This window comes from Microcaecilia unicolor, chromosome 3 (assembly GCF_901765095.1).
Source record: "Microcaecilia unicolor chromosome 3, aMicUni1.1, whole genome shotgun sequence".
Taxonomy (NCBI): Eukaryota; Metazoa; Chordata; class Amphibia; order Gymnophiona; family Siphonopidae; genus Microcaecilia; species Microcaecilia unicolor.
The window spans coordinates 20,751,216-21,180,216 of record NC_044033.1 but is presented as its reverse complement, the minus strand read 5'-3'; the positions used below and the strand labels follow the sequence as shown (position 1 = coordinate 21,180,216).

Here is a 429,001-nt window from a genome sequence, read left to right as displayed (position 1 = left end):
CTACAACAGAGACTTCCAAACACATGCGCCCTCAGCCCCGCCCCCCCTACAGAACGCCACCCACATTCCACACTAAAACCAAACCAACCCCCCCCCCAAAAAAAAAAAACCACCCAAACGGAAACCTCCGGCGCCCAACCCCCCCCTAAAAAAAACGGATCACAGCCCACCTGAGTGCCCAGCTGAAATCAGTGCCTACAAGGAGACCTCCAGACACATGTGCCTTCAGCCCCGTCCCCCCCTACAGAACACCACCCACATTCCACACTCGAAAAAAACCCATATCTACTCTTACTGCCTGCCTGCAACGGATCCCTCTGGTTTCAACAAAAATACAAGTGCCTACAAATACCACATCAGAGTGCCCTGCTGAATTAAGATTACTGTATCACACTCACACGCAGAGAATCACCCCCTACCAGCCACAAAAAAACCCCACATCTAATATGGACAATCAGCATCACTCACTAACACATACATACAACCAAACTGCCCACCACCCAAAATGCCACACACTGCCATGGACAGACAACATCTTGCTTTCACACTCATACACACACACTCCCTCCCCCAACCCCCTTAATACAAAAACTGAAACAGTAAAAACCTACATCTCTCTCTTACAAACACCCACAGACTCCCATAATCCCCCCTCCAAAAAAACACAAACACTCATACAGAACAACGCTACCCCACAAACACCCCCCCCCCACAAAATGGCACACACACCCACAGACACCCACAACCCCCCTCAAAACCACAAACACTCATACAGAACAACGCTACCCTATCCCACAAACACCCCTCCCCCCAAAAAAAATAGCATACACCCATAGACCCCCACAACCCCCCCTCAAAACCACAAACACTCATACAGACTTTACAACTTAAAAAAAAAAACTCATTTCCTTTTTAAAAAAAAAAATATCCCTTAATATCAAACAGAAAAAGAAAACAAAAAAAAACACACATGCTAGCGCCCGTTTCATTTGTTTTGGAAACGGGCCTTTTTTTTACTAGTGTTACTATATTTGATAATGAGGAAGCAAGCTAAAAGCTGCCTTCCTTGTCATGGTGGGCTTGATACCATTTCCTGAAGGGCCCACCAGATAGCCCTACTGTGAAGAATACCAATTACACACATGGGAACACACTGTCTTGGATAATTTAATAAATATGTCAAATCTAAATGATTCATTTAAAATCCAAAGTTAAAACTTTAAGGGGGGGGGGTAGATATCGAACTACATTAGGGCACTAAACCATGTAATTTGCCTCTTAACATGTGGCTCTAACGCTAGTTGTAGTACCCTAACACAGCATGTAAAGCAGCTCATTACTATCTCAATATTGTAACACAGATCGTGATATGCACTGGTTACACACTGTAAGCCCTGTTGTAGCCACTAAAATAATCCCAGGTAAAAACTAGGGTTATTTTAACATCCAGGAGCATCAGGTTACCAAGCTGTGGCCCAATGCTCATGGGCTGCAGACAGAAGCAATCCCCAATTGCTTTTTCACCCAAAATGGTACCAGCAATCCCTGGCGATAGTCTCTTGGTAAATGCCCTTATATGGAAACATTATCTCTAACAGGGTGAAGGTGCTAGTGAGGGCAGGAGCAATGGGGATTGCTCCTTCCCATACCACTAGACACATGGGGTTTTGAATAAGGTAGTCCAAGGGGACTTTTGAAAGGGTGAAGGATCTGGGGAGGGGTTGACCACCAGGGAAGAACCTCTTGGGGAAGCCCAAGAGGGACTTTCAGCCTGGGGTGGAACATGCTCTGGCAACAACTATTGCGAACAGGTGTCAGCCCCTGTAATATGCAGCATGGGAGCATCGGGCCATGGATTGGCAGGCTGATGCTCCTTGGCCCATAGAATAATGCTGCTTGTTTTGGCAACTCGCATGCTAAAACATGGTGTGTTAAAAGCCTGTATTTTACTGCACCTTAACGCCTTCCCCCTTAAATATGGATTCAACAGGCAGCCATGTAAGTCTCTAAGAATTGTTCTAACATAATCAATCATCTTTGCCACAAAATCAGTTTGGCAGCTATATTCTATACAATCTGTGATTGTCTGTGTACCAAATTCATAGAAAGCCCTGATAAAGAGAGTACTAAGTCAATGCGATAGTCATCTGGATGGACTCCTGAGCGCCATCCGAAGAGGTGCTCTTTACCAGCCAATTGTCGAGATACGGGAGCACATGGACTCCCAGTCTGCGTAGCAATGCTGCAACTAGGGCTAGACATTTGGTGAAGACCCTGGGAGCTGGCGCGAGGTCAAAAGGCAACATGTGGTACTGAAAGTGATGTGTTCCCAGCCGAAAATCGAAGATAATTCTGGTGGGCTAGAAGTATCAGGATGTGAATATATGCATCCTTTAATTCCAGAAAGCATAGCCAATCATTTTTCTGAATCATTGGGCGAAGGGTGCCCAGAGAAACCATCTTGAACTTTTCTCAGACTAGGAATTTGTTCAGCGCTCTTAGGTCTAAGATGGGAGGCATCCCCCCTGTTTTCTTTCACACAAGAAGTACCTGGAATAGAATTCATGCCCTTCCTCCCCTGGTGGAACGGGCTCAACCACATGGGCCTTCAGAAGGGCTGAGAGTACCTCTGCAACATGCCTGTGCTGACAACTGAACGAATGAGCTCTAGGTGGGCAATTTGGAGGTTTTAGATACTAATTGTCAGCCCTTGACCCTCAGAAAGTGAGCCCCTGTGCCGAACGGAGTTAGGCAGCCGGACAATCCTGATCTTACCTGGAGAGTGAGGCAACAACTCCTCAGGAAGTCAGAGGAGTGTAGACACAGGTGAGACTTCCAGGGCAGATGAGAAGCAGGAACAAAGTCCAAGACCAGGCAAGCCTCAGAGCAGGGGACGAACCAGAGCACAGTCCAGGTCCAGGCAAACACAAGGCAGGTGGTAACAGAAGCAAAGTCCAGGTCCAGGCAAGTTTCAGGGCAGGCTGCAAACAAAAGCAAAGTCCAGGTCCAGGCAAGTTTCAAGGCAGGCTGCAAACAAAAGCAAAGTCCAGGTCCAGGCAAGTTTCAAGGCAGGCTGCAAACAAAAGCAAAGTCCAGGTCCAGGCAAGTTTCAGGGCAGGCTGCGAACAGAAGCAAAGTCCAGGTCCAGGCAAGTTTCAAGGCAGGCTGCAAACAAAAGCAAAGTCCAGGTCCAGGCAAGTTTCAAGGCAGGCTGCAAACAAAAGCAAAGTCCAGGTCCAGGCAAGTTTCAAGGCAGGCTGCAAACAAAAGCAAAGTCCAGGTCAAGGCAAGTTTCAAAGCAAGAGCAATCCAGGAAGAATCCAACGCCACAGAATCCACCAAAGCAGAAGCCGAAGCAATGAGAGTTCTGCTTTGCTGCTCCTAAATAGCCCTCCCCATTAGGAGGACCGGTAACAGCTGAAAGGAGGCGGAGCTACCCACAACCGTGACTCAACAGCCCCGGATTGGCCGGCCAGAAGCAGGGGGCGGAGTCAGCCGCGATCGGCCAATCCGGACGTTGTGGGGAGTGACATCGTTCCTCTGAGGCTCCGCGCCTGCAAGGGATCCCTTTCTCGGGGAACGCCGGCCCTGTCCACCTGGCCGGCGTCTCCCCGCCGCCACCGAAGCGGACCGGAGGGCCGGAGCAGCCCAGACTGCAGACAGGATCCCAGCGGTGCGACGCAGGGGCTTGGTGCCCGACCACCTCTCCTGGCCAACACTCCCTGCGACACCCTGACAGCGTGGCATGCCCGACGGAGAAGCGGCACAGGTGAGGGACGCGACAGTACCCCCCCCGAAAGCCCCCCTCCTCCGTCTCGGCCCAGGTCTAGAAGGATAACGAGAGTGAAACTCTCGAACCAAGTCGGGTGCATGGACATTCTTTGCTGGTTCCCAAGAATTATCTTCAGGACCAAAATTTTTCCATGAAATCAAATAAAAAAGTCCTCCCCTTTGGAGCTTGGAATCCAGAATTTCCTGTACCTCAAACTCAGGATCCGGCTCAGAATCAGGAACAGTAATCCGCTTAGGTTCAGGATGCCACTGTGAGGCCCGGAAAGGTTTGAGTAACGAGACGTGGAAAGCATTGTGGATATGCAGATTACTAGGTAAGTGAAGACGATAGACTACCGTCCCCACTCTAGATTGAACAGCAAATGGACCAATAAATCGGGGAGCAAACTTCAAGGACGGAAGATGAAGCTTCAGATATTTGGTGCTAAGCCACACCCGTTGCCCCGGCTGGAAAACGGGAGCGGCCCGACGATGGCGATCAGCAAATCGTTTATACCGGACCGCCGCCCGCTGCAAGTGGTGCTGTACTGTTCTCCAAGTGTCCTGGATAGTGGAGAGAGTTGGCTGAACTAGTGGAGGAGCGTGATCCAAAGGAAGCGGAGGAGGAAGACAAGGATGACGTCCAAAAACAGCAAAAAAGGGTGAAGTCTGGGAGGCAGAGTGCCCACTATTATTGTAGGCGAACTCAGCCCAAGGCAAAAGATCAGTCCAATTGTCCTGACGGGCGTTAGTAAAAGCCCGGAGGAAAGCCTTAAGCGTCTGATTAGTCCGTTCAGCCATGCCATTTGTCTGCGGATGATAAGCTGAAGAAAAAAGTGTGGCGACACCAAAAGCGGAGCACAAGGACCTCCAGAATCAAGACGTGAATTGGGAACCTCTATCACTGATGATACGCCGAGGAAATCCATGTAACCGAAAAACATGCTGGACAAAATGAGAGGCCAAAACAGCAGCAGAGGGTAGGGTTCGCATAGGAACAAAATGTGCCATGCGGGAAAAACGATCCACCACCACCCAGATGACAGTGTTACCCTTGGAGGGAGGAAGATCCGTAATAAAGTCCATAGAAATGTCCTGCCACGGATGCTGAGGTATGGGCAGGGGTTGCAGAGGTCCCCAGGCCTTGCCTGGAGGAGACTTGGTGCGAGCACAGGTGGGACAGGTAGAAACAAACTGTAGAATGTCCTGAGCCATATGAGGCCACCAAAAATAACGGGAGATGAGCTGATAGGTCTTTCGGAACCCAAAATGTCCAGAAAAAACAGAAGAATGACCCCACTGTAACACCTTGCGTCTGGAGCGGGCAGGAACCGGGGTCCGCAGAGAAGCAGCAGACACCACCGACGCAGGAAGACAAGCCGGATTTAGCATAGGAGAAACCTCATCCGGGTCCTCGGGCTCCTCAAAGGCTCGGGAGAGCGCATCAGCTTGGACGTTCTTTTCAGTAGGTCGGAAGATCAAGTGAAAGTCAAAACGGGCAAAAAAAAGAGACCATCTGGCTTGCCGTGGGTTGAGACGCTTGGCATTCTGTAGATAAAGAAGGTTTTTATGATCAGTGATCACAGTAAAAGGATGAGCGGCCCCCTCAAGAAGATAACGCCATTCCTGAAAGGCAAGCTTCATGGCTAGCAATTCTCTGTCCCCCACCGTATAATTACGCTCCGCTGGGGAAAACTTCTTAGAAAAGAAAAAACAAGGATGCCGTTTACCAGAAGAAGCCACCTGTGATAAGACAGCTCCAGCTCCAAGAGCAGATGCATCCACTTCAACAACAAAAGGCTTAGCAATATCTGGAGTACGGAGTACTGGAGCAGACACAAAAGCAGTCTTCAAAGTAGAGAAAGCCTCCAGAGCTGTGGGGGACCAATTCCGCACATCGGCCCCTTTTCTGGTTAAAGCTGTCAAAGGAGCTGTAATCAAAGAATAATGTGGAATAAACTGTCTGTAGTAATTGGCGAAACCAAGGAACCTCTGCAAGGCCCGAAGTCCTTGAGGCCGGGGCCAATCTTGGATAGCCTGAAGCTTAGCAGGGTCCATCTGAAGGCCATCGGCGGAGATAATATGTCCCAGAAAAGGAATAGTCGACTGGTGAAATGCACATTTCTCCAACTTGGCAAACAGTCGATGAGCCCGAAGGCGTTGGAGCACCGTGCGCACGTGCCCTGGATGATCCTGAGGAGAAGCAGAGAAGATAAGGATATCATCCAAATAGACAATAACGGATGAATACAGTAAATCCCGGAAAATGAAATTAATAAAGTCCTGAAAAACAGCTGGGGCATTACACAGGCCGAAAGGCATGACCCGGTATTCAAAGTGGCCTTCGTGAGTATTAAATGCAGTCTTCCACTCATCCCCCTCACGAATGCGGATCAAATTGTATGCACCTCGGAGATCCAACTTGGTGAAGATAACCGCCCCCTGAAGACGATCAAACAACTCAGGGATTAGAGGAAGGGGATAGCGGTTCTTAATCGTGATAGCATTCAGTCCTCGATAGTCAATACAAGGTCTCAGCGACCCGTCTTTTTTGGACACAAAAAAAAAACCCGCACCAGCCGGGGAGGAGGAGGGTCGAATAAATCCCTTGGTAAGATTCTCATGAATGTATTGCCGCATAGCAGCCGACTCAGTTCTGGACAGAGTATATAATCGTCCCCTAGGAGGCATCTTGCCCGGCAGTAAATCAATAGAACAGTCAAAGGGGCGATGGGGAGGGAGGGAGTCAGCCTCCCGTGCATCAAAAACATCTTGAAAGTCACTATATTCCTCAGGAAGACAAGCTTCATAAGGTCGAAGAATCCCAGGTGAGGCGGCAATGCTTCTAGGAGGAGGTTCCACAGGAGTCAGGCAGACCTCAAAACAACGTTTACTCCATTGACTGATCTCCCCAGTCGGCCAGTTGATGCTGGGTGCGTGTAGACGTAACCAGGGTAACCCTAGGATAACAGGATGGATAGCATGGGGCAAAATAAAAAATTGGATCTCTTCATGATGCAAGAGACCCACCTGCATCTTCAGTGGTGGGGTGAGCTGGGTAACAAGATGAGGCAGAGCCGAGCCATGAATGGACGTTACCTGCAGCGCGGGTCTACAAGGCACTGCAGGTTCACCCAGCTTCTTAAGAAGAGATGCATCAATAAAATTACCTCCCGCTCCAGAGTCCAACAGAGCTAAAGTGTTTACCCTGAAGTCACGCCAAAGGAGAATTATGGGCACAGAAATCAAGTTATCTGGAAGGAAATTCGAATGACCCAACGCCACCCCTTCCTCAGGGCTTGGGTCTAGGCATTTCCCGGCTTATTGGGACACTCCTTCACAAAGTGACCAGGTTTACCACAATAAAGGCAAAGTCTATGGTTTCGTCTATGGGCCCTCTCAACGGCTGAAAGACGATGTCTGCCAATCACCATAGGTTCTTCGGACCCCTCTGTGGTTGATCTTGACGCACCCTGAGGAGACGTGGGCCGTCGCCTAGGAGGAGAAGTTCTTCGAGGCGGACGCGAAGTTCCTTGTTCTCGTGCTCGCTCCTGGAATCGAACATCAATCCGGACACAGAGGGAAATAAGTGCATCCAATGTACTAGGAACCTCCCGACCAGCCAACTCATCCTTGATATGCCCGTTCAGACCTTGCCAAAAAATCGCCGTGAGGGCCTCTTGATTCCACTTCAGCTCTGCAGCTAGAGTACGAAATTGGATAGCAAAGGCCCCGACTGAACTGCTTCCTTGCTGAATACGCAGCAGTTCACTAGCTGCGGAGGAAGGGCGTCCCGGGACGTCAAACACCATGCGAAACCTCCGCAAGAACTCTCCCAGATCAGACAGAAGAGGGTCCTGTTGTTCCCACAAGGGTGAGGCCCATGCCAGGGCTGACCCAGACAATAGCGAGATGATGTACGTAATCTTGGCTCTGTCTGTAGGGAATGAAGCAGGTTGCATGTCAAAGAGCATTTGGCATTGGTTCAAAAACCCGCGGCAGGTGTACCGTCAAACCGGGGAGGCTCAGGTAGACGGAAGAGAAGCTGGGGTGGAGTTGCTCGGCTGGCACCAGTAGTCGGACTGCGCTGGGCCGACATCTGTGAGCATACATCTTGAAGGACTCCCGAAAGTCTATTAAGCTGGGCCTGCTGCTGTTGAAGAGCTTGGGCCAGGTCGGTCAAATCAGGCTTATCCGGCGAGCTCATGGCTTCGGCTTACTGTCAGCCCTTGACCCTCAGAAAGTGAGCCCCTGTGCCGAACGGAGTTAGGCAGCCGGACAATCCTGATCTTACCTGGAGAGTGAGGCAACAACTCCTCAGGAAGTCAGAGGAGTGTAGACACAGGTGAGACTTCCAGGGCAGATGAGAAGCAGGAACAAAGTCCAAGACCAGGCAAGCCTCAGAGCAGGGGACGAACCAGAGCACAGTCCAGGTCCAGGCAAACACAAGGCAGGTGGTAACAGAAGCAAAGTCCAGGTCCAGGCAAGTTTCAGGGCAGGCTGCAAACAAAAGCAAAGTCCAGGTCCAGGCAAGTTTCAAGGCAGGCTGCAAACAAAAGCAAAGTCCAGGTCCAGGCAAGTTTCAAGGCAGGCTGCAAACAAAAGCAAAGTCCAGGTCCAGGCAAGTTTCAGGGCAGGCTGCGAACAGAAGCAAAGTCCAGGTCCAGGCAAGTTTCAAGGCAGGCTGCAAACAAAAGCAAAGTCCAGGTCCAGGCAAGTTTCAAGGCAGGCTGCAAACAAAAGCAAAGTCCAGGTCCAGGCAAGTTTCAAGGCAGGCTGCAAACAAAAGCAAAGTCCAGGTCAAGGCAAGTTTCAAAGCAAGAGCAATCCAGGAAGAATCCAACGCCACAGAATCCACCAAAGCAGAAGCCGAAGCAATGAGAGTTCTGCTTTGCTGCTCCTAAATAGCCCTCCCCATTAGGAGGACCGGTAACAGCTGAAAGGAGGCGGAGCTACCCACAACCGTGACTCAACAGCCCCGGATTGGCCGGCCAGAAGCAGGGGGCGGAGTCAGCCGCGATCGGCCAATCCGGACGTTGTGGGGAGTGACATCGTTCCTCTGAGGCTCCGCGCCTGCAAGGGATCCCTTTCTCGGGGAACGCCGGCCCTGTCCACCTGGCCGGCGTCTCCCCGCCGCCACCGAAGCGGACCGGAGGGCCGGAGCAGCCCAGACTGCAGACAGGATCCCAGCGGTGCGACACAGGGGCTTGGTGCCCGACCACCTCTCCTGGCCAACACTCCGTGCGACACCCTGACAGCGTGGCATGCCCGACGGAGAAGCGGCACAGGTGAGGGACGCGACACTAATTGAGTGCATATCCGAGATAGACTATTTGAAGAACCCACCGGTTGAAGGTTATGAGGGGCCACCTTTTTTGGAAAAACTTCAGCCTCCACCCAACCAGCAAGTCATCCGGGATGGACACTTTTACTGCGGCTATGCTCTGCTGGAGCCAGTCAAAAGCTCATCCCTTGCTTTGCCTGGGAAGCATGCTAGGATTGAGCCTGAGCAGGCTGGCAAGCCAAGGGGGTTGCACCTACACCTCTCATAGAAACAGGTACTCCTCCTTGGCTTATCAAAAGTCCTCCTAGTTCCAAGTCAGAAATGCACAGCCATGAGAGTCTGTGCATTGCTATACTCTGGGCAGAGATCCTGGATGCCACATCAAAAGTGTCGTAAGTGCTCCTGGCCAAGAACGTTTGACATGCCTTCTGCTGCTTGACTAACTGGCAAAGTGACACAGCTTGCTCCGGAAGGAGCGTCTCAGCCAGGTCTTACAACTTGAGCACAGAGTTTCACAAATAGACGCTCATGAAGAGCTGGTAGGATTGTATTCGGGAGATGAGCATTGAAGCTCTTTTGAGAGCAGATTCCAACACCATGGAATTGTGAGGCAACTGAGGCTTATCAAAACCAGGTGTACTGTGAATCTGGTACATGGTATCAGTCTTCTTGGACGTAGAGAGGAACAGTCATAAGTATCTAAGTACATAAGTATTGCCATACTGGGACAGACCGAAGGTCCATCAAGCCCAGTATCCTGTTTCCAACAGTGGCCAATCCAGGTCACAAGTACCTGGCAAGTTCCCAAAACAGTACAATATATTTTATGCTGCTTATCCCAAAAATAAGCAGTGTGTTTCCCCAAGACCATTTTAATAATGGCTTATGGACTTTTCTTTTAGGAAGCTATCCAAACCTTTTTTAAATCCCGCTAAGCTAACTGCATTTACCACATTCTCTGGCAACGAATTCCAGAGTTTACACATTGAGTGAAGAAATATTTTCTCCGATTTGTTTTAAATTTACTACTTCGTAGCTTTATTGCATGCCCCATAGTCCTAGTGTTTTTGGAAAGAGTAAACAAGCGATTCACGTCTACCCGTTCCACTCCACTCAGTATTTTATAGACCTATATTTTCCCTCCGCCGTCTTTTCTCCAAGCTGTAGAGCCCAAGCCATTTCAGTCTTTCCTCATAGGGAAGTCATCCCATCCCCTTTTTCATTTTCGTCGCCCTTCTCAGTACCTTTTCTAATTCCACTATATCTTTTTTGAGATGTGGTGACCAGAATTGCATACAGTATTCAAGGTGCATTCGCACCATGGAGCGATACAAAGGCATTATAACACCCTCGTTTTTATTTTCCATTCCTTTTCTAATCATACCTAAAATTCTATTTGCGTTCTTTGCTGCCGCAGCACACTGAACAAATTCTTTCAAAGTATCATCAACGATGACTCCTAGATCCTTTTCCTGGACAGTGAATCCTAACGGTGAACCTTGCATCACATAGCTATAGTTCAGGTTCCTCTTTCCCACATGCATCACTTTGCACTTGCTCACATTAAACATCATCTGCCATTTGGATGCCCAGTCTTGTAAGGTCGTCTTGCAATTTTTCACAATCCAGATCCCAACACAGACCCCTGCAGAACCCCACTATCTACCCTTCTCCATTGAGAGTACTGATCATTTAACCCTACTCTCTCTTTTTTTCTATCCTTTAACCAGTTTTTAATCCACAATAGAACGCTACCTCCTAACCCATGATTTTCCAATTCCTCTGGAGTCTTTCATGAGGTACTCTGTCAAATGCCTTTTGAAAATCCAGATACACAATATCGCTCGGCTCACCTTTATCCACATGTTCGTTCACCCCTTCAAAGAATGCAGTAGATTGGCGAGGCAAGATTTCCCGTCACTAAATCCATGTTGGCTTTCAGGCTCATTTTCAAAAGAGAAAAACGTCCAAAAAGTGACATAAGTCTGCATTTGGACGTTTATCTCACAAAATTGTCCAAATCAGTATTTTTGAAACCTATTTTTACACGTCTTTCTCTGAAGTCCGTCAGAAGGATGTCTAAATCTCAAGGGGGCATGCCAGGGGTGTGTTCAAGATGGGACTTGGGCATTCCTAAGACTTAGATATCTTTCAGCCATAATGGAACAAAACAAAAATGTAATTGAACCCACTTCCCCAGTATCAAAGTCTGCTACACTAACCACTAGGCTACTCCTCTACTCCACACAAGAGGTGCCCCAGATGACCACTGGAGGGAATTGGGGATCATCTCCCCTTACTCTCCCAAATCACAAAACATTTTTCCAAACAGCATTTTCAAAAGGAAAAGATAGACTTTTTTTTTGTAGAAAATGACTTTTCCTGTTCTGATTTTGGACGTTTTACAAAAAAAGTCCAAGTTCAGACTTAGATGTCATATCCAAAAATGCCCCTTGTGCATTTGACTTGGCCAAAGTCACAAGGTGTAGCAGTGGGAATTGAACCCATGTTGCCAGGATCAAAGCCCACTGAACTAACCATTAAGCCACTCCTCCTTTGTTTTGGATGTCTTTTGTTCGAAAATGGACAAAAAAAAAAAAGGACGTCCAAATCACAAGCCATCCATAGCATTTTTAAACATAAAAGATAGCCATCTATCTTTTTCGAAAATGACCTTCTTTCCTGTTCAGAATTTGGACATTTTTGTAAAACGTTCTATCGAAAATGCCCCTCTTTGTCTCATTAGTCCATACTTTTGAATATGCTCTGTAATTTTGTTCTTTATAATAGTCTCTACCATTTTGCCTGGCACTGATGTCAGGCTCAGTCTGTAATTTCCCAGATCACCTCTGGAACCCTTTTCAAAAATCGGTGTTACGTTGGCCACCCTCCTATCTTCTAGTACTATGCTTGATTTTAAAGATAAATTACATATTACTAACAATAGTTCCACAAGTTCATTTTTCAATTCTGTCAGTACTCTGGGATGAACACCATCCCGTCAAGGAGATTTGCTACTCTTCAAATTGTCAAATTGCCCCATTACATCTTCCAGATTTACAGAAATTTGATTCCGTTTCTCTGACTCGTCAGAACTGAATGCCATTTCTGGCACCGGTATGTTTCCCACATCTTCCTCGGTGAAGACCAAAGCAAAGAATTCATTTATTCTCTCCGCTATGGCCTTGTCTTCCCTAAGGGCCCCTTTTTACCCCTCGGTCATCTAGCAGTCCAACTGATTCTTTTGCCGGCTTCTTGCTTTTAATATACAGTGGGGGAAATAAGTATTTGATCCCTTGCTGATTGTGTAAGTTTGCCCACTGACAAAGACATGAGCAGCCCATAATTGAAGGGTAGGTTATTGGTAACAGTGAGAGATAGCACATCACAAATTAAATCCGGAAAATCACATTGTGGAAAGTATATGAATTTATTTGCATTCTGCAGAGGGAAATAAGTATTTGATCCCCCACCAACCAGTAAGAGATCTGGCCCCTACAGACCAGGTAGATGCTCCAAATCAACTCGTTACCTGCATGACAGACAGCTGTCGGCAATGGTCACCTGTATGAAAGACACCTGTCCACAGACTCAGTGAATCAGTCAGACTCTAACCTCTACAAAATGGCCAAGAGCAAGGAGCTGTCTAAGGATGTCAGGGACAAGATCATACACCTGCACAAGGCTGGAATGGGCTACAAAACCATCAGTAAGACGCTGGGCGAAAAGGAGACAACTGTTGGTGCCATAGTAAGAAAATGGAAGAAGTACAAAATGACTGTCAATCGACAAAGATCTGGGGCTCCACACAAAATCTCACCTCATGGGGTATCCTTGATCATGAGGAAGGTTAGAAATCAGCCTACAACTACAAGGGGGGAACTTGTCAATGATCTCAAGGCAGCTGGGACCACTGTCACCACGAAAACCATTGGTAACACATTACGACATAACGGATTGCAATCCTGCAGTGCCCGCAAGGTCCCCCTGCTCCGGAAGGCACATGTGACGGCCCGTCTGAAGTTTGCCAGTGAACACCTGGATGATGCCGAGAGTGATTGGGAGAAGGTGCTGTGGTTAGATGAGACAAAAATTGAGCTCTTTGGCATGAACTCAACTCGCCGTGTTTGGAGGAAGAGAAATGCTGCCTATGACCCAAAGAACACCGTCCCCACTATCAAGCATGGAGGTGGAAATGTTATGTTTTGGGGGTGTTTCTCTGCTAAGGGCACAGGACTACTTCACCGCATCAATGGGAGAATGGATGGGGCCATGTACCGTACAATTCTGAGTGACAACCTCCTTCCCTCCGCCAGGGCCTTAAAAATGGGTCGTGGCTGGGTCTTCCAGCACGACAATGACCCAAAACATACAGCCAAGGCAACAAAGGAGTGGCTCAGGAAGAAGCACATTAGGGTCATGGAGTGGCCTAGCCAGTCACCAGACCTTAATCCCATTGAAAACTTATGGAGGGAGCTGAAGATGCGAGTTGCCAAGCGACAGCCCAGAACTCTTAATGATTTAGAGATGATCTGCAAAGAGGAGTGGACCAAAATTCCTCCTGACATGTGTGCAAACCTCATCATCAACTACAGAAGACGTCTGACCGCTGTGCTTGCCAACAAGGGTTTTGCCACCAAGTATTAGGTCTTGTTTGCCAGAGGGATTAAATACTTATTTCCCTCTGCAGAATGCAAATAAATTCATATACTTTCCACAATGTGATTTTCCGGATTTAATTTGTGATGTGCTATCTCTCACTGTTACCAATAACCTACCCTTCAATTATGGGCTGCTCATGTCTTTGTCAGTGGGCAAACTTACAAAATCAGCAAGGGATCAAATACTTATTTCCCCCACTGTACTTAAAAAAGTTTTACTATGCATTTTAGCCTCCAATGCAATCCTCTTGTCAAAGTCTCTCTTTGCCTTCCTTATCAACACTTTGCATTTGATTTGCCATTCTTTACATAGTTTCCTATTCATTTTCAGTCAGCTCCTTCTTCCATGTTCTGAAGGATTTTCTTTTAGCTCTAATAGCTTCCTTCACCTCACTTTTTAACCATGTTGGCCCGTATTTGGTCTTCCTTCCTCCTTTTTTTTTTAATACACGGAATATATTTTGAATTGCAGTATAACAAGTATTCCTAAATAAATTTTCACCATTGTTCCTGTGAGATCTCACATCTATATGCCTTGTTCTGCATTGAAGTTTTCAGTTTGCGTAAGTGCAATAAAAAGGGAGGTGGTGGAAATGAAAACGGTAACGGAATTCAAACATGCGTGGGATAAACATAAAGGAATCCTGTTCAGAAGGAATGGATCCTAAGGAGCTTAGCCGAGATTGGGTGGCAGAGCCGGAGGTGGGGATGGTGCTGGGCAGACTTATACGGTCTGTGCCAGAGCCGATGGTGGGAGGCGGGGCTGGTGGTTGGGAGGCAGGGATAGTGCTGGGCAGACTTATACGGTCTGTGCCCTGAAAAGGACAGGTACAAATCAAAGTAGGGTATACACAAAAAGTAGCACATATGAGTTTATCTTGTTGGGCAGACTGGATGGACCGTGCAGGTCTTTTTCTGCCGTCATCTACTATGTTACTATGTTACTATGTTCAGATCATAACCGTTGGTTCTATGGCACAGCATGATTTTGGCAGGCTACAAAGGAGTAAGGCATCTATGTGATTATCTTTTATACCTTCTCCAGGCCCACATAGCTGGACTACCACTTGCAGCGTGGCATTTATATGGGCCTATATCTCCTTTCTTTTGCCCAATTTAATTTCATAATAGCTTCCTAAGGAGAATGGCTTACTATTCAAGCTGGTTCTTTCACGTAGCTTTTTCAGTACACCCCACAAGCCACTTCCTGTAGCCTCATTCCTGATATAGATAACTGATCTTCTCCAACTAATACATTTTTAGCTTCCTTTGCTTCTCTGTTCTGTCCCACTCTTCTAGGTTTGTTACTGGCCTGTCTTGTGTGGATAACCTCCCACTGGTCTTTTTTTTGCGCAGTACCATTTTTACTTTAAATGTCCATAGCTGATAATTCTCATTTTTCAGCTTGCCCACAAAGAGTCTGAGTTCAGAGCTGCTGATTATTTAGGTTTCTTTTGAATCTTATTCACAGTCAGTAGGCCTTACTAGTCTATGTTCATTCCAGGCCTCTCCAGTCCATAGTGTTATTCTGAACCATTTCCAAAGTTTCCATGCATTAGGGTGTAGGCCCATAACATTTTACAGAGCAAGTTTCTTCCTCTTTAACATCAGCAAAATTCGCCCTTTCCTCTCTGAACACACCACCCGAACTCTCGTCCATGCTCTCATTACCTCTCGCCTTGACTACTGCAACTTACTCCTCACTGGCCTCCCACTTAGCCATCTATCCCCCCTTCAATCTGTTCAGAACTCTGCGGCACGTCTCATATTCCGCCAAAACCGATTTACTCATATCACCCCTCTCCTCAGGTCACTTCACTGGCTTCCAATCAGATACCGCATTCAATTCAAGCTTCTCCTTCTTACCTACAAATGCATTCAGTCTGCTGCCCCTCACTACCTCTTCTCCCTCATCTCCCCCTATGTTCCCGCCCGTAACCTCCATTCACAGAACAAATCCCTCCTCTCTGTACTCTTCTCCAACACCGCCAACTCCAGGCTCCACTCATTCTGCCTCGCCTCACCCTATGCTTGGAACAACCTTCCTGAGCCCTTACGCCAAGCCCCCTCCCTGCCCATCTTCAAGTCTTTGCTTAAAACCCACCTCTTTAATGCTGCATTTGGCACCTAACTCTTACCGTTCAGTAAATCCAGACTGCCCCAATTTGACCGCCCCTATCGGACTGTCCGTTCACTTGTCTCTTAGATTGTAAGCTCCTTGAGCAGGGACCGTCCCTCTATGTTAAATTGTACAGCGCTGCATAACCCAAGTAGCGCTTTAGAAATGTTAAGTAGTAGTAGTAAGTTTGTTACATCATATTCAAGATCAAGATTCATCAGGAATCTAAAACAGGACTTTATCTAGTGTATAGATATTTTTAACTTAGTACAGCTTGAGACTGGAGTAAGCAGGATCTCCTCAGTGAAAGATCAGTAAGAACAGCAACTGAACAGAAAGTAACCAACACACCAAACCCCCCTAGTACAGAACAATACAGCCTGGTGGCCTTACAGTAGTTAGTAACTTCAATATAGTAGGCCAGTGTTCTTCAATTCAAGGCCTCAGGGCCAATGGTGGCCCCAAAGATTTCTGGGGGGGGGGGGGGGGGTCTGCTACTCTTGTCTCTCTACCCAGGCTCAGGACAGAAAGGGGATAGTGGATGAGGGGAACAGCCATAGGAAAATGCATTTGGAAATGCTCACAACCTTGAGGATACCCCCCCCCCCCCCCCCAATGAAGTTTGAAGGTAGGCTGGTAAGGATGAATGTCACTGACACACACTGGTCAGCATTATCATGGCCCCACATAGATATTTGGCAGCTCTTCTTTAGCTCATTAGAATCCAAAGTGGCCCCAGTTTAAAAATTAATGAAGACCACTGTAGTAGGCTTTAACATATTTATTTATAACTTCCACTTATTCAGCACATTCAAGAAGGGTCAAGGCCCATATTTATAGCAACTTTGCCAGCAGGTCATAAACATATAACTCGCCTATCCAGATGTTTTAAAAAATTACCCAGATAAAATCAGGCTGCTCAAATCACTAAACTGCCAGGTTTTATCCAGATAATTAGTGGCCAGGTTAAGAGGAGGGGTGGGGTAGCACCAGAAATTATCCACTTAACATCACCTCTGAACATATATATGGATAGCAGCCTGTGCCAGAGCTTAACATAGAGATTGTGTTGGCAGAATTCCAGCCCTTTGAATTTAAGTTTCCATATACAAACAACTACAAATATCACACAACTTAAACACCACCTAAATCAAAGATGAAATTAAGCAGTACATAACCACCCTTTGCTGTCTTCCCAGGGGGCAAGTCTACTCAATGATCCAGGCTTTGCATTTTTCCTGAAACTTCAAGTATAGCTCACATATTTTAAGGTGTGATAGGTGTTAATCCAATAAGGATATGTTTATCCTTGTTTATTCATTTATAACCCACCTTTATCCAAGGTGGGGAACAAGAAAGCATACACAGTATAAAACAGTGCAATATCATAACACAGCAGAAGAGCTACCATATAGCAGGTTACAGGCCTCTCCAAGTAAATTGATATGATGTTTATATGTCTTAACGTCTCTCCCCTCCACTTGCTTCCCAGTAGCATTCTTCCACTCCCTTTCTCTGTCTATCCCAAAAGCAGTCTCCCACTCTCTCTCTCCTCTTCTTCCACCCTGGGCCCTGCAGAAGCAACCCCATCTCTCTACCTGCCTGGCATCATTTCTGTTTTTCATCTCTTTCCCTGCCTCTGTTTCCTGGTCCTCGCACATCTCACATCACTGATACTGGTACCAAGGGCCTGACAAAGCTAAGCCAAGGATAAGCAGAAGCATCAATCTGATACAAAATGAGCACAGAGCCTTGACTCCCAATCGAACTAATGGAACTCTACCCTACAATCCATAATAGACCATTCAGTTCCTCTCTGCAAGATCCCCCCATGCCCCTCCAGAATACTGGATAGACCTTTGGATCTTGAGAAGACAGCTCTATCAAGCCGAGAGACTGGCAGAGATCTGCCTCCCCCTCTGACTTTTCTGTCGTCAACTCGTTTCCCTCTACCTCTCTCAACTCAAGGCCCTTCATTGTTCATACTACTCTAGACTCATCAATAAATCATCTAATCAAGCAAAAAAGCTTTACTCTGTTGTTTCTCAACTTTTCACTGCATCATCCCTGTCACCTTATCCTTCTAGTCTGACTGCTGTTGATTTCGCAAACTATTTTTTGGCTAAAATTGAGTCCCTTCATTCTTCTTTCCCCCTCTCCTCACTAAAGCCTCCCAAACCTTATTCCTCTCCACTGTCTCTCCCTTCCCCTCCTCCCCCAGTTTTCAAACGCTGCATCAGCCTAGTTCCTGTGGCTACTCTCTTAGTGTTAGCTTGGCCATGCAGGGATATTCTCTTTCTGGCTAAGGCTGCTGGAACTTCCAGAGGAGCAAGAATACTGGAGCATCTGGACATGGAAACTGTCCCTGTGCTGATCTTCAGCCGGCACTCTCCCACCTCTGAAATCACTCCTGTGGTGATAGTTTTCTTCAGGTGGGAGATGGTGGCACAGGTGCCCCTGAGTTTGCTCAGATGGTCATCACTGCTGACTCATTTCAGCTTGCTGAGCCAAGACTCAAAAGCCAGGGAATTGGAGGACCTAAAGATCTTCATTCCAGATGCAGCAATGCAGAGAACTCTCCCACTTTTAGTCTCCTGGCTTCCAGGCCTAGCCACACCCTTCATTCTCTGCAGTCTAGAAATCTGCTAGCTGCATTTTTTCATTTCCAGAAACGACAGCTATCTGCCCATACTTCTATGGATAGCTGGCTGAAGGTAACTGGCAGTGATGGATAGATGAAGAACCCGAGCCAGGAACTGTAACGAGATGCCAATGCTGCAGCTTTCCATCATTAACTCCATTTGGTAAGATATTAGTGTCGTTAAGGAAAACTACCTGCTCCCATTCCTTCTGAATGGATCAAGATTCCTTCACACAGTCCTCTACCGCTCTCTCTATGAATGATGACCAACTGCTTATCCTCAGGCCAGATTCCCAATATCTGGAAAACAGCATTGATTTCACCTATTCTAAAGAAACCTTCCCTTGACAATACTATCCTGTCCAACTACAGACCAAATCTCCAACCTCCCATTCTTGTCTAAACTCATAGAAAAAGTCATATTCATCCAGCTTGTTCAGCATGTTGAAACAACTAACATCTTTCATCCTTACCAGTCTGGTTTCCGTCAGGGTCATGCCACAGAAACAATTTTTGCTTCACTTCTTAACAATGTTCGTTCAGCATCTGATAAGGGCAGTGCTAACTTAATCATATCACTTGACCTCACCGCTGCTTTTGACCTCGTCAGTCACTCTCTTCTCTTAACCAAGCTCTCCTCTATTGGTATCTCAGGGTCTATTCTCCAATGATTTTCTTCTTCCCTGTCTAACCATTCTTTCAAAGTCTTGCTTCCCTCATCCGATTCTAGGCCCCATCCTTTAACCTGTGGTATCCCTCAAGGTTCAGTTCTGTCTCCACTGCTTTTCAAGCTATTCCTTAGTCCACTAGCTTCTTTAAATTCAAGACTCAGCCATAAAATTCTACATCTATGTGGAAGACATTCTTCTTGTCTCTCCCAAAGATCCTTCAAAGCCCAATTTGACTCAATTCCATAGCTCACTGGTTTTCTGTAAACCAGTTGATTCTTAGCCCTCAAAAATCTGTGGCACTTTGGGCCACTGGCTATCTCTCCTTCCCTACAACTATACCCACGGCTCCATGGAGCACCACTAAAATTAGTTGACTGCCTGAAATATCTAGGCGTCTTTTTAGACTCCCAACTCTCACTCAATACCTACGTCTCCTCAGTAGTCAAACCTTGCTTTGCTTCTTTCCATCTTATCCATTCGCTTCGCCCCTATCTAGACAATAATACATGTGCCACTCCTATTTACAGTCTTGTGGCTTCCAGGATGGATTATTTTAATGTCATTTACACTGGTCTTCCAACAACTTTTCTTTAAAAAAAAAATTAGTCTGCTTAGAGCACTTCTGTTATCTCTCATGCCCACTGATACAACCATGTTACCCCTCTTCTCATTCACCATCACTGGCTCCCTATCCCCCAATGTATCCGGTATAAGTTCTTGAATGTTAGCTTATAAGACATATCTGAAGACATTGGTTAGACCATGCAGACCTCGAGGTCTAGATGGCTCTGTCTGCAGCTAATTTTCCTCTCTTTCCCTTTATGCTATAGCTCTACCTTATCTTTTTTTCATCTGTCCTGTCCATGAAATCTGTAGTTCCTTTCTTTTTTTCTGTCTTCTCATTTTTAATTTGCTAACTGCTTTGACTCCAGTCCTGAAAGGCAGTATATCAAGCCCTACAGGCTTTCCAAAAATACTAGGACTAGGGGACAGTGTTAATATTATGTCTAAAATTAATGAAGCAAACTTTGTCCAGGTTGTTTTTTTTATGTTCTCTCACAAGGACTTGCATCTCATTTACTGGGATCGTTCACAGATCTCTCTGAATTTTATTGTTAAGAACTCTAGTACTAAGGAGGCTAGGGCTTTTCAGCTTGGAGAAGAGACGGCTGAAGGGAGACATGATAGAGGTATGTAAAATAATGAGTGGAGTGGAACAGGTGGATGTGAAGCGTCTGTTCATGCTTTCCAAAAATACTAGGACTAGGGGGCATGCGATGAAACTAGTGTAGTAAATTTAAAACAAATCAGAGAAAATTTTTCTTCACCCAACGCATAATTAAACTCTGGAATTCGTTGCCGGAGAATGTGGTGAAGGCGGTTAGCTTGGCAGAGTTTAAAAAGGGGTTAGACGGTTTCCTAAAGGACAAGTCCATAAACCATTACTAAATGGACTTGGGAAAAATCCACAATTCCAGGAATAACGTATAGAATGTTTGTACGTTTGGGAAGCTCGCCAGGTGCCCTTGGCCTGGATTGGCCGCTGTTATGGACAGGATGCTGGGCTCGATGGACCTTTGGTCTTTTCCCAGTGTGGCATTACTTATGTACATAAACATAAACAATTATATGCTCTTCAGCAAACGTCCCCTTTCTTATTGCACTAGCTTTTGTTGGCATGCGTACTTGTACGTACATATACAACTGGGCAATTTTATAATAGTTGTTCTCCAAGGACAAGCAGGCTGCTTGTTCTCACTGATGGGTGACGTCCACGGCAGCCCCCTCCAATCGGAAACTTCACTAGCAAAGGCCTTTGCTAGTCCTCGCGCGCCCATGCGCACCGCGCATGCGTGGCCGTCTTCCCGCCCGAACCGGCTCGTGTTCGTCAGTCTTCTTTTGTCCGCGCTCGGTACGGTCGTGTTTTTCGCCGTGTCGTGCCCCGCAAAGTCGACCTCGCGCGTCTTATCATGTAAAAAAAAAAGAACTCTGTGTGTGAAAAGGGACTCTTCGGTCTCTTTTCCCCCCGCTATTTCCAGATTTTTGCCCCGCTAAGTTTTCTTTCGTCGTCGGGGTAGGCCGCTTTTAGGCCTCGGGTCGAAGTTTTCTTCCCCTTGTTTTTCTGGTGCCTTTTCCGCCATTTCGACTTTTGATCTCGCCGGCGTGATTTTTCCGCCCATGACATCGAAGTCTCCCAGCGGCTTCAAGAAGTGCACCCAGTGCGCCCGGGTCATCTCGCTCACTGATAGGCACGCGTCGTGTCTTCAGTGCTTGGGGGCTGGGCACCGCCCGCAGGCCTGTAGTCTGTGTTCCCTTTTGCAAAAGCGGACTCAGGTAGCGAGATTGGCACAGTGGAACGTTTTGTTCTTGGGCTCTTCGTCGGCATCGGCACCGGGGGTATCGAGTGCATCGACATCTTCAGCGTCCAGACCTTCATCCTCGGCCGCCAGTGCTTCGAGTGCATCGACCCTCTGCATCGGCGCTGAGACATCGGACAGCTGCATCGACGTCGGTGGTACCGGGACCTCGTCTGCTGATGTCGTCGGACGGTGGTGTTTCGTCTGGAGTGCAGGTGAGGGCTGTCCATTCCCATGCTGGTGGCGGTGAGCCTTCGGGTGGGTCTCCCCCTACCCTGAGGGCTCCTGCAGTACAGCCCCCCCGAGACCGACCTCCTTCGGCCTCGGCCCCGAGGAAGCGACGGCTGGATTCCACGTCCTCCTCGTCGGTGCCGGGAAGCTCCGGTGACATGCTTCGTTCCAAGAAGTCGAAGAAGCATCGTCACCGGTCTCCTTCCCGTGTCGGCACCGAGAGCTCTGGGTCGCCGAGGGAGTCGGCACCCAGCAGGCATCGGCACTGAGAGGACCGCTCACCCCCTGTTCAGGAGGTGTCGATGCGCTCCACTCTGGACAGCCCAGAACAGCCTCCACGCCCGGAACAGGTTCTGACGTCGACGCCTGCATCGACCTCTATGCCTTTCTCTGCAGCCGCTCTGAACGAGAGCCTCCGGGCCGTTCTCCCAGAGATTCTGGGGGAGCTGTTGCGCCCTACCCCTCCGGTACCGGCGGTGCTTGCGCCACCGGTACCGTCGAGCGTGGCGCCGGCTGGCCCATTGCCCGGGGTGAGGTCTCCGGCGTCGGTGCCGCGTGCGGTACCGGCTGCTGTCGCCTCCCAGGAAGGCTCCCCAACTACGTCGGCGGAGGGAGCTTCGCCGATGCGGGCGAGGGAGTCTACCTCTCGACGCCCCCATCGTGGACGTGGCTCCACAGAGTTGAACCGGGCACGGTTGCAGACACAGGTCCGTGAACTTGTGTCTGACACCGAGGGTGAGGCCTCGTGGGAAGAAGAGGGAGACATCAGATATTTCTCTGACGAGGAGTCTGAGGGTCTTCCTTCTGATCCCACTCCCTCTCCTGAAAGACAGCTTTCTCCTCCCGAGAGTCTGTCTTTCGCTTCCTTTGTCCGGGAGATGTCATCCGCTTCCCGGTGGTTGTGGAGGACGAGCCCAGGGCTGAAATGTTTGAGCTCCTGGACTATCCTTCTCCACCTAAGGAAGCGTCCACTGTACCCATGCACCATGTCCTAAAAAAGACATTGCTGGCGAACTGGACCAAGCCTCTAACTAATCCCCACATTCCCAAGAAGATCGAGTCCCAGTACCGGATCCATGGGGACCCAGAGCTGATGCGCACTCAGTTGCCTCACGACTCTGGAGTTGTGGATTTGGCCCTAAAGAAGGCTAAGAGTTCTAGAGAGCATGCTTCGGCGCCCCCGGGCAAGGACTCTAGAACCTTAGACTCCTTTGGGAGGAAGGCCTACCATTCTTCTATGCTCGTGGCCAAAATTCAGTCCTACCAGCTCTACACGAGCATACACATGCGGAACAATGTGCGGCAGTTGGCGGGCTTGGTGGATGCGCTCCCCCCTGAGCAAGCCAAGCCTTTTCAGGAGGTGGTCAGGCAGCTGAAGGCGTGCAGAAAATTCCTGGCCAGAGGGGTGTATGACACCTTTGATGTTGCGTCCAGGGCCGCTGCTCAAGGTGTGGTGATGCGCAGACTCTCATGGCTGCGTGCCTCCGACCTGGAGAATAGACTCCAGCAGCGGTTTGCGGACTCGCCTTGCCGTGCGGATAACATTTTTGGAGAAAAGGTCGAGCAGGTGGTAGAGCAGCTCCACCAGCGGGATACCGCATTCGACAAGTTCTCCCGCCGGCAGCCTTCAGCATCTACCTCTACAGGTAGAAGATTTTTCGGGGGAAGGAAGACTGTTCCCTACTCTTCTGGCAAGCGTAGGTACAATCCTCCTTCTCGACAGCCTGTGGCTCAGGCTAAGCTCCAGCGCGCTCGCTCTCGTCAGCAGCGTGCGCCTCAGCAAGGCCCCTTGGCTCCCCAGCAAAAGCAAGGGGCGAGCTTTTGACTGGCTCCAGCAGAGCATAGCCGACATCCACGTGTCAGTGCCGGGCGACCTGCCAGTCGGAGGGAGGTTGAAAGCTTTTCACCAAAGGTGGCCTCTTATAACCTCCGACCAGTGGGTTCTCCAAATAGTCCGGCAAGGATACACCCTCAATTTGGCCTCAAAGCCTCCAAATTGTCCACCGGGAGCTCAGTCCTACAGCTTCCAGCACAAGCAGGTACTTGCAGAGGAACTCTCCGCCCTTCTCAGCGCCAATGCGGTCGAGCCCGTGCCATCCGGGCTGGGATTCTATTCCAGGTACTTCCTTGTGGAAAAGAAAACAGGGGGGATGCGTCCCATCCTAGACCTAAGGGCCCTGAACAAATATCTGGTCAAAGAAAAGTTCAGGATGCTTTCCCTGGGCACCCTTCTCCCCATGATTCAGGAAAACGATTGGCTATGCTCTCTGGACTTGAAGGACGCCTACACGCACATCCCGATACTGCCAGCTCACAGACAGTATCTGCGATTTCAGCTGGGCACACGTCACTTCCAGTACTGTGTGCTACCCTTTGGGCTCGCCTCTGCGCCCCGAGTGTTCACAAAGTGCTTGGCTGTAGTAGCAGCGGAACTTCGCAGACTGGGGGTACACGTGTTCCCATATCTCAACGATTGGCTGGTGAAGAACACATCCGAGGCAGGAGCCCTGCAGTCCATGCAGATGACTATTCGCCTCCTGGAGCTACTGGGGTTTGTGATAAATTATCCAAAGTCCCATCTTCTCCCAGTGCAGAAACTCGAATTCATAGGAGCTCTGCTGGATTCTCGGACGGCTCGCGCCTATCTCCCAGAGACGAGAGCCAAAACTTGTTGTCCCTCGTCTCGCGGGTACGAGCGTCCCAGCAGATCACAGCTCGGCAGATATTGAGATTGCTGGGCCACATGGCCTTCACAGTTCATGTGACTCCCATGGCCCGCCTTCACATGAGATCTGCTCAATGGACCCTAGCTTCCCAGTGGTTCCAGGCTGCTGGGGATCTAGAAGACGTGATCCACCTGTCCACGAGTTTTCTCAAATCCCTGTATTGGTGGACGATTTGGTCCAATTTGACTCTGGGACGTCCTTTCCAAATTCCTCAGCCACAAAAAGTGCTGACCACGGATGCGTCTCTCCTGGGGTGGGGAGCTCATGTCGATGGGCTTCACACCCAAGGAAGCTGGTCCCTCCAGGAACGCGATCTGCAGATCAATCTTCTGGAGTTACGAGCGATCTGGAACGCTCTGAAGGCTTTCAGAGATCGGCTGTCCCACCAAACTATCCAAATTCAGACAGACAACCAGGTTGCCATGTATTACGTCAACAAGCAGGGGGGCACCGGATCTGGCCCCCTGTGTCAGGAAGCCGTCAGCATGTGGCTCTGGGCTCGCCGTCACGGCATGGTGCTCCAAGCCACATATCTGGCAGGCGTAAACAACAGTCTGGCCGACAGGTTGAGCAGGATTATGCAACCTCACGAGTGGTCGCTCAATTCCCGAGTGGTGCGCCAGATCTTCCAAGCGTGGGGCACCCCCTTGGTAGATCTCTTCGCATCTCGAGCCAACCACAAAGTCCCTCAGTTCTGTTCCAGGCTTCAGGCCCACGGCAGACTGGCATCGGATGCCTTCCTCCTGGACTGGGGGGAGGGTCTGCTGTATGCTTATCCTCCCATACCTCTGGTGGGGAAGACTTTGTTGAAACTCAAGCAAGACCGAGGCACCATGATTCTGATTGCTCCTTTTTGGCCGCGTCAGATCTGGTTCCCTCTTCTTCTGGAGTTGTCCTCCGAAGAACCGTGGAGATTGGAGTGTTTTCCGACCCTCATCACACAGGACGAAGGGGCGCTTCTGCATCCCAGCCTCCGGTCCCTGGCTCTCACGGCCTGGATGTTGAGAGCGTAGACTTTGCCTCTTTGGGTCTGTCAGAGGGTGTCTCCCGCATCTTGCTTGCTTCCAGGAAAGATTCCACTAAGAGGAGTTACTTCTTTCTATGGAGGAGGTTTGCCGTCTGGTGTGACAGCAAGGCCCTAGATCCTCGCTCTTGTCCTACACAGACCCTGCTTGAATACCTTCTGCACTTGTCTGAGTCTGGTCTCAAGACCAACTCTGTAAAGGTTCACCTTAGTGCAATCAGTGCATACCATTACCATGTGGAAGGTAAGCCGATCTCAGGACAGCCTTTAGTTGTTCGCTTCATGAGAGGTTTGCTTTTGTCAAAGCCCCCTGTCAAGCCTCCTACAGTGTCATGGGATCTCAATGTCGTTCTCACCCAGCTGATGAAACCTCCTTTTGAGCCACTGAATTCCTGCCATCTGAAGTACTTGACCTGGAAGGTCATTTTCTTGGTGGCAGTTACTTCAGCTCGTAGAGTCAGTGAGCTTCAGGCCCTGGTAGCCCAGGCCCCTTACACAAAATTTCATCATAATAGAGTAGTCCTCCGCACTCACCCTAAGTTCTTGCCAAAGGTTGTGTCGGAGTTCCATCTGAACCAATCAATTGTCTTGCCAACATTCTTTCCCCGTCCTCATTCCTGCCCTGCTGAACGTCAGCTGCACACATTGGACTGCAAGAGAGCATTGGCCTTCTACCTTGAGCGGACACAGCCCAACAGACAGTCCGCCCAATTGTTTGTTTCTTTTGATCCCAATAGGAGGGGAGTGGCTGTGGGGAAACGCACCATATCCAATTGGCTAGCAGATTGCATTTCCTTCACTTACGCCCAGGCTGGGCTGGCTCTTGAGGGTCATGTCACGGCTCATAATGTTAGAGCCATGGCATCGTCGGTAGCCCACTTGAAGTCAGCCACTATTGAAGAAATTTGCAAAGCTGCGACATGGTCTTCTGTCCACACATTCACATCTCATTACTGCCTGCAGCAGGATACCCGACGCGACAGTCGGTTCGGGCAGTCAGTGCTTCAGAATCTGTTCGGGCTTTAGGATCCAACTCCACCCCCCGAGGGCCCTGTTTGTTCTGTTCCAGGCTGCACTCTCAGTTAGTTGGTAAATTTTTTAGGTCAATCTCAGTTATGTCCTCGCCGTTGCGAGGCCCAATTGACCATGGTTGTTGTTTTGAGTGAGCCTGGGGGCTAGTTATACCCCATCAGTGAGAACAAGCAGCCTGCTTGTCCTCGGAGAAAGCGAATGCTACATACCTGTAGAAGGTATTCTCCGAGGACAGCAGGCTGATTGTTCTCACAAACCCGCCCGCCTCCCCTTTGGAGTTGTGTCTTCCCTTGCCTTTGTTTTGCTACATATGGGACTGACGAACACGAGCCGGTTCGGGCGGGAAGACGGCCGCGCATGGGCGCGCGAGGACTAGCAAAGGCCTTTGCTAGTGAAGTTTCCGATTGGAGGGGGCTGCCGTGGACGTTACCCATCAGTGAGAACAATCAGCCTGCTGTCCTCGGAGAATACCTTCTACAGGTATGTAGCATTCGCTTTTTCTGCATGTAAAACATACTTTGTACACAGAAAATACTTTAACATTATTCTCATAAAGGGCCATTCTATAAACTAGACTCTCATATGTGTTGCACGTGTAAAAATGTTTAGAATAATGGAATATACTTGCTATACACGTACTCATAAATGCCAAAATTCTGCCTAAGCACTATTCTGCAAATACCTGCTTACCTTACATAGCGTGTATTTGTAAAGGGATGTACACAGGGGCTGAGCATGGGCAGGGCATAGAGCTCAAGCATGTTAACCTACAAAATACTGTAAATGATGTTTGCAGATAGGTAGTAAACATGCAACTTACAGAATACTATAAGAGATGTGTTTGATGCATTTAGGCATGCACATGTACGTCAGCTGTATTGGAGGTGTGAATGCGTGAGCCTATATCTAACGCATGTTGATACCAGGTTCTGCTAGTATTCTGTAATGGAGCTACAATATCTTGTTACAGAATAGGCTCCTACCGTGCAACCCTGGGGTGCCTAAATGGAAATGTGCAGTTATAGAACTGCCCCCATAATGGACAGTCACTATTCTTTGATACCTAATGGCTAGTCAAGGTAGGACATACAACAAAAATCCATGGGACTATCGTTCTTTCATGTAGGTTTATTAGAAGACACGTGCAGTGCTGGACCACTACATTGCTAATCAGGATTCAGTCATATTAGCTACTTATCGAACTAGCTAGAATTACTGTGTGGTCATTTCTCAAATTTGCACGTTTATGTGCACCTCTATAATTCACACCAGCCTGTGAAACCTGTTCAATTGATTCTACTGTCCATAAAGAAGTGGAGTGGAGGAGTGGTTAGAGTGGTGGACTTTGGTCCTGGGGAACTGGGTTCGATTCCCACTGCAGGCACAGGCAGCTCCTTGTGACTCTGGGCAAGTCACTTAACCCTCCATTGCCCCAGGTACAAATAAGTACCTAAGCCGCATTGAGCCTGCCATGAGTGGGAAAGCGCATGGTACAAATAAAAAAAACAAACAACGGATGTAGTAGCTGAGTTTCATGGATCCTGTCATGATGCAATATATTATTGCCATACTGGGACAGAACAAAGGTCCATCAAGCCCAGCATCCTGTTTCCAACAGTGGCCAATCCAGGTCACAAATACCTGGCAAGATCCGAAAAAAGTAGAAAACAATTTATACTGCTTACCCAGAAATAGTGGATTTTCCCCAAGCCCAATTTAATAATGGTCTATGGACTTTTCCTTTAGAAAGCCATCCAAACCTTTTTAAAACTCTGATAAGCCTTTACCACATTCTCTGTCAACGAATTCCAGAGTTTAATTACACGTTGAGTGAAGAAATATTTTCTCTGATTCGTTTTAAATTTACTACATTGTAGCTTCATCGCATGCCCCCTAGTCCTAGTATTTTTGGAAAGCATAAACAGACGCTTCACATCTACCCATTCAACTCCACTCATTATTTTATAGACCTCTATCATATCTCCCATCAGCCACCTTTTCTCCAAGCTAAAGAACCCTAGCTGCTTTAGCATTTCCTCATAGGGAAGTCGTCCCATCCCCTTTATCGTTTTCGTCGCCCTTCTCTGCACCTTTTCTAATTCCACTATATCTTTTTTTAGATGTGGCGACCAAAATTGAACACAATATTCAAGGTGCGGTCGCACCATGGAGCGATACAAATGCATTATAACATCCTCATTTTTGTTTTCCAAACTAGCTGCTGGCTTAGAAGCACACTGTAGTAGTATCCGTCAATCCACCAAGGCAGGTAAGCATGCACTAGGCTTCCCAAAACCCCATTTTTTATGAATCTTGTCAAAATGTATAATGTCTAGGAACCCTTTTAAAAATGTTTCTAACTTCAAAATGATATTACTTTACTTCCTGCATCCCATCTGTTGTTATTTCTTCGGAAATTTAAATATATTTTTCCACAGGATATGAAATATCTGTTGCTTATTTAATATGTACCCTTTTTTTTCCTAATGTTACATATAGAATTGAACAGTGTGTTTAAGCCCACCTTTTTGATGCTGCTTTTAACTCCTAGCTCTTACTCACTTGTTCAGTACCCATGTTTTATCATTCCCGCCTTAGTAATTCCCTTATCCCTTATTTGTCCTAATTAGATTGTAAGCTCTGTCGAGCAGGGACTGTCTGTCCATGTCCAGTGAACAGCGCTGCGTATATCTAGTACCACTATAGAAATGATAAGTAGTAGTAGTAATAGTATATTTAAATGATCATAATTGAGACATCAACAATACACTTGCGGCATGCTCAGAACATTTCATGTCAAGAGAGCAAATCTATAAGACTGAAAAGGGATAATGACATTTGTGCACATTATGTATTACTAGTAAAAAAAAGGCCCGTTTCTGGAGCCAATGAAACGGGCGCTAGCAAGACTTTCCTGTGGCCCCCCCCCCCCCCCCCCACCCGTCGTCGATCTTGGTGAATTGCTCCGCCTCCGCCCTCAACGTCATAACGTTTGACGCGAGGGTGGTGAACTGCTCCGCCTCTGCCCTCAACGTCATAACGTTTGAAGCGAGGGTGGGGCCCAGAGACTGTGTTTTTCGAGGCTTCAGAACTTCGAACATACGAACCTTGGCTTCAGTGACATCAGAAGCCAATAGAACGTTGAGGGTGAGTTTTATATATATAGATATATGATACAAAGTAGGGACTCTCCAATAACAAGACAGTTTATTCTTTTTTTTTTCCTGATGATATGTAGGCCATCTGAGCTGGTTTTTAAACAAAAGTTTTAAGTATTTTTGTTTCAATAATTATTTTTCTGCTGGAAAATGTTTTTAGGTCCTAAATCTGAGTTTTTCTCTGAGGTTGGCTTTTTTGCAGGTGTCAATTTTCATTTGAAATGTATGTTCTTAAGTAGGATCCGATTATGATTCAGTATATATAATTAGAATCACTACTACTCAAACTACCCTAATAAAACAAAAAAAAATTATACTGCAGGAATTTTGTTGTATGGACTCATAAGAACAGAAGAATAGCCATACTGCGTCAGACCAGTGGTCCATCTAGCCCAGTATCCTGTTTCCAACAGTGGCCAATCCAGGTCACAATTACCTGAAAGAATCCCAAATAGTAGCACAATTCCATGCTACCAGTCCCAGGGCGAGCAGTGGCTTTCCCCATGTCTGTGTCAATAGCGGTCTATGGACATTTCCTCCAGGAGTTTGTCCAAATCTCTTTTAAACCCAGATACGTTAACTGCTGTTTATCACATCCTTCAGCAACGAGTTCCAGAGCTTAACTATTCATGGAGTAAAAAGTATTTCCATGTAACGTTATTGAGCGTTCCCTAGTCTCTGTACCTTTTGAAAAAGTAAAAAATCAATTCACTTCTACTTGTTCCACATCACTCAGAATTTTTATTTTTTTATTGGGATTTATTAACCGCCCTTACGAAGAGATTCACCCAAGGCGGTGAATTTTGTAGACCTCAATCATATCTCCCCTCATAGCCTCCTCCATGCAGTCTGTCACAAATACTGACCCCATTTCACCTTCGCAATCTCACAGATGCACTTCCTTCTTGCTCTGCCAAGATACGCATTCCTTGATTTAATAATAGCTTTCTGCCTTTCCCTTCAAATAATATTTTTCCCCAATATTCTTATGTTGAAACATCACTTCAGAAACTTGTTAAGACAGTGAGAATTAAAATGATAAAACAAGATTCTCTTGGGTCTCCTAAAAAGGTTTTTTTTAAAAAAAGAACGGAACAGACTTGTTATACTCCTCTCCAAATGTCTCTTTGGAGAGGAGTATAACAAGCCTGTTCCGTTTTATCATTTGCCTTGGAGTACATATTTCAAGTCACACTCTCTGAGGTTTTAAAGACCCCTGAGGCAGGCCTTCGGGCCGAAACACGGCCGTGTCGGGTCATTTTTTATGTGAATAAACATATTATTTGGTATCCTCATTCATTCTCCTCACTTTTTTTTCTCCATATCTCACGGTTTCGTGAGGGTTTTTACCTCCTTTTTGTTTTATCTACACTACATTATAAACATACCTACTACACTGTATGCTAATGTTTTGGAGTGCAAAATTGCTCAAACACTCAGCACTCACAGAGTTAACTATAATCCTTATCTATGACCTCAGCGGCGACTCTTTTCACGTGACCATACAGCTCATGACTCGCCTGCCTCCTCATCCCTCAAAGAAAAACTTTTTTTCACAGGCTATTTTATTACATTAACAACTACTAATTCTCATATATATTCAAAGCAGTTTAAAAAGCTACTTAGAGGCATATTTTCAAAGCACTTTGGGAGGCTAAGTTCCATAGGTTTCTATGGAACTTTGGGAGGCTAAGTGCTTTGAAAATGAGCTTGTTAGCTTACCAGGAGAGCTAAGGAAGGAATTTAGAAACTGAACCCAAGTCTTCTGCACAGCAGCACACTACAATGTAGTTTCACATTTCTAATTAATATGCAGCTAATAAAGCTGAAACATTCAGCAGTATCTTTGCTTGACATACACTTAAAAGGCACTATCTAGATAAAAGAAAGCTGTAGAACACCTACTGTGTAAACTTTAAGTAATTATAAACATGATTTCTATTCCTAGGTGTTTCTGAATTGTAAATTTAGGTGTGTTTTTTTTCCCAGGTAATCAGGGATTCTCCGAGGGTACAAACAGCTCAGGCATAGGCAGCAGAACCGGGTGGGTTACAACTGCCAAGGTCCTACTATATTTTTACTTAATAAATTATTAACTGCCAGAGAAATGAAAGAAAGGAACAAATCATGGTTTGTTTGGCCCTCCCAAGCAAAAAGATGTTCCTCCCCCTGAACACCGCTATTCTTTGCCAGTGGAATCAAATATGTACACTTGTGCATAGCATTTTTTCCTAGTAAAAAATGGCCCCAGTACTCAAATGCTAGGCCATCCTTCAGGAATGGGATGATCACTGAGGGACCCAATCCACAATAACCAGGTCCCCCTGCAACCAATCACAGAATCTATGAAAAGGCAGAATGGATGTGTAGAACCTGGGCTCTTTCATTAATACTTGGGGACCATGGGTCAATTTGAGCAGGCAATGGAAAAGGTACCTGTACTCAGTGCCTCTGGAAAAACTCCTGAAAAAAAAGCACTGTATTTGTGTCACTTATGAATCAATAGTGCAAATTCTTTAGTATGATTGTATGCTAAAGGCTGTACCCCTGCACTGAACCAGTGAAGATATATAAAAAAAAAAAACTGAATTCAGAATACAAGTCAAGGAGAAAGTGAGAGTAAAAATGCTAGAGGTAGTGCTCTATTCCCAAGGAGGCTGGATAAAACAGGAGACGAAGTGACGTCAAAATGTTGACGGCAATTAGGTTAATCTCTGTTTACCCTTCCCCACGCAGCCATCTTCGCAGTACACTCAAAACAAAGCAAGCAAACCTATGAGCTGTTGCATCCACATTATCATTCTTTATTGTTGGTAGCATTTTTATTTAATCTCACTTGTATAGGGATGTACATAGAGAAAGTACAATAATGGAATAACTTTTCATAGGCAGAGTAGTAATTTTTTATAAATCAGTAATCAGTGTGTCATTTGGAGGGGCTGGTTTAGGTTATAGGGACACCCTAGCACATGTTGTGTTCGTGCAGAGATTTTTTTTCTCCTGGTAAACAGCCACTAAAACAGACATCATATTATGAGAATCAGGTGCTCAACATTCAGGATTTCTATTTACTTATGACATTTATATCCCACATTAAACATGAAATTAGGTTGAAACCTGGAAGCATTTAAAATCTTTTTTTTCCCCCTGTGCCTAGATCAAAAGAAAAAGATGGCATTTGGGAAATTACTCCTTTTGTTTTGTGGATTGCAGTAGTATATTATAGAAATGTACTTGATGTTTTTTATTACTATTATTTAAAAGACAGATATTGAATAATGAGGGCAGAGCTACCTTCATGCAGAAGTCCAGAGTCAGTCTAAATGTGCCAATGTCCAGATCTGCACACTATTAGCAGCCAAGTTCATTCAAAGTTAATTATGTTAAGTGGAAAATAAATCTGTTGGCTCAGGCTGCCTGCCATGTGAGTATTCCATCACTGTTTCATTATTGCTACCACGTATTACATATTAAGGGTATTTGCTTTAAACTTTGTTTATCCAGATCTTACATGCACATGGTTTTGCTTTTTAAACCCAAAGGTGACTCCTAAGGGTGGCTGAACAATTACATATAAACTGTATTGTTTCTGACTTCACTTGTTTTGGAGTGCTTTGGGTCCTGCTGATCTGTACATCTGCTGTCTGGTATTTTGGAAGATGGAAATAAAAATTACATTTTGGATGTACTCTGTAGTTGTTACTTTTGCAATGTGATGGATGCCTGTTCTGGTGTGTGCATGTGATAATCTTTGAATAACTGCCAATGCTTATGGCTATGATTTCTGAACATGTGGCATCAATGACCCTTCATACATAAACTCTTACACAGGTTTATAAGAATATTTCCAACTCAAAACTGTGCTGGAACTGTTCCTGTATTCTTGTAGTACTTCTACAATGAGTTTAAAAAACTAAGAGAAAAAGACCTCAGAAGCCCCTGGTGCTCAGTGCAAAAGCACAGACAATTGTACCACTCAATGGGCAACTTGTTAATCTTAGGTCAGAAAAACTTCCATATTTCTTTTATCTTGCATCTTTTAATTTTTTTTATCTTTCAATTTTGCATTTAAAACAACAAAATAATCAAAAACACTTAGCTTCAGGCACTTAACTTCAATCCAGCGGTCCCGTAGGGGTCCCATTTTGCCCTCCAGCTTTTTCAAGGGAACGGCACTGTTTTCTGTGCCCTTATGCTATCTGAAAAACAAAATCCATTGTAAGTCCATGAAAAGCCAAGAACCCGGCCAGAACATGGAACATATCGTACTTGTCATTCTAGACCAACATTCTCTCAGCATAACATTTTCAAAATAGCGCCCGAAATTTAACAGGACACCAATTAGAATAAGCTTTAGCTTATTGAAGCAATTTAAAGGGAAACAACATTTTACAAAACCACTCTCCATTCTGCGGATGTACTTAAACCCTTTGGTTCAATAGTTTGTAGCCAGTGAATCCACGTGGCGCTACTCTTGCTGTGTCAACAGCCGATCCATATTACTACCCCGCAGGATGGACTGCACTTGCTCCAATATAAAACCCCATAATTCAGTAAATTCATGTCTATCTTTTATATAGTGTGATACCAACTGGGCTCCTAATCTTTTCCTTACAATGCAGGACTTGTGCTCAATCATCCTAGTATGCCACTGCCTTCTGGACTTCCCCACGTAAAACTTATTACATGGACATCTCAACACATAAACCACTTTACTTGACTCACAAGATAGATTTTAGAATAGGATTGATAATTCTGAGCTTTCTAAAGTAATACTGCAAGTGCTACAATGTCCACACTTGACATGTCCTTTCATTCCTTTAGATGTTCCAGTAACTGTAGAAGGTAAATCAGCTGGACATAGCATGTGTTTGCATAATGTTTAAACGAAATTGGGACATTATGCAAACGCATCCTTTGTTCCCGAAGCACCATTTACGTATAACCTTTTCAAGGGGGTGTAATTGAAAGATGATTGAGCACAAGTTCTGCATTGTAAGGAAAAAAGTAGGAGCCCGGTTGGTATCATCACACTCTATAAGATAGACATGAATTTACAGAATTACAGTGTTTTATATTTAAAAAAAAGTGCAGTCCTCTCTGCGGGGTGGTAATTTGGATCGGCTATTGACACAGCGAGAGCAGCTGTGGATTCACTGGCTACAAACTATTGAACCAAAGGGTTTAAATACATCCGCAGAATGGACAGTGTTTTTGTAAAATGTTCTTTCCCTTTATGCTTCAATAAGCTAAAGCCTATTCTAATTGGCTGTTCGCAGAATTGTCGTCCTGTTACATCTCAGGCACCATTTTGAAAATGTTATGCCGAGAGAATGGTGGTCTAAAATGACAAGTATGATATGTTCCAGGTTTTGGCAGGGTTCTTGGCTTTTCGTGGATTCACAATGAATTTTGTTTTTCAGATGGCACAAGGGCACAGAAAACAGTTCAGTTCCCTTGAAAAAGCTGGAGGGCAAAAAAGGTCCCCGTTGGGAGCGTTAGATTGAAGTTAAGTGCCTGAAGCTAAGTGCTTTTGATTATTCTGTTGTTTTAAATGCAAAATTAAAAGATGCAAGATAAAAGAAACATGGAGGTTTTTCTGACCTATGATTAAGCAAGTTGCCCACTGAATCCTAGAATCATCTGTGCTTTTGCACTGAATACCAGGGGCTTCCGAGGTCTTTTCCTCCTAATTTTTAATTATAGAAGTACCACAAGAGTACATGAACAGTTTCAGCACAGTTTTGGGTTGGAAATATCATTAAAGAACATTTAAATGCCTAGTTGGGTATAGATGCTAATCTCAACTTTGTTAAATGTTTCAAATATATCCATCTATTTGCTCCCATGATAGAACTGAATTCTATTATTCTCACTGTATTTTCAAATGTAAGCCTACATTCAACCCAACTTTGCTTGAGATAATGTGCAATATAAATGTTAAAAATAAAATCCTTTATACTCCACCTTTTAAGACACTGCCTATCTGCTAGATAGTGATGGCACAAGGAAAGCAAGTTTGATCCAGTGAAGACCAACTCAACATAACAGTTCCTTAGCTGGGCCCTAGTATTACCGTATTGAAAATGCGACCATACCATGTGGTTATGTTCCACTAATAAGTTAAACGATTAACTGTACTTCTTGAAAGGATTATATACTTTGGATGCATGACTAGGGCCACAAATCGTAAGTCCTCATGTACAGCCACAAAACAGCCTTTTAGTGTGGCTAGTGATCACAATGAGCTCCTTTTATTATCGACCAGATAGAGATAATTTTGGGCACAGTATAAGTCATCACAAGAACAAAATATAAGAAAACCAATGGACTGCATTAGGGGCTTATAGCCTATTTGGTTGTGATCTGCACAAAACAAAATATCTGACTTATAAAACAACTTGCCTCAAACACGTTCAAAACAGAATAATCCATTTGTGTATCTAAAAGGTAAACTACAAAACAGATGATGATGTGATTCCATGTGCCTCAATGAAAGGAGAGTTTAATTCTACCATTTAATTTCAGTATATTCCATCATCTTTACAACACCTGGCTTCCCAAGGCAGATTACAACAGTTAAGATGAACCCATCAAGGAACAGGCTATCCTCACTGAAATTTGGCCATCAGTATTATATAGAACAGTGTAGAAAAAGGAGCACAAAATACAGAGTTTATAATTGCTGTTTCTACCAGCTACAATAATCTTTGACACTGTTTCAATGATATTCAGTTTTGATTTCATGGTATTTATATCAACATATGGGAAGCTTTCAAATAAATTAAAATGCTGTCCTCCACCTTTTAAGACCCTGCTGATCCAACTGAAACAGCTTTAGACTTGTTACAGAGGGACCATGCATCAGTGGTGTAGCCAAGGACGGGCCTGGGCGGGATGGGATGTGGCTGGCAGGGATCCCTAAGCCCCACCAGCCAAAAACTCTCAACAACTGTTCCTCCTGCATACCTTGTAAATAGCAGATCTTCACCTACAGTGAGCAGCAACTGATGCACACTGTTCGCACCGACCCCCCAGTCTTCCCGCTGATGTATTTCCGCCTATGCGGAAACAAGAAGTTGCATCAGAGGGAAGGCTGTGGGGCCAACATGCGCAGTGTGTATTAGTTGCTGCTTGCTGCCAGTGAAAATTGGCCATTTAAAAGGTATGTGGGGGAGGGGGTTGTTAGAGAGTCCATATGGCATGCAGGCGAGAGAGGGAGAGATCAAATCACTTGTGGGACAGGGTAGAATTCTTCTGCCCACCCATCTTGGGCCCAGGCTCACCCAAAATTGGGTGTCTGGCTACAACCCTGCCACGCATTGGCAGTCCCTTATTTCTAATCATTTTTAGCTATGTTTTTTTGTTACATTTGTACCGTGCGCTTTCCCACTCATGGCAGGCTCAATGTGGCTTACATGCAGTGGCGTACCAAGGGTGGGGGCGGTCCGCCCTGGGTGCACGCCGCTGGGGGGTGCCGCGGCGCGCGCCTGCTCTGAGTTTGCTGACTTCGCACATTGGCTGCAGCTCCCTCTGCTCTGGAACAGGTTACTTCCTGTTCCGGGTCAGAGGGAGCTGTAGTGAACGCGCGAAGTCAGGGAACTCAGAGCAGGCGCGCGCTGCGGCACCCCCCCCCCCCCCTCCAGCGGCTTGCACCCGGGGGGGGGGGTGCTGCACCCGGGGAGGGCGGGGTGCCGCCCCCCTAGGAATGTCACTGCTTACATGGGGCAGTGGAGGGTTAAGTGACTTGCCCAGAGTCACAAGGAGCTGCCTGTGCCTGAAGTGGGAATTGAACTCAGTTCCTCAGGACCAAAGTCCAGCACCCTAACCACTAGGCCACTCCTAGTGTATTAAAAACGCAGCAAGCTCCGCCTACTGGCATAAAATGGATTAGAAGATGGGCTCAAGTCGTCTCCTGTTTTATCCAACCTCCTTGTCTACTGTTTTAAACATTTTTTTAAAGCACTGAACATGTTGCTCAGTTAAAACCTAAAATCAAAAGGCCTAGTTCGCTGCTTGAAAATGGGATATATAAAATACAAATGAAAAGGCAAACAAAAAGCAAAGCTCATTTTCTTTTTTTCTTTGCACTTTCGCGCCTGCTGTTCCCATCACCATCGAAACGAGCTATTCTCTGCACACCGAGATTTGCCTTGCTCGTGGCCGCTGCTGCAACCTCCCTCCCCCTCCCCCCATTGCTCGTCCCGAGCGGAACTGGGCCCTCGAGCCCCTATGTGGATAGGGCAGAGGGTGAGGGGCAGAAACGACCCTATGAAACAGCGCGCGAGGCACTTGCGCCAGCGCAGAAGAAGAACGAGCTCAAGCGAGGCAGAAAGACGAGCCCTGCCCGCGCTCTCCCCTCACCCCAGGGGCCGACACAGGCGCCCTTTCTCCACCCCGAAGCCAATATTTAAATGAGTCCGTTGACACACTCGTCTCGTTCCCTTCTACCTCTTAAAGGGGAGGTGGGCAGGAAACCTGCCCCCGCCCCAGGTTCTTGGTATGTTTACACTTCACGGGCTAAGAAGCGGCAGCCAGTTTAACCTTTTCCTACTGCAGGAAAACGCACAAGTAACATCGGAGAAAAAACTCACCAGAAGACGAGTTGCAGCTGGCCCTTTAAGCCTCAAAACCCCGCCCAGGTGCCCTTTGACACCCTCCTCTCCCTTTCCCCCCTTCCAATCAGCGGTGAACTCGCGCCACCGCGGAGGTCCGCCAACCAATCCAGGGGTGGGGGGGGGGGGGGAGCGCACGGAGCTCGCGTGAGGCTCGGCTAATGACAGATGCGTCACTGGCTGCAAGTGCTGCTGCTGCGTCAGTTTCCCCCTCTCTACTACTTCCGGTAGCGGTGGGCGCGGCCAAGTAGGAGGAAGATGGACGCGCAGGCCTTGGCGCCACCGGCTCCGCTCCCGGAGCGCCTGCAGAGACGGCAGCAGGAGCGGCAGCAGCAGCTGGAGAGGAGGCAGCAAGAGAAGCGGGAGCAGAAGGTGACGGAGGAGCAAGGCGAGTTCTTCCAGCGCACCTTCCAGGCGGAGCGGGCGGCCGTCGAGCAGCTGCTCGCGGCGCCGGCCCTGGAGGAAGCGGCCCTGCGCCTGCAGCAGCTGCGGAAGTTCCTCAGCGACAGCGTCCGCTTCCTCCCGTCCTACGACCTGCGCCAGGCGCAGGAGACGCTGCACAAGCTCCAGGGGGCCCTGAACGACTCCCGCGACCGGCTCAAGCCCAAGAAGAAGTTCGCCTTTAAGTGCCGCAAGAAAGAGGCCTCGGCCCCGCCCTCCTCCTCTTCCTCCGCCGGTCCGGCGGCCGTCGCCCCGGAGGCCGCCCCCGTCCCGTCGGGCCTCATCGGCCTGGAGTGCGAGACGCTGGTGAAGGGCGCGGCCGAGGTGGAGAAGCGGGACGTGCTGCTGAGCGACCTGCGCAACTGCACGGTGAAGCTGCTGGGCAGCCCCAGCGCCCTGCACGTCCGCCACGTGCGCGACTCCCGCGTGCTGTGCGGGCCGGTGGCCACCTCCGTGCTGGTGGACGGCTGCAGCGGCTGCGTCTTGGCCTTCCCCTGCCAGCAGCTGCGCGCCCACGACACCCGCGACACCAAGGTGTACGTGCAGGTGACCAGCCGGGCCATCGTGGAGGATTGCAGCGGCATCCAGTTCGCCCCCTTCAGCTGGAGCTACGAAGGCATGGACAGGGACTTTGAGATCTCCGGCTTAGACAGAAGCAGGAATAACTGGAGAGAGGTGGACGACTTCAACTGGCTGGTGAGGGACGTGCAGTCGCCCAACTGGAGCATCATTCCTGAGAGAGAGAGAATAACTCACTGGGACTGAGAGAGCTGAAAAAGCAAATTGCACTTTGGCATTGTTACGAAAGTTGTATTGTTATGCACTGAACACGCATAAACGTTTACATGATGCTTGATCAATCGTGTGCTGCCCGATTATTCAGTGAACAATTGCCAACTCAGGTTCAAATAATTGCAAACATTTTCTTAGTTTGGGTCATCTTTATGTTACCCTATGTGTGGATTGAGCAACTAGTATTTCAGAGGGGAAAAAAAACACCTTTCTAAATGTATATGTAACTCCTTATTGAAATTCTACAAAACCAATAAGAAACCAGAAAAGTCTGTAATTTTTAATTTCTAACACTACAGAACAAGAGCTGGGGAAAGCATTATGTAATCAAATCATAGATTGCAGTTAGAACCTCCTTTCTATTCCAGTTAAGACAAGTTCATAGTGTGTTTTCAGCGTTCTGTTTTAAAACTGTGTGAAAAATGGTATACATACTGGGTTTGTTCTATGACTCTAGTGCTACAAGCCAAGTGTACTTGTGGCTGAGTCTCATGCTATTATGAGGTAGGCCTGTTGAAGCTGGATATGGTGGACAGTGCTTAGGTCTTGGTGGAAAGGAAAGTAATTGCTATGGTCAGGGAAACCTCTTCTGTCAGTTGCACTGGAGATATCACAGGTCTGTTTCTTCACGTGGTAGACGTTGATTTCTTGTATGGAGAGCTGTTTCTAGAAGTTCCAGGTCTTATTTTGGTTGTCTTAAAGCTCAGAAGCAGAGAGGCAGATGCAGAACATTGAAAAAGAACGAGGATAATTTTAATTAACTTGTCTTAATTTGAATTATCATTTTTATATTGGATTAAAAGTGGACTAATGTAGCTACAATACCACTTCAAGGAAATAAAAAGAAATAAAACAAAGGCATCTCTAGGGCCGGAGTCCTGATGCAGCATTTGGGGCACAGACAGATGCTGATCCACTCATATACCCAAATTGTATATACTGTAAGGCCGCCTGCGCTACACAGATTTAAATTCAAGTGCCACATTTACCACATTTGATCATTTTCTTTTGTAACAGTGATAAAAGTGGGGCTTGAAGGAGAGGTTTTACACCCCCCCCCCCCCCCCCCTTTACTAAGCCATGAGGTAATGCCGATACATCCCATTCAAAGTGAATGTGCTGTTGGCACTAGAGCGGCTTAGTAAAAAAAGGGGGGGGGGGGTTAATTCTCGATAGCTCTTAAGTTGTTGCTACCAGTATGGAAGTTCAAGATGCTCCCAAACCATTGAAAGGCACCTCAGGAGTTTTACTCTCCCTCTTTTAAATCTTTTGCTCATAAAATATCTATGTATGCTCATACGTTTACAGTAATTGGCCCAAAAATGTGGAACAAATTACCAATGGAAATTAAAGTTGAGAGGAATTTATTTCCATTTCAGAAAAGGACTGAATTTTCTCATTTAAACTAGTTTTAATTTTATTTAATTTATACATTGTATCCTACTATTTTCCAAAAACAAGTTTTGGTTCAAAGTGGCTTACAATTTTACAGTTACACTTTTACGGTTATTTGGATTTTGCTCACACTTTTTTCATTAGTAGCTCAAGGAGATTCAGGTATGCTTGAGTATTTTCTGGAGTGCTCACAATCTAAATTTGTATCTTGAGGTAATAGAGGGTTAATAGACTTGCCCAAGATGGGAACAGCAGTGGGATTTGAATTGGCCACCTCTGGACGTCAGGACTGGTGCTCTAACCACAAGGCTACTCCTCCACTCCACTTGAATGTTAAAACATTTATTGGTTTTGTGATAAATTATGAATACATTTTGGTACTTTACTCAGAATTGAGCAGCTTAAATATATTTGGAGCTGTTAGGAAAAGTTGTATGATAGTTTAAGGTAGCATTTCCCAAACTGCGCCGTGGCACCCTGGTGCACCACAGCGACCTCTCTGGGGTATGCAGCAAATCCCAACCTCCCGCCCGAACCACTACTGCACACAGCAGTGGCAGAAAAACAACAAAAGCAAGCACAGAATTGCAGCAGCCTTCAAACGTGCTGTCAGTTCTGCTGGTTCTCTGGAACTGGAAGTTGACGTCAGTGGGGGCAGAGGACCAGCAGAGCCGACAGCGCATGCCTGAAGGCTACTGCGGCCCCGCACTTTTTTTTGTCGCAGCCAATGGGGACAGGGAGTAGCCGGCATTCGGGACTCGGAGGCGACTTCTAAGGAGGTTGGATGAAAACAGGAGACGGGATGAAGTGAAAAAAATTGAAGCCAATAGATCAGTAGTCTGTTTCCATTCCCATTCAAAAAAAAGCAAGCAAACCTATGAGCTGCTGCATCCGAGTTGTCATTCTTTATTATTGGTAGCATTTTTAAAAAATTTAATCTCACTTATATTTTTAAACATGCTGGCTTGTGCAGCATACATATGTACGAAGAGGAAGTATAATAATGGAATAACTTTTCTTAGGTAGAGTAGTAATTTGTTATAAATCGTAATCTGTGTGTTATTTGGTTATAGGGACACACCCTAGCACTGATATATTTGTGCAGATAAGATGGAGACCTATGTGGCGGGGGAGGGGGGAAGAGATGGAGGTTGGGGGAGTGCCATGAAAAATTGCTTGGACACGGAAGGGTGCCAAAAACTGAAAATGTTTGGGAACCACTGGTTTAAGGTGAGATTCTTTTCCTTCACAGATGAGCACAACTTTATATTTTGCTGAGAAAAAATACATCCCAGTAACCTCAAAGGGTTAGTAGTTATCCTTATGTGACAATGCAATAGTTAGCAACAAATTGAAATTAAATCACACTAAGATTAACTTTTTTTTTTATTTTTGTATGTAGCAGTGGCATACCAGAGGACAAATTTTGGGCTGATCTATCGACAAAATGGGTGGGCATGAAATGATCTCTGCCCCACCCCTCCCAACTCAAAATATAAATACCTGAGCTGCTGGAGATCCCCAAGCACTGCCAGCCGAAAAGCTCTTCCGAAGGGACCCAGAATTCCCTGCTGCTAAAGGTGGCAGTGTTCCTCAGCCAGTTACACTGGCATGTCATGCATGCTCAGTTCCGACACAGCTGCCGACATTGAGCATGCACAGGGTCCCAGCATCAGCGGCTCAGGAATCCTGCTGCCAACTACCAAGCTTAGCAGCAGGGAGTTCTGGGTGCTTCACTTCTTTGAAGACGTGAATACACGTGTGGATAAAGGTGAGCTGGTTAATGTAGTGTATCTAGATTTTCAGAAAGCTTTTGACAAAGTTCCTCATGAGACTCATGAGAAAATTGAGTCATAGGATAGGAGGCAATGTTCTATGTAACGATTATAAATGAATTGGAAATTGGAATGACAAGCGAGGTGATAAAATTTGCAGAAGACACAAAACTGTTAAAGGTTGTTAAAACACATGTGGACTGTGAAAAATTGCAGGAAGATCTTTGGAAGACTGGGCATCCAAGTGGCAGATGAAATTTAATGTAGACAAATGCTTATCGTCAAACAGGAATTTGCAGTATAGAGAGGGCAGGACTTGACAGGAGGAGGGCCATGGAGCTGGCCTTGGTGAATCGCTGCCGGCTAGCTGCAGGAAAGACAGCACGTGCTTTTACCCTACGGAAGCTGCCGGCAGCCCAAAAATTGAAGGAGGACAGTGGTGCAGGGAGCGAGTAGGAAAGAGCTGACCGAGGCGGTTAGATCGAGAACTGGAGATGGGATGACGGCTGAAGCCGTGACGTTAGTAGTTTCCCTTCCCTCTCCTCCGCGTAGCTGTCATACCCGTTCACCCAAACAAAGCAAGCAAACCTATGAGCTGCTCTGTCCACGTTGTCGTTCTTTATTGTTGGTAGCATTTTTATTTGATCTCACTCATTTTCAAGAATGCCAGCTTGTGCAGCATATGGATGTATAAAGAGGAAACATTGGTTTTCATCCGTTAGAGTAGTATTCGTGTAGAAATGTTTTCACTTAGTAAAGGGCCACCAAAACAGATGTGTTATCATGTGCTTAATAGTCAAACTTAACAATTAAAAAAAAAATCATTTAATTTAGGTTAAGATCTGTGAGTTTTTAACATCTTTTTTTTTTTTCCTGTGCTTACATCAAAAGAAGAAGATGGCATGTGGGAGCTTGCTCCTTTTGTTTTGTGGAATGCAGTGAGGTATTAAGGAGGGAAGGGCTTCCTTTATGCAGAAATTCTGTCCAGAGTCAGTCTAAATGTGGCAACATTGTCCAGTTTGAGGCAGTGCTCACAGGAAGGGGACGCACTTTGGCCCCGTGTCATTCTCGAGTTCCACCCATCCTTCCTCTACGGTGTTGTCCTTTCTTGTACACACTCCTAGTTTCTTTAGTTTTAGATTGTAAACTGCCTAGATGGCACAGCTGTAGAGTGGGGTAGAAAGTATGAAAAATAAAATAAAGAGTGAATATTGGTGTGAATATCTGAGGTAAGCAAAAAAAAAAGTAAGTGCCTGGAGGACTCAAATGTGACAATAGCTGAGCAAGGAGAGGAGCTGCTGGCTGTTAAAAATAAAGGAAATCAAGCAAGTTAGCAGTAATATGATAAATGGAAGAGCTAGACAATAGGTCAACAAAATGTAATCTAAGAACTTACAGCCTTCCAGCCACAAAGAAATAGTGTCTTTTGGGGGCAGTGTCTCCAAATGGATTACTTTTGCACAGCTTATGACAGTAACCGAACCTCACTCCTAAGGCAGGGCTTCAGAAGTATATTCTCTCACTTAAATTTACTGCTACTGCCTGTTGTAGTGCTTCATGGCAAATGCCATTATACCTTTCCTCAATTGCTAGCAAAATTCCAGATATATACTAGTTACTTGTAGCAGATAATTAGCAACAGAATATGATTGGGGGGGGGGGGGGGGGGGCTCAGAACCCCACCTTCACTTTTTTTTTTATAGTGATAGGATTTCAAGGGTATTCATTTCACTGGCATAAAAACTCCCCAGTTTGAATCATTAAAACTCTGTGCAATGCTAAATTCCTAATGAACCCTTAAAAACTGTGATTCATAAATCGGTGACTTTCAATCAAAATATGCTTTGCTGTAGACTCCAGCTCTCTCGCATTGTCCAAAACACCTTGAAAATGGCCACAGTTGGTTGAGTCTACAGCAAAGCACATTTTGATTGAAAGTAATGAGTCCCATCTTTTGTAGCGTCACCAGAAATTTAGTTTAATGATTGAAGCTGGGGGTGGGGGGTATGCCAATCACTATAAAAAAAATGAAGGTGGGGGTGGTGAGGCTTCCCCCCCCCCCCCCCCTCTATTAACCATACTCTTGCTATTTATTTGTTACAAGTGGTACTATATAGCTGGACTTTTGCTGGCAATTGAAGACAGATATGGTGACATTGGTTAAATAGTCCCTTATATCCTCTATTATTATTATTTTTTAATGTGCTTCATGATGCCAAAGAAAGCTTCCTTCTGGAGTTGGTAAGATATAACATGTATCCAGGTGTGTTTGAAAATTCCTTTTAATCAAGCCTATCAGGCATATTTTCGAAAGAGAAAGACGCCCATATTTCGACCCAAATCGGAAGATGGGTGCCCAAATCAGTATAATGGGAAGCCGATTTTGGGCGCCTCCGACTGCAGTCTGTTGCGGGAACGGACAAAGTTGACGGAGGCATGGTGAAGGTGGGGCTGGGGCCTCGGAGGCGTGGTGAAGGCAGGACTGGGGCTGAGGAGAGATGGGTGTGCTTGGCCGACAATGGAAAAAAGAAGGGCGGCAGAAGCGAGAATTTGGGTCGCTTTTTTTTACCCTTTTTTTTCATGAACAAGTCCCCAAAAAGTGCCCCAACTGCCCAGATGGCCACCAGAGGGAATCGGGGATGACCTCCCCTGATTCCCCAGTGGTCTCTAACCCCCTCCCACCAAAAAAAAAGAACCGTAAAAACTTTTTTTTCCCAGCCTGTATGCCAACCTCAGATATCATACCCAGCTCCATCACAGCAGTATGCAGGTCCCTGGAGCAGTTGTTAGTGGGTGCAGTAGACTTCAGGCAGGTGGACCCAGGCCCATCCCCCCCTACCTATTACACTTGTGCTGGTAAATGGGAGCCCTCCAAACCGCCACCAAAACCCACTGTACCCACATCCAGGTGCCCCCCTTCAGCCATAAGTGCTATGATAATGGTGTAGAGTTGTGGGGAGTGGGTTTTATGGGGGGCTTAGCACCCAAGGTAAGGGAGCTATAGACTTGGGAGCTATTTTAATTTTGTTTTTAATTGTTACAAGTGCCCCCTAGGGTGCTCGGTTGGTGTCCTGGCATGTTTCCATTATCGCTGAAAACTGATACCGCCCAGCTCAAATCTGCCCAAATCCAATGCATTTGCCCGGCACCAACCATATTATCGAAACAAAAGATGGACACCCATCTTTTTCGAAAATACGGTCTGTCCCACCCCTTCGTGTGTACCCATCCTCAGAGATAGACGCCTATGGAGATGGGCGTTTGCTTTCGATTATGCCCCTCTATGGCACCTAAAACAATGGCAAATATTTCTGTATTTTTCTACCTTTTCTTGGTCTCAAACTTCATTTCTTGGTACTTGAGGATCTTCTCGCTCTCTTCCCAAGCTTCACAGTGTATCACATTGGAATGACACCTCTATGATTAATTCCATTTTGGTGCTTTTCTTTTTTGCTACTGGATCCACTTCTTAACATCCAGCTTTATATTGGTTGGTATGGGCATTGCCAAGTGATCAAACCCTCTTCATTCTCCTAGAGTCGTGATCCCAATGGTTTTTCCAGTACAGTGCTTTTATAATGTTTATAAAAGTTCCACAAATTAGATGTGCCACGTGTTGTGCCTTTCTGTGTAGAAACTTTATACCATCAGCCTTTTGCATCCAGCTACCCCTTATCTGTCCTAATTAGATTGTAAGCTCTGTCGAGCAGGGACGGTCTCTTCATGTTCAAGTGTATAGCGCTGCGTACGTCTAGTAGCGCTTTAGAAGTGATAAGTAGTAGTAGCTATGAGATGTGTAATCTTTTCAAGTTCTTTTATACAGAATCTATAAATGTTTGTTGTACTTTGTTTTCTTTATGCTTGCTATAAAGCATCTTGTCCCCTAATTTGCTCTCCTGGGCTGCATCTATCAATCACTCATCCTTAGGTTTCAGTTTATCTGCTATTACTAATAATCCTTTCTATGATGCTACTAGATATATGCAGCTCTGTACACAAGCAGGCCTGGCTCGACAAAGCTTATAGTGTATTCAGTACAAACAGGACAAATAAGGGACTAATGAGATATTTATTATTGGAATGATTAAAACATATCTGGTTTTGATCAACAAATGGTACATGGACTGTATGATAAGTTGCAATGAGCAACTGGAAATTAAATTAGGGTACATCATGCCCTTAAAAGTATGGAAAGCAGATGCCTTCTGTGATCATGATATTGTGTACACAATTTTTCAATGAAGGGGAAGGGTTGAAGAATCTGGAGGGGATGGAAAATGGTTGAGAGGCATTGGAAAAGAACAATTAAAAGGAAAAGATCCGAGAAGGGAATGAGGAAACTGGGTAGTGAGTAGGAGGAATACTGCTCTGGTGGGGCCAATGGCACAGAGTACCATAAATTGCATGAGCGTGGGAGAACTCCCTGTAATAGCCTTGCCTGATTACAAACACAACCTGCTGGTTGGAGAAGAAGGTTATTAGTTCCAACATAAGTAGGCTTGAGACTACAGAATCTAAATAATTTTTCCCTCCTACCCAGAAATTGTAGTTCTTCCCCATTCCTTAAACTTTGTTGTTATATTTGTTTTTCATCTCCTTTTTAATCAGATTGCCGCTCAGATATGGATTTGATGGATGGGATAGAAAGCTTTGAATAAACTTGAAGAACATTATGTGGGAGAAACAGCAAGGAATAAAGGCATAAAATGAAACTAGGCGTAGGTGCCATGTAAAAGCTTCAGCTTGAACTACATCGTAGAAGGGTTTATAGAGCCTTTGGTAGTCATTTACCTGCTTCTGAATACTTCTGAAGAAGATAATCAGGAAACAGCAGGTATCCTCAACCAACTCCTATCTTGAAGTCCGATAACTACAATAATTACTACTGATGAACACGATATTGGCTAAAACTTAAAACTACTATTGCAATTTGCTCTACATAGGTCTTAGAACATATGACAGGTGTCTACAAGTAGTCTAGAACACAGCCATCAACCTTATCAGTGGTAAAAACAAATATGACCACATCAGTCCTCTGTTGAAATTGGCCCACTGGCTCCCCCTACCTCATTGTTTCCATCTGTAAAATCTTACTTTTGGTCTTCAAAGTCCGTCAGTCTGGTGAACCGTCCTACCTCTCGTGAATGCTAACCCCATATTCAAACAGAGTGTTGCGCTCAACTTTTCAAAACATGCTGATAATGTTTCTGAGAGGTAACCCATCAACATACCAGAAAGGATATGTTTTCAGTTCAGGGGCCTGAACTCTCAAACAATTTGCCCCAGTCTCTGCCAACAACATCCCTTCAGAACTATAAAATCAACATTAAAACATTCCTGTTCTCAGATGCATACTCCTAATCCCGCCAGGGATCCTAATGGAGATGACGCCTGTGGAACCCATGTGACCAGTTTCAGTGTTCCTTTCCTTTCACTTCCTCTTCTATGAGAAATCGTAGTTCTACCCCTCCCTCTCTTCACTTTTTTTATTTCTTACTCTATATTTTTAGTCTGTAAACCACCCAGACATCCTCTTGATGGGCGGGGTAGTAAATTCCAAAATTAAACTTTGAAGCTTGAACTATGAGAGAGTTAGTTACCTAGAAGGTGGCATGATATATCTATGACTAATAAAAGTTCAGGGGTATATCAGATATAAAATACTAGAAATTCAAATAATCTCTCAAAAATTAATTCTTTATGTGAAATTATTTTTTCCATTCAAATTAGCCTGAGCCAAAAAAAGCGCCCACCCTTTGTTGTAAATTCTTTGTGGGATCATCGTCTAATACAGTAAAATTCAGAATTTCTAAGTTTATTCTCAGCTTCCTGTTTATATGCTGCATGATCCGTAACTACTATGGAATCTCCCTTATATTCAATCATGGCTGCAGAGTGCATTTCTGACTTCACAAGATCCATATGTAGCCTGTGGTATGTCTGCCCATTCACACATTATTATTATGACTTGTTACATTTGTATCCCACATTTTCCCACCTATTTGCAGGCTCAATGTGGCTTACATAGAACCGTAGTGGTGTTCGCCAGTTCCGGAATGAACAAATACAAGTGTTAATGTAGTAGAATAGGTTCATGTAAGGAACTTATAAAGGAAGAGGGAAGTTGGGAGTGTCCATTATGATTTTTGGTTTTGTTGTGTTGCAGGTGCTCAGGCTTTTATGTTGGGTTGGTGGGATATGCCTTTCTGAACAGGATTGTTTTTAGTTCTTTCCGGAAATTTAGGTCATTTGTGGATTGTTTACTAGGTTCTATCACCATCCATAAGTGTAGCAATCCTTTAGGAAACCATCTGACCCCTTTTTAAACTCCGCCAAGTTAACCGCCTTCACCACGTTCTCCAGCAACGAATTCCAGAGTTTAATTACGCGTTGGGTGAAGAAACATTTTCTCCGATTTGTTTTAAATTTACTACACTGTAGTTTCATTGCATGCCCCGTGGTCCTAGTATTTTTGGAAAGCGTGAACATACGCTTCACATCCACCTGTTCCACTCCACTCATTATTTTATATACCTCTATCATGTCTCCCTTCAGCCGTCTCTTCTCCAAGCTGAAAAGCCCTAGCCTCCTTAGTCTTTCTTCATAGGGAAGTCGTCCCATCCCCGCTATCATTTTAGTCGCCCTTCACTGCACCTTTTCCAGTTCCACTATATTTTTCTAGATGCAGCGACCAGAATTGAACACAATACTCAAGGTGTGATCGCACCATGGAGCAATATAACGGCATTATAACATCCTCACACCTGTTTTCCATACCTTTCCTAATAATACCCAACATTCTATTCACTTTCCGAGCCGCAGCAGCACACTGAGCAGAAGGTTTCCATGTATTATCAACGACGACTCCCAGATCCCTTGGTCCGTAACTCCTAACGTGGAACCTTGCATGACGTAGCTATAATTCGGGTTCTTTTTTCCCACATGCATCACCTTGCACTTGCTCACATTAAACGTCATCTGCCATTTAGCCGCCCAGTCTCCCAGTCTCGTAAGGTCCTCTTGTAATTTTTCTGTAATCTTGTCGCGAGTTAACGACTTTGAATAACTTTGTGTCATCAGCAAATGTAATTACCTCGCTAGTTACTCCCATCTCTAAATCATTTATAAATATATTAAAAAGCAGCGGTCGTAGCACAGACCCCTGAGAAACCCCACTAACTACCCCTAGGAATTCCGCCTCTTACTCCTAGGGTGAGAAGCGAGAATTCTGGTAAGTACCTGATTGGTTTGATTTGGAATTCAAGGTCTTATGCTCTTGCATTCCCCTTATATAATCACCCTGTATATAATCAGATATACCAGGATTCTTTCAGAATAGGAACTTCGTAAAGAAAAGACTTATACCCAGAAGAGATTAGTTTCCTATACTCAAGTAGGATATACTTGGAAATGACCACAGCAGGGGCATAGCTATGGGGGCCTGGGCCCCTGTAGATTTGGCCCTGGACCTCCCTGCAGATGACCCTCTCTACCCCCCCCCCCCCCCCACCTGCCACCAACCCGCCGTCGCCATCTGCTACCTTTGCTGGCTGGGGACCCCAACCCCCGCCAGCTCAGGTCCTCTTCTTCCTTCGTTCTGTTTGAGTCTGGCGTCCTGCACGTACAACTGACTGAAGGTAGACAAGGGGCTTCATACTGTATGAATGCTGTAAAAGTAACCTCTAGCTGAGATACAAGAGGCTTTCAGCCCCTAGACGGGTATTAACATTTTCCCAGGGCTGTAAGTCTGTGACTCCGAGCACTGACTCAGCACCTGGGGAAGGATCATTTTAAGGAAATAGCATTTCCAAAAGGGCAGCAAGGCTCCTACCCTCTACAATTGAAGCAGACCGGAAAGCCCAAAACTAAAAAGGGCTAGCGGAGATGGAGGTAGAGGGAAAATGGTGCGGTTCCTGCACTGTGTGACAAGAATGCAGGGCCAAGCGAGAGACTTGGTCTTTTCTGAAGTCACAGCAGCCCCTTCTGCCAGAAATCAGGTTTCTCAACATTGAGTTTTTCATGACATATTAAGTGCTAAAAGCTACTCACTGTCAAATAGTGAACAAGGAAGGTGCAAGTAGCATTTAGGGGGAATTTATCAAGCTATGTTAGGGCTTTAAATCACATAATGCGACTTAAAGGGCCCTAACGCAGCCTGACAATCTCTTGCGGCGAGGTTGGTCATGTGGGTTACATAGTAATAAGATGAACACTCAAGTGCATGCTTTGCATCTCATCACTATGCAAATACCCTAATGTGAATTGTGGTGATACACAATGTTGCACCACCAATGTTGTAAAGGTAGCACTTTGAGGGGCTGAGGGCTACTTTGGATGTGAGGGAAGGGGGGCTTGAACCTGATGGGGGTAGGCAGAGCTTGAGATGGGGGTTCTTGAGCCGAGGGGCAGGACACTGGGGTGGGGGGCCCTGCTCTGCTGGCCTAAGGGTATGGCTTTGTGATCTGATTCTCCTAGCTCACAAGCAGTGTTATACCTTTAAAATGGGATTCAGCAACCAGTGCAATTGAGATACTGAAGGTTGGTGAATCCCACAAGAAATTAAGGTGCAGTAAAAGGTAAGGTTTTAAGTCAGCATCTCAGTTGGGGTCTTTCAAAGAAGCAATGCGCGAGAGCCATTAGGGGAAGTGCCCTTGGCCACAGGAAAATATGTCTTCCATGAGAAGGTATCGCCAATAGATACCTGGAAGCCCTGTTACCTGGCCATGAAGCCAAGGGTTGACCTAGCATCTTAGAAATGGCACTGACAGATGCCTTTATGGCTTTACTGTGCCCAATTACTCTGTGACTATACCTCAGCTCAAAGCTGCATGGTGTTTTAAATTGACCTCTTTTAGACCCCTTCTGGACTTTTCCAAATGGGGAGGGGAACATCTTAAGTTCATCCAGAAGATTCTTTATAGTTTCCCTCCAATCCCAGGGTGGTTGGTTCTGGGGAGGCATCAGAAGGCGTAATTCAAAACTGATCCCCATGACCTCTGCTTTCTGCCTTTCTGGATCTAGGTGTATTCTGGGCCATTTATGTTCCCACATATAGTCTATTTGAATCTATCAGTATTTTGTGCACAAAATGAGTGTCTGGTGTGGGTTTAGTTTAGTTAGTAAAATAAGTGACAAGTAAGGAATACTTGAAAATGAAGACAGAGAAAGGTTTCAGATAGAAGGCATTTATTCTTACCAAAGTTTCAAATTAATACAGACATCGGATGGATTCTGGGTTCAATGGCACAGCGCTCTGCCGTCTGAGAAGTGTTGGGGACGACTCCGAAATTAAGCCCAAATCACCCTTCTTTTATACTCTCTTCTCTCAATAGAAGTCTATGGCTGGACCTATTTTGGGACCTGTTTTTTTTCAACTATTTCTCAATTTCTGTGGTTAAACTGTCGTGTCCTGCCATCTGTTGTTCTGTACCCAACTCTTTCCGTTCCAGCTATTGCAAGTTATTTCGCAATTTCCTCTTTTGTCAACATGTTTTTCTCTTCTGCCAGAACATCTTATTCTTAGCATATCAGTTTCACTTCCCCTTTTTCTATTATCTTATGATCTAAGTTTCATCTTATAGAAAGACAAACTCCATTTTAATAAGTGCTACATTCAATTTGTACCTGGCCTAGTCAGTGCTTTTCAGCTGCACAAAGCTATGTAGTTTGGCCTGCCACTATTCCAGTGGATAGATCTTAGGGTAGAACACATATTAACTTGCAGGAAAAGCAAGTCCATGCTCAGCCAGTCATAGATTTTTAAACCTAGCTGGTATTTTTACAGCCTGAGTCCTAAAATCTGGCCTTCCACCCTTTCGGTGGGCATCCAGTGAGGGCCTCTTGCTGTAGTATAATTATACAATGGATAAGGAGGTGTCAGTTCAAGAGGAAAAAAAAAAAACAAGGCTTTGATTCCCACCAAGCTGCACTTGACAGCTTCTGAATTTTCCTGCAGCATTTATCCATTCGGCAGTTCAGCTGCATGGAGGGTCACCATTAATTCCAAGGCCCAAATCTGAGAGAGCTCCTACTGAAGCAACACTCCAGTGAGCAGCCTGTGAGAGCTCTTTAGTGGAGCACATGATCTGGTGCAGGAGGTAATGTTGCTAGGGCCTCTTGATCACAGTGATCAGATTTGATATTGGCTCTAAAAGAAAATCCTTCAGAATATGGAAGAAGGATCCAACTGAAAAATAATAGGAAACAGCATAAGGAATGTCAAGTCAAATGCAAAGTGCTGATAAGGAAAGCAAAGAGAGACTTTGAAGAGAAGATTGTGTTGGAGGCAAAAACATATAGTAAAATGTTTTTTTTTTTTTAGGTGCATTAAAATCAAGCTGGCAAAAGAATCGGTTGGACCACTAGATGACTGAAGGGTAAAAGGGGCACTCGGGGAGACAAGGCCATAGCGGAGAGATTAAAAGAATTCTTTGCTTTGATCTTCACTGAGGAAGATGTGGGAGAGATGATGCAGAAATTGTATTCAATGCTGACAAGTCAGAGAAACTGAATCAAATCTCTGTAAGCCTGGAAGATGTAATGGGGCAATTTAACAAACTGAAGAGTAGCAAATTGCCTGGATTGGATGGTTTACATCCCAGAGTATTGATAGAATTAGAAAAATTAACTTGCAGAGCTATTGTTAGTAATACCAAATCAAATCAGTTCTTGTATACAGCTAAAATCCCCTTTCCAGGAAGACTGGAGGGTGGCCAATGTAACGCCAATTTGTAAAAAGGGTTCCAGAGGTGATCCGGGAAATTACAGACCGGTGATCCTAATGTCGGTGCTGGGCAAAATGGTAAAGACTATTATATATACCCTCCATTGCCCCATGTAAGCCGCATTGAGCCTGCCTTGAGTGGGAAAGCGCGGGGTACAAATGTAACAAAAATAAAATAAAAATAAATATAAAGAACAAAATTACAGAGCATATACATAAGCATGGATTAATGAGCCATTTGGTCGTGGGAGGAGCCAGCATTTGTAGTGCACTGGTCCCCCTGACATGCCAGGACACCAACCGGGCACCCTAGGGGGGCACTGCAGTGGCCTTCATAAATTGCTCCCAGGTACATAACTCCCTTTCCTTATGTGCTGAGCCCCCCCCCCCCAAACCCACTACTCACAACTGTACACCACTACTATAGCCCTTATTGTAAGCTCTTTGAGCAGGGACTGTCCTATGTTAAATTGTACAGCGCTGCGTAACCCTAGTAGCGCTTTATAAATGTCAAATAGTAGTAGTAGTAAGGGGGCACCTAGATGTGGGTACAGTGGGTTTGTGGTTGGTTTTGGAGGGCTTGCTGTTTCTTCCACAAACGTCCAAGAAAGCACAAAGGCAGACGATCTGCAAACTCCAAGATGGAACACGAACAGAGCAGATCATTGAACAAACACAAATAGATTTATTAATTGAAAAACAAATTGTATACACACAAACAGCTGTTTGTGTGTATACAATTTGTTTTTCAATTAATAAATCTATTTGTGTTTGTTCAACGATCTGCTCTGTTCGTGTTCCATCCTCCACAAACGTAACAGGTGGGGGGGGGGGGGGAATGAGGCTGGGTCCGGCTGTCTGAAGTGCACTGCACCCACTAAAACTGCTCCAGGGACCTGCATACTGCTGTCAGGGACCTGAGGCTGGAAACTCTTTCCAAACTGTACGCTGTAGAATGTCAGTAGAGGTGAGGGATGAGAACTTTTCTCACACGAGCACGCAGCTTTGGAACTCACTGCCATGCAACTTAAGAGCGATCCACGAACAAGCATCCTTCCGCAGATTACTGAAGACCCATCTGTTTGAGACAATTTACGGAAAAAACCAAAACTCATAGAGTCCACACTCACTTACATCAATGCATCACACATCCACTTATGATCTCTCATCCCCCCTAATTCCACATTACTCATACATATACTTACAGGAATATGTACACCATGTGCCTATGTGTCTTAACACTGCCCTTAAGCTTCCCATTGTCTCCTCCCAAAGTCTCCCTGTTGATGTCCCATTATGATATTCCTAATGATAATTCAATTATCTCGCATAACTTGTACAATGTAACCCATAACCAATGTGTAACAACTGTATTCTCATTATTCATATCTTATTGTAAGCCACACTGAGCCCGCAAAGAGGTGGGAAAATGTGGGATACAAATGCAAACAATAAATAAATAAATAAAACGGGGGGCCATTTCTGAATCTGATATAAAACTGTTGCTGCCCACTAATTCTGCATTTAAGACAGAAACAAGAAAGGAAACTGCCTTCTGTTTTTAGGCTGCTTGTACCCTTTCCCAATTTGCATAAACCAGCCATCCTCAACTGGGAGGAGTAAAAGAAACCAATGCTAAGAGCATATGAGAAAGTATCATTTTATTTCTCACGAGAGAGCAATTTAGTACATAACAAGATGTTTCTCTGCTTGCATCTCCGAAATATTCTTCTGAAACACCAGCCTAAATAGTCCGTTTCAAACGATGATTCTTTCTCTGCAAGACTGTCTTTCTCACAGATTATTATCTTTAATTTTCAGGGCCTGGTTTTCTTAAGCTATTAAACAACATTCTTTTACTGTTTATCCAAGGCCTCCCTTGCCTGTAAGGGGATCATAAATTCCTGAGTTTACACATGCTCATGCTCTCCAACAAATCACAGGCTTCTCAATCTCTGATAGATTCCAGTCATACAGATTTATTTATTTATGAACAATTATACCCCACTTTTTTCCCACATTAAGCAGACTCAAAGTGGCTTACAATGTACAGGAATCAAATACAATTACATTAGATAGGGTAAAATGAACAGGGTAGGAAGTAAAAGGGAAACGGTAAGAGAGTCTAAAATGGATGCTGAGACGGATCAGGATGGCTTGAACAGCTCTCAGCAAGATAATCCATAATTGGGAACTGTATCTTTTATGTGACGATGCAACGATATCCTGTCACTCAAATAATTATTGATAGCATATTTTTCAATGCTGTCCTCCACCCATTTCTTTTCCTCTTCAGTTGGCTATAGATGAGCAGCTTTGCCCCACTCTCCTGGAAGATTAAAGGACCTATGTTCAGAGAGACTGGTATTTAGCTGTCCTACAAGTCTATTTTGAAAGGGCTTACAGGTAAGGTTGCTAACTAGATCCAGATTCACCCGACAGGGTTATATCAATCTCTGACCTTTTAACCCGTTCCATCATGCATAACTTGTACTCATATACACTGGTACAGAGTGTTTTTGCACAGATCTAGGTTAGTCTAATATGTGAAACCACAAATCCATTAAATAGGTACAGAAGGATTATTTCCACTGCTCATCTGCTGACTGAGACTTCAGCAAATGGAACAAAGCCGATTAGAGGCAGTAAAATGAGGTTATGCAGACCTGGGTTGAACCAGCTGCAGCTTGGAGATTGCTTTCCTGTGGGGGGAAAGTGTCACTAAAATCAGCTGTGTTTGCTCATTTGATATTGGAAGTAACTGCTTGCCTAATTTTTGGTCATGATAGTGGACATGGCAGGACAAAACCATTACAGACCTTTTTCCAAAGAGCAAGAAGTGGCTTTATAAATCCTTTGTCACTTTTGATATCCACTTCCCTTTCGATGTCGATCCAGTAAAGATGGCAGTTCTGAAAGTCAAATTCAGCCAGAAGAGGAGGGTAAAACTTGCCCAGGGATTATGGCTTATGAACTGGTGCTCGGTGCTAACCGGCATTCTTCTCTTTGGCTTGGGAATCTACATCAAAATCGAGTTCAGGAAACAAAGTGAAGTGATGGCCAACGCGGAAAGCCATTTTGTGCCCAACTCTCTGATTCTGATGGGTACGGTAGCTTGTGGTCTCAATGCTTTTACAGGCAAGATTTGCTATGATTCTCTAGATCCTGCAAAGTACGTCAAGTGGAAGCTCCTACTGAAACCCTACCTGATGCTGTGCATCCTTTTTAACATCTTCATGTTTGTCATCGCTATTCTGTGCTTTGTAACGAGGGGACCTCTTGAAAGCACATTGGCGCATGGGCTGAAGAACGCTATGAGGTTCTACAAGGACACAGACACCCCAGGAAAATGCTTCATGAAGAAGACAATAGATTTGCTCCAAATTGAGTTCAACTGCTGTGGAAACAATGGTTTCAGGGACTGGTTTGAAGTTCAGTGGGTCAGCAACCGCTACCTGGACTTCAGCTCCAAGGAAGTCAAAGAGTAAGTAATTTGACTTCAAAGAACTAAGATAGTATTGTGAGTTTCATGTTTTTGCATAAGATTTTCTGTATAGTACCACACCGGCTGTTATCCTGCTACCTCCTGCAGACATAAACAAGTGTAGACTCATGCTTTGGAGGACTGGTTATTGAAAGAAAACTTGGAAAACTGCTACTTTGGAGTATGAAACCATAGATCAGGATTAATCTATCAAAACTGATTGAGGAAAACCTATTCTAAATGGATATTATCCCTAAAATGATAATGATACTGATTTAATGTTAATTACAGTAAATGTAAGTATACTCTCAGTTGTCCAAGCATTAAATATATTTGTTATTAAGATTGAGGCCCAGATGCACAAAACTTTAATGACCCTTTAATGACCCTCTAACGAGGAAATTTTGAAACGTAGCATGCATTAAAGGCCATTTTCCGACGACGCTAGCAGCTAACGAAAACGGAATGCAAACGAGTAACTACTATTGAAATGTGGGCGATTCGGAATGCATTAACCATAGCAACGATTGCAACGAATCATTTACCGTGATAAATTTAACGTGAGCTCAGACCTGTCGTTAAGGGCTGAGCTGTCATCTCCCCGCTTCCCCCTGCACCCTAAAATTCTAAGCTGGCACGTTGAAAAACAAAATAACACAAAGATGTGGCTCCCCGTTTCCCTCTGCATACAATAGAAATGAAACAAAATCAAAAAAGGACTGGGAGGGGGCAAAGGCGCTCGTCAGGAGCGTCCTGTATGGACGCCCTTGCCCTTGCCCCCCCCCCCCCGAGGTCACCGCTGCTCCCCGCTTCCGCATGTATTAAATAAAAAATAAAAACAAAAATCCAAAGTTTAGCAGCCCCGGTCCCCCTCCCTTCCTGTCTCTCTCTGTTTCTCCTTCTCCCATAGCTCCGCCTCCGGGCATCCTCCGTGCCCCGCCCCCCTGAGGTCGTCGCCGCAGCTCCCCCCCTCTACCGGACCCCCGCTCTGCTTTACTGGCCCGTGCAGTGCCTCTCACCTCTGTGTGAAGGCGCTGCACGGGCAAGAGTAGCTGATCTGCGATCAGTGCTGCCTTCTCCAACGTCCCTGAAGGGCGGGCCCAGGAAGAACAGAGGGACATCGGAGAAGGCAGCACTGATCAGCTACTCTTGCCCGTGCAGCTCCTTCACACAGAGGTGAAAGGCGCTGCGCGGGCCGGTAAAGCAGAGGGGGGTCCGGTAGAGGGGGGAGCGGCAGCGACGACCTCAGGGGGGTGGGGCACGGGGGCAGAGGATGCCGGGAGGCGGAGCTATGGGAGAAGGAGAAACAGGAAGGGAGGGGGACCGGGGCTGCTAAACTTTGGACTTTTGTTTTTATATTTTATCTAATACATGCGGAAGCGGGGAGCAGCGGCGACCTCGGGGGGGGGGGGGGGGCAAGGGCAAGGGCGTCCATACAGGACGCTCCTGACGAGTGCCTTTGCCCCTTTTATTTTCAATGTGGGGTTTTTTTTTTGTTTTGGGTTTTGACGTTTGTGGCATGCGCAGAGCAGCCAGCATAACGCTTGGCTGCTCTGCGCATGCTTTACGGGCAGATTAACGACGGGGGTTACACTTCTGTAATGCATTCGACTTTCAAATATCGAACCGAACACGTGGGACTTCTGTTTTTAGTGCATTCTTCGTTTTTTCAACTTCGGTAAGGACTTTTTACGATTTTGATTTTTTTAACGTATGGTTGATGCATCTGGGCCTTAGTTCAGACCTTTTCATTAGTAGTTCAAGGCATGTTGCAGTGGGTACTTTTTCAGGCCCCAGATAGTTCACAATCCTAGTGCAGTTAGTCCAGGAATCACACAGATAGATTCCTGGATTTAGGTTTTGGTTTTGCACTCTAAAGAGCTTTGCATTTATTTTACCATATTAGTTAGAGCGTTACGAACTGCTTCATCTTCATAAAACATCATTCATCTCACAGAATATCCCAATTGATCCTTCATTTAGACCTATCCATTGATCTATTTGTGACTATTTTCAGTGTCATTGGACACATTTTGTGGAATCATCTACCTATTTACAACTAGAACCCTGTTACCCTTTATTTAAAACTTAACTGAAAATGTTTTGTTTTGTTTTTTAATTTCAGGTAGCTTTAAATTTAGTGAGTTAGTCCTGGATGGGGGATTACATTGAGCTATGGCCTTAATCAATACAGTTGAGCTGCAATGCTTTTCTGGAATTAATAAATTATCTTTATTTTTATTTCTTTATCTCTTATTTTGGATCTAAACGATATTTTGCAATATTGTTCAATTGCTGGTTTATTCAAGTATTGATAATGAGTGGAACTATCCAAAATTATAAAACCACTCGCCCATGACGGTGTGACTACCCTATTTGTGATGCCTGTATCTGATCATGATGGAGTGGCAGGTGCAGCTCTCACCACCTTATCGGGTAGATTACATGGGTCATGTGGGTCTTCAGCTGCCATATACTATGGTACTCATTTTCAAAGCATATAGACTTACAAATCACATATAGTAACCTATGGAACTTTGTAAGTCTTTGAAAATGAGCTTAGAGATGGTCAACCTAAATGCTGAGATGGTCGACCTTAGAGATGGGCAACCTCGGTTTTCGCCGATAATGGAAACCGAGGACGCCCATCTCAAAAATGACCAAATCCAAGGCATTTGGTCATAGGAGGAGCCAGCATTCATGCCAGGATACCAACCAGGCACCCTAGGGGGCACTGCAGTGGACTTCACAAATTGCTTCCAGGTGCATAGCTCCCTTACCTTGGGTGCTGAGCCCCCCCAAAACCCACTCCCTACAGCTGTACACCACTACCATAGCCCTTAGGGATGAAGGGGGGCACTTACATGTGGGTACAGTGGGTTTTGGAGGGCTCACATTTACCACCACAAGTGTAAGAGGTAGGGGGGAGGATGGGCCTGGGTCCGCCTGCCTGAAGTGCACTGCAGTACCCACTAAAAACTGCTCCAGGGACCTGCATACTGTTGTGATGGAGCTGGGTATGACATTTGAGACTGGCATAGAGGCTGGAAAAAAATGTTTTTTTAATAATTTTTTGGGTGGGAGATGGTTGGTGACCACTGGGGGAGTAAGGGGAAGTCATCCCCTATTCCCTCCGGTGGTCATCTGGTCAGTTCGGGCACCTTTTCGAGGCTTGGTCGTGAAAAAAAATAGACCAAGTACAGTCAGCCATATGCTCGTGAGGGTTGCCCTTCTTTTTTCCATTATCGGCCTAGGACGCCCATCTCTTAACCACGCCCCCGTCCCACCTTCGCTATGCTGCCGACACGCCCCTGTGAACTTTGGTCATCCTCGCGACGGAAAGCAGTTGAGGACGCCCAAAATCGGCTTTTGATTATGCCGATTTGGACGACCCTGAGAGAAGGACGCCCATCTCCCGATTTGTGTCGAAAGATGGGCGCCCTTCTCTTTCGATTATGCCCCTGATAGTAACCTATAGAAATTTGTAAGTCTGTGCTTTAAAAATACCCCTCATGAGTAACCTATGGAACTTTAAGTCTATCTGCTTTGAAAATGAGCCTCTATATATACTTTTGTAAACTCTATAGCGGCCTTTACGTAATAGCAGTATATCAAGTATATAAACAGTAAGCTGCAATAGTGTTTTGACGCTATGTGATTGACATAATAACCATTTAATATTATTCCTTTCTAGAGGGTGAATTCTACATATGCAAAAAAAACGCTATTCTATAAGCCCTGCTTAAAGTTAGGCGCGGTTTATAGAATAGCGCTTATGCCCCAGACTCGTGCCTAATTTTAAGCATGGCCATTTGTACCAGGTGAAATGTACCTACCTAAATTGGTCGTATAGCCCTGTATTGTATAACAACATTTGTAAATGCTAGGGAGCACTCCCATTCTGCCCATGACCCATTTCCATGCCAGCTGATTTTTAGCATGAGCTAAAAACACTAGCACACTTTAATAAAAGACCCCCTTAAACTGGTTAACGCATGGTAATTATTCTAAATCATTAACTAGAGCTTGTAGAATATCACTTCATTCATAAACTGATCACTTACTAAGATATCTACTGGTGTCGATGTTATTGTTACTGTTATAGGAGGAAAAGCCTCAAACAAATGATGGGAAACTCCTTTGTCAATTCTTCAATCAACCTTAGGGAGGCCCATAAAGTTCATCACCGGCACAAAAACCTCCTGTCTTTTATTCTTGAATGTTCACACAAACTTTTTCAAGTGGCTCTTAAACCGAAATATGAAAAAGAAATGTATCTTTCCAGCTGTCCAGTCTTCTGCTCAGTCTCTTCCCACTAACCACGGTTCAACTTTGGCCAAGGTTTCGACTCCTGCATCAGGGTCCGTGGTGTCCACCGGCTGGTATTTTCACAGCTGGATCTTTACAGATTCATCCACAGATTCGGTTTAAGAGCCACTTGAAAAAGTTTGTGTGAACATTCAAGAATAAAAGACAGGAGGTTTTTGTGCCAGTGATGAACGTTATGGGCCTCCCTAAGGTTGATTGAAGAATTGACAAAGGAGTTTCCCATCATTTGTTTGAGGCTTTTCCTCCTATAACAGTAACAATAACGTCGACACCAGTAGATATCTTAGTACGTAACGCATGGTAATGTCAGTACGCTAACACTTCCACACCTTCTGTGCTCATGACATGCCCCAACTAAAAGAAATAATAATTAGCATGTGATGACCATGTCCTGCGTTACCCATTGCTACCGTGTTTAGTGCATGTTAACATTTAATGCAGCTTAGTAAAAGGGCCCCGTAATTCAGCAACTCAAGGGAAAGCAACAGAGAAAACAAAAAAGTTATTTTGAAGAAACAGGATCCAGCTTTTTATACAACCAACCAGAAAACAATTAAAATCACACATCACAAAGGACCCCTTTAACAAAGCGGTGGTAAGTCCAACACAGGCTTACCACTCGCTAAAAAGGAACTGGGAAAATGTGGGATACAAGTGAACCAAATAAATAAACTACCGCTGGGCTACTGGAGCAAGTTCCCATCCCCAGCGCACCATCATATCTGGCGCTACAAAAATATATTTATTTTTGTATTGCTGGCGTGTACCCGGTGATAATCGAACAGTGCCTCAATGGGTGGTGGTAAGAGTCCCCCCCCCCCCCCCCCCATGAAATGGCCATGCAGCAAGTGCTTTACTTGCCGCACGGCCATTTCCTGCAAAAAAGAAAGACCTACCTGATGACACCCATGACCTTTGAGCCCCTTTTACATAGCTGCAGTAGAAGGCGGCCTCGGTACGCATCAAAAACACGTGCCAACACCAGCACAGGCCCCCTTGTGTAGGAATAGCCTAGTGGTTAGTGCAGTGGACTTTGATCCTGGGGAACTGAGTTCGATTCCCACTGCAGCTCCTTGTGACTCTGGGCAAGTCACTTAACCCTCCATTGCCCCTGGTACAAAATAGGTACCTGAATATATGTAAACCGCTTTGAATGTAGTTGCAAAAACCTCAGAAAGGCAGTATATCAAGTCCCACTTTCCTTTCCCTATTTGAGATTCTAGATGGAATGTTGCTACTATTGAGATTCTGTTGCTACTATTTGAGATTCTACATGGAATGTTAATGTTGCTATTCCACTAGCAACATTCCATGTAGAAGCCTTCCCTTGCAGATCAGCAATGCGGCCACGCAGGCTTCTGATTCTGTACAGGACGTCAGACTCACAGAAACAGAAGCCTGCGTGGTCGAATTGCTGATCTGCAAGGGCAGGCTTCTACATGGAATGTTGCTAGTGGAGGAGTAGCCTAGTGGTTAATGCAGTGGATTTTGATCCTGGGGAACTGAGTTCAATTCCCACTGCAGTTCCTTGTGACTCTGGGCAAGTCATTTAACCCTCTGGTACAAAATAAGTACCTGAATACATGTAAACCGCTTTGAATTTAGTTGCAAACACCTCAGGAAGGCGGTATATCAAGTCCAATTTCCCTCATGCATATTCATTGTGGATATCCTGAAGACTAGCTAGGTGTGTCTTGAGGACTGGGTAGAGAACCCCCTGGTCTAGAGATAACCTATTCATACCATATAACAGAGGTTAAGACATGTTATGGTTATGCTCTAGAGCAGAAATTCAGCTGTGAGCCGTTAAACGTCAGGAGAGGCTCCAAGTTATCAGTGAGTCAGAGAGAAGCAGATCCCAACAAAAGTGCACAGGTTAGAGTAAAAGAAAGTTGGAATCAAACACCGTCCACAGCAGTATGGCAATGATCACTTTATTAGAAAAAAGTTGCCTGATGGTCACATTTCGGATGATTCCTGCATCAGGGACAAGTATCAGTATTTAAAATACACATAGAAAACAAAGAACATATTTATTTGTTTTCTGATATATCTATCACATTACAGAAATCTGAACCATAAATGTTACCATAATGCGGAGGATGTGGTAACAGCGGTTAGCATATCTGGGTTTAAAAAAGGGTTGGACAAGTTCCTGGAAGAAAAGCCCATAGTCTGCTGTTGAGATACTGCTGTTGAGATAGACATGGGGAAGCCACTGCTTGCCCTGGGATTGGTAGCATGGAATGTTGCTACTAACTGGGTTTCCGTCAAGTGCTTGTGACCTGGATTGGCCACTGTTGGAAGCACGATACTGGGTTAGATAGACCATTGGTCTGACCCAGTATGGCCGTTCTTATGTTCTTATTCAAATTTACTACTTAGTAGTCTCTTTGCATGCCCGCTAGGCCTTTTATTTTTGAAAAGAGTAAACAAGAGATTCACGTCTACCCGTTCCACTCCACTCAGTATTTTGTAGACCTCTATCATATCTCCCTTCAGCCATCTCTTCTCCAAGCTGAAGAGCCCTGACCCCTTTAGCCTTTCCTCTTAGGGAAGTCATCCCATCCCCTTTATCATTTTCCTCACCCTTCTCTGTCCCTTTTCTAATTCCGCTATATCTTTTCTTGAGATACAAGACCAGAATTGTCACCCAAAATAATGATGCTCAACACTAGTGGTTTCCTTTTTTTCGTATGTAGACTCATCGCACAAACAAGAACCCGTGTGCTTTAAACAAAGTGTCTGGCAGTGGAAGGAGTGGTGGATTTGTAAAGAGAATGCTACGTTTTTGGGGGAACATGGAGTTTGTGATACAGAACTTGAGCTTAAGGGTTTATATTGAGATTCTGACCAGTTCTGTAGGGAATCCAGACTCCGCTCCCACCCAGAAGAATTTGTCGAATGATGCTGTCAATTATAATGGTGGTTTTACTGGGTAGCTAAAACTGGAGGGGGGGGGGGAGGTTTCTTTCTGCATAGAAAACCCTGGTGTCTTATATTACTAATTTTAAAATGGGGGGGGGGCTTTGATATGCAGAAATGTCATTTTGGCTTCTCACCCCCATACCTCGCTGTCCTCACTGTTGCCACCTCGGATATTTTTCCCTAGAAATGCCGCTGCACTGTTTCCTATATGTATGGAGATAATTTCTAAGCGTCCACCTTTGTTTCACTGCGTATTGTCTTCTCCTCCCTCCACAGTCGTATTAAAAGCAATGTGGACGGTAAGTTCCTGATTGACGGCGTGCCCTTCAGTTGCTGCAATCCAAGCTCCCCAAGACCTTGCATTCAGCACCAGGTGACCAATAATTCAGCTCACTACAGCTACGACTACCAGACGGAGGAACTGAACCTGTGGAGTCAGGGCTGCAGGGAGGCACTGCTGCATTATTACACCGGCATGATGAGCTCCATCGGCATCGTAGTGTTCCTCATTTGGATCCATGAGGTAAATGCAGCAACCTCCTATCTCCCCGGGATGAACGTAGGGCTTGTTAAAGGAGATGCTCCAAAATTGAAAGGTTTCTTATGGTTCAGCAAGGTGAACATTTTTCACTTCTGTAGATAAGAAGTTGTACAGATATTTATTTATTCATATTTATACATTGTCTCTACCAGACTACCCAAAGCCAATGTTGATATTATACAAATTAATCAACTGCAACACACTTAACCCATTCAAAAAAGCCTACCTATGCTCCGAGTTTTCAGACATCCCAAAAACAAACTGCCGCCCACAAGCTCCTACGAGCCATCTCACTACATCTTCACTTGGCTCCAAAAGCCCACTCTCCTACAGTTAAAGAATTGCAAATAATCCATCTCCAGATGCATGCTCTCAGACAGTCTATTTCACAAGGTAGGTGTGGCCACCAGAAAAGCCCTACACCATTGAACTGCAGTTTCTAATCCTTTAGCGAGTGGAGGAGTAGCCTAGTGGTTAGTGCAGCGAACTCTGATTCTGGGGAACTGGGTTCAATTCCCACTGCAGCTCCTTGTGACTCTGGGCAAGTCACTTAACCCTCCATTGCCCCTGGTACAAAATAAGTACCTGAATATAGGTAAACCGCTTTGAATGTAGTTGCAAAAACCTCAGAAAGGTGGTATATCAAGTTCCAGTTCCCTTTCCCTATTGGAGATTCTACATGGAATGTGATTCTAAATGGAATGTTAATGTTTCTATTCCAGTAGCAACATTCCATCTAGAAGCCTGCCCTTGCAGATCAGCAACGCGGCCGCGCAGGCTTCTGTTTCTGTGAGTCTGACGTCCTGCACGGACTTTGATTCTGGGGAACTGGGTTCAATTCCCACTGCAGCTCCTTGTGACTCTGGGCAGGTCACTTAACGCTCCATTGCCCCTGGTAAAAAATAAGTACCTGAATATATGTAAACCGCTTTGAATGTAGTTGCAAAAACCTCAGAAAGGCAGTATATCAAGTCCCTAGGTATTCAGCCTCAGTTGATATACAAACGGTAGGTTTGACAAATACAAAGCAGCCATACCATGGCACACTTTGAATGCCAGGACCAAGATTTTGAACCAACACCTATATTCCACCAAGACAGTCCTGAGCTAATATGTTGAAAAACAGATTCCAGGAGCATCTGTTATGGGTCAATAGCAGCACAGAAAGCAATGATGCCCTTAGAATGGGACAACTGATAACAATCAAAATCCCACAGAAAACTCAAGTGCTTTAACTTTAGCTTAACTATTTATAATACAAAAGCCAAATAAAAGAAAGAGAAGTCAGTTCTCTGTAACGGCTTTAAGCATAAACATGCACCATCTGCTGGTCAAACAGGAGAAATACACTTCAGACATAAGACGGGAAAATATCCAATACATTTTACAGGCTTCAAACCAGTGGCGTAGCTAAGGGGGGGGGCACCAGGGGAGCGTACGCTCCCCCAAATGGAGTTCCGCTGGCACCTATTTTTTTCTCAACGTGTTGCATTGAAAATGTGCGCTGGCGGAAGTCCGCTCTCGCACCACTTTCACTCCCCCCATGCTGTCAACCTGGCTCCACTTCTGCTTAAAATACACTGTTTCATCACAAACCCCTAAGCTGTAATACATATATCTTGTATAAACTGGAAAATTATATGCTATTCTAAGTTCCTTAGACGTCTTGAACTGTTCCCTTTTCCAAATCAGGCCCAGGAAACGAAGCTGCCTTGTTGCCGAGGATGAAATATCCTCTGATAGTTAACAGGTGAGAACTGTACATTCCTCATCAAGGAAGTTATAGGAGAGAAATCCATGGGTGTCATTTCCATCATGGTTCTTTCTCCGTGCCTGAATATTACGCACCAAGATGGGACTAGTTTTAAGTAGGCCCTGCAACATAGGGGCACCTGGGTCATAATGTAGCAGAGCTGCCAGCCCATGCCCTCCCGCCTGTAACTCCTCCAGATCATTCCTTGTCTATCCTGGGTGTAGCCCAAACCAGTTCATCAAACCCATCAATTGTACAACCAATAAAATCTGAAAAGGTCTGGCACTTCCAGGCAACCTGGGAGTTGCAAAACTGTTTGTCCTATCAAAAATGTTGTGATTCAATGTAGCCTGTAAACTGCCTAGGTTTGCTTGACCAGATAAGATGGTGTTGAAAACGTTAATAAACTACGTAGGAATGATATCCAGGAATGAAATATCTTCATTTGGATCTGCTTGGTACTTCCAAGTGACCTGGATCAGCCACTGGGCTTGGCCCGATTCTGCATGACACATCTAGCCACGTAAAGCAGACTTGCTGTCCCCTCAGAGAAACTAGCTATAAAATGTGGCTTAAGCTTAACCATCCATAATAGTTCAGGACAAAATTTTTAAAACACACAAGAAAAGAACAATCTTCCCCATCTATATATATAAAACTCACCCTCAACGTTCTATTGTCTGAAGCCAAGGTTCGTAAGTTCGAAGCTCTGAAGCCAACAAAATCACAGTCTTGGGGCCCCGCCCTCGCGTCAAACGTTATGACGTTGAGGGCGGAGGCGGAGCAATTCACTCACATCGACGACGGCCAGGGCGCCGCAATGGGCCACCCACTGACGACAAAGGTGCGTTGGGTAGGGGGGCCACAGTCACACATCGACGGCGGCCACGGTGGCGCAATGCCCTCACTAACAACCAAGGTGCGTTCGGTGGGGGGGGGGGGCACAGGAAAGCCTTGCTAGCGCCCGTTTCATTGGCTCCAGAAACGGGCCTTTTTTACTAGTCATATATATTGATCTTTTTCTGTGATTAACACTGTATAGAAAAATTGGGGGGAAAGACCTCAGGCGCCTGACACCTCCTGCAATGTTATGGTATTCAACACCAGCGTCTTAGTCACAGTGCTGGCTTCAATCCTTGGTCATAAAAACCTCTAATAATTATTTTTCAATACTGCAAAAAATATATTCAAAATGTGACAAATAATGGAAAAAAGTCAAACTTAGCTTGTATGTAAGCAGTACAGGGCAGAACAGGGTACAGCAGTACAGGGTGTCCCGGAAAGGGTGGGAGATACATGGAATGCCCTCCCGCGGGAGGTGGTGGGATGAAAACGGTAATGGAATTCAAACGTGTGGGATAAACACAAAGGAATCCTGTTTAGAAGGAATGGATCTATGGAATCATAACGGAGATTGGGTGGCAACACCAGTAATTGAAGAGTAAAACCAATGCTGGGCGGACTTCTACGGTCTGCGTCCTGATCGTGGCTGAATAGATATGGATGGGCTGGAGTGTATACATATGAAGCATCACATAGCATGTAAAATGAGTTTATCTTGTTGGGCAGACTGGATGGACCGTTCAGGTCTCTATCTGCCATCATTTACTGTGTTACTATGTTACTCTTTGGGGTTCTAAATGGAATGTTGCTTCTAATTGGGATTCCAGAATCTTGTAACTCTTTAGGATTCCAGAATCTTCAGAACTTTTAGTACAAGAAGAGTGCTGGGCAGACTTCTACGGTCTGTGCCCTGAGAATGGCAAGGACAAATGAAACTCGGGTATACATTTAAAGTAGCACATACTACGTAAAATGAGTTTATCTTGTTGGGCAGACTGGATGGACTGTTCAGGTCTTTATCTGCCGTCATTTACTATGTTACTCTTTGGGGTTCTACTACTACTACTACTATAAATCACTTCTATAATGCTACCAGTTGTACGCAGCGCTTGACAATTGAACATGAAGAAGACAGTCCCTGCTCAAAAGAGCTTACAATCTAAATCAGGACAAACAGACAGGACCAAAAAGGATAAGAGAAGGACACATAAGGATAAGATAAAAGTAAGAGAAATGTATGAAGGAGTCTTCCATATAGAGAGCTGCAGTTCCTACAAGAGGTCATGTTTTGTGAGTGCTATCACTTTTTTTATGGCAGTACATAACTGCAAGTTGGATCTAAAGTCTCTCATTATCCTAAAGTTTTGGAAGAGGTTAAGGAGAGTACTTAATTTAGCTAAAACTGGCTGAACTCTTCAAATGACTACATGGAATGTTGCTACTAATTGGGATTCCGGAATCTTGTAACTCTTTAGGATTCCAGAATCTTCAGAACTTTTAGTACAAGAACAGTGCTGGGCAGACTTCTGTGGTCTATGCCCTGATCGTGACTGAATAGATAGGGATGGGCTGGAGTGTAAATTTTAAGGGGTTTTGACGTTAGCTTCAGAACTTAGTACAAGAACAGTGCTAGGCAGACTTCTACAGTTTGTGCCCTGAGAATGGCAAGGACAAATCAAACTGGGGTATACATATAAAGTATCACATACCATGTAAAATTAGTTTATCTTGTTGGGCAGACTGGATGGACCGTTCAGGTCTCTATCTGCCATCATTTACTGTGTTACTATGTTATTCTTTGGGGTTCTACATGGAATGTTGCTACTAATTGGGATTCCAGAATCTTGTAACTCTTTAGGATTCCAGAATCTTCAGAACTTTTACTACAAGAACAGTGCTGGGCAGACTTCTACTGTCTGTGCCCTGAGAAAGGCAGGGACAAATGAAACTCGGGTATACATTTAAAGTATCACATACTACGTAAAATGAGTTTATCTTGTTGGGCAGCCTGGATGGACCGTTCAGGTCTTTATCTGCCATCATTTACTATGTTACTATGTTAGAAGAAGAAGTGTCCCTACAGGGACCCGTTTCACCATGCGGCTGCCTCAGGGGGACTCAACATTTGGTGATTCTCTGTTTTATTGGAGTGTTTATTACAGCAATTTTTTTTAATGTTTTTTTTTTTTCAGTTGAGCTGGCAGCATTACAGAAGAAGTTAGGCAGCATTGAGTCCCCTGAGGAAGCTGCATGGTGAAACGGATCCCCTTAGGGACACTTCTTCTACTGCCCTGTACTGCTACCTACAAGCTAAGTTTGACTTTTTTCATTATTTGTCACATTTTGAATATGTTTTTTGCAGTAATGAAAAATAATTATTGGAGGTTTTTATGAGCAAGGATTGAAGCCAGCACTGTGACTGAGACGCTGGTGTTGAATACCATAACAGTGCAGGAAGTGTCACAGGTGTCTGAGGTGTTCCCCCCCCCCCCCCCCCCCCATTTTTCTATACAGTGTTAATCACAGAGAACACTTTTCTCACTTTATTTTTTTGGATTGTGTTTATCATTTGTGAGCGAGTTTCCAGCATGTTTTGATACTTTGTTCTTTTTATAAATGCATCATTCAGATGACCGTGATGGTGGGGCTGCGCTATCTTCACACATCTTTGGAAAACATTGCAAATCCCGAAGATCCTGAATGCGAAAGTGAGGGATGGCTACTAGAGAAATCCCTAAAGGAGACACTTAAATCCCTGTTGGAAAGTGTGAAAAGCTTCGGAAAGTTAAACCAGGTAGAAGCAGGTGGTGGTGAAGAAAGTAGGACGACTCCAGCTGTTTCCACTGTCAGCTGAACACCTTGAATGAAGAGGACTTCTATTAAAAAGACAACGTGTTCTTATATTGAAATATGCAAAACCCAGCATGAAACACATTCCTATATACATATGACATGTGGACATTAATAATGTATCAAAGCTCCCTGATGACAGTATAGATACTGTATTAGATATGTAACATGGTTTTTAAAATCAGCTAAAAAAAAAAAAACCAGAGGTACACCAGAAATAAGAACAGATCCTACATTTAATAAATGCTTACACAGTTTGGGGGCAATTTTCAGTACTCTGTAAAGGAATGAAACTAGTTCAGCTACATGTTTCGCAGGTAAGAGAGCACTCTTGGACTTTGCATTTGCAGCATTGGAGAATTGCTAGATGAAAATCAAAGAGACCTGTGCATTTTCCCTCCCTCAATATAGCTTATTTTTCCCATGGCTAATCTAGCTATTGTCACTTCTCAGCCTAGGGGATGGAGCTGGATAACTTCTTAGATAACTGACTGAATCCCATTGAAAAATTTCCTTTTTATGCTTAATGCTTTTTAGAGAGTTGCACGGGGACAGAAATCTTACCCATCCCCGCCCGTCCCTGCTGGAATCTTACCCATCCCTGCAAGAATTTGACCCATCCCCACAAGAATTTAATGTTACATAAAAGAAAATTCCAGTCAGCTCTCTCAGTCTGTCTCTGGATTTGCGCCACAGCACTGTAGGCAAGGAAGGAACGGAAGTTGGAACTTGGAACACTCTGGTGCGCACATGTAAGATTTGTCTCTGATTCACTGGCACTGTGTGCTAAGAGGTCGCCCCATACATGCGCCAGTAGGTCAGGTTACATCTGATGCTCGTGCCTGTGTCAGAGCTGAGGTCTGCGCATCAGCCCAGGAGCAAAGAAGATTAATAGAAACATAGTAAGTGACAGCAAATAAAGACCTGAACAGTCCTTCCAGTCTGCCCAATAGTCACACTCATTCAATTAATGATTAAATCAACAAGTGTGATATTATATACTTGATTATGGTCTTTCTTTGGTGTTTCTGAGACATAGACCATAGACGTCTATCCGGCCCTATCCTTATGTTCCAACTGATGGCGTTGCCGTTGAAGCCCACTCCAGTCTATTCATCTTCTCATTTGTGAGACACAGACCATAAAAGTCTGCCCCATGTAAGCCGCATTGAGCCTGCCATGAGTGGGAAAGCGCAGGGTACAAATTTAACAAAACAAACAAACAAAAAAAAAAAAAAAAACCACTGTCCTCATGTTCCAGCCACTGAAGTTCCTGTCTAAGCCCTTTCCAGCCCATCCTAAACAAGATTGCCATATATAAGACACAGACCCTAGAAGTCTGCCCGGTATCAGCCCTAGTTCATCACAGCCATAGTCACCATCTAAATGTCACTTGATACATCCACACACATGCAGCCATTTAAGATTAGGTTTTTTTTTTTTTTTTTTTTTAATATGTTCTGTTTTCTAAATAGAATTCCTCTGTGTTCATCCCATGCCTTTTTGAATTCTGTCATCATTTGTGTCTCTACCACCTCCTTAATGGAAGACTTTCCGCATTTGTGCTGTTGGAGGAAGAGGAGGAGACAACACTCAAAGAACTTGGTAATTGGTAGATGAGAGGCTGACGCAGGAGCAGGTTCCACTTCCATAGGAATCCTGCAGGAACTGCTTCCGTCCCCACGAGAACCCTGCAGAACTGCTTTCATCCTCACGGGAACCCCACAGGATTCCCGCGAACCCCGTTCAGGTCTCTATTTTAGAACCTCTTTTACTAAGCAGCGATAAGTCCAATGCAGGCTTACCACTGGGCTACCATAGCAGCCTGGCGGTATTTCCCACCTCTAGTGTACCATCATATCTGGCACTACAAAAATCAGGCTGGGCCGTGTGCTGCCCGGTTAGCGCAGGAGCCTTTACCGCAACCTCAATGGGTTGCGGTAAGGCCCCCCCCACACACACACACAAAATGGCCATGTGGCAAGTGCTTTACTTGCCGCACGGCCATTTCCTACAGGAAAGAAAGACTTCCCTTTTATCTGCTGCGGTAAAAGGGGGCCTCGGCCCATGTGAAAAACACACGCCAGCGCAGGCCCCCTTTTTCCGCTGCTTGGTAAAAGGTGCCCTAAGCCCCCTCCACGAATCTTTATCTGATGGGAGAAAAGTCTGGGCTACTGTAAAGTGAACAGGGAACGTGAACCTGCCAACACAACATTAACAGTTACTACAGTGGAACTCTATTACCTTCAAACTTCACTCTAGGATTGGCAACATAATGACATGATCCTGCTGGGCAGACTTATACGGTCTGTGCCAGAGCCGGTGGTTGGGAGGCGGGGCTGGTGGTTGGGAGGCGGGGATAGTGCTGGGCAGACTTATACGGTCTGTGCCAGAGCCGGTGGTTGGAGGCAGGGCTGGTGGTTGGGAGGTGAGGATAGCGCTGGGCAGACTTATACGGTCTGTGCCAGAGCCGGTGGTTGGGAGGCGGGGCTGGTGGTTGGGAGGTGGGGATAGTGCTGGGCAGACTTGTACGCTCTGTGCCCTGAAGAGGACAGGTACAAATCAAAGTAGGGTATACACAAAAAGTAGCACGTATGAGTTATCTTGTTGGGCAGACTGGATGGACCGTGCAGGTCTTTTTCTGCCGTCATCTACTATGTTACTACTATGATCCTACTATGATCCAGCATCAGTTACTCTTGGAAGGAAACAGTTTAACTGCCAAATTACAGTGTGTGTAAAAATCGGCATTAAATAATAGTGAGATCTGGAGTCGGTTCTGGAGTTGTTTGAACATACATGGAAAAATTTTCACATTTAATCCTGGCACAGTAGTAGCAATTCTACGGTGTGAAAAGAATACAGGAAGAATTCAGATGCATTATCAACATGGCATATTCAGTGATGGATTAATCTGGGAGTCGCAGTAAGAGCTGTTCTTGTGTAAACAGTATGAGAGTTACAGCCATGATACCACAATGTGGACTACCGCACCCCTGGGAATTCACAACACACTACATGAAACAAGTTTATCAAAACGATTTGGTGATCCTATTCGTACTTCTGATAACTAAATCGAAAGTGGTGTTTTCAATTTCAGTTTACATCTTGAGTAGAGAGGTGTGGTAGCCGTGTTAGTCCACTTTTAAAGGTAATCAATAGAAACAAAATAAAACATGGAAAAGAAAATAAGATGATACCTTTTTTTTATTGGACATAACTTAATACATTTCTTGATTAGCTTTCGAAGGTTGCCCTTCTTCCTCAGATCGGAAATAAGCAAGTGTTGGTAGATGATGACAGTATATAGAAGTGAAACATCAAAGCATTCCAGTAACAGTCTTTGATGTTCCACTTATATATACTCTAATACTGAACAGGAGAAAAACAAACGCTATTGGAATATTCTAACTCTCTAAAAGGAGTTTGCAAAGTTTATATATAGTTAGTTTGTGAGTGTCCCTTTAATTGTGGAAAAACCTCCACTTTAAATATATTACAAAACAATTGAAACCTCAAACCTCCAAACAGGAAAAATACAAAAGTATTTATTATATCCTTGTTTTATCAGGAGTAGGTTAATATCATTGGTTCCCCAAGAAGGAAAAAGAGAAAAAAAAAAAACCCAGACGCAAAAAAATTACATTTAGTGGAGGTTTTTCCACAATTAAAGGGACACTCACAAACTAACTATATATAAACTTTGCAAACTCCTTTTAGAGAGTTAGAATATTCCAATAGAGTTTGTTTTTCTCCTGTTCAATATTAGAGTATATATAAGTGGAACATCAAAGACTGTCACTGGAATGCTTTGATGTTTCACTTCTATATACTGTCATCTACCAACATTTGCATATTTCCGATCTGACGAAGAAGGGCAACCTTCGAAGGCTAATCAAGAAATGTATTAATTTACATCTTAGATGTGGTAACAGAGGTTAGCGCATTTGGGTTTAAAAAAGGTTTGGACAGGTTCCTGGAGGAAAAGTCCATAGTTTGCTATCGAGACAGACATGGGGAAGCCACTGCTTGCCCTGGGATTGGTAGCATGGAATGTTGCTAATATCTGGGTTTCTGCCAGGTACTTGTGACCTGGATTGGCCACTGTTGGAAACAGGATACTGGGCTAGATGGACCATTGGTCTGACCCAGTATGGCTATTCTTCTGTTCTTATATATTTGATGTTATAAATGTTATGTAATGTTAGGTACAGTGCAAGCCCTAATTCCTTCATTGAAGATTATTAACATAAGAATAGCCATACTGGGTCAGACCAGTGGTCCATCTAGCCCAGTATTCTATTTCCAACAGTGGCCAATCCAGGTCACAAGTACCTGGCAGAAACCCAGATATTAGCAACATTCCATGCTACCAATCCCAGGGCAAGCAGTGGCTTCCCCATGTCTGTCTCGATAGCAAACTATGGACTTTTCCTCCAGGAACCTGTCCAAACCTTTTTAAACCCAAATGCGCTAACCTCTGTTGCCACATCTAAGATGTAAATTAATTAACAGTGGCCAATCCAGGTCACAAGTACCTAGCAGAAACCCAAAGAGCAGCAACATTTCAATCTACCAATGCCGGGGCAAACTGTGGCTTCCCCATGTCAGACTCAATAGCAGACCATGGACTTTTCCTCCAGGAACTTGTCCAAACCTTTTTTTTAAACCCAGCCAAACTAACCACTGTTACAACATCCTCTGGCAATGAGCTCCAGAGCTTAATTACAGGTGTAAAAGCAAAGTACAAATCTCAATAATGGATTTTTTTTCTTAAAATGCTTATGTCATTTAAAAATATTGTTTTTTTTTTACATTTTAGAAATGTCAAAGGGGTCCTTTTACTAAGCTGCATTAAGCAACAACACTGCTTATCACAGGTTAAAATGCACTACTGCGGGGGAGCACTCAGGGGTTCCACAGTACATTTTACGTGTACATTCCACCCATGCACTAAAAAAGTTTATTTTTAAGCACTGGGGGTAGAGAGTAGGCATGCTCTGTGCTAATTGGTTAGCACAGCTACATTGTCACATGCTAACCGATTAGCGTGTGTGAACCCTTACTGCCTACACAATAGGTGTCGGTAAGTGCTCACATGCTACTAGCCACACGTTAATGGGAAAATTAGCACGTGACTATTATTGCTGAAATAGAACAATCAGCCATTTCCCAGCAGCACTAAATGTGTCCTTAGCGAGTGGACAAGACCCATGCTGGGGACAGCACAGGCTACATTTTAGCACTGCTTAGTAAAAGGGTCCCTAAATCCGTTCTGTTAATGAATCCTAATACATAATGTACCAAACATCCTATATAATAATTGCACCTCCAACGTTCCATCGCTGTCTGGCTTTGTAACATCTCATGATGTCAGCCAGCCTCCAGCGTTCCATTCCCCCTCACCCTCGCATCAAAATGTAATGACATCAGAGGGTGAAACAGTGAGAGGGAAAGGCGAGCTGACGTCAGGATGTTACCAATGGAAGGGAAGCCAGCCAGAAAACGATGAAGTACAAAGGAAGAGAGAATCGTAGCACATTGAGGGGAGGAGGGCAGGGCAGAGCAGAATCGATGGACATGGATGGGATGGGAGAAGAGGACAGGAGAGAAGAGAATCGCAGGACACGGATAGGAGGGCAGGGAACAGGAGAATCGCTGGACATGGAGGAGAGGGCAGGGGAAAGACAAAAAAATCGCTTACAAGAGAGCCTTTCTAGGGCCCGTTTCATTGTTGAGGAAACGGGCTGGATTCCACTAGTTTTAAAATAAAAACATTAGTTTTCCATTATGGTTTGAACAAAAATCATTGCTGTTTTGCTTTTCATTGTATTATTTCTACTACGTAATCCAAACTGGAACAATATACTCTTGTTATATTTGATTGGAAGAGTGAACTGGGCAATGACAGGATACATCCTAAGAGAGAAATGTGCACAGCAAAATATTAAGGTTTGTTTTGGGGGATATTCAGGTTTTTGTTTTTTGCTTGTTTCACATATTTGATTTAATAAAATCTTTTATTATAGGAGGAAATCAAGTTAAGGTGCATTAATCTGTAGGTTAACATGCATTACGTCAATTTGGCATGCACTGAAATTAAGATATGCTAACAAACCAAATGTATATCACTGTCCAGGAATGGTTGCATTCTCCGGAGAACTGAATGATTTCAGAAAACCGCAGATGGGCAAACTTTCCCCTTTATTACTACTACTACTACTACTTAACATTTCTAAAGCGCTACTAGGGTTACGCAGCACTGTACAGTTTAACAAAGAAGGACAGTCCCTGCTCAAAGGAGCTTACAATCTAAAGGATGAAATTTCAAGCTGGGTAGTCTAGATTTCCTGAGTAGAGGTTAAAGGTTAGGTGCCGAAGGCGACATTGAAGAAGTGGGCTTTGAGCAAGGATTTGAAGATGGGCAGGGAGGGGGCTTGGCGTATGGGCTCAGGGAGTTTATTCCAAGCATAGGGTGAGGCGAGGCAGAAAGGGCGGAGCCTGGAGTTGGCGGTGGTGGAGAAGGGTGCTGAGAGGAGGAATTTGTCCTGTGAGCGGAGGTTTCGGGTAGGAACGTAAGGGGAGATGAGGGTAGAGAGGTAAGGAGGGGCTGCAGATTGAGTGCATTTGTAGGTTAATAGGAGAAGCTTGAACTGTATGCGGTACCTGATCGGAAGCCAGTGAAGTGACTTGAGGAGAGGGGTGATATGAGCATATCGGTCCAGACGGAAGATAAGACGTGCAGCAGAGTTCTGAACGGATTGAAGGGGGGATAGATGGCTAAGTGGGAGGCCAGTGAGGAGTAGGTTGCAGTAGGAAATAGGAAGGAGCTGCTAACTATAGGTCAGTCAGTCTGACTGAAATTAATAGAAACATCTTTACTTCTGCAGAGACAGATGCCAAACGAATCTAATCAAATTTCTTTGGCTAGGTGACTAAACATTTATATAAGGACCAAATGTTGGGTGTGGTATACTTGGATTTCAGTAGGTTGTTGGCCTTGTCTCCCCACAAGGGAGGTTCCTATAGTGCTTTACAATACCCATCCTGCTGCTATTTGTACTGTATAATATAAAGTGTCCTGGAGTTTTACCTTATTATGGACCTTGCTAAGGCAAATTTCGGAACCTGAACTAATTTAGGTTTACTATGACAAAAGGTATGAAGACTTACGCAATTCAATACTTTTTGGTTTCTCATTCTTAATCCCTTTTTAAAGACTTCTGTAATTGCTCCTTCACCTTGAAAGTAAAGATTTGTAACAGGGAAACACCACTTCCAACCCTTTCCGTTTCTAAATACCTGAGGAGTTGACGTGAGGGCAAGGAGCCTTAGCCTGGAAGTGCATGTGTTTCCCTATCTGAACTGGCTATTCACAAATGTATCTCAGGAAGGAGCTCAAAGATCAATGCCCACTACCATCCAGGTGCTGGAGTTAATGGGGTTCGTCAAACAATTCCAAGTCTCAGTTAAGCTTGCTAACTCAACTGGAATTCATAGGAGCTCTGCCGGACATAACTCAGGCAAAAGCCTTTCCTCTCCAGGGAAGGATCACTACTTTTTTATCTGTATTATTTATTTATTGCACTTGTATCCCACATTTTCCCACCTATTTGCAGGAAACTGAAGAGAGTCAGCAGATGTCAGCATGGGGCATGTTGAGAACATTAGGACACATGGCCATGAGTGTGCATGTAACTTCCTTGGCATATCTCAAAGTGAGACAAGCTCAGCCATCTTGACTGCACAGTGGACTCAGGCTACTCAGAGGCTGAGATGTCATCTATGTCACCAGTAGCCTCTGGGATTCTCTGACCTGGTGGGTGATTCAATCTGATTAGGTGTCCCTCTTCCAAATCTCACCATACCAAATATTACTCAAAGTATATGTGTCCAAACAGGGTTGGGGGGGCCATGTATATGAACTCCACACTCAGAGATTATGGTCTAACCAGGAGAAACTTCATCAGAACAACTTCCTGGACCTGAGAGTGATCTGGAATGTCCTCAAGATTTTCAGAGATCATCTATCCAACAAAATTATATCAGTACTGACCAGCAATCAAGTTGTGATTATGTTAAACAGCAGGGAGGAATAGGACTCTACTTCCTGTGTTGGGTAAACTTTTAGAATGTAGATATGGGCCACTGGTCACAGGATGGCCCTGAATGCCACACACCCGACAGGAAAGTACAACCTGAAAATGCACTATAGCGACACAAGAGTGGCTCAGATTATTTTTCATGAATGGGGCACGCCCTCAATAGATTTGGTTGCCACTCCTCAGAGAACAGGAAGGTATTTCAGTTCTAGAATAGAACACACATCAAACTAGCCTAGGATGCCTTCCTCCTGGGCTGGGAGGAGGCTCTCCTGAAACTCAGATGAAACCAGAAAACCATGATTCTCATAGTTCCCTTTTGGCCGAGACAAGTGTAGTTTTTTTTTTTTTTTTGTTACATTTGTACCCCGCGCTTTCCCACTCATGGCAGGCTAAATGCGGCTTACACAGGGCAATGGAGAGTTAAGTGACTTGCCCAGACTCACAAGGAGCTGCCTGTGCCTGAAGTGGGAATCGAACTCAGTTCCTCAGTTCCCCAGGACCAAAGTCAACCACCCTAAAACCACTAGGCCACTCCTCCACTCCAGTTCCTTCTTGTTCTGGAATTTTCCATAAGATGATCTATAAAACGGGGAAATTCTCCAACCCTGATAATGCAGACTCGGGGCACAATGTTGTATCCCAACATCAAGTCCCTTGCCCTCACAGCTTGCATGTTGAGAGGTAGCCTTGACTTCTCTGAATTTGCTTGACAGTGTGTCACAAGTCATTCTGACTTCCAGGAGACTACAAATGGAAGAGGTTTGCCACCTTTGCGACAGAAGGGCCCTAGATCCCTTTTCCTCTCCCACACGCAAAAATGCTTCAGTATTTTCTACAATTATCTCAGTCAGGTTTAAAAACCAATTGCATTAGGGTACACATTAGTGCATATCACCACCATACAGAAGGTATACCCCCCCCCTATAAAGCCTTTAGTTCATTTTATGTGGGGCTTGCTTCTTTTGAAGCCTCTCATCAGGCTTCCTGGAGTCTTATAGGCCTTCAATGTTCTAACAGACATACACAGATGTGGAAAAACTCGAGTACGGGACAGCTTTGATTTTGCATCTGCAGAGCAATGAAAACAAACAGGAAGGATCAACACATGCTCAGAATTGTACCCAGGTCTGAGCTCTAGATGTATTCTTCCCCAGTGGCACTGGATATCATCCCCACATCTGTGTGCCTGATTCAATCCTATATGCAGCTAGTAGCTGAAACTTATTTATCTGGATTTAAGCAATTCAGTAAAAGTATTATGGCCAGTCCTATTAGAGCAGCAAGCAGGTCTCCAGAGTAGCCCACTGGTCTGTGCAGTGCATTGTAGAGAAAGGGACCCAGGCCCATCTCCCACTCGGTTACACATGTGGTGGAAAGTGTGAGCCCTCCAAAAACCTACAGTACACACATATAGGTGACACCTGCAGACATAAGGGCTATTGTAGTGGTGTATAGTTGGGGGCAGTAGGGTTTTGGAAGGCTCCCCATAAAATATAAGGGTAACAGTGAGATGTGTACCTGGGACCTTTTATGTGAAGTCTACTGCAGCACCCCCTGGGATGCCCCACTGCTCTGCTGTGATGTTTGTGTGGCCAGTCTACTAAGAATGCTGCCCCCCCCCCCCCCCAATATGTCCCAATGGCTTTTGTGTGATTTTCCCTTGGATGCCCCCCCCCCCTTGAAAAGTCACAAAAACACAGTGAGCACAAAACATCTAGGAAATGGCTATTTTTGAAACAAAAAGATAGACGAAAATCGCTATGTTTGCCACTTGATTTTTGGACGTTCAGGCCATATCAAAAATACTCCTCCATATCTTTCAAGAGAATGTTGAATTCAAAGAGTTCTGCTTTTCTTTTAACTAATTTAACCTCCTTTTTCACTATAGACATATTGCATGATTAGGTGTTTGTGTACAATTTTTTTGTCCATTCAGAAAAAGTATAAACATCTTAAAAATTGAGAAGTTCCAAGCAACTATATGTTATAAAATTCCTTTTTTCTTTTTGAAACTCTTATCAATGCAGTTCACCAAGGTAAATGATTTGTAAAGAAAAGGCACTGAATATACAGCTAGAGTACTGATGTGCCATCACATTAACACGTTAATAATAACTAAGCCCTATCCCATAAAATAGAACCTGTGGAAACTTAATGTGCATTAAAGTGGTGAAAAGTTAAGAATTTTAGCTGAGTTGGCCTTAGAAGCTTTCTTCAACTGGAAGTTTTCTTGAAAGTACAATAGATACACAGAGCAGTTCAATAAATGTGGATTTATACAATCCGAGTGTCTTCCAGGTCACCTACAGCTGTGTGTTCTGTTTCTAAATTACTAAACTGTACAGTGCGTTGGAGTCTTGCTTGGAACAAAGGCTAGATATGCTCAAGTTGTTACAAAACTTAATTTGGATCTCAGGCTTTAGGAGAAGAGTAATTTGAATCTCAAATAAATTTATCACGCTGTTCTACCTCACCACACTTTCGGTATATTTTCTTCATTCCATCACCAGAAGATGCCAGGGGGGACAGCTGAATTAAGCAAGCTTCGGTGGTGGGAAAAAGTTAGAACGGTGGTTCCCAAACCTAGAGGCACCCCAGCCAGTCAGGTTTTTCAGATATCTACAATTAATATTCATGAGAGAGATTTGCATGCAGTTTCATGTAGTGGCTTAGAAAACAAAGACAATGATATACTGATATGTATATATACTCAAAATACAAAGGTGGCAAAAATGGCCCTCAGATTTTCAGCATTCCTTTTTATGTTAATCTAAATCATTCCTTTTCATCATTCCACCTTTTAATTTTCAAAGAAAAGGCAAAGTGGGAAACACATCTAACCTAGACAACAAGGTTACTTTAAGTATTTTATTTGTTTAGACGTGTTCCTTTGCTCACTGCCTGAAGTCAGGGCTAATCAAACTGTCATTCCTTAAAGGAACCCATGGGATTTATTTCAAATGATTTGATATACTGCCTTTAAAAAAACAATATCGAAGAGGTTTACAAACAAATAAAAGGATAATCAAAATCAGACAATACAACACTGACAGGGAGGAAATGAATAGCACAACAATTAAGCTTCCTTCAGACATTTCTGCGAAAAACAAAACAGTACACGTAAGGGACTTAGTTAAACTTTGGTCATCCATTCCTGCCAAATCAGCACTGATCTAATGTCCCATGGGCCGATGATCAGAAGCAAACACAGGTGCTAGAAGCTATTAACACCATACTAACACCTGCGTTTGCTACCGCCCCATGATCAGAGCCCCCGAGCAAGTGAAACAATGCGCTCGTGGGCTCTGAACGCAACTAGCATGCAAATGTATTCAAAACAGGGCTTAGTGCAAGTAGCGTGCAAACGCATGCTAAATGTATTCCTCCCCAATGATTAGTTGCAGCACACCAAACATGGGCGTGCTGTCCGCTACAAACCCTACACCAGCTCGGAGCTTGCGTTAAGAGTTTGCAGACCATTGGGGATGAATGGTGAGCCCTGTCCAGCATGCATTTGCAAGCTAGCAGGCCCCCCCCATTCCCCCAATGCAGCAGCCACCTCTGCAGGAACCCCAACCCGACCCCCCCCCCCTCCAGTCCCCCTAATAACTTTTCAGATGTCAGTCGGCCCAGTGGGCCGCGGGTCAATCCCCCCCCCCCCCCCACCTGGTGGTCTACCGGCCCTTCCCCACCCCTACCTTCGTTGGAGGAGGGAGGTGGCCTCCCTCCTATTGCATTGGCGTTACCCAGCCCTGCCCAGTGCATATAAGGAAGTTTCTTGTGTCGGGGGGGGGGGGGGGGGGGGGGGAATCGGGGGGACCAGAGGTCCACCGGACCTTCAGCTCCCATTTCGCTTGGCTCAAGGTGGGGGTACTTGGGGGTCTGGTGGTCCCATGGACCTCCAGTCCCCATGTTTGACAGGTCTGGGCTTTTAACAAGCCCAGACCTCTCAAACAAGTGTGGGAGGATTGTACCTGAGCGCACGCTTAGGCACAATTCTCTTGCACTTCTACCCTATGATCAGAGAGAACAGCGAGCTTAAATTTGCATGCTATTATCTCTGATCATTGGGGCGGTAAAGCACAGCACTGTTTGGAACAGTGCGGGTCTTTTGATCATCTGCCCATGAAAGCTTTAAGTGGAAAAATCTGAATCATTTTACGAAAAGCCAGTTAAACTATTCTGTTTTTAGACCTATTTTAAACCTTGGGGTAGATATTCAGCCGGATTTAGTCTGGGTTACTCGCTTTTTGCTGTTACGTACATATACACTGCTTGAGTAATTTAAGTCTAAAAAACCTAAGTCAAATGAGGAGAGTCTTAAGAGGCAGACACCTTTTGATAAGGAACACATTATGAACGTGACATTCATGAAGTTAGAAAAGTGGAAGGTTCAGGAACGGAACATCTTCCCAATGAAAGAAAGGATGCTTAAAATTGTATTGAAATTTAAGAAAATATGCAACAAGCAGAGAGGATCCGTTTGGTGAGGAAGTATGGTTAAATTCAGACCAAAATAGGTCTTGAAGTAAGATGCAAAGGATAGAGAGATCTTGAAGACTGTATCTCCTATCACAGTCTGCAAGGAAATACCTGGAAGACCCATTTTTCTATTGCTTCTCTAAACCAATAAACAAAAACAAACAAAAAAAAAAACCCAAAAGAAAACTTTAAAACGAACATATTGAGAAAAAATATTGTTGAAAACAAAACTCTTGTTGATCAGGGCTGTGTGTGTGTGTTATATATATATATATATATATATATATATATATATATATATATATATATATATATATATATATACGCTTTCCAAAAATACTAGGACTAGGGGTCATGCGATGAAACTACAATATAGTAAATTTAAAACAAATCGGAGAAAATTTTTTCTTCACCCAACCCATAATTAAACTCTGGAATTCGTTGCCAGAGAACATGGTGAAGGCGGTTAGCTTGGCAGAGTTTAAAAAGGGGTTAGACGGTTTCCTAAAGGACAAGTCCATAAACCACTACTAAATGGACTTGGGAAAAATCCACAATTCCAGGAATAACATGTATAGAATGTTCGTACGTTTGGGAAGCTTGCCAGGTGCCCTTGGCCTGGATTGGCCACTGTCGTGGACAGGATGCTGGGCTCGATAGACCCTTGGTCTTTTCCCAGTGTGGCATTACTTATGTACTTATATATACATATAGCTATTTAAGGGGCCCTTGTACTAAGCTGGGTAGGCGCATACACGCCCCCAACAAGCACCAATTTGGAAATACCGCACGGCTATCGTGTGGCCCGGGTGGTAATTTCATTTTTTACGTGCATCCAGTATGCGTGCTGGAAAATATATTTTATTTTCCAGCGCGCAGTGCTAACCAGGCGGTAATCAGGCCCAGTTAACGCGTGAGACCTTACCGCTAAGTGAATGGGTGGCGGTAAGGTCTCAGGCCCAAAATGCATGCATGCCAATTTTCATTTTGCCGCACGTCCATTTTCGGCAACAAAATAAAAGGTTAAAACAATGGACCTGCACACGTCCAATACATGTGTCTACAACAGCACAGGCCATTTTTCGGTGCACCTCAGTAAAAGGACCCCTAAATTTTTACTTTGTGATTTCCCAATAATCTAAAGAAAAGAGAACTCTGTTTACTGACTTAGCAATATGGTCTGGTACCACTGACATATTCTAATCCGTAAAACTGATGACCAGGCTTGCCTAGGTAAGGTTAAGTGACTGAAGCAGATGACACTAATAATATAATCGTCTTAATCTGTAGTAACATAACTGCAGATACTGCACATCCAGGTATCTCTTATCCCCTTAAGGATGGGACATTTAGGACAAGACATGATAAGCTATTCCAGCACTCTAGCTCAGCAAAAGGTTTGGTCTTTGAAAGGCAAAATAATCCACAATTATTATTAATGGTAACATCTAAAGCGTTTTTAATACTGTGAACTTTTTACATATAATACATTTCAAATTTACAAGAATTGTCATAGATATTAAAGATACAGCCAATTTATCAAATGCTGTATTTCCTCTGATACTGGAAACATTTTGATATAAACATTTCTACAATGAACATAAATACATGCCGAGTAAATCATTAACAGAAAAAGATGCACCAGAAAAAAAGGGTACTTGAAATGCAGAACACAAAATAAACCAATTTTGGGTGTAATCCATTATATTTGTGTACAAATGTAAAATTCTATCAAACCATTCAGCTACACAGTCTCAACCTACCCAAGAAAAATGTCTTATCACTAATCTAAGTATTAGGGGAGGGTTTTTGCACATTACTTGTCATAAAACCCAATTTTTCCTTTGTTTTTTTTAAATTTTATGTCTAAACATGTCATAAGTAAAAAAAAAAAACCCAAAACAAACAAAAATCTCCAAACCTCACAGTCTAATGGAACAGCAACTGCCCTAGAAGCAGAAACAAGACTGGAAATACCTATTTCATGCACAACAAGAAACTGATGGCAAATTATTTTAGAACAGCTGAAGAAGGAAGTCTGTATTACTTCTGGGTTTTATGTTTCTTCTCCCCTCATCTTATAAAATCTTCCTTTACACGAGGCTAATTTGTACTGGGATGCAGGTAGTGATGATACCCATAACACTGAAAGTGTCTTCTAAATGCTAGGATTGAGAAAAAATTAGTCCTACTTTTCATTATCCATTTATTTGGTTTGAACTGCTAAGGAGTTCAAAGTCTGTTCTGTTATGACGGACTACTGTGATTTTGAGCATTAAATATATTAAAAACGGATTAAGTTTTGTACAGAAATATTAATTAGCAAGATTTTAAAAAGTAAACTTACAAGCTAGAACTTTGGTGCCAATAAAGTACAGTAGTTCCTAAAATAAAGGATCCTCATCTCATACCTTAAAAGGAAGGAAGTGAAGAAATACAGGAACTGAAAGTCTGTCAAAACAGACATTTACTTGGAAATCCACTTAAAATTTATATATTATTACATTAACGTTAAAAAAAAAAAGTTTGCTGCCAATACAGGCATTGTTTTTATACCAGGTATGAAATGTGTACAGGTGTTTATAAAGTATTCTGTAAGCACACCTTTTTAAATTAGTCACAGTACACTTGTGTGCACCAAATCAAAAGCTGATGTGATGGACACTACAGATGAGGAATTGAGGGGGGGGGGGGTCTTTTATTAACCGCGGTAGCATTTTTAGCCTGCAGTAGAAATCAACTGCCTTGAGGCGAGGGGGCACATTTTAGCCCCCCTCCCACCGCCATTACAGACACCACCCGCCACCAGCACGAACAACTTTGACCCCCCCCCCCCCGCCATCGCCTACCTTTGCTGGCGGGGGACCCCAACCCCCGCCAACTGAAGTCTTCTTCCTTCATTTGGTTTCCGACTCTGATGTCCTGCACAATGTCAGACTCACAGAAACAGAACGAAGCCTTGCAGGGCTTTGTTCTGTTTCTGTGAGTCTGATGCGTGCAGGACGTCAGAAGACTTCGGCTGTCGGGGGTTGGGGTCCCCCGCCAGCAAAGGTAGCAGACGGTGACGGCGGTAGGGGGGGTTGAGAGGGTCATTGGCAGGGGGGGTCCAGGGCCAAATCTACGGGGGGCCCAGGCCCCATAGTAGCTACGCCCCTGATGCCAAGAAACCCACAGGAATATAATGGGTGTCTCAACATTTATCACCAGCTGATTTCTACTGGAAGCTAAAAATGGTACTGCGAATTAGTAAAAGACCACCAGAGACACATATATAAACCTTGCATTCCTTCAACACACAGAAAACAGGGATTTTTTTTTTTTTCTGTTCTGAAAACTCTTATTCCCACCACATCTTACTTATGTTTCATATTATCACAATGTAAAGTTGGAGGGTACTAGTACCTTAAAAATGGCAAACGAAAAATAACGCAACCCACTGCATTAACATTGTTCTCAAAACACAGTTTACTTTTCTAAATACTGAAACCCAATCATCACATCCAGGAAAGTGTATTATTCCCTTAACTGAAACAAAGTACAGGGGCATACTTTCAGACAACGCAAAGCTGTGTAAATCTTTCTGGGTTCCTATAAATAGGGCTGATGTACTGACGTGCAAAATATTTGCGCAAAAGGGGCTTTTCATGTTAAGCAGTGCAGGAATGTCAGCAAACACATTGTTTTTATGGTTTTTAACACATGAAGCCCCTTCTGTGAAAAGCAGTCTCAAACACCATGTGAAAGTTCATCTAAATTCTACACTGAAGAGCAAATTCATGCAAACTGCTCATCGGTGAACAATTTTGCAAAACCAGCACAAGCAAAAGACTTTGCAGTTTTGTGCGTAACACATTTTTTTCATTGCAGTGTCTTGAAATCTTAAAAGTGGCTACTTAACCTAGTGTCAGAGGTCCTTTCCCCTGAGGGCCCCTTGAATTTCTGGTAGGCTAATGGCCCCGAATACCTCTTCCACTCTTGGCCTCATAAATACTAAACCGCTACCCTCTTACAAGCCCTGCCCCCTTCAAAAGTGACCAACGAACCGCTACCCTCTTACAAGCCCTGCCCCTTCAAAAGTGACCAATGAACCGCTACCCTCTTACAAGCCCTGCCCCTTCAAAAGTGACCAATGGTTTGAGAGTCCCACCTTCCTCTCAACAAGACTGGATTTACCCCATAAAGGATGACTTCAGCAGGGATCATGAGATATTCCCACTGTCTCCTGCCCCTGTACCACTATCTTTCAAAATGGTGGCATCTGATCTCTAGAAATACACTGCAAGACCCTAGTGGTATGTTCCAATATGGTGCTAGGGGACGACACTCCAAATTTGGAAAATAGCAGCACAAGGACAAGAGAAAGTGGGGATTGCTCCTGCATCCTGCTGGATTTGGCCACCTTGAGGCGAGTCAGTGCTTGAAAGGCGGGAAGAGTAGGGCCCCCAAGCCAAAGGCCTTGTTTTTGTTTTAAGAAAGAGCAGGGCTTGCATGAGTAGGGAGCCTCACTACAGATTACTGAGCCCTGGATCAAGGTTTTCTTTTTTTTTTGGGGGGGGGGGGGGGGGGGGGGGGGCAAGGAATCAGAGCAAGTGGCCCCTTTTAACTAATGTGGCTACTGCATGAAAGGGACTTTAAAAAACTTTTTCACCTGTAGCCATAGCCAGGAATGTGAGTGAAATGTAGCTCTGACTAATGAGTCAGGAGATCATTAGTATCGCATACCTAAAGTTTGCAAAAATGTCAGGTAAGCCACCAATGTATATCAGCCTCCATAGGTAAATTTCTCTCTCTTTCGTTAGAGAGAGAGGAGTGTAGCCTTTCCATAAAGTATTTATATAATTATCTATATCTATCTATACGCACACACATACTTTTTGTTTGCAAAAAGATTCCATAAAAATCCAAGGGAAATCTGGAAAAGAACGCCAATGGCTATCTGAAATGTCCCTTGAGTATACCAGTGCACACTAATATGATCACTTCACCACAGTACATTGTCCAGACCACTTAGAATTTAGAATAAGTAATCAAGCACAGGGTTTCAGAGCAAAGGACCTAGGGCAGGGGAGGTTTATACTAATTTGTACTTCATATGCACATGCCCAAACAAAAAGGAGGCTTTGCTGTCTTGATAACCTCAAAACACACAAATCCAGTTGCCTGATTTGGGTTCACCTGTTATACTGACATGCCCCAAGATTTGTGCTTAGATTGAGCCTAGTGGGGCACAAAATCTTATTCCGTATGAAGTCATTTTAAGGTCTGTGATTATTACTCAGTTGCAGTGGCGTTCCTAGGGGGGGGGGGGGGGGGGGGACACCTGGGGCGGATCACCGGTGCAGCGCCCCCCCCCCCCCCCCGGATGCAGTGCGACCCCCCCCCCCCAGGCAAAAGGACACCCCACACGAAAGAACCCCCCCCCCGGGGGCGCGCCGCTGGGGGGGGGGGGGGGTGCCGCGCGCGCCTGTCCTTGGTTCGTTCCATGCTCCCTCTGCCCCGGAACAGGAAGTAACCTGTTCCGGGGCAGAGGGAGCATGGAATGAAGGACAGGGGCGTGCGGCACCCCCCCCCCCAGCGGCGTGCACCCGGGCCGGACTGCACCCACCGCCCCCCTCCCCAGGAACGCCACTGCTCAGTTGCTTGACATACATTAGTCATATTTTCCTAGTATGAAGAACACAATGGGCCTGAAATTCAAAGCTAGCTATCTGAGTAGCAGCATCTACTGTTGGATAACTAGCAAGGACTCCGCCAGTCATTTATTTTCAGCGTTATCATCCAGATAATGCTGCTGAAAATCAAATCATGGCTGCCCGCCTCAGACCTATCCTGGTAGTGCCAGGGCAATCTGGGGACTGAGCTAAAGAGGAGCAGGAAGGCATCTGGGTACCACCAGTATTCAGCATCAGTACTCAGATTACTATCCGGGCAAGTTAAGGCAGCAAACTAGCTATCCTAACTTGTGTACACCGTTATCTGAGTATCAGCAGTATCTGGATAACGTCCGGCTGCATTCCTGGATATTCAATACTGTTGTCTGGGTATAAATACCTCCATTGCCCAGGTTCCTGAATCAGATTTTTTTTTCTAGTGGAAGCAAAGCACAGAGTAAGATTAAATGATGCATGCTTGCAAGATGTTTACATACTTACTACTGGAATGGAACTCTAGAAAGAAGCTGGAAACTAAAACGTAAGGATATTTTATTTTCACTCAACTCACTTTCCCTCTCTCCCAAGCCCCTCTCTTTTTCTGAAGCTGTGTTAAAAAAAAAATCACAATAAAGTTCCAAGTTGTGAAGGTCTAGGAGTTATAAATGTTGCCAGTCAATGCCTGCTAACGTCTGATTCGCTTCTTGTGCGTGACCAATTTCCTCTGTAATATTATGTTGCTGCCACAGTTTCTGAATCTTTTTAAATCGCTCTTTGCATAAATGGAGAGGGTTCCCACGCCTAAAAATGGAAAAAAACATGTGCCGTTAGCTCACTTTACAACAGTTTTTACTTCATTAGGAGCTGCACGCCTTATATTCCGCTCGAACCGATATACTGATATCACCCCTCTCCTCAAGTCACTTCACTGGCTTCCGATCAGATACCGAATACAGTTCAAGCTTCTCCTTCTTACCTACAAATGCACTCAGTCTGCAGCCCCTCATTACCTCTCTACCCTCATCTCCCCTTATGTTCCCGCCCGAAACCTCCGCTCACAGGGCAAATCCCTCCTCTCAACACCCTTCTCCACCACCGCCAATTCCAGGCTCCGCCCATTCTGCCTCGCATCACCTTACGCATGGAATAAACTTCCTGAACCCCTACGCCAAGCCCCCTCCTTACCCATCTTCAAATCATTGCTCAAAGCCCACCTCTTCAATATTGCTTTCGGCACCTAACCTTTATACCTTTCATGTAATCGAGAATGCCCCAAATTGACTACCCCTACTTGATTGACTCTACATTTGTCCATCAGATTGTAAGCTCTTTGAGCAGGGATTGTCCTTCTGTGTTAAAATTGTACAGCGCTGAGTAACCCTGGTAGCGCTTTAGAAATGTTAAGTAGTAGTAGTAGTGTATAATGACATTACACAACTGAATATTTTCAGTGTTCATTCTGCAAGTGAACGCTGGAATTTTTCTTCTTTTGGGGTATCCTCTTTTGACCAGCAGGCTTCCCTTTGGCTTTGCCCTGGAAATCTAGGTTGAATCTGCAGCTTTGCAGAGCTAGTGTTTATGTTACCTTCAACCAACAACCTCATGCAGTCCCTAGCTACAGTGCACAAGGGACTTTCAGTGTCCCTAGCTGAATCCTCAACCTAGATTCACTAGCCAAGCCTCAAGTATGTTGGAGCTGATGACATTAGCAGCTGCAGCTTTGCAGAGTACTCAAACGGGGCTGGTGAGTGCGGCCCCCTTTCAATCTGTTCCCTTTCATGTTGTTTTACCACCCGCTACATCTGTCTCAGCAATCGGTAGGGTTAGGTTAGGATCATACTTCCTTACTTGCCTTTGGGATCAATCACACAGAACTAGGACCAGGAATTTACCAGCAAAACCACCACTTGGCAAACAGTGAACTGGATCTCTGAGTTGCAATACAACACAGCCTAGTGTTACTAAAAGTTGAATGGAGGATGGATACTGCAAGCAGAGGAGATCCACAAGGTTCAGTTTCTCATTATGGGTAGGTCATTACTAACTGGGCAGATGCTAGAACATGGCAGTGGAGTCTGGTGTCAGACTAACAGCTGCAAGGTATCCAACAGAGGTTACTAGATCTGACTAGATCTGAAGAACTGTATGCTATATTTATTTTTTTTTTTATTACATTTGTACCCTGCGCTTTCCCACTCATGGCAGGCTCAATGCGGCTTACATGGGGCAATGGAGGGTTAAGTGACTTGGCCAGAGTCACAAGGAGCTGCCTGTGCCTGAAGTGGGAATCGAACTCAGTTCCTCAGGACCAAAGTCCACCACCCTAACCACTAGGCCACTCCTCCACTCTATATGTGAGGAAACAGGGGATTTGGATGTGCCTTGTTCTCCCCTTGAACCGGTCTCTTCCCCAGTGAGAACTCTCTTCTCTTATAAACTCATTAGTTACATTGGGCAGGCTAGATGGACCATACAGATCTTTATCTGCCATCATCTACTATTTTAGTATGTTATAATAGAAAATCTCCTGACTTCTGCAGTGTTTTGCAATTTCTGGCAGCTGGAAGATTCTCCTTTTTGTCAGCTTGGGCTGAAGAGATTAAACTAATCTCAGTGTAAATGAAAGCAGTTCCTGCCTTTTTGCAAGAAAGTTATAAGATTGCAATGTCCTATGAATGTTTCAAGGTTACGCAATGTTACCAGCACCTTGCATTTGGACTGGTTCAGTGGTTTACAGACAGCCCGGAATTTACCAGAGATCTCAGTTCTGACAGAGGAGCACAGCCTGGCAGACCTATGTATGTTTTATTGTTCTGTGCCCTGGATAAGGGCGGATTTTAAATACTACTACAAATCATTTCTAAAGCGCTACTAGATGTACGCAGGATAAATGTATCCTGGGATCCTGTGGAGCTTCCTTGGACACTGTTTATTTGAAATAAATCTTAATGTGACAATGCTTAATGTAATCCCTGTTCCTTTTTCTTGATCATTGTTTAGTAGCTGTAACCTTTACAGTTTAGTGGATAACCTTTTTCTAAGGAACTGTTCAATTTCTTACCAATGTGTCTGGCTGAACATTGATTCCAGCATTTCTGTGTATGGTCTGCAGGTGCATTTCTGGGAACAATGGGTCTTACGGGTATCACTGGGCAACAATACATAATGACAGACCCAGTCTGAGTGGGGGGGATGGGCAGTTATCGGATTCTGCACAGTTGTACTGTAATTTTGTAAAGTAGCATCAACCCCTTTTAAGGCTTATTTTACCATCTTCTTTTGTTACCTATGTGCGTTTTTAATTTTTATTAGGGAGGGGGGGAGGGGGAGGAGACTGAGCTGGCAAGAATGCAAGTGCTTATGTTATATCTTCAACCCACGACCTACAGTGCACTATGAGGAGTCACTTCTTTCTAGTCTATATGCACAGAACTGAAAATGGAGCAAGGCCATATAATGATTGAATCAGTATGCTGTATGATGATCCTTATCAAAGCTCTCATGTTACTGACCACTTTGAAATCATGCTTTCAGAGGAAACTGTAGGTGCCTGTGTCTCTATAAAATACTGGGGTAAAGTAGCTGAAATTGTAGCTAGAAGGCAGCTATGTATATTTATCGCTGCTTGGAGAAGGGGGTTAATATTATTATTTTATTATTATTTGTAACATTTGTACCCCGCACTATCCCACTCAATAGCAGGCTCAATGCGGCTTACATACCCTGTTTCCCAGAAAATAAGACCTAGTAGAGGTTTTGCTGAATTGCTAAATATAAGGCCTCCCCCGAAAGTAAGACCTAGCAAAGTTTTTGTTTGGCCCCGATGGGTACCCACTCTCTCCCACCAGAAGCTCACTATTTGGCAACTAGCCACCCAGCCCAGTTCCCATTAGTGTGGTGGTAGTGATGGCGATATGGTACTGTGTTGTGGTTTATTAGGGGAGGTTGTTTGTTTTTTTGTGTCCTTGTGAGAGCCGGACGTCTATAACACAAAGCAACGCATTCTTTTCCTCTATCAGGGGCCATCGTTGGGATTTTTTTTTGTATGTGTAATCGTTTGGTTCTCTAGTGTGGTGCATTTGGGTATGGCTTATACCGTGTTTCGCCGAAAATAAGACATCCCCTGAAAATAAGACCTAGTGCATCTTTGGGAGCAAAAATTAATATAAGACACTGTCTTATTTTCGGGGAAACACGGTAGTAAAACGGGTTAACAAAATGATATAGAATAGTTCAATATGGCTTACAAAGTAAAACAGGATAACAAATTGACATATAGTTATTATAATAACGTAGTTATTATAGGGAAGATGTAGGGGAGGGTTAAGAAGAAGGATGTAATAGATTGTGTGGAGGTGGGTAAAAAAGGAGTATGTTAAGGGAATAATAGGGGAGTGCATTCCGGTTCTGAATTCTTGGATTGGTCTAGTGGTGCACATGGACTTATTATTTAATTCAGGTTATTTGTGTAAGCTTGATTGAAGAGGTAAGTTTTTAGCAACTTCCAGAAAGATAGAAGGTCTTTACATGGCTCAATTACATGTACTTCCTAACTCTACCCACAGCCCATCCCAAATCACCACCACACGTGGGCCATGTATAATCTATGCGTATCCCATGAGGTAATTCTACAAACAGTCTTTTACTTACATAAAACTGGGTTTTACACCCAGGAAATGTTCATATAATTATCCCCTTCAGTTTCAGACAACAGAATTACAGAGTTACATAACCAATAGGGCCAAGTTGTTCTATCGCAAGAAAGTGGAGCATCTTATGGCATTACTTACCGCAGTCCTTGGTCTGTCTCACCATAGTCATCCAGATAAGGTGGAGCATAAAAGCAACCTTTTGTTTTTCCAGCTAAAAACAGCACCTGGCATTCACGGACTCTATATGCACAGATAAAGAAATAAATTATGGTTCTTGTTGAGTCTATAATATTTATCAAAATCTGCAGTTTGATGATGTGTCTTTATACTGGAATGAGAACATGTAGAACATTTATTACTTAATTACAATAAATAATACTTAAATGAGATACACCCAGCCAGGGTAAAATAAATTTTGTCTGACAATAGAAAACAAACAAAATCAAACATGGAAAAGAAAATAAGATGATACCTTTTTTATTGGACATAACTTAATACATTTCTTGATTAGCTTTCGAAGGTTGCCCTTCTTCGTCAGATCGTCAGCCCATTATAAACCATAAAGCTGTATGTCTCTGTTGATCACCCCACCCCTCACCTATCCACACCCATCCTGTTAGAATATCAATGATATGCTTTGATGTCCCCATACATACTTCCTACCCACCCCCATCCTCCCACCCTGTCAGACTGTCATAGTAATGCTTGAATGTTTTCACTTATATACACTGTCAGCTAGCACATTTGCTTATTTCCGATCTGACGAAGAAGGGCAACCTTCGAAAGCTAATCAAGAAATGTATTAAGTTATGTCCAATAAAAAAGGTATCATCTTATTTTCTTTTCCATGTTTTATTTTGTTTGATTTCTATAGATTCTACATGGAATGTTGCTATTCCACTAGCAACATTCCATGTAGAAGTCGGCCCTTGTAGATCTCCAATTTGGCCGCGCAGGCTTCTGCTTCTGTGAGTCTGACGTCCTGCACGTACGTGCAGGACGTCAGACTCACAGAAACAGAAGCCTGCGCAGGAATGTTGCTAGTGGAATAGCAACATTCCATGTAGAATCTCCAAGAGTAGCAACATTCCATGTAGAATCTCCAATGGTATCTATTTTACTGTCATAGTAATGCTTGAATGTTTTCACTTATATACACTGTCAGCTAGCACATTTGCTTATTTCCGATCTGAGGAAGAAGGGCAACCTTGGAAAGCTAATCAAGAAATGTATTAAGTTATGTCCAATAAAAAAGGTATCATCTTATTTTCTTTTCCATGTTTTATTTTGTTTGATTTCTATTGATAACCTTAAGAGTGGACTAACACGGCTACCACACTCCTCTACTGTCTGACAATACAAATTAGGTATATATATTTGTATTCATGAAAACTATAATATTCAATGGACATTTTACAATCATAAGCAATGCACGATTTGGCAACCTTCCGGAAATTATTAAAGACATCACAACTTTACCCTCCCTGCCTGTCTTCAAGTCTTTGCTTAAAGCCCACCTCTTCAATGCTGCGTTCGGCACCTAATCCTTACCGTTCAGTGAATCCAGACTGCCCCAATTTGACTGCCCCTATCGGACCGACCGTTCACTTGTCTATTAGATTGTAAGCTCTTTGAGCAGGGACTGTCCCTCTATGTTAAAGTGTACAGCATTGCGTAACCCTAGTAGCGCTTTAGAAATGTTAAATAGTAGTAGTAGTAGTATAACAAGTCAACATTGCACTCTTTTTTTTGTTTACTTTAATCTCATTGACGTTATTGAATGTTTACACTATCCTTGTTCTCAAATACCTGAAATGAATTGTATATCTATTCATTTCTAATTTATATTATATTTTCTGTACTTTAAATGCAATAATACTCTGTATTTCTCATTCTGACAATGGCGATCGCTATTACGGCATAATGTAAGCCACATTGAGCCTGCAAAGAGGTGGGAAAATATGGGATACAAATGCAGCAATAAAATAAATAAATAATTGCTAATCTAATAAAAGAACTCATGCCTCCCCAAAACAAAATAAACAACCAAAACAACTCTCAACTGCTCAACCCCTGAAAAAAAAAAAAAAAAAAGTGAAATGGCATCCAGCTAACTAGCTGGTGCTTTACCAGCCCAAAGAGAAAGAAATGAAACTAGTATATGAAAGCCTTGAAATGTCCCATGCTGCCTGAAAAACATACACAAGAGCCCTGACAACATAGCAAAAGTGCTTTCTAGAACAGAAATGTCTTCTTTTGGCTATTACATACAGGTACTTTCAGTGTCCCTAGCAGACTCGAAATTTAAATTTTTGTACATAAGTAACATAGTAGATGACGGCAGAAAAAGACCTGCACGGTCCATCTAGTCTGCCCACGATAAACTCATATGTGTATACCTTACCTTGATTTGTACCTGTCTTTTTCAGGGCACAGACCGTATAAGTCTGTCCAGCAGTATTTCCCGCCTCCCAACCATCAGTCCCGCCTCCCATCACCGGCTCCGGTACAGACCCCGTATAAGTCTGCCCTCCCCCATCCTAGCCTCTCAACCACCAACCCCTCTTCCCCCCGCCACCCAATTTCAGCTAAGCTTCTGTGGATCCATTCCTTCTGCACAGGATTCCTTTATGCCTGTCCCACGCATGTTTGAATTTCGTTACCGTTTTCATCTCCACCACCTCCCGCGGGAGGGCATTCCAAGCGTTCACCACCCTGTAGTGCCACACTGGGAAAAGACCAAGGGTCCATCGAGCCCAGCATCCTGTCCACGACAGCGGCCAATCCAGGCCAAGGGCACCTGGCGAGCTTCCCAAATGTACAAACATTCTATACATGTTATGTTATTCCTGGAATTGTGGATTTTTCCCAAGTCCATTTAGCATCGGTTTATGAACTTGTCCTTTAGGAAACTATCTAACCCCTTTTTAAACTCTGCCAAGCTAACCGCCTTCACCACGCTCTCCGGCAACGAATTCCAGAGTTTAATTACGTGTTGGGTGAAGAAATATTTTCTCCGATTTGTTTTAAATTTACTACACTGTAGTTTCATCGCATGCCCCCTAGTCCTAGTATTTTTGGACTTCACATCCACCTGCTCCACTCCACTCATTTTTTTATATACCTCTATCATGTCTCCCCTCAGCCGTCTCTTCTCCAAGCTGAAAAGCCCTAGCCTCCTTAGTCCTAGAGTTCTTAACAATAAAATTCAGAGAGATCTGTGAATGATCCCAGTAAATGAGATGCAAGTCCTTGTGAGAGAGCATAAAAAAACAACCTGGACAATGTTTGCTTAATTAATTTTAGACATAATATTAACACTGTCACACTTAAGACCTTTTAAGATCTGTAAGGAAGCAACACTATCTGCAGGTTGGGAAGGGCTGGGAAATGGCCCACGAATACGTCCTCTGAAGGACCTAATGAGATTCCAACGCTGATCTATCAACGGCCCTTTACTGATTTCCATTATTAGTCTCACGTATACCAATGTAAGAAATTGTGAAACATGTATTGTCTACTGATCTGAAGTCTTTAGATTTTAGCTCCTGGTTAATACATGCAACATGATATACTGAACTCGAGGAGAGGGTGGCAGTCTCCAGTTTATAACTGTCGTGTGCTCAGAGGGAGATGTAGCTTTGATTTCTGCATTCCCAACCCAGTCCAGGGGACACACCCAGCCAGTCAGGTGGTCAAGACATCCAGAACGAATATGCAGTAGATCTGCATGAACTGCCTCCACTAAATGTTGTGGATATCCTGGAGAAAAAAACAAAAAACAAAACTGGCTGGGTGTGTCCTGAGGACTGGGTATGGAAACCCTGCACTAGTGGCATCTCCAGTCAGCAACAGAGCAGGAATAACAGCAATTCTTTAAAACGTTGCATGCTGTTATTAATCTACAGGATCCCAATAGATAGATGAAGTCTTACAAAGGAAGAAACAAGGAAATTAAAAAAAAAATAAAGGGTCCTAACCTGAGGAAGACGCTCACCCCAGAGCCGCAAGTGTAGGTATGAGCAGTGCATGCACCAACATCTTCACCTTCCACCTCTGTCTGGCAGCAGTAACTCTGAGAGCAAAGCATGGACCCGCAGACCAGGCAGAGTGTTGGTGCTCTGCTTTTATCACCTCCTGATTTCGGGCATCTTGAGGGTGGAAACAAAATAAAAGAAGGTCAACATATAGAAAAATAAAAAAAAGGATAATGGTTTGTGCAGGATTACCATAAAAGCATTTCCCAAACAACAGAACCAGTGAAAGATTCCTTTTATTCCAGTTTGATTTAAATGATGTGCTGAAGATGTTTGTTGAAATCCTCATACTGGAATTTAACTGGGTTCAAAACCAGTGGGCCTATATTTTGAGAGGTGCTTGTGACCGGACCCCCCCCCCCCCAACCCACGCAGCATTTTTCCTCCCTCCTGAAACCTGCTCCACCGGCCTGCCATCCTAACGTTATAGTAAAGATGCCTGGGCCCAGAGTTCTGTGTGCTGCCACTTGGATATCAACTTCCTCTCTCTTACATGGAGCGCCAGATAAGAGATAGCCAGACATGACCCAGCACTGAATATCTGGGCATAACGAAACGCCAGTGGTGACCTGACTGCCGCCAACTGAATATTTTCTAGCTGTACTGACTTGCAGCCTTTAGTCACCCATCCCTAACATACATAACTGTTCTGAGATTCATCACTGCAATACAAAAAAAGTTTACTTTGCACTTGTTATGTTAACCTAAAACTTACGAGAAATTAGAAGCTTGATTAATGAGGCAGCTGTAATCTTCAGGAAGGTCTATTAATTTATTAGATTCTCTTGGATAGCTAAAACAAATAAAACAATATGTTATCATTACAAGTCAAGACCAAGGGAGGAAAAGACGAGCAATCCCACAGGAATCAGCAAGGAGGAAAAACAAGGGGTGAGAACTTCCTGTTTCATCGCCTTGGTCATTCCCATCACTACTAGTAAAAACATTAATAATACAATTTTATTGGCATTCTGTGCTCTGTTCTACATAACTATATGTTTACCCACTCCTATCCTAGTTGAGATAATATTAAACCATCTCTGACCTCATGTGCAACTTTCTTTAAATCAGTCACTTTACTTTCTAACTCTTCTTAGTCTCTTACCTATTTATATGTTCCATCTTTGCTTTATCCTTCACTGTCAATTAAAATGTTCTATTATGTATTGTGTTGACATTGCAAGTAGTATACCATGCCATACTTTGTATTGTTATTTGAATATTTTTACTGCTGTATTTGCCTATTGCTCACGTTTGATCTATTCTTACTGTACACCGTCTTGAGTGAATTCCTTCATAAAGGTGGTAAATAAATCCTAATAAATAACTACATAAAATAACTAACAACCAAGCCTAAGTATCTATGGAATATCATAAACACAGCTGTACCATCTGGAGCAACAGCACAAGCTAATATTCACTTCAAATGCGACTGTTGAGTTATTTGATGATAAGCTACTTAAGCAGTTCACCTGAAAGCTCCCTGTACCCCTGGTGAAGCCATGCTCACAAATGATCTCCTGCTTCTCATCAGATAGGTCCATACTGGTTATAGTCCCACACACACGACATTAAGTAATCAGAGCTCATTCACTGGGAAGTAATCTAAATATGGCTGTGGGGTCAGAGGTGCTGAAGAGCTAAAAAGAATTTCTGACTAGCACCATGAAAAACATTAGAAAACTACTACTACTACTATTTAGTATTTCTTTACAACATTTGTAAAATCCGCCCCTTTCTTTCCGAGCACTCTACCAAAACCCTCGTCCACACCCTTGTCACCTCTCATTTAGACTACTGCAATCTGCTTCTTGCTGGCCTCCCACTTAGTCACCTCTCCCATCTCCAATCGATTCAAAACTCTGCTGCCCGTCTTGTCTTCCGCCAGGGTTGCTTTACTCATACTACCCCTCTCAAGTCGCTTCACTGGCTCCCTATCCGTTTTCGCATCCTGTTCAAGCTTCTTCTACTAACCTATAAATGTACTCACTCTGCTGCTCCCCAGTATCTCTCCACACTCGTCCTTCCCTACACCCCTTCCCGTGCTCTCCGCTCCATGGATAAATCCTTCTTATCTGTTCCCTTCTCCACTACTGCCAACTCCAGACTTCGCGCCTTCTGTCTCGCTGCACCCTATGCCTGGAATAAACTTCCTGAGCCCCTACGTCTTGCCCCATCCTTGGCCACCTTTAAATCAAAGAGAAAATATTACTATAGTCCCTAATTTCCCATGGCAGTTTAGGTACAGATCCTTCAGCACATTTATATAAGAAAGTAGTTTTGCAAACTTACATTGAGTCTGTACAATCTATCTTAATGTTTAATGATACTTCATATGCTGCCTTTCAGTGTTCTGGGAATGTTATGAGTGAGGGATCTCAAGGAGGGATGTAGGGAAGGATAGAAAGGAGAAATCTCAGGGATGGGGAGAGAAGAGCAAGGATGGACTGAGGGTAGGGAAAATTAGAAGACTGGAAGGATAATTAGAGAAGGAGGGAAGATAAATTAGTTAAAAAAGGAAAAGAAGATGAGAAGTGAGGGTCTTGAATTTTGTAGAAGGATCTGTTCCTTCTGCAGTTCCAACTCTTTTCCCCTTACCTCTCTACTCTGGTCCTGTCAGTCCTTCCTCTTCCTCTCTATCCATCCCAGGTGCCTTCTCTCATTCTTCCATAGTACAAATATACACACACCCGGATTCACCCTGCACCCATTCCCTTACTTCTTCTTTCACACAATTCTTTTCCCCACCCCAAATCTTTATCCACCAGCCCACTCCTCCCTCCTATAAAACAACCCCTCTATCATCTTCCAGCTCCTTTTCAGCTCAGCAACCCTATCTCTCCATCCCTCTCGCACAGTATGGGTGGCAGGAGAGCAGTGGCAGTGCCTCAGGCCGCCTCCTGCGTTTCTGTTACACAGGATTGACTGAGCCTTTTGAATTGTACAGGGCACTGTACAGCTGTCTGGTTCAAACAGTCTAGTTAGGCCCAGGTAGAAAGAAGGTGACCGAGATACTGCTGCTTCTCTTCCCATGCCACCTGCTAAGCTCAGGAGAGAGAGGGTGATTACAAGGTGCTGGTGCTGCTGCCACAGGAAACCTCTGAATGACTTGCCGCCTCCTCCCCCATCTCTCACAGTGGTTCAGAATTTTGTAGCCACTTCCAAAGATCACAGGGAACCCTGAGTACAATATATTGCACAGAGGTTGGGATTCAAGTGCATGTTAGGCTTCTTCCTATTTTTACAATAGATCTTTAACTTTACTGCTGCATGTTGGAAGCTACTTACATCTAGAGGATAAGCATGACATCCATTTATTGCCTACTGTATTTCAAAAACAAATCTCAATCAGGTATTGTTGTATCAAAGTAATACTATAATGAGATTTTTTTCCTTCACTGTACTATGGTGGTGTTATGCAAACTGTAATGAAGAGGGATAGAGTCAGAGGTAGGATACACAACTGAGAACTAAAAAGGTACTAGAAATTTTAAGAGCACTGCGGACAAAGCTTGTAGGTACATTAATTGTGGACTTTGCACTATCTTTCAAAGTAAAAGTACCCATGCATTCTTGCACCTGTTTACGTTGGTATTTAAAAACCAAAAGGAGGCATGGGTACTTCTGAAAATACAGCACATTTCAGTCCCTCCCCTGGGACACCTTCCACATGCATGTAGCTTTTTACCCATCTACAAGGCAGACAATTTTCAGCCAATTTATGGTGATACAACACTTTTTACCCACAGAAATCACTGAAAAGGAAAGACAGAGAGCACCCCGGGACAAGAGAAGTGAAACAGCTGAGGAGGGAGAGAAAATGGGATAACTGAGGGCAGTGGCATTCCTGGGGGGGCTGACACCCGGGGCGGATCGCCGATGCGCCCCCCCGGGTGCAGCGCCCGCCCTACCCCCCGGCAAAAGAAACCCCCCCGTGTGCAGCGCGATCCCCCGGCGAAAGAACCCCACCGGGTGCACACCGCTGGGGGGGTGTGCTGCGCGCCTGCCAGCTCTTCGTTTTCATGCTCCCTTTGCCCCGGAGCAGGAAGTAACCTGTTCCGGGGCAGAGGGAGCATGAACACGAAGAGCCGGCAGGCGCGCAGCACCCCCCCACCAGCGTGCCCCGGGGCGGACCGCCCCCACCTTGGTACGCCACTGATTGAGGGAAAGATCCATGCTCTTTTCTGTTCTTTTCTTCGAAGAGTCAGCTGCAACATGTGGAAAATCTATCATAAACCTGGGAAGTAATTTTATTAAGATGTTCTGGTAACATGAAAAGTCTTAATCTATGAATTTCACTGGGACAGAATCTGCATCTGTTATGAGTGGTTTCAATTACTCTCTCCTGAAATGTCAGAGACAAGAAAAAGTAATACTGAACTAGGCTTCTGCCTTTTGAAATTTTAGTTCTGTTCTGCATGGAGCAATCACAGGTTTTACATCATACCAGTGGCATAGGAAGGGGGGGGAGGTGGGGCGATCCGCCCCGGGTGCACGCCGCTGGGGGGGGGGTGTCGGCTTCGCTGGTTCCCTGCTTCCTCTGCCCCGGAACAGGTTACTTCCTGTTCCGGGGCAGAGAGAGCAGGGAACCAACGGAGCCGACGCAGCTCCCAGCGATGTGCACTTGGGACGGATCGCCCCTCGCTGCTTCCCTATGCAAGTACGAATGCGCTCCGGGGGGGGGGGGGGGGGGGGGGGAGAGGTGCTCACCGAGGGGGGTGGTGGTGGTGAGCAGCGGTGACCCGTCCCGGGTGTCAGCCACCCTCGCTACGGCACTACATCACACCAATGTGCTTGTTGAAATAAGTATGTATGCTCTATCTTTCTAGAAGGGTTTCATCCTCATGTATTACACAGTTTTAAAACCACGTAATGAATCTGTTCATCCAGATATACTTTATTACAAAGGCTACTACATGATAGTGAAAAGTAAAAACTTTGAAATCAGGTAAAATATGGTGAAATCTTTTTTTTCTCTAAATAAATGCTTGACAACTTTTTTTTTTAGGCAGACTCATATCTGTTATCAAGGGAGTTATCAAAGGACACAACAATGCATTAGCCAATACCCATATCTGCTGTGCCCCTAACACCACGGTGCTGCATAAAATCCATGTACACGAAAACAGCATACCTTACAGATGACCTTTCACCTCTCAGGTATCTGAATATCTCTTTGTTACTGCACCAGCTTTAAGAGAAAAGAAATGACATTAATGCACACCAAGTATCAACCAAATCAAATAATACAATTAAAGCCCTGTTGATTGATAGCAGAATGATAATTCTCTTTTTACTACTGATCAAAACTGTTCTGGAGTCTGGTCACCCCTGCCTGACACTTTTGTTCCTGTTTTTCTTAGTATCCAAAATACAGTCTCTCATTAGGATTCTGTCCTAGATGCACTTTTAAATCAGCTGGTAGGTACCACAATTGAATGAGACTTCTTACAGTGTCTATAAAAGCTAAAGTCAAAGCTTCTTCCCCATCAAGTTAACAACTGGCGAAGAGGGAAGGACGAGTAGGTAAGAAAGCTTTGGCAAGGACAGTTCTCTGCCATTTCTGAAATCCTACTTTGTCTAGTTTCAGAAAATACAGCCTATTGCAGGTGCTGTTATTCCTTTTTTTAAAACAATGAAGGTAGTGGACAGTTCTAAACAGTCCAGCACTGAAATTCAGGATGGTGGTGCAGAAAGACCACAAAGTCCATCAAGTCAGCCCTCACTTCTTCCTGCTGCAATACCAAAGACCTACTCCATTTCTGGATTTAACTCTGCTTGCCTGCAATGAAAATTATCTGCATTTGTGCCACTCTCTATCATATTTTTTTTAAATTACATTCCCTATCAACTTGTACCAGAAACAGTAGGAACTATAATAAAGTCTGTATAATGCAAACAAAATCAAATTAAAAAAATAGCCATTATCTCGTTTACTTATAAAAGTCCACAATTTTACATAAGAATAGCCATACTGCTTCAGCTAAAAATGCTAACTCACCTTCATAAAAGACCCCCTGAGATTCCTGGAGACCAAATGACAAAGGTATCAACTGACTCTGAAGGGAGAGACACAGGATCTAAGGGATAGGCTTGTGCATTCCCTTTCCTCTTAACCACTGCAGGAGGACATTCACGAAGGAAATGCTAGCTGTTCAGAAGCACTCCTAACACTTGTCCACCAGCTTACTCCATATCTCAAAAACCCTCTCTCATATTCTGATATGCTTTTTGTCTTTACCACAATCTGCACTGAACCTGTTTATGGAAGTAGTGGGCTATACAAATTGTAATAATGTAATTTTCAGTCACATCACCTGGCTGGACAATAATACCCAACTGATCAGGAACCAAGTTATCTTGCTGAGGTCTCTTTACTGCAGAAAACATCCATTTGTGTAACAGAAGAAAATGATACATTAGTGTTGTCTTTCCCTAGTGAGCCAAGCAAAACATAATGATCACCGCTGGACTGGAGCTGCAGCAGTAGAGAGTCATCTTAAGATTAAGTTAGCTCCCAAATCAGCTCCTTTAACTCACCTTATCCTATATAATAATTTCCAACTCCAATGTTCTGAAGCTGACTCCCGTGGCACTGAAGGGTTCGTAGGGTCCTTGTGCCTGTAACCATCTGTCTCACTGTCCCGCCCTCGCGTCATAATGTTATGACATCGAGGGCTGAACACTGAGAGGGAAGGGGACGCAGCATAGTTGCCAGGCAAAGCAACGTCACAAACATGAGGGTGTCGCCATCCCTCCCTTCCTCCCTTCCAGTTCCAGGCCCTCTCCTTCTGATGTTTAACAGTCATCTTCACTTACCAAGTCAGAGTTACGATGGCAGCAGCGGTAAAACGTGTGCAGCCTCGGCCCTTTTCTCTCTCTCAGCTGTGGTCCCGCCCTTGTGGAAACAGGAAATGAAGGCGGGACCACAGCTGAGAGAGAGAGAAGGGTCGAGCCTGCACGCCTTTTACCGCTGCTGGCGGCCGCTGTAACCCCAACAAGGTAAGTCAAGATGACCTTTAAACTTCGTAGGGAGAAGGCCTGGAACTGGAAGGGAGGGAGGAAGGGAGGGCCGAAGACCCTGGAACTGGGAGGGAGGAGGGACAACTGGGAGGAGGGAGCCTAAAACTCGGAGAGAGGGACTCTGAAACTCGGAGGGAGGGAGGGGATGACCCTGGAACTCGGAGGGAACTCAGAGGGAGGGAAGGGGGCAACCCTGGAACTGGGAGGGAAGGGGGGGGGGCGCCCCTGGCACACACTCTCAATCTCACACACACACTCTCTCTCACACAGACACACTCGCACCCAGTCTCACTCTCTCTCTGTCACACTCGCACATTCACTCTCTCTGTCTCACACAGTCACTCTCACACACACTGTTTCAAACATACACACTCCGAGGAAAACCTTGCTAGCGCTCGTTTCATTTCTTTCAGAAATGGGCCTTTTTTACTAGTATTTTTAGAACTTTTACTTTATCTCTGTTTGAAAGAGATAGGTTAAGTAATGGAATGGAATGTCAATACCATATATAAAGCATTACATGTTTCAATATTATATTTGTACATATTGCTTTTAAAAACACGCACCACCTTTACCTTTCAATTAAAGCAGCCATTTTGCTATTTTCTTGAAAAAGGAATGCAAGATTCGTTGGTAGACAAAGGTAGCTACATAAATGTTCAAACTGGTTGGGCCCATTTACTGAAAATACAGAAAAAATAGAAGGAAATTATAAGAGTCTTATGTTCGGTTAGCAGAATACTACAGCACAAAAAGCCACCAACATCTATGTGATTGAAACAGGAGTTAAAAATGTAATACTTTTTATTTATCATGTTCAATCATTAATCGATTGAAACAGGCCAAAATACAAATAAAAATGTTGGGCTAGCCAATTATTTCAGCACCAAGTAGTTTGCAGTGCTCTGCAGAAGACCTAAGTTTGATTCCCAGCCCAAATACATTTGTTCCTCCGGCTGAGAAGACAGTAGAGGCAGTATTCACAGTCATTCCATGGCATGGAGGAAATCCTAGCCAATGCTCTATTGTGACACCTATTGGTCATAACTAGGATGCACGTTTAACAGCTCATAGTGACACTACCGGCATAGACAGTTTCTGATTAGGCCTGAAGCCCAAAGGAACAGAAGGAAAACTGCTGGACCAAAGAGACAACAAACAAAAGGCAAATCAAAATTTGACACAGGCAAGCTAGAATTAGCTAATGCACTATCTTTCTAGCCTGGTCTAAATCATATATGCAGACGATGTCACGATATACATCCCGTTCAAACAAGACATAACCGAAATCACAAATGAAATCACACACAGCCTCCAAACAATGAACTCATGGATGGACACATTCCAACTAAAGCTAAACGCAGAAAAAACACAATGTCTCATCCCGTCCTTACAATACAACACAAACAAACCCAAAACCATAAACACCCCAGACTATACCCTTCCGGTCTCAGACAGCCTGAAAATTCTGGGAGTCATAATTGACCGAAATCTCACACTCAAAGACCATGCGAAAAATACAGCAAAGAAAATGTTCTACTCAATGTGGAAACTTAAAAGGATCAAACCTTTCTTCCCAAGGGAAGTATTCCGTAGCCTGGTACAATCGATGGTGCTAAGCCATCTAGACTACTGCAATGCCATTTATGCCGGCTGCAAAGAACAAATCATTAAGAAGCTTCAAACTGCTCAAAACACAGCAGCCAGACTCATATTTGGGAAAACGAAATACGAAAGCGCCAAACCCCTAAGAGGAAAACTACACTGGCTCCCACTAAAAGAACGAATTGCGTTCAAAGTTTGCACACTGGTCCACAAAATCATTTACGGAGAAGCCCCAACCTATATGTCAGACCTTATAGACTTGCCTATTAGGAACGCAAAAAGATCATCATGCACATTCCTCAATCTCCACTATCCTAACTGTAAAGGGTAAAATATAAATCCACATATGCGACCAGTTTCTCAAACATCTGCACACAGCTATGGAACACATTACCAAAGGCCATGAAAACAACGCAAGACCTAACCATCTTCCGAAGTCTACTGAAAACAGATCTTTTCAAGAAGGCATACCATAAACATCCATCCTAAATACTAAATGATTACACTATACACGATCTACATAAAACCGAAATCTTATCACATGAGAAGCACTACCATAATGGATTCTTCTCTACCATGTATGTATGTACATGATACATATATATACCATGATCTGCTCCATATATGTTATGTTCCATGTATGTTACCATGTATGTATGCACCTTAACGCAATACAATTTGTAATTCTATTACCGGGAAATGGCAACCACCATTACGGCAAATGTAAGCCACATTGAGCCTGCAAATAGGCGGGAAAATGTGGGATACAAATGCTACAAAATAAATAAAATTTCAATTCCCTACCCTCGCTCTCTCACTTACCTCCAGCCCCTGACTACTATTATGATTGGTATGTACTAGAAAGGCAGTGGCAGGTTTCTTTGCTACTCTGGGAAATCCTACCAGACGCAGTACAGAATTTTACTTTTTTAAAATACTTAGCATATTGTGAACTGCTTTGTTGTATACTCTCAAAACAAGATGTAGCTTATTTGAAAATAAAATAAATTCCAAACATTCCAGAAGGTTCAGTAATGCATGAAACCATCATTTTCCCTATTGTATACCTTTCAAATCCTTTTCTAAACTTCTAGCAGAATTTTGTAACTGCCACTGGCTTCTTCCCCCAGACCACCACATTCCTCCTGCTGCACACTTCTACCTTCTCCGCTCACCAACCATTTTGGATTTCCCTGGTCATTACAAAAATCTAGGACCTATGGAGGTAATTTTATAAGGTAGTTGCCGAGTTAATGCATTTTAAGACAGGTATGTAAGGTCTATTTTATAAAGGCAGGTCTTTATAAAATACTGGCATTAAATGGCACGCACAGATATCTACATCAGCCCTAGAGCTGGTGTTAAGTGTCTACACCAAGCTTTGTCAGTGTGACATGCAAATTACTGTTCTTTTGGTCTAGATCAAGGGAGGAGTAATCTTTTTATACGGAAGACCAAATGAACGTCAGCACTATTCCTAGGGGGCCACACACAAAATTTCCTTGCCTTCCTCCCTACAAAATTCTCTCCTTACACATAAAATCTCCCCCATATGAAATTCTTTCATATACATATGGTCTCCTTTTCTCATCTTCCCTATCTCCCTTCCCCACACCCATGGTCTGGAAAAATTCTCTCTCTCCTTCCCTCACAATGGTCTCCTGCATCTCTCTCCTTCCTACCCCTCTCCATCCAGCTGCCTCACAATCCATGTGCTGTGGTTCCCCTCTCTCCATGTGCCGCAGTTCCCCTCTCTCATTACCCTACTATCTACGTGCCGCCGCTCACCCCTCAATTCCTTGCCCCACTATTCATGTGCTGCAGTTCCCCTCTCTTCCTTGTCCCACTATCCACGTGCCGCAGTTCCCTTCTCTCTTCCTTGCCCTACTATCCATGTGCCGAAGTTCACTCTCTCTTCCTTATCCATGTGCTGCCGTTCCCCTCTCTCTTCCTTGCCCCACTATCCACATGCCGCAGTTCCCCTCACTATCTTCCCTCCTCCCCCAATGCCAACATTATCCCTTGTCTCTCTTTCCCTTCACTCACTGCAAGCAGATCTCTCCTCTGGTACTGTGAGACTGAAGAAAATACCTGACTCAAATCATTCAGTACCAGTAATTAACTTTGCATTTGAGCCTTGGTACCACATGCGCGAAGATCCTGCTGGCCCCGCTTCCTCTGACACATTCCATACGTATCAGAGGGGTCAGGACCAGCAGAGCCTTCATGCATGTGGTACCAAAGCCCCTTTCCCTTTCTGCGCAGAAGTTCTGGTACTAAGCAAGCTGGGCTAGGTATTGTTCTTCAGTCCCACGGCACCAGAAGGGAAAGGGTAGATATGCTTGCGGGTCACATAAAATTCATTGTTGGGCCACCTGCGGGCCATAGGCTGCTCTAGATAGTATTTTATAAAACATAATTTATATGCGTATGAGGCTAAAACTGTGCATAAATGACTATCACCAGCAATATGGGTTATGTACTCTACTGCTTAAAATTATGTGTCCATCTTATAAAATCACTCAGGATCCCCAGGAGCTTAGCGGAGATTGGATGGCATAGGCAGGGCTGGTGGTTGGGAGGCGGGGTTAGTGCTGGGCAGACTTATACGGTCTGTGCCCTGAAAATGACAGATACAAATCAAGGGGCTGGTGGTTGGGAGGCGGGGCTAGTGCTGGGCAGACTTATATGGTCTGTGCCCTGAAAAAGACAGATACAAATCAAGGGGCTGGTGGTTGGGAGGCGGGGCTAGTGCTGGGCAGACTTATACGGTCTGTGCCCTGAAAAAGACAGATACAAATCAAGGGGCTGGTGGTTGGGAGGCGGGGCTAGTGCTGGGCAGACTTATACGGTCTGTGCCCTGAAAATGACAGATACAAATCAAGGGGCTGGTGGTTGGGAGGCGGGGCTAGTGCTGGGCAGACTTATACGGTCTGTGCCCTGAAAAAGACAGATACAAATCAAGGGGCTGGTGGTTGGGAGGCGGGGCTAGTGCTGGGCAGACTTATACGGTCTGTGCCCTGAAAAAGACAGATACAAATCAAGGGGCTGGTGGTTGGGAGGCGGGGCTAGTGCTGGGCAGACTTATACGGTCTGTGCCCTGAAAAAGACAGATACAAATCAAGGGGCTGGTGGTTGGGAGGCGGGGCTAGTGCTGGGCAGACTTATACGGTCTGTGCCCTGAAAATGACAGATACAAATCAAGGGGCTGGTGGTTGGGAGGCGGGGCTAGTGCTGGGCAGACTTATACTGTCTGTGCCCTGAAAAAGACAGATACAAATCAAGGGGCTGGTGGTTGGGAGGCGGGGCTAGTGCTGGGCAGACTTATACGGTCTGTGCCCTGAAAAAGACAGATACAAATCAAGGGGCTGGTGGTTGGGAGGCGGGGCTAGTGCTGGGCAGACTTATACGGTCTGTGCCCTGAAAAAGACAGATACAAATCAAGGGGCTGGTGGTTGGGAGGTGGGGCTAGTGCTGGGCAGACTTATACGGTCTGTGCCCTGAAAAAGTCAGATACAAATCAAGGTAAGGTATACACAAAAAGTAGCACATATGAGTTATCTTGTTGGGCAGACTGGATGGACCGTGCAGGTCTTTGTCTGCCGTCATCTACTATGCTACTATGTTACTATGACTACTCATGCTACTTAGACTTCCCAATAGTTTTATGGGTGGGGTGGGTAATTTAAGGGGTGCTGGAGGAGTTCCCAAGGAGGATAGTTTTGGGGTGTGTGGGCAATTCAGGGATGGGAAAGTGCAGAACAGGGAGAGATAAAATGAAAGGAAACTTTTCTTAACTGTCGTGTCTCATTTTAACTTAGTGTTCATATTGGAGAAGTTAGAACTGCTTTTCCCATAGAAATAGATCGGGCCATATTTTGGGAGAGGGAGCTTTTTAGTTTTGAAAACCCAATCTGATCGGGACCATTTTCAAATCTGATGTATCTTTTCACCAGTTTTTGCTCCAAAACAAGTTTCATCTCATTCTGTTAAACTTTTGGAGAGTTATTTTGTCTGCAGATGGACAGATATTCTTGACCCCTTCTATGTAACTCTTTCCAACTTTCACTGGGTTGGAAAGAATAAAAACTGCAGGACCGCAGCTCTTCTGCATGTTGAGAGATTGCTGTATTACTACGTTTCTGAAAACAAGTATCAAGTACATTGGAATACATTTCTATGAGATGATATAAATTAAAACTTTACTGTATATTGACTTTCTTAGATTGTTATAACAAATCATGCCTAAGCACTTATTTCGCTCCTTCAGAAAAACATTAAGCCTTCTAGGGAAAAAAAGAAGGAACCATAAGAATCTAAGAATCACTGATCATAGAAGAACCATAATAGTATTTCATCAATTCACAGTAACTTTTCTTCTCTGATGCCACATCCTGTCTCCATGTGGGCAAGGACGTAGTAGCAGAGGGGAAGGCGCCAAGGCAGCAAAGGTCACTACTGCTGCAGGCAAACTTAGAAGGAAGCACAAGGTAGTCAGAGGGGGATGGTTGGAAAGAGAGGGTAACGAGACAAAACTGGAGGGGCCTGTGCTTCCCCAGGCCCTCACCATGGCTATGCTCCTGTATCAGATTGTTGTGTACTGGGCTTCCTTTGTGAACCCAGCTTCCAGTCACCACAGAAATCACCACAACACACCTTACAGTACCTGCTACACGAGCTGTCATATGAAGCTGTGACACATTTTAGCAAGGCCCATTTTGAAAAGAGAATTTTACCTTGAAGTTCTTGGGGGGCTGGGACACCATTTAAATAATGGTAAAACAAGGAACAGCACCTTAAGAAGGGCAGAATTCCAGCTTTTATACTCTTGCACAGATGCCAGCCAGAAGACACTTCTTTTAAGGCACTGAAAATAAATGGAGAATGTGATAAAAATAATTTTATAATCTAAAATTTTGAATAAACGTTTGTTTTTTTTGTATGCAAAGTTTTCAGGCTGCCTATAAAAAATAAAAGTTAATACAACATATTACAACCAAAATAGCATTTTAGACTCTCGATTGATTTAACAGGAAAGATTTTGTTATTTTAAGCAGTGGTATTTGTATCTTACCTTCCTGTGCACTGATATAAATGTTTATAAATAGAAAGCACTGCTAGCTCTTCTTCTTCATTGGTATTTTCCTGATCCATGCCATTCTCTTCTAAAATGGTGAAAAAATAAAAAATTCATTAAATTGTCTCTTTTATCGCTCACTTCATGCATATACAGTTAAAATGTAAAAACATAAAATTTAATCAAAGCTAAATGAAAACATATTTCTATTTTTTCTTAATGTGTTTGAAGGTAAAATCACTTTAAATTATATATTTTATCACTTATCTGTCAAATATTGCAGGACACGAACGCTGCCACCACCAACATGCGGCACATTTTGCAAATGCTGCCTCAGGGTGTGGTCCGACAAAGCTTAATAAATGATGGTGGCAAGTGCTGCATTAATGCCTGGTTCTTGGAAAAATGAAGTGTTTCAAAAGAAAAGAAAAAATGTCACATATCGATGATTGGAGAAGAAGTTAGTGAATTATTGGACTATATACCTTTGTGATGTAACATAGTAGATGACGGCAGAAAAAGACCTGCACGGTCCATCCAGTCTGCCCAACAAGATAACTCATATGTGCTAATTTTTGTGTATACCCTACTTTGATTTGTACCTGTGCTCTTCAGGGCACAGACCGTATAAGTCTGCCCAGCACTATCCCCGCCTCCCAACCACCGGCTCTGGTACAGACCGTATAAGTCTGCCCAGCACTATCCCCGCCTCCCACCACCGGCTCTGGCACAGACCGTATAAGTCTGCCCAGCACTATCCCCGCCTCCCACCACCGGCTCTGGCACAGACCGTATAAGTCTGCCCAGCACTATCCCCGCCTCCCAATCACCAGCCCCGCCTCCCACCACCGGCTCTGGCACAGACCGTGTAAGTCTGCCAAGCACTATCCTCACCTCCCAACCACCAGCCCTACCTCCCAACCACCGGCTCTGGCACAGACCATATAAGTCTGCCCAGCACTATCCTCACCTCCCAACCACCGGCTCTGGCACAGACCGTATAAGTCTGCCCAGCACTATCCCCGCCTCCCACCACCGGCTCTGGCACAGACCGTATAAGTCTGCCCAGCACTATCCCCGCCTCCCAATCACCAGCCCCACCTCCCACCACCGGCTCTGGCACAGACCGTATAAGTCTGCCAAGCACTATCCCCGCCTCACAACCACCAGCCCCGCCTCCCGATCTTGACTAAGCTCCTGAGGATCCATTCCTTCTGCACAGGATTCCTTTATGCTTATCCCACGCGTGTTTGAATTCCGTTACCGTTTTCATTTCCACCACCGCCCGCGGGAGAGCATTCCAAGCATCCACTACTCTCTCCGTGAAAAAATACTTCCTAACATTTTTCTTGAGTCTGCCCCCCTTCAATCTCATTTCATGTACAGATTGTGGTATCCCAAGTAAAGGGGCACAGGGAAGAGGGGTGAGGCTGTTTAAGGATATAGTCCTCCACAGTGGTGAATTCAGTCCTCCACAGAGGTGGAAGAATTCAAGGATGGTACTGTTCATTTCACAAATGATTGAGCAAATTATTATTATAACACTGTATTTGGCTAAAACTCACTGGATGCCTGTAAAAGCTAGAATTTAATTAAAAGTTTTAATATTTGTTTTTAAAATTAATAGCATCATTTTGTGAGTTTTTATGTTCCAGGGCAGAATCTGAGATTGGGATCTGAAATCCAGTTAGTTTTGTCAGTGCTACTATTGATGTTTTTTGAATAAACATTTTGAGAATCTGTAAAGCACTCCTGTGAGGCTTGCAACTTTTGGAACTTGTGCTACATGGAACTGTGATTGAAAGAATTTGAGATATTTATTTATTGGGATTTATTAACTGCCTTTATGAAGAGATTCACCCAACGCAGTGTATCTCAGGTACAGTTTAACATGAAACTTACAATTTTGTTAACAGAATAACAATAATAAAATAATCAAGACCATAAATACAATAAATGAGGTAAACCTGAAAACAGTAAATTGAAATCTAATAATAGAACTACCATGAAACAATATAAAAACTATACACATTTAACAGCACTGAAAGTCAAATACCGGAGATATAATACAATGTTACATATAATAACATAGTAAATGACGGCAGATAAAGACGTGTTCAGTCCATCCAGTCTGCCCAAGATAAACTCATTTTATATGGTATGTGATACTTTAAATGTATACCCAAGTGTGATTTTTCCTTGCCTTTCTCGGCACAGGCTGTAAAAGTCTGCCCAGCACTGTTCTTGAACTTTTCATATCTATTCAGTTATGACCAGGGCGTAGACCGTAGAAGTGTGCCCAGAACTGGTTTTGCTTCCCAATTACTGGCGTTGCCACCCAATGTCCGCTAACATTCCATAGATCCATTCCTTCTAAATAGGATTCCTTTGTGTTTATCTCACGTATGTTTGAATTCCATTACCATTTTCAACTCCATCACCTCCCACGGGAGGGCATTCCACATATCCACCACCCTCTCCATGAAAAAATACTTCCTGACATTACTCCTGAGTCTGCCCCCCTTCAACCTCAATTCATGTCCTCTAGTTCTACTGCCCTCCCGTCTCCGGAAAAGGTTCATTTGCGAATTAATACCTTTCAAATATTTGAACGTCTGTATCATGTCACCTGTTTCTCCTTTCCTCTAAGGTATACATGTTCAGGTCGGCAAGTCTCTCTCTCCTCGTACAGTTTGCAACACAAATCCCATACCATTTTTGTAGCTTTATTTGCACCACTTCCAGTCTTTTTACATCTTTCGCAAGATACAGCCTCCAAAACTGAATTCAATACTCCAAGTGGGACCTCACCAACGACTTGTAGAGAGGGGTATCAACACCTCCTTTCATCTGCTGGTTATACCCCTCTCTATGCAGCCTAGCATCCTTCTGGCCACGACCGTCGCCTTGTCACATTGTTTCTTCACCTTCATATCCTCCGACACCAACACCCCAAGGTCTCTCTCCTGAGTTGAGCTTACTAAACTCTCCCCTCTTATTCGGTATCTCTCTTTTGGGTTTCTGCACTTCTTGGCATTAAATTTTAACTCAATATAGTACTTTTCTCTTCCTGGGGTATCTATTCTTTCTGGTTTCGGCTTACTTTTTGTATTTGGTATAAAGAAACCGTATTTTGTCTTTTTTTTATAACTTGCTGTGAAACTTCTAATGTGTCTAAATATTGATGTTGGTGCTCATTTCTTGCATATTACTCCGTGTGGCTTGTCTTATGGAAATATGCTGCACCTCACATCACTGCACCGTCACCCTCCCTACCTCGTTGTCTGGGTATCTAATCTTCTAATCTTCGTACTTTTAAGGTTTCAACAGTTTTTATTAATGAAGCACAAAAATGGTGTTTACATAATGTAAATATCACAACAGTCAATCAACACACATTAAGTACGGTAATTGTGCGATATTACTCATCTCCATTAATCTTTTAACTTTATCCCCCCCCCCCCCCCTTTTTATGTACTAATAGCTAACATTTATTCAACAGGATCTATTAACAGCAATTTTTCAACAACACTTTCCTCCCCATCTCTTCCCTTCTACCAATTGGCATCATATGTTCAAATGCATTAACCCCCGAAATATAACCACTTTCAGGTGTCAGCTTTACATTCACAATCGAAATCATTGAATTAAAATCAAACAAAAAAAAAATGTGGGAACTTACTCCCCTCCGCGAGAGAGCCAGGGGGCCTGTGTTCTGATGGCCCTCCTACCTCTCCCCGGAAGATGTCTGTAACAGACTGGAAAAGGGCTAATATAACTCCAAATGGACTTCCCCCCCTACTACCCCCCCTCCTAGGTCTACTCTACTGTTCTTTCCCAAATCCTAAAAGGTAGTAGGAAAAGTCTCTATTCCCATTCAGTTTCCATTAGTTGCCGAGGGAAGCTTAGACAATGCTCCAAGTTTATTAATAATATGACTCCTCGCCCTGTGATAATCTTCGTACTTTTAAATATCACATATATTATGATGTTTACTCCCACGTGATAATCAATTTACTTATCTTAGGGCTGGTCTTCTGTGGTGACCAGCCCTAAGTAAATTGATTATCACGTGGGAGTAAACATCATAATATATTATTTTGCAATGTCTTTTGGAGAGGGTGTGGTTAATGACAGTCCTTGAGAGGACCTTAGTGAAGAGGATATCCTATTCTTCAGGTGTTTGGAACCATTTCCTTTAAGGGCCTTGAAGATCAGACAGTTTTAAATTTAGCCTGTATTGTACTGGTAGCCAGTGAAGTTTTTGCAAAAATGGTGTGATGTGGTCACATCGCTTGCAACCTTCTATAAGTCTTGCTGTAGCATTCTGAGATATAATACGTCAGTATAAAACAAATAGGAGGAAATTTTTTTTTCACTCACTGAATAGTTAAGCTCTGGAGGACGTTGTAACAGCGGTTAGCCTATCTGCATTTAAAAAAGGTTTGAACAAGTTCCTGGAGGAAAAGTCCATAGTCTGTTTGTTATGAAGAAAGACTAAGGAGGCTAGGGCTTTTCAGCTTGGAGAAGAGATGGCTGAGGGGAGACATGATAGAGGTATATAAAATAATGAGTGGAGTGGAACAGGTGGATGTGAAGCGTCTGTTCACGCTTTCAAAAAATACTAGGACTAGGGGGCATGCGATGAAACTACAGTGTAGTAAATGTAAAACAAATCGGAGAAACATTTTCTTCATCCAACGCATAATTAAACTCTGGAATTCGTTGCCGGAGAACGTGGTGAAGGCAGTTAGCTTGGCAGAGTTTAAAAAGGGGTTAGACGGTTTCCTAAAGGACAATTCCATAAACCGCTACTAAATGGACTTGGAAAAAATCCACAATTCCAGGAATAACATGTATAGAATGTTTGTACGTCTGGGAAGCTTGCCAGGTGCCCTTGGCCTGGATTGGCTGCTGTCAGGGACAGGATGCTGGGCTCGATGGACCCTTGGTCTTTTCCCAGTGTGGCATTACTTATGTACTTATGTTATTGAGACGGACAAGGATGTTATGAAACAAAGTGCACTCTTTCCCTCCATCCCCTGAGAATCATGTGATATCAATAGGCTACCACTGTCTGTGATGTCTCTTCAGATGGGTCACCTTGCATTTCCTACTATCAGCACTTTAAAATGAGGAATTATACCATGATTTCAGCAGCAGAATTCCTGTGTTCATTCTACACAAAGAAACATGACTTTTCTTGCATCCAGGACGTGACAATTATGGTAAGCCAGTTTCCTTTGCCTTCTAAAGGATATAAAATATATTTTGTTTGACTACATTAACATTACATTCTTGGAGTGACACACTGCTTTTCATATAAAGGGAGAGACAACTAAATTTTGAGAGAGGTACTCCGTTACCTGCTGATGAGGTTAACAAGATTTGTACAACTTGTGCCATGGTGACAAGATGGAAGAGATGAAGATCTCCTGTAGCAAGACTAGTTCCTGAAAAATCCTGGCACTGCATACTGGGGAATGCCAGCTCCAAGCTCACCTAGGCAACATATGAAACAGGAATTTGAATAAAATTATTGAAGTACAGATGTAATAGGAGACTATGACTGAAGGGAATTTAGCATCATAACTGACATTACCTTCACAAACTTAGTCATCATGGCCAAAATTCTATATACGGTGATGAACAATCGGCATTGATAAAACTTCACGTTAAGCGCTATCCTATAAACAACACACAGAGTTTGGGTGCTGTTTACAGAATGACGTTTGGTGCTGGGATCTGTGCCCAATTTTAGGCACAACGATTCACACCAAGTAAGACCTGGTGCAAACCCTCGCGGCTAAATTACGCGTGGATCTCCCTTATTCTATAAAACTATGCATAAATTACAGGATCATCCCCAATCCCCCATGGCCATACCCCCTTTTTGGATCTTAATGGCTAAAAATGCGTGCATAAATTTTAATGCCAATGTGCGCCGATAATTATTAGCGTCCAACTATAAGCGCTAATTAGCTTGTTACGTGCCCACATTTCCACACACAATTTTAAGCACTGTATGGAGAATTAGGCCACATATACCGTATCATGCAAAATACCCTGATGCTTTATAAAAACCATGGTGAAAGAATTTAAAGGCATGAAACAAAGTTGAAAGCCTTAAGGTTTGTTTGGATTGTTATGAAAGAAAGCGAGCATACAAGGTTTGTTTGAAGGAATGTAATTTGTCTCTTCTGCTTGCTAACTTTCTTTAACTCCTCGGCTTTTGGCCTAATCATGATCTACTTCAATCCTATGCCGCCATGCTGCAAAAGAGTACAGTGGACTCTTCTTTCGTAACATAGCTGGCATTACCTCCCATTTTGATTCCCCTTGATGCCCTTAACGTGTGGCATTGCAACATTAAACTGCAGAGGGATAAAGATCCCGATTCATCTGACAGTCTACCACAAATGTACCATTTTACAGTCTAATAAATATTAGGGTTGAACTCGGTTCCTTCCCAGCCCTAGCTGGCCAAGTCTATAAATTATATACCATCATTCTTCAAAGTTAAGGACTGACTATTGTGGTTCCTATCAAATACTAATCTGTTCTAAGAAATACTTACGAGCAAGTGAAACATGTCAATATCAATGATGCTGGGTGAAGTCTCAATTCTTTCATTAGGCACCAATGCTAGATAAATTTTAAATAAAAAAATATGAACTTAGTTACATTTTCTAATGCATATGGTGCTTTAATAAAGTTAGACTACCTGCAGGTTAAGGAAAAAAAATTTAAAAGGTATGTCTGTGGGTTATTTTCATGCAAATTAATCTGCTAATTTTCTAGGAGTACATGCACTTAAACTTATGTGCATACACCCTTTATATGCATAAATTTATCTGATCTGTATGGAGGCACACCCGGGTCTGGAGTTGGGGAAGAGCTTGAAATTATGTACATAAAATATATGAAAATGCAAAAAAGCCTAGCGAATTTGTGTATGCTAAACAGCAGGTGCAAAATATGTGCATTTACTTTCTGTGAGGTAATATAAAGGTTCGATTGGGTGCCCACCTAGGCAATAATAATCATCACACTATATAACTTGATATAAGAGCTAAAGTGGAGTGCAGACCACAAAAAATTCAAAATATTTGATTTCAAACATGAAGACTTTAGCAAAATGGGACAGTACCTGAAGAAAGAACTGACAGGGTGCGTAGACATAGGAGAAATGGAAGGGAAGTGGTACAAGCTGAGAGGACCTATTAGTATGGCAACCAGGGGCGTAGCTACATGGGGCCACGGGGGCCTGGGCTCCCGTAGATTTGCCCCTGGAGCCCCCTGCCGACGACCCTCTCGACCCCCCCCCCTCCCGCCGCCAACCCGCCGTCGCCTACCTTTGCTGGCGAAGGACCCCAACCCCCGCCAGCTGAGGTCCTCTTCTTCCCAATGCCGTGCAGGACGTCAGACTAGAACAAAGCCTTGCACAGGATTGCAAGGCTTCACTCTGTTTCTGTGAGTCTGACGTCCTGCACGGCATTGGGAAGAAGAGGACCTCGGCTGGCAGGGGTTGGGGTCCCCCGCCAGCAAAGGTAGGCGACGGCGGGTTGATGGCGGCGGGAGGGGGGGTTGAGAGGGTCGCTGGTCGTGGGGGGGGGGGGGGTTCGACAATGGCGGGGGCGGTTCAAAGTTGGTGGCGGGGGGTTTCGCAGCGCCGGGGGGGGGGGGGGGCTAAAATGTGCCCCTTCACCTCGGGCTCTGGACCCCCCCTCCCGCCGAAGTCTGGCTAAGCCCCTGGTGGCAACAGATCTTTATATTACAAAAGTAAACAAATGAAAGCGAAAAAGGAAACCTATGTGGTTTTCTAAACAAGTGGCTGAAAAAATAAAGGCAAAAGAGACAACGTTCAAGATGAACACAGACAATATTGTTAGGTAAACCTCAAAGAAGCAAAAAGAGGACTACAGTTAGCAAAAGCACAGGTGGAAGAAAAAAAATGGTCAGAGCTGTTACAATAGGTGACAAGACCTTTTTCAGATATCCTGGAGAAAGGAGGAAGGCTAGAAATGGAATTGGCTGCCGAATGATACTATGGGGAGAGTGATGAAAAAAATGGAGACGTACTGAATACTCTACATTCACACAGAAAAGTCCCCGAGAAGGACCACAGTTGCCTGCTAAAGATATATATAAGAACATAAGAGTAGCCATACTGAGTCAGACCAATGGTCCATCTAGCCCAGTATCCTGTTTCCAACAGTGGCCAAGCCAGGTCACAAGTACCTGGCAGAAACCCAAATTGTGCCAACACTCTATGCTACCAATCCCAGGGCAAGAAGTGGCTTCCCCATATCTGTCTCAATAGAAGACTACGCACCTTTCCTCCAGGAACTTGCCCAAACCTTTTTTTTAAACATAGATACGCTAACCACTGTTACCACATCCTCTTGTAATGAGTTCCAGAGCTTAACTATTCGTTCAGTGAAAATAATATGTCCTCCTATTTGTTTTAAAAGTATTTCCATGTAACTTCCTTGAGTGTCCCCTAGTCTTTGTACATTTGGAACGAGTAAAAAAAATCAATTTACTTCTATTCATTCTACACCACTCAGGATTTTGTAGACCTCGATCATATCTCTCCTCAGTCTCTTTGCCAAGCTGAAGAGCCCTAACTTCTTTAGACTTTTCTCATGTGAAAGGAGTTCTATCCCCTTTATCATCCTGGTTGCTCTTCTTTGAACCTTTTCTAATTCCACTATATCTTTTTTGAGATACGACAACCAGAACTGAATGCAATACTCAAGGTGAGGTCACACCATGGAACGATACAGAGGCATTATAGTATTTTCAGTCTTATTCACTATCCCTTTCCTAATAATTCCTAGCATCCTGTTTGCTTTTTTGGCCACCACCACACATTGAGCAGAAAATTTCAATGTTTTATCTAAGATGACACCTAGCTCTTTTTCTTGGGTGCTGACCCCCCAACGTGGACCCTAGCATCAGGCAATCATGATTCGGATTATTCTTTCCAACCTACATCACCTTGCATGTGTCCACATTAAATTTCATCTGCCATTTGGATGCCCAGTCTTCCTGCAATATTTCATAGTCGGCATGTGTTTTAACAACCTTGAATAGTTTCGGGTCATTTGCAAGTTTAATCAACTCACTTGTTCCGATTTCCATATCATTTATAAGTATGTTAAATAGCAATGGTCCCAGTACTGATCCCTGTGGAACTCCACTGTTCACCTTCCTCCATTGAGAGAAATGACCATTTAACCCTACCCTCTGTTTTCTGTCCAACAACCAATTCCTAATCTACACCAAAACATTGGGATACATCCAAGAATATTGAGGGACCTTACAGAAATCCTGGCGGGACCTCTTAAGGATTTAATAGATTCCTGGAGACAGGAGATGTTCCACAAGACTGGAGATGAGCGGATATGGTCCTGTGCCACAAAAGTAGAGACAGGCCAGTAAGGGTCACTTTGGTGGTTGGAAAACTAATGGAGATGCTGCAAGGAAAGAATAGTGAACTTCCTAGAATCCAATGGGTTGCAGAATCTGAGGCAGCATGGTTTTACGAAAGGAAAATCCTGCCAAACAAATCTGATAGATTTCTCTGACTGGATGACCAGAGAGCTGGATAATTGACATATGCTCGATGTGGTCGATTTGGATTTCAGCAAAGCCTTTGATAGGATTCATCCAAGGAGACTCATAAATATGCTGTGTGGGATGAAGTTAGGACTCAAAGTAGTGAACTGGATTGGCAACTGGTTGACTGACAGATGACAGCGAGTGATGGTAAATGGAATGCACTCAGAACAAAAGGAAGATGAGTAGTGGAGTGCTTCAGGGTTCGATGCTGGAACCAATTCTTTTTAATATATTTGTGTGCAACACTGATGAAAGGTTTAAGAGAAAGGTTTGCTTCTTGCAGATGGCATGAATACCAACAGAGTATACAGCCCAGAGGGAGTAGAAAGCAATAAAAGATAATCAATGTTAATTAGAAGACTGGTCTAGGGTTTGGCAGTTAAAATTTAATGTGAAGAAGTGTAGAGTGATGAACTTCAGTTGCAGAAAACGAAAGGAGATGCACGAGATTGGAGGGGAGAAACTGATAAGCATAGCTCAGGAAAGAGACCCTGGGGTGACTGTGTCTGAGGATCTTAAGGTGGCGAAACAATGTGACAAGGAGGTGGCTGTAGCAAGAAGGATGCTAGGCTGCATAGAGAGAGGTATAACCAGTAGGAGAAAGGAAGTATTAATGCCCCTGTACAAATCGTTGGTGAGGCCCCATTTAGAGTATTATGTTCAGTTTTGGAGGCCATATCTTGCTAAGGACATCAAAGGACTTGAAGTGGTTCAAAGAAAAGTAACAAAAAAGATATGGGGTTTCTGCCAAAAAACCTAAGAGAAGAGACTTGAGCACCTGAATATGTATATCATAGAGAAAAGAAAGGATAGGGGTGATATGATATAGACATTTAAATACTTGAAAAGTATTAATTATGCAAACAAACCTTTTGCAGAGAAGAGTAAGCTTTAGAACTAAAGAACTTGAACTGAGATTACAAGGGGATTGCCTTAGAAGTATTATTAGATAGTACTTTTTCACAGACAGGGTGGTGGATGCCTGGAATGCCCTCCTGCGGGAGGTGGTGGAGATGAAAACAGTAACAGAATTCAATGAATAGATAGATCTGGTTGGGCTGAAGTGGGTTTCAAAAGCAACACCAGTAGTTGAAAATTTAGCCAGTGCCATGCAAACTTCTAGGGTCTGTGTCCTGAAAATGGCAAGGACAGCTCAAGAATAAGTATGCATATGTTGGGGCAGACTGGATTAAATATGTAGGTCTTTATCTAAATGTGTATACTTTCCCTTTGAAAATTGGTGCAACTTAAGTGCTGCACAAATCAAAGTGCTTATTATAAAATTATCCCCCCAAATGTTTTAGATTACCACCATAAAACCTTTACATCACTTAATAAGAATACACTGGCATTACCATTTCATGCAAATATATATTTTTCTCATCACATTTAAAAATCAGATACAAGAACAAAAATATTGTAAAACAGGGTCTACTAAGGAATGTTTTTCTCTCAATTTTACTTAATGAATACATAGGTAACCTGAAAAGAATACTACAATGATACATGTTTATTACAGCCAAAGCTTTTGAGTCAAACATTTGGTGAACAGAATAGTCTAGTGGTTAGAACAGGCTAAGAACGAGTGAAACCAGGGTTCAAATCCTGAAGCTGCTCCTTGCAACCTTGGGTAAGTCACTTAACTCTCCACTGTGTTAACAGTTAACAGCTACCGTGTTTCCCCGAAAATAAGACAGTGTCTTATATTAATTTTTGCTCCCAAAGATGCGCTAGGTCTTATTTTAAGGGGATGTCTTATTCGGGAGTAGTAGAGGGACTGTGGCGGTCGGGAACAGTATTGAAGTGGGGGGCGGTATCCTGCAGGATTAGACCGTGGCTCGCCTATCTGCCCACAGTGACCACAGGACTCGAGCGGAGCAGAGCCGCCCTGGACGGGCTGGGAATGGAAGAGGGCTATGAACTAGGGAAGGTAATGGAATGTAGGGCCAGGCTGCTCTGGCTGGGGGTCTCAGGAGGTTGTGAGAGGGCTTAGGGCACAGGATCATCCCTACCATATTACAAACGTTAAAAAAAACTACGGTAGCTCCGTTTCCCGTTGGTGGCGCTTTATGCACTCCTCCTGTACATTCGCAACACTTTCCATCATTCTAGTCTGACTTAGCCCTTGGGCGATAGAGCAGCGCCGAAAGGGCTCGGTTACTCATTTTCTTTTCTTTTATTATTTCTGCAAGGGGGATGTTTCTTTTCTTTCCGGGCTCACTTACCGGTAGTTGATCTTCACAAAAGCGTGAAGGAGGATGGTAGGAGTCCGCTGGACGATAGATTTTCCACCTCAGTCTTGTTTCTTGCATTTCTTTTATGTTATTTCGTCTTTGGGTTGCAGCGAAAAAAATTAAGGTTTCTGTGTCCATGTCCCATCGGGGCCAAACAAAAACTTTGCTAGGTCTTACTTTCAGGGGAGGCCTTATATTTAGCAATTCAGCAAAACCTCTACTAGGTCTTATTTTCAGGGGATGTCTTATTTTCGGGGAAACAGGGTAGCACCAATCTTTCATAAATAATCTCTTCAGTTTCTGACCTACAACTAATGCATAAAGACCACCCATTGTGGGTCTTTCCATACCTTGATATTCGGCACCAGGCCATATCTGGATACTGGCACTAAATATCTGAATATTAGATGGCTGCCAGAAGCTATTCAGGTGGTTCCCCTCAGGCCACAGTTCCTCTAACATCCTTCCTCCCTCACTAGGAATACCTTCTAAAGATGCATGATATGTACCACCTCATAATGACTTTGTAACAATTCTCCACTATTTGACTCAAGATGGCAAGCCTTGCAGTTCTTGTGAAGATCTCCTCCTACACTGCCATTTCTAATTCTTCACTCAAGTCCTCTTCCCCTATTTTAACATGTATTCCAATCTCTATTATTCACTAGTATTGATCAGTTTGTAAATCTGAGATATCCCCCCCATCTTTCTCTATCAAAACATCAAAGGGCATTCTTTATAACAGATCATCCCATATTCTCTGCCCTGACACGTGGAGAGGCATTTTTGAAAGGACGCCCAAGTCAGAATGTCCCAAACAGATATCTATTTCACATGTATTTTCACTCACCACTCATCAGATGAATGTAAAATCCTAGCGTTTTAGGGGAAATTCTATAAATGATGCTCCTAAATGGGCACTAGAAAAGACTAGTGCTAAGTGTGCGGCCTTTATAGCACTTAGTGCTGATTCTCTGGGTTTCAGCCTGCTGAAACCTGGTCTAAATCCTGGTGCCAAAGGTGGATGCGCAGACCCAGCATTCCATAACATTGCACCCAACTTTTTGGAATGCCCCTGCCCCACCCATGGCCAAGCTATGGGATTTAGGAGTCCAGCGTTATAGAATAGTGCGCAACCAGATGCATGTGCAAATCCTAACTGGTGCCAATCAACATCAATAATTGCTACTACTACTACTTATCATTTCTATAGTGCTACTAGACGTACGCAGTGCTGTACACTTGAACATGAAGAGACAGTCCCTGCTCGACAGAGCTTACAATCTAATTAGGACAGACAAACAGGACAAACAAGAGATAAGGGAATATTAAGGTGAGGATGATAAAATAAGGGTTCTGAACAAGTGAATAAGGGTTAGGAGTTAAAAGCAGCATCAAAAAGGAGGGCTTTTAGCTTAGATTTGAAGACGGCCAGAGATGGAGCTTGACGTACTGGCTCAGGAAGTCTATTCCAGGCATATGGTGCAGTAAGATAAAAGGAACGGAGTCTGCAGTTAGCGGTAGAGGAGAAGGGTGCATCCAATTATTGATGGTTAACAGCTTGTTAGCCAATTAACTTGTGCACGCATCTCAAGAGCATGTCCTAATTTGAGCACTATATATAGAATCTGGGGTTTAGTGTGCAAAATGTATTCACTGGAACCTCTACTGTCAGTGTTTGGAATACGGTATTTTGGGCAAAATGATCAGCAGGTTCCCATAAAAAAAAGAATGCTGCTTCTTGAGCTTTTCTACTATCAAGTTCTCCAAACTGACATGTTGATCTAGAAGCCCAAGACCCCTCGAAAGGCCTGAAGTTCCTGAACCAAGGACTCCAGAGAGGGCATGGATTTAATATGAGTAGGGACATCATCTGCAAAGAGTGAAATTTTAAATTCCTTCTCCACTCCCATATCAACTCATTCTCCATAACTGCCTGCACAAATGGTTCAATCACCCCAGCAAATAGGAGGGATGACAAAGGGCACCTTGATGGGTACCCTTCTTCAGCACAAAGGGACTGGAATATTCCCCCTTTGGTGACAAAACAGGCCCTACAAAAAGGCACTATTCTATACTATAAACCTGACTTCCAAGTTACAGACTCAGGCCAAGTCAGCACATGCTAAGACCTGTTGGATCAGTAGGCCCCAGTCTTCCTGAGCAGTGGAAAAAACATTGCTGACATTGCCAAGGCTGCATGAGAGCAATAACTTTGACAACAACCTTGTTTACAGAACCTGGGTGTCCATGTTCAAGACTAACCTGCTCTTGGCGCCGATGGCCCTGTTGTTTGGCCCCTCAAGCCATAACAATGGAAAGTCCCACATCTGTTATTCTGGAAAGCATTGCTCTCTAAACCCAAGAAAAGAATATAAGAAACTCTTCCTTAACCACACTTATCTGGGTCTTATCTTGAGCAGTTCATGTGAGAATTACCAGCAGCCCAGATCCAAGCCAGCAACGTCATGAAAACATCTGAGGCTTGGTAATAATGGCTCACCATCGCCTGTCCTGTTCATCTGCTGATCAGGGTTGCCCGAGGCAAAAGAGACAATCTTGAGTTGTAAAATTTTATTGATAAAAGACTCGACACAACACTGTGTTTCGGCCACAAGGCCTGCCTCAGGAGTCTTACTTTTTAGTGAGATTTGCTTCAGGATTTCACATATGAAGCACTTCCAGATAAATCTTATGGATAAACAATGCATGCCTTCTAGAATGGTTGTGTCAAGTATTTTATCAATACAGCTCAAGATTGTCTCTTTTGACTCTGGAATCCGTGGTCCATCACCCACTACTTCTGTTTGTGTATCCTCGTGGGATCAGAGAGTTCTCTGCGCCTGCGCATTTCTGTTTGGATCAGGGTTACCTGCCACAGTGAGAGAGCCCACCTGCTGACTGACCGTCCTAGAGAGAGAGAGAGAAAGACCACTTGTCAGCTTGAATTCCTGTGTTCTCCCAAGAAATCCTACAGCCACGCCTGCTTCCATCTGCAGTATCCTTGAGTAGGTGATCTGTCTGCCATCGAGTATCAGGTCAGGGTGTAACTGTTTCTTCTCTTAGTGCCTTGGGGATTTAGGTGTACTAACTAAGTTCAGAACTAGGGCATATGTGTGCATTCTCTACCCTGCTTTGACAGGTACATAAATACTCAGTATCCCTGGGCTTTGACCTTCAGAAAGGGTGGTATCAAATCCCATCCACTTTCCAAATTTGTTCTCATTGGATGTATGTGCCTATATATATATACACATATGTGTGTGTGTATGTATATATATATATTGTTCAGTGAAAATGCTTTTACAGGATCATTCTGGGAAGAGTGTTGTTGGAATGATCATGATTGCTGAGTTAAGTTATAGACAAACTAGGTATGTGCCAGGAGCCCAGATATTTAGGAGAAGCTCTGTCAGATGCACTAATTCAATGGCTCATAAAACAGATTTTTTTTCCCTGGTAAATAAGGTGCTGATGGAAAGGAGAGTGAAAGAAGAGGTGTGTCTGCTTTCTGTGCCCCCACTGTGCTTTATTCTCCAGTTGTCAGGAATTGGTGAGCAGCTCTTCATACCTCCTTTGCTGTTAAAATCCTGTTTATAGAAGTTTAATTTTTTTTTATATTAATGAAGAGTGGTTGTTTAGGGCCACTGAAGGGTTAATCCTGCCCTGTATCTGAAAGGTAGTTTTGGGGGTGGGTGGAGGGAGTGCAAAGCTGAATGTCTGCCTAGGATCAGTAGTCAACTCCCCATCTTGGAGGGCTGTCAGCGCATTGGGTTTTCAGGATATCCTTAACAAACATGCAGAAGAAATTTGCATACAAATATCTCACTCATATTCATTACCAAATGTACAAAAGTAGAGGAAAAATATTTTTAAAGATGTCTAGTCCTAAATATTAGAAAATTCCTCAATACTGAAAAGTGGGATCGGATTCTGTTGTTTTGGGGCAAACAGAAAAATCAAGAAAGGATGTTTTTGTGGTGTATGCTCGGACTGGGGTGCCCTCGGCGGGGAGACACCTGCCAGTCCATCATTGTACATGTGGGAGTTCAGTTGTGTCAATTGCTGGTGTGTTGTTTGGATTCTTTGTGTTGTCCAGTGAAAGGGACGATAACCACACACTTGTATTGTGGTGCAGTGTAGATGCTTTTATCCTGGCTATGCGATGAAATCCATTTATTGAGATATCAGTTGGTAGGGCTACTTCTGTTGTGCTTCCCATGTATATAAAAACAATACTATTCAGTGAAAACGTTATAATCTACTCCCACATCTCCAACACTAGGCACATTAGGAGTCACCGACCAGGAAAGAGATCTAGGTGTCATCACTGATGATACGTTGAAACCTTCTGCTTGGTGTGCGGTGGCGGCTAAGAAAGCAAATAGATATTAGGTATTATTAGGAAACGAATGGAAAACAAAAATGAGGACATTATAATGCCTATGTATTGCTCCATGGTGTGCCTGCACCTCGAATATTGTTGGGTCACCACATCTCAAAAAAGATATAGTAGAAGTAGAAAAGGGAGTCGAAAATGATAAAGGGGATGGGACGACTTTTCTATGAGGAAAGGCTAAAGTGGCTAGGGCTCTTCAGCCTGGAGAACAGATGGCTGAGGGGAGATATGGTAGAAGTCTATAAAATAATGAGTGGACTGGAATGGGTGGACATGAATCGCTTGTTTACTCTTTCCAAAAATACTAGGACTAGGTCACACGCAATGAAGCTACAAAGTAGTAAATTTAAAACGAATTGGTAAAAATATTTCTTCACTCAACGTGTAATTAAATTCTGGAATTCATTGCCAGAGAATGTAGTAAAAGCAGTTAGGTTAGTGAGATTTTAAAAAGGTTTGGATAGCTTCCTGAAAGAAAAGTCTATAAGCGATTATTAAAATGACTTGGGGAAAATTCACTACTTATTTCCAGGATAAGCAGCATAAAATGTATTGTACTGTTTTGGGATCTTGCCAGGTACTTGTGACCTGAATTGGCCATTGTTGGAAACAGGAAGCTGGGCTTGATGGACCTTCAGTCTGTCCCAGTATGGCAAAGTTATGTACCATCATATACCCAAAATGAGCTGTGTAAGGCAAAGGTAAACTAAGCAACATGTGACAATTTTCAAACATTCTATATACCATCACTTTAGACGTCTGGCTTTAGATTTTCAAATGTCAGATCGTGAATTGTATTACGAAACATTGGGTACTACGAACAGTCCAAGGTGAGTTACATTTCAAGAACAGTGGGTGTTAATTTGCCTCAGAAAGCTTACAGCCTAAGGGCTTGATTTATCTAACCTGGGCTCATACATTAGCATGAGCTACTGCACATTATTTACCACAGATCCATTATACGCAATGGGGCATTTTTACTAACAATACACTTTAATGGCAGTAAGTATACTGATGCCCAAGTTAGTAAATCTAGCACTGCTGGATGGACCGTACAGGTCTTTTTATCTGCCATCATTTACTATGTTTGTATCTGAGGAAATGGAAGTGAAATGACTTGCTCAAAGCTATAAGGAGCAGCAAGAGGAAAAGGATTTGAACCGTGGCTTTCTTGCTCCTCAGGCCACTGCTCTACCCACTAAGTCACACTTCCATGTTAACCTATATTTCACTAAACTCACAATTGGCTCAACAATAATCCAGTTTACACATATGACCTTATCTAATAATACTTATTACTATAAATCTTTAAAGCATCTGAAACCAATACTAAATACTTCATGATCTTATCTGTGCTACACAGGTTAGTCCATAAAGAATTAAACCATAGGGTGTACTGAAACTCACATGTGAATAATCTAGAAAAGTGTCCTTGTATGACAGAAAGAGGTGATACAGTCCAGTGTGCTGCAGCAAATCTTGTTAATGACTTCAGGCAGTCATCCTAAAAAAATATGAATTCAATCAACACCTAAAAGTTTAATTTTACACTTCAGTCAAATTGGCACTTACCATACTTGCTTATCAATAGCTAATAATGGCACATCCACATAGTGTCTAGACCCAGCTGTTATTTAAAAATGAACTGGAAATTAAACTCTTGCTTCCTATGAACAAGTGGAGTGTTTTAATATAGAGGATTTTGGACAAGGCTGTCAATTTAAGCATTATACCCAACTCTCATAAGCAGACAAACACCTAGCTTCAAAAAGCAGTGCAAATACGTTTATTCTGACCATAGGACAATTAGTCTCCTGAAAATTGAAGAACATCAGAAATTAACATTTCTTATTATGCCCAAAAAGTTTAGAATAAGGAAGAATTTAAAGGGGGTTTTCCAGTTAGTCTCAATTATTATCCTCAATTTATTTTTATTGAATTTTAACCAAGAAACAAGTACAAAAAATCAGAGCAAAATACGTACTGTGGCTCTTTAGTACATTGCAGTAAATCTCAAAACCAATATTTAAACTTAAGTGACATTAATTTCAACTCTCCCCCAACCTCCCTTCTCCATCCCCCCTCCTAAATAAGAGATGGATATTAAAAGTGCAACATGTACAAGAGTCCAAGTTCAGTTTAAACCATAAAAAGATGGCGATCCTGCAACCTACACTATTTCCCACAGAGATTCCAAACCTTGATAAATGCTTCCATTCGATTATGTCTTCAGTGCTGTCAGCTTAGACATTTAAATATGCACAGTTAAGAATGGCTATTAGGTGTGTTGACAGCAGCAGGTCTACAAGTTTTCCAAGCCACTGTCAAAACCAAAAATGAACTACTGTGACTACGTGTGCATCCAGTTTATGCGTAAGGACTATCACCCTTGGCAACTTGATAGTCTACAAGTAACTGTCCATACAGTATGGCCAGAGGCTCACTAACTCTGCATACTCAAGGGAATGCCAGCAAAACAGGAGATCGGTTCTCAAGAGTCCAGTGGATCGAAGGGAATGCTCATGAGTTGTATTAGGCCACCACTGAGGTTCCAATACATAGCAGGTGACCAGATGTGAGGCTTCAATAAAAGCAAATCCTGCATAAATGAGCAACCAAAGCCTATACAGAGATGGGTTTCTTTCTAGATAGCCAAGATAAGTACCAACTGCACTTCGATGAACTCTTAGTCTTTAAATTTCACTCAGAGGCATAGAAGGTATTCAAACAGATTTTGCATAGGACAGAAAAAAAAAAAGATTTAGGGTCTTTCCATCACCCTAGATGGCAAACTTCTTCCACTTCAAGTCATATGACTGTCTTCAGTTTTTCGTAGAAGCTAGAGGAGCAGCTATGATTATCTTTTCAACATCCAAGATGTGAAGGAGAGCGACATGAAGTTGGGATCCCCCCCCCCCCCCCCCAAAAAAAAAAAAAGTCTGGTTGCTCAACATTGGAGAATTCCTTATTCTGATGGATCAGGAGAGGCCTAGTGGTTAGGGTGGTGGACTTTGGTCCTGAGGAACTGAGTTCATTCCCACTTCAGGCGCAGGCAGCTCCTTGTGACTCTGGGCAAGTCACTTAACCCTCCATTGCCCCATGTAAGCCGCATTGAGCCTGCCATGAGTGGGAAAGCGCGGGGTACAAATGTAACAAAAAAAAAAAATGGATAAACACCTGAAGTAAAGGAAACCATATCTGCCTTGGATAGAATGGGGCTATGAGTCATAGTCCCCGACTCTGCTTGAGTTTTAGGAGAGGCTTTTGCATACATATCTTCCAATTCCACCCTTACTGAAGAACCTCCACTAATACAGGGGGAAGACAATCAAGGTTAAATTGCCACAACTTCCTATGAGAAAGCAAGCAGATCCACCATGGGTGTGCCCTACTTGCAAAAACTCATTTTTGCTATCCCTGAAGACCACTTGTGGGTTTGAAGTACACAGCTGAGCTTGTCCCAAGGACAGTGCATTTACCTGCAATGTACATGGCTTTGAGAGTCATCCTGTGAGAGATGGCCCAATCTGACATTCTGACAATTTTCCAGTACAGGAGGTAAGACCCTATTTCTCACTGCTTAATGCCTCTTCTCCACTTTGTAACGGTTCTGGAGATGATTCAGGTGTACAGAATCAGCCAGGTTTCAGAAGGGGTGGGAGCCAGCAGGCCTTCAGCATGCGCAGATGCTCAAGGCCCCGCACCTGCTGAGCATGATAATTTTTGTGTCATATCGGCGTCAATCAGGAGGGATGTAAGGAGAGGAAATGCAGGTCACCACAGGGGGAGGGGATGGAGAAAATGCCAGTCACCACGGGAGGAATGAAGAGGGGACGAGGAAGGGAAAGAAATGCCAGTCACCAAGGGGGGGGGGGGGGGGGGGGGGGGGAGGGAGGGAGGGAAAGAAATGCCAGTCACCAAGGGGCGAGGGAGGGAGAAAAATGCCAGTCATCAGGGGAGAGAGGGGGGAAGAGAAATGCCAGTCACCAAGGGGAGCAGGGAGGGAGAGAAATGCCAGTCGCCAAGGAGGGGGGGGAGGGAGAGAAATGCCAGTCGCCAAGGAGGGGTAAGGGAGGGAGGGAGAGAAATGCCAGTCGCCAAGGAGGGGTAAGGGAGGGAGGGAGAGAAATGCCAGCCACCAAGGGAAGGGGGAGGGTGAGAAATGCCAGCTACCAAAGGGCAGGGAGGAGGGAGATGCTGGTCATCAAGGGGGGGAGGGAAGGAGAAAAATTCCGGTCATGGGGGGGGGGGGGGGGGGGGGGGATAGAAATGCTGGTCACCAATGGGGGAGGGAGGGGATGGTTGAAAAATGATGGATACTACGGAGGAGGGGTGAAAGATCTAGAAAAGTGCTGTAACAGAAGCCCTCAGCTAATATTTGAGTTAACAGTTTTCATGCTTTTCTAGGGGAAAAATAATACCTCGATTTATATTCAGATGAGTTTGTATTCAAGTATATACTGTACGCAGATTTACAAACTTCTCAAATATGGGGAAGCTTTGTTTTTGCATCCGTTTAGTAGACTGGGGGAAGAAAGCCTGAGGTCACAGAAGCCAACTTTTCAAAATGATTGGGGGTGCTAAATCCAATGGAAATTACCCTTACCTTGACACAGTCAAGGAGTTTGTTCAATTTTGGGGGTGATCAAGCACCCACAAAGCTGGTTCCTGTGCCTGAGGTACTAAGGAGACTTTTGTATATGGAAAGGGCCAAACATGCTCACAGCTTTATACTCAGTTATGAGCTCTGGGAGATCTGTTACAGTGACATGCAACACAGTCACATACTTGTATGTTTGACTGAACCCTGCTTTTTGACAGAGCAATCCAAAATGCAAATCAATACTACCTTGAGAACACAGGACGATCTAATACGCATCATATCTATGTCCAGCATCACTATTTCACATCCATCATTCTAGCTTATATCACTGGCGATAACTGGTCCAGTTCAACCTGTTTTAGAGTGTAAACTCACCCTAACATGGAAGACACACACTAATAGTCTGAACTGATCCTACAGCAAACCCTGACACACTGATTTCTCTTTCCCTCAGATGGTATGCCCACATGTATCAGGTACCCTTACATAAGTACATAAGTACATAAGTAGTGCCATACTGGGAAAGACCAAAGGTCCATCTAGCCCAGCATCCTGTCACCGACAGTGGCCAATCCAGGTCAAGGGCACCTGGCACGCTCCCCAAACGTAAAAACATTCCAGACAAGTTATACCTAAAAATGCGGAATTTTTCCAAGTCCATTTAATAGCGGTCTATGGACTTGTCCTTTAGGAATCTATCTAACCCCTTTTTAAACTCCGTCAAGCTAACCGCCCGTACCACGTTCTCCGGCAATGAATTCCAGAGTCTAATTACACGTTGGGTGAAGAAAATTTTCTCCGATTCGTTTTAAATTTACCACACTGTAGCTTCAACTCATGCCCTCTAGTCCTAGTATTTTTGGATAGCGTGAACAGTCGCTTCACATCCACCCGATCCATTCCACTCATTATTTTATACACTTCTATCATATCTCCCCTCAGCCGTCTCTTCTCCAAGCTAAAAAGCCCTAGCCTTCTCAGCCTCTCTTCATAGGAAAGTCGTCCCATCCCCACTATCATTTTCGTCGCCCTTCGCTGTACCTTTTCCAATTCTACTATATCTTTTTTGAGATACGGAGACCAGTACTGAACACAATACTCCAGGTGCGGTCGCACCATGGAGCGATACAACGGCATTATAACATCCGCACACCTGGACTCCATACCCTTCCTAATAACACCCAACATTCTATTCGCTTTCCTAGCCGCAGCAGCACACTGAGCAGAAGGTTTCAGCGTATCATCGACGACGACACCCAGATCCCTTTCTTGATCCGTAACTCCTAACGCGGAACCTTGCAAGACGTAGCTATAATTCGGGTTCCTCTTACCCACATGCATCACTTTGCACTTGTCAACATTGAACTTCATCTGCCACTTGCACGCCCATTCTCCCAGTCTCGCAAGGTCCTCCTGTAATCGTTCACATTCCTCCTGCGACTTGACGACCCTGAATAATTTTGTGTCATCGGCGAATTTAATTACCTCACTAGTTATTCAGGATTAGTCCTTCATGATATTCTAGGGCCAGCAGGGGCATTATAACATCTGCCGCTGCTATTTTGCCTCTGTGGAATGCTGAAACCCTGCCAGACCACAGATGCAAATGTGCATTTGTTGAATTACAATGCTATGAGCATGAAGCTGGCCTAACACGCTGACTTTAAGTATACTTTAAGGGATCATGGGCAAAAATGATTAGATGATGCAGATTTTTGTTCTCAAGTTTAACATTATAGTTTTGGAACTAATCCGTCAGCCCTTCTCCTTTTATTTAGTGCAATAAACACACCTAAGCTATTTGAACACGTTCCAGTAGAGTCTTACCTGACGGCAAGGCAGCTGTCCAAATAATGGTTTATCTTCATCTGCTAAAATTCGTTCTGTGGGTGATAAAAACATGCCCTTTCAATAAACACAGAAATCTCTTATATACCCACTTGAGAATAAAAGTGCACAAAAAGAACTTTGCTACCTATGGATTGTATCGTGTATGCACAGCTGCCCCAGCACATTATAGACACACGTGGATCCTGTTCATTCGGATGCACCTTTAGTCCCACTTTATACGTTGCTGTTCCAAATGTTCTCAGCATCTCTCTAATGCTTTCTGAATAAGGGTTCCTAAGAGAAATTTAGTTACAGAAATAGTTATTCACACCAAATACAAGAAGAATTGTTATTTAAGTAAAAATGTGAACAGTGGAACCTGAAAGAGTACCATCCTTGAATGTCATGAACATTTATATTCTAGCTATCTTGCTGACTCCCTTCCATGATTTCTACTATACCCTCATCAGTATATCTTCAATATACTTTTATTTCTCTAAACAAAATTTTCTGTTTCCAGCAAATAGGTCACAAAAAAATAACAGAAACTATTCATAAAATCACCTCCAAAAAGTTGAAGAGTCATTAATACAAACTCCAGAGTATTTTAGTGGAGAAAAGGGACCTTGGTGTCAAACCAAGTGTACTCTAATTGAACTAGGGGTCCAAACAAACCATATCACTGGTCCAAAAACAAAACAAAATGCTTAACATCCACTGTGCAATAATATTAAATCAATTAGTGACATATAATACATTGCTGAACTGTTTCAAATACATTTTAATGTTAATATATGGTCTATAAGATAATAACAAAAACATTTCAAAATTTCGCTTATCTGTGGAAAATATGTTCTTTCCAAATAGCGTGACACTCCAAAGCTGCAGAGAGTTGAAAATAAGGAAGCACTTCTGTTCTGGAGCCACTTGTCAATCCCTACAACACTGCTGCCACACTAGCAGGAGTCCCTGTTGCTGTTATTAAGACAAAGTATTAACTTGAGAATATATTTGAAAGTTCAGCAATGCATTGTATGGTCACTAACTGATTTAATATTATTGCACGGTGGCTATGTGGAGGGTTTTTTTTTTAGGACCTGTGATGTGGTTTCTTTAGGAGTGGGACTCCTAACTCCATTAAGGCCCACTTGGTTTGACATTGAGGTTCTTTTTCTCCATAAAAATACTCTGGAATTTTTATTAATGACTCTTCAACTTTTTGGAGATGACCTTAAAATAACAGCACACAGTGCTCAGTGTTTCAGCAGCTAATTCATAATCTAGTTCAAAGAGATGTTAAAATCATTTCAGGCTTTGAATATATGCACAAACCAGGGTTTTTTCAACCAAGTCCTTCAGATACACCCAGCCAGTAAGTGTCCAGGATACCCACAAAGAATACGCATGATATACATTCGCATAATGGAGGCAGTGCATGCCAAGTTTATCTCATGCATATTCATTGTGGATAGCATGAAAATCAGACTAGCTGGTTTGTGGAGGAGTGGCCTAGTGGTTGGGGTGGTGGACTTTGGTCCTGGGGAACTGAGGAACTGAGTTCGATTCCCACTTCAGGCACAGGCAGCTACTTGTGACTCTGGGCAAGTCACTTAACCCTCCATTGCCCCATGTAAGCCGCATTGAGCCTGCCATGAGTGGGAAAGCGCAGGGTACAAATGTAACAAAAATAAAATAGATACTATTGGAGATTCTACATGGAATGTTGCTACTATTGGAGATTCTACATGGAATGTTGCTACTATTGGAGATTCTACATGGAATGTTGCTATTCCACTAGCAACATTCCATGTAGAAGGCTGCGCAGGCTTCTGTTTCTGTGAGTCTGACGTCCTGCACGTACGTGCAGGACGTCAGACTCACAGAAGTAGAAGCCTGCGCGGCCACATTGCTGATCTGCAAGGGCCGACTTCTACATGGAATGTTGCTAGTGGAATAGCAACATTCCATGTAGAGTCTCAAATTGTAGCAGCAGTGGAGGAGTGGCCTAGTGGTTAGGGTGGTGGACTTTGGTCCTGGGGAACTGAGTTTGATTCCCACTTCAGGCACAGGCAGCTCTTTGTGACTCTGGGCAAGTCACTTAACCCTCCATTGCCCCACGTAAGCCGCATTGAGCCTGCCATGAGTGGGAAAGCGGGCGGTACAAATGTAACAAAAATAAAAATAAATAGCTTGGTGTGTCCTGAGGACGGGGTTGAGAATCCCTGGTATAGACCCTGACCTTTAGCAACTATAAAGACAGCAGCGTTATTCAGCCGCTATCCACACATTTGAGCAATCTAAGTTAAAACAGTCTTTTTCCTAATGTAAATTAAACCACATAGATATATGGATGATGCTGGACATTGCTCGTATCTGTATAGCTGTGTTGCGCTTGCTCTGTCCCAGCACTATATTTATAGTGATGGAGTGTATAGAGGGAATTTTTAGCTGCATTATTCATATAATACTGCTGAAAATTCACAGGTAGAGGACTTTGTTTAGTGACTGCCATTTAACATATAAGCTACTTTGAATATTGGACCCAGAGACTCGATAAGTTATTAACACTGAAAACTGTAATGACCTCTTTCAGCATAGCCTCTTTTGTATCCTATACATGTGCATTTCACCACAAAAATATTATCCTAGACTCAGTTGGGCTCATTCTTCCAGTTCACATTATTTTCACCAGGGCTACACGGAACGTGGGCTGCAGATTAAAAGAGCTAGATCAGAGTTCTCGATGCTCCATGGTCCTAAGAGCGAGACTTTTGGTATTCCCACTTCTGGCTCTAGAAGCAGGTTTTACTGTAAATGGGTTCCATCTTGCCTTTGTGTTCTTCTCCCTCCCTCTTGCAGCCTCACAAATAAATGTAATCCCCTGATCTGTCCAATGCTCAAAGGCTGCAGGACTACGCATTATTTATCGATGCTCTCTATTTTCAGTGATGTAAGACTAGCAGTGTGTATGCAGGTGCATTCCACCCTTCAGCTTCAAGATTGAGGGGAAGAAAGGTATGCAAGTGAGGGAGAAGGTGAGATGAGAGAAGCTGGATAGAGGGAGACTGCTGGATGTAGTGTGATTAAGATCTTACCAAAGCCTTTGGCATTGTTCCCTATAGAAAACTTATAAACTGAGTGCCCTTGGTATGGGCCCTAAAGTGATTGACTGGGTTAGAAACCAATTGAGTGGAAGGTGGCAAATGGAGTTCATCCTGAGGAAAGGGTGATATGCCACATGGATCAGTCCTTGGTCCAGCTCTTTTTAACATATTTGAGAGAGATATTACATTAGTTTCTATCTGGAAATGTTTGCCTCTGTGGATGATACGCCCCTGTTGGTGTAGATAGCATGAACAGGATCGAGCAAAGTTTGAAGAATGGTCTAGAATTTGGCAGCTAAAATGTATGCAGGGTCATACATCTTGACTGCAAAGACCTGAGGGAGCAGTACAGGATGGGGGGGGGGGGGGGGTGAAGTACTTCTGTGCATGAAAGAAAGAGTGTGGGGGGTGATCATATCAGATGATCTTGATGGCCAAACAAGTAGAAAAGGTGATGGTGCCTGTGTGCCCAAGGAGAGGAATAACCAGCAAGGAAAAAAAAAAGATGTGACAGTGCAAAATCTCTGGTGAGACTCCGACCCCATTAGGAGTACTGTGTACAGTTCTGGAGACCACATCTTCAAAAGGATATAAACAGGATGGAGTCAGTCCAGAGGGCACCTACTGACATGGTCAGTAGCCTTCATCAGAATGTATATGGGTACAGACAATCTCACTATCCAAATTCAAGAAGGCATGGGACAAACACCTAGGATCTCTAAATGAGAGGAAGAGATAGTTGATGGCACAGAATCTCTAAAGAAGAGGATCATTCATATATAGTGGATGGTATGGATGGGCAGACTGGATAGAGTTCGCAAATGTGGAACGCTCTACCACTTGACCTGGAAATAATTCACAACCTAATTAACTTCCGTAAGGCACTGAAGACATATCTCTTTAACATGACATACCATAATGACTCATAATCGGAACCGTAATTCACCATCATTTATTTAATAATCAGATTATTTTCTCCCTATATCATATTGTCTAATTTTATTATGTAATCCACGTTCAATATGTGTTACCTGACTGTTCATTATATCATCCATATTCTATATGTATTACCAATTGTATCTGTATTCTGAAATGGCATAAGTCGTGACGGAAAATTGTAAGCCACATTGAGCCTGCAAATAGGTGGGAAAATGTGGGATACAAATGCAACAAATAAATAAAATAGGCCTAATGGTCTTTATCTGCCTCTATTTTCATTGTTTCTATGTTTCTGCTTCTGAGAAAGTGGAGACAGAAGGAAGGAAGGGAATAAAATGGGGTGAGAGCAGAATAAGAGGAGAATAGGGTGAAATGGGGAGTGAGAAGTGAAAACCACAAAGGAAAGGAGAATGTATGAAAGATAGTGAGTGGAAAACAATTCCACACAAATACACATTCTACCCTACCATCAACCTACCTACCGCTCCCCTCAGGTGGCCAATATTCAAGAAAGGTAGGATGCAGGGAACAGGGCTATCTGCCATGCTGCTGGGGTCCCTGCCCCTTGCTACCTTCCTTCCCAAGCATTTGAAATCACTCATCACCTACAAGATCACCTTTAAAATTCTATCCGTCATGCACAAAATATACTATTCTGGCTCCCTTTTCTACATCTTCCACCACTTGATCCCCTAATGTGTCAATCAGAACCCTTCATTCCTCCCAATATAACAATTCTGTAGTCCCATCTTCCTGCCATATCTGCTACGACATTGTCTGCACAATAAGGTTTAGTGTAGTAAGTCCTCCTCTCTGGAATGCCCTCCCACCACATCTGTGTTTAGTATGCTCCTTTCAGAGATTTAAATGCAATTTGAAAACATGTTTATTTAGAGATGCCTTCCCTGACTGATTCTTATAGGGAAGCTGTTTGGGTAGTCTCATAGAAAAGCAGTTGGGGCCTGCTCTGCAGAAACTCTATCCTGTTTTCTTTCCTATTCCGAAATGTAGTTCCTCTTTCTTTTTCCATTGTTTTATATTATAAAATTGTAAACTGCTCTGAAAGTTTTCTCTTGGGTGGTATATCAAGCTAAAATAAACCTGAAAAGGCCAGGCACGATTTTCCTTATTCATCAAACTCTACTCAAAGGGAGATCCTGCCCCTATCCAGTCCTCCTAGTGATTTGAAATGTCCTACACAGCTCTTCACATAAGGCAGACCTTCAGAGGAATACACAAGACTCTGTACATACTTTGGTTGAAAATCTGGAATGAATCCTTCAGGAAGGGGTAGTGCATCCATTTCTTCAAGGTTAAGACATGTTGTATCACCTAGGCAGTCAAAATGATCAATAAAATACTTTAATTCTAAGTAATTTATTTTCCCAAGTTTCAAAATAAAAGAACTTAAAATTATCTTCTTAAACTTACAAGAAATGTTATTTTTCTCCTGAAGTATGTGCAAAGTTTTGATTTGTTGAGACGTTGCTTCTATCCACTCAGCAAGGCCTGGCTGATCTGAAAAATCTAACCTGTCAATAAAAATACAGATGCACTATAAGAAAAATCAAGTGATAAAATCAAGTTACTTACCTGTCGCAAGCGTTCTTCATGGAAAGCAGATACAAGTCCTCACAAATGGGTGACCTCATCCATCACAGTCTGGTACATAAAAGCTTCTCCAGCATACACTCATGTGGAAGTATTTGAGAAATCTCACCATGCATGTGCGTAAATTCATTGCTGCACAGGACCTCCCTCTAACATAACTCATAGCAGAAACCTCTTTAGGGAGGTTGGCAGGTATGTGAGGACTTGTATCTTGCTGTCCACGAAGAACACCTGGCTAGAGGTAATTGGCCTTCTCTGAGGACAAGCAGGATAGCAAGTCCTCACAGATGGATCCTAGTTCAAGGTTGCTTTCAACATAAAAAGGGTAAATAGAACAAATGAAAGCTACTTCAATAGGCAGATTCCAAATAAGTATTTGGTGACCATTAACCGTTTAATTTTTATATATAGTTTTTGAAAGGCAGCCTAGAAAAGAAGAAAAGTAGAGTTGGATTCTAATCCCTAAAGAGATTCTTGAAGACAGACTTTCATTCAGGAGCACCTTCTATACGGCAGAGATGTGAATGCCTGGACTAACGTCTAAGACACAGCCCTGCAAACTACCTCTATGGTTTCTGACCTCACAAACAACCACAGTGTGGACATTGTGAGCCAAAAAGACTCTCAAGGGCAAAGTCTTCTTGGACTTAAGTGAAAGTCTGCCAGCCAACTTGATATTGGTCATTTGCTAACAGCAGTCCCTGTTTTTTGGGTGCGTCAAAACAAACAAAGCTGGGTGGACTTTCTAAGGGCTTTTGTCCACTCCAAATAGAAGGCTCAGTTTCATTTGCACTCTAAATTGTGTGAGATGTTTTTACCTTTATATGCATGAGACCACAAGAAAAATGTTTGCAGGCAACTGACTAAGGTGGAAATCCAATACAACCCTAGGAAGGAACATCAGATGATGCCATGGAGCCACCATCCTCTTGAAGAACTTAGTGTAGGGTGGTTCAGTTATTAGAACCTAGAACTCACAAACTGTGCATGCTGACATTACTGCCACCAAAAACGCAACCTTTCAGGTCAAGTACTTCAAATCACAGAAGTCTAGTTACTCAAAAAGAACTTTCTTTAGCCAAGATAAAACAAGATGTTGTAGGTGTCATGATGGGAGACTTCCAGAGTAACAAACTTCTCACAAAGCAAATAACTAAAAGCTGTACACCCTTACATGGTGGGGATATGTACCAATTATACTAAGATAGACCTCAATGAAGTTGGTTTCTAACCGACTCCAAAAGATAAAGAAAGTATGCAGCTTTTGTGGGGGACAGGAAAAAGGATCTAGGGTCTTTACATCAAAACAGACAGGAGACCTCTCTCACTTAAATCTGAAAGACCTTCTAGTGCAGTCTCTTCAGAAAGCCAGAATGACCTGCAACACGTTGACAGGCTAATTCAGTGTAGCCAAGGTTAACCACTCAACATTCAAGCTGTGAGGAAAAAGCAATTTATGATAGGATGTTATAGTGTCCCTCAAGCTTGTGTGATCAATATTGGTAAATGCAACAGTTTTTTTTTGTCTTATTTATCAAAAGTTCTAGAAGAGAAGGGAACTATACTTGCCTCTGCCAATATGGGGCTACGAAAATCATGACACACTGATCCCATCTGAATTTCAGAAGCATCTTTGCTATTAGAGGATTGGAGAATACATGTACAGAAGACCCTTCCCTCCCACTCTAGGACAGTGGTTCTCAAACCAGTCCTTGGACTCACACAGCCAGTCAGGTTTTCAGGATACAATGAATATGCATGAGATAAATTTGCATACACTACCTCCATTGTATGCAATTTCTCAAATGCATACTTATTGTGGATATCCTGAAAACCTGACTGGTTGGACGTGTCCCAAGTACTGGATTGAGAATCCCTGGTTTAGAAGGAAGGTGTCCAAGGCTAGTTTGCTATGTGTTCCCATCCTGGAGCAGAATTAAGGTACCTTCCTGTTCTGAGGAATGAAGATTAATTATGGGTATGCCCCACTTGTGAAAGATCTTCTCAGCTACTCCTGAAGCCAGAGACCATGCATATGACTGTAGTACATGACTCAGTTTTTCACAAGCAAGATCTTGAAGTGTTTGTTTGGAATGAAAGGGAGGATGGTATCTAGCATTTTTGGTTGAAACCAAACTCCCCTCCCCATGATCATGCTCCGCCCTGCACCATCCCACCACCCACAGGCTCTCCCAAGGCCTACCTTTAAACCTTGTGGTAGTCTAGTGGGTCTTCAATCCCCAGTCACTCTTGCCCTTGCGGGATCTGCAGTCAAAATGCAAGAATGCTGCGAGAGGTCCCAGCAGCTATCACGGGACTGAAAGCAGGAGCAATCTCCAGTCAGTCAGTCCTAGCAGCCATTTTAGCTGTGAAACCCATGGGGATCGCTCTTGCCCTTTAGACCCACTATTCCACCAGGAAGTTTAAAGGTAAGCTTGGGAAGGGCTTTCGGTTAGTGGGAGGGAAGGGAGTAAAAAGGGGGGCACCCCAAGTGATTATGGGGGGCAGAGAGGACAAGCAAGAGTGATCGCGAGGGGGGGCAGAGAGGACAAGCAAGAGTGATCGCGAGGGGGGGCAGGGGTTGCTGAGAGTGATTGTAGGGGGAAGGGAGAGAGGGGGTTCGTTTTTGGTTTCGGTTCTCGATGCCATCTCAAAATCATCATATATCATTTGTTTGCTACTCTCATTCACTTTACTGACTAGTGCTGCTTTGTTGTGAGGAAGCAAGCCTCCAAACTCACTTCACACATATTGGCTTATGAAAAGCTGGCAAGAGATTATACAGGAAGCGAGCACAGTGTTCTGAAAAAAATTCTTCTAAAGCATCCAATGTCCAGGCCTCTTTCCCTGGGGTCACCAAGGAATGTGAGTTGGAATTTAGTCCTTTTCAGAGTAGATTTGACCAATACAGAATGGTGAAGCTGATGCTTCTTGAAACTGGGAGCCTTCTGAACTGTATATAGAGACGATCTTCTTATTGATAGAATGCACTGTGAGATTGTGATTGTGTGTGTACATATGTGTGGGAGGGGTCCCTATTCTCATATAAACATCTTTTAGGATTTGATGAATTAGTGCTATCTGCATGCAGACCTTCACAGGACATAGTGTAGGCACAGTGAAAGTGGCTTTGCAGTGTACACACCTACACCTACTTACATATAAAGTACAAGCACATATTTACAGTTTTATTGGAGCAAGTATACATTTGTGCATTGGCATTTGTATGTTACTGGGGCTGGTTTGGGTACCTAGTTTATAAAAAGGTACAAAATTGTCTGTGAGGCCTTTATTGAAAAGACATCTTTTTGCACTTCTCACATACAGCTTGATTTCACAACAGGACACCTCCCTGAGCAATGGCTGAGCCAACCTGCCCCTAAGGACTGCGAACACTACGTTGGTAGCATGGGAGCCCCATTCAGGAGTGCACAGCCACTGAACTGGTCTGAGTGCTAATATTCTAAAGGAAGTTCTTTGAAAGGGCCAGTTATCTATATGGTTTTGGGAATGCTGAAGAAGCTACATGGTGATTGGGAGAAAAGAGAATGAGATGAGTTGCAGGCTCAACACTGAGGTAACTTAATACATATCTTTTTAAGCAGGCTTATTTCTAGTGGTTAGAGTGGTGGACTTTGGTCCTGGGGAAGTGGGTTCGATTCCCACTGCAGGCACAGGCAGCTCCTTGTGACTCTGGGCAAGTCACTTAACCCTCCATTGCCCCAGGTACAAATAAGTACCTAAGCCGCATTGAGCCTGCCATGAGTGGGAAAGCGCAGGGTACAAATGTAACAACAACATGGAATGTTGTTACTATTGGAGATTCTAGATGGACTATTGCTACTATTTGAGATTCTACATGGAATGTTAATGTTGCTATTCCACTAGCAACATTCCATGTAGAAGCCTGCCCTTGCAGATCAGCAACGCGGCCGCGCAGGACGTCAGACTGACAGAAACAGAAGCCTGCGCAGCCACATTGAGTGGCCTAGTGGTTAGAGTGGGGAACTGGGTTCGATTCCCACTGCAGGCACAGGCAGATCCTTGTGACTCTGGGCAAGTCACTTAACCCTCCATTGCCCCAGGTACAAATAAGTACCTAAGCCGCATTGAGCCTGCCATGAGTGGGAAAGCATGGGGTACAAATAAAAAAATAAAATAAAATAAAAGGTCCCTTTCACAGTCATATCACCTGAATTACATTTATATTTTACTGTGTATTTAAGTTATTACCAGCTTAGATTTTTAGAGGCTAGAAATTTGACAAATAAACATGAATGATGTCATAGGGCTCAACCACATATGCATTTAAAGGTAAAGCCCTAAAGTTTTAACACTTAATAGGTACCATTGGAGGGTTGCCGTGAGTGAAATAAGGAGTATAAAGTAATGTGCATGGATGGACAGACTGGATAGGCCATATGGGCTTTATCTGCCTACATTTTTCAATGTTTCTATGTAAAAGCTGACTCCTCTAGTCAAAATATATGTTTCAATAAATACCTAAGCAAACAGAAGTTGTTACAATCTCTACATGGTATAAATTGAAACACTACATTTTTCTGCACTTTTTAATGCATGACTATTTGCTGATCTTGACAGATTCAAAATAAAAAAGTGAATATGGCATGTGCAAAAGCTTTGACACCCTTACAGTTGATTCATTACAACTATTTTTTAGCATTATTAATAAACTCCAAAAAAATAAATTGACTTATCAGATGTTCAGTAAGTCAGGTAAGACAATTCACCAGTTGAACAAATGTTCTGTCTCTTCTAGTATCAGGTGGTGATTGTTTTCTCTGCTTTCAGTTGTCTGAACATTTGAAAATAAAGATAATTTACAAATTAGAAGACAATAACAAAATAAATCTCTAAATGCTTCCAACTAGCAGTTTCAACTGTCAAACAATGATAAAGAGATAGAAGCTACACAGAACTGATGAAGTTGGATAAGATCTGAAAGAATGAGAAAACTTTCTGGTAGAAGTAGCCAAAAACTAGTTGGTTCTGTAAAACAGAACCTACAGATCATTACAAACAAGCTGAAAGATTTAGCAGACAATTGGCTAGATGACCACATTACAACATTGCTTATATAATGATGATTTGTATAAGAGAGTTGTGAGAAGGAACCTTTTCTACAACTTCACCAAAGTCACTGTCTAAGGCAAGGAGAGTGCTGCACGTTTGAAGGGGCCCTGTTTCCTCCTGGATCGCCGATTCTAGCCGTTGGTTATCGCCCGCATTCCTGTCCTGTTCGCAGGAACTGATTATCTGCCTTAATGTGTCTCAGCGAGTCAAGACCTGATTTTGGACTCCCTCCTTACTTTCTCCTCTGTTTTCTTTTCCTTGCCTACTTATTTGTTTAAATATTGTATTTATATTCCCTTCCCTTCTCCCTCCGTTCCTCTACCCTCTCTACTGTCATTGTAATTGTTTCTTTGGTTCATTGTAAGCCGCTTAGAGGCTGCTTTATGTGGTAAAAAGTGGGGTATAAATGATCTAAATAAATAAATAAGAATATTTCTGAGCCAAAGGAGTACTGCAAAGAAGAATGGGAAAAATTCTAAAAGCAAAATGCTACTTAGCTCGCTACAGGAAACATTTGGAAGCTGGTATTTCTGCCAAAGTTACAAAATACTCACTGTAAGGATGTCCAAACTTTTGCACCTGCTATATTCATTATTTTTTTTTATTTCAACTCTGTAAAAACTGTAAAATACTGATTATAGTTTAAAACTTAGATGATATTGTGTTTAACTTTTTACCAGGACGGGTTCTGTCAGATTTTTTAAATGTATGGATTCATTGAAACACACAATTTCACCACAGGTGTCTAAACGTTTGCAGGCAACTGCACCTTGGTCGGGAAATAAGGTCAATTTGAAGCAGTTAAAGATGGCCAATTAAGGAATCGAGGAACCCCGCTAAGACACAGATACTGTTCTTAGAAGAAGAAGAAGTTATTATGAAAGATGAGACCACAGGTGTCAACGCTGAAGGAAGTGTGAATTTACAATTATGATGGCATTGGTAACAAAGAATACAACACTGAGGAGATGTATGAATTAGGGATGCCAACAGATCACCTGTGAGAGCAACAGAAAGCTGACCTGTCCACCCCTAATTTTCTGGGTCTCTGCAAAATCTTTGAGGGGACCCCTTAAAACATTTAAGCATTTCTATTGAAAAGCATTAAAAATAGCTTGGTTGTCAGTAAAAATAAACCCCTCAATGTCAGTAAAACAACTTCTCCAGACCCAGGGGGAAAACAAAACTAGAGGATCAATACGTAGAAAACCTACTGGAGACTAGAAAATACAAACAGAAATAGATAAGTGGAGAATTTTTGTATTAGTGGGGTTAAGCCTAAGAGTTAGAGTATGTTCAGGAAGATACTGCTGAGATGTGTGAAAATAGATGGATCATTCTCAATGACAAAAGAGTGGAGGTTTATACAAAACCCCAAGTATCCTCCACAAAATCTGATGAAAGCATTTAAATTAGACAGTAATGAAATTTATGTTCCTATTATACTCAGAGAAAAGCAAAAGACCAACAATGGAACCTTGGGAAAACTTATATTGCATAGGCTCAATTATAAGGTGAATCCTCTTATATTCATGACTGTCTTGAAATAAAATTATTACCCACATGTGTCTTCATTTGCCCAAGCCCAGTAGGACTCTTCTGTCCATTTCTCCTCCAAGCCTGGAGGGCTGCTACTTCTTCCTCCATCCATTGCCACTTTTCCCACCCCAAAAGCTCTCATACATACATATAGTTTTCAATCTCTGCAAAATGATCTCTATTGGAGCTCTCACTCAGTATTCTTGGTAGGATGGGTTCCACCAGGGTACTAGGAGAGCGATCTTCAATGGTTATTCCTATGATAAAAGGTAGGTCTTTTGACAGGGGTAAGAAAAGAAGAAGGCAACCGATCCATAAAATCCACCATGGAACAGAAGAGCAGACCTTGCTGGAGAAAAGCAGTCTTTAATGAGATGTTTCAAAGCTCCCAGGACTTAGAAATGAGTGCCCAACATGGCCATGTTGCATATGAAATTCATCATCAATTAGGTTAAGATAACCTGGAAAGGTCAACAGTAAAGAGCTGCCACTTCCCCACAGGAAAGCTCAACATATGTTCTGCGACTAGTGATGAAGTGTTTTACCATCCCCAGGCTTTGGAAGGTATTTCTACCAGCCCAATAACTATTAATGTTTTAGATTACATGAGCTATATTGATAATTATTAAAAAAAAAAAAATCAGGAAGTGTAGAGCAGTTCATATCTTCTAGCTCTATAGGGTGTGAAAATACTTCAGTATTCCTAAACAGACAGGATGAAAAGGCCATGGCAAAAGAAAAGCAGCTGACAGTCAATTTTCAATGCTCTACAACTCAAAGCTTATGACTCTCTACAAATCAAATGATGCCATCAGCTTGAACCTACCACCACCACTTCCCTTGGAGAATCTCCTATATAATAATTTGTCAATCTGCGTACCTGGATGGCTGGCTGGCTGGGTTCTTAACTGTATGCAAATGAGCAACTATGTAACTGGCTCATCTCCAACCTTTCCTTCCCTCTCAGTGTCCCGCCATCGAGGAAATTACGTCAGATGAGGGCGGGACACTGAGAGGGGAGGGAAGGAAAGGGAAGGCTGGAGGCAAGCTGAGCCGAGCCTGCCGCTTTCACTGACGCTGCTTTGACTTCAGATAAAATAAAAGTTTTAAAGGAAGGGCGGCAGGAAGGAACGGAGGGCTGTTGTGGGAGAAGAGGGTGGGCAGGTGAGGGCTGGGGTTGAAGTGGAACTCGGGTGCTTAAAAGGAGGGGCAGGTGGGGGCTGGGGCGAGTCACTGGACATGGAGGAGAGGGGAGGGAAGTGGAGAATCGCTGGACATGGATGGGAGGGGAGAATCAGTGGACATGGATGGGAGGAGATGATCGCTGACATGGAAGGGAGGGCAGGGGAGAATCGCTGACATGGAAGGGAGGGCAGGGGAGAGAGGAGAAATCGCTTAGACGATAGCCTTCCTAGGGCCCGTTTCATTTTTGGAAGAACAGGCTTTTTTGCTTGTATTAAATAATGTTGACCTTTGGATAAAATATGTACAATATTTCTGCTTTATGGTAATTAGAAGAGCCCATCCGTTCACAGTACTTTTTCAACTAAAAGATAAAGCTATTAAGTAATCCATGCTTATTAGACAGTAGCAAACAGAAAATGTTCAGGAAAGCAAGCTAACCTGTTATATAAAGTTCTTGGAGGAGGAAGCAGGGGTATAACGGTGTTACTTATACACTCACAGAGTGGACAGAGGAATTCGCCATTTTCCACATCATAGCTTGTATGCACTCGCAATCTCTGTTGTCTTCGCTGTTCCTTGGCTTGTACAGCGTCAAAATACCTGGAGGAGCGAGTCTCTTTTAGAATTAGTCAGTAAACAACAGATCAAAGGAAAAATGCATGCACTTAAGGGATTCAACATTTAAACTACTGCCGTGGCTAAGTTTAACCAAGGAGTCAAGCACAGCAGTTCAGCTCCTTGGGCCATGATACTGTGGCGACAATGTCCATAGGTCACGGGGAACATGCGTTCCAGACACAGCACCTAGGGGCCATTTTACTAAGTGGCAGTAAGCCCACCGCGGGCTTACCACGGGCCAATCCAGAACTACCGGCAAGATATCGCAGGAGCCAGGCAGTAGCTCCCACCCTATCGAGCGCCATTCCAGCACTACAAAAATTATGACCTATTTTTGTACCGCCAGGTTAGCGCAGGAGCCCTTACCGCCATCTCAATGGGTAGCGGTAAGGGCTCCCCCCCCCCCCCCCCGAAATGGCCGCACAGTGTTTCACTTACCACACAGCCATTTCTTTTCTTCAAAAAAAACCCCCAAAACAGCCTTTTACCCGCGTCAAAAACACACGCTACCTAGTGAGCAGACTCAGGGTGCGCATGTACCAGGTTCTAGAGGGATCCACAAAATGCACTGCTGTTCTGAGGGGTAGCTTAGATGATTTGAAGTGGGGAAGGGGTGGTGTTAGCCTCTCTCCTTCCCCAGGTTGTTTCAACTCAAGGTTCATGGCACCCCAGCTCAGTAAAGGCCTGCTCCAATTAAGCTGGGATCCCAAGAAAATGGAAACTACTGGTCAAAAAAGGGTGAAATCTTAAGGTTACAGACATGAGAATACCTGATGCTGAACACAGAAGAATATTAATTGTTTTAATAGTACAGAAATCCAGAAAAGGACAGTTCTTAATTATATTTCAGAAACTGTGCCTTCCGGAATACTAGTTTTCTTATAAGTCTATGGATTGTACAGGTCTTTTTCTGCCATCATCTACTATGCTATGCTATCCTATACTCACAAGTAGTGTTTTCTGATGAGAGCAGATCAGTCACATATACCAAAAAAAGTGATCTCCAGAACTACTTTATTTTAAACCAATAGTTCTTTTTTTTTCCACCTCGAACTGAACCAGTGCTGGTGTCCCAATACCCTCAGCCTTTATTCACCTGGAGATTTTCCCCCGATATTAAATGATCCTCCCATACATTATTCCCAGTACAGTCAATGGATCAAAAGTTCAGAGGATGACAACTATGTACTAGGACTCTTTCCAGAGGGCTCTAAATCTGGCCACCAGGTATCACCTTTGGCGATTCAAAGATCAAAGAGAAAGGGAAAGGAGCAGGGCCTGTCTTTTGTGTATGGTGTACAGCGCTGCGTATGCCTTGTAGCACTATAGAAATGATAAGTAGTAGTAGATTTGATATACCGCCTTTCTTTGGTTACAATCAAAGAAATGTATATATTATATACAGGTACTGGGGCAACGGAGGGTTAAGTGACTAGCCCAGAGTCACAGGGAGCTGTAGTGGGAATTGAACCCAGTTCCCCTGGTTCTCAGGCCACTGCATTAACCATTAAGCATTTTTAAGTTTTTGCTTTTTAAAGAAGGGCTAGAAACCCCCCAATCATTTAGGACTTGGGTCCTAAATAAAGAGGCCTTGAGCATGGGCAAGCTAAACACAGTATCCTGACTTAAAGCTATCTAGACAGTAAAGACATGTAAACAAGGCCTGAACACCATATTACAATATTACAAATCTTCTTTACGAAGGCAGACTTACTCTATTACTGCCTTTCCAGAAAAACACTCACTGCAGTTTACAATTCTAAAAAAGTAACAAAATTCTAACACTTTCAAAATATACATATCATTTAATCTAGCCATTCAAAGCGCATTCTTCACTACTACTCCTAAAAATAATATGTCCAAGACATTCCCTCAAGCTCCCTATAACTGAGCATCACAGAAAGCTTTTTGGCATTATCTCTTGAAGCTCTTTAATTAACCATGAGGTGAATGACGTGGATCAGTCTTTGCATTGCAGGCTGAATAGGCCACGTGTGGCGATTGTAGAGTGCCTGGAAGTTCCATCATATCTGAAGCTTTACTTCAGTGTGTTCTGCCACCACAAAGCCTTCGCTCAAGGCTCAATGCATGCTCATTATGCTTTTCAGGTCCAGTCCTTTGAACTTTTCTCTATGCTTGAGCTTAAACCAATTGAAAGCAATTACCTTTGCAATGAGCTACTGAACAGGCTTGAGTACTCCTCAGCAAAGGCCTTGTCCACAACTGCGGTCAACTCACTAAGTCTTGCATTGGGGTTTTGAAGTCAGCTTACTGCTGGACTTTCTCTGAACAGGAAAGGTTGAAAACATCTTTCTGATTTGAACTGTTCTTAGCAATGCCCAGGTATAACCTTGTTTAGCCATAAAGCAGAGAAACTGAGAGGCCATGGACATGCAGAAAACCTAAAGACTGTTCTGGATTTTCTAGAAAGCTCTGAGAATCACTCTGTTCTGTCTAGTGACCCTTCTGTACGACTGCTGATTTGCTCATCACAAAAAAAATTTAAAGCAAGAGTAATAAAGACTGATTAAGACATAAGGTAAATTTCTATTGTGCTAAAAGATTTAAGCAATTTATTAGAATGACTTTGTGACATGTGAAACTGATGTTGTCAGTGCTATGTGCACATTAGCACACCACCAATGTAAATAGCAGCATTTAAAACAAAAAAAACAAAAAAAAAAGGTTAACTTAAAGCAACTCATATTACCTTTGCCAGCACTGGGCATGCATAATATGCCCACAGCTACCAGTATGAGTTCCACAGACCAAATCTGGGTGCATGAACAATGGATCATACTTCTCTGCATAAAACACAGTTCAGTATTTAAGTATTTCAATAATAATTTGTTTTTGCATAACTGAATACTAGTAGTGATTTTCAGTAACTTACTTAAAACAAAGTTAATACAACATAATAAGGCACAGGAATATGAACAGCAACACTTGGAAACTCTCCTCTCAATCAGTTTTCATACTTCACAAGTTCAGCAAGGTGTGCTTGCTTTGGAAGTACAGTGAAGGGTCAAATCCATTTTTTTTTTTTTTGGTGCTCTAGTTACATCTCTGTTTTCACCAGTATGTGTGCTTCTCTACAACTGCAACCAGACCATAGGAGCCTGGCCTGTGGATGCTCTGGGTGCTTGAGCACCCCCAATATTAAGCAAGCTCTGTGACTGTGTACAAGGAGGGGTAATTTCCACTAGATAGCACCCCCAATTATTTTGAACAGTTGGCTCCTATGAACCAGATAGAAATGGTATCTCACTATTGCAAAAAAAAAAAAACCCACAAGAGAACAAAAAAACAGAAGAAGAACAGGAACCCTCGCAATCACACAGATATGCCAAACACAGTGAAGGTAACAAAAAAAATAGAAGTTAGATGATGTCCAAAATATAAGAAGTTTATTAAAACATCCAATGACTCAACATGAGCCGTGTTTTGGCCACACCGGAGTCTAAAAGTAACAACAACAACAAAACTGACGTCAATAAATATCAGATGAGTAAAGGTAATGGAAGGCATAGTTGCAACACAACTCATGGAATACACGTCGAATTTCTCAATACTGCACAACCCTCAAGCAGGCTTCTGCCTGAACCACCGTACCGAAACTGTCCTGACATCCTTGGTGACAGAGCTGAGAAGAGAATTCAGCATGGGCAGGAGATTCACGATCCTTCGGTTTGACACGTCCTCGGTATTTAACCTGGTGGACCACGGACTGCTACTAAACATGCTAGACAACCTAGGTATTAGGGACAAGGTACTATCCTGGTTTAAGGGATTCCTAAGTGGCAGATCTATAAAGTGAAGATGACAGAATCTCTGCCATCAAAATGAATCACAGAATGTGGTGTGCCTTAAGGATCCCCTCATCTCTCCATCACTATTCAACATTTTGCTTGTGCCCCTAGGCCACAAACTGGAGAGAAAAGGTTTCACCACGTACATCTACGCAGATGACATAACCACATGTATCCCCTTTGCTAACGACGTCCAAGATGTACTAAATGTCATACATGCACTAGACCTGATGGAATCATGGGCCACAGCCTTCAAGATGAAACTCAAGAAAAGACGAAATTCATAACGATAATCAGCTCATACAAACCAATCAAAAGCAACAAATTCTGTATCGAGCAGACAGAATACTCTCTAAACACCAACATCAAAGTGTTAGGAATAATACTCGACCAGCACCTAACGTCAAAAGTATTCATATAGCTATGGCAACTGTAACGACTAAGAATGTACTTCTCTAAACATACCTTCCAACATCTTAATCCAAAATTTCATGCTGTCACAGATAGACTACAGTAAAGCAGTATATGCAGGGACTATATCCTCAAAAAGATAAAAAAACACCTCTGCACGTCTGATGCGGTGCATCCAAATATGATCTTGCCACCCCACTGCTGCAAATCCCTACATTCGCTACCAATAAAAGTGAGAATTGTTTTCAAAATCTGTGCTTCCGTACACCAAGTAGTCCATGGCACAGCGCCACACTACATGATGTCGCCAATAGAACTCCCGCTACCCACCTTCAAGCAGAAGCTAAGAGACCACCTAACTGTCCATCCCCCCAGTTGTAAAGGAGTAGTCTATAAATCGGCCCAAACCGCCAGTCTCCCATACAATGCGGCCAAATGCTGGAATGCATTGGGAAAAGACATACGAAAAAACACCATCTACGAAAACGTTCGTAAAAAAACTGAAAACATGCCTATACAAGAAACTTCTGTTACTAGTACGTCTAGTAGTGCTATAGAAATGATAAGTAGTAGTAGTAGGTGTGTCATAAACCAGAGTTCCAAGGCATACCCGATAATCAATTCCCGATCACTTACCCCCTCCTCTCCCACCCTGAACCTTTTACAGTCCACTCTCCTCTAGTTCTCCCTCCATCCTTGTAACCACATTTCGTGCAACTACAATTCTATTACCTCCACCATATCATGTATCCCTAACCTGTATTTGTATATCTGCGTTGTTTTATGTAAGCCACATAGATCTGAGCCTTCACTCACATGAATGTGGAGTATAAATCCAATAAATAATAATAATATGCACCATGGGAGTTAGGCACCATGCCTTATAAAAGAATAGTGTGCATCCAGATGTGCACATAAAAAAATTTAATGAGTGTCAATTATTATCAATAATTGGTTGTTAGCACCCAACTATTGACGGTTCAGAGCTCATTATCCAATTTATTTGCGCAAATTTGTGCAACATATAAAGAACCTGGGGAACAATGTATACTGCTAAAGCGAAACCGTATGCTCCTGCAATAGAACATTTAGAATCTTTTAATCACCTTTTGCTACAATCATCCCAAGTATCGTAACTACTAGATATTAATGATGATATAACCCAAAGGCTTCACAACGATGGTAACAAGGAAGGTAACCGTCTAAGCTTTACAACGTATAGTACAGATTTGGGTGCTACTTACCAACATTCTCAATAATTTTACTTCTGTTTTTTGACAACACTGTTGATCTTTGGACAAATGCTGCCAGGACCATCGCCTTGTTATCTACTTTGAACTCCTGTTCTTCTTGACACAGGATGCAGATAACCACTTGCCTGTGTTCAGTGACTCTAGTCTGCTGCGGACCCAACGCTATGAGTGTTGTATCTGGAACCACAGAGCTGAAATGAAGTAAGGCAATTATAACAAATGCATCCTTTATACAATGAAGTAACCAAGTTCTACAGAAGTTAGAGAGCCTTCAAAAAAAAAACTGGGTCCTTCATTACCTATTATCATGTAATGTGGAACTTGATGCCTCAAGTTCTTCTACTGTTTGCTGAAAGAGCTCTTTGTTCTCATCAATGAAATGCCGCTGCATTTCAGACATTTGAGCCATGATTTTTTCTCTGCGCAATCTGGCAATGTCAGCCTTCCGTTTCCTCTCGGCTTTGTCTTTATCTCTAGCACTCTGAGAAAAAATAATTACTTGACATTCAAAACTTAAGCAGCCAACCTTTAATGATTAAAACTCAAGTTCAAAGGCACTATAAATGGTATACAATGAATGGATCCAAGGTATTAAACTAAGGTATTTGTTTTTAGTTATCCCTGCACATTACTTGAGCTATAACACTAGTTACAGAATCTATTTGTGAGTATAGTTTATATTAACGCTTAGGAGAAGAAAGTTTATATCCCCTTGTTCACAAGAATGGTCCAGACGATAGTCCCTCTTGCAATAAAACAACGTATGAGATTACAAACAAGTGCACAGTAATCATTTGGCAAGCCAATTGGTTAATGCTTTGCTCTCCCCTAACAACTGAAAATTCAGGTCTAACTATATAACAATCTAAATGCTTGAAGTGCGTGCAGGCAGGGGCAGTGAAATGCTTTTTTGTTTGGGGGTGCCCAAGCTGCACCCCCAACCCTTACATAGCATCCTAGTCCCCTCCTTTGGCATCCAACATATCAACATATATCTCCTTCCCTCTGTCCCTCTCAACCCCCTCCCCCATGGTGTCAAGCATTTCAATCCTTCCCCCCCCCCATGTTTATCCAGCATCTCTCTCCTTTCCTCCCTCTCAACTCCTCATAGTCCACAGCATCTCTATCCCTCCCCCATGGTCTGAGGCACCTCTCCCCTTCTCCTTCAGCATCTCTCCTTCCCTTCTCCCATCCCCTGCCTGTAGTGTCCAGCATTCCACTTCCCAGGTCTCCAGCATCTCTCTACTTCCCTGCCTCTCAACCCCCCATGTTCTACAGCATCTCTACCTGCCCTGGGTCTCTAACATCTCTCTCCTTCACACTCCTCTCTTCAGCAACTCTCTCCTTCCCTTCTACTCCCCCTGTATGTGGTGTCCAACATCCCAACCACCCACTCCATAGTCTCCAGCATCTCTCTCCTTCCCTCCCCTCAACACCCCATAGTCTCCAGTATCTCTCTCTCCTTACCTCCCCCTTCAGCATCTGTCTCCTGCACTTCTCTTCCCCCCCCCCTTCTGTGGTGTCCAGCATTCCTCCATCCTCCATGGTCTCCAGCATATCTCTCCTTCCCTCCATCTCAAGTCCCCATGGTCTGCAGGATCTCTTCCCTCCCCTGCCCTCCCCCTCCCTCTCTTCACCATCTTTCTCTTTCCCTTGCCCCCTCTGTTTGTTGTGTCCATTATTCAACCCCCTATTAGTCTCCAGCATCTCTCTCCATTCCACCCTCTCAACCCCCCATGGCCTTTTGCATCTCTCCCTTCCCCTCTCTCCAGCATCTCTCCTGCTCTTCTCCCTCCTCTGACTGTGATGTGCATCATTCAAACCTCCCCCTCCCCTTCTTCAGCATTTCTTGTCTTCTCTGCTATGTCCCCAAGATATTTCTTCCCTTACTATGATCCCCTGGAGTGGCAACTCTATAAGCTACATTGGAGACACTGCATGGTCAGCCCGATGCAGGGCCTTCAGATGTTCAAGGCCTGCCGGCTCCTGCCTCCTCCGAACTTCCTGTTTCAGAGGTGACAGAAGCCAGCTGGCCAGCATTGAGTATGCGCAGATACAAGGAAAGAGAAGAAAGGCATCACAGGGAGAGAGGAAAGGCAGCAAACTTTTGGGGGTGCCATGGCACCTGTGGCTCCCCCTGTTCTGTGGCCTATAAGTGCATCTATATTACATAAGTATTGCCATACTGGGAAAGACCAAAGGTCCATCAAGCCCAGCATCCTGTTTCAAACAGTGGCCAATCCAGGTCACAAATACCTGGCAAGATCCCAAAAAAGTACAAAACATTTTATACTGCTTACCCCAGAAATAGTGGATTTTCCCCAAGTCCATTTAATAATGGTCTATGGACTTTTCCTTTAGGAAGCCGTCCAAACCTTTTTAAAACTCCGCTAAGCTTACTGCCTTTACCACATTCTCTGGCAACGAATTCCAGAGTTTAATTACACGTTGAGTGAAGAAAGATTTTCTCCGATTCGTTTTAAATTTACTACATTGTAGATTTAAAACGAATCGGAGGTATTGTAAAGTTTATTGCAGTTATAAGACATTCTGTGCAACTCAGCAGTTGTGGCTGCCCAAAATCCACAGGCTAAACTCCATAAAAAATTATCAAGGTTCAAACTAAAATAGCAGAATTAACTTGTATACAGTTTAGCTTATTCTTCCATTATAAAAGTAGCAGATATGACAGAGTGTACAAGACAACCTCTCTAGCAAAAAATTAAAAAAAAAAAAAAAGAGAGAGAGAACCACCACCAGCAGATTCTAGCCACAAGGAGCCATATTTGTGTGTGATAATAGTGGTAACTGAAGGGCTTATTTCCAAAACCCGCTAAGTTCATGCTAGTTGCATTGGACAGATGGTTTTGGAACAAGCCCTTCAATTTTCCACATGTAAAAAAACAGGCTTTGCATTTGGGAACGGGCTTTTATAAAATTGGGCAGTCATATTAGCGTGCAACAGTGTGTGGATTTATTTAAACTTATATCCCACCCAATCTACTGTTTTTGGCGAGAAACAATCAGACATAAATACTAAAATACATGCAGGCATTCCCAGGGATGTAGTTTGGGCAGAGTGGGGTGGAGCTGTGATGCATGCACACATTTACTCTTCAATCAGAGCACATATACATTTGTAAGAATTTCTGCACTATGGGGGATAGCTCGAGGTTGCTACTTTACAAAAGCACATAGGTGCAATTCAAGCTTTCGTGCTGCTCCACAACTAAACAAGGAGCAATTGGTTCCACTATGTTTGGCTGCAGAGGGTCATGTTCATTTCAAAGTACCTCTTCCATAAGACTTCTTTCGGTCTCAACGACAGGACTGACAGAAGACCTCTCTTTCAATTTCTTAATAGCGTTAAGAGTCTGTGGTAAAAGAAAAGTCAGATTTAATATTTTTTTTGCAATTCATATCTATAAACCTAAATAGCAAATAGTATTCTATAAAACAAAGCTAATGACAGAGTGTAAAAGTAGTAATGTTTACCAATGGTTAGAGCTGTGAGCTGGGATCCAAGGAAGCCCAGTTCAAATCCCATTGCAGCTCTTTGTGATCTTGGACAAATCACCCACCCTCCATTGTCTCAGGAACAAACTTAAACTATGAGCTCTCGGGAGATCACGTGACGCCATGACGAGGAGCGGTTGAAAAAATCTCCGCTCCTGCCAGCCTGCCGCTAAACCCTCGAAATCGCGGAAATTGCCCGGATAAAAAAGATCGCTGAACACACCATCCTACACAAGAAGCCAAGGTATAAAATCGGCGCTAATCATAACGGGACTCCATGGCGGCGAAGAACGTTCGCAGGGAAAAAGAAAAGACGCGAGCCGGCGAAGAAAAAATGGCGGCTCCATCGAGCCCGGCCGCGACAGCCCTGAGTTCAGTGTGGGTGGCGGAAGTGGCGGCGGAGGTGACAGCCGCTATGGAACCCATGCTAGACCGACGATTAGGACCCATAGACAGCAAAATAACTTTGGTACAAGAAAATTTGGGGCAACTTACTAAAGACCTGATGGAATATCAGCAAAGACACGGGGCCCTTGAAGATAAAGTACTCAAGATGGAAGAGGAAAACGCTAAGCTCAAAACCATGGTGGAAGGCTATGAAGGGAAGCTTGAAGACCTGGAGAACCGATCCCGGAGGAACAATTTAAGATTTGTGGGACTACCTGAGGCACTGGAAACAACAAATTTGCGAGTGTTCCTAGAAAAATGGCTGACAGAACAACTACAACTCCCAGAGGACCTTGGAGTTCTTCAGGTAGAGAGAGCACATCGTGTAGGGCCCAAAAGCATAGAAACAACACGCCCAAGAGTGGTGATTTGCCGTATCTTAAATTTTGCACATAAAGAAGCAATACTACAGGCTTTGCGGAAAGAACAAGAACTGCAATATGGGAATAAAAAGATTTTATGTTTTCAAGACTATTCCGCGGCGGTGGCGATGCAGAGAAGGAAGTTTTCTCCTATATGTTCAAAACTTTTTGAAAGGAAAATCCGATTTGCACTGCAGTATCCAGCTAAATTAAGAGTCACCTACCAAGCGACCACGCAGGTGTATAATACAGTAGAGCAGGCACAAGCTTTTTTGAATTCTGTGGAACATCGCTGATCGTGATGGCATAAGAAGGATATGCAGACATCCCATGGAGGGTGGGATTGCAGAAGGTAAATCACAAAAGGAATTGGATTACAAAGAGTTAACTTGATTTGAAGGATCTCAGAACCCAATTTGAGGGCTTGGAATTGCTGGATTGGCAAGAGGGACAAAATCCCGGGAGAACTCCTAGGAGAACTAGAAGAACAACTAAAAGCCTTTGGGGATTTGTAATAGATCGCATTCTGAGAGAAGACCGGGATAATTGAACAGAATATCACAGAGAATTGAGATATATGTTTGAGAGACTTTAAATTAATTTCATACTGAAGAGCAGTGACAATTTGCTAGAAAGGCCTGGAGCACTATCAGAGTGATGGTGCTGGAGACAGCCCCTGAGATGCCACCGTAGAGAGACGGGGAGGAGCCCTCTTGCAGATTGAAGCGACATTTGAGAACTCTGAAATGAGGTCTTTGAAATGAGGTGGTTTTTTTTTTTTTTTTTCTTTGTCTCTCTTTGAAGTTGTTGTTGATGTTAACAAGATTAAGTTGATAAGTTAAGCGATTGTAAGTGGGAGATACACTGGAAAGGGGGGACAGAAAGAGTACTTTCGTACACCTTAGCTTACGAGAGGGAGGGGGTAGGAGGCGTTATACGTGATGGTCTCATTTCGAGACCTAGTCTCTACAGAAGGGAGGTTGGGGTTAAAGGGAGTAGAGAGATTTAGAAGGGGAGAAGCGTGGGGGATTAGAGGAAGGGGAGGGAGGGAGACCTGGGGGACACGACTATTAGGATTTTGGAAGGATATTACATGGCTTAGGATGGCGAGTGAGGAGGGGTGGGGGCTGGGACACCCCTTTTCCTTGAATAATTGGTATACATCTTATGAACAGGCAATGATTATGGAATGGGACCCCTAAAGGTAGTTACATGGAATGTGGGAGGGATCTCGTCCCCTATAAAATGCTCAAAAATTTTGCAACAATTACAAAGACACAAAGTTGACATAGCCCTGCTCCAAGAAACCCACTTATCAGCCGGGGAACACGCTAAATTACGAACTTGGTGGGTGGGGGAATATGAATATGCAGCAGCACAGGGGAAGAAAGGAGGGGTTGCCATCCTGTTTCGAAAAGGAATAGCGGACAATGTGAAAGTGCACTTCACTGATCCAGGTGGTAGATTCATACTTTGTGAGGCTCATATACAGCGCCAGAATGTGCTATTTGGCAATGTATACGCTCCGAACCAATATGAGCGGAAGTTCTACAAGATGATCACCTCGAAACTATTAATAAGTAATGCATTACCCATAATAGTAGGGGGGGATTTTAATATGGTAATGGACCCCATGATGGACAGCACGGGGATTAGGAGGCAAGAGATTAATCAGGGAACTAGGGGGCTGCCTAATCTTTGCCGTCAGGTGGGGCTAGTGGATGTCTGGAGGATACTTAATCCACAGGGAAAAGACTATACACACCTCTCGCGGGCGCATGGCACACAGGCGCGAATTGATTATTTGTTGATTTCAGAACAGATGCTCAGTTCAGTGATGAAATCGATTATAGGAACAGATGCGATATCTGATCATGCCTGGGTGGAGATGAGTTGGGCGCCCCAGGAAGAAAAAGGAGCGGAAGGGAGATGGGTGTTCCCTGCAGAGCTATATCGGGACCAGGGTTTTAAGGCCTTTATACATCAGAGTTGGCAAGAGTACAAAGAACACAATGCAGTGCATGTTGAAAATCCAGTCTTGTACTGGGAGGCGGCTAAGGCAGTATTTCGAGGAGAAATTATCAGCTATACAGCACATAAACGCAAAGCTCGGAATAGAGAATTAATGAGGCTGAGTCAATTAGTGTGCAAAGCTAGGAGAAGGTATGGCCAACAGGCCTCTACCGAGAACAGACAACATTTAATGCTTTTGCAGACGAAATTAAATGAAATACTTCATTATAAGGCAGTGAAATCACAAACATATTACAAATATCAATTGTATAAACACAGGAATAAATGTGGTAGGCTAATGGCGCGTCTAATCGCAACCAAACAAGGCAAGGCTAGGATCTTGACTATGAAGAAGGGGCAGGGAGAACAAATCCATACGGATAAAGAGATTAGTGAGAATTTCTACCAATATTACAAAAGGTTATATGAGGCCCCGCCTGATAACGGCCTGTCGGGAGACTCATACCTAGATCAGATCAGATTACCAAAACTATCCCCTCAAGAAGTGCAATGGCTTAATACTATTATTACGCCGGATGAGGTATATCTGGCGATTAGCCAAAGTGAACTGCTTAAAGCGCCGGGAGTAGATGGGTACCGGGCGGAGTTCTATAAAATCATGGGAGAAGAAATAACGGAACCCTTGGCTGCAATGTTTAACACCTTAATAGAGAAGGAGAGGATGCCTCCGGATCTAAATACAGCGTGTATTATAGTACTCCCCAAAAAAGGGAAGGATCCGGAGTTAGCTGAATCATATAGGCCTATTTCGCTCCTAAATTATGAAGTGAAATTGATGGCTAAGATTTTAGCAAATCGATTAGCGAGATTCTTGCCGAAACTAGTGCATAGTTCTCAGGTGGGGTTTGTAAGGGGACGAAAAATTACTAAGAATGTTCGCAAGGTCTTAACATCATTAGAAGCTAGAAAGCGAGGGAATAAAAACTCTTTGTTAATCAGCTTTGATGCTGAAAAAGCCTTTGACAAAGTAAAATGGAATTTTCTATATGCTGTCCTTCAGAAATATGGAATCACGGATAGATTTTTGTCAGGGATCAAAGCATTGTATGCAAAACCAAAGGCCAGAATATCGGTCAATGGGATAACAACAAGGGATTTTGAAATAAGCCGGGGAACCCGACAAGGCTGTCCGCTATCGCCTCTGTTATTTGTACTAACATTGGATCCATTACTGAGAGACATTGAGGAACAAAGGGCGGTAGCGGGGATACCGATAGGGAGAGAGGTCTTTAAGGTGGCGGCATTTGCCGATGATATATTGGTCCACTTGTCAGACCCCCAGAAATCTTTGGAGGCTTTGTTGGAGATTTTCTCCGAATACGGAGACTACGCGGGCCTTAGTTTAAATTTGGAGAAGTCAGAGGCCTTGGCCTCCTCGGAGGACGTATGGAATAAGTGGAGAGGCGAATTTCCCTTGAGGAAAGCACAAACTTCCTTTAAATATCTAGGAATTTTGATGCCTATGAACCCGGCACGGTTGTATGACCTTAATATAAATCGGCTGTTGCAGGAGACCCAGAAGGTGTTACAAGGATGGCAGGATTTACCGTTGTCAATGCTAGGTAGAATGCACTTGATTAAAATGGTGTTATTTCCTAGGTGGCTTTACGTGATGCAAACCATTCCGGTGTGGTTTCGACGAAAGGACTTACAAAATTTTTATAAATTAGCATCAAAGTTTTGCTGGAGGGGCAAAAAACCACGGATTCGCTTCTCGGCTTTAGTGGGTACCTGGAGTCGGGGAGGGGTGGGTATGCCGGATTTAGAACTATACAATCAGGCATGCCAATTGCGTTACTTAGGAGACTGGTGCTTGGAAACACAGCGATACACCCCTACTGTGTTGGAGGCGGCACTCTGGGAACCTTATCAACTATTTTTGCTCTTACACCACAAAGCATGTGATCTGCCGGAAGGAATACGTAAAAATGTGCTGTTGCGGCCGCTTAGAGAGGTGTGGAGAGTGCTCATACGACATCTAGGGGGGGATCCTGCAATAACAGATCTGTTAACAATATGTGGGAATTGTGAATTCTTACCAGGCCTGTCAAGTCGACATTTTGTAGACTGGGCAAAGAAGGGGATTTTTAGTCTGGCACACCTGGCGGATGGAGATGGGCAGCCCCTTACAGTAGAAGAAATACTGGGGAAAGTAGGCAATTCCTGGGGTAACAGATTTGCTATAAGACAGGTGCAACACTACATTGCCTCTCTCCCGGGAGACCCTTTGAGATCCCGGCTGGGGGATAAGGTACATGATTTCTTTCACTCTTTGGGTGAGGGTGAACTTACGATATCATTGCTCCATAAAACAATATCAGGATGGCGACCCCCCCAGGGATTATAGCAAATTGAAGAGTGCATGGGGAAAAGAACTGGGGGTTGAAGTAATATCATGGAATATCACTAAATCGATAGCAAGAATACCTTTGTTAGTATCTGATGCTCGCTTAAGAGAATGTGCCTACCGCTGTATTCATAGGGGATATGTGACTACTGTACAACTAGCTCATATGGGAGAGAATCGGAGCCCAGAGTGTCTTAAATGTGGAAAGGATCCTGGCACAATGCTACATATGTTTTGGAGCTGTCCTGTATTGAAAAGGTTTTGGACACAGGTCCGAGGCTTTTGGGAGGAGCGACTGGGGCTTCGGATTTCAGGGACAGTTGAACAACTGCTTTTGGATATCCCGGGGTCCTTTAGAGGGCTGAATAAATTTGAAACAATATTGCTTAGAAAGATGAGCTTACTGGCCAGGAAATGTATATTACAGTACTGGACAATTAAAGATCCTCCAGCATATTGGCACTGGAGAAACCAATTGCACCAGCTGGTTTCTTGGGAGGCTAGAGAATCTCGGCTCTCAAAGAACAAGAGAGTCACGTTCTTGGCTGTTTGGGGTCCTTATTTGCGAAGTCTAAGCCATAGAGGTCGTAGTTTACTCTTAAATGAAGGATAATTCCATGGATCATACTGAATAGATCTCCAGGTCTGGGGGAGGGAGGGAGGGAGGGGGGAAGAAGAGGGGGGTTGGGGGGAGGGTGGGGGTTGGATAAGTTTAATCTGATGAGAGTAATAATAAACAGGTTGTATTTAACAAAAGCAAAAATGATACATGTTTATTGACTAATGATTGTATAATTAGTTTGAGGATTGATGAATGTTAAATGCAGAACCTTGTATGGCACCGTTTATGTTCTTGCAATTTCAATAAAAAACGTTTAAATATTAAAAAAAAAAAAACTATGAGCTCTCCAGTGACAGAAAAACACCTACTGTACCTGAATGGACACTGCATCGATAGTTTTTGGGCTTTCAGGCAGTATATAAGAGATTAAAATTAATAAACAAACAGAATACTGCCGCCAGACTCATATTTGGAAAAACTAAATATGAAAATGCAAAACCCTTAAGAGAGAAACTTCACTGGCTCCCACTTAAGGAACCCATTGCATTCAAGATCTGCACGATTGTACACAAAATCATTCACGCAGATGCCCCAATCTACATGCTAAACCTCGTGGACCTACCTCCCAGAAACGCCACAAGATCATCCCGCAAATTCTCAACCTGCACTTCCCCAGCTGTAAAGGACTAAAATACAAGCTGATGCATGCCACTACCTTCTCTTACATGAGCACGCAGTTATGGAATGCACTACCTGCAGACCTGAAAACAATCGAAGAAACAACTATCTTTCGCAAATCTCTGAAGACATATTTCTTCAACAAAGCCTACAATGAGAACCGATAGCCTCACTAATCCACCTCACCAACCCACTCAGTTCTGAAACCCCACCTTCTATAATTACCCTAATCACTCCCTTCCTTCTTCTTTCTTCCCTTACTTAATCTCTGCACAATACTAACTGTATCTGATATCCTGGAACGACAATGTTAACAAAACTATGTAAGCCACATTGAGCCTGCAAATAGGTGGGAAAATGTGGGATACAAATGCAATAAAAAATAAAATAAAATAAATAAATACCTTCAATAGCCATTTGATCATGTCCTTGTGCACTTCCAGATGAGGAGCACTTTGTAAAGTTTCTAATGTAGCTAGTATGCTAGGAGAAGTATGAGGAGATTCACCAGGCTCTAAAGATAGAGAAACACAGAAGAGAAACCAAAATCCAAAGTTGTTTTCCATTTCTGAATGTTGATCAGTCAACTCAATTGCTTATGTTCACCTGAAATTCTGACGTACAGTACAGAGAGTAGATGGGAGGCTGGGTTTAAGTTATGGTACTGTTGTACTGTATGATTTTAATGTATTTTTGTATTTGTTATTGTTTTATTTGAATTATACTTTTTCCATTTTGATTAAATTTTGGTCCAGGAAAGTGGTATACACATTTTAAAAACAGACTTTATGTGACCATTTCTGGGATAAAGGCGACTAAAGTCACCAGAAACAAAAAACAGCTATTGGAAGAGAAGAGCTGCTCTGGATACAGAGTTTGGAAGCTGCTGCTTCTGTACATTTTTATACTACAAGGGGAAAGTGTGTTTTGGAATCCCTGTAGTTTTACCCCTGCACAGTCTTTTTAAGGTGAAATGTGGCAACATCGGGTGCTTGTGCTTAATACGTTTCATACTCCTACACCTACTGATCTGCTCCGTTTATGTGCTAGTATCTTAATCTGTTCTGTCCAAAAGACCAGGAATAACATCAGTCACAGCAGATACAAAAATATTGAACGTCAATCTTAAACCTAAGCTACCTGCAATGAACTGGTCTTATATATCCTGATTTAGAATAGAATCTACACTATCCAGATTGTAATGGTCTCAAGTACAAATCCATTCATGCCTCCAACTTTACATTCACAGGCACTCAACTGTGGAATGCCTTACCCAAATCAGTAAAATCCACCCAGATCTACCTAAATTTCAGAAAATTATTGAAGTCCGTACTGTTTAAAAGAGCTTACTCACCAGGTTCAACATAGTTTTGATCAACTCCTAATTTTTACCAAAGTTCATGGACACTAACTATTCTTTATTATCTTTTACATATGGTTTGCTTTATATTATACTTACTATCTTTACTTTTTACTATGTAAGCCGCATTGAGCCTGCTCTGTGTGGGAAAGCGCGGGGTACAAATGTAATAAATAAATAGGGAAAAATAATTACTGTGCTCAGGTTAATTTAAAAGTAGCAGCAAAGAGTATGTCAAACAAACACAAATCATTGTTAATTTTAAGCTTTTTCAGATGGTCAAACGTACTTGAAATCTTCTGAGTGAAAGTAAATGTTATTAGGTTGTCTTCACCAGAATTCTCCAGGTGCTGTTTTTCTTCCTGTAAAGCCATTCCAATCAAATGCAAAACCTAGGCATACAGACAGTATGTTATATTAGAATTTAAAGCTCCATTTTGAATTAAAAGATATGTAAACATTAAGTGATACTTTGTTGCCTTCTTTCCCACTGAAAGTGAAGTTATTCATCTGTAGCAGATTTTCACCGAGAACAGCAGGACATATATTACTACGTGGGGTAACATGATCCAGTGGAGACCAGCATGGATGCTACCCAGCATTCTATTTCTAGAAGCTTTTGCTAGCTCCAACCGTGCATGCATGCGTGCCTTCCTGCCTGCTTCACCTGAGCAGGACCAGCAGTTGACTTCAAAAAGCTTAGATAATACAACTCCTCTGGATGGTGTGAGTGTTTGTTGTAATATATGTCCTCCTGTCTTTGTCGAACAGCTGCTACAATGAATAACTTCACTTTTCCTGAGGACAAGCAAGACAGACATTACCATGGCTCACCAAAAAACAACAAACACTGGTCAACAGGGACTTGCAACAGGCAAGGCCAACCAGAAACCAATTAACCCAACTTATATGTACAAGGGAAGGTGCAACCTGTAACAGAATAAAACAAGCTTAGGAGGATGGAGTTAAATTCTAGACCCCAAACAAATTCTGAAGAATTGTCTGACCGAACTAGCTGTGTGCTACAGATGTAGTCATGGTTCCTGACATGGTGAGCCATATGACATGACAACCCCAGAGCCAGCCCAACCTGGGTGTAAGTAAAGGAGATCCAATCTGCCAGCCCATTGGACAAAGTGATTTACGATGGCTGCTACCATCCTGATAGGGTCAAAAGAAACAAAAAGCTGGGTGAACTGTCTATGGACTTTAGATAGCTCCAGATAAAAGGCCAAGGCTTGACTACAGTCCAAGGTGTGCAATGCACTTTCACCAGGATGGGCATGAGGTTCTGGGAAAACTGTTGGCAGAGCAATTGACTGGTTAAGATGCAATTCCGACTCTACCTTAGAAAGGAACTTAGGATGGGTGTAGATAACCACTCTTAATAGGTGGATCAGCTACTAGGACCTGAAGCTCACTGACTGCACACTGAAGTGACCGCCACCAAAAACAAAACCTTCCAGGTCAGAAACTTCAGGTGGCAGGTGTCAAGTGGCTCAAATGGAGCTTTTATCAGCTGGGTGAGGGTAATATTGAGGTCCCATGACAGAGTTGGAGATTTGAGCGGGAAAGCAAACCTCACATTAAAAAAAAAAACAACTAGAGGCCTTACAAAGACAGGCTTTCCCTCTACACAGTTATCAATAGAAATCAAACAAAATAAAACATGGAAAAGAAAATAAGATGATACCTTTTTTATTGGACATAACTTAATACATTTCTTGATTAGCTTTCGAAGGTTGCCCTTCTTAGTCAGATCGGAAATAAGCAAATGTGGTAGCAGATGTGACTAAGAAGGGCAACCTTCAAAAGCTAATCAAGAAATGTATTAAGTTATGTCCAATAAAAAAAGGTATCATCTTATTTTCTTTTCCATGTTTTATTTTGTTTGATTTCTATTGATAACCTTTAAGAGTGGACTAACACAGCTACCACACCCCTCTACACAGTGATAGTGAGCTCCAATTGCACTAAGGTGAACCTAAGGGTCTTGAAACCAGCCTCAGAAAAGCGTAGAAAGTATTCAAGCAGTTTTTGTGTAGGGCAGGGAAATAGAATCTATGGCCTTGCCCTCACACCAGACGGCAAACCTCTTCCATTTAAAATTACATCACCTCTTAGTGGAATCTTTCTGGAAGCAAGCAGCACCTGAGACACACCTTCATGCAGTTCGAGAGAATCAAGTTCTAACCTCTCAACTCCAAGCCATAAGGACCAAGGGTTGAAAGTAGGGGTACAGAAGACTTCCCTTGTTCTAAGTGATGAAGGTTGGAAAGCACTTCACTCTCCATGGGTTTTCGGAAGCCATCTCTAAAAGTAAAGGGAACCAAATCTGCCTTGGCCGATAGGGCATGATAAGGATCATAGACCCCTTGGTCCTGTTTGAGTTTTAGTGAAGTCTACCCAATAAGTGATATGGGAGAAACCGCATATAGCAGGTCCTGCCCCCAATCAAGGAGAAAGGTATCCGACTCGAGTCTGCAGTGGGAGCAATACTGAGAGATTTTGTTGTTGAGATGAGTGGCAAAGAAGATCCACTGAGGGGGTGCCCCACTCTTGGAAGATCTTCTGAGCAATGCTCATGTTGAGAGACTACTCATGCGGTTACATCACCCTGCTCGGTCTTGTCTGCCAGGCTGCTGTCCTCCTTTGCCAGGTATGTGGCCCTGGGAACCATGCCACATCTGCAGGCCCAGTGCCACATCCTGACTGCTTCTAGACACAAGAGGTAGGATCTCGTCCCTCCCTGCTTGTTCACGTAGGACATTGCCACCTGGTTGTCTGTTTGAATGGGAACAATTTTGTGCATCAACCGATTTCTGGAAGCCTTTAGAGAGCTCCAAATGGCTCGCAGCTCCAGGAGGTTGATGTGAAGCTGAGCATCCTGAACAGAGCAGTGACCTTGAGTGTGGAGGCCATCTACAGGTGTCCACCAGCTCAGTTTGGACACATCTGTCATCAGCGTCTTGTGAGGAGGTAGAATTTGGGAGTCTCAGGATCAAACTGAGCCGAATGGTCCACCACAAGAGCAACTCCGTGAAATCCAGAATGACAGAGATGATGTCCGCTAGGTTCCCTGTGGCCTGGCACCACTGGGAGCTAGGGTCTATTGGGCCTGCCTCAAACTGAGGCGTGTCATGAGTGTGACATGCACAATGGAGACCATGTGGCCTAGCAATCACAACATCTGCTGAACTGAAACCTGCTGACTCTGCTGAACCTGCAGGGTGATGTCGATCACAACATCCGCTCTGGTAACTGGAAGGAAGGCTCAGGCCTGAACAGTGTCTAGCAGGACTTTAATGAACTCCAGTCTCTGAACTAGAAGGAGATGGGACTTTGGGTAGTTGACAACGAACCCTAGTAACTCTAGCACCTGAATGTTTCTTTGCACTGATTCTTGAACACTTTTTCCTGTGCTCTTAACTAGTCAATCGTCCAGGTGGGGAAACACATGCACCCCCAGTCTGCGTAGCAAAATTGCGACTACTGCAAGACACTCTGTAAAAACCTTGGAAGTGGATGTGAGGCCACAGCGCAGAATGCAATACTGGAAGTGGTGTTTACCCACTCGAAATGATAAATACTTCCTGTGACATGGATGTACCTGTGAGTGTAAGCATCCTTTAAGTACAGAGAGTATAGCCAATTATTTGCCTGAATAATGGGAAGTAGGGTGCCCAGGAAAACCATCCTGAACTTTTCTTTGACCAGATATTTGTTCAGAGCCCTTAGGTCTAGGATGGGAAATCCCCCCTCCCCGTTTTTTCTGGGCACGAGAAAGTACGTAGAATAGAATCCCTTCCCTTCTCCTGGAGGTACAGGCTTGAACGCAAGGGCCTGTAGAAGAGAAAAGACTTCCTCTGCAAGTACATCCTGAAAACTGAACTTAGATGCTCTCGGAGGGCAATTTAGAGAGAGTTCTCGCCAATGCAAGGCATAAAGCTCATGGTCTATTTCAAGAACCCAAACAGCACAGACAGTACAGAGAATGAACAGACCCAAGGCTTTCCACGAAAAAGATTTACTGATCATTGACCCAACTTGGCCAAGTTTCTGCACTAATGCCTTCATCAGGGGTCAAAGATTCCTCTTCATACAAAAGCAAGTGGTCAAATAAAATGCATCCAGTGCAGCCTGAAAATACCTGCGAGCTGGATGCTGTATTCGGTTATGCAAAACCCTGACGAAGGCATATGTGCCAAAACTTGGCCAAGTCGGGTCAATCATCAAGAAAATCTATTTATAGAAAATCTTAAGCCTGCTCCTTCTCTGGATTACCTCTGCTTTGTGCTGTTGTTTGTGTTGAGTTTGCAGAATGTTTCACTTCTGTTTGGATGCTCTATTTCCGGTCTGAGGTTAAAAGGTGCAACCCTTCTTGGAAAAAATTAAGCCTCCTCCTTACCGGCAGGCCATTTAGGATGATCACTTTTATAACGGCTATGCTCTCCTGGATCCAATCAAAAGCTCATCCTCTGCTTTGACTGGGGAGCTGGCTGGAGCTTTTGGGTCTGCTGCTGTTGCTGAGGAACAGAGCGGGAGCCCTGGGACTACTCAGGAGGGCTAGCAGGAATGAACCTATGCCTTTTGAGAGTAATAGGTCCTCCCTAGGCTTCTACCTGAAAAACTCCAAGAAACGGAGGCCGCAGAAGGAGCTGGATGATGGTATCAACATTCCTCGATAAGGTCAGTGACCTCCTCCAATTTGTCCACAAAAATAGACTGTCACCTTGGCAAGGGACATCCGTGAGCTTTTCCTGAACTGCCAGTTCTAGGTTCAACACATGCAGCTAGGTGAGTCTGCACATACCAATACCCAAGGCTGAGACTCTGGATGTCACATTGAAAGCATCATAGGTTGTCCAGACTATTTGCTTTCAGCACTTCTACTTGACTACTAGCTGGTGAAGTTCTGTAGCCTACTCTGGGGCAGACTGTCCACAAACTTCACCACACTATGCATAAGGCATGGGTTTTGGAACTTCTGGGTTTTTTCGAGAATGGTGAGGAAGCTGCTGCTTCTCAAATCCAGGAGCCTTCTAGATTCTATACATAGAGTCTGCCTTCTTAGGTACAGGCTGCACAGAGAAAGAGGTCTCCAAATTGTTCCTCTGTGCTGACTTAAGGGTGATATGCACAGGCACTGTGTCACAGCCTCCTTGGGAGGGGAATCATAGTCAAGAATGTCCAACATCTTAGCTCTGGGCTCGTCCTTGATTTCCAACTTAAATGAGACAGACTCAGCCATCTCTTGTGAAAAAGAGACAAAGGAGAGCTCCTCTGGGGGAGACTTTCTCCTTTCTTGAGGTGGGAAGGGGTCTGAGGGTAGATCAAGGGACCCACTCTCAGAGAGGCTCTCTAGTTCCACCTCAGATGCTCAAGAGCAGTCTGTATCAGACTCAGCAAAATACTCCTCACGAGGTGTCTGAAACTGTGCCAGTCTTGGACCACTGGACTCATGGCCAGACTATGGGTGGGCACACTGAAGAACAGATCCCCTCCTGGACTCCGGGGGAGCTTCCTTGCCCGATGGGCTTGAGAAGGGCATGGGCTTGGCCGGCACCAGCTCCAATGCCCAACAAGGCACAGACATTGACAAGCGGGCAATGTATGGGCCTCCAGGATCAGCTGGGGCAGCACCATGAACAATACCAGTGCCCTCGATACCTTGGTGCTACACCGAGATAAGATGCACTCCAGCTGCTCCTGTAGCATGGCCTGGAATCACTCCTTGGAGGCAGGCAGTGGTAAAGATTGGGCTGGTGCCAGTGAAGTGACAGCCTGAGAAGATGGAAGGACAGAATCAGATGTCAGGTCCTGGCTCCACGGAGGCCGACGTGGTGGCACCGACTATTGAGGGGGAGTGGTCCTCTTGTTACTGTTGATTCTCAGGTACCAGTGACACCAGTTTCCCAGAGCTCCTGGGTACCATGCTTCGAGTCCAATGACAGTGCTTCTTTCTCTGCTTGATGCCCAGCATCAGAACCTCTTGGTGCTGATAAGGACAAAGTCGATTCCTTCCATATCTTCGCTTCTGATGCCAATGGAACAGACTTAGATGCACCAAAAAAGTCTCTCACGCAGGGATTCAGGACTCTTGAGTTCTCTTTTGCATCTGAGAACAAAGCTTACAGTTAAAGGCTTGGTGGTCAGGTCCAAGGCATGGCAAGCACCAATTGTGACCATGCCACACCAAGAACATCTCTAAAAACCACTGGGAACTTTCTGTGGCATCTAGGTAAAACTAGCCGAAGTGAAGATCAAATGGTTCAATGGTGTCTCTGTTTTGTTTGTTTTTTTAAACAGAAAAATGAAGCCCAGCCAGGAGCTCAGGCCTATGAAGGCTATAAACTAAAGAAAAAGGAAGGAAACTTAAAAAGGCAGAAAACACTAAAAAGGTTAAGGAGACAAAGCTAAGGAGAAAAAAAGGTTCTGCACTACTCACTAGAAGATGCCAAAGAAGCAGGGAAGGCTACAATACAAAAAATAAAAATAAAAATACACACACAAAAAATGCACTGAGGAGAGCAAGGCAAAAACTGTCTTCTCAGCCCTCATGGAAAGAAGACAACTGCTGGTTCTGCATGAATGAGGTAGGTGGGAAGGCATGCACACATGCACGGTTAGAGCTACCAAAAGCTTCTAGAAATAGAACGCTGAGTAGCGTCCTTGCCAAGCTCTGTCAGATGACATCATCCACATATGGTAATATTTGTGTCTGCCTTGTCCTCAGAGAAATTTGCACATGATCTTGACTACTGATCAGCAGCAAGGCACTCTTTAAAGTACTCTTTTCAAACCAAAAGTAAGACAGCTTTTAAAACGCATGAAGAAATAAAACTGTACTCTGAGCTACCTGAGATTTCAACAGAAACTAAACTGGACACTGTGTCCCCTATAAGAAATAGAAACCATGATGGGAAAACATTCTTCAGAAGCTTTACCTCCTTTAAACAAGGCATATTATCTCCCTGTTTCAAAATCTACATCTGAAGAATTACCAGATGAAAAAACTGATGTAAAAAATATTTCAGCCATACTTGAAGACTCCATTTCAGATGTACCTGAGAGAGCCACTTTGTTGGTTTCTTTCATTTTTGAACAGGACTTAATGCTGTTTTTAGACTATTTTCAAAATTGTCAAGTTTTGTTCTGTGGTCAGCATATCTGGGTATTTCCAGAAGTACATAAGAATATGCAGGAAAGAAGGAAAGCCTTTTTAGCATTAAGGAAAGATACAAAAGCTCTTGGGGCTGCATTTCTCTTAGCTTATCCTTGTAAGTGTGTGGTCCGCTACTTGGGAGTGAAAAAGGTTTTCTTCTTGCCAGACCAGTTGAAGGCCTTTATAGAGTTAAAGAAGATTACTGTTGGGACTACCGGGGATAAAGGATAATGGAGTTCTGTGTCTCATGTTAGGCTTTATGGGTTCTTTGATTGAACTGTGATTATTTTTTTCTTATTTTGTTTATCTCCTAAATTGTACTCCCCCCTCCAACATATTGTAGTCTAAGGAGGAAGTTTATTTGTTTCTTGATTGTGACTTTGATCACTAGTTCCTTATTACACATGTTATTCGGTTTTCTTTAACAAGTGTTACGCTTGCGATTGTTTCAAAATTATAAAGAAAGAATTTTTTTTTTAAACCCACGACAGGGTTCTAGATGCTATAGGTGTCGAGAGCACGTAACAAGTTGAGGTCATTAAATGTTCTACCATCAATGGCAGAATCTGAATGAAATTGGATCAACAGTTCATAAGCTATTGGAAGACAGAACACGTAAGGATACATTTACACAGAGGGAGAGAGGTAAAACATTACTATCGTAGAAGGTCAGTTTTCCTATAGGAAACTGCTAAAAGTAGATTCAGTTTGTATACATACCCTTTGCAGCATGGACTCTGACCAGGAGTATCCATTAGGTTCTACAGCCCACTGTAGTACTGTTCCCATAATGCATAGCAAGACATCCGATTGTAGAATATTAACCAAACTAGCAAACAGAGGACAGAAGGGAGGCAGAAAAGGTGGTGGTAGAGCTAGAAGAAGAAAAAAAAAAAACAAAAACATACCTAGTTAACTGTAGACCATAATGAACATCCTTTCTTGAAGTTCCCATTCTATTCCCTCGAACGCCCCAAAAAGTAAAAAATCTTCGTTCAAAAAACTAACTCCTCCAAAGCCTATCTTTTGCATCTCTGCATGGGTTGAAACTTGGCTGCCTTCATTTCATATCCTGATTGGCTTTATATGCTAAGCCTGCTAGAGTCCTTCTACTTCTTGCTCCTGCCTGCAGCCAAATTAGCTGAATCCTCACACCCGGGGTCTGACTCAAGAAACGGGAGAAAAGAGAGCTTTTTTGTTTAAATATGATCTCAGTGCCTTTTGTTTCCACTTATAATGGAATGTGTGAAAATATTTCGCTGAAAAATACCACATTACATTACGGGGTAAATTGATTTGTGTGAAGAAACAGTGTGTTTTAAGCCTGTAAAATGTATGATATTTTTTCCTGTTTTAATTATGTCCTGAAGTGTATTTCTCCTATTTGGCCAGCAAGTGGTGTTTCTTTGCTGTAAAGCTGTTATAGGGAACTGAAAGTTCTTTTTCTTTAACACAAGCAGGAAGCAAGCAGCAGTATACTTGTTGACTGGGCTCTGATTGGCTTGGAGTTTTAAAAATTACCCAGTAGTACTGGCTGTTGCTTCAGTCTTAGCTCGGGAGAAGAGGGGGACAGATCTCTTTGCTAAGGCTATATAAACAGTTATATATCCTGACCTTTCCAGGTAATCTTGACACAGTATATAAATGTTTAGTTAATGTTATAATTGATCTATATTTCAGTTACCTGTTATTGTTTGCTGATTGCACATTTTTGGTCATTATTCAGTTTTTAAGACAATAAATAATTTAGTTTATTGCCTATCTGTTTGGACTGATAAAGAATCCTGGTGGTTTGTGTGTTGGGTCTGTGAGTGCTTTCTAAGAACTGTGGGATCACTGAGAGTTTGACCCCAGTAAACCAGAAATCACTGGGGATAATTGGAGAGTAGGAGACTCGCCCAGAGGCAGTTGGGACCCAGTCAGTGGGAGGACAGTCCTAGAGTAGAGCACAAGTGGCAGGTGCAGGCTGACCTGAGATGTACTGGGGATAGACCCTCTAGGTGGCCACGAGGTAACCCCAGGCGGGTGTCTAGGTATTTCTTGACAGTCACTAATATCAGTTTTATTGACCACTGACCTAGCATTTACATATCTGACTGGAATAGGGAGGTAGGAGATGGAGACCAAACTAAATGACAGTAAGGTGATTAAATGGCATCTGGAGAAGGAAGTGCCTTGCCTCGCATGAGTGAGAGAGAAGCTTGACTGGAACAAGGTTGTATGGGCAGGGACTGAACGACTAATCCTACAAGACAATATAATGGGGATCGAACATGGAACCTCCAAGCACAGCAGCATGACAACAGAGCCACGATGCATAGAACAACAAGCAGCAGAGCCAAGGAACAAAGTTGACTTGACATAGACTGGTAAAACACACATTTACAGATTGTCCAGGGCAGATGAAGGACCAGGGAGCTGCCCTACTCAGACAAGCCATGCCTGACACCGCCCTAAGGGATGCACAAAGGGACGTGCCCGTTTGGCATGCCCCTTCGGAAGGACATCTCAGAGCAAGGTCTCCCTATGTTGTTAGAAAGTGATGTCAGCACTAGCAGCACAATTCAAATGACAACGGTCTGTATGCTAGCAAGAGAAAAGTTTGTCCAGGCAGTAAGGACTCACAGTTGATAAGTGTCCTGTGGCTCAGAGCTGAACTAGACGCTTCAGGCTATGTGGTCGATGGCAGGGGTGAGGCTATGGGGGGGGGGGGGGGGGGGGGGGGAGGCTATGGGAGGGGAGGGCGACTGAAGTGGAATCAGTGCCTCTATCCTCCGCAAGGTTGGCCCTGCACCCTGGCATGTGAGTACAAGCACCTTTTCCTGTGAAAAAAGAACTGGTGGAATAAAGTAGTACAGAAAAGGGGAACCAAAATGAGAAACAGGATGGAGTGGGAAGGAAGGGGGATAGAAGCAGAGACAAGAAGAAGGGGTCTTTTGAAATACTGTCTTGATGTGTTTCAGTCAACATCTAATGGGGAGACCTGCAACTTTCTAGAAATGTGTGAAATTACAATATTCTGCATTCTTAATTTCATTTTAGGTACTTGCACAGTACGGGTCTGTGACAAAATGCCTAGTCACTCGCATGGGACTAATCCTGCAGCCACCTGGAGGGTCTGTCCCCAGCACAGCTCAGGTTCCACCTGCATCTGCCACTTATGCTCTACACTAGCACCCTCCTCCCACCGACTGGGTCCCAACCGTCTCTGGGCGAGTCTCCAACTCTCAAATTATTCCCCAGTGATTTCTAGGACACTGGGGCCACACTCCCAGGGGTCCCACAGTTCCAAGAAAGCACCCACAGACCCAAACACAAACCACCAGGATTCTTAGTTAGTCCAGACAAGCAGAGCGAATAAACAATGATGTTTATTTTCATAAAAATATTGAACAGTGAACTATAAAACAGATGGGGAAAACAGCACACAACAACAGGTAACTGAAATAGGAAATAGGATTAATTATAAAACTATCTAAACATTTTATCACTACCTGAATAGTGCCTGGGAAGTACAGGAAATATAGCTGCTCACAAGTTACAGAATATAACTGATTAGAGGGTCTCAGCAGAGAGGTCTTTCTCCTTCTACTTCCAAACTGAGACTAACAAATTACCTCACAGTTAGGTGGGAAAAAGAAAACTGTCAGTTCTGGTACAGCTTTAAAAAAAAAAAAAAAAGATCACCATCTGCTGGCCAACCAGGAGAAAAACATATACACATATCAGCAAAACAATAAAGTTCATAGGCTCAGAAAACCACTGTTTAGTCACAGGCTCTACTTACGGTGGTGGAAATTTATGTTTAAAGGGCACTGGGTCAAGATCAACTGATTATCTTAATACAATTTGACATTTCCGCTGCTTTCAATGTGCTGAATCATGAACAGCTGCTGTTGAAGCTCAGCGAGTTAGAAATTTCTAATATGGTTTTTAACTGTTTTAAGAATTTCCTATCAAATAGAGCCTACTGTGTGATAACGGATTCTATTAAATCTCCTGTCTGGAAACCAACCTCTTGAGTTACCCAAGGCTCCCCTCTCTCACCCATCCTGTTTAATATATACATGAGTTCCCTAGTTCTTTGTTTCTTTAACCAGGTGAAAGCACTCCCCTACTACTACTACCATCCTCCTCCCTTACCCACCTTACCTACCCTCATCTAAATGATCACCTCTTTATCTACTATATTATAGCCATATCCTTTCTATGTTACTTTGTAAACCTGATATTCTATGTAAGCTGCATTGAACCTGCTAATAAGTGGGGAAACGCAGGGTATAAGTGTTATAAATAAATAAACATCACTACCATCACGATACATCACAGTTGCACTTCAAGCATCTACACACCAAAAGCCAATGAAAATAAAAAAATACTTCCAATCGCATCCTAAAAGCAACAATTGAGGCCGCCACTCTCGTATCAAGTGGCAAAGCTTTCCATTCAAACGGCCCCCATAAAGTAATTGACTTTTTGTGTGATTCAACTAACAGATACTGTTGACTAGCATGCAATTGTAACTTCCTAGTGTTGTCACTTCTTAGCAATCTTGAAGAGATATATCATTGATAAAAGAAAATATGATGGATGTACTCTTGACAATTTATTGAGCATTTGTGGCCTGGTTTGACCACTGTTAGAGACACAATGCTGAGCTTGATGGATCTTTACTCTAACACATCACAGTGCATCTTATGGTAAAATTATGTATAATCATACCTGATAATTTTCTTTCCATTAATCATAGCTGATCAATCCATAGACTGGTGGGTTGTGTCCATCTACCAGCAGGTGGAGATAGAGAGCAAACTTTTGCCTCCCTATATGTGGTCATGTGCTGCCGGAAACTCCTCAGTATGTCGATATCCAAGCTCCATCCGCAGGACTCAGCACTCAGAGAATTACACCCACGAAGGGACACTCTGCCCAGCTCACCACCGCCAAAACGGGGGAGGGGAATTAACCCAGCTCATCCCCACACAAGTGGGGGAGGGGAATCCGTCCAGCTCATCCCCGCGGAGCGGGGGAGGGACACCACACCCGCCGATGCGGGGGGATCTGGCTTATCCTGCAACCGCAACCGCGGGAGGAGCTGACTGACCCTAACACCGCCGAAGCGGGAGGGGTACAAAGCTGCCCTACAGCCGCACGAAGCGGGAGGGAGTGCCGGCAGAATTTATGTCTCAATCCAGCCCCGTAAAACGGGGGGGAGAGGAATGCAGCAGCTCACTGTAACACAAACTCGTCTCAACTCTTGAAGAATCCAAGTGAAAAAACTTGAACACGAAGTCTTTCTGAAGTAACTGAAGACTAAACTTGAACCTGAAATGCAACCAGAATAAAACAGTACAGATATCTGGGAGGGGCTATGGATTGATCAGCTATGATTAATGGAAAGAAAATTATCAGGTATGATTATACATAATTTTACCTTCCATATCATCAAGCTGATCAATCCATAGACTGGTGGGATGTACCGAAGCAGTACTCACCCAGGGCGGGACATTGAAATCCCTGACCGCAACACTGAAGCTCCAAACCGGGCCTCCGCCCGAGCAGCCACAGTCAAGCGGTAATGCTTGGAGAATGTATGGGCCGAAGCCCAAGTTGCCACCTTGCATATCTCTTCCAAGGAGACGGAACCGGCCTCTGCCATCGAGGCCGCCTGAGCTCTTGTGGAGTGAGCCTTCCGCTGGATAGGCGGCACCTTCCTTGCGGCCACATAAGCCGCTGCAATGGCTTCCTTGACCCATCTTGCCACTGTAGGCTTAGCAGCCTGCAGACCCTTACGAGGACCTGCAAACAGGACAAACAGATGATCCGATTTCCGGAAATCATTGGTCACCTCCAAGTATCTGATGATGACTCGTCTCACATCCAGATATTTAAGAGCAGAGTACTCCTCTGGGTAGTCCTCCCTACGAAAGGAAGGGAGACAGAGCTGCTGATTCACATGGAAGCGAGAAACAATCTTGGGCAGGAAGGAAGGCACTGTGCGAATAGTCACTCCTGCCTCAGTGAACTGCAGAAAAGGCTCTCGACATGAGAGCGCCTGGAGCTCGGAAACTCTTCTGGCTGAAGTGATAGCCACCAAAAAGACTGCTTTCAACGTCAGGTCTTTCAGAGATGCCCTCGACAAGGGTTCAAAAGGCGGCTTCTGCAATGCTCTTAGTACCAGGTTGAGATTCCACGCAGGCACCACTGAGTACAGAGGAGGGCGCAGGTGATTAACTCCCTTGAGAAGGCGCACCACATCTGGCTGCGAAGCCAGGGAAGCACCCTTCAGGCGGCCCCTGAAGCAAGCCAGAGCCGCTACCTGGACTTTAAGGGAACTGAGCGACAGGCCTTTCTCCAGACCTTCTTGCAGGAACGCCAACACTGAAGAAATTGGAGCAGTGAAGGGAGAAAGTGAGCCTGCTTCACACCACGCTGCAAAGATACGCCAAACCCTGGCGTAAGCAGTAGAAGTAGAGCGGTTCCTCGCTCTTAGCATAGTGGCGATGACCTTGTCTGAGAAGCCCTTCTTCCTCAGACGCTGCCGCTCAATAGCCAGGCCGTAAGACCAAAGGGGGGAGGGATCCTCCATCACCACGGGACCCTGATGTAACAGGCCCTGCTCCACTGACAGCCGCAGAGGATCGTCGACTGAGAGCCTGATCAAGTCCGCATACCAGGGACGTCTGGGCCAATCCGGACCCACCAGGATTACCCTGCCGGGATGCTTTGCCACCCGGTCTAGCACCCTGCCCAACATGGGCCAGGGCGGGAACACATAGAGGAGCTCTTGTGTCGGCCACTGTTGGAGAAGAGCATCTACTCCCAGGGATCGAGGGTCCCGTCCTCTGCTGAAAAAGCGCGGCACTTGGCAATTGGCCGATGAAGCCATCAAAACTAGGCTCGGCTGGCCCCAGCGCTTCGTGATGTCCAAGAACGCCTGAGCAGATATTTGCCAGTCTCCGGGCTCCAAGGTATGGCGACTGAGAAAGACCGCCTTGACATTCATGACTCCGGCAATGTGGGCCGCTGAAAGCTGCTCCAGGTTTGCTTCCGCCCACTGGCAAAGATTCATAGCCTCCTTGGCTAGAGGGGCGCCCTTGGTACCTCCCTGGCGGTTGACATAGACCACAGCCGTGGCATTGTCTGACAGGACCCGTACAGGCTTCAACACCAGTACCGGGATGAACTCCAAAAGCGCCAACCGAATGGCTCTGATTTCCAGGAGGTTGATAGACCACTTTGCCTCTGCAGGAGACCAGAGCCCCTGCGCTGTCCTTCCCAAGCAGTGGGCTCCCCAGCCCGACAAAGAGGCGTCCGTCGTGACGACAATCCACTCTGGGGTCACCAGAGGCATTCCCGCAGACAACTTGTCTGTCTGCATCCACCAGCTCAGCGCCTTGCGCACTGCTGGGTCCAAGGGAAGGCGCACAGCATAATCCTCCGACATCGGAGTCCAGCGCCGCAGCAAAGATTGTTGAAGTGGTCTCATATGAGCCCTGGCCCAGGGCACTACTTCCATCATGGCCGTCATAGAGCTGCACATAGTCCCAAGCCCGAGGAGGAGAGGCTACTAGGAACTGGTCCACTTGAGCCTGAAGCTTGACAATTCGATTGTCTGGCAGGAACACCCTGCCCACTTGGGTGTCGAATCGAACTCCCAGGTACTCCAGGGACTGAGTCGGGCGCAGCTGGCTCTTCTCCCAGTTGATGATCCATCCCAGGGAGCTCAAAAGAGCAACTACCCGGTTCACAGCTTGCCGCACTCTGCATAAGAGGGGGCTCGGATCAACCAGTCGTCCAGATAAGGATGGACTTGTACCCCTTCCTTTCGTAGGAAGGCCGCGATGACCACCATTACTTTGGAAAAGGTCCGCGGAGCAGTAGCCAACCCGAATGGGAGGGCTCTGAACTGGAAGTATCGTCCCAGGACTGCAAAACGCAGAAAGCGTTGATGAGGAGGCCAGATGGGAATATGCAGGTACGCTTCCTTGATGCCCAAGGATGCCAGGAACTCTCCTGCCTTCACTGCCGCTATAACAAAGCGGAGAGTCTCCATGCGAAAGTGCCGCACTTTCAAGGCCCGATTGACCCCTTTGAGGTCGAGGATAGGCCGGACAGAACCTCCTTTCTTTGGTACCACAAAGTAAATGGAGTAACGTCCCTTGCCAAGCTGACTTTCTGGCACCGGAACGACCGCGCCCAGGCGGATCAGATTGTCCAAGGTCTGCTGCACTGCCACAGCTTAGACCGGAGACTTGCAGGGAGAGAGTACGAACCCGTCTTTTAAGGGTCGGCAGAACTCTAGCTTGTAGCCGTCTCTGATGACTTCCAGCACCCACGCGTCTGAAGTTATTGTGGTCCACTCGCCCAGAAACGAGGACAGCCGTCCTCCAATCTGCACTGGGACGTGGACCAAGGCCCCGTCATTGGGTACGAGACCCTGGGGGGGGGACCGGAGTGAGCACCTCCGGGACGGCGGTCTCTGCGAAAGGAATGCTGCTTGGGGGAGAAATTCCTCTTGAAGGAAGAGGGGGCAGAGGAACCCGACTTGCCCGGGCGGTACCGACGGGCTTCCTGCAACCGTCCTCTGGAGGTACCGGGACGAGTACTAGCCCGAGCCCTGACCTCTGGTAATTTCTTGCCCTTAAACGTGCCGAGATCGGTCACGATTTTGTCCAGCTCGACCCCAAAGAGCAGCTTGCCTTTAAAAGGCAATCTAGCCAGGCGGGATTTAGAGGCGTGGTCAGCAGACCAATGTTTCAGCCAAAGCCACCGCCGTGCAGAGACTGTCTGAGCCATGCCTTTAGCTGAGGCTCTCAAGACATCATACAGCAAGTCTGCCAAATAGGCTAAGCCCGATTCCAGGGCCGGCCAATCAGCCCTCAAGGAATGATCCGAGGGGGAAGCCCGCTGCACCATAGTCAGGCACGCCCTGGCCACATAGGAACCGCAAACCGAGGCCTGCAAACTTAAAGCAGTCGCCTCAAAGGACGACCTTAAGGCCGCCTCCAATCTTCTGTCTTGGGCGTCCTTTAGGGCCGTGCCACCTTCCACCGGCAAAGCCGTTTTCTTAGTCACCGCAGTGATTAAAGAATCCACGGTAGGCCACAGATAGGCCTCACGTTCACTTTCAGGCAAAGGATAGAGGCGGGACATAGCCCTAGCCACTTTGAGGCTCGCTTCCAGGACATCCCATTGAGCCGAAATTAAGGTGTGCATGGCATCATGCACGTGGAAGGTTCTAGGCGGGCGCTACGTCCCCAGCATAATGGCAGAGCCAACAGGGGCTGAGGGAGAGACGTCCTCCGGAGAGGAAATCTTCAAAGTGTCCATGGCCTGTAACAACAGGTTGGGCAAATCCTCTGGGCTAAAAAGCCGCGCTGCAGAGGGGTCATCCGCTCCATCCGAGCGGGGATCTATCTCCTCCAAGGAATCCGCAAAGGACCGTTGGGAGACCTCAGACACGCTGCCCTCATCTACATCGGAGGAGACAAAGTCCTCCAAGGCCTGGGAATCAACCCGAGGGCGTTTACCTCTGGGAACCTCAACCTCTTTACCAGACGAGGGAGCAGGGGCAGCGTTTTGCATGAGGAAGGCCTGATGCAGCAGCAAAACAAACTCGGGGGAGAAAGCCCCCAGACTGTGCACTTCCGCAGCCTGGGCCACAGCCCTAGACGCACCCTCAACCGGCGCTCGCAAGAGCGGGGGAGAGACATGCTGCGCATCCAAAATGGCGTCCGGCGCGACACTCCTCAAAGGAGCCGCGCGGGAAGAACGGCGCTTAACTTTAGCCGCTTTTGTGCCGTCGCCCAAATTAAGGGCGTTCATGGCATTAATGTCTCCAACCTCAAGGGCGGCCCACGAAGAAGCCGTCCGAGCCGCGTGGCCGGCCAAGATGGCGGAGGCGAGGAGCGGGGGATGGGCATTTATGGCGGGAAAAAACCGCCACGCCGGAGGAAGGACCGGGACATTCATCGGTCACTAAACTGTCACCCATCAAGGGCGAATCAGGCTGTAAAACCCCCGCATCCCCTTTAGAAGCGCTCCAGCGATCCGGGGAGCGACCCTTTGCGCCCTCGCCCTCCGACGCCATATGCCACGAGGAGAAGAATCGGGGAACCCCCTGCCCGCTATAAAAAGGTAAAATTACCTGCTTGCCGCTCCGAGCTGTAACGAACTGGTGTCCCAGTGAGTAGCTGCAATGAACGTTTAAATAAACGTCGAAATAAACGCCTTTAAGGACGTTTAAAAATTTTTTTTTTTTTTTTTTTTAACGGAGCCAGCGGGAGGGGGGAGAAAAGGAGGGACCTGGCACCACCAGGTTTGCACTTGCTCAAAAGAGCCCTCAACCCCAGGCCTCAACAAAACCTAAGGATTAGGCTTGGAGGCCTAGCCAGAGCTGCTGCTGTGTGTGACCACCACCTGCTGAGATAGAGAACATACTGAGGAGTTTCCGGCAGCACATGACCACATATAGGGAGGCAAAAGTTTGCTCTCTATCTCCACCTGCTGGTAGATGGACACAACCCACCAGTCTATGGATTGATCAGCTTGATGATATGGAAGACTGTTCTTATAATGGTAATGCTAAGATTGCTTCTTCTTTATATCTTAATTGTATGTTAACATAAGGTTTTATATTTTTCCAACAATACCTGTATCTTCTCTATTTTGCCTTTTCAACCTTCTTTGTGCTTCTTCTGCCTATTCAAAAAAGAATCATCATCATCCAAAGTACAAAAAAAATAAAACAAGCCATTTTGCAGCGTCTGGTATAAAACACTCATCCGACAGCCTCAGTTATTAAAAAATTTCTTATACTGTGTTTGTGAAAACATTTGGCACCTAAACAGACTGAATAAACCAATCAGATTTGAGTTCAAAAAAGCACAAATATAGTATTAAATAGCTCTGCTTGTGAAAAGGGTACAGAAATGAGGTCTTACCTGCTAATATTTCCTTGCATTCTGCTAGACCATTCCACACACTTGGGTTTATGCACTCCTACCAGCAAATGGAGATATAGAACCACTGTGCTTGTCCTTCAAAGAACCTGGTGCCTAGGTAACAAATTCAAGGCTAAAAAGCTCCCCTAGGCTATCGAAGCAGAGATACCTGCAGCTACTATTGATATTAGGAGAGGTGGCCTAACCACATGGCCCCTGCAGCAGTGACAGTGTACAATGAGTTACCATACGTTAACTGCAACTGGAGTCCATTCCATGATAGGCAGTAGTGCCTATGCTATTTGGTCAGAGTATCCCCACAGTTAAATCCTTTAGATACCTTGGGGTCATTATTGATTCTGCATTGACTTTTGAGGAACAGGTATCTGATGTAGTGAAAAAAATCTTTCTTCCATCTAAGGAGGCTTCGATCAGACAGAAATTCAATTAGTAAGGATTCTCTTAAAACATTGACATCTGCGTACATTACCTCACGTTTAGATTACTGTAATATTATATATGCAGGGATTACTCAAGACAATTTAAAACGATTACAAAGAATACAAAATACAGCGGCACGTATGATTTGCAGGGCCCGGAGGGATGACAGAGTAACACCTTTACTGCATCGTCTGCATTGGCTTCCGGTTGAAGCAAGAGTCAAGTTTAAAATTCTCGTTTTGACTCACAAGGCTTTCCATACGTTAAACCCTAATTACCTATCAAATCTGACAATTCCTAACACTGCTATGCAAACTCTTAGATCTCTAACAGATAATAGGTTAGTTATTCCCTCTCTCACTAAGGCTAGATGGGAATCTACACGGAGATCAGCTTTTTTCTACCTGTCCCCTTCTCTTTGGAACGGCCTTCCAAAAGAGATCAGACTAGAGAATTCTTACATCCATTTTCGGAAACTCTTGAAAACCTTTTTCTTTATAAATTATGTAGAACAGAACTTAGAATAAGAGATAAGGTCAAATAAAAGGGTAGCCTCACTGTATACTAAATATAATCCATTTTGGTTTGTACTATGTAGTTAATTCTGATTTGCTGTGCTTTCCTGTCATGAATGGAGTTCCTTGTCTGTCTATTTGTATATACAAATTGTATTTTTATACATGTAAACCGTTCTGGTTTGCAGTTGCAATAAGATACGGTATATAAATTGATATAAATAAATAAAAATAAATAAATTAGCATCCATTGTAGTAATTGATACTGTGACCACACAATACGTTAACACGCACTGTAAATGTTTACCGCATTACTAAAGTGTCCCTAAGTGTTTGCCTGGAAAAGTCTATAAGGAGCTTCAAAGAAGGAATATAAAGGGGATTCCGAGAGGCAGAAGATTCCTTGCTGTGCTATGATTTGTCTTTCCAGTGCTTTGTGAAGGTAAAAAAAGGGAACAGTGCACGTTACATACATAGTAACATAGTAGATGACGGCAGAAAAAGACCTGCACGGTCCATCCAGTCTGCCCAACAAGATAACTCATATTTGCTGCTTTTTGTGTATACCCTACTTTGATTTGTACCTGTGCTCTTCAGGGCACAGACCGTATAAGTCTGCCCAGCACTATCCCCGCCTCCCAACCACCAGCCCCTCCTCCCAACCACCGGCTCTGGCACAGACCGTATAAGTCTGCCCAGCACTATCCCCTCCTCCCAACCACCGGCTCTGGCACAGACCGTATAAGTCTGCCCAGCACTATCCTCACCACCAGCCCTGCCTCCCAACCACCGGCTCTGGCACAGACCGTACAAGTCTGTCCAGCACTATCCCCGCCTCCCAACCACCAGTCCCGCTGCCCACCACCGGCTCTGGCACAGACCGTATAAGTCTGCCCAGCACTATCCCCGCCTCCCAACCACCAGCCCCGCCTCCCGATCTTGACTAAGCTCCTGAGGATCCATTCCTTCGGCACAGGATTCCTTTATGCTTATCCCATGCATGTTTGAATTCCGTTACCGTTTTCATTTCCACCACCTCCCGCGGGAGGGCATTCCAAGCATCCACTACTCTCTCCGTGAAAAAATACTTCCTGACATTTTTCTTGAGTCTGCCCCCCTTCAATCTCATTTCATGTCCTCTCGTTCTACCACCTTCCCATCTCCGGAAAAGGTTCGTTTGCGGATTAATACCTTTCAAATATTTGAACGTCTGTATCATATCACCCCTGTTTCTCCTTTCCTCCAGAGTATACATGTTTAGTTCAGCACTTGATCTTCTGCTAAGGCAAGACTGAGGCAAGAGTTTCTAAATCACCTTTGTCTATGATGTCCCAATTCCACTCATTCTCATAGATTCAAGAGATGAGCAAAGGGAAAATCAAGTACAAAGGAGAGTCCAAGAACAAACACAGATCTCTTGAATGGCCTGAAAGAAGCTCCATGAACCAAGGGAGGTCCCTGCATATTTCTGAATTAAGTAACCAGTTACATGTATTTTGGGCTTCAATTCTAGGAGTTTATACATTTTAAATTTAAGTGTTTATTTTCCAGCTAATTAGGGTTTTTTTTTTAGGGTACAAAAAAATCAGTGTTTATTGGTGTTTCATGATACAAGTATTGCATTAAAGGGGTCATGGATTTAATATATTGTCTTTCTGCGGTACAACCAAAGCGGATTACTTTTTCTTTTAATTATATGCAGGTACTTTTCTCTGTCCTTAGTGGGCTCACAATTAAAGTTTTGCACCTGGGCCAAGAGAGGGTTAAGCGACTTGCCCAGAGTCAAACCCACTTCCCCTGGTTCTCAGCCCACTGCACTAACCATTGCTCAATATTTCTTCCAGTGGAATCAAAACATGTATGTTTGTCACTCAGGCGTGATTAGCATTGAAAAAGTATAAAAAACTAAGTGGGGGATATAAGACAAGCCAGGAAAGGAGTGAGAATATACTAGGGGACCCCCCCACTGATTATCCAACAAACACCTATTTTAATTCTTTTTACGCCAGGGTGCTGTATTGAAACCTAGTTTGGCTACTACTGGAAACAGGATACTGGCCTTAATGGACCTTCGGTCTATCCCAGTACGGCAACACTTATGTTCTTATTGATTAAACTCTAATATCAGAAGCCTTAAATATATTTGACATCTATCATCAGAAGAAAATCTACACTGTCAACTGAGTACATAAGCTATAACTTGAGTAAACCCTTTTCATATGAAACAGCACTGCAACATGTATTGTGGAGTTCTCATTATTTCAAGGCCAGAGTCTGCAGCTATGCTCTGAAGCAAGGATTCCCATTCCTGCTGGCAGAACCCTAAAGACCTCGCAGCTCTCAGATACACCCACTTATCTAACCAGAGTTTGGAAGTGTAGCTACACTGCACAAATTCATTTGCTACAAAAGTAAGAAGAGGATTCAATAAAGTTTCTTATGGCATGTGAATTCTACGTGCTCTTGCTACAAGAAGTCACAGTTGAAAAAAAAATCATGAAAACAAACATAAAATACATAAACTTGATTTGATAATAATCTGCCTACCCAGAATTATAAAGAAGACTTGAAAATGATTAAGTCAAGATTACCTTAGATTGCTCTGCTCTTGAATAGTGGTAAAAATACAAATTAAACTCATTTGTACACTCTGGTTTCAGTTCATAAAGCCCTCTGCCGGTCAATCCTGGTTTTCTACAGGAAAGAAAAAAAAATGATGCTGCTCATATTTATTTAACATTTATATGCCACCTTTCAGTTAATGACAAAGCAAGTTACAGCAAGAACACAAAACCACTTACATAGTAACATAGTAGATGACGGCAGAAAAAGACCTGCACGGTCCATCCAGTCTGCCCAAGAAGATAAATTCATATGTGCTACTTTTTTTTATTTGTACTGTCCTCTTCAGTGCACAGACCGTATAAGTCTGCCCAGCACTATCCCTGCCACCCACCACCGGCTCTGTCACAGACCGTATAAGTCTGCCCAGCACTATCCCCGCCTCCCAACCACCAACCCCGCCTCCCAACCACCAGCTCTGGCACAGACCATATAAGTCTGCTCAGCACTATCCCTGCCACCCACCACCGGCTCTGGCACAGACCGTATAAGTCTGCCCAGCACTATCCCCGCCTCCCAACCACCAGCTCTGGCACAGACCGTATAAGTCTGCCCAGCACTATCCCTGCCACCCACCACTGGCTCTGGCACAGACTGTATAAGTCTGCCCAGCACTATCCCCGCCGCCCAACCACCAACCTCGCCTCCCAACCACCAGCTCTGGCACAGACCCTATAAGTCTGCCCAGCACTATCCCTGCCACCCACCACCGGCTCTGGCACAGACCGTATAAGTCTGCCCAGCACTATCCCCGCCTCCCAACCACCAGCTCTGGCACAGACCGTATAAGTCTGCCCAGCACTATCCCTGCCACCCACCACCAGCTCTGGCACAGACCGTATAAGTCTGCCCAGCACTATCCCCACCTCCCAACCACCAGCCCCGCCTCTCACCACCAGCTCTGGCACAGACCATATAAGTCTGCCCAGCACTATCCCTGCCACCCACCACCGGCTCTGGCACAGACCGTAAGTCTGCCCAGCACTAACCCCACCTCCCAACCACCAGCCCCGCCTCTCACCACCAGCTCTGGCACAGACCTTATAAGTCTGCCCAGCACTATCCCTGCCACCCACCACCGGCTCTGGCACAGACCGTATAAGTCTGCCCAGCACTATCCCCGCCTCTCACCACCAGCTCTGGCACAGACCGTATAAGTCTGCCCAGCACTATCCCTGCCACCCACCACCGGCTCTGGCACAGACCGTATAAGTCTGCCCAGCACTAACCTCACCTCCCAACCACCAGCCCCGCCTCTCACCACCAGCTCTGGCACAGACCTTATAAGTCTGCCCAGCACTATCCGTGCCACCCACCACCGGCTCTGGCACAGACCGTATAAGTCTGCCCAGCACTATCCCCACCTCCCAACCACCAGCCCCGCCTCTCACCACCAGCTCTGGCACAGACCGTATGTCTGCCCAGCACTATCCCTGCCACCCACCACCGGCTCTGGCACAGACCGTATAAGTCTGCCCAGCACTAGTCCCGCCTCCCACTTATTCAATTACAATCTCATAATCAAACATAAATAGGCCTTTGAAAAAGATACTGAATGAGCAAAGCAAGACATACTTAAAAGAGGCAACTGCTTCTATTACATTCTCCATTCCGGTCTCTCTGTTCTCCTGCAACATGGAAAAGAAATGTGGTAAACAAAATGTTCTTTACGAATAAAAGGCACGGCTTATTACATATCTATGTGTACATACAATTGTGCCTGTGTGCGTTTACATGGGTACATATATTAACATTTTCCTTATTTACAGGAAATAGAGAAGTACTGTACATGTCATGCTTTAAAAAAATTATACCTTAACAGTCCAAAATTTTATTGCAGTGGGGGTATTTCATATAGTAACCAAAACAACCCAACGCATTTTACATTCGTGCACTCAAGTATAAGTTTCAATGATTCCTAAAACACTGTGTGCAAGCCTCAGCTGCGACCCTTTTCACACAAGGAACACAGTCCTGTGATTCACCAAACTTATCATCAGCTCCATAACAAACTCACAGTGTACTATTTCATCTTCTTTAATTTTTAATTTAATCCAAAAAGATTACATTACAAATAAAAAATTAAGGAACAGATCAAACAGTACACTCTGGGGCCCTTTTACTAAGTGGCGATAAGTCCACCGTGGGCTTAATATTAAAAACATATTTCTGCAGGGGTTTACCTGACGATAATCAGGCAGCGACATGCACTAGGTGCAGGAGCCCGTACTGCCACCTCAATGGGTGGTGATAAGTGCTCCCCCCCCCCTCCTCGGCCGCATGGCTATGTCTTTTTTAAAGACTTTTTACCCGCTACGGTAAAAAGGGCCTCAGCGCGCTGCAAATACGGCACCCGCCACTAGCGGGTTTATTATGGAACCGATGATGAGAATCCGAGGGCTGTGCTCCTTGTGAGAAAAGGGTCGCTGCCAAGGCTTGCTCACAGTGTTTCAAGGAATCATTAATCCTCATACTTAAAAGTACATGAATATAAAATGCATTGGGTGGTTTTGGTTATTAAAAAAATGACATGCAATGTGTGTACATCACATACATACACTAATGCTTACATAGTCTTTTTTTCATTAAAAATAAAAAAAGATGACATTATCTGCTTCCCTGTCTTTTATGGGGATTTTATATAGTGCGAGGAAGATATTCATCTTGTCACCATTGGATAATTCTTGCCTTGGTTTACCGAACGTTATCTCATCCTGAACACCTAGAACACACTGAATACTGTGTAAAATAATGCTCAGGATACAAGCATCTTCCAATAGGTGGTTTGATTTTAATACCAATAATAGAATTTACTGCTTATTGTTTGATTTTAATAACTTTACTGCTTATTGTATTAATCGTTTCCTAGTCATATATATTTTATTTTACATACTTACATCCTCTGGCAGTGCCTTGACTAATTCACTATGAGCCATCGGTTTGATGCACAGCTGATGGATAATCTCTCGCTTAATTTCAGTAGCAGAATTTAAATGTCCAACACCAGGGCTAAATCTTTCTCCTGTAATTATTGAAAAAATAAAATAAAGCAAATTGCAGCCATTTTTAGAAGAGCTGCTAATTTAGCAGATGCTTAAGACTGTAAACAGACAAAAAAATGTAGCATGCAGCTGACAAGGGGGCATCAACTTTCTCAGGTTCTCTGTGCCGTCAGCTTGAAACTTTGCCTGTCCTATTTAAGTCCATGGATCGGTATGATGTATTGTAAAAAAAAAAAAAGAACTAGCCCTTAAACCGAGGATAAGTATCTATATAAAATAGCCTTTTTTAATGAAACAATGAACAGTAACCTCAAAGACAAGTGCAATACCTAAGTTTGAACAAATACAGAACACATAACACAAAATGCCCAACATTATTTTATTTACTTGGATTTTTGCTCACATCATATTCAGTAGCAGCTCAAGGCGAGTTACATTCAGGTACACTAGGTATTTCCCTGTCCCTGGAGGGCTCACAATCTAATTTTGCACCAGAGGCAATGGAGGGTTAAGTGACTTGCCCAAGATCACAAGGAGCAACAGTAGGATTTGAACCAGACACACCTGGATGTCAAGCCCAGTGTTCTAACCGCTAAGCTACTCCACAGCTATGATTTGTAAAGTACTTGTGTAGCTGTAGTCGGAAGAAAAGGTCCTCCATGGTAATACATTTCCTGGATTATGATTCAGCATTTTTATTGATGACAATCCAAGAATCATACAACCAATAATACAAGTACACTGACATTCCAGACCCATCCCAGGCATCATTATCCTCAAAAAAGCATCTTTTGTCATCAAACATTAAACTTTTTATCCCTTCCCACCCCCTCTTTAACAGCAGATTATTCATTTATTCAATGATCTAAGAATACTAACAACATTTTGCTATCATAAATGTATTATATACAAGATTGCCAGCTAAAAAAACTATGGAAGTTGTAAGTAGGGCAGGATTTAAGAAATAGGCAAACTAGGTACATATCTAGGGCCCAGAAGTCCATAATGGTCTCCGTTCTTCCCACCCCCTGGTGCAATGTCCTCCAGTTGACAAGCATTGCATTTTATCTGCTGCTTCCTTCTCTGCTAGATTTACACTGTACTCAAAACCACACAGAATCCCACTTGGGGCAGTTTTAAAATACATTTATATTATGTTGTGGGGCCCAACATACTTGATTGCCTTTAGCTCAAACAATTTACACTGCCTTGGTTGCAAGTGATTCAGAAATGGCATCATGGTTTCAGATAAGTGTAAATAGGAGAAAGAGTGCAATTCCATCTTTGGCAAGTTACATTGGCTACCAATAAGAGAGAGAAGTACATTTAAGGTTATGATATTACCCTTTAAAGCACTGCACATTCAAAGACCTAAGTACTTAAAAGAATTTTTGATATGGTATATACCAGGAAGATATCCAAGGGTCTCTCAGGGTTATCTGTTGTGTTTTCTCCCAATGAAAATGATTAAGAAGATAGGCTGACAAGTCAGGGCATTTTCAGTGGTAGCCTCAGAGCTACAGCCACACTCCGTGCCAGCACGCTAGAGACTTCGGAGAGAGATCTAGCAACATAAATGGCTCACAAAAAGATGGTGAACATGGGGCTTACCCAGTTCAATGACTGCCCCCAAAAGTATACAAGGTGGAACTCTTAAGGATGCCACAGCAATTATGAAGGCCACCCAAGCCAACAAATAAACCTGAAAATAAAATGGCTGGGAACAGAGTCAACGAAGCGTGTGCAGGGATTACCAGATGCATATTTGCACGACCCCTCCAGATGACTGAAGGAAACGTGAAAGAGACTTGACCAGTGCTATGGCAGCCCAGAAGCTATCCAACAGGCACTGATGAAGAGAATAAGGGGTTTCTCAAAGGTCACGAATAAAGATAATAACAAGTTACAGGGATTAGGAGATCTCCTCTGGGAACTGGAAGCACTCAAAGTTGATCCAAACCTTCCCAGGCTGTACTACTGGGATACAGCAAGGGGCATAAATGAGATTATATCAAGTTACCATATGACTTAAGAGAAAAATGGTCATCAGTAGGCGCCAAGTACAAAAAGAACCACGAAAAGAAATTTCCTCCCTTCCCAGTCTTTGTGACGTTTATACGAGATTTGGCAAACAGGAAAAATGCACCTGCCGCTTGTGTTCTACACTAGTACCCTCCTCCCACCAACTGGGTCCTAACCGTCTCTGGGCAAGTCTCCCACTCTCAAATTATCCCCAGTGATTTCTAGGTTACTAGGGGCCACAGTCCCAATGGTCCCACAGTTCATAGAAAGAACTCACAGACCCAACACACAAACCACCAGGTGTCTTAGTCAGTCCAGACAAGCAGAGTCAATAAACAGTTATGTTTATTTTCATTAAAATATTGAACAGTGAACTATAAAAACAGATGGGGGGGGGGGGGGGGGAAGGGGGGGTGGACTTGTACTCTAGCCAGCTGGACACACAGCTGCTGGCTGATCAACTTCCCCCATAGGAAAACTTAGAATCTGCAACTGTTTCTTTTTCCTGCAGACATAAGTCTAAACCGTACCTATAGAGATAAGATATTGATTTTAATTTGGAAATTTACATTTTTTTTTTACAAAAAGAAATATAAAAGTTTTCCTGTGTTAAAGGATATCTGGGGAGAAACTATCTGAAGGATTAGCTTCTGCAGCTTTCAGAGAAAACAATCATAATCCCTGCCACGTAAATTGGGCAAGGGGGTGGGGGGCTAAACAACACCAGTACAGTTTTTTGGATAGCCACATGTGCATGATATAGGAGACCTACTGTATAAAAACCTAAGTCATTATGGATATCCTCAAAACCAGACCAGCTAGGTGTGTCTCCAGGACAAGCTAAGGAACTAGTTCTCCAAGTCAGTGCTAAAACCATATTAAAGACTCCTGAAAATTCCAACACATGCTGATAAAGCTTTGAAGAGATTAGTTTAGAAGACAGCTAGGATGCAAGTCCTAGATGAAACCCTTAAGAGAAAAAGGCAAATAGCTTTGAACTTACAAAACTTAAAATTATAAAACTATTGAGACGTACCCACTGGAAGCAATTTAGCACAGCTGTAAAGAAACATATGCTTAAGTATTGTTGAAACTGTAAAATAAAAACATTTGGAGCATCTTACCAACAATCATTATGATAAGGTGCAGCATTTCCTCAATAAGGGTGTTATTCTGCTGAACAATATCCTATTGAGAGATTAATAGAAAAGAATTATATCAGTATACTGCTTATTGCAAAAAAGATTCCAGTAACCTTTTTGGTTACTTTATGGCAAATCTGAAAACGCAATCAATTCTGATCATAACAATTTTATTATGAACTTTGCAAATTACTTCATTCTGTCCTATTCTATTCTTAGAAAAGTTATGTAAAAATCTATAATATAAGGGGGAGATCAAAGACGGTAGCCGCTTGTTAAGGTCGTGCAAAAATATCAATTACTTTTGCAGGGGTTTTTTTTAACCCTATATAGAGAAACGCACAGGCTTTCAAGCTATGGTGACCTGAGCCAGAGAAATGTATGTATGGTTGTAAGCTCGCTGGGCTTGAGTCCCCCCAGAGGAGAGGTTACCAATCTCTTGAGCTGGAGGTCACACTGAGCCCAGAGAGGATCCCACACCTCTACAGCCCTCTGCAGCAAGCTCCAACGCATGGAGCCAGATAGGGCCCAAGAGGATGAAGAGGAAGAAAAAGTGCTGGGTCAGATTTCTGGTCTAACAAATATGAGGGTCAGATGAGACTGGGAAGGAGTGACAATGCCCAGTGGGGAGCAGCCAATCCAGGAAACTCTGGGTGCTGCTGAAGGATTAGAGTGAGGAATTGCTGACAATGTTGCTGCTTTATTGCCTGAAACTCTCGTAAGACGCCAGTAATGACACTGGATTCTATTTTGATAGCAATCTCTGTTTAACTAAAATTATGTCTCCAGTGGGGAACTAACTTCAAATCAAGGAATTGGATCAAAAACCTGAACAGCTTTGAGGTCAGGTTTGAGAAGTCCTGTTCTTTTTTTTTTAATTTATTTATTTATAATGTTCACAAAATTACAAACATATCCAGTTTGCAAAGTAAAACAGAGAGATATTTCAAGGAAAAATAAATGCTAAATCTAGCATATATTAAACAAAGCAATCTTTTCACTCTTCCTTAGACCACCAAAGGGTGGGGGGAGGAATCTAAACAAATTTAAGGAGCAATATAATCCAAAGGAAAGAGAAAATGGTGAAGAGAAGTCCTGTTCTATGCTACAAAGTGACTAATTTACTAAAATTATCTACAGCATACTGACATTTGGTGCTGTATTATATATTTTAGAGATATGCTTTCTGTTAAAATTTTATAAATTACATTTTCCCTAGTGAACATCACGATTTCTTTTGCCAACAGCACCTGAAAAAGAGACAATGGAGAAATTTGGACTTAAGCTGATAATTTCATTTTGTTGAGTTCCGCTAGACCAGTCCAGATGTGTGGGTCATGTCTCCCTGCCAACAGATGAAGCCAGAGAAAAACAGCTCAGAACTGATTTTACTCCCCTTATAAGAAGCCTGTGATACCTTCAGCTCCTCAGTATTCTATATCAAAGCTAACTCTAACAAAGGCAATTCTTATGTTTTGAGTCTCTAGTTTATCCTCAGAGTCAAATCTGATGAAGTCAAAATCAGCTCATGGTCACTAACCCAGAATTCCATACACCATGCAAACAACTGCCTTCAGAGGGCTACAACATACTCACTGTTAGTTCTCTGAATTTGTCAAACCTAGAATCCTCACCTGCCTTGGGCTTCCATGGGTGAGTTCTGGACTGGTCTGGCAGGACTCAAGGAAAAGAAATTAACAGGTAAGTCCTAATTTCCCCTTCCTTATCGTCTGATGGCAGACCAGTCCAGACAAGTGGGATATACCCAAGCTCTACCCAGAGTGAGAACAATCATTAATCATGTAGAAGAGAGTACCGGAAACTTATATCTTGCCAAAATGTTATCTACCAGACACTCTTCCATGATTTAATTGGGGTCCATAATGAACGATAACATAAGAAAAATAATGATTGTGTGATAGATGAAGACAGAAGAGTGTCTTGCAACCAAAACGTTTGCCAGTCCTGGTCTGAGAGAGTATCTCCAATGATGTCCCCCAAACGTTTTGCATACCTATGCAGTATCTACAAGTTCCAAATTGAAATATCTTATACAAGGAAGCAGGTGTAAGGGAAGAAGCAAAAACTTTCTAAATAACAGTTTCCAGAAACCAATCATCATAAAGATCTGAATAATTTATAATACGTTTCAATGTATGCTGTACCAGAAACCAGGCATAAAATTGTCAATTGGAAGACAAAATTCTTCTTGGAGTATTTGAAAAGTTTTAAGTTGGCCTTCCTTCACAAGTTGTCCTAAAAACCACATATATTTGTCTTTGCCAAAATGGTCAGTGAATGGGATGATTATACAAATATGGAAGTTTTTCCAAAGAACTCATCTGTATGAGACATATTCATCTTTCTGTACCAATGTTTTAAATTTATGGAATACCATAAGAGTGACAATTAGAACACAGTGTGATTTATTTTTAGGGGAATGAATTATACCAGGAAAAATGTTTAATGGGAATGTTGAGTGCAGCAGTGTGAGCAAGGGCGGGCCTGGAGCCTTGACAAACAGCCACAGACAGGTTTAAACGTGAAATAAAACAACTTATTTGTAAGCAAGTAGAGAGGTGCGGTAGCCGTGTTAGTCCACTCTTAAAGGTTATCGATAGAAATCAAACAAAATAAAACGTGGAAAAGAAAATAAGATGATACCTTTTTTATTGGACATAACTTAATACATTTCTTGATTAGCTTTCGAAAGTTGCCCTTCGAAAGCTAATCAAGAAATGTATTAAGTTATCTAATATAATAAAAGGCACCCTCAACGTTCTGAGGACAACGTTCTGAAGTCACTCAGACTCCCAGAACGGTTCGTAAGTTCGTGGTGGTGAAGCCACTGAACGACTTGCTGCCCCGCCCTCGCGTCAAACGTCATGACGTCGAGGGCGGAAAACCAACAGAAAAATGAAAGCAGGGACCGCATCAAGGAAGGGGGAGGAGTAGGGAAACACGCGGAGCGTGTTTCCCTACTCCTCCCCCTGCCAAGGAAACGCTGGCTACCAACCGCGCCGCGCGCGCCTCAGGTAGCCCCGCCCCGACCGCCCGAGCACCACTCTCCCTCCCTCCCAAGTTCAGCAACGCGCGACGGCGACGTGGTGGGGGCGCTCCGCCCCAGATGTCAGCGGGTGGGGGGTGCTCCGAGTCCTCTCCCAGCAACGCGCGACGGCGACGTGGTGGAGGCACTCCGCCCCAGATGTCAGCGCCCTCCTCTCAGGTAACTTCCAATTACCGCGAGGGCGGGTGGGACTCAATGTGGGAAGGCCCAATGACGTCGTGGAAGAGATTTTTAGTAGAAGGGCAGACGCGAGGCGCTGCTGCCTGTTACTCCAGTGCTTCAAATTGGGTTTTTTTTTAAGGCAGTGAGGGTGGTGGGCCTGGGCGGCAGGAGAATGGAGCTGGTAGGTGGGGAGGGACTCAGATGGGAGAAGGGTGGGGAGGAGGGGGTTCTCAAATGGGAAGGAGACTGAGGTGGGAGGGGTTCATGGATGGGAGAAGCAGAAGGGGGTGGGGAGGGGGTTCTTGGATAGTTGAAGGGGACGGGTGGGGAGGGGACTGGGGTTCTTGGATGGGAGGGACTGGGGAGGGGGTTCTCGGATGGGAGAAGGGGACGGATGGGGAGAGGACTGGGATTCTTGAATGGGAGAAGGGGACTGAGGTGGGGAGGGGGTTCTTGGATACTTGAAGAGGACGAGTGGGGAGGGGACTGGGGTTTTTGGATGGGAGAGACTGGGGAGGGGGTTCTTGAATGGGAGAAGGAGACTGAGGTGGGGAGGGGGTTCAAGGATGGGGGAGGGGGTTCTTGGATGCTTGAAGGGGACGGGTGGGAAGGGCACTGGGGTTTTTGGATGGGAGAGTGGGGAGGGGGTTCTCGGATTGGAGAAGGGGACGGGTGGGGAGGGGACTGGGGTTTTTGGATGGGAGAGACTGGGGAGGGGGTTCTTGAATGAGAGAAGGGGACTGAGGTGGGGAGGGGGTTCAAGGATGGGAGCGCTTCATGAAACCCCATACACACACACTCACTCTCTCATCTGGCAGCGCTTCCTGTACCCCCTGCCCCCCCCCCCCCCCCCCACACACACACATACTCACTTACTTTCATCTGGCAGCGCATCTAGAATCCCCCACACCCCTCTTCTTCCAAGCTGAACCCCTCCAACACATCCCCCCCACCCCACACACACACTCTCTCTCTTCCTCTCCTCCAGCACACCAATTGCTTAGGTGCAGTGGCAGCAATCTCAGACACCAGAGAAAGAGGGGGGCCTGACACCATAGAGAGAGAGAGGGAGGGAGGTATCTCTGTCACACACACACACACTCTCTCTCTCACAGACAATGTGTTTCTGTCTCTCACTCTCATACACTCTATGTCTCACATTGTATCACATTCACTCTCTATGTGTCACACAGTCACTTACATACTCGCTTGGTCTCATACACTCAGTCTCACAATCTGTGCCTCACACACACTCTCATTCACGCACACACTGTATCTGTGTGAAACACACTCTCTCTCTCTCTATCACACTGTGTCTCCCATACGCAATTGCACACACTCTCATTCTCACACACACTGTATCTGTGTGAAACACACTCTCTCTCTCTCTATCACACTGTGTCTCCCATACGCAATTGCACACACTCTCATTCTCACACACACACTCTCTCACAGACACGCTCACACCCAGACTCACTCTCTCTCTCACACACACACACACACACTCACACTTTCACTCTCTCTATCACACACAGTCACTCTCACATACACTCTCCAAAACATACACATTATGAGGAAAACCTTGCTAGCGCCCGTTTCATATGTGTCAGAAACGGGCCTTTTTTTACTAGTGTCCAATAAAAAAGGTATCATCTTATTTTCTTTTCCATGTTTTATTTTGTTTGATTTCTATTATTAACCTTTGTAAGCAAGAAAAGGGATGACCTGTTCCTTTAACAGGTTACGGGAAAATAAACGTATCAAAAATCAATTCTTCTTAAAGTTCTCTCCTGTGGTAGTATGCATTAGTCTTTCTCTCAAAAAGTCAGCACAAACTGCTAGTCTCTGACCTGGAGTCTGAGAGTTAAAGTTCTGTTTTTCAAAATTCAACACAATTGGGCCAGGCTTAGCCACGAGTTCCAAAATTACAGTGGAGACATAAGGTAGAGGGCTTCCCCCCTCTCCTCTGGGTGTCCCTGAATGAGCTGTGCTAACTGCAACCTTGCCAGATTGAAAAAAAATTTCCCACACAAAACCCCGCCCCCACTGTCATCACCCCGCCCCTGCCGCATTCAGCTCCACCCCCGTCACCAACCCCGCCCACGTCACTAATCCCACCCACATCACTAACCCCACCCCCGTCACTAACCACGCCCACCGCAACCCGCAACGGTCAAAAATTTCCCGCAGCGGGTTGCGGAAAGCCGCCCAATTGGGCGGGAAAACCGCAACCTTGGCAACATTATCCTGATTTGACCCTGCCCTGCTCCTGCCGAGTCACCTCTTCCCTGGTCTTTAGCCTGCCTTTTAAAGTGGCTCTGTGACTATGAGGGACTGCTGTTAAGGAGGAGCAGTAACTTTCTGTAGATTCCCTCTGAGGGAGGGAGCCATCTGTGAACAGATTGGTTAGATGTAGTCAAACTATCAACCTAATTGACTTAGAAGGAAGGAAAAGTGATAATGAACAAAATCAGGTAAATTTACTCCACCTCTTCTTTTAGTTTGTTCCAGTGTTCAAGTTGCAATCCATGGAGGCTGATTGTTCCAAATAAAGTTCACCATAACTTGTTCTAAATTCTTATAAAAGTTAAGAGGGAGGTTGAGAAGAAGCATACTAAGAACATAACTTTAAGAGCAAATGACATCTTAATCGTTTCTAAATATCCCCATAAGCTTAAATGGGGATGGAACCAACAATGTGTTAAACCTATTAAGGCAATTAAAGTTTCCATATTTTTCTCTATTGTTTCTTGTAGAGAGCATTCAAAGCAAATACCTAAATATTTTAGGAATGAAGATTGGCGTTTAAATGGGTAGGGTGTTAATATCTGCATTGTTGACCTTATAATCTAATGCGAGACATTCGGTTTTGTCCCAGTTAATTGAAAACTGATCAAGATTTAAGATGGCTACAATGGACGACACAGTAGTATATAATATCAAATCATGAACACAAAGATAACTTTGCCTCCAGCTGAGAAATCTTTATTCCTTCAATTTGAAATTGTCGTATAGCCAGGGCAAGGGGCTCTACAGCCACACTGAACAACAATGACTGAGAACAGCCTTGTTCAATACCTCTGAAGAAAGAAAGCCCTCTGCTATCTAATGCGAGGGAAAGAACCATTGTCTCATTTAGGAACAGTAGGAGGGAGAAAGGTACCTATACCTTTGATAGTAATAGGAGCTCTTTTGCCCTCCACTCTGATACTCCCTTGTAGAGGCTGTGTCAGAAGTGGTCCTGGGGAGAGTCTTAAAGTTCTCATTATGCTACTTGATAAGGGTAGTAGCTTCTTGAAGCTTATCGCCAAAGACATTCTCTCCACGACACATCATATTTTAGGTCTGAGGCTTGGAGTTTTGCGCATCTCTGGGCATCAATACCCATTGTACAAGCTCTCAGTGTTGTATTGAAAATACCATAACTTGCTTGGACCATATATTTATCCCCCAAGCCTTCCCTCTGGCCACCAGAGAATGGATTTGTTCAGATTTCTGACAAGGGAGAGTGCAAACTGATACTCTGCACAATGTTTCATAAGTACATGCACAAAAAGAGCTGATATGAAGCTATGAAGGAGATGAGCACAAACACCTTTCTCTCTAAAGACTCCAAGGTTCGAACCTCTCTCCACAGGTGCATGGAAAAGTGTCTTGAAACCTTTGGCCTTTCTGAAAGGAGTTATGATGGACCTGTTGCTTCTCGATTCCAGGAGCCCTCAGAACGCTATACATATCATCCACCTTCTTGTTGATACGAGCTAAGGGTGGGGGATCTCCCACATTCTTAACTACATGTCTAAAATTCTTTGAACAGGCACTGTCATAGCTTCTTTTAAGGGAAGGGAGAATTGGAGGATGTCCTGGGTTCCTCCTCCATTTGTAACAAATGGAACAGCTTCATTTCCCATATTTAAAAAATGAATGATAGTTCCTCCAGCGAGGGCTTTCTCCTCTCATGTGGTAGAGACAGGTCTGATGGTAAGCCAGCTCAATTCTCCGCTTTGGAGAATACATCTCGCTCATAATTAGAATCTAGGGAGTACCCCAGAGTCAGACCCTGAAAAGTACTCCAGTGGAAAAGTCCAAGTCTCCGACATCTGTGTCAGGCCTTCAACGAGAGCGATGAGACACCAACAATCTATGAAGTTTCCTCCTCCAATATACTGGATATTGATAACAGTGCAGCTGACATCAATCCCTAGGCCCTTCAAGATCTCTGTTTCTGTCTCATGTACAGATAGGGCATGAGTCTAAAGGATGGCTGAGCTCTCTGTATCAACATTAATTACTTTGAAGCACCAGCACTGAATCACGCAAAGAAGCACGCCATAGGTTCATCAAATCTCTTCAAACATAGGCACAGGGAATACAGTAGGAGCAGCCACATCCTTCTGAGTCATTCAAGATGTTATCAGATGATAGAACAGTTTCCATGAACCCAAGACCTATCATCTCCAATACGAGGATGAGTGCTCTCTGCACCGTGCTCTTCCGCCTAGTACTATCACAAACTCTTAGCGTTGAAGTCTAGGTTGAATCCTTCCTCTTTTTCAGGTGGGATTCAGATGATGACCAGTCCCCTATGGCTTCTATTGATGTTTGCTGTCAAGAATAAACATCACATGCTGAATGTCTATACATCCCCCGTGCCCAATGCAGCTCAGGGACCCATAAAAACTGATGCTTTGCACACCAATGCCAATGGACATGATTTATTGAGCACTACTTCTCATGACCACAATGATCTTTACTGGACATCCCTGAACATAATTTATAGTGAGAGGGATCAGGTCTGGCCTCAGACATGCAGCTACTTGTTACGATGACTGCAATGCTACGGTAGTGAGCCCTTGAGCCTTGACAGAGCACGGTGGACTGAAGAAGAGCGCCGCATTCGGTCAGGCAGCCGGACAACCCCTAGCTTCACCTGGGGAGTGACCACCGTTCCCCGGGAGTTGAGCCCCCAGGTGCAGGTGGCCACCAGGACTTCTGGATACCAGCGGGGTCGCACAGCCGCCGGCCGTGGCAGGTGGCAGAACAGAGAATAGTCAGGTCCAATCCAAGTGTCAGGGCAAATAGCAAGTAGACAGCAGGCGTTCAATCACAAGCACCAAACCTCTATAACGATAGAAGCCGAAGCAAGGTATAAGGGAGACTGCGGCTCTTAAATAGTCCCCTCATCAGCAGTAACTCTGAGCAGCTGGAGAGAACTATCTAGATTGGTGGCGGCTGGAAAGAGGTGGAGCAGCACGAAATGCGGCCAATCCTGCATAATCAGGCGCGGCGAAGGAAATGCGCCGGAAGCAAGCCCCACTTCCGGAACGCCGACAGTCCGCGTGGCCGGCCACCATGGCTGTTACAATATGGCTGGCCAATGTTAGTATGGCCGGCCCTCGCGACCGGACCAGGCAGGACCGAAGCCTACCGCCAACAGCCTGCATGGCTGGCTACAACGTGACCGGTCACCACAGTTGAAATCGCATGGCCGGCCATCAAAGACCGGACCGAGCAAGGCCGCCGCCGACAGCCCGCATGGCCGGCCACCGCTACCGAGATAGCGCTTGGAAGTGACCCAGCTGTGCGGGCCGTACTACAGGTGAGGAACGTAACACTAATACTTGTAAGTATTCATAAAGGATATGGTCTGCCAGCACTTGAAGTCACTGGGGGCTTTTTTCTTTTCTGGGACATACCATCCAGAAAAACAGCAGCAGACAAATAACTCAATTTTTAAAAAATATCCTGGCTGGGTCAGATTCTTAATCGAGGCCCGCACTGGGCTGAATATGAAAAATAAAAGAAAATTAAAAATGTCTGAAAACCTCACTAAGGTGCTACCAGGAAATCAACACCACATGACAGTAACAGGATTATGGACGGCAAACTTACAAAAGGCACAATTTATAGTGGAAAAAATGCATTCTTATTAAAAGCTCTAACATGCAAAACCGACTGGCTTCCCAGAATGAAGACTGAGGTGGTTCCTCGCAATAGCATCATGTGGGAAGAGAGATATGCATGCACAATAAGGCAGTTCAAAAGCTTCTAGGTCTTATTAAGCTGGTGTAGCTTCCCACACGTAGGCTCTATCAGTGACATCACCCATGCTGAAAAGGCTTGCTACCCTGTCCACAAAGAATATAAATAAAATTGGCAAACACAATCAATGTTTGTCACATTAGAAGAATAATGCAAAATATCTGTATTGTAAAAGAGAACAGATTTTTAGCCATTTCTCATTTTCCATCATCTTACATGCATCACAAAAGGTACAAACCATGCATCACCTTATTGGTGTTTTTGCTGCTGAACCTCTTCCAGTAGTCTGGTGTGCTAAATATCTGATAGAGTTCAAAACGGCTAAGCACTATCATCAGAAAATGGTTTGGATCCATCATAGACGCACCAGCCTAAAAACGGAAGATTATGAATAAGTTACAATCTTAACTATCAGCTTGAAGACCCACATACACTACCAATAAAGAACCAGAATAGCTGCACCAAAAACCATGACCCAACCAACCCCGTGATTCTCCAACCTGCTCAACAGGCATAAAGCACAACTCATTTCAAGCAGAAATTAATAAAACAGCAGCTTTTTAAATGTCCTAATAAAGGAATGTGTCCAAGCCTGATTCAACAACAGTGATGAGAGTACAAACAGCAGCAGTGACCCAAAGATGAATGAGACAGCAAAAGTTCACTGACATATAACTTTAATGGAAACTAGACCCAACCTGGCCAAGTTTCGGATAACCTTCATCAGGGCTCACACTGGTTTCCAAATATATTCACTTATAAATGCATAAGTAGCCAATATATACTGCAATTCCTGTGCTGAAGAAGAATCAGTTCAAATTCAGAACTGCCTCTCTGTATTTGAACTGATTGCAGTATATATATTGCAATTCCTGCGCTGAAGAAGAATCAGTTCAAATTCAGAACTGCCTCTCTGTATTTGAACTGATTGCAGTATATATATTGCAATTCCTGCGCTGAAGAAGAATCAGGTCAAATTCAGAACTGCCTCTCTGTATTTGAACTGATTGCAGTATATATATTGCAATTCCTGCGCTGAAGAAAAATCAGTTCAAATTCAGAACTGCCTCTCTGTATTTGAACTGATTGCAGTATATATATTGCAATTCCTGCGCTGAAGAAGAATCAGTTCAAATTCAGAACTGCCTCTCTGTATTTGAACTGATTGCAGTATATATATTGCAATTCCTGCGCTGAAGAAGAATCAGTTCAAATTCAGAACTGCCTCTCTGTATTTGAACTGATTGCAGTATATATATTGCAATTCCTGCGCTGAAGAAGAATCAGTTCAAATTCAGAACTGCATCTCTGTATTTGAACTGATTGCTGTATATATTGGCTACTTATGCATTTACAAGTGAATATATTAGAAAACCAGTGTGACCCCTGAGGAATGCTATCTGAAACTTGGCCAGGTTGGGTCTAGTTTCTATTAAAGCTACGTTTGAGTGAACATTTGCTATCTCATCCTTCCTTGGATCACTGCTGTTATTTGTACTATCTGCTCGGATACTGCAGCACGTTGACTCCTGTTTTGTTTCTGCTCAACAACAGTGATAGCTAGCACAGTTCCATGTTAAAGAAGCAAGCTCTGCGTGTTGATCTCTGGTCACACCAGTGATTCTGTGGTCACACAGTAGGTGGGGCCACCAGTCCAGTCCACAGTGGCATTGTGTAGACCCAGAGATTCTCCAAAATCAGGCCTAAGCCCAAACAATAACCATTTTTTTTTTTGGCAGGCAGAGAATGAATTAGAGATTTCTGGGTGTGTGGCAGTTTTAAATTTAAATTATTCACAGATAAGGTTAAAAAGCAAGGCAGCTGGATTTGGGTAGGCCTTTTTTGTTTGTTTTTTTGCTTGCTTCTTTAAGGCTTAGAGTAGAGCTTGCACATTGTCATTATCTGGGGAAGAAAGGAGGAATGAAACCAAGCCCATTGCCCATAGCCACTTTAAACTTCCCGATTCGCTTTGTTATTAGATTTTGGCCTGGAGGCTGGAATCGAACTGTGCGCACCTCGTCTGAAGATTTTTTTTTTTTTGTAGGGTGGTTTTATAGGGTAGGGATGCGAGACACAGTATAAATATCCGATGACATATTTTTCTCAACATAGTTAGGAAGTTATTATTGGATTGAGCTGTCTGGCTTATAGATGTAATGCTTATTTAGATAACTGGTACTGTGTCCTAACGAAACGATTGAACTGTCATTACGTGAAGGGGGAGGGGAAGGGAGGGGTCTAAAAAATTTGTTAAAAGTTTGATGACAGATATCAGTTTGTTTTTACTGTGTACAGTTTTATATTTGAATTTCTGGATACGTGTATTTTTGGTTGTGTTTACTATGAACGGTCATCAATAAAACAGTTGAAACATAAACTTCCCGATTCCCTTATTCCTAATCCTCTTGATCAGTGTTTATTTACACCTTATATGTGTGTAAACAAAGAAACTGACACCTATTATAAAGAAGAATAATCAACATTTTTTATTTTTTCAACTGTCCTCCCTTGGACAGAGGCAGTATGAGAACATCATACTGGAAGCAAAGTATACTCACAATATATGATCAGCAGTAATACAGAGATATATGTTTGCTTAGGTTACATATATTTTGCTCTTCTTATATACACTTACTTTCGTACTGCACCCAATGCCTGCACGTCAGCAACCCCTTTCTTTGAAGCCTGTTCTTTCTTATCTGTAAATGTCAGCAGCATTCCTTCTACCCTTGCACAGACTGTCTCTGTTTCACACAAGGCTACCCAGCTCAAGGCTGATTCTATGACTCCCTTCTTGTTTTCACAGATTTGTGACTCATAGTTCTTTTGCCTTAATACTTGCACTTCACTGACCATAGGAACTTTATACTGTTCAACTGTTTCTCATTATATTTATGCAGCATGTTTCATTATTAACATCAGCCAATGACCTGAGATTGGAGCAGGAAAGGCACTAATATTGCTGGCAATATACCCCATTTACATAAGTGACATGAAAGGTACTGGCAGTTCCAGATACCCATGCATTGCCCTCTTTCACTCATCCCTGCAGCTTGGTCACATGACAACTGCACAATCACCAGAAGAGGGCTGGGTGGCAGACCATCTCACCGTGCCACAAATAGGACCCAGTCCCCTTCTCCTTCCCCAAAGGATCATTGTAAGTTGTGCCTGAATGAGTGCCTTGGTTACCAGAGAAACTCATGCATGTCATGGTGCCATGCAGAAAACATACAAAAACTTTTGATCTAAAGAGGTAGTATATAAATGTAGAATACAAATTTTGGAAATAAAATATGAATATGGTCAGTGTATCCTTTATATAGTATGTTTGTGTTTATACATCTATTACACATTTTTTATGTCCAGTTAAGAATATAGCATTTGTTTAGTATATAATGAAGAAAAATTTGCATACAAATGTATTCATATGACTACAGTAAGGCTGCATTTCAATTATCATTTTAATTGTGCAATTAAAGGTAAGTTATTTATTTAGTTTTTCCCCACTGCAGCTCCTTGTGACTCTGGGCAAATCACTTAACCATCCACTGCCCAGAGTCACAAGGAGCTCCAGTGAGGGGAAAATAAATAAATAAATAAATAACATACTTCCAATCACAATTACAAATTTTTAATCAAAATGCGGCCCTAAAAAAATTAAAGCATAAAAAGTAATGAAAAGATAAATACAAAATACAAATTAAAAAATTACAAATTAAAGAATCTAAAAGCATGCAGAACTATAAATAACCTTACAAACTACTTCAGAAAAGCAAGCCTAGATTACAGTAAACTTATGTCTTACCTGATAATTTTCTTTTAATCGCAGCAGATGAATCCAGAAACTGATGGGAAGAAAAAAAAGCCATCCTTAAATAGAGTGGGAAGCCACCACTCCCCTAAACAGCACCTAAACAAAACCAGCCTCCGCCCATGTGGCCACCTCCAATCTGTAATGCTTTGAAAAAGTATGCAGAGAGGCCTAAGTAGCTGCCCGACAGATTTTCATCTGCCGACAGCATGTACATTTTCATCCATGAGGTCGCCTGCGTGGAATGAGCCCGCACAGCCAATGGTGGAGTCTGGTCTTCCAAAATATAAGCCAAGGAAACTGCTTCCTTGATCCAACACACTATCATCAACACAGACACTGCATGACCTTGTCTGGCCCCAAAGAGAAGCATGAACAGATTATCAGAACACCTAAAATCATTAAACATCTGCAAATAACAAAGGAGCACCTTCCGTATGTCCAAAAACCAAAGCTGTGCAAACTCCGTTGGGTAGTCCTCCCTCTGAAACGAGGGGAGAAAGAGAGGCTGATTGAGATGAAACATAGAGATGTCCTTCGGTAAAAAGAAAAGAACTGTTCGCAACATAACCCCAGGCTCAGAAAATTGAAGAAACGGATCTCTACACGATGCCGGAATCTCAGAGACCTGACTTGCCGAGGCCATAGCTACCAGAAACACTGCCTTAAGTGTAAGATCCTTGTCCAACACCTTGAGCAATGGTTCAAACAGTGCGTGTTGGAGAGCTCTGAGCACCACATTCAGGTTCCAGTTCAGGCAAGGATGGCGAAACGGAGGGCGTAGATGGAATGCCCCACAAAAAAACGAACCACATTCAAATGAGCCGCTAAAGAAGCACCTGACATGAACCTTCTGTAACAAGCAAGAGCCGCCATTTGCACCCAAAGAGAATTATAGGGCAAACCCTTCTACAAAAAGGCTAAAATCTGAGGAACACAAGCAAGAAATGGAGACCAGGCATGAGCCAAGCAGCATGCCTCAAAGGTACGCCACACCCGAGCACACGCCATCGTAGTAGAATGCTTCCAGGCCCAAAGAAGTGTAGCAATAACCACATCCAAATACTCTTTCTTCCTCAATCGTGACCGCTCAAGAGCCAGGCCATAAAACCAACCAGGAGGGTTCCTCCATTTGAACCGGACCCTGATGTGCAACAGATCAGAGAGCAGCGGAAACTGAAACGGAACGTTTACGAGAAGACGGATCAAGTCTGCATTCCAAGGATGCTGTGACTAATCCGGGACCACTAGATCGACCGGCCTCCAGTAACATCCAATCCTGTGTAGGACTCATTCTATCAAGGGCCATGGAGGGAAAACGTAGAGAAGTGCCAACTCTGGCCAAGGCTACAGCAGAGCATCCAGTCCTTTGGACCCGACCTCCCGTCGTCTGCTGAAGAACCAGGCTTCTTTGGCATGTCGCCATGAGATCAATCTCTGGCATTCCCCAATTCTAATGAATCCATAGAAACGCCGCCGCTGAGAGCTCCTATTCCACTTGATCCAGTAGACTGTGGCTGAGGAAGTCCGCTTGCACACTGAACTGCCCTGCAATATGTGCCACCGAGAGACACAGAACGTGGGCCTCCACCCATTCCAAAAAGAGTCCACACCTCGGAGGCCAGCACAATACTGCGCATGTCCCCTGATGGTTGATGTGCGCCACCGTCCTCATATTGTCCAGCAGAACACGAACTGTCATGCCCTCCAGCAAGATTTGAAAAGACTGTAAGGCGTTCACCACCACTTGCAGCTCCACCCCGCTTCTTCCACATTCCAGCGCCCCTGCATAAACCTCTGAAAAAATGAGCCCAACTGGATAGACTGGCATCTGTCACTACCAGGACTCACTGCGGAGAGGCCAAGGGAACCTCCAATGCAAGCTGAAGTTGCAGAGCCACCAGCTCATTAGCATTTCACCCAGGGCAACCACGGATGCCTCTGCTGATACTCCTGAGATACTGGCGAAGAGGAAACAGGTGAGCCCTCACCCAAAGAACCGCCAGAGAGGCCGCCACAGACCTCAGGACTTGAACATAATCCCATGCATGGGGATTCGCCATTCCCAATAGGGTGCGCACTTGCGCCTACAGTTTGTCCCGCCGGCTGTCCGGAAAGACGACTCTGCCCCACATCAAAACGGACCACCATATATTCCAAGGACTGGGATGGGATGAGATGACTCTTCGGAAAGTTGATCACCCAGCCTAGGGACTGCAACGACCCCGTTCGGTAGCCTGCAAACTCTCCTGCTCCAAGATGCTTGGATCAACCAGTCGTCAAGATAAGGATGCAGTCGGATCTCTTCCTGTCTAAGGAATGCCCCACCACAATCATGACCTTAGAAAGGTGCGATAAGCAATGGCCAGGCCAAAGGACAGGGCCTAAAATTGAAAATGTCGACCGAGAACCGCAAAGTGAAGGTACTGTTGGTGTGGGAGCCAAATGGGAATATGCAGATAGTCCTCAGATCCAAAGCCATAAGGAACTCTCCGGTCTGGACCACTGCTACCACAGATCACAAGGTCTCCATGCAAAAATGTCTGACCTTCAGAAATCGACTGACATTCTTGAGGTCCAAGATGGGACGATAGGAACCCCCTTTTCTGGGAATGACAAAAGTAAACAGAATACCTGCCCTGTTGCAGGGAGAAATGAGCACCACCACCCTCAGATCCACCAGGGACTGTAGTGTGGCCCAAACCACCAACCTCTTGGATACTGTGGCATACCGGGACTCCAAGAAAGAATATCCAAGGGCGAGGAGAATTTGAGCCTGTAACAATCTCTGATAACATCCAAAACCCACTGATTTGTGGTGATCTTCTATCAAACCACAACCTCAACCCTTACATACAGTGGGGGAAATAAGTATTTGATCCCTTGCTGATTTTGTAAGTTTGCCCACTGACAAAGACATGAGCAGCCCATAATTGAAGGGTAGGTTATTGGTAACAGTGAGAGATAGCACATCACAAATTAAATCCGGAAAATCACATTGTGGAAAGTATATGAATTTATTTGCATTCTGCAGAGGGAAATAAGTATTTGATCCCCCACCAACCAGTAAGAGATCTGGCCCCTACAGACCAGGTAGATGCTCCAAATCAACTCGTTACCTGCATGACAGACAGCTGTCGGCAATGGTCACCTGTATGAAAGACACCTGTCCACAGACTCAGTGAATCAGTCAGACTCTAACCTCTACAAAATGGCCAAGAGCAAGGAGCTGTCTAAGGATGTCAGGGACAAGATCATACACCTGCACAAGGCTGGAATGGGCTACAAAACCATCAGTAAGACGCTGGGCGAGAAGGAGACAACTGTTGGTGCCATAGTAAGAAAATGGAAGAAGTACAAAATGACTGTCAATCGACAAAGATCTGGGGCTCCACGCAAAATCTCACCTCATGGGGTATCCTTGATCATGAGGAAGGTTAGAAATCAGCCTACAACTACAAGGGGGGAACTTGTCAATGATCTCAAGGCAGCTGGGACCACTGTCGCCACGAAAACCATTGGTAACACATTACGACATAACGGATTGCAATCCTGCAGTGCCCGCAAGGTCCCCCTGCTCCGGAAGGCACATGTGACGGCCCGTCTGAAGTTTGCCAGTGAACACCTGGATGATGCCGAGAGTGATTGGGAGAAGGTGCTGTGGTCAGATGAGACAAAAATTGAGCTCTTTGGCATGAACTCAACTCGCCGTGTTTGGAGGAAGAGAAATGCTGCCTATGACCCAAAGAACACCGTCCCCACTGTCAAGCATGGAGGTGGAAATGTTATGTTTTGGGGGTGTTTCTCTGCTAAGGGCACAGGACTACTTCACCGCATCAATGGGAGAATGGATGGGGCCATGTACCGTACAATTCTGAGTGACAACCTCCTTCCCTCCGCCAGGGCCTTAAAAATGGGTCGTGGCTGGGTCTTCCAGCACGACAATGACCCAAAACATACAGCCAAGGCAACAAAGGAGTGGCTCAGGAAGAAGCACATTAGGGTCATGGAGTGGCCTAGCCAGTCACCAGACCTTAATCCCATTGAAAACTTATGGAGGGAGCTGAAGCTGCGAGTTGCCAAGCGACAGCCCAGAACTCTTAATGATTTAGAGATGATCTGCAAAGAGGAGTGGACCAAAATTCCTCCTGACATGTGTGCAAACCTCATCATCAACTACAGAAGACGTCTGACCGCTGTGCTTGCCAACAAGGGTTTTGCCACCAAGTATTAGGTCTTGTTTGCCAGAGGGATCAAATACTTATTTCCCTCTGCAGAATGCAAATAAATTCATATACTTTCCACAATGTGATTTTCCGGATTTAATTTGTGATGTGCTATCTCTCACTGTTACCAATAACCTACCCTTCAATTATGGGCTGCTCATGTCTTTGTCAGTGGGCAAACTTACAAAATCAGCAAGGGATCAAATACTTATTTCCCCCACTGTATATGCAGATGATGTAACGATATTTATCCCTTTCAAACAAGACATCAATGAAATCTCCAATGAAATCAACCAAAGTCTACACATCATGAATACCTGGGCAGATGCATTCCGATTGAAACTGAACGCAGAAAAACCTCAATGCCTCATACTTACCTCCCAATACAACACGAAGAAATTTACTGCTATTACCACACCTAAACTAAATCTGCCAATCTCAGAAACTCTAAAACTCCTTGGAGTCACTATCGACCACCACCTAACACTCGAAACTCACGCGAACAACACAACCAAAAAGATGTTCTACTCCATGTGGAAACTGAAAAGAATAAAACCATTCTTTCCAAGATCTGTCTTCCGCAGCCTAGTGCAATCACTCGTACTCAGTCATCTGGACTACTGCAACTCACTATACGCAGGCTGCAAAGAACAAATACTGAGGAAACTTCAAACAGCCCAGAATACAGCAGCCAGACTCATCTTCGGAAAACCAAAATACGAAAGTGCAAAACCCTTACGTGAGAAACTGCACTGGCTCCCACTCAGGGAACGTATCACCTTTAAAGTATGTACCTTGGTCCACAAGATCATTCATGGTGAGGCCCCTGCATACATGTCTGACTTAATAGACCTGCCACCCAGAAATGCCAAAAGATCATCCTGAACTTTCCTCAATCTCCACTTCCCTAAGTGCAAAGGCATAAAATACAAAGCACTGCATGCCTCAACCTTCTCTTACACAAGCATGAAATTCTGGAATACACTACCACGCAACCTGAAAATGATTTATGAATTAACCCACTTCCGCAAACTATTGAAAACTCACCTCTTCGAGAAAAGCTATGGCAAGAATCAAAACATATGAAGTCCTTACGCACTAACAGAGATAGGGCAATGCACTCTTCTGATCTCTCTTCCCCTTATTCTCACCACACTTAAAACTCTACCCACTGTGAGGAATGGGTTGATAAGCAGAAGCGGAAGGGGAGAAAAGGGGCCCTGCTTCCATGTAGAGGGGAAGAGGGGAAAGAGGGTGACTACAGAAACTACCGATCCCAGAAGGCCGCGCAAAGTAAAGGGGGGGAAGAGAGGGGAAACTACAAGTCCCAGAAGCCTGAGTTGAGCAGGAAACAGGAGGTGGAGGACTTGCCTTCTCAGAGAAGCAAGGGGGAGGAGGCTGATTGGGAAATGAAGTCTGAGGAAGGGAATGAGGAACACCTGCTGGGGGAGGGAGGGGCTGAGCATATGGACTGGCAAGAGGGAGAAGGAGGGGGGGAACAAGAGGAGATGGATATCTCAGCTTTTGCTCGGGGCCAGGAGAGGACCAAAGGAAAGTAAGTCCTGGAAAACAGACTGTATGAGTGCTAACCCTGTGTGGGTGGTTGTCAGGAGTGAGTGCTGACAAATGAGGGAGGTGGGTCTCTAGGTTTAGCTGACAAGGAACTGCTAGAACCTAGGGGAACTCATACAGCAGCGGGAAAGTTTGCAACAAGATAGCATTTGAACTTGAGAACTGAACTTTGGATTAGAATTCTATAAGGGGGAGAGAAATGAACTGAAGGGGCCTGTGCCAGGAACAGGACCCGTATAGAAGCATTGTTCACTTGGGAGCCTGGCTGGAGAGAAGCCAGGGAGCCGATAGACCTGGTTGCTGGCCTAAAACAACTTTGCAGGCGTGATCTGCTAAAAGTAGATGACGGCCTCCACCTGAGGAAAAGAACTACTGTCCCGCAGGACAAAGGGGGAGGAAGGGGAGAACGGACACAGGGGGTCCCAGTAGACGGAACTGTTTTCTTTTGGCTACCCAAAGAGGAGTATCTTTTTCAGTAGCCCGCCAGTCCTGGAACTGATTGACGGACTTCAGGCGGGAGTGAACTCAGCAGAGGAAGCATGATCTGTGTTTGAATACCAGCAAGGAGGATTACTAGCAGTGCGGAGGTGATTCCCGGATCAGGGCAAGGAGGAGGCAACACCTCGAGCGGTGGACCAGTACCGAGGTGACACCACAGATGGAACTGTTATACCCTAATGTTCTCTCGCCGATCACTTCCCCATTGTTACATTATACTGTTCCATTCCCAAACTATGTTTGACTTTGACTTGTTTTCCCAAAATATGTTTGACTTCGACTGTCTTCCCATAACTCTTCTCAATATAACCCATTACCATATTGTAACCAATGTAATTCCATGACTCACAATGTATTGTAAGCCACACTGAGCCCGCAAATAGGTGTGAAAATGTGGGATACAAATGCAATAAATAAATAAATAAAACAGTCAGCTGACCCCCTAAGGGGAGTCTGGAAACCGGCCCCCATCATTGAGAGAAATGACCTGCAGTGCATTAAAGGGTTGCGGGGCCAGAAGCCCACTTGGCTCTCCAAAAGGAAGAATTCTGCTGAAATCTGGGACGGTGGTACGTTGAGGACGCAGAGCCTGGACAGTAATGCCTTGCCTCCCGAAGCCGAGCCCTTGAACTCCCAGACCAGAAAACAGACTTTGACTTATCCTCTGGGAGCCGCAGAGATTTGGAGTAATCCAAATCCTTCACCAGCTTCTCCAGATCCTTCCCAAAAAGAAGCTTGCCATGCAATGGCAGTTTAGTGAGCCGCTGTTTGGACGCCATATCCACCGAACAATGACACAGCCACAACATATGCTGAGAAGTGACTGCCAGAGCCATTTCCTTGGCCAAGGTCCGCACAAAATCATAAGTCTGTCAAATACGCCAGACTGGACTCCATCCAGGGCATAGCATCAGCCAAGGCAGAAGGAGAATCCCGATCGCACTCCAGCGCCTGCTGCAACCAGCTAAGATATACTCTTGCAGCGTAAAAACTATAAATAGAAGCTTGAAGAGGAAGAGCGGCCAACTGGAAAGAATGTTTCAAAGTAGCCTCCAGGCACCTATCCTGCATATCTTTCAACTCCACGCCACACTCAACCGCAAGAGTTGTCTTCTTAGTGACTGCTGCCACCAGAGCGTCCACCTTAGGTCGAGAAAACTTACCTGACTGATCAGACTGACAAGATAAAGGCAAGACAAAGCCTTCACCCCTAGACCCCCATCGGGGTCAGCCCACTGATCCAAAATAAGCTCCTGAATGGCCTCATGCACCAGAAAAGTCCTAGAAGGTTTCCGCATGCCCGCAATCTTAGGAATCACTATGGAAGCAGCCTGTGCATCCGGATCAGCAATATTAAGGGCTTCCAAAGTCCCAGTAATGAGAGCAGGCAACTCCTCACTATGAAAAATGCGGATGGCTGTAGGGTCATTAGGTTCCTCCAGAAAAATCTGTCCCTCCTCCAATCCATCCAGCCGAGTACGGCGAAGAACCTCCCCCAACAAAGCCACCAGAGAATGGGGAAATAGGGTTTAATGACCCCACTTCAGACATGGAGACCAACCACCTCTGTTTCTGAGCAAAGTTCCCAGAAGTAGTCTGCACAGCGGGCCCCAAGTCTCCAGCAGTGCAACCTCAGACCAAAGCCACTGAAGCTGACTGAGACAGGGGTAAAGCCCTGTCTCAGTCAGCTCCACAATAGCAGAACCACAAATTCCGAAGAAAACAAATTCCCCAGAACCCTGAGGACCAGACAAACCCCCTGAAGTGCCAGACAACTTAGGAAGGGATACCCCCGAAAAGAGCTGAAAACTGGAAGAACCCTGGACCACAAAGGATCCTTAAACACCCCTGTCATCAGTTGTGAAGAGGGAACCATGTCGGCAGGGGAATACAAAATGGCACACGCACCCAGCGCCTCAACACAGCAAAGTGTCACATTGGGAGGCAACAAAATGCCATCCACTACTACTACTACTACTACTATTTAACATTTCTAGAGCGCTACAAAGTGTACGCAGCGCTGTACAAACACAGAAGAAAGACAGTCCCTGCTCAAAGAGCTTACAATCTAATAGACAAAAAGTAAAGCATTTAAATTTAAAATATTTAAGCAGTCAAGCACAAGAGAACAGTCACAGAAGGACAGAAGATGTTGAAGGGTGGTCAGTGTGATTAGGTGTAACTCTGGTTGGAGTAGTGGGAGAAGGTGATAGAAGAATAGAAATGGGTGAGGTAAAGTAATGAGTGGGTTGATAGGGAGGTTATATAAGACATGTCACTCTAGGGGTGGGTGGGTAGAGGGGTAGGGTGGGTTGAAGCAGGAGAAGGTATTCTCCGCAGCCTATCTGTGAGACGGAAAACGCTCTCCGAAGCTGCCGCCACAAGCCGCCAGCCCTCTCTCCCTGAAAGAGATCCAAGCCACACCCACGAAGTTCAAACTGTCAGTGGGGAGGGTGAGGGGAGGAAACGGCAGTGCCCGATGAAAAAGAGAGCTCAGCCTGACAGGAGATACACTATAGGATGTCATTCTGAGGCCAGGCCAAGTCCAAAGCAGGAGAAGGTATTCTCTGCAGCCTATCTGTGAGATGGAAAATGCTCTCTGAAGCTGCTGCTATAAGTTGTCAGTTTTCTCTCCCTGAAAGAGATCCAAGCCACACCCACGAAGTTCAAACTGTCAGTGGGGAGGGCGAGGGGAGGAAACGGCAGCGCCCGATGAAAAAGAGAGCCCAGTCCGACAGGAGACACACCACAGGATGTCACTCCGAGGCCAGGCCAAGTCCAAAGCAGGAGAAGGCACTCTCTGCATCCCCTACTAGGCCCTCAGAGTAGCCTGCTACGCAAAGCCCTACTGCCAATCACCACTTACCGCAGTGTGAGCACCCCTTGACAGTCTCCGCTGCCATGCTGCCCTAGCGTAACCCCCCTGACAGCAGAGAAAAGAGGAAGGAATCACTCACCACCACTTCTCAGTGCGTCCAGCCTAAATAGGCTGCACACTGCTGCTCTAAGTTTTTGGTTTTTTTTTAAATCACTAGTTTTCTGGCTGCTCAATGCTATTTTTTATTTTTGCGAGGAAGGCTATCAACCAAAGGAAAAGCCAGGACAGATAAAAAAGGAAGGAAGGGGAACACGGGGTGAAGCAGGGACCCGGAAAATCAGGTATGCCTCCAAGGATGGCACCACCGGCCAACTCCCCCTGGCTCAACTGGCCAGACTTCAGGCCAGGAGCAACACCAATCTAGAAGAACCCAGGAGCTGATGAGAAGCCGTCAACCGTCTGCTGGAGATAGAGAAGTACTGACTGACTGAGGGACTGGGCATCCAGTATCACTGTCTTCAGTACAGTTTCCTCTATCTCCACTTGCTGGGAGATGGACACAACCCACCAGTTTCTGGATTCATCTGCTACAGAGGCTAAGGAAAGCATTACTTTTAGGGAAAGCAATGACAAAGCACCCCACCAATAGTATTTCAAGAAATCATCATACAAGAGGTGGCCCCATAAGTTGTTCACGACCTGGTACCTACCTTTACTTTTATCTCATTACTTTAATCATTTTTTATTTAGAAATACATTACATTTTTTGTCTTTAGTATTTTTTTTTGTTTACCTGTAGCATCACAATATCTTTGTCAAACATCTCTTTTCTGCATTTCACATTATGGTAGTAATAGATCTGAAAAACAATCATACAACCAGAAGAATAACACATTTAAATCTTCAATTATTAAAGGTGCAATATTTCTTGGAAACATATCTAAACGAATGCTACGTGTGAGTGTAGCTCGGGTATGGAGTGGCATAATCAGGTTACACAACTATAAATGGGGTAATATTCAGCCAGTAGTGGTCAGCTTTTTCTTAAAATGCTGATCATTCAGCTCCAGATATTAAGTGCCAGCCCAAATTCGGGCACCAGCACTGAATATCCGAGGCTATTAACACATGTTCTGGCTGTCAGAGCTTACATGAGTCCCGGCCGATATTCAGCCAGGGCCCCAGCTGAATATCGGACCTGAACCCATATAACAAAAATAAATTGCTGAGCCACTGATTTCCCCCTCCCACCCCGATGCCAATCCACCTACTCCCTCCCTGTCCTCCCCAACCAAACCCTCCACCCCCCCTCCAGTCCCTCTTCCATGCTGGATATGCCCCTCCCCAACCCGGGCCGACCTGCAATCTCTGATGGTCCAGCAGGGGCAATCGGAGCAGGAGAGAAGTCATCTCACTCCTGCCCTTTGTGGCTGCCTCAGAAAAATGGCTACCATAACCTCTCGCAGCAGCTTGCGGAACTTAGATAGTACTGCAGGCTACCGTGAGTCAGTCATTTATTGACACTATGATTTCAAAAGCCTTAATGCTATGTGTTTTTACTCCTTTGAAATATTTATCTTCTGAAAATTGTACAGAATATATTGTCTCAGGAATAGATCTTCTAATTAGGCACTACAGACTTAAAACAGAACCCAAAGGACAACTTCTCCTCCTCCACCACCACAGTTCTGCAGCACAGAAGACTCAGTTTCAACAAAGCAGAAAAGGCTCAAGCAAACCATGGCATTAAAGCCTTTGACTTGTTTTGGGTGACATGGAATGTTACTTGACACTACAGGAATCATTGCTGCCAGCAGAGAATTGCCACTGAGAAGTTTAATATCAGCGGTGACTTCACTTCCAGTTTAGAGTCAGCATAAATATGAAGTCCTAGTCCTACCAATAAGTTTTGAAGGAGGCAGCATTTACACAAAAAGAGATATAGGAGAAATGACAATCATCTCTCTATATAAAAGGCAAAACCAACGTTCTATGAAGCCTCCAGCCGGAAGTGTGAAGGGGGCGAGATATCCGGTTTCCCTATGAGTGTCTGCCCCGCCCTCTCTGTAACACAGTCAGTGAAGGAAAACAGCAGAGCACGAAATCAAATCGCTGGCTCTGTAACAGTGAAGGACTCAGAGGGGGGAGGGGAGAGAGGCCAGAGGGCAGGGACACACACACTCCCACATGCACACAGAAGAAAACATTGCTAGCTCCCGTTTCATTTGCATCAGAAACGGGGCTTTTTTACTAGTTAAAATATAAATCTTCTTTCTTGCCATTATTTTGCAACACATATCAAAGCACATTTTTTTAAAAAGCTATCCAATGCTTACTTGATTAAGAAGAGAAAAGCCATTTCTTCTCCACATCCCAGCATGTACTTGAGCACATAAAACAAGACATCGCAGTGGGTGCTCTATCAACATGGGCGGACTAAGTTCACTCTGCAAACATAAAACACAGATCAATGAAAAAAAATAAAAAGCAGTAAGTATTAAGTACTATTCTGGTGCCCAGAATCATAACTTTTCAAAATGAGCCATTCTAGGTTTTCTCATGTGTGCATAAGAGTTATGGAGAAATTTGGGCTTACCTGATAATTTTCTTTCCATTAGTACTTCACACTATTCCAAGACATGTGGTTATGTCCATAAACCAGCAGGTGCACATAGAAAACCCAGAACTGAGCTGCTACATATATCCCCAGCCAGCCCAGTTCCCCAGTATTTACGTACACAAGCAGAAGGAATAAGGATAAAAAAAAACCTCTACAATTCTAAATAACCAACAAACAAAACAAATTACACCAAGAGAAGTTCTCCGGATTCCTCATAGACAAGTGCAGCAGGTTCTGTACAATTCTGCATCGTTTGCCCTAAATCATAGAACCACGGGTGGGCTTCTGAAATAGTCTGAAGAACTAATGGAAAGAAAATTATCAGGTAAGCCCTAATTTCTCCTAGGAGTAGCCTAGTGCAGTGGACTTTGATCCTGAGGAACTGAGTTCAATTCCCACTGCAGCTCCTTGTGACTCTGGGCAAGTCACTTAACCCTCCATTGCCCCTGGTACAAAATAAGTACCTGAATATATGTAAACCGCTTTGAATGTAGTTGCAAAAAACCTTAGAAAGGCGGTATATCAAGTCCCATTTCTCCTCTATTCCAGGACGTGTGGAATATCCAAAAGTAACCCTAAACAGGTTGTGACCCCGGCCCTGCTGCCCGGAGAACCGAAGCCCCAATCACCGCCTCAGTACGAGCCACAATAGCCACCTGATGTTTTGCAAACACGTGCAGGGTTGACCATGTTGCTGCCCTGCAACTATCCGCTGGGGACAAGGAAGCGAATGTCACCTAGGACGGTGGTCAGTCATGTAGAATGAGCCTTCACCACCATAGGAACCTGTTTACCCTCTAGCATATATGCCAAAACGATGGTCTGTTTTAACCATCTGGCAATGGTGGCCTTTGACGCCGTGAGACCCAGCTTCTGATTCCCAAAAAAAGATGAAGAAGCGATCTGATCTCAGAAGGTAGCACAGAAGCACTCGGTGGATGTCCAGAAGCCTCAGGGAGGCGAACTGCACCTCCCCGCCTCTGTGTGAAACGCCAGAAGCTCCACTGACTAATTGATGTGGAACACCAATACCACCTTAGGCAGAAAGGAAGGCACAGTCTGAATCGAAAGGAAAAGAAGGAATGGGTCCCAACATGACAGCATTTGGTGTTCCAAATTCCTAAGCGTTGAGGAAATAGCCAAGAGGAACACAGTCTTCAGTGTGAAATCCTTCAAGGAGGCCTCCCGGAAAGGCTCAAAGGGCAGCTCCTGAAGAGCCCCGCAGCACAAGGTTGAGATTCCAGTCTGGAAACAAAGTAGGGAAGGGAGGCCAAAGGCGACCTAACCCCTTCAAGAAGCGGACTACATCCTGATGAGAAGCCAATGAGGAGTTCTGCAACCAGCCTCTGAAACAAGCCAAGGCAGTCACTTGTACCTTCAAGGAGTCCAATGCCAAATCCTTCTGGACCTCTACCTGAAGAAACGCCAAGATCAGAGCAAGAGAAAAGGTCTACCCCTCTTCTCTGTGCACCAGCCTTCAAACGTGCACCACACTGGTGAACATGCAATGGAAGTTGAACGCTTACAGGCTTACAGCAGAACTGTAATAACAGACTCTGAGAACCCCTCTCTCTTCAACCTAGCCCTTTCAATGGCCAAGCAGTAAGAACAAAGAGGAAGGGATTTCTCCATGAGGACTGGACCCTGCTAGGAGCAGGCCTCGAACCTGCAGAAGTCTAAGTGGGTCCCCGTCCAGAAGTAACATCAGATTCATGCACCAAGGTCTCTGTGGCCAATCCAGCGCTATCAAGGCCACCCCCCCCTCCCGTGACGAATCACGTGCTGCTGCAACAGCCTGCCTATCAACGGCGACGGTGAAAAGACATACAGGAGCCCAGCAACTGGACACTGCTGAAGACGCGCATCCAGACACAGAGCCACCAGCTCCCTTCAATGACTGAAAAACTGCGAAACCTTTGCATTTGGCTTCGTTGCCATGAAATCCAGCTCTTGAACTTCCCAGCGATTCACTACGAGTTCAAGAGCTTCATTAGACAACTCCCACTCTCTCGAATAGAGTTCCTGCTGAGGAAGTCGGCCTCCACATTCAGAACTCTGCAATGTGAGCCGCTGGCAGGCAAAGAAGATTCTCTTCTGCCCAGACCATGAGGAGTCCAGTCTCCAACTCTAGCAGTTTGCTGTGCGCCCCTCCTCGCTTGTCGATATAGGTCACCATCATCGCGTTGTCAGAGAACAACTGCAGCACAAACGCAGCAAGCTCTGCAGACCAATCTCAGCTTCAGGTGATTAACAGGCCATCGAGCCTCCACTGTCAACCAGGTTCCCTGGGCCTGGAGAACCCCATAATGGACATCCAAACCCAATAGGCTGGCATCTGTGGTTACCACTTCCCACTGAGTCATGGGGAACGGAGCTCTATGGGAGAGATTCTGTGGGGATAAAGCGAAGATACTTACCTGTAAGCAGGTATTCTCCGAGGACAGCAGGCTGATTGTTTACACATGTGGGTCGACGTCCACGTCGGCCCAGGAATCAGAATTTTGCAAGCAAAATATAAACAAAGTTTTGCCAGTCTTCTGGTGCGCGTGCAGCGCGCGCATGCGCGGATGACTTCCCGCCCATTGCGTGAGCGTGCCTCCTCAGTTTAACCAAAAAGCATAAAAACAAATAAACAACAAAAACTCCAAAGGGGGCGTGAGCAGGTTTGTGAGAACAATCAGCCTGCTGTCCTCGGAGAATACCTGCTCCAGGTAAGTATCTTCGCTTTCTCCGAGGACAAGCAAGCTGCTTGTTCTCACATGTGAGGTATCCCTAGCAACCAGGCTCATTCAAAACAATGAACATTGGTCAACTGGGCCTCGCAATGGCGAGGACATAACATAGATTGACCTGAAACAATAAACAACTAACTGGGAGTGCATCCTGGAACAGAACAAAAATGGGTCTAGGGGGGTGGAGTTGAATTTTTTTTTTTTTGTTACATTTGTACCCCGCGCTTTCCCACTCATGGTAGGCTCAATGTGGCTTACATGGGGCAATGGAGGGTTAAGTGACTTGCCCAGTCACAAGGAGCTGCCTGTGCCTGAAGTGGGAATCGAACTCAGTTCCTCAGTTCCCCAGGACCAAAGTCCACCACCCTAACCACTAGGCCAGATTCTGCAGCACTGACTGCCCAAACCGACTGTCGCGTTGGGTATCCTGCTGAAGGCAGTAGTGAGATGTGAATGTGTGGACTGATGACCACGTTGCAGCCTTGCAAATCTCTTCAATGGAGGCTGACATTAAGTGAGCCACTGACGCAGCCATGGCTCTTACATTATGAGCCGTGACATGGCTGTCTAGAGTCAGCCCAGCTTGGGCATAAGTGAAGGAAATGCGATCTGCTAGCCAATTGGAGATTGTGCGTTTTTTCCGATGGCAACTCCCCTCCTGTTGGGATCAAAGAAACAAACTGGGCGGACTGTCTGAAGGGCTTTGTCTGCTTCACGTAAAAGGCCAATACTCTCTTGCAGTCCAAGGTATGCAAACTGTTTTCGCCAGGACAGGTATGAGGACGGGGAAAGAATGTTGGCAAGACGACTGACTGGTTCAGATGGAACTCCGACACCACCTTCGGCAGGAACTTAGGGTGCATGCGTAGGACTACTCTGTTGTGATGGAACTTGCTATGAGGTGCATGCACTACCAGGGCCTGAAGCTCACTGACTCTACAAGCTGAAGTAACAGCCACCAAAAAAAACGACCTTCTGGGTCAAGTACTTCAGATGGCAGGATTCAGTGGCTCAAAAGGAGCTTTCATTAGCTGGGTGAGAACGATGTTGAGATCCCATGACACTGGTGGAGGTTTGACCGGGGGCTTTGACAAAAGCAAACCTCTCATGAAGTGAACAACTAAATGCTGTCCAGAGATAGGCTTACCCTCTACACGCCATTGATAAGCACTAATTGCACTGAGGTGAACTCTTACGGAGTTGGTCTTGAGACCAGACTCTGACAAGTGTAGAAGGTATTCAAGCAGGGTCTGTGTAGGACAAGAAAGAGGATCTAGGGCCTTGCTGTCACACCAGACGGCAAACCTCCTCCATTTGAAAAAGTAACAACTCTTCGTGGAATCTTTCCCGGAAGCAAGCAAGACTCAAGAGACACCCTCTGAAAGACCCAAGGAGGCGAATTCTAAGCTCTCAACATCCAGGCCGTGAGAGTCAGAGACTGGAGGTTGGGATGTAGAAGCGATCCCTCGTTCTGGGTGATGAGGGTTGGAAAACACTCCAATCTCCACAGCTCCTCGGAGGACAACTCCAGAAGAAGAGGGAACCAAATCTGAAGCGGCCAGAAGGGAGCAATTAGAATCATGGTTCCGCAGTCTTGCTTGAGTTTCAGCAGTCTTCCCTACTAGAGGTATGGGAGGATACGCATACAGGATGCCTGTTCCCCAATGCAGGAGAAAGGCAACTGATGCTAGTCTGTCATGGGCCTGAAGCCTGGAACAGAACTGAGGGACCTCGTGATTGATCCGAGTGTCAGAAAGATCCACCGAGGGGGTGCCCCACACTCGGAAGATCTTGCGGGCGACATTCATGTCCAGTGACCACTCGTGAGGTTGCATTATCCTGCTCAGCCTGTCGGCCAGACTGTTGTTTACGCCTGCCAGATAAGTGGCTTGGAGAAACATGCTGTGACTGCGTGCCCAAAGCCACATCTGGACGGCTTCCTGACACAGAAGGCGAGATCTGGTGCCCCCCTGCTTGTTGGTGTAATACATGGCAACCTGATTGTCTGTCTGAATCAATATGATTTGGTTGGACAGCCAGTCTCTGAAAGCCTGTAGAGCATTCCAGATCGCTCGCAATTCCAGGAGATTGATCTAAAGACCTTCTTCCTGAAAGGACCAGGCTCCTTGAGTGTGAAGCCCATCTACATGAGCTCCCCACCCCAGGAGAGATGCATCTGTCAGCACTTTTCGTGGCTGAGGAATTTGGAATGGACGTCCCAAGGTCAAATTGGATCGAATCGTCCACCACTGTAGAGAATTCCAGAAGTCGGTGGACAGTTGGATTACATCCTCTAGACTCCCCGCAACTTGATACCACTGGGAAGCTAGGGTCCATTAAGCTGATCTCATGTGTAGGCATGCCATGGGAGTCATATGAACTGTGGAGGCCATGTGCCCCAGAAGTCTCAACATCTGCCGAGCCGTGATCTGTTGAGACGCTCGAACTATGGACACCAGGGACAGGAGGTTGTCTGCCCTTGTCTAGGGAAGATAAGCTCGAGCTGTCTTTGTGTTCAACAGAGCCCCAATGAATTCCAACTTTTGAACTTGGGTGAGATGGGACTTGGAGTAATTGATTACAAACCCCAGTAGTTCTAACACCTGAATAGTCATTTGCATGGACTGTAAAGCGCCTGCCTCCGAGGTGCTCTTCACCAGCCAATCGTCGAGATAAGGGAACACATGCACACCCAGTCTGCATAGCGACGCTGCAACTACAAGCTAGGCACTTTGTGAACACTCTGGGCGCAGACGCCAGAGCAAAGGGCAGTACACAGTTCCCAGCTGAAATCGAAGATACTTCCTGTGAGCTGGAAGAATCGAGAAGTGTGTGTAAGCATCCTTGAAGTCCACAGCATAGTCGATCGTTTTCTTGAATCATGGGAAGAAGGGTGCCCAGGGAAACAATCCTGAACTTTTCTAGGACTTGAAATTTGTTTAGGGCCCTTAGGTCTAGGATGGGACACATCCCCCCTGTTTTCTTTTGCACAAGGAAGTACCTGGAATAGAATCCCAGCCCTTCTTCCCCTGGTGGAACGGGTTCAACCGCACTGGCCTTTAGAAGGGCGGAGAGTTCCTCTGCAAAGTACCTGCTTGTGCTGGGTGCTGTAAGAATGAGCTCCCGGTGGGCAATTTGGAGGTTTGGATTTCAGATTGAGGGTGTATCCTAACCGGATACACCCCACTGGTCGGAGGTTATAAGAGGCCACCTTTGGTGAAAAAATGTCAACCTCCCTCCAATCGGTAAGTCGTCCCGTACGGACACTTTTATTGAGGCTATGCTTAACTGGAGCCAGTCAAAAGCTCGCCCCTTGCTTTTGCTGGGGAGCAGTACGGGCCTTTGACGCATATGCTGTTGACGAGAATGAGCGCGCTGGGGCTGAGCCTGGGCAGGCTGCCGAGAAGCAGGAGTGTACCTACACCTAGGATAGGAATAGGGAGCACTCCTCTTCCCCCCCCCCCCCCAAAAAAAAAATATCTCCTAGATGAGGAGGCAGTAGCAGAAGGTGCCCGATGGGAGAGAGAATCCATATCATCATTATGCTTCTTGATCTGATCAACAAGATCCTCTACTTTTTCACCAAAAAAGGTTGACCCCCGGCAAGGAACATCCGCCATTCGCTGCTGGACCGAATGATCCAGGTCAGAGACACGCAGCCACGAGAGTCTGCACATCACTATACTCTGAGCAGTAATCCTGGATGTTACATCAAAAGTGTCAAACTGGCCAGGAACTTTCGACATGCCTTCTGCTGCCTGACCACCTGGCGAAAAGGCTCGGCCAGCTCCGTAGGGAGTGCATCAACCAAGCTCGACAGTTGCCGTATCGAGCCCCGCAAGTGTACGCTCGTGAAGAGCTGGTAAGACTGAATTTTGGTGGTGAGCATAGCGGCCCGATACGTCTTTCTTCCAAAAGAATCCAGAATTCTAGTTTCTCTGCCTGGGGACGCCAAAGCAAAGTCTCTAGTACTCCTGGCTCTCTTGTGGGTGGAGTCCACCACCATGGAATTGTGGCGTAACTGGGACCTCATCAATCCAGGTTCACCATGGATCCGATACTGGGATTCAGCTTTCTTCATGATCACAGGGCCAGACAGAGGGGCCGACCAGTTTCGCACAAGGACTTCCTTCAATACCATATGCAGTCACAGCCTCTTTAGGTGGAGAACAATAATCCAGGACCTCGAGCATCTCAGCCCTGGGCTCATCCTCAACCTCCACAGGGAAGGAAATAGCCGTAGCCATTTCCCGGAAAAAAGAGGAAAAGGACAGACTCTCCGGTGGAGATAGTCTCCTTTCTGGTGGAGGGGAAGGATCAGAGGGAATCCCAAAGGACTCATCAGAACAAAAGTACCTGGGATCTTCCTCTGACTCCCACGAGCACTCCTGCTCAGTATTGGATAAAGCCTGTATTAAGGTACTTCAACACTGAACCTGCCTCGACGCCGATGAACGATGTCCTCTATGGCGATGTCGAGAGGCCAACGCCCAGTCCGACTGCGGCGAAGCTCCCTCCACCGACGTCGAAAGGGAGTCGACCTGGGTGGCAGCTGACACCAATGCCGCAGGCGGCACCGCGATCGGGGACCTCACCGCAGGGAAAGGGCCAGACACCGCTGTAGCAGACTGTACAGAAGGCGCAAGCACCCCCGACACCGAAGCTGGCTGGTGCAGCAATCCTTTCAGAAGTTCTGGAAACAAGGCCCACATGCAATCGTTGAGAGCCGCCATCGGAGAAGGCTGCGGGGTCAATGGAACAGGCGGTGTCAGAATCCATGGAGGCTCGGAAGCAGGCCTTCACTTGACGCCCGTCATCGAGAATCCTCAGTACCGACGAGGACGTGGAATCCTCACATCTGCTCGGGGCCAGGTCCGACGAAGGTCGGTCCCGGGGGGGGCCTGCATAATAGGAGGCCTCGAGACAGGTGGAGACCCGCTCGAGGCCTCACTGCTCCCAGCGCGAGTTGGTCTCTCAGCAGCCATTACCTCGCTTCCTGATATCGATGCTCCTTTCGATGTAGACGCCGACCTCAGTTGACGTCGAGGGACCGGAGTGAGCCCCAAAAAGCTTCTCTCGTTGGGCTTCTCAAGATGCTTGGGTCCGTTTCTTCATATGAAGACACAGACTACAAGCGGCTGGGGTATGGTCGGGCCCAAGGCACTGGATACACCAGGCATGGGTATCGGCACCTGAGATGGTCTGGTTGCACCAAGTACAACATTTGAAGCAACGGGGTGTCTTCGATGACATGGAAGGAAAAACGGCTTCAGCGAAATCAAAAGACACGATTGTGCCTGTTAAAGAAAACTTAGAAAAGGGGGGGGGGGGGGGGACTAAAAGAGAACTATGGAGTTATTTTTTTTTCTTTAGAAATTACGCTAAAATAGGAAGAAAAAAAGCCAAAAAAGTCTTTAGACTGTTCCTGGGCCAAAACAAGAACACGAAAATTCCTTTTACCTCGTCGCGGACAAAAAAAACTGAGGAGACACGCTCATGCGACGGGCGGGAAGTTGTCCGCGCAAAAAGACTCTGGCAAAACTTTGTTTATATTTTGCTTGTAAATGCCGATTCCTGGGCCAACACGGACGTCGACCCATATGTGAGAACAAGCAGCCTGCTTGTTCTCGGAGAATCAACAACACACACTGTGCCTGGCCGACTGAGTCCACGGCAACTACTGGTTGTAATTCTGGGAAACTGGAGACTACGGACAGAGCAGGAATTCCTGTAAAGGACGTAGATGCACCCTTGCCCAGAGGATCACTTCCATGGCCCCCAAGACTGCACACAGTCCCAGACCAGACAGAGCATCAGACAGATCTGACTGACCAGCTTCGAGCCCCGCAGATCCATAAGAAAAACTTGCTCCCTCCGAGTATCGAACAGGACACCGAGATACTCTAGCCTCTGCGACGGGAGAAGCCTGCTTTTCTCAAAATTGATCACCCAACCCAAAGACTGGAGAAGCTGAACAACCAACAAAGTCAACTCATTGGGTGGCGGAGCAGGTGGGGGAAGAGAGGTTGGTGGTTGGGAGGCGAGGACAGTGGAGGGCAGACTTATACGGTCTGTGCCAGAGCCGGTGATGGGAGGCGGGAAATACTGCTGGGCAGACTTGTACGGTCTGTGCCCTGAAAAAGGCAGGTACAAATCAAAGTAAGGTATACACATACGAGTTTATCTTGTTGGGCAGACTGGATGGACCATGCAGGTCTTTTTCTGCCGTCATCTACTATGTTACTATGTTACTGTCCTGATAGGACGACGTGTGAATCAGTCATCCAGGTAAGGGTGGACCTGGATCCCCTGGTGCCACAGGAAGGCCACCATCATCATCATCATCTTGGAAAACATCTTCGGGGCCATGGCCAGCCTGTGGGATGACTCTGAAATGAAAGTGACGACTGAGCATTGCAAAATGCAAAAGAATTGTTGATGTGGTGACCAAATGGGAACGTGCAGATACACCTCCTTGAGGTCCAGAGCAGTGAGAAAATCTCCTGCCTGAAACAAAGCGACAACCAAATGCAGAGTCTCCATGTGAAAATGGGAGATGCGAAGGCAACAGTTCACGTTTTTGAGATCCAAGATCAGGCGCACTGTGACCTCCCTTCTTCAGGACCACAAAGAAGACAGAACACCTGACCTGTCTCTATTCTGTGGGAGGAACCAGCATTATTGCCTGAAGCTCCAGCAAGGAGGTGACCATTCCCAAAACCTAAGCCGCTCTGGCTCCCCCTTGATATAGGGACTGCAGGAAGCGAGGAGCAACCGGACAGGAGAGCTCCAACTTGTGTCCGTCCCGCTGAATATCCAAGTACCTACTGGTCTGAGGTGATAGCGGCCCACTCCATCCAGAATGCCTGAAGGTGCCCCCACCCTAATGGGAAGGGATGAGGAAGCCGGCCTGGCATCATTGAGACTGTCTAGGGGCACTAGGCACTCTCACGGCCTGTGAGGCAGGTTTCCTGTCCCCCATGAAAGGAGAACTGATGGGACAAAAAGCGGGACCTCTGAGCATATATGTCTGTCAGTCCAGTCTGTATTTTCTGCTGTCCCAAAACCTTGCCTGCGATGGCTCCAAAGAGTGAGACGAGGGCTTTGGTTTACCTTCTGGCAAACGCTGAGGTTTAGACTCATCCAGCTCTTCCACCAAATTGCTAAGGTCCTCCTCAAACAGCCACACCCCTGAAGGGCACTAGGTGGGCCTTAGCAGCTGCATCCACTACCCAGTTCCGCAACCAGAGCTGCTGCCTGGTGATCTATGCCAACGACATGCTCTTGGCAAACATCTGCAATATATCATACACGGCGTCCGCTAGCCAGGACATGCCAGCTTTCACCTGAATGTCCTGGGCAGTCTCCTGCAAGCCAGCCTGTTGATGCCACTACAGATAAGGATGTGCCTCAAAGGAAGAGTAAACTGTCACCTGAAGCACCAGGGCTGCTGCCTCAAACCCTTGCTTTCAGAGCAATGCCCCCTTTGACAGGCAAGGAAGTCTTCTTGGTGACCGCCTTCAACAAACAGTCCACCTATGGCAGGCTCAGCTTGTATTTTTCCTTGGGCACCAGGGCGTAAAGGTGCGCCATGGCCCTTCCCACCCTAAGGCTGGTGTCCAAAGTGACCCATTCCACCTTTATCAGTTTCCGAATATCCGATGCATGGGGAGCGCCTTGGACGGCCTCCTAAACCCCCGCATAACGGCAGATGACTGACTCCCCGCGGGTGTCAGTGGGGGTTTCTCAATTGAGAGGACTGACAAGAGCCCCAGAAATAATTCCTCCTTATTAAATAAGCGAAGAACTCTGGGATCATCCCCTTCCTCAGGAGGGAGCTCTCCCCTTCCTCCAAGGGCTCACACAGAGAAGGACCCTTTGAGACTACCTCTGATGAAGGGGACCACTGGGAGAACAACTCCTCAGGCTTCCCCATGATACCCTGAGCGCTTAGGGGCTGAAGGATCAGTCAGACCCCCACCAGCCACAGGCTGCTGAAACTCCCAATTGAGCAAAAAAGCCTGGTGCAAGAGTAAAATAAATTCTGGAGAAAAAGTAGTTCCCTGTACCAGCCCTAGGCAACTCTGACATGAAGGAGCAAACTGAAACAGCCAACTGTAAAAATTCATGAGAAGGGCATTCATTATTTATATATTATTTATTTATGCATTCTTGTATCTCACTATTATCCAAAGCCAAGTTTTGGTTCAAAGTGGCTTACAATTTACATTTTGGTGGAGTTACAATAGTGTTGTGCAATGTGGAGAGGGCATCTATAGTTCATGTGGTTATTCATACAGTTTTTTAACAGATTTGAAGTGGAAAAGGTAGTGGTAGCTTTTATATTCAATTGTAGAGTTTTGGTGATATTAATTCATACAGTTTTTGAAGAGGTGTCGGTAAGAGTTCTCTTACTACGTGGTCATGTTTGTCTGGGGGCTTTTTACCTGCGGCAGGAAAAAGGGCCCCGGCGCAAGGGAAAAACGGCTCCCGTCGCTAGTGCAGGGCCCTTTTTCACACAGGTTGGTAAAAGGACCCCTTAAAATCCAATTATAATTTTCCTTTAATGTATTAGCGTGTATATAATAAGTAAACTGCTTTAGTTGTACCACAGAAAGGTAGTGTATCAATTACATTACCTTTGATCTATATAGTGAATAATGTTTAGTTTTCTTGCTTTATTGAATTGTCAACTTACCAGAGGTAGCTGCTCAGGAAGCCTATAAGCCACTTCACTTTTGCTCAGTAACACATGTAAGCCTAATAAAAAAAACACACACACACAAAGTTATCATTTCCAATAGAAGTAAGGTTAGAGATCAGACAGACTTTTTCTCTTTAAATGTTAAGAAAAATTTGCTAATCTATAAGAGGAGTTTAAATGACTTGAAAAGCTTGTCCTTTTAGCTCTTGAAAGAATAAGTATCATTTCTTGACAAGTGGCAAACTCGGGAATGTCATGCTCAAGCCAAGGCATGCCAAGCACAATTCATGGGTGTCTGACCCCACTGTACCATCTGTACTTCTTAAAGTTACTGAAATTTTCTGTTTATGGGACATTGGGGGGAAAAAAACTAGCTGAGGTGAATTTAAATGACTCAATAGTAAAAATCCAATGGCTGATACACACAGCATTTATGCCAGTACAGTTTGTGAAAGCACCAAAAATTCAGGAAACTTCAAAAAGTCCCCCCCCCCCCCAAAAAAAAAAAAACCTCCTAGCCAGCGGGCTTGTAATAGAAGACTACACAAAACTGAGGTGATCCAATGCGAAAAGCACTTCTTAAAAAGGAGAAGTAGGCATGAACTGTTAAGAAAAAGCCCAGAAGCCCAAACACAGGAACCTATGGAACTTTGTAAGTCTAAGTGCTTTGAAAATGAGCCCCATAGTAACATACCCTCAGTTTCATTCTTTTGAAACCTGCCATTTTTTTAAACCATTACTTTGTCATTTCTCTTTGACACTTTTCTCCAGTCCACCAATTATCATCATGCTGATATAAATCATAATGGATTTTCATCATGCCATTGTTTTATTCATTTATCTTTCCTTTGTGGTAGGCATGATCCAGGGTTGCTGCTTTACTTTTGTAGAACCTTACAGCTAATTTTCAACTATATACAGGTTAGCTTTGTATTTGTCCTATACATGTCTTCCATTTAAGCTTTTTTTTATATGGGGAGTTTATATATATATTTATATATATACTTTTTACTGTATTTATAATTTCTACATAAGTAGATTTTATAACTCACTCATTAAACTATTTTAATTTGAACTGATGTTAACTTCACTATAACTCCTTGTTGTAAGCTTTTTAAAATAAAATGTATATGTACATATGTCTTATTTTTCATTTTTTAATTTTCATTGTTGATCTTTTATGACAAATTATTTTTATGTGAATGTAATTATTAATTTCTATTGTGATTTTTAGAATCCTGAGGCAGGCACTAGTGCTGAAACACGGTGCCGTGTTGAGTCCAACTTTAATATAGAATAAAGTGTATATGTTCTCATCTCATCTCCTTGGTTTCTTGGAATACTTGTTGATCACACTACTCCTCCTCTCTTGAATTAAATTGTAACTGACAGACCCTTGACCATTCTTCCAACTTTTGGAGATCATGTTTCATGGTTTCTACTCCCTCCAGGGTATCCACTCTACCGGCTATCTTCGTGTCATCCGCAAAAAAGCAAACTTTTCCTTCTAACCCTTCAGCAATGTCTCTCACAAATATATTAAACAGAATCGGGCCCAACACTGACACCTGAGGAACTCCACTACTCATCTTCCTTTCCTCCTAGCCAATTCCATTTACCACTACTCTCTGCCGCCTCTCAGTCAATCAATTTCCAAATCAGTTCATCACTTTGGGTCCCAAGTTCAACCCTCTAAGCTTATTCACGAGTCTTCTGTGAGGGACCATATCAAAAGCTTTGCTGAAATCAAAGCAGTATACATCCAGCGCATGTTGTTCATACAGTTCTTTGGCCACCCAGTCAATCAGATTCGTTTGGCAGAATTTTCCTTTGGTAAAGTCATGTTGCCTCAGATCCTGTAACCTGTTAGCTTCTAGAAAGTCAACTACCCTTTCCTTCAGCAGCGATTCCATTATTTTTCCTACTACTGCCGTGAGGCTTACCAGCTTGTAGTTTCCCACTTCTTCCCTACCTCCAATTTTGTGAAAAGGGACCACATCAGCTCATCTCCTATCCCGCGGAATCTCTCCCATCTCTAAAGATCTATTAAATAAATCCTTAAAAGGTCCCATCTGGCCCTATAGCTTTGTCCACTTTCAGATTTTCAAGCTATATATAAATGCTTTCTTCTGTGAATGGTGCAATATCCACTCCATTCCCAGCTATTCCCTCAGCAACCGACCGCGGTCCTTCTCCAGGATTTTCTTCCATGAACACCGAAGAGAAGTATTTGTTTAACACGTTTGCTTTATCCTCATCACTCTCCACATAGCCATTCTCAATATCTTTCAGTCTTGGAATCCATTCCTATTTTTTCTCCTTTCCCCAATATCTCTAAAAAAGATCAATGACATCTCTTCTTATCTCCATAGTCATTTTTTTCTTCCACCAGCGCTTTTGCTAGCCGTATTTCCCTCTTTGCTTCTTTCAGTTTAATCCGGTAGTCCTTTCTTTGATCCTCTTGCGTATTCTTCTGTATTTCTTGAACGAAGCCTCTTTTGCCCTTATTTTTTCAGCCACTTGTTTGGAGAACCATATAGGCTTCCTGTTTCTCTTGTTTTTGTTTACTTTCCTTGCATAAAGATCGGTTGCCATATTTACAGCAGTTTTCAGCTTGGAACACTGTGCTTCCATTTCTCCAATTCCTACCCCTGCTGTCAGCTCCTTCTTCAAGTATTCCCCCATTTTACCAAAATCAGTACGTTAGAAATCCAAGAACCAGTGGATTTTCTGTCATCTAAATTCCCTGAACTTTATTTTGACAGTTAACTTGTAAGGCTGTAAGAGACATAAAATATTGGGCTGGGTTTCAAATTGATTTGAGAAGAAATTTAACAACCTGGAAAGGGAGGAAAAACGCTTTGTATAGTGGAGGAGTGGCCTAGTGGTTAGGGTGGTGGACTTTGGTCCTGGGGAACTGAGGAACTGAGTACAATTCCCACTTCAGGCACAGGCAGCTCCTTGTGACTCTGGGCAAGTCACTTAACCCTGCACTGCCCCATGTAAGCCGCATTGAGCCTGCCATGAGTGGGAAAGCGCGGGGTACGAATGTAACAATATATATATATATATTTTTTTTTTTTGGTATAGTGTGACAGCTAACATGGACATGTCAGACAACAAATTAAAAATATATTTTAACATCTGCCTTGCAGCACTATTTTTCTTTGCAACCACACAGTTGCACAATGAACTGGTCGCAACACTTAGCTTGTGCTAAAACTGAGAAGCAGCACTTTTGGTTTTGGGCTGGCAAACTGCAAAGCGTAGTTGAACAAATCATGATCACATTTACATAGTGTGAGCATTTCATATGAAAATATTACATATAACAATGCACATTTATTTATTTATTGCATTTGTACCCCACATTATCCCACCTTTTTGCAGGCTCAATGTGGCTTACAGGGTGTTAATATAGTATAGTCATTACATAATCTTAGATACAGTCGGTAATAAACTGGAGGTGGAAAAGGAATTAGTTAGAAGGTATTAGGTAAGGTCGTGTTAGAGGTGTTTTAAAGCGTTTGGGTGGTATACGGAGTAGTTTGTTTCATCAAGGATTATTTTTGTAGGCCTTGTTGAAGAGAAATGTCTTCAAAGATTTGCAAAAGATGGTTAAGTTGTCCGTGGTTTTCAGGGTCATGGGTAGTGCGTTCCATAACTGTGTGCTTTTGTACGCAAAGGTAGTAGCGTATGCCTGTTTATATTTAATTCCTTTACAGCTGTGGAAATTCAAATTGAGGAACTTGCGGGCTGATCTTCTGGCATTTCTGGGTGGTAAGTCTATTAGGTTCAGCATGTAGAGTGGGGCCTCTGCGTGAATGATTTTGTATACGGTCGTGCAGATCTTGAACTCAATTCGTTCCTTGAGCCTAAATCAGCATGTATTAATATGATGTCATTATTTTCACCACCTGGAGGACAGCTATAAAGAGGCTGCCGTGTATATGATAGTAGATAAACAAAAAGGATGACAACCAATTCCGCTGCAATACAGAAGCAAGAACACCATCTCCAAGAGAGATGTATACCATGCACATTAATAACTTTTCCTAAGTGTGTGTGAGAGTGAGTGTGTGTGAGAGTGACTGTAAAGTGAGTGTGTGTGTGTGTGTGAGTGAAAGAGTGAGTGAGAGAGCGAGAGCAAATTGACTGAGCTAGAAAGACTTTTGGTGGATATATGTTGTTTTCATATTGCAAATTGGCTTGTATTACATTTAGCCATGTGGAATATACAAGTTTTTAACATATAAATGAAGTAAAATGAAATAAAGACAGAGACCATTTTCAAAACATTAAGAATAAAGATGATGCTTGGTACGTGTATCTACAGTGCTAAAAATATCACATGCTTATAACCCACCTGCAAGTAAACGTGAAATTGGGAGATGAATGCTAACTTTCTCCTGAGAAACACAGTATCTAATGGTTTCCACAGAATGCCCGACATGCTAAGAGTGATTGGCTGTTCTCCATCAGTAAAACCACTGTGACACTGCATCACACAATCAAGCACTTTTTATAAGCTTCAATCAGAACTTTTCCTGCAAAAGATGGAGGTTTTAATTAATCTGTTATATAGTATTGTACATCGTTTCTCCTTCCAAATCAAGTCCTATCTCTTCTGAAAAAAATGTCTTAGGGTGAACAAGCCCGAAACCTGGAGAGCTGAGGCAGTTGTCTCATTTTCTTCTTCCCTTTCTTAATTCTTTTTCCTGTGCTTATTAGTACCCCTTTTCTTCCATCTACATATATTTCTGCCTCACAAGTTCTTCTCTTAGCATCTTTCCACTACTCTCCAAATTCCTTCTCAAACTCAGCCTTGCTCCCCTCCATTTTTACGTTCTTTCTTGCCCCCTATTCTTCAACCTTCAACCCTTAGCTAAAGCCCATATTTCTTCTTTTCCCTCTCCCAGCAATCCAACCTGCCCGCTTCCTCTGCACACTCACTATTTCCCTCCTTCCCTTAACTACATAATGGTCAGGTTCAAAATGGTGGGTTTTGCATTTGTATTTACCATTCAAGAAAAAGTCCTGCAGTCACAGTGGATACTACACTGAAAACATTCAGCCCTGGATGCTAAAACTGCAAATAGAATGTTAGGATTATCCAAAAAAGAGATGGAGGACAAAGCTGAGAATATCATCTCAAGAAGGATATAGTACAACTAGAAAAGGTTCAGAAAAGGGGAGATAAAAATGATAAATAGGATTGAACTAAACAAGTTAGGTCTTTTCAGCCTGGAGAAAGATGACAGATGAGATGATGATAATTTATAAAATTACAAGTGAAGTGGAATAGTTAAATTGGGGAACAGCGGTTTCACTTAACACAAAAACAAGAGGATATACCATTAAACTAATGAGCAGTAGATTCAAAACAATTGTAAAAAGTAATAGGTTTGGGTTTTTTTTGTTTTGTTTTTTAACACAAGCATTTAATTAAACTGTAGATATTCTGTTGCCAGAGGACGTGGTCAAGGTGACAACCTAGCAGGATTCAGAAGAGGACAGGACAAATTCCCAGCGGCAAAAACTAATTTGCCAGGTAGACTTGGGAAAGCCAAGACTTGTTCATTCCTGGAAATGAACTATAAAGACAGATCTATTTTTTAGGATCTGCCAGGTATTTGTGAACCAAGCTGGCCACTGTTTGAGATAGGATGCTTGGCTTAATAAACTTTGGTCTGACTCACTATAGCTTTTCTTATGTTCCATTTTGATATTGTAAGGAGGTTGGAGGGTCTAAACAGCTCAGGAGGAGGTATGGGGCCAGACTACATTCCCCACAAGGCCCAGAGAGAAGGGATCGGGGTGGTAGGTCCCAAAACCCGGTATGGCCCCCACGTGGAAGGGAGGGGGAAAAGGACTGGAGAGAGCAGCTGCGATGGCAGGCGAGAGCCAGAAGGGGGAGCGGGGATGACAAAGCTCAATACCCTTGGGTTAGAAATCAGTACAAGATTCCTTCCACCTGGGAGGGGGAGGAGGTCTCCAACCAACAGCCTAGCAGAGAAGCAGAGTTAATGGAGTGCTTGGAGGAAGGAGAGTCTGGAGGGACTAGCACCCCAGGTTTGGAGGAGCCAGTTGACATGGACTGTAATTGTACTTTGGGGCAGAGTTGCAGGGACTGAAGGCAGTGGGTGGTCACAGGAGTCAATTAGCTGTGTTGTGGGCGGTGTACTGCCATTCTGCAACCACCCAAGCGGAAAGACTTTTAAAACTGAAACCCAGGCTGTTGAACTGGGGGAGAACTTGGAGTTAAAGGGAAGTTTTTTCCTTGTTTCTTTATTTTGGAAACTGAATGGGACTTTAACCCCTTGAACTGAGATTTGGTGGAGGAGGGGAATAAACTGTTTGGAACTAAAAGCTGTGTTGTCTGGAAGGACTTTGTTTGTGGACTGCTGAAGGGAGCCTACCACCCCTGAAGGTTTGCTACTGGGATTACAGTTATTATAATATACAAAAATACACAACTTGGACCAAAAAATGTGTGCTAAATTACATTTCCTCACCCTACAATAAAATACACATCTACCAATACTTTCACTTAACTTAGTCATCCAGAAACAGCTATATAAGCAAGTCATAAAAGACAGTACACACTGCACAAATAAATCAGAACCCAGACTCTCGCTAGACATGGCTGCTTTTGAGGAGGGATAAAACTTATTGCTTAAAAAAATATAAGCGATTATTTCTACTCATTTCTTTTATGATTCCCTTGCCTAAACTGAATGAAGTAACACTTTGTACAATACGACATACCTGTTCAGATGTACACTCAGTCAAGCAATACTTACATCTGTGGAACACCAGTCCTGCATCATTGATATGAGGTGTGTTAATTTCATCTGCAGTGTAAATGCTGCCTCCCACTCTGGCTCCATTTCAATGTGCTGTCTTACTTGACGAGTTATTGGGTCCATCCCCTGACAGGGAAAAAAAACTGTAAGTGCATACCAGTGAAGTCACAGGAATCAACAAACAACAAATAGCGCTGGGTCTAGACTTCAAGCATGCATAGCCATGTGCCTATGAAGCTACAACATGGTTCTACAAAAAGTGGACAATCGATCAATTGTCAACTTAACTATATAAAGTGTAACAGAGTAGCATCATACTATCATTCCATTTATGTGCATTAAAAAATGTTATCAAGATTGTGAATTGTATAATCATTTACACCTTAATAAAGATCAGAACTAAAATGCACGTATCTGAATGTAAATTTCTCAAAGTCACCTCTACATCAGAGCTCTGTTTAACACAATGCCCATGTCAAGGGGCCTTGTGTTTATGAGGTCATCTTCCAAAATGGTTGAATTCTCAAATGCTAACATACATCTCTCAAAACAGCTGCTGCTCATGTCTGAATGTCATGATCCCTGTGTGTCAAAGTGCACACCCAGTACTCTGCATGAGTTCTCAGTCTAACAGAAATCCAGAACACAGGAGAAGGGTACAGAGTCAGGGTGTGTTCACAAACTCACACGCCCATGCTGACAGGCAATGCTCAGATCCTCCTTGCTTAACAAATCACTGCTAAGGTCGCTTTAAGCATCTAGTCCTTTGCTAACGCCCTCTGGATGGGTTCAAATAAAGAGATCAAAGACCAGAATGAGATCCTAGGAAGGAACCACCACATCCTCTGTGGTGGCTAATAGTGCTTTACACTATTAAAAACCATGAAACATCCAAGCATACTTGATTTAAACCCTTTAGCTTGCTATTTTAGCCATATGTATTTTAAAAGAAATCAAGACTAAATCCTTCTGTCTGGCTACCTGGCACTTTGATTTAGCTAACAGTGCTCCAAAACAGAGCACAATTAATATCCTATCACAATAAAATTATTCAGTATTAACTTGGTTCTCTTCAAGGACAAGTAGAAGCACAAATTTCCTAGCTAAAGGATGCCCTCAACAAAAAAAGGGGAAAACAGAAGACACAACAAATGGGCAGACATGAATTAGTTAACAAAAATTTAATATATTGATCTTCCAGATTAAGCCTTCTCTCAGTGTTCTACAATAAATCATTCACAATAAACTGACAATGTAAAATCAAGATACCACAATTCCAATTATTAAAACCCACCAGCAGCCATCTAATAACCCTATCCCCAGGAGTCTCTCCCTGAATCTACTGTCCTTAGCCCTCAAACGTCTGAATGAAATCATTCGGATTTCAGACTCTTATGATACTTTAAAACAGCCTTTCTCATTCCTGCAACTTATTCCAAAACTGATGAGCCATCCAAACAGGAAAAAAAAAAGTCATCAACTAAGTAAATTTCAGTTTCCAAGAACTAGGGCCAGATGCACTAAACTTAACGAGCCATTAACAAGCAAGTAGTAAACCGTGGCATGCACTAAAGGCTTCTCCGAGCCATTTTCCAATCACGGTAGCAGCAAACGAAAATGGAATGCAGATGATCCAGAGCTGCACTACAGTTGCAAAGCTATTATAATGAGATGCACTACCGTTTTCCAATCCCCGTACCATGGAAAACCTAATGGGAGGTCTACACCTCTCGTTGGGGCAAAGAAAAAGGAAAGAATCAGAAGAAAAAAAATGTCGTCAGGGACGTCCTTTTTGGACGTCCTTCACCTGAAAAAAAAAAAACCCACTCCAAAGACGTTCTTTTTGGACGTCCTTTACTTAATAATAAAAACCCCAACCGTCCAAGTGTTCGTCCGGGACATCCTTTATGGACGTCCTTCATGCAAAACAACAACAAAAAAAGGACGCCGTACTTCTTAATTTTTACTCTCGCTCTTCTGTTTTAAATCTTCCTTTGAGACATTTTTCCCTTCCTCGTCGGCAGCTGAAGAGAGGGCTAATGAACGATTGTGAGGCCCCCACCACGGCCTCTCAGCCAAAATGTATAGCTCTGAGGGGAAGAAAACAAAAGCCAGACTGAGGAGGTCCTCAAAAGACGCAAAGTAGGAACTTGCACATATAGATGGGAGGGCCTTTCAAGGGCTTCTAGAGCCTCTTCTGGCTGGAAATAATTTGCCCCCATCTGCAAGGACTCAATATCCTACTTGTGCTCAGACAATCCCTCTTAATTATCTGGAAACACTTGTACTTAAGAGTTTGCCAAGGTTTAGGTCTTAAACTCGTAGCTCTTCAGGGCATTGGGCGACTGTCATGAAAACTAGAACCAGTCAAATCATCACCAGTTTATGTCCACTTTCTTTCTAACTGGGAATATGCAGTATAGAGGTTCCCATATCCCTTTGCATATGTCCTAGTTAAGTGGATGGATACTGCCATCAGTTCCTTAGCAGCATCCAGGTATTGAAGAAGTTGAATAAGGATGGTCTGTGCTTGCAATGGCCTTATCTATTACCTGCACAAAATCTGGACAAGTGATCAGATGGAGATTTACTCCTTGCCTATAGGGGACAGTATATATGTCTTAAGAAACATTTATCTGATCTAAAGGAAGCCCCAACTCTACTCACTCACTCTCAAAACAAATGGCAGAAAACATCTAAGCAAGCACTAACTACTACTACAGCAAGAACCCTGGACAAGAAACAGAACTAGCTTAGAGGTACAGCAATTTCCAGAATCTCCCCTGATCTTGGTAGCATGCAAAGGAGACTGGTACTGATGTTTCCCATCTTGGATAGGGTAGAGTCACCATCACTCTATGGCTCCATGAGCAAGCACTTAAGAGCCCAATGCTCAGTGGAAACTGGGCGAGATCTCTCGCATCTTTGGGGTCCTTCTTTTGACACTAAGGAAGTCAATGCCGTCTCCTGCATCACCCAAAGTAGATAGTGCAATTCAAAGGTCCTTCTGCTTCATGATGGTCCTCAGAGCTGGTTCAGTGTATTCAGTATTTTTCAGTTCTTCAAGATAAAACTGCAGTTTCATCTTATTAATTTCGATTGCCCAGATGTTAACAAAGGGTGGACTCACAATCTTACCCAAACATCTATCAGAGGTCTGATAATAGCCTGTGATGGACATCTTTTTGCATGCACTTAGATGAGAAGCTACTAGCCACTTAGATATTCTAAGGAAAACTGATAAAGCAAAACAGGGAGAAAACATTTTAAACATTTAATAGACAAAATAAAGAATAAACTATGACCCGGAGCTACCATCCATACATAGGCCTAGTAACAGATTGGCAAAACCAAAAAACTGTCCAAGGGAACTAGAAGGTGCTGAAGAATTATCTCATCTCATAGGGAATATGCATGACATTTATGTTCAGGATATCAAGATATCTGTAAGGTTATACACACCAATCTGATGGTTTAGGTACAAGTCCAGACTAAGTTTAGAGACCTGAATTACAAACAAGGAGATCGAAGTTGCTCTGCTGGCTTTGTAAATCTTGACAAAGAATGTTAATCTAGTATCGCCTGCCGTACTTAATGGTGATATCTTTCTCTACTCCTTGGAAGGTGTTATACATACAGTGGGGGAAATAAGTATTTGATCCCTTGCTGATTTTGTAAGTTTGCCCACTGACAAAGACATGAGCAGCCCATAATTGAAGGGTAGGTTATTGGTAACAGTGAGAGATAGCACATCACAAATTAAATCCGGAAAATCACATTGTGGAAAGTATATGAATTTATTTGCATTCTGCAGAGGGAAATAAGTATTTGATCCCCCACCAACCAGTAAGAGATCTGGCCCCTACAGACCAGGTAGATGCTCCAAATCAACTCGTTACCTGCATGACAGACAGCTGTCGGCAATGGTCACCTGTATGAAAGACACCTGTCCACAGACTCAGTGAATCAGTCAGACTCTAACCTCTACAAAATGGCCAAGAGCAAGGAGCTGTCTAAGGATGTCAGGGACAAGATCATACACCTGCACAAGGCTGGAATGGGCTACAAAACCATCAGTAAGACGCTGGGCGAGAAGGAGACAACTGTTGGTGCCATAGTAAGAAAATGGAAGAAGTACAAAATGACTGTCAATCGACAAAGATCTGGGGCTCCACGCAAAATCTCACCTCGTGGGGTATCCTTGATCATGAGGAAGGTTAGAAATCAGCCTACAACTACAAGGGGGGAACTTGTCAATGATCTCAAGGCAGCTGGGACCACTGTCACCACGAAAACCATTGGTAACACATTATGACATAACGGATTGCAATCCTGCAGTGCCCGCAAGGTCCCCCTGCTCCGGAAGGCACATGTGACGGCCCGTCTGAAGTTTGCCAGTGAACACCTGGATGATGCCGAGAGTGATTGGGAGAAGGTGCTGTGGTCAGATGAGACAAAAATTGAGCTCTTTGGCATGAACTCAACTCGCCGTGTTTGGAGGAAGAGAAATGCTGCCTATGACCCAAAGAACACCGTCCCCACTGTCAAGCATGGAGGTGGAAATGTTATGTTTTGGGGGTGTTTCTCTGCTAAGGGCACAGGACTACTTCACCGCATCAATGGGAGAATGGATGGGGCCATGTACCGTACAATTCTGAGTGACAACCTCCTTCCCTCCGCCAGGGCCTTAAAAATGGGTCGTGGCTGGGTCTTCCAGCACGACAATGACCCAAAACATACAGCCAAGGCAACAAAGGAGTGGCTCAGGAAGAAGCACATTAGGGTCATGGAGTGGCCTAGCCAGTCACCAGACCTTAATCCCATTGAAAACTTATGGAGGGAGCTGAAGCTGCGAGTTGCCAAGCGACAGCCCAGAACTCTTAATGATTTAGAGATGATCTGCAAAGAGGAGTGGACCAAAATTCCTCCTGACATGTGTGCAAACCTCATCATCAACTACAGAAGACGTCTGACCGCTGTGCTTGCCAACAAGGGTTTTGCCACCAAGTATTAGGTCTTGTTTGCCAGAGGGATTAAATACTTATTTCCCTCTGCAGAATGCAAATAAATTCATATACTTTCCACAATGTGATTTTCCGGATTTAATTTGTGATGTGCTATCTCTCACTGTTACCAATAACCTACCCTTCAATTATGGGCTGCTCATGTCTTTGTCAGTGGGCAAACTTACAAAATCAGCAAGGGATCAAATACTTATTTCCCCCACTGTATATACCAAAAATGATTACCAGATTTTCCATCCCAAACGGCACTGTATGTTTCTACTGTAAAAAAAAAAAAAAACTGCATTTTGAGATACAATGTGGATAAAAAGTGTTAGTAAATTTCAAGTTCTTGCAATAAAACATTTATAGTTGAAGATTACATACCTGCATACATTTTAGCAACTCTAAAAAGGCATCAAAACCCTCAAGAAACTTGAGTCTTAAATCATCAGACCATTCAGTTGGTTTGCTAATCAGAACATACCTGCAAACACAGTAAAAACTCATTAAATAAATTTCAATAGAACAATTTCATGGTTCCTTGTTGGTGACTTAAGATAATAAAAGATATAAATAGAAGCTATTCTGAAAGAAAAAAATATTCCTGACCATATAGACTGACAGGGCATATCAAGAATAAGTCAGCATGGCTTTAACAAAAGCAAGTTTATTAAGTGTTTTTTGAAGGTGTAAAAACACATGAATAAAGATGAGCATGTAGACATGAAACCTCATTTTAGAGACATCCAGGTCGGAAGTCCTTACTTCCCCCTGTAGTGTACAAAAGGCTCTGTCAAACGTGTAGCCTTCTGTAAAATACATGCAAGGATGTGTATTTACAACCAGGTACGTCCACCAAAAGAGCAGCATCAACTCAGCAAATTCTATTAGAAGTGCATGCACTTCTATGCATAGTGGGGCCATTTTACAAACATGCATAAGGGCCACTGATTAATTAGCAAAGTCACACTACTTACTGAATTTGGAGGCAGTAATAAAAAAAAATTGGAAGATTAACGAGGATTACTACTACTACTACTACTTATCACTTCTATAGTGCTACAAGGCATACGCAGCACTGTACACCATACATGAAAAGACAGTCCCTGCTCAAAGAGCTCACAATCTAAATAGGACAAGCAAACAGACAGAACAACTAAGAGGTAAAGGAATTAAAGAGGTGGGGATAAAAGGGTACAGGGCAAGTGAGTAGTGGTTAAGAGTCAAAAGCAGCGTTAAAGAGGTGGGCCTTTAGCCTGGATTTGAAAACGGCCAAAGACGGAGCTAGACGTACAAGCTCAGGAAGTCTACTCCCTGAACCCCCTGTGTAAAGTCCTGACTAAAACTAGCACTGTTTAAAAATCTGTATATGCCTCTGAGCTGGCGCAAAAACGAATGGTGAAATTTGCTTGAATATACACACATTCCTTTTGGGCATTCTAAAAATGTATTTGTACATTCCCCATCTTACCAATTACATCCATATCATGCCCCCTCGAAATCTGTGTCCCATGAAAATAGTAGCTTTCTTCAAATCACCATTTAAATGCTTATAAATTTAGGTTAGATTACATAAATAAATGCCACTATCTCCACTTACAGATGCTTTTAAAATGACTTCCATACTCTACTAATGAATAAATGTGAAGCTTTTTGTATTCGCAATTGTTCACAAATATTGTTTCTTCGTAAAGCTTGGGTCCTGGGTAAAAGAGTTATTCTTGGGGTTTGGGTTGGGGAGGAAGCCCCCTCCTTCTGGGCATGGAGAAAGCGAATACACGCATTGATGCTTTTAGAACGGCAACATGCTAGGCATGCCCCTAGGAGCTTAAAAATATTTTCTGCAGTATGGAATGTGTACATTGGGTCTCTTCCGCATAGGACCAGGAGTCCGATTCTAAATTCCAATTAGCTAAGTGCTTTTATTTTGGGGGAAAGCGAGACACCCCAGCAAAGTATAGTGAAATTTATTGATTTGCTGAGAGGAGACTTCAGGCCGCGCGTGCCCTAGCTCCGTTGGGTACCCCCTTCTTTCCTCCTTTTTTCTTTTGTGTGGGAGGGTATTAGGGTTCAGGTTTCGGATAAAACTCATAACAAGTATGATGACGGATTCTAGTCTTTGCCAAAGTTTCAGTGTTTTTCATATTGGTTGAATGTTACCTGTTGTTACTTTATCTTGCTTATGTGGATATATTTAATAGGTCATCAATAAAAATTGTTCAACCGTAAAATGACTTCCATAGTGCGACTGGATTTTCAGAAGGTGTTTGATGAAGTTTTTCATGAGAGGTTCCTCAGGAAATTAAAAAAAAGTGATAGGATAGAAGGTAATGCCCTAGTGATGTGATGTATTTATTTAATACTAGTAAAAAAGGCCCGTTTCGTACAGAAATGAAACGGGCGCTAGCAGAGTGAATGTGCGCGCGCGGTGTGTGTGTGTGGTGTGTGACAGAGGGAGAGTGAGACTGGGGCGAGTGTGTGTGTGAGAATGAGAGTATGTGCAGGGTCTCCAACCCCCCCCCCCTCGGTCGTGTATCCCAGTTTGCATGTTGCGATTCCCCCCTCCCTCCAGTTCCAGGGGGGTTCCCCCCGCCTTCCTTTTCCCAGTTGCAGGGTCCCCCCTCCCAGTTGCAGGGTCTGTGTCCCTCTCCTTTTGTCCTCAATTTAAAAAACGACAATGTGAAGCAGCAGCTCCTAGGTTTGCTTGTTTGTGAGTGTATAGCAAATGACGGCTGCGTGGGGGAGTGGAAACAGAGATTAACCATGGGCTTCCTTGCTATTGTACACTTGCTTGGGGTCCTTCCAGCTCCTGTGTATTAAACGTCCTGAAGCATGTCATAGGTTTGCTTCTTTTGTTTTCAGTGGAATGGGATGACGGCTGCGCTGGAGTCGTAGCAGTGCTGTTTCCCCCCCCCCCCCCCCCCCCCCCGCTTCCGAGTCGCCAGTGGTCCTGGACTCCGAGCCCTCACCCGCCTCCTCCACATTGGACACTCGCCGCAGCCATTTGCTCGCCGTGTTGCCGCCCTCCCTCTTCGTCCTGTGCGAGAGTGTGAACCTGGCCTCTCTCCTGCTTTCGGCTACTGATTGGCTCCTTGAATGTGCTCCACCCTCAACGTCATTATGTTTGACGCGAGGGCGGGGCCCACATCTGCTGCTACAGAGCTTCGAACAAACGAACTGGCTTCATTGACGTCAGTGGTCAATGGAACATTGAGAGTGCTTTTTATGTGCAGATGGGGCGTGGCCTAGGGCGCAGATGGGAGTGGCTGAGTGCGGGAGTCCGAATAGCCTAGGTCAGGAGCCACACTTGGAGAGAGGTGAGCTTCAGAACGTCTGAGGGGGATTCAGAATGTCTGAGGGGGATTTTATTTATATAGATACTATTTCCCACCAAAACAATAAAGCAGTTTAAAATACAAAATCAAAACGTATAGTAAATTAAATACACACCTAATAGAATTCTAATCCTTAATGAAAATCCTATAAAATGCAGTCAGGCAACTACAGATTCCCATCAGTGAGACTATTACATCCTGCTTGTCCAAAGTTACTCAACCTGTAGCAGGCGTTCTCTGAGGACAACAGGATGAATATTCACACTGCCCTGCCCTTCTCCACTTGGGAGTTGTTCTATCAGCTGTTGCACCACACTGAGCTGCTTCTAGAAAGGACACCAGGGAGCGTTTACTGCACCAGGCTCCATCAGATGACGTCATTATCTCAGAGTTTAGCACTATTAACATCCATCTTGAAAACCCTTCCTACCCAGAAGCCACTTCTCTGCTAAGACTACTGGATGACCTAGGATTTGTTCTTCAATACAAGCAACCCATACATATAACGGGTTATTGCCAAACTTAGATGCAATTAGTACCACCTTGATGGTGAGCACTTCCTTGATAATAAGAATGGGGATTGGGACTTCGCCTTTCTGTAGTTACAATCAAAATGGTTTACATTATTATATACTAGTAGAAAAGGCCCGTTCAGACACAGATGAAACGGGCGCTAGCAAGGTATTTCTCGGAGTGTGTATGTTTGAGAGAGTGTGTGTGAGAGTGACTGTGTGAGATAGAGAGTGAATTTGCGAGTGTATGTGTGTGACAGAGTGAGCGAGACTGTGTGCGAGTGTGTGTGTCTGTGAGAGAGTGTGTGTCTGTGAGAGAGTGTGTGCGCGCCTGGGGCCCCCTCCCTCCCAACCCAGTTCCAGTGTCCCCCCTTCCTCCGTGTTCCAGGGTTGTCGTCCCGCCCTCCCTCCCTGTTCCATGGACGTCCCCCCATTTTGTTTTTTTTAGTTTTTGTACAGGTGGTGCATTCCCCCCTCCTCCCCTCCTCCGAATTCCAGACCCCTGTCTCCCCCCCCCAGTTCCAGACACCCCTCCCTCTGAATTCCAGACCTCCCATCCGAGTTAGACCCCTCCCTCCTGCTCTCCGAGTTCCAGACCCCACCTCCCTGCCTCCCTCCCTCCGATTTGCAGACCCCGCTCCTTCTCTTTGAGTTTCAGACCCCACCTCCCTGCCTTCCTCCGATTTCCAGACCCCCCCCTCCCAGAGTTCCTGACCCCTGGACCCCCCTGCTGCGACCCTCGAGCCCCCCTTCCCGCCGCCAACCCTCCCCCGCTGTAGATTCTGGCTGGGTCCGCCCCGTTTTGCTGCTCACTGCATCGCGGCTCCTCCCCTCTCCCTTCTACTGGCCAATTTGATATCTCTTCTCTTTTGTCTCCTTCCTCTGCTCCTTTCCTATTGGCCACTGATGATTTCTGTTCCTTCTCTCTCCCATTGGCTATGAGTCTCCCCTCTCTCTTCTACTGGCCAATCTGATGTCTCTTTTCTTTTGTCTAAGCCCTCTGCTCCTTTCCTATTGGCCACTGATGCTATCTGATCCTTCGTTGCTTCTTGTCTGTTGTGTCAGTGGTGGTTCGGGAGGGCGTTTGGTGAGCGCTGCAGGTTCGGGAGAGCGGCAGTCAGCTGCGAGGTGGGTTTTTTTTGTGTGCGCGTGCCAGTTCATGGGATTCGATCAGCTGTGTGTTTTTTTTTTCTCACCAGGATCACGTCATAATGCGGCAACTGACGTCAGTCTGATCTACAGAGCCTAGCAGACCAACTCCGAGGGGGCCATGGTCCCAGGCAAGACAGAACGTTGGAGGTGAGAATTATTATATAGGATAGGTACTTATTTTGTACCTGGGGCAATGGAGAGTTAATGAGTTGCCCAGATTCAAAAGAAGCTGCAGTAGGAATCAAGCCCAGTTCTCCAGGCTCTCAGCTATGCACTAACCACTAGGCTGGCTACTCCTCCACTCCAAAATTTTAGAATGGTTGTGCAGAGTCTAATTACTCCACGTTTGATTATGCAAATGGATTATTATTGAGGGCTGCAGAAGACTCAAATTAAAGCTCTACAAACAGAACAAAATTCTGTGGCCAAGGTTTTAACTGGCATTGCTAGATTTGAGCATATCACACCAGTATGGAAATGTTTGCATTGGTTACCCATTGAGAATAGGGGTATTTTAAAGTTGCTTGTTTGATATTTAAGATTCTTATGAAACAAGTCCGAGATATTGGCAGCAAGGCTTCATATATATCAACCAAATCGATCTTTGAGATCTGCAACTCCGACGTTGCTTGATGTTCCTTCACATCATGTGATTCTTCTATACTCACAGAAAATAAGATCTTTTACATTGCTGGTCGTTTACTGGAATAAGTTACCCATGCGAATAAGGAATACTAAAGGTTTCAAAAGAATTTAAAAAATAGCTCAAAACATTGTTACTTATGCAAGCTTACAGCTGGGGTGATGAATGATGACAATACCTGTCTCAGGGTGTTTATTTTGTAGATATTTTTTGTAAAGTTGATTGTATGTCTTAGATTGTTTTTATATTACACTAGGAAAAAATGCCCGTTTCTGAGCGCAATGAAACGGGCGCTAGCAAGGAGCTCCCTCCCTCCGAGCTACTTGCCTTGTTGGGGGCTGTGTGTGGGGAGGGGGTTTTTTTCCCCCCTGCGCCTCCGTGGCCGTGCCTGTGGCATTTCCGTTTCGGCCCTCGAGTGTCATAGCTCCGCCCTCGACGTCATGACGTTTTGATGCGAGGGCGGTGCAGACACTCCAGGGCACACCGGATATCTCGGGCGCCTCAACTTCCGTGGAGGCTTCAGAACGTTGGGGTTGCCTTTTATATAGAGAGATATGTGATTATGAAATCCACAGAGAACTTTGGATCTAGCGGAATAAAAGTTTTTAAATAAATAAAATCATATTGCTTTGGATAGACAATTTCCTTTCAGCCTTTAAATTAATACCTTTAAAATTATCAGTGAATAAACTGCTCTGTTGCTATATCCAAAATGAGGATTTTGTGCAGGTTTGTCTATTCTGCTGAAATGTCATTAAATCAAAAAGCATCAGACTGGTTCTTGATTCTTCACAATAACCTGGATGAACTAGCACCTAAAAAGTTACAGCCACTCAAAACTATGCTTAGTAATGCATGGTTTTCATCACAGCTCTGCTCTATTAGACAATCTTTGAGACAAGCAGAGTGAATGTGGAGAGGAATCCTTCCACCTCAAATGTCGATCATTATAAGCAAATTACACTCATTTATAAATAGATGACAAGACCAGCAAAATTGGACTTTATTTCCTCTTTAATATGCACTGAAGGGAATTTCTCCAAGCAGTTACTGAGGATAATATGTTATTTCACCTAATCTTTTAGCACAGATATAGCCAGATCAACTTGGTCAATTTCTAGCACAGAAAACATTGAATTTGAATAGTAAATCAACTTATGATATACACTCATTCTATCGCTTTCCAATTGAATCTTCCCAGGTGGTTACCACTGTCGGTGGGTCTTATTTTCTTTGAGGAAATGACAGGTACAAATTTTAGGAGTTTTCCAGAGTTGTAGATAGTGTGCACTCGCAGACAGAATGAGTACGTGTAGCAATATTGTTCCCAAAACAAAAGCATTAAAACAAAAAAAAAAACCTCAAACAAAATGAAAATTCCCATAAATGATATGACAAACTGAACAAAACAAAATTTCTGGATTGGCACCTCTAGTTTGTTTTAATTGAAAAAGAAAATCTTTATGTATCTCCTATCCCATGACTCTCCAATTTCCTCTGGAGTCTTTCATGAGATACTTTGTCAAATGCCTTTTGAAAATCCAGATACACAATATCAACCGGCTCACCTTTATCCACATGTTTGTTCGCCCCTTCAAAGAAATGTAATAGATTGGTGAGGCAAGATTTCCCATCACTAAATCCATGTTGGCTTTGTCTCATTAATCCATGCTTTTGAATATGGCTCTTTAACTGGTCTTTATAATAGTCTCTACCATTTTGCCCGGCACCGACATCAGGTTCACCGGTCTATAATTCACCATTGAAACCATCGCTGAGTCCATATCACCCCAACTAGAAATTGCTTCACTTAGAATCCAAAGCAAACCCCTGACTGACCAACTGACCTGCATCCTGTTTTACAGGCCGCCCGGTAACTGGAATGAAAGCCAGCCTATCTTCTTGGATTTCATCTCAAACACCTGTGTAAACAATTCCAATACACTAATACTAGAGGACATAAACCTTCACCTAGAACACCCCAACTCAGCCAACGCACACAAATGCAAAGACTTCCTACAGTCCTGGGATCTCACATGCAACCTACCCACTCCAAGGGACATACTTTGGACCTCTTATCATATAAACTGTCAACAGATCACAACCTATCATTAACAGATACCAAATGGTCAGAAACACCTTGAACCGATCACCACAAACTGAACCTATCCCTAAAATGGCGAAAGAAGGGCTCATATCGCACACCAGAACAAACTACTTACACTACGAGAGGGCAATTTGACCCACAAATATTCTGGCAACAGATATATGACAATGAATAGACAACACCAACTGACTCCATACATTATCTGAATCATTGGAAGGCTAGATGCAGCAGCATACTAAATGAAATAACACCCTTAAAGACAAGAATATCAAAAACACAAAACTCTATACCATGGTTCAACAATGAATTAAAAAAAACTCAAAACACAGTCCAGAAATTTTGAACGAGCATGGAGAAAAACAAAAGACGAACATACACTCAATGCTTGGAAACAAATACTCAGATGATACAAATACGCAATTAGACAAAATTACACAGCACCCTTCCTCATCACAACAATGACATTGAAAACTTCTTCGAGGACCTAGACCTAATCCCGGACAGATACTCAGCTGACCGTATCTGGCATACATTCAACCTACCCAACTCCGAATCAAGTCACACAAGCGATTCACAGATTCACCAACATCCACTGCAAATTGGACATATGTCCCAGTCATCTACTTAAATCCGCCCCCAGCCGATTTATTGAAGACCTCACATCCCACCTAAACTTCACTCTACAACAAGGTTTCTTCCCCGAGGAACGTGGCAATATCCTACTTACCCCAATACCAAAAGACACTAAGAAAAAAAAACTAATGACCTCACCAACTACTGCCCAGTTGCGTCCATCCCTCTAATAGTAAAATTAATGGAAAGCCTAGTGACCAAACAGCTTACGGAATACCTGGACAAGCACTCAATACTACATGACTCACAATCAGGATCCGTTCCCACCATAGTACCAAAACTGTACTAATCACTCTCCTGGCCAAATTCAAGCAGGAAATAGCCACAGGTAAAAGCATACTCCTCCTTCAATTCAACATGTTGAGCACATTCGACATAGTAAACCATTGCATACTACTAAGACTCCTTGTTCACTTCAGTATTGTTGGAAACGTACTTAAAAAGATCAAAGGCTTTCTAACCACCAGAGCATACCAAGTAAAATCAAATTCAAGCATATCACCACCGTGGAAAGCAGACTGTGGAGTACCTGAAGGATCACCACTATCACCAATAGTCTTCAATATGATGATGATCCCACTGGCAAAATCCTTATCCAATCGAGGTCTTAACCCATTCATCTACGCAGATGATGTTACAATCTACATTCCCTTCAGACATGCCCTGACTGAAATAACCAATGAAATCAATGATGGCTTGAACATCATGGACTCTTGGGCAAATTCATTCTAATTGAAACTGAACACTGAAAAAACACATTGCCTTATCCTCTCGTCTCAAATTAACAACTACAAACCAGCAACCTTAAACACCCCAGGACACATACTCCCGATTTCAGATAGCCTAAAAATACTCGGAGTCACAATCAACCGCAATCTCACCCTCGAGAGCCAAGTAAAAACCGTAATAAAGAAAATGTTTTATTCAACGTGGAAACTCAAAAGAATAAAACCTTTCTTCCCAGGGACAACTTCCGTAAACTAATATAATCAATGGTCCTAAGCCATGCAGATTACTGCAACAGAATCTACGCGGGATGCAAAGAACAACTCACAAAAAAACATATGCATCTAACTTCTCCTACTTGAGCGCACAACTATGGAACGGACTCTTGCATGCTGTGAGAACAATACATGACCACATAAACTTCAGGAAATCTTTAAAAACTCACCTCTTCAAAAAAGCCTATCTGATCCAACTTAACACCCCCCCCACACCCAGCAACACAACATAATCAAGGATCGCACTGGACAACTTACCACCACCATTCCCCTTGACCCAATGACACCTGACTCACACCTACCTCATCTGACCACAACACAATTTTGTATTTGTTATCAACCTTAACAGCAAATACCTCTACGGTACTTGTAAGCCACATTGAGCCTGCAAACAGGTGGGAAAATGTGGGGTATAAATGTAATAAATAAATAAATAAAATAATTTCCTGGATCTCCACTGGAACCTATTTTTAAAAATCGGCGTTACATTGGCCACCTTCCAGTACCACACTTGATTTTAAAGATAAATTACATATTAGATGGATCATGCAGGTCTTCATCTGCCATCATATACTATGTTACTATAAGATGGTGTACAGTTCTAAAAAATTGCACCTTAAATACTGTGAATCAAACTGAAACAACGTTTAATAATTGTGTCAACCCCAATAGTTTTACTGAGTGCAGTACTATTGTTAAAATAGTTATCACCTCTATGAGAGATCATTAACTAGTCTAAAAGTAGTAAGAGCCCAGGGGCCAATGATCAAACGTAAATGCAGGTGCTAGAGGCCACTAGCGCCCACATTTACCAGCGGGGCATGATGAGAGAGCCCTGCAACAATGAGCGCACCAGGAAATACCACAGAGCTCATATAAATTAGATTTAAATGAACTTTGCAGTATTCCGCCCGTATGATCAGAGAACAGTGCTCTGATCATATGGGCAGAATAGCACCTTAACCCTAAGCCAGTTCAGAGTGGCATTAGGGTTAAGGCTTCCCTCTCTGTTCCCTCCCCCCCCATTCAAGCCAGGCAGCCCGGACCCCCCAATGGCTATGGCCCAGGGCAGGTGGGGGTAGGGGTTAGGGTTTCATCAGACCTCCAGTCCCCCCCCCCCCCAAGTCTGGGGGGGGGGGGGGGGGGAGAGAGACCACTGGGCCACCAGCGATATTTGTCCTGGTGTGGAGGGCGTGGGGTTACAGAAGCTGGAGAGTCCACCAGACTTCCAGCCCCTTCAAGTCAACTTCACTGGCTCCCTATCCGTTTTCGTATCCTGTTCAAACTTCTTCTACTAACCTATAAATGTACTCACTCTGCTGCTCCCCAGTATCTCTCCACACTCGTCCTTCCCTACACCCCTTCCCGTGCACTCTGCTCCATGGATAAATCCTTCTTATCTGTTCCCTTTTCCACTACTGCCAACTCCAGACTTCGCGCCTTCTGTCTCACTGCACCCTACGCCTGGAATAAACTTCCTGAGCCCCTACGTCTTGCCCTATCCTTGGCCACCTTTAAATCTAGACTGAAAGCCCACCTTTTTAACATTGCTTTTGACTCGTAACCACTTGTAACCACTCGCCTCCACCTACCCTCTTCTCCTCCTTCCTGTACACATTAATTGATCTGATTACTTTATTTTTTGTCTATTAGACTGTAAGCTCTTTGAGCAGGGACTGTCTTTCTTCTATGTTTGTGCAGCGCTGCGTACGCCTTGTAGCGCTATAGAAATGCTAAATAGTAGTAGTAGTAGGGTGGGGTGGGGGGAACCTCCTGTTTGACAGGTCTTGGCTTTTTCCTTTTTGACAGCCCGGACCTGTCAAACAACTGCAGTAGGACTGTGCCTTGGGCACACACCCAGGCACAATCCTCCCGCACTTTCTCCCCATAATCAAAGCTAATAGTGCACCTAAATTTGCATGTTATTAGCTTCGATCATAGGGGAGTTATTTCCTCATGCTAATTTTACAGCGCTGTTTGGAACAGCATGGGGAAATTGATCATCGAGCTGCCAGAATGGAGACTGGAAGAAGTATCATACTGGCTTAATTTACATAAACTTAAAATGTAATACTGATAAAACCGAAATTAACAGGTAAGAAGAAAGAGTGTCTAAAATTAAGAACACTGGGCAGGTTCCCTTAAATAAGTTAATAAAGACTACACACTCAAATTCTATATATGGTGCCAAATTTTGTGCATACGTCTGAGATGCGTGTGCAAATTAATCAGCTCTGAGCAATCAATAATTAGGAGCTAACAACCAATTATTCATGTTAATTGGCGCCCATTAAAATTTGCACACGCTTCCGGCTGCATGCCATTCTATAAGGAAGGATGCTCAACTCCCATAGGTTATATCCCAAAAGGGGGCATGGCAGCAGGGGCATGCCGGGGGTATTCCAAAACATTATGCACGTAGTTATGGAATACTGGGTCAGCATGTCCAACTTGGGCGCCAGCATTTACACTAGATTTCGGCAGGTTTGAGTCTGGCACCAAAAGTTAGGGCGAGGGAATCAACGCCAAGTGCAATTCTACAAAGGGCACACGCCCTTTTCAGAATAGCTTCAGAATAGCACTTAGCGACATTTTTTTTCAGCCCCCATTTTTGAGCGCCTTTATAGAATCCAGCCCCAGGTTCTTAAATGGATTCAACTTTTTCACGGATTGTCATAGTTTGGGATTTTCCTCATACTGATGCAGACTGGTAGTTCACACTGATTTTTCTGGTACTAGGGAGCTGGTCTTTTCCTAGTGTGGCATTACTTATGTACTTATAACCACTACTAAATGGACTTGGGAAAAATCCACAATTCCAGGAATAACATGTATAGGATGTTTGTACGTTTGGGAAGCTTGCCAGGTGCCCTTGGCCTGGATTGGCCGCTGTCGTGGACAGGATGGTGGGCTCAATGGACCCTTGGTCTTTTCCCAGGGTGGCATTACTTATGTACTTATAACCACTACTAAATGGACTTGGGAAAAGCCACAATTCCAGGAATAACATGTATAGAATGTTTGTACGTTTGGGAAGCTCAACAGGTGCCCTTGGCCTGGATTGGCCGCTGTCGTGGACAGGATGCTGGGCTCGATGGACCCTGGGTCTTTTCCTAGTGTGGCATTACATATGTACAAGAGTTTTTCTTTTCTCCTAATAATTCTCCTTAATTCAGTAATAATTCTTTGTTCCACTTTGCAACTGTCGGTATTTCAAATGCTGTCAAACACATAATGAAATAAATAAATAAAACAACTGGAAGTTGTTTTTATAAAATATATCCCTGCGGATGAATGATGATGTAACTGTTTCAGAAGAGAGTCTGAATCATCATGGATTTGTTAAACTGCCTTTCTGTGGTACAACAAAAGTGGTTTCCATTTACTATATGCAGGTACTGTCTGGGTTAATGAAGTGTGAAGTGACTTGCCCAGGGTCACAAGGAGCCACAGAGGGAATTAAACCTAGTTCCTCAGGTTCTCAGTCCACTGCACCAACCATTTGGCTACTCCACTGAAAGCAAAGTGTTATTTGTTCACATTACCTATTGTTTTTTTTTTTTTTTATTTCTTTATCAGTTTCATATATTTACAAGAATATATCCTTGAAAAGGCAAAACAGTTTAAACAAATTACAGGAAATTTTCCCAAATGGAATATTAAACAAGAAAACAATCTTAACCAACTTGTATTAGACCCCAAATTGTGGGGGCAAGAGCATCAGTACTCAGGAGTCAAGTTTCACATATCATTCAAAAATAAAGTAAAATTAAAGAAAGGCTTAACAGTATAGATCGCTATTTTTTTCCTAATTATCTCATTTTTAAGACTAATCAGATCTACTTAGCTCCAACATAAATTAAGACCTTTTTCTGGCTAATAAATTGTTTCAAATGCTCAGAAACAAAAAATACATACTTAACCCCTAAATATTTTACGTTGCATTTACATGGATAATTTAGGTTGAAGGAAGCACCCAAGGCTAATGTAGCAGATCTTAATGCCCAAAACTCCTTCCTTCTAGCCTGAGTCTGTTTTGTAACATCTGGAAAAGCAAACACTTTTTTTTCCATAAAATGGAACTTGTAAGTTCTTTAATGCCATTTTTCTAACTGAGTCCAAGTCTTGCTGAAAAATAAAAGATACCAAAAGAGTTTGTCTTTCAGTCATTTCAGTTAGAGAAGAATCTAGTAATTTCAGAAACATTTAAATCAGGCTGTTCTTGTGGTAAAGCTTGAGTGTTATCCTTCAATCCTCTAGATGGTAAATAATATACTTTATTCAACGGAGGTATATTGTCCTCTGTAAATTTCAAGTTTTCCACCAGATACCGTTTGAAAATTTGTAAGGGGGAATAAACTGGAGTTCTTGGAAAGTTCAATAAGCGCAGATTAAGTCTTCTATTATAATTTTCAAAATACTCCAGTCTATTATGAATCAGTGTATTATCTTGTATAAGTTTTGCTGAAATTTCTTTCATTTTTACATTTTCATCAGTTAAATAGTTTATTTTTTTCTGAGACTTCATTTTTCATTGCTGTAAGGTATTTAGATAAAGTCTGAACGCTACTCACAAGAGAGTCGATCTTGCTAGTCGATGCTAAGACTGTCTGAAGTGTCTCCCATATAGTCTCAAGTGTTACCGGCGCTTTCTGGGCCTTAGATGGCAAAAAGGTTCCGACTTGAGATATCGCTATGGGGCCCACCGGCTCCCCGCTACATCGTCTTCGCGGTTTTGCGGATCCCCTCCATAGTCGATTCCAGTCGGTTGCGGCGATTGAGAACGCGTTGGAGGGGACAACGAAATACCCTGTCCCAAAAGCTCAGCCTCTCCTGTTGCTAGTAGCTCAGCGGGACCTCCAGACGCCCTCGTCGCGATTCCCGCGATAAAACCATCGAGCGTCTGCTGGGTCGGTGTAGAGGTAAGAGCAGTCTGAGCTCCGGCTCTAACAAACGCTTTCCTCTTTGTATGCGGCATATTTTGAAACAGGTAAACAGTTTACTTTAGGAAATAGAGGAAGAGTTTGAGCTCCTGCAAACACCTCGATGTTACTCGCGTAGAGATGTAGCTGCCGCCATCTTGCTCCGCCCCCGCTTATCTATTGTTTTAATAAAGCTGTTTTTTGCTAGTTCTCTCGCTTCCCCTTTATAGTTGTCATGCCTCACTTGAGAGAGATTTGGGGGGGGGGGTTAATTTTCTTACTTATTCTGTTGATGGTACCTCCCTCTTTGGTGTTAGGGTTGTCATCACTAACAGGTGCTTTAAACTGGAATAGTGGGTAGGCTGGGGGAATAAAACTGTAAAACAAATGTGATGACAGTTTAAAGATACTTTTCTTTTTCTCTATGTATGCTCTGCGATTAGATTTTTGTATACTCCTATTGTAGGACTTCTCATCAATAAAAAATTGTTAAACTAGAAAGTTTTTGTTTTTTTGCTTTCTAAGTGCGCACTCTTTGTATTTCCATTTGAATCTGTGGTGCACCTGCCTCTTTTTTTTCTCTTGTTCTTAAAACTGAAGTGCAGAAACATTTATTATGCTTTCACAAGTTAGTGAAAACATGGTTATTTAGTCAAGCATTTAGAATTTGAATGGAAACCAAGGATTCCTATGTGGGTAGCTACAGACCATTTGGCATAGGGGCTAGCAGCTTTTAGATATTTGATTGTTATTTTAATGAGAGTTCCAATACAAGCATGTATTTTCTATTGCTGTATCAGAAATTTGAGAAGAAAGATATTTTATTATAATATTTGATGCATTTATATAAAGATGATGGTTATTTTAAATTCAATGCATTTCTTAAGTGTCGTATGAAGTGGAGGAGTGGCCTAGTGATTAGGGTGGTGGACTTTGGTCCTGGGGAACTGAGGAACTGAGTACAATTCCCACTTCAGGCACAGGCAGCTCCTTGTGACTCTGGGCAAGTCACTTAACCCTTCATTGCCCCATGTAAGCCGCATTGAGCCTGCCATGAGTGGGAAAGCGCAGGGTACAAATGTAACAAAAATAAAATAGATACTATTGGAGATTCTACATGGAATGTTGCTACTATTGGAGATTCTACATGGAATGTTGCTATTCCACTAGCATCATTCCATGTAGAAGTCTGCGCGGCCACATTGGTGATCTGCAAGGGCCGACTTCTACATGGAATGTTGGAATAGCAACATTCCATGTAGAATCTCAAATAGTAGCAACAGTGGAGGAGTGGCCTAGTGGTTAGGGTGGTGGACTTTGGTCCTGGGGAACTGAGGAACTGAGTTTGATTCCCACTTCAGGCACAGGCAGCTCCTTGTGACTCTGGGCAAGTCACTTAACCCTCCATTGCCCCATGTAAGCCGCATTGAGTCTTCCATGAGTGGGAAAGCGCGGGGTACAAATGTAACAACAAAAAAAAAGAATACAACAGATAAAATACATAATGCTAGAACAAATAAAATGGCAATATTTGTCATCATCTGTTTTCAAACCATTTAGTTCTTATTACTTACTTGAGATCCAAAATAAGGCTTTGAACCCTCCTGAATTTGAAAGCTTGCAAAGCTGTATAGCGTTCAAACTGAAATCTGCCTTGGGTATCACGATGTCTTAGATGGTCCATAAAAGTCTTGATAATTGTGGTCATAAGATTTTCTTCTATTATCAGGGTCCGAGCCTAAAACAGGTATGATTAAAATTTTATGTTACTCTTAGATATACTCTGCATAACAGCACTGGAATAAGGAAGGAAACTATCCCTTTTCTTGTGTACTTCTCTTTTTAATATGGAACAATTCCCTTATAGCAAAATTCATTTGAAATATGACCCAGTCTCAAACAGCACAGTTGAGAAAGTGAGGAGTTTTGGGGCCCAGATAAGGAAGACCAGATGCATCTACAAGGGCAAAGCTTGTTGGTTCAAGGGTAGTATTAAGATACATCCTTCTGTTACACTATTAAATATATGTTCTGGAGTTTACAAGGTTGAAAAACCTAAGCTAAAAGCTCCAAGAGGCCATACTCAAAAAAAGCTGAGCTCTTGAATTCAGGAAACTAATCTAGGTTCTTAAATTGGGTGCCTATTTTCAGCTGAATTTGGTACCTAAATGTATACACCAAAAATTCTGAATCCTAAATTTAAACTTGCTAATCATTTGCCTAAATTTAGGAGCCTGAGTTAGATGCTGAAAACCAATGTTAGGATAATAACTTTTCTTTCCTGCCATTCATCCCATCCCCTACAGCCACCCAACTTTGTAGAATCAAATTCAAAAACCTAAATTTATGAGAGAGATTTGTATTTGATGCAGGTAACAGACTTGCAAATCTCTCTCAAACATATTCATCAGGGATATGCTGAAAACCCGACTAGCTGGCAATTCCCCAGAACAGGTTCGAGAACCACTGACCCAGGTAATATTGGTTCCAAAACCTTTTGATAATGTGATTCAATTTTATTACCAGGTGATCTCCTCTTTCCTACCATCTTTGTCTGCCCCCCGACCCCCTTTCCCAGAGTTTCCCATTACATAAGAGATCATTTTACAAACTTATTGTTGAGCCTACATGAGACTAAAAAAAGTACCAGGGAAGCTAGTCCAAAAATACCATGTCTGAAACTCTTAAGCATGGTTTGTATTTTCCCTGGAAAAAAAAAAAAAAATATATATATATATATATACAGTTAAAATGTCATATTTTATAAGTGTACTACTGAAAGAGTGAACCATATACCACTGCAGGTCCAGAAGTAAATGCCTTTATGGCTGATGTGCAACTTCAGCACAGAGGGGAAAAAAAAATTCTGAAATAAGCTGAGATCTCTCTATATAAAAGGCAACTACAACGTTCTGAAGCCTCCACGGAAGTTGAGGCGTCCGAGATATCCGGTGTGCACTGGAGTGTCTGCACCGCCCTCGCGTCAAAACGTCATGATGTCGAGGGCGGAGCTATGACACTCCACGAGGGCCGAAACGGAAACGCCACAGGCCGCGAACAAGGCAAGTAGCTCGGAGGGACGGAGGGAGGGGGCCCCTTGCTAGCGCCCGTTTCATTCCGCTCAGAAACGGGCATTTTTTCCTAGTAGTAAATAAAATCAAAAATATGATTTCTCATGATTTATAACCTTATGCATGAGAAATATTCCAGCCATAACCATTTGAATCAGACCATAAAAGATTAACACAGGTCGCTGCTTCAGTTATCAATAAAATCCTCACCACAGGAAAACATGTAAAAAAAAAAAAAAAAAAAAAAAAAAAGAAAGAAATACATGAAAATACTGGTTATAAAAATAACAGCTTAAAAAAGCAATGCTAAAGCACATATATTCAATAATTCAGTTGGAAGTAACCTCCCCTCTTCATGCCAATTTAAATGCCAACCTTGTGATAATACACAGAAATCGGCATCTAAGCTAAATTAAAGGTACCGCTGTGCTGATCCTTATTAACACATAGACAAAATGGAAACAGAAACAATGAAAGAAAAAAAAAAGTTATATACCTCTAACTCTAAACTGTTTATACATTTCTAAACAAATGCAAAAATGGAAGACTTGGTTTTGTGTTTAAATCAATGTTGTCATAATCTATAAAACTGCCATAGTAACATAGCAGATGACGGCAGATAAAGACCTGTACGGTCCATCTAGTTTGCCCAAGAACATAAACGCATTATATATGGTATGATGTGATACATCATAAGCATTCCTTAACTTGATTTATTCTTGCCATTTTTAGGGCATAGACCGTATAAGTCTGCCTCACTCTGGCCTTGTTCTAAAATTTCTGAAGTTGTTCTCAAAGCCTCTGAAAAACTCCACCCAGCCCATCCATATCTATTCATCCTCGATCAGGGCACAGACCGTAGAAGTCTGCCCTGTACTGGCTTTCCTAGCTAATCTCTGCTAACCTTCTCTGGATCCTTTCCTTCATACGACTAACCCTTCATACTTCACTTCTGAGGCAATTAGAAAAATAACTGGACAATAATAATAATACCAAGAAAAATTACCCATCTTAAATTAAGAAGAGTGACCTAATAGTTCTGAACTTCAGTTTGGAGGTCCAATAGCCATATTAGGTTCTCTGCATTTTTTGAGATCTTCTATAGAACCTAAAAGACTCGTCCAAAGACAATCTACATTTCTTTAACAGATAACATAGACTCCCTTTTTAGAGAAGAACTGACACACATATCTTTTTTTTTTCCCAAGATCAATGACACCACTGTCAGGGGTACAACCAAACCAGTTTACATATATATGATATGCAGGTACTTTCTCTGACTCTAATCTTTTGTACCTGGGGCAATGGAGATTTAAGTGACTTGCCCAGTGTCACAAGGAGGTACATCACACTGAACTAACCACTAAGCTACTCCTCCACTCCTGGATTCCTGTGATTTGCAAACATTCATCAGATATACCCAACAGCTGAAAACAAGTAAAATGGATTTTCTTGCGATATTATGCCCTCACTAGTGAACAATTTCCTTTCATGTTAGGGATCATTTCAAAAACTGTATTATGAATGAATCGAACTAATATTTTGGGTTGATGCTTAGATTTTGATGTTAAAATCATTCATCCTCTTTTCTCACACGTAATCGTCTAAGAGAAGAATGCCATTGCCTTTAACTTTTGATACAGTTTGTGGTTATTAATCTGCTATTTTTAAAAAAATCTACAAATGAAAGACTTTAGCCTCAGTCTGGTAAACAACTTGATAGTCATTTTATGGCATCTGAATACTTACGAGTGAAGGCACTGTGAATATCTGTACCGAAAGGTCAGTGATCGAGAACTCTCTGTCGTGGTCATCTTTCACATAATCACTCTGCAATTGTTCATAGCTCTATTAAGAGGAAGGCAAAAAGAGGCAAAAGTGCCAGCTATCAGTAAATAAAAAGTAGCAAGCTTCTACTCACCAGAGTAGGTACAGTGAAGAGTTGGACAGATAAAGCAGTCACCGACACTGTTCGTTCGTGATCATCCTCCATAAAATCTTTCTGCAACTGCTGGTAGCTCTAAACAACAAGTGGGAAGTTCACCTCTAATTCACACTGGCCCAAACTTTGACAGTTAACTTATGTCAGCACTAGGAAATTCAGTGATATGTAACAATCCAGTGACATTAATCCTTATGCATCATCTTCTCTTTTCTATTGGAAAAGGAAGATTTGGTTAGAAAGGTCTGTTCCATGCTCCTGAATGGAGGGGAGCCAGTCAGTATTTTAAAAACCCAGATTATAGACGGTAAAACCAGATATTAAATTGACAAAAAATTGCAGTAAAAAAAATATAGAGTAAGTCTTTACAGATGTGGCAAGAAAGGTTAAGCAACATCATCTTAATATTCCATTAGCAATATCAGTCAAAATTCTCCTTATTATTCTCTTGCTACGGTTTATTTGACACTTAGGCATAGTAAAACCCTATAAAACATATAAACGTCGAGTGACCGAACTCACTCGCAAATGCGCAGTAAAGACCCTCTTTGTCCCGCCCATGCGTCAATACGTGATGACGGGGGCGGGACAGAGAGGGTCTGTACTGCGCAAGGGGAGGGACGAAACCGTCGTCGCTACCGCTTCCCCCCCCCCCCAAGGTCGCCGCCGCCACCCACCCTCTACCCGGGCCGGCCTCTCGCTCCGCTATAGAAACAGCGTCAACGCAGCACACAGCTCAGCTGAGCTGCTGTCGGCCTTCCTTCCCTGCCTTTGTCCCGCCCTGACACAGGCAGGGAAGGAAGGCCGACGGCAGCTCAGCTGAGCTGTGTGCTGCGTTCCCGTGCTGTTTCAATAGCGAAGCGAGGGCCCAGCCCGGGTGGAGGGGTGGCGGTGACTCCGGGGGGGGGGGGGGGGCATAGCGCTGACCTCGGAGGGGCAGCGACGAGCTCCGGGGGGGGGGGGGGGGAGGCCTTGCAGCGGTGAGAAGGGGCCCTTGCAGCGGTGAGGAGAAGGGGCCTTTCAACCCCCCCCCCCCCCGTCCTATACTAGCCTGTTTTTACGGGCTCAACGGCTAGTATTGAAATAAACACCGACACTACGGACCAAATCTATAAATGACGCTGAAAGATAAGTGCCAAACAAAATAGCGCTTAGTGCTATTTGATAAATTGAGCTCAAAGTCGGGCAGTGGCATAGAAGGGGGGGGGGGGGGAGGCGGTCCACCCCGGGTGCACGCCGCTGGAGGGGTGTCGGCTCCGCTGGTCCCCTGCTCCCTCTGCCCCAGAACAGGTTACTTCCTGTTCCGGGGCAGAGAGAGCAAGGAACGACGTAGCTCCCAGCGATGTGCACTCGGGGGCGGATCGGCTCTCTCGCCCGCCCCTTGCTTCCTAATGCAAGTAAGAATGCGCTCTGGGGGGGGGGGGGGAGAAGGGGGTGGCGCCGTGCTGCCCCGGGTGTCAGCCGCCCTCGCTACGGCACTGACGTCGGGAACTGCAACTACTTTTAGGCGCAAGCATTTATACCAGCTGAACGTTGGTGTAAATCCTTGTTCCTAAATTGGGTGCAGTTCCCCTTTATTCTATAACAGTGTTTATAAATTGAAGGAACGCCCCTTATCTGCCCATGATCCTCCCATGGCCACGCCCCCTTTTTGGAGCTGTGTGTAAATTTAAATTAATGCCAATTAACACCGATAATTCTTAGGGCACAATTATTGGCATTAACTGGCTCATTATTTTGTGCGTGCCCAAATTTGGATGCATAATTTAAAGCGCCATTTACAGAATTTGAGGGTAACAGTGCTGGATGAAATACGTATTTTCCAAGTTTTATAAAATTTAGATTCACAATTATTACTTACTTTTGAAAAGCGGATAGCAAAACGCTTCTTGTATTTCAAGTCCATCAAAAGACTGCTCATGAACAACTGATGATATACACTTCGAGCTCCTGTATTTAGCAAAAATAATAGTCTTTTTATTATTTCCAACAAAAACAAGTTGAATAGAATTATACAAAAGGGATTGAAAATGTGAATGTCTCTCTCATCCCCCTCACTCCCATCCTGGGGCATATCAAACTAGGGTTCCAGAGAAATATCCAATGGTCCTTTTGGGGTTGGGGGGAAGCACTTTTCTATGGGAGAAGAATTTCCAGCTTTTGAGGCATGGAATCTGATACATCTTAACTACCACATAAGGAATTGCTTTCTTCAAAATGCCTCCCCCCTCTTCTCTAGTCTCCCAGTAATATACAAACAAAATGCCCATACAAAGATCTCTCTCTCTGTACCAAAACAAAACCTATAATCACAATATATATAAAACCTTTATTAATAATATTCTTCAATAATATATTCATACAGTAAAACTCACATCCATTCATCATTCATCTAAGGAGAAATTAGGTCTTACCTGATAAACTTTCTTTCCATTAGTCCTTCCCACTATTCCAGAGCCCGTGGAGATAGTGGTAGCCATCAACCAGAAGGTGGAGATAGAGATCTAAAAACTGAGCTGAGACATCTCTCTCTTGGCATCCAGTCCAGATACAGTATTTAAACAGACAAGCAGTAAGGAGAAACTCCAAATAAACACAACAACCTTAAACAACTCACTAACCTAACACTAACCAGACGAGCAAACACATATAGACCTCATTCATCTCTGGACAACTTGTAGAGAACAAAAGATATGCAGGAAGCAACACGCAAGGTGACAGTTGTTATTTGACTCATTACTTCGCGTCTTTTGGTATCCTAACTTGGTTTTTCCTCACTTTTTTTTTTGTTCTATATCTCACGGTATCGTGAGGGTTTTTATCTCCTTTTTTTTGTTTTGTTTTTAGGATCCTGACACCACCACCCTAAGAACCAAAGCTCTAAAACTGGTTTCCGAGCACACCACAATGTCCACCTTGTAGTGCATGGCAAAGGTATGCATCAACCACCACATTGCTGCCTTGCAAATATCTGACAGAGACAGTCACTGCCCAGGATGTCACTGTACACCTTGAAAATAAGCCTGCAAGGCCTGTGAAGCCTGCTGCCCAGCAAGCAAATAAGCTGACACAATAAACTCCTTCAGCCATTTAGCAACTGTGGGTTTGGAAGCCATGAGGCCAAGTCTCCGCTTACCAAAAAGCACAAATAACCCGTACAATTTGGGAAACTGATTCGTGACTTCCAGATATCAATGAGGACTCTACTCACATCGAGAAACTTCAAGGAAGAATATTATTCCTCTTCATCCTCTCTTCGAAAGGATGGAAGCTGCACAGATTGGCTGAGATGAAATGCTGATACCACTTTCGGAAGAAAGGAAGGAACTGTGCACAGGGAGACCCCTACCTCCAAAAAGCGGAGAAAGGGATCCCAACAAGAGAAAGCCGGAAGATCTGAAACCCTACATGCTGATGCATCAGCCACCAAGAGTGAGGTCTTTAGCGTAAGATCTGTCAAGGAGGCCCTCCAGAATGGCTCAAAAGGAGGCTTCTAAAGAGCCCAAAGGACTAAATTAAGGTTCCACTCTGGACATGGCATATGAAAGGGAGGTCACAAGTGGCCCGCTCTCCACATGACTCGAACAATCCAGTAGTAAGTCCCTGAAACAGGTCAAGACTGCAAACTGAACTTTTAGAGAACGCCAATCTTTTCTGAAGACCTGCTTGGAGAAATGCTAGGATGTGCATGATCTGAGCAGAGAGCTCAGAACACCACCATTGAACATCCTCCACAGCCTCATATACACCATGGATGTAGAGTGTTTTTGAGCCTGAAGCAAGATAGCAATAACTGATTCAGAATAACCTTTTCATCTCAACAAAGCCTTCAATGGCCAAGCCATATGACCAACAAGGCATGGATCCTTCATGAGCACCAGACCTTACTTCAGTAGGCCATATACCTCCATTAGACAGAGAGGATCCCCATCCAGCAATCTGTGTAGCACAGCCTCCGTGGCCAATCGGGGGCTACGAGAATTATTCGACCTTGGTGCAATGTGATCCTTTTCAACACGTGGCCTACCATGGGCCAAGGATGGAAGACATACAGTAGATGGTGTCTACAGTCAGAGCTGCAGTAGGCATCTATCCCCAGCAAACCTGGTTCTTTCCAAAGGCTGAAGAACTTGGGCACTTTAGCATTCCATTCTGCTGCCATGAAGTCCAGAAGCAGAGAACCCCATCGGCCCACTATCAGCTGAAAACTCTAGCTGGATAGTTCGCATTCTCCCAAGTCCAAGGAGTGTCTGCTGAGAAAGTCTGCCACTACATTCAAGGATCCAGTAATGTGAGATGCGGACAAACCGAGAAGATTTTTCTCCACCCAATTCAAGAGGGAGGCTGCCTCCACAGTGATTTAGCAGCTGCGGGTCCCACTTTGCTTCTTGATATAAACCCACCATCATCACATTGTCAGAGAAAACTCGGACCAGTGCCCCACCAGAAAGGGAGCGAAGTTGCGTACAGCATTCCGCACTGCCCTGAGCTTCAAACAATTTATCGACCACTGAGACTCTTATTTCATTCATGTGCCCTGTGCCAGATGGAACTTGTAATGAGCTCCCCACAATTTGACTTGCTGGTGTCCATTGTTACCACTTCCTATTGTGTTATTGGAAAGGGAGCTCCAATGGTCAAACTCCTGGGTGACAACTACCACTGCATACTTCGTCTGGCCACCAGCATCCAAGGAAGATGAAGGTCGTACTTCTGTGACATCAGAGACCAGTGGCTGAGATGAGACTCCTGTAATGGCCGCATATGAGCCCTTGCCCATGGCACCAGTTCCATTGCTATGGTCATTGTCCCCAGAACCTAGACATAGTCCCAGATCCTGGGCTTGCCTTGACTGAGAAGGTGAATCTGTTGAACCAGCTTCAACCTCCTGCACTCTGTGAAGAAGATCCTCTCCCTTGCTGTGTCAAATAGAATGTCTAGATACTCCAGCATCTGTGATGGAGTTAGTCTGTTCTTCTCGAAATTGATCACCCAACCCAAAGACTGCAGAGGATGAACAATTTTGTCAGTTGACACCATGCTGTCTGAATAGGATGCTGTATGGATGAGTCAGTCATCACGATGATATGGCTGATTCCATAGCGATGAAGAAAGGACGCCACCACCACCACCATAACCTTGGTAAACGTTCTTGGTGCCATTGAGAGACCAAAGGGCAAAGCTATTAACTGAAAGTGACAGACATGCACCACAAAACATAGAAACTTCTGATGTGGCAGTCATATGGGTATATGCATGTACGCCTCCTCAAGATCAAGGGCAGTGAGAAATTCTCCCACTTGAACCGAGGCTAGGACTTCTCTTAGTGTTTCCATGCAAAAGCAGGACAATATGAAGCAGTGGTTTAGACCTTTGAGTTCTAAGATCAGATGAAAGGTATCTTCCTTCTTTGGGACAATAAAGTAGGAGTATCTGCCTTGTCCCCGATCGGCCTGGGGAACTGGAACAATGGCCTGGATCACTAACAAGGAATCTACAATGGCATGAACCTTAACTGCCTTGGTTCCCCTTCGAGAAGGAAACTTCAAGAAGAGAGGAGCGACCAGGTGGGAGAACTCCAGTTTGTAAGAATATACAGAACCCACTGGTCTGACATGATTTGGCTCATTGTTCCTGAAACTCCCAGACTCAAGCCACCTGCAAAGCTCAACTGGGGACCAGGAGCAAATCACTCAGAACCAGAGGCTGAAAAGTGTGTTCATCCACCTGCTGGAAATAGAAAATACTTAGGAGCTAGACTGGATACCAACAGAGAGATATACATAAGTACTGCCACACTGGGACAGACCAAATGTCCATCAAGTCCAACACCCTGTTTCCAACAGTGGCCAATCCAGGTTACAAGTACCTGGCAAGATCCTAAAACAGTACAAAATGTTTACATGTCTCAGCTCAGTTTTCAGTTCTGTATCTCCACCTGCTGGTTGATGGCCAAAACTATCTCCACAGGTTTTGGAATAGTGGGAAGCTACTTAATGAAAGATTATATTGACAAACTAAAGCACAACAAATAACCATCTGAAAGTGTATACATCTCATAGGATTCTTTGCCACCAAAATGTCTTGAATTGGAGGTAGCAAGTCAAAGGATGCAACTTCACAGTGCTCAATTTCCATTTTGTGAGAGCCAGAATTTTGAGGCTGGAATATAGAAGGGTGCCCTCATTCCGTGTTAAGGCAGAATAGATTCAGAGCTTGCAAAGAGAAAGAACCAATAGTTACAAGAACTGGAAACCATCTCTCATGAAAAAGTATGGTGTTATAAGAATCACTGAACTGAGTCGTCTCTGGAATTTGTGCAGTGTTTTGTAATCACAGGGACAGGTGGATAAGCATCCAGTGTACGGCTAGTGCATCTTGTGCTAGCCTGAACAGAACACATGCATGTACTGCACTGATGCTAATAAAGATAATTCAAAAAAAAAAAAAAAGAGCTGGATGCTAACTGCTTAATGTGAGATGGGGTGGGGTGTGGACTGCACGTTGTAGTTAGCACACAGTAAGTAGTGTGTAATCAATTGCAAATGAACTTAAGACACGGTCCAGAAACTTTTCTGCATGGCAGCTGCAGGGAACATGTTGGACATGCTTTCAACTGTTGCAGCCTTTGCTATGTTAACCTAACCTATGTTAGTGATAGGAGGAAGTGCAAAAGTGGCACTATGAGACTCAAAGGTGAAAGGGAGGAATATGTAGAAGCTGATAAGGCAGAATTGCTTAACAAATATTTATGTTCTGTATTCACAGCTGAAGGGCTGGGAGCAGAACCGATGAAGACAAACATAAATAGGAATGGAGGGGTCATAGTCCCTGAACGATTTTCAGAGGACTGTGTTCATGAGGAGTTGGCTAAACTAAAGGTGGACAAAGTGATGGCTCATTTTTTTTTTATAGTTCAGATGGGTCATGTATTGAGACTGGGTGGGGGTGAATATGAAATGTTCTGATGATGTAGCTTATGAACACCATTGTATTTGTTGGGGAGTTTTGCAATTTGGGAGGCGGGGCTAGTGCTGGGCAGACTTCTAGGGTCTGTGCCCTGAAAATGGCAGATACAAATCAAGGTAAGGTATACACAAAAAAGAGCACATATGAGTTTATCTTGTTGGGCAGACTGGATGGACCATGCAGGTCTTTTTCAGTCGTCATCTACTATGTTACTATGTACTCAGTAATAAAGGGCAGCTGTGTACTCTTGCAGCTGGCAAACAAGTCTATTTCACAAGTGCCCCATTACTGAAAAATACTCTGAGAAAGTAAAGGGTATAGGGACTACCTATAAAATTGAAGACCTCTGTTTAGTTTGTCTGCAAATTAATTGGGCCTCCCTAGTACCTATGTGACTTGGGTCACAATGTGGTTGTGAATCACAAAGTTACAAATTCTTACTACCTCCCAACATATTTGAAGAGATTGTCCACCTCTTCGTTCAAACTAAAATGCTGCTGCTTAATTTGAACAGACTGGCCCTGGAGAATATAAGTGAATGATCAAAGAGGAGTAAAACATTGCTCTCATCTTTAAAAATCAACACAGACCAAAGTCTATGCATTTTGAGTGACAAGGTTGAGCTCTCGCCTATGTGGTTACAATGCATTAAGTACACAAGTAGTGCCATACTGGAATAGACCGAAGGTCCATCAAGCCCAGCATCCTGTTTCCAACAGTGGCCAACTCAGGTCACAAGTACCTGGGAAGATCCCAAAAAAGTACACTGATGTCTCTGAGATGCAAAGTGAATGACCTAGAGCAAACTGGCTCTGGTAGTCTGCTCTGCTGCATAGGGAATTGAACAGATGAATTCGCTGATTCCACTGAAACATGAGGTTCCATTATGGCTCTCATCTTAATGTACGCAAAAGGAACCATATGCACTAAAGATACCAAATAGCCTAACATTTACCAGGAAGCCCTGGTTGTGGACCCACTGGGAGCACTGAATCTTCTGAAAACATTGTACGAAAGTTTGGATTCCACCTCGCACAAGGCAAGCTTCCAATTGTTCTGTATATAGAAGAGATCCTGTGAAGGGCATCTTTGTAGACTGAAGGCTATTTGCTAAAACTGATAAAAGCACCAAGGAATTGAATCTGATGCAGTGTTGTGGCCTTGAAGGAGATGTGTAGATCTGTAGTGAAGCTGCCAGAAGCCAACTCCCTAGATAAAAAATTCCAGGAGTCCCTGTTTGTGAAGGGGAGCTACTACAAACACAAGATATTTAATTCATTCAGATTTATACTGCCTTTATAAAGAGATTCATCCTAGGTATTTTTTAACGCAAGAGTTATAGTGTGGAGAGCACAGAGAAGAATGAAAGTTCAGTTAAGTACTACATTTAATTCAAACTTTATTTATTATCTTCTGGGAAACAGTGAGAGCTTAAGACTGGTAGGGTATTGTGTTCAACAGAGAGTTTGGGAAATTTGGGAGCTTCTAAGAGCCTAAGCTGGTTTTTCAGCAGTGGGTTTTTTTCTCCGTTTTCCTTTTGGGAGTTGTTTCCCCAATGTTGTTTTTTCAACTGGGCTAAAGCTGATGATAGAAACCCCATACAGGTTTTGTTGACAAATCTCTGACTCTCCTCTGGGTAACTGAGGCTTCTGTTTGGTTTAAAAGATGGCACTATATCATACTTTCTGTTTGCACAATCAATAGAGCAAAATTACAGACCTTTATTTGTACCATGTAGTTTATATGCTGAGATTTAGAATTCAATGGCTTCTACTTATGGAGGAGTTGGTGGTCAGACCTAACTGGTTGGTGTTAGTGCTTCCTCCTTTCCCCATGTCCCCTGCATTTCATTCACTATTATTCTTGATATAAAATGCTACTCTTCCCCCTTTTAAGCAAGTTTATTTATTGTATTTGTACCCCACATTTTCCCACCTTTTTGCAGGCTCAATGTGGCTGACAGAGTATAGATATGATAACGTCGTTACATGATTTAAAAACAGTCGATTATAAGCAGAGGTGAAAGAGGATTTAGATGGAAGATGTTAGGTAAAGTCGTGTGAGGGGTGTTTTTTTTGGTGTACTTGGGTAGTTTAAGGAATGATTTGTTTCATTGAAGGTGACTTTTGTAGGCTTTGTTGAAGAGATGTGTTTTCAAAGCTTTGCGAAAGCTGGTTAGATTGGTCATGGTTTTCAGGGCCATGGGTAGTGCGTTCCAAGACTGTGTGCTTTTGTACGCAAAGGTAGTAGCATAAGCCTGTTTGTATTTCAGTCTTTTACAGCTGGGGAAGTTCAGATTGAGGAATTTGCGGGCCGATCTTTTGGCATTTCTGGGCGGTAAGTCCACTAGGTTTAACATATAGAGTGGGGCATCTGCGTGAATGATTTTGTGTACAGTCGTGCAGATCTTGAACTCAATTCGTTCCTTGAGCGGGAGCCAGTGCAGTTTCTCTCTTAGGGGTTTCGCACTTTCGTATTTAGGTGTTCCAAAAATGAGTCTGGCTGCGGTGTTCTGGGCTGTTTGGAGTTTTTTGATGGTCTGTTCTTTACAGCCTGCGTACAGAGCGTTCTCTCTCTCTCCAAAGATTATAGCCGTTATCACTTCATGGCACTCAATGAACCATGTTTCTATAACAGTAACCATATCCAAGTCCTCCACTATGACAAGGGCATGCAAATCTAGAATTTTGTTTCTTAAACCATAAACATTTGTAGTTACTGCTTTCCAGTTATTTTTGTATTAGCTTTCTTACACTCCAGATAGCCTTGTAACTGTTCTCCTCTTCTACTTCGTTGCAGATGAATGAGTTAAGGTGGTTTCTTTTGTTATTTTCCCCACTGTCACCGTGCTTTGCCTGGGGGGTGGGGGTTGACATCCCAAATTCATCGGCTTCCCTACGTCATCCCCACTGACTAGTTTTAACATCTGACAATATATTGTTTGAATTTCTTACTTAGAATCTTTTATTCTCTTATGAAAAGATGTAGGCCATTATTATATTTGCTGCCCCAGCAACTTATTTTCAATGTTCAGAGTCAAGTAAAAAACTATCATAAATTATAGTAACTATATAGTTTTTAAAAATTCCTTGGTAGGCAAATAGAAAAAGTAAAATTAAATGAGCTTGACCAACAACACAGCTAGGCAGCAGTCCTATATTTAGACTGCCTGTCAGGCCCAATTAGGTCCTAAAATGCATTACCGCCTCAGTCCTGGAAGGGAAGAAGGAAATTTTTATTATAAAAGTCAGGGCATTAAATGACCATCAAAGTGTTTCAAATGAGAGACTTCATCTCCTCTTGTCCTTAGACAACAAGGAAAAACAAGGGAAAACGTTAATCAAGACAATAATTATCAGCAGTGAAAATAGAACATAATATAATTGAACCTCACCTTTCCATAACTTTGAGTCATTCAACATTAGGTTATCCACCAAGGAAGAATTTTCACCATCTGGTCCTTCTTGTAAACCAACTTGGCACAATATTCGTCGAAGACCATCTTACAAAAGAAAATATAAGGAAACATATGTTTAAAATAAGCACTCAAAACTGTTAATAGTAATTGATAATATTTGAAATTAACATTTAATAAAACACCAAGCTAGAAGAAAAGATTTCAGAATGCTCTCATTTCATTTTTTGCTTAAACCGTAGAAATGTTGAGAATCAACAAGAAATCAAAAACACAGAAAAGGACAGTCATGAGGGAATGTTCCAGGGCCACTGTAGACCTGTATGTATTGCCGCTGTTGGGTGATCTCATAGATAATTTTGAAATGAACTACACAGCTACAACATCATTCTATCAAAGTTCTAGATACAAATCCTTAATCTATCAGCTAATAAACCCAAGACATACAGCTAAACACAGATATGTTAAGGGCCACTTAGATGAGAATCTATTCATATACGTGATTCAAACAATTCATTAGTGTCATCAGCAAATTTAAATTACCTCACTAGTTACTCCCATTTCTAGGTCATTTATAAATATGTTAAAAAGCAGCGGTCCCAGCACAGACCCCTGGAGAACCACACTAACTACCCTTCTCCATTGAGAATACTGACCATTTAAGTACATAAGTACAAAAGTAATGCCACACTGGGAAAAGACCAAGGGTCCATCCTGTCTACGACAGCGGCCAATCCAGGCCAAGGGCACCTGGCGAGCTTCCCAAACGTACAAACATTCTATACATGTTATTCCTGGAATTGTGGATTTTTCTTTACTCTCTGTTTTCTATCTTTTAACCAGTTTTTAATCCACAATAGAACACTACCTCCTATCCCATGACTCTCCAATTTCTTCTGGAGTCTTTCATGAGGTACTTTGTCAGCCCCTTTTGAAAATCCAGATACACAATATCAACCGACTCACCTTTATCCACGTTTGCTCACCCCTTCAAAGAAATGTAACAGATTGGTGAGGCACGATTTCCCTTCACTAAATCCATGTTGACTTTGTCTCATTAAACCATGCTTTTGAATATGCTCTGTAATTTTGTTCTTTATAATAGTCTCTACAAAACCTCACCTCCTATACCAAAGCTCCTTAAACTAATATGGAATGATCTAGAAGATGAAATACTAGTGATAGGTCCAACTGAATCAAAAGAACCCATAGTAATGATAGAAGGGAAGGTTCCAAACTACATCTACAAAATTCTTCTGAACTCTTAAACTGTCACACATTTACATCATAGGACCCAGACTCTAAACAGACTGCTGTTATGGTATGGTATGGTATGTCCTGACCTAAGGAAGGAGATTTTGGGCCCCGAAAGCTAGTCAAAAAATATAAAGCTAGTCTAAGAGAAATGTGACACCTTATTTTCCATTTTTTTTTCCTTTTTATTTAGTAACCTTTAAAGTGTGCAAATACAACTACCACATTACTTCATCCTAAATTAAAAATAAAATTCTCTTCTCTACCTTTGTTGTCTGGCCATTTAATTTTTCTAATTGTGTTGGTCCCAGTGTCATTTTTCATTCTCCTGTCTAATCCACCTCCTCCACTACATCCAGCTCCGACACTGATTTGTTCCTTTCAGCATTGTTTCAGTTTTTTTTTTCTGCCTATCTACTCAGATTTCATTAATTCTTATTATCCAGTCTTCATTCTTCCTCTTTTTACTTTGTCCACCTACATGTTTCCTTCCTTCATCCCGGTCCCCCAATCCCCTTCCTCTTATTCCCCAGGTTTTCATGAACTCTTTCTTCTCCCCCTCCCCACCAACGAGGTTCCCACACCCTGACATTCAAGCTCTCTCCTCCTCCCCGCCCTGCCATCCAGCATTTTTTTCTCTCTCTCCCCCTACCATCCAGTATTGCCCATGTCTGCCTCTGCCCTGGCATGCAGGATTCCCCTGGCACCCCTCCACACCATCCTTATTGCAAAGTCCCCCTCCTATGCATTACTGCCCTTTTCTCTCTCCCTTCCCATCCATTATGCCCCACCTCTTTCTCTCTCTCTCCCACCATCTAGCACTGCTCCATCTCTCTCTCTCTCTCTCCCTCCTCTCTGATGCAGTATTGCACCCATCTCTCTTTCCACCACTCCAATATTTTCTCTCTCTCCCCCTCCCAGTTCAGCATATTATTATTTATTACATTTGTACCTCGCACTTTCCCCACAGATAGCAGGTTCAATGCGACTTAAGCAGTAAATAGAATTACAAAGTCTTGAAGGAGAATATTACAAGTTGTAGTATACATAGTAATAGTGGGGTTTTGAGGATATGTAAATTGAACATGGAGAGGTAAACAAAGATAGGATGAGCAGAAGGAAAAGAGATTGGAAGTAGGAAGGATGGAGAGGAAAAGATTAAGGGATGGGTATAAGGAGATTGGGAGACATGGTCTAAGATATAATAATCATCAGGACAGGGATCATGTGTGGGCTTAAAAAGTTAAATTGGGTCATTAGGGTAAACTTTCTTGAAGAGATGGGTCTTCAACATTTTTCTGAAGGGTAGATGGTCGTTGATTGTTCGGATGGATCTTGGCAGAGCGTTCCAAAGCTGGCTGCCCAAAAAGGAGAAACTGGATGCATAGGTCTTGTATTTAATACCTTTGCAGTTGGGAAGGTATAAATTGAGGTAAGTACGAGAAGACGATAATCCGTTCCTGGTTGGGAGGTCGATGAGGTTATTCATGTAGTTAGGAGATTCTCCATATATGATCTTATGAATCAGAGTGTGGACTTTAAAATTTATTCTCTCTCTGATGGGGAGCCAATGAAGCTTCTCTCAAAGAGGTGTTGCGCTATCAAATCTTGACTTGCCAAAGATAAGTCTAGCTGCTGTGTTTTGGGTAGTCTGAAGTTTCTTCAGGATTAGGGTGGGTCTTATATCCTAAGAAAACACTGTTGCAGTAATCTGCGTGTGTGAGTACTGTGAATTGTACTAGGTTCCGGAAGGTGTCCAGGGGAAGATATGATTTCACTCGTTTCAGAATCCACATCATGTTAAACATTTTTTTTGTGTGATGGATTTAGCATGGTTTTCGAATGATAGATAACCATCTATCAATCGTTACTCCAAGTATTTTTAGGTTGTCAGATATGGAGAGTTTAACATCTGGGGTGCTGAGAGTAGTCGGGAGAAGTGGAGAGTATTGAGATGAAAGGACTAGACACTGTGTTTTCCCTTTGTTTAATTTCATCTTGAAAGCGTCAGCCCAAGAGGTTGCCATGCCTGTATTTATTTTATCGGAGATTTCTGATTGATTGGATTTAAAGGGGATAAATATGGTGACATCGTCGGCATAGATGAAGGGATTAAGGCTATGTTTGGCTAGTAACCTGGCTAGGGGAATCATCATGAGGTTGAAGAGTATCGGGGAAAGCGGAGATCCCTGTGATACCCTGCATTCAGAAGACCATGAGGATGATATGTTTGCAGTCCCTTTGACTTGCTAAGATCTTGTGGTAATAAAGCTTTTTATCCAGTTTATGATATTGCCACCAATCCCAAGTTTGTCCAGAAGTTTAGTTAGGATAGTATGATCAACTATGTCAAAAGCGCTGGATAAGTCAAATTGAAGGAGAAGGATATGGTTTCCAATTGCTATTTCTTCTTTGAATTTGGATATTAAGGTAAGAAGGACCATTTCACTGCTATGGGCTGAACGGAAGCCCGACTGCGATTCGTGCAGGATGGAGAATTTCTGAATATATTCGTTGAGTTGCGAGGTCACTCTGTTTTCCATCAGTTTTGTTATTAGAGGGATGGAGGCAATTGGACGGTAGTTGGTAATACCGTTTGCAGGTTTCTTTGGGTTTTTTGGTATAGGTGTTAGTAATATATTTCCATATCTGGTGGGGAAGGAGCCTTGTGGAGTAGGAAGTTTAAGTGGGTGGTGAGGTCTGAAATAAAACATGTTGGTGCGCCTTTCAGAAGATAGTTGGGACGGGGTCAAGTTGACAATAAGACCTGGAGAGTTTAGAGATGGTTTTAGTGACTTCTTCAGTGGTAAGGAGGGTAAAATTAGTCCAATATTGGTCTGCCATGTACTTCATCAAATCCAGGGTCCAGTTCGTCGAAAAAGGTGTTGAAACTGTCTTGAGAAATCGATTTGCGAAGCAAGTCAACAATAAAAATGGGTTTTAATTCTCTCTCCCCTCTCTCGCCTAGTATTGCTCTGTGTCTCTCTCTTTCCCATACCACTCAGTATTTACCCATTTTTCTCTCTTGCCCCAGTCCATCTTTGTCTCTCTCCCATCCCAATCCAGTATTGCCTGCCCTTATCTATCTCTCTCCAGTTCAACATTCCCTCCCTCATCCAGTATTGCTCCTGTGTTTTTCTTTACATCCCAACCAATACTGTCCCATTTCTCTTTCCTCCCCCATCCCACTTCCATTTCTCTCCCTCCAATCCAGTATTGCCCCTCTCTCGCTCTCTCTCTAATCCAGAATTCCCTACATCTCTCCTGTGTTACCTCTGTGTTTCTCTCTTGAAATCCATCCTCTATTTTCCCCATTTATCTCCCTCACCCTCCCCTCCATCTCCCCTACCCACCATCTTTCCTCCCTCCTGGTGCCTACTCCATCAGCTGCTGCAATAAAGTCGAGCGAGACAGCATCTCTGCATGCTGCTATTTCCCCTGGTGGCCCCGGCCACTTGGATATCAACTTCCTTTCTCTCAGAGAGGGTGGGGCGGCCAGGGTAAATAGCAGCACTCAGAGCTGCAGTCCTGCACATCTTTACTATAACTTTAGTATGGCAGCCCAGTGGATGAGGCACCTAGAGGGAGGAAAGATGCTGCATAGTGGTGGGTGTTTAGGGAAGAGAAAGGGGGCAATATCAGATGAGCAGATGGGCAAGCAAACAAAGAAGGCTGCAGATGCAGTGGGGTACCTATGGAAAGGAGTGACACCACCGGTTGAAACACGCTACTCTATGGAGAGCCCTAGGTCGAAATCTACATAGGCGGTTGGTGACTCAGCTGCACCATCTGTCGCCCCCCCCCCCATGCAATCTAAGTTTGTACTTGAGGCAATGGAGGGTTAAGTGACTTGCCCAAGATCACAAGCAGCAGCAGTGGGATTTGAACTAGCAACTTCTGGATGTCAAGACGTGTGCTCTAACCACTAGGCCACTCCTCCACACCAGACTATCAACTCCTGAACATGTATGGGTGCTCCACTATGTGTGTGTCTGTATATAACAAATATGCATATATCTAGTACATGTTATAGAAATGATTACTAATCATTCTAAGACAAGATTATGTCATGACCACTAAGTGTCACTACTTTTTACTTCTGTAATTGTTTATTGCCTATATTCGACTTTCTTCCTGTACACTGCCTTGGGTGAATTTCTACAAAAAGGTGATATTAAATTCTAATAAATAAAAAACAAATTGTCTAGCATTCAAAATATTATGACTTACAACAGAAAACATGACAAATTTGCGTACCTGAGTATCCAATGACATGACTAAGCCAAGTAAGTAGCTTCAATCCAAAGCTCTGGTGAGCAACAATTGATGAGTGCATAACCTGTACCTTCAGGGGTTTGGGCTGACGACTGGTACTTCTCTTAAAAAGAAACAAGGGAAAATGGTTTAACTAAAAGGATTCCCAAATGAGCTGCTGTTATAAAGATTTCAAATATTAGGGCCCCCGATGCTCAGAAGCAAATGAGGGCACTAAAGGGTATTAGCGATGGACTAGTGCCCGAATTTGCTCACAATAAATGCTTAGAGCCAGCGAGCACATGAAACAATGAGTTCACCAACTCTGAACGCTAACTGCATGCAAATACATGCTAAACAGAGTCATCACTATTCCTCCCCAATGCGCAGCAGGTAGCATGCCAAACCTTATGCCAGCTTGCAGCCGGCGTTAGGTTTGCTAGGACATGAATGGGGTGACCCTGTTTAGCATGCATTTGCATGCTTTGCAGGACCTCCAGGACCCCCACTCTCCCAAGCATATTAAGGGCCTGGAGGTCCGACCGCCAGACCCCCTCACCCCCCAAATGCATAAACACCCCCACACACACACCCCCACCAAAAATACATAAAAACCTGGTGGTCCAGTGGGGGCACTTACAAGGCCAGGTCAGATCTGACCTCCCACCGACCCAAGGACTAGCCTGGTGGTCTAGTGGTTGCACTCCCCCCCCCCCCCCAAAAACCTCCTCATAACCTTAAAGCAGAAGAAGGGACTAGCACTCCCTCTCCCCTCCTGTTAGCGCTGCCTCTAGGAGAATGAGATTTGCTACAAATAGTTGTGACCATTGGCCTTGCTTTCAGCATCCAGAGAGCAATTCATGGCCTCACTTTAAGAGGCTACACAAGGGCTTCAAAAAACTGAACTAATAAGAAAGGGATGCAGGACCCTAGCAACAGACATAAAATGACAGCAGGCGGCCACCCAAAGATGGCACAGAATGGAAAGAAGTGGCCAACACCTGCAGAGAGAGAGTCAAGATGAATGGCTGGCAGAAGTGGTGGTGTCCTCCTCCACCTTTGCAAGCATTCTTAAATAGACATCTGCTGTGGCCAGTTAGGAGACTAAAGACTCATCTTTTGAACTATGCGGGACTTGTTTCAGAACATAAATACTGCGGAAGTGACTGCTTAAGGGATAGCAGGAAAGAACGCTGAAGGCAACCGTCTAAAGGGGAAGCTGAAGATTGGAGTTGTCCAAAGAAACAGGTTGAGGTTCCAGTATGGACAAACCAGATGGAAAGGAGGCTGAAGACAGCCTACCCCTTTCAAAAAGCGTACAATATCCAGGTGCGCTGCCAACGAAGAATGTTGCAATCTACCCCAGAAACAAGCCAAACTGCCACCTGCACCCTCAGCGACCCCCAGCACTAAACCCTTCTCCAAACCCCACTGAAGAAAGGCTAAGATGTGACCCATCAAAGCAGAAAAGGGAAAAGAAATCACTCCGTCTGCACACAAACTCTCAAACATCCTCCAAACCCTAACGTACGCTGCTGAAGTAGAGCACTTCCTAGCCTGCAGAAACATCATAATCACAGGGTCTGCATAACCCTAGTGCCTCAAACACGTCCTTTCAATGGCCAAGCCGTTAAGACCAAAAGAGGAAGGGGGTCACCCATCCAGAAGCCAAATGAGAACCACATACCATGGGTGCCTTGGCTAGTCCAGAGCCCCCAAGATGATTTGGCTAGGATGAGACAAAATTCTCCAGCCAACATGACCCACCATCAACCAAGAAGTAAGACAAAGTAACCTATCGATCAGCCACAGCAAGTCCTTGCAAATCTGACTTCCTCCTGCGGCTGACAAAGTTGCCATCAGGTTGAGAAATGGGAGACCTCCGTAACTCACAATGAGCTGGAAAGCCTCCTTGGACAACTCCCACTCCCTTTAGGTCCAAAGATTTCCTGCTGAGAAAGTCCGTTTGCACATTCAAAGATCGCACAATGTGTGCTGTCAACAGGCAAAGCAGATGTCTTTCTGGCCAATGCATCAAAAGTGCAGCCTCTGCTACCAACTGTGAGTGCCTCCCTGAGTGGTGACATATGCATTGTCATGCCATTGTCAGAAAGGGGATGATTTCAGAAATGAACAAACACCTCCAGGGCATAGAGAATCCTCTGAGTTCTAGGAGATTGATAAGCTAAGATACCTCTGACTGAGACCATGCGCCCTGAGCCAGATGACCAAGGTAGTGAGTTCACCCACCTGGACAGGCTGACATCTGCTGTCACTATCTCCTAGCAAAGGACCGGGGACACTCCTGGGCAGGTTCCTCTCCTACAACCACCACCGCATGCTTTGGTGGGCTACTGGCATCCAGGGGAATCATAGCGTGTAGTCCTTGGAGACCGGAGACTAATGGCTGAAGAGGGCGCATGTGAGTTCTTGCCTACGGCACCACTTCCATCACCACCCCAACACCTGGGCATAGTCCAAAGTCTGAGGCCTGCCCTGAAGCAGAAGAACCTGCACCTGATGGATCAGTTTCCCCTTCTGCACTGGATGAGGAAGATCTTCTCCCGCCTCGTGCCAAAGAGAATCCCCAAGTACTCCAACAACTGAGAGGGAACCACTCTACTTTTCTCAAAATTGATCACCCGGCTCAAAATCATTGGCTTCCTCTTTCATTCCATCTACAGTTTAGAATTCTTACATTGGCTCACAAGGTTCTTTATACTGGTATTCCGCTCTACCTTTCCACACTCATTACCCCTTAACTTCAATCTTGCCTGTTGCGCTCATCTGCTGCTTCCTGTCTTTCCCTTCCCCCAGTTTTCTGCTCCCGCCTTGAGTCTACCAATCACGCGTCTTTCTTCTACATAGTTCCTTCATTTTGGAATGCCCTTCCCCTCAACTTATGTTCTGAACAGTCTTACCCTCAGTTTAGGTTATTATTTAAGACAACTTTTCCGAATTTCTCAGCCAGTCTTGGAATTGCTATTTTTTTTCTCTCTTTTTCCTTTTAGTAAATGGAGCTCTTTTCCTTTTCTGTTTTTAAATTGTACACCACTTTGATATGTTTGAAGGGTGGTATATCAAGTCAAAATAAACTAAACTATGAAGCTATATAATTGCTTCCTTTCCCTCTGAGATCCTCTACACTTGTTTGTGTTTTTTTGCATTAAAAGATAAGAACTATCTCCACCACTTCTACTAGGAGGTTGTTTCACACATCAAGCCTCTTTGTAAAGAAATGTTTCCTTAGATTATTCTTGAATCCATCTTCTTCCACCTTTATCCTATGACCTCTTGAGCCAGAGCTTCCTTACTGTTGAGAGCCTATCTCATAAGTACATAAGTAGTGCCATACTGGGAAAGACCAAAGGTCCATCTAGCCCAGCATCCTGTCACCGACAGTGGCCAATCCAGGTCAAGGGCACCTGGCACGCTCCCCAAACGTAAAAACATTCCAGACAAGTTATACCTAAAAATGAGGAATTTTTCCAGTCCATTTAATAGCGGTCTATGGACTTGTCCTTTAGGAATCTATCTAACCCCTTTTTAAACTCCGTCAAGCTAACCGCCCGTACCACGTTCTCCGGCAATGAATTCCAGAGTCTAATTACACGTTGGGTGAAGAAAAATTTTCTCCGATTCGTTTTAAATTTACCACACTGTAGCTTCAACTCATGCCCTCTAGTCCTAGTATTTTTGGATAGCGTGAACAGTCGCTTCACATCCACCCGATCCATTCCACTCATTATTTTATACACTTCTATCATATCTCCCCTCAGCCGTCTCTTCTCCAAGCTGAAAAGCCCTAGCCTTCTCAGCCTCTCTTCATAGGAAAGTCGTCCCATCCCCACTATCATTTTCGTCGCCCTTCGCTGTACCTTTTCCAATTCTACTATATCTTTTTTGAGATACGGAGACCAGTACTGAACACAATACTCCAGGTGCGGTCGCACCATGGAGCGATACAACGGCATTATAACATCCGCACACCTGGACTCCATACCCTTCTTAATAACACCCAACATTCTATTCGCTTTCCTAGCCGCAGCAGCACACTGAGCAGAAGGTTTCAGCGTATCATCGACGACGACACCCAGATCCCTTTCTTGATCCGTAACTCCTAACGCGGAACCTTGCAAGACGTAGCTATAATTCGGGTTCCTCTTACCCACATGCATCACTTTGCACTTGTCAACATTGAACTTCATCTGCCACTTGCACGCCCATTCTCCCAGTCTCGCAAGGTCCTCCTGTAATCGTTCACATTCCTCCTGCGACTTGACGACCCTGAATAATTTTGTGTCATCGGCGAATTTAATTACCTCACTAGTTATTCCCATCTCTAGGTCATTTATAAATACATTAAAAAGCAACGGACCCAGCACAGACCCCTGCGGGACCCCACTAACTACCCTCCTCCACTGAGAATACTGGCCACGCAATCCTACTCTCTGCTTCCTATCTTTCAACCAGTTCTTAATCCATAATAATACCCTACCTCCGATTCCATGACTCTGCAATTTCTTCAGGAGTCTTTCGTGCGGCACTTTGTCAAACGCCTTCTGAAAATCCAGATATACAATATCAACCGGCTCCCCATTGTCCACATGTTTGCTTACCCCCTCAAAAAAATGCATTAGATTGGTGAGGCAAGACTTCCCTTCACTAAATCCGTGCTGACTTTGTCTCATCAGTCCATGTTTTTGTATATGCTCTGCAATTTTATTCTTAATAATAGCCTCCACCATCTTGCCCGGCACCGACGTCAGACTCACCGGTCTATAATTTCCCGGATCTCCTCTGGAACCTTTCTTAAAAATCGGAGTAACATTGGCTACCCTCCAGTCTTCCGGTATTACACTCGATTTTAGGGACAGATTGCATATTTCTAACAGTAGCTCCGCAAGTTCATTTTTTAGTTCTATTAATACTCTGTGCATTTACACCAACAGATATATTTAAATGTCTGTCGTATCTTTCATCTTTCTTCCAAGTAGACATATTGAGATCCTGAAGTCTGTCCCCATATATTTTATGATGATTTCTGTCCATTTTAGTAGCTGCCCTGCAGACTAACTCCATCTTTTTAAAATCATCTTCGCTTCCTGCTGGCCATTCATCTCCCTATGAACCCTTTTATTTCCTTTCCTAAGTAAAAGATTCATAGCCCTTAAAATATCTGCTTTCAATTTTGTTCACTGCTTCCATGCTTCCTTTTTTCCCCCAGATGTTCCTTTCTTGCTAACGTCTCCTTGAGGTATTCCATCATCTCAAGAAAAGTTGGATTTCTTTTGAATGAACCAACTCCACCCATGTACTAATATCAAACCACAGCATCTCGTGATCACCAGATGAAAGGTGATCACACATTATAACATCAGGAAAACCACATCCAATATAACCACCTTCCCATGTGAATTCTGTTAGCTGTTGCCATAACAGTTCTCTCTCTAGAGAATATAAATATCACTGGTACAGACCCACAGTTACATTTCAAAAAACATATATAAAATTTTATATTATAAAGTGAGACATGCTCAGTTCATACTAGTGCAGTCACCACAATATGGGACTAACTGGACAAGATCCGTCATAGCACAGTTCATGTTCTAATGTACTCATCCAGAGTGCTATTGGACATAAACAAGGTTCACCATCAAGCGCAATTCAACAAGTTTTGCAAAAAATATATAACAGTACTTGATGGCAATCCACATGCAATAAACGTCCTCAGTGATGACCCACAGAAAACATGGTTCAATGTTCAGATGGCTTCATGAAATCCCAATACCCAGTGAATGTAACACAAATCCATCCTTCAGTCATGCATGTTTATGAGCTAACTTCTTGACTTTGAGTTACTAGGTGGTAATATTGTATGGAATATTAATCGGAAGATTTGGTGTTTTATTTGATTATGTAATTCACTAGCATTGCAGCACAGTAGAGAGGCAATGATCTGCAAGAATTTGTAGCAGGAAACAACCAGAAGTAGACCAGCAAATCGTAGAAAAGTGCAATTTATTTAAAACAAAAGCACCTAATGTGGGCACATTTCGCCTCAACAGGCTGCGTCAGGGGTTGGAGCTAAAAGAGATTTTTAACGAAAGTTTTCCCCTAAAGCCTATTTCAATCCTTAACAGATGCACTTGTCACACAGAACAGCACTTCCCATTGCTTCGGGGCTTTCTGCACAGTTTCATGGCACTGTTCTTCCTCCTGGGCTGCCTGATTTGTCAGGAGGGCTGGGGGGCATGTTGTCCCCTGAGTTCATGTAGGCATACTTGCTGAGGCAGAGTCAAGCAGGGGCACCTAAAGCTCCCTCCAGCTCAATGCCCTCCACTACCAAAAAGTCCCATTTGGATCCCTCCACTGTAGTTGAGATGGATTCTCCTCCTTCACCTATCTTAGATGAGGGTTCGATTCTTTCAGAGGAAACTTTAGTTAGAGAGCCTTTGGAGGACATGGAGCTTCCTCCTGAGGAGGGGGATGACCCCAAGGTGCTGAGGCTGTTTCTCAAGGAAGAGCTGAGCATGGTGATCTCAGAGGCATTGGCAGTGCTTTCTATCAAGCATTCGTCAGCTTCTGCCTTGGGAGGGCAGGTGCCTTCTAATATGAAGGATCTTAGGGGCCCCTCTTTTTCCATGCATCCAGATATACAGGAGTTGATTTCAGTAGAATAGATGACTCTGTACATGGGGTTGAAAGTGGGGTGAGCCACAACATGCTTGTACCTCTTGTTGCCCAAGAAAAAAAGAAAAGCTCCAGCTACCCTGTGTGGACTTGCTGGTGAATGGTCACAAAGAAGACCACCCTTCTGGTGGAAGGGGGTATTGCTCTAAAGGATCTACAAGACAGGAAGACTGAGCATGCTCTGAAGCAATTCTTTGAGGTGGCCTCTGGGTCTCCAGGTGACCATCTGCAGTTCCTTTGTAGAACAAGCATACTTAAAGTGGTGTAGTTGGTGGTTCAGGAGATGAGCCAATATGTCCAATTGGAGGCTGGATTGGCTTACTTAGAGGATGCGATCTATGACATGGCCTTTGCTCGGTGTATGTCCTTGGTAGTTGTGGCTCGGAGGCAACTGTGGTTGTGGAATTGAACTACAGATGCAGCCTCCAAGTCTTAGCTGGAGAAACTCGCTTTCAGGGGCAGGTGCCTCTTTGGGGAGGACCTAAGTAACCTGGTCAACGAGCTGGGAGAGTCTAAACCACAACAGCTGCCTAAGGACAAAGTGAGAAGTTCTGTTTGCGCGACAGAGATCCTCCCAATTTAGATTTCAGAAAAGCAGATGCATAGATCAGACTGCCAGCAGTTTGGGCAGAGGTTGTGGTTTTGGGACAGGCAGTCTTTGTTTGGACAGGAAGTCTGCTTCCTAGTCGGGGAGGTCTGCAGGGGGCCTCCCGTATTACCCAGTGAGGGCGGGGCAGACCCACACCTCCCCACTGCTGGTAGGAGGTCAGCTTCAAGGCTTCATGGAGGAGTGGGCCTCCATCATGTCAGATCAGTGGGTACTGGATATTCTCAGAGAAGACTACAAACTAGAGTTCTCCTGCCTGGTTGCACCACTCTTCTTGGAGCCTCCCTGTCAAATCGGTGACAGAGCACTGGCAGTTCAGGCAACCGTAGATTTCTTGCTCCACGGACAATTTTCCAAGGTTATGGTGATGGTTATGGCCTACCTGCGATGTCAGGGGATACAAGTTCATCTGTACCTTGACAGTTGGCTCTCTCAGGCCTTGTTCTTTGCCGACTGAGTCTGCAACAGCTACAGTGAAAGAGGACGCCAATGATGTTGGGCCAGAAGGGGGGAGAGATATGGTCAGATCTATGAGCATGGGTCAGAAGTCATACGACAGTATTCTGAACAGTTTTGAGGCAAGTAAAAAGCACTTTCGGTAAACCTGCAAAAACAATGTTACAATAATATAAACAAGAGGAAACAAGACCGCACAGCAATGAAGCAAAGAAGGTGTCAAAGTAGGATCGAAGGGAATGAATACAGCGTAGTGAATAAAAACGTAACTTGACCGTTGCAGAAATATGGAGTGAAAAGTAAGTTAGGAGTCAAAAATAACATCAAGATACTTAAAACAAGGGACTAAATGCACGGGAGTGTTCTGAAGGGAAGGTGCAACAGAGGGGGTAGACTAGATAGGCCATATGGTTATTTTCTCTGTTTAAAAGGTACAAAGTAAAATAAAAGCAGAGTAAACTAAGGAGAGGGGGTTGATTTATTGGCACAGCACTGGGGTTGCAAAATTGCACCTGCACTTAATGCTTGTTCAACTAGAGCCACCATCAGCACATTTTTGGTGAATGTTTCAGGATTTTAACTATAAACTATCTAAGAAAAAAAGATGCAAACACTTACCACTATTACAGATTTGGCTTGCTCACAATATTGAAAATCTCCATAGCGAACTGATCTACGCCCCTTCAAGAAAAAAAAAACACAACTATTAGAAAAGTCATAGATAAAGCTGCATACTAGTATGGTTGTCACAATATTAACAAAACATTCAGATACACCTACATACATATAAAAATGAACCAGGTTTTTAGATTCTATTTGCTTATTTTGCAATCCCAAATCAGACAGCAGCTTTCAAATACCAATGTGTACACCTCTGCCATACCACATGTGGTCAATATCATGTCACAACATTCAAACGCAGCAAAACAGATATCTACTGCTCGACTCTCAAGACGCACTGCCATGAACCTGCAACCTAAAGAAGAAGAAAGCTGTTCCCAAGCACATGGGTCTTGAGATCTGACCCATGTGTAGGAAAGGAAGAACATAATACCTATTAAAAGCTATCAAAGTTTCAAAAAGCACCACATGGGTCTTCTCTGGGAAGCTTCATGATGTTGAATCTGGAGCCGTCATGCTAATAATGCATTGTTGGATAAGATAGGCAGAGTTTAAACTACAGTTTGCATAGGCCTGCAAGAGATGGCTGTGTAGGATAAACATGTTTTTCTTCCTCTGAAGACTTCTTTCCAACTGTCCCCAATGGCGGGTGGAAAGCATGCAGACAGGGGAGATATTTTTGAAAATTAAATGGATATTATCAGGCCATTATCATTATTATTCATTTAATTAGGGGTCAGGTTAGAGAAGCAGCAAAGGTGGCATCAGGAACAAAACTATTTAGCACCAACATTCAGCTACTAAATGGATAAGTTACTCATTTAATTCTGGCCTACCAAATAGCAAACCTAAACCGACAGTGGCCAGTGGAACCAGTTCTAATACTTATACTCAGCACCTTAGAATCAAACATATAAATGGCAAGTGACCGACTCACCTGCAAATGCGCAGCAGAGTCGGAATGCTGAGAGTGTAGAAGTCCAAACCCCGCCTCCACCAGCAGTACAGCCCAATAGGGAGGAGGGCTTGGACATGGGCGTGGAAATCGGGAGAGAGCAGGGAGGGAAGGAGGGGGTAGGCCATAGGAAAAAAAAAACTAGCCCGTTGTTACGGGCTTAACAGCTAGTATATATAATATTAAGCCCTGGTGCTGGCACTTAATGTGATGACTTTACTTGCTCAATATCTGACTCTAATATTCTAAATTCTACTACTACTTATTTCTAAATTGCTACTAGACATACGCAGCGCTGTACACTTGAACATGAAGAGACAGTCCCTACTCGACAGAGCTTACAATCTAATTAGGACAGACAAACAGGACAAACAAGAGATAAGGAAATATTAAAGTGAGGATGATAAAATAAGGGTTCTGAACAAGTGAATAAGGGTTAGGAGTTAATAGCAGCATCAAAAAGGTGGGCTTTTAGCTTAGATTTGAAGACGGCCAGAGATGGAGCTTGACGTACCGGCTCAGGAAGTCTATTCCAGGCATATGGTGCAGCAAGATAAAAGGAACGGAGACTGGAGTTAGCAGTGGAGGAGAAGGGTGCAGATAAGAGAGATTTACCCAGTGAACGGAGTTCCCGGGCAGGAATATAGGGAGAAATGAGAGTGGAGAGGTACTGAGGAGCTGCAGAGTGAATGCACTTATAGGTCAATAAGAGGAGTTTGAACTGTATGCGGAAGCGGATAGGAAGCCAGTGAAGTGACTTGAGGAGAGGGCTAATATGAGCATAACGACACTGGCGGAATATTAGTCGTGCAGCAGAATTTTGAACAGATTGAAGAGGAGAGAGATGGCTAAGTGGGAGACCTGTGAGAAGCAAGTTGCAATAGTCCAAGCAAGAGGTGATAAGAGTGTGGATGAGGGTTCTGGTAGTGTGCTCAGAAAGGCAAGGGCAAATTTTGCTGATATTATAAAGAAAGAAACAACATTTTTTTGCAGTCTGTTGAATATGTGCAGAGAAGGAGAGGGAGGAGTCGAAGATGACCCCAAGGCTATGAGCTGATGAGACAGGAAGGATGAGAGTGTTATCCACAGAAACAGAGAATGGGGGAGGAGGAGAGGTTGGTTTAGATACCTGAGGTTGGTTTAAATACCTGAGAAGCCACAGAGCTTGTATAAGAAAATGATTTAAATTACACTTATCTAAAATAATGTAACTACACAAATTAAGCCAACCCACCTCCTAAAAGTTGCACCAAAATGTTACATTGAAGAATTGACTTGTTACCTCAATTATATGTTAAACGCAGGTTTTTTCCCGTCAGGCCATGGAAACATCCTTCTCACCCCAATCCCAAAGAATCCTAAGATCAAGCCAGATGTCATCTCCAACTATCGTCCAGTGGCTTCGATACCTCTAGTTATCAAACTGATGGAAAGTCTGGTCAATGTTCAGCTCAACGAGTTTTTGACTAATTTTGATATCCTCCACCATTCGCAATCAGGATTTCGAGTTCATTACAGCACGGAGACAGTCCTGGTCACTCTCTTATCTAACTTTAGACGAGAACTATCGGTTGGACGGAAGATTCTTCTACTACAATTTGACATGTCTAGTGCTTTTGATATGGTGGATCACGAACTCCTGCTCCATCTACTGGATTCTTTCGGTATAGGAGGGCCAGTTTTGCATTGGTTCAAGGGTTTCTTGACTTCAAGGTCCTATCAGGTCATGGTGAACTCCCACACTTCAGAACCGTGGAATGCTTCCTGTGGGGTCCCTCAGGGCTCTCCTCTTTCACCTACCCTGTTCAATATTATGATGATGCCGTTAGCCACAGCACTTGCAAACTTAAACCTCAACCCTTTCATCTATGCGGATGATATTACAGTTTACATCCCTTTTCAATCCTCAATATCAGAAGTTGCCAACCTCATAGATGCATGTTTCACCACTTTAGAACACTGGGCCAAGGTGTTCCGATTCAGGCTCAACAGGGAAAAAACTCACTGTCTCATCCTCTCGTCCACGTACGCTCATGTATCTGACACTATGCTTCCAGTTCTGGGCTCGGCCCTCCCGATTGCCAACAGCCTGAGACTTTTAGGAATACATCTGGACTCACATCTCCAGCTGGTTGATCATGTACATTTGGTCACAAAAAAAATGTTCCAGGCAATGTGGAGGCTTCGGCGCATCAGATACCTCCTTCCAAGAGACTTGTTTCGAACCCTTGTCCACTGGCTTGTCCTATCCCATCTGGACTATTGTAGTGGTATTTACGTGGGTTGTCAGGCCTCCTTATTGAAAATGCTCCAAACGGCTCAGAACACTGCGGCGAGGCTCATCCTTAGAGTAAGGCGTTTTGAACATGCCGAACCCCTGCGCTTTAAACTTCATTGGCTGCCTGTACACGAGCGAATTGCTTTTAAGATCTGTTCCCTGACGCATAAAATCATCTATGGGACTGCACCGGAATACATGCTCCCCTTGATTGACCTTCCGCCTAGAAATGCCAACCCTGCTGCTCGGTCCTATCTCTACCTCCATTTTCCGACCTGTAAGGGAGTAAAGTACAAGAAAATCTTTACCTCGTCCTTCCGTTACTGGAGTCCCAAACACTGGAATTTGTTACCTCATCACCTTAAAACTCAAGAAGACCATGGCCTTTTTAAGAAGTTGTTAAAGACATTCCTCTTTGCTAAGACTTACCCCTCATCTTACTATGTTGATTAATGTATCCTTTGTCCCCTTCCCTATCTAGTTCACTCTGTTAGATGCTTGCATAACCTTTAAGTTTGTACTTTTATTTAACTTACTGTAAGCCACATTGAGCCTGCACGAGTGGGAAAATGTGGGATATAAGCAACAAATAAATAAATAAATAAATAAATAAATAAACATTCAGAAAAGAGGCAGAAGATACCAGAGAATACTTACATCGCCATCTACAGTTGTTGCAAAACTAATAGCCTCTTTCTGGCTGCAGTTGACAGCTTTCTGAAGAGTGTAAATAACTTGCTCATACGTATGAACTTCATCATTAAAAAGCATGCAGTAGAAAGTATCACTCTTTTCCCTGTAAAAGAAGCAAAAGGAGTGCTATTTATAATGACTAGTCAGTGTAGTACACTACCTTTCAGCAATCAGACTTGTTTCATGAGCTAGTGCTAACACACACTCTGCTGCAGGTAGGGGGATGAGGGGAAACGGGATAATACCTACTTTACAGGCTTCTCCAAAGACCGGTTTTGTGGCTTAGTGATTACAGCACAGATCTATTACATCTTGAAAATGACTAGGTCATGGATAATGTAAGACAAAACAGCGAAGATGACTCAAAACGTGGACGACTCTCCAGATAAAAATAACTACTGAAGGATGAACAAGACTCGACACAGCTGTGTTTCGGTCTATAAGGCCTGCATCAGGAGTCTCTTGTGTTCAAAATAATACCTCCACCTCAATAAATACATCCACTTGTAGTGTTCATCTTCAATGAATTTGCTTTTTAATCATGAGATCAATCTTGAGGTTTCATTGCTGACAAAGTTTTATCTTATTTTGGCGCACAAGACACAGCGGCACTTATTCAATCAAATTCATTGAAGGCGAATACTACAAGTGGATGTATTTATTGAAGTGGATGTATTTTTTTGAACACAAGAGACTCCTGATGCAGGCCTTATAGGTCAAAACACAGCTATGTCGAGTCTTGTGTCGAGTCTTGTTCATCCACATGACTGTGGGCAAGTCACTTAACCCTCCATTGCCCCAGGTACAAAATAAGTACCTGTATATATGCAAACCGCTTTGAATGTAGTTGTAAAATACCACAGAAAGGAGGTATATCAAGTCCCATTTCCCTTTCCCTTTCAATAAACAGCTATTTTTATCTGGAGAGTCGTCCACATTTTGAGTCATCTTCGCTGTTTTGTTTTACGATATACACTTTTGCGAAGACTTGTTTCTTCTGTTTCACATAGGTCATGGATAATACAGAAAAGAATTAGTTGCACCTTACTGTACTTTAAAATAGGGAAAGTGACAATAATTTCACAGTGAATAATACAAGTGCAGTTACTCAAGGATCGGAGTTTCAGTTCCTGCTATTTAACATTCTTAGCAATGAGCTGGACTCAGAAAAAAGTGAATAGGTGAGGGCCCCAGGCATCTGTATTGGGACCGGTGCTAAAAAATACAAACAACAACAACAACAACAATAATAATAATAATTCAGAAGCTTTTATTACTTATTGAGAATAGCATTACACTCATTGAACTCTTTTCTCCCAGCCTTATAGAGAGTACCCCCAACCCCCTCCTATCTTACTCCTTAACCTGTACTACCCTGGAGCTCCCCCTGGAGGACTGTAACACTCATACCACAAGTTTAATCTTGCATCCTTTTCAGATTAAACCCTTGAAGGAGATGAAGTTAAGGTGCCTATATTGACACCTCAAGATGCATATGCTTTTTCAAAGGAAGCCCATGTCTCATCACATTGCACCATCCCTTTTCTCCAGTGAACTCAGATTTTCCATACTATGAAAGTTCCATATTTTTACAAGCCATTTAGTCAGCATAGGGGGGACTACCTGCTTCCATGCAAATGCTATTATTTAATTTGGCTGCATTTAGGCAGCATCTAGCTTTAACCTTTTGTGACATCTTAAGGATTGGGATAGCTAAGTAAATTAAGAATATGCCTAGATCACATGGAATACCTATTTTTACTACTTTTAATTTTGTACTGCGCAGCTTTCCAATAAGCTCTGATTTCTGGGAAACCCCACCAAATGTAAGCCACTGTTTCCTCCATTCCACACCTGTCGGAATTCTGTGCCAACAAAATTTAAAATTCTGCGCAAAAAATTTGCAAATGTATTAGTCATAATTATGAATTATTAATTATCAATTAAATTATAATTTAATCAATATTACAGCCCCTCTCCCTATACACAGAGAGCATCTATATTTTCCCCAACATCTTTACAGCCCTCCCTCCACCCATAGCATCCACCTTTTTTTACAGCCCCTTTCTCTACCCACCCACACATAGGATCCATTTTTTTAAAGACCTCTCCCCCATAGCAGCCTTTTTTTTTTTTTTTTTTTTTTTTTTTAACAGCACCTCCCCCCGCCCCCCCACAGCAGCCACCTTTTTTAATGGACCCCTCACACATATAGTAACATAGTAGATGACGGCAGAAAAAGACCAGCATGGTCCATCCAGTCTGCTCAACAAGATAAACTCATATGTGCTACTTTTTGTGTATACCTGACCTTGATTTGTTTCTGCCATTTTCAGGGCCCAGCACTAGCCCTGCCTCCTAACCACTAGCCCCACCTCCCACCACCAGCTCTGCCACCCAATCTCGGCTAAGCTTCTGAGGATCCATTTCTTCTGAACAGGATTCCTTTATGTTTAGCCCACGCATTTTTGAATTCAGTTACCGTTTTCATCTCCACCACCTCCTGCGGGAGGGCATTCCAAGTATTCACCACTCTCTCCGTGAAAAAATACTTACTGACATTTTTCTTCAGTCTGCCCCCCTTCAATCTCATTTTATGTCCTCTAGTTCTACCGCCTTCCCATCTACAGAAAAGGTTTGTTTGCGGATTAATACCTTTCAAATATTTGAATGTCTGTATCATATCTCCCCTGTTTCTCCTTTCCTCCGGAGTATACATGTTCAGGTCAGCAAGTCTCTCCTCATACATCTTGTAACGCAAATCCCATACCATTCTCGTAGCTTTTCTTTGCACCACTTCAATTCTTTTTACATCCTTAGCAAGATATGGCCTCCAAAGCTGAACACAATACTCCAGGTGGGGCCTCACCGACGACTTATACAGGGGCATTAAAACCTTCTAGCTACGGCCACCGCCTTGTCACACTGTTTCGTCGCCTTCAGTTCCTCAGATACTATCACCCCAAGACCCCTCTCCCCATCCGTACATATCAGACTCTCACCGCCTAACACATATATCTCCCGTGGGTTTCTACTCCCTACATGCATCACTTTGCATTTCTTCACATTGAATTTTAATTGTCAAACCTTAAGACCATTCTTCTAGCTTCTGCAGATCCTTTTTCATGTTCTCCACTCCCTCCCAGGTGTCCACTCTGTTACAAATCTTAGTATCGTCCGCAAAAAGGCAAACTTTACCTTCTAACCCTTCAGCAATGTCACTCACAAATATATTGAACAGAATCGGCCCCAGCACCGATCCCTGAGGCACTCCACTATTCACCTTTTCTTTTTTATTTTTTTAAACCGCTCCCTCCCTACCAAGAAGGACAAGAGGGATTATGAAAAAAAGATAGCATTAGAGGCAAAAAAACATAGCAAAATTTTTTTGTCGGTATATTAAAAGCAGGAAGCCGGCAAAAGAATCGGTTGGGCCGCTGGATGACCGAGGGGTAAAAGGGGCAATCAAGGAAGATAAAGATGTAGCGAAGAGATTGAATGAATTCTTTGCTTCGGTCTTCACCGAGGAAGATTTGGGTGGGATACCGGTGTCGGAAATGGTATTTTAAGCGGACGAGTCGGAGAAACTTACTGACTTCACGGTAAACCTGGAGGACGTAATGAGGCAGTTCAGCAAACTAAAGAGTAACAAATCTCCTGGACCGGATGGTTTTCATTCTAGAGTACCGATAAAACTGAAAAATGAACTGGTGGAACTATTGTTAGTAATATGTAAATTATCTTTAAAATCGAGTGTGGTGCCAGAAGATTGGAGGATAGCCCATGTAACGCCAATATTTAAAAAAGGTTCCAGAGGGGATCCGGGAAATTATAGACCGGTGAGCCTGACCTCGGTGCTGGGCAAAATGGTACAGACTATTATAAAGAACAAACTTACAGAGCATATTCAAAAGCATGGATTAATGAGACAAAGCCAGCATGGATTTCGTGAAGGGAAATCTTGCCTCACCAAATTACATTTCTTTGAAGGGGTGAACAAACATGTGGATAAAGGTGAGCCGGTTGATATTGTGTATCTGGATTTTCAAAAGGCTTTTGACAAAGTACCTCTTAAAAGACTTCAGAGGCAATTGGAGAGTCATGGGATAGGAGGTAGTTTCCTATTGTGGATTAAAAACTGGTTAAAGGACAGAAAACAGACAGTAGAGTTAAATGGTCAGTATTCTACTGAAGAAACTGCCCTTCTTCTTTCCTCCTCTAAATGTACTACCTGTTCCTCTGACCCCATCCCCACTTATCTACTTAACACTATCTCTCCTACTATCATCCCAGTCATCTGTCACATCCTTAATCTTTCACTCTCCACTGCAACTGTTCCTATGGTCTTCAAACATGCTGTGGTCACTCCACTCCTTAAAAAACCCTCAATTGACCCTACCTGTCCCTCCAACTATCGCCCCATCTCCCTATCCTCTCCAAATTAGTTGAACATGTCATTCACCGCTGTTGTCTTGACTTTCTTTCTTCACAACCTATTCTTGACCCACTCCAATCTGGTTTTCGCCTTCTTCACTCTACTGAAACTGCACTAACCAAGGTCTCTAATGACCTGCTACTGGCTAAATCCAGAGGTCTCTATTCTATCCTTATCCTTCTTGACCTATCTGCTGCTTTCGACACTGTTGACCACACTATACTTCTAGATACGCTGTCCTCGCTTGGATTCCAGAGCCCCGTCCTTTCCTGGTTCTCCTCTTACCTCTCACTTTGTTCTTTCAGTGTTCACTCTGGTGTTTCCTCTTCAACTTCCATCCCGCTTTCTGTTGGTGTGCCTCAAGGTTCTGTCCTTGGACCCCTCCTTTTCTCCATCTATACCTCTTCCCTTGGTGCCCTGATTTCATCCCATGGCTTTCAGTACCATCTTTACGCTGATGACTCTCAGATCTACATCTCCACCCCTGAGATCTCAACCTCAATCCAGGACAAAATCTCAGCCTGCTTGTCCGACATTGCTGCTTGGATGTCTCAACGCCATCTAAAGCTAAACATGACCAAAACTGAACTTCTCGTTTTTCCCCCTAAACCCACCTCCCCCTCTTCCCCCTTTCTCTATCTCTGTTAATGGCTCTCACATCCTCCCTGTCTCCTCGGCTCGTAACCTTGGAGTCATCTTTGATTCCTCTCTCTCTTTCTCTGCACATATTCAACAGATCGCCAAAACCTGTCATTTCTTTATCTACAACATTAGCAAAATTTGCCCCTTCCTTTCTGAATACACTACCAGAACCCTTATCCACACCCTTGTCACATCTCGATTGGACAAGCACAAAAACCATAACTATAACCATAACCAAAGATGGGTTCAAATCCGAATTTTATAAATTAATGGGCGATCGGGTTGTCCCTACGTTGACTAAAGTATTTAATGATTGGGTGGCAAAGGGTGGATTACCAGATGGTTTTAATTTGGCCCAGACAGTAGTTTTACCCAAACTGAACAGAGATGGAATGATGTTATCTTCCTACCGACCTATATCCCTGTTAAATTCTGAGGTAAAAATGATTGCAAAAATACTGGCCAACAGATTAGGAAGGGTATTGCCAAACCTCATCCACGACGCACAAGTGGGATTTGTTCAGGGTCGTTCGGTCACTAAAAACTTGCGTAGCATCTTGATGGCATTGGATACATTAAGGAACTCTGCGGAGCAAGCACTATTGATCAGCTTCGACGCCGAAAAGGCGTTTGATCGCGTAGAATGGCCCTTTTTATTTGCAGTTCTAAACAAATATGGATTCAATGGCTGGTTTGTGCAAGCAATTTCCGCCTTGTATAACTCTCCTCAAGCAAGGGTCTTGGTAAATGGAACATGGTCGGAGACATTTGAGATTAACCGGGGAACCAGGCAAGGATGCCCACTGTCACCGTTACTTTTTGCCCTTTATTTAGATCCCTTTATCTGAGATATCATTGCTAGTAAGACTATTAGGGGAGTACCGACTGGGAAAGCGGAGTTCAAAATTGCGGCATTCGCCGATGATTTATTAATGATTCTTACTAACCCGCGTCAGTCTCTATCGGATCTTCTAGAAGTTTTTGCAGAATTTGGAGACTATTCTGGATTTAAGCTTAATCTAGAAAAATCGGAGGCTGTGGCTATACCTCTGACTACCCGCCTTCTTTGGAAGGAAGATTTCCCTTTGAGATGGGCAGATGGTTCTTTTCGGTACCTGGGGGTCCTCCTGACGGCTCAAAGGATATATATAAATTGAATGTTACTAGGCTACTTAGTCAAACCGAGCATCAGCTGGACACCTGGAGAGCATTACCTGTGCCCTTGGTGGGCCGAGTTGTCCTCGTCCGAATGGTAATCTTACCCTGGTGGTTATATGTACTGCAGGTCCTGCCGTTGCATTTATTCCAAAAAGATATTAAACGATTTTATCAGTTAGTTGGACGGTTCTGTTGGGCAAAGAAAAAAGCTAAGCTTAAGATGCACCTTTTGCTAGGGGCCTGGCGTGAGGAAGGATTTGGTCTCCCTAATTTGCAGTACTATAACCTGGCTTGCTTATTAAGGGTGATGAGGGATTGGATGTTTTCTTCGCATGAATATTCTCCCTTAGAGCTAGAGAAGGTTTATTTTAGTCCTTATAACTTAATTACCTTATTACATGCAGATAACACCATCCTGCCACAGACGCTAAAGCATTGTATACTTTTGTCACCCTTGCGGGCGGCCTGGAGAGGTTTGGCAAGGAAACTGGGGGGTAACCCGAGCATATCAGAACTGTTGTCTATAAGGGGAAACCCAATGTTCCCACCAGGGCTGGAAAACCCAGTCTTCCTGCAGTGGGAGGAAAAGGGCCTAACATGTTTGAAAACGATTTTAGATGGGGAAGGGAAATTAAAAACTTTAGAACAACTCACACTGGAGGGAAACTGGAGGTACATTTTTAGTTATGGTCAGATTAGGCATTATATAAAATCCCTGGATGGGGAGGCGCTTAAATTTCAATTAGGCGAAAAAATTCAAAATTTTTTGATGACATCTCAGACGAAGCCCCATCAATCTCGCAACTTCAGAAGCAACTGTGGACCTTGACACCGCGGGTGGGGTTGACACAGCTCCGGCGGCGGTGGGAGGCAGATATGGGAGCAGATTTATCTAACTGGGATATTGAGGCCTATATAAAAAGTATTCCCCGACTAATAACTGAAGCCAATTATAGGGAATGTGCATTTAGAGTATTACATAGAGCTTATATTACACAAGTTCAATTGTCTCGAATTGGGGGGATCCTCACACCAAAATGCCCAAAATGTAATCTTATGGATAACACTTTTTACCATGCATTCTGGGACTGTATAATGATTCAGAGTTACTGGCGAAAGATAGTAAATTACTTGAATTCAATACTACCAAGTAGAATAGCGGGTACTCCTCTGCAATTGATACTGGATTGCCCAGGAGCATTTCGGGGCTTAAACGCAGATGGAACACTTCTATGTCGTAAATTGTGTCTGGTGGCGAAAAAAAACTATAACCATAACCAATGACCTTCGGTATCCATATAGAGAGCAATTTTATAACAGGACACCTAAGAGAAAGTCCAAAAAAGGCATGAATTTTATAAAGGCACTTAGACACCTTCTAGAACCAATCCCTTGAGCGGTACAGTTATGTGTGCATACTCATGGACCACCCAAACTACAGTATATCCCCAGAAACACTACAAGCACATGAGTGTAAGTATGTATAGCAAAATTACTCACCTGTAGCAGATGTTCTCTGAGGACAAAAGACATACTCACATATATGGGTAATGTCAACCTACAGACCCAGAATGGGAAAATCCCCAGCTTCTTTTCCAGAAGCTTTTAGGAGTCTCCATTGCATATATGCACCTTCCCACCCGCTGTGATTGCATGGGACCAGCTTGGTGGAGGCTGTCATGCCAATGCCAATTCCCTAGGTGGGGGGGGGGGGGGGGCCCTCATGCCACTTCTCAGGTGTCAATGAGCCGATGCTCCAGTGCTCCTGGCGCCATGATTCAACAAGGACTGATGGCAGTACTTCTTGATCGAGGCACCTTATCAGAGTCCCTCGGTGCCAGCAACGATGATGTCAAATCCATACAAGTCTTCGGTAATGGATCCAAGGATATTCAACTGGAATGGGCACTGCTGATGCATGGCGAGGCAGACAGAAGCAACCGATGTCAACGCATCCCAGGAGTCCGATACAGTTCCACAGGCCAAAGGGACCAATTGCTCAGATGCAGATGTCAATGGACTGGACTTATCAGCGCCAAAAATAGTTTTGCACTGTTCTCGACGGTTCCCTTGGACATCTGGCAACAGAGATGACAAGCATCATCATGGTCAGGCAACAAGCATGACAAGAACCAGTTTTCGATATGGTCTTGCACACCGGATGCACCACTTAAAACCACTGGGAATTTTCTGGGTCATGGTGGGGAAAGATGGCCAAAGTGAAATTGAATGGCTCAGTGACTGAAAAAAATAAAGGGAAAAAATATAACCCCGACTGAAGCGCTCAGGCCTAAGAGGGCAAATTAGCTACAGAAAAAGAAAGGTAATCTGAAGAACCAAAAAAACTAAGGAAAAATAAAAAAGGGAAAAATGTGGAACAGAAAAGGAAAGCCACAGAGCAGCAAGACGGTGGCAAAATACCACAAGCACAAACCGTGAAAGCAGAACTTTTACAAAGCACCTATTCAACTCCACAGAAAGAACAAGATTGTCTGGTCCCATGCAGTCACAGCAAGCGAGAAGTGCACAGTTGGACTCCCAAAAGCTTCTAGAAAAGAAGCTGTGGATTTTCTCGCATTGGGCTCTGTCGGATGTCACCCATGCATGTGAAGATGATGTCCTGTTTATCCTTGGAGAATATCTTGTCACCATTTGTACTTAGATGTGCACATACCATGCAGTAATTTTATAGGCCTGCTCTATATATAAAACATCCACTATAGACAGAAAACCTTTACAAAATTACCCCCCGTGTTTATATACCTTATATTCTTCACTTCAACCATGTACAACTTACTCAGTCTTACATCAGAACTTTTACCCAACATATCATTCACCAAGTGCGCCAATCCTATGCTGCTTTCATGGTGCTATCACTAACTGAGGGCTAAATGTAAAGTATAGAGTGTCTTAGTCTTATAGCAATGGTAAGCAATGTAAGAGATCCACTCATGGTGTTGTTGGTTGTTAAGAATTGCTTTTTTTTTCACAATATGCAGCCATTAGACAAATCTGTGACTCTGATCGAGCTGTAAATGATCAATGACGAAAATGTACTCTGGGTCAAGCAGTTGCTTCTGCTTGCTCTTCAGATGTCCAGCTATCTTAACGCATATAATTGTTCTCTTCATACACTAATTTAGCTGAAATCTGTCAGGCGTTCTTCCAAGTCAAAAGGATAACCACCTACTAAATTCTAGGGACATCATTTCATAGATAGGACCTCCAATATGTATGGATGGAAAAAAGAAAAGAGAGTAATAACAAGAAGCACCTCACAATAATGAAATATATACCAAATGTTGAGAGATCTTCTTACAGTTGATCAAAAGGATTATACTTACATACACTCTAAACCTAGTGGTAATTCATTTTCTTTCTCCCAAGTTAATATATCGACAGCATACTTAAACATGATGGCAAAAATGTTGTATGTTCTTGCTATCATATCTTCTGATAAATGTACAAGAGGATCCTTGGGAGAGAAAAAGTTATAAAAATGTTTAATAAGAAATCTGAAATACGGCCAGTTCTCAATATAAGCCAAAAAGATAAAACAGCTGCAGAGGTAAAAACAGGTAGGAAAAGCATGCATAGCACAAGTCACAGAATTCTTTCCAACCTTTATGTATGTAAATGCGTGTATGCGTTTGATAGGGGAAGATGGGGTTGTTTGGGGTGTGTGGTACGTGTTTGTGCGTGTATTTCTGTGTGTCTGATCGGGAGAGGAAAAAAAGAGGGGAAGTAGTCTGAAAGGTACAATTCCTTAACCAATGTTTCAGTGAATCAATGTATGTAAACTGCAGCTGTCGGAACTGTTTCTCCCACAGAAATGTACCGAGGCATTTTTTGGAAGAGGTCCATTTCCCTTTTGTCCCCCACCACATGCACAAGCTTCACTAATATAGTACCTCTTCCCTTCCTATGACTAGAGCTGCACATCCCCCACTGCCTTCCTAGTGTATACTTCTAACCAGTGGCGTAGCTACGTGGGGCCTGAGGGGGCCGGGGCCCCCGCAGATTCACCCCAGGACCCACCCTCCCGGCGAACCCGCCCCCGCCGCTGCCTACCTTTACTTTTGCTGGCGGGGGATCCCACTCCCCGCCAGCCGACGTCTTCTCAGTCCTTCCTGCTCTTCAATTTGTTTGCTGACCTCCTGCACGTAATTGTACGTGCAGGACGTCAGACTCAGAGACTACGTCAGCAAACAAATTGAAGAGCAGGAAGCGACTGAGAAGAAGACGTCGGCTGGCGGGGAGTGGGATCCCCCGCCAGCAAAAGTAAAGGTAGGCTGCGGCGGCGGCGGCGGGTTCGCGGCGGGAGGGGGGGGGGGCGGCAATGTCGGCGGTGGGGGGGGGGCGGCGCTGGGGGAGGGCTAAAATGTGCCCCCTCCCCCACGGGGACAGAAGTAACCTTCTGAAGGTCTCCTGGGGGGCTTGAATCCTCAAGTAAATCATTACTCCCCCAGGCAGAACTCCAGGCAAGAAGAACTCTGGCTACTAAATAAGTATTAGACATAATAAATGTTTATTCGAACTGTCAAAAAAGCCAATCAGTAAATATTGAAATAGTAACAAACTCCCAATACAGTATAATATGTAGCAAATAAAAGTAGAGTTTTCCCTGGGAGCTGCCAATATGTCCACCTGCTAGTGTAGGCACATTGAGGCTTGTCATCCTTAGTTCTGTTTCCTGTTATATACTTTTTTTCCTCCTTCCTTCATTATCTTAATTATAATTGCCCTTCCTACCTAATGAATATGCATCTTTACAGAATATTCTGTTTCCTGTTGTGACGTATCATGTTCCAACATGTATCAAATGCTATCATTTATTCCCTCATTATATTTGGCAGTTAGGGCCTCTCATGCATATAAGCATAAGTTTTTATTTGAGATGAATTGACCTAATGTCCTTGGTATGCGCAGTCATCCTACGAGCCCTCTCCACCCTTTAGTTTAACCTACAGTGTTATCCACACCCCTTACTTCTCCCTCTGATTGTTTATCTGGATACAGCAGGCGTCCTTAGTCATAGCAGTCTCTGGCTCTTAGTTTCTGACCAGCAACTTATCACAAGTTAGCATAGGTCAAATGTCAGACCACAGCCTTCGAAAGCTATTTACCAGAAAAAGCACATTTATAATTCTCTTAAGTCTGTTCTCAGCTCAAGGAGAGCAAAACAGCTTATAATAAAAACTACAAATATGTATGGTTTGCACCTTTTCATGGCCTTTAGGCTATACACCAGTAGGCAGGGAAGGCTCACTCACGGGCAATTGCAGATAAAGGTTTTAAATTCAGAAAACATAGATATATTTCTATAATTCTACCTTCAGAACATTAATGTAAAATTCTGCTGACTTACAAAAAAAAACACACACACACACAAATATGGTAATCCTAACTTCCTTAGTACTAAGCACATTTCACAGCCCCCCTCCCCCCCCACATGGGCACAAAGTATGAGCAAAGTTTACTGTTGGCTTTATCTGTATCTGCCCATAGAGACTACGCCACTGATAGGAATATAAGAGCGACAGTGGAAGTGTGAAGGGGCTGTTACAGGCTGAGAATGCAGAATCATGAGCACAGGTCAGCACCCCAGCACAGGTCAAAAATGGCAGAGGCTAACAAGCCAGTGCGACTCTGGAATCTATCAGAGATTGAGAAGCCTGTAATTTATTAAAGAACATGAGCCTGTGTAAACTCAGGAATTTATGATCTATTATGATACCCTTATGGGCAAGCTGGCGTGAGAAAGCTGTGCAATTATGGATGGACAGAAGAATGTGATTTAGCAACATAAGGGAAAATAGATTATGAGAACAGAGAACAGAATGATCTCTGAGGAAGATAAGTGCTGAAGTAATGTGAAGCGTTGCTTAACACAAAAGGTATAAAAACAGCTGTACCAGAACAGTACGTTGGAAGAGACAATCACAGATTACATTTCTATGTAACAGTGTTGCTTTCCCATATGAGAAAATACTGATTTGTATCTGTATCTTGGTAAATAATAAAAGAATTGCTTTTCTCAAACGCGTGGCCTTCCTAGTCTTTTATCTCTCTAAATTGCGGGTGGCTGATGAGTACTAATTTGGGGAGGTGGTAAAAAGACTAGTAATTTAAAACAAGAAAAAGGGCTGGCAGCAAATGCAAGAACTTACATGATGAAGGGCAGAGTTGGTTGGGGGCGCTGACTGAGTGAGCACAAGCAGCAGAGAGAGAGAGAGAGAGAGAGAGCGAGCATAAGAACATAAGAATAGCCATACTGGGTCAGACCAATGGTCCATCTAGCCCAGTATCCTGTTTTCCAAACAGTGACCAAGCCAAGACACAAGTACCTGGCAGAAACCCAAATCGTGGCAACACTCCATACTACAAATCCCAGGGCAAGCAGTTGCTTCCCCTGTCTCTCTCAATAGCAGACAATGGACTTTTCCTCCAGGAATTTGTCCAAACCTTTTTTAAACCCAGATACGCTAACCGCTGTTACCACATCCTCCGGCAAAGAGTTCCAGAGCTTGAGTGAAAAAATATTTCCTCCTATTTGTTTTAAAAGTATACTTTTAGAATGAGTAAAAAATCGATTTACTTCTACTCATTCTACACTACTCAGGATTTTGTACACCTCAATCATATCTCCCCTCATCCGTCTCTTTTTAAAACTGAAGAGCCCCAACCTCTTTAGCCTTCCCTCATACGAAAGGAGTTTCATTCCCTTTACCATTTTGGCCTTTCTTCTTTGAACCTTTTCTAATTCCATTATATCTTTTTTGAGATACGGAAACCAGAACTGAACGCAATACTCAAGGTGCAGACGCACCATGGAGTGATACAAAGGCATTATAATATTTTTGGTCTTATTCACCATCCCTTTCCTAATAATTCCTAGCATCCTGTTTGCTTTTTTTGGAAGATTTCAGCATATTATTTACGACGACACCTAGATCTTTTTCTTGAGTGCTGAGCCCCAAGATGGACCCTAGCATCAGGTAACCATGATTCAGATTATTCTTTCCAATGTGCATCACCTTGCATTTCTCCAAATTAAATTTCATCTGCAATTTGGATGCCCAATCTTCCAATTTCCTAATGTCTTCCTGCACTTTAAAACATTGTGCCCCCATCTTAATTCCCTGAATATCCGGGTTCATCATAATCTCTCTTATAAGAGGACCTAAAGACAAAACAAATAGCAAAAGCGAGAGGGGGCATTCCTGCCTCGTACCTCTGCACAACGAAAAAGATGACGATTCCCTCCCATTCACCAATACCCGTGCCTTAGGCTCCAAGTATAATGCCCTAATAACCAACAAAAACCAGCCCGAGAAACCATAAGCCCTTAAGGAAACAAACATAAAATCCCAACAAAATCTACTGAATGCCTTTTCTGCGTCAAAACTATTAAGAATTGACTGAGTGGCGTGGCGTTGCATAAATTCCGAAGATGCTAAAATTCTGCTGAGGTTTTTCATGACCAAGCGACACTGCACAAATATCACCTCTGCCTCATGAAGCAGTTTAGGGAGCACCCGAGCCATTCTATTCGCCATGATTTTTGCTATTAACTTAGCCTCAAAATTTAAAAGGGAGATACTTATAAGACTGCAACAGCAGCGGGTCTCTGCCCGTCTTAGGTAGAACTACAATATTCGCCAATGCCAGAGAGGGCGGCAACACCTCCAAGTCTACTACCTTGTTAAAGTTATCAATAGAAATCAAACAAAATAAAACATGGAAAAGAAAATAAGATGATACCTTTTTTATTGGACATAACTTAATACATTTCTTGATTAGCTTTCGAAGGTTGCCCTTCTTCCTCAGATCGGAAATAAGCAAATGTGCTAGCTGACAGTGTATATAAGTGAAAACATTCAAGCATTACTATGATAGTCTGACAGGGTGGGAGGAGGGGGGTGGGTAGGAAGTATGCATGGGGACATCAAAACATATCATTGATATTCTAACAGGGTGGGTGTGGATAGGTGAGGGGAGGGTGATCAACAGAGACATACAGCTTTATGGTTTATAATGGGCTAGGAACCCCAGATCCTTGTTAAGTCCTTTCTGTTGGGTGTTAACCCAACCTTTTTATGGCTGAGCTGGAAGAGACATTTCTGCATACACACCAGACCAAACCTCTAAAATACTACCGGTACATCGATGACATTTTTATGATTTGGACGGAGGGTGAAGCAACTCTGAAACAATTTTTTTTTTATGGTAAATCATTTTTATTGCAACAAAAAGATATCACATTGTTACAGAAACGCAATAATCATAACTTGTTTTATACAAACTTCCCCCCCCAACCAACCCCTTCCCTTCCCCCTTTCCCCCCCTGCTCATCCTCCCCCCTCCCAACTCCCTTATGCAGAATCCACAGAGTACCATTAGTAGTTCAGTAGTCTACTCCTAGCTGACGGGGACAATGTGTTGAAAAAGGGGCTCCATACAACTTGAAATTGTAATCCAGCTTTGGAGTTAAAGTCCACTATCCCCACTCTCTCCAACCTCAATAATGTTATCATGCGCGTCCTCCACTGACTTTGTGTGGGGCATCGCCGAGATAGCCATCCAGCCATGATCACTTGTTTGGCAACTATAATTGCTTTCTGGACAAAGATTGTAAATCCTGGTGGGATTGGATAGATGAATTTTGGGTGTCCCAGCAATAACCCAGAGTCACACTTCCACTTTGCTGACCAAAGACTAGAGGAATATTGGATCAAAAGTGACCAGAATCTCACCACCTCCCTGCAACTCCAGAGCATATGTCCCAGCGTGGCTCCAACTTCTCCGCATTTGGGGCATTCTCCCCATGCAGAGAGCCCCATGTGGAAGGCTCTTCTCGGGGATATGTATAAGCGGAGTGCTATTTTATATTGCAATTCCCAATGGATAGTCATGCTGGATTGTTTCCGCATTCTTAACAGATGTTCTTTAAGTTGAGACACCGTCAAATCTAACTTTATGTCATTTTTCCACATGTCTAGTAGTTTATTGTAATCTAGTTCTTCTGCTGTATCTCTAATATGTCTGTGATGGAACTTAAGTGGAACCCTTTGCTGTGCCGTGAGAGAAAAAGCCGAGGTTAGCTCCTCTTGGACGTCCTCTGCCAAGTCCTCCCACGGCAAAGACTGCACATAGTGCCTCAGCTGGAGGTAATGAAATTCATCCGAGGGACGTAAAGAGTATTCTTTCTGTAGTTCTGGAAAAGATTTGATTTTGCCTTCAGGGGTAAGGACATGTAATAAATATCGCATCCCACTGCGTCCCCATCTCTCAAATGCTGGATATAGTAGGCCAGCCTCAAAGGCCGGGTTTCCACTTATGGGTAGGTAAGGAGTGGTCCTTGCTGAAAAGTTGTGAAGTTTACAAATCCACTTCCACACCAGTCTCGCTGTCTTCATTATTCCAGAAACCCTCAAGATATAAGGTATCTGGGGCCCCCTTACATGTAAGTAGGTGCTAAAGTGTATTTCAGGGTGCAGCTGTAGCTCAATTGCTGTATTTGTAAAATCCTGAGATCCTCTGAACCAGTCGTTCACATGGCGCATGCCACTAGCCACTGTCATAAATTTGATGTTCAAGAGTCCCAGACCACCATATTCTGTCGGGGTACACAGCACTGAGTACGGGAGACGTGGCTTCTTCCCTCTCCATAGGAAGGCTTGCACTGTTTTTATCAGTAGTTGCTCGTCGGTCCTCTTTAAGAAGAGTGGGAGGGTCTGAAATGTATACAGCCATCTAGGAACTATGACCATATTAACCAGAGCGATTCGTCCCATAAGAGACAGTGGCAACGCCTTCCAGGCCAACAACTGTTTTTTAGTATCTCGCAAAAGCCGTAGTACATTGAGGTCATAAAGTTTGGACAAGTCCATGGGGATATAGACTCCCAGGTAAGTCAGCGAAGTCTGCGCCCATTGTAGTGGAAAAGTTCCAAGCCATGTAGTTTGTATCTCCGGGAACATCGGAAGTGCCATGGATTTGTGTAGGTTTAATTGGAAGCCAGAGAGGTTCCCATATTGTTCAATAATCTTTAGTAGTCGCCCTAGGGTTCTGGAGGGCTCCCCCAGCACCACCAGTAAATCATCTGCATAGGCCAGAATTTTTATAGTATGACCCACTAAAGTAACCCCTTGAAGGTCTGGAGCTGCAAGGACCATTCGTATCAGGGGCTCCAGAGACAATAGAAACAGCAGGGGAGACAGGGGGCAGCCCTGCCTGGTGCCCCTGTAAATCTGAAACTCTGGTTCCCTGATACCATTCACCAATACGCTCGCTCTGGGTTGGCAGTAAAGAGTTCCTACTGCCCGTGTAAACCATCCCTTTATACCCATCATTTCCAGCGTTTGAAACATAAAGTCCCACCCAACTCTGTCGAAAGCTTTCTCAGCGTCAAGGCTCAGAATAAGGGTGGATACTTTGTTCTGCCTACTTGCTGCCATCGCCAATAGGAGCTTTCTAACATTATGTACCGCCTGCCGGCCTCTCACAAATCCCACCTGCTCTGTGCCTATTAGTGAAGGCAAGCATTGCGCCAATCTGTCTGCCATCATTTTCGCCATTAATTTTGTGTCTACATTTAATAGCGATATCGGTCTATAGGATTCCACTTTATCTAAGGGCTTCCCTGGTTTAGGAATGAGCGTTATCAGCGCTGTGTTCGCATATCTTGGAAAACTCCCTTCCTCAATAACCTCTTGGAAATATTCCAGGAGTGCTGCCAAGGCTTTACCGGGCAGAATTTTATAATATTCCCCAGAAAAACCGTCTGGGCCCGGTGCAGACCGCAATTTTAACGCTTTGACCCCCTTCTGCAGCTCAGACATTGTCAGTGGTTGGTTTAAAGTTTCCAGCTGCTCCTCCGTTAATTTGGGGAGGTCTATTTGCTGTAAATAATCTCGTATTGCATGCGCAGTTGGGGGTAATTGCTTTTGATATAAAGTGGTAAAATACTCTGTAAACGCCTGTCCTATCTTTCTATTGTCAGTTATGAGATCTCCCTTGTGATTTTTTAAAGAGGTCACTGTCCGTGGACCACCTACAGTTTTAATTAATCGTCCCATCATTCTGCCTACTTTATTCCCAAACCTCTGCAATTTGTATTTATAAAATTGAGTGGATTTCACCTCCTTCTCATGTAGCAGACTATTTAATGCTACTTGAGTGGCTTTTAAATTTTCCAGGGTAACCAACGAGGGATGATGTAAGTGTATCTTTTTCGCCCGCTGCAGCTGGCGTTCTAAGTGTAATATGCTAGCTGCTTTCCGTTTGTTCCTAACACTACAGTAAGCTATAACAGCGCCCCGCAAAACTGCCTTTGAGGCTGACCAGAATAACTCAGGTTGAAGCTCTGCATGCATGCCATTATGCTCTATGTATTGTTCCCAGTGCTTCTGCACGTGCGCTCGTAAGTGCGGGTCAGAGTACAAATGAGCCGGGTATCTCCATCCCGTCCCCCCCCTAAACTCAGACCTAAGCTTAAGGTCTACCCACACCAGGGCATGGTCGGATATTTCTTCGGGGCCTATAGTTGCTGCCTCTACCAAATGAAATAAGGGACGAGCCAACATAACATAGTCTATCCTGGCATGAGTGCCATGTGCCCTTGACCTATGTGTATAGTCACTCTCCCCGGGGTGTAGCACTCTCCCCGCGTCTACTAAATCTAGTGTTTTGTTAAACATTTGAAACTCTCGCGCCCTCGTCCCTCGGTAATAGGAGGCCAGGGTGTTAGTGCAATCTTGACGAGGGTCTATAACCGCATTAAAGTCCCCTACTACTATCAAATCCCCTCCCCCACTCTGCAAACATTTCCCGGCCAGATCTTTAAAGAATGTAGCATCAAAATTATTGGGCCCATATAATACCAGCAGCAACAAGTTCCTCCCTTCTAGCCACACTTTTAACAGAATGAAATCCCCTCTATCCCCCTTGTCCAAAACTGTGGCTTTATAGGGGAGTCCTTTTCGAAATAGTACAGCAACTCCCCCCTTCCTACCTCGAGACGGGGCAGCAAATACTTCACTAACCCATGATTTTTGCAGTTTTAAGTGTTCTTTCTCTGTGAGGCGGGTTTCCTGCAGGCATGCCACATCAGCTTTATGCCTTTTCAGTGCAGTTAGGATCTTAGATCTTTTAATAGGGGAGCCTATACCTCCTACATTCCAAGTTACAATTCTAGTGGACATATTTACTGGATTTACCAATTTTAGTGATCTCGCCTCTCTTCTCTACGGTCTCTCGCTGTTCCTTAACTGTGAGGTCCCCCCAACTCCCAGGCCACTCACCCCAACTACCGGATTTGCATGCGTGTTCCGTGCAACTCCATTGGTCCCTGACATTCATCAATTTTAAACTTCTGGTACTCTTTGATTTTAAACTCAATAACATCCTAAATCCCCATCCCCCCCTTATCCCCCACCATTCCTTCCGCCCTTTTGCCATTATCCAGACTCAAACCTGCGTCTGGGTACGGCTAGAGTCCACCTGAGTAGCGGGGAGCCCTCCCCCCCGTATGATTTATAATTTCTGTACTTACTGTTGCTGCTATATATATTATGCTCTGACTCACAGCAAGCTCTATAAGTATTTCAATCTCCCTCAGAGATGCCCTTCTCCTGCAATCCAGACTTGGCTTCCTCCGATGTTTTAAAGGTATGCCACTGTCCTTGTAACAGAACTTTCAGTGAGGCTGGGTACTGGAGCCTAAAGCGAATTTGCTTCTGTGCTAATAGTGAACATATCTGATGGAATTTTTTCCGTTGCTCCTGTACGCTGAAGGAGTAGTCCTGGAACATCAAAATTGGGCGCCCCTCATGTGTTAGATCTCCCCTCCTGATCTTAAATCCATTCAGTATTTCCATTTTAGAGCGGTAGTTGAGCACTCGTGCCACTATAACACGAGGCCTCTTTTGACTGTCCGTTTTGCGTCCCACGCGATGTGCGCGCTCAAGTACTAAAGGCCCAAGGGAGTCTGATAAAGCCAATTCCTTAGATAACCAGTCTGTGAGCCAAGGCACTAAGTTTCTGTCCGAAATGTTTTCCGAGATGCCTACAATTCGCACATTGTTCCTCCTGGAACGATTTTCTAGGTCCTCTAGTTTATCGTAATGTTCCTGGAGCTGATGTTTGATTTCGCGGATATCAACATTATAGGCCTGCGAGTCGTCTTCAAGAGCCGAAATCCGCACTGAAAGATCCTCTGTGCGGGTCTCCAGTCCCTCCAACTTAGCGTGGAAAGCGTCGATTTTTTGTTCCATAGTGTCCCATTTAGGCTGCCAGGCTTTCACCACCGCGGCTGTTAGTTGCTCTAACTGCGACGTCGAAAATGCTTGCTCGCATTGCTGTGGTTCGCCCGCCATTTTAGAATCAGAGGTAGGTAACTTAACCTTTTCTTTCTCTTTTTTTCCGGTCCGAAGCGCCATTCCAATCGGGGTTTTGTTCAGGTATTTGTCCATGCAGTTATGCTGTATCCAGTGGGTATTTTTTAAATGTTTTTGAGCAGTATTTATAGGAATACGGGGTTAGGGCCCACGAGCTGCAGCACTGCACGTCTGCTCAGCTCATCGCATCACGTGGACTCCTCCTCTGAAACAATTTTATTCTGCATTCAATACATACCATCCTACAATCAGATTCAAAATTGACTACTCCCCAGAAAAAGTCAATTTTTTGGACACCACGGTCTCAATCAGTGATGGCTGTATACAAACATCTATATACAAGAAACCCACAGACAGATGTAGCTACCTCCACAACTCCAGCTTCCATCCTTCACATACAAAAAGATCCATCATTTACAGCCAAGCCACAAGATACCACCGTATCTGCTCTGACCCAGGGGACAGAGACAGACACCTTAAAACCCTGACTGAATCCTTCAAACAGAAGGGCTACAACCCCAAAATAATCTCCAAGAATATTGCCTCCTCCCTCAAAACACCCAGGGAGAATCTGCTACAGTACAAAAAGAAAAAATCCACAGACAGAATCCCGCTTGTAGTGACATACAATCCAGAGCTGGAAAAACTGAGGAAAATCATAAGAGATCTACAACCTATACTCCAGGAGGATGAATTACTGAAAGAGATATTCCCATCCCCACCAGTACTGGCCTTCCGACAGCCACCCAATTTAAAACACAAGCTAATCAGAAGTAAACTTCCTTCACAGACTGAAAAGGAACAGAAGGGCACACTTCCCTGTAATTTATCCAGTTGCAAACTATGCCAAAATATTTCACAGGACCCCAAAGTCATCCACACAGGAAAGATATTCAACATAAAGGGATCTTTCACTTGCTCATCTTCGAATGTGGTATATATCATTCAGTGTAAAAAATGTAACGAAGGATGCTATATTGGAGAAACAGGCCAGATGCTTAAGACAAGATTCAATTTACATAGACATCATATGAACAATACTGGTGCCAGCAGGGTTCCCACGCCTGTTGGTCAACATTTTACAGGACCAGGACACTGTACCAGTGATTTCACAGTGAGAATCCTCAAAGGTAACTTTAAAACCATACAAGAACGTAAGACCTTTGAAGTCAGAATGATTGAATATTTTAACACCCAACAGAAAGGACTTAACAAGGATCTGGGGTTCCTAGCCCATTATAAACCATAAAGCTGTATGTTTCTGTTGATCACCCTCCCCTCACCTATCCACACCCATCCTGTTAGAATATCAATGATATGCTTTGATGTCCCCATGCATACTTCCTACCCACCCCCCTCCTCCCACCCTGTCAGACTGTCATAGTAATGCTTGAATGTTTTCACTTATATACACTGTCAGCTAGCACATTTGCTTATTTCCGATCTGAGGAAGAAGGGCAACCTTCGAAAGCTAATCAAGAAATTATAGACCGGTGAGTCTGACGTCGGTGCCTGGGAAAATGGTAGAGGCTATTATTAAAAACAAAATTACAGAGCACATCCGAGGACATGGATTACTGAGACCGAGTCAGCATGGCTTTTGTGTGGGGAAATCTTGCCTGACCAATTTACTTCAATTCTTTGAAGGAGTGAACAAACATGTGGACAAAGGGGAGTCGGTTGATATTGTGTATCTGGATTTTCAAAAGGCGTTTGACAAGGTACCTCATGAAAGGCTACAGAGGAAATTGGAGGGTCATGGGATAGGAGGAAATGTCCTATTGTGGATTAAAAACTGGTTGAAGGATAGGAAACAGAGAGTGGGGTTAAATGGGCAGTATTCACAATGGAGAAGGGTAGTTAGTGGGGTTCCTCAGGGGTCCGTGCTAGGACCGCTGCTTTTTAATATATTTATAAATGATTTAGAGATGGGAGTAACTAGCGAGGTAATTAAATTTGCTGATGACACAAAGTTATTCAAAGTCGTTAAATCGCGACAGGATTGTGAAAAATTACAAGAGGACCTTACGAGACTGGGCGGCTAAATGGCAGATGATGTTTAATGTGAGCAAGTGCAAGGTAATGCATGTGGGAAAAAAGAACCCGAATTATAGCTACGTCATGCAAGGTTCCACGTTAGGAGTTACGGACCAAGAAAGGGATCTGGGTGTCGTCGTCGATAACACACTGAAACCTTCTGCTCAGTGTGCTGCTGCGGCTAAGAAAGCGAATAGAATGTTGGGTATTATTAGGAAAGGTATGGAAAACAGGTGTGAGGATGTTATAATGCCGTTGTATCGCTCCATGGTGCGACCGCACCTTGAGTATTGTGTTCAATTCTGGTCGCCGCATCTCAAGAAAGATATAGTGGAATTGGAAAAGGTGCAGCGAAGGGCGACTAAGATGACAGCAGGGATGGGACGACTTCCCTATGAACAAAGACTAGGGAGGCTAGGGCTATACAGCTTGGAGGAGAGACGGCTGAGGGGAGACATGATGGAGGTGTATAGAATGATGAGTGGAGTGGAACGGGTGGATGTGGGGCGTCTGTTCACGCTTTCCAGGAGTGCTGGGACTAGGGGGCATGCGATGAGGCTACAGTATAGTGAATTTAAGACAAATCGGAGAAAGTTTTTCTTCACCCGACGTGTGGTTGAACTCTGGAATTCGTTGCCGGAGAGGGTGGTGAAGGCGGTTAGCATAGCAGAGTTTGAAAAGGGGTTGGACGGATTCCTAAAGGACAAGTCCATAAACTGCTACTAAACGGACTTGGAAAAATCCAAAATTCCAGGAATAACATGTATAGAATGTTTGTACGTTTGGTAAGCTTGCCAGGTGCCCTTGGCCTGGATTGGCCGCTGTCGTGGACAGGATGCTGGGCTCGATGGACCCTTGGTCTTTTCCCAGTATGGCATTACTTATGTACTTATGTAAGTTATGTCCAATAAAAAAAGGTATCATCTTATTTTCTTTTCCATGTTTTATTTTGTTTGATTTCTATTGATAACCTTAAGAGTGGACTAACACGGCTACCACACTCCTCTACCTTGTTAAAGAAATTTGTTAAAGGGGAAACCACCTCCTCTCCCATTAGTTTGTAAAACTCCGCCCTAAAACCATCCTCCCCCCGGAGCCTTGAGCAACGGACTGCTCTTTATTGCCATCATCACTTCCTTCTCCTCAATCTGAGAGTTCAAGAGATCTCAATCTCCTTGAATCAGAGAAGGGTCATATTATCTAAATACAACTCCCCGGGTAGTCCCTCCTCATCAGGAGCAGCATACAGCTCACAAAAGTAATCAAGAAAAACCTCGCCAATGGCCTCATCAGAGTACACTCTCTGCCCTCTCTTATCTTGAATTGTTAGAATCCTTGGAGACCCTCCCTTGGGGCGGGCTAACCTAGCCAATAACCTACCCGTTTGTTTCCTTGTCTATATAGCAAATATCTATAATATGTCTGAGATTTAAGCACTCTCTGGTGTAACAGTGAGTTCATCGCCACCTGAATATGAAGAACTTGTTGGCGATGCAGCCCCTTCTCTAGAAGCCCCAAAACGCTGCCGGGCTCATCGCAGTTGCGCGCCCAATCTTAAGATCTCTCTGTCCCTAGCTTTCTTGACATGAAAGGAGTAGCTAATTATCTCGCCCCGTAATACCACCTTCGCAGTTTCCCAGTAGAGAATGGGGTCCGACTCATGGGCCGCATTAGTGTCTACAAACCCCTTCCAACAGCTTACCAAATGTTCCCGAAGGTCCTGGTCATTATATAGGTCCAGGGGGAATTGCCATCTATATCGGCCACCACCCAAAGATCCCAAGGACCATTCCATCCACACCCAAGCATGATCAGAAATAACATAGGGTTCCAACTCTGCTTTCACTACTTTACTAAAATCCATTTTCAAAACCATGATATAGTCTATCCTGGCCTGTGTAGAGTGAGCTCTAGATAAGTGAGTATAGTCTGACTCCGTGGGGTGGAGCTCCCTCCAGACATCAACCAAATCCATCACATGTGCCAGTTGTCTCAGTCCTTTATTAGTGTGATAAGACGCTTGTGGATTTGGGATAGATCTATTCAAAATGGGATCCCACACCGCATTAAAGTCCCCTCTCACTATCCAGGAAGCATTTTGATGTTGTAAGAAAAGGTTAGTCACCCTCCTATAGAAAGTTTTATCGTATTGGTTAGGGGCATAAACACTGCAAATTAAAAAGGTATGTTGTTTCATTGTCACCTCTGCTAAAACAAACCTCCTCCCCTGGATCCACTGCTACTTTCTGCACCCTATCCGCCACTCCTTTCCTAACCAGAATTGCCACCCCACACTTCTTCCCTTGGGCATCCACTGCCACACAATCCCCCACCCACCAGGTTCGGAGCTTAGTGTGTTCCAAAGCCTGCAATTGTGTCTCTTGCAACAGTGCAATAACTATAAGATTTCGCGTAGGTGTTGCAGGATCTTTGTTCTTTTAATGGGCCCATTTATGCCTCCCACATTCCACGATACTATCTTCACCATGTATCATAACAGTAAGAAACTGCCCATTTGCAAAGCCCAAATAATTCCAACTGTCCCGCAGGAGGGTCCCAGCCACCCCCCCCCCCCCCCTAGAACTTCAGTGCTCCTTGAGCACAAATTCCCCTCATCAAAGGAAGAGAGAGAGAGAGAGAGAGAGAGAGAGAGAGAGAGAGAGAAGGACAAAAAAAAACCCTGCCTCCCAACCCACCCTTTTCCCTCCCTCCACCCCCTCCCCCTATACCCTGTCCCTCCCCCCTCTCCGTACCCACCCCCCTTTCCAATATAAGTTCCCCCCACAGGAACCGTCACGTATAATGCCACCCCAGTGATTCCAGCTCTGAGCAGATCTAACCCCAAATATTCACCCTTTCATCCAGAAATGACCACTACACCCTTACCACTCTTAGTGTTCATTATCTGCCCCACTCACTCCAAACTCAAACATAACCCCACTCCGCCAAACTCCCTCAAAAACCATACCAGCCACTCAAATGAACACGCTCCCTTCCCACCTCAACAGAGTCCCCAGTCCACACAGGGATGTCTCAAAGCGGAGAAGTCATGCGTTCACAATCCAATCCATCCTATTCCTCCATTTCTCATTGTTATCATGAACCAGCAGGCTGTACACTCTCCACTGTAGATAGGAATTCCTGTGCCTCCTCCACTGTCCTTATAGTTTTAGAGGATCCGTTATGTGAGATGTTCAGGATAGCAAGATACACCAGAGCAAATTTCACTTTCAGGGCAAACAATCTGGAGCATACTAGAGCAAATGCTCTGCGCTGAATCACGACCCCAGCTGAATAATCTTGAAAGTATAGAATCCGGTGGTTATCATACATCAGTGCTTTCCCCGTATACGTTGTCCGAAGAATGGCATATTTATGCATGAAGTCCAACACACTTAAGATGACTACTCTCGGCCTGTCTGAAGAGCCCTGCTGAGGGCCTATCCGGTGCGCGTGTTCAATACGTAGCGGGCCCCTGCTCCTTGATATCTGTAATTCCTTAGTGAGCCATTCCTCTAGAAAATCAATCATTCTTATCCATTATGGACTCTGGTAGGCCCACTAGTCTCAGATTATTCCATCTCGATCTGTTCTCAAGATCCTCCAATTTTGCTTCTAGCGCTGTAACCTTTTTTTGTAAAAGAGATTGCGTCCCCTCCACCTCCATGACTCTGTCCTCCACTGCACTTGTACAGGTTTGAAAAGATATACACTCACGGGGGAATTCATCCAGCTGGGTTTGCAGACGTTCAAGCTTAGAGTCTATCGGGGAGAGGCGCCGTTCCAGCAGATCTTCCAGAACCGCTGACATCTCCGCTGTTATCTCCACCACTCATTCCGACGAAACTGAAGGCCCGCAGGGCTGGAAGGCACCACCATTTTGTCTCTGCTGCTTTTGCCAAGCACCTTCTCTTTATGCGCTGTTTTTGCCGCCATTACTCACTCGCAACCAAGCCAAAGTGAGCCAGAGGATTCCTGAATGTCTCTGATGCACAATTTTGGGTAAGTCTCGGCGAGTGCCTTTGTAAAGAAGCTGGAAAGTGCTTAGGGGTACAGAGGAACTCTGCCTAGCGTCTTCCTTCGGACATGACGTGACGTCACGTGACCTCCCCCCCCGCAAGACATTTTTGTGAAGACCTTGGGTGTGGACGTAAGGCCAAATGGCAAAACTAAGCACTGAAAGTGGTGCTTCACTACTGTAAATCTGAGGTACTTTCGGTGACTGGGAAGTATCTGGATGTGGGTATATGCATCCTTTAAGTCCAGACAGCATAACCAATCTTTTTTTTTTTTAATCTTAGGGAGAAGGGTACTCAGAAAACCCATCCTGAACTTCTCTTTGACCAAATATTAGTCCAGGGCCCTTAGGTCTAGGATGGGGCAAAATCCTCCCATTTGTGACAAGGAAGTACCTGAAATAATCCCTGCCCTTCCTGCCCTGGTTGAATGGACTCAACCATGTGGGTGAGCATTCTGATTGCATACAAGCTTTGACGTGGACAAAGAATTTTAGGAGTGGATGGGTCTTGCTCATCGTACATATATGGACATTACAGCGATACAGGGGTTTAAGTCACACAATTATAGTTATTTCACTATCACATGGGAGAGGATACATGACAGCTCACCATCCGTCATGATAAGCAATTTATGGTGGCAACTTCATATACTGTACGGCTCACAAGTTCACAGGAGTGGCCCTTACTGAATTCTTCTCCCTAACATTTATATTTAATTACTTGTTATTTCCCCTATAAACTCATCACGCACTGGGGGTGTTTTTTTCTAGTATTGTGTCATTATATACCTTTAAATCATTTCTTGTAAAGCACTGAAATCTCACTGCTATTCATCGGAATTCAACACCAGAAAGTGGAGAATTCACTTTCTGAATCTCAACCCCAAACACACGTAAGGGGTGATTACACCCTCATTTATTTTATTTATTTATTATTACATTTATATCCCACATTTTCCCACTGATTGCAGGTTCAAAGTGGCTTACAATAAATCTGTAATAAGGCTACAGTAAAAGAGGTACAATTATACAATTGAGAGTATGAATAGAATAACAATTGAAGAGCAATAGGTAAATGATAATAACGGGAAATTAGTGTCCTTGAATCATATTAATGGTAAGAGTTAGTTTGGATTATGTTGAACCTGGGGAATAAGCCTTCTTAAACAGTACTGATTTCAATAATTTTCTAAAGTTTAGGTAGATCTGGGTAGGTTTTACTTGTTTGGGCAGAGCATTCCACAGTTGAGTGCCTATTTATGTAAAGTTGGAGGCGTAAATTGATTTCTATTTACAGGTCAAAACAACTCCACCCTTTAACATAATGTGAAATATCAACATTTAATGTCAATTGCAATTTAAGAACTAAATGAGAAATCAGTGAGATTTCAGTGCTTTACAAGAAACCATTTTATTGTTTGGATCTTCTAGCTTACTGTTTTCTCTCCTTTCTTATTTAATCGTTATTTTACTCTCCCATCTTATTGTTTTTCAATTGCTTTTGACAAAACTTTGAAAGACACTGCAATTCAAATGAAGCCTGCAGGTATCAACAGATCATACATTCAAAATAATAAGCTCACAATCATGCTTCTCTATGAATGTAGAGTATATGATCCAATGTAAAAAAAAAGGGGAACAGATATTAATCGGAGAAACATGCCAAAAATTAAGGACACATATCCATCATCATAGGCGTACCAAAATCTACGGCAAAAAAACATGGCAGCTCAGCAGGTAAACATTTCTCAAAGAAAAATCACTCCTTAAATACTTTACAATAAAGGTGTTTAATTGAAACTTCAGGAGCCTGAAGGAATTGAAAAAAGCTTTTGAAATTGGAATGATAGAACACTGAGTGACACAAAAGGCCTCAGAGACACTAACCTGCTCAACCATTATCAGATATAGGACCTCTAAACTACAAATCAATTGTTACTGTTACATCCCCTCTCTCTATTCCCCCACCATCCTTCACTGAGCTGTAATAATATATGCACACAAGATGCGTTAGTACTATTTAAACCAGTATAATTGCACGATTTCTTTGCTGACCTGATAGGATAATTCTTGAAAGCTTGTCAAAGAAACATTAAGTTAGTGTAATAAAAAGGTGTCATGTACAACTTGTTTGTTGGCCCTTACTTCCATGTGCTCTAAGAGTATCACAGGATATTTGGGACACAATTTAGAAGGCTGCATGCAGAAAAATATGCATTAGTATTTTAGAATTTATTTTACATAGATTATGAAAAAACAGTGGTACAAGAGTTTAAAGAACAAACTTACTTACCTATAGCAGGTGTTCTCTAAGGATAGCAGGATACATAGTACCACATGTGGGTGACGATATCCTAAGGAGCCCTCATGTGAGGACCACTCTCTAAAAGACTTATACAAACATCTTGAGAGTATTGCACCACCTGCCAATGTCACACTGGACCTAGTCAGTCAAGTTTCTAACGTACAAAATACAATTTCACGGGTGAGGAGGGAGGCTATGTGATACTACGTATCCTGGTATCCTCAGAGAACACTTGCTACAGGTAACTAACTTCATTTTCTCTGAGGACAAGCAGGATAGCATAGTCTCATATGTGGGACTCCCTAGCTACAGACTACTTTCAACAAAAAGGGGAACAAAATGGAGAAACCTTGCAACAGAAAAGTTTATGAATTCTCTCTTTTTTTTGGAAGGCAGCCTGAAAAGAAAGAAATGGATCTGGCGGGGGTAGAGTTGGATTCAAAATGGGTGACAGAAAATGCCTTAAACATTCAACTTGATGCAAGCTGACAGGAAGCACTAGATCAGTGAAACCATTATGTTCCATAGAAAAATGGTGATCGACTAGGTCCAGCATGACAGTAGCAGGCGAGAAGGCACATGCATGCAAAATGCAACATTCTAAAAACTGTGTAGCCAAGCTGGAAAGCAGTTCCTGTGTCAAGACTCCATCAGATGACATCACCCACACGTGAGACTATGATACCCTACTTGTCCTCAAAGAAAGTTGCTAACCAGTCAAAACACACACACACAGATAACGCAAAGGAAAATCTGAAACTTAAGACAACCAACAGATTCTTATTTTAAACATTTAACATTTACAGATGTTGTGAATGTGTGAAACAGAACAGTGAACAAATATTTGATTACCTGTACTTCACTTTCAGAGATGTTTAGCTCATGCTTTTGACAATAAGGGCCTTCCTTCCAAGCTTCTGCATCTCCACAATCACAGAAACCTCCTCCACCAGATGTGGTCATCTGTAGTTAAAGTATGTGTATTGAAATTTAAGACCAAATCATGTCAGTATTTAGAATCATTTTTATTTAAACAGAATATATAGAGTTGCATACTATTTTAGACTTTCAAAAGACTTGGGGCTAAATTCAAGTTTCTAAGAACAGATCTGTCAATATTTCAGACTTTCTCAAATGGGAACTGCCTATCTGGGAAATGCTTGAGGTTAGCAAAAATCAAACATATAAAAAGGCTAGTGTCGTACTCACTCGCAAATGCGCAGTAGAGACTTCCCTCTCTGCCCCGCCCCTGCATCAATACGTGATGAGGGGGGCGGGACAGAGCGGGAAGTCTCTACTGTGCATGCCGCAGACGTACTCGCAACCGCTCTGCCCTCCCCCCCCCCCCCCCCCCCCCCGAGGTCACTGCTACCGCTCCCCACACCCGGAGTCGCCGCCACCGCCGCCCCTCCACCCGGCCCGAGCACTGTCTTTCTTATTGAACTTACATCGCACCACGCAGACGCAGCAGGCACATCAGCAAAGCTGCCGCGTTACGTCACACGAGGGCGGGACACAGGCAGAAAAGGAAGCCCGTCCCGATGGCAGCTTTGCTGATGTGCCTGCTGCGTCTGCGTGGTGCGATGTAAGTTCAATAACAGACAGTGCTCGGGCCGGAGGGGGGGGGGGGGGCGGAGCAGCGGCGACCTCAGGGGGGGCCTCAGAACCCCCCCATTTCAAAACTAGCCCGTTTACACGGGCTCAACGGCTAGTATATTCAGATTGCACAGGAAGACTGACCTACCACAGCTACTCTCAACATAAGAGCCAACTTTTCAATATCCTTTGCCCAAGCCACAGTCCTAGACAACAAATTACATAAGACAAAACAGACAGGAGGAAAGGCTGAAGGGATAAAACAAAAAATCTCACCCAAAACTTCAGGAGCTTACTTTTAAGGACGTACACATACACAGATATTCCTAAGTCTGGAAAAAGTTACCCCTGTTACAGTCCTCCTGATACAGCCCCCCCCCCCCCCCCAAAAAAAAAAAAAAATTCATATGGATAGGATACTAAACAAAAATATTATGAGAATCACAGTGATCCCATAAGCCTTCTCTCCCTTTGGAAAATTAGGGGTCAATATTCAGCCGGCAGCAGTCAGCAAATTTGTTTTTGGTTGCCACAGGCAGTATCCCCAGACATTCAATGCTGGGCCATGTTCAGGAACAGGCAATGAATATCTGGTTATATATAGTGGGATAACACTTATCTGCTTAAGTGCAATATTAAGGACTTAACCTGATAAAGATCTGTAGTCCTATTTATCCGGTTAATTCCCGATGTGCTAAATATTGAATAAATGCCAACTCCACTCCCAGACCACCCACAAAATAGCCAGTTTTGGCTTATGAGATAACCAGCTACATTTCAGTGGAACTATCTGGTTAAGTACCGCTGAATATTTCCAGTTAGCTGTGGATAAATGATTTAAACAGCCTGGAGCCTCTCTTGGCTGTTTAAATCACTTTGAACATCAGCCCACTTAGAGAACATGTTAAAGTAGTCAGAGGCAAGACAGCAAAGAAAAGCAAAACCAGAAGAATAAAACAAAGGTAAAAAAAAAGAAAAGTTAAAATATTTTAAAGTGACAACATTTTCCTAAGCTCCTTGATGCTGTGGGTAGTACTTGTGTCCTCCTTTGGGTTCCAGGGCTCTGTCCTCTCCTGGTTCTCCTCTTATCTCTCCCATCGTACCTTCAGAGTACACTCTCATGGTTCATCCTCCTCCCCTATCCCGCTCTCTGTTGGAGTTCCTCAGGGATCTGTCCTTGGGCCCCTTCTTTTTTCAATCTACACCTCTTCCTTAGGCTGCCTGATCTCTTCTCATGGTTTCCACTATCATCTTTATGCTGACGACACCCAGCTTTATCTCTCCACACCAGAAATCACTGCGGAAACCCAGGCCAAGGTATCGACCTGCTTATCCGACATTGCTGCCTGGATGTCCAACCGCCACCTGAAACTGAACATGGCCAAGACTGAACTTATTGTTTTCCCACCCAAACCCACTTCTCCTCTCCCTTCACTCTCTATCTCAGTTGACAACACCCTCATCGTCCCCGTCTCATCTGCCCGCAACCTCGGTGTCATCTTCGACTCCTCCCTCTCCTTCTCTGCACATATCCAGCAGATAGCCAAGACCTGTCGCTTCTTCCTCTATAACATTAGCAAAATTCGCCCCTTCCTCTCCAAGCACACCACCCGAACTCTCATCCACTCTCTCATTACCTCTCGCCTTGACTACTGCAACCTACTCCTCACCGGCCTCCCACTTAGCCATCTATCCCCCCTTCAGTCCATTCAGAACTCTGCCGCACGTCTTATCTTCCGCCTTAACCGATATTACTACTACTACTTAACATTTCTAGAGTGCTACAAGGGTTATGCAGCGCTGTACAAATTAACAAATAAGGACGGTCCCTGCTCAGAAGAGCTTACAATCTAAAAGACAAAATGTCAAGTTGGGGTAGATGAGATTTCCTGAGAAGAGATGAAGTGATTAGGTGCCGAAGGCGACATTGAAGAGGTGGGCTTTGAGCAATGATTTGAAGATGGGTAGGGAGGGGGCCCGGCGTATGGGCTCAGGGAGTTTTGTTCCAAGCATGGGGTCTCTCCTCAAGTCACTTCACTGGCTTCCGATCAGATAACGAATACAGTTCAAGCTTCTACTCACCTACAAATGCACTTGATCTGCAGCCCCTTCTTACATCTCTACCCTCATCTCCCCTTACGTCCCTACCCATAACCTCCGCTCTCAAGACAAATCCCTCCCTTTCAGTACCCTTCTCCACCACCGCCAACTCTAGGCTTCGCCCTTTCTGCCTCGCCTCACCCCATGCTTGGAACAAACTCCCTGAGCCCATACGCCGTATCCACAGTATCAGAAGTTGCCAACCTCATAGATGCCTGTTTCTCCACTTTAGAACATTGGGCCAGGGTGTTCCGCTTCAGGCTAAACAGGGAAAAAACTCATTGTCTCATCCTCTCGTCCACGCACGCTCATGTATCTGACACAATGCTTCCAGTTCTGGGTTCTGCCCTCCCGATTGCCAACAGCCTGCGACTTTTAGGAGTGCATCTGGACTCACATCTCCAGCTGGTGGATCATGTACACTTGGTCTCCAAAAAAATGTTCCAGGCCATGTGGAGGCTTCGGCGCATCAGATACCTCCTTCCCAGAGACTTGTTTCGTACCCTTGTCCACTGGCTTGTCCTATCCCATCTGGATTATTGTAGTGGTATTTATGTGGGTTGCCAGGCCTCCTTATTGAAAACGTTCCAAACGGCTCAGAACACTGCGGCGAGGCTCATCCTTAGAGAAAGGCGCTTTGCACACGCCGAACCCCTGCGCTTTAAACTTCATTGGCTGCCTGTACAGGAGCGCATTGCTTTTAAGATCTGCTCCCTAACACATAAAATCATCTATGGGGCTGCCCCAGATTACATGCTCCCCTTGATCGACCTTCCGCCTAGAAATGCCAACCCTGCTGCTCGGTCCTATCTCCACCTTCACTTTCCGAATTGTAAGGGTGTCAAGTACAAGAAAATCTTCGCCTCGTCCTTCCGTTATTGGAGTCCCAAACACTGGAACACGTTACCTCATCATCTTAAAGCTCAAGTGGACCATGCCCTTTTTAAAAAGTTGTTAAAGACATTCCTCTTTGCTAAGACTTACCCCTCAACTTACCATGTTGATTGATGCATTCCTTGTCCCTTACCCTGCCTAGTTCACGCTGTTAGTTTCTCCCCTCCTACTTACTTCTTTTATGCTTGCCTAAGCTTTTAAGTTTGTACTCTTATTTAATTCTCTGTAAGCCACATTGCGCCTGCATAAGCAACATTAGCAAAATTCGCCCCTTCCTCTCCGAGCACACCACCCGAACTCTCATCCACTCTCTCATTACCTCTCGCCTTGACTACTGCAACCTACTCCTGACCGGCCTCCCACGTAGCCATCTATCTCCCCTTCAGTCCATCCAGAACTCTGCCGCACGTCTTATCTTCCGCCTTAACCGATATACTCATGTCACCCCTCTCCTCAAGTCACTTCACTGGCTCCCAATCGGATACCGCATACAGTTCAAGCTTCTCTTACTCACCTACAAATGCACTCGATCTGCGGCCCCTCCGTACCTCTCTACCCTCATCTCCCCGTACGTCCCTACCCGTAACCTCCGCTCTCAAGACAAATCCCTCCTTTCAGTACCCTTCTCCACCACCTCCAACTCCAGGCTCCGCCCCTTCTGTCTCGCCTCACCCCATGCCTGGAACAAACTCCCTGAGCCCATACGCCGTGCCCCCTCCCTACCCATCTTCAAATCAATGCTCAAAGCCCACCTCTTCAATATCGCCTTCGGCACCTAACCACTTCACCTCTTCTCAGGAAAACTTATCTACCCCAACTTGACATTTCGTCCTTTAGATTGTAAGCTCTTCCGAGCAGGGACCGTCCTTAATTGTTAATTTGTACAGCGCTGCGTAACCCTAGTAGCGCTCTAGAAATGTTTAGTAGTAGTAGTAGTAGTAGTAGTAATAAGTGGGAAAATGTGGGATATAAGTAACAAATAAATAAATAAATAAATAAAATAAATAACATTCAACAACAAGATTTACATAGTCTGATATTTGTCAAACAGATATTTTTTGTTCTGTAAAGCTTTGAAAAAAATGTATCTGGATAAAAACATGAATTTGTTCTGGAATTCAATTCCAAATCTTGCTAGATTGGAACTATGAACTATCTAGAACTATGAACTATCTAGAACTCTTTTAAAACAAACTTTCTTAGAACTTAGAAAACCCAGTAATAGAAGTAGAACAGAAGCATGAATTCTCTGGATATGTTAATAACTGAGCATGAAAAACAGAACAATGACTGCACAGAATTTTACATACTATGCAGGCGATCTTAAATTCAACTCACACACGAAAAGGTAACCAATGCAAACTTCTCACAAGAGGAATTGCGTGATCATATCTTGAACAACCAAATATCAACTTTGCTGCAACACTCTGAAGATTTAAAAAAACTACAATAATCTGAGGCAAAATAATAGTCTGAACAATCATTCTAAAATGATCAGGTGTAAGTACAGAGCTAATTGTTCTCAACTGATATATTCTAAAAAATAGCCTCTTAATACAACTGATTTACCTGATGTTTAATTATTAACCGAGTATCCAATACCCTAAAGAATGTTTCAAACTGCAATTGTTCAGCAGAATATGTTGTAATGCTAGTTGGAGCAATACTTAAAACATTACTAAAATAAAGAAGCTTTGTCTTTAACACATTGAGCTTCAACAAATGCTGATTTGCCCACGAGTGCCCAAGAGAAATGCAATCAGAAATTACAGTCTGTAAGATCTGATAATATGAATCCACAGGGAACACAAATGTCACCTTCATACAAAAAAAATAAATAAATAAAAACCCACAATCCTGATGAATCTAATATAAAACCCAAAGAACTCATAAAAACATTACACAAAATGTTCGGACTCTACCTAACAGAAAAGGAATAATTCTTTTTAACTCGATATTGCCTATATTTTAAAATTCACCAAAATATCAAAGGGAACAGCTGTCACTCCTCAATAAGAAACCGAAACAGCAAAGGGAGTAGACAAACATGAACTAGTCTTACAAAAATTATAACATGAAAAGTGGTGAGAAACAAAAATGTTTTTTTGGCTACCAACCAGTCCAAAATGACTTAGCAAGGAAAAGCCAGATAGGAGGCATCATAAAGCAAATCGAATAGGCTATGTGATCTCCTATAGCGCTAAGCTATTCCAGACCTGCAGCATATCATGTATATTATTCATTTGCCTCCTATACTAGGCTAGATTTTGTCATCATAAAGTTGATTGTTACATTTTTATTTTATTTTTAACAGTTTAATTTTTATTTTTAACACTGTTATGCATAATCCTATATAATAATTCTCACCTCCAACAGGATGTGCTTGGGACCGTGCCTGCCAGAAGTGGTCTGCTAGGCAGGCACACACTGACCTCAGTGACATCAGTGACAGACAATTTGGCAAAGCAAAACAATCTGAGTGCTGGCCATTAGGACACAGGGTTGATAGGAGAGTTTTAAAAGACTGAAGGAACCGAAAGTGTTAAATGGGGGGAGGGGGGGAGTCCTGAATGACTGAAAGACATGAACATTTGGGAAAGGAAAACAATCTGAATGCTGGCCATTAGGACACAGGGTACATAGGAGAGTTTTAAAAGACTGAAGGAACCATGGGAGGGGGGTGGGGGGCAAGTTCTGAATGAATGAAAGACATGAAAATTTACGAGAGGAACACAATCTGAATGCCGGGCATTTGTACACAGGGTAGATAGGACACTTTTTTTAAAAATGAAGGACGTGAAAGTATTACATCTTGGGGGAGGGGTGAGGAGGAAAGCGGTGGGGTATGCGGATACTGGGCGTTAGGGCCACGGGGGTACATAGACTTTTGAAAGCCTTAAGGAACCCAAAGTGTGGGGAGGAGGAGGAAAAGGAGGGGAGGGAACGGGGTGAGGGGCATTAGGAACAGGGGAGGGGGCCCTGTCACACACTCTCATTCTCACACACACACACTGTCACACAGACAGTCTCACTCTGTCACACACCCGCACATTCACTCTGGCTCTCTCTCTCAAACATACACACTCCCAGGAAAACCTTGCTAGCGCCCGTTTCATTCGTTCCAGAAACGGGCCTTTTTTTACTAGTTATATAATAAAATCAATAAAAAGCGACCCAATACTTAGCTATTACTGCAATGGCACAGCACTGAAAATCAAAACAAACAAAGTACCCAACGCCCACTAAGAGAGCATGGCGTTTCGGTTCAGGTGAACCTGGCAGAATCCTAAATTGTTGCAAGACTCAATGCTATCGATCCCAGGGACAAGCGACGGCTTTCCCCATGTCTATCTCAATAGCAGACTATGGACATTTCCTCCAGCAACTAGTCCAAACCTTCTTTAAACTCGGATACAATAAATCGCTGTTACCACATCCACACAGCTCATTATAAACCATAAAGTTGTACTGCTCTGTTTGTCACCCTCCTGTCTCTATGCATATCTCACCTATCCACCCCCATCCTGTTAGATTGTCACTGAAATGCTTTGATGTTTCACTTATATCATCTACCAACATTAGCTTATTTCCGATCTGACGAAGAAGGGCAACCTTCGAAAGCAAATCAAGAAATGTATTAAGTTATGTCCAATAAAAAAGGTATCATCTTATTTTCTTTTCCATGTTTTATTTTGTTTTATTTCTATTGATTACCTTTAAAAGTGGACTAACACGGCTACCACACATCCTCTGGAATGGAAACAAGTTCCAGAGCTTAAGTATTCTGAGTGAAAAAAATAATTCCTCTTATTCATTTAAAAAATATTACCATGTAACTTCATTGAGTGTGTCTGTCCTTTTTGAAGGGGTATTTAAAAAAAAAAAAAAAAAAAAAAAAAGTTCATTTACCTGTTCTACACCAGGGTAACCAGAATTGCACATAGCACTCAGGGTGAGGTTGCACCACGGAGTGATACAGAGGCACTATTATATTCTTTGTCTTATTTTCTAACCCTTTCCTAATAATTCCTAGCATTCTGTCTGTTTTTATGGCTGACATTGCATACTGTGCAGAAGACTTCAGCCTACTCCCCCTCTCCTCAAGTCACTTCACTGGCTCCCTATCCATTTCCGCATACAGTCCAAACTCCTCTTATTGACCTATTAAGTGCATTCACTCTGCAGCTCTTCAGTACCTCTCCACTCTCATCTCTCCCTACATTCCTCTCCGGGAACTCCGTTCACTGGGTAAATCTCTCTTATCTGCACCCTTCCCCTCCACCGCTAACTCCAGACTCCGTTCCTTTTATCTTGCTGCACCATATGCCTGGAATAGACTTCCTGAGCCGGTACGTCAAGCTCCATCTCTGGCCGTCTTCAAATCTAAGCTAAAAGCCCACTTTTTTGATACTGCTTTTAACTCCTAACGCTTATTCACTTGTTCAGTACCCTTATTTTATCATCCTCACCTTAGTAATTCCCTTATCTCTTATTTGTCCTGTTTGTCTGTCCTAATTAGATTGTAAGCTGTCGAGCAGGGACTCTGTCTTCATGTTCACGTGCAGCGCTGTGTATGTCTAGTAGCGCTATAGAAATGATAAGTAATAGTAGTAAGACAGCATCTAGCTCTCTTTTTTGGGTGCTGACTCCTAAGATGGAACCTAGCCATCAGGTAACTATGATTTAATTATACTTCCCAATATGCATCACTTTGCATTTGTCCAGCTTGAATTTCATCTGCCATTTGGATGTCCAGTCTTCCAGTTTCCTAAGGTCATCCTGCAATATTTCACAGTCCACATGTTTTAATAACTTAGAACAGTTTTGTGTCATCTGCATAATCAACTCACTTGTTTGTTCCCATTTTCAGATCATTTATAAATACCGCCCCCACTCCCCAAATAAAAATCAAACTCTGAATAGATATTGGAGCCCAAAAGAATCCAATTTCAAAAGAAAGATCCTATACAGGAATGTGACTGCAGGGCCATGGGTCAGACAGGGCAAGTGCAGAGCCCAGGCAGAACCAAGATAGATTTGGTCTTCTAAAAATAAAGAAGGCAGGTAGGATCAGACTTTATATAGTGAAGAAAGAAAAAAAAACATAGATTTATCCAGAAGCAAGGAACCGAGAGTTTCATCTTAATTCCCATGAAATTACAATCAAACCCATATGATGTCACTACGGTTAATACAAACAAAAAAAACAGCACCACGGGCCTTTAAAAATGGAACACAGTTCTTTAATGAATGAGCCTTGACAAAAAGACCCATCACGGGCCGTGTTTCGGTGACTAGCACCTGCGTCAGGGGTCACAGTGATGACGTGGAAAACTTGGGGAATAACTCGAATATATTCCTCTACAATATATTATTCCTTACCCCACGTCTCATGTAGTAAAAGCTACAAAGCACCAAGGCACTTTCACTTTCTGTATCCAAATGGATGACTACTGTTAATATCGCACCCCACACAATATCACAGCTTTTTTCTTTTTTATCCCCGATCAGTGTTCTTTGTAACTAGCAAAAATTTACTCTGCCTATTGTCACTCCGTGTAATGCACATATCAGTTAATGTCAACAATTTTAGCCACTTGGTGATTCAAAATCTATCACTTAATCTCACAAAGTGAGTCTCCATGCCGCTAAACAGCCAATCAAATTGCTCTTCATCATCACGTGACAGATTCTAGTTCCACTGCAGCTTCATGCAGACTTCGATTAGCAGTGACGTGTCAGTCTACGCATGCACATAAAAATGGCGGCTAAGCTTATCGATTTGGACCTAAATTCAAAAATGGAGATTATAAAGATGCTAGATAACAACTGTAAGCACAATGACATTGCTGAAAAGTTTGGTATTGACATTTCCACTGTGTCAAAACTAGCTAACAAGCGGGACAAAATAATAAAGGCTTTTTATTTGTCACTAGCAGCAGAAAGCTGAAAGCACACGCAGACTAGCCTGTACACGGCACTGAAGAGGCATTGTTAAATTGGTTTAAACAGACCTGTGATGCACAACTTCTGGTAGGGGGGCCACTGCTTACAAAGATTTCTGAACGACTGGCTAAAGATATGGGGTTACCTGAATGGAAATGTTCCAACAGATTCCTTGAACATTTTAAGAGAAGCGAAGGCGGTAGAACGAGAGGACATGAAATGAGATTGAAGGGGGGCAGACTCAAGAAAAATGTCAGGAAGTATTTTTTCACGGAGAGAGTAGTGGATGCTTGGAATGCCCTCCAGCGGGAGGTGGTGGAAACGAAAACAGTAACGGAATTCAAACATGCGTGGGATAAACATAAAGGAATCCTGTTCAGAAGGAATGGATCCTAAGGAGCTTAGCCGAGATTGGGTGGCAGAGCCGGTGGCGGGAGGCGGGGATGGTGCTGGGCAGACTTATACGGTCTGTGCCAGAGCCGGTGGTGGGAGGCGGGACTGGTGGTTGGGAGACGAGGATAGTGCTGGGCAGACTTATACGGTCTGTGCCAGAACCAGTGGTGGGAGGCGGGGCTGGTGGTTGGGAGGCGGGGATAGTGCTGGGCAGACTTATACAGTCTGTGCCCTGAAAAGGACAGGTACAAATCAAGGTAAGGTATACACAAAAAGTAGCACATGTGAGTTTATCTTGTTGGGCAGACTGGATGGACCGTGCAGGTCTTTTTCTGCCGTCACCGACCATGTTACTATGTGTTCAAGGTAGAGAGCTGCATGGGAACAGGGCTAGCGGGAATCCCACAGGGATGAACCTGGATCCTGCAGGGATCCCACAGGGATGGATCCGAACCCTGCGGGGGATCCCGCAGAAGCATAGGCGAGTTGAGTGTCATCTCCCTTTCCCTCCCCTCCAGCCCTGGGTGCCCTTCCCTGAGCATACCTGTGTACATCCTGGTGGTATAGTGGAGCAGAAAAGATCCCCACTCATTCCTGCCCACCACCGCCGATCCTCTCACTGGAGCTGTTTTATTAAAATGGTTGCCGAGGCTTCCGCAGAAGTCTTGCGAGGCCACCAACTGAAGTCTCCGCAGTTATATTAAAGGAACAGCTGCAGAGAGAGGACCAGCAGCAGCGGGAAGGAAAGAATCGGGATCTTTCCTGCCCCACTAGACCACCATGATATACAGAGGTATGCTCGGGGAGGGGAGAATAATCCACAGTGTTAAAAACATCAACACATATTTTGGGTTTGTTTTTTTAAAGGAGAATATATGTTAAATGTCTGTATCTCAACATCTGTGCAAGAAAAAGGTGAACTTTTAAAGGTTTTTTTAAGAGGATCCGGGAGGATCCTTCGGATCCCACTGTATCCGTCTTTTACTATTTGCCGATGGACATGTGCATGGGGGGGGCATGGGTGAGAGGCGGCTGGAAAAAATTTTTTGGTAAGGGGGACATACATGGAGAGAGAGGAAGGGAAAGGGGGAAATAGAGCACATGGGATAGAAGGAGATGGAGAGGATGAGAGGGAAAGGAAAGAAAGGGGGGACATGTTGCTCATGGATACTTGCTTTTTTTTTTTTTTTTGTGTATTTTTATTTTTTTATTTAGCAGAGTATGGAAGAAAATGCATTTATATTACTTTTACCAGTATTTATAGAATCTGGCTTTCTTGGGGGGGGGGGGGGGGTGTCAAGGTGACTGTGCAGCGAGGTGCGATGCATTGCAGGGTTGCGACTGGGGAGAGGCTGGGTGGGCCGGGGTGGGGAATGGAGGAGATTACTTGCAGCGGCAACGGGTGGGGACGGGTTAGATTCTTACGGGAACAGGCTAGATTCCCATGGGGCCAGGTTAGATTTCTGTCCCCGCACAACTCTCTAGTTCAAGGTTGCTGCTGGCGAGTGTGCTAATGTTGAGCAGAAAGCAGTGAGCGGTTGGCTTTCTCGTTTGCAAAAATAATGAAGGGCTACAGACCCGAAGATGTGTTCAACATGGATGAAACTGGCGTCTTTTACAAAATGTTACCAGACCAAACGCTGTGCTTCAAAAAATAGAAGTACCATGGTACAAAAAGAGCTAAAGACCGCCTCACAGCCACAATAAGCTGCAACAGGTCTGGCACTGACAAGTACCCACCGTTTGTAATCAGTAAATCACAAAATCTGCGCTGTTTCAAGAATATTAAAAACCTTCCGGTGACCTACAAGGCAAACAAACATGCCTGGATAACGGGAGAGCTGTTTGAAGACCGGGCGGTTTCGTTTGACAAAAAAATCAAACAGAGGAAGAGGAAAGTCCTGTTATTTGTGGACAACTGTCCAGCACACTGACATCACTACTTAAGTACATAAGTAATGCCACACTGGGAAAAGACCATCGAGCCCAGCATCCTGTCCACGACAGCAACCAATGCAGGCCAAGGGCACCTGGCGAGCTTCCCAAACGTGCAAACATTCTATACATGTTATTCCTGGAATTGTGGATTTTTCCCAAGTCCATTTAGTAGTGATTTATGGACTTGTCCTTTAGGAAACCGTCCAACCCCTTTTTAAACTCTGCTAAGCTAACCGCCTTCACCACATTCTCCGGCAACGAATTCCAGAGTTTAATTATACGTTGGGTGAAGAAACATTTTCTCCGATTTGTTTTAAATTTACTACACTGTAGTTTCATCGCATGCCCCCTAGTCCTAGTATTTTTGGAAAGCGTGAACAGACGCTTCACATCCACCTGTTCCACTCCACTCAATATTTTATATACCTCTATCATGTAACCTGACTGCAACAAAGCTAGTCTTTCTGCCACCAAACTCAACCAGTGTGAGTCAATCTTGTGACCGGTGTATCATCTCTGCATTCAAACAACAATACAGAAAGCGAACTGTGCAGTACATTCCGCATGCAGCCAACGCATTGATGTCAAAACTGCCACTGACCATGCATGCTACATGGAATTCAGTTAGCAGGGCGATGATCAACTGTTTTCACAAAGCACAGTTTGATTCATCACATTGACATGAAAATGCTGGTGACACAATCAATATTGATTAGCCTTTGGCCATGCTGACCGACGAGCAGTGGTCTGCAATTTCAGGCAGTTCAGAGACCTATGAACATTTTGTAACTGCTGATGATTAACTGATTTCAACTGAAATACAGTTCACTGAAGAAACTGCTGCAAGTTGCTGTAAAAACAATGACAACTGTGCTCTGGAGGATGCAGAATGTGTTGAAGATAAAGTGGATGAAACAACTTTTAAAGAAATGACCGCTGTTACACTTGCCCAGTCTGTGACTGCTTTCGAAATGGTACGTGCTTTTATTGGCAGTTTGACAGATGTACAGGAGGATGTTTTCAATGCTACGGATTGTATTCAGGACTTCTGAACAGACCAGTGAATCTCACACAGTGTAAAATCATGAATGCTTTTTCTCCTGCAAATCAGCACATTTGATTTGAATGTTACTGCCCTTTCGTGTACTGTATAGTGTGTCAATTCTGTTGAATAAAAGCTGAAATATTTATTTATTTGTAGCATTTATACCCCGCTCTGGGTCTGTCTTCTCTGCTTTTACTGCATTGTAAATATCTACTCCTGTAAATGTCAACTCCGCTTAATGTCACATGATTTGAATGGTCCCTTAAATGTGATATCAATCGGATTTAACTGTTTTCAAATTACATTATTTTTGATATGCTACCACAGATCTGTGCTGAACTTTGCTGCAAAGCTGAAGTTCACAAAGAGAGGATTTAATTAATGACTAATGTTACACCATTGCAGCAACTGCTTACTAATTGCCCTACTCTGTCCCTTTTTCATCGGTCAAAGAATTACTACTTATTACCCAAAGTCCGGATCACTACAGCCAAAGTGATTAAAGAATGGAACACCTTTGGGTAGCTTGCCAGGTGCCCTTAACCTGGATTGGCCGCTGTCGGGGACAGGATGCTGGGCTCGATGGACCTTTGGTCTTTTCCCAGTATGGCATTACTTATGTACTTATGATTTCTCTACACCTGCCTCCTCTGAGGCTGACAATTGTTTTACAACTTTATGCCTAGCTTGAAAGCTGATAAAGACTAGGACTTGACTGTCTTCACTATCAAATTATTTTAAATTCTCCTGCCTGACTTCTGTGTTAGCATTGGGAGCCAGCAAGTTAATGAGAAAAGTGGCTAAGTCAGAAAAGCTAGGATGAGACTGGCTGGCTGGGCAGGAGAGAGGAAGGGTTGAAAGATGACATCTTGGGGATGATGTATGGGTAACTGGTTAGCTAGGGATGAAACCCATGTAGAGTACTCCTACACTGATACATAGGGCCCTGTGCTGACTGCAACTAATGTCTTCATGCTTTAATTAAATAAGTGGGGAGAGGAGGAAACGGAGAAGGAGAGAAGAGGAAGGAAGTTTTGACATTTTGTTTTCATCATCATCTGGGGTCTCATGAATTTTTGAATGTTAAAATGAGGTCTTATGGGATATACTATGTACTGCTTTATGGTATCCCCTCACCTAATAAGCCAAAGGAGGAGAAGCCAGATCAAGGAACGGAATTCTGGACTTCTGCACAATAATATGTAGTAAGGGCAGCAGACCAAAAATGGCTGTTTAGCTTTCTGTGTCATTTGTGGGATTTTTCTTTTTGTTTTTTGGGGGGTGGGGGTGTGTGTGGGGGGGGGGGGTGTTGGCAATAGCACACACTATTGACAAGGGAGTAAAAAAAAAAATCTGACATTTCCCATGTCATTTCCAACAAATGCACATCCATAATGTGAAGCACTTCCAATGAGGCACTGGGTCAGTCGTACATTCTACTTTTCACTGTTACAAAAGGGCACACCATATAACAGCAGCAGTGGTGTAGCTACAGGTGGGTCTAGGTGGGCACAGGCCTACCCATTCTTGCCTCAGGCCCACCCAGTCTGATGGCCCCCAAAACACCTCATTGGCAGTGCCTCACTCCTCTCTCTCTCTCTCTGAATCCCCTGCCCCTCTCCCACGCTTACCTTCAAGCAGTCGCCTGCAGCAATTCCTCTAGACAATCTGCAGGCTTCCCTCTACTGCATCCTGCCCTCAAAGATGTCACTTCCTGTTTCTTCACTTGCGTGGCATGGACACGGTAGAGGGAAGCCTGTGGGATTTGCACAGTCTGTCTAAAAGGTACTGCTGCAGGCAACTGCTCGAAGGCAGAATGGGGGGGGGGGAGGCAGGGAAGGAAGGAGCAGATGCCGGGCAGAAGGGGAGAAAGATGATATATGGGACAGGGCTGAAGGGAAAGGTTTAAAAAAAACTGTAGTGTATGTACAGGGATAGGGGTGGGAAGGGCTCACCCAGGTTAACTAAGAGCCCACCCAAAATGACAGGTCTGGCTATGCTCCTAAACAGAAGACCTGAACTGAAAATAATTTACAATTAAAAAAAAAAAGCCCGCTATAGATTAATGCACTGGATGGGGGATGAGGGAGAGAAGACAGGAGTCATTTTCCCCTCTTCACCTTTACTGTTTACACAAAACATTAGAAATTGAATCTAGAGCTCTCGGGTGGCAACGTCGGTATTTGGAGAATAAAACCGGTGCAGGGCAGACTTCTATGGTCTGTGCCCTGAGAAAGGCATGGACAAATCAAACTCGGATATACATATAAAGTATTACATACCATATAAAATGAGTTTATCTTGTTGGGCAGAGTGGGTGGGCCGTTCAGGTCTTTATCTGCCATCATTTACTATGTTACTATGTTAATATACTAACCCTGTATCGGTGCTCTCTGTGAATGCTTCCCAAAAAGCAGTCCATGCAAAGCACGCAAGTAGGGTCAACTGCACAATCTCTGAAAACAAAAAGATAAACATGAAAAAAATCAATTACTCTTTTTGGATTTTGTCTTTACTTATGTACACCGTTTTCAAACAGTTTTAACAGATTTTAAACAGCATCTGAAAACTACATAATGATTAGGAGAGCATCTGCTTGAGCAGAATAGAATCTGAGTCATTTTATACAGAAACATTGGTAACGAAAACAAAGAAAGGTAGATGCTGGAGCTAGAAACAGCTGCTGACCAACAGACAGGAGAGAAAGTTAATCAAGACAAAATATTCAGAGGGAAAATGGAGAATACTTTGGCTCGGAATCTGAACTGCTGTGTAGGGGAACAGCCTGCAACATAGTTCTACTGCTTTTTTTCCAGAGTCCAGAGAACCAGAAGAGCTGGGCTGCACTCCCTCTCTTCCAGGCAGGCTGCATGGAAGTTGGAGGGGTGAGTGAGCCTGCAGCACAGCAGAGAACAGTTACTCTGCTCACTAATCAGCACGCCTTATACTGTTGCTTCTGCCCTGGCCCACCTGTTCCCTTCTCTGGTTCCACAGTTCCACTTCCTTTTTGTCTACAAATTAAGCCCTGGAGCTACGAACAAGGTGCAGAAATGTCTTGACTGATAATTTTCTGTCCTTCAGTCATGCTACATCAGTCCAGACTAATGGGTTATTGATGAAAAAGTAAATTTGACCCTCATCCGAGGATAACACTGCTTCCTGGAGTATGGCCAATGCCATGGGGAGGGATCAGAAAGAGTGGAAATTTCTCAGGGAGAAACTGGAAGGGGCCCTTCCCTCATAGCCGCATCAGACAGTTTCACCCAGATTCAAAATTATATTTCCAGGAGATAGTGGTACAGTTGGAAGATCTAGGCTTCTCCCACTACACTGATCTCTTCCATCAGGGATCATTATTAGCCCACAGTCAAATGCAAAAGAGGCTCAGCAGGAAAATTTCCTTTAAGCAGCATTTTCAACTTTGAGATTTCCTGACCCAATGCCAAAAAGAATCTACATAGAGCCCCAACGGAACTACAAGTGACGTTATTCAAGCGGAGTCAGAAGAAGGGAATACTTTCCATTCTTTACAAAACCTTAGGGGACATAACTCCAAAAGCATTACATGGCCACAGGGTGAGATAGGACTTGTAGTTTGGAACCAAGCTGGGGGATGAAGCATGGATTATCATCTATAAACGTACACATAACTGTTCTTCAATGCAAGGCTTGGGAGGCAATGGTGGCCTCCATTGTCTTTCTGGGGGTCTTTTTTTCTGCTACTCTGCCTCTCTACCCAGGCTCAGGACAGTAAGGGGAAAGTGTTGCATGCTTGAAGGGCATGGCATTTCTTAACAGATAAATGAGAATGCATTTGGAAATGTTCACAACCTTGAAGATACACCTCAATGAATTTTGAAGGTCAGATGGTGGAGATGAATGTTTTTTTGACACACACCTGGTCAGCTCATTAGAATCCAAAATGGCTCCAGCTTAAAAATTAATGAAGACCATTGTTCTATAGTAAGCTACAGGCAACTACAGCGTAAATTTGTTTATAGCTTATACTGGAATCCCATACAAGATATCAAACCAGGAGGGCAGGGAGGGGGGAGTTACCCGTGACTTTGTGGGGAGCTGGGAACCTTAGAACATCTTATGTTGGACTGTACAGTAATTCAGAAATTGAGACATTCTAAGGACTCATTAAATATATGGATCGGAGAGCAATGGGCTGAACACTAGAGCAAGTGCATGCTAGGCTTCTTTTCTACTGAAACAGATCACAAAAATGAGCACTCTCTGACTGCAACCTTGATTTTTGCAGCCAAGATGGCAATATCCCACAACTGGAAACAGGTTAAAAGGTCTCACAGTGAGGGTTTATCTGTTTGTTTGGAACTTCAAAAGTTTGAAAAAAGCAACCTCAGAGCTTCAGGGCAAAAAGAAGAAATTTCAAGCCAAATGGGTGCCTGTTCCAGGATATAAATTTTAACCTCTGATTATCTAACTTTCAATATGTGTTTTACTTTTACTAAATTTGTAGTACCTCCTTTGGACATAGTGGATCTTAGGGTATCCTATATGCAATCGGGATGGGGGGGGGGGGGTGTCTTTTGTGCTGTCACATCTTTCTGGGATTTACATGAGATATGTTCTAGCTTAAAAGCCTGATGTTGGGATTTATGTTTGTACTTTTGCACTGTTTTGTTTGATGTGCTAATAAAGATTACAGTTTGTGGCGCTAGGAAGGTTTTTTAGAAAGAAGTACGGCTCAGGTATGAGGTTGTCACAACTATGTAAGATTCTGGCATAATAGCAGTAAACCCTCCTTTAGTCATGTGGGCACAGATTACTTTAGCGGTGCAAACTAAATTATTTGATTTAATGCATTGCGTGCTTTAAACCCAGATTATCTTGCACCAAACTGAGCATGTAAATGACTGGCCAACATCTACGAAGGGCTTCCTCTGCCTGACTTGGAGGCAGAATAGTTTGCCCAATAGTACTCTGATAGCAGATGACTTGTTTTCACAACAACTCTTGAACTCAAGTAAGCACAAGGGATACAACAACAAAACAAGCGGAAGCTATCCAGAAGGACCAGACTGAAGCCACAAATGTTGGAAACCAGAATAATTTATTACGACCCAACACGGTCCGTGTTTCGGCCGAAAAGGCCTTCTTCAGGGGTCTAAAACAAAAATATAACATATATAATAAAAACATAAAGACACATATCATATATAATAGTGGCTTTAAAATAAAATTTTATATCAGAAGTATACGTTTAAAGTGCATATATGTAATCGCAACCCATTTGTGGCTTCAGGCTGGTCCTTCTGGATAGCTTCCGCTTGTTTTGTTGTTGTCTTGTTTTTTTTGCGGGAGATTTTGGACTCTCTTTGTTGTTGTTTTTAGCACAAGGGATACACCATCAATGCCACTTGTTGCACACCTGGGCCACCACAACAGAACCAGCTTTCTTACTATATTATTTTCATAGGGCAACCGGAAATGTGCAGCATGCTCCCTTCCCAAGTTCCACTGCATCACTTTGAAAACATATCCAGTCCCACTGGGCTCCTTCACAGCACAACACTTCCTAAACCATAAAACTGGTTGGCTATTTCCGACCAAGCCATTGTCATGAGAACGGAGTGTAGCTACAAACCATAAATAACTAGGTTAAATATAATACACCAAGGGGCTCATTTTCAAAGCACTTGGACTTTCAAAGTTACATAGAGGGGGATAATCAAACGGGGGCGCCCATCTATAAGGACGGCCCTGTAAAGGGGCGGGGCAACCCGTATTATCGAAACAAGATGGATGTCCATCTTTTGCTTCGATTATACGGTCGGGGACGCCCAAATCATGAAATTTAGGTCGACCTTAGAGATGGTCATTCCCGGTTTTCGGCGATAACAGAAAGCAAGGACGCCCATCTCAAAAACGACCAAATCCAAGTCATTTGGTCGTGGGAGGAGCCAGCATTCGTAGTGCACTGGTCCCACTAACTGAATGGAAAAAGCCCTTCTCGATACGGAAAGGAACAGGCATGCAAATGAGCTGCTCGCTGTTAGCTCATTTGCACACGATTTCCTTCCTAAGGAGGGGAAGCGACGGCAGTTGAAGACATCCAAGTAGCAGTAGTGGGATTTGAACCGGCCACCTCTAGACTGCAAGACCACTGCTCTAACCACTAGGCCACTCTGCCACTCCTTCACTCTACTCCACTCCCTTGAAATTTGGCCATCCCTGTGGGAAGCAGTTGAGGACGTCCAAAAAATGTTTGAAAGGACGTCCACGCCTTCGTTATAGTTCTGCAGACACACACATACCTCCCCCCACAGGGACCTGCATACTGCCCCCCCCCCCCCCCCACACACACAGGGATGGCCAAATTTCAAGGGAGTGGAATGGAGTGGCGGAGTGGCCTAGTTGTTAGAGCATCCCCGATTCCCTCCGGTGGTCATCTGGTCAGTTCGGGCACCTTTTCGAGGCTTGGTCGTGAAAAAAAATGGACCAAGTAAAGTCGGCCAAATGCTCGCCAGGGACGCCCTTCTTTTTCCCATTATCGGCCGAGGACGCCTATCTCTTAACCATGCCCCTGTCCCGCCTTCGGTACACTGCCGACACGCCCCCTTGAACTTTGGTCATCCGTGCGACGGAAAGCAGTTGAGGATGCCCAAAATCGGCTTTCGATTATGCCGATTTGGGCGACCTTAGGAGAAGGACACCCATCTCCCGATGTGTGTCGGAAGATGAGCGACCTTCTCCTTCGAAAATAAGCAGGATAGTAATCTATGGAACTTTGTAAGTGTATGTGCTTCGAAACTATGCCTCCAAATATAAAAATAAAGCCTTAGGGGAAAGAATACCTCTTGCAAACAGAAAATATATACCAGGGCATAACAATCTTTTGGTGACCACAACCCCAATTCACATGGCCACTGAAAGTGCACAAAACCCAGCAGGTGCAGGACAATGATGTCTTTATATAGCACTTGCTCAGGTTCTGACCACATTAACTTAGCCACTGATTGGATGAGCAGGCATTTCCTACATATTAATCAATTTTCTATCAAATGCCAACAGGCCAGGAAGGTCAATTTAAATCCAAGTTCTCTTTCCATTTTCTGTTCATTGTACTGACTTATAAAAGCTTGTGAAATCACCACTTAACTTTTTCTTAATGATTTTGTTTCACTTATGTTTTCATTATCATTTACTTCCCTTTCCATTTAAACACATTTTATATTACAGTTTAAATACCAAAATACCACCACAAAACATTTAACTCAAAGATATATATGTAAGCAGAAACATATTTATCTATGAACCATTGTTAAAACTAATTGAAACTTAAAATACCAAGTGGATATCTAAATACCTGCAAGAGTAAGTCGGTTCTCCAACTTTAAAAACCCGACCACAAAGATGCGATGGTTTATTTGCTTGTTCAAGCTTTGCAAATCCTAACACAGGATCTTCACCACACAGATACCACTCCATTGGTCCCAGCAGCACTTGCTGTGCCAGCATATCTTCCCTTTCTGGAGCTGGGTTTGGACCCTGGCAGTAGATTTTGGGTACATAGTGAGCCAGGTGCTGGTATATTTCTTTAGGCAGATCAGTTGCTTGTAGCCAATTCTAAAACAAACAAAAAAAAAAGAAATTAAATTATACAATCAGAATACCATAATTATAGTTGATAATATCAGCAGGGTTTGGAGAATCGGCAGCCTGTCCCAAATGCAACCAAGTGCCTGGCACACTTGGACATATGTTCTGGGCCTGCCTCCGGATTTTAGTCTTCTGGATAGAGGTGTTGGGAGAGATTCAATCTTACTGGGGCCGTACGGTCCGGAGACATCCCCTGCTGCTCTTTGGAGAATATACATATGATAAACCAACATTACCGGGACTCCAAAGCTTTTTGCATAGAGCAGTGTTAATCGGGGAAAAAGACAATTCTTTTGAGCTGGAGGGAGTCGGAGGCCCCTACTGTAGGGCAATGGAGGACTCACATGATAGCATTATTGAAACTGGAAAGATGTGCAGTTAAAGACTTGTCCTCAAAGGAGGGCGAATGTCTCCAGAAGATATGGGATAGATTTTGGAACACTTTACAGCCAGTGGCGAGAAGTAGAATATTGAACTAAGACCCAAGTATTGCAGCACTGTAACAAGATTCGAACACTGAGGAAGGGGGGGGGGGTAAGGGGAAGGGAGGGAAGGAGGGCGAGGGGAGGGGGGATATTTGTCAGTTAAGATTTGTTGTAAAAGTGAAACACGCTGTAGTATTGGCAAGGCTTGTTGAAATAAAGATGATTTAACCATAGTTGATAATATCACCATGATCATGAAGTGCTTCTTCACAACTTATCAAACTTTATCAGGTCCACAAACAGTGGGGACAACAAAACATAAAAATGCAAAGCCCAACACATTATTCAGCTAACAAAACCAGACCTCAGTGTAACTCGTCTCACATGAGCTACACAGGCTCATGAGTCACTTTAATCCTCATCGGTCTGGAGAATTAAACAGTTCAATCTGTCTATTAATTTTTTAATTTTTCAATCAACACTTTAAAAATTTAATTGTGGACAAACCGAACTGTTGAATTCACCATGCTGATGAGGATTAAGGCGAATCATGAGCCTGTGTAGCTCATGTGAGACGAGTCACACTGAGGTTTGGTTTTGTTAGCTGAATAACGCTTTCAGTGTTAGGCTTTGTATTTTATAGCGGCAAACGGCAATCAAAAATTTTAATCGCACAATTAAAACTTTTGATTGCGCAATTAATCATGCTTAATCATGACAAGCATTTGGGCAAATGCTTTTCAATTTTTTGTTACTGTTTTATTAATGTTGACCCAAAAGTCCTTTTGAACAAATGCTCAGAATGGTTGATTATTCTTTACAACATGTTATTCAATTAGGGGTGGGCAACAATTAAACATTTTAATCAAAATTAATTGTATTAAAAATGTATATCACATGCTTGGTTTAAAATTTTAATCGCAGGCAAGATTTAAAAAAATTAATCGCATTAATAGTGCACTAAATGTTCACGCCTAGTATTTTATGTTCACAACTAAATGACACAAAAGTTTTATTAAGAAGAAAAGGGAACAGCATGACTGCTGACAATCAAAAAGAAACCAACAACATTTTGGTCTGCTCAAAAAAGTCAAGTTATTTACCCATAGCAGGTATTCACTGTGGACAGCAAGACAGAAGTCCTCAAAAATGGTTAACACCATTCAAAAAAGCTCCCAGAGGTAACCTTATCTTGGCATTTCAACTGTGAAAACCTAGTTTGACAGTAATGCCCCTGCTGTATTGTCATGCAGGAGCCAACTCAGTTTTGTGTGTAGCATAACAACTCCAGGGAGAGGTGGGAGAGAAATGCAAGGAGTTCTTCTATCCTGCCGTCCACAGAGAACAACTAGAAGTAACTAGGTTTCCACAGAGGGCACAAAAGGAAAAACCATTTGTGTCAACTGGCTCCCCAGATACAGGTTACCTTTTTTTTCTTTTTTAAATATGTATCCCTATTTTCGATATGTACAACAATTACCAAAGAAAACCATATTAGCTAATAGCATCACATCTAGGAAAATCAAGTTAGAGAAAAATCTAAACAGACACAGTCAGTGGCATAATCGATAGAGAAGGACGCCCATCTTCCGACACAAATCGGGAGATGGGCGTCCTTCTCTCAGGGTCGCCCAAATCGGCATAATGGAAAGCCGATTTTGGGCATCCTCAACTGCTTTCTGTCGCAGGGAATACCAAAGTTCACGGGGGCGTGTCAGCAGTGTACCGAAGGCGGGACAGGGGCATGATTAAGAGATGGGCGTCCTCGGCTGATAATGGAAAAAAGAAGGGGGTACCTGATGAGCATTTGGCCGACTTTACTTAGTCCAATTTTTTTCATGACCAAGCCTCGAAAAGGTGCCCGAACTGACCAGATGACCACCGGAGGGAATCAGGGATGACCTCCCCTTACTCCCCCCCAGTGGTCACCAACCCCAGCCTCTATGCCAGCCTCAAATGTCATACCCAGCTCCATCACAGCAGTATGCAGGTCCCTGGAGCACTGCACTTCAGGCAGGTGGACCCAGGCCAATCCCCCCTACCTGTTACACTTGTGGTGGTAAATGTGAGCCCTAAAACCCACTGTACCCACATCTAGGTACCCCCCTTCACCCCTTAGGGCTATGGTAGTTGTGTACAGTTGTGGAGAGTAGGTTTTGGGGGAGGTTGGGGGACTCAGCACCGAAGGTAAGGGAGCTATGCACCTGGGAGCAATTTGTGAAGTCCACTGCCGTGCCCCCTAGGGTGCCCGGTTGGTGTTCTGGCATGTGAGGGGGACCAGTACACTACAAATGCTGGCTCGTCCCACGACCAAAGGGCTTGGATTTGGTCGTTTTTGAGATGGGCGTCCTTGGTTTCCGTTATCGGCAAAAACCGAGGTCGTCCATCTCTAAGAGTGACCATCTCAACATTTAGGTCGACCATCTCTTAGGTCAACCTAAATGTTGAGACCTTGGCGTCCCCAACCGTATTATTGAAATGAAAGACGGACCCCCATCTTGTTTTGATAATACGGGATGCCCCGCCCCTTCGTGGGGACGTCCTCAGAGATGGGCGTCCCTGTTCGAAAATGCCCCTCTATATATCCCACAATATTTGAGAGATGCAAACTTCAATTAAGTATACAAATTTATTCAAAAGAAATCAAATCAAACAAACTTGCAAAGCTAATGACAATCAAAAGAACATAAGAATGTAAGTGTTGCCATGCTGGGACAGACCGAAGGTCCATCAAACCCAGTATCCTGTTTCCAACAGTGGCCAATACAGGTCCCAAGTACTTGGGCAAAGATCCCAGAACAGTAAAACAGATTTAATGCCACTTATCCTAGAAATAAGCAGTGGATTTTCCCAAGTATATCTTAATAATGGCTTATGGGCTTTTAGGAAACTATTCAAACTTTTTTTTAAACCCTGCTAAGCTAGTTGCTTTTACCACTTTTCTAGCAACGAATTTCAGAGTTTAATTACGCGTTGAGTGAAGAAATATTTTCTCCAGGTTGTCTTAGATTTACTATTTCGTAGCTTCATTGCATGCCCCCTATTCCTAGTATTTACCCGTTCCACTCCACTCATTACTTTATAAACCTCTATCATATCTCCCCTCAGCCATCTCTTCTCCAAGCTGAAGAGCCCTAGCCTCTTTACCCTTTCCTTATAGGGAAGTCATCCCATGCCCTTTATCATTTTCATCACCCTTTTCTGCACCTTTTCTAATTCTTCTATATCTTTTTGAGATGTGGTGACCAGAATTGAATACAGTATTCGAGGTGCGGACGCACCATGGAGCAATACAAAATCATTATAGCAATCTCATTTCTGTTTTCCATTCTTTTCCTAATAATTTCTAACATTCTATTTGTTTTCTTAGCTGCCGCTACACACTGAGCAGAGGGTTTCAACTTATCAAGGATGACACCTAAACCCTTTTCCTGGGCACTGACTCCTAGTGTGGAACCCTGCATCACATAGCTATACTTTGGGTTCCTCCTTGACACTTTGGATTTGCTGATATTAAACGTCATCTGCCATTTGGATGCCCAGTCTCCCAAGGTCTTCTTGCAATTTTTCACAATCCTCTTTCGAGTTGACAACTTTGCATTATCAGCAATTTAATTACCTCGCTAGTTACTCCCATCTCTAGATCATTTATAAATATGTTAAAAAAACTGCTGTCCCAAGCCATTAAAATAGAAAATTATAAAACAGTTGTGTCCAGCCTCAGCCCTTGCCAGCTTGTTTTCAGGATTTACATAAGTACATAAGTACATAAGTAGTGCCATACGGGAAAGACCAAAGGTCCATCTAGCCCAGCATCCTGTCACCGACAGTGGCCAATCCAGGTCAAGGGCACCTGGCACGCTCCCCAAACGTAAAAACATTCCAGACAAGTTATACCTAAAAATGCGGAATTTTTCCAAGTCCATTTAATAGCGGTCTATGGACTTGTCCTTTAGGAATCTATCTAACCCCTTTTTAAACTCCGTCAAGCTAACCGCCCGTACCACGTTCTCCGGCAACGAATTCCAGAGTCTAATTACACGTTGGGTGAAGAAAAATTTTCTCCGATTCGTTTTAAATTTACCACACTGTAGCTTCAACTCATGCCCTCTAGTCCTAGTATTTTTGGATAGCGTGAACAGTCGCTTCACATCCACCCGATCCATTCCACTCATTATTTTATACACTTCTATCATATCTCCCTTCAGCCGTCTCTTCTCCAAGCTGAAAAGCCCTAGCCTTCTCAGCCTCTCTTCATAGGAAAGTCGTCCCATCCCCACTATCATTTTCGTCGCCCTTCGCTGTACCTTTTCCAATTCTACTATATCTTTTTTGAGATACGGAGACCAGTACTGAACACAATACTCCAGGTGCGGTCGCACCATGGAGCGATACAACGGCATTATAACATCCGCACACCTGGACTCCATACCCTTCCTAATAACACCCAACATTCTATTTGCGCGGTGAATGTGCATGGGATCTATTTGCACATAATGGAGGTAGTGCATGCGGGTGGATCCCGTGCGTGTTCATTGTGGGAATCTTCAAGACCCAACTGGATTGTGGCCCTTGGGGACTGAGGCTGGACACCCCGAGTATAAAACCAAATAAAGCCGCTGACATTTACTGCAGATCGCCCTAGCACTATCCATAGAGCAGGGAACAGTCTGAGGCAGAGCGGCGATGTTGGACGCCGCTATCTGGATGGCTTAGGAAAGTAAAAAGCAGTCCTGGGTTATTTGGATGGTGGCGTTGAATATTGCCACTACCTTGATTAACAGTGACAGTCATTGCTATACCCTGATATGCAACTGCATTATTTAAATATTGTATAATGCACTACCTAGTAGGCTTTGTGCTTTGACTAATATTACTGCTTTCCACAAGGGCTTGAAGATGCATCTGTTTCAGCAGGCCTTTGCAGTCTAGCAAATTTAACTATTTTTGAGTCCGATATGTGTTAATAGTATTGTTTGTATGATAACTGTATGACCTATGCTAAATGTGCATGCTCACTGTAACTCACCTGACTACATGGTGACTGGGAGAGCTATGTATTTGTCAAATAAACAAAAAATATTGACCAAAAAAAAAAAAACTGCTGTCCCAGCACAGACCCCTGAGGAACCCCACTATCTACCCTTCTCCATTGAGCATACTGACCATTTAACCCTACTCTCTTTTTTATTTTATCTTTCAGTTTTTAATCCACAATAGGACATTACCATGCCTTTCTAATTTCCTCAGGAATCTTTAATGAAGTGCTTTATCAAATGCCTTTTGAAAATCAACCAGATCACCTTTATCCAGATCTTACCGTTCAGTGAATCCAGACTGCCCCAATTTGACTGCCCCTATCGGACCGACCGTTCACTTGTCTATTAGATTGTAAGCTCTTTGAGCAGGGACTGTCTCTCTTTGTTAAATTGTACAGCGCTGCGTAACCCTAGTAGCGCTCTAGGAATGTTAAGTAGTAGTAGTAGTTCACCCCTTCAAAGAAATGTAGTAGATTGGCGAGGCAAGATTTCCCTTGACTAAATCCATGTTGGCTTTGTCTCATTAATCTATGCTTATCTATATGCTCTGTAATTTTGTTCTTAATAATAGTCTCTGCCATGTTGCCAGGCACCAACTTCAGGATCACCGGTCTGTAAATTTCCCAGATCACCTCTGGAACCCTTTTTAAAAACTGGAGTTACATTGGCCACCCTCCAATCTTTCAGTGCCATGCTTGATTTTAAAGATAAATTACATATTACTAACAATAGTTCTGCTCATTCCTGTTTCAATTCTATCAGAACTCTGGGATGTACACCATCCGGTACAGGTGATTTGCTACTCTTCATTTTGTCAAACTGCCCCATTACATCTTCCAGGTTTACAGAGATTTGTTTTAGTTTCTCTGAATCATCACCATTGAGTACCATTTCTAGCACTTGTACCTCTCCCACATCTTCCTCAGTAAAGACAGAACAAAGAATTCATTTAATCTCTCTGCTATAGCCTTGTCATCCCTGACTGCCCCCTTTTACACCTCGGTCATCTAGCGATCCAACTCATTCTTTTACCAGTTTCTTGCTTCTAACATACTATGTGTTTCTGCCTCCAATGCAATCTTCTTTTTAAAATCTCTCTTCGCCTTCCTTATCAGCGCTTTGCATTTGACTTGCCATTCCTTATGCTGTTTCCTATTCTTTTCAGTTGGATCCTTCTTCCATTTTCAGAAGGATTTTCTTTTAGCTTAAATAGCTTTGTTCACCTTAACTATGCTAGTTGTCATTTTGCCCTCCTTCCTCCTTTTTTAATATATGGAATATATCTGGTCTGGGCTTCCAGGATGGTATTTTTGAATAGCATCTACAACCAATGTAAATTTTTGATCTTTGCAGCTGCTCTTCCAAGTTTTTTGTTTTGTTTTTTACCGTTTTCCTCATTTTACCATAGTCTCCTTTTTGAATCTCACTCTATTCAATGCATATTAAGGTAACTAGCTATACACAACACAAAAAGGAAAAGTTGCAGAGGGACGCTGCACCAACTTGTCAGACAAAACTCTTATGTGCTGGTATTCAGCCTGCGGCAGTCAGTATTTTTTAAGTAAGCCTGGATATTCAATGCAGGGCTGTACCTCTGCACTGGTGCTGAATATTTGGTTAGGGTAAACAGCTGGAAGTTAACTGGGCACCAGAGTTGATATTCAGACTAGTGCCTAGTTGGCTCAGCAGATAAAGTTAGGACAGCCTTTTTGCTATTCTAGCTTTAGCCACTTACTAAATATCACCACAAGTAGTGCAAGCTCCATCTATGGACTGCTCTGGCCCTAACCAGATAGTAATACAAAACACCGAAATATATGTGAGAAGTGAAGTTCAAGTATATAATACAAGAAAAAATGTGAAAACACAAACACTTTTTATATAGGACAGACATCTAGCAAATGAGTGCGAATTTCAGTACACCGTAGCACACTCAACAAAGCGAGTACTCCAGTGGTGCAACATTGTTTATCCATGAATCACTTTTTTCAGGATTTAAGATGTTTTGCTTTGAACTACATTCCCCCCAAGGTTGGGGTGGGGTTGGCAAAGATATTCACAGAGTAAGTTTTGAATGTACTGTAATATTATGGCAATATGAAATTTGGTAACTGAGTTTTGTATCTTTATTTTTAACACTTGTGTTTAGATAAATGATCCCCTGAGGCAGCAGCGTAATACTGCAAAATGCTGGCCATAGTTAGAAAAATTGTCTGATCAAATGTGGGAACACCAAATACTAAGCAATGACAGTGACAGCCAAAAGTTAAGTTCAACAACAATTTTTTTCAGAAGTGGTTAATCTTTATTTTCTGAACCACCGGGTGTTATCCCTTCCCACCAGCAGATGGCGATATAGAAAAATGAATTCTACCAGTGACGTCACTGGTTATAATCTATGGTACTCTCTAGAGCAATTCAGCATTTTTCTCTACCCTCCAGCAGGTGGTAGGTTGTGCTATGGTGCTCTGTCCCTGGCCTAGCAACCCGCTCTACTGGTCACAGCTCACAATGTGGTTTAGCCTAATATGCGCACCCAGGTCCCAGTCTCAGGGCCATACCTGCCTGAGCTCGGCTCCACAGCCCCAGTCACAACCCTTAGTGCCACTGATGTCTCTTAGATGTTATTTATTGGTCACCTTATGCCTACATTATTTATATCTTTTATGTACAGTGCTTGACCCCTGAGGCAGGCGGTCTTATCCATCGACATGCGGTCCCGTGTCGGGTCCTGTATTGGTGTTTGTTTAATATTGTTTTTTTACATCAATTTCACACACTAGAAGTCATTGTCATCCCATGCTTGTACCTTGACTCTTTTGGACATGTCATACGGATCCTTTCATGACATAGGGATCCTTTTCCTGTCTTCTGCTGTGCGTCTATAAAATAATGAGTGCAGTGGAACAGGTAGATGTGAAGCGTCTGTTTATTCTTTCCAAAAATACTAGGATTAGGGGGTATGCAATGAAGCTACAAAGTAGTAAATTCAAAACAAATAAGAGAAAGTTTTTCTTCGTTCGTGTAATTAATCTCTGGAATTCACTGCCAGAGAATGTGTTAAAGGCGATTAGCTTAGCAGAGTTTAAAAAAGGTTTGGACGGCTTCCTAAAGGAAAAGTCCATAGACCATTATTAAAGTGGACTTGGGGAAAATCCACTACTTATATCTGGGATAACTAGATAAAATGTTTTATACTTTTTTGGGATCTTGCCAGGTATTTGTGACCTGGCTTGGCCACTGTTGGAAACAGGATGATAGCTTGATGGACTTTTGGTCTGTCCCAGTATGTAAATACTTTTGTACTTATGTACTCTAACTCCACAATTCCCTTCGAGTAGAGCAGAAAAGGTTAACACTTACCTCCTGTAAGAAAACAGTCTAATTATACAAGATAAACATTGAAGCAGCAAGTCTTGTTATAAAAACATCTGACTCAGAGAAAGGTATTCAACCTTCATTTCTGCAGATCCAGGAAAGAGAAAGGGGTAGGGGAGGAATTTAGCACCACTTAAGTGTTACCCCAGCTCAGATGCACTAAGGTTTAAACCAAAAGGGAGCCAAATTAGATCTGCATGAAACCCTCTGTTCTATTGACACCCAGACACCATCTGGGACAGGAGCGGGATGAGAGCACCAAGGAAGAGTTGCACAGGTTGTCAACGGTCTCCAGGACAGGTCAGCCTGGAGACAGAAAATACTGAACATTCCACAGCTGCATGATACCCTTAAGGGGCCACTCACTATGAACTACTTACTTTGTTTTCTGTCTCCATCCACTAGTCAACAGACATAACTATCCCAATGGTCTGGTATGGACAAGGAATTGTGAGTTCTGCACACACTGCAGCTGGCAATAAGAGACAGTCTGCAAGAAGAACCTGCTGCTGCTCTGATTGGCGGAAAGTAGTAATAGCTGCTAGAACACCTAAAGTTGATTCCATTTTGAAGCGATAAGCCGGAAAAGGGGTAATTATTGATCAAGCCACGTGCTGGGGCAGTACCTATTTAATAACTCAGTGCTTGCTTGATCTTAAACCGTTTCTTGTGAACATGGTCAACCCTCAAGTGTTGCTAAGTGAAAGTCAGTGAACACAGGTGACAACATTGGAACAGTTGCCTCGCCACCCATTTACAGTGACTAAAAGGTTACAAACTGAGGATTTAACTCCAGGTATATTCTTGACGTGATGCTAGGCGACGGGGAGGACGCCGCTCGTTAGAGCTCTGGGTCCCCTCGGATAACAACTTCCCCTAGCGCCATCTAAAACCACTGAAAACCCCACAAAAAGCAAGGGAAGAGACCGGAACACTCACGCAGTAAGCAGCTGCATCGCCAATCTGCAATACGGTCGGAATGGCCGCAAAAACAACTCGGAAAGAGGGAGCCCGGAGCCGCGTGGGAGAGGGCAAGATGGCGGAGGCTAGCGTGACTGGCGAGTCCGTGAGTTCTGCCTGGGCGGCAGAGATAGCAGCAGAGGTCTCAGCCCTGCTAGAAGTATCTGTAGACCGCAAGCTTCAGAAAATATCCGATCAGATTGGGCAGATGGACGAAAAGTTGGAAAGTCTGCACACCGATTTGACGGGATTTCAGCAGAGGATGTCAGACGTAGAGGACCATTGTCAGCAATACGAAACCCAGCAAAAAGATTTGAAAGACCGGCTGGAAAAATTGGAAGCAAAAGTCGAGGATCTGGAAAACAGATCGCGACGGAATAATCTCAGGCTGATCGGTTTGCCAGAGTCAATACGAGAAGTGGAGTTAGCAGGGTTCCTAGAATCATGGCTGCCCAAAGTGTTGAATATACCGAAGCTGGAGAAGGCGCTGAAGATAGAGCGGGCACACAGATTGGGGAGAGCAGGACAGAACACGGAGAGACCAAGAGTGGTAATTTGTAAAATACTCAATTATGCACACAAGCAAGAAATATTGAGGGAATGGAGATTAAAAGGCAAGATATTATATGAAGCCCGCAGCGTGCTCTGTTTTCAGGACTTTTCGGCCACAGTGGCAGCCCAGCGTCGACAATTTGCTGAAGTCTGCAAACGCCTCTTTGAAAAGAAAGCTCGATTTGCTTTGATGTTTCCAGCAAAACTAAGAATACAGCATGAGGGCAAATCGCATGTTTTTAGCTCACATGTAGAAGCTCTAATCAAATGCTGGAGTGCGGGGGAGAAGAGAGTGACCAAGTACAATCAAGGGGTCAGAGGAGCCCATAAGGAGAGCAGTTTGCCAAGAAAGGCTGAAATAACAGAAGAAGACGGCAGCGGGCGATAAAGTGGAATACCCAGAGTCAAAGGGAACTTGGACAAACATCAGATGCTAGTTGCTAAAAACTCTGAGTCATACAGGGATATTTGAGATGTATATGCTGAGAAACTTAGGGTCACAAGTTGGGTAAAGTATAAAGAGGAGTTGAAAGTTTGAATTTGTTTATCATGTTGGATATATCAGTTTATAAGCAATTGAGATATAAAAATATTTTAGTAGCGGGAAATAGCAGCATAACCTGGAAGATGGTGCTGGGGGGACGAGGGGGGACAGGGGCGTGACCTGTTCTCTTGCGAGAACGGCAGTCTGGTCCTTTGGGAGCAGCATGAAGGAAGGGGAACAGGGGAGGGGAGGAGGGGGGGAGGGGGGAAGTAGGGGTTTTTTTGCTTTTTTGTTATTATTTTTTCTCTCCTTTTATTTATTCTTTCGGTTCTGGTAACACTGAGAGGGTGGAGGCAGGAAGCAGGTGGATGTGGCGTAGGGGGAGGCACCCAGGGGCTGGGGGGGGGGGTGTCCTCACTTATAAGATATGTGGAAGGGAAACATGCCGATAAGAATGTGGCCTGGGAACGATTAAGCTAATTTCTTGGAACGTGGGGGGGATTTCATCACCCATTAAACGCACCAAAGTCCTGCAGGCCATGCAGCGGCATAAGGCGGATGTGGTCTTTCTCCAAGAAACACACTTAACAGCAGAGGAACATAGTAAATTTCAGAAAGGTTGGGTGGGGGAGGTGGTGGGGTCCCCGGCGAAGGGGAAAAAAGGGGGTGTGTTAATGTTGTTTAGAAAAGGGCTGCAGTTACAAATAAAGTAGGTTAAAAGAAGTGAGGAGGGTAGGTATGTGCTGGCTGAGGTGGAATGTGGAAGTACCAAGTACATTTTTTGCAATGTATACGCACCGAACGTCTTTGACCATAAATTTTACAAAACTTTGATTGAACTGCTGAGCCCCTTCCAGGAGGGCAATATTGTACTTGGGGGAGATTTTAACTTGGTATATAACCCCCAGATGGATAAATGTAGTTCCACAACTGCTCCATTAAGCAATTGTAAAAGAGGCCTGCCCTTTCTCTGCTCGACTCTGGATTTAATTGATATATGGAGAGTACTCCATCCGACACACAGAGATTACACGCATGTATCTAGGGCACATTTGACACAATCCCGTATTGATTACTTCTTGGTTTCTAGTAGCCTGTTTGCAAACATACCAGCAGCAGAAATAGGGCCATGTGAAATATCAGACCATTCAATTATATATATACAGCTGCAGGTGTCTAGAAATGGGGGTGGAAGGGGTAGTTGGAGATTTCCTTTTGAATTATACCGGGATCCGCATTTTAAGGAACATATAAGGGGAAAATGGAAGGAATTTGAGGAGCAAAATAGGGGTCACCAACAGCAAACAAGTTTATATTGGGAAACAGCAAAGGTGGTAATGCGGGGGGAGATAATTGCCTATAGGGCTCGAGCTAGGAAAATGAGGGACAAAGAAATCCTCCGTTTGGAAAAAGAAATTAGAGCTAGGAGGGTGCGATTTGGTGAGATCATAACGGAAGAACAGAAAAGAGCACTATTGGCGTCTCAAAGGGAGCTGAATGAATTATTACACCAGAGGGCTAGGAAGTCACAAATGTATTACCAACATCAACTCTTTCAGTACGGGAATAAGGCGGGTACTTTGATAAGTAGGTTAGTGAAGGGGCAGAAGGGGCCTTCTAGGATCCTGCAAATCAAAGATGGAGGAGGGCAGATAATCCGGGAGACTGGAGGGATCATAGGAAGATTTCGGGACTATTATAAGGCATTATATGAGGAGCCGTCAGATATAATTCCAGATAGCGAGGTATACTTGACCAACCAAGAGTTACCTAGGATTTCAGAGAAGCAATCGGTAACACTGAATAGCCCTATAGAGGAGGGGGAGCTGATGCTGGCATTACAGCAAAGCAAAATTCATAAAGCGCCGGGACCAGACGGGTTTAGCATGGCATTTTATAAGATGTTGCAGGAGCAAGTGACAAGTCCTTTGATCAACCTCTTCAATGATATGATAACATCAGGAACCTTGTCAGATCGGTTAAATGAGGCAAAAGTAATAGTATTATTAAAACCCGGTAGGGATGAGAGGGAAGTGGGGTCCTACAGGCCAATATCTCTGTTGAATTGTGATATAAAAATTTATGCAAAGATATTGGCCAATAGGTTAGCTAGGGTGCTCCCGGATTTGGTAGCCTCCCCTCAGGTAGGATTTGTAAAAGGCAGGTCAGTGGCGAGTAATATAAGAGCTCTACTGGCTTCCCTGGAGACAGTGGAGGCACAGAAAAGGCCTTCTGTGCTGGTCAGCTTTGACGCAGAGAAGGCCTTTGATCGAGTAGTTTGGAACTTTATGTTTGAGGTATTGAAGAAAGTGGGGATAGAGGGGGCATTTAGGAATGCGGTGGGAGCATTGTATTCTAATCCACAGGCATACATGTGGATAAATGGGGAGAAGTCAGACTTATTCCCAATCAGGAGAGGTACAAGACAGGGATGTCCTCTGTCTCCTCTGCTCTTTGTCCTGGTCCTAGATCCCCTGATCAGAGAGATTAGTGCCCATCCTGAAGTGACAGGGGTAAAGTGGGGTCCGCTATCATTTAAAGTCTCTGCTTTTGCAGATGACATTTTAGTGCACCTTACTCAGCCCAAACGTTCCTTAGAAGCTTTATTAGAACTCTTCCAGGAGTATGGAGATTTCTCAGGGTTTAAGATCAATTACTCAAAATCCTTGGCATTGACGACTAATGACAGTGTGAGACGGCTATGGGGAGGCACATTTCCTTTGAAATGGGCTGTGGAGTCTCTTCGATACTTAGGAGTGCGGATCACCATGCACACTACGGCCCTATATCAGACCAACACCACCAGGCTGGTAGACACAATGAAGGGGCAACTGGGGAGGTGGAAAGCGTTACCAATTACTTTACATGGGAGGATACACCTATTCAGAATGGTAGAATTCCCAAGGTGGCTCTATACTTTTCAGGTGCTGCCCTTGAAGTTAAAGAATAAGGACATAAATCGGATTTATAAGTATGTGAGGAAGTTTGTCTGGAGAGATTCCAAACCTAAGCTTCCTTTGAAAATATTAATGGGCTCGTGGAGGGAGGGGGGGATGGGTCTTCCGGACCTCCGTCGCTACAACCAAGCTTGCTTGTTGAGACACTTGGGAGACTGGCTATTGGACAGGCAGGACTTCACGCCTAGGAGACTGGAACAGGAATACTTTAAGCCCTATCATCTATATTATCTGCTGCAATGCCCAGGGACTGCTCTGCCTAGTCCGGTGCGCAACAGCGTGTTGCTAAGGCCCATTAGAGAGATTTGGAAGGATTTAAATAAGAGCTGGGGGCTAGAGGTGGAGATGTCAGATCTTTTACCATTACAGGGCAATCCTCAATTTAAACCGGGCTCAGAAAACAAAGTGTTTCTTAGATGGGCAGAACTAGGTATCACAAGGTTAGAGCATGTCCTTGATTCTCGGGGACAGTTATTAGGCTTGGGTGCCTTGGGAGTAGATATAGATTATAGCCATACATTTGCATATGGACAGCTAGCTCACTATGTTCGCTCCTTGGACCCAGTACGGCTGGGAGGTAGACATGGGGGTAGAGTTAGAGAATTCTATGGTTCCATGCCTGGGGAGAGGCTATCAGTCTCAGGGCTGCAGAAAGCCTTGTGGGAGCTGGGAGGAGGGAAGGAGATGGGGAAAATTCAGCTGAGGTGGGCTCAAGATTTGAAACAGCCTAATTTGCAAATTAACTTCCGGAGGCTGGTGTCACGAATACCCTCCATGTCAGGGAATGCTAGTTTGAGAGAATGTCAGTATAGAATTTTACACAGAGCATACATGGCCAAATCTCAGGTGTTTCACATGGGAGGAGTCCCGGACCCGTTGTGTTCTAAGTGTCGGCAGGGGGAGGGCACGTTGTTTCATTATCTATGGGAATGTCACAAGATACAGACTTTTTGGAGGCAAATAGCTCAATACTTGGAAAAGGTGTTGAAACATAAAATTCAGTTTTCCCCTTTGGGGGTCTTGCTCGATCAATATGAAATGTTAGCAGTTCCGCAAAAAGGGGCTCGGCAGTTCATCCGAAAGGCCAGCTTAATAGGGAAGAAACTTATCCTGAATAGTTGGATGGCAGCGGAGCCGCCAGATTATTGGAATTGGAGAAACCGCCTATACGATCTGCTTCTGCAGGAGAGGAGGGTGGTGGGATCCTCCCCAAAGAGAAGGAAGGCTTTCTTGGGAATTTGGGAATTGTACATACAATCGTTATCATCCAGAACCCGCAGTTTTTTGCTGAATAGACTATGATTTTTTTTTTTTTACTATTATTATTTCAATATTCTCTCCTTTGGGATTTTTAGATAGTGGAATGTGGATGTCATTGATAGGATGGTGGATATGAGGAGACCACAAGAAGGAAGTACAGCGTCCACAGAGGAGGAGTCATATGTGGAGCGAGAGGAAGGAGAGGGGGGAGGTGAGGAGGGGAGGAGGGAACTTTCTTGGTAGTAGGCAATACAATGGGAGGGGGGGAGAGGAATCATACATAATTGGTACCAAAGTCTGAACTTGGGAGTTATACTATGTGGGGAGTTAAGCTACATGGGAGGAGCCGTTAAAACTTATTATTGCATAACAATGGAGGGGAAGAGGTGTAAGGTAAAAGTTTGATGACAGCCGTTTGTTTGCAAGGGAGCGCATGTTAAGATTGGAGCAGAGTTCCTTATACCAGTAGATATCTGGATAAGTAGTATTCCCAATAAATAATTGATGAGATGGAATAGAGGGGTGGGGCGGGGAGAAAATATGAAAAGATGGTTGACAGATTGTATCATTCAGTTTTAAAGATGTACATGTTTAGGTGAATATGTAAATGGATAATGTTGGACATGTGGTGTTTTACGTTTTGTCACCAATAAAAATGTTGAACTATAACTCCAGGTATATTCTTTTTAGGAGTGGAAGAACCTAATGTTTTTATCTGTCCCAAAAAGGCGCATTAACTGCATATGGAAATTTCTCCTTCAATGAAACGAAGAGGCACAATTTATTCAAAAATAAGATTCTTTTGGCAGTTGTTTACATAAACCCAATGCACCAGATACTTCTGGATGAAGAGCAGCTAACTAAAGGGAAAGGTGCTCTGTGCGAGGTTGCAGTTAGGATGAATAGTTTGCAGTAATGTCAGGAGAGAGAAAAGGAGACTGAAGACATTGCAGCACTAACATTAACTGAGAATGAATTTGATTTTGATCTGGATCAGAAAGTGTGTGCAAAGCATCTCCACATAGAAAAGGATTCTTGCAGAGAATAAATTGAGCAAATTTCAACTTAATTTCTCACTTGCACTAAAAGAAGTTGAAATATTTGATCAATCACGGAGGAAGTGACGTCACACAAGGCGATGGCAGCCTAGGAGCAGAGCTCTGAAGCCTGCTGGAACATTTTTCATTGATAATCTCCTCCCAGAATTGCAGAGTTGTTGGCCCACAACTGTAATTATGCATGTATTCCACTCCAGTAACGGCAGATGGCGTCCAAAACGTGGCAGGCTAATATCAAGGAATTCTCTCAAACTGTGACCCCACAAGTCCATGAGGTATGCAGCTAAGATGCTGCGGCGGAGACAGAGCTGAGTGTCGACAGTGCTCCAATTCGGGAGCAAATTCGGCAGGACTTTCATAATCTACATATATAACATAGTAGATGACGGCAGAAAAAGACCTGTACAGTCCATCCAGTCTGCCCAACAAGATAACTCTTGTGCTAACTTTTGTGTATACCCTACTTTGATCTATACCTGTGTTCTTCAGGGCACAGACCGCATAAGTCTGCCCAGCACTATCCCCGCCTCCCAACCACCAGCCCTGCCTCCCAACCACCGGCTCTGGCACAGACCGTATAAGTCTGCCCAGCACTATCCCCGCCTCCCAACCACCAGTCCCGCCTCCCACCACCGGCTCTGGCACAGACCGTATAAGTCTGCCCAGCACTATCCCTGCCTCCCACCACCAGCTCTGGCACAGACCGTATAAGTCTGCCCAGCACTATCCCTGCCTCCCAACCACCAGTCCCGCTTCCCACCCACCAGCTCTGGCACAGACCGTATAAGTCTGCCCAGCACTATCCCCGCCTCCCAACCACCAGCCCCGCCTCCCGATCTTGACTAAGCTCCTGAGGATCCATTCCTTCTGCACAGGATTCCTTTATGCTTATCCCACGCATGTTTGAATTCCGTTACCGTTTTCATTTCCACCACCGCCCGCGGGAGAGCATTCCAAGCATCCACTACTCTCTCCATGAAAAAATACTTCCTAACATTTTTCTTGAGTCTGCCCCCCTTCAATCTCATTTCATGTACAGATTGTGGTATCCCAAGTAAAGGGGCACAGGGAAGAGGGGTGAGGCTGTTTAAGGATATAGTCCTCCACAGTGGTGAATTCAGTCCTCCACAGAGGTGGAAGAATTCAAGGATGGTACTGTTCCATTTCACAAATGATTGAGGAAATTATTATTATAACACTGTATTTGGCTAAAACTCACTGGATGCCTGTAAAAGCTAGAATTTAATTAAAAGTTTTAATATTTGTTTTTAAAATTAATAGCATCAGGGTGTATATATCATTTTGTGAGTTTTTATGTTCCAGGGCAGAATCTGAGATTGGGATCTGAAATCCATTTAGTTTTGTCAGGGGTTTCTACTATACAACTGCAAACTACTAGAAATACAGCAATTGTAGGTTGTGGCTCCACAGCCCTGGTAAGTGCCTTGAGACCATTTAAGAAATGTAATTCAGCACCCAAGACTTATTTTGTCCAGGCGTTCTTCCATCTTAGAACATTTCATGTCCATGGTACAATGGCCTGATCCTGCAAGTAGTTCCAGCAACATTTTATACCCCAGCCTGCCCCTGTTTATCCCTTATGTATCATAGAAACCCTCTAAGATTTAGTTACTTAGGGGGTCTTTTACTAAAGATTAATGCACGTTGGCTGCAGCAAGGCCCTTAGGAATAAAATAGGCCCTGTGACAGATAACATGAGCTAATCTAATATAATAAAACGCACCCTCAACGTTCTGAGGACAACGTTCTGAAGCCATGAAGCCATCTGACGTCACTCCCAGGCTGAAGGGTTCGTGGATTCGTGGTGTGAAGCCTTCAAGCCAGCCAGCCGTCTCTGCCCCACCCTCGCGTCAAAAGTCATGACGTCAAGGGCGGAAAAAAAAAACCAAACAAATCCGGCAGCGAAGCGTCAGGGAAGGAGGCAGCGCTCCCGACGTCTAGCCTTCCCTTCGCTGTGTTCCACCTTCTTCTGACGTCAAAGATGACGTCAAAAGAAGGCGGAACACAGCGAAGGGAAAGCTAGACGTCGGGAGCGCCGCCTCCTTCCCTGACGCTTCACTGCCGGAACCGCCACGGAGGTAAATTTAAAAAGAAGAAAAAAAAAAAAAAAGGGATGTTGGGGGGAGAGAAGAGGGCGGCCAGTAAAGAAGAACAATGGGAGCGGGAGGCCAGGGGAGAAACGACAGCATGGATGCGAAGGGGGGGGGGGGCATGGATGCGAAGGGGGGGGGGGGGAAGAGGGCGGCCCAGGCTGGGACATGGGAGAGAGAGGAGCATGGATGCGAGGGGGGGTCATGGAAGGGAGAGAGGGGAATTGCTGGAAAGGGATGAATGGAGGCGGCAGGGGACAGAGGAGCATGGATGGGCATGGATTGGGAGGGCAGGACTCAGGGAGAGAGGGGAATTGCTGGATAGGGATGAATGGAGGGGACAGATGGGCATGGATGGATATGGATTGCAGGGCAGGGCTCAGGGAGAGAGGGAAATTGCTGGATAGGGATGAATGGAGGGGGCAGGTGACAGAGGAACATGGATGGGCATGGATTGGGAGGGCAGGGCTCAGTGAGAGAGGGGAATTGCTGGAAAGGGATGAATGGAGGGGGCAGGGGACAGAGGAGCATGGATGGGCATGGATTGGGAGGGCAGGGCTCATGGAGAGAGGGGGATTGCTGGATAGGGATGAATGGAGGGGACAGATGGGCATGGATGGATATGGATTGCAGGGCAGGCCTCAGGGAGAGAGGGGAATTGCTGGATAGGGATGAATGGAGGGGACAGGTGACAGAGGAGCATGGATGGGCATGGATTGGGAGGGCAGGGCTCAGGGAGAGAGGGGAACTGCTGGAAAAGGATTAATGGAGGGGGCAGGGGACAGATGGGCATGGATTGGGAGGGCAGGGCTCACACTCTCTCTCTCATATACAATGTCTTTCTGACTCTCACTCTCACACACTCTGTCTCACACTGTATCACATTCACTCTCTATGTGCCACATAGTCACTCACACACTCGCTTGGTCTCATACACTCACTCACAGAGAATCTGTGTCTCACACACACTCTCTCTCTCGCCCACACACACACACTCTCTCTCACACTGTGTCTCACATACACACTTGCACACACTCTCATTCTCACACACACACTCTCTCACAAACATACTCACACCCAGACTCACTCTCTCTCTCACACACTCACACTTTCACTCTGACTCTCAAACTGTCACTCTCACATACACTCTCCCAAACATACACACTCCGAGGAAAACCTTGCTAGCGCCCGTTTCATTTGTGTCAGAAACGGGCCTTTTTTTACTAGTCTTTAATAAAAGACTCCTTCAATAATTTATTAATAAAAGGTTTAATTTTGAAACCTAGCTTCCTTATGCAGATGCCCTTGTTTATGTCCTGTATGAGTCTCCCTTACCTTTTTTGTTTGTAAAACACTTGAATCATTTTTGTTTAGTGGTTTATCAGATTTAACACCTGAATTCATAGGTATGTTTCAATGATTTTTATTGAAGATTAGAACAATAAAGATTATTTTAAACTGTTCAAATAATTCCAATATCACGTTACTGCTTACATACATAACTAGCCGTTGAGCCCGTAAAAACGGGCTGGTATTGAGGTCTTCCTTCCTTCCTTTCTTCCCCCCCCCCCCCCCCCGGAGTCATCGCCGCCGCCGCCATCCCTCCACCCGGCCCGGGCCCTCTCTCTCTCCGCTACTAAACTTACACATCCATTCGCCGGAACGCAGCACGCACATCAGCTGAGCTGCCGTCGGCCCTTCCTTCTCTGCCTGTGTCCCACCCTCCTGTGACGTAACGTCAGCGAGGGCGGGACACAGGCAGGGAAGGAAGGCCGACGGCAGCTCAGCTGATGTGCGTGCTGCGTTCCGGCGAATGGATGTGTAAGTTTAGTAGCGGAGAGAGGGCCCGGGCCGGGTGTGGGTGTGTGTGTGTGTGTGGGGGGGGTAACGGTAGCGGCGACCTCGGGTGGGCGGGTGGGGGGGGGAGCGGTATCAACCTCGGCGGCGCAGTTTCCCTCTCTGTCCCGCACTCGTCATCACGTATTGACGCGGGGGTGGGACAGAGAGGGAAGTCTGTACTGCGCATTTGCGAGTGAGTCGGTCACTCGCCGTTTATATGTTTGATATTCTGCTTCTGCAAATCTTCATTTCTATTTTATTCCCCCCCCCCCCCCACACACACACACACCCGGTGCTTTCACTCCTCAGATCAGCCAGCCATGTCATTTCCATTAAACTTATAAGTCACATATTTAAAAGATAGCTCCGCGCCGCAGGAGTTAAGGTTTCCCACAATGGACTCCATCTCCGTGTGAATTCTCGTTGTTTTAGCTGGGGCTGCCTATTTACCTCAAGGCGTTCATAGCGCATTAGTTCTAACATTCCTCCTCGCCAGTACTGTGCTGTGGGTCCTCCAGAAGACAGCCATGCAGACAGGATGGCTTTCTTAGCCATTACAATAGTTCTTAATGCAAAGCTCCTCATTCCCAGCGGTGTTGGGGTTAGTATCTATAGCTTTCCAGACAGGAGCTCTGGCTCGGGTCTCCATGGTGTTTGCCAAAGCCCTGATATCCACTGTAGCAGAGTGTTCCAGAATTTCCGAGTTTTTGGACAGTTCCAAAACATGTGGCCCAAATCATCTCCCTCTTCCCCGCACTTTGGACATGCTCCATCCGGGGACAGTCCCATGTGGAAAGCTCTTCTAGGTGGTATGTGTGCTTTGGACACTACTTTATATTGCAGTTCCCAGTGCCCTGCGAAAGCTGTGCATCTTCTCATACCCAAGGTATGCTCTTTGATAGTCTCTGGAGTTATCACGGTTCCCAACTCTGTGCTCCAGGCCTCCGCTAGGTGAGCAAAGTCCAGCTCTGGGCAGTTATCTCTGATGCATCTATGATGGTATGCCAATGGCACTTTCTGCTGTGCCCAAAAGGAGAAAGCCTCCGCTAGCTCCTCCTGTACATCCTCAGTCATAGAATCCCAGGGCAGGCTTTTAACATAGTGCTGTAACTGATGGTAATGGAAGAGATCCGATGGGGCCAAATGGTATTAATTTTCCAGTTCTGCGAATGATTTTATTCGTCCTTCCTCAGAGACCACTTGTACCAAGTAGCTTAAACCATTCGTTTTCCATCTACAAAATGCCTTGTGCCACAGACCCGGTTGAAAATCTGGGTTTCCCAGGAGCGGCAAGTATGGAGTTACTTTTCTAGGGCCTTATATGCCAACCCTACTTTTTTAAGGGGTTTGAAACATGCTCTTTCTAATGAAAATGATTAGAGTTTCTAGAAGGTCTTTTTTTGTAAAAGTGGGCTAAAAATACCCTATTTTTGGCGTTTTTGCAAAAATCATCAACTTTACACTCAATTTGTGAACTAATGGAAAATATTAGGAGAATGAAATTTTATATTCGAAAACCTTGTGTTGATAAGTTGTTGTGTGCAAAGTTTCACGTTTATCACACCTTTAATTCCAGAAATATAAAAAGCCAAACTTTACAATTTTTTCGTGCCGCAAAATTTTCGGACCAAGTTTGCTCCAAGTTTTCTTCATGGAAATCGCTCATGAAGATTTTTTTATTATTTTGTTTAAGAGAGCGCAAAAAGTTTTACAAGATGGCCAAATTTTGTTTCTCTCAACAAAATATTGCCGGAGATACAGTGTCTCAAAGTTGCCGAAATCTCAAAGTCATACCATAGAAGGCTGCAGTAAGGGGTCAAACAGATTACTATATCTCAGGAAGCATTGCATCGGCGAACGTAAAACTTTACCAGTGTTCACTGGGGACATGTATGAATGCTCCTGTCAATTTGCTGTTTTCAATCACACCCAACCACCCTACTCCTTGACTGTAATCTCAGGAAAGAGGAGGCGAGACTCCAGTGGGCTGGGGACCATCTCATTCCTAGCCTCAGGCAGCAGATTGGCTTGAGCCACCCCTGCACCATAGCATCTTTATACCAAGTAGAACTGTGACTGCACTGTATCATTTTTGTTGGTAGAATCAGTAACACACCCTTACAGAATGTTTTTAGCTATTTCACTTCCACTGTGAATGTGAATATTTATTTATTTTTTATTTTGTTACATTTGTACCCCGCGCTTTCCCACTCATGGCAGACTCAATGGGGCAATGGAGGGTTAAGTGACTTGCCCAGAGTCACAAGGAGCTGCCTGTGCCTGAAGTGGGAATCAAACTCAGTTCCTCAGTTCCCCAGGACTAAAGTCCACCACCCTAACCACTAGGCTACTCCCTCCACTATTGCTACTACTTGAGATTCTACATGGAATGTTGCTATTCCACTAGCAACATTCCATGTAGAATGTCCAATAGTAGCAACATTCCATGTAGAAGACTGCGCAGGCTTCTGTTTCTGTGAGTCTGACATCCTGCAACATAGCAACATTCCATGTAGAATCTCCAATAGTATCTATTTTATTTTTGTTACATTTGTACCCAGCGCTTTCCCACTCATGGCAGGCTCAATGCGGCTTACATGGGGCAATGGAGGGTTAAGTGACTTGGCCAGAGTCACAAGGAACTGCCTGTGCCTGAAGTGGGAATTGAACTCAGTTCCCTAGGACCAGAGTCCACCACCCTAACCACTAGGCCACTCCTCCACTGTTGCTACTACTTGAGATTCTACATGGAATGTTGCTATTCCACTAGCAACATTCCATGTAGAAGTCGGCCCTTGCAGATCACCAATGCGGCCGCGCAGGCTTCTGCTTCTGTGAGTCTGACGTCCTGCACGTACATGCAGGACGTCAGACTCACAGAAACAGAAGCCTGCGCAGCCTTCTACATGGAATGTTGCTAGTGGAATAGCAACATTCCATGTAGAATCCCCAATAGTAGCAACATTCCATGTAGAATGTCCAATAGTATCTATTTTATTTTTGTTACATTTGTACTCCGCGCTTTCTCACTCATGGCAGGCTCAATGCGGCTTACATGGGGCAATGGAGGGTTAAGTGACTTGCCCAGAGTCACAAGGAGCTGCCTGTGCCTGAAGTGGGAATCAAACTCAGTTCCTCAGTTCCCCAGGACCAAAGTCCACCACCCCAACCACTAGGCCCCTCCTCCACTGTTGCTATTATTTGAGATTCTACATGGAATGTTGCTAGTGGAATAGCAACATTCCATGTAGAATGTCCAATAGTAGCAACATTCCATGTAGAATGTCCAATAGTATCTATTTTATTTTTGTTACATTTGTACCCCGCACTTTCCCACTCATGGCAGGCTCAATGCGGCTTACATGGGGCAATGGAGGGTTAAGTGACTTGCCCAGAGTCACAAGGAGCTGCCTGTGCCTGAAGTGGGAATTTAACTCAGTTCCCCAGGACCAGAGTCCACCACCCTAACCACTAGGCCACTCCTCCACTGTTGCTACTATTTGAGATTCTACATGGAATGTTGCTAGTGGAATAGCAACATTCCATGTAGAATGTCCAATAGTAGCAACATTCCATGTAGAATGTCCAATAGTATCTATTTTATTTTTGCTACATTTGTACCCTGCGCTTTCCCACTCATGGCAGGCTCAATGCGGCTTACATGGGGCAATGGAGGGTTAAGTGACTTGCCCAGAGTCACAAGGAGCTGCCTGTGCCTGAAGTGGGAATCAAACTCAGTTCCTCAGGACCAAAGTCCACCACCCTAACCACTAGGCCACTCCTAGTGAACGTGAACTGGCTAAGAAGTTAGCTTCTAATCTCTTCAATAGCACCCACTTCACATAATTCATTAGAAAAATAACATTGCCATCTACCTCTACAATATGTTCAAACATATTAATGGAAGATCTCAAGGAGCTACTCAGGTTAGAAATATATGACCTGAAGATGAGTAGACTAAAAAAAAAGGACAGAAATCTTATTTCAGCAATAGAGATAACATAGTTTTACTTCAGAGAGGGAAGCTATAGAGAGAAAATTGAAAAAAGTTTAATTAAACAGCATTAAAACATTGTGCTATTCATTCTACATCACAATTTTAAGATGTTGATTACAGCATCATCACAAGAATGGATTTTTTTTTTTTTTTTGCTTAACTTTCGGGCCCAGTCAGTAACTGCCCCCAACAGGCTAGGGTGCAGTGCGTCATCTTGCACAGCTGTCATGTCCTAAATCAAAGTACAGAAGTTTTGAGAGAGTAAACAATGGTCAGTCCAATTTTCAGGAATTTGCACAAAGGTCAGTTTGGCTCTGCTCAGGTCAGAGGACCATCCTTATCCTGTCCTTGCAACACTACACTGTAGAGGAATGCAAAAAATAACTAAGGGATTCTTTTACTAAGCTGCAGTAAGCGCTAGAGTATGCTTACCATAGGTTAAAGGGCTTACCATGGGAAGTCCTACAATGTTTGAGATTAGCACAAACCGCACGTTAAAAAATATTTTCATTTTATAGTAGAGGGGGCATGTTGGGGGCGGAAAGTGGGCGTGGCATAAGTACATAAGTACATAAGTAGTGCCATACTGGGAAAGACCAAAGGTCCATCTAGCCCAGCATCCTGTCACCGACAGTGGCCAATCCAGGTCAAGGGCACCTGGCACGCTCCCCAAACGTAAAAACATTCCAGACAAGTTATACCTAAAAATGAGGAATTTTTCCAGTCCATTTAATAGCGGTCTATGGACTTGTCCTTTAGGAATCTATCTAACCCCTTTTTAAACTCCGTCAAGCTAACCGCCCGTACCACGTTCTCCGGCAATGAATTCCAGAGTCTAATTACACGTTGGGTGAAGAAAAATTTTCTCCGATTCGTTTTAAATTTACCACACTGTAGCTTCAACTCATGCCCTCTAGTCCTAGTATTTTTGGATAGCGTGAACAGTCGCTTCACATCCACCCGATCCATTCCACTCATTATTTTATACACTTCTATCATATCTCCCCTCAGCCGTCTCTTCTCCAAGCTGAAAAGCCCTAGCCTTCTCAGCCTCTCTTCATAGGAAAGTCGTCCCATCCCCACTATCATTTTCGTCGCCCTTCGCTGTACCTTTTCCAATTCTACTATATCTTTTTTGAGATACGGAGACCAGTACTGAACACAATACTCCAGGTGCGGTCGCACCATGGAGCGATACAACGGCATTATAACATCCGCACACCTGGACTCCATACCCTTCTTAATAACACCCAACATTCCATTCGCTTTCCTAGCCGCAGCAGCACACTGAGCAGAAGGTTTCAGCGTATCATCGACGACGACACCCAGATCCCTTTCTTGATCCGTAACTCCTAACGCGGAACCTTGCAAGACGTAGCTATAATTCGGGTTCCTCTTACCCACATGCATCACTTTGCACTTGTCAACATTGAACTTCATCTGCCACTTGCACGCCCATTCTCCCAGTCTCGCAAGGTCCTCCTGTAATCGTTCACATTCCTCCTGCGACTTGACGACCCTGAATAATTTTGTGTCATCGGCGAATTTAATTACCTCACTAGTTATTCCCATCTCTAGGTCATTTATAAATACATTAAAAAGCAACGGACCCAGCACAGACCCCTGCGGGACCCCACTAACTACCCTCCTCCACTGAGAATACTGGCCACGCAATCCTACTCTCTGCTTCCTATCTTTCAACCAGTTCTTAATCCATAATAATACCCTACCTCCGATTCCATGACTCTGCAATTTCTTCAGGAGTCTTTCGTGCGGCACTTTGTCAAACGCCTTCTGAAAATCCAGATATACAATATCAACCGGCTCCCCATTGTCCACATGTTTGCAGACCTGATCAGTGCCACACATGCTGATTAATACACGATTAGCATGTGAGCCCTTAACACCTACAAATTATTATTATTATTATTATTATTATTATTATTTATTGCATTTGTATCCCACATTTTCCCACCTCTTTGCAGGCTCAATGTGGCTTACAATGTGTTATTGTTAGTAGATAGTAAAATAGTAAATAACTGTTAGTGTTAAATGGAAAGTAGTATCATCGAAGATTAAGCATGTGCTGGTAAGTGCTCATGTACTAAATGGCCACATTTGGCCATTAATTGAAAAAGAAAATGGGAAATTTGACCACTTTTTCCTGCACCATTGTAAAAAGACCCCCTAAATCTTTCCTGGGCAGTACCCACATAAACATCTGTATGCTACGGCCAAAAGTGAGATTATTACAAAATAAATATTGGGAAAAAAACAAAAACAAAATCATGCCAGGAACTTAATCAGGCCACAGAAGTGGAGAAACTGGATCCGCAACGAGAAGAAATGCAAAGGGGCAAGGGAGTAAGCATGATGAACAGGAACTTAATCAGGACCATGAAGGCAAATCAGTTAATAATCAAATATGCATGTCAAACGAAACAGATTCCAATTCAAACCCCAATTCCTAAAGATACTAAGAAAAACACAAGCGAAATAACCAACTACACCAGTAGCATCCATCCCACTAATAACCAAGATAACCGAAGGAATGGTAACTAAACAACTCACAAACTATCTAAACAAACACTCAATACTGCATGATGCCCAATCAGGATTCCAGTCGAACCATAGCACAGAAACAGTATTAGTCACCCTTATGACTAAATTTAAACAAATAATAGCAACTGGCACTAATATACTCCTCCTACAATTTGACATGTCAAGCGCCTTCGACATGGTCGACCACGGAATCCTACTACACATACTTGAATACTTTGGCATTGGAGGAAATGTCCTGAACTGGTTCAAGGGGTTCCTAATCCTGCGTTCGTATCAAGTCACATCAAATTCAACCACGTCCAAGGCATGGACACCTGAATGTGGAGTTCCACAAGGATCACTTCTCTCACCTACTATTTTCAACCTAATGATGATCCCTTTAGCAAAACTCCTATCAAACCATAACCTCAACCCATATATATACGCCGATGATGTGACAATATACATCCCTTTCAAACAAGACATCAAAGAGATCTCCAAAGAAATCAATCAAAGTCTATACATCATGAACATATGGGCAGATGCATTTCGTCTGAAATTAAATGCAGAAAAAACTCAATGCCTGATACTCACCTCCCAATACAACACAAATGAATTCAACGCGATAAACACACCAAACCTAAACCTTCCGATCTCAGAAACGCTCAAAATCCTTGGAGTCACTATCGACCGCCACTTGACACTCGAAACCCACGCAAATAACACAACTAAGAAGATGTTCTACTGCATGTGGAAATTGAAAAGGATAAGACCATTCTTCCCAAGATTCGTCTTTCGCAACCTAGTGCAATCCCTCGTGCTCAGCCATCTGGATTATTGCAACTCACTATACGCAGGCTGCAAAGAGCAAATACTGAGGAAACTTCAAACAGCCCAGAACACAGCAGCCAGACTGATCGGAAAACCAAAATATGAAAGGGCAACACCACTACGAGAGAAACTACACTGGCTTCCACTGGCGTCACTTTTAAGGTATGCACATTAGTCCACAAGATCATTAATGGTGAAGCCCCAGCCTACATGTCCGAGCTGATAGACCTACCACCCAGAAATGCTAAAAGATCAACCCGAACATACCTCAACCTCCACTTCCCTAATTGCAAGGGCGTGAAATACAAGACGCTACACGCATCAACCTTTTCTCACATGAGCACACAGCTTTGGAATACACTGCCGCGCAACCTAAGAACGATTCACGAACAAGCTTCCTTCCGCAAATCATTGAAGACCCACCTGTTTGAAACAATCTACGGAAAGAGCCAAAACACATAGAGTCCACACTCACTATTCATCAATGCATCACCCCCCTTAATTCCAAATCACCCATACATGTACTCACAGAAATATGTACACCATATGTCTTTGTGCTTTACTACTGCCCTTTAAGCTTCCCATTGTCTCCTTCCAATGTTTCAATGTTGATGTCCCATTGTAATATTCCTAACGATACTTCGATGGTCTCGCATAACCTGTACAATGTAACCCATAACCAAGCCGTACAATTGTATTTCCACTATTCATATCTTATTGTAAGCCACACTGAACCCGCAAAGAGGTGGGAAAATGTGGGATACAAATGCAATAAATAAATAAATAAAAAAGGTGAAATTCTGTCTTCAATGTGATTTTAGCATAAAACTAAAATATTATTAAAACAAATGTATCCTTTTACAACAAAACAGTTTTCATACATATACTGAAAGAAAATGTTGCATTTACAACTTACTCTCACAAGCTTCTAAAATGTTGAGCAGCCCTCATCAATCTTTTAGTGGCCGTGCCTTCCATGATCACAGTCAAATAAAACTATGTGACACTCCCGCCACCACCACCACCCAGAAGGTGCAGAATAATGATGCACTTATGTAGCAATGCCAAACATGAGTTTTCTGATCCCATTTGGGGTCCAGACCCAATCAAGCTCTGCTATAGTATAACCCAAGATCATATGCTCTGTAGCGCTATAGAAATGATAAATAGTAGTAGTAATCAGACCACTAGTTTAGATATGCAGCCAAGTGGGACCAAAAAAATAAAATAAAAACAGAGGCAGCAAGCACTTACTATGTGGTTACTATGACATCAGCACATTCTGATCAGACCTGGCTGGTAGCTGGATAACTTGTCTAAATGACGCTGATGCCCTCTTGCTATCCATGAATCCCATAGGTGAGTGCAATACCTGCCACAACCAGCACAAAGGCCCCAAGCAAACTGAGGAGGCTTTGTGAATTGTTTGGTGCAGCTTCTGTGCCCAATTTTCCGCACTACTGCAACTGCCCAACATTAATTTTGCACACGAGCAAACTGTGCACAAACACTCATACTGACATCGGTGCCCAGCTCATTTAAACCCAGATGCAATGTGCATACAAGATCTGAGCACTGAGCGCACGATTTTCCAGGAGTGAAAGGTTAGCTTTATCTTTTCTGGCTGGTATTAATGGGGCTTTCATGTCTGGTTTTTCTTTCTTCCTTTGTTGATTAAGTGCTTACATTGGTTGCCTGTAACCTTTAGGATTAAGTTCAAATTTTGATGCTTGCTCATAAAACACTACATACTGGTCTTCCTCAATACTTAGCCTCGTACGTCATTCCTTACAAACAGACACGTCTTTTACGTTCCATCAGTGACCGCAGACTGGATCTTCAGGGATCAACTAGGGCAAGTACTAGAAATACAGCATTTTTCTTCATACCTCCTTCCCTTTGGAATGCTTTACCTATTACACTCCGTTCCGAATATAGTTTCACCCATTTTAAGGCTGCTTTGAAAGCCCTTTTTTTGTCACCTAGCTTACGGAGACAATGACAGGTGTTGGACTTGTCCGATGTCACCATATTACATATTTGTTCTATGGGTCATGTTATATTATTGTGTGATTGGCTCTCAATATGCACGTGTCTTTCCTATTTTTATTGGCATTCCATTCTACTTGTTTATTGTGTTTCATTTTTATACTTTTTGTATACCGCCTAGACTTGTGTACAAATTAAGTAGTATATAAAGTTACACAATAAACGAACATGATGAAAAAAAACTGCAGATGAGGAGCTGAGGTGAAGGCACTATAGTTATGAATGGGAAAGCACTGGACTGCACACTTATGCTCAGAATAACAACACACATGCATACACGTATATGCATGCAATTCCAAGTGACAATACAATTGTTTTCAAATACCAACAAGAATATTATGCACAGAATAGCATTCTACCACATGCAGGAATGCTGATATAATTTTTCTGCATGCAAAATATAGCTGCTGCTAAAACAGATTCATGTATGCATACTTTCACTGTGCTCTTCCACATTTGTACACATGTTTTTCACACAACAGCATGCTATTTTGATACTGCAGTTTTGCACAGAGTTGATTACCAGAAGGCAAAAACAGACTCAGACTCCTCTCTGTAACTCATATTTTCCAAGGCCATAGAGTCAGTACACTCCGACTCGTCTACCTTTCTACTGTCTGATTCCGACTCGTACTGAAATTAGGCTTGATAGTTTTTGTTCTGGATCTAAAGTACTAGTAAATATAATACCACCCAAAACTGCTTCTGACTCCACGACCCTGATATTTTCATCATCATTTGTCATCTTCAACAACTCACTACAACACAACAGAAGGGAGAATACAAAGGACTATCACAAGAATAAACAAGAAAACCCAATGATATATCAAGTAATAAAATCACAGGGTTAATGCATTCTATTGCGCGAATGACACTCGATTATGCTAATCCCACAAACATTTATCTTACTAAAATCCAATCCTTTTTGGACACCGCTGTAAATGGTTCTGCAACAATGACCTGCTTTTGAACCTAAGACAGTAGCCTCTTGGCACACTGCCAGACCCACTTACTCTTCAGTAGTTCCTGTAACTATTTTCCTTGCCTCTCAATTTAAATACCTAGGGGTCTTCATTAACTGAACTCTGTCCTTTGAACATCAAATTTCCGAGCTAGTAAAAGTATTCAATAGAAATAAAACATGGAAAAGAAAATACGATATCTTTTTTATTGGACATAACTTAATACATTTCTTGATTAGCTTTCGAAGGTTGCCCTTCTTCGTCAGATCAGAAGGGCAACCTTCGAAAGCTAATCAAGAAATGTATTAAGTTATGTCCAATAAAAAGGTATCATCTTATTTTCTTTTCCATGTTTTATTTTGTTTTATTTCTGTTGATTACCTTTAAAAGTAGACTAACATGGCTACCACACCTCTCTACTCAAGCTAGTAAAGAAATGTTTCTGGGCACTAACACAGTTTCGCTCTGTGCAATGCTACCTGGACAAGCCAACTCAAACAATTTTACTCTATGCACTAATAGCTTTATTATTGTACTATCATTTACACTAAACTTCCCTATTAAGCACTTACCAACTGTGCAAAACACAGCAATGAGAATTTTTTCTCATGCAAAAGGACAGGACCATGTTACTCCTCTTCTGGTGCAACATCACTGGTTGCCCATGCAATATCATATTCAACTCAAGATTCTTATGATGATACATGACGTACTTCATAATGGTCTTCAGCTATTTGAGCAGATGCTCTGACCATGACATTAAATTCACTACATGATGGTCATTTATACTTGCCTTCTATTTGAACCACTCAGTGAAATTCAGTCCATCAGTGTGCATTTTTTGTGCCACTCCCCTGCTTTGCACCACTATGGTGCTCATTTTCCAAAGCACATAGACTTATAAAATGTGAGTCTAAAAAGTTTGAAAATGAGCCCCATAGTAACCTGTGTAACTTTGTAAGTGTGCTTTGAAAATAAGCCTCTACGCCTTTAGCTTTGCATGTAGATTCCTTTTCCCCAAAATTTAAATCTGCCTTCAAAACTTACCTATTTCCATGGGCCTATAACATTCAAGGATAGCCAGCGTAGATAATTCTGGGCTGGGTTTGAGTGCCTGCCTCCTGTTCTTTCCCTCTCCAATTTTGAAATGGTGTTTCTTCTTTAGCTTACTTATTTTAATTTGTAAACTGCTCTGTTGTGTCGTATAAAGAATGGTGTATTATGTCAAACAAACCAAGAACCATACATTCACTTCTAGTGACTTTGAACCTTACTGGCAATTTTCAAAGTCTCCTAAAATATCAAGGAAATACTACTTTCCTAAAACTTTCCTAAATATATTCCAGAATTAATTCATGCACTTGAAAATGAAAATTATAAACTAGGCAAACTTCATCCAGTCACATAAATGCCATACTGTTTCATAACTGTAAATCTTTTTGACTTATATTGTAAAAAAAAGTGATTCATCAAGTTTTAATAAACATAACACTAAAACATCAACTAAACTGAGGCTTTATAAATAATTTCTTAAAGAAATAAACTTGACGCCAAACGACTGACATTTGGAGAAATCAATATCCTTTGTCCTGAACTGAGAACTCAACTATTATTTATTGCATTTGTTTCCCACATTTTCCCACCTCTTTGCAGGCTCAATGTGGCTTACAATGTATCGTTATTGGTAGATAATAGATTGGAAGAAAAACAATTAGTGTTACATAAAGAATAAGGTGATCGAAATTTAAACAAGCAGATATGAATGCAACATTCATTAAACTCTTGTTCTTCTTTGTTACAGCTATTAAAGAGATAGTAAATAAGGCATATGTGGGTTTCAACTTAAGTGACTTCTAAGGTATAGTTGTGTTCAACCTATTTAACTAGCATAGGGCACCAAAATTTAAGAATGAGAAAAGAGGAATGAAGAGGCACAAGAATTTGGACGAGATCCCACTACAAGCAAATTCTGCAACGTATACAGGGGCCTTCTTCATTGTACACAAAACTAGATTCTGAAGTATAATCATTTTTTCCCACGCTGGGCTACATCCAGCTCATCACTAGCACTGCAATAAAATTTGCCCTCTTCCTTTTATTTTCCTAAAACTTCCCCCCCCCCCCCCAACCCAATTATAAATCCATGCGACAGTTACTACCCGAGGATTCTGTACCTACCACATACACGAGAAATCAAACCCCAAGAGCCGATCGAGGTCCCCCAGAACACAGGGTCAGCTACATCTCTACCAGGTGACCTAGGAGACCACAGGCTGAAGATCCCTAAAAACTTGAAGAAGGTCTGTCAAGTTCTTAAAAAGAGGTTTATTAATCCCCCCCCCCTCCCCCGCCAGATTCCGGGCTAAGGGCTCCCCATACCTGACGCCTAACGGGTGATACAGGCGCCACTTGGGGGGGGGGGAGGTTCTGCCCGAGCCCTCCGGTACCAAGGGAAAGAGAAAGTCGGCGGTGACAACCTCAGCTTCTGTACCCAGGCAAAGGCCTAGCCGTCGCCCCCACCTCCCCCCTCACCACATACCAGGGCCACCGCTTTGGCCGAACATTCCAGCAAACTGGGGTCTATGAGGTGAAGCTCCGACTCCAGGTTCGACGCCATCTTCCCCTGGCGGCGATCCAAAACAGGAAGCGGAAAGAAGCGCTCACTTCCGCTGATGAGAACGCTCTCGCGACCCGCCTGTGTGGGGGGCCCGTTATGCCGTCACTGACGAACGGCCTCGAGCTCGTCTCTAGTGGCAAATGCAATGTGCTTGCACACGTCTCGCTTCTGCTGCCACAGTGTCTCTGTGTCCTGCGGGGCTGCTGCACTGCACCCACCATTTCTTATCCCTAACAGTGTGTACCATGCAGTATGTGCCTTTGCTCATTTTCAAAGCACTTAGCCTTCCAAAGTTCCATAGGTTTCTATGGAACTTTGGAAGGCTAAGTGCTTGGAAAATATGTGGAAACTTGGCCTCTAAAGTGCCTCACTTAGCGCTACCTGTAGCCTGAAATGCTTTGATGTTTCACTTCTATATACTGTGTGGGACGGTGTAAAAGCCAGATCTGCGGGATCCCAACAACAACAAAAAAAAAAATTCGGAGGATGTATGTAAAATGTCCATATCTAAACGACTGGCAAAAAAAAATGAGAACTTTTAAAAGTTTTCTGATCGGGAAGATCCCGAGGTTCCCGCTGTATCCGTTTAATACCTTTTCCATATACTGTCATCATCTACCAACATTTGCTAATTTCCGATCTGACGAAGGAGGGCAACCTTCGAAAGCTAATCAAGAACTGTATTAAGTTATGTCCAATAAAAAAAGGTATCATCATATTTTCTTTTCCATGTTTTATTTCTATTGTATCCTTTCCCCAAATTTGACTGTACTAGATCTGCTGTAAGCACCGGTTGTGTGCAGGTTCTGGCCTGTAGGCTACCACTACTGATGTGTCTCAAACGTTCTGTACCTCCCACACTGCCTTTACCCTTTCGTGGTGGGTGGCCATTATTTATTTTTTACTTATGCATTCTTGTATCCCACTATTATCCAAAAGCAAGTTTCAAAGTGGCTTACAATTTACTTTTTTTAGTGTTGTGCAATGTGGAGACGGCTTCTGTAGTTAATGTGTTTATTTGAAGAGATAGAATGAAAAATCAACCATAGGAGCCTTCAACCACATTGTAACATAGTAACATAGAAGTTCTCAAACCTTCAAATTTTGGAACAATATTTGGCGTGTGATTTCTGATATTTTACATTTGTCTGAAGCACTTTCAGTTAGTAAGATCATATTTAGTTGGCAATTTATTGAAAGTGCTCTAGACAAATATTCCTCCAAACTGTATGATACGTTAATTGCTGTAGGCTTAAAAATGGTTTTAACAAATTGGAAGGATAACTCATTTCTTCATTCTCACTTTTGGTGGCATTCTGTCTTACAGATCCACAAATTCGAGCTATCTTTAGCCCTCAAAGTTCGAAATTCCTTATATGTTGATAAAGTGTGGCTCCCTTTAATAACCTATCTTTCTTTAAACAAGAGATCTTCCTAGTACTCGAGTGCAAATTGCAGGTTTTGCTTTGAATGCATTCACAAATTGCTTCCCCCCCCCTACCCTCCTCCTACCTCCCTCCTTTTCCTCCCTCTGTTACCTGTCCACTGATATTCTTTGGTGTGATTACCTGATTATTTCTTGTAATTTGTATTTCCTACCCCTGTTATTAAAATTTAATAAACAATTTCTAAAAATGAAAAGAGATAGAATGAAAGGAAAAGTAGCCTTGTGTACAGGTTGTAGTGTTTTGGTGACGTTTACTCATATGGTTTTGAAGGGGGTAACTTGCCGTACTGCAGGAGGCATTGCCTGTTCTTTTCAGTACAGTAGGGAGATTGAAGAAAACAGGAGGCGGAGTTTTCCTATCTAGTCCGTTATAAGGGCTGAAGCCAGTAGGCGGAGCTTGACGCCGTTTTAGTTCACCCAAAACAATAGCAAGCACTATTGCAAGCAATAGTAAAAGATGATTAGAAATATAAGGGACTGCCTATGTGTGATCCACCTGTAAAAAGTCAAAAGCTGTTCCAGTTGGATAGGCAGTGCCTTAAGCCTTAAAAGGTGGCAGACAAAATTTTTTTTTTTACTTATTTGACAGCTTTTTAATTTATTTGAAATCTTCCCATATGTAGATGTAAATATTGTGAAATAAAAATTTGAAACAGGTGGGAAATCAGGAGACGAAAGGCAAATTTTGGTTCCAAACAAGGCAACTTTATTGCTAGCAAGTGAACAGCACCGAGTAGCCTCGGGACACTGTGTGTCATAAATCATCTGACGCTTACATTTATACTTCCCTACTGGGCCTGCGCATTTGGCCCCTTACACGTCATACCTGTCATGCGCAGTAAACATTTGTAGTTCTTACAGTACAAAATTGTAGTCCCAGTACGTACACACGTCATAACACTGAAATGATACTGGCAAGAAAAACGAAACTTAGCAGCTTATTCTGTACACACACAATGCTCCTTTCTAGCACAGGAGATAAGGTGCGGCTCAGGAATGCAGGGGGGGTGTCAGCACCCTCCAAGGTCGCCTATTCAGATGGCGTTGCTACGTGCAAGCTGGTCTTGTATAGGCCTTGCAAACTACTGTTACAAGCTATATATCTAATAGCCCTGCATTCTGTCTGTACATTAGTAAACAGCAAACTTGTCTTGTTAGTAAACAGTAAAACTGGATAAGGCACAAATGTCCAGTGCAGTAATAAGGTGTGGCCAAACAGCCAAAAGCAGAGGTAGAGTGCATAAGTAAAAGTCCATCAGTAGGCACAAAACATGAGGTTGTCCTGTTGCTCAGTAGTATTCAGGTAGTACCCGGCGTTCCACTCCTTCATTCCCCCCTTTTGATACTTGAACATCCATTCTGGTGGAGAGTATCACCTCCATGAACCCTGAAAAGGAAAGAAAGGACAAGGATAGTTAGCGAGGGAGGCAACAAGCGAGCCCTAGCCCTTGCGCAGCCGTTGGTTGCTTCGCCGGGGTTGAGACGGAGGGCCCCTAGTGGAATCCCCCCCCCTTTGTAGCCGGTCTTTTGCTGGCACAAGGGTGATGGCCCATTGAGTGACTCAGGGGGTTCAAAGTGCACATCAGCCACAAGGTGCTTCATCGTCAGCTTCATCAGACTGGGGAATGGGGGAGTACATCTGGAGAGCCATAAGTTGGGCAGCAGCACGGCGGTCAGCGATGCTTTCCATGGTGGAGCGGAGACACCTGAAAACTAAGGGGAGAGACAAAGGTATTATTAGGCAGACAGCAAGAACAGGCCACCCATGACGAGGAGGCCTTGCAGGCTCCCGGAGGTTGGGAGCCAGCTGGTGAGGGAGGAAGTCCAATCCCACGCACTGTTCCAGGTCTGGACGGGGACGTGGGCTAGTTTGACCATCCGGTCAGTTATCTCCCTGATGACATGGCTCTGGTCATCAATCTGTAAGCAGCAATTACTGAGGTTAAACTTGCCACACACCCCGCCCTCCTGGGCTAAGAGGTAGTCAAGAGCCAAGCGATTTTGGTAGACGGCGGTAATGAGCTTAGTGTTCTGTCGAGCTAGGATATTGAGGGCCAGGGCAGAATCGTTAGTGAGGATTTCGAGTACGGCCTGTAGGCGAATAATGCGATTCAGCATGTAGATAGGGGTGCGGTACCCGTAGGTACCATCTTCAGCCCATGTGGCCGGTCCATAGTAGTGAATGATACGTTCAGGCGGCCACTCGTTGTCCTTCCAGTCTCCAATCTGGACTTTGGGCTTGATGATTGGGAAAGACCGTTTTCGTCGGGTAGGGTTATCAGGCCCCTTTTCCACGTATAGGGGGATTCCCAAAGTTTCGCCGACTTGTATGGGCAGAAGGAAAAAACTAGGTCGGACCGTGCCCAAGAGGCAGGTACCGTACCAGCGGGTCGGGAGTTGTTCATAGGCCCTGCGTCCGCAGATATAGTAGTAGCCCGCCGGGGCTACCCACTTGAGGGAGGCGTTCCCTCCGTATGTCCATGTCGTGTTCAAGGTGGGTTCTGTCCAGATAGGCTCCGGGGCGGGCAGGTTGTCCGTTTGCCACCAGGTCGTCCGGCTGCCATTATACTGAAGAACCCCCGTACAAGCAGAGTCTCCCACTGGTACAGAGTAACGCTTCGATGGCGCTCGACTAGCGCAGAGGGTACCTATGATATTTGTTCTCAGGGCCCATTCGTACGGCTTCGGCCGTTGGGGAAAGGTAATGTTAGTGGTGTTGAGTGCATCCCATGTGTGTTGTCGGATCTCTCTCGCCTCCCAGGGCCATTGTTCACCCATGTCGGTGCCTCCACAGACGAAACAGTTGGCAATTCCGAGGGAGAGGGCGATGTTTTCAGCCAAATTGAGGAACATATTTCGGGCTTCTGGGGAAATGGGGAATTTAGTCTCGGTCTGCTCAGCACGAGCAATTTCATCAAATACGTCTTGGTAGCCGACAACAGTAGTCTGGTAGTGCGTAGGAGGCTTCGTTTCGAGACTCTGATATATGGTAATATATGTCAACGGATCCATTCCTCCGCCGTCAATGCCGAGGCCCCACGTTCCTCTCCAGGGCATGTCGTGTCCTCGGATGGGCCAGTCTAGGGACACATAGTTACCAGAACCTCGACGAAATTCGCCCAGGCCGGCGCATCCGGCATATCCTCCTCCCGTATAAGCACATACTCGGTCCCAGCCCGAGGCTCGAGTGTCGCCGGCGCATGGGAGCCACACCCACGGGGAGCAGCATCTCATGTCTGGACTGAAGGGGCAGACATACTTGTGGTCCTTACGTATGCCTCTCGCCAACTCTGGCTACCACACTTGCGAGACCAAGGGTGCTTGTCCATGGCGGCACAGACGTCGAAGGTGAGGGTTGCTACAGTTTGGATGCCACCGACAAGGATACGAGTAGAATTAATGTAATACAGAATGCCATCTCCCTCGACTCCCGGAGGTCCGGCCACATACGCAGGGAGTCCTACGCTGAGGGTGACATTGTAGTATCTTGGTTTGGTAGGGCTGTGGCAGATAGTGAGATTTCCTTGGAGGCATCTGTGGAACTGTTGGAGGCCATTCGGAGTGATGAGGGCACAAGTCGGGAGAAACTGGCAATCGCCTTCCGGGGGCTGCGTCTGGTGAATGAGGGTAGTGACTAGGTGATATCCTCCCTCTATACGGTGGCGCACGAGGCGCAAACATTCAGTGCAATTCAGGCTCAGGGTGGCAGGATGATAGCTCGGAACTGCACACAGGAGAAGGAAGATGGTCAGCATTATATATGTGGTGGGAGGTATCCGAGCTTTTGCAGCAAGAAGATAATGAGGCCCACGATGAAGGCTGCGATAAAGAGAGAGCCAAAAACGCAGTGGGTCCAGAAACTGAGTTCCTGTTGCTGGGCAGGCATGAATCTGGTGGTTCACGTCTTTCTTAGAGTCAGCCGTAATGGAGCGTCAGGATGTTGGTGCGCAGTCCAACGCTTCAGGGTGCTGCTAGTGGGAGCAGCAGGCTTCAATCGGGTCCAATGTATCCACACTGGGCTTCCTGCAATTTTAACAGCGGTGGAGGTCGTTAGGAGAACAAGGGAGGGCCCCTTCCATTTTGGCTTTAGGCAGTCAGATTCATCCCACTCTTTTACCCAGACCTCGTCTCCCACCCTGAACCTGTGCGTAGGATTGGTGAGGACCAAGGGAGCTACTCTTTCAGTGTACTGCTGGATGTCTTGCACTACCTGGTGTAAGGCTCTCATCTGTTTCACTAAGGAACTCTCACCCTGTATCTGCAAGGAGTCGGGAAAGGAGGGTAGTGGTGGTGGCCTAGCATACATCATCTCGTAGGGAGTAAGGCCGGTAGCCTTGGGGGTACACCTAAGATGCAGCAAGGCCAGTGGAAGCAGGTCGGGCCACTTGGCTTTTGCTTCTTGGCATAGCTTGGCTAGCTGGTTCTTCAGGGATCGGTTAGCCCTCTCCACTACTCCACTGCTTTGGGGTCTCCAGGCACAATGCAACTTCCAATCGAGACCCAGCCTTGTACTGAGTTGTTGTGTTACTTCACTAGCGAAGGCGGGGCCGTTGTCAGAGTTTATTTGCTTGGGGAGGCCGTATCTGGGTAGGATTTGATGAAGCAGTAGGGAAGTAACTTCTTTAGCCATTTCCGTTCTAGTAGGCTGGGCTTCAATCCATCCGGTGTAGGTACACACGGCGACGAGGATAGCTTTGTAGCCGCGCGCCGGGGGCATGTGTGTGAAGTCAATCTGGCACACGTGGAAAGGGCTGGTGCCTCGGAGAACATGTCCTGGCATAGGGCCGGGCCCCGTTCGAGGGTTGTTCCGGGCACAAGTCGCGCATCGGCTGGAAGCGTTTTTGGTCCACAGGGATAGTTTGTTGATGTAGTAGGTCTTCTCAAGTAAGCGCCCCAGGGCGTCCCTTCCCAGGTGGGTGCGGTCGTGAGCCTCCTTGGCCACCGTCCAGGCCAAGGCTTCGGGTATCCATATGCGCCCATCCTGTAGTATCCACCAGCCATTGCGTGACTGTAGACCCTCTTGTTGGGCCCATTCCGTTTCTTGGGGGGTGTAAATAGGGGTCTCCGTAGGGAGCTGGACGACGAGTACGGGGTCAGGAGGGTGAGAGGAGTAGGGGAGCTGACTTGCCCTTTTTGCAGCGTCGTCTGCCCGCTGATTTCCCCGGGCGATAGGGTCCGTTCTTCCAGTGTGGGCCCTGCAGTGCATCACAGCCACCTTCTTCGGCTTCCATACCGACTCGAGTAATTGGCAGATCTCAGCGGCATTTGCAAGTCCTTTCCCTTCAGCTGTCAGAAATCCCCTCTCCTTGTACAAGGCTCCGTGCACCTGGAGGGTGAGGAAAGCGTATTTGGAGTCGGTGTAAATGTTGACAACTTTTCCTTCAGCCCACAGGAGGGCTCTGGTGAGGGCGATTAGCTCCGCTTTCTGGGCTGATGTTCCGGGTGTCAGAGCCATAGCCTCGATCACATGGTCCTCAGATACCACCGCATAGCCAGCTCTTCGAATTCCCTCTATCACCTGGCTGCTTCCATCGGTAAAAAGGGTGATGCCCCCTTGCCAGGGTTGATCCTTCAGGTCAGGTCTGCTCGAGTGCACAGTGGCCATTACCTCTTCACAGTCGTGGAGTGGTGGTTCAGGGGCCGGAAGGAGGGTGGCAGGATTGAGGTTGGTCGTGTCCAGGATCCGCACCTCCGGATTTTCGCACAGGAGGGCTTGGTATTTGACCAATCGGGAGTTGGTCATCCATCTGGGTCCGTGGCTCTCGAGTAGGCCGCGGATGGTGTGGGGTGTGGTCACAAAGAGTGTTTGGCCGAATGTGAGTTTATTGGCCTCGTGTATCAGGAGACAAGCAGCCGCAATGCTTCGTAGGCAGCCCGGCCATCCTCGTGCCACGTTGTCCATGCTCTTGGAGAGGTATGCTACAGGGCGTTGCCAGGTACCGACCAGTTGGGTGAGGACTCCAAGTGCCAATCCCTTCTTTTCGTCGATGAACAAGTGGAACGGCTTAGTCACATCTGGCAGTCCGAGCGCTGGTGGGGCCGCAAGGGCATCCTTAAGGTCCTGAAGGGCTTTCAGTTCGCTTTTCTCCCACTGGAGATCCTGGCCCTCGAGTTCAGGCCCCTTCAGCTTGGCATACAAACTGTGGGTCAGGATAGCAAAATTGATGATCCAAATGCGGCAATATCCAGCGGCTCCGAGGAGTGCCCGTAATTCCTTCTTGTTTGCAGGAGTGGGTTGGTTGCGAATAGCTTGGGTTCGGGGGATACCGAGCCTTCGGGTTCCTTCTCGGAGGCGAAACCCCAGATACTCGACTTCGATCTCGCATATCTGCGCCTTCTTGCGACTGGCCCGGTACCCCTGGGCTTCCAGGGTCTTCAAGAGGTAGAGTGTAGCTTCAGCACATTCGGTGTACGTTTCACGGGCCACCAACAGGTCATCCACGTATTGGACGACCGGCCCATACTCGTCCTGATACGTCTTCAGGTCCTGGGCGAGTTGGTCGCCGAAGAGGGTAGGCGAGTTCTTGAACCCCTGGGGAAGACGGGTCCATGTATATTGCTGCTTGGTTCCCGTCTGCAAGTCTTCCCACGTGAAGGCAAACAACTTTTGGCTGTCAACAGCAAGAGGGATGGAGAAGAAGGCGTCCTTCAAATCAATGACACTGTACCACTTGGTCTGAGATGGCACTTGGGCTAGGATGGAGTATGGATTTGGTACGAGGGCAACTATGTCGGCTACCTGGTTGTTGACTTTCCTCAGGTCCTGGACGGGTCTGTACTCGGATGTTCCTGGTTTCTTAACGGGCAACAATGGGGTGTTCCATGCGGATCTGATTGGTTTAAGGACTCCCTGTTGAAGGAGTTTCTGTAGATGTGTATGCATACTATGCCGGGCTGCATAGGGGATGTGGTATTGTCCTTGGTTGACAACTTGAGCATTTGGTTTGAGCTCAATCCAGATGGGGATAGCGTTAACGGCCAGCCCGCCGGGGTTCAATTCTGCCCATACATCAGGCACTTCATCCATTATGGCTCGCCTCTGCTGGGCGAAAGGGGTGTTCTGGTCGTAACGGCAGTCGCCGGGTCCTACAGTTGGGGGAACGTGTAGTCTCCATTCTTCTCTTACTGGACAGATAAGTGTCACTGGCCGATCTTCAAAGCGAGCTTCCACTTCACCCGTAGTCTTGAACTTCAAGGTGGCCTGGAGCTTACAGAGTAGGTCTCGACCAATCAAGGGGACCGGGCATCCAGGGATGTGTATGAACTGATGGGACACCATCGTCCCTCCGATCTGGACTTGGCGCTCTTTGAGGAGGGGGGCCGCAAGGGATTTCCCGGAGGCTCCCACAATTGGTATAGTTCTTTCGTGGCTGGGGCTATGGCAGTGGTGATAACAGATCGCTGGGCCCCCGTGTCTAGTAAGGCCTTCATAGATTCTGTCCCCACCCGAATTTCCACCAGAGGGTCAGTGGGGACTCTGCCCTCCCGGTTTCTTCATGCTGTGCTGTCTCGGGTAGCGTCCACAGCCATCTGCCATTCCCTCCGGTCATCCCGTCCTCTCTCTCTTCGGCCCCTTCCACGGCCTCGCCTAGGGGCCCCCGTGCGGTCGCCGGTCTCCTCCTCTCTCTGCCGGTCCCATGATTCCTCTTCTCTCGGGTTGTCCCGTATCTCCTCTGGACAATCAGCCCACCAGTGTCCTTCTTGTCGGCAATTTGCACACTGGTTACGCCCTATGGGGGACCGCGTTCCTCTTGTTCTCCTGCCCCTCCCCTTTGGTCTAGACCTCATTCGTTCTTCCAGCACCGTGGCCAACACATCTGCCTTCTCCCGCATCCGTCTGGTCGATTCCTTCCGGGCCTCCACCTTCTCCTCCTGGTCGCGATATCCGAATACGCGATCAGCTATAGCTTTCAGTTGGCTTAGGCTCATCCCTTCGAACCCCTCCGTTCTCTGTAGCTTTCGTCGTATATCCGGTGCTGACTGGCTAACAAAACTCATAACCACGGTTGGGAGGTTCTTAGGGTCTTCGGGATTTATCGGGCTGTGCCTTCTGAATGCTTCCATAAGTCGTTCAAGGAAGTCCCCTGGACTCTCGTCCTTTTGTTGGACTACACTGTGGATTTTTCCCATGTTGGTAACCTTCTGCTTCCCCTTCTTTAAGGCGGCCAGGTACGCCTGCTGGTATCGGCGGATAAAGGTTTGGCCTTCGGCGGTTCGGTAGTCCCACGTAGGGGCAGCGATGGGCGCCTCCGTTTCTATTAGGTTCTGTAAATTGGCATGGGCCGGATTCGCATCCCGGATGGCTTGCTCCATATTTTGTTGTAAAAGGCGGCGTTCTTCAGAGGTCAGGATGTGGGCGCTCAACTGCCTAAGGTCTGCCCAAGTTGGATTATAGCTGTATATAATGCCTTCCACCAGCTCTATCAGCTGCTCGGGTTTCTGGTCGTAGGACGGCCCATGGAATTTCCAGTTATACAAATCGGCACTTGAGAAGGGAACGTGGCTATAAACTGTTGATTCGATGGGCTGGCCCCCCCCTTCCGCCGGGTTAGGGGTATAGGTGGTGGACTGTCGAACTGGGAATAAGTGGGAGGTTCCCCCTTTTCGGTTGGACGGAAGGGCCTGGGCCTGTTGCGGACTCGATTGGGGGAACCGAGTAATGTTCTTCACAACCCGTTTACTCTTCCGTGTGGTTGCGAGGCCAGGTGACTCAGGTGAGGCTGGGCGGGACGTCTCCCCGGCATCCGACTCTGACCCGGAAGTCTCGGCGTCAGCGGGGCCTTCTGCTAGGCCCGTAAGGTCAGGGTACATAGGAGCATAGGGCGGCGGCGCAATGTCGTCTTCGTATGCCTCCGCCGTAGCAAGTATCGGGGCTTTTGGAGGCTTCTTCTCGGCCGAACCCTGAACTTTCCCTGCGGTTTTCTTTGGGGGTTTTTTTCTAGAAAGTGTGTTGGTGGTACTGGGCGTAGTTCCTGCCTTGACTCTGGTAGCAGGGGGCGTGGTCTCAGTGGCTTCAGTGCTAGGGGCGGTAGGCCGTATGGGGGCGGTCCCTGCGGCCTTCGGGACGGCAGCGGTTGCCGAGCTTTGGAGAGCGAAGGCATGGGTCGGCAGGGTTCTAAGTTTGGTTTTCCGGCCTTTTCTCTGCTTTACCAACATAAGGGCGGCCTTTTCTACCTTCCGTTGGGCCCAAGCCGGCGGATCCCGGACTACATCCAACCACGCTTCTATGTATGGAATGTCCTCGGGACAGCCTGGGTTTCCCTCAATTATAACAATATTCATGACCGCCGCCACTTTTTCATACTCGAATGACCCTTCCGGGGGCCATCCAGCAATTCCTAGCCCTGGCCACATAAATTGACATCTCTGTATCATCCCGGCCCTGCTACATTTATCTAGGTCGAACACTTCGCTAAAGTGTTCCGTCATTAAATCTAACGGTGAGGACCCACCCCCGCCCATCCTAACCTGAGTGCCAAAGGACAGGTGACGGACAAAAGGGGGAAAGGGGAGGTGGAGGAGTAAGGGGTCTCGTTCCACCAGACACAGAAGGGTCAACACTCGGCCTGACCAGGACGCGGTCGCCCGGCCTGGAACTGCAAGCCCATTCACACACTTTCATACGCCACAAGAAACCCTCCCGTTCGCCGCTCGGTTTCGTCGTCGGAGCCTAGTGAGTTTCGGGACCTAGTCGGATACCAATAGTCCGTATTAGTCACTGGCTAAAAGAGGGTGATCACGCCTCTTCTTCGGTCCTTACTGGGCCGGTCACTACGTAGAGTATACTCGCCTGTCCGCCGGGGTCGCAGGCTGCGCCGTCGTACGCTTCTCTCTGAAATGGAAAAAGGTGCCTTGTCGGAACCACACAGCCCCCTCTACAGTCAGGCGGAGTGGATCGGCCCTCCTCCGGGAGATGGACGCTGAAATCAGCGGTGGCCACTCACCACCTTCTCAGGTGGGGGTCGATGACCCGATCCGACCGCAGTGGGGGAGGGGAAGAATATAATCCGATTCCCCTTTCTACTTCTGTCCCATCTGGGTCGCCAATGAAACAGGTGGGAAATCAGGAGACGAAAGGCAAATTTTGGTTCCAAACAAGGCAACTTTATTGCTAGCAAGTGAACAGCACCGAGTAGCCTCGGGACACTGTGTGTCATAAATCATCTGACGCTTACATTTATACTTCCCTACTGGGCCTGCGCATTTGGCCCCTTACACGTCATACCTGTCATGCGCAGTAAACATTTGTAGTTCTTACAGTACAAAATTGTAGTCCCAGTACGTACACACGTCATAACACTGAAATGATACTGGCAAGAAAAACGAAACTTAGCAGCTTATTCTGTACACACACAATGCTCCTTTCTAGCACAGGAGATAAGGTGCGGCTCAGGAATGCAGGGGGGGTGTCAGCACCCTCCAAGGTCGCCTATTCAGATGGCGTTGCTACGTGCAAGCTGGTCTTGTATAGGCCTTGCAAACTACTGTTACAAGCTATATATCTAATAGCCCTGCATTCTGTCTGTACATTAGTAAACAGCAAACTTGTCTTGTTAGTAAACAGTAAAACTGGATAAGGCACAAATGTCCAGTGCAGTAATAAGGTGTGGCCAAACAGCCAAAAGCAGAGGTAGAGTGCATAAGTAAAAGTCCATCAGTAGGCACAAAACATGAGGTTGTCCTGTTGCTCAGTAGTATTCAGGTAGTACCGGCGTTCCACTCCTTCAAATTGACTATCACTAAAACAGCTTCAAAAATTATTGTAGCTGGTAGAAACAGCACTTATAAACTCTGTATTTTGTGCTCATTTTTTCTACGCTGTTATACAATACAGATAGCCAAATTCCAGTGAGGATATCCTGTTTCCTGCTAGGTTCATCTTAACTGTTGTAATCTGCCTTAAGAAGCCTGGTGTTATAAATATGGAACAGACTGAAATTAAATGGCAGTAAACATGGAATCACATCTTGATCTCATCTCTTTTGTTGAAATTTTCATTTCAGATACACAAATGGATTGTTCTGTTGTTTCAGCGTGTTTCCACCCGCCAAAATAACACAACAGATGTACAGATCAGTAGGAACCAAAGCAATACAAATGTTTGGCCTGTAGCAGTAATTTAATTTTCTTATGTGCTGAAGAAAGTTCTGTTTGTGCATGTTCAGGTTTCTATGTTTTAGAGCTTGCTTTCGTGGTGTATATTAATTATTTCAAGGGCCGAGGAGACACACTGCTGTAGTCACCAGGCAGATCTCAGCTCCACACGCTTCTTACATACAAAGGCTCTGCACAGAGCCTTTGTATGTAAGAAGCGTGTGGAGCTGAGATCTGCCTGGTGACTACAGCAGTGTGTCTCCTCGGCACCTTGTAAGAATGTTATTTTATTAGGTGAAGGTTAAAGGGCATTGCCAGCCCAGCCTGGAAGCCTGAACTGAGGCCACCCACAGTGTACCTGTATGGTAGATGCGACTTTAAAGGGGGCTTCTAGAATTTACTCCTTTTGCATTACTTTTCAAAAGACCAAGACCCCTGAGGAAGGCCTGCTGGCCGAAACACGGACCGTGTAGTGTCCCATTAAACTTTTCTGGCGATCTTACTCCCTTGTTTTCTGGTTTGTTTTGGTTTATCTTCCGCCATTTTTTGTGGTTTGTTCCGTTTTTACGGGAGATTTGGACCCCCTTTTTTTGTGTTTGTATATGAATTATTTAACAGTCCTGTCTTTGTAGTGGCAGGTTCAGGAAGTGGCAAGTGTATTTCGTTATCAGGATTTGATATGGGTGGTGTATAAGATGATTGGGATGTATCTGGATTATTTAACAGACCTGTCTCTGTAGCGGCAGGTTCAGGAAATGGCATATGAATGTTGTTATCAGGATTTGGTTTAGGTGGTGTATTAAATAATCGTGATTTTGGAGGTTTTCAGATCTTTTTGACTGTTCTAAGCTAAGATGGAAAAGCATCAAATATGCTTGGGACAGCACCTTCATGCAAATGAACAAGTAACAAACTGCTTCTGTCAAAGCCCCCTTCCCTGAAGTGCTTTGAGCACAAAACTGCAGTACGTGATGGGACAAAATCTTTACATCAAATAGCAGAAATCCAACGCTGTTGAAGAAACCTAAGCTAAGAACATGTGACAGTTACCAAATTGTGGACTGCAGCTACTATTGTATGAATGGGTTAGCCATTGTAGGAATGTGAATTTTATTTATTTTATTTATTGCATTTGTATCCCACATTTTCCCACCTATTTGCAGGCTCAATGTGGCTTACAGAGTTTTGTTATGACATAGTCAATCCAGGATATCAGATACAATTAGTAATATACAGAGATTAAGAAAGGGGAGAGAGAAGGAAGGTGTTGGGTAGGATAGTATAGATGGTGGATTTTAATAACTGGGTGGGTTGGTGAGGTAGTTTTGTAAGGCTATGGGTTCTCTTTGTAGGCCTTATTGAAGAGATGCGTCTTCAAAGATTTGCGAAAGTTAGTTATTTCGTCAATGGTTCTCAGGGCTGTAGGTAATGCATTCCACAACTCCGTGGTCATGTAAGAGAAGGTGGTGGCGTGTTTCAGCTTGTATTTTAGTCCTTTACAGCTGGGGAAGTGCAGATTGAGAAATTTGCGGGCTGATCTTAACCTGGTCCTGGAGGTACCCCAGGCAGTCATTTTCACTACTACTACTACTACTTAGCATTTCTATAGTGCTGCCAGGGTTACGCAGCGCTGTACAAGTTTATCTACAGTGAATATCCATGAGAGATATTTACATGCACTGCCTCTACTGCATGCAAATCTCTCTTACGAATATTTATTGTGGATATCCTGAAAACCTGACTGCCTGGAGTTCCTCCAGGACCAAATTTGGGAACCACTGGGTTACCCTAACTACCATCAGAGGCAGACATGTTCGTATAATTAACACTATAATTGTGTTCGCATTTGGGTAATAACTGAGAAAATACTGTTATCAAATCATATTAGGAAGCTTGAAATCGACTTGGTTAATTTCTGCTGAATATCAAACAGCTAATAGTTTAAAGGATAGATTTTGTTTGCTGAATTCATGCTGACTAATTTCCACTCCACCAGATTTATTCCTCCTTGGTTAATTTTAAACAAGAAGCTAAGAAATGATTTAGTCTAGTCTTAAAACAAGGACATCCCATCAAGCTATGCATCACCATTTGGAAAACATAAATGCCATTCAGCTCCACTGCTGCTTTCCCTTGGCCATCATTATTCCCAGGACGCATCTATGTACATTATTGGGTATCTCTCTTATAAATAGTAGTAATAAACAATATTAACTGAATTTGTATAATATACCACTGCATTCCACAAAACAAAAAGAGCAAGTTGCCACAAACTATCTTTCTCTTTTGATCAAGGCATAGGAAAAAAAAGATTTTAAATGCTTCCAGGTTTCAACCTAATTTATGTTTAATGTGGGATATTAAATGTCACTAATAAATAAATCCCATATAATAAAACTCACCCTCAATGTTCTGAGGACACTGACATCACTGTCAGGTCCTCAGGGCACTTCCTTCCGGTTCGAAGCCTTCGTGGTGGTGAAGCCACCGAAAACACTGTGTTGGGGCCCCGCCCTCGCGTCAAACGTGATGACGTCAAGGGCGAAGCAATGTCAGCAGATTGAAGGTGGCGTGCCGAGGTCCGCAACAATGGCGGACGAATGCCGACGGGGTGAGTAGGGAGGGAGGGGGAGGTTCGGAAGGAAACCGTGCTAGCGCCCGTTTCATTGCCGCAAGAAACGGGCATGTATTACTAGTCAATAGATAAAAACTCTGAATGTTCAGTACCTGATTCTCATAACATGATATCTGTTTTAGTGGCCCTTTACCAGGAAAAATAAATGTCTGCACAAATTCAACACGTGCTAGGGAGTCCCTATAAACCAGCCCCTCCAAATGATACACTGATTATGATTTATAACAATTTACTACTCTACCTCTGAAAAGTTATTCCGTTATTATACTTCCTGTGTGTACATCCCGTATGCTGCACAAGCCGGCACGTTTGAAAATATAAGTGAGATTAAATAAAAATGCTACCAACAATAAAGAACGACGAGGATGCAACAAGCAGCTCATAGGTTTGCTTGCTTTGTTTTGAGTGTATTAAGTGTATTGAGTGCCCTTTCTTTCCGAGCACTCTACCAAAACCCTCATCCACACCCTTGTCACCTCTCGTTTAGACTACTGCAATCTGCTTCTTGCTGGCCTCCCACTTAGTCACCTCTCCCCTCTCCAGTCGGTTCAAAACTCTGCTGCCCGTCTCATCTTCCGCCAGGGTCGCTTTACTCATACTACCCCTCTCCTCAAGACCCTTCACTGGCTCCCTATCCGTTTTCGCATCCTGTTCAAACTTCTTCTACTAACCTATAAATGTACTCATTCTGCTGCTCCCCAGTATCTCTCCACACTCGTCCTTCCCTACACCCCTTCCCGTGCACTCCGCTCCATGGATAAATCCTTCTTATCTGTTCCCTTCTCCACTACTGCCAACTCCAGACATCGCGCCTTCTGTCTCGCTGCACCCTACGCCTGGAATAAACTTCCTGAGCCCCTACGTCTTGCCCCATCCTTGGCCACCTTTAAATCTAGACTGAAAGCCCACCTCTTTAACATTGCTTTTGATTCGTAACCACTTGTAACCACTCGCCTCCACCTACCCTCCTCTCTTCCTTCCCGTTCACATTAATTGATTTGATTTGCTTACTTTATTTATTTTTTGTCTATTAGATTGTAAGCTCTTTGAGCAGGGACTGTCTTTCTTCTATGTTTGTGCAGCGCTGCGTATGCCTTGTAGCGCTATAGAAATGCTAAATAGTAGTAGTAGTAGAGTGTATTAGATGACGACTGCGGGTGGGGAATGGGAAACGTAGACTAGCTAAATTGGCTTCAACTTTTTGACATCATCTCATCTCCTGCTTTCTTCAACCTCCTTGGTACTTACCCCTCTTCATCTTAACATTCTCAATTTGGTATTTGACAGTGGCGTAGATAGGACTAAATGGGCCCAGGAAAGAAAAATCATTGCTTCCAAGGTAGTGGGGACCGGGAAGGTAGGGGGGGGGGGATGGGAGAGGGAGGATGCATATTTCCCAAAGCTGACATACTACAATTAATAGATTCAGAAAACAATTTTTTTCTTCTACCTTTGGTGTCTGAACAATGCTTTGGTCCCTAGTGTCTCTAGTCTGCTTTTGTATAATAAAGCCCATTGATGGAAACACTATACTGCATTATGACAGTTGCCATGATCTTACAGCATTAAAAGACAGCCTTCTTTATTCTCAAATGTTAAGAATTCTGAGAAATTACAGTAATTTGGGTGATTTTAAAACACAAGCTAATAACGCTAACTGTAATCCTTGACGTTCCATTTGTATAGTCTTTTCGTTTTGTTGGACTGATTTTGGAATCTATTCATTTACTGTATTTTCTTAATAAGTATTGTTCTTTGTTATATCTGTGAACCATGTATACTGATTCATAATGTACAATCTAGATAATTTTTTCCCTTTGTCAGTTAGATAAAATAAAATGAAATAAAAAAAAAGTAAGAAATTGTTGAAAAGAGGTTATCTGCAAATGATACTGAAATAAGCATACAGGAGAGCCAGATATGATGATCGTGAACTGCGTTTGACTTATAGGAATAAATGTGATGTTGGGGAACCTGTACAAACTTGTGTTTTGAAATTTTGTAGTAAAATCTCTTCAGTAGCAAAAATGGTTAGATAGCGTTGGGACATTATACAATTGCATTCAATGGGCTCATTTTACAAAGCTGTGGCTAGCTATTCCAGTTACGGCAAATGCAACGAAGTCCATAGGAATTGAGTGGGCTTCATCACATTTGCCAAAACAGAATTGCTAGCACGGCTTTTTTCAAGGAGCCCATTGAAACTAAAGAAAAAAAAAATCTCATCAATTGCACATCTTAAACAATTACAATTGTATATCTAATACATTGAGACTAAAAAGCATCTTTCTCATCTAGACCTAGTCCTTAGTGGAGCGCATGATCTGGTGCAGGAGGTAATGGTGCTGGGGCCGCTTGATAACAGTGATCATAATATGATCAGATTTGACATCGGCTCTGGAGTAAGTACCCACAGGAAATCCGCTAGCATTTAACTTTCAAAAAGGAGACTATGATAAAATGAGAAGAATGGTGAAAAAAGCTTAGAGGAGCAGCTGCGAAGGTCAATAATTTACATCAGGTGTGGATGCTGTTCAGAAATATCATCCTGGAAGCCCAGGCCAGTTATATTCCATGTATTAAAAAAAAAAAAAAGAAGAAAGGCCGAACGACAGCCAGCATGGTTAAAAAGTAAGGTGAAGGAAGCTATTAGAACTAAAAGAAAATCCTTCAGCAGACAGAAGAAGGATCCGACTGAAAATAATAAGAAACAGCATAAGGGATGGAAAGTCAATTGCAAAGAATTGATAAGCAAGGCAAAGAGGGACTTTGAAAAAAAAAAGATTGTGTTGGAGGCAAAAAACACATAGTAAAAACTTTTGTAGTTATATTAAAAGCAAGAAGCTGGCAAAAAGAATCAGTTGGACCACTGGATGACTGAGGAGTAAAAGGGGCACTCAGAGAAGACAAAGCCGTAGCGGAGAGATTAAATGAATTCTTTGCTTCGGTCTTCACCGAGGAAGATTTGGGAACTAGATTGTAAGCTCTTTGAGCAGGGACTGTCTTCTTGTGTATGGTGTACAGCACTGCGTATACCTTGTAGCGACATAGAAATGATAAATAGTAGTAGTAGAAATACCGGTGCCAGAAATGGTATTCAAAGCTGACAACTCAGAGAAACTGAATGAAATCTCTAAAAACATGGAAGATGTAATGGGGGAATTTGACAAATTGAAGAGTAGCAAATCGCCTGGACTGGATGGTATTCATCCCAGAGTACTGATAGAATTGAAAAATGAACTTACAGAACTATTGTTAGATAGTGTGATAAACACAGGTTTGCCCTACCCCAAGGAAGCCGCCAGAGGGCGCTCTTCTACAAGAAACTGGGAAAATGCCATGATAGAGCCAGTAGAGGGAGCTCCAAGGGAATATCTGGGTTATACCCTGAAGGGACAGCTAGAGGGCACTCATGTCATAGGATCAGCTTTTCCCTATGGAGGCCACCAGGTGGAGCTATCGAAGTGAGGGAGGGAAAGGTAGATGTTACAAAGCTGTTGCAACTGATAATTGGCTAAGTAGTGGGAGCCGTGTCCTAAGAGACTGAGCACACATTAAGGACCTCTTGGAGAGGTATTCTGGACTGTGTTAAAGGGCCAAGTGCACAATGAAGGTTAGGAATTGTGTGACTAACGCTTAAGCCAAATAAAATTCTTAATTATAAGAAGCATTGGAGTTGCTGTGTGTTTGTCAATGAAACCTGTTAGGAGGAGAACAGAGGGTGATGATCATTTTCAAAGAGGGCTGGAACCTGAGAGTGTTGAATGAGTGCTGGACCGTGGAGTAAAGCTTTCCACCCACGTGGTACTTGGAAGGAAGCTAAGCAGGATCAGCCCCGGCCAGGTCCTGGAAGGGTAACCCAATTACAACAGGAGGAGGAGGAATTGACGTCAGGCTCTGAGATGGCTGCCTAATTTCATGGCTCCTGTGGCACCTCGGTAATTTTAGCTCTATCCCCCCTCATCGGCATTTGTTTGCTCCCTTTGTTGCCTGAGAGTGTGCTTACTCTGATGGCACAGGTCGAACTTCAAGAGGCCATACAGAAGTATAGAAGATGTTTCTGTGCAGCTTCTGGCTGGTTGACTTTGGTTGCTCCTGGTGCAGTAAATTAACTGATTTACCAGTACAACAAAGGGATAGCTCTCAAAAAAGATATAGTGGAATTAGAAAAGGTGCAGAGAAGGGCGACAAAAATGATAAAGGGGATGGGACGACTTCCCTATGAGGAAAGGCCGTACCTTGCGAAGGATGTTTAAAAAAATGGAAGCGGTGCAAAGAAAAGCTACGAGAATGGTATGGGATTTGCGTTCCAAGACGTATGAGCAGAGACTTGCTGACCTGAACATGTATACCCTGGAGGAAAGGAGGAACAGGGGTTATATGATACAGACGTTCAAATACTTGAAAGGTATTAATCCGCAAACAAATCTTTTCCGGAAATGGGAAGGCGGTAGAACGAGAGGACATGAAATGAGATTGAAGGGGGGCAGACTCAGGAAAGATGTCAGGAAGTATTTTTTCACAGAGAGGGTGGTGGATGCTTGGAATGCCCTCCCGCGGGAGGTGGTGGAGATGAAAACAGTAACGGAATGCAAAGATGCATGGGATATGCATAAAGGAATCCTGTGCAGAAGGAATGGATCCTCAGAAGCTTAGCCAAAATTGGGTGGCGGAGCAGGTGGGGGGAAGAGGGGTTGGTGGTTGTGAGGCGAGGATAGTGGAGGGCAGACTTATACAGTCTGTGCCAGAGCCGGTGATGGGAGGCGGGGCTGGTGGTTGGGAGGTGGGAAATACTGCTGGGCAGACTTATACGGTCTGTGCCCTGAAAAAGACAGGTACAAATCAAGGTAAGGTATACACATATGAGTTTATCTTGGGCAGACTAGATGGACCATGCAGGTCTTTTTCTGCCGTCATCTACTATGTTACTATCCAGCTTATAATCGAACGAGAAAAACGCCCAAGTTCCGACCTAAATCGGGAGATGGGCGTTTATCTCACAAAAACGATTAAAGCGGTATAATCAAAAGCCGATTTTGGACGTTTTCAACTGCACTCCGTCGCGGATGCGGACAAAGTTGATGGGGGCGTGTCAGAGGTGTGGCGAAGGCGGAACTGGGGCGTGGTTATCTGCCGAACAGAGATGGGCGCATTTCACAGATAATGGGACAAAAGTATGCGTTTTTAGCTAGAATTTAGGGCACTTTTCCTGGACCCTGTTTTTTCACGAATAAGGCCCCAAAAAGTGCCCTAAATGACCAGATGACCACTGGAGGGAATCGGGGATGACCTCCCCTGACTCCCCCAGTGGTCATAAACCCCCTCCCACCACAAAAAAATGATGTTTCACAACTTTTTATTTTGACCCTCAAATGTCATACCCACCTCCCTGGCAGCAGTATGCAGGTCCCTGGAGCAGTTGTTAGGGGGTGCAGTGGACTTCAGGCAGGTGGACCCAGGCCCATCCCCCCCCTACCTGTTACAATTGTGCTGCTTAATGCTTAGTCGTCCAACCCCCCCCCCCCCCCGAACCCACTGTACCCACATGTAGGTGCCCCCCTTCACTCCTTAGGGCTATAGTAATGGTGTAGACTTGTGGGCAGTGGGTTTTGAGGGGGATTTGGGGGGCTCTACACACAAGGGAAGGGTGCTATGCACCTGGGAGCTCTTTTACCTTTTGTTCTGTTTTTGTAAAAGTGCCCCCTAGGGTGCCTGGTTGGTGTCCTGGCATGTTAGGGGGACCAGTGCACTACGACTCCTGGCCCCTCCCACGAACAAATGCCTTGGATTTATTCGTTTTTGAGCTGGGCGATTTCATTGTCCATTATCGCTGAAAAGCAAAAACGCCCAGCTCACAACTTGGCGAATAAAACATGGACGTCTAATTGTTTCGAAAATACGCTTGGGTCCGCCCCTTCACGGACCCGTTCTCGGAGATAAACGCCCATGGAGATAGGCGTTTCTGTTCGATTATGCCCCTCAATGTATAAAACGCCAGGATCAAAGGCAACGGTACGATCCTCGGCATCGGGTGTGTGAAGGAGGGTGAGGATGGAAAGGCCCATGTGGAAACACTAGAGATTACTGGTGGCATCGGAGGAGTGAGCCTGGAGCTTCAGTGCTGCTTTGCGGATTTCAGCAAAGAGCTCCGAGAGATGAAAAAGGAGATCACCAATAAAATGGAGCTGCTGCATCAAGATGTTAAAGATTTGGATAGCCGAGTGGAAGCAGTAAAGTCTCAGCTTGATGATCAGGAGGAGGTGCTGCTTGCAGTTAAGACACACTGTGGGCGCCATGACAGTCAGTACAAGGAGCTCTGCTACTAGCTTGATGGCATTGAGAATAGAGGACACAGGAACAATTTGCATATTCGTGGTGTCCCTGAGAATTCAGACCAGGAGTTCCTGCAATTGTCTGCCTGCTGTGTTAGCAGTTGTTGAGGGATGAGGCTCCAGAGGAACCATTCGATTTGGAAAGGGCACTCAGGTGTTTGGGGGGGCGCCTCCTCCAAACGAGCCAAGGGACACAGTGCTCCGCTTTGCCCGATATGGTGATAAGGACTTTCTACATCAGCGTGCCTGTAAAGTTACTTCCTTTACATTTCAAGATGTGGAAGTTCAGCTATTCCAGGACCTGTTTGCCTTCACATTAGTGAAGTATCGGAGCCTCAAACTTATTTTGGATATTTTGTTTTATTTATTTATTTGTAGCATTGGTATCCCACATTTTCCCACCAATTTGCAGGCTCAATGTGGCTTACATTTGCCGTAATGGTGGTTGCCATTTCCGGGTAACAGGATTACAATACATACATGGTAATATACATGGAACATACATGTAACAGCATATATGGAACAGATCATGGTATATATATACTAGGAAAAAAGGCCCGTTTCTCAGCGCAATGAAACGGGCGCTAGCAAGGTTCTATAATGGTAGGGGCCCCCTCCCTCCGTCCCTCCGAGCTTCTTGCCTGCCTCCGTGTGACCGTCGGACGTTGTTCGTGGTTCGCTCTGTGTGGGGAGGGGTTTTTTTTGTGCTGCGCCTCCGTGCCTGTGCCGTTTCGGCCCTCAAGTGTCATTGCTCCGCCCTCGACATCATCACATTTTGACGCGAGGGCGGTGCAGACACTCAGGGGCACACCGGATATCTCGGGCACCTCAACTTCTGTGGAGGCTTCATTAGAACGTTGGGGTTGCCTTTTATATAGAGAGATATATACTACTAGGAAAAAATGCCCATTTCTGAGCGGAATGAAACGGGCGCTAGCAAGGGGCCCCCTCCCTCCGTCCCTCGAAGCTACTTGCCTTGTTCGCTGTGGGCCGTTTCGGCCCTCGAGTGTCAATAGCTCCGCCCTCAACGTCATGACGTTTTGACGCGTCATGACGTTTTGACGCGAGGGCGGTGCAGACACTCCAGGGCATACCGGATATCTCGGGCGCCTCAACATCCGTGGAGGCTTCAGAACGTTGGGGTTGCCTTTTATATATATAGATGTGCATACATACATGGTAACGAAGAGTCCAGTATGGTATTACATGAGGTTCCTGAGTAAGAAATTGGATTGTAGCATACATTAGGAGAGACCCTATTCGATATAAGGTTTAAAGTGGTAGTGCTTGGTTATTCATAGCAAAGAGGTTAGTCAGTCATGTGATAGGAGTTCGGTTATGTATAGATCGTGTATAATGTTATTATTTAGTGTTTTGCGACATGAGAACATCAAATATAAGTGGCGCTTTCCTTTTGCCCTTTGTTTTCCTTTGGCAGCAAAGCTCTGTAAGGTTCGCACGTCGGAGGAAGCCTGCCAGAAGCTTGGGGAAGGAGGTCTTTCAGTACCACCAACTTCTGTTCCTTCTTCTCAGTCATCCCAGGTTTAGTAAATCATTGAGTGTTATGCTTTCCAAGCAGGAAACTGGGTTCTGAGCCCTTGGACCATTGCCGAGGAGCGGCAGTGGCAGGCAAAACCACCCCACACCGGCGGCAAGGCAGAACTCTGATAAACAGATAGGTTTCATCTGCACATGGCCAACTTTCACCAGGAGTTGAGCCCCTGGCTGGGGGGACAAAATTCCCGGGGCCCGGGCCTCCAAAAGGGGCCCAGCGCTGCAGTCCCACCCGCCACCGGGCCCCTTCCAACCGAACCCCCGCCAGCATAAGTGCTGTCTTCTGACTCCGGCGTGCACGGCCCAAGTGCAGGACGTCAGACGCACAGAAGCCCTGCAGAGTACAACGAAGATCAGCTGAGAGGAGCGCGTCTGTGTGGGCCGCGCACGCCGGAGTCAGAAGACAGCACTTATGCTTGCGGGGGTTCGGGTGGAAGGGGCCCGGCCTGGTGGCAGAGGTGGATGGGATTGTGGCGCCGGGCCCCCCCTTGGGGGGGGCGGCGACAACCTGGGGGGGCGGCAGTGGGGGTGGGGCCCAGGGGGCGGCCTTGTCCCGGACCCGGCCCAGTCTCTCGGCGGGCCTGGCCCCTGGCTGCAGGCGGCCAGCAGGACTTATAGGACAGGGCAGGAACAGGATCCCAACGAGCTGATCAGGGACTGAGGGTCAGAGGGGAAAGGAATATACAGGGACAGCAAGTCAGGGAAAGGATAAGCTAAAGGACAGGACTGAAAGCTGCAGAGCAGCCACTACGACACAAACAAAGACTAAACACAAAACTATAACCCAGAGACAAGACTAGCAAACAAACAACAACCTAATCTAACTACCCACAGACTAACTAAAACAGACAAGAATCAAGGCAAGAAACCAGACTGAGCAGAAGTGCAAACAGCACCCCAACAAACCTCAGGGCCTTAGGCGATGCAAAGGCAAAGCAGAGAGTTTCAAAATGACTAATAACCCAGCAGCAGCTGAGGATCAGATGCAGCAATCACCAGGCAACTATGGGTGCTGTGCAGGTTCAAACAAAAAGAGCAAGTCTGGCTGTCTGGAAGATCCAGACCGGACTCACCTGAAATCTGGAACGGGTGACAGTAACCAGACAGTCCATTGCAGCCACCAGGTCTGGCCACCAGGTGGCGAGAAGAAGGAGAGCACGAAACATGGGCACAACTGTGACATTGAGGGAGGATTTTTCTAGGTGGTGGAGCTTGGATCTTACTTGGTTCAGTAGAATTACTACTTTGAAAATGATGGCTCTTCCTAGACTGCTCTATGCTTTTCAAGTTCTCCCTGTTGCAGTCCCCACTACATTTCTTAAAACTCTGCAGGCCAGCTTCTGTCGGTTTGTCTGGTCTGATAGGTGTCCACGGTTTTCCCATAAGATTCTTTATAGGAGCAGACAGCAGGGTGGCTTGGGGGTTCCCAATGTTTCTTTTTATTATAAATCTGAACAGGTGAGTGCGGCCATAGAGTGGAGTCATCTGCATTCTTCTAAGGTGTGGTTGGCTATTGAGCAGGCACTGGCAAGGAAGGGTGACGAAAATGATAAAGGGGGTGGGACGACTTCCCTATGAGGAAAGGCTAAAGCGGCTGGGGCTCTTGAGCTTGGAGAAAAGACAGCTGAGGAGAGATACGATAGAAGTCTATAAAATGATGAGTGGAGTGGAGCGGGTAGATGTGAATCGCTTTTTTACTCTTTCCATAATACTAGGACTAGGGGGCACGTAATGAAGCTACAAAGTAGTCAATTTAAAACAAATCAGAGAAAATATTTCTTCACTCAACATGTAATTAAACTCTGGAATTTGTTGCGAAAGAATGAGGTAAAAGCAGTTACCTTGGTAACTGTTATTTTTTTATTCTTCTAAATTTGAAAAATTGTACTTCTTGCATTGTAACTTAGTACAATATTTTTTAAAGCCACTTTGAGCCTGCTATCAGTGGGAAAAGGTGGGATACAAATGTGATAAATAAATAAAGGTTTGGATAGCTTCCTAAAAAAAAATCCATAAGCCATTATTAAGATGAACTTGGGAAAAATTCGCTGCTTATTTCTAGGATATATAGCAAAATAACATATACACGGGCAATACACCCAGTCATTGGGTGAAGAAATATCATTTTGTTTCGTGTGACTAATATGAGACTACTCCACTTTAGATAATTAAAACACAACACACTTGCATTCATGGGTGTTTGAATATTTTGCTATATATTTTAGCTCGACAGAGTTAGGCACAGTTTTATTTCTAGGATAAGCAACATTAAATATATTGTACTGTTTTGGGATCTTGCCAGGAACTTGTGACCTGGATTGGCCACTGTTGGAAACAGGATGTTGGGCTTGATGGACCTTTGGTCTGTCCCAGTATGGCAACACTTGCATACTTATGTACAAATGAAAGAATTTAAGAATCCACTAGATGGCAGCATACAAAAGTGTTAATTTTTTAACAAACTGTAAAACTGAATATGATGTGTATTGTATAATTTGCCTTTACAACAAACTTCACATTGGACAAACATCAAGGTGTTTAAGGATGAGAATGCAGGAACATAAATCTAATATTAAAAGGCATAAGAAAGAAGAACCTTTGGTTACATATTGTGAAGAGACTGCTCACAAGTTTTTTTTTTGTACCCGGTGCTTTCCCACTCATGGCAGGCTCAATGGGGCTTACATGGGGCAATGGAGGGTTAAGTGACTTGCCCAGAGTCACAAGGAGCTGCCAGTGCCTGAAGTGGGAATTGAACTCAGTTCCCCAGGACCAGAGTCCAACACCCTAACCACTAGGCCACTCCTCCACTGTTGCTGCTATTTGAGATTCCACTAGCAACATTCCATGTAGAAGTCGGCCCTTGCAGATCACCAATGTGGCCGCGCAGGCTTCTACATGGAATGTTGCTAGTGGAATAGCAACATTCCATGTAGAATCTGCAATAGTATCTATTTTATTTTTGTTACATTTGTACCCTGCGCTTTCCCACTCATGGCAGGCTCAATGGGGCTTACATGGGGCAATGGAGGGTTAAGTGACTTGCCCAGAGTCACAAGGAGCTGCCAGTGCCTGAAGTGGGAATTGAACTCAGTTCCCCAGGACCAGAGTCCAACACCCTAACCACTAGGCCACTCCTCCACTGTTGCTGCTATTTGAGATTCCACTAGCAACATTCCATGTAGAAGTCGGCCCTTGCAGATCACCAATGTGGCCGCGCAGGCTTCTACATGGAATGTTGCTAGTGGAATAGCAACATTCCATGTAGAATGTCCAATAGTAGCAACATTCCATGTAGAATCTGCAATAGTATCTATTTTATTTTTGTTACATTTGTACCCCACGCTTTCCCACTCATGGCAGGCTCAATGAGGCTTACATGGGGCATTGGAGGGTTAAGTGACTTGCCCAGAGTCACAAGGAGCTGCCTGTGCCTGAAGTGGGAATCGAACTCAGTTCCTCAGGACCAAAGTCCACCACCCTGACCACTAGGCCACTCCTCCAACATTTTCCCATCTATTTGCAGGCTCAATGTGGGTTGCATAGTACCGTGTAGGCGTTAGCCAACTCCGGTGATGAAACAAATACGTAGTGATGTTGTGGTCGAATAAGATTCATGTGTTACAGACACATTTGAGAATCGTAGAGAGGAAGAGTTACATGATGAAGCGTATTTTCAAAGCACTTAGACTTACAAAGTTCCATAGGCTACAATGGGACTTTGTAAGTCTAAGTGCTTTGAAAATAAGCCCCATAGTGTTCTTTACGGGCTTTGGTTTCGTTGTGTTTCTTGGTTCAGGCCCATAGGTTGGGTCGATAGGGTATGCCTTTTTGAACAGGTTGGTCTTTAGTAATTTCCGGAAGTTAAGGTGGTCGTATGTTGTTTTCACGGCTTTTGGTAGTGCATTCCACAATTGTGTGCTTATGTAGGAGAAGCTGGATGCGTAAATTAATTTGTACTTGAGACCTTTGCAGCTAGGGTAGTGGAGATTTAAGTATGATCGTGTTTATCGGATTGTGTTTCTGGTTGGTAGGTCTATGAGGTGCAGATTTTTAATGTAATCCGTTCTTTGATTGGGAGCCAGTGCAGTTTTTCTCGAAGGGGTTTGGCACTTTCGTATCGCGATTTTCCAAAGATAAGCCTGGCTGCTGTGTTTTGAGCGGTCTGGAGTTTCTTTATGAGTTGCTCTTTGCATCCCGCATAAATTCCATTGCAGTAGTCAGCATAGCTTAGTACCATTGATTGTATCAGACTGCGGAATGTGGCCCTCGGGAAGAATAGTTTCATGCGTTTGAGTTTCCACATTGCGTGGAACATTTTCTTGGTTGTAGAGTTGGCTTGGTTTTCGAGTGTGAGGTTATGGTCGATTGTAACACCGAGGATTTTCAGGCTATCTAGGATAGGGAGGGTGTGATCTGGGGTATCTAAGCTTGTGGGTATTTTCGTATTGTGTTGGGATGAGAGGATGAGACAGTGTGCCCTCATCTGACGTAACTTCCGCAAGGGTGGGACACAAGGAGGGAAGGAGGGCCGAAGGGAGGCGATCTACTGCCCTGCTGCTTGCAGCGCTTTCACACGGACGTGAGAGGCGCTGTGATTTCAATGCAGGAGGCCCGGCCCGGTGGCAGACGGTCGACAACGGAGGGCGGGTGGGACTGTGGTGCCGGGCCTGGGGAATTTTGTCCCCCCAGCCCCCCCCCTCGGCGGCTATGGCTGCAGAAACAGCAAAATTACTATGCAGGTAATATTTCCTTAGTACAAGCATACTTTCACCCTGCAAGCTGGTGCAAAGTGCACAGGGAAAAACACCCACAGACTTTGCTGCTACCGTAGCAGAATGTGTTAATTGCTTCCCAGTTCTGTGAATTTTTCCCCATTCTGGCCGCGATGCAGTAAGCAGTGCATTAGAGACGTTAAAAAGTGTGTCCTGTCTGAAAATTTCAGCACTCAGCTGCAGCCATTTGCTACATCATTAGGAAAAAAAACGTCTCCCTTCCTGTCAATCCAGGAGTAGGAATTGGCTCACACACTGACAGAAGGAAGGCATTATAAACAGCAGGCCTCCCAGACTCCCTGCTTATTTATTTTATTTATTTTATTTATTTGTTACTTATATCCCACATTTTCCCACTCATGCAGGCGCAATGTGGCTCACAGAGAATTAAATAATAGTACAATCTTAATAGCTTAGTCAAACATAAAGAAGTAGGTTGGAGGGAAGAAACTAACAACGTGAACTAGGTAGGGTAAGGGACAAGGGATGTTTTAATCAACATGGCAAGTTGAGTGGTAAGTCTTGGCAAAGAGGAATGTCTTTAACAACTTCTTAAAAAGGGCATGATCCTCTTGAGTTTTAAGGTGACGAGGTAGTGCGTTCCAGTATTTGGGACTCCAATAACAGAAAGACGAGGCGAAGATTTTCTTATACTTGACTCCCTTACAATTCGGAAAATGGAGGTGGAGATAGGACCGAGCAGCAGGGTTGGCATTTCTAGGCGGAAGGTCGATCAAGGGGAGCATGTAATCCGGGGAGGTCCCATAAATGATTTTATGTGTTAGGGAGCAGATCTTAAAAGCGATGCGCTCCTGTACAGGCAGCCAATGAAGTTTAAAGCGCAGGGGTTCAGCATGTGCAAAACGCCTTTCTTTAAGGATGAGCCTCGCCGCAGTGTTCTGAGCCGTTTGGAACATTTTCAGTAAGGAGGCCTGGCAACCCACATAAATACCACTACAATAATCCAGGTGGGATAGGACAAGCCAGTGGACAAGGGTACGGAACAAGTCTCTGGGAAGGAGATATCTGATTCGCCGAAGTCTCCACATGGCCTGGAACATTTTTTTGGAGACTGATTGTACGTGATCAGCCAGCTGGAGATGTGAATCCAGATGCACTCCTAAAAGTCTCAGGCTTTTAGTAATCGGGAGGGTAGAGCCCAGAACTGGAAGCATTGAGTCAGATATATTAGAGTGCGTGGACGAGAGGATGAGACAATGAGTTTTTTCCCTATTTAGCCTGAAGCGGAACACCCTGGCCCAATGTTCTAAAGTGGAGAAACAGGCATCTATGAGGTTGGTAACTTCTGATATTGTGGTTTGAAAAGGGATGTAGACTGTAATATCGTCCGCATAGATGAAAGGGTTGAGGTCCAGATTAGCAAGTGCTGTGGCTAAAGGCATCATCATAATATTGAATAGTGTCGGTGAGAGGGGAGAACCCTGAGGGACCCCACAGGAGGCATTCCACGATTCAGAAGTATTGGAATTCACCATTACCTGATAGGACCTAGAAGTCAAGAAACCCTTGAACCAATGTAAAACTGGCCCTCCTATACCAAAAGAATCCAGTAGATGGAGCAGGAGTTCATGATCCACCATGTCAAAAGCACTAGACATATCAAATTGTAGCAGAAGAATTTTCCGTCCAACAGATAGTTCACGTCTAAAGTTGGATAAGAGGGTGACCAGGACGGTCTCTGTGCTGTAATGAACTCGAAAACCTGATTGCGAATGGTGGAGGATATCAAAATTAGTCAAAAATTCGTTGAGCTGAACATTGACCAGACTCTCCATCAACTTGATAACTAGAGGTATGGAAGCCACTGGGCGATAATTTGAGATGACATCTGGTTTGATCTTTGGATTCTTTGGGATTGGGGTGAGAAGAATGTTTCCATGACCTGACGGGAAAAGTCCTGCGCTTAACATATAATTGAGGTAACAAGTCAGTTCTTCAATATAAGATTTTGGTGCGACTTTTAGGAGATGAGTCGGACATACATCTAATTTGCAGCTTTTATTTGTGAATTTTTGTAGAGCAGCATTCACCTTGTCAGGCAACAAGCGATTAAATTTTATCCAAAAGCGGTCTGCAGGACAAGCACCCGAAGGCTCGGCCAAGGATGCCAGGAAGTCATCCACATCAGAGAGGCAGCTGACGGTTGAAGACCGTAGGGTAAGAATTTTCTCCTTGAAGTAAGATCCCAGTTGTGTAGCTGACGGAGGATCAACACTGGAGCGTTCTAGCTTGCGAGTATCTAGAAAGGTGTTTAGTAGCTGATATATCTGTCGTATGTCCCGGCCAGCCGCTTTCATCTTAGTTGAAAGGTAGGTGCGTTTTGCGTTTCGGGTAGCGTATTTATACTTGCGGTGACTACTTTTCCAGGCTTCCCTAGCCTGATCCGATTTACATTTTCGCCAAGTTCTTTCCATACGTCGTACCTCGCATTTCAATGCTCTCAATTCTGCTGAGAACCAGGGTGATAATCTACGAATGTACGAGGTTTTGAGCCTCAGGGGTGCAATTGTATCCAGCACAGTATTGCAGGTGTGGTCCCAGTCAGTGAGATAAGTGGACGAAGATGGTTGCATATCCAAGCCGTGATTATAAAGAGACCTCCAGAACAAGTTGGGGTTAATGATGCCTCTGGTGTAATATTGATAAGACTGACGAGGCCGAAGGGGATCTGAGGTTTGCCAACACAGGGTGAACTGTAGTTTAAAGTGATCCGACCAAGCCGTTTCCATCCAGCCAGTATCATGAATGGAAAAATTTTGATCGTCTTGAAATTTAAATGAGAGGAGGTCAAGTGAATGACCTTTACGGTGAGTTGGACCTGAGATAGGGCATTCAAGGTCACAAAGGTGGAGAAAATCCAGGAACTGGGATACTTCTGGGGAGGTGGAATTATCCAAATGGAGATTGAGATCACCCAAGAAAAGTATGTTCGAGTTGTTCATACAGGTATTAGAGATTAAATCCAGAAGCGTAGATTGACTGCTTGACCAGGTGACTGGAGGTCTGTAAAACAGCACACAGACCAGTTGGCCATGAAGGGATGGGTGATGAACCTTTACTGCAGCAATTTCCGGCGACGAGGAGATCGAATCCAAAATTACATCTACTATGAGGTAGGAGCGGTAGATGAGCGCCAACCCACCCCCTCTCTTATCTACTCTGTCCCAGTGGATGATCTTGTATCCTGCTGGGCAGAGATCCAGCACAATGGGATCTTTAGGTGTTCTTATCCAGGTTTCCGTGATGAACAACATGTCTAGAGCGTCAGAGGAGATCCAATCAGATATCAGTTCGGGATTACTCACTACGGATCTCGCATTTATATAGCCCATGTGAAATGATTGGAATTGTACTTGTTTTGCATGCACAATGGGAACCCGAGTGTGAAGATATTGCTGGCGAGGATGGGACTTAGAGATATCCGAGGCAGATAGATGAGCGACTTGCGGCAAGTTGCGAGGTGGCATGCGGGATGAGAGCTTCCTGTTTCCGGTGATGATGGGGATGTGAGAGTAAGAGAGTTCAGTAACCGTTAGGGCAGAGTGCAACAGAGCTGACAAGTAGAGAATTTGAGTTGTGTAGGACGAGAACATGATTATGCCAGGGGTAGTAGGAGATGAGATGGACAAAGACTGTAATCCAGTTAATGAAGATGGGAGGGACAGCTGGTATATGAGAAGGTTGAAATTAAATATACAGGGGAATCCACAGGTTATAGGCTAGCAGAGTAAGTCGGTCCAGTCCTGCACTTAGAGCGATCAGAGTCAGGATACAAGAATAATAGTAAGAGGAGGTTCCTTGCATTTGCATTTGCCGTTATCCTGATGTTTAGTCGGCGGCCATCTTGATTTTAACTGTAATTAATATTTTGCTTCCACCTCCATCCCCTATTTTCAACCAGCAAAAATGCGCTAGTGGCCCAGTGGGCCCAACATACGCTTCTCTCTGTGAGGCTTCTTAGACCCCCAGCCCACCTGTAATCTCACCCTGAGCTTCCTTCACTGACAGACTCCCTTGCCCCCTCCACCTCCTGCAAGGTTATCTCATAGAGGGCACCCATGGTCCAGGCACCTTACTACTGGCCCGGGTAGCACAAGTCAGGGAGGCACTCAACCAGAGAGCCTCCGGTGGTATATTGGACTCTCCCATCCACCTTTGAAGTTGACAGGAGCTATACCCACTCACCCACGCCTCCTGTTCTACCATCTTCCAAGACAGGTGTTGGGACGCACTATTAGGGGTCAATCTGCCAAATAAGGGAGTACTTCCCTTATTTGGGAAGCACTGTCTGACATGTAGTAGACTGCTCTGTAGTTGTGCATCCCAACGCATCACTAGAGGTCAGGTGTTGCCATCTTGGAAGGTGGTGTTGCTGGAGGCAGGAACAAGAGGGTTTATTTCCTACCTTTCTACTTTAGAAGTGAGGGGTGGGGCTCACTAGGGCCTCTTTTTTTTTTGTAGGTTAGGAAGAGGAGGGTCCAGCAGCCTACTGGACCAAGAGTGTCTTGTGTCAAAAAGGGTCATCTGGGGTGAAGTGGTGCACTTCAACTTACATACCTTTTTTGCTTCTGTGCTGCATCTTTACTCCAGCCCTTACCGGTATAAAGGTGTGGTGTAGAAGTAGAAATCCACCTACACTGTAGTCCTTGTCTTTTTTTTTTTTTACATGTATTTATTTATTACATTTGTACCCCGCACTTTCCCCACACATGGCAGGCTCAATGCAGCTCACATAGTAACAATATAAAGAATTACAAAGTCGTAAGACGAATATACAGTTTGTAGTACATGCAATATTAATGGGGTTAACGGATAAGTAGATTGAACATAGGAGGAATTGGGTGCAGAAGGAAATGAGCGTTGTTGAGAACAAACAATTTGATATTCACCATTTTGCATGCTGTGAAAATGATGAGGCTATTGTGAAGAGGAAGCTCCCACCTCAGGATCCCAGGTCCCTCTTTCACTCAGGGTGAGCTGGTTCTCAGTATGCAGATTTTATGCAAATTAGTATCCTACCCCTTTCTACTCGGTGTGACCTGGTTCTCAAAAAGGCAAACATAGTCAGGTCTTATCAACAGGATTTTTCTCATACAAATCTTTATTCCTGCCTCTGGGGCACACTTCTTTTAGCTTAAAACACTTCTTCTTGCACAGTTCAAACCCAACAGATTTCTTCCCCCTGAGCCCTCTCACACCGGCATCAGTGTTGCCAGGTGGGCGGTTTTACCGCCCAATTGGGCGGTTTTCTGCAACCCGCTGCGGGAAATTTTTGCCCGCGGCGGGTTGCGTTTTTTTGGGCTGCTTTTTGGGCTTCGGGCAGTTTTTTGGGCTGCTTTTTCGGCCGCGGTGGGCGGGGTTAGCGACATTTTTGGGCGGGGTTAGTGACGTGGGAGGCGGGGCCGATGACGTAGGAGGCGGGGCCGATGACGTGGGAGGCGGGACCAATGACGTGGAGGCGGGGCCGATGACGGCGGGGGCGGGGTTGATGACGGCGGGGGCGGGGGTGATGACGCGGGGGCGGGGGTGTCAGGGGCGGGGTTTGAGTTTGGGCGGGTTTTGGGCTGGATTTTGGGCTCCTTTGGGCTGGAAAAATATTTTCCACCTGGCAACCCTGACCGGCATTTGGGCTCAGTACTAACTCAGTCCTGGACACACAGTCCCTCCTTGTAGCACCCAGCTCTAGACACACAGTCTTTTCATCTTGGACACACAGTCCCTCCTTGTAGCACACAGCTCTAGACACACAGTCTTTTCATCTTGGACACACAGTACCTCTGTGAACACACAGTTCTTATTCTAGACACACAGTCTTTAGGGCACAGCCAATACTTCTCATGGGGATCCTTCTGCTTCAGCTACCAGCTCTCTTCTGCAGCAGCTAGCTCTCCTTCTTTCTCACACTCCAGTGGGGTATTAAGTGGTTAATGACCAAACAGGACCCAGCCCATAACCTGCTGCACCTGTTTCTATCTCCAGGACTCTCCTCGGTCCTAGCGACCTCCTGCTATACACCCCTTACTGGCTCCCTTTAGTGACTCACCCAGTCCTTCTCCCTGGACATTTTAGGGGAACAGCGCCCTCTAGGGGCCTAACCAGGGTAGGACAGCCTCTTCCTTCTCACAATGCCCATGGTGCTATCCTTTAGCACAGTGCTTTTACTGCTGCTACTCCCCTCCTACAATTTCTACTGTACTGGGAGTAAGATTAGCACATTGACATCAGGAGTAAACTGCTACCCATAATGCAGCCTACTGCATCAGGGCCTTGGTGTCTGTGGGAGAAGATTAAATGAGGCCCAATACATTGTACTGTGTGAGCTCTCTCTCTCTCTCGCTCTCTCTCTCTCTCGAGTTCTCTCAGTGTACACATTGAGGCTCATTTTCAAAGCACTTAGCCTCCCAAAGTTCCATAGAAACCTATGGAACTTAGCCTCCCAAAGTGCTTTGAAAATATGCCTCATTGTGCCGTATACTTGCTGTCTCTCTACAAGACTCCTGTGAGCTGTATGTCTGCTGGGCTTTCAGGCTACACACCCTGCGCTGTGTGCTTGTGCTGTTTCTCTGCCAGACTCAGGGCCGGTCCCAACCCAGTAAGCGAGGTAAGCATGGCAGGAGGGCGCCGACCTCTGGAGGGCGCCGCCGCGCCATGTTGTCCCTCGCCGCTTACCTCAGCTCCCGGACTCCGACAGCAGCCCTGCCTTCAGTTTCCTGTTCCGGTACCCGCGCCGCCCTAGGGCATTTAAATCTTGTATTTAAATTTACCTCCGATGTCGCAGCAGCTGCGCAGCATCAGTGAAAGCGCTGCTGCCCGACGTCTCTAGCTTTCCCTTCGCTCGTTCATTCCCTTCTCAGTGTCCCACCCTCGCAAGGAAATGAAGTCAGAAGAAGGCGGAACACTGAGGGAACGGACGAGCGAAGGGAAGGCTGGGAGACGTCGGCAGCAGCGCTTTCACTGACGTCTGCGCAGCTGCTGCGATGTCGGAGGTGAATTTAAACACAAGATTTAAACCTGAGAAGAGGGCGGGCAGGTGGACATGGGAGCGGGAGGGCAGGGTAGAGAGGAGCATTGATCGATGGACATGGATGGGAGGGCAGGGCCCAGGGAGACAGGAGAAATTGCTAGACATGGAGGGGAGGGGAGGGAGGAGAATTGCTGGATATGGATGGATGGTGGAGAGAAAGGGAGAGAGAAGCATCAATGGACAAGGATGGACATGGATCGGAGGGCAGGGCCCAGGGAGAGACGAGAAATTGCTGGACATGGAGGGGAGGGGAGGGGGGAGGAGAATTGCTGGATATGGATGGATGGATGGATGGATGGAGGGAGGGGGGCAGCCGGGGAGTGGAGAATTGCTGGATATACATGGATGGAGGACAGGGGAGTTGCTGGACATGGGTGGATGGAGGGGAGGGCAGGGAGAGAATTGTTGGACATAGATGGAGGGGAGGGAAGGGAAGGGAAGACAGGTGTAATATTTTCAATGATGCCATGGCTAGTAAAAGGGGTGTGACTACTGTAGGGGCGGAGCCATAGTGACCCTGCTCCTGGTAGGGGCGCCGACTAATAGGCTGCAGGACCGGCCCTGGCCAGACTCCCGATGTTGACATAGCGCTGTGCATGCACCGCCTGTGTGTGTGTACGCTGTCTCTCTGCTGGGATCTCAGAAATACATATACTCTGCTCTGTGTGTATGTGTGTGTGCACCGTCCCTCTGCAGGGCTCTCGGTGTCCACATAGTGCTGTGTGTGTATATGCTGTGATCTGCCATGATCTCAATGTTTGCACTCTGTCTCTTGATTCTATGCAAGGCAGTGTGTGTGCACAGTGTCTCTGCTGGGCTCTCAAGCACTGTCTCTTTGTCAGGATCTCAGTGTACACATGGGAGGGCTGTGTGTGTTCTCTGTGCATAGATACTATCTCTTTTAGCATACTTTAATCAGATGACTTACTACACTGTTCTCCAGATTCAGATGCCGTGCTGTGTCACATGTGCAGATAACGCAGCGGCTAAGGCAGAAATGGGGCTCATTGATGTACCTCTCAGTGCTGTTGTGTAATAATGACCTTCCAGCTAGAAATCAGTGGCTGTAGGTTGCCACTACAATGACTGCTGCAGTGCATTCTGCCTGAAAAGCTCCACTCCAGAGACTGGAGCAGATGATGAAATTCAATGAGAAGAAAGACAAAGCACAGGGTCTAGAATAGAATGCACCATTGACAAAAACAAATGATATCATAAGGGAACACAACAGCTGATCCGTTCCGATAAGGACTTGGCGCAGTCCCTTTGACTAACACTCATTATTAACGTCAACCAAGGTGCCCCTTCAGGGAGAACCAGTCATCATGGCTTGGAAACTCTGTAATCAGAAAATCCACAGCCTAGAGCTTCCCTCATGAAACAGGTATTCATAGTTCAATGGAGTTTTCTTCAACTGAAGAGCTCCATGGAATTTCACAACTACAGTTGCCATGCATGTTCCGTGGATAGTTGCACCTGATCGGAAAATGTTGGTAAGTGAATAAGGGCTACTGGCAAAACATGCAATCTGGGACCTCCTGAGACGTCAACGTCACTCTCCCGAATGACCTTCTCATCCACTCTTTCCCTATATAGACCTTGCAGGTGTTTTCTTTGCCAAACAACTGATTTGCTCCACTGAACTGAGAAATGTAATTTTTTTTCTGTAAACAGCATCATATTATCTCATTGACAGGTTGTAAACTTTGATGCAATTAAAGTGGAGTGGCATGGAGTGGCGTAGTGGTTAGGGTGGTGGACTTTGGTCCTGAGGAACTGAGTTCGATTCCCACTTCAGGCACAGGCAGCTCCTTGTGACTCTGGACAAGTCACTTAACCCTCCATTGCCCCATGTAAGCCGCATTGAGCCTGCCATGAGTGGGAAAGCGCAGGGTACAAATGTAAAAAAAAAAAAAAAGATACTATTGGAGATTCTACATGGAATGTTGCTACTATTGGAGATTCTACATGGAATGTTGCTATTCCACTAGCAACATTCCATGTAGAAGGCTGCGCAGGCTTCTGTTTCTGTGAGTCTGACGTCCTGCACGTACGTGCAGGACGTCAGACTCACAGAAGCAGAAGCCTGCGCGGCCACATTGGTGATCTGCAAGGGCCGACTTCTACATGGAATGTTGCTAGTGGAATAGCAACATTCCATGTAGAATCTCAAATAGCACCAACAGTGGAGGAGTGGTCTAGTGGTTAGGGGGTGGACTTTGGTCCTGAGGAACTGAGTTCGATTCCCACTTCAGGCACAGGCAGCTCCTTGTGACTCTGGGCAAGTCACTTAACCCTCCATTGCCCCATGTAAGCCGCATTGAGCCTGCCATGAGTGGGAAAGTGCAGGGTACAAATGTAACAAAAATAAATAATTTATTTATTTTCATGGACTGTTTGAGTTGTAAGGAAAACACCTTGTTTTCTGGAAGCGAGGGGGAATTTATAGCAATTTGCTCACGGTCACATATAAGGTCAGTGGAGGAAGAGCATCTCAGCTTCAAGTCTTCCAACTTCTCCTGAACTGTAGCCCAAGCTGGGCCATACTTCTTTGCTACTGGGTGTTTTCTCGGTATCCTTGTCACATGTTTACTCATGTGGGAAGGTCTCACGCTAAGTGTTGCCAAATTCTCCTTCTGTGGAATGGAGACTCCTTTAAAAATAATAATAATAATAATAATAATTTTACCAGTTTTATCCTGCTCCTCTGGGCTTCCAGTGTAATAGAAACAGGCTTCTCTTGACCATTCACAATTTTGCAAGATTTTTCCTCTCTTTTTTATTTCCCCTTCTAGCTCAGCTTAGTTATCACAGCACTAACCCACAGCCAGAGGCATAAAACCAATGTGGACCTTGAGTGGGGCCACCATTATGGTATGTCTGGGAATCCTTCCCACTCTCAGAACTGTGAACATTGCCTCTTCAGTTACAACAAGATTCTCCATATAGCAGCACCTGACCACTAAACCATCAGGATAGACTAGCCAATCCCTACATTTAATCCAAGGCAGTACAGAAAGAGACTGGGGTATCACAGTGACAGTGGTTGGCTGCTCCCAGTGGGAAAGAAGTCCCCCCAGGTATTGCTGTCTCTAAACCAACAGCTCATGGTGGCATCGGATTGCACATGTGCTGGTTTCTTCAGGGAACCACAGCCTGTGATCCTCAGCAAGAGAATATGCAGTGCAATGACTAGAATAGATGGGAAGGAGGGGGGAAATGTGAAGAAATCCCGAGGGGGTCTGTAAATGAAGACTAATAACATCTCAGCTGAGGCAGGTTACAAATGAACCAGAAGCCCAAAGACTAGGAGGAAGGACACCTGACACCACCCACCCCCCCACCCCCCCCCACCCCCCCCCACAAAAAAAATGCAAGAGCGCATTAGCAAAATAAATGTACTTTACCATATATACTGCATGAAGGTGCATTAAGTTACATCATCTGTATACTGCGGAATATTTCAGAAGTACACACACTCCTCAGCGATCCATGATGCATACGTGAACAGCATCTTGACATCCTAGGAATAAGTGAAACCTGGCTAGATGAAAGTGGGGGTTTACCACTGGCTGAACTATGCCCAACAGGTTTCAACATCCAACATCAACCAAGACCAGGAAGACGGGGTGAAGGGGCAGCAGTCTTGATTTGGGATACAATCAAACTGTGCAGAATCTCCACACCCCCCACCTACATGAATCAGAATCTCTTGTAATCCAACTTGGTTGCTAATGGTATACCGAGCACCTCATAACACATTACCTATGCAAGAACTCCTAGACCCGATTATTCAAGTGACCCTGAATTACCCTAGGCTGGTGATCATGGGAGATTTCAACCTACACATCGAAATCCCAGATACTACCACAGCTGCCTTTCTGGACATGATGACAGCATTAATTGACAAGTGATCAATTCTCCAACCCACGAAAAGGGTCGCATACTAGGTATTCTACAAAGGGGTTGACATCCTAGAATTCTGGGATAACAGTATTGAAATAACACCCCTATCACAGACCATTTTCTAATTACATTTTCCCTAAGTGACCACCTGAAACAAATGGCACCTCCCAGAGTTTGGAAGCAGATCAAAGACAAAAAAAAGCTGACTGTTGAGAATTTCCTAGAGGACTATCCACATGTGGATGAAAAAAACAACTAAAGTGTCAGTATGTTTTGTTACGTGTTTCGTTACGTGTGTAGGAACTCAGAACAGGTGAAGTTATTTTTGGCTTCCGAAGGCTGTGATTTCTAACATTTTATCAGCGATGACATGTGGTGGGCAAAACTTGCTTATCTGGCAGACATTTTCCAACATCTCAATGATTTCAGTACAAAGATGCAGAGTAGAAATTAATCTCTGCTGCCTATTACAGACAAGCTTTGTGGCTTCCAGCTGAAGTTAGCACTGTGGTGAGAAAAGTTCGCACAGGGAACAGTTAGAAATGTTCCCACTTGCAGTGACTGATCAGGCAGGCAGGAATTTGATCGTGTACATAGGCCAACATCTGGAGATCATGGAAGGTTTGCTGCTTACTTTCCTGACATTGATGTTGCACAATATGATTGGATGAGGAACCCATTCAGCAAGTCCACTGCCCAAGAACAATTGACTGAGCTAGGTATGGATCGAACATTGTTGCTCAAATTCAACGAACTAGACCTGGACAAATTTTGGCTTACCATTAGCAAAGAATATCCGGACATTGCTAGACATGCTGTTTCAATTCTTTTACCATCTGCTACCACTTACTTATGCGAGGCAGGCTTTTCTAGTCTCACTTGAATTAAGACCGAAGTCAGGTCTGAACTTCAGTCAGTGGAACACAATTTAAGAATGCGTTTGTCCAATATTCCTCCACGAATAAAGATGTGTGCCTCCAAGCAGGGTCACATTTCACACTAAGAACGATGCATTTTGAAAACAACATTTAGAACTTCTCTAAAATATTTTAATTTTTGTCTTGTCTTACTATAAAAATATAATTATATTGTAATAGAATTTGACTATAATCAATGTACGTAGTTTATATAAGTGAAGTATTAATAATACAGGTGTGCTGCGACAGAAATGTGCATTTCCAAGTGTGCCGTAGTCTTAAAACTTTTGAGAACCACTGCCCTAATATATCACACTTTAAACCGAATTCCAATCTAGAAAAATATTGTAATTTGGCCATTATACTTGGTCATACTACCTAATTATTTTATAAGAAAATGAGAAATAAATTGTTTCCTCTTCATTAATCTTTAAAAGCTTAATGGGAAGCGGATTCCAATTGGACTGGTAATGACACAGAATGGCAAAATTATTTTGGTTGCGTTAACAAACCCACTCTTTCGACTAGCCTCACTCTAATAATGTACTTTATAATCCATAGAGCACCTTGGACTCCACATGAAATGTTTAAGGCTGGTTTTTCATAAGATGACAAATGTTGGCATTGTACCTCATCACGAGGGGATCTACGGCTCACGTTACCTATTAATTCCACAGACTACCTAAAATTTCTTGACTGTCTTGATCCACTCCCCGGTGTACATCCAGCAGACAGAACCTGGACTAACTTTGATATACTTCTGAACGATTCCATCTCCCAAGCCCTCAAAAAGTTCGCCAAGTCCAACTGCAAACTAGATATCTGCCCTAACAACCTTATAAAATCAGCTCCTCAACAATTCATATCTGACATCACGCTCCATTTGAATTACATGCTACAAAATGGATTATTCTCAAAGGATAAAGGAAATATCTTACTCACCCCTATACCCAAGGACTCAAAGAAAAATGCAAATGACTTAACCAATTATCGTCCAGTAGCGTCTATCCCCCTGATAACCAAACTAATGGAAGGTATGGTGACCAAACAACTTACTAATTACTTAGATAAATTTTCTATTCTTCATGACTCTCAATCAGGATTTCGATCTAACCACAGCACTGAAACAGTATTAACTACTCTTCTTACTAAATTCAAACGAGTAATTGCAACTGGCAACAACATACTCCTCCTACAATTTGACATGTCCAGTGCATTTGATATGGTAAGCCATAAAATACTGTTAAACGTTCTGGAATACTTCGGAGTTGGAGGTAACGTTCTCAATTGGTTTAGAGGTTTTCTAACTTTAAGATCATATCAAGTGAAATCCAACTCAAAGATGTCAGCTCTATGGATACCGGAATGCGGAGTTCCCCAAGGATCTCCACTCTCCCCGACCCTCTTCAACCTAATGATGACACCCCTGGCCAAGATGTTATCCAATCATGGCCTCAATCCATATATTTATGCAGACAATGTAATGATCTACATCCCGTTCAAATATAACCTAATGGAAATTATGGACGACATTAACCAAAGCTTCCAAATTATGCATTCATGGGCGAATGCTTTTCAATTAAAACCTAATGCTGAAAAAACGCAATGCCTTATACATACATCACAACATAACACAAATAAATTCAACTCCATAACCACTCCAAACTTTTCCCTTCCTGTCTCAGACACCCTGAAGATTCTCGGAGTTACCATTGATCATAATCTCACACTTGAAAACCATGTGAAGAATACAACCAGAAAGATGTTTCAATCAATGTGGAAACTCAGAAGACTAAAACCGTTCTTCCCAAGAGGCATTTTTCGCAACATGGTACAATCAATGGTGCTGAGTCATTTAGACTATTGCAATACACTGTATGCCGGTTGTAAACAGCATATCATCAAAAAATTTCAGACAGCCCAGTACACTGCAGAGGAGGGGCAACATGCAGTAGCTCTAGGACTTTTGACTGACATCACAGAATAGAATTACCAGATGGCTCCAGGTCCTTAGAGACAGGACAAGTCAATCCTGGTTTTGCTCTATTGCATGTACAATTTGCATTTTTTTTTAGTTCAAATCTTTTTTTTTATTAATACACAACTTGCATTTTTATTTTACAAGAGAAAAGCCAGGCAACAAGTCCATAGATGCACTGTAAGGCCTGGACTAATTTTGTTTGACCCTATGATATTGACAGAGCTAGTGCAAGGGTAGTGGATGCCCTAGGCTTGGGGTGAGCACCCACAGTCCTCAAGAGCTACAACCCAGTCAGGTTGTCAAGATTTCTACATAAGATTGATTTGCATATACTGCTTCCGTAGTATGCAAATAGATCTCATGTATATATATTAATTGTGGAAATCTTCAAAACCTATCTAGTTTGTGGTCCTCAAGGACTGTGGTTGTCCACCCCTTGGCCTAGGCAATCCTTCAGCCTTACACCTCCGTCAATTAACTTCCAGGCCAATAGCCTACAGCCCCCCCCCCCACACACACACACACTCAAGATATTAATAATTAAAGTCAACACTCATGATCATTACATAAAAATTTTATACAAATGCTGGTCAAAGTATGTGTTGATATTTCTTAGAGTTTGTGTAGTTGTCAGGCCCTTTGCTTTGATTTCAGCCGATCTTTGTTGCCCCTAAGAAGCTGCTGTCCTGGGCAACTGCCTTGTCTTGCCTAATGATTGGGTTGGCCTTGAACAGTGGTTAACAAATATTTCCTGGCAGTGGCGTGCACCCCCTCCATGCACCCCCTTGCTGTCTGCACCCAGGTCAGATCGCCCTCACCGCCTAGCCCTTGGTATGCTGCTGTTTCCTGGTGGCCCCTCGCAGCCAGTCAGGTAGAGCTGCCCTGTTACCCAGTTCCAAGAGTTATCATACCTTATCCTGCCCATTGATATCAGTACTGCGGGTCTGGGTGACCAGAGAGTTGGATTGAGGGAGAATGCTAGATGTGGTTTATTTGGATTTTAGCAAAGCCTTAAACGCGGTTCCGCATAAACAACTAATAACTAAACTGAGTGCCCTCAGTATGGGCCCTAAAGCGACTGACTGGTTGAGTGGAAGGAGCCAAAGGGTAGTGGTAAATGGAGCTCATTCCGAGGAACAGGATGTTACCAGTGGTGTGACGCAAGCTTTGGTTCTTAGGCCAGTTCTTTTTAACATTTTTGTAAATGATATTGCTGAAGGGCTGTCTGGTAAGGTTTCCCTCTTTGTGGATGATACCAAAATCTGCAATAGGGTAGACACCCTTGATGGTGTGGTTAACATGAGGAAGGACTTAGCAAAGCTAGAGGAATGGTCTGGAATTTGGCAGCTTAGATTTAATGCTAAAAAATGCAGGGTCATGCATTTTTTTTTGTTACATTTATACCCCGCACTTTCCCACTCATGGCAGGCTGAATGCGGCTGCAAAACCCAAGGGAACGGTACAGTTTAGGGGGTGAAGAACTTTTTTGCACAAAAGAGGAGCGGGACTTGGGTGTGATCGTACGTGATGATCTTAAGGTATTCAAAAAGGTAGAAAAGGCGACGGCAAAAGCTAGAAGGATGCTTGGGTGCATAGGGAGATGAATGGCCATTAGTAAAAAGGAGGTGATGATGCCCCTGTGTTAAGACTCTGGTGAGACCTCATTTAGAAAATCGTGTACAATTCTGGAAACCACATCTTAAAAAAATATAAACAGGATGGAGTTGGTCCAAAGGGAGGGTACTAAAATGGTCAGTGGCGTCATAAAGCATATGGGGACAGACTTAAAGATCCCAGTATGTATACTTTGGAAGAAAGGTAGGAGAGGGCAGATATGATAGACATGTTTAAATACCTACATTTGCACATGTAAATGTCAATTACATCTTCATTAGTGCAATAATTACTTGTTAAAAAGCCAATTATTGGCATTAATTGGCTCGTTATTCAATTAAATTGCGCACACAAATTGGATGTGCAATTTTTGGTGACGTTAATAGAATTAGGGGGTTAAATATCTATGCAGCATAAATGCACAAAAGGTAAGTCTCTTTCAATTGAAAGGAAGCTCTGGAACAAGGGGTCATAGGATGAAGGTGAAAGGGGATAGACTCAGAAGTAACCTGAGGAAATACTTCTTCACAGAAAGGGTGGTGAATTCATGGAACAGTCTCCTGGTGGAAGTATTGGAGATAAAAACAGTATCTGAATTAAAGAGAGTTTGGGACAAGTACACAGGATATCTAAGCGAGTGATAAGGAGAGTAGATGACATGGATGGACAGACAGGATAGGCCAAATGGTCAGAAATCTAGGACTGGCTTAAAACCTTTCTCCTGGAACTGGTTAACTTGGCAGCACTGGTCATTTCTTTTTTTGGTGGGGGGAGGGTATTCACATTTATTATGCATGGATAAATTGATGTATATTGAGTCTCAGATGTGAACAAATATATCTCATGCATATTTGTTATATATTCACTAACAAATCCTTGATTTCTACTTGAATGTATAAAATTACATTGTTTATTCATATATAATAAACACTACCATAAAATATAACCTGCCTGTTCTATCCACTAACTTGCTATGAAATATCAACCACTCGAAATGTCAACATCACAATACATTTCAAATATCCAGCAACATTTCCTAAAATAGGCAATGCGACACTAGACTAGGGGATTGCTTTCAGTCTGAATCTTTTCCTTGTTCAGTTGACGTCTTTATTCCCCATAGACACTGTGCATCACCAATCAAAAATGTATTATCTTCCGATCATCCTCCAATCCATCATAAATAGTGACATTACCATGATTTTCTAAAATTCGTTCCTTCTTCTTGACTTACGCCTATGTTTACTAAGGTGCGCTATAACACGCATTGATGGTTAACGCACATTAATTGCTAACACACCCATAGAAACGTATAGGTGCGTTAGAGTTTAACGTGCCTTAACTTTAAAGGCGTGTTAAAAACGCTAACGCACCTTAGTAAACATACCCCTTAATATGCTATAACATCTGCATCTCAGCACAGGTAGTTTCAAGAGTCAAGCTACAGTCTCAACATGACTTCATGTTTTGCCTTCAAATCAGCGTCCTCAGGAGACTAAACTAAAATAAAGTGAAACAAACCACCACTATAATCCTGTCACTATTCCATATATCCTAAACATATTAGAAACGTATCGAAAACTTACCTAACTAAGGGCTAGGTTTACTAAGCGGCGCTATGGGCACATCAGCGTTTTTAACGCGCATAAATGGTGTACACGCGTTAAATGCTAATGCGCCCATAGAAATGTATAGGCGCGTTAGCGTTTAACGTGCCTTAGATTTACAGACGTGTTAACAATGCTAACGCACCTTAGTAAACATACCCCTTACATGATTCGAAAGTGCCAAACCCCTCCGAGAAAAACTGCATTGGCTCCCAATTAAAGAACGCATTACCTTCAAAATCTGCACCTTGATCCACAGAATTATCTACGGCGTAGTCCCTGGATACATGTTAGACCTTATAGACCTGCCAAACAGGAACAGTTCCGGATTATCTCGATCATACCTAAACCTCCACTACCCATACTGTAAAGGACTCAAATACAAATCAACCTATGCATCCAGCTTCTCCTATTTAAGTACAAAACTACGGAATGCACTGCCAAAAGGAGTGAAAATAATCTATGACCATCTAAACTTCAGGAAATCACTAAAAACCTAACTGTTCAAAAGGGCATACACTATTGACTCAACATAGATGCCAACATCCTGCAACACAGCAAACCCAACGATTGTAATGGACACTATCCAACCTTCCCTCTCTTTGACCCCTTCGTGCCTGAAAGAAACGGACCCTTATTCAACCACAATATCTTCTTGTATTTGTTTCTCTACCGGTCTTGGCAAACGCCTACAGTACTATGTAAGCCACATTGAGCCTGCAAATAGGTGGGAAAATGTGGGATACAAATGTAACAAATAATAATAATAATCTTTAAATCTCTCGCTCAACGTTCACCGGCATTAGACATTCTCCCAGCAGGACGCTGTGACGTTTGTGAGCCCTTGGCCCAGAGGTGGCCACGTGAGAATCACCCAACCACCTCTGGGTAGACCTCAGAACTAAGAATACTCCAAAGAACCGGACTGGACCATACGTGGAGATGAACTGAGGCAGCTTTAATAGTAGCAAAACACAAGGCAAAAAGGGTAGCCAAACGGCACAGAAAGAAAACAAGCATCCTAACTACACAGTCTAACCTACCTGGAGCAAGGCAAACATAAATATAAAATAAGGTAAAGTAGAACAGCCTAGTGTATAGGGAAATCAAACATAAACAGTCTAATTACGTCTCTCAACACTGGCTGCAGCAAAGCGTAATATAAAGTAGCAAGGCCCGAGCCGACGATCCCAGGGCTGGTGAAGTGAAGTAGCAAAACCCAAGCCGGCGCTCCCAGGTCAGGTGAAGTAAAAGCTGAAGGCAAAGCTTTACTCCTCAGGATGACCAGGCTTGGAAGCAGACTTCCACTGGAACGCAGCATAAGGTGAAAGCTGTAAGCAAGGCTTCACTCCTCAGGACTACCAGGCTTGAAAGTAGGCTTCACAGGAACACCGCAAAAGGTGAAAGCTGTAGGCAAAGCTTTCACTCCTCAGGACTACCAGGTTTGGAAGCAGACTTCCACTGGAACACAGCGTAAGGAGACAGCTGTAGGCAAAGATTCAGGCAACGGCCTCGCAAAGACTCAGTAGTTGGAACTAGCAGAGCCCAGGCAAGCCTGGGCCCCATCAAGGATAATTGCTAGAACACTGAGCACACTCAGAAGCCATCTTAAGAAGTGCTCAGTGCTGATGACATCACCAGCTTGGCCTCCACCACTCTACAGTGACCCCATAGGTCACTGACTGGAACTGAAGGTCATTTTAGAAGGTTTAGAAGGAAGGAACAGAGCACTGACGATCAAGGCACGGACATCGGCGGCGATGTCGAACGTGACAGACGCCACCAAACTGCTAGGCTGTCTCACTGGTGACTGTATAACTAGGCAGAAATTATGTAAATTTATGTGATGCCTGATACCTGTACCCATTCTACCTCATTATTCAAACCTCTAGGATCTATAGTGTTCCATGTGAAGAACAACTTTTATTCTTTCCTCAATAACACAGAAGTAATATCATCCCTCTCTTTAAACAAATGTGTTGTAAAGCTAAAAATCGCAAGTTGACATAATTATAATTGGCCTCCTGCCAATGATTAACCAACGGGGCTTCTTCCCTATTAACCTGAAAGTTACTTAAATGTTGCGCTATTCTATATTTAATAGATCTTTTTGTTTGCCCTATGTACCACTTTTGACATGGTAGATGTATATCATAAATTACCTGCTGTATATTGTAACCAGGTACCTCTAGGTGCAGCCAAGGATAGAACAATCTCCTCCAGCCATGGGCTCCCGGTACAGTCAAGAAATAAACGTCTACCAGCAACTTCAGTCTTAAGGACTTTATTCCATGCAGGTTTCTAGTAGACCTGATACACAGTTCCAACAGCAGCATTCACCTTCAATCTTAAGCACATATATAAGCCACCTAAAAGTGTGTGGCAAATAGTCCCCTTTAAGCAATAGGCTATCAGCACATACCAGGATTCAATACAGGCTCACAGTCAGCTCCAGTCTGGTCTCTTTATCCAGTGCACAATAAACAGTAGTTAAATTCCAAATAGAAGTAGTTCTTTCAGTTCCTCATCACAGTTAAATCACAAAGCAGCAGTTTCTACCTTCTACTCTCTTTACCTTCAGGAGAGTTCAATACTTTAGGGACTCCTCATATCCAAGGGATTCCAGCCTGCTTCAGTACTTTAGGGACCTCTCTTACCCAAGGGTTTTCAGCCTACAACTGCTTCTCTCTCTCTGCTTCTCTCCTCTGGGACTCCTTCCCACCTGCCTAATCAATCCCTGGCTTCTGCTCTCACAACCAATCCTTCTCCTTCCATTAGCTTCCCCTACACCCATACCAGCTGAGTTAAGCATTAGACTAATGGTGAGCTCCTGCAAACAGGGTTTCCTATCTCTCTTTCCCCTTAGTGGCAGTCAATCTACACATCCTGCCAGCTTACACCCATGTCTTCCCCTATTGCAGCTAGGAGTCCAGTCCGGGTTCTTCATCTCACCCCCTGGCTCCTTGCCTGCAATGCCTTCTGGGACTTGTATTTCAAACTGACACTGCCTTAACCCAACTATCCTGGATGTGACTTTATCACAATATTACAATCTGTTCTTTGTTTTAAATAACATTTTTTACTAGAATTAGGAGGAGCCTGAGCACATATTAGGTAAGAACGTGGTATAAGTAAGAGCTAAGGTGCTGCCGCCATTTTTACAGGGATCTGAAATTTGAGTCCGGTATAACGGGCAATCTTATTTCGGAGGTAAGAGCTTTAGGTTTAAATATGTGAAGAGGGATCTTTTGCTATAGCAGTAAATAAGTAATTTTTTCTGCTTTATTCCAGGGGACGATCCTTGAAAAAAAAAAAAAACTGGGATAGCGAAACATACATGTTGGATGTTAGAACCCAACCAGCATTTTTGATTCTCATCTTCTGCTGAGTTTTGTTTTGTTTTTTTAAAGATAAGTACAAAAAAAAATTATATAAAAAAAGGTATATAACGTTCATAGGCACATTCCAGGGGGAGGGGGGATCCTCTTGGGCTATCAGAGTACAAGTCCAGGAGGATATGTGGGTGGGGGGGAGGAGAGGATAAGAGAAGGGGACATGTAGAAGGGAGGGGAAGAGGAGTGGGGGGAGGGGGATTGGCTCTAATTTGGAAGGGGGGAGGGCGATAGATAGGATGGGGAGGGAATTGCTAACATTTTGTTGATGAGACTGTTACTTGGCTCTTCTTTAGATGTTTTTGTTTTCAATTTATGGAAAATGGAGCTTGATGACTTTTTTGTTGAACATCAATAAAAATTGTTGAAACATAAAAAAAAAGGTACATAGTCACAATATGGTTAAAAAGTAAGAATGAGTTTAAAATTGCTTAAAACTTTACTGGGTTTGCCGATGAGGTTGGTGCTGTAAATCTCACCGACAGAATACGTTTGAAATCAGTGAGTTGCACCACTGAGGCAACCAGTTTAATTGCATAATTGAGTGGGATTGCAGGGCTGTTATGGTTTATTATAACCCACCAGAAATCATATATCATGTGCATTAGAGTACCTTGTGCATTATTACAATACCAACATTGATTAGAAATGGAAAGACCAACTCTCCATTTCTTCATTGGCGTTCAGAGAGCTCTATGCATAAGAACAAAAAAAGGATTGAGAAAGACTAGTTGAATTAGTTGGTCTATTTATTCTAAGAGTTTGCAATTTGTGTCCATGGGCTAAAAAGATAGATCTTTAAACCAAACATCTGGGATACTTTCTTTTAACTAGGAAAGTTTGATAGGATTAATTATTTTATAAAAAGCCAACATCATTTTACCCTTCAATATTATACCATCACAGAGAGATTGTAAAGCAGATAAATTAGGGGTCCTTTTATTAAGGTGCGCTGAAAAATGGGCTGCGGTAGTGCAGGCATGGGTTTTGGGCGTGCGCAAAATCATTTTTCAGCGCACCTGTAAAAAAGGCCTTTTTTTAACATTTTTGCCGAAAATGGACATGTGGCAAAATCAAAATTGCTCCACTTCCATTTTGGGTCTGAGACCTTACCGCCTAGCGGTAAAATCTCACGTGGTAACCGGGTGGTAATGACCTACGTGCGCCAAATGCCACATGGCGCGCGTCCGATACACGTGGCACAAAATAAAAATGATTTTTTTTTTGTTTGGCCATGCATATTGGATCCGCGACAAAAATTAAATTACCACATGCGGTAACTCAATTTTGGCACAGGTTAGGCACACATAGATGCTTAAAAGAGCCCCTTAATTAGAATTACTTTTTTTGATTGAATGTGTCAATTGTAATGATTGGTAATATTATTTGAAGGTATATTGAATTTATATTTTAAAGGGTCTGTTTACTAAGCTGCGATAGCGGCTTCCATGCAGCATTGCCAACGCAGCCCAAAGCTAACGTCTTAGTAAACCCCCAGCGTACGTTTTTAAATGGAATAAGATGTTGTTGTCTATGATTTGTTCTAATGACCGTATATTTAACCTGCCAAGATCACCATGAGAGTCATTTTTGTTTTCTATCTTGATCTTAGGACTGTTCCAAAGAGCTATTCGTGAGGAGTTTCATCTGGTAGTCTTTGAACAGTTATCAATTGGTGATAGATTATTAGAAGTGCCTTTTAGTATTTGATTACAGAAAATAGGACAGGAAAGAGAAATAGTGTGTAATAAAGAGAGAGGGATTGGAAAGGTTATTGATTTCTTGAGCTGGGACCGTAAGGGTCATTTTTCAGTAAGTTGAGTGTTAGAGAGCCAATAAACACCAAATCTTGCTAATGAGGCTAGATGGTAATCATAAAAGTCTTGGAATCCAACACCTCCATTAATTTTTGATGATTTGATATCTTGAGTGGCCTGTTGTTTACTGAACCATTTCTAAGAGCTTAGCCAGTATTTTATTAACTCCAGTTTTAAAGAGTAAGATACTTTCACTTAGCTTATTCTGGTCCAAAACTTCATAATCCAAGTCGGTAAGGGGACTCTTATTAGACATGAATCGTGTTTACCAGAGGCTTCCTCAAGAATTGCCCCCTTTTAAAATAGTCACCGTCTCTCCCACCATCTCTTGCTTCTTCTCATGATGATGTGGTGCACAAAGCTTAGGCGGCGATGAGATTGTACCGCTGAGGTCTGGTGAAATATAGAGCGGAATTTGAACCGAGTTATTTTGTAAAACATGATCATCTGAGTCTGATAACAAAGTTTGTGCTTCTTTACTGTAGTTCAGATTTTCTTAGGGAAAGGGTTCGGGTAAAACGTGGATCCTGTGAACCACACTGATCTTCCAGCACAACCTTAAGTACTGGGAGCTCTCTTTGTTGTGCCCAGTAGCTGTAGTGACCACTTTCCCTAAGTGAAAGCACTTCGCGTCTAAGCGGATGCAGCGCTCCAGGCAGTAACCTTGTGCTTGAGCCGATGTGAGCGCTCTGGGTGGCAACCTAGCGTTCCCTGCACTACTACCAGATAGCCAAGACCTGTCGCTTCTTCCTCTTTAACATCAGCAAAATTCGCCCTTTCCTCTCTGAACACACCACCCGAACTCTCGTCCACGCTCTCATTACCTCTCGCCTGGACTACTGCAACTTACTCCTCACCGGCCTCCCACTTAGCCATCTATCCCCCCTTCAGTCTGTTCAGAACTCTGCTGCACGTCTCATATTCCGCCAGAACCGATATACTCATATCACCCCTCTCCTCAGGTCACTTCACTGGCTTCCGATCAGATACCGCATTCAATTCAAGCTTCTCCTTCTTACCTACAAATGCACTCAGTCTGCTGCCCCTCACTACCTCTCTACCCTCATCTCCCCTTACGTTCCCGCCCGTAACCTCCGTTCACAGGATAAATCCCTCCTCTCAGTACCCTTCTCCACCACTGCCAACTCCAGGCTCCGCTCATTCTGCCTCACCTCACCCTATGCTTGGAACAACCTTCCTGAACCCTTACGCCAAGCCCCCTCCCTGCCCGTCTTCAAGTCTTTGCTTAAAGCCCACCTCTTCAATGCTGCGTTCGGCACCTAACCCTTACCGTTCAGTGAATCCAGACTGCCCCAATTTGACTGCCCCTATCGGACCGACCGTTCACTTGTCTATTAGATTGTAAGCTCTTTGAGCAGGGACTGTCTCTCTTTGTTAAATTGTACAGCGCTGCGTAACCCTAGTAGCGCTCTAGAAATGTTAAGTAGTAGTAGTACTACTTAACACCAAAATTAATGGACCTTTATGGATCCTGCTTTTCTTCCCATCAAAAGTCATGGATCTTCATGGATCCTGCATTTATTACCCAGCAAAAGTTATGGATCCTTGTGGATCCTGAATTTTGTTCTCAATATAAGCCATGGATCTCCATGGATCCTGCACTTGTTGCCCATCAAAGGTCATGGAATCCTCAAGGATCATGCATTTTCTCCTGTGAAAAATCATGAATCTTCATATATCCTGCATTTATTTCCCAGCACAAGTCATGGATCTTCATGGCTCCTGCATTATTTCCCTCTGAAGTCATGGATCCTGCACTTATTCCCAGCACAAGTCACGGAATCCTTATGGATCCTGCAGTTCTTCAGTGCAGAAGTCATGGATCCTGCACCAATTCCCAGCAGTAGTCATGGATCCTGCACTTTACTTCCCCTTAAGTTATGGATCCTGCATTTCTTCAATGCAAAAGTGATGGACCTTCATGGATCCTGCATTTCGTCCCACCAAAAGTCATGGATCCTGTACTAATTCCCAGCAAAACGGAAGATCCAGGATCATGCAACCTTTCCTTTTCATACTTTCAAAATTCTATCTTACAAAGCAAGACAGCAAAAGTTTAGTCTGTAGTATAGCGGGTCGGGTGCATCCACACTAAAATCTTACCTTTTGTAGACCCGAGAACTGTCGGGAAGTGCGCTGTGTAAATGATGGAAATGGCTCAAAGCAGCAACAGCTTCTAATAAAAAAGGTGACCCTGGCAATGTACTACCACCTTCATCTCCAAAAACCCAAAGTGGAAAAAAGGATCAGCCACTGTATGTGTACCACAGTCTTTAAACAGGTAAAAACTGATCCCACAGGCAGCAAGGCAAAAGATCTTTCTGTCAGGAAATTTCTGTAAACCAAGGGTAGTATCCAAGACCCAAGCAACTACTTACTACTTATCATTTCTATAGCACTACTAGACGTACGCAGCGCTGTACATTGAACATGTAAGAGACAATCCCTGCTCGACAGAGCTTACAATCTAATTAGGACAGACAAACAGGACAAATAAGAGATAAGGACAAAGAGTAGCAAGATTCCGGAATCCCAAAGACTACTACTACTACTACTTATCATTTCTATAGCGCTACTAGACGTATGCAGCGCTATACACTGAACATGTAAGAGACAGTCCCTGCTTGACAGAGCTTACAATCTAATTAGGACAGACAAACAGGACAAATAAGAGATGCCCTAAATATTCCTTAAATATTCTCATGCCACAACAATTTCCTAGAAAATGCTAACTGAGGTGCACTTCAGTGAGCATTTTCCAGGAAACTGTTGTGGCATTCTACAAGATGGCGGCTCCAGCTAGCTCCGCAAATTATTCGGTGGGATCAGCATGGGCAGCGGAGATTGTAACCGAAGTGACTAGCGCAATGGAGGCGATCTTGGACAAAAAATTAAGCTCCTTGGATTCCAAGTTGGAGCGACTCCAAAACAATGTAGAACAATTAAGTCAGGACTTGGCGGGTTTTCAGCAGCACACAGGGGTCTTGGATGACCGAGTTACTACTGTGGAGCAGGGGCAAGCTAAATTACAAAAGTTGCTGGACTCATACACTGAGAAATTCGAGGACCTGGAGAATAGATCCAGGCGCAACAACTTGCGATTTGTGGGACTACCGGAGGAGTTGGGAGACAGAGACTTGAGAACGTTTTTGGAGCTCCGGCTAGCGAAAGAACTGGTGCTTCCAGCCTCGCTGGGCTCACTGCAGATAGAAAGGGTGCACCGAGTGGGACTTAGACAGCCCGGCTGTCAGACCAAGCAGTGTAAGAACACACCAGATGGAATTAGAGACCATCTCTATATTTGGATAGATGAAGACTGGAAACTGTAGGGGGAGGGGTCAAACTGTGTGACAAACCATAGAACTCCACCTTGACCTAAGCACTATCTATGTGTACCTGAAGGAGGAGATAATGGTCCACAATCTTGCAGAGGGAAGGTTGCAGGGAAAGGTGGGCTGTCAGAAAAGGAACAAATTGTATACTCCACACCAGCAGAGTGGAGGAGTAGCCTAATGGTTAGTGCAGCGGGCTTTGATCCTGGCAACCTGAGTTCAATTCCACTGCAGCTCCTTGTGACCTTGGGCAAGTCACTTGACCCTCCATTGCCCCAGGATATATCAAGTCCAATTTCCTTTCCCTATTTGAGATCCTACATGGAATGTTGCTAGTAGAGGAGTAGCCGAGTGCCCAGGACTTTAATCCTGGGGAACTGGGTTCAATTCCCACTGCAGCTCCTTGTGACCTTGGGCAAGTCACTTAACCCTCCATTGCCCCAGGTACAAAAAACATTAGATTGTGAGCCTCCTAGGGACAGAGAAAGCACCTGTATATAGCATGTACAGCACTGCGTACATCTAGTAGCACTGTAGAAATTATTAGTAGTAGCAACACGCATACAAATTTTATTGATAATCTAAAACTTCATTATTAGGTTTTCCAGCTTGTTATGAAAAGAATAAATACCTTTCTTTTGCCCTGTTGGTTCTCAAAGATGTGTAAAACATTTAGCTTTAAACATATATGTATTTTGGAAACAATGTATTAAAAAAAAAAAAAAAAACAATGGCTAGGTTTATCCAAGTACCTTGAGAAAAAAAAAGTTCTCATGTGTACCAAGAGGAATAGCATATAACTATGAGACCTAAATATGTTACTCCAGGGCACAGGTGGCCTGACCATGAGGTCACCTGAGGCGAGGGCCTCAGGCGGCACTCTTCCGGGAGTGGTGGTGGCAGCAGCAGCAGTGATTCCCATACGCTGCCCTGCCGCCAGCACCCGGCTCTTCTCTTTACTGTGGCCCGCCTCTCTGATGTAACTTCCTGTTTCCTCAGAAACAGAGGTGACTGCAGTAGAGAAGAGGCCAGTGGCCGGCGACAGGGCAGCATATGGGGATCATTTCCACTGCCGGCTTTTGGAACATGGAGAAAGAAGGTAAACTTGGGAAAGAGGGTGGAGGAAGGAAGGAAGGGGGGAGATGCCAGAAGTTCACAGGGTGGGGGAGGGGGGGGCGGCATCTCAGCCCTGCCTCAGGCGGCATCTTACCTTGGGCCGCCCCTGATCCAGGGGGGAAACCTGAGCCAAAAAATAAAGAAATCAGCGCCCCCCCAAAATATAAATTTTTGCAAAATGATGCAGTTACCTTCTACTATACCGCACTAGTGATTCCCGGTACGGCAAATGCAAAGAAACCCATTCAATTTGAATGGGCTGCGTTGCATTTGCTGCACCGGATTCGCTAGCATGGTTTATTATGAGGCCCTTAATTTGTAATTTTCTGGTGCAGAATTCCCCTATTATAATGGTGGCATCTCACACAGGCATGAAAAACACCCCCATCCTCTACCGCAGTTTCCCATGCACATTCATGCAGACCTCCACCCATACCCCTGGCGCGCACACACACCACATCCACCTTTGTCCAGCTACCAGCCCCCAACACTCCATACACCTTTTCCAGACCCCCCCCCACAATCCATCCACCTTTTTTTCCATGCTCCTCGCATACAAACATTACCCATCTTTTTTCCTCCCCCCCCCCACTGCACAAACAAACTATACGTTTTTTTTCCAGTACCCCCCATACACACAAACACCATCCATATATTTTCCAGTACCTCTCCCTACACCCGCACGCCATGCACCTATTTCCCCTCCCTGTACTGAGTTCATCCGCTTTTATCCAGGCCCCCCCTGCACACACACACACACCATTGGGGAATTTTTACAGTCCCCCCCCCCCCCACGCCCACACATTGCATCCACTTTTCTTTCAGGCACCTCTCCCTGCACCCACACTCCAACCCCCCCCCCCCCACAACCATACAGAATCCACCTTTATTTCAAGCCCAGCTCCCTGCACCCACACTAACTATAACTTTTTTTCCAGCACCCCTCCGTGCACCCACAATACATCCACCTTTTTCAAGGCCCTCCCCATGCACACACACCACATCCATTTTTATTTTGCTGCTACCCTCCCTTGAGGAAATATGTGAGGGATCCATGAGGATGGGAATAAATGCAAGATCCATGAAGATCCATGACTTCAGCTGGTAATAAGTGCAGGATCCAAGAGGATCCATGACTTTTGCAGAGAAGAAACACAGGATCCATGAGGATCCATAACTTAAGCAGAAAATAAGTGCAGGATCCATGAAGATCCATGATTGTTGCAAGGAAGAAATGCGGGATCCATGAGCATCCATGACTTATGGGAAAAATAAGTGCAGGATGCATGAAGATTAATGACTTTTGCAGGGAACAAATGCAGGATCCATGAGGATCCATAACTTAAGCAGAAAATAAGTGCAGGATGCATGAAGATTAATGACTTTTGCAGGGAATAAATGCAGGATCCATGAGGATCCATAACTTAAGCAGAAAATAAGTGCAGGATCCATGAAGATCCATGATTGTTGCAAGGAAGAAATGCGGGATCCATGAGCATCCATGACTTATGGGAAAAATAAGTGCAGGATCCATTAAGATCCATGACTTTTGCAAGGATAAATGCAGGATCCATGATGATTCATGACTTAAAGGGAAAATAAGTGCAGGATGCATGAAGGTTAATGACTTTTGCAGGGAAGAAATGCAGGATCCATGACCTATGGAGGTAAAAAGTGCAGCATCCATGACCTATGATGGGAAGTAGTGCAGGATCCATGAGAATACAACTCTTAAGGTGGGAATAAACGCAGGATCCAGGATGCATGTTTGGTTGGGTAACAGGGAAAATAGGAAAGAGTGTCCATATGCATGTGAGCTTTCCCCTGGGAATAGATTCAAGGATGATAGACCAGGTTTGGAACGTTTACTTTAATCCTAAAACCAGATTTCCCCCTCCAGTGACTACTGTATCATTGTTCTGTTCCTTTTTGTCCCCCCCCCCCCACTCCATTTCCTGCAATTCTCATCTTCCGTTACACTTCTTAACCTTCCTCTATGTTACCTTCTTAACCTTCCTTCAGCATTTCACTTCAGCAACCTCGTCCCCCCTCCCCAAATCCAGCATTTCTCTCCTCACCCCCCCCCCCCCATAATTTCATGGATCTCTCTTCTTCCTTTGACCCCATCACCTCTTAACTTTCCGCATTTCTTTAACTTCCTTATCCCCTTTGGCCGTCCAACTGTGGATCTATCCAGGCTCATTTTCAAAGCACTTAGCCTCCCAAAGTTCCATAGAAACCATAGGCGTAGACTGGGGGGGCGAGGGGGGGCAATGCCCCCCCAAACGACGCGAGGCGCCGCCGCGCCATTAGTTAAAAAAAAAAAAAACATGCAGGCACGCTCCTCTCCATCCGCTTGGCTTCCCTGCCCTCTCTATCTGCGTCCCGCCTTCCTCTGACGTCATTTCCTTTCAGGCGGGACGCAGACAGAGAGGGCAGGGAAGCCAAGCAGACGGAGAGGAGCGTGTCCGTCTACCTCTCTCTCTTCCTCTCTCCCTCCGGCGCAGGCAGCAGTCTTTTCCAGCGTTCCTGGCAGCGGTAGCGTTGTACACGCTGCCTTTGGCTCTGCCCCGAAGCCTTCTCTTCAAGTTCCTGTTCCCGCATAGGTGGGAACAGGAACTTGAAGAGAAAGCTTCCGGGGCAGACCGAAGGCAGCGTGTACATCGCTACCGCTGCCAGGAACGCTGAAAAAGCTGAAGACTGTTGCCTGCGCCGGAGGGAGGGAGGAAGAGAGGGGGTAAACGGAGTCCCATCTTGGACCTCGCGGGGGGGGGGGGGGGGGAGCAGAGGGAAGATGGATGGGACTGGGAGGGGTGGGAAGCAGAGGGAAGGAGCAGCCGGAGATGAATGGGACTGGGAGGGGTGGGAAGCAGAGGGAAGGAGCAGGAGATGGATGGGACTGGGAGGGGTGGGAAGCAGAGGGAAGGAGCAGGAGATGAATGGGACTGGGAGGGGTGGGAAGCAGAGGGAAGGAGCAGGAGATGAATGGGACTGGGAGGGGTGGGAAGCAGAGGGAAGGAGCAAGAGATGGATGGGACTGCGAGGGGTGGGGAGCAGAGGGATGGACCAGGAGATGGATGGGATTGGGAGAGGTCAGGCACAGCAGAGGGAAGGAGCAGAAGATGGATGGGACGGAGGGATGGTGAGCAGAGGGAAGGAACAGAAGATGGATGGGACTGGGAGGGGTGGGGAGCAGAGGGAAGGAGCAAGAGATGGATGGGACTGCGAGGGGTGGGGAGCAGAGGGATGGACCAGGAGATGGATGGGATTGGGAGAGGTCAGGCACAGCAGAGGGAAGGAGCAGAAGATGGATGGAACTGGGAGGGTTGGGGAGCAGAGGGAAGGAGCAAGAGATGGATGGGACTGGGAGGGTGGGGAGCAGAGGGAAGCCTACTGGAAAGAAGACACTGCATAAAACAGAAGACACTGGGATCAAAGCGAACAGAAAAACTAAATGATCAGACAACAAAGGTAAATAAAAGTATTTTATTCATAATTTATTAATTGAAATGTGTCAGCTTTTTGAAATGTGCATCTGTGATATTTTGCCTGTAAATTTCATTTCCTTCCTCCATATTAGCATATTCATTTGCATATTTATATATGCAAATGATATGCTAATATGCTCCGCCCATTCTTTGCCCCCCCCAAATGAAACAGTCAAACTACGCCTATGATAGAAACCTATGGAACTTAGCCTCCCAAAGTGCTTTGAAAATATGCCTCCATATCTACTCCCCACTCCTTCCCCGCATACTCTAGATTTCAAGTGATCGCACCCCCTTTCCCTCATAAGTTTCAACATTATAATTCCCTGTCCTTGTCCACTTATATTAGGGGGAGGGGAAAAGGCACAGAGATCTAATAGAGGATATGAAGACTGTTGAAAGTCTGAGAGTACGTTTATTTACTTCTCTGAAGAGGCTGTTTCCTGCATATGGTTAGTCTAGCGCACGCAGCATGCAAAGCCAGGGAATCCGAGTGCAGTTTCTCAAAAGGGAATCAGAAATCGGGCTGCTTGGGTTCCGGGAGCGCTAGGTAGCTGCC

General features: G+C 44.2%; 3 protein-coding genes across 3 annotated transcripts; 2 read left to right on the top strand and 1 right to left on the bottom strand.

The window, feature by feature from the left end:
• The first annotated feature begins 38,484 nt into the window (after positions 1-38,484).
• On the top strand, positions 38,485-39,718 carry TBCC (tubulin folding cofactor C). The gene has a single exon (XM_030194608.1). The coding sequence runs from the start codon at positions 38,549-38,551 to the stop codon at positions 39,494-39,496; it is 948 nt and encodes a 315-aa protein (XP_030050468.1). The 5' UTR covers positions 38,485-38,548; the 3' UTR covers positions 39,497-39,718.
• A 16,601-nt stretch (positions 39,719-56,319) lies between these two features.
• LOC115464216 (peripherin-2-like) lies at positions 56,320-70,311 on the top strand. The gene is made up of 3 exons (XM_030194606.1): positions 56,320-56,900; positions 64,434-64,680; positions 69,924-70,311. Exons 1-3 carry the CDS (start codon positions 56,320-56,322, stop codon positions 70,146-70,148), a joined length of 1,053 nt encoding a protein of 350 aa, XP_030050466.1. The 3' UTR covers positions 70,149-70,311.
• Positions 70,312-88,321: 18,010 nt separating this feature from the next.
• Positions 88,322-370,375, bottom strand: UBR2 (ubiquitin protein ligase E3 component n-recognin 2). The gene is given in 49 exon segments (XM_030195781.1): positions 88,322-89,183; positions 93,173-93,274; positions 97,015-97,185; positions 97,787-97,864; positions 102,206-102,262; positions 104,670-104,775; positions 110,436-110,566; positions 110,774-110,864; positions 116,143-116,278; positions 117,354-117,421; positions 128,444-128,540; positions 133,467-133,522; positions 133,615-133,763; positions 138,766-138,844; positions 138,944-139,044; positions 147,380-147,541; positions 150,270-150,363; positions 153,024-153,223; positions 153,332-153,513; positions 156,326-156,406; positions 163,383-163,492; positions 164,628-164,730; positions 172,224-172,378; positions 182,159-182,207; positions 185,997-186,099; positions 187,603-187,655; positions 188,925-189,049; positions 192,176-192,239; positions 201,713-201,835; positions 215,186-215,251; positions 216,729-216,839; positions 228,443-228,504; positions 232,815-232,898; positions 232,901-232,954; positions 232,957-232,995; positions 235,248-235,380; positions 240,645-240,744; positions 256,140-256,303; positions 259,558-259,656; positions 261,440-261,528; positions 269,942-270,049; positions 275,474-275,594; positions 283,845-283,907; positions 287,738-287,876; positions 297,353-297,483; positions 316,621-316,731; positions 332,058-332,136; positions 337,017-337,276; positions 370,292-370,375. Coding segments are annotated over 49 exon segments (5,259 nt in total). The 5' UTR covers positions 370,370-370,375; the 3' UTR covers positions 88,322-89,041.
• Between the last annotated feature and the right edge of the window lie 58,626 nt (positions 370,376-429,001).

Bases quoted from the DNA above. Each gene is read 5' to 3' on its own strand.
- LOC115464216 (XM_030194606.1), top strand. From the start codon at position 56,320: ATGGCAGTTCTGAAAGTCAAATTCAGCCAGAAGAGGAGGGTAAAACTT. The intron at 56,901-64,433 runs GTAAGTAATTTG...CTCCCTCCACAG, and splicing joins AGCTCCAAGGAAGTCAAAGA to TCGTATTAAAAGCAATGTGG. The intron at 64,681-69,923 runs GTAAATGCAGCA...TGCATCATTCAG, and splicing joins TCCTCATTTGGATCCATGAG to ATGACCGTGATGGTGGGGCT.
- TBCC (XM_030194608.1), top strand. From the start codon at position 38,549: ATGGACGCGCAGGCCTTGGCGCCACCGGCTCCGCTCCCGGAGCGCCTG.